We start from the raw sequence: 518914 nt of genomic DNA, 5'->3' as shown, positions 1-518914 counted from the left end.
TTGTTTATTTCCTTGACCTCTGATGGGAGGGCGTTCCACAGGGCTGGTGCCACTACCGAGAAGGCCCTCTGCCTGGTTCCCTGTAACCTCACATCTTGCAGTAAGGGAACTGCAAGAAGGCCCTCGGAGCTGGACCTCAGTGGCCGGGCTGAACAATGGGGGTGGAGACGCTCCTTCAGGTATACAGGGCCGAGGCTGTTTAGGGCTTTAAAGGACAGCACAAACACTTTGAATTGTGCTCAGAAGTGTACTGGGAGCCAATGCAGGTCTTTCAGGACCGGTATTATATGGTCTCAGCGGCCTCTCCCAGTCACCAGTCTAGCTGCTACATTCTGGATTAATTGTAATTTCCAGGTCACCGTAGTGGCGTTGTACACACAAAACTGAAAATGAGAACAAATTCCAACGAAGAGGGACTGGCAAATGAAGTTGATGGACTACGCAGAGATGGACAAGCTGGCAGGGCAGTTAAGAAACCAAGAGTACCAAAAAACCAAGAGTACCAAAAATTCAACAACAATTGGAGTAAATTCAAAAAATATCTGGAAGACTGCTGCGGCGATTTGAAATTTTTGACTGGACTAGAATGACTCTTGTAAAGACAAATAGTAGAAACTGTGGAAAAGATGGTAAACAGAAGATTAGATACAATTGGAAAGGCATACAACATAGAATTCTATGGACCCAAGTAAGAGATGGAAGGAAGTCCGTTGCAGACAAAGTAACAACACAACAAGTAGATAAGCAACCTAATTTTTATTTTTTGTTTACGCATACATGTTCAATGGTGTAATGTTGAGAGATCTCAAATATTTATTGTAAATGTTGACGTGTATGAAAAGGATGGCTGTAAATCAATTGAAAAACCAATACATATGGACAATGGAGAGAAAAAGTAATTTCTGGGTCACCTTCAAAGGTAGCCCCACGTAGAGGGCATTGCAGTAGTCCAAGCGGGAGACAAGGAGCTGAGAGACGTAGGACTGGTGGACATGCCTTTTCCAGACTTGTAAGTGCACTTGTGACAGTTAAGAGTTGGTTCCTCACCCTGGACATTCCAGGCCTGCCAGCTCTATGACAAATGAGATCTCAAGAGATCTCACTAGAAATTGGTACCTATTCCAGTGCTGCTTTTGTGCCAGTGGCAGAGCCAGACCCCCAAAAGGTCCCTGTTTTCCAGGTATGTCCCATATTTAGAGAAGCTGTCCTGCCGATCACCAGTATTGATTGAAACAAAAATAACTTTCTCAGTAATATATTAATCTTTCTGATTGACACTCTGCCCAGCAACGAAAGTTTCATTCTATTTGCAAATTTCTTTGAATATCCTCCCAGGTTTTCAAATAATTATCTTTAAGATTTATATTCTTCACTGTTAACCTTACACCTAAATACTTAATCTTCTTTTCAATCTTTAGACCTGATAGTATTTTTTTACTCTCCTCATTCGTGTTTTTTTACTAGAAGCTTGGTTTTATCTTTGTTGATTTTAAGACCTGCTATTTCTCTCTCTCTCTCTATATATATATATCTCTCCTAATGCTTTCGGAATTGACTCTTTTGGTGAAATCGGCGCCTATTTTAGTGCTGCTATTGTGCCAGTGGCAGAGCCAGACCCTCCACGTGTCCCTATTTGCCAGGGGTATCCCTTATTTAGAGAAGCCGTCCTGATTTCTGATTTGATCCTGGAATATCCCACTTTTCCTTAAAGGTAAAGGGACCCTGACCGTTAGGTCCAGTCACGGATGACTCTGGGGTTGCGGTGCTCATCTCGCTTTACTGGCCAAGGGAGCCGGCGTACAGCTTCTGGGTCATGTGGCCAGCATGACTAAGCCGCTTCTGGCGAGCCAGAGCAGCGCACGGAAACGCCGTTTACTTTCCTGCCAGAGTCGTACCTATTTATCTACTTGCACTTTGAGGTGTTTTCGAACTGCTAGGTTGGCAGGAGCAGGGACCGAGCAACGGGAGCTCACCCCGTCACGGGGATTCAAACCGCCGACCTTCCGATCGGCAAGCCCAAGAGGCTCAGTGGTTTAGACCACAGTGCCACTTTTCCTTAGGATGTCCCTATTTTCATTGGAGAAATGTTGGCAGGTATGGAGTTATCCAACCTCCGAGCTGCCTGAAGGCAATCCTGTACAGGGATGTCTTTTTTTAATGTTTAATATTCTATTATGTGTTTATATTTGTTGGAAGCTGCCTGGGGTGGCTGGGACAACCCAGTAAGATGTCTGGGGGTATAAATAGTAAAATTATCACTATGGAATGGGACATCTCTATCTTCATCGGAGAAATGTTGGAGGGTATGCAGAGCGGGTGGAGTGCCCTTGGGGGTGCTGCCTCCGGGGTTTCAGCCACCTGAGGCAGCTGCTTCATCTCGCTCCATGGGTGGACCACCCCTGCCTAATAATAATAATACAGTGGTGCCCCGCAAGACGAATGCCTCGCAAGACGAAAAACTCGCTAGACGAAAGGGTTTTCCGTTTTTCGAGGTGCTTCGCAAGATGAATTTCCCTTTGGGCTTGCTTCGCAAGACGAAAACGTCTTGTGAGTCTTGCAAGTTTTTTCCCTCCCCCCCCCCTTTTTCTAAGCAGCTAAGCCGCTAATAGCCGCTAAGCCGCTAATAGCCGCTAAGCCGCTAATAGCGCTAATCCACTAAGCAGCTAATGGCCGTGCTTCGCAAGACGAAAAAACCGCTAGACGAAGAGACTCGCGGAACGAATTATTTTCGTCTTGCGAGGCACCACTGTAATAATAATAATAATAATAATAATAATAATAATAATAGGCATCACAAGGCAAAAAAAACCAACACACAGGCTAATTTAATTTGGGTGAATGTAAGAGAGCAGAACAGGGCATTTCACACTGTCCTGCTTTTGTCAAGTTGGCCATCAAGTTTCAAAAAGCACCAAAATGAACGATTTCAGAACTGCATGGAATGAATCCAGCCCAGTTTCCCACCTGCCTGCCAATTGAGCTACAGACGTAAAATAGAGTAGCCAAATAGGTCATGGTCATCAATTAAGTGTTTTTCCCCTAGCAACAATAACTCTGTATGAATTCTCTGCGTGCCTGCTTTGTTCAACAAGGAGGCGTGGCTCTGGGCTGGGAAGGGATCTATTTAGTAATGTTAATCTGCAGAGGCCCACGGTAGTTTATCTGAATTTCCACACCTGCCCCAAATTTGCTACTTGGTGTCTTCTTAGGGTTTGCTCTTATTTATTCCACATTTACTGTGGTTTCTTTTTAAAACAACAACAACAAAAAAACCTGGTTGATCGTGAATGTAGAGGCTAATAAGGAAAAGAATAGACAGAAATTAGGCCTCCCTCAGTGATGAGAGGGTTGGCTGGTTAGAGGAGGGGTGGAAGGCCGCAGACATATGGAAATAATGACCCCAATTACAGTTGCAGAAGAGTTCCAATAATAGTTAATGATAATGGGCAGACAATATCATTATGCTAAACTAGGTAAAGGTAAAGGTACCCCTGCCCGTATGGGCCAGTCTTGACAGACTCTGGGGTTGTGCGCCCATCTCACTCAAGAGGCCGGGAGCCAGCGCTGTCCGGAGACACTTCCGGGTCACGTGGCCAGCGTGACAAAGCTGCATCTGGCGAGCCAGCGCAGCACACGGAAACGCCGTTTACCTTCCCACCAGTAAGTGGTCCCTATTTATCTACTTGCACCCGGGGGTGCTTTCGAACTGCTAGGTTGGCAGGCGCTGGGACCGAGCAGCGGGAGCGCACCCCGCCGCGGGGATTCGAACCGCCGACCTTTCGATCGGCAAGCCCTAGGCGCTGAGGCTTTTACCCACAGCGCCACCCGCGTCCCTACGAAGGCCAAAATACAGCGCTCAGAGAGGAAGGAGACCCAGGCAGGATGGTTCTGCTGGATGGCTTGGGAGGAAAATTTGATTTGGTACAGCAAACAGCTGCTCAACTGGGGAGCTCAGCCGCTGGATTTGGCCCAGAAAATTTTGTCTGGATGCAGAGAACCTGCCTGTCAAGGGCTGGACTGAGGAGGAATGGTGGGGGCTGCCCCCCTTCTCCTGAACCTTCTCGAAAACAGGAAAACAGTATAGATTTAGAACAGTGGTTTGCAGAAGGACATAGTTCAGAGGCTGCAGAGGGGAGAAGCTGGGAAATATTGGGAGAGGAACAGCAGGAAGAAGAAGACCAGGGGAGAAACAGCTGACAGACTCAGTGTCCTTGCAAAGCATTCCTGATCCCGCCCCTTCTTCCAGGACCAGGCGTGCATTGAGGGTAGTAGAACAGAAAGCTCAGAGGCCGCAAGCTCAGATTAGCTGATGCAGGAGTGACGTTGAATAGGAGAGACGGAGGGGGTGGGATTTTACTTGGAGCAACGCCATTATTTAGGGAAGGCTGCATTCCTTCGTCTCTCGCTGTGAATATTGAATAAATTGATTGGTAAGAACTTCTATTGTCTATCTGCCTCTTGGCTGCCACCGTCGGAGGGATCAAATTCCCCGAAGCCTGCCACTGCCACAGAACATGTGGAACTGCTTGCCCCAAGCAGTTGGGTGTAAATTCCTCAAACACTGAGCCTAATAGATTACAAATGTTGGCCATCCCTGGATGCAAGGTATGCTATGGCATACCCTCCATCATTTCTCAGATGAAAATAGGGATGTCTTATTCTGTATTATTATTTTTATACCCCACCCATCTGACTGGGTTTCCCCAGCCGCTCTGAGCAGCTTTCAACGTATATAAAAACATAATAAAACTATACAGGGTTGCCTTCAGATGTCTTCTAACAGTGGCGTAGTTATTTATCTCCTTGCCTCAGGGGTTGCATAACTCCATACTCTCCAACATTTCTTTGATTAGAATAAGGATGTCCTAAGGAAAAGTGGGGCATTCTAGGATCAAATCAGAAACCGGAACGGCTTCTGTAAGTCTGGGACTGTCCCCGGAAAATAGGGATACTTGGAGGGTCTTATGTGGGGGAAAGACCTACATTGGCTCCCAGTACGTTTCCGAGCACAATTCAAAGTGTTGGTGCTGACCTTTAAAGTCCTAAACGGCCTCAGCTCAGTATACCTGAAGGAGCATCTCCACTCCCCTCATTCAGCCCGGCCACTGAGGTCCAGCTCTGAGGGCCTTCTGGCAGTTCCCTCACTGCAAGATGTGAAAACAAAATAAAAGAAAAAAAAATTCCTTCCAGTAGCACCTTAAAGACCAACTAAGTTAGTTCTAGGTATGAGCTTTCGTGTGCATGCACACTTCTTCAGATATCACATGACCCGGAAGCTGTATGTCGGCTCCCTTGGCCTATAGAACGCAACCCCAGAGTCGACCACGACTGGACCTAATGGTCAGGGGTCCCTTTACCTTTACCTTAGTAGTAGTATTACATGCACCAGTGCTGAGACTCCGCTTGGGCCTCAGTCCCTGGCAGAGTGAGGTAGCTTTCATGAACGTGACTAGCCCTGGCTTGGATATTATGCACTTTGCATGCAGTTGTTCTGCCTCAGGCAGCAAAATGTCTTGGGCAGACCTTCGTGGTCACTGTGGTTGTGGTTATTACTAGAGGGGAGAGAGAAGTGGACAGTAGGACATTGAGGTTGAAAGATGAGCAGTGAAAGAGAGGGATTCAGGACCCTAGAAATGTTGCAGGTTTTGCACTGGGTAACGGACCTTGCAATTTACAAATACAATTCTGAAATGTTGGTTTAACAGCAGAAAGGCTCTTTCTTCCGGTGAGATGAGATTACCCAGGCTGACTGAACGCCAAGGGTGCTGTTGGAGCACACTGACCATTAAAAGCAACAGATTTACTTCCTTCCACAGATAGCAGAATATTCTCGGAGCAAATGGTATCTCTGTTTGCCAACTCAGTGAAATGTTGGCAGCTGAGCATTTCTTTAATAGCAACATCAACATCAGTTTTAGAGGTGAGTCCTTTTTTGCTTCCTTGTTCGTTAGTTTCCATGACGTCTAGAAAGCTATGACAACCAGAAAGATAGAGCAATGGCTATCATTATTTCCCTGTGACATTCTTTAAGCAGATTAAAGTTAGGGGAAGTGGAATTATTAGTTTGCGTCTATATTTAAGGTAGGGGTTGTATTATTGCGTAGACTGCTTCGTACAAAAAGCTGCAATTGTGGAATCACTCATAAACAAAGTTTACAAAATAAAATACAGATAACACACAACACTGCATATATTTAGAAAATGAAAATAACTACTGCCCAAAATCTTATATGTATGTGTGTGTATTCTGTCAGTGTTCTTCAAAAGTTGTTGGACTACCACTCCCATCATCTCCAGCCAGTTTAGCCAATGGTCAAGGATGATGGGAGCTGAACTCCAATGACATCTAGAGGGCCAAGGTTGAAAAACACGGCTTTAAAGTGACCAGGAAAGAGAAACCCAGGTGTAGGTATTAGCAAGCCTGATCTCCAATGGCTGAAACTACCTGGAGGTGGAACATTGGTTGGTTGGTTTACTGAGAACAGGGGCTTATCTAGGAGTCGGCCAGCTTGGCCCCCACCAAAAATGCAGGCCCAGGATGGCACAAAAATCATGCCTCTCCACTCTGACTCAGAGTGGCTAGGAGCCCAGTCTCTCATCTGCACGCTCCCTGGGCTGCTCTTCTGTAGCTCTGGGCGGCTGGGTGAGGTGCACAATGTCCTCTGGGCGCCTCAGCAGAGGAATTTGGTTGCTGGTGTGGACCGCTGCAGGCTCCTCTTTCCAGTTGGTTGGCAGTGCTATCATACCGTCCAATAGAACCACTCTGTTCTGCCTTAGTCAGACCATACCTGGAACACAGTGGTACCTCGGGTTAAGTACTTTATTCGTTCTGGAGGTCCGTTCTTAACCTGAAACTGTTCTTAACCTGAAGCACCACTTTAGCTAATGGGGCCTCCCGCTGCTGTTGCGCCGCCGGAGCACAATTTCTGTTCTTATCCTAAAGCAAAGTTCTGAACCTGAAGCACTATTTCTGGGTTAGCGGAGTCTGTAACCTGAAGCGTATGTAACCCGAGGTACCACTGTACTATGCCCAGTTCTGGGCACCACAATTTAAGAAGCACGTTGACAAGCTGGAACATGTGCAGAGGAGGGCAACCAAGAAGATCAAGGGTCTGGAAACCGAGCCTTATGAGGAACGGTTGAAGGCTTTGGGTCTGTTTATCCTGGAAAAGGGGAGACTGAGAAGAGATAGAATAGCCCCCTCAGATCTGCCACTGCCACACCCCGTGCGACCTCACAGCTTGTTCCCCGCCTGCTCAGGGCTGCTTTAGCCTGCCAAACGCACCCACCCCACTGCCTTATCTTTGCCGGCTGGACTCCCTCCTCCTCCTCTTGCTCTGCTGTTGCCACCTCCGCCACCATGACAAGGCCACTGCCGCTCCAGGTTAAAGAAGGGGGATTTGAAAAAGCTACTCTAAACTGGACCTTGATTTTTCTCAACCCACCAACGGAAGTTGGCCCCGTCAACTTACAAAGTAAGATCTCTGAGAGCGAACTGTCAGAGTGCAAAGATAGACTAGGCTGAAATATTTCCAAACTGATTACTTACACAAGCAACAAGAAGCCAATTTCTGGATCCTTTCCAATCTGATCTTTTAAGAAGTTGGAGCTACGGTGGTTGAAAAGGTATTTGCTGGGGGAGCCAGCAGCATTTATTCCACTGATCCTGTCAAGTTCTCTGCAATTATTAGCTGAAATGAGAGCAAAGGTTTCCTCCCCCTGGCATGTGGAAGACAGTTGGGATTAGAGGCTAAGAGTTATCCTTTTTGAGGCTTGAGAAGGAAACAAGCCACTGGAACTGATAAACCCCTTGTCAGGGATTAGCTTGCAATACTGGCAGATAACGTTTCTTGCCTTGCTTCCAGGGATCATTGCATTTCATTGGTCCAAGCTAGCCAGGCTTAGCAAATAACAACTCTTCTTGCCCTGAACTTCATTTTTTTATTGGGGTGTGTGTGTGTGTGTGTGTTACAGAAGAGTGACAGCAAAATACGCAAAAGCAGAGATGTCGTAGTGGACCCTGAGAACAATATTGGTACGGGGTAGCCATATGATAATAAATAATAATAATATTTTTTTATTTATACTCCTCCCTTCCCGGTTCAAAAACCAGGCTCAGGGCAGCTAACAACAAATTTAAAACACTTAATTATAAAAGCAGCATAAAATGCAGTAAAAAAACATGAATAATAATAAAAATCAAAAATCAATTTGAGGGAAATAAGCATTAGATAATCCCCAGGGCTAGCTGGTTGAATTGGTCCTACTTGGGCCAGCGAGGAGGCCAGGGGAGAATTAGCTGTGGGGTCTCAGAGCGGGTGGTCTTCATAAAAGGGGAGGGGGAGGGAAGAGAAGGGAAATAAAGGATCGTGCTGAATTCAAATTAAAGGCCAGGCAGAATAGCTCTGTCTTACAGGTCCGACGGAAGAAGGTTAAATCCTGAAGGGCCCTAGTCTCATGGGACAGAGCATTCCACCAGGTCAGAGCCATCACTGAAAAGGCCCTGGCCCTGGTGGAGGATAGTCTGACTTCCTTAGGGCCCAGGACCTCTAAACTATGGTTATTCATGGACCTTAAGGTCCTCTGCAGGGCCCTCCATGGAATTGCTGCTGGGTTACAATGCCAATTGTCCTTGGCAACTGGCCGTTCCATATGGGACTGATGGCAGTTGTGTAGTCTGACAATACCTGGAGGGCACCTTGTTGCCTTAATACCTGCTTGGCATAAGCAAAGCTTCTCTCCACCATTACTCCATTGCCAGAGACAATTGCTGGGACCTTCAGGCAGAGAGTGCTATGGTAGGACGCGGGTGGCGCTGTGGTCTAAAACCACTGAGCCTCTTGGGTTGGGAAGGTTGGCGGTTCGAATCCCTGCAATGGGATGAGTTCCCGATGCTCTGTCCCAACTCCTGCCAACCTAGCAGTTCAAAAGCACGTCAAAGTGCAAGTAGATAAATAGGTACCACTCCGGCGGGAAGGTAAACAGCGTTTTCATGCGCTCTGGTTTCCATTATAGTGTCCCGTTGCACCAGAAGCGGTTTAGTCATGCTGGCCACATGGCCTGGAAAGCTGTATGGGGACCCTGTGTGATCGCCACAGGGGGGTGTTAGAAAGCAATAAAGAGAGAGGGAAAATGAGAGAGAGAGAGAGAGAGAGATAGAGAGAGAGAGAGAGAGAGAGAGAGAGAGAGAGAGAGAGAGAATTCAGAAGGTAAGGTAACCTTTGTTGGGTGTCATACTGGAGTGGATGAATTTTATATAGAGAGGACCGACGAAAAATCAGAAGTCCTTTACCTTCTATTTCCGTCTCACAGATTTCTGGCTTTAATTGAGCATTCAGTGAGTGGCCTCCCTTCCCGCCCCCCATTACATTCTCCTGTGGTCAAACCTGGGGGCTTTAGCAAGTTACAACTATATAAGATGTCCTTTTCGTTTCATTTCAGCTAATTGATGCAATAAATTACAGAGTCTTTACATTGACCAGGTGCCAACTACTAATGTAATTAGGTGTGGGAATTCCAAGCACTTTCGAGCATTAATGTGTCACCATAAATAATGCAGAATTGGAGGCTCCTTGGATTTTTGCTGCATCCAGATACGTTCAATATTGCATAGATTAGTCCCAAGATTGTATTGATTGTGCAGCGTTCCTGGTACCAGCAGAGCCAAGCAATGTTCCTATTTTCTTGGCCAACGTCCACAGAAAAGCACTGGGATTTTATCATCTAGATGTTTGGTGACACAGTTCTGATTGCATTCAACTTATGTAAATAACCAGGCAGCTTGCAATATGATGCAAGCCTTTTTGCTCTAAGGATGGTAACCATAGTATTACCTATAATTTGCAAGCTTAAAATATAAATAATTTCATGTTTCTACAGGGGGAATAGGGAGCGTTGACAGGCAAAGACCGAAAGGTCAGAGAGAAGATCTTGTCTTAGTTTTTAATTAATGAATGTGTGTTCAGATTTATTAATTTTATTTGAGTATTTTCATTCTGCCTTTTAGGGCAAAAAAAAAAAAAAAGCAGCTATCGGGGAGGTCCAGAGATACAATAAAAATATAGAATACATATTAGTTGAAATCCCAGCATAAGAGCACTTGACTTTACAACAGTACAATACAATACAAGTATAATACAAGAGTTCAAGTAAAAATCAGGAGTGGCAAAACCACAGCCTGCAAGATATAGACCAAGATCAATTTTCTTTTTTTTTAATATAATTTTTTATTAGTTTTTTTTTAACATATCATTTTCAACAGTAATTAAACATACTTTTACATCTTATTCAAATTTTTGACTTTCATCAATCCTGTCTGAAAATTTTCCAATCTAATCTCTCAGACCTAGATCAATTTTCAATTAATTGAAACATTTAAGGTTTTTAAGACCTGTTTGAAGCCAGTTAGTGAAGAAGCCAAGCAAATCAATCTATAAAGGAATCCTAAAAACATCTGGTCTCCTGTGGTCACCAATATGTCGGCTGGGGCTGATGGGAATTGTCGTCCAAAACATCTAGATGACACCTGACGGCAAAGACTGGGATGGGCCATGATGGTGGTAACCATTCTTAAGGCCTAGGTAGGTAAGGCCTAGGTAGTCTTCAAATAACCTGTTTCCGAACCATTTGTGGCTTTGAAGAAAACCCCTAGCACTTTAAACTGGGCCTAGAGCAGAAATGAATTGGTAACCAGTACAGCTGGTACCAAGGGACGCGGGTGGCGCTGTGAGTTAAACCACAGAGCCTAGGGCTTGCCGATCAGAAGGTCAGCGGTTCGAATCCCTGCAACGGGGTGAGCTCCCGTTGCTTGGTCCCAGCTCCTGCCAACCTAGCCGTTTGAAAGCACGTCCAAAGTGCAAGTAGATAAATAGGTACCGCTCCGGCGGGAAGGTAAAACGGCGTTTCCGTGCGCTGCTCTGGTTCGCCAGATGCGGCTTAGTCATGCTGGCCACATGACCCGGAAGCTGTACGCCGGCTCCCTTGGCCAGTAAAGCGAGATGAGTGCTGCAACCCCAGAGTCAGCCAAGACTGGACCTAATGGTCAGGGGTCTCTTTACCTTTACCTTTACCTTTACCTTTACCTTTACCTTTACCTTTACCTTTACCTTTACCTTTACCTTTACCTTTACCTTTACCTTTACCTTTACAGCTGGTACCCAATCCATTTTAGATGCTCTTACCCAAGCATAGGCCAGGTGTCAGCATCCTAAGGCCCATGGGCCAGAAGCGGTCTGTGGAGGTCATTTGACCGGCCCACAAGCCGCCCCCGAAGCAAGCTGCCCACTTGCGCACTGCACTAAACTGGCATGGTACAGCATGGGGACTTGCTTTCGCAGCACTGGAAACCACATCTGTGCATGCACAGACACCAAAAATAGCGTCTGCGCAGATGCAGACGCCAAAAATTGTGGGCATGCGCACTCACACGCACCCACAATCTGGCCCAAGGAGGGATCTCGGTGGGACCAATCCGGCCCAGGCAAGATAAACCTTGCAGACCCCTGGCATAGGCAAACTCGGCCCTCCAGATGTTTTGGGACTACAACTCCCATCATCCCTAGCTAACAGGACCAGTGGTCGGGGATGATGGGAGTTGTAGTCCCAAAACATCTGGAGGGCCAAGTTTGCCTATGCCTGTATCCCTTCAGCTCCCATGGGAAACTTAGCCGCTGCATTCTACACCACTTGAAAACAATATATCATCTTCAAAAACAGTCGCCCGTAGATACTTTATTCACATGGGCCTCATTTGAAGCAAGTTGTTGTTTTGCTGAACATAGCTTGCAGACCCTCCAAGTGTCCTCATTTCTCATTTTCCAGGGACGGCCACAGATTTACAGAAGCCGCCCCGGTTTCTGATTTGATCCCAGAATGTCCCGCTTTTTCTTACGACGTCCCTATTTTCTTTGGAGAAATGTTGGAGGGTATGGAATTACACGACCCAAAAGCCAAGAAGATAAGTAACTATACAACTTTTAGAAGACATCTGAAGGCAGCCCTGTATAGGGAAGGTTTTTTTAATGTTTAATGTTTTATTATTTTTTATATACAGTTGTACCTCAGGTTACAGACGCTTCAGGTTACAGACGCTTCAGGTTACAGAGTCTGCTAACCCAGAAATAGTACCTTGGGTTAAGAACTTTGCTTCAGGATGAGAACAGAAATTGCGCGGCGGCAGCGGGAGGCCCCATTAGCTAAAGTGGTATCTCAGGTTAAGAACAGTTTCAGGTTAAGAACGGACCTCCGGAACGAATCAAGTTCTTAACCCGAGGTACCACTGTATTTTTGAAAGCCATCCAGAGTAGCTGGGACAACCCAGTCAGATGAGCAGGGTAGAAACAATAACATTATTATTATTATTATTATTATTATTATTATTATTATTATTATCCCTCTTTTCATCAGAAATGTTGGAGGGTATGAGCTTGGCCACTGTTGATTTCTTGCAGTGTTTTGAGCTCCACTCTGATCCCTTCTGTTTCTGTACAGTACTTGCCCCACCAAAACGCCAGAATGGTTTCCTAATTGTAGTCTAGGAACATACTGGCTGCAATTTCAGAGAACCATACACAGAGAAATCTTTGTGTGCAGCTGGTGCTTTTGTTTACATTGGCGTTGCCACCCCACCCCCCAGGCCACTGCCAAATGCAACCCCTATTTTACACACAGGGGACTGGAAATGTGGCTTTTTATTGGAAGAGACATCTAGAGGGCATGTGTGGTTCAGTTTGCAAAACTCAGGTGAGCATAGGCGCTCGAGACCCAGCGATGCTCAGTTGTTAAAGAAGAGTTTCCAGAGCTTAAACCTGCGGGAAAGCTCTCAATTAAGATGTGTGGGGACTAAATGTGATTACTGAGAGCTTTGGCAAATGAACTCTACACATGCTCAAGAATATAACATATAAAATGCATTATATCATAGGGAATTTGCAAAATTGCATACAAAAAGTATGTCTATTTTCCCCGATAATAATTTATTAGTTTTCAATTACAATAATCCAATAATAACCTAATTATAGCAATGGCAAATTATAATACAATTACTAATGCCAATCATTCAGTTGCCAAATTATACAATTTAGGTGGCACGCACCACCCCCCCCAACCCCCGCGTGCTAGAATTGATGGTTTGGTTTACTTTATTTCTGCTCTCCAAAATCTTAAAGGTAAAGGTAAAGGTACCCCTGCCCGTACAGGCCAGTCGTGTCCAACTCTAGGGTTGCGTGCTCATCTCGCTCTAGAGGCCGTGAGCCGGCGCCGTCCGAAGACACTTCCGGGTCACCTGGCCAGCCTGACGAAGCTGCAGCTGGCGAGCCAGCACCAGCGCAGCACACGGAAACGCCGTTTACCTTCCCGCTATAAAGCGGTCCCTATTTATCTACTTGCACTTAAGGGTGCTTTTGAACTGCTAGGTGGGCAGGAGCTGGGACCGAATGGCGGGAGCTCACCCCGCCGCGGGTATTCGAACCGCCGACCATACGATCGGCAAGTCCTAGGTGTTGTGACGTGGGGTTTGTGATTTCAGCTCTCTTGACATAATATGCTGGAGACAGTTCTCTAGTAACACTTCTTTATTAAAGCAACAAGACTGAGACTTGAGGAGGGGAGAGCTACATTTATAGGGACAGGGAACTAGCTAGAAAGGATACATTTTGGAGGGAACAATATCAGGCAATCACAGTCCTGCCTTTTGGAGGCAACCAATAAGACAGAGGATCCAAATACAGCAGCTTAAATGAACCAATAGTAGCTGTACCCTCTGGGACCAAAAGGCAGTTACTTTACCCTAATGCAAATACAGACAATAATAATACAGATATAAAATTCTTTGACTCAATACACAACACCCCTCCCCCCCTAGTGAGCACAGCAGACGTAATCTCCCAGGTACTGTGGGGTCCTACAACTTCTACTTGATCTCCTGACAACTGGTGTTGCCGGTTCTGGATTGGGTGTCACCTGTGGTAGGGGGGGCTGCTATAGGGGTTTCGTCAGGAACAGATGGAGTCCAAGACATCTCAGGGTCCCCTACCTGTACCTCGTCATCCTGAGGACTAGCAGACCCTGGTTCATTTGCTGAAGCCCCTGGTGATTGCACCTCTGGGCCATTTTCACTCTGGTCTTGCAGCTCTGCGTCGTTAGCCAGGGATGAATTATCAGACTCCTCCCTGCTGAGCGCCCGGCGCCTCAGCTGATCTATATGTCTCTTCCAAACTTGCCCATTTTCCAAGGTCACATAATAGGACACAGGTCCACTAGCCCGGGTGACCACGCCAGCCACCCACCGCGAACCTCGTGAATAGTTCCTCACCCAGACCAGATCTTCAGGGGCGAAATACCTTGTTGTGTCAGTCTCAGCCTGGGGGTTTGCTCTTGAATTACGGTTTGGCATTTTATCCGGGTGGACATAATCCAACACCGTTACCAATCTTCTACCCAAGAGCAGCTCAGCTGGTGACTTGCCCGTCGCAGTACACGGCGTCGCATGCTGCAAAAATAACATACGCGCGATGCGAGCTGACCAGTTACCCTCCATTAAGCGCGCAATGGATTCTTTGGCTGTTCTTACCATGCGCTCCGCCTGCCCATTGGAGGATGGGTGAAAAGGCGCGGATGTGACCCCTCTTATGAAGTTATCAGCCAAGAATGCCCTGAATTCTTGGGATACAAAAGCTGCCCCATTATCTGATACAATGGTCTCAGGTAACCCGTGGGTTGCAAACAGCTGCCTCAACACCTTGATTACGGCAGCTGATGCCATGCTAGGGACCATCGCCACTTCTATCCATTTGGAATATGCATCGATGATAACCAAAAAGACCTTCCCCTGGAATGGCCCAGCAAAATCTAAGTGCAGCCGGCTCCAGGGAGATCTGGACTGCTCCCACCAGTGAACTGGTGCTCTGGCCACTTCTGGCCGCACCTCTTGGCATGCCTTGCATGTTCGTACCCATTGTTCTATGTTCTGGTCCATTCCAGGCCACCACACATAACATCGGGCTAGCGACTTCATCCTGACCATTCCCGGGTGTCCCATGTGAAGCGTCTCAAGAACCCTGTTTCTCAGTGGTGCTGGGATGATCACCCTATCTCCCCACAGGAGACAACCCTTATGCATGGATAACTCGTGCTGCCTTGTCGCATAAGGCCTGAATTTGTCTTCATGCGGACCACCTGGCCACCCCCTCCCCACCCAAGTGAGCACACGGGAGAGAACAGCATCTTTCCTCGTTTTCTCAGCAATATCAGTAGCCGTTACAGGAGCCCCCGGAAGTGTTTCCAGCATCATTATGTGCTCCGCTGGAGCAGGATCCTCATTGCTCCTGCCAGGAAGGGGCAATCGACTCAGCGCATCAGCATGGCACAACCGTTTCCCCGGCACGTGGGTCAAGGTGTACTGGAACCCGTTCAGGAATATAGACCAACGCAACATTCTGGGGGAGAGAATTTGTGGCGTTTGTTTGTTCGGGTTGAACAACCCCAACAGTGGTTTGTGGTCCGTTTCAATGGAGAAATGACGACCGTACACATAATCATGGAACTTTTTGATTCCTGCCACAATTGCAAGCGCCTCTTTGTCAATTTGAGCATAGTTGCGCTCTGTGGGTGACAACGTACGGGAATAGAAAGAGATGGGCTTTTCCGACCCATCCGGTTCCCTATGACTCAGCACCGCCCCCAGGCCGTATTGAGAGGCATCACATGCCAGGACCAGCGGCTTCGATTCATCATAATGAGCAAGGACGCTCTTGCTACTCAGCATTCCTCGCAAGGAGTCAAAAGCCTTCTGCTGCTCCTGCCCCCATCGCCACACATTCTTTTTCTGCAACAGTCTATGTAATGGTTCAGCTACCGAAGCTTTCTGGGGTAAGAACGAATGATAAAAGTTAATAAGTCCCAGGAATGACTGCAACTCCGTCTTGTTCTGTGGTCGTGGTGCCTCGATGATGGCCTTAACCTTAGCATCTGTGGGGTGGATGCCTGATGCATCAATTTTAAACCCCAAGAATTCCACAGTTGGCACCCCAAAACTGCATTTTTCCTTTTTTAGTTGCAACCCCACCTCCTTGAACTTGAGCAACACTGCACGGACATGTGCAACCAGTTCCTGTGGGTCTTTTCCAGCAATCAAAACGTAATCAAAAAATGGCAAGACCCCCGGCAGACCTCTTAACAGGCGTTCCATGAGCCCTTGAAAAATCCCTGGGGCCACACAAACTCCAAATTGTAATCTGTTAACTCTGAACACCCCTTTATGTGTGACAATAGTCTGTGCTTCCGCTGATTGTGGGGTTACTGGCAGCTGTTGGTAAGCTTGTGCCAGGTCAAGTTTGGCGAACACCTTGCCCCCAGCCAGTTTAGCCAACAGATGTGATACAACTGGAATGGGGTATGAGTTTCCCCTGAGTGCCTTATTGATAGTACATTTGTAATCAGCACAGATCCTGACTTCCCCATTTGCTTTAAGGGGCGTGACGATTGGAGTCTCCCACTTAGCGGAGTCCACGGGTGAGAGAACTCCCTGCTTGACCAATTTATCCAGCTCTGCTTCGATCTTGGGTTGCAGTGCAAATGGCACTCGCCTTGGTTTGAGTCTGATTGGGGCCACCCCAGGGTCCAATTTGAAGTCAACTGGGGGCCCTTTATAACAACCCAGTTTTCCATTAAAGAGACCAGCAAATTCTTTGCATAATGCCTCGCTCATCTCAGGGCAGGTTTGGATTGAATTAAGCCCTGATATACTCAGTCCCAGGGCGGGAAACCAGTCAGTGCCCAGGAGACTGGGGCGACTGCCCTTCGCAATCACCAGTTTGAGTACCGCCTGTTTGTCCCGGAACTGTACTCTCACGGCACACATTCCCATGACATGGATGCGGCCCGCTGAGTATGACTGCAAAGTTGCCGGGAAGGGCTCCAGAGGGGGCAACTTACCCCTGGGGAAGAATGTCCTCGCGGTCTGGTCCGACACGATAGTGAATCCAGATCCGGAGTCCACCTCCATGTCGCACAGCTGACCCTCAATCTTCACCTTGACGTGTGCCTTGCCTTGCGCTGGAAACTGCACGACCCTCCCGTTGATCTCCATTACGTAGTGGCAGTCCTTTAGAACATGGTTCGCTGTGGCCGATCTGCGATGCTCCAGTCTAGGTGCTCCTGTCGCTCCCAACGCCGCCGATCTACAGACCCTGGCGATGTGACTTGTCTTTCCGCACGTCCGGCACATAGCATCCCGGAAACGACAACTCTTCCGCTCATGGTTTCCGCCACAACCAGGGCACCTGCCTCGGTGATCTTTGTGCACTGTGCAGGCCTGACGCACTGACTCAACCCCACGGACTGGGCTCTGGCTTGGAGTAGCCTCTAGCTCGTCCATGGCATGCGCAACTTCTATCTGTGGCTTAGGGACCCTGCGACTGGCATCAAGCTCCTCTCTTTCATAATTCTCCGTGGCGGTGGCCTCCTTCAAGGCTGAAGCAAGGGTAACCTCTTCTTTAGCCACGATGCGTCTTCTGGCTTTCTTGCTGCTCAGACCACCGACAAACCGATCCAGGAGAGTCTCTTCCAGATCTTGGAAGTCGCAGTGCTGAGCGAGCTTCCGCAGTTCAGCTAGAAATGCAGATACAGACTCCCCAGCACGCTGCTGCCTCTTATGAAACTCCATCCGCCGGGCCATCTTGGTCTCAGTAGGCGCTAAATGGCTTGTTAGGCAGGCAAGAATATCTTTGAGAGATGTCTCACTTAGCTTCGCTGGGGCAAGCAATGCCTTGGCCAGCTTGAAGGTCTCAGGCCCACAGTAGCTCAGGAATGTGGCCCTTCTTTTGCTCGCATTGGTGATCCCTTGAGCCACTGCGAAGAACTCGAAGCGTTCGACGTAGTCTTCCCACGTGTGGGGCTCTGATGGCTGGAAGGGCTCCAATACCCTTGGACTCTCCATTGTCCTGTGGGCAGGGTCGTCTTCTCAGCTGGCCAGTGAGTCTTGTTCTTAGCTACAATCCGGACTCTGAGGCAGGGCTGCGTTTAACCGCTCCTCAGCATTCCGGATCCCATCCTCGTCGCCAGTTGTTGTGACGTGGGGTTTGTGATTTCAGCTCTCTTGACATAATATGCTGGAGACAGTTCTCTAGTAACACTTCTTTACAAGACTGAGACTTGAGGAGGGGAGAGCTACATTTATAGGGACAGGGAACTAGCTAGAAAGGATACATTTTGGAGGGAACAATATCAGGCAATCACAGTCCTGCCTTTTGGAGGCAACCAATAAGACAGAGGATCCAAATACAGCAGCTTAAATGAACCAATAGTAGCTGTACCCTCTGGAACCAAAAGGCAGTTACTTTACCCTAATGCAAATACAGACAATAATAATACAGATATAAAATCCTTTGACTCAATACACAACACCAGGCACTGAGGTTTTACCCACAGCGCCACCCGCGTCCCTGCTCCAAAATCTTACTGATTTCAATTACACTCCAGTAAAAATAACAATCCCTTTTACAACAACTGCAGTTTTAACGACTTCCATTCGTATTGACACATTAAATGATTTATGAAACTACAGGTGAAGCATTCAACAGGGGCGAAGGAAGGCTAACCAGCACCTGGAGCAGGGTGTCGGGGGGCAGGACATGTGCCGTGGGGCGGTTTGCTGACGGCGCCATTCAAGTGCCGTATGGATGGCGGTGGGATCCCTTCACCGCTGCTGTAGCCGCAAGTGGAGGATCCTCCGCAGGCAGCTGTGACAGCGCAATGGAGGCGGGGCGAGCCCCCCGTGGGGTGCCTTCTTGTCACCCCCCCTTAGAGATGAACCCAGGGCAGCCCCCCTTCCTTCAGCACTACAGGAGACAGTAAAGGTAAAGCACTACAGGAGACAGTAAAGGTAAAGGGACCCCTGATTGTTAGGTCCAGTCGCGGACAACTCTGGAGTTGCGGCGCTCATCTCGCTTTACTGGCCGAGGGAGCCGGCGTACAGCTTCCGGGTCATGTGGCCAGCATGACTAAGCCACTTCTGGAGAACCAGAGCAGCGCACGGAAACACCATTTACCTTCCCACCAGAGTGGTACTTATTTATCTACTTGTACTTTGGCGCGCTTTCGAAACTGCTAGGTTTTCAGGAGCAGAGACTGAGCAACAGGAGCTCATCCCGTTGTGGGATTTCAAACCGCCAACCTTCTGAGCAGCAAGTTCTAGGCTCAATGGTTTAACCCACAGCGCCACCTGCATCCCCCTAAAGGTTATTAACCTTATAAATGTTTGTGGATTGCAATCCAGCTACAATCTACACTATATGCAATTTATCGTAAATATATGGATCCCTATGGGTAACCAAAAGATTATGTTCAAATAAATTCTTATGCTCTCCTTTGTATAACACATAACTGATATGTGGAATTCACTGTCACAAGGTGTTGTGATTACCACCAGCTTAAAGGGAAAGGGAAAGGTACCCCTGACTGTTAAGTCCAGTTGCGGACGACTCTGGGGTTGTGGTGCTCATCTTGCTTTACTGGCTGAGGGACCCAGCGTTTGTCCGCAGTTTTTCCCGGTCTTGGGGCCAGAATGACTAAGCCACCAGAGCAGTGCATGGAAACACCATTTACCTTCCTGCCAGAGTGGTACCTATTTATCTACTTGCACTCCCTGTCGCGGGGATTCTAAAGGTTGTGTTCTTCATGGAAGGGATGGGGCTAAATTTCTTACAGCTAGATGCCTTCCACCTCATTTTTGCCTGCACTCCAAGCTCAGGTGTAAATACGTGAATAAATCATATTTCTTAAAGCTACGACAATCTCTGCAGTCTCTTCAATTCTCCAGACCCTGGGTAAGTGTCTGGGGATAGCACCCAATTTTTCTAACAGTATGTTCTGGTGCTGTGTGTCTTCGTTTTAGGGTTTTGATTTGATTTACCAGGCAACACGCAGAGGTTTAGCATGTTTTGCTGGCGTTATCACAAAGGATAAAGACTATGGTTCCAACCTTGGCATTTGTTACTCCTGAGTAATATGATTGGTGGAGATTGTGCACGAGCTTGTATGCTACGTAACAGTTTAATTGACATCTATATAATTTTATGACAATTTATAGTGAATGGAATTGAAGAAATGAAGCAGCAAATTCATACCATGTCACATTGGCATTGTTTTGTTATTTTCTTAAAACGCTAAGTTCAAAGAAGGGAAGCGAAAGCATTTTTCAATGCCATCAGCTGTTAATCTGAACTGCCGCATGGGCTCCAGACCTTGAGCAATGCCTGCTAATGCACATTTCTCCTCTTGACATTTAAGGAATATACTAGGGGGTAAATTAAATCTTAACTCACTTTCACAATTGATGCTTTCAGAGAATGAATGTCAACAGGTGAAAAAAATAGCTTCCATATATATATATATATATATATATATATATGCAATAGAAAATTGTAAGTTTCATAATCGACACATAGGCCCAGTTCAGACATAGTTTGAAATGATGGTCCTCTGCTTTGTGGGGAAGACTGCATAAGCCTCACACTCCCCACGCCTGTCAGAAGCACCCATTTTGCTTTAAACTAACCACTGTTTCCCATGAATTCCAAGCCAAGGGAACTGTGGTTTGTTTCATAGAATCATGGAATCATAGAGTTGGAAGAGACCACAAGGACCATCGAGTCCAACCCCCTGCCAAGCAGGAAACACCATCAGAGCACTCCTGACATATGGTTGTCAAGCCTCTGCTTAAAGACCTCCAAAGAAGGAGACTACACCACACTCCTTGGCAGTAAATTCCACTGTCGAACAGCTCTTACTGTCAGGAAGTCCTTCCTAATGTTTAGATGGAATCTTCTTTCTTGTAGTTTGGAACCATTGCTCCGTGTCCGCTTCTCTGGAGCAGCAGAAAACAACCTTTCTCCCTCCTCTATGTGACATCCTTTTATATATTTGAACATGGCTATCATATCACCCCTTAACCTCCTCTTCTCCAGGCTAAACATGCCCAGCTCCCTTAGCCGTTCCTCATAAGGCATCGTTTCCAGGCCTTTGACCATTTTGGTTGCCCTCCTCTGGACACGTTCCAGTTTGTCAGTGTCCTACTTGAACTGTGGTGCCCAGAACTGGACACAGTACTCCAGGTGAGGTCTGACCAGAGCAGAATACAGTGGCACTATTACTTCCCTTGATCTAGATGCTATACCCCTATTGATGCAGCACAGATTGCATTGGCTTTTTTAGCTGCCGCGTCACACTGTTGGCTCATGTCAAGTTTGTGGTCAACCAAGACTCCTAGATCCTTTTCACATGTACTGCTCTCAAGCCAGGTGTCACCCATCTTGTATTTGTGCCTCTCATTTTTTTTGCCCAAGTGCAATGCTTTACATTTCTCCCTGTTAAAATTCATCTTGTTTGTTTTGGCCCAGTTCTCTAATCTGTCAAGGTCGTTTTGAAGTGTGATCCTGTCCTCTGGGGTGTTAGCCACCCCTCCCAGTTTGGTGTCATCTGCAAATTTGATCAGGATGCCCTTGAGTCCATCATCCAAGTTGTTGATAAAGATGTTGAATAAGACCGGGCCCAAGACAGAACCCTGTGGCACCCCACTAGTCACTCTTCTCCAGGATGAAGAGGAACCATTGATGAGCACCCTTTGGGTTCGGTCAGTCAGCCAGTTACAAATCCACTGAGTGGTAGCATAGTCAAGACCGCATTTTACCAGCTTCTTTACAAGAATATCATGGGGCACCTTGTCAAATGCCTTGCTGAAATCAAGGTAGGCTACATCCACTGCGTTCCCTTCATCTACCAGGCTTGTAATTCTGTCAAAAAACGAGATCAGGTTAGTCTGACATGACTTATTTTTCAGAAATCCATGCTGACTATTGGTGATCACAGTATTCCTTTCTAGGTGCTCACAGACTGTTTGCTTAATGATCTGCTCCAGAATCTTCCCTGGTATTGATGTCAGACTGACTGGGCGGTAATTATTTGGGTCCTCTCTTTTCCCCTTTTTGAAAATAGGGACAACGATGGTTGTTTAAACGATGGTTGGAGAACAATCCAAGACCTCAAGGAATGCTTTGACCCTGACTTGTTCTCATTAATCATACTTTAAGCAAACAACTGTTTCATGAATTCCGATGTCACAGGGAGCTGTGGTTAGTTTAAAAGCAGCATTGGCGTGTGATAAAGTCAGTGAGGGAGAACACGCTAGCTTGGGGATCCCTGCAGCATACTCAAGGAGCAGGAAACCATGCTTTCTCCCATCCAGAAAAGCCCAAGGAGAAAGCAAGACACTGATGGGTGATGGAGAGAGGGTAGTATTTGCCCTGCTTATTTAGCCAGAGAGGTCTCACGTTTGAATTTCTTGAATTTGACTCCCAAGATATTGTTAAATGAAAGGGGAATTCCATTTGAGCATTCTCCTGCACAGTCAACATTACACAGAGGAAGAGAGCAGGGTATATCATGTACCCCCTGTCCACATGTTTAGAAAGGTCTGCCGCAGAAAGACTATTCTATGTACGCAGGCTGTCCCTGTGATTGAAAAACCTGGTGGTGCCACGTTCACAATGAGGGAGGGGAGCCTATGCATGTTGAGAAGGCCCCACACTTCAGGCCTCCCCTCGATATGTGTGCAATGGGAGGTGGGGCTCACAGTCACAGCCCTGCCCTCTTTCTTCCAACCATGTTCGCGAGGTGGAGGTCAATGACTAAAAGAGGGGTCTAGAAGCCAGAACACCCAGCCAATTAATGTAAACCTGTATCTGGGATACCATTTCCCCTAAGCAATCTCTTTCATGTTGTGATAAATGGAGGGTTAACCTGGCCCACCCGAAGGTAATCAGAAGCAGCTTGCGGGAGGTATCATTTTAATTACAGCTCTTGAGCATCATTTCAGTGCTCTAGTTGCATTGCCTAGGGGGTTGTTTGTCATATTCTTTTTTTAATGAAAGATGTGATTAAAGTTTGTTGGTCAGAGAACATTATCAGAATTTTAAAGCAGACTCAGGAAGATGGCAAAGGAGGGAGATTGTGGATTCAGTCTCATACACACTTCATTAACAGCAAAGCCCATGGAACTATTTACAGTGGTACCTCGGGTTACATACGCTTCAGGTTACATACGCTTCAGGTTACAGACTCCGCTAACCCAGAAATAGTGCTTCAGGTTAAGAACTTTGCTTCAGGATGAGTACAGAAATCGTGCTCCGGCGGCACGGTGGCAGCAGGAGGCCCCATTAGCTAAAGTGGTGCTTCAGGTTAAGAACAGTTTCAGGTTAAGAACAGACCTCCGGAACGAATTAAGTACTTAACCCACTGTATTACTGTTTATTAAATTTTATCATAAGATCTCAGGGAGGTCACAGAATAAAATACAAGGTAAAAACACAAGGAAATAACAAATTAAGTTCTTAACCCGAGGTACCAATGTAAGCATAATGGTCAGAAATCCAATACATTCAGGATTGGCACTGGCCATAAGAAATCCAGTTGCAGGAGACTTAACTTAAACTTACAATAACTTATAATAAGTCTAAACTTTAACACTAAACATACCATGTACACCAGAAGGAAGAGAGATAGAAAGTGAAATCCTTCTGGCCTATTTTTATGGTCAGCATGGCCTTGACAGAAAGAGATAAGAGAACCAGTTTAAGCCAGCTGTATTCAGCTTCTCTGAAGGAATAACCCAAACATCATGAACCTTCTGCTTGTTTCTTTCACACGGAGAAGCTTCCAGAACCCTCCTGAATTAATTAGAATAGGAAAGATCTCTACACATCTGAAACTGTTCTTAAACTGAGGTACCACTTTAGCTAATGGGGCCTCCCGCTGCCACCGCACGATTTCTGTTCTCATCCTGAAGCAAAGTTCTTAACTTCCAGGTTAGCAGAGTCTGTAACCTGAAGCGTCTGTACTAAGAAATGAAAACTGACATGCCCAACATTTCTCTGCTTCCCACCCAGAGTCCATCAACCATCTACTACCCCCATCAGTGTAGAACCCCAGACCTAAAAAATACTGTTCTTCTGATACATGGGCTAAATGTGAAATCATCTCCAGAAAATGTCCAGTCTGACTGCATGGTTATTTGAAAATCTAGAGATATGCCAGCCTTCTCTGTGTTGGGCTGAGCCTGCCTGAATGATAAAATGGCTTCTGCCAGAGCTGGCAATGAGTAGAAGGAACAGAACTTTAAAAAAGAGGCCCAGGTCCCTGGAAAACCCCAACATGGAGCTTCAGTAAATGAGCTAGTCACCGTCATTGTGTTACCAAGAGATCTCCCTGCAGAGATTTATGAATCAAGGGAGAACTGCAGATTATCGTGCCAGGGACATCTTGAAGGAGGAATCTGAGGATGACTCAAACATCCTCAAACAACCTTATACTGAATTAGACCTTTGATGCTCCTAGCTTAGTACTCTCTCTCCCTCTTCTGGCTGGCACCATGCTAACTGGGTTCCATTTAAGTTGGCACAGGTGGAATTGTGGTAGGGACTGAACCCAGGATCATTCATATGCAAAGCATATATTGAGCAAGAAGATAGATGCATATTTAAGTTACAGGGAACCAGGAAGAGGGCCTTCTCGGTAGTGGCACCCACCAGATGTCAAAGAGAACAACAACTACCAGACTTTTAGAAGACATCTGTTTAGGGAAGCTTTTAATGTTTGATGCATTACTGCATTTTAATATTTTGTTGAAAGCTGCCCAGAGTGGCTGGGGAAGCCCAGTCAGATTGGTGGGGTATAAATAAATTAGTAGTAGTAGTAGTAGTAGTAGTAGTAGTAGTAGTAGTATTAGTATTATAGACCAATCAATGCTCTTGGAGGTGTTGAATGGACGCTACGGCAAAGTACATTATGAAGAGTGACTTTCTCTGTGTGGGCAACCCTGTGTGGAGGACCTGTGCCACAATTTATTGCAGTGCCCGTTATATATAGACCCAAGAGACCGATTCATAAAACTCCTGTTTCTGAATGGAACTCACTTGAATAGGGTGGAAAGGGTGAAATGGCTGCTGAGCGATACTGATGACTTTGTAACTTATAAAGTAGCACTCTATGCATTGGCAGCTAAGATCAGGAGGAAAGAACTAGATAAAATAGCGGTCAACTGCAAAGGGAATTCGGATATTTAATTTGGCACATTTTACTAGAGAATCTTCTGCTATTCTATTTTATGCAACAAACAATCTTAGCAGTTGTGACCGTGGTTTATATTGTATGTGTGGGGCCTGGTGGTTTTTATGGTTATTGCTGTTTTTCTTTTGTTATTTTTCTGAATGATGCCATGGCCTATGGCTAGCGCAATAAAAATATATGATGATGATGATTTATGTGAGAGACACAGCGCTGCGCATGGGATGTGGCACAGTGTCAGCATGGTGGTCTACTTTACCTTACTCATCGTTCGACAGATCACTCTTTTTCCCAGGCTGAGAAAGAGCACCCTAAAAGAAAACACCCCTTCATGGATCACTGCCTTGCCGTGGCAAAGGGGCTTGAATAACTCAGAGAAGCTGGAGGAAAGCAATGACAAACCTAGACAGCATCTTAAAAAGCAGACACATCAGCTTACCAACAAAGGTCCATATAGTTAAAGCTATGGTTTTCCCAGTAGTGATGTATGGAAATGAGAGCTGGACCATAAAGAAGGCTGATCGCCAAAGAATTGATGCTTTTGAATTATGGTGTTGGAGAAGACTCTTGAGGGTCCCATGGACGGCAAGAAGATCAAACCTCTCCATTCTTAAGGAAATCAGCCCTGAGTGCTCACTGGAAGGACAGATCCTGAAGCTGAGGCTCCAATACTTTGGCCACCTCATGAGAAGAGAAGACTCCCTGGAAAAGACCCTGATGTTGGGAGAGATGGAGGGCACAAGGAGAAGGGGACGAGAGAGGACGAGATGGTTGGACAGTGTTCTTGAAGTTACCAGCATGAGTTTGACCAAACTGTGGGAGGCAGTGGAAGACAGAAGTACCTGGCGTGCTCTGGTCCATGGGGTCACGAAGAGTCGGACACGACTAAACGACTAAACAACAACAACAAAAAAGAAAACATGGTTGGTTATCCTGAAGAGGAGGCACTCCACACTAAGACATTTTGCTGCAAGCCAGACTGGTCGTTAATTACTACTGTCTGTGTACATGTTTCACTGCAAAGGAACATAAGCAAGAAGGACAGGTTCCTTTCCCTAGGAGTTAGCAATCTAAAACTTGATAGGACAGGGAGACAGGAAATAGAGGGGAGGAGAGAAATAGAGGCAAGCGGTTGTTGTTGTTGTTTAAAGGGATGATTTAACTCAAAACATTCATCTGCAAATTAGTGCTGCGTGGCTAAGTTAAATGAAAAGCAGTGGTATTTAATACATTTTTTTAAAAAAAATATTTATACTTTTCAAATATATTTATACTTTTCACTGGTTTTACAATCATTTTGACATTTTAAAACTTGACTTCCTTCCCCCTCTTTCTGCGGTTCTTTAAATGTATTTTTAATATCTTCTGCATATCCAAATTAACTTCTCATTTATTTCTCTTCTTTATATGTATACTCTTATATAGCTGCAGGTGATTCCAATAGTCCTGCCAGTGATTTTATCTGTCTGCAATTTATCTGTAAATATTCAATAAACAATTTCCATTCTTCTATTTTTTTAAAAAAATTGTTATATTGATTTCTTATTCTTCCAGTAAGTTTTGCCATTTCTGCATATTCCATAAGTTTTTGTATCCTTTGCCGGGACTTCTTCTTCTTTCCATTTTTGGGCAAGTAACATTCTTGCCGCTGTAGTCGCATACATGAATAAATTTCTATACAATTTAGGTAGTTCCATCCCTATCATTTCCCAAACAAAGATTTCTGGGTTGTTTTTTTACAAACGTTATTTTAAACATCCTTTTCATTCCACTGTATATGGTATTTAATACATGTCATTCTTTTTGAAGGTGGAGTAAATGATAGTCTTACACTGTGCATTCCGTGACATTTTATCACAAGAAGACACAATTCTGCAGGGAGCTGGCTGCAAAGGGTAATTCAGAGTTGGTGTAATTGGGGTTGGAGCTATATTATACTTTCTTCTTACCAGGCTTTCTTAATAAATTGGGGACTTGGGAAGCAGGCAGTCATTGTCAGATAACGAGCGTGAGCGGCAATAATTTAGGATCCAAATTAATCGTACTGTAAATGTTAACTCTAGAAGGAGACAGAAGAAATGAACTCCTGCTGTGCCTTATCGCGCAGTCTTCCCAGCTGACATCCTACTGGGGAAGTGATGTGCTAAATCTCCAGGCTGACTCAGTGCTACCACTCTTGCAAAAAAAAACACAAAAAACCCCTCCCCCAAAAAGCCACATTGATCCTAGAGATAAGTAGGTGCACTCAGAATGATGTAGAGCAGGGGTAGGCAACCTAAGGCTCTGGGGCCGGATCCGGCCCAATCGCCTTCTCAATCTGGCCCGCGGACGGTCCAGGAATCAGCGTGTTTCTACATGAGTAGAATGTGTCCTTTTATTTAAGATGCATCTCTGGGTTATTGGTTGGGCATAGGAATTCATTCATTCCCCCCCAAAAAAATATATAGTCCAGCCCCCCACATCGTCTGAGGGACGGTGGACCAGCCCATGGCTGAAAATGGTTGCTGACCCCTGATGTAGAGCGAGGACAATTATTCCCTCTATTTGTGAAATTAAACATGCCTCTCCAGCCCTCTGTCTGACCATTCTGAACTCTCTGAACACTCCATCGTCCCCATAAATTCTCTGCCACGTGAACCTTGGTGGTTCCTTGTTGTTGTTTCTTAGCAAACAAATGGATGGCGAGAGGGTCCCTTTAACGGTCAAAGTTGTTGTTGGTCTTTTTACAGCACACCTGTGTAGCAGTGGCATTTTTAGAATGGTTTCCCCCAAGAAATTAGTAAGCTTTCCAGGCAATCAAGAAGTCTTGTGGCACTTTGAAGCCTAGAAAATGCACACTGTCCTAGGTTTTTGTGGACTCTTGCCATGATATATATATCTGTTAGCCTTTAAGGTGCCATTATTTTTATTCTTAATAATAATAATAATAATAATAATAATAATAATAATCTATTTATACCCCGTCCACCTGGCTGGGTTTCCCCAGCCACTCTGGGCAGCTTACAACAAAATATTAAAATACAGTAATCCATCAAACATTAAAAACTTCCCTAAACAGGGCTGCCTTCAGATGTCATCTAAAAGTCTGGTAGTTGTTTTTCTCTTTGACATCTGCTGGGAGGGCGTTCCACAGGGCAGGCGCCACTACCAAGAAGGCCCTCTGCCTGGTTCCCTGTAACTTGGCTTCTCGCAATTAGGGAACCGCCAGAAGGCCCTCGGTGCTGGACCTCAGTGTCTGGGTAGAACGATGGGGGTGGAGACACTCCTTCAGGTATACTGGGCCGAGGCCATTTAGGGCTTTAAAGGTCAGCACCAACACTTTGAATTGTGCTCGGAAACGTACTGGGAGCCAATGTAGGTCTTTCAAGACCGGTGTTATATGGTCTCAGCGGCCACTCCCAGTCACCAGTCTAGCTGCCGCGTTCTGGATTAGTTGTAGTTTTCGGGTCACTTTCAAAGGTAGCCCCACATAGAGCGCATTGCAGTAGTTATTAGATTTGCTTTTGCTGCAACAGGCAAACATGGATACAGTTCACGTGAACAACAATGAGTCGAAGCAAGTCTGTGAATGTGAGCACAAATAACAGAACTGAAGTCAACCTACCGCAGATATATGGAAGGATGAACCATTGCCTCATTCCGTCCTTGCTTAAGTGTACCGTAGGGAAAAACTCAGGAAGAAAAGAGAGATTGTGTTTCAAGTACTGTACTACTGAATCCTCTCTGTCTCTCTCTCTCTCTCTCTCTCTCTCTGTGTCAGAGAGAGAGAAGTTGGGCACACGCGGCATTAAAAAGTAGATAAAGTTACAGCATAAAAGTCACCAATAATTTCTTTAAAAATCCAAAGTTGATAATATACTCCAGAGAAAAAGCTTTTTCAGTGAATTAAAATCGCCCCTCATGGGAAATGCAGGAACGAGAAGTTATAGAATGGCAGTGAATTGGTTTCCACTTCCATCTGAATACTAATCTTCCTGCTCTGCAAAGGAAGAAGTGAGACTGATGGAGAATAACATTCTATAGTTACTAGCAAGAGTCAGGCTGGTGGGATTTCAATCATAAAATGAACTCTACTGGAACAGACAGAATTTAAATGTGAAAGCACCTCTCACCCACAAAGACTGCCATTTCTGCAGTTTTCAATTGGGAATTTCTCTGTGCTGCTCTCAGTTGATGCTGTGCTCTTCTCAGTTTAAAACCTCTCACCCTCCCAATTTTAAAACATCTGGTTTCAGATCATTTGTTGTGCTCACATGAGAAGAACTGGGACTCAGAATGGTTGGTGCCACACCTCTTCACGTAGGACTCAGCTGTTGTTGTTGTTTAGTCGTTTAGTCGGGTCCGACTCTTCGTGACCCCATGGACCAGAGCACGCCAGGCACTTCTGTCTTCCACTGCCTCCCGCAGTTTGGTCAAACTCATGTTGGTAGCTTCGAGAACACTGTCCAACCATCTCGTCCTCGGTCGTCCCCGCCTCCTTGTGCCCTCCATCTTTCCCAACATCAGGGTCTTTTCCAGGGAGTCTTCTCTTCTCATGAGGTAGCCAAAGTATTGGAGCCTCAGCTTCAGGATTTGTCCTTCCAGTGAGCACTCAGGGCTGATTTCCTTCAGAATGGATAGGTTTGATCTTCTTGCAGTCCATGGGACTCTCCAGAGTCTCCTCCAGCACCATAATTCAAAAGCGTCAATTCTTCGGCGATCAGCCTTCTTTATGGCCCAGCTTTCACTTCCATACATCACTACTGGGAAAACCATAGCTTTTGCTATACGGACCTTTGTTGGCAAGGTGATGTCTCTGCTTTTTAAGATGCTGTCTAGGTTTGTCATTGCTTTTCTCCCAAGAAGCAGGCGTCTCTTAATTTCGTGGCTGCTGTCACCACCTGCAGTGATCACGGAGCCCAAGAAAGTAAAATCTCTCACTGCCTCCATTTCTTCCCCTTCTATTTGCCAGGAGGTGATGGGCCCAGTGGCCATGATCTTCGTTTTTTTGATGTTGAGCTTCAGACCATATTTTGCGCTCTCCTCTTTCACCCTCAATAAAAGGTTCTTTAATTCCTCCTCACTTTCTGCCATCAAGGACTCAGCTATACAGCTGCAAATATAACTTTTAAGTGCATTATACAAATGTGACACTAGATGGTGATGGTGAGCTAATGGCAAATTCAATATATGTTTTTAAAACTTCTTTTTTAAAAAAGCATTTTCACAGCATTTTTTATATGTCTCTAGATTCCACCTGAGTTTAAGCAATATGTTAAATCGCTTCTCCACTTGGAATGACTAGGCAGCCTTGCAAAATACCTGATGAGAGGAAATTCTGCTTGTGTGTTAGCAAACTAGGCCCCAAATCATCCATAATGTAGAGCACCGCTAAACAGAATTGAACCCTCTCCACTTCCATAACCGAGTACAGTCAAACCTTGGTTGTAGAACGTAACCCATTCCGGAAGCCTGTTCATTTTCAAAATATTCGACAACTAAGGTGCAGCTTCTGATTGGTTGCAAGAGCTTCCTGCTAGCAAACTGAAGCTGTGTCGGATGTTCAGCTTCTGAAAAATGTTCGAAAACCAGAGCATTTACTTCCGCATTTTCGACATTCAGGAGCCAAAACGTTCCAAAACAGAGGCGTTCGGGAGACGAGGTTTGACTGTACACCCACCCAGCTAGACTCACTTCAGGTATTGGAGCCCAATGGAGGGGGGAGAGGAATTGAAATATCAGTATGTAGGAAGCTCCTAGTCTGGCTCTGGGTTTTAGAGGCTCACTGTCCTCTATTGGGTCTATATGTTGAGGAATCTCTAGTTGCAGAATTACCTGGTATCAGTTGCAGGCGAAAACAAACCACCATTGACAATTCCCCCACTTTTCTTGCTGGGTAGCATTGTGGGAAATTAAAGTAGTGCTCCTCATTGGGCTACTCTGGGAAAATTTAAAATGGCGACTCACAGAGCAAGTGTTATCGCCAGTGAGCTCTGCTGTGGCCCGACAACTTCCAGAGGATGCCACATGGCAATGCCGCACATCACCTACAAGAAAAATGGGGTGCAGCTTTCTGTGCCAGTTTTGCTCCTTAACTAAACTATAAGGGTAAGGGTAAAGGTAAAGGTAAACGTCCCCTGACCATTAGGTCCAGTCGTGGCCGACTCTGGGGTTGTGGCGCTCATCTCGCTTTATTGGCCGAGGGAGCCAGGGTACAGCTTCCGGGTCATGTGGCCAGCATGACAAAGCCACTTCTGGCGAACCAGAGCAGCGCACGGAAATGCCGTTTGCCTTCCCGCTGGAGTGGTACCTATTTATCTATTTGCACTTTGACTTGCTTTCGAACTTCTAAAACTATAAGGGTAGACCAAGGTTTAAACAAACTGGTCTGTCAGAGTCATGTCCAGTTTCAGCCTTAAATTCAGTTCTCTACATTCCTGCAGCAATCTGCAAGCTTTCTTTAGAAAATTAATAATAATAGAAATTCATCCACATTTTACTGCAGATTTCTCATCATGTGCCTAATGTACCCATTTCTGCCATTCCCCTAGTATAGTGCATCTTCAATTATTGTCACAAAGTACATGTGCGTTTTTTATGCATGTGTTTTTGTACATATTTTGTACACATTGGCTGGAGTACCACGCTGCAAAATTCAGAGACGTGCCCTTTTCAAAGGAAGGCTGTGTTTTGGTTTGCATAGCATTTGAGGAAGTGTGGATTTGGTTCTCCTTTAAAAGTTAACTTAATCAAATCTCTCTCCTTCATTCCTTGCTGTGCTCCTAGCAAGAATTTTGAAGGGGATTGCTTAAACCTTCACCTCCATGTTTTGCTTCCTGAAAAATAGCTGGCAACCTGACCTCTTGGTGGCTCTGTTTAATACTCTTATCCACCGTTGGGTAGGGTTGTTGCTGTTATTATTATTATTATTATTACAGTGATACCTCAGGTTACATATGCTTCAGGTTACATACGCTTCAGGTTACAGACTCCGCTAACCCAGAAATATTACCTCAGGTTAAGAACTTTGCTTCAGGATGAGAAAAGAAATCGTGCTCTGGCGGTGTGGCAGCAGCAGGAGGCCCCATTAGCTAAAGTGGTGCTTCAGGTTAAGAACAGTTTCAGGTTAAGAACGGACCTCCGGAACGAATTAAGTATTTAACCCGAGGTATCACTGTATTCTTTAGATATTCTTCTTCTTTAGAAGACATCTGTAGGCAGCCCTGTATAGGAAGTTTTTAATGTTTCGTGTATTACTATGTTTCTGTATACAGTGGTGCCTCGCAAGACGAAAATAATCCGTTCCGCGAGTCTCTTCGACTAGCGGTTTTTTCGTCTTGCGAAGCATCCCTATTAGCGGATTAGCGGATTAGCGGCTTAGAAAAAGGGGGGGGGGACTCGCAAGACTCATAGCAAGCCCATAGGGAAATTCGTCTTGCGAAGGACCTCGAAAAAACAGAATACCCTTTCGTCCAGCGGGTTTTTCGTCTTGTGAGGCATTCGTCTTGCGGGGCACCACTGTATACTGGAAGCCACTGGGGAAACCCAGTCAGATGGGTGGAGTACAAATAATAAAGTTGTTGTTGTTGTTGTTATGGTTTGAAAAACTGCACAAAGAGCACAACAAATTCCAGCCATCGCAGCGTTCCCCATTGCTGCGTCTCCACACAGATTTCACCTCTAGAATTTCTTCTTGGCGTGCAATTGTTTAAGGAGCAGGCATCTCAAGTGGAACAACGCTACCTATGTGAAAGTGAGCTTTTGCTTTCAAACCTCCAGACTTCAACACAATGTTTCCCACTCAGTTTTGTCTCTGCTTCACCTTGAGAGGAAGCAGATACGCAAAGATTGCCGCCGAACCAAAGTAAAAGATGAGGGAATGTCAAGGCAGCAAAGCAGGTGTCAGCGTTGAGAGTGTATTGCCAGAAAACGCTGTTGTTTTAAGTGACAAGTTCTTTTGAGGCATCATATTGAATGATTTGGAAAACCTGCTTTATCTCTGACAATTACACCCCCCCTTTTCTCCCCCTTACCTTTTCCTCACCGCTTGCCTTTCAAACAATTTGGCGTCTTCCCAAATTCCTCCGCAGGAGCCTCTTTCCTTCCTCAATCTGTGTGTGCAGGGGGCTTATGATAATGCAGTGAACATTCACCAGCGACTCATGGTACATTCAAATCTCCTGATGTTTCCACTTCAAGCACTGATAACTTCTTTCCTTATTTTTCCTCCTCCACCTTCCCCCCCCCCCATTTTAATGAGCCTTATTTCAGTCTTTTGTGTTAAATTGTAAAAGATTTGCCTCTGAAAAGGAAGCCATTAATAGTGCTATTGTGAGACACCAGGAAGACTTGCCACACTTCGGTTCTATCAATAGAAAACGCAGAAATCTAGTGAGGTCCCCAAGCTTTTCATGCCCAAGGTAGATTGCTTCATTTATGGCCCGAGCCCAAGATTGGAAGCCACAGTTTTTTCAACATGCTGGTGACTGACTGCAAGAGTAACAGGAATCATGTAGGTGCAACATGTAGCAATGACAATAACTTTACACATTATAGTGGTACCTCAGAAATTGAATGGAATCCATTCCAGAAGTCTGTTCGACTTCCAAAATGTTCAGAACCCAAAGCGTGGCTTCCAATTGGCTGCAGGAAGTCACGTTGGACATTCGGGTTCCAAAGAACGTTTGCAAACCGGAACACTCACTTCCAGGTTTGCGGCGTTCGGGAGCCAAAACGTTTGACTCGCAAGGCGTTCAGAATCCAAGGTACGACTGTACTTGGAGCCTTTCCAGACATCATTTTATCATGCATTCATATTGGTTTGTGATCATAATGTGGTGGTTATAAATAATCTTGCTTTCAATACTGCTTGCACCTGCAAAAGTATTGGGGTGGACATACTGCTTCAATACCCTTTCTGGGAACCTACATTTAAATTCTTATTCACACACCTCCTTGCTGGCCCTAGTAGGACCAACTTGGCCAGTTAGCCCTGGTGATCTTTTGATGTCTACTGACTGGGGTCCCCCTGAGAAATGACCCCTGAGTTTTTGAATTTTATTGATATTGATGCTGCATTTTATGTTGTATTCTATGCTGTTTTATAGTCGCATTTTAATCAATGTTTTATGTTTGCTGTTAGCCGCCCTGAGCCCAGTTTTTCAACCATGAAGGGCAGGGTATAAATAAAAAATTATTATTATTATTATTATTATTATTATTATTATTATTATTTCCGATCAGTGCGTATGCTGTAGCTTCTTGCTAAAATCATGTAACTTTTCATAATGCAAATGTTAGGTGGGTGGGTTGCACCTCCAGATGGCAATAATGCTGCGTCAAAGCATCACAGACTTACCTCTAAGTAAATATGCATAGGATTGTATTATTAATATGTTGTTCAATTGCTGCTGAATAAGCAGAGGATGGTGTTGATACAGTGGTACCTCAGGTTCAGAACTTAATTCGTTCTGGAGGTCCGTTCTTAACCTGAAACAGTTCTTAACCTGAGGTACCACTTTAGCCAATGGGGCCTCCTGCTGCCACTGTGCTGCCACCTCGTGATTTCTGTTCTCATCCTGAAGCAAAGTTCTTAACCTGAGGTACTATTTCTGGGTTAGCGGAGTCTGTAACCTGAAGCATCTGTAACCCGAAGCGTCTGTAACCCGAGGTACCACTGTACAAGGTTAGGTAATGTGTCTGAAGAGGCCCATAAGACCAAGCTGTCAATTATGGATATGCCCATCCTCTGGCTTATGTCGACTCTTGCAGCTTTGCCAAAGATGGAATTTGCCTATATTAAGAAGAAACTCAAGACGACTATGTTAAACTACCAAATCAGTGCTGCTTCTAATAAACTCTACGTAATTCTTCATCTCCACAGCAATAATGGCTGCATAAAGACTATTGAATCATTTCTCATTCTGAATCAGTGTTCATTCTCTTCCAGCTCTGTAACCAATCATACAATTTACTTATTGAAATTTCTGCTGTACTAGACAATGTACAAAATACATTTTTGTGTATGTGTGGAAGAGCAAATATGCCTGTGCTTGCAACTTTAAACGAATAATCTCTTACTTTCCTAAGTGGCAACGTTCCACGTGTCGCCTTCCTTCCCTACGAAAACGTGGCCTTTAATAATGGGGAAGAACAAACAAAGGCACAGAAGATTCGGTTTTTCACAGTATTGTTTAGATTAGGTCTACGGAGATGCTTTCAGAGAGAGGCATCTGGACTGTTTCCTCCATATGTGTAAATCAGGAGCAACCGGAACTTAATGGGAGCCAAGATTTGGCTTTGGGATACCATACCCTCCAACATTCCTCAGATGAAAATGGGACAATTCTCACTCCTCCCCAACCCTCATTTTTTGGTCATGTCCGCCGAACATTTCCTGTCAGAAGACGGACGAGTGCCACCAACAACACACCAACGGGACACGGCACACACACCCTCCACCGCCCCGAGAAAACCCCCAGTCCTGATTGTATTTTATTTTATTCTTTGGTAGATTTACAAAAATTAAAAAGACTCACACTAATAAATAAATTTTAGAAAGAGCCAAGATTATTTCCCCCCAAATTATTTCTATTAATTTTCCAGATTATTACAAATCTAACCAAACTACTTAAATTTAATACAATTTCTTAAATTCAGGTTTGCAGCTCCTGTTGCAAACATATGTCGACCATTTCCTCCCATAGCCACATCTCTTGTTTAATGTCCAGTTGTCATCCTTCACTAGTCGTTGTCCATTCTTGCAGCTGACCACATTTTTTACCTCCTTACAAACAGCACCTCTGTTACATCTTATAAATATAAAATCCATTTCCCATGTGCAGTCCTTCATATACATTGTTGTTTCAGACCTGGTGTGCTGGGAGAATTAATTACTACCTTCCGTTGTTCAGTTCTTTGCAGTGTTTATCTGGATGGGACAAGGTCACATTCCATTCCTTCCACTGTTTACTGACTAGCGCAGGGGTTGGCAACCTAAGGCCCATGGGCCAGAAGCGGCCTACGGAGGCTATTTAACTGGTGCACAAGCCACGAGTCCCCATGCGCTGCGCTAAACCAGCGCAGCGAGGTGCGGGGACTCTCCCGCGGCTCTGGAAATAGCTTCTGCGCATGTCCAGATGCTGGAAATCGCTTCTGTTCATGTCTGCGGTGCCGGAAATCACTTCTCCGCTTGCCCAGGCGCCAAAAATTCCTTCTGCACAGGCACGATTTTCGGTGTCTGGGCATGCGCAGAAGCAATTTCCGGTGCCACAGACATGCGCAGATGCGATTTTCGACATCACGCTGCACCAGTCCTCGGAAGTGATCCAGCCCATGCTCAGTAAGCCTTGCTGACCCCTGGACTAGCGTACGAGCTGCGGCCATAAATAACTCATGTCCAGTCAACGCCATTAAAATTCTACTCCGGAGTTTTTCCTCGGCACACAGTTGAAAGCAAAATCTCTTCTCAGATTCGGCCTCTTGCTAGATCGAAAGAGCCAAGATTAGATGTGGATGCACAATACATTTTAAAAAATAAATCAAAGACTCCTTGCACTCCGATCTACTTTTCTTTCTTCCAGCCCAGGGCGGCCATGCCCTCTGCCTGCCCCTCAGAGCCAGTGGGTCATGCAGGGTTGGGCCTCAGCAGTGGCAGCCGCTGCTCCTCCTTGCTACCAGCTGCCCAAGGGAAGAGGCCCACAGCAGTGGCCACAGAGAGGCCACGCTGGAGGATGCTTCCTTACGGCCACCACTCATCCTCCTCTCTGAGCTTGTTGGCGGTGGCTCTGGCAGGGGAAATATTTGTTTATTTACTTTATTTTGTATACCACCCTTCATCACAAGATCTCAGGGCAGATCGCAGGGACATTCCGGGATCAAATCAGAAACCATAATTGCTTTCTCAGTTCCGGGAGTGTCCCTGCAAAACTGGGAGGGTGTGGGATACATGGAGTCAAGAAACACAGCATATATTTCTCACTGCAATGTTCTCACTGCCCCTAACTGTGTAGCCAGCTACATTTTATCAGTTTCTTGCTATTCTCCTAATAGATCAATGCTTGAAATAGTTGATAATATTGCAATATTTGAATATATGTTTTTAAGTTGGTCAGATCCCAGTGAACCCTATGCAAGTCTGATCTCTTGTTGACCCCTTTTGGTTTCCGCATGTGACAGGAAGCATGTCTATTTCTCAATGTGCATCCTTTCCCCCGGCAATATGAATAGCAGAAGGACTATATGTTGAAATAAAAGAAGCTTGTCCATATTATTCCCTCTCTGATAGCTAATCTATCTACCCTTTCCAATGCTTGTGCGCTCTCTCTCTCTCTCTCTCATAGTTTTATATTATGCTAATTGCTTCCAGCCCTTTAGGGGGTTGTCATGAAGATGTACAAAGCGTTGATAGCTTAACTGTTAATTAATGTGGTAGAATAACGGTTGAGGTGAGGCACTGAACTGTCGGAAAGAAGAGGTTAAGTTGGGTGCATAAAAGCCACAAGAAGATAAAGACGGGACAGTTATCACTCCTGATTTATGGCTTCATCTTAAGAAAAACAAACGGCACTGCCGGATTTCAAACATGAAGCAACCAAAATGCAGTGGTGCCTCGCAAGACGAAAATAATTCGTTCCGCGAGTCTCTTCGTCTAGCGGTTTTTTCGTCTTGCGAAGCATCCCTATTAGCGCGTTAGTGGATTAGCGCTATTAGCGGCTAAGCGGCTTAGAAAAGGGGGGGGAGGGAAAAAAACTCGCAAGACGTTTTCGTCTTGCGAAGCAAGCCCATAGGGAAATTCGTCTTGCGAAGCGCCTCGAAAAACGGAAAACCCTTTTGTCTAGCGGGTTTTTCGTCTTGCGAGGCGTTCGTCTTGCGGGGCACCACTGTGCCTATGCTCATCACACAGTTGCTTCCTAAATGAGGGTACTGACTTCCTGGCGCCACAAGCGGGCAAAACAGGGCACGGCCACTGCCACTGTCCCACACGCTCCACTTTTGGGGGCAGCAGAGGCTTTTTGGAGGGCGATTGGGGTCCGAAGGGGGTGCACAGGACAGACAGTGGCCTTGGCAGGCCTCCCCAGTGGCCCGGAAAGTCGGCCTATGTGAAGAAATTGAGACTCGGCCGAGTAAATTAGGCCTGGCCTTGGCCCCACCCCCAACACAGCTGGCCAATCAGCTGTGTGCAGCAGGCAAGGCAAGGCCTAATCTACTTGGTCTAGTCTCATTTTCCTCACACAGGCCAACTTTCTGGGACCCAGGAAGCCCAGCGCCGGGTCCCAAACCACCTCTCAGAGGGCAGGGCAATAATTGTTCTTGATAATTTTGTCGCCCACCCCCCTCAGCGATGGCACCTGGGGCAGCCCGCCCCCCCCCCCCCCCCTTCGTTCGCCCCTGAAGGCAGACTGGATTCTCCGGATATTTCCCTTTTCTTCCCCATGAAACAACAATCACACCATCTTGCAAATGGTTAAAAAACCAAGATTTACATTTCATTATAGATCATCGCCCAGAAAGTCTTAATCCTTGGGCATGTCCACCAAAGGTGAAAGAATGTACCTTCAGTCTCTTTACATTTCCAACATTTATTATCGGGCAAATGGTAAATTTTTGCAAGCTTGACTGGTGTCATGTACCACCTGTAAATCATTTTCATTAAATTCTCTCTTAAGGCATTACATGCCATAAATTTCAAACCTGTGGTCCATAACTGTTCCCAGTCAACCATCATAATGTTATGTCCAACATCTTGTGCCCATTTAATCATAGCAGATTTCACCGTTTCGTCCTGAGTATTCCATTTCAACAGCAAGTTATACATTCTTGACAGATTCTTAATTTTAGGATCTAGCAATTCTGTTTCCAATTTTGATTTTTCCACCTGGAAGCCAACTTTTTTATCCAAATTATATGCCTCCATTATTTGATAATAATGGAGCCAATCTCGCACTTTATTTTTTAATTTTTCAAAGCTTTGCAGTTTTATACTGTCTCCAGCTTGTTCCAAAATTTAAATGGTAATTCATTTACCAAGACCTACCTTAATACAGTTTTTTTATTTTTATTTTTTATTATTATTAGATTTTTCCACCTTAATACAGTTTAAAATGGGGTCTGAGGACTGGCATGCAGATTCTTCTTCACATTTCTGGTTCGGTGATCCGATGAAGAAGAGGAAGAGAAGAAATGGGCTTGGATGTGCCCAGGCAGGTAAGAGAATATATCTGTGTCTCTCACAGAGTTCTCTCTAGCAAATTTACAAGAAAATTCCTATCATGTGCCTATCGAGCAAAACATGAATCGTTGGTTTGTCAGCATTGTAAATATCCCACAATATCTAGATGCTTCTGGGAAGATTAAGATTGTGAGCAACTGGGTTCTTTGCAGTACCCCCAGCTGCTTGGGGGGGGGGGGGAGAAAAGATTTTTAAAATAATTAAAAGGGATGAAAGGGGGTAGATCTTGGGTTGGCACAAAAGACCCAGGATTTAGCCTTTCTGGGCCCTTACGGTTGCCCCTCTCTGAAGACAATTTCCTTTCTAAAGCTTAGGGAAAGCCTATCTCTGGCTGGCTTGGGAGCTATCAAATTGTATGTGGGAACTATTGCGTATAATCTATTTCACTAATAAATAATACAGAGCTCCACATGGTTCTCCAGAATGAATTATGCTGTAGTATCAGAAGCTATTTCCCCAAAGGTCATTTAACAAACTGTTGAAATAAGCATCTGCAGCCGAGTGGATGAATTTCATGCAATTTGCAGTTGCACAAATACGAATTAGAGTTGTTTGTCAAAGGGACTGGCTATTCAGAAACGATTTGTGAATCTGAAAAGCAGGGATTGCTTTTGGTCTAAGTTAAGGATATCATTGAAAACCAGCGGCCACCTCTTGCAGGATCTGCGCATAGGGAAATCCATAGAGCATGATGTGGTTCACATGAAGCACTTTTAAATCTCACTGATTTCTGTGGGGGAGAGGGACTGTAAGAGCTTCAATGCTTTTGTACAGCAGATTTCCTTTCCAGTGATAGTCCTGGATTTAAAGAAGCCACCCTGGTTTCTTACTTGATCCTAGACTTTTCCACAGGACGTCCCTATTTTCATCTGAGAAATGTTGGAGAGTATGGAGTTATCCGACCCCTGAGCCATCTAATGGCAGCCCTCTATATGGAAATTTGTTAATGGTCAATGTTTTATTATGCCTTTATGTATGTTGGAAGCTGCCCAGAGTGGTTGGGTCAACCGAGTCAAATGAGTGGGATATAAACAGTAAAATTATTATTATTATTATTATTATTATTATTATTATTATTATTATTATTAAATAGGGCATACCTTTTCACTGGAGGAGTGTTGGAGGGTATGGATTTCTTTGGGAGTACTCAAACAAAAAAAAGGTAAAGGACGTGGGTGGCGCTGTGGCCTAAACCACTGAGCCTCTTGGACTTGCTGATCAGAAGGTCAGCGGTTTGAATCCCCCAAAGGAGTGAGCTCCTGTTCCTCTGTCCCAGCTCCTGCCAACCTAGCAGTTCAAAAGCACACCAGTGCAAGTGGATAAATAGGCACCACTGTGGCAGGAAGGTAAACAGCGTTTTCACTCCATCTGGCTTCTGTCACTGTGTCCCGTTGCTCCAGAAGTGGTTTAGTCATGCTGGCCACATGACCCAGAAAGCTGTCTGTGGACAAACACCGGCTCCCTCGGCCTGAAAGTGAGATGAATGCTGCAACCCCATAGTTGCCTTTGACTGGACTTAACTGTCCAGGTGTCCTTTACTCCCCTCCCCCCTTACTCAAATCAGATTTTGCTAGTGCTTCCTTTGCCTTACAACATAGTTTTTGCATATAGAAATATATACAGTGGTACCTCGGGTTACATACGCTTCAGGTTACAGACTCCGCTAACCCAGAAATAGTGCTTCAGGTTAAGAACTTTGCTTCAGGATGAAAACAGAAATTATGCTCCGGCGGCGCGGCAGCAGCAGGAGGCCCCATTAGTTAAAGTGGTGTTTCAGGTTAAGAACAGTTTCAGGTTAAGTACGGACCTCCGGAACGAATTAAGTACTTAACCCGAGGTACCACTGTATCATCTTCTTTGGCGATCACTCGTAGCCAAGTAAGATTGTCTTCCATAAACATGGTTTTAACAATGAGTCCATAAGTGATGGTGGAGGCCAATTCTGGATCCACACGTCCTTCCACAGTGGGGTCTCCAGGCGGAAGTTGATCATGGTGTGGATTTGCCAAGCGTGCCTTCCTCTTAGCACGTTTCTCCCTTGCGTCCTGAATTCGAGTGTTTTCAAAGCCCATGACACCTTTGGTAAAGGCTGTTCTCCAACTGGAGCGCTCGCAGGCCAGTGTTTCCCTGTTGTTTCTACATTTTTTAAGATTTGCCTTGAGAGACTCTTTAAACCTCTTTTGTTGACCACCAGCATTACGCTTTCCATTTTTAAGTTCGGAATAGAGTAGTTGCTTTGGAAGACGATCATCAGGCATCCACACAACATGACCAGTCCAACGAAGTTGATGTTGAAGAATCATTGCTTCAACACTGGTGATCTTTGCTTCTTCCAGTACACTGGTATTAGTTCGCCTGTCTTCCCAAGTGATGTGTAAAGTTTTTCAGAGACACTGTTGATGGAATCTTTCAAGGAGTTGAAGATGGCATTTATAAGTGGTCCATGTTTCACAAGCATATAGTATACCCTGAGGTGCACATATAGAAATATCTATATATACCCTGAGGAAATTTGCCTTTTTGGTGTAGGGATCAAAAATTGTCAAGAACCAAAAAATGCCACCGGCCTCTTTATGTAACAGAAGGTGCATTGTCACAGAAATGACATCTGTAGTGTATCAAATTCCAAACCACTGCCCTAATGTGTCATTAACATTCAGATGCCTGCATTGTGTAGTCTTTTAGAAACGGGGGCGAGGGGGGGCTGAAACGATCCAATCTTTAAGGCTACATTTGGAGAACAGTGCTCTGTAATAACTTGTGCTTTTCAAAACCCCTTTCCCCACTCAGTCAAAAGAGGTGGTGAAGGCTGTTGTTTGAGCCACAGCTGCTCTGATATTTTGAGAAAAATGAAAAGTGCCATTATGCTGTGAGATCAGCATTCTTTTCCCCCACGCACACACTCACATCCCCATTGTACATTTCGGTTTTTTATATATATAAGGTCTGCTCTGTTTTCCTGGCTAGTAATTATATAGGATTGCCAGGTGACTCAAATTTTAATGGGTTTTCTTTCCTCGTATTTACTCCTCACTTGGTTTAGGTTTAAGTTACAGGGAAAACATTTGAAACAATGGAAATTAAAATAAAACAATGGAAATTAAAATAATTTTCAGGAACACAACAGTTCTTGGTTGTTACACTGCTTTTTGTTTTGCTCACAGCAACTAGCCTTATGGTACAGAAGGCAAAATGAGGTATAAATTTAAGAATAAGAAATAAGGAGCATTCAACTATGTATGTATGTGTATGTGTACAGGTATGTGTGTATATATACATATAAATACACATGGCGTTTTGGTGGTTTGTCGCAGCCTTTTCTGTTCTGCTGCCAACCAGATGTTTTTGATTCCAACTCTCAGCAACCCCAGTCAGTATGGTCATGATGGGAGTTGATTTCCAAGCAGCTGGATGGCATCAAACTAGGAAGGCAGGAAGAAGTGTATTTTCCCATTGATCAAGTGAAATCGCGTACCCAAAATCTTGCCCCCACCTTATCATAACTTCTTTAATCTGTTCTTCTTTAAGTTCCCATTCAAGTAATAAATTATACATTTTTGACGAATTAATTTGGAATTATTTAGAAGTTCTATTTTTTTTCCTATAAATGTTTATTAAGATTTTTTAAATACAAATGCGAAAATAATCAACAATATAGCATATATCATAACATATTTTCAAAACCTCTTTGGACTCCCTCACATCTCCCGCTCCCACTTACATCGTCTTAAATTTTAACCAGCAAATTGTCATCTTGTTTATATTCTTAGGTCCCATTCTTTTAAATATAGTCTAATAGTTCTCCAAATGGTTTATATTTTCCTCAATCTACTTATCGTCCTAATTCCATCTAGTTTAGTGGTGGTCAATTATTTATGATCTAGCATCCTTCTTAACATTCAACCAAATTACAATATTTTTGTAAATAAGTCCTAAATTTCTTCCAGTCTTCTTCAACCCTCTCCTCTCCCAGGTCTCGGATTCTGCCGGTCATCTCAGCCAGTTCCATATAGTCTATCAGTTGCATCTGCCATTCTTCCAGTGTGGGTAAATCTTGAGTTTTCCAATGCTTGGCGATGAGTATCCTTGCTGCTGTTGTTGCATACAGGAAAAAAGTTCTATCCTTTTTTGTCACCATCTGGCCGACCATACCCAAGAGAAAGGCTTCCGGTTTCTTGGGAAAAGTATACTTAAATACCTTTTTCAACTCATTATATATCATTTCCCAGAAGGCTTTCACTCTAGGGCATGTCCACCAGAGGTGAAAAAATGTTCCTTCATTTCCTTTACATTTTCAGCATTTGTTATCAGACAAATGGTATATTTTGGCAAGTTTAACTGGGGTCATGTACCATCTATATATCATTTTCATTATATTTTCCTTCAAAGCATTACATGCAGTGAAGTTCAGCCCAGTGGTCCACAACCTTACCCAGTCCTCAAACATAATATTGTGCCCAATGTCCTGTGCCCACTTTATCATAGCCGATTTAACCATTTCATCTTGTATGTTCCATTTTAACAGCAAGTTATACATTCTTGAAAGTACCTTAGTCTTAGGTTCTAACAATTCTGTTTCCAATTTCGATTTCTCCACCTGGAACCCTAACTTTTTATCATTTTTAAAAACTTCCTTAATCTGAGCGTAGTGTAACCAGTCTCGCACTTTATCCTTCATTTTCTCCAAACTCTGCAATTTCCAATTGTCTCCGTCTTTTTCTAGAATTTCCCAATATTTCGGCCATTGGCCTCCATACTGAGTCTTTTTCGGGCCTTAGCTTCCAGAGGCAATAGCCACCTCGGAGTTTTATTTTCCAATAAGTCTTTATATTTTGTCCAGACATTAAACACTGCTTTCCTGACAATATGGTTTTTGAAGGCCTTATTGATTTTAACCTTATCATACCATAAGTATGCATGCCAACCAAAAGCATTATTAAAACCTTCCAGATCCAATACGTCAGTGTCCTCGAGAAGTTGCCAATCTTTTAGCCAGCAGAAAGCTGCGGCCTCATAGTACAACTTTAAGTCCGGCAGGGCAAAGCCCCCTCTCTCTTTCGCATCGGTTAATATCTTAAACTTAATTCTGGGCTTTTTGCCCTGCCAGACAAACTTAGAGATATCTCTCTGCCACTTCCGGAAGCACTCCGTCTTGTCTACAATCTGTAGTGTTTGGAACAAAAACAACATTTTTGGCAATACATTCATCTTAATGGCAGCAATTCGGCCTAACAAAGAAAGTTTCAATTTTGTCCAACTATCTAAGTCTCTCTTAATTTCTGACCAACATTTTTCATAATTATCCTTGAATAGACTCAGATTTTTTGCTGTTATGTTTACCCCTAGGTACTTTACTTTTTTAACCACATTTAATTCTGTCTCTCTCTGAAACCGTTCCGACTCTGCATCCGTCAAGTTTTTTCCCAATACCTTAGTTTTCTGTTTGTTTAATTTAAATCCCGCCACCCGACCAAAGTCATGAATGAATTGTAATACTCTTTTCGTACTAGATTCTGGCTCCTGCAGGGTCAGAACTAGGTCATCTGCAAAAGCTTTGAGTTTATATTGTTTGGCTCCGACCTGAATTCCTTCCACCCACCGGTCCCCTCTGATCATATTCAGCAACACCTCCAGAACCGAAATAAATAACAATGGGGAAATAGGGCAGCCTTGTCGTGTTCCTTTTTCGATTTTAAACTCTTCTGTAACCACATTGTTAACTATCAGTTTAGCCTTTTGTTCTGAATATATTGCATCAATCCCATTCTCAAACCCCCGTCCCACTCCCATTTCTTTTAGATTTCCCTTCATAAATTTCCAGGAGATGTTGTCAAAGGCCTTCTCCGCATCAATAAAAATTAACACTGCTTTTGTGTTTATGTCTGTTTGCAAAAGTTCTAGAATGTCAATAATGTTCCTTGTATTGGCAAACAAATGTCTACCTGGGAGAAAGCCCGCCTGGTCCTTGTGAATTACTTCATTTAGAACTTTTTTAAATCTAGTTGCCAAAATGTCTGCAAATATTTTGTAATCCACATTTAAAAGAGAGATGGGACGATAGTTCTTAAATTGTGTCTTTTCAGCTTCCGTTTTTGGTATCTATGTGATGAAGGCTTCCTTCCACGATTCTGGCGCCCTCTTCCCCTCCATAATTTCATTGCTGACCTCCATCAGTGGTTGTATCAAATAGTCTTTTAATGTCTTATAGTACTTGGAGGTCAGCCCATCTGGCCCTGGAGATTTGCCCAATTTCAAGTTCTGAATGGCTTGTTCAATCTCTTGTCGTGTTATTTTGCAGTTCAGGATTGATCTATTTCCTTGTGACAATTTTGGTAGACCGTTTTTTTCCAAAAATTGTTTAATCCCAATCTCATTTTGCGGCCCTTGGGTATACAACTTTTTAAAGTATCTCTGGAAACACTTTCTAATATCCACCGGGTTCTGAATATTTCTTCCTTCAATCTCTAAATTTGTGACTGTGTTTAGCTTTTGTCTCTTCTTCAACTGCCAAGCTAGCAGTTTTCGACATTTATTCGCCGATTCAAAAGTTTTTTGTTTCATTAATTTAATCTTCCACTCTATTTCCTGGTTTATCAATTTAGAATATTGTGCTTGATGAAGTTTAATTTCTCTCAGAATCGGCTGTGACTTCGGATTTGATCTTAACTTCTTCTCTAATTCTTTAATTTTCTCCAAGATTTTGTCTTTCCTCTCATTTTGTGACCTTTTCTTTACAGCATTTTGTTGTATCAAGAACCCCCTCATCACGGCCTTACTTGCGTCCCAGATTATTCTTTTTTCCACCGTAGTGGTCATATTTATCTCAAAATAATCCTTTAAAACTTTTTGGGCCTTCTTAGAAATCTCCTGATCTCTAAACAGATTGTCATTCATCTTCCATCTAAAGGAGCCAGTTGGTAATAGTGTCATGTCCATCTTAATCGCATTGTGGTCGGAGCAGGTCTTTGGGCAGATTTCCACCTTTCTGGCCTTCGGTGCCAGACCTCCAGATATCCATATTTGGTCGATTCTTGTCCAAGTCAGTTGGGCTTCAGAGAAAAATGTTCCTTCTCTTCCCAAGGGGTTCTTTGTCCTCCAGATATCAATCAAATCCATATTGTCTGTCATTTCAAAAAAAGTCTTTGGTAGTCTGCCGTCTTTTGTAACATTTTGGCTTTGTGACTTATCCATGTTAGTTGATACGACCCCGTTCATATCTCCCATCATAATGATGTTGTTGTAATCCAGATAATCCAGCATGGTCTCGTGCAACTTCTTATAAAATTCCAATTTCCCCTCATTTGGTGCATAGATTCCTAATATCAAAAGCTTCTCTCCTTGATATTGTATCTCAATTGCCAAGATTCTTCCATGCTCGTCTTTGAATAAGAATTTGGGTGACAGGCTCTCTTTTGCATATATCACCACACCTCTCTTCTTTACTCTATCCGAAGATATAAATTCCTGGCCAAGTCTTTTATTTATTAACACTTTTCTGTGGAGCCTAGTCACATGTGTTTCTTGCAGGCAAATAATGTCCAATTGTTCTTTTTTTAATATGTGAAATATTTTCCTCCTTTTTTCCGGGATGTTGCAGCCGTTTATATTCCAGCTCAAAAGTTGCAGAGACATCCTGAAATAATCTGGTTATTCTTCCCGGGGTGGTATCTTATTCGTTGGATCTTCAGGTTCCGAGGGTGCCGGTACCGCCGGTGCTCCAGGCCCAAAGGGTAGTTCAATTCCTTTTTGGAGGTCCTCTCCGTATGCAGTCAAGAATTTGTCTCTATCTTCCAATGTTCTAATTTTCACCTTCTTCCCTCTGAAAGTAAAGGATAATCCTTGGGGAAATTCCCACCTAAAGATAATTGAGTTGCCCCTAAGCAGTCTGACCAGTTCCAAATAGTCAGATCTAAGGTCCAACAGTTGTTTAGGAATATCTTTGTAAATTTCAATTCTTTTATCCAAAATGTCCAGTGACTTTCCGTAGTGTAGGCCCAAAATTTTATCCCTTTCCTCCTTTGATCTCAGTGTTATCAAACAGTCTCTGGGCTTCTCTTTCTTTACTAGTCTTCCAAGTCTGAAAGCTGAGACGATCTTAAAGTCCTTTTCCTCTAGGTTCCAAAACTTGGAGAATTCTTTAGTCAAAAACTCAGCTAGATTGCCTTCTTCCACTTCTGGTATCGACCTTATCCTTAAGTTACTCTCCCGGTTCCGCAGTTCTATCATAGATAAATAAGTCTGATGTTCCCCTACTTGTTTGCAGAGTGGTCTTACCTCTTGTTCTAAATTTTCTAGTTTTTGGCTAGTGTCCTCAGCCAGTTTCCGATTTTCTACTGTGGCCTCCGTCAACTGCCCAATTGCCTGTGCGTTCTGGGATACTTGTCCAGTTAATCTATTTAAACATTCTGTATTTTGGTCGATTTTAGCTGTTTGTTCATCAGCTTACTTGTCCAAAGATTCCACTTTCTTATCCAGGGATTCCAATTTTTCATAAATTTTCTCTAAAATAGAAGCAGTTGCTCCTGAGGCCATATCTTCCAATTGTAATTGCTCAGTTTCTCCCTCTCCTGCCCGTAGCAGAGAAGCAGTTTCTTCCTCTGAAGGCAAAGTAGGTACAGATGATCTACGTGTCTGCGAGACTGAGGTTAAAGTTGTTAAAGTTGCTTGTCTAGTTCTTCCCCTCCTTCTTGCGCCACTCATTCCAAAGTTATCTAAGAGTCAAGGTCAGGCTGAGTTGTTCCCATGAGAAAGCAACAGCCCAGAGAAAACAGTCAAACAGGAGGTCGGGAAAAAGAAAGTAAAATAATGTCACTGCTGTAAATCCCAAATCCTCTAGGGGGAGCTTGAAATGTCTTAAGGGAAGAATTCAGTTCTGGTAATTTTACTAAAATCAAATTTAATGTCCAAGAACCTTCAATAGCAGGTTTTAAGCAGAGTTGGTATTAACAATCACATTGTTTCAGGCAGTGCATACTGGTGTTTCAAATGATGTTTCAAAGTAACAAGTCCAAACCCCCTCAGATTATTGCAAGTTCCAATACACAGTATCCAGATCTGCAAACTGACAGCTCAAATTACTCAGGCAGATCCAGCGCCTAGGTTTCTCGTTCAAATTGTAGTTCCAATAGAAGAACGGTATCACCATACAAATGCAAGGCAGAGAATCCAATACTTTAAGTCCTTACTTTGTTTTAAAAAAAGTTCAGTGGGTGCTGAGATCAGTTAGGCAAGAAATTCTTTTACGCCTCCACTCCTCCAGCTCTTTGCTTTGAGATTCAGTAACAGCGGAAGACGGACTTCCTGTTTTTCGTCACTCCGCTTTCAGCCAAATTCAGTAATTTAGTCAGATTTGTTAAAGTCCTTCTTTACTCACGGTTTGTAACCTTTCCAATCAAAATTTTCCAGGAAAAGAGGTCAGCGCTCACCGGCAGCAGCAACGCAGCTTCACTCCGCAGATTGCGAAACGACTCACAGCGCCGCTACCCCCTCCACGTTCCGGAGCTCCTTACGGGGTTCCTTCTGCGTTTTGGGGGCCGCTTCAGGCGCCCGCCGAGTCTCAGGACCACAGGCTCTTGCTGCCTGTGGGTTTCCGATGTGGGTCTCCGCTTTGCCGTAGCGGACGACCCAGTTTCCGCGGAGCTTCCCCTTCACAGAAGTAAAGGGGCCGCCATTACCGTTCGCGCCGCCTCCGGAAGTCCTGGAATTATTTAGAAGTTCTAGCTGGAGTTCTGATTCTTTATGAAAGCCAATTTTATTATCGGAATTAAATTTATCATATAGTAGATGATATTGTAACCAAGTAGAACAAGCCTGTTTGAGTTCTTCATACAGTTTCAATTTTAATTGTACTTGTTCTTCTTTTAAAAGTTGTTTATACGTAACTCCAATTTTTTCCATGTTTTTCTTTTTATTGAGATAATTTCAGATTCAATTGTTTTTGCCTCATCTCCAAAAGGGCTATATTGTCCAACATCTCTTCTTGTGTTTTATTAATTTCTATCACCTCTCCTCCAACCCGTTCTGTCTCACTTTTTGTCTCCTTCAATTCTTTCTGTGTGTGTTTCATTGAGTCTTCCACAGCCTTGGATCTAACTGCAAGGTCTTTTACTTTGCCTGACAATTCCCCCACAACTGCTTCTAGTTTTTTATCTAATGTTTCCTGTACCTCCAATAATTTTTTCTCCATATATTGTTCATTCCGTTTAAATTCTTTCCTTATTTCCACCATTAAACTTTCATAGTCTCTGATCTCCTTCCCCTCCTTCCCATTCTCCTGCCTAGAGGGATGTCTTTCCACTGGGGTGCCTATTCCCTTTTCCTCATTTTTCCCAGACATGATGTTTATTTTGCCCCAAAATATTTTTTGGGTCTTAAATTGTCCTGTGTAATTTTTCTGACAACCTCCAGGGGTCGTAAGTCCAAGCTTTCTATTATTAGGTCAAATTCCCTCCCGTCCCACACGATGGCAGCAAACAAAAAAAATGACCTTTCCTTCAGTACAGTTACTTTCGTTTTCTTTGTCTATTACACCCTCACGTCCAAAGAAAGCCCACAGGAAACAAAGAGCAGAAAAACCAAACTGCTGTATATGAGGAATAACAACAACAACAACAACAACAATAACTAATAATAAATTTTATTTATACCCCGCCCTCCCCAGCCAAGGCTAGGCTCAGGGCGGCTAACAGCCAATAATAAAAGCAAGTTGAATGACTACAACTGAAAAAACAAGATATAAATACATTAAAACATTAAAAGGAAGATATTTGTAATCCAATTAGCATTCTTCTTCTTTTTTTTCTCCGCTTGTCAGCTTAATCCACTGGTGACCTCCGAAAAGCGCCACAAGCTCCAGCAACAATAGTGAACAGGGTTTCCAATGTCTTCCTCCTCACGAAACGATGCTGGTAAGGGGGTGAATTTTAGAAGTCCCAGCGCCAAAATCTCCTTCTCCAACACTGTCTTAAAATCCCCCAACAAAGTCCGCTGATCGGCTTAGTCCACTGGAAGCCTCAAGAAAACGCCATGTACCCAAAAAGTACCTGGACTTCCTCCTCACGAAGTAATTTCTTGCTCCTCCTGCAACCTTCCGCCATATGCCGTCTTCTCCCAGCTGCCGGGACGGACTCCCTTTCTGTGCCCTGCAGTTCTCCGAATTTTAATAAGTTCACTTTTGATGCAATGGTCCAATAGACTCCGCCAGTTACAATTACAATTCCAATTTGTTTTTAATTTTTGAAAGCTCGCCGCTTTCATTAGAAGCCTGAGACTGTGCAGCGTGGGGTTAGAGCTGCTCCCCTTCGTGCCCGCAGTTCGATCCTGTCTCCGGGTTTATTCAAGATCTTCGACAATGATGTCCTCTGGAAGAGAATGAAAAAGAGAGACTGAATTAACAGCCTCTCTCAACAACGCCTGCCAAACAATACCCAAACCCAAGGGTTCAGCCACCTCAGCTTTTGTAGCTGGAGTCAGTCAGGGCCCTGCCTATGAGGTGAAGTGAAAAAGGCCTGCAAGGCACAGCAAATACATCAAGAAGGCCTGGGAGGTCTTTCTCGGGCACGAACCATAAGGCTACTAAGTGAAAAGTCCCCAAGGTGTGGAGATTGGTTTACCTTCCTCAGGTGCTGGACGAACACGGGACCGGTGTCGGGCTATTGCCTTCTGCAGAGGAAAGAGAAAGCTGGATGAGATGCCTTTGGTGAAACTACAAAACCCACCATTGACAGGTGCAAGGGAGCCCACAAGCAGGCCCAAGCCAGGAAAGACTGGCCTCCCTCAGGCTTGGGCCCAATCCCTTGCCCCAGAGGACAATCCATGGGCCCTGCAGCCTCCTGGGCAGAGGTGGAAGGACAGCACCAGGGAAGAGGGCAGGTCATGCCTCTGGCATCATCCTGACACCCCAAGAACGCATGCCACTGCAGAATTGGGGGCAAAGACCACAGTCAGCGGGCAGAGGGTCTGGGGGATCCAGTCCCTCCTCTTTTGTTTCCCCCAGTACTAACCTCAAGGTCCGGGAAGATCTGGGATAACTTTGTCACAACTGCAACAAGAGAAGGACATGGGAACAGGTTAGTTCGTCCCTTTGCAGCTTCCAAGATTGTTGCAATAATCTTCTCCTTGATTTCCCTGCTTCTACACTCCTCCTACTTTTCTTGTACTTTTGAACATTTTTTTCAATTCATTATGTATCATTTCCCAATATTCTCTTAACCTTTGCATCTTCAGCACTTATCTAATTCACTCAAGACCACTCCTCAAGAAACCCTCCCTGGATTTGGAAAATCTCAGTAATTACCAGTTGCCAATCTCCCCTTCTTGGACAAGGTTCTTGAACAGGTGTTCATGGACCAGATTCAGGTGCTGTTGGAGGAAACTGTTTGTCTAGATCCATTTCAATCGGGGTTTTGTCCTGGTTTTGGCACAGAAATTGCTTTGGTCACCCTGTCAGGAGAGAAACAGGGGAGATGTGTCCTTGCTATTTCTCCTTGACCCCTTGGTGGCTTTTGATATAGAAATTCAATAGATCATCATCGTCGTCGTTGTCGTCATCATTTTAGAGTGACTGTCTGAGTTAGGGGTGGGTGGCACCATTTTGCAGTGGTTCCAGTCCTACTTCAATGGTCATTTCCAGAGGGAGATGCAGCGGCGTAGCGTGGGTTGTCAGCACCCGGGGCAAGGCAAGTAATTTGCGCCCCCTAACCCGGGGCAAGGCAAGTAATTTGCGCCCCTAACCCCTAACCTGCCGCCGCTGCCAGCTTCTTCTTGCTGCTGCCTGGGCTGGTCAGGTGTGGTTCTCTCCCGTGCTCAGCGCTGTGCTGGGCAGCCGCTGCACTGTCCCTCCCCCAGATAGTCCCTCCCTCGCTCTCTCTCCGCTCCGCACCGCAACACACGCCTGGCACCCTCCCCCTCCACAGTGGGTGGCGACCCGGCAGCTCGGATCGGATTCGCACAGCCAGCACTGCAGTGAGAGAGAGAGAGTGAGCCAGGTAGGGGCAGAGAGCTGCGAGTGCGAGCACGCCCCCCCCCAATGTTGCGCCCGGTGCGGCTGGCCCCCCCCCTGCACCCCCCACGCTACGCCACTGGGGAGATGCCTTGGGAGCGTTCTTTTGCCCCATGGAGCCTTCAATGTGGCATTCCTCAAGTTCAATCCCCCACCCCCCACCCCCGCAAGCTGCTTAACATCTACATGAAACCGCTGAGTGGGGTTATCTGGAGATTAGGTGTATGTTATGAGCAATATGCTGATGACACACAGGTCTACTTCTCCTTTACATCTGCAGGTGTGGCAATGGATTCAGACTTATACATCTTAGCAAGCCTACTCGGAGTTAAATACCATCTGCACATTATTTTAAAGTAGTTCTCCTTCAAAGAATAACATGCTATTAACTTCAAATCACTTTTCTAGAGTTTTTCCCAGAGGTTAAAAATCGATATTGCGACCTATATCTATTGCCCAGTGTGTCATTGAGGCTTTAACAAACTCATCTTTTGTTTCCCAATCTTATAACAGATTCTACATTTTGGAGAAAAGTTACTCATTGTTTTGTAATAGTTCTTTTGAATTGTGAGCTTTGGTCCAGAAAACCATTTTTTCCTATCTAATTTAAACATTTAATGTAACTGATGGTATTGTAACCAATCCGTGACATGGCTCCATACATTTTGTATGTGTTATAAGCATGCGATGCCAGATGGCACTGGAGAGCAAATAAATTTTCTATGCAATTTGTACATAGTGATTTTTTCTTTTCTTATAATGATTTAATTTCTTATCTATAGCGGGGGTTTTCCTGTGTGTAGATCCATCCCTGGTCTCGCATTCTGCACTAACGTCCACTTCTGGATCAAGCACAAGGGAAGCCCCATATAGACTGCATGGCAGTAGTCCAGTCCTAAAGAGTTGTAATGGGTTTTTTTGCGGGGGGTAGGGGATTGTGATTTTATTAATTTCTGGTAACCAACCTTGGAAGGATTTGTATCCTGAAAGGCGTGGTGATGGCGATGGAAGATAAATGAGAGAAGACAGGATGGCAGCTGAACTTGCATCCTTCTAATTAAAAGGTTTTTGATTGTGATGGATGGAAAACAGTTGGCAATTTCATAGCGGTGCCTCTTATCAGAAAGGAGCCGGGAGGAAGATCTGTTCATGTTCTATCAGCAGTGCTGCAGCTTCCGAGACAGGAAAATTTGCCATGCCATATGTATAATCAAATGTGGCATCTGCCTTTGTGTGTGTGTGTAGCTGGTTCACCTCAGCGAGAGAGAGGAAAGGCATATTGTATTCTTCTCGTTATGAAAGCCTTGCCTTTATTATTAAGGTCAAAAAGCAGAATCTTGGAGACAACTGTGCAATAGCTATTTCAGTCTGCCAGTGCTGAAATGAATTGCTTCAGATTAATTACCCTGAAAGCAAGCCATTGGTTGTTTTAGGAGCCAGCATTTTTCATGTCTGCAGTAGGGCCTGAAGTGGGCTTAAAAAATTTGCCACAATTTTTCCTCATTTGTGATATACTGGGGGGGGGGGGGTTTAATAGAAAAAAATGACTGAGGAGAATCAGCCTTGACCCCGTACAAGTGGGAGTCAAGAGAAATCTTACGTGTTCAAGTGTTTAATGCATGCAGGAAATGTACCGGTATGTGCTCAAAACTGTAAGTGTATGGAAGGCAAGTGAATCTTCTGAAATACAAGTGGGGCCTACAACAAAATGTTGCAGCGTGAAGTGTTTCTGTTGAGGTTTCCACCCACTCTATTCCATTGTCCCTCCTGCCCAACTTTCTGTGTCCCCCTCTCCTTCATCAGCCAGTCAGTATTCCATGGCCGCTAAACCGACATGGTCTTCACTGAGGTATTGGCAATGGACGGCATTGAGGTATTTAGGGTTTTTCCTCTTTAAAAATATGTACTTCTACCTTTGGGTCTTCTTAACCCTGATGATACCCCCCTTGTGGTGCTGTTTTAGCAATTACATTTAAGTCCTGAACTTTAGGGTTAGATAGAATCACACTGCTAGAAGTCCTCAGTTCCGCAGAGAATTCTGTTGTTTCTTCCTATCAGCTCTGTTTTATTTTATGTAGTGCAGCTAGGAAATGGATGAATTTGTCCATTTCAGTTCTCTACGTTTCTCATTCTTCCAATCTTCAACTTGCTTACAGTCTGCAGCAATTTCTGATTTGCTTTTTTAACCCTCATGAAGATTCATTACCATTTTGGTGCAAATTTCTCCTAATGAGCACTTCTGTATATGCAGTTAGGCCAACACGCATATTCCTGCCAGCAATTGCCCATAATGTACATCCTCTATTCTATTTTCACAAATATATGCATCACACACACATACTTTAACCTAGTATATGCATTTTTCAAACTGGAGGGCCGAGTTTGGGGATGCCTGAGGTGCCTGATCTATTATTTTTTATTTATAAATATTTTTTATTAAGTTTTAAAGATAACAACAAACAAGAAAAAGAAAAAGAAATACACAAAAATACGAAGTTATAAAATACATAAAAAAGAAAAATAGTTTCAAAAAAGAAAAGAAAAAACACATTTTTTAAAAAAAAAGAGAGAAGAAAAAACACAAAAATCCCTCTTTTTACTTCTCATCTTTGATTCACTTATTTTCTTGACTTCCTCACATCTCCCTTTTTTGTATCCCTGTTAAAAAATTAATTCAGCAAATTCATATCCTATTAATTTGTCTAATTATCCATCCAATCTTATTTTCAACCTCGTTGCTAGAACCCCTTCAATTCATTTCAATGCCATTAACATTCAAAAATTTTACAATATTTCTGTAAGTAAATTTTGAATTTCTTCCAGTCTTCTTCCACCGACTCTTCTCCCTGGTCTCGGATTCTGCCAGTCATTTCCGCCATCTCCATATATTCCATTACTTGCATCTGCCCTGAGATGCCTGATCTAAAGCAATTCAAGTAATTCTGGCCACTGAGGCAGGAGATCCCACAGCCCCTCTTCCTTCAGTAAAAATAAAACAACAATAAGTTAAATTTTCAACAAGTCGCTGTCCTTTAAAGGAACCCTGAATCACAGTCTGCCTAATGGTAGGGCCGTCCCTATAAAAGTTGGTCAACTGCTGCTGATCTTTTCCTGGAATGCACAGAAGGATGTTGAGAGTTTATGGAACTGGGGAAGAGATTCAGTTCAGTTTGTATTTCAAGAAGAATCTTTCAAATCCACAGTTTCCAAAACTAGATGAGAACCTGAACTCGGCCATCCTTTGGAATTCACCCTCTTCCACATTTTGAAATGCAGTTCTCTGATCAAACAAGGTTTGCAAAAATACGCATAATATGAAAAGTGTGCATTCCAATGGATCTGTTAGTACAGTGGTGCCTCGCAAGATGAAATTAATTCGTTCCGCGAGTTTTTCCGTTTAGCGATTTTTTCGTCTTGCGGAGTGCGGATTCCCCGGGTATTAACGGTTTTATGCAAAAGGAAGCAAACTCGCAAGACGTTTTCACCTTGCGAAGCAAGCCCATAGGGAAATTCGTCTTGCGAAGCACCTCGAAAAACGGAAAACCCTTTCGTGTAGCGAGTTTTTCGTCTTGCGAGGCATTCGTCTTGCGGGGCACCACTGTAACAACATCATACAACAATGCCATCTGTTTAGGGAAACTGCAAAATATGGACATAGGTTGAAATGGCAGACAAAACCATGTTTATTAGGGTAAATTTGCACTAAAATGCAGATGAATTTATATGAGGAATTTTTATTTTTTTTTAAAAAAAAAACCCTGCAATTTGCTGTAGCAATGTGGAGAACTAAATTTAAGATTTGGAAAATGAGAAAATAAGAAACCCCAAATTGGCAGGTCCGTCTGTCCCTAGCTGGGATTCACTTATGCTTCACCTTGGGGCTACAGTGAAGCCAAAATGGCCCACTCAGCACCTTAATTTGGAAAAGAGATGTAGAACATTCCTCATAACGCTATGCAATATTCAGGAATTCTGTGGCAGATGAACAGGAGCTCCTTAGCAGACAAATGAGTCTAGAAAAAGAAAGAGACCACTGTTGTAAATAGCGTGTTCCTTCTTGTGGTTTAACTGTAGCATCATCATTAAATATTTTATACACTGCCGTCATACGTCATGTACAAATGGCCACTCTTTTTTCCAATTTAATATCGTCGCCACGGTAAATCAATCTTGACAAGTTTTCTTCAGCTCGGAGGAGATATATGGCTCTCATATGTATTTTTGGAAACTACCAATTACAGCTCGACAGAAGCAGACAGCCTTCCCTCACCGCAGACTGCTGACCAAAGAACTGCAAGGTTCAGGAGGCAAAAAGAATATTGAACACTTTAAATTGGTTTTGAACTCAGAGCACGTTGAATGGCTTTGTGCTGACATGGCGAGGTCAAAAGTTGTCACGGTCTCTCAATAACTGTGTTCAGATTCTTCCATCTTAGCTCGCGGAAACACAATAAATCACCTGAATATAAGAAAAAAACAACAACCCCAAAAGCCTTTTAGTACAGAATCGGCAAATAAGCAGGAACCTACTGAATCAGTATCATTGTGGTCAGAAAAAGAGTGGGAAAAAACCTTTTCCATTCATCGTGGTTTGCTAAGTTTTTTATTTGAATTCAATGAATTTAATAACAAAATGTGATTGTTTTTAAGCATCCTTGCTGTACTTCAGTTTTACTTTAATATCCTTGTTGCTTTACCATCCTCGCTGTGCTCTTCCTGACAACAAGCCTGGAATATAGATCACTGTTATTGCAATGCAAGACAGCTGACACTGAAAGATGGGGATTTGCTAGGTATGTTGAGCTTGAACCTGTTCATGCAAGGAAAAAAATAGGTATATAGAAAGGAGAAATTCTGGATGCCCAGATCCAAGTTTGGAACAAATACTCCTTGGTGAGAGAACGCCAGCACAGATTTAAAATCACAAAATATGCAACAAAGTAGAAGGTGGAAATAGAGGCTGTTAGACCTTTAAAATATGCATTTCCAAGTGAGTTCCAAAATAGTCCTCTCTTCCCCAAGCATGGGGGGGGGGGTGTCCCAGATTTAGTACATTAGAAGTGGTTTACTAACAAACTCTCCAAAGGTCGGATTCATGTGCTTTTCCATACATCAGTCAGAAAGGTTGCACAGGAGGGTAGTAAAACTTAGCATAAGTTCCAAAGTTGTGAAAGTTCCTAAATTATTGGTATAGGAATACAAAAATGGCTAGTGCGAGACATTAGGCTAAACTGGAGCAACCAGCTTAGCCTCTTCACATGGTAAATTTATCAAGTAGACTGAAAGGGGAACAAATGCTCGATTACCTAGTTTCCTCTCAAGGTGCATAGGAGTGGATTTAGCTAAGCCTGTTCAGACAGCTTACTCTATGGTGTTAACCCCTTCATGTATTAATTAGAAGTGTGTTGGTTATATGAGACTGGGTATCCCACAGAACCCACCACCCCCGATGGAAAACACAGGGAGACATTAATCTACTGGAATGCAGTTTAGCGTGGTTAGTTTATCTGCCCCCAAGAAGCTTCTATTGAATGAATGTATAATAGCATAGGAAGCAAGTATTAGCGACTTTACTAGACTACCCAAAGGCAACATAGCAACCACCCCAGGCGTATCAAAGAGGAAATATTCTAAGGGACAACAAAACAAGCCTTGAGCAGATGTTCAGCAAAGGGGGAGATAAATTGGGCTGATTTTGAGATATCTTGAGAGATTTGTGCAGAAGGAGCAGGAAGTAGAGAAGCAGTGGGGTGAGAACAGAATGCTACTCGGCATTATTTTAATGAGCCATGAACAAAAAAACCCCCCAACCCTTTTGTTTCCTTAGTTATGGTGCTCATAAGAATTATGAATTATTAGCAGCATTGATTTTATTGTTGCTTTCAGCTGGAAGGATGCTGCAGTGTGATCTATAAACAAAACCATCTGGCTTCCATAAAAATGTGCATTAAATTAAAATAGGATTGAGAAACTAATGGGATTACTCTTCCACATACTGATAGTTGGTATCACAACAAACACTTGTGTGCATTAACAAGAGGAAGTCCTGGCTCACTTGTGTATTTAATTTAACGCCCTAATACATGAGTAGGCAAACTAAGGTCTGGGGCCTGATCCAGCCCAATCGCCTTCTAAATCCGGCCCGTGGATGATCCGGGAATCAGCATGTTTTTACATGAGTAGAATGTGTCCTTTTATTTAAAATGCATCTCTGGGTTATTTGTGGGGCATAGGAATTCTTCATATATATTTTTCAAAATATAGTCTGGCCCCCCGCAGTGTCTGAGGGACAGTGGACCGGCTCCCTGCTGAAATTTTTTTGCTGTCCCCTGTGCTAAAGAATGAAGGGAAAAGCTGGAAGCATGGGAACTTTACACAACACTCCAGAAAACAGAGAGAAATAAAGGGTTTATCCACACTTCCTCTTCTCCCAGTGCTTTCCATTGGAAAGCTCAATTGGAACAAACAGCAATTTGGGTTATCCTTTGTTCCGATTTAGAGCTAAAGAGCAGGTTTTCCCAGGGAAAGGAGTGGGACAAGGGGAAAACCCACTCTAAAGGTTTACTTATCCATAGCCCAGTGCAGAGGGGACGCGGGTGGCGCTGTGGGTTAAACCACAGAGCCTAGGACTTGCTGATCAGAAGGTCGGCGGTTTCGAATCCCCGCGACGGGGTGAGCTCCCGTTGCTCGGTCACTGCTCCTGCCAACCTAGCAGTTTGAAAGCACGTCAAATGCAAGTGGATAAATAGGTACCGCTCCTGCGGAAAGGTAAACGGCGTTTCCGTGTGCTGCTCTGGTTCGCCAGAAGCGGCTTAGTCATGCTGGCCACATGACCCTGAAGCTGTACGCCGGCTCCCTCGGCCAGTAAAGCGAGATGAGCTCCGTAACCCCAGAGTCAGTCATGACTGGACCTAATGGTCAGGGGTCCCTTTACCTTTAGCCCAGTGCAGCTGTTAATTGGTAAGGACACAATGAGTGTATGTGTGTATTTTGAAGCCAGAAGCAGAAGGGTCAGGAACCCTATGCCTAAGACGGGGTTGACAACCTGGCGCCCCCAGGCACCACAAAGGCTTTTCTGGTATCACTGAGTAGGTGCCCCAGACTCTAAGCTTTATTTTTTTTAAAAAAAGTCTCTAGCCCTCTTAGAAAGAAAGTTGCAGGGAGAAATGTGCAGGTATGTTCTAGATGATTTCTGTGAAGTGAGTGTGATTTGCCACCTTGTAGATATTTCCTGGAATTGTGGGGTGTTGTTCCCTGTTGCTATTATACAGCAACTCTCTCTCTCTCTCTCTCTCTCTCTCTCTCTCTGTGTGTGTGTGTGTGTGTGCACGCGCGCGTTTGTGTGTGTGTGAGAGAGAGAGCGTGATTTAATGTAGGAAGGAAAATCTGAAAACTGCCTTGCCTTGGGTTTGTATAAGCATTGCCCATTATCCATCTCATCTCTATTTCACTTTAGCTGAAGATTTAAAATTGGGGTAGGGGTGGAATGTATTAGGAATACCGAAGGGCCTTGTCTTGTGTGTGTGTTGCTGTTTTGTGCCCCCCAGTCCCTGTGAATCAACACATCTAATTAGCTGACAATGCGAACTGTCTCTGTGGGCTTTGCATCAGTGCATATTGTGTGCAATGTTTTATTCAGACACTAAAGGCTTCCCCCATGGACCATTGAACAAGTGCAGATAATGAGAACTCTGCTTCATAGGGTCGCTTTAAAATGTCTGCCTAGTAAACCCAGGACAGGAAGAATAATGCCGAACTGTGGGAATTGCGGGGCTTACGGCAACCAGAAGACAATTTATGGTTCTTTTTAAATATATAAACAAATAGTTTGTGTACAGATAAACAGGACCACCTGATCCATACAAGACAGCAGAGATGAAAGACTCGGTCTTAAGGGGGCCACTAGGGGGCGCATTGGAAGATGGCCGACAATACGATCTCTCTGACCCACACGGGGTAATTAAGAGGCTGTTATGGGAGTAGGCAGCCTCCCTTGTTGCCCCAAGGAAATGGGGAACACTGCCCATGCCTGCTGTGCCCATAAATCACCCCCTAATTCGAAAGAAGGGGGTGAGGCCCTAGGCAGAATGCCCCCGTGTGGACCTCGGCTCTCCTGGACACTGTCTCTGATCGCGCACTAGTTGCAGCAATTTGGAATAATTAATTACAAAAGAAGCAAATCCACATATTTCAAGTGAAGAAGGGGAGTGAAGTCTGCTAATTTAAGTGACCTCTGCGACAGAAGACGACAGGTTGGAGAAACAGGAATATTTTATGATGAAGATACACCAAAGGCTGGGTATGTTGACAACGGGACTGAATCGGGGGGAAACCTTTTTTACTTTCCTTCTATGTGATTTACAAGAACCCCTCCTCATTAGAATCGTTGGTTGAACTGAACCAAGCAGGATGATTAAGGTCTGTGTGGAGATAAACTTTAACCAAAAGTATGCTTTATGGAGATCGAGAAGCAATAAGAGCTTTTGGAATGGCGCAGCAATTAATTCGGAGTCGCCATCTTGCCAAAGGATTTATAGCCGGGAGGAAGAATGGTCTTGTTTTTAGACTGCATTCCTAGTGAATCTCCTCAGAGGTTTTGAGAAAGGAGGCAGATTGGTGAAGATTAATGACGCTAAGACTGTTTTGATGTATGGAAGTGATGTTATATGGAAAACGTCTGGATATGGTTACTGGATAAAAAAAATAATATCCACGCAGGATTACAAACTGTTCTAACCAGCTTGTGGAGACTATCAGAGGTCACAAAGAGAAAGGAAAAATATATGAAAATAACAACAAGAGATGTGGAAAAACAATAAGAAAGGACTGGATAGTACTGTGAACATCATAAGGTCAGATTTGTGGACATTAAAACAGCAGCAAGAAGCAAGAAGTTGATTGGATCCCCTTCGGAACTTGATACATGGGTACCCCCAACAAAAATTTAAAATTCGGCTGTGTAATTTGTAATTTATGTAATTTGGTTTGATTTGATGTGATTGGTCGGTTAATAAAAAATTATTCTTAAAAAAAAGAAAGACTCGGTCTTAAAAGAGTTTTGCTAAAAAGTAATGTGAGTCACGCAGTTAGGTAATTTTAGACTCTGGACTTAATGCATAATCTCCAACATTTCTCTGATGAAAACAGGGGCATCCTACTCTGTTGTTGTTGTTGTTGTTGTTGTTGTTGTTGTTGTACCCCATCTATCTGACTGGGTTGCTTCAGCCATTCTGGGTGGCTTCCAAGACATAATAAAACATTAAACATTAAAAAACTTCCCTATACAGGGCTGCCTTCAGATGTCTTCTAAAGGTTGTATAGTTACTTATCTCCTTGGCTTGGGGGTTTGCATGACTCCATACCCTCCAACATTTCTCTGATGAAAATAGGGACGTCGTAAGGAAAAGCAGGACATCCCTGGATCAAATCGGAAACCAAGACGGCTTTTGTAAATCTGGGACTTCTGTAAACCTGGAAAATAGGGACACTTGAAGGGTCCGTTAATGGTCTTATATGGGCCTTCCTCTTTAGTTGATAATGTGTATTACTCCAAAATGTATTAAGGCAGCTATGCTGAGTTTGGGGGCCTTCCTGCTTGTTCTGCTGAGTTGGGGTTTGTACTTCTGCTGCAAAGTTCTGCACCACTCAGTGAAACAATAGTTCTTGTTGTTGTTTAATATATATGGGGAAGGAAACCTTTGGCCCTCCAGATGCTGTTGGACTCCAAATCCCATCAGCGGCAGCCAGCAAAGCCAACAGTCCAGGACGATGGGAGTCGGGAGTCCAGCAACATCTGGGGGTCCACAGTTCTCCATCACTGCATTTTTGCACATGGCCATTTCTCATCAAATCAGTATACAGTGGTACCTCAGGTTAAGTACTTAATTCGTTCCGGAGGTCCGTACTTAACCTGAAACTGTTCTTCACCTGAAGCACCACTTTAGCTAATGGGGCCTCCCGCTGCTGCCACACTGCCGGAGCACGATTTCTGTTCTCATCCTGAAGCAAAGTTCTTAACCTGAAGCACTATTTCTGGATTAGCGGAGTCTGTAACCTGAAGCATATGTAACCTGAAGCATATTGTGGTGGGATAATGAGCTGCTTGTGCGTTGAAGCTGGATCCCTCAGAGCTCACTCAGTGTAGTGAAACCCTGCCTTGAGCGGAGCCCTTCAGCATGGCTCCGTCAGTCGCTGGTAGAATCTGACAGTGGGCGTTTGCGGAAACGTTTCCAACATAAAAGCTGTTTCACGGACATGCGCCTCCTGGATTCCCTGCGTGACAGTTTCCGGCGGGGGGTGGGGGTCCTTAAAGGCTGTTCTGATACCTCCTCACTGTTCTCACTGGAAGTATCCCAGAGCCTCCCCTCCGACTCCCTTTCCTTTGGAGCTCCCGCACTCCCCCTACTGGTTCCCTCTTCTGCTGAAGAATTGTCTCTCCTATTCTCCTGAAGCCTTCTCACCACCTGTCCTTCCGATGGCAGTTCCCTGACATCCACCTCCCCCCCAGGGCCCCCTTCACCCCCTCCCGCCTCTTCTCTTACTGGCGGCGAGGACGGAAATCCCTGGAAGGAACTCCCCTCATCCTCCGAGGATTCAAACACTTCTAACCACGGCCTTCCGCCTCTTTCCCCCTCTTCCTCTCCTTCGTCGGAATCTGTTTCCACCTCCACTCCCGACTCTGGGAACCCTTCAAACTCCCCTTCCTCATCTGTAGTCCCGAAGTGTTCCCTCCTAAACCTTGCCACTGGTTGTGGTTTCCTTGGGAAACGCCGATGAAACGTTTCTATTAAAATCTCGTCTTTGACTTCCTCTGCCGGTACCCATGTGTTTTCTGACTCTCCCTCCCCCTCCCATTCTACCAAGTATTCCACCTGATTCCCCTTCCACCTGGAATCAATGATCCCTGCCACATCCATGTTGCGTTCTCTCTCTTCTATGACGGGTGTCCGGGAGACCTCCCTCTCATGTTCCCCCCACTCACATCCCTCTCTGTATGGCGACAGTAATGACCTGTGAAATACTGGGTGCAATTTCATGTGACTGGGCAATCGGAGTTTGAATGCTACTGGGTTGACCTGCTGTATGACCTCAAAGGGTCCCAACCGTTTGGGTCTCAATTTCTTACACCCTCCCTTGAACGGCAGTCCTTGGGTGGATAGCCACACCCGGTTACCCACCCTTATGGTTTCGCCTTCCCTCCTATTTCTGTCTGCTTGCTTCTTATATTCTTCTTTGGCTTTCTCTAAGTTGAGTTGGAGCTGACGGTGGATCGCTTCCATCTCTTCAACAAAATTTTCCGCTGCAGGTACACTCCACCTTCCCCCGCCCTCTCCTGGAAACGCCCGAGGATGACACCCATAATTGGCTAGAAAGGGACTCATCCCTGTGGACACGTTCTCCGCGTTGTTGTAGGCAAATTCTGCCAGAGGTAACCAGTCTACCCAATCAGTTTCTCTGTCCTTTACATAACACCTCAGATATTGTTGCAAAACCCCGTTTGCCCTTTCTGCTTGCCCATTTGTTTCTGGGTGCCTGGCGGTGGAAAAACTTACCTCCACATGCAACATGCTCATTAGTTTCCTCCAGAACCTAGAAGTAAATTGTTTTCCTCTGTCGCTCAAAACCCTCAAGGGGGCGCCATGCAACCTAAAAATGTGCTCCACAAACAACCTTGCGGTTTCTTCCGCTGTCACTGCATGTGAACAAGCTATAAAGTGGCACATCTTAGTTAGTAGATCTACCACCACCATGACCGCGGTTTTCCCTTTGGATCTCGGTAGATCGGTCATGAAGTCTATGGATACCATCTCCCATGGCCTTTCTGGGGTGGGTAAGGGTTCTAATAACCCTGCTGGCGCCAACCTCTCTCCCTTTGCTCTTTGGCACCTGTCGCATCCCCTGACATACTCCCGCACGTCTTCCCGCACCTTGGGCCACCAAAACTCCCTGGTAACCAACCACATGGTCTTGTGCTGCCCGAAGTGCCCCGCCGTGGGGCTGTCATGCAACTGTTTAAGCACCCGCCCTCTTAGTTCCCCACCTGGTATGTAGAGCGCCCCTTTGTAATATAGTTTTCCGTTCTTTTCCTCAAACCCCCCTGCGTTCTCACCTGTCTCCCTGAGTTCCCTAAGTTTCTCTTGGGCATATTCATCGTTTTCAATACCCTCTACCAGTTCTCTTTGCCCCACCAATGCCGCCCCACAAACCCAGTGGTCCTCAGAGATGATATGTCTTTCTTCCGCCCCTCCTTCCGCCTCCAAGTACTCAGGTTTTCTGGAGAGAGCGTCCGCCCTGACATTCTCAGCCCCTGGCACGTAGCGAATTTCAAAATTGAACTTGGAGAACTCTTGCGCCCATCTTACTTGTCTCTGGTTCAATACTCGGGCTGTTCTCCAGTATTCTAGATTTTTGTGGTCTGTCCGCACTTGAACCTTGTGTTGCGCCCCAATCAACAGGTGTCTCCATCTCTTGAACGCTTCGTGGACAGCGAGTAATTCTCTGTCGTACACTGTATAATTCCTCTCAGACTTGTTCAATTTCCTCGAGAAGAAGGCACACGGCCTCCATTCCGACGTATTCGCTCCTGGCTGCAGGAGCACGGCGCCCACCGCTCTGTCAGACGCGTCGGTTTCCACCCTCATCGGCTGCTGCAGATCCACGTGTAAGAGTTGTTCTTCCGAAGCAAACGCCCTCTTTAAACTTTCGAAAGCTCGCTGCGCTTCTTCCGTCCAGACAAATTTCTTCTTACTGCTGAGACAATCCGTGATGGGGGCTGTTAAATGGGCGAAGTTCTTGATGAACTTCCGATAGAAGTTTCCGAACCCCAAAAACCTCTGCACATCTTTCTTAGTTTTCGGTGGCCTCCATTCCAGCACCGCTTGCACCTTGCTAGGATCCATGGCCAGCCCCTTGTCCGACAACCGGTACCCAAGGAATTCCACCTCCCTGGTGTGAAACTGACACTTCTCCAGTTTCACCCACAGCTGGTTTTCTTGCAGTTTGCTCAGTACTTCTCGTACATCTCGCACATGCTGCTCTTCATCCTCTGAGTACACCAGTACATCGTCCAAGAACGCAGCGCAGTTCTTGTACAGCAATGGTCCTAGTACGTGATTCATGAATGATTGAAATACTGCTGAACCCGCCTGGAGGCCGAAAGGCATAACGCAGTACTCAAATGCCCCCAAGGGGGTGAACATAGTGGTTTTCCACTCATCTCCCTTTCTCATACGTATCAGGTTATACGCCCCCCTCAGGTCCAGCTTGGTAAAAATCTTCCCTTTTCTCACCCGGGTCAGAATGTCATCGATTCTGGGCATAGGGAAGGTCACGGGTTCGGACACTGCGTTTAGGGCCCTGAAATCCACAATTAATCTCGGTTTGTCCGAGTTTTTTTTGTCTACAAAGAACACTGGGCTACCCCCCACCGCTCGTGACTCCCTGATGAACCCACGCTTGAGGTTTTTGTCAATAAACTCCCTTAGCTCCTGCATCTCTCTGTCAGACATTGCATACACCTTGCCCACTGGCAATTGCGCTCCTGGAAGTAAGTTGATTTGGCAGTCAAAGGGTCTGTGCGGGGGTAGTTTATCTGCTTCCCTTTCGCTGAAGACGTCGGCAAAATCTGCATATTGTCGTGGTACCCTACCTTGATCCATTGCTTCTATCTTTGCTAAGGTGGCCTGAGTGCCTACTTGGCCCCCTTTTTCTGTGCAGTGTCCCATACAATGTGCTGACCCAAAGGAAACCACTCTCTGATGCCATCCCACAAGCGGATCATGCAGCGCTAGCCAGCTCATCCCCAAAATGATGGGCGCTCCTCCCAACGTGGCTATATTAAACGCTATCCGTTCCGTGTGTCTTGCCACCCTCATTGTCATGGGGACAGTCTGCTGGTCTACTTCTCCCCCCAACAGCGCCCTCCCATCAATCGTGGTCACCTGCAGGGGATTTTTTAAAGGAATGGTCTGTATCTGATGGGCGGCTGCAAACTCCTTACTCACAAAGTTGCAGGAGCTGCCTGAGTCTAATAGCGCCTTCACTTTTAGTGGGTGTCCGTTTGCCAGCTCCAGCAATACCTCTATTACAAGAGCTGGTCTTGGGGGTTCTGGCGTGGGCACATTTACTGTTCCTTGGCCTGGCTGCTGTGCCCCGTCGGTGGCAGCCAGGCGTTGGCTTTTACTTGCTCCTTAGCTCCTTCTCCCTCCTCCCCAACAGCTCCCGCCATTCCTTGCCATTCCTTTCTTTGCGGACAAACTCTGGCAAAATGACCTGGCTGTTGGCAGAGAAAACATTTCTTGGCGCCTTTTCCCTCCTTCTTCCGCCCTTCACTGGGGTTTGAAATTGCGCGCGCGCGCGCTGTGCCGATTTCCATCGGCTCTGCTGGCAGAGAAGGCTGCTCTGGCATCTCTGGAATGCGGAAATCCCTCCAACGCTCCCCTTTCCCTTCCCGCTTCTCCAAGGCTCTGGCCTCCTGGCGTGATCCTATGGCCAGCGCTGATTTAGTCAGATGGTCCATAGACTCCGCCCTGGGGCCCCGGGAAAGTTCGTCTTTCACTGCCGAAGATAGTCCTTCTTCGAACAGCATTTGTATCGGTTCCGCTGACAAATCCCATCCTAATTTATGGATCAACATGGTGAACTCAGTCCAGTACTCACGGACAGATCGGTTCCCTTGTTTACACGCCATTAACTGCCTGCGCGCCACTCCCTGCTCAATCTCGCTGGAAAACATCAGATCCATGGCGCGAAAAAACTTCCTTGTGTCCCTTAGGGCTTCATTATTGGCTGCCATTAGTGGCCTCACCCAATCTTTGGCCCCGCCTTCGAGATGCCCAATCACATAAGCAACCCTCGAATCCTCATCAGGAAAATCATCAAACTGCAGATTGAGGGCATATTGCATCTCTGTCCTGAAGGCTTGATAATTCCTGGGATCACCCCCAAACTTCTGCACCAGTCCTGGCACTTTCCTCGAGAGCTGGGCGGCTTTCCCCTTTTCTGCATCATGAGCCCTCCTCTCCTCCAGCCTCGCCGTTTGCAGAGCTAACTGTACCTCCAACATCCTGTACCTTTCTTCCAGGCTAGGACCGGCTGCAGCTGCTCCCCCATCTCCGGCTCCGGCTGGGTTGCTCATGATGCCTCTCTTTGCACAAGCTGCTTTCAGGGACTGTCAGATTGCTGTGGTGGGATAATGAGCTGCTTGTGCGTTGAAGCTGGATCCCTCAGAGCTCACTCAGTGTAGTGAAACCCTGCCTTGAGCGGAGCCCTTCAGCATGGCTCCGTCAGTCGCTGGTAGAATCTGACAGTGGGCGTTTGCGGAAACGTTTCCAACATAAAAGCTGTTTCACGGACATGCGCCTCCTGGATTCCCTGCGTGACAGTTTCCGGCGGGGGGTGGGGGTCCTTAAAGGCTGTTCTGATACCTCCTCACTGTTCTCACTGGAAGTATCCCAGAGCCTCCCCTCCGACTCCCTTTCCTTTGGAGCTCCCGCACTCCCCCTACTGGTTCCCTCTTCTGCTGAAGAATTGTCTCTCCTATTCTCCTGAAGCCTTCTCACCACCTGTCCTTCCGATGGCAGTTCCCTGACACATATGTAACCTGAGGTACCACTGTACATAACTAACTACAAAGCTGCTTGCAGACGGTTGCTCTTTTCAGGTGGAATTCAATCACATGCCAACAAATTCAGGTTGTGTAGTTATAGCTGATTGGAGGGTCTAGCACACGTGTGCAAGCACCCAAAGTTTATACACTGCCTACTTATTTCAAAATGTTGCTGTGTCCAATGACCTATCTTCTGGGATTTATATCTGTATTTCAAACTATTTACAAATGCAGAGTGAAAGAGACAGAATGCTGTATCCAAAAGACAGCAGCCGGAGGTAGCTTCCTAATTACCTTGAGGTAACTACTGAAATGCCTGGATGACGTTCTGCTTACCCAGCAGTAAATGGGCAATCGCCCCATGGAAGCAAGACATCCCGTGTGTCAGAACACATTGATGTTTTTGAGATTTGATCATGTCCCTGATTTTTTTTCCTGAAAATGCAGCACTCTAAAGAGGCTATTTTGGGTTTTTTCATCTGAAACCAATTGCAAACCAAGAATTAGGCATGATCAGTCTTGAGTTGGGCAGCTCCTTTGATGAAATCAGGATGAAACAGTCCAATAATATATATATTTTAAAAAAATCTCTTTCTCCACTTATTCACAGCCATTCCGTACAGTGTACTTTGGGGGATATCATGCCTTCTTGCACATCTTAGCTAGTAAAAGAGTAGATCTTTCTTATTACCCCTTGCATTTCGAATCTTTCAACCAACATTTTGATCGATATTATTCGTATCAAAGGGGAAAGTATTTGACAGACAGCTGTTCCTGAACTTTGATTTATTTCACTTTTCCCAGAGACATCTTCCCCTCTCCACACAATTTTCTGTTCATCCTTTGAGTCAGTCAGTCAAGAAATAGTTTCATTATTCAAGTTCTCTTTCTACTCTCGTTTCACTGTAATACTCTGGGTCGCAGCTGTCCTTCTAAGTATCTTCAGGAATAGATGTGACTGATGTATATAGTGCATTTGAATGTTTTCTGTTCGCTAAATAATTAAGCCTTTTTCCCTTGCTTATGGAACCCGTACTATAGCTTGCATATATATATGGGATGCTGCATATAAAATCTCCCTTAACATTGCATGTGTGCTGGAGAAATGTCCTCTGCAAAAAGAAATGTATTTTAACAAGCTAGCAGAGTTTTAAATCACAGGTGGTCCCCAGATATCAGAAAGAAAGAAAAAAGGCCCAGTTCAAAGCATCATTGGACTCACAGCTGTCCATGGAGGCACAGGTCAAATCTGTGTCCAGGGCAGCTGTTTACCAGCTCCATCTGGTACGTAGGCTAAGACCCTATCTGCCTGCGGACTGTCTCGCCAGAGTGGTGCATGCTCTAGTTATCTCCCGCTTGGACTACTGCAATGCACTCTACGTGGGGCTACCTTTGAAGGTGACTCAGAAACTACAACTAATCCAGAATGTGGCAGCTAGACTGGTGACTGGGAGCGGCCGCCGAGACCATATAACACCGGTCTTGAAAGACCTACATTGGCTCCCAGTATGTTTCCGAGCACAATTCAAAGTGTTGGTGCTGACCTTTAAAGCCCTAAATGGCCTCGGTCCAGGATACCTGAAGGAGCGTCTCCACCCCCATCATTCTGCCCGGACGCTGAGGTCCAGCGCCGAGGGCCTTCTGGCGGTTCCCTCATTGCGAGAAGCAAAGCTACAGGGAACCAGGCAGAGGGCCTTCTCGGTAGTGGCGCCCACCCTGTGGAACGCCCTTCCAGCAGATGTCAAAGCGATAAACAACTACCTGACATTCAGAAGACATCTTAAGGCAGCCCTGTTCAGGGAAGTTTTTAACGTGTGATTTTACTGTATTTTTGGTTTTTATGGAAGCCGCCCAGAGTGGCTGGGGAGGCCCAGCCAGATGGGCGGGGTATAAATAATAAATTATTATTATTATTATTATCAAGGTTTTTGTTTCTTTCCATTTGCTTTTTTGCCTTAAAAAAAAATCAACGACAAATCCTTTCCGGGCAGAGCTTTGAAACAAAACAAAAAAAGCTTTTTTTGAGACTTTCAACCTCGTGAGCCAGGCAGAAACAACTAATCATATGATTTGAAGTGCCCTCCACAGATGTAACCAGAGGCGAGGACCCACTTCTTGTACAAACCTTCTGCCCAGCATTGAAAATAAGATTTATAAATAAGATTTATTTTGCCCCCTAGCAGAACCGATTCCCCAAGGACCATAATATATTACAGTGGTACTTCGGGTTACATACGCTTCAGGTTACATACGCTTCAGGTTACAGACTCCGCTAACCCAGAAATAGTGCTTCAGGTTAAGAACTTTGCTTCAGGATGAGAACAGAAATCATGCTCTGGCGCACGGCAGCAGCAGGAGGCCCCATCAGCTAAAGTGGTGCTTCAGGTTAAGTACAGTTTCCAGTTAAGAACGGACCTCTAGAACGAATTAAGTACTTAACCCGAGATACCACTGTCCTAAATTAACTTGGGCAATACACAAAACCCTGAAGAATGATGTGCAGATAAGGCATGTTCTAGTTAGTACCTCTGCAGCCTGAATGTCTCAATAGGGTATTCCTCAGGCAGCAAAGATTCCATGGTGGCCCTTCTTAATGTGTTCTATCCTGAGACTTGAGGGAGGGGGAAGTATGCATGGCAAAGAGAGGAGAAATGTTTGTGTGGCTGTTCACATGTGGAGTGTCTGTGTGCATGTGAGAAGCAGGTACAGGTGTGTCTGCTCTGTAGGGCCCAATCCAAAGTGCTGGTTTTGACCTATAAAGCCTTAAACAGCTCAGGACTGCAATACCTCAAGGACCGCCTCTTTCCATATGAACCTACCCGGACCCTGAGATCATCTTCTGTGGCCCTCCTCCATATGCCTCCTCCTTGAGAGGTCCGGAGGGTGGCAACATGAGAACAGGGCCTTCTCTCCAGTGGCTCCCTGTTTGTGGAATGCTCTCCCCAGGGATGTTCGCCAGGCGCCTTCATTATACACCTTTAGGCGCCAGGCAAAAATGTTCCTTTTTAAGCAGGCCTTTAGTTGATCTGACTAGATTGAAGATTAAGGTATAATTATAATGGAGAACTAGATATATATAATAATTTTGTCGTTTATTATTATTATTATTAATTGGTGTTATTATTATTCTTTTAATTAATTAAATTTTCTGTTTTACCGTTTAGAATATTCATTTAGACAACCTTAAAATATCAATGACTTCCCTTCTTCTCTTTCCATGGTTCATTTTGCATAACATAAATCCCTGCATATTTTATATAAACTAAACCATTCAGTATTCCATTATTACTTCCATCAGAACTAATTTACACTGTTGAATTTATCTTAATGCTGCCAGTATTCTCAAGTGTACACAATTCCCCCCCCCATATATTCAATAAACATTTTCCAATCTCCTTTAAACAAATGCACTTCTTGTTCTCTTATTCTGTAAGTTAGATCTGCAAGCTGTGCATATTCCATCAGTTCAAGTTGCCATTCTTCTTTGGTTGGGACCTCACTCGTTTTCCATTTGGGGGCTTATAAAACAAGGGCTTCTTCCTGCTATTATTGGTGTTATTCTTAATACTCTTTATCCCTCTGCTTCCTCTTCCTCTTCTTATTCCTCTTGATCTTTTTTCTTTCCTTTTCGTATTTTTGACTTCATTTGTTCTAGATATTACTTTGCCGTACAGTGGTACTGTTAGGCACTTCAGAATACAGACCAGAAATGTAAAAACCAGGCAGCAATATCTTTTAAAGAAAAAAGGTTTTATTCAATTTGGTTTTGTCAGACAAAAGCAAAAAAGGGGTGCATTCAGGAAGAAATGAGAGAATGCCCCCGAACACCAGGGGCATACAGTTTTTATCCCCTTAGGCAAAGCAAAAGTTCAGCCCCTTGACCCACCCCTTAAACATTCCCCTTTGTGCATATTCATTAAAGCTCTACCAATTAGAAAATTGGTGGTAGCCTTTTGGTTCCAAACTGCTTTCTCCATTAGGTGGCACTGATGGCTTAAAATCTATCTGACCTATTTACTAGTTCCAGTAAATACCATTTGACCCCCACCTGTGTTTGTGGTTTTAGCAGTTGCTAGGCTTAAGTCTGCTTTTAGAACTTTGTGGTGAGCTAGACATCCTGCTTCTTGCTCTCTCCTTGGTGTTTACCAGAATTTTGGTCGGCAGCTAGCTACAGGTGCGAAGTGTTCTGACCACACTTGCTGCATTTGCAAAGAATGCTTTTGCAAACAGAAGAGAGATAGCTTTTAGCCTTTTTAGCTTGCTCCTTATAAAATGGCCTCAGTCTGGCTCTCTAGTATTACCAAGGTGGGGACTTCTGGTCTTCACTCCTTTAGTACCTCAGGTTACATACGCTTCAGGTTACAGGTTACAGACTCCGCTAATCCAGAAATAGTGCTTCAGGTTAAGAACTTTGCTCCAGGATGAGAACAGAAATCGGGCTCCGGCGGCCCAGCGGCAGCAGGAGGCCCCATTAGCTAAAGTGGTGCTTCAGGTTAAGAACAGTTTCAGGTTAAGTACGGACCTCCGGAACGAATTAAGTACTTAACCTGAGGTACCACTGTATTGTGAAAACTTTAATAAAACTGTTTGGGGGGGGTGGGAATCCACGAGACACTGTTTGCTTTTTCTGTTCTGCTTCTGCCAGGATCGGACACTTACCCACTCCTCTGTACTGAACAGAGGAGAAATGTCAAGATACGAAAGTGAACATGGCAGGGGCTGATCTAGGTGGGCCTAGAGTAGTGGGCCCACACCATCTTGTGTTCTTTTCCCTTTTTCTGCTCTTTTGAATATGGCAGCCATTACGCCACCCACCCACCCAGCCGCCATGTTGTGTTATGCCACCAGGTTTCCCTTCTGCCTTCTGAAGCAATAACATCCTAGGATGTCCTCACCGGGTTCTTTTTGTACATCATCTGCTCTTCGGCGTACACAATATTACGGAGGACATGGGTGGCATATCTCCACACTCTCCGACGCTTTGAACTTGCAAGCAAGTGATAAGCTGTTAGCACAGAAGCATCTCCAAGTGAGCTGTAGGTGTCAGACGGATGTCAAGGTCAATTGGGGCTAATACGTGAGGCAGAAGAAACCGAAGGTGGTGGCGTGGCAGTCTGACATGCAGCTCAGTTAATGGCATCAAATGGCCTAGAAAAGAGGAGAGGTGGAACTGTTAAGTGAGGCATAACAACTAAACCTGCCGTTTAATAAGCCGCAGTGGAGATCAAAAAGAGCTCCTTCCCTCTTCCCAACCGGGTCACACTTAATCCCCAAAGGCTTGTGGTTTGCTGAAACATGCATTTCAGAGCTGATTACATTTTGGGGGTGCTCCCCAATGGAGGGGATTTCAGGTGAGGCACACCTGGAGTCAACATGCTTCAAATTCTGAGGTAGAATCTCTGTTCAGTGTACGGTATCTGACATTAGATGTTCATATTTGATATCCAGATCAGAAATGGGCACTATTTCACAGCTATGGCAAGCAGATGTTGGAGAATCCAAAAGCATCACACTGCGGAGAGAATACCTTCCCATTCCTGAGTTGGCAAAGGGGAGGTTCAGTGGTGCAAACTTCTGTGGTGTGCAATATGGAAATTTTATGTCTATGTTTTTTGTCTAAAATAGTATGTATTATTTCACTTCCTTCAATATGTGGTAAGGCAGTTCTGCTGCCTTTGGGGACCCTTCTGCTTATTCTCTGAGCAAGATCCTGGACTTCTGCCCCCCAAAACATGACCTGGTTGCATCACTGGGGAGGATGTGACGAAAGATCAAAAATTATTTTTTTCATATGTGGTAAAAGAGTATTGGGAAATGATCCATAATAAAATTTAAAAAAATGTTTAAAACCACCTCCCCCCCCCAAAAAAAAACAACCCAGAGTCCTTTTCGTTGAGGATAATTCAGACAGAAATTTGCACATGTCAAAAATGGTTATTTATGTATGCCACTACTGCGGCCTGTGTTTTGTTAGCTCAAAAATGGAAAACGAGTGAGATCCCAACAAAAGAAGAATGGCAACTAAAGTTGACGGAATATGCACATTTTGCAGACTTAACATATAGAATAAGATAACAAGAACATTTTAAAAAGATTGGAAAACGTTTATTGAATATATGGGGGGAAATTGTTTACACTTGAAAATGCTGGCAGGATTATGATAAATTCAACAGTGTAAATTAGTTTTGATGGATGTAATAATGGAATACTGAATGGTTTACTTTAGGTAAAATATGCAGGGGTTTATGATATGTGGGATGCAGGTGGCACTGTGGGTTAAACCACTGTGCCGCTTGGGCTTGCCGATTGAAAGGTTGGCAGTTCAAATCCCCGCGACAGGGTGAGCTCCCGTTGTTTGGTCCCAGCTCCTGCCAACCTAGCAGTTCGAAAGCATGCAGTGCAAGTAGATAAATAGGTACCTCTCCAGTGAAAGGTAAACAGCATTTCCGTGTGCTGCTCTGGTTTGCCAGAAGCAGCTTAGTCATGTTGGCCACGTGACCCAGAAAATGTCTGCGGAAGCAGACAAACGCCAGCTCACTCGGCCTGTAAAGCGAGATGAGCGCTGCAACCCCAGAGTCGTTTGCGACTGGACTTAATTGTCAGGGGTCCCTTTACCTTTTACTTTATAATATGCAATGAACCATGGAAAGAGAAGAGGGAAGTCTGTCTCTCTCTCTCTCTCTTTCTCTCTATCGGTAAAGGTTAAAGGTACCCCTGACAATTAAGTCCAGTTGCAAACGACTCTGGGGTTGCGACGCCCATCGCACTTTACAGGCCAAGGGAGCTAGTGTTTGTCCGCTCTGCAGACAGTTTTTCTGGGTCATGTGGTCAGCATGACTAAGCTGCTTCTGGCGAAACCAGAGCAGCACACGGAAACACCATTTACATTCCCGCCGGAGTGGTACCTATTTATCTACTTGCACTTTTTGGCGTGCTTTCGACCTGCTAGGTAACATCTCACGGCACACTAGTGTGCCGCGGAACAGTTGTTGAAAAACACTGGTTTAGACCACAGCGCCACCCACGTCCCTATCTATATATATCTATATATATCTGAGTTCCTGGTGTTTCAAGGAGGCTGCCTGCCCATTGTTCTTGAAGTGGAGTGTGTGAGAGACTGATATCTTTCTGAGTGTGAGAATGAAGTAGCTACGTCTTCTAACTGAATCCAAGTTGTGTGGGAGAAACATTTCAAGTGTCTCATATATTCGGAGTTTATAATCACTGGGACACGAAAAGGTTCTCCCCCCTCCCCTTAAGCGGAATGCAAACTCTGACACAGAGGTCTATTGGGTGACTTCTGCATGTCTAGCCTTCTTTCAGATGTTGATATTTTCATACAGGATTAATGCAGAAATGAATTTGCTAGAGGACAGCATTTGACTTCGGTGAGCTAATCTGACTGAAAATTGTTGAGTACTTTCTTTTTGTGCTCCCCGGCTTCCCTTGTCCTCCTCCTCATTGTTTTTATGCATCTTCCCACTCTGTTTGACAGGTAGCGTTGTTAATAATTAGCATTTATATAGAGCTTCATCTCCGAAGCATATCGTAAACATTAGCCAATTTAATCCAAGGAGCTATTTGTGTTGTTGCACAGGGAGAAGAATGAGGCTCGACACATGTCTGACAGTTGTATAATTGGAATCAATAGCACAGAAGCCCACTCATCTCTGAGTGGGGGGGGGGTTGCCTTGGTTTTAGAGTTATAGCCCAGCTCTCTTTAAGGATGTGTCAAAACAGTGGTTTTTTTTCTACTACTACGTTCTACAACTTAGAACAACCCCAGAAGTGTGGGGAATGGCACCCAGGCTTTGGGGGGCGGCGGCAGCAGAGCGATCTTCATGCAATCTGTAATTACTCAGATTATGCTCAGCGCCTCCCTCATCTCTTGGCCTGGGATTTGCACATCGGCGAGCGGGGAAAAAGGAGGATCAACATATTCCCTGGGAATTGCTAGTGTTGCTTACACTGAAAACAGAAGCAAGCAGCGACAGGAGCCCAGTTGTGAATGAGGGAGTTGTGGGCGGGGGTGAGAAATGTCTGCAGGGCTCACTGCCTTGAATTATCAAGCCTGCATTTGATTTGAGTTTTCTGCCATATATTTGGGAAGGGCCATAGCTCATCTGTTTTACAATGCAGAAGGTCTCAGGTTCAATCTTTCTTGGGAACGTGTTTTGAGTGGGTGGTCACAGATGGGATCTAGGCCTGGGCTAGGCAACCTAATGCCCAGGGGCCGGATGCAACCCAATCGCATTCTCAATCCGGCCCACGGACAGCCTGGGAATCAGCGTGTTTTTACATGACAGGGGTTTGGACTGGGTGTCCATCAATATGCAGATGATACCCAGCTCTACCTCTCTTTCAAATCAGAACCAGTGAAGGCGGTGAAGGTCCTGTGTGAGTGCCTGGAGGTGGTTGGAGGATGGATGGTGGCTAATGGATTGAGATTGAATCCTGACAAGACAGAAGTACTGTAGCACCCTGCTTGTGGTTAACGCTTAGCTGGAATGAAATATTCAACGCAGCAATAGAGAAATTAAAATAATAATTTATTTGTCAGACAAATAAATGAGAGGCACAGTGGTATATGGTTACCAAGCTCTGGCCTGGCCTCCTGCCATTCTGGCCAGCACTTATATTTCCTTAACCCAGCCCCCTTGCTCCTCCTTTGGCTGCCTCTGTCCAATCAGCCTGGTTGAAATTCCTATTGGCTGTTTGCTAGAACCAATCACAAAAGATACAACCATTTCCTATTGCCTTTTATGGGAAATAAAAGCTATATTTATAATTGGCAAACAAGTAGCCATTAACCTCTACAAGGCACCTTAATTACCAAATCACCTTTGCCCCCTTAATTCTAAAATAGAGCAGATGGCTAAAACAGATGGTGGCTAATTCTATTTTAAACAGGTATCAAAGATCTTTTGTACGCATCATCAATGAAAGATCTCCTTCATTGGAGGTTCCTTTAAACAAAAACCTGACAACCATCTGTCTAGAGTGCTCTGATGGTGCTTTCCTGCCCGACAAGGGGGCTGGGCTGATGGCTGACTTAATTTCAGGATAGTTACAAGTCTTACAACTATATGAAATAAGAATCTAGCATAAGGATTTAACATTTCTTAGCTTCTAATTCCTTTGCATAATTACATTTAAGCCAATATATTTAATACATAACATATATATATATATATTTTTATAAGCAAAGACGTTTTCAAAGTAAGAAAAAACTTAAAAACACTTTCTTTCCCTATTTCCATTAGCTCTTGCCCTTAGGAAAATGTGGCTCAAGTCTCTAACGGGAGGCACAATAATTCTTACTATTTACCAACTTAATTGTAGCTTAATTGTACTCTGCAACATGCAAGGTCAGTGACCTCGCTCTCAGCCTTTTATGACCGCAATAAACCAGAGGGCCTCTCTGGCCAAGAGGATGAACATCTGCCAAAATCTTAGCCAGCCTAGTTCCTGCCTGGCATGAAACATTTGTGAATTTGAACTCATTTTTAAGATACAACCTTGATCAAAAAATATAAGCTTGATAAAAATGCAGGCTTATGATTAGATGCCTCAGTACTGTTCTTGGCGGGCTGGTGTGGAGGACTCCCTGGTCCTGAATGAAGTAACTGTGCCCCTGAAGAACCAGGTGTGCAGCCTGGGAGTCATTTTGGACTCATAGCTGTCCATGGAGGCGCAGGTCAATTCTGTATCCAGGGCAGCTGTCTACCAGCTCCATCTAGTACACAGGCTGAGACCCTACCTGCCCGCGGACCGTCTCACCAAAGTGGTGCATGCTCTAGTTATCTCCCACTTGGACTACTGCAATATGCTCTACGTGGGGCTACCTTTCAAGGTGACCTGGAAACTACAAACTAATCCAGAATGCGGCGGCTAGACTGGGGGCTGGGGGCGGCAGCCGAGACCATATAACACCGGTCTTGAAAGACCTACATTGGCTCCCAGTACGTTTCCGAGCACAATTCAAAGTGTGGTGTTGACCTTTAAAGCCCTAAACGGCCTCGGCCCAGTATACCTGAAGGAGCGTCTCTACCCCCATCGTTCTGCCCAGACGCTGAGGTCCAGCTCCGAGGGCCTTCTGGCGGTTCCCTCATTGCGAGAAGCAAAGTTACAGGGAACCAGGCAGAGGGCCTTCTCGGTAGTGGCGCCCGCCCTGTGGAACGCCCTCCCATCAGCTGTCAAAGAGATAAACAACTACCTGACATTTAGAAAACATCTGAAGGCAGCCCTGTTCAGGAAAGTTTTTAACGTGTGACATTTTATTGTATTTTTAATCTTTGTTGGAAGCCGCCCAGAGCGGCTGGGGAAACCCAGCCAGATGGGTGGGGTACAAATAATAAATTATTATTATTATGAGTAGAATGTGTCCTTTTATTTAAAATGCATCTCTGGGTTATTTGTGGGGCATAGGAATTCATTCATATTTTTTCCCCAAAATATCTTCCAGCCCACCACATGGTCTGAGGGACGGTGGACCGGCCCACAGCTGAAAAAGGTTGCTGACCCCTGATCTAGTCCTCCAGGCAGGGTGATCTCCAGCGGGCAAGGTACAGAGATGAAAGCTGTTTCTGGATTCTGCTGGATCTCTCTGCGGCTTTTGATACCTTTATCCATGGTCTCCTTCTGGACTTCCTAGGGCGGCTGGGTCCCTCAGGGCTCCGTCCTCTCCTCCATGCTTTTTCACATCTATACGAAGGCGCTTGGATGACTTGAATGCTTTGCATTGAGGCTGTCGTGGGCTGGTTTGTTTTTAATTGTGGCACAGTTTTAGTCTATAGATCATGCTGTGATCCATGAGGCTGGGAGCGCTGGCACCAAGTAGGGATGGCAGCCGTTTGGTGGCAGGAGACCTGGAAGCACATGCAGTAGCTCCATGTGTTAGATGGAGCATATTCTCTGTGTTAGATGTGTTAGATGGAGCATATTCTCTGTGTTAGATGTGTTAGATGGAGCATATTCTCAGCCCCAAGGGATCCATAGGCTGTGCCATCAGGTGTGCTCAGGTGCAGCCTTTGGCTCTCACTGCCAAATATATAAATATATCTATTTAAAACTGGCTTCCTGAGGTGAGTGGGGTAGGATACGTAGGCAATGGCAGAGCCTGTGAGTGCTTTGCAGCAGACTCCACAAAAAACAGCCTGCTCCTCTTTCAGATGTCCTGTTTACTGAGTGTTCCTCTTGCTTTGTTTCTGGAGAGATTACACGACCTTGGCTATTTATCGAGTATCCATTCCATTATTATTTATTTATAATAATTTTTATTAGTTTTCAGTTACAGTCCAATGATAGCCTCGTTGTAACAATGCCAAATTATAATACAATTACTAATACCAATCATTCGGATACCAAATTATGTAATTTAGGTGTCCCCCCTCGCGTGCAAGAATTCATGGTTTGATGATTTTATTTCTGCGTTCCAAAATCTTACTAATTTCAATTACAGTGGTACCTCGGGTTAAGTACTTAATTCGTTCCGGAGGACCGTACTTAACCTGAAACTGTTCTTAACCTGAAGCACCACTTTAGCTAATGGGGCCTCCTGCTGCCGCCGCGCTGCCGGAGCACGATTTCTGTTCTTATCCTGAAGCAAAGTTCTTAATCTGAAGCACTATTTCGTGGTTAGTGGAGTCTGTAACCTGAAGCGTATGTAACCTGAAGCATATGTAACCCAAGGTACCACTGTACACTCCAGTCAAAATAACAATCCCTTATACAACAACTGCAATATTAACAACTTCTGTTCATATTGACACATTAAATCAAGGGTCAGCAAACTTTTTCAGCAGGGAGCCGGTCCACTGTCCCTCAGACCTTGTGGGGGGCCGGACTATATTTTGAAAAATATATATGAATGAATTCCTATGCCCCACAAATAACCCAGAGATGCATTTTAAATAAAAGGACACATTCTACTCATGTAAAAACACGCTGATTCCTGGACCATCCGCAGAACAAATTTAGAAGGCGATTGGGACGGATCCGGCCCTCAGGCCTTCGTTTGCCTACCCATGCATTAAATGATTTAGTCTAAAATTACCTAACTGCGTGACTCACATTACTTTTTAGCAAAACTCTTTTAAGACCGAGTCTTTCTTTTTTTTAAGAATAATTTTTTATTAACCGACCAATCACATCAAATCAAACCAAATTACATAAATTCCAAATTACACAGCCGAATTTTAAATTTTTTAAATATGGGGGTACCCATATTTCAAGTTCCGAAGGGGATCCAATCAACGTCTTGCTTCTTGCTGCTGTTTTAATGTCCACAAATCTAACCTTATGATGTTCACAGTACTATCCAGTCCTTTCTTATTGTTTTTCCACATCTCTTGTTGTTATTTTCATATATTTTTCCTTTCTCTTTGTGACCTCTGATAGTCTCCGCAAGCTGGTTAGAACAGTTTGTAATCCTGCGTGGATATATATATATATTTATCCAGTAGCCATATCCAGACGTTTTCCATATAACATCACTTCCATACATCAAAACAGTCTTAGCGTCATTAATCTTCACCAATCTGCCTCCTTTCTCAAAACCTCTGAGGAGATTCACTAGGAATGCAGTCTAAAAACAAGACCATTCTTCCTCCCGGCTGTAAATCCTTTGGCAAGATGGTGACTCTGAATTAATTGCTGCGCCATTCCAAAAGCTCTTATTGCTTCTCGGTCTCCATAAAGCATACTTTTGATTAAAGTTTATCTCCACACAGACCTTAATCATCCTGCTTGGTTCAGTTCAACCGACGATTCTAATGAGGAGGGGTTCTTGTAAATCACATAGAAGGAAAGTAAAAAAGGTCCCCCCCCCATTCAGTCCCGTTGTCAACATAGCCCGCCTTTGGTGTATCTTCATCATAAAATATTCCTGTTTCTCCAGCCCGTCGTCTTCTTTCGCAGAGGTCACTTAAATTAGCAGACTTCACTCCCCTTCTTCACTTGAAATATGTGCATTTGCTTCTTTTGTAATTAATTATTCCAAATTGCTGCAACTAGTGCGCGATCAGAGACAGCGTCCAGGAGAGCCGAGGTCCACACGGGGGCATTCTGCCTAGGGCCCTCACCCCCTTCTTTTGAATTAGGGGGTGATTTATGGGCACAGCAGGCAAGGGCAGTGTTCCCCATTTCCTTGGGGCAACAAGGGAGGCTGCCTACTCCCATAACAGCCTCTTAATTACCCTGTGTGGGTCGGAGAGATCGTATTGTTGGCCATCTTCCAATGCGCCCCCTAGTGGGCCCCCCTATATTCTTATTATTCCTGTGTGTGGCAATTATTCTTTCCATGATGTTTCTTCCTGTCCTTGTAAAATGTTATGTCTATCTTTTCCCATTTGTTGCTGTTCTCCATCATGCCTTGGGCAGAGAAATATCCCATTATTGTTTCAGAAATTCTCCAATGCTCTGCCCCAGACTTCATTGTTTTGCAACTTTAACAGCAGCTGCAAAAATCACACTGTCCAGCATCCATTCCAATTTGTTTGTGAGGGGATTAAACAATGAATCAAAGTCCATGATTGACAGTGGGGGAGGGGAGTGGATTTGTTGCACCAGAGCACCAAATCAGCTGGGTTTGCTGGAGCGATTGGAACCTGCCCCGAAATTATTTGTAGGTTTAGAGAATTTGCGCCCTGCTCTTCAGCCGAAAAAGGCTCCCAGAGCAACTTACACAGGATCTAAACAAGGCAATCCTTACCATCTTAAAAAAGAGAAACCAATGAAAGATGACACACAAGAGGAAAAGGGACACGGGGGGATGAGGAAAATAAAAACCTGGGTGCCAATTTCTAAACAGTTGTTCCTTTAGCAACTGGCTGGCCCAGTTCAGGGGCAGGAGGTGCCTGATGGCACTGGACCTCCGGGAAAGGTGATGAAAGGAGCCCTGCTTCCTTTCCAGCCCACTGCAGCAACCTGATAACGGTTACCTGCCCCCAGGTAACAGTTGAGGAAAGAGGATACCTAATGGAGTGAGCCCTGCTTTCCATCTCTCCTACTGAGCCAGCCTGGGGAAATGGCTAGTAGTGACAGCACTCTCAGTTAGCAATGCTAATGCTAATAATAATAATAATAATTTTATTGTACTTTACTTTAACATTGTACAGTGGATGCTCAGGTTGCGAATGTGATCTGTGCGGGATGCGCATTTGCAACCCGCAGCGGCACGTCTGCGCATGTGCAGGTTGCGATTTGGCGCTTCTGCACATGCGCAAAGCGCGATTTAGCGCTTCTGCGCATGCGCGACCGCCAAAACCCAGAAGTAACCCGTTCAAGGTACTTCCAGGTTTCGGCGCGTCCGTAACCTGGAAAAACGCAACCTGAAGCGTCTGTAAGCCAAGGTATGACTGTATTTGGTGCCTCATGACTGCCTGCACACGCACACACTCCCTCTCCAGATGTTGTTAAAAAGCCTTTCAGAGATGTGTGGTTCCCTCACCTCCAGCGAAATGCCTAAGAGCATTAACAAAGGTGGGTTTATGTGAGCATAAACACTTGCCAGTTTTTGAATTCAAGCTGGCGTTACTCATGTGTGGAGATTGTTGGAGCGGAAAAGGCGTCTTACTGGAGGATTTTCTTCTCTTTGCCTCTGTTGCCTTTGGCACGCTGCGTTAGAGTCACGGTTTTGTATTAACTCCTTTTCCCCATCCCAGAACTTCAAAGATCCCTTAAAAAACATCTATCTATCTATTTATCTATCTATCTAACATCTATCTATCTATCTATCTATCTATCTATCGTGTTAAATATAAGGATGTGATAAAACAGCAAAAGAAGCGGGTTTGATGAGTGTCCAAAATGATATAAAAATAATAATGAGAAAGGTAACATGTTAAAAAGAGGATGGGACAAAGAAAACCGGGTAACTCGAAGCAGGGCCGAATTTAGGTCTGATGAGGCCCTAAGCTACTGAAGGTAATGGGGCCCTTTATATGTCCAGCTGTCCTTTGTCAACAACAAATTGTCTCTATTTTGTGTTAAATATATGCTATATGGTAATTTATGGACCTAATAGGTATGTAAAGCCATTTGCTCATTCAGAATGTAGGCACCCTATATATAAAAGGTAAAGGTAAAGGTACCCCTGCCCGTACGGGCCAGTCTTGACAGACTCTGGGGTTGTGCGCCCATCTCACTTAAGAGGCCAGGGGCCAGTGCTGTCCGGAGACACTTCCGGGTCACGTGGCCAGCGTGACATCGCTGCTCTGGCCAGAGCCAGAGCCAGAGCCAAAGCCGCACACGGAAACGCCGTTTACCTTCCCGCTGGTAAGCGGTCCCTATTTATCTACTTGCACCCGGAGGTGCTTTCGAACTGCTAGGTTGGCAGGCGCTGGGACCGAGCAGCGGGAGCGCACCCCGCCGCAGGGATTCGAACCGCCGACCTTTCGATCGGCAAGCCCTAGGTGCTGAGGCTTTAACCCACAGCGCCACCTGCATCCCACCTTACATCATAGGAGCCTACAAAACACAAAACACTGTTGCTGTGTGTAGGTTTTATTTTATTTGTTTTTAATCTTACATTTTGGAAATGTACATCCAGGTTTTTTCCCTTTAATTTTTTGTTGGGTACCCAAGAAAGTGGGGCCCCAAGCTATAGCTAGAAGGCAGTAGTAGCCCAAGAAAGTAAAACTGGAATGAACAATGAATAACAGTGGTGTTATTAGCAGCAGCTCAGGGGGCAGAACTGCAACCAGCCTGCCACTGGCCCATTGCACAGGCAGGCTACAATCTATTTCCCGGGCCTGGGAGAAGCAGGGTTCACCCAAGCCTGGGAAAACCCCGTGTCTCCAGCACAGCTGCTGAATCTTGGGGTTGGCGTTGTCGCCATCTCGCAATGGTGCCCGACTTAAAAGGTAAGCGTCATTGGAAGACAAGCTGTTGTCTGTGTGGCACGCACACAGTTAAAGGGTGCCTGGGATGTGGCAAAGCCCAACACAGAAATAAAATTGTGCGTTTGTGATGAAATTAGTGTCCTCATAAAAAATTGAAACGGCTCGCTGAAAACCAGCCTTTTTCAGTGGGAGCTCTCTTGAATATTTCATCCCAAAGCCTCCCACTGTTTTGCAAGGATGGCGTTTCCAAAGTATTTAAGGCGGCGACTGAAGTGACCTCCTAAGTATAATGCCAATGTAGTTTGGAGACTGCCTACAACTCAATTCCTATAGGTCTCCATCCCCCCCATGAAGCAGTTGCTGGAACTGAAGGTCCCTGACTCATCTCTGCCTCTTGGTCTCTCTCCTCCCACCTTCCTTGCTTCAGCTTCTGCCTCTGATTCTGGGCTTCTCTCTGCCACAGATTCTCCCAGCTCACTTAAGCCCTGTTACCTCTTCAGCTTCTGACTGCTTCCCAGTCTTCTCCCTCTGACCTCTTATTGTCATCCCACCACCAATCCCCTGGCTCTGAGCCTTCTTCCCTTGGGGGTCCCCGGCTGGTTCCTCCTACCATTCATCTGCGTCCAACCAGTCCACGACATTCAAGTTGGCTTCACATTTGAGGATTCTCCTTCACATAAGAAGCTGCCTGCCATAAACCATTGGTCCACCTTGCTCAGCACTGACAGGCAATGGCTCCTCCTGATTTCAGATGCCTGAGATTGAACCACGGATGTTCTACCTGCAAAATAGATGCTCTACTGCTGAACCACGTTGAAGATTAAGGAATGGAAGGTTGCCATTTTGAAGGCTGAGAATAAAATTTCACCCAGATTAGAAAACATTGGTTTCTAATAGTTACTGCAAAGTTTGGAGCAGTGGGGAGCATGTTTTGCTTTCTCTTGTTGGGATGTGACTTGTTCCTGTTTCTGGAGATGTCCAGATTGGTGCGTTAAGCCATTCTTGAGTGTCTAGCACAGCTTGTTCTATTTCATTCTGATTTCTGCTTGTGAGACATTGTCATCTGGCTGTTGAGGGGTTAATCTCAAGACCACCATATGGTGTGTATGTAGGTTAATAGGAGTAGTATTTTGCCTTGAGGCAGAGGTTAGACCAGATTCTTTAACTAGGTCATAGTGCAAGGCCACAAATAAATTAGAGTAAAAATTGAGGCGTTTTCCAGTATTGAACCGTGAGTTAAATGGAAAGGGAAGAAGGCATTGCTTGTTTTACATGTATAAGTAAAATGCTATTGCATATTGCCAAAGACCTTTGTGAAACCTCTCACTCCATCCAATTCCATCATATATACACAGTCAAAAGTAACGTGTTAACTATATTCACAAAAATCAACTACCATTTAAATCCACATTGCTTCATCATAATCAATTCAGTTCAAACTACTGTTAAAACACTTGCATGTCATTTTCTAGCTGCTGTGGCAAGCAGTGCCACCATATAATTAATATGAAACCAATTATTTGTTAATAATCTAGTCACAGGATCCTGAGCTCTCTCCCCCCCCCCCCCCCGAATCCTGTGATAGAATATATGGCTTGAAAAAGAAAAATGACATAGTCATGGTGGGAGGCAATTTTGTCTAACTGGATTTCACCATAACCAGCAGCCTTTCTGTTGATGCTGAGCAGTGCAGGTATGTTGGCAAGGCAGCTATGGCAACGGCTCACGTCTCCAAAAGGGTATGGGAGAATGTGATGCTGGTAGACGAAGGTCTACCAGGCTTGTGCGTTGAGCCCGCTGCTTTATGGAAGTAAGTAGTTGTCAAGGACTGGACAGAGGAGGAATGGTGGAGACCACCTTCCCAGCTTGACCCTTCCAGGGAGGAGGAAGACAGTTTAGATCTACAACAGGGGTTTGAGGGAGATCACAGCTCAGAGGAAGATGAGGAGGAGAGTTGGGAAATAGTGGGAGAGGAGAAGGAAGAAGCACCAGGGAGGTGACAGCTGATGGACACAGTGTCTTTAGAAAGCATTCCAGATCCCCACCTATCCCAGAACCTGGTGAGCCTTGAAAGCAGGAGAGCAAAGAGCTCAAAGGCAGAGGGCACTTAGCAGGAGAGACAATGAGATTGACGAATGAGGAAGTAGGAGAGACGGAGGCTGGAGATTCACTCGGGACAATGCCATTATCCAAGAGTCTGGGTTCTATAGCCTCTCTCTGTAAATACAGTGGTGCCTCGCAAGATGAAATTAATTCGTTCCGTGACGCTCTTCGTATAGCGGTTTTTTCGTCTTGCGAAGCAAACCCATTGACAGCTTAGTGGATTAGCGCTATTAGCGGTTTAGCGGCTTTTAGCGGATCAGCTGATAAGCGGCTTAGGAAAAGGGGGGGAAGGGGGGAACCGCAGGAACTCGCAAGACATTTCGTCTTGCGAAGCAAGCCCATAGGGAAATTCGTTTTGCGAAGCGCCTCCAAAACGGAAAACCCTTTCGTCTAGCGGGTTTTCCGTCTTGTGAGGCGTTCGTCTTGCGGGGCACCACTGTATTGAATAAAAAGCGGACGATAAAAATCATTTCCTTGTCTTTGCAGCAGCCTGGAAGTCGTGGGCGACTAAAACCATCAGGAGCGATGCCTCAGTGCCTTCCAGGAAGATTTTGTGTCAGGAAGATTTTGGGTATCACATAGCAGGACAGTGTTTCAGACAAACACATTGCCTATGTTTGCATGCCTGTCTCAGTGATGTCTGTGCTGGCTTCGTCATGCCCACGGCATGGAAGATGGCAAAATCCCCAAAGATATGCTTTTATGGGAAGCTGGAGCTCTCCAAAGAAGAGAATTCCTATCCTTCCAGACTTGTTTCCAGATGCAAATGGTAACACTTTGCATTATGGAAATAACATTGACTCCGTTCTGAAGCACAGATAATAAACGAAGTGCTTCCCTTTGATAAAACTCGATAGATTGTAGTTTAACCATCAGGGACATTTGTTGGTCGTGTTTGGCATCAGTGGAGATCATATCATCATCCCATTGAAGCATAGCAGATAGCATTGCACAATTTATTTCAAAGTGTGCCAAACTTGTGAAGCTTCCTCCCTCTCACTCCCCACCCTTCCCTGCTTCTGAGCCTTCAATAAGCCTGCAGTCTTCTTTGAATATTTTCCCTTCACAGGAGAAAATCATTAGTGCACAGCAGAGGGTTTTAGAACTTCTGTGCAATGTTTTATAGGTGTAAATTGGAAGCTAAGTGATGCATCTCGAGATTTTTTGTGGTTTCTTTTAAGCTGAAATCGGAGGTCATCTGTATCAGAAACGAGGGGAATCATCATTTTAATAGGTAATCTCCATGTTGTCCTACAGGTGATGTTATTTTGCTACCCTCCTGTCATTGTTGTTTTAAGAATTACGCTTTGGACTCAGCAATGCAGCGGCAAATAAAATGCTTTATGTGTATTTTAAGTGCAGTATACAATGTGCCACTAGATGGCAATGATGAGCCTTATGGAAAATTCAATGTATTTTTAAAAACGCTTTTTAAAAAAGCTTTTTCAAAATTGAACATTTGAAGTATAAAAAGCTACAAGATTTCAGTAGGAAGCTACAGGCTGAATCCCTCATTCCCTGTTCTGCTTTCTGACTTCTGTCTTGTCTGGATTAAGCTTCATCAGTTCACCCTCATCCTAAACAGGCCTGAAACCAGATTGAAATGGATCTAGATGATCAGTCTCCTCCAGGGACATGCACATATTGGAAATGAAGAAGTATGGCTACCCTGAAATAATAATAATAATAATAATAATAATAATAATAATAATAATAATAATGCAATGAACATTGTAGATAAGGCGGAAAGAGAGAGAGATTGTCTTGACAGAAACGCTCTTTAGGAAGTTCATGAATGCCGCATGTGCATCAAAATGTAGCAAGCCAGTCCTGTTGCATTTTATTTTATTCTGGGGCCCTGCAGCTCATTCTGCTAAGGGGGCTTCTGTTCCAAAATTCTTCCCTGATGGGACCCATGGTCCCAGGTGCCAGGACAACCAGTCAGGGAGCCTGGTATCTGTGGATCTGCCTGACTTGTAACCCACAAAGAACGAAACATTGTGCATGTGATGGCCACACCTAAGGATAAATTGCTGGACCACAAAGCGATTTATAGGGGCTTGTTTGCAAGGAAGGCTGCAGGAAGTGGGAGATTGTTGTTCCCCCTCCGCCAACACAGACTGCCACTCTTTTAAGAATCCTCCCCCTACCAAGTCCTTTGCTCCCTGAAATACTTTTGGGTCTGTTGTGGTTTCCTCTGCATTTTTCTGTAAATCAGAAGGGACAGAGGAAAAAGGCACAGTCTAATGTGCAGGATATGCAAATGATCGCAGTTTAACTATGCAAAGCCTATTTGCTTTGGAGCAGCTCATTGGTTGCAAGCCGACACAGGATAAAATGTGGTCATTGGGTTTACAGAGACTACTGTAAAATAAATTAACTGCAAATTAATCTCTCTCTTTCTCTTCCCCCCTGAGAGATACATTTTGCACATTTCACACCTGTTAGGAGGAAGTTACTGACATTAAAACTGATGAATCTGAGCATATTTTAAACACAGTTTAAAATAGGTGTGCAGGTGGTGGGGGATTTGGTCGTGATTCGTAAGTTTTTTGTAAACAGCAGCGACGTCAAAGTTGCTGTTTTACAGCACATATTTTTGGCTCAAGGAGGAGAGGAAAGCTACCTAGTCTGGCAATAGCAACTATCTTGGCCAAAAATAACCACATCACTTTTTCATTTTTAATAGTGGCATCTGTTTTCCCTTTTAGACTCGCCTACTCAAAGAACAGCTTAATGCCAAAAAATCCCCCGGCACATGGTCTCTGGGGGCTCTGAGAGAGTCAGCCAACAGACTGCTACAAGTGAAGAAGGAATCTACTGGGGGATGTGAAATGGTAAGTAAGGATAGCACATCTGCCCTAACATTTACGGTTGACATGTGCTGGTTTTCTAATTCAAACAACGCCATGGCGTTTGTCATTGCCAATGACAATATACCATGATGCAAACATCTTGACTGATCTCAAGCTGATTGCAGGCAATGGACTTATCAAAATGGGACTTGCATACCCTCCAACATTTCTCCGATGAAAAGAAAGGTACAGGGACCCCTGACCAATAGGTCCAGTCGTGACCGACTCTGGGGTTGCGGCGCTCATCTCGCTTTATTGGCCGAGGGAGCTGGCGTACAGCTTCCAGGTCATGTGGCCAGCATGACTAAGCCGCTTCTGGCGAACCAGAGCAGTGCATGGTAATGCCGTTTACCTTCCTGCCGGAGCGGTACCTATTTATCTACTTGCACTTTGGCATGCTTTCGAACTGCTAGGTTGGCAGGAGCAGGGACCGAGCAACGGGAGCTCACCCCATTGTGGGGATCCGAACCGCCGACCTTCTGATCGGCAAGCCCTAGGCTCTGTGGTTTAACCCACAGCGCCACCCACGTCCTGATGAAAATAGGAACGTCCTATTCCATAATGATGATGATATTATTATTATTATTATTATTATTATTATTATTATTATTATTATTTTCCCTGCCCAACTGACTGGGTTGCCCCAGCCACTCTGGGAGGCTTCCAACAGATATAAAAACATAATAAAACATTAAATATAGAAAAAACTTCCCTATACAGGGCTGCCTTCAGCTATCTTCTAAAGGTTGTGTATTTACTTATCTCCTTGGCTCGGGGGGGTCACATAAATAACTCCTTTGAAAATAGAGATGTCCTAAGGAAAAGCGGGACATTTCAGGGTCAAATTAGAAACCAGGATGGCTTCTGTAAATCTAGGACTGTTCCTGGAAAATAGGGATACTTGGAGGGTCTGGACTTGGCAGCCATTTTGAAGAGATGACCTTTAGTGTATCTAAAGATGCTATTATTACTGGTATTTTATTTATTAAATCTCTATACCGCCCTTTCATGTGAGCATCACAGGGCAGTTTACAGTATAAAATCACAAAAAGGAACAATAAAGTAACAAGCAAAAACAATACCCACCCAGAATTTAAAAGGCCATAGATCATTTATTTAGCCAAAGCCCTGGGAGAAGAGGAATGTTCTTGCCCAGCACCTAAAGAGATGTAACAACGGTGCCTGGTGAACCTCCTTGGAGAGAGCATTCCACAAGTGGGGAGCCACCACAGAAAAGGCCCTGTTCTTGCATTGCCACCCTCTGGACGTCTTGTGGCGGAAGCACACCAAAAAGGACCTAAGATGATCATAACAAGGTTGGGGGTGGTTCTTATGGGGAGAGGTGGTCCTATTCATTTCAGCCTGTAGGACTCTAGAACCCAGTTTAGCAGAATGAACAGAAGGCATCCCAAACACAGCAGGGGTGGCTTAATGCCATTTTAATACACATTGCTATCTAAAGTGGGCAGTCCCTGTAAGGTCATTCAGCCCAGAGGCTAACATTACCTAAACTGCATCGCTGCTTCAGGTTTTCTCCTTAGGTACTACTATACATTTAAAGCACCTTCAAACTGATAGAGCACTAGATCAATAGAACACGTTCACCTACTTTAGTTGCAGAAACCTACATTTCCAGTATGGTGATTGAACCACGAAATACTGACAACCTGGAGGCAACCCCTAACTGTCTCATTGAAATCCCAACATAAGGTTGTCTCAGCGTATATAATCATTATTAAGCACAGGTTGGCTCATGCTCAGGAACAGATGCTGAAAAGATGCATAATTTATTTTTCAAATCCCTAAATGGAAATGAGGGGAGAGCCATCTAGATTTGTATTGTGATGCTCCTATCATTTCCCTAAATCCCTCGATAAAACCATCTTCTATTGTTATTCTTTTGGAAGAAGGAAACAATGAGAGTATTTAGCAGAGATTGTATGCTTTTCTTAGTGATCCCCCACCCCCCAATAATTCATGCCTTCGTTTGTTTCCCAAGTGTTTTGACAGGAAAACCTTAAAACGTCCTTGTCTCATCATTCTTACTCATCCAGTTATTGGGTTTTTCTGGGTTGTTTTTTTAATTGTTCTCCCCTGCTTGATTTTAAACAGCATCTTTCCACAGAAACCCTAAGTATTTTTACAGCCAGGGCTTTTAAATCTCTGAGCTCTTGAGAATTTCCTTTTCCTGACAGTTATGTTAATGATGCCATTTTAAATAGCTCTCTAATTTTGTTTACAAAGGCACATACTGTAACGTCAGCCTCCCGGTTTAATATCTTCCAATATCATCATTGTACTGATTTGCTCAATTACCCTGCTTAAGTATGTTCTCTTTGTCTGCAAACGCAGCTCGGCCCACACGTTTCGCGGCACATGCCAAGGAGAAGCAAGCAAATGTCTTTTCCCTTTTAGAATAATGAAGTCTGGGGGGAATAGGCCAAAAGCTGTCATCTGAAATACAGGGCTGCAGAAGCAATGGCAGAAAATAGAATTTTTTAAAAAGAAAAAAGGAGAAAAGGCACAAGTGAGTTTACAAAGATGGGCTAAGCAGCTTTAAAATAATATATTTCCCAGTAGTCAACAGACTACAATCCCATCCTGTTGGAAGTTTAAAGGTAAAAATGTTGAGTGATGTTGTTTCTGCAAGGCTGAATCTACACACACATATAAAAAAACTGTGAAAATGCTTTTTTTAAAAAATGTTTTGAAATATATATGGAATTTGTCATTAGCTCACCAGCGCCATCTAGTGCCACATTTGTAGAATGCACTGAAAACACACTTAAAATGTTATCTTTGCAGCTGTATAGCTGAGTCCCAAGTTAATACTCAGGTTAGATCCTTGTTTAGGGAAGAAAATGGCTCAATTATTAGATTCTGTCTGCTTTGTAAGCAGCAGTTTTATGTTGTGAATTGCCCTGGGATTTATGGATGAAGGTCGGTATACAAATTTAAATACTAATACTAATATACTAATACTAACAATACCTGTCTGGGGACATGATTCATGCCATTGTATAAAGAGTGTATAATGTTCAAACAAGATCTTATGGAAAGCATGGGAAGGTGCCATGTATCAAGTCAGACCATTGGCTCACCCAATTCAGTACCATCTTCTTTGAAGATGGCTGCGGTCCTCCTTGATGGTTCTCAACCCTACCTGGAGAGGCCAGGGAATAAACCTGCATTTTGCATACAAAGTACGCCGCAGAGCTGCTGTGGTTTTCCAAAGGCACCTACAGTAGCTGCCATTGATGAGCAGAATCAGGCAGAGTGGGTTATTTGAGGCTGCTGCTGAAAACATCCCACAAATATCTCATGCTTCTTGAACCCCGTAACATGACATGACCCTGCTGCGAGTTTCCTTGCCCTGACCAGTGGCAGCCAATAATGCAGCATAGCAGTGGGGAAACTCACAGTATGGTGTGGTCAAATTATGCTGCTGGTTCATGAGCCATTACTGGGGGTGGGGGATAATATGGTTTTCGGCAAAAGTCCAAAGTCTCCCATTCTGGCTTGTTCTGCTCATCCATGGCAGTAAAAAGCAGCTTTGAAGTGTGCTACGCAAGACTTTTAAATGTATTTCCAGAATTCCTTGCCACAGCTCACCCGACTTTTATTTAAAACCTCTGTATATAATGTCCTGTTTCCCCACGTACCACTTCTGTTCTCTCTCATTGGTCTCACCTGCCTCAGATAGTGAAGTTAGCAGGTGAGAGCTGTTATATAAGAAACCTGGGACCTTCCACCTCTGAGCTTCTCTCTTCAAAGGAGGACAATTGTGAGGGGAACAAAGCTATATAATCTGCATATGCAGGTTTCAAGGTCTTTATGATATCAGTTGCAGACCACTACCCTACTTGTTCCCACACCTATTGGCGTGGTTATAACCCCTCCACCTCTAACCTGGGTGTTCAAGGCGATAACAGAAATCACTGGGTTACAGCTGACCGAAAGTCCAGAAGTAGCATTATTATCAGCTTACGATGAGGTGGAAGGTTCACAGGCTATGAAGGACCTGCTCACAAATTCATTGACAGATGCACGAATTATGATAGCTAGGAATTGGAAGGGGCAAGCAGAATATAAAATGGAAGAATGGTATAAAGAGGTGTGGGATATAGCTATTAATGATAAATTAACATGTGCCATTAAGGTAAGACAGGGAGTATGCAGGAGAAATGGTTTTGAGGAGATATGGAGGGTGTTTGTAGAATTTGTACTGTTAAAATGGAAAGGGGTCAAACCATCGCAAGAGGTGTTGAAATTTTGGGAGGTTGGATAGTAACAATGGAATGGTCTCAGTGGTGGGGTGCACATTTTTATTTTTATTTTTTTATGACTATTAAAGGTAAAGGGACCCCTGACCATTAGGTCCAGTCATGGCGGATTCTGGGGTTGCGACGCTCATCTCACTTTATTGGCCGAGGGAGCCGGCATACATGTGGCCAGCATGACTAAGCCGTTTCTGGCGAACCAGAGCAGTGCACGGAAATGCCGTTTACCTTCCCGCCAGAGCAGTACCTATTTATCTACTTTCACTTTGATGTGCTTTCAAACTGCTAGGTTGGCAGGAGCAGGGACCGAGCAACGGGAGCTCACCCCGTTGCAGGGATTCGAACCGCCGACCTTCTGATCGGCAAGCCCTAGGCTCTGTGGTTTAGAGCACAGCGCCACCCGCGTCCCCTTTTATAATTATTACTTTGTTAAAATAAAATTAAAGAAGAAGAAACTAAGCAGACACTGTTCGTTCCATGCTGCTATTTCCCAAACACGCCTTGCTGCTGCTGACGGCCTTGTACCTTGGCCAAACCTATAGGCATTTTCTGGGCCTTAAGAATCATTCTGCAGCAATCGGGGCGAAATTCCCCGTTCTGAAATTCTCACATTTAGAGGGCAAATGCACCCCCAAAAGCATCCAGAACCTATATTAGGGGAAACCGAAGTCAAACACAAGCTGGGCATCTATGCTAATGAGAGAGAGCAACAAAGACACAAGCGAGCATTTCACCACAGGCAATGCAAGGCATATCAAAAGGAAAGGAAATAAAAGAGCACAGCAGAGGACAGAGATGCTTTTGGAGGATGGCTGAAAATAGGAAAAGGCAATCAAAACAAGTAGCTAAGACGGCAACTGTACATGTTCCCACCGTATGAAAGCACCTCATATCAGCAATGAGAATAAAGAGCTAATTTATTGGACCTGTATACAAAAAGCTGCCACAGTCTGATCAAACCATCCAGTGCTGATTATGAGGTAGGAAGGTTTCCGTGAAAGACCAGAGAGGTTATATGTGATGATTATAATTGTGTTCAGATCTGGTGGTTCCTTGTTTTCCACTTACATTTTGCAATCAAAAGGTAGCTGTTCCAGAAAAACGTACAAGCAAAACCGATTAACTGTGAGCGTTTCATATAGCAGGCCTCACAAGCTGACCTTTTTTAATTGTCAACTCTCATAATGCAGATTTCCTTGCTGCCAAACGAGCAAGTAATAAAATGGTGCCAGATTAAATCATTCCTTCTCTTTCTGATGTTTGGGCGGTGAGCGACATTTCTTAGGAAGCTGAAACGACGTCACACATGCACAAGAGAGAAGCATTTAGCAGGATCGAGGGACCCCTAGATTCTTAAAAGTACAAAAACGTAAGGGAGGGAAAGCATTTAATTCCCATTTAATCTACCCTGTGAGGTAGGTTAGGCTGAGAGGCATTGACTTGACCAAGGTCAGCTTCATGGCTGAGTGGGGATTTGAAACCAGATCCAATGGGTGGCGCTGTGGGTTAAACCACAGAGCCTAGGACTTGCCAATCAGAAGGTCGGCGGTTCGAATCCCCGCGATGGGGTGAGCTCCCATTTCTCAGTCCCTGCTCCTGCCAACCTAGCAGTTCGAAAGCACGTCAAAGTGCAAGTAGATAAATAGGTACCACTCTGGCAGGAAGGTAAACGGCGTTTCCGTGCCTTGCTCTGGCTCGCCAGAAGTAGCTTAGTTATGCTGGCCACATGACCCGGAAGCTGTACGCCAGTTCCCTCGGCCAATAAAGCGAGTTGAGCGCTGCAACCCCAGAGTAAGCCACGACTGGACCTAATGGTCAGGGGTCCCTTTACCTTTACCTCCCAGATCCAAGTTAAACACTCTTAACCACCACACCAATACTAGCTCTGCGAGAAGTGAAGCAGTGTGACTGCCTCAAAACTTTTGTGGACACAAATAACTTAGAACGGCCATAGGCAAACTCGGCCCTCCAGAATTTTGGGACTGCAACTCCCATCATCCCTGACCACTAGTCCAGTTAGCTAGGGATGATGCGAGTTTTAGTCCCAAAACATCTGGAGGGCCAAGGTTGCCTCTGCCTGATTTAGAAAGTGAGATCACATGTCACTGCCCCACTAGCATCAAGAGCCCAAATCATCATAGATGTGGAATAAAAAGGAAGCCCGTGTGTGTGTGTGTGTGTGTGTGTGTGTGTGTGTGTGTGTGTCTGTGTGTGTAGGTAAGTAGGTAGGTAGGTGTAGAATTCAGTGCTATTTTTGTAGAAAAAGAGGTGCCGAATCTCACCGTGAACATTCTCATAGAATGGCAATGATGTCCACCTGAAAGGTGCCGGAACTGAGTTCCTGAGAGTTCCGCCTCAAAAAAAGCCCTGGAGATGTATTTCAATATGAGTAGGAAAATGAGAGTACCCATAAACATTTTTAAGGAAAAAATGTACCTGGATGTACCTGTTCTTACACCAGCAGTTAATGGAGGGAATGTTTTCTGTACTGTCTGTGATGAACTCCCGGATCCTAGGAGTTGGCTGTATCATTTAATGTTAAAGCTACCGACTGGGTTCTATGGTTATAGCTAACATGCCTTTCTTGCTATCATTCTAGGAGCTGATTAACGGGACTTTTCAATGTTTTCATGGAGTTACTAAAGCTACAAAAGGTAGGGTGCTTGTTTTACAGTTTCATAATATATTGAGATGACCTGCCGGTTCCCGTCTCATAAAGTGAGCATGCAACTATTTCTTGCTTCAGGAAAGGAAAGCAATGCCCAAGAAGGCAGCAGCATGCTTGAGAACATTTCCAATATAATTTTCATTTTGAGTGACAGTCTGCTGCGAATCATCACATTATAATCCTCGCCTACAGACTGGGACGACTTACTGTCACTTTCTTTAGGTGTCACTGTTTCGAATGGCGTTGCTTACACCTCGTCCAAATCCAAAAGCAAATTGTTTCGGATAGTTTGATAAAGACCTTTCTAGGGATTGCGTTCGGTTCCCAAAGTGTCGGGGAATCAATTTAATCCTGTGAAAATCAGTATTTCACATTCTACCCATGCGAATAAAGCAGAATGCCTCTGACTAAATTTTGATGTAGCTCCTCTCAAGGGTCTATGATGTGGTGAAATGCCAGAATAACAGCATGTCACCCAATTGATCCTGAAGCGTCCAGCTGTCCTGGAGGACTTTAAGGGAATTTATAGTTTATATCAGTGTTGTGGGCGAAACGTGTCACATTAATTTAGATGGAGGGAGGTTGATCTCTGCAGATAACCTGGGGAATGGCTTCGTCCTGAAGCAAGAAGGCGGCATCTGCTGAAATTTCCATTTTCTAGTCCCTCAAAGCTGGCTACCTCCAACCTGTTTGCATATTATGCAAATTCTTTGCTACTTATGCAAATAAAGTGGAGGTTTGAAGAATTCCCTTTATTTATTTAACACATTTCTAGCCCTGCCCTCCAGGGAGGACCCTCACAACAGAAGGATCTGCAGCTTTTAGAAGGCCAGTCCTAGCAGCTGCAGATGATGGTGATGATTAACTCCAGCTGTTTTCGATCTGAGTCCCTGCTTACAACATCTGAAACGGGGTCCTAATTCTGCATCCTCATAGGTGGGAACTTTGGGGAGTAATCCACTGGAGCAGTCAAGTACAACATTACCTGTTTTTCTAGAGTGGACATGTAGGAGCTGTTGGTCCATCCAGTCGAACTTCCTGCTACACCTGGCTGGAGCATCCTTTATTTGCATGTGACTAGTAGGTGGGCAGTTGGGATGCAGGTGGCGCTGTGGGTTAAAGCCTCAGCGCCTAGGGCTTGCCGATCGAAAGGTCGGCGGTTCGAATCCCTGCGGCGGGGTGCGCTCCCGCTGCTCGGTCCCAGCGCCTGCCAACCTAGCAGTTCGAAAGCACCTCCGGGTGCAAGTAGATAAATAGGGACCGCTTACCAGCGGGAAGGTAAACGGCGTTTCCGTGTGCGGCTCTGGCTCTGGCTCTGGCTCTGGCCAGAGCAGCGATGTCACGCTGGCCACGTGACCCGGAAGTGTCTCCGGACAGCGCTGGCCCCCGGCCTCTTAAGTGAGATGGGCGCACAACCCCAGAGTCTGTCAAGACTGGCCCGTACGGGCAGGGGTACCTTTACCTTTACCTTTTAGTAGGTGGGCATGACCTTTCCAGACCTGGTAAAAGGCCCAGTCACATAGCCATCTTCCCTTTCTCCTTTTTCTGCTTCCTGCTTCACCTGGACTGCACTGCTGGCTATGGGTTATCTCCCATATGGGGTAAACCTATTTGTACAAATTTGTAACATCAAGTCTTAAGCCTGCCTTCAGGGATCACACTGTGCTCTGCCTGATTGTGAGTAAAACGTCTTGTTGTTACAGTGGTGCCCCGCAAGACGAACGCCTCGCAAGACGGAAAACCCGCTAGACGAAAGGGTTTTCCGTTTTGGAGGCGCTTCACAAAACGAATTTCCTATGGGCTTGCTTCGCAAGACAAAAATGTCTTGCGAGTTCCTGCGGTTTTTTTTTACCCTTCCCCCCCCTTTTTCTAAGCCTCTAAGCCGCTTATCAGCTGATCCGCTAAGCCAATAAGCCGCTAAAAGCCGCTAAGCCGCTAATAGCGCTAATCCGCTAAACCGCTAATAGGGTTGCTTCGCAAGACGAAAAAACCGCTAGACGAAGAGAATCGCGGAACGGATTCTTTTCGTCTTGCGAGGCACCACTGTACTTATGAACACTGCTTTTTTCTATTTAAAAAAATGCTTAGGGGCACTCTCATTTTCCTACTCATATGGAAAAACTGCCCCTCAATGAGGCCAAACTTAGATTCACAAAATGTTTAGGGGTATGTGTACCCCTGCGTCCCCCCAGAAAAGAAGCACTGCTTATGAATAAGACTGTTATGTCTTTATTCTTTTATGAGGGAATCAAAGGGTTCTTACCAGGAACATACTCCAATCTGGGCAAGCCAGATTGGATTGCTTATTATCTTAAGAGATTCTAACGAGTCTGCAACCAACTTCCTGCTGTGTGATAGGGGAACGCACTGTGCTATATGAATAAACTTGCTAGCACGAGTTAGGAAGGATAATATTAATCAATATATCCTCTCCTGTTATCCACAACATTCCCACAAGAACATAGGGTGCAGTAGGGTGGTCCTTCACATCTACTTCCCAGGGCGATTATGCAGACCACCCTAAATTCCATGGAGGGAGGCCAGGATGATGTTGGTGGTTTAATATATTCCAAAACTGAGCCGCCTTTGGGTAGAGCTCAGTGGCAGATCATGTCCTGTGCATGCAAAACGTCCCCAATTCAATCCCTGGTCTCTCCAGGTACAGGTGGAGAAGATCCCTGCCTGAAATCCTGGACAGCTGCTGCCAGTCAATTCCAGACCCTCCAAGTATCCCTACTTTCTAGGGACAGCCCCAGATTTACAGAAGCCATCCTGGTTTCTGATTTGATCCTGGAATGTCCCGCTTTTCCTTAGGACATCTCTATTTTCATCGGAGAAATGTTGGAGGCTGTAGAGTTATGCAACCCTCGAACCAAGGAGACAAGTAACTATACAGTCTTTAGAAGACATTTGAAGGCAACCCAGTATAGGGATTTCTTTAAATGTTGAATGTCGTATTGTTGTTGTTTAGTCGTTTAGTCGTGTCTGACTCTTCGTGACCCTGTGGACCAGAGCATGCCAGGCACTCCTGTCTTCCACTGCCTCCCGCAGTTTGGTCAAACTCATGCTGGTAGCTTCGAGAACACTGTCCAACCATCTCGTCCTCTGTCGTCCCCTTCTCCTTCTGCCCTCAATCTTTCCCAACATCCGGGTCTTTTCCAGGGAGTCTTCTCTTCTCACGAGGTGGTCAAAGTATTGGAGTCTCAGCTTCAGGATCTGACCTTCCAGTGAGCACTCAGGGCTGATTTCCTTAAGAATGGATAGGTTTGATCTTCTTGCAGTCCATGGGACTCTCAAGAGTCTCCTCCAGCACCATGTTGTATTATGTTTTTTAAAAGTTGGAAGCCACCCAGCATGGCTGGGGCAACCTACTCAGATTGGTGTTGATGATCATTATCATTATTATTAAATAAGATGCCTCTCTTTACATTGGAGAAATGTTGGAGGGTATGCAGTGCTGTATAGACAACACCAACACAGGTCCTTGATAAAAGGCATCTGTCAATGTGTCCTAGCACCAAAACAAATACTCCTGGAAGTAAGTAGGCTGTATATTTAAGACAGGGAATTTCTATTTAATAGTGATAATAAAACAAAAGCCTGTGTTACTCATTCACATCCTGGTAGGCATGAATGTTGAGAGCAATTAAGAAAAGGGGAAAAAACACCTAGCTGCACCCTGTATCTTCCTACAGAGAATTTTTTTAAAAAAGAAATAGACCTCTACACGGATTTAAAAATAATTCTAAAATGGCTTCCCCCACAAGGCAATTGTGACAATTCAATGCAATACCCCCCTTTTCTTCCACCCTGCCCTCATCTCCCTCTCCACTTGTGCTGTATTTTGCAAGGGATAAAAATAGAATGATTAAGGCGCTCTTTGGTATAATCTTAACCTCCTACTCATGGATTGTTTGCCTCTTTCCACCCCCGCGTAAATGCTAGGTCTTGTTTCTAAAACTGTGAATCAATTGTTGGAGCTGGAGTCATTGACAACTTCCAGCCTCTGTTCTGTGCCATGGAGACTGGTATGCCCTTTATGTAGTTCCACAGAGACACGTGAGTTGGCCAACAGGCTGCCCTCCCAAGAGTTTTGGAATACAGCTCCCATCAGATCCAGCTAATAGGACTATCCGTCAGAGCTGATGGGAGATGTAGTCTGCAGCATCTGCCAGGTACCACATTGGTTACCCCTAGTGTGGTCCTTAAGGTAGAAATGGGAGTGACGCCTACCACAGAGAATCATTTGGAAGGGGTCCCACAAGGAGTCTATTCCAAACCTTTTACTCTAGGGCAGTGGTGTAGCGTGGGTTGCCAGTGACCCGGGCTGTGCAGAGGCAGGGAAACGGACGGATTATGCATGCGCATTAAACTGCCTAACGGCGTCTGCATCACCCAGGAGATCACAGCTGCAGAAATAAGAAGAGTCGTTCTGTTGTCTGGAGAGGTCACTTCCTGGTTCGCACAGAGAAGCTGTTTTCAACGTAGCCCAGCGACGGAAGCATGCAGCTGTATTGAGTCAGCATCAGGTGTTGAAATGTTGTGCTCCCTAACCAGTTTGTGCCCGGGGCAACTGCCCCTATGCCTCCCCCATGCTACTTCACTGTTCTAGGACAGGATCGTTTCCTCCGATATCTGATGGTAGAAATTAGGATGGAGAGAGAGAGAACCAGTCCACGCCAAACGCCATTGTGCTGTACCGACTGAAAATTACCATATGCTTCACCTGGAACAGCTACTTGGGAAAGAACAGTGAGCAGGCACAATCTAATATGCTTATTCCTAATAAGTGGCGTTGCAAATGATGATCTTTAAATGGTTATAAACTAAGCTTCTAACGGAGACATCTAATCCAAATTCAGGATTTTCATTACTAAACATTTCCATCCCCCACCCTGTTTAGTGGCAGCTCTAGTGAATCCTGTCTCGGTTAATAGAGATTGAACTAAATGCTCTTTTGTTCTCATCTATTTTCTGTGATTCCGAGAAGCTGTGACGGGGAAACAATAACCTGTGGGTGGCAGTTAACAGTAGAGTATCCCTGCACTCTGGTTGACAAGGCGCTTTGACTACAGTATAATTTAAAATAATTATTGGCAGCTAAAAGCTGTGAGAGGACAAGGGAGGAGCTGCCGGAAACCACAGCCCTGCCCTGATTATTGCAAAGCTGCATTGCATTAGCATCCCTCTCCATTTCCGCACATCAGAGCAAAATAATGCTAAAGGGTCCATGGAAATCTTTACCATGGCATCTGCCAGCCAACTTGTTCAAATCGTTGCAAAGAGTAATGTTTGCCACTTGAACATAAAAACATCTCTGAAATATCCTGTGATAAAAAAAACCACTGCTATTCTTTTTTTAAAAAGGGAGAAAATCAGGGGTGGGGGATTTTGCTCTTTGAGATACATATATATTTGATCCCGATTAATAATGATGCTCGGATAGGCAATCCATTTTTATTTTAAATAGTTGCCTGCTTGCTATTTCTGCGATGAACCTGATGTTCACTTTTCTGCTTGCCCCAAGAAATAATAGGTCAAGATTTTCATTGAATGTGGCATGCGCTGTGATAAGTCATAGTTTTTCCATGTGTATCTGTGCTACAGCTAGGCAGTACCCGAGGCATATTATTAGACAGTTAGAAAGAATTGGTTAGACTAGGGTTAAAGTCAAAGAGAAGCAGAGATTCTCGGGGTGCTTGTTCTAAGGCTCTTGGTTGCTCTTTTTGTCCCAGCCAGGCAGAGAAACATGACAAGAGGCAGACAGCGAGGAGTAAATCTTTGCAAGAAGAAGAAAGCATACAGAGGCATGTCCAAAGTCCATTTAATCCACCCCCTGTGGCAGTTTATTATTTCAACAACTTTGAGCCCTCTTTGAAAAAACCACTGGGTTCAAGAGAGCTTGTCTCTGTGAAAAGAGATAATATGATGCTTGTTCCAGCCTTGCCAATCACAATCCTGCTGTCACTGCAACAACTTTCTCTGTGCTTAATAGGCTGGAATTAGATGATATAATAGTAGCCAGGGAGTGCCTGGCACTGCCTGGGAATTTTTAGGAACCAAAAAAATTGTCATCGCTAAATAGATAGTGTAATTTGTGAATTTAGGCCTGTCATGCCAAAAACCGGGCAAGCCACACCTAAGTCACATTTTGGTCCACTGTAATGATTCAAAATGGCATTGGCATCCAAACTACACACCTTTTGACCTTAGAAGTGACCCAAGTTATAGGTACTTTCCCTTCAAAGATTTGCTGTTTCTTTTCATTGCTCAAACAAAAGTTGTAGGCTTTCCTTGCTACAGAATTTTAGATACCCTGATGATGAATTTGTTCAACTGTCTTCTCATATGACTCCTAGGAGTTATCTGTTCCTCCCAAGTGAGGATCGGTTCTTACAATATTCTCTTACGGCTACTTCACATGCTACAGACCCTCTAAGTGTCCCTATTTTACAGGGACGGTCCAATGCAGCAATTTCAAAACAAGGGTTTATGCAAGTTTTAAATGGAACCCCAGTAATCTGGTTGCTCCATTTTTGACCAGCTGAAGTTTCTGAGTTGTCTTCAAGGATATAGAGCACATAACTCCATACCCTCCAACATTCCTCTGATAAAAATATGATGTCCTCAAGAAAAGAGGGGCATTCCGGGATCAAATCAGAAACTGGGACAACTAAATCTAGGATTCGTCCTGGAAAATATATACATTTGGAAGGGCTGCACTGTGATAATCTGGAAATTACCAGCATGGCCAAGTCATGTCTGTGAGAAGGGGCCTGTGACTACCCAATTTGTCCAGCTTAGGGTTTTGACACCTAGCATTGACAGGAACGTGGGACGCAGGTGGCGCTGTGGGTTAAAGCCTCAGCGCCTAGGACTTGCCGATCGAAAGGTCGGCGGTTTGAATCCCTGCGGCGGGGTGCGCTCCCGCTGCTCGGTCCCAGTGCCTGCCAACCTAGCAGTTCGAAAGCACCTCCGGGTGCAAGTAGATAAATAGGGACCGCTTACCAGCGGGAAGGTAAACGGCGTTTCTGTGTGCGGCTCTGGCTCGCCAGAGCAGCGATGTCACGCTGGCCACGTGACCCGGAAGTGTCTCCGGACAGCGCTGGCCCTTGGCCTCTTAAGTGAGATGGGCGCACAACCCCAGAGTCTGTCAAGACTGGCCCGTACGGGCAGGGGTACCTTTACCTTTACCTATTGACAGGAACCTGCGACATCTTGGTGTCCCCAAAGTTTAAAAAACTTCCCTCACATATGATTCCGCTATTCATTAGGAAGGGTTTAAATATCTTTTAACAGTGCCCACATAAAAGCCGTTGGGCGTGTATATACCACCCACATTTTTTAAAAAAAGGAAAAGCAATTCTTTGAAGGGAAAGCACATATAACTTCAGTCAGTTTTAAGATCAAAATGTGTGTTTCAGAGAGACAGCTTTAAAAAGCCATCAGAGAGAATCAGTCACAGGAAAGCCATCGCGCCAAATGCAGTCACAAATCCTATAAACCTATTTGCGGAAAAGAAGAATGCTGACTACAAGAACCAACTTTTGATATCCCATTTTCAGACAGCTGCCGTCATCACAGATATGCACAGATACAACTGGAAAGGTTTCAGGTCTCGACAGGCAAGAGTTTGGCAGGGAATCTGAACACGAATGCATTCTGACTGCTGTGATGGGCTTCCATTTTTACATATGCCATTTATACGCTACGCACTGAAGCACATACTTTCCTGCCCAGGGTCCAGGGGTCTTGTGAGACTTCCGCTGCTGCCAGGGGAAGCTGGAGGTGGCGGCGGCGGCTGAGGAGGCAGCCTGAGGGAGGAGGAAGAGGAGGGGATGGGGAGGGATGCAGAAGGGCAGCGCTTTAGTGGCCGCTGCAGCGCTGCAACCACCTCATGCTGGGCTTGCGGGTAGCATGAGTGAGAGTCTCTCCCTCCCTCCCTCTCGGGTGGGGAAGGGCCGATGGAATTCCTCGTGCCAGGATGACGGCAGCCCCGACGTGCTGCTTAGCATCCCCTCCAACCAGTGCAGCATCTTAATGTAGTGATTTCCCCCTCTGCATCCCTTTCATAACTCTATTTTTAACAATCATTTGTCCATCCATAGTTCAAATTTTTACTACAAGTTTTCTGTCAATCCTACCAAGGTATGTAACTCTTTACAATAGCTTTTCAAATGAATTATAAACTTTCCCCATTCTTTATTAAAGAGGTCCTCTTCCTGGTTTCTAATTCTGCCTGTAAGCTTTGCCATCTCAACGTCGTTCATCAGTTTTGTCTGCCACTCTTCTTTGGTCGGAGTCGTAGACCCTTAGGATCATCTAGTCCAACCCCCTGCAAAACACAGTCAGTGGCCGCCAAAGCAGCATGGCTCCATCAGTGCCGGATTTCTGTATAAGCTAAGCCAAAATCCCTTATTTCGGCTGCTGATCCCTTATTTTTGAGGCTGCTGGTCCCTTATTTTCAAATCTGTAAGTTGACAGCTATGTACAGGAGGCTCTCGCTCAATGTTTGCAGTGACCTGAAACCAAGGCGACTGCATAAGGAAGTGTACTTCACACTTTGAGAAGCGTAGACCTGAGGGATTGTGCAGGTAAAGAGGAGCATTTGTTACATTCCCGGAGAATGTAGGTTTAAAGTTAAACACGAGAAGGAAAAGAAAGTACTTTCTGGAAGAGCCAATGAAAAGGATCATGCAAGGCTGGACTGAGGGGAGTTGTCCATGGGGAAAGCAGGTCATCAGGAACAGTCCTCCATTGACCCTAATGGCAATTTCATTTGTTCCAGGGCTTGCCTGGAAACAAAACAAACCAGCAGTCTAAAATGCCATGTACTTGGGGTTAAGTGTAATCCCTAATTGCTCCCATTTTTCAACATTACACAGAAAGCCTAAAATCTTTCTCTGGGGCTTTTGAACCGACACAGTCTGTTTTTTTCTTTGTTGCTTCATAAAATAGGAGTGTGACCAAAATTCTCTTCTCCTTAGAGGCTAAATAGAATTCATCGCTGCTTGGAATACGTCTACAAACATTATTTATTTATTCATTCATTTTTAAAAACAGCTTTTCTCGGCAGATTTGTTTGGCTCTGCCAGCCAGCTGCGTATGTGTTGTGTGTGTATGTGTGCAAGAAGTGAATTTACAGGGAACAAAGCAGAAGGTCTTCTTGGCTGTGGTACTCTGCCTTCAGATGTCAACGAGATAAAGAACTCCACAATTTTTAGAAGACATATGAAGGCAGCCCTGCATTGGGTAGTTTTTAATGTTTGACGTTTTATGATGTCTTTATATGTGCAGGGTATTTTTATTTTTATATTTTGATTTCTACGAGCCCACTATGAACACAGGGCAGAGGTAACTGGCTCAAGGAAACACAGCACAGGCATAGTAAGAGCATTCGGCATAAGCCTTTAAATGGGGAACTTCTTATGGTCTTTGCATTAGCAGTTTAGGGGATCTAAGACAGAAAAAATCCAGCATCTTACTGATCCCAGTTGCTCCTGCTGTTTACGTCCCATAATTCTGCATGCAGTTTTGAGCTTGTTCACACAGGGCGGGACTCAACTAAGTTTTACTCAAGAGTCGACCCACTGAAACTAATGGACCTATCTTGGTAATGTTCATTAATTTCTCATATGTGTGTGTGTGTGTGTGTGTGTGTGTGTGTATATGTGTGTGTGTGTGTAATTTTTATTGTTTTTTTAAATATATATATATATATATATATATATATATATATAACATAGCGATTTCAAACATTAAAATACAGAGTTCTTTCGAACCCTTAGACCTCCTTCTCTCCTTCCAAGGGTTCCATCTTTAAGATTAAATTTACTGCATCTTTTACCCTTATCTAACTATTGTTAGATAAGGGTACGCGGGTGGCGCTGTGGGTTAAACCACAGAGCCTAGGACTTGCTGATCAGAAGGTCGGCAGTTCAAATCCCCGCAACGGGGTGAGGTCCCGTTACTCAGTCCCTGCTCCTGCCATCCTAGCAGTTCGAAAGCACATCAAAGTGTAAATAGATAAATAGGTACCGCTCTGGTGAGAAGGTAAACGGCGTTTCCATGCGTTGCTCTGGTTCGCCAGAAGCAGCTTAGTCATGCTGGCCACATGACCAGGAAGCTGCGGACAAATGCCAGCTCCCTCGGCCGGTAAAGCGAGATGAGCGCCGCAAGCCCAGAGTCGGTCACGACTGGACCTAATGGTCAGGGGTCCCTTTACCTTTACCTTTAACTATTGTATAACCATAATTACCATTAAAACAATTCCACATTACAAGTGTCTTTATATCCCTGCCAAAGACTTTAACTGTTTACAGTGGTCTTTTAAGTAAATGACAAATTTACTCCAGTCTTTGGAAAATACTTGATCTTCCCGGTTTCAGATCCGCCCCGTCAGTTTTGCCATTTCCACATACTCCATCAGTTTCATCTGTCATTCTTTTGTTGGTATTTCTTCTTCCTTCCATCCCTGAGCTAGTAGCCTTCTCGCTGCCGTTGTTGCATACATAAAAAGTATTTTATCTTCTCTTGGAAACTCTTCACCTATAATACCTAGGGAAAAGGCTTCAATGTTCATTAGTTTCACTGAGTTGACTCTGAGTAAAACTTATTCGAATTCACCCACAAATTGCCCTGTGCCTTCTCTTTGTGTGCCTTTGCAGGGAGAAAGGAATATGAGAACTGGTTGACTGTGGTTATAAATAGCATCAGTTCCTGCAAATCCTGTGGCTGGAAGAATTGCTGCCATGCCTTATATTTGCCATTGGATTTAATTCCTTTTATCTGCTACTTCATATATTACATATCCTTGCACGGACAGAAAATATACTTTGTATGAAACAGCACCAGCTCCCAGCTTCCTGGAAGATTTTTGGACAAAGGGCTGACGTTTCAATGAATGAACGTAGTTAAGATTTCCTTTCATTTCTCCCAATGAAAATGCTCCTGTCCAGTTTGCAAGAAGATGCCACAAAATGCTGGGGAGGCAGTGACAGACAGACAATGTTCAGAGAAGGGTGCAGGTATTGGTAGGGATTAAATTTGCATTTAGAGGCAAACCTACCAAATTCAGACCTTCCAAAACAATATGCAAACTGAAGCACAGCCATACCTCAAAATTTACACTTCTCTGAATTTAGAAATGTCATTCTACAGCCAAGGAACGTGCCCAAAATGCACATACTAGGATAAAGTATGCAAATTGCTGAAAAATGCATTATACTGGGGGAAATCGCTTTTCAAAAATGACTCCGTTAGGGAAAATCTTCTTAGGAGAAATCAGCTGATGGGTTTAAAGAATTTCCATGAGGACTTTAAAAACAATTCACAAACTGATGTGGAAATGGGAACAGAACTTATGGTTGGAAAAATGAGAAACCAAGAGAAACCAAAACTGATTGATTCACCCAACCCTGGATTCAGGACATATCCGCCATGCGGCACTAGAAATATGCCCAGAGATAACTGTGAGATTAAAAAAGAAATATATGCAACAAAATAGGAATGGGGAATGCTGGATGAGAAAGTGAAGGCTTGATGATAAGTGGGACATCTGCTTACAGTGTTTCCTAACACTGGCCAAACTTTATGGCCAAATAACCAGATTGCTTACCCAAACCTTCACTCAGTCACAGGCCAGCAACATAAAAAATGGTCTGTCGAAAGTAATAACATATCACAGTTAAACGCTGTAAGGGGATACAAGGACAAGGCAGTGTTCAGCATTTCATGGATTCCACCAATTAAATATGACAGCTAATCAAAGACAAAATCAGGAAAGCTGCAGGTTTAGAGAGGGCAAAAGGCACCTAATCAGTGAAAACACTGAAGGTGACAGATGTAGAAATATGAACTGTAAAACTGTTAATATTCCGCGATCAATCCATTTGATTCAGACATATGGTGCATACAATGCCGAAGAATGATACTACATTAATTTAGTAATCAAATAGCATGTAAATGAAAGATGCTCACTACAAGCCACCTTAGTGAAATTCTTTATTATAACATCGCACCCACAATAATGCGGGTGTTCCAAAATTATTAAGGGAAAGCACACGTATAATGTAACAAAAGGACACAAGGTTACAATTTTAAAAACCAACAATTTTCCTAAAAATGAAGAGGCAGTTGCTTTATTTTATATACTCACAAACAACAGCAGTCTTGATTTGGCATCTTTAACATGAAAGTGATTCCTTCATGTTTCATACATCATGTATTTAGATCATTCTCATAACTGAGACCAGCTACCTAGTCCCAGAGCCACTTTTTTTCTATAAAGGGACATCTCCAGTGGCTTGCCTTGCAATTTGTATGGCATCCTAAACTATCCAAAAAAGCAGCATCTTAAACCAGTGATTGTGTACGCAGTACAGTCACAGCAATAAATATACAAGGGCGTCCCCTTTCACAATACACCCCTTTGCACACACAGAGCTGCCCTCTCCACTGAAGTAAATGCAGCAGCCAAGACACACAGGACTCTCTATACTGAAGGTTAATGTACAACAAGCCATTAAGAACACAACTATTTCTTTCTCGGCACACAATAGAGAAGTTGGGTCAGATTCCCTTACTTTGAAATATTCCTTTCATCGCATGGTAGCTCCACATAACGTTATAGCCATTCTATAACGTTCTGTAGAACTCGTTCCAAACATTTCCGCGGAAAAGAAACCTTATGGTCAGTTTGTTCAGCCACTTTGGCCTTTAGTGGTTAGGGATCAGGCATACCCATAGGTAAAATGGGTTCATACTTAGTGCAAACTTTATTGACCTGGTCATCACAGTCTGCAGGCACAATTCATAGCATCTCTCCAAACCCACTATTTTACTTTTTTTGTTTCCTCTTGTGCCCAGCAGAGAGAAACATATTCGCCTTCTCTTCCAAGACAGAAAAGAGGCGAGTACACAAAGTCCTGGCCCATAATCCCAGGACTGTTTTCTTATCTTTGCATTTTTTGACACAGGAAGCTCCCAGGACATTGGTCCATGTAGCTCGGTATTGTCTAGAACGGGTTGCAGAAATTTATCGTCTGCTTTACCAAGCCTAAATGCCAGTAGGTGGGAGTTAGTAAAGGTAAAGGGACCCCTGACCATTAGGTCCAGTTGTGGCCGACTCTGGGGTTGCGGCACTCATCTCGCTTTTTGGCCAAGGGAGCCGGCGTACAGCTTCTGGGTCATGTGGCCAGCATGACTAAGCCGCTTCTGGCGAACCAGAGCAGCGCACAGAAACACCGTTTACCTTCCCGCTGGAGCGGTACCTATTTATCTACTTGCACTTTGACATGCTTTCGAACTGCTAGGTTGGCAGGAGCAGGGACTGTGCAATAGGAGCTCACCCTGTCGTGAGGATTCGAACCGCCGACCTTCTGATCGGCAAATCCTAGGCTCTGTGGTTTAACCCACAGCGCCACCCGCATCCCTCCCAAGGTGGGAGTTAATTCACTGCAAAACCAAGTTGACTATCTATAGATAAGACTGACCTGCACCTAGCCTTTCCATTCTGCGATCGTCCCAATGATAACTTTTCCACTTCACATACTGGGAACCTACTGCTATGTGATATGTTGGCAAAAGGAAACTATCTAGAGAAAGAAAAGGTGGTTGTGGTTGTTGAGAATTAAGGAAATGTGACAGATGTACATATTCTGGGAAGTAGACCTCCTTGGTTCTGCACGCCTCAGCAGAATGTAGGTGACATTTAACACACAAAGTCAAACTAGCAGATGGCTCCAAGCCCTCTGAGGATACATCTTTTTTAAGCCCAACTTACTCCACCGTTAAAAAATAATTAATATTTTAGAGAGAGGCCTTCTGCTCTAGTTGAACAATACGGTGCTCTTCCTTTCCGTAACAGAACTAGATGAATCCTGTCATAGCGAAAGAATGATTATCCTAAGTATAAAGTACAGGAATTTTCTAGAAATTCAACAGGATTTCTACTGCTGTAAACACTGCAGTCTACAAATACTATTAAAAAAAATATATTCACAATGCATTAAGAAAAGCTGATTTTTGAAACACACCGTTAGACTAAGATAAACACAAATTACGGGGGGGGGGGGGGAATCACAGAACGTGATGGTCTTCAAATGTTTTAACCTCAATAATTCTAGAAGTGACATAAAATTTCTAAAAAGAAGATTAATAAAACCCTGCTAGACAGATGAATAGGAAAGACAGCTCAACAGTGCCACCTTGTGAATTTAGTTAATCAGTATTTCTTCCTTGCTGTTTAAAGAATTTAGGGTTATGTTGGTTTTTTTATGGAATGCGTATCTTAAATCTAATCTATTTAAAACCACTGACAATAAACATCTGGAAGAGGGGGCATCTCTAATTAGCAAGTACTTCATTTGTTAAAGGGTTAGGGAAAAGGTATAAAAATTCAGTTATTCCTCTGAAAATAGCCACAAGTCCAGCCCTTAGAAACACTGCTCACTCTTCTCATGCTAAACACTGAATAAAATGATAAATTCTGAATAAATATGTCTCCCTGTTTTGCAAAACAGGGCAAAACAATTAAATTGATCCTGGGGGATTTCTCAACTAGGGGTTATGCAGATAGTCCTAGCTCTGGTTAGATTATGGTTCTGGTAACACCAAGGTTGCAGGTTTGATCCCCGTGTGGGACAAAGTCTATGATTACTTTTGGGTTGAATTTCCCGCACGTTGTGCTGCAGGGTAATTGCATCACACAAAAATGGCAAGCCTTGCTACCAAAAGTGTACAATACCTCTTACATAGTCATTCATGTCCACATTTCGCAGTGCAATACTGTCACAGTGCAGCAGGGGAAGAATTTGCCACAAAGAAGGGACTTTGCAACAGCTGGTGTGACACAACCTTCGGTTAAGAAACTCTGCCCAGGTTGCATGTTTTGAGAGATGAGAGATTTATGCCAATGTGCAGCTTGGTTTAGGACAAAAAACTGTAGCCTGAAATAGATTTCTTAAGACATTATTGTATGCTATAAGTCTTTCCAATTGCATTTTCTGATATAAAACTTATGTAAAGTTATAGAGAAGTTTGCTGCAAAATCATAGTATGCATAAGGTACTTCAGCCATGCCTTATTATCCACAGCTTCTGTCTGTGTCTTCAACATGTCAGGTAGAAAAAAACCCAGGTGCAGTTCTTTCTAGAATGCAGATAATACATAGGGACTCATTCACCTCCTGGATTTCTGCTTTCAAAAAAGCTAGTTAACAAAGGGAACTGTTTTAGCTTACTTATTAACCTAACCTAGATTTATAGCCTGCTTTTAAAGTCCAAAGAAAGTGTCCCAAAGGGACTACTCTGAATGGCAACAGCTCTCAAAGGTTATCTTCTGGAACCTCTTCCCAACACTGCTCCAAAAGGATCCTTAACTAGAGGTGTAAGAAAGTGAACCTGAGACTTGCATGTATAATATGCACTTTTCCACTGAGCTATGAGTCTTTCCCAGAGGTGAAAACTCCTCCAAAATGAAGGAAACTGAAGTCAATATGCGAAAGTTACTCTACACGCAACTATTGAAAGAGATTTCCCTAGCACTCGAAGCTGCAAGTTCGGTGTTGTATTTCTGCAGCACGGAGAGATGCTCTGTGCCAGCAGTGCCTATTCCTAGTGGTGGCTGGAATGGGAATAAAGAAGTAGGAATCAAAACTTTGTATTAACCACAAGTGGCAGTTATACTGGCATGCTGAAGAACAGTAAATTTAAAAGGTTCGTGATAATAAGGAAGATTCTCGTTTTGAAATCTTTTGTAAGTTGTGCGCATCATTTCAGAAGCCCTGCGGATTTCATTTACAATTAATAGAAGCCATGAACAATACCAGTTATCTTTGTACTATTGCCTTTTGAGTTTCTGAACTGCGTTTTCAAAAGACTCCAATCAAACCCACAAGACCCATCTCAAAAAGCAGATTAGTGCTATTAACCATTAATGCTAGCTGAAAGCAATAACAAACAGCTCATTATTGCTTTGTTTATTTCTCCAAATACCTTGATTAGGAAACTTCAGCTGCATCTTATATTTATTAAACCAGTAAGCTAAGTAATTTATTCTTTTTGGCCTGTGTTTCAATTTAAAATGTTCACATCCTGCATAGCGTAAGATGTTCCTGTTAAACCAATAAGGAAAATTCATGTTGTATTCTGAAGCCCTGTACTCTGGACATCAGCCACTAAAGTTAATCAGATTTTTTGAAATATTTTTAGTATTATTTATTATTTAGATATCTAATGGCATTTGCCTGGAAATGGTTTGAAGTTCAAACTCTTTCATTGCTAAATTTCATCCTGTTATTTCACATAAAAACTACTCGGAGCCCATTTGACTAGAAGATAACAAGAACGCCATCAGAATGGACTGGCAAATGTATATACCCTGCTCTATCTTAGGGGAGAGATGGGGAACCTGTGATTTTATTTTTAAAAGAAACCATACATTTCCAGCTGCCATAATTACAAAATAACAGCAAAAGCAAGCACAGAAACAATAAGGAAGATAATTCTACAACGTTTTGGGAGCTGGCATACACTGAAAGCGAACAAATGGAGGCAGCCCTTGGAAATTCTTGCCTGTTAATCCTCAATGGATACAAAATTCTCAAAACATTGCAGAATCAATGCAATGGGTGCAAAAGTTGGGCAAGGCATTGAAACAAGGAAGGTTGAACCACTCAAGTCTTAAGGGCGTTTATGCTAAAAAAACCCCAACTCTACTGGGTTCACTGGAACTTTCTGATAAGTTATTAGACTTAAAACCTTGTAGCATAATCCTATGCATGCTCAGAAGGAAGAACCACTGTGTTCAGTGGGGCTTACTTAGGAAAGTGTGCATAGAAACACAACCTTAAATACTCAGCTATACTTCATTGCTTTCATCAGAACTTCTTAAAGATACGGAATGTGTTGAATGTGCTAACCTGCTGTAGCCTGGCATCCAGCATGCTAAGTGACATGCAGATTAGGTTAATTGCATGATGTGTAAATCAACGGTGGTCCTCGAGCCCACAGTATATTTCAGTGTTCTTTATTCTTGCCATTTTATTCCTGAGGCCCCATTTTCAGGTTCATTTGGGTTGCAGTAAAGGTAATGGTCATCCACTAACTTCCACGCGTAAATTTCTCCATGGTGAACAGTTCCTGCAAATGAGCTTCAACATATTGATATGTGAGACTCAACCCATTTTGGAGAAGGCATGCTTTCCAAGTAGTAAAATCTGAATTCTTGATAGCGCAAGTGCAGTAACAAGGCATCCTCACCAAGCAAAAACTATGTTTAGGAGCCGCATTGCAGTAAACGAACCATATCGAAAATTAACCTATTGGACATAAGCTACGCCACTGTTTTCCATCTTTTTGTTGCATACGGCTAGGAACACACATAGATATATTGAAAACATTCCAGATTTATAGCCCCTGCAACATAGCAAGCATGATGTAAACAAATTTATTCACATTATTTTTTTGTGGTTTAATTTCCCTGATCTTATATTTATTAATTCCCAGGATTTTCACTGTATAAAAATGGCTTTTCAATATCTGCAAAAACAGTGCATCAGATTTCACATTCACTGCCAGTTACAAACATCCAGAATGTTTCTTTTTTTCCTTGGTAGAGTTTCAAAGCCTGCAGACTCTTATTTGCTGCCGGAAAAGTCCTAGAATTTAGTCATCCCATTGCCCAAAATTACCACATAAACCTTTGGATTTCCTCGCTGTTCGGCCATTGGAAAGGTTTGTTCAAAAAGATATGGAAAGTCACCACGTTCACCAAAATATAAAAAGCCAATTCCAGGAAAAGTTTAGAAAGCGATGGCACAGGAATATTCAGCCTGTATATGATATATGGCAAAATGAAGTAACGGAACTCTAATAGCTTCTGGGGAACTGTGACAACAAACAAACATAAAAAATATACCAAATTCCAGAAAACAGATTTTGATTTCAGTGCATCTGTGAAACTCCAGCCAGCAAATATATAGACAGGAACTAATATGTACTTCACCAGTTCGTGTCTTTGAAAGATCTTTCTCCATATGTAAAATGTGTAATGCCTATTGTCTGCAAGCAAGTATTTGTGAGCAAACGTAAACTTCCAGACGAGGAATAGAGAGATGGTGCTGAGGATGCTGTATCGCAAAAAATGCTTCTGGACGGAACGGAGAAAATTGACCATTTTGCCAGGGGTTACTAGGTGAGGAAAGGAAAAAACGAGAGTAAAAGAAAGGAAGTAGAAAAGCTGGGGGAAATGCAGACAGGCTTCATGGCTGCTCCTGTCGCCGACAACAATGCCGCCATTGAGGACCACAAAAGTGAAGAAAACCAGCACCATCATGATGTATGGCCATGTCAAGAGAAAGAGAGTGGTTAGGTTTTTAAGTGACATGAGGTAGGCCTGGAGAAACCTGAAGAGTCTGATGAGTTCTGAAAAGGATCCCTTTGCAGGCGAGTTCTTCTGCTCTTTGCTTTTCGACAGCTCTGCCTTCCAGGCCTCGCTTAGTTTTTGTGCAACGACACTTCCTCCGCAGAACACAGTCCATACAATGTTGGTCTGACGAAACATGAAGCCGCAGAACCCAAGCAGGGCCGACGTTTTATGATTGCCGTAAAGGCACATTAAATAAGCAAAGAGAGTGAAGAAGGTTGAGCCTGTGTCAGTATAATAAAGGAACGTAAAAAAATAAAGAGTTGGAAATGCTGCGAGCGTCAAGGTTGACAGAATTCTCTGGAATCCAGAGGCAGCCTAGAAAGGGCGACGAAAAAGAAGAATTAGGACTGTTGCTTCCGTTATGAATTAATAACAAAATGGACAACCACTGGAAACTTCGTTTGCGCAAGCACCACCGAATTGGACAGGCATCTCAAATCATTTGTCGCAAACCATTTTGTTTTAAGGTAACTTCCAGGATTTCAACTGCTAAAAACAGAACTGCCAACTGATTAAATAAGTTAAATCATCTTTAATCAAGTGCATTTCACTTGATTAATGTTCTGATTAAAATCATGCATTGATAAAAACAATACTTCTGAAGCAAGAAGCATGCTTTTTTATTTTTAAGTGATGCACCACTCCTCCTCCTCCTCCTCCTTTGAATTTATATACTGTCCTATACCCGGAGGTCTCACATATGTAACATTAGGCATTCTCTTAAAAAAAAAAAAAAGGATTTCCTTTTCTCTCACAGGCACAAAGAATCCCTGTTCTAAGAGGGTGTTTGTAATTTGCAGTTTATATAAGCATTTGTATTTTAAAAATAATGGCCTAAATCTAACAGAGAATTGGGTGTGCTTAATCCCACTGACTTCAATAAGTTTAAAATTTAGAACCATATTTTTTCTTTTAAAAAATACATTGCCTGATTAATGGAAGGGGATAACTTTTTTGCTTACTATTATTTTTTTAACTGGTTAATCCTAACCAATTAATCTACCAAGCACTGCAGCCCTAGTAAAACCACATTTCTGACCAAATGACCCATCAAGAGTAAGACTGGATTCCCATAAACACTTACCTGGGACTACATGGCTCTTACTTCTGAGTAGACTTGTATAGGATTGCACCCAAAATGAATATTGCTAAGATCCTGAACATAACATAGTGTAAACCATCGCAAAATCCTTAAAAAGTTCTTATGACTGCATTACAAACCTATGAAAGACCAATGTGACTTGTAGTCACAGGTGTAATATTAAGCAAATGCGTAAGTCTTTGCTTGCCACATGCGCAAAAAGCTTCTAAAAGTACTTGCTTTTAGAAAAAACAGGAAGGCAACATAGTCTAAGATGCTGGGAAGATCCAAATGTTATTGCAGAAACAGAATAAAATGCAGCTACATCATAATGGAAGAGTTCAGAGTTTTGCCAAGCCTCTGACACATTAATGGTGCTACTGTGTATAGGAATGACACTCTTTTAAGTGTGATACATTTGCACTGTACCTTTTTGTGGTGCATCCTGCAAAAAAGCAAATATAGTAAATAGAAGTTCCCAATGCTGAACAGAAGATTAATGAATCTGAGCATTCCTGTAGAGCAGACTATGCTTCCAGACCACCCAAAGAGCCACGCTGCAGGTTTCACAATTCCAACTGACACCAAATATAAACCAGGAAGTGTAGTAATCATGGGGTCCCACTGCAAAAAGAGAGAACAGAAAGACAATAAAATTAAACAGCTCAGAAATGTGTTTTTATAATTAGAAAAACAATGCAAAATTAATGAATTCAATTAAACTCCTGCTTCCTCTTTCTGTTATTCCCATGTATATTATTAATTATTATTATTATTATTATTATTATTATTAATATTATTATTATTATGAGAAACAGAGATTTGTACATCTCCCTGTGCAGAAATTAGTGTTCCAGGTATATGGGAAATTTAATCATCTTGGGAGAGAGATGAAAATCCCTGATTCACATTACATTGGCAGTTTCGAAAATGAAATGCACGTCATTTGTGTCACTTTTTTTTTTTTTTTTTTTTTTGCTAAGGACGCAGTCTGCTGAAGTAATGTTTTAGAATTTTTGTTTAAACAGAAGACGAAGTTCCATCTTAACTGAATTCCATTTAACTGATTCTTATACAGTGGTACCTCGGGTTAAGTACTTAATTCGTTCCGGAGGTCCGTTCTTAACCTGAAACCGTTCTTAACCTGAAGCACCACTTTAGCTAATGGGGCCTCCCACTGCCGCCACACCGCCAGAGCACGATTTCTGTTCTCATACTGAAGGAAAGTTCTTAACCCGAGGTATTATTTCTGGGTTAGCGGAGTCTGTAACCTGAAGTGTCTGTAACCTGAAGAATATGTAACCCGAGGTACCACTGTATGTCAATATTCGACTATATGTCAATATGTCAATATTCGACTATATGAGTCGGCTAACCCTTAATGCCAAACAGCGCTGAGTACAAGCTGGGAAATTACAAATTAAGGCTTGTTTCCAAATCATGATCTAGTGTTATGGATGAACTGGCCCTTGCATCCTCTTAGCTGTCTCATATAGTCAACTGGGTTTCATCTCTGAAATGTCTCTGATAGCTCATTCTGAACCGCTAGCCAAGAATCTGGTGGTTTTTTTCCTGACATATTATAAAAATTTGTCCCTTTCTGACTATCCCAACTGCTAAGTCCATGTAAAGCCGATCTCTGCATTACTGCATGCTTACTGCCAAACAGTTGCAACAGGCTAGAAAAGTTATATGTGCTAATCCCTGCATAAAAGCTATTTGGGCAGCAATGGGGAACTTCCAGCCAGCTGGCCTAACTAGGCTGGCACAGGTCCGAATTTGACACTTGAGGCCAGTTCCCACAAGCTGCCACTCTGCCCCACAGCCGGCATCATATATATGATGTCACGTATGATGCAAGTATATGGGACGCAGGTGGCGCTGTGGGTTAAAGCCTCAGCGCCTAGGGCTTGCCGATCGAAAGGTCGGCGGTTCGAATCCCTGCGGCGGGGTGCGCTCCCGCTGCTCGGTCCCAGCGCCTGCCAACCTAGCAGCTCGAAAGCACCTCCGGGTGCAAGTAGATAAATAGGGACCGCTTACCAGCGGGAAGGTAAACAGCGTTTCCGTGTGCGGCTCTGGCTCTGGCTCTGGCCAGAGCAGCGATGTCACGCTGGCCACGTGACCCGGAAGTGTCTCCGGACAGCGCTGGCCCCTGGCCTCTTAAGTGAGATGGGCGCACAACCCCAGAGTCTGTCAAGACTGGCCCGTACGGGCAGGGGTACCTTTACCTTTTACCTTTATGATGCAAGTATGGGTGCAGCTAGCAACTGGCTGCATAAGATGAGGTCCTCATTGTAAATTTGCAAGCAGGGTTCCCTCTCAGTGCTGATCAACTGATCACCATTGATCATAACAGGTAGGAATGGGCCAATATATATGTAGACTGTCCCTGGATAAAGTGAATTTTCTTCTTTCAAGTTCCCAAAGTTCTTAACCTAGCTCAAGGTTAAGCCAGATGCTTAACGGATCGCAGTCAGCCAATCTTTTGCAAAATATGACTTTAGAGCTGTCTTGCCCCAAAATGGCAACTAGACATTCTGTTTTGGTGAGAAGAACTTGTGCAGTCTAACGATTATTCTATTTATTACCCATTGCTACTTATATCAGGAAAGTGGTAAATTGCGTGGTAATAGTCACTGGATGTGAAGCAAGATCTGAGTGATGTTTCATATTCCATTTAATGAAAGTACATACTGTTTTTAAGTGCATATACCTTTTTATAAGTAAGCTGCCACTGAAATTATGCTATTATTTCTGAAGGAAGGCTTGTAGGTGGAACCTATGTATAAATTGTGGGTCTTTGAAATAACTGTAGGCAGGAATTTTGCCTCATACAACAATCCTGTATCACTTACTTTGGAGTAAGCCCAATCGAACTCAATGGGATTTACTTCTGAATACCCATGTATAGAATTGTGTTGTTAATGCGCTCTGCTTCGATGTTCATGTATGATGCGCACAGATTGCTGCTGCAGACTTACTGGGGACAGTTGAGGGGGAGAGTAAAGTGGACAGGGAAGGATTTAGAAAGATTAGGACTGTAATCCCTTGGGCTGCACAAATAAAGGGGGGAAATGGAGTTTCTAAGGAACTGCAATTGCAGCACCGATGCAGCTCCAGAATCTGTGTCCCATGCTAGGCCTCAGACGGGAAACATGTAAATTGATTTTTACAAAGGGAGGAGTCTCTGAACATGAGCAGATTGCATTGTACAATTCCTCACCAATTAGGGGTGGAATTGGGGGTGGACTTTCCGTATCAAAGGGTACAGTTTGGGGGCACTTTGAGCCCCAGCGCTTACCTTAAAAATCAGAATTATGGGACACAACTGGGCACCATCAAGACCTTGCGGTGCCGTTGGGAAAGTGAAACACATGAAGAGCTTTGCAGACTGAAAGCAGCCCTTTTACGCACATGATTTAGTTCTTATAGCTGTATATCAGAAGTTGTCCTTCGCCACCTGTCTTGTATAGTACAGGATTGCCCCATATTTCAAGGTAAATTTTTACTTCCTGTATCGGTAACAGTTTTGTCCTGCATTTCAGGTCTTCCCCTCTCTTTGCCAAGTTAGAGATCCTCTCCCAAGGCACATGTTTGAAAAGCTGTGCATTTAAGCACAGACAGATCTACAAATTCATGTGTATGTGTGTGCATGCGACAAATTCCCGACGGACCACCCTAAAAGGCTGTAATAGATGGCAATGGATTGCTTTGAAGTCACTTGGGGGAGGAAAATCATCATCATCACCAGTGATTTTTTCTGGGGGGACGCATACCCCTAAACATTTTGTGAATCTAAGTTTGGCCTCATTGAGGGACAATATTTCAATATGAGTAGGAAAATGAGAGTATCCCTAAACATTTTAAAGGGGAAAAAGCACTGACAATCACCCAACTGTCCCACGCCGCCCTGTATTTTGCCAGAACAAAAGTGGCAACCCTAGTTCTAAACCCTGATGGCCAAATTCAGATTTGCAGGGCTTGAGTAGTAATAATAATGATAATAATAATAATAATAATTTATACCCTGCCCATCTGGCTGGGTTTCCCCAGCAACTCTGGGCGGCTTCCAACAAAACACTAAAATACAACCTATTAAACATTAAAAGCAACCCTGTATCGGGAAATTTTTAGTATCTAATGCTTGACAATTTTTTTAAGTGCTGTAAGCCGCCCAGAGTGGCTGGGGAAACCTAGCCAGATGAGCGGGGTATATAAATAATGAAATTATTATTATTATTATTTAGCATAGGCTTCCCTGCACCCCTTGACAGACGCCCTGCAAATCATAAATGGAAAGGTACGTGCGTAAGGTTTAAAACCTACAAGATCCGACAAACTACCCCTCAGCTTTGAGCTTAAGAGCAGGTGGAAGGGGGGGGCCCTCGTCGGACTCCATCTCCCATCAACCCCCGCCATCAAGAGCCACGCCGAGGAATGATGGGAGTTGTAGTCCAGCTGAGGCCCGGCGAGTTCCCCCTGGACCTAGCCGCCCCTGAACAAACCCTTCTAGTCGCCTGGGATAAAAGAGGGCGAGGAAGGCGGCCGGGGCCAAGAGAGGCGGCTTGGTTGTCCCCTCAGCCCGAGCGGCTTGCCGCCGGCCCGCCTGGCCTACCTACCTGCTGGAAGCGCCCCTCGCAGTAGGCGTGCGCCTGAGGGACGTGGAAGGCCTCGTCCATGTAGGGCGAGCGTTGCTGTCGGTTGAGCGCCGAGAAGAGCAGGCAGGAGGCGAGGAAGGCGCAGCTGAGCGCCGCCGAGAAGTAGTAGGCCTCGGAGCGTTCCATTGCCGGCGCCGGGGGGGGGGGGGGTCGGGAGGGGAAGCGGGCAAGAAACGCGAGGCCCGCCGCCGCCGCCCGCCGCCTCAGGATAAGGCGAGCCCGGTAAGCCTGAGGCGCTGCTGCCTCGCGCGGCCGCCCAACCCCCGGCTCGGCCTTGTCCTCTCAGGCGGGGGAAGCCGCTGCTTCAAGCCGAGCCTTGCGGCGGGGAAGGGGCTGCCGGGGACCCTCTCTGCCCCTCCTCCGAGAGCCAGGCCGGGCGCTGGGCGAATATCTCCCTTTTTTCCCCAAGCTCGCCTTGAAAGTCTCTCTCTCTGTTTGTGTGTGTGTGTGTGTGTGTGTGTGTGTGTGTGTGTTATTGCCACACTTTGTGCAACGGCTTCCGTGTCGCGTGTGAGCTTTTAAAAAATAATATTTTTTTTAAAAAAATGCTTTTCAAGTTTACGCTTTTCACCCATTTTTATACCTTTCACTCATTTTACAAACATTTTTCTTTTTAAAAAATTATACTTTCAAGGTTATACGTTTTGTTTTTTTTTAATAAAATTTTTGAGTTTTCACATTTTATAAACACAGACACACACACACACACAAAGACAACACATATAAAGTTTCATATCCTTACTTTCCTAACCCCAGTTCTTGACCTCCCCCCACCCCCTCTTCATACATCCTAATTCAATTAAATTAGCTCAGCAAGTTCATATCTCTCATCCTTTACATATTATTATTATATATATATATTTTTAAAGAAATACTTAATTCTTATTACTTGGCCAAATTTTGCTTATCCAATTTTCTTATAAATATTAAATCCTTTTCTAAGGTCGACTCAAATTCCTTCCACGAATTTCCCTTTTATCTTAAAAATAGGTCATAATCAAGGTTATACATTTTACCAGCTTTATACATTTCACTCATTTTACTGTCCTTTTGACATTTCAAAACTTGGACTTCCTTCCCCCTCTTTCTGCGGCTCCATAACTTTATTTTTAATACCTTCCGCGTACTGCAAATTAACTCAATGTGCTCATTTATTCATCTTCTTTAAATATATACTCTTATGAAACGGCAGGTTGTTGCAGTAATCCTGCCAAATGTTTTTATCTGTTACCCAGTCAGATGGATGGGGTATAAATAATAAAAATTATTATTACAGTATTAATAATCTGTAAATATTCAGTAAACCATTTCCGTTCTTTTATTTTATTTTTTTTAAAAAGTTATCTCGATTTCTTATTGTTCCAGTAAGTTTCACCCCATTTCTGCATATTCCATAAGTTTTTGTGTCCATTTTTCCTTTGCTGGGACTTGTCACACGTGAGCTCCCTGTGTGCAGATTGCAGACCCTCCTGATATAGGCAAAAAGTCCAGGATCGGTCAGAGATGAATGGATAGAGGCAGGATCTAGTGGAAACCAAGGCGAATCTAGCAAGGAGGCGAAAGAGACCCAGAACGTCTCTTTTCAGGGTTTGCATTTTGGCTGGAGAAGGACATCCCCTCTACAAACAGTCAGAAATTACATCCCACCCAAGGTGGGGTTACTGTGGCAAATCCTCAGGATTTGACAAGTTTTACATAGTTCCAGTTTACACAAAAACATTAGCATTTTATAAGACCATCAGGAGGCCTGTCAGGCATCCCTCAATCTGGGCAAACAATGACAATTGCCGGTAATAAAAAGGAGGTTCATAGATAGAGGAGATGAATCCTTTCAGTAACTTCCCTTGATGACTATCTGATTACCTGTTCTCAGGCAAGGGGGATTAAGGAAGCAGAGGAAATATTTGCAGTCTTTAGGAGAGCCAAGATGGCTTTTGGATTGCTCTCCTGTACTATTTTAGACATGTGGTTTGTATACTTATGTATGTGTGTTTACCTTGTGCAATCATCAACATTTATTCTATATTTGAGATCTTAGAATTCCTATAGCACTCCCAAAGGTTCCTATTTTCAAGGGATTTACAGAAGCCATTGCACTTTTCAATTTGAACCCTGAATGTCCCGCTTTTACATACTTAGGACGTCCCTAAGAAGGTTTGAGACCGAACATCTTTTTCCTGTCGTCAGCCAGCCAGTCACCCTGAATCTTGAGGTTCCATGCATTTTGATCTGATGTGCAAGGGGCGGAGGAGTTGCAGAAATTGTTAAATGCCAGAATATAAACAAGGGTCTAAATTTGAGGCCCCCTGTGAGGCCACAGGCCAAAAGACCCTCCTGCCCCACCCCTTGGCTGTGCACACATATGTAGAAGAAAGATAATTGTCTATTAAGATCTTATTTGGTTGTTTTTGCTTATCTGCTTCTGCACAGGACCAACTGTGACTCACTGATCTACTCACAGGATCATCTCGGAAAAATTAATTGGATCACCAGTGCTAAAGGTATTCATTTATGGAATTTATTTAAAAAGTGACCCCACTGACAGCAAAGATTGCCCATTAATAGCAAAGATTGCATCAGAATCATCCCTTTGTCAAGTGAAAAGTTCAAGAACACATTTGGAAACATTTTTTTAAGCTTGCAAATGGGATGTGTGTGTGTGTGAGAGAGAGAGAGAGAGAGAGAGAGACAGAGACAGAGACAGAAACAGAGAGACAGAGGGCAGGAGGAGCATATTTCATTTGACCCATCACTCCTGAACTCTCTTTCTGTAATGAATGTCTCTTATTCTAAGCAGTAACATTTCTACGGAATTTTGTAGATTTTTTTTAAAGAAACACTATGCACCAGTTCACTCTGTGAACAGACTCTGTCCAGCACAAAAGTCCCGGCACATTGCAGAGAACTCGGGGGATAGATCTGCTGTCACTTTGTGTATGGTTTGGAAAAGAAAAAAAGCAGTGATAACAACTCAGGCTGCCTTTTGCAAAAACACAGTATTGCTGTTGGAATCCAGCATCTGCAGGGTTTTCCAGAGAATGGGTCAACGACAACTCCAGATAATGACTGGCTGAGCCAAAATGTATAAACACTGAAAGCAACATATTTTTAAATGCTGGTTTGGCCATTAAAGTCATGTATGTATTGTACTTCTGCACAATGAGAGGGTATGAGTCTTACATTTTTGTTTAAAGCAGAAAAGCTCAATATAACTATAAAAATTCGTATGAGCAATATTCCCAAAGGTGATGCACGTCTTGCATTTTTGCACTGTGTCTTTGTCGAAGAATGGCAGGCCACATGTGTACTTAACAAGATCAGACTGCTTAAATCAGAATAAATTTAGAGCATAAACTTTTCAAAGTAGTTCAGTTTTTCCAGCTGCTGGCATGGAACACGGTCACTAGGCCAAGTTCATACTAATCTTGTGCAGACGTGACAACTTTTGAAACGTCTCTATGGAATGTAGCCTTAAGCTTAATTAAGTAAAACTTCTAGGCAAAGAGCAAACACAGAAGTATCAACAATACCCATTGGTCACTTTTTATAAATGTTCCAGGTTTGACTGATTCAGAATCAGCGTACTGCTGTGTTGCAAGATGCAGTGTTTAACACATCGACTGGAACTGTTTCCTGACTGCCTTGTTACTCTTATCCTGTTTAATGATGTGAAAAATGCTGCCGCGCTAAGAAAAAAAGCAATGGAAGGAGCTATTGATGGAGCATTAATTAATCCTGCAATGGTGAGCAAATAATTTTTTTGTGTATTCATTACTGTGGTAACATAAGGTTTGCAAAACTCACAGAGCTATTGCACTCCTGCCTGTGTGAAATTCTGAGTTTCAGGAGCTGTATTAGATTTGAAGGAGAAGGCAATAGATTGCTATTCAGGTAGGAGCAGGTCAGCGAGAATGTTAACTGTGCCCAGTTGGACAAAGGTACAGATTTTTCAGGAAACTTGTGAAAGGTTGTATGAGAGAATGGATGGAACATTTACCGGGGCGCTCTGCCCTTTCTGTAGCAACTTTCCTGCATCCAAGGAACATTGTGTTTTGCTGAACACAGAGTAAAATGAAAGGGGACTTTAATGGGTGTGTTCGTTCTCTACCCATCCTTGGTTCAAGCCGACCGTGTTTGATCTCTATGGCTCCCTCTGTCTCCCAGATGTCTTTGCAGGGAACTGCTGTGCTGGCATGGCTAGTGAGTAGAGCAGACAAATGAGGAAATACTAGATATGTTTTGATGCTGGTGGCTGCCTGAAAGTGGCCCCAAACCACTGTTTGAGAAGCACTGCCCTACTGGCTGTATTTTTGCTTCTTATTTGGACTTTGGTTTATTTGTCCTCATATTAAACCATTTTGAATATGCTAGATCAGTTTCTCATTTTTTTAAAAAAACTGCAAAATAGAAATTTCACATCTGGGTGAGAGAAGAGCTTTAGAAAAGTTTTCACTTTCCTCAGGATTTCAAAATGTTTATCCACATTTTCTCATGATTTTTTCTTCTTTGTTTCTTCTCAATATTCTTCTCATTATACTGCTATACTCTCTGCAAAAGGCTTTTTTTCTGGTTCTTTACAAGATAGTGAGAGCTGTATTAATAGGATTCCAGTTTCCCCAGGTAGAAATGTGATGTGTGAATTTAATTTTCATTTAAATATCTACTTGTACTGTTACTACTGTATGTTTAGACCTCAGACATGGTTTTATTGATAAACCAAAGTTATTTACAATGTGTGGAATTGCCCCCCCTCCCTTGCTCCTTCTTTCAACATTTAATTGATGGCATAACTGGCCACTTCTAAAGTATATTTTTCCTTGTTGAGCTAAGGAAAGCAGTGGGTCTATTTTGAGGCCTACCCATGGAAACCGAACTTTATTCTGTATTTTTTTGGCAGATTGTTGATCCATTTCAGTTACTTGTGGCAACGAATAAAGCTGTACATCTCTACAAGATCAATAAAATGAAGACAAGAACTCTTAACGCTGAAATAATATTCAACCTTTCCCCGAACAATAATGTAAGATGGCTGCTTACAGCATGCTCTGAATTCTTTTTTTCTTTTTCTTTTTCTTTTTTTGCAATAATAGCACAATAAGAGCCCTGCTAGATCAAGCCAAAAGGCACATTTAGTCCAGTATTCTGGCCTCATAGGGAAGAATTTGAGCAGGACCTCCTGACTGTAACAGTGAAATAAGATTTGCTTGTCCTCGAAGAAGGCTGCTAATTGAAAGGTGTTATGTATATTATTCACCACACAAAATATTTCCTGACCATCAGTTTGCCTGCACACATAGCCTTTATTAAGCCACCCTCGTCTGTGCAAGACTGAAACAAGGTCTTAACAAAGCATTGAGTCTTAGGCTTCACAACTGCTGCCCTTGTACTGAGTTCATAAAATATGTAATCTGGATACTCATTTTATGAGATACTTTTTTTTTTTCATTCCCATTCAGAAATTGCATCTGAATGTCCGCTATAATCTGCCCCTACCCTGGTAAATAAGCACTGTAGGAAACAGTGTTCTTGGTTCTCTGGCTTTTCTTTTGGCTTGAGAATCCTCACAGAGGTCTGACCCATAAGAAGGCAGGCTTTCCTGTACAGGCCTGGACACTTTGTGATACCCCCACCATCCCAGGAAAATATAACCCAGCCATGTATTTTGCCTTGTTGGCTTCCTTTCTTGTTCTTGCATACCTGGATGGGTAGCAAAAACACTGGCGAATTTAGTTTCTGGTTAATAGTATTTTGTTTGTTTGCTTACAAGTTGTGCAGGTCTTCTCTACAGCCCACACATGCAATGTGTCCTGGGCTTCCTCCAGACTCTTCCTGCAGTAATATTAGAACAAAAACCAGCCAGAGGTTATCATGTATAGTATTTACACCACCAGGATCCCTACATAGAATGTGTCAACTAAGGGTCTTAGAAGTCCCATAACTGTACAGGAAGTTTATACCACTCCTGCCCATCCCTTGCTTTGACACAGCTTATCATTCTTTAAATCTGACATTAAAATCCTCTGCATGTCCCTCATATAGTGACTTGAAAACACATGGATGAATATTAAGCTGCCTATGATAAAATTTGCCCACATTTGTTGTAAGTATTTATCTTGTGAGATAGTTAACATTTAACAACTAATTTAATCTTTTCAGAGCTTTGGAACCAAATAAATGGGAAAATAGGTTTTGTGAGAGGCTCTGGGTTGCTAGGATGTGAGCACACAATTCTGTGTTTTAGATTTCAGATGCCTTCAGAAAGTTTGGCATTTCGGACAGTGACACTGCGGTACTTGTTGTTCTGGTTGAAGACCAAGAGAAAACCGTGAATCTGGACGACGTAATACGTCAAGTGGAAGGCCAGCAAGTCCCCTTAGCAGATCTCCCCAAAATAACAGACCTACAGAAAGTTAAAAAGGTTTGTACAAGGTTGTCCCGGGTTAAGGGTTGAGATAAGGCAAAATATAGCATTTGCTTTGCTTTGTAATTACAATTTGTAATTTTAATTTTGCAATTACTTTTAATACAGAGCGGGGGGGGCGGGACGGGACCTGTGACTTTCCAGATTCCCACAGTCCCAACTAAAAGGACTGTGGCAAATGAGAGTTGAAATTCAATTTGTGGTGGGCCACAAGGTGTTATTTTGTGAGATAGATGGACATATAGTGCAGTCTTAAGCACATTTATTTAGCTCACTAAATCCAGTGGGATTTTCCCTCAGCTAAGCATGGGGGGATCTAACCACTGATCTAAACCACTGAGCCTCTTGGGCTTGCTGATCAGAAGGTCGACGGTTTGAATCCCCGCAACGGAGTGAGCTCCTGTTGCTCGGTCCCAACTCCTGCCAAGCTAGCAGTTGAAAAGCACGCCAAAAAAAGTGCAAGTAGATAAATAGGTACCACTCCGGCGGGAAGGTAAATGGCATTTCCGTGCACTGCTCTGGTTTCGATGTTCCGTTGTGCCAGAAGCGGCTTAGTCATGCTGGCCACATGACCCGGAAAAACTGTCTGCAGAAGCGGACAAATGCTGGCTCCCTCGGCCTGTAAAGCGAGATGAGCACCGCAACCCCAGAGTCGTCTGCGACTGGACTTAACTGTCAGGGGTCCTTTACATTTACCTTTAAGCATCCTTAGCAATGCAAGCATACCCCTACATTTTCTTAATCTTCTTTTGTGTCTTACATTTTCCCCACTCTGTATTGAGAGTTTTGATTGCAAAGTACATGAGGGTGCAGTCCCGTAGTCCCATTGATGTTGCCATTTTTTGTGGGTGTAGAGGGAGGTCCAGAAGTAGAAAAGTAGGTCCACCCCTGGAGACCCCTGGAGATCTTCTCAATTCAGCCCTGGAGACCTCTGAAGCCATCCCTCCTCCACTGTTGGCGCTGGGGGGATAGAGAGAGAGAGAGAAGGAGCAAGTTGGGGCTGAATCAAGGGAGATTTTGGATTCATAGAATCAAAAGTCACCCCATTCCCCTAAGAAGGGTGCGAACAAATATGACAGTCTTGGAGCTGCCATACTTATTTCCGTTTTAGCTGTCTCCTCCCCAGCTTTGATTCCCGCATTGCAGGGTATTAGACTAGATGACCCTCATGATCCCTCCCAACTCTACAACTCTGTAAGATTTTATTATTTGCTCTAGCAGGGCATTGGAAGTTATAGTAGCTATGCTTTGGATTCTCCCTTCTGCCTGCCATAGGATTGCTGTGCCCATTTTTTCAACTTGACCTATAAAGCTGGACAATTTTTTGCTCCCCCAGAAAGTGACTATTCCATTTTCTTTGCAGTTGTACAAGCTAACCCCACAGGAGGAAAAAATAGGCACGCTGCTGGATGGCATCATTTGTAGAATGGCAACTAAAGATGTTTCATGAAAAAAAAAGTTAGGACATTGAAACAGTTTTAGCCTGAAACAAATGTTTATTTCAGTTTTTCTGTTTGGTCGAACCAGTGTTAAAATGCCCTGAAGTCTAACTCTTATTTAATTTGGAAACGGAAGCTGTCACAATTTTATTACAAACATGGAAGAATGTTTGGGTATTGTGATTATTTTATAATCAAGAAGTAAAAGTTTATTGTTCACTGTATTTTTGCATATTGCCCGGTGCACAATTTAAAAGACTAAAAGAGAGAGAGAGTAAAAGATACAAAAAGCAAAACAATAAAATGACAGCATTCTCTCAAGTTATTGGTCTTGCTAGGTGCGAATGGTATGGGCCTTGTGGCTTGGCCTTCTCCTTCCCGCTTGGTTAACACAGTTCTTTAAAGTAACCCTTGGGGTGTGGTGGAGCTAGTAGCACTGTCAGATAAGGACTTTGGGCAGAAGTGGAGGACAGGGGCCTCCAAATAAACCATGGCTGGCTTACCACACTTTGAAGGAAGTGGTACACATTACCAGATGAGCTTGTGAAGTTGTTGTATCAGTTCAGTTCTATCCACTTCGAAGACTTTGGCAAGTATCCCATCAGGTCCACTGGCTTTGTTGTTTTTCATTTGGTTAATAGCTGTACACATCTCTCCCAAATTTGGAGATACCGCAAGCAAATCCTCACCGTGATCAACTCCCGTCCGGAAACCTATGTCCCCACTGTGGAAGGATGTGTGGATCCAGGACTGGCCTCCACAATCACTTACGGACTCACTGTTAAAACCGTGTTCATAGAAGGCAGTCTTACTCAGCTACGAGTGATCGCCAAAGAAGAAAACACATTACCATCAAAAAACCTCACCCACAATAGGACTGTTGAAGCCATAGTCTAAAATTGCCAAATTTTGCCACTGAGCAGAGAGGCTGATGCTGCTGTACTCTTTCTTAAAGCAGTTCCTGAATCTGTAGTATTTATCAGTACAGAACCTGGAACTAACTTTGTAGGGATTTGAATATCTGTGGTGTGATCCATACAGACAGTCTTGGCTTAAGTGTGGTCCATCTGGTGCTGTTCCTCTTAAGTATTAAGAGCTTAAGAAGAGCAGCTAGATCGGGGCCAAAAGCCCATCTGGAACAGCATCCTTTTCTCACAGTGGCCAAGCACTGGCCAATTACAGGAAGTCCGCCAGCAGGACTTAAGACAACAACGCACTCCTCGCTTACGATCCTCAATATTCATGCTGCTTCCTTCAAACATTTCCCTACCTGCAATATTCTCTTCATTAGAATAAACCCTTGTCACCATCCAGGATTACAACTGCTATCATCCCTGATCATTGGCCATGTGGTTGGGGCTTATGGAAGCTGTGGTGCAAGGTTACAAGTTCCCCATTACTCTTTTAAGGTATTTTTTCCAAGGCTGGAACAAAAGCATTTAGTGCCTTAAACCGATACAGTGCTACCTCGGGTTACATACGCTTCAGAAATAGTGCTTCAGGTTAAGAACTTTGCTTCAGGGATGAGAACAGAAATCATGCTCCGGCAGCGCGGCAGCAGTGGGAGGCCCCATTAGCTAAAGTGGTGCTTCAGGTTAAGAACAGTTTCAGGTTAAGAATGGACCTCCGGAACGAATTAAGTATGTAATCAGAGGTACCACTGTACTCAGAATTAAGATGGAGGATTTTAACTTCCTTTGCTGCTGTATAGATGGATATTACAAAAAATCATATGAATGTTACAAGGGAGGAGCATTAAGAGGAGTTTAGGATATACAGTTGTACCTTGGTTGTTGAAGGCCTTGGTACTCGTACGTTTCGGATCCTGAATGATCGAAACCCGGAAGTGGGTGTTCCAGATTCTGAAGGGGTTTTTTTGGAAGCCCAACATCTGATGCGGCTTCTGCTATTGTTTCCGGCGCGCTTGCGCAATCGGAAGCCACACCTTGGTTTCCAAACATTTCGGAAGTCGGACAGCCTTCTGGAACACATTCTATTCGAAAACCAAGGTACAACTGTATAATTTATATCTTTCGTAGCTTATAGATTCTGAGAATGTCAGCCTGTGCAACTTGCACAGTGTGCTGAGTCTTCATTTTTCTCCCATAGTTGTACAAGAAGCTAAGGGTAAACAGATTTGCATATGCTGTAGTATTTTGATAAGGAATGTCCTCTCATACTTGGCCTTAATGCCAAGTTTGCTCCTGGAACGTGATAGTATTTTAACTGGATAGATCTGATGCACAGGTTTTTTTACAATGACATCAGCAAAATGGCCCAGAGATCATTTAAGCTTTGGATCCAACACTTTATAATGTATACAGTGCTTGCATTTTGATTAACAAGGGAAAGTTAGACATCTTTCGTATATTCCTAGGAAGTTAGGTTGTTTTGAAATCAGAAAGGCAGCTGTATATGCAACAAAACCCACATGCTTGTACAAATCATAACAAGATGATGATCTGCAGATGCTTCTTCTCAGAGGGTATTAGAAAGCTGGAAAGAACCACAATTTTGGGCTACCATTTAGTACCCTACCCTCCATTAACCCCTGTTGCATCCCCCACCCTGCAAAAACCAAGCTTGGCCACACAGCAAAGATGCACATTGTACAATAATTGCTCCCAACAACTTTTGCAATGGGCTGTGCTTACACACCACAGGAAAAGAGGGAAAAAACCACGAGGACACTTGCCAGTCTGGCCCAATGAAAAATGCCGTCTTTGTTTGCCTGAAAAGGAATATTGGATCTTGAACGCAAGCAAACACCTTCCACCAATGGTCTCAAGGTAAATTCACCTGGTTATTAAATGCCCCCTTGCCCCTGATTATTACTGTTTCTGGTGTCCCAGGAAAAATGGAAGGGAGCACATGTTAGCTCTTTGAGTGGTGTAAGTAACGGGCAGCTTGCACACATTTAAGTTGGGCACATTCAGCTTTATGCACTTGGCAAATATATATATTTCAATATAGATATATATAGAACCCAATGAGTTTCTACTATACACCATTTGGGCATTATGCGATATCCCCGAAACGTAATCCCAGCATAAGCCGAGAGTCACCTGTATTCATTATACAACACCGTTATGTATATATTTGCATATAAGCCCTGAAATAGGCCTGGCTCCAGCCTCCATATGAGCGCAGCAGCTGTGAGTGCTATTCAGTTTGCGCATGCCCCTTGATCCTACCGCAGTTCATCTGTTCCATTCAGGGACGCTTGCATGGCACTGATCAGGAAGGGGATAGGGCTTGCTGGCCCTCTGGTCTAGCATTCTCTCAGCTTTGAGGTCATGAGGAATGTGAAGCCAGCCACAAGCCAGTCATAGTATTAGATCAGGGTTTCCCAAACTTGGGTCTCCAGCTGTTTTTGGACTACAATTCCCATCATCCCTGGTCCCTGGTCCTGCTGGCAAGGGATGATGGGGAGTTGTAGTCCAAAATCAGCTGGAGACCCAAGTTTGCAAAACCCTGTATTCGATGGAGAAGTAAACAGAAGGAAGAACTAACTAACTTAGTTGGTCTTTAAGGTGCTACTGGAAGGAATTTTTTTATTTTGTTTTGACTATGGCAGGCCAACACGGCTACCTATCTGTAACTAGAAGGAAGATTAACTGACATGTTGCAGGGATGTTAATAGTCATCATTTGAATGAATTTGGCAAAAGGGATTGAGAAACTTAGAATCTGTCCTATTATTAAGGTATCAATATATTTTCTCAAACAAATAAATCTCTGGTCCTATTATAAGCTTCCCTTACCCCCTAAACATTGGAAATACTGGTGGGAGCTGGCGTTGAACAATACCTAGAAAGCCATATGCTCCCCATCTCTGTCCTGTAAGATATCATACCCTCTTCTTTATTGTTAAAGATTGCTGGTTTAACCTTAATACAATAAACATATTACATTAGGTATATGCAATGCTAGACCAGGAACTAATGGTTCCTCTTTTTTCTGGATTGCAGCACACTATACAGTAGTTTGCAGTTACGTCCAAACTAACATGGACCATGAACCATAATTGCAGACTTGGGTTTAAACATGGTTTCCAAGGCAAATACAAACCATCATTTACTACTTGGGGGTGATGTTTTGTGAGGGTTTGGTGCTGAGATCACACCTACTCCAAATTTAATATTAATAATAATAGTAATAGTAATAATTTATTTATTTATACCCTGCCCTTCCCAGTTCAGAAAACCGGGCTCAGGGCGGCTAACAACAAATTTAAAACACTTAATTGTGATACAAACCCCCCCCCCAGCATAAAATACAATATAAACGCGTGAATAACAATAAATTCAAAGTTCAAAAATCATTTTGGGTGAAAATTCATCCAGTAAGCATTAGATGGTCACCAGGGCTAGCTGGTTAAATTAGTCCTATTTGGGCCAGCGAGGAGGCCAGGGGAGAATTAGCTGTGGGGTCCTAGAGCAGGTAATCTTTATAAAAAGGGGAGGGAAGGGAGGGGAATAAAAGATCAGGCTAAATTCAAACTGAAAGCCAGGCAGAATAGCTTGGTCTTACAGGCCCTGCAGAAGGTGGTTAAATCCTGCAGGGCCCTAGTCTCATGGGACAGAGCATTCCACCAGGTCAGAGCCATCACTGAAAAGGCCCTGGCCCTTGTGGAGGATAGTCTGACTTTCTTAGGGCCCGGGACCTATAAACTATGGTTATTCATGGACCTTAAGGTCCTCTGTGGGGCATACCAGGAGAGGCAGTCCGATAAATACCACAACTTTGCCACTTTAGGCTCCTTCAGGCAGGAGGGTGTGATGAAAATCTAACAATACTAATAATAATACTAATAACAATAACTTTGAAGAGCAGAAGCCCTAAATTTGACTTATGAGGAGAGTAACTTGGTATTTAAATGGAGAGCTGGTCTAGGAAAGATGTTCATTTATAAGTGTTCCCTAATTAGGAATCGTTTAGTGATCGGTTCTTAAAATAAAAGTCACTTAATTATTTGGCAAGCCTAGCAGCCTTCCCCTAAGCTCCTGTGTTTGCCAAACTTAAAAGAAATAATACATTAACGCTAGAAGAGAATTCTTGCAAATTGGGACCCCATGCTAAAGATTATGCTAGCTGCAATATTTTCCTTTGAAAGGGATTGGAAGAAATGGTAGTGCCAACAATTTCGTTGTTTTCACAGGTTTTCAGGATAATCTGTCTTTTCAAAAGCTGGACCGGTGTGGGGGTGTGGGATCTGTAGGATAATATCTAGAGCTGGAAGAGAGAAGGATCTGAAGCTTCTGAAACAACACTTCAGCAGTATTATCATGGAAAATTAAAGGCTTGTTTTCATTGCCTGACAAAGCAAATGGCACATGGAATATATCATCCAACTTGTTGGCTGGAGAGCAGACACTATTTTTGGTAGTTTGAACTAACGGCAAGCAGGTACGTTTTAAGTCATATCCTTTTTTGAACATGTGTGAAAAATCACTCCAGCCCAGTTAACATAAACAGAAGGGATCGTAAAACCGTTCCTTTTCACCGCTTGTGCCCCTAGAGTTGAAACACACCAACTGTACCTTAGGGTTTGCATGAATGCTTTTGCTGCCCTTTAAGTAATACACCAGCTATGCTTTGCTCATGTCTCCTTTGTTAGAAGGATGCTGTCAAGAGAGCTGTGCGGATCATTTTATCCTTCTAAAGGGAAGATAACTTTTATTGCTTTGAAGCTGAGCTGATGGTATCTGAGGCAGTGGTACCAAACTATCCACCTGTAATGAATGCTTTTCACATCGCCTTATCTGCTGATGAATGCCTGTATTTTGGCAGAAAATCCTGACACATGCAACCTTGGGTCTTCCAGATGCCTTGGGCCACAGCTCCCAGCTGCCTCAGCCAGCATGCCAAATGGTCAGCAATGGTGGGAGTGGCAGTCCCCAACATCTTGAATGGGCAACAGGTTGTGGAAACTTGCTGGAGGGGACACATTAACCCATGCTAATAGTGCAGGGGATGACTTTCAAGTTGTTTAGCACCTAGTGAAGGCCTATGGGGAGTGAGGGGAAATGTTTTCTCCTTCCACAACTGACCCCCTCCACCCCACCCCTGGAGGTTTGTGCAGAGCTACAGGGCTCTTCTCCCAGGGGGACTGGAGCTATAAACAGGAGATGTCCTCTTGAGGGTTTGTGATCCACTGCAATATTTTGTTTCAGGTCTCACACAGATCTTCAGGTTTATATCCCCTATTGTTATTGACATAAGTCTATACGGTGCAGCCAGCCCCCACAAATTAAAATGAGAGGCAATAAACGAAGTGTTGACCTAGGAAAGAAGCAACATTACAGTCATTGCATATTTAAACATAACCTTTAACACAGAAGCTCGGTGCTTTGGTAATGTTAATTAATTCACCTCTCCAAAAACCCAGCAAGATGAGCAAGTATTACACATTCACGTTACAGATAAAATAAAGAGGTTAAGGGCTTTCTAAATGCCAGCTACTGAGTCAGCAGCATAACAGATATGTAGATGCAACTTCGCCTTTCCCACAGCACCAATGTCTTCCACTACAGAATTGAGTGCATAGTCTAAATGCAGCAACCTTGTGGAAACTAAGCAGGTTGGGATCTCATCTACATCTGGGTGAGGAACTACAAATATATGGACGAGCTCTCCTTGCGTGAGTCTCCTCTTCATTTGTGCTCCTGCTCTCTCACATCATGCAAGAGGATCAGATAATAATATCAGTGGTACTCAGTAGCAGGTGTAACCAACCTGGTTCCTTCCAGATGTGTTGGACTACAGCTCCCAGCAGGTCTAGTCAGCATTGTCAACAGGTACTCTGGGATGATGGGAGTTGTAGTCCACAACAATCAAAGAGTTTTATGATGGTTACCCTTGTTCAATAGCATCGCTGGAATTTGTTCACGATGTTTGGGCCTGATGGGTGATCTGTTCTGTTCCACACTGCATGCACACCCCACAAGAGATGGAACAGTTCTAACTGGAAGACGCTGTGCGTTATGCACACAGACTTTCAACATGCCCAGGGGTCGCCTGAACAACTTAGCTGCCCTATAGATACCTAATGAAATGTTCTTTCCTATGGCTCAATGCATGTGTGGTTTGTTCAGCAAATTGCTTGGTTATGAGAAAGAAGACCATCTAATTTCTGTGGTGTGAGGTGGGGTGGGTGTGTTCCACTAAGACAGAGATTCACATGGTCTATGTGCTGTGCCCAGAGAGAGCCTTATTTGCACCTGCAACTTGCAGCCAAAGCATCACACAATGAATTAAATGACAACAACATCAAGTCTAGTTGTCTTATTACCATTGTGCAGCAGGAAGAGCAGTCACATCCTTGTTGCCATTGTCCTATTTTAGGGATTGACAAAATGTTGACGTGAGTCAGATCTACTGAGATCCAATGAAATGATTAACCACACCGTTTCCACTCTTTCTGGATGACCCCGCCCAAGTTTGGTTCTACGAAACTGGGAGCCTGTTACATCAAAGACGAAATTACACCAAGCGAAAACACTGACCCAGCCTTCTTAAAATAGGTATATTTTATATTTATATTTTACATACTTTACATTTACAGGATTTACAGAGCTGCATCATTTTACGATCATCATTATACAAAGCAGTCTCGAAAGAATCATCACTTTGCATTCTTTTCTCTCTTGAATTTTGAGCGTTGCCAGAAAGAGGGGCAGAGAGAGACTTTGCATCCATTGGCAAATGTCCTTCGATAACAGTTCCGGTGTGTATAAGCCGAGCATTTTGCCCTTCCTGTCCCTAAGAGGGTCTCTCTGAGCTTTTGACATCGAACGTCTTCCTTCAGCACGCTCAGAAATCTTTCCTGGCCCAGACTCCCCAAATTGCAATTAGGATGACCATGACAATGAGTGTGTAGAGTGTACCGACGGCAGTTTGCTCATTTCGACACCACTGTTTGCACCCACAAGAATTCTGCACTGCCTCTCCGGTGGTAGCAGCAGGTTTTGGCCTGTGAGCACGAAGACAGTGTATTCTGCCAAAAGAAAAAAGAAAATAGATTTAGCCTGTTGCCACTACTAAAGTTTAAGGCGTTACTTTACAGAGAGCCTCTCCTAGCTCTACTTAAAGATGCTAAAGATGAAAGCCTAAGCCTAACCTTCCGCATGCAAAGTAGATGCTCTCTTACAAAACTATGGCCCTTCCTTCCCCCAGGAAGTGTCCTAACTGTGCTACTTGCGTCTTAACAATGTTGTATGAAGAAACCCTTAGTTCCTTCCATTGCATTGTTCCCGACACACACACACAAAACCAAACCCCATGTCAGCAGCCTCGTTATTTATCCCCTAGTAGGTCTTTCATCACAGTAGTCTGAAGCTGCATATAAAATATAGCACCATCCCGATCTTATGTAATTTGTAGCCCCATCTCAGCTGGAATCCAATATGGGTATGACTTTCAGATATCCTCATACCTTAGGAATTTGTCTGTACATACCTATCAGCGTTTATTTACCAAAGCCAGACTAAATGTATTTCCCTCGGAAGTTCTAAATGGCAGACTGAGAGGCATCCCCTATCAGAATAGGCTTTGGTTATGTTCCCAGGACGTTGATTGCATGAAGCAGATCTTTCTGTATCGTGGGCAATGTGAGCAAGCAAGGGATCAACTGATCAAACCCTCACTGGCAAATTTGCTGGGAAAATCTGAAGCCTCCCATATTAAATATCTTTTGGAAGACAGGTCAGATGATAGTACACTGGACGTGGCAAAGTTTCTTTTGGAGGTTATAAGAAACAAAGATCATTATGCCCTAGATAAAACAAAATGACTGCCTTTGTTTCTTCCTTCTGTCTGGCTTGTCGTTTTAACCGTATCTAGTTTTGAAATTGTTTGGTGGTTCTTTGGACCGCAATAAAGTTTTGCTTTGAATATAGCACCAGCATCCATAACATTTGCCTGTCATGATGGAAAGCTCTGCATGACGTGCTCTCCTTCTGCTTTCCCTTTTACCAACGTGTTTCACCTACCTTCTAGAGGCATGCATTCTTTTTCCTTGGTGGATTGCTCTTGCAACTCTTCCCTGAAAGCCCGAAACCAGCCGAGATCCCGTCAATCAGTGACCTGAAAGCCCTCAGTTGGTAGCAGTGATGCTGACTTTGCACAGCTGAAGGAGGAGCGGAGAATTGAGATCCTCCGGGATACAACTTTGGAGCTGCTGCTGCTGCTGCTGCAAGTCATGAACTAACTAAACCAATAGCACATTCTCTCCCCTTGCTGACTGCTTGAGCCTTTATAAACAGAAGCAACTAAGTCTCTGCCAAATGTGGAGCAACGAAAGAAGCCCTCCCTGTTTGTAGCATGCGTGCGTGCAAAAGGGAGGTGTGCGAGAAGTGGGGGAGACACGTGGCTGACAAAATAGACCGCTCTGTTTTCAAGCCGCCCCTTATGCAGGACACAGACACCATTCCACGATTCTTCTCTTGCGATACGAGCACGGGAATTTCTCAAACAGATCTCACAGGTACCCCAAAGGCTCGCAATAGCCAGTCTGAGCAGGAGGCTTATTGAAAGTCACTTCTCGGAAGTTAACTTCAGATTCTACACAATGGCACGTTTCTACTGGCATTGCACCACTTTGAACGACAGGTGTGTGCCCCTAAATCAGGGTAGGCAACCTAACTAAGGCCCATGGGCCGAACGCGGCACAATCGCCTTCTCAATCCGGCCCGCGGACGGTCTGGGAATCAGCGTGTTTTTACACGAGTAGAATGTGTCCTTTTATTTAAAATGCATCTCTGGGTTATTTGTGGGGCATAGGAATTTGTTCATTTCCCCCCCTCCAAAATATAGTCCGGCCCACCACATGGTCTGAGGGACGGTGGACCAGCCCATGGCTGAAAAAGGTTGCTGACCCCTGCCCTAAATAAACAAACTCCAGCAGTCCTTCCCCAGTCCTCACACAGTAAGCTGCCCAACAAACATATACAGCTTTATACCAGCAGGTTTGGAATAAAAGGAGTACGATTTCCTACATTACCTGCTCAGATCTTCAGTACAGTAAGGCTTCTTTATTTAAATCAGGGGTATACAAGTTGCGACCTACCAAGCTGATACCCGCTAATGTTGCTCCAATGAAAATAGGGACATCCTATTCAATAATAATAATAATAATAATTTTTTTATACCCCACTGGGTTGCCTCAGTCACTCTGGGCAGCTTCCAACAGATATAAAAACATAATAAAACATTAAACATCAAAAAAACTTCCCACTACAGCGCTGCCTTCAGATGTCTTCTAAAGGTTGTATCTCCTTGGCTCAGGGGTTGCAGAACTTCATACCCTCCAACATTTCTCTGATGAAAATAGGGATGTCCTAAGTAAAAGCAGGACATTCCAGGATCAAATCAGAAACCGGGACGGCTTCTGTAAATCTGGGACTGTTCTTGGAAAATATGAACACATGGAGAGCCACCTTCCTGGTTCCTTCATCCTGTACTTTCTAAATTTTCAGTGTGAAAATCCAGCTATCCTCGGTGGCCACAGATAGGAGAGAGAACAGAAGAGGGAGAGCAACATCAGAGACAGCGCTTTCACTCAAATCTTTTTCTGAGGGGTGGGGAACGTATGTCAAGCTTGCCTCTCCGCTGCCAAAAGCAAAAATAGAAAGATGGATTTTCTTCCTCTCCAACAGAAGTTCAAAAGCCATTGTTATGCTCTTTGTCATAGTTTTTCTTGGCTTGTGCAAATGTGAGCCGGCAGCTCTGACACATTTTGAAAAGCCCTGGCATTTCTGTAGCATACATTTTCTGAGCCAAAACAAATTATACTTCACCCACAGCTAATAATGTGAAGAGGAGCAGCCATCAAGAGATTTTTTTTAAAAAAAATGTAAACAAACAAACAAAAACTGGTGTGAAGGGTCTTTAGGGATTGAAATTTATGGAGAAACTTTAAAATGATTCATACAACCTATAAAAAGCACTGTGCATTTAAACTCAAAGTGAGACTTGCCTGGAAAACTTTCATGAAAGCAATCCATCATCTGCTCTTCTTTTCTAGCGCTCGTAAGTGGAAAAGGAATCGTAAAAACCAACAGTAAAAATCGGGAGAAGGTTGCAGAAATGGAACCAAGGTCCCAAGATGAAACTGATAAGATATTTATGAAATCATCTCCACACATATTATTCCTAATTGCAATGTATGAAACAGGACAAATTGTGCTATGGCTTCAGTGACGCACTAAACATGCTTCATCGTTCCGGACTGAGAGCCAGAATAAGTATCGTGACTAAATTTATGAGCTGAAAGCTCGGTCCAGCCCCAAATTTGCTAGATGGCCTTATGAGAGCCTTTACCTCAGCCTTGCGCCCCTTGCTCCATGTGCAATGCTGGAATAACAGTCAAATCTGCATTTAGAGCACATGGTTTGCCCCAGTTCAGGATCCAAGGTGCCACAGCTAGCTTAGCTCCTCACCCACAGAAATCCCTGTTTTGGGGAATGCTGTTGGCGGCTGCCACCAGGGACCCCGTTCCCACACATTCAGCAAGTGGAATAGGGGAGCACAACACTGGCATCACAGAGAGCAGCAGAGCAGGGCCCTGATCCAGGTCCGGCCCTCCCAAGAGGCAAGGTGAGGCCTCAGGTGGCATGATCTACAGGGGCAACAGATACCAATGTAGACCCTGGGCACTTATCTTTCCACAAGGACCGACACTGATGCCGAAATCCAGCATTGGCTCAGCTCTGCGAGTGCAGCTTTCTCCCAATTGAAGTGCAGAGTGTTTGAGGACTGGGACATTTGCAGGGAAACCCAAATGCTTGTTTACAAAGCTATTGTACTACCAACCTTACTGTATGCTTGTGAAACATGCACCACTTATAAACACTATCTCCAACTGCTCGAAAGATTCCATCAGTGGTGTCTCTGAAAATTTTTACATATCACTTGGGAAGCCAGGCAAACTAATACCAGTGTACTGGAAGAAGCAACAATCACCAGTGTCAAAGCAATGATGCTTCAACATCAGCTTTGTTGGACTGGTCGTGCTGTTCGGATGCCTGATTATTGTTTTCCGAAGCAACTATATTCTGAACTTAAAAGTGGAAAGCGTAATGCTGGTGGTCAACAAAAGAGGTTTAACGACTGTCTCAAGGCAAATATTTAAAAATGTAGTATAAACACCATCAATTGGGAAACACTTGCCTGCAAGCGCTCCAATTGGAGAACAGCCTTTACCAAACGTGTCATGGGCTTTGAAGGCACTCGAACTCAGGACGCAGGGGAGAAATGTTCTAAGAGGAAGGCACGCTTGGCAAATCCACACCGTGACCAATTTCTGCCCGGAAACCAATGTCCCCACTATGGAAGGACATGTGGATCCAGAATTGGCCTCCACAGTCACTTATGGACTCATTGTTAAAACCGTGTTTATGGAAGACAATCTTACTCGGCTACGAGGGATCGCCAAAGAAGAAGAGGTGTCGTGCTATCCCTGGACTCCAGATTCCTTCCCTGTTTATATGGTGGATGAAATTTGGCAGTGAGATACTAAGACCCTCCACATCATAAAGCCACTATGATACCAACTTATGATACATTCTGAGGTTTAGAGTTCTAAATAGACTTCATCCCCAAAAGGACTAATTTTTTTCGTTGTTTCCGGTTTCTTCCTGACACAGTAAGGGTGAGTCAGCAGTCAGCATTTGTCCCCGCCATTTTCACCTCTCTTCAATCCTTTCTCCCTCCTTCCCTGTCTTCATTCGCCTTCCTGCGTTTCTCTCCTCCCAACTCTCAAGGCAATCTCGCGTCGTCTTGCCTCTCCCTCTCCTGGCTCTTCTCAATCTCATTGCTCTCGTTCCCCCTAACTCCCTTTCTCCGTGATAGGGCGTGTTCCACCATAGCAGAGCACCTTCCCTCAACCCGTCTCTGAGCGCAGCACACCAGAAGCACATTCTAGGTCTTCAATAAGGAGGTCTTCTGGAAGAGAATGAAAAAGAGAGACTTTCTGTATCCAAGAAAGGTATAACAGTTCTCCAAATCAAAGTCATTCTATATATTCGACAATGATGTCCTCTGGAAGAGAATGAAAAGGAGATTGAATTAACAGCCCTTCTCAACTAAGCATTCTAAACAATACCCAAATCCAAGGGTTCAGCCTCCTCACCTTTTGTAGCTGGAGTCAGTCAGTCAGGGCCCTGCCTATGAAGTGAAGTGAAAAAGGCCTGCAAGGCACAGGAAGAAGGCCTGGGAGGTCTTTCTCAGGAATGAACCATAACGCCATAAGTGAAAAGTCCCCAGGGTGTGGAGATTCGTTTACCTTCCTTAGGTGCTGGCCGAACACAGGACCGGTGTCGGGCCATTGCCTTCTACAGAGGAAAGAGAAAGCTGGATGAGATGCCTTTGGTGAAACTACAAAACCCACCATTGACGGGTGCAAGGGAGCCCACAAGCAGGCCCAAGACAGAAAAGACTGGCCTTCCTCAGGCTTGGGCCCAATCCCTTGCCCCAAAGGACCTCCATGGGCCCTGCAGCCTCCTGGGCAGAGGTGGAAGGACAGCACCAGGGAAGAGGGCAAGACATGCCTCTGGCATCATCCTGACACCCCAGAGACACAAGCCACATTAGTTGCATTATTTGCTTTGGGAGCGTCTTGGAGGGTGGGGGTGGAAGTATTCAGAGACTGCAGAACTGGGGGCAAAGACCACAGTCAGCAGGCAGAGGGTCTGGGGATCCAGTCCCTCCTCTTTTGTTTCCCCCAGTACTAACCTCAGGCTTCGGAAGAGTTTCAAAGAGTTTGGGCACAACTGCAACAAGAGAAGGACATGGGGACAGGTTAGTTCGTCCCTTTGCAGCTTCCAAGATTGTTGCAATAATCTTCTCCTTGATTCCCCTGCTTCTACACTCCTACTACAGGGGTGGCAAACCCCAGGCCTTGGGGGCCAATCTTGGCCTGCAGCCCCCCAAATGTGACTCACAAGAGAATGTGGCCCTCTAGCTGACCACTGTCCCCCTGCCCTGTCCTACCAGCTGCCTCAGCCTCCAGCTTCCACTAGAAATGCTTCCTCTCCTCTCTCAGTCAATAGCATCTTCATCAACCCCACAAAAGTGGCTGGCCACTGGGGTGGGTTTCCAGATGCTGGACCAGATAAGCCTTGGGTCAGATCCAGCAGTCTGGCTCTTTTGGGTTTGTTTCTTACTAGCTTCCCCTCCCCCACAAATCCTATACCCTGAGCTGCCACCCTAGCCTATTCCTGCCCTTCCAAAAATGGTGTGGGGGGGACTTCCTCACCTGGAGGCATAAGCTTCTTCTCGCGCTGCAGCAGGGCCATTTTTCTGTTCTTTCTGAGGCGATGGCGCCTCTTAGAGCATTGGGCACCCCCAATGGCACCCCTAGGAGGGCGAATCGCTCCGTCACAGTGGGCAGATCGCCCCTCCTCTGGGTGCCCGTCTTCTTTGATGTTCTGGCTTCCTCTGCCCTTGGCCACAGGCTGTTCCTTGTGCTGGAGCGGGGCCACTTCATTGCTCCTTTCTGGCTTCATGAAGCTTCTCAGTCACTTGAACCTAGAAGAGATGATGCAGAACAGAAATACATTTAGCCTAATAGAGAATTGCCAGCACATCCCTCCCAATTCCTTCCCTCCTTCTGCAGCTGAATGAACTGTAGGACTTCATGACAGCTTCAGAGAGGCAGCCAAGAGCATTCAGGGCTTGGAGAGAAAGGAGGTTCCAGCTCCTGCCATTCCAGGACCAAGAGAACCTGGCTACCCCAGTTCATGCCCTGATTGCTTCAAGACTAGATGCCATGCACTATACGTCGGGCTTCCCTTGTGTTTGACCTGGAAGCTGCAGTTAGTGCAGGATACTGCAGCATGATTGCTGACAGGAACGAGGCCTTGTCGACATTGTTTTACCTTCTTGTAAACCGCTTCGAGGTGTGAGATGTATATATACACAATGAAGTGGTATATAGATTTTATGAAACAAACATGGGAGAGATTTTTGCCCCATCGAATAGCAGAGCTTTGGGTCATTCATTAACATCGATGGGCACTTCTTCACATAACACTTAATTGGTTTGTGAAATTGGCAGCCAGAAGATGTGCAAAGGACGACTGCCTTGCAAGGTTGGAAAGAGGGGGGGTCACACCTATTCATTGAGGAAGAGGAGGAGAGTATTTGCGATTGTGATCTGAAATAGATACAGTATGTAGAACTTCCAGGTTTGGAGGCAATCTACCACTGAAGCCACCTGTTAGAGGACAATTAACAGGATTGGGCTATTCCTTGTGGGCTTCCTGGAGACATCTGGTTGGCCACTGGACCAAACAGGCTTTTGCTCTCCTTTTTCTGCTATGCTATATCCCATGAGGGATTGCAACACTCCACCCCAAAGGAAAGAGAAGCATTGCCAGCATTTAAAGGCTGCCTCTGCCTAGTCTTTGAAGGACAGCCCTGCCCAGAGAGGGAGGAGACCGTTAGGTGGGACCTCCAAGCATCAATGGGTCCAAGAAGAGGAGCAGAAAAACACTGGGCGGCCGAGAGAGGAAGGTGGTGGAGTCTTGCTTGCAGACCCACAGAAAGGGCTTGATGGAGAGATGGAAGATGGAGGCAGGGAGACATGTAATAGAGTGCTGGACTAGGGGGACCTGGAAGACCAGGGTTCAAATCTTCATGAAGCTCACTGATTGACCTTCAGCCAGTCTTTTTTCCCTCAGCCTAGCCTACTTTGCAGGGTTGATGTGAGGGTAAAAACTGGTGCCGGGGAGAACCAGGTATGCCATCTTGAGCTCCTGGGAGGATAGCTGGCCTATGAACGTAAACAATGAATGTAATTGATGAGATGGGAGAGGAGAGGAAATAGGAAGGCAGGGAAAGAGTGTGGAGGGGCTGAGCTCTTTGGGAGGGGAGTGACTGGTCAAGACAATTTCAGGGGGCTGAGTCTGTGGAGGGGATTCCAGGATCCCACCCCAGGAGACATAGAGAAAGGGAAGAAATATTACTTACGCTCTGAACATGGTGTCCAATTCTAAATCCAAATTCTCTGCTTACTCTCCTAGCACCGATAGAACCTGCACCTCTCTCTCTGTTTCTCCTCACTAATCCACAATGGACACCTTGTAGCTGGTGGCTTTTAAAGGGGAAGCAAGAGATTTCATAAAGGAGGGCAAGTCATTGTTACCGTGGCAACCCTGGGCCTTGACCCTGGGCCAAACTTGCCCCTCCTGATGTTTCTTCAGAACTTGGAAGCACCTGCTGTTCCATCTGCAGGTGAATCCTCTCTTTTGGAGTTCATGTTTTTATATCGGATCATTCTTCGTTCAGCCCCATTTCCAAAGGGAGACAATCCCAACATCCCTTGAAATGCAGTAGAAGACTCCCAAGTCTAGGGGTGTCCATAGCACAGGATTAGACAATCTGCTTTGCATTATCACCATCCTCATAGATAATCCTGGATGACATCTCCAGGTGGGGCAGAGAATGTTCCCTGTCTGAAATGCGGGAGAGATGCTGCTGGTCAGTGTAGATGATGCTGAGGTGGATGGGTCAATGTCTGACTCTTCCCAAGGCAGTTTCCTATGAATATTCCTCTTAAGTCATTTACCCTGAAGACAAGCAAGCTAACTTCTCCAGAAGACCAACAATCATTTTCTCCATTTAGAAGACAATATGGAAAAGTCCCTGTTTTATAGACAACAATGCAGGTACAAAAATATTGAATATGAGAGGAAGCAAAATTCTGGCCTCTAATGAAGCAATAGGCAAAGGGTCCTGAAGCAGAGCAAGTTGGGGGGGATGTATCTGTCAGAGACTCTTCTGCTATTCTTCCTGCATTGCAGGGGGTTGGGCTAGATGGCCTTTGGTGTGGCCCCCAGCTCCACGATTCTGTAATTCTAGGTTTGTACTCTGTACTGGGTCCTGTTATATTTATGGACCATCACTTTTCCATATGCCTACTTCAGTCCCTGGAGACCTAGTACATTCACCCTTCAAAAGCATGTCTTTAATGTGGTACCTCGTCGAAGGTGCACACCTCATTCCTGTGCACACCTCTACCCTGTGCACACTACAAACAACAACAACAGAAACAAATAAACAGCAAACCACCAATCCTGCATTGAATACACACACACACACACACAATTTTCATTAAGTTTTACTTCCCTTCTTCTCTTTCCATGCTTCATTTTGCATAACATAAATTCCTTCATCTTTTACATAAACTGAACTATTCAGTATTCCATTACTGTATTACATCCATCAAAATTTATTTACATTGTTGAATTTATCTTAAAGCTGCCAATGTTTTCAAGTATACACGATTCCCCCCCCCCATATATTCGATAAACATTTTCCAATCTTCTTTAAACGTATGTTCTTCTTGTTCTCTTATTCTATATGTAAGGTCTGCAAACTGCATATTCCATCAGTTGAAGTTGCCATTCTTTAGTTAGATGTTAGCCCTGCCCCATAAATCTGTTGAGTGGAATTCTGTTCCTTGGTTTAAAAAAAACCCTGTTTATTTCCCCCCCAATGTGTTCCCTTGGGTGTAATCAGTGTGTGGTGATCTTGTGGGAGTGGCCCAAAGGGCCACAATAAATGTGATAATGTGTACCCCTGTAAATCGTTGAGTGTGCTTCTAATAGAGAAATTATAGTAGCCTGTTACTTTATGAAACTGATGATTTTTCAACATGTGCCGCCCTCATTGGGGGCAGAAATACAGCTAATGTGTAAATCACAAAGATACAGCGCAAAGCTAGAACATAAGTTTCTACATGATGCAAATGCCTACACGTGAAACAGGTTCCCAACATGAACACTAACACAATGTATTCCTGCAAGGTCATCGCAGAACACGGTGGGAATCAGAGCTTAGTCAGCAGAAAGAGCCAATGCTTATGCATATGATTGATCTATCAACTTAAATGAGGTAATGATGTATGATTGGTGGAAATTGAAATGCTTTGTTTGAAACTTTATAAATACCACTGCCAGATCCACTGGGCGGGGTTGCAACTTTTGCAAAGCTATCCCATTGTAACCTATTGTTTTGCAATAAACAACATTGGATTTCTACCCTGCAGTCTCCTGAGTTTTCTTTATTGGCATAACACAGGAGATAAGGCATTATTTGCTTACAACAATCTGAGTGTGCATTTGTGTGTATGTGTGCATATGGGCCAATAAATCATGGCATATGCCCCCTACGCTCAGCAGACGGTACCACACTTCTAAAAGATAAAGAAGCTATTGCACTGCGCTGGAAAGAACATTTCCAACATCTCTTTAACCACAACTTCCCCGTAGCTGCTGAGGTCCTCTCACAAATTTCGCAAAAACAAGTTAGAGATGAGCTTGCAGTATCTCCAAATCTGGGAGAGTTGTGTACTGCTATTAACCAAATGAAAAACAACAAAGCCTGAACTTTAAAATGGAAAGCGTAATGCTGGTGGTCAACAAAAGAGGTTTAAAGACTCAAGACAAATCTAAAAAAATGTAGTATAAACACTGACAACTGGGAAACACTGGCCTGCAAGCACACCAATTGGAGAACAACCTTTACCAAAGGTGTCATGGGCTTTGAAGACGTTCTAACACAGGACACAAGGGAGAAACGCCAGTGTGGTGTAGTGGTTAAGAGCGGTAGACTTGTAATCTGATGAACCGGGTTCAAGACTCCGCTCCTCCACATGCAGCTGCTGGGTGACCTTGGGCCAGTCACACTTTTGTGAAGTCTCTCAGCCCCACTCACCTCACAGAGTGTTTGTTGTGGGGGAGGAAGGGAAAGGAGAATGTTAGCCACTTTGAGACTCCTTAAAAGGGAGTGAAAGGCGGGATATCAAATCCAAACTCTTCTAAGAGGAAGGCATGCTTGGCAAATCCACACCGTGATCAACTCCCGCCCGGAAACCTATATCCCCACTGTAGAAGGACGTGTGGATCTAGAATTTCCTCCATGGTCACTTACGGACTCACTATTAAGACTGCGTTCATGGAAGACAATCGTACTCGGCTACGAGTGATTGTCAAAGAAGAAGATAGATCTTTATTCCCCTTTGTTTCTGATGTCGATCTTCACTCCTCTCCTTCTTCCCCTGGCAGTGAAAGGGACCCCATTTCATGGTCCGCCAGGTGCCAAAATGCATTGGGTCTGCCCTGCCCTAATCCATACACACTTGCAGCCCCATACATGTTAGCAGTCTTAGGCTGCAGCCCTATATACACCCTTGCTAGGAAGAAACCCTCATGAAATTCAATGGGACAGACTTCAGAGTAAATGCACATAGGATTGAGCTGCAAAGTGGCAAACCAAAGCACACTTACTAAGGAAAAAGCCCATTGAACACCATGGGACCTGAGATAGCTAGCATAGATTGACAGTGTCATTCACAGGCAATCTGGGCTGTGATTCTATCAGCTTCTCTGCTAACCCAATCTGTTTGAAAAACAGGAATCTAGACACAAAACAGCAGCTCATGGATTTAAGAGATTGCTAACATGCACAATTATTGAATCATGCATTAGCACTTATCTTGCTGACAGCAGAGAGGAACACCTATTTATTTCCTGAATTTATAAGATCGTTACTTTGCACCGTTATGCATAAGAACCTTTATTTCTCACGACAGAGAGTAACACGCATCTCTCCCCTGGATTTATTTCACTCGTTTCCTGGCAAAAGTGTGCAAACTGAGTTCAGTTTTTCACATATCTATTGACCCCAAACAGTGAGCCCCACTGAATCATTTGAACCCAACGCTGTTTGTATCCTGTTGGCCTTTCACAAGCAATCGGGTCAAAGAACACGCGTCGACTTTCAGCTGGGCGAAAGCCGGCAGGGGGCGCTGCGAGCGGTCTTTGCCGGAACTAAGCACCAAGACAACGCCTCTCTGGGAATTCAAATCTCCAGTCTTCGGGCGACGGGGAGAAAAAAAATAAAGTCGTTTTCCTAGAGCGGCCGTTTCACGCTGACGACGTTTCTTAACGGGGGGGAAGGACGTGAACTACAACTCCCATCTATGCCTCAGATGAGAGTTGATTGCGGGGCGGAGTCCGCGACTTGGTTTCTCTGCGATTGGCCGCGGTCGGTGAGCGTCGCTTAAATCCGCCAATCAGGAGCCGGGCGGGGCGGGGCTGCCGTTTCAAATGCAGCCGCGAGAAGCTGCACCGAGCGGACTCATTCCCCTCAGCGCGTCGCTTCGGCCAGGTGAGGTGAGGCGGCGCTTCAGGGACGGACCTAGGCCCCGGGGGTGGGCGTAGCTCGGCGTCGCCGGCGCTCGGAAGGGGAGAAGCGGCCGAAGCGCCTTCTCGTGGGTGTTTGTGCGTGTGGAGTTTTGACGCTCATGCGGCTAGTCCATAAGGAGGTCCCGCCCGGCGGTGAGATTCGGGGTGGCGCAGACTCAGGCCTGTGGGAGGGCAGGCCTGCTACAGTTTAATGAAGAGGGAAACTTAAGGGGTTTTGGTTTTTTTTTGCAAAAGGGATGGCCTGGAAGTAGAGTTGCCCCCTTTGTTATGGGGGTGGGCGGTGATGTTTCTTTTTAAATTTCAAATTAAATACAGTGGTACCTCGGGTTACATACGCTTCAGGTTGCATATGCTTCAGGTTACAGACTCCGCTAACCCAGAAATAGTGCTTCAGGTTAATAACTTTGCTTCAGGATGAGAACAGAAATCATGCTCTGGTGGCACGGCGGCAGCGGGAGGCCCCATTAGCTAAAGTGGTGCTTCAGGTTAAGAACGGACCTCTGGAATGAATTAAGTACTTAACATGAGGTACCACTGTACCTTTATTGCCATCACAACATAAAATGTTTCAGATCACTGGGATAATAAAAAGGACAAGGATGGAGCTGTCAAGGGTTATAGGGTCACACTGTGGTCATGTGCACTAGGTGCGGAAGTGACTTCAAAGCAGGTAAGGTGAAAGGTAAAGGACCCCTGGATGGTTAAGTCCAGTTGAAGGCAACTGCAGTGGTACCTCTGGATACGAACGGGATCCGTTCCGGAGCCCCGTTCGCATCCAGAAGCAAACATAACTAGCAACGGCACGTCTGCGCACACGTGTGTTGCTTTTCGCTGCTTCTGCGCATGCGCGTGACGTCATTTTGAGTGTCTACGGCAAAACCTGGAAGTAACATGCTCCGTTACTTCCGGGTTGCCATGGAGCGCAACTCAAACGTGCTCAACCCGAAGCACATTCAACACGAGGTATGACTGTATGGGATTTCGGCGCTCATTTCCCTTTGAGGCCGAGGGAGCCGGCGTTTGTCCACAGACAGCTTTCTGGGTCATGCAGCAGCCAGACTGATGACTGGGAGCAGCCACAGAAACCACATAATACCCGTCCTGAAAGAACTACATTGGCTCCCAGTACATTTCCGAGCAAGGACGCAGGTGGCGCTGTGGGTTAAAGCCTCAGCGCCTGGGGCTTGCCAATCGAAAGGTTGGCGGTTCGAATCCCTGCGGCGGGGTGCGCTCCCGTTGTTCGGTCCCTGCGCCTGCCAACCTAGCAGTTCGAAAGCACCTCCGGGTGCAAGTAGATAAATAGGGACCGCTTACCAGCGGGAAGGTAAACGGCGTTTCCGTGTGTGGCTCTGGCTCTGGCTCTGGCTCTGGCCAGAGCAGCGATATCACGCTGGCCACGTGACCCGGAACTGTCTCCGGACAGCGCTGGCCCCCGGCCTCTTGAGTGAGATGGGCGCACAACCCCAGAGTCTGTCAAGACTGGCCCGTACGGGCAGGGGTACCTTTACCTTTACCTTTACATTTCCGAGCGCAATTCGAAGTGTTGGTGCTGACCTCTAAAGCCCTAAACGGTCTTGGCCCTGTATACCTGAAGGAGCGTCTCCACCCCCATTGTTCGGCCCGGCCACTGAAGTCCAGCTCCAAGGGCCTTCTGGTGGTTCGCACACTGCAAGAAGTGAGGTTACAGGGAACCAGGCAGAGGGCCTTCTCGGTAGTGGCGCCCGCCCTGTGGAACGCCCTCCCATCAGATGTCAAGGAAACAACTACGCAACTTTTAGAAGACATCTGAAGGCAGCCCTGTTTAGGGAAGTTTTTAATGTTTGAAGTTTTCTGTTTTTAGTGTTCTGCTGGGTGGCTGGGGAAACCCAGCCAAATGGGCGGGGTATAAATAATAAAATAATGACCACCACCACCATCATCATCTTATCTGACTCCAAAAGGCAAAATAACCGAATAATCCTCACAAGAAGAATGCAAGTAAGGTCAATGCACAGCTGACTTGCAAGCTTTTCTTTTCTACTGTTCAAAGCCTTGAGCTTCATAATGCTATTATATCCTTAAAACTGAATGCTTGCAAAATGCATTTTAAGATACATTTGCAAGAAACACAAGTCTGCTGCAATTTCCCCCTCTGTATCTTGTTGAGTAAAGAACCGCAACTGCAAACTTTGCACAGCAGCCACTATTCTCCCCCCCCGCCCCGGATGAAATCTGGCTGGTGGGCCATTGGGCTCCCCCACCCCCCTTTTTACTTTGTGCAATAGCTGGTTTATGTACAGCTGAAGTGGTAAGACCCTCTTGCAACAAGCAGCAAATATTGCTTGTGGGATTTGACACTCTGCCAAAAGGCAGTGTACTTCTCTGTAAATTAACCTGTCGAATCCGGATTGTTTGCCATAAGTGGATATGAGGAATGATGGCGTAGTTCGGTCCATGTGTATCTGATGCCAAGTACTGGCCAACTTTTTACCACTGTTCCGTTAGTATAGAAAAGATTCTGGTATAGATTCGTATGGGTGTGCAATGGTGGTGACTGTAGTGAAGCAGCTCTTTGGAACGGGAATAAACATAACTGGTGCTGGATTTTTAAAAATATAATATTGAGCTGGTTTGCCTAATGTGTTTTGCAGTCGCATCATGGATGACGAAGGGAAAACAACCTTGCATTCAGAATGTAAAATGACAGAAGCCAAACCCTATGAGTGTGTGAATAATGGTAGGTGATAAAAACAACATTGCTGTAAGATATAAAGCACATTTGTAAACTACTGTCTTGTTTGTCATGAGACACCTCTAAAATAGAGTGCTCTTGAGTGGGAGGAGTAATTCGAGAGACTGGTGGTATTCCTATTGGGATAAAAAAGTCAGGCAGCACAGTGCTATGCTCAGGGTTTGTAAGGCCACCCTCTACCTATGGCCTACACCCACGATAGCCAACATGGTGCCCTCCAGGATTTCTGGACTACAGTTCCATGACTTGGCCATGTTGGCTGAGGGTGACGATGGGTGTTGTAGCCCAAAACATCTGAACAGCACCAGTTGTTTCCCCCCAGCCTACACTATCTAATCTGCAGGCAAACAAACTTGCATGGTGTTCAAGCTTGTGGCAATCAGCTAGATAATGTACTGCAGCCAATTCAGTTTATTAGCAAGAATATTAACCCTCCCCCCCTTCATTCTTCCTTCTGCCTTTAATACTGCTGAATATTCTGCACACACAATTTGCTGTAGAATAAAGTTACAAAAAAAGGATAACTATAGGTTGCTTTAATGATGACTTACCTGTCATTAGGGAAATGTAGTTTTAGGAATAATACTTGATCAAATGATTCTAATGACTTCTGACTTTATAGCTATTCTGTTTTGAAATGGATGGCTGAAATTTCTTATCAGTAATACTGATCATATTGTTACATTGTATCCAAAGATAAAGACACACTGCAAGAATCTGATAACAATCTGCATAACAAATAGACTCTGATTTAAGTTTATATTATAAACGTCTTCATTCTGGATTACTTGCAACTGTTTACCAGGAATAATGCTAGAAATAACTGCTATAGTGTTTAACTCTGAGCTCACTATCAAAGGTGATATGAAGAGCTTGCATTGAACTGTCCCTTGTGACCAGTTCAGTAATGCTTTGGCTTGACTCAGCTTAAGTACAGTTTAATGCTGGCTGGGCTCTAGCCCTGATCTAAAAACCTTCAGATAACAGTGGGCTACATATGAGCAGTGTCTGCCCCAAGGAAAACTCTCCATCAATATGATCATTGCTGTCAGCTTTTAAGGAGCCAGTTTTGTGGGGGGAGAAAGGGAAATGTGGGTCCCGTCCATCAGTACCCTACCCTTAGTGCTGGTTATGGGATCCAATATTTGTATGAATACACGTACTCACACAGCATCTGATTCAGAAGGGTATCTGTACATAGAACACTTTGCGCACAGACCATCCTCTCTGGATTGGGGCACATGTTCCATGCTGTATTAGAAATTAAATCTCTGTTCTGTCTTGCGTAGACTAGAATAATTTGAAACCAAAAGTAGTAGCAGAAGCTGAAATTTCAGCAAGGCAAAGTGGAATACGGTAATATAAAAAGGTCAGCCATGATTAGTATAATAACAACTGATGCTCTGTTATGATTCCAGATTTTCGCCACCTGTCTGATGAAAAATTTGACTTTGACTTTTCGCTGTCTCCTATAAGGTAAACAAAGTATCTAAAGCAAACCTATTTTTAAAAGAGCAAGCGATTTGGAGGTGTCTGACTAATTTGTCTTTATTCTAGTGAAAACGAGGATGAAGTTTTTGTCGGGCCCATGGGCCATAAAGAAAAATGCATTGCGACGACGCTTGAAGCCCTTGAAGCAACGAAAGACACAATTCCCCCATCACCACTTGTGGATGAACTAACATGGAGCCCCGTTTCTGAGGAGAAATTTGTGGAGATTTTTAAGGAAGCTCACCAGATAGCAGTCCAGATACAAAGTGGAACCAAAACAAAAAGGAACAACGGTCGCCAGCTGGAAGAACGAAAGACCGAGGCTGTAGAAAAATTTGTGCAAGAATCTAAATCAAAACTGAGACTCCTTGAGAAAGGAATAGTGATGGATAAAACCCCAAAGGAAGTTAGGAGAGAGACTTACTGTGTGTATGAAAGTCCAGTCTCCCCACGGCTACCTTTGTTTCAGAAACATTTAAGGCAACCAATCGCGGGGATGGAGTGCTCTCGTTCTCCACAAATTCCTCTAAATACTTCTAGTCCTGCCAGAATGGGCAAATTGCCCCACACACCGCTTGCATCTTTAGCGCAAGGGAAGAGTGACAAAACAAATAACAAACCGAGCACAGTTCAGACTGTAAAAAATGCATCTGCATTTGGAAATAGTCTCTTGTCAGCGGGACAGGTAAAGTTTTCCCCCCTCTGGATAGATTAAAGCATAAAGGGCAGTCATCTTGCCACATAAGAATGGTAACTCCCTGCTAGTTCCCAATCATTAGTTTCCCCCCTTGTTTTTGGAGTTTCTTACATGGAGAACAAATAGCTGCATGGTTGTGATCTTATTTAAATTTGTTGACCCGAGTGCATAATGCACTCTTGACATTTCTGACTTTTATAGCTAGCGAACTCTATTCATACGCCTTTCAATAAAACTATAGTGGTGTTGGTTGCTAAATATGACTTGAGGCTAATGTGATCTTGGTGGTCACCTCAATGCCTATCAGTGCTGCTGCTTCTGGAGTGTAGTCAGCTAGAAACGTCTAACCAGGTGCTGTGTGTCTCTTGCCTCGTTTGCGTGTCATATTGAGTTGCCAACAATAGCCATGGTTTATTCTTGGCTAATTGTTCAGGGGTGCAAACCCTGAGGCTGGTTTTAGATTTCACCACAAGCCAGACCATGGCTTAATTTCCCAGGAGGAGGGAGCAGAGAAGGCTATGCGAATCCACGTTGAACCATAGCTTGTTTTTAACTGATTTAATGTGACATACAAATTGTTGTGAGGTGTGTTAATATTAGAATGCTGCTTTGTCAGCTTGACTTCCAGCAGATGGTTCTTCTAAACTTAACTATTATTATTATTATTATTATTATTATTAAATTTATATACTGCCTTTCATCAAAAGATCTCAGGGTGGTTCACAGACTAAAATATCATATAAAAGACAGTAAATAATTAAACCCCAAGCAACATAACAATAACTCTGCCTTCCCACAAATGCATTTCAAAGGCTGTAGAATATTAATCAGCCAAAGGCCTGGTTGAAGAGGAACATTTTTGCCTGGTGCCTAAAAATATATAATGGAGACACCAGGCAAACCTCCCTGGGGAGAGCATTCCGTTTGCATAAAGGCTCTTTGAAATCCACTTGCAGGCATGGAATCAAACCACCGCTGCAGAAGGAAACGCTTCTCCCGCCGAGGAAAAATATCCATTTGCAAGTGTAGTTTGAATCCATGTCACACCTGTAAATGGACTTCAAAGGTGGGTGCTCTCAGTACCCATCAGCTGATTGCTCTTGAGGGAAAACCTCATTGGCTGCACTAGGGAGTCCCTGATGAGGCGGCCAATCCTAACCACATGTTTGCAGACCCCTCACTTGCTGTCGAATATGTCAGTTTCAGGGCAGTTGGGTGTGCTTTGGTGGAAATGGCCTTGCAGGCTTTATCGGGGACCCGTTCTGGGCCTGTGGGAAATTAAAGTGTTGGTTAAAAGGTAAAGGTAAAGGTACCCCTGCCCGTACGGGCCAGTCTTGACAGACTCTGGGGTTGTGCGCCCATCTCACTTAAGAGGCCAGGGGCCAGCGCTGTCCGGAGACACTTCCGGGTCACGTGGCCAGCGTGACATCGCTGCTCTGGCCAGAGCCAGAGCCAGAGCCGCACACGGAAACGCCGTTTACCTTCCCGCTGGTAAGCGGTCCCTATTTATCTACTTGCACCCGGAGGTGCTTTTGAACTGCTAGGTTGGCAGGCGCTGGGACCGAGCAGCGGGAGCGCACCCCGCCGCAGGGATTCGAACCGCCGACCTTTCGATCGGCAAGCCCTAGGTGCTGAGGCTTTAACCCACAGCGCCACCTGCGTCCCGCCAAGTGTTGGTTAGAACCAGTTTATTGAAAGGATATTTTAGTTTAATGGGCAAACACTACAATAACATTACTGTTGACATCCTTTGGTTTACAAATGTTTGAAATCTGAACCTTGCAGCCAAAACAAGGGAAGCTGCCCAGTATTTCCAGCTGGAATAATTTGAGCAGTATGGAGTCGTCGGAAGATTTACTTTCTGACAAATCAAGTCTTGCTTCAGATGCGGGAGATGCATCCTTCTCTAACAGTTCAACGGGGAAAGAAAAGAGAACTCTTTCAACTTCCAGCAAGGTAAATGCTCTCAATGAATAACTCCTGCCTTTGTAATTCTTGGTGACATCTGAAACCAGATGTTCTAGATTTGTGATACTGGATTAGCGATCCTTGGACCCAGTGTACTCTGTGGTACATGAGGAAATAGGCTTAGCAAAGAATCCAGTGATGCATATGAGTGATTTATTGAAGTAACAAACTCATGGTCTGAATCGACTTGACCCTTGCTGCCAAATTGAACGGGGAGGGTTCTATATGCTGTTGTGGAATGGAGTGGATGAGGAGGGTATAAAGCTCTTCATGAGCACACATAATGGAAATAATTTCCCAGGAAAACTTAAGGGTTTGAAATCACTGATCTGCAAAGATGTAGTATCTTACCGTATTTTTTGCACCATAACTCACTTTTTTCCTCCTAGAAAGTAAGGGGAAATGTCTGTGCGTGTTATGGTGGGAATGCCTACGGATGGTGGGGGGGATCTGCTGCAGTCGCGAGCAGAGGATCCATGGTTCCCCTTCCTTCCCTCCTCCGTGGCTCGCTTTGAAACAGCAAAGCGGGAGAAGAGCCGCTGAGTGGGGAGGAGAGAGGGACAGAGAGCCTGCTTCTTTAAAGGAGCAAAGCGGGAGAGGAGAGGAGCCGCTTACACGAGTGTAAGCGGCTCCTGTCTGGTTGGTTCCTTTAAAGCAAGCAGGCTCTCTGTCCCTCTCTCCTCCCCACTCAGCTCGCTAAATAGCCGGGGATGAGCGGGGAGGAGGGAGAAAAGCAGAGCCTGCTTGCTTTAAAGGAGCAAAGTGGGAGAGGAGAGGAGCCTTCTCCCCTTAAACCCCTCTTCTGCATTATTAGCAGCATCCTTCTCCACCCACCCCACGCATGTTCCTTCTCCCCTTAAACCCCTCTCCTGCATTATTAGCAGCATCCTTCTCCACCCACCCCAGGCATGTTCCTTCTCCCCTTAAACCCCTCTCCTGCATTATTAGCAGCATCCTTCTCCACACACCCCACCGGTGCTCCTTGTCCCTTGAGTGCTTTTCCTTCCCTCCCCACTTAAAACGTGGTTACAAAGCACGGATCCACATAGATCCTCAGGATTTTGGCACTGGGTCACCCCAAATTCACCATCAGATCACATAGCATCTCCATGGCTACAACTTGCACCCAAAAAAATCACGCACCCACTGTTGCCTGGGGCCGCAGTGGTGCAAAAACGTGGTTACAAAGCATGGATCCACATGGATCCTCAGGATTTTTGCATTGGGCTACTCCAAACTCACTGTCAGATCACATGTCTGTGGCCACAGCATGAACCACAAAAATCATACATCCACTGTTTCGTTTAGAATATTTTTTTCTTGTTTTCCTCCTCTAAGAACTATGTGCGTGTTATGGTCGGGTGCGTGTTATAGAGCGAAAAATACGGTAATTTGAAGGAAAAAAATGTTTAAACCCTTATTGCAGGAGCATTAGGGCTGGATATGCTTTCTTGTAGCCACACAGATGTGAACATAAGGAATATCGGTATTTCAGTAGGATAAAGTCTGTTAGATGTTCTTAGGGGTACCTAAATGACCTCTACTACTGTCTTTACAGTTGGGGATCAAGGCAACGCAGCTGAAACGTCCTAGTAATATCCGTATGCGAAAGAACACTTCAACTTCTTCTTCTTCGTCCTCTTTCTCCAGCATAAGCCTGAATTCAAGTCTGTCCATCTCTCCTAAGATAGGGAAAGGTAACAAATCCAATGTGGTTTGATCCTGGTTGGCTCTAACTAACCAGAACTGGAATAAACAACAGTTGCAAAATGGTGGCCACTTGTCAAAATGGCCTGCTGAGTTGCGGGGAAACCTAGGTTCTACACACACACATGCTTCTTTCTTCTTTGGTGATCACTCATAGCTGAGTAAAATTGTCTTCCATGAACACTGTCTGAACAGTGAGTCCATAAGTGACTGTGGAGGCCAATTCTGGATCTACACATCCTTCCATAGTGGGGACAACACACACATACATTTTGCTCCTAAGAATACGGAATCCAAGCCCCAAATATTAAGTGATAGCAACAGTGGCCAAAATGCATAACTGCTGAGTTCTTTTGAAGCACAAGTGAGAAACTGATTTAATAAAATTGGTGCTCACTAACTTAAATAGTAATAGTCTAGTAATTATACAATTTGCATATTAATGAATATTTTTCATATAGAGTTCTAACCTTTGCAAAGACAATTATTCTGATACATTGCACCTGCTGCAGTTAAGTACAGTGGTGCCCCGCAAGAGGAACGCCTCGCAAGACGGAAAACCCGCTAGACGAAAGGGTTTTCCGTTTTTCGAGGCGCTTCACAAAACGAATTTCCTATGGGCTTGCTTCGCAAGACGAAAATGTCTTGCGAGTTCCTGCGGGTTCCCCCCCCTTTTTCTAAGCCGATAAGCCGCTTATCAGCTGATCCGCTAAGCCGCTTAACAGCTGATCCGCTAAGTCGCTTATCAGCTGAGCCGCTAAGCCGCTTAACAGTTGATCCGCTAAGTCGCTTATCAGCTGATCTGCTAAGCCCCTAAGCCGCTAATAGCGCTAAGCCGCTAATGGGCTTGCTTCGCAAGACGAAAAAACCGCAAGACGAAGAGACTCGCGGAACAGATTCTTTTCGTCTTGCGAGGCACCACTGTACACACTTATGAATGTGGTCACCATAGACCAAATTGAATAATTGCATTATGCGATGACTGTAACAACACCCTTTAAATAGTTCAGTCTCTTCTCCCTTGTTGGCTCCTGTGCTTCATACTTGTCCCAAGCACCTGCACTTTTCAAAATCCATGTCTCTTTGTCCTTATCAGTTAATTCAAATGTGTGTAACGCATCTCCACATCCATGCTGGGTGTTCTCTTCTCTCATTCTCTTATCCTCTCTCCCAACATTGGGAATTAGTTGCTCAAGTTTGTTGCCTTTGCTTTCCCAACACTAAAGCATTAGGTGCGTTGATAGTGGTGCATACGTACCGTATATAAACAATAGATATAAAATTTCTTTTTTTCTCTCCCAGGTAAAATAGGTGTTGCTTCTAAAGTTTCTGCACGTGGCTCCCGGCTGTCATCTACTGCAAGCAAGATTGCGATTGTTAAACCTATGAAGGGGTTGTCTGTGCAGGCTTCCCATACTGATGCATCTGGAAAGCAACATGGTTCCACAAGTGCTTCAAAAACAAATCCTCCAGTAAATGCACCCAAATACAGAGTTACCGATAAGTCTGAGTTGGCCGGTGAGATTTTGAAAGAGGATTCAGATCCTAGTTTTCAGAAACCATTGCAGAAAAGTATATTGGGAAACAGAACAGCAACTTCAAGTCCCAAGCCCAAAGCAGTACCTGCAGTCTCAAAGGAAGGTAAGAACATTGGTCTTACCCATGTGATAATTTTTTACAGTTTATCTAACTTTTAGTGTGCCTGCCCTTATTTCTATTCTAAACATTGCATGGGGGGGGGGGGGGGAGAATAAGAACTGAGCTGAGGATCAGTTAGTTGATTAAGTCCTGTAATTGTTTTCTCCCTAGGTGTATCTGAGAATTTTGTTGCCAAAGTGTTACAACCAATTACATCACTGTCTTGCGATAATGTTGGAAGGTAATGTTCTATATTTTAATTCATACTTGTTTTCCTCTAAGCTTCTGTCATCTTGAACTGCCTTGCAGGTGCTGACAGGCTTATCAAGGTGGTTTAGAACTGGGTTTTTGTATATGGGGTGTGTGAAATTACTTGTGGAGAGACCTGAAGATGCTTCATACTACTTTAAACAGTAGCATGTAAAGCAAAAAAGGCTGTCCAGTGGGATTGGCAGTCCTCGATATTCGAAGTCTTAGATGAATTCTGTCCCAACCCTTGCTGTAGCAGTCAGGAGAGGGCTGGGTTACGTTGCCGATTCAGATTTTTGTTTGGCAATAATGAAGTCTTGTGTTTCAACAGTGTCTGTGAAACTACCTACAGTGGTGCCCCGCAAGACGAATGCCTCGCAAGACGAAAAACCCGCTCGACGAAAGGGTTTTTCGAGGCGCTTGCAAGACAAATTTCCCTATGGGCTTGCTTCGCAAGATGAAAACATCTTGCGAGTTTTTCCCCTCCCCCCCCCTTTTTGTAAGCCGCTAATAGCGCTAAGCCGCTAATAGGGATGCTTCGCAAGACGAAAAAACTGCTAGACAAAGAGACTCGCGGAACGGATTCTTTTCGTCTTGCGAGGCACCACTGTATTTGGGTTCTGATTTGCACATCAGCAGTGAACATGAGATATGTGAATTTAACGTTGCCAAAAGTCCAAGTTTTACCTTTGTATCTCTTTTCAAAGTGTGCACCCAAAAGCTTGGTTCAGAGCGAGCCAAAACATGGTTTAGACTTCAAACATACATACAAACTATAGCTTGCAATTTCTTGCTTTCATTTGTTTTCCTTTTGCTCAGCAGTCCAGTCTTGAGGTACTGGGGCATCTGGAGGTAGAGCAGCTACTAATAAATTTGTCAAATCAGACATCACAACAAGCTGTAGTTAAGTTTAATTAACTATTGTTTGCCACAATCTCTGAAATGGACTGATGAGAATTTCAGCTTGGATTACATGTGGTACCTAAGCACTTCTATAATCTCCCAGAAGATGTTTTATCTGCTGCTATATCACTTCTCTTGGTTTGAAAAACCAAAGTCTGCTATTCCGAACACCGACTTGCGTTTCAGAAAAAGCCTCAGTTTGGGATAAAATAAAATATTTCAGTGGCCTGCATACAGCCTAATAAAAAAGCTGAATTGGTTTAAAATGTATCACATTGCAATTCTTAAATTGGGTTGCTGGTCGCTCTTGACTGCATTACTGAAAAGTATTCGGGATACCCTACATTTTTGAGTATGCACTTAAACTTAGAGGAATGCTTCAGTTGTGATGCATTATCGGCTTCTAACACTTTGTGTATCCTTCTAGCAATGTTGCCGTTACCCCACCTCGCAAACTATCAGAAGACGGACTGGTATTAAATACCTGTTCTGCTGCCAAGCCTGCCTTATGGACTCCATCCAACAGAAGGCATTCTGCATTGCCTACTCCTGTTGGCCGGCGTACGTCGGGAATTCCATCACTAACCCCCAGAACTGTGCCCAAAGCAAAGTCTTCTCCCGATCTCATGTCTCTTCGGCACGTCTCGAGTGTGTCATCCAAAAAGACTCTAGAAGCTAGGTAAATCTAGACATAACCAAAACTGACCATCTTACACCATTTTCAAGACGGGTAATTAGATGAAATTCTTTGTGTCTCTTCCTTTCCAGTTTCAAATGGGTCAGAGAGCGCAAGACCCGTGGGGCCTATAGCTCATCTTCAACAGAAGGATCTCCCCCACCAGTTGCACCTATTGCACTGGATTTTTCAACAGAGAAGTCTTCTGAAGAAACAGAACAGGACCTTTCTGAGCAGGAGAAACCAGCAGAAAGAACACCCACTGTGGAGGTAGGCTCCTGCTTTGTCTCCTTTCTTGTGTATATAGAGCAGCCGTCCCAGGCAGCTTTAAAATGTGAAGCATCTCTTCTTTCAGAAATTACCACTGCTGCAGACAGTGTCTATGTTGAAAAGGAGCTGAAAGGTGTTTAGTTATATCTAGCACCCTTGATTTTCTTGCTCACTTTCCCAATGAGCCACTGCTTGTTGTGAAGTTTGTGTAAAGCAGGATTTCTCCGGTCTTATTTTAAGTTTTTTGCTTTGCAGAAGATTGTCTGCTGAAACAACATAAAGTAAATTTATCCACGTGCCAGTCGTTAATGACTGCTTCCAAATAATATTATGGGTAATTACAGATATATGGAGACTCCTGAGTCAATAGGTAAAGGTAAAGGGACCCCTGACCATTAGGTCCAGTCATGACTGACTCTGGGGTTGCTGCGCTCATCTCTCTTTACTGGCCGAGGGAGCCGGCGAACCAGAGCAGCGCACGGTAATGCCGTTTACCTTCCCGCCGGAGCAGTACCTATTTATCTACTTGCATTTTGACATGCTTTTGAACTGCTAGGTTGGCAGGAGCTGGGACCAAGCAACGGGAGCTCACCCCGTCGCGGGGGTTCGAACCGGCGACCTTCTGATCGGCAAGTCCTAGGCTCTGTGATTTAACCCATAGCGCCACCCGCGTCAATAGGAGGCTAACCCAAACCAGTTCTTGGAGAAAGAACATATTAAGTACCGTGGATTTTTAGGGTAGCAAATAGGTTTATTTAAACAGTTTTGTTCTCATGGGCAGTTCTTTTGTAATTAACTTTATTTCAGGAAACACAATAGGCAGTCAACAACTTATAAATTACTATTTTTTCCCTAGACTTTACTGATAGACATTGGAATAGATAAAACACCACTTGCCACCCAGGAATGTGAAAATAAACCCCTTATTGATCTTTTTAATACTCCTGAAATAATTCCAGTTCCTCTGTTGAAGCCTCTAGGACAGGTAAGATACCCCGTTTTATATTTCCCTTTTTAATACTGCTAGCATGCAAGGATATTGTTTCAATATAAATATCAGTGCAGCTGTATGACTTCTCATGCGACATAAGCTGGAAAATGTACAGAGGACAAACTGCCATTCACAGCATATTGCATATGTGACATTCAGGAACTTGGCAAGGGGATTCTGACCTTGTATAGTGACATTGATTGGTTGTTGCAATATAAATATTTGAATTTATGGCTGTGGTGTCAAAGAATGCCATTATAAGACTTGTTAGCAAAGGAGAAGTCTGCTATTGTAATGGTTCAAATATTGTTTTAGTCAATGTCTTAACTGTATTTATCTGTCTCTCCTTCCCTTCCCTCCTTCTAGCCAATAGATCTGAGCTCTCCTCTCATCAGTTTTACACCGGAAGGAAATAAAGAGAACCTGGATTCTCCTCTTCTGAAGTTTTGATTTCCTGAGCAAATCTCTTAACTTGGAAGAGTTTGAGTGCAAAAACTGATGTTTCACTAAGCAGGGTGTGAGTGGGTAACAGACTAGTAAAATAGAAATGAAGTTTTTAAACTGAGCACTTGACAAGTGTATTGTTGATGTGTTGTTAAGGGATAATAATAAAGATGGCTTAAATATTGATTACTCAGTACTTTCAGGAACTGATCGCAGATGCCTTGTGTGTTAAAATATCTAGTTTGTTTTGCACAAATTTGTCAAATGTCATGAATTAAAATAAAGCAAAGGCATTCTAAAATGTATATTTTCATTAAAATATAGTGGAAGCCTTTCTGAATGCTTCCACCATTTCAAGTTTACAGTTCAAAGCGCCTACTAGGATTTATAATGTGCACACTGTACACTTAGGTATTTTGGTCTGTAATTTGTGACTGGAAACTCTGCAGTAACGTGAACAATTTGGTGAGTGATTATTGAGATTTAGTATTTGAAGCAGAACTGATTTGCTGTATTATGATTAGGATGCATTTGTACAGTTCAATTTTCATAATGTGAATTTTAGTTGCATCATAGCCATATTACTCTTGGATCAGAAATCTGAACAAGCTGAGAGCTTTTATGCACAGTGAGCTCTCGCTGTTCCTGTGCATCATGCTATCAAATGAAGAAAAGGGAATAATGGATCTGCCTCTGACATCTCAGTTCCAAACATTTGTATGAAAATGAATTTACCCGAACAGATCAATTCAAGCAAGGGGGCGGGGGAATGGGTGACTTTTACATCATGGAGGAGATTCCTTTTACAGAAAAGTAGGACATTCCTCACTGATAGTTTGTCTTAACTGGATGCAACGATGGACAAGTACTAGGCTGGTCCTCCCTTGCAGCTCGAAATGTAGTTCAAAGAACAAGTAAGTGGTAGTGACTTGGAAAGTATGGAAAAGACTTTGGCTTCAGTAAGCATGTTAAAGCATACGTAGTTCTAATTCAGCCTTAGCACAAAGCTCTCTTTACTGCCACTATGGAAAGTCCTTCTCTGTGAAGGAGAAATCTGTTCCCTCTCCTGCAAGCCTTCTCACATGAATTCCTTGCTGCGTTTGGCTAACAGAATGTTAAATACAAAGCTCTGGTTTATTTGTTTATTTAATCCCTACAGTCCAAGTGGCTTAAAAATAGATGAAGACTCTTGTAGCATATACACTGAAACTAATATGTATCTTTCAGAATCTAGGTGGAGAAACTGTGTGTGTGTGTGTGTGTGTGTGTGTGTGTGTGTGTATAACACAATTAGTATTTTCTTTTCCAACTAAGAAAAAATGTAAGAATTTATTTAGGCAAACAGGAACCAAAACATATGGTTACAGGGTCCAGCAGAGATCTATAGGTTACTATATTATTTCTAATGGTTGTTTCATAGTTTAGGTTTAATATATTATTGACAGATTCATATCAATAACTGATTCTAGACTAAATGTGAATTTAACGTAATTTAACTAGCAGAATCAAATTAAATACTGGATTGAAACTCACTGTGTCAAGTCATTGTCCCTTGCTGGGTTAAGCCATTATAAATCAGATGTTATTGTTCCACACAATATTTGGAAGAAGTTGCTACAAAGATAAGCTGGAAGTCTTGCAGAATGCAGTGAAAGTCTGCTCAATATATGCACTTTATTGTCAGAAATTGAGGTTCAGTCATTTGCAGTGCACGCTTAAGAGGGAATTATGTGAAACTTTAGTCAAGGTGCTATGTTCTTGTGTTTTGAGATATGAAACTTTTAGAGTTCTTAGTGTTTAACACGTCATTGCTTGATACATAGTTAAGCAATTAATGTTTGTGAGAGAACTGCCCTCTCAGACTGATCTGAAGGGTATGAGAGATGGCATACCTCATTTGCCTGGGCCAGACTTCCCCAAACTCGGCCCTCTAGCTGTTTTGAGACTACAATTCCCATCATCCCTGACCACTGGTCCTGTTAGCTAGGGATGATGGGAGTTGTAGTCCCAAAACAACTGGAGGGCCGAGTTTCAGGATGCCTGGCCTGGGCTATGTCAGCCTTTTCCTTTTCAAAAGCTTGCAGCAAACAGAAAAGCAAACCGTCTCACCTAAAGGCAGAGCTCAACCCTGTAATCTGTTCTGGAGATCAGAACAGCCCTGCAAATATGCCCAAGCATGTGAAGTGAGCACTTGCCTCAAGAAGCATCTGCTGGGATAAGAAAGTGGGGGTTCTCTGCTCACTTTAATAGCGGAGCAACTGCTGTTGGACCCCAGTTCCCATTAGCGCCCCCCCTCCATCGGAGAAAGACTGTTTTCGAAGTCCTGCTTTGTAAGTCACTCACTTTGGCATCAAGGTGACAAAACTTTTTCTAAAAGAAAGGAAACAGTTTATTGCATATTTACAAATAAACAGTAAACAGATGATAACATTGGCAGGATTATTGTAATAACCTGCAGTTTTATAAGCATATATATTTAAAGTAGACGAACAAATGAGCAAATTAATTTGGAATATGCAGAAAATATAAAAACATAAATGTAAGGAACTGCAGAAAGGGAGAAGGAAGTCAAGCTAAGCTTTGAAATGGTAAAACGAGTGCAATTATTGAAATGTATAAAACTGAAAATCATGAATGAATGTTTCTGGTCAACGTGGGACTCAAAGCCATAACACCGAGATGAAGCATCTCATGCTCTAACCAACTCAGGTATGCTACCCATGTATTTAAAGGGTACACCGGCTTCCTCGGCCAATAAAGCGAGATGAGCGCCGCAGCCCCAGAGTCGGTCACGACTGGACCTAATGGTCAGGGGTCCCTTTACCTTTCACATGACCCTTTAAATACACATGCATTTGGAGAGGATTTCTTAACTTGGCAGAAAGAGAAAGAGAGAGACGACCTGAAATAAGGGCCGGATTTAACTTTGAAGAGGCCCTAAGTTACTGAAGGTAATGGGGCCCTTTCTATGTCCAGCTGTCCTTTGTCAACAACAAATTGTTGTGTTTTTTGTGTTGAATATATACTATATGGTAATTTATGGACCTAATAGGTATCTAAAGCCATTTGCACATAGCAAAATATGTATTTTATCAAAGTAATTGTTGAACTGAAATACAATTAAGAAGTATATTAATAGTGAATTTTTGGGGGGAGGCCCCAAGAAGAGTGGGGCCCTAAGCTATAGCTTGTTTAGCTTATAGGTAAATCCGGCACTACCTGAAATACAGAACAAAATATCAACATTTTAAGCCGAAATAAGGGGCCACCTGTAACAGGACAGGTGGCCGCCCTAAGGCTATTTAAAGCGGCGTGGTGACGTCACAGTGCAACGTGCGCGCGCTTCCTCCGAGGCGCCAATCCCCCACTGGGCCCCGTGAGCCTGACTCGCGCTCACGAGACTCTCAAGGGGTCGCGGGTTCGAATCCCGCGTCGGGCGAAAGGTTCTCAACTCCGCCGCTAGGCCAATTCTGCGACTCGTCGTCAGAAAGACCTCTCTGGGGGTGGGGGTGGGGGTGAGGGGGGGGAAATAAAAACAAAACACCGACAACACAAGTTGGGCCTGCGGTGGTTGGGCACGCGCGGCCTAGCGGAAAGCGCCGCTTCCCCGCCCTCGGCAAGCCGGGCTCCGCCCCGCGGAAAAGGAGCCGAGGCGGGTCCGTGAGGGGAAAGATGTTGGGCGCCGCTCGGCGGCATGTGGCCTGCGCTTTGTCGGGCGGCGTGGACAGCGCCGTGGCGGCCCTGCTGCTGCGGCGGAGAGGTGAGGCAGCAGCCACCCGGGCGGCGGGGTTCGGACGCGGCCCGGCGCCTCGGCCTTCCCCTCACGCGAGCTCCGCTTTTTTCCTCACGGGCCGCGGGAACAGAGCCATCCTCCTTCCCCTGACGCCGCCTCACGGCCGCCGCTCCGTCGCCTATCCGCTTCTCAGCCGTGAGGGGGGGGGGGGTGGTTTGTAGGTCTTTTGCTCGCGAGTAAGCCCGAGGTTTTACTCCCGTGTCTTGAGGGTGGCGGCATTCACACGTGTCTCGTCAACGCACACGCGAGTCTCTCTCTCTCTCTCCCCCCCCCCCCAATTATTCTCCTCAGGGAGCCGTTTTCCTGGGTGGGATTTACCTTGTTTTATTTATTTATTACAGGCTCGCCCTATTCATACGCAAAGACGCCCTCAAGAGAGGATTTTGTAAGCGAAAAGACAATGGGAAGACTTTCCCCATTTGCTTCCCTTACTGCAGAGGAATATTTGAGGTCATTGGGAGAGTCAAAATGGCTCTCCCGTACTATTTCAGACACATGGTTTATATATTTAGATATGTGCGAGTTTATGGATATTCTGTATTTGAGACCTTAGAATTAGAACACCACAAAGTTTCTTCCAGGGAGAACGAATGAGAAAACCCTCTCAAGTCTGCCTGTGCAAGATCGATAAATGCATTAGTATTATGTCTCCTTCTTACATGAAAGGGGCTTTTGTATCTACTGTAAAAGCCTTGTGTCACCCTCATCTTTCCACGGACATTATACTAATACACAGTGCTATTTTTATGGGAAAAGAGGTGCTGGAATTCCCCATGAACGGCTCCCTCTTTCTCTTAGAATGGCAGTGGCACCCACCTAAAAAGTTCCAGCTGAAAAACCCCCTGCTAATAAAGCCATTTGACTACAATTCCACCATCCTTAACTATTGGTTAGGGTTAGTAGGAGTTGTAGTCCCAAGATACCTGGAGCGCAGGAGTTTGGGAACTGCCCGTGACCTTCATTCATCCAGTTCCACTTTCCTTGGCGATTCCAAGCTCTGAAATGCTTCACTATGAAGCTCTACTATGAAGCCAAAATAACATGTATTCCTAATCTGAGTATACCTTGGTTTTGTTTGTTTTTTGTTTTGAAGCAGTGTTCTGTTACAGCGTGAGGCTTCGCAAAAAAAAAAAAAAGGCTTGCTGAGAATGACACAACTATTTTTGACAGCTTGCTTAATTTGCAAGGTTAGTCTTGAGTGATTCTTCATGCAAAATATTTTATTTCTTGTCCTCTCTAGGGTACCAAGTGACCGGAGTGTTTATGAAGAACTGGGACATTGTGGATGAACAAGGAATCTGTTCTGCTGACAAAGACTGTGAAGATGCTTACAGAGTTTGTCAGATACTAGACATTCCATTTCACCAGGTTTTCTATGTAAAAGAATATTGGAATGAAGTCTTTAGGTAAGAGAGTTTTCATTAAAGATTTGCCAAGATAAAGCTTTGCATGGCTGTATGCAGTAATGAAGTAAGGGAGGCTGGTATCCCCAAAGTCAGCTTAGGTCTGTGCTGTAATGCAAACCTTTCTGCATATGCACAGACACTCTGAATGACTGACTGCATTTTCCTCCACCTGCAGTGGATATTGGTGGGGTTTAATCTTGCTGTTTTCATCAAAATAGAACTTGTAGAGCACCTGTTTAGGAAAACATGCCGTTATACATGTGCAGAGTGATCATTAAAAACATCAATTACTCTTTGCAAATCTATAGACAGGGAAAGAGGTTCCATGTAAGAGGGCCCTCGTATGATATTCAGGCACAGTGGTGTAGTGGGGGCACATTTTTGGGGTGGGGTGCAACCAGGCCCCCACAAAGGCCCCTTCTCCACAGGGCTACATGCAGCCCAGCTCTGACCCGGAGAGCAGAGAGAAGGAGCAGTGTTGCGGTAGCGTTGCTGCCCCTCTCCTCCACTTGCCCCTGGCTGGGCCAGGCACAGTGGTTCCCCTCAGAATTTCCAAGCATTTTTATGTTTGACTTGGGGCAAAATCATTCTCCCCCCACCCATCTCCCCCAAATCTACGCATTTCTACACCTTTGACATTTTTAATGTTATAGCCCATTTTAATCTAACAGGACTGTCTTCTCCTGCAAATGCTCCTGAGGTATTTTCCATTTCTTTTAGGGCATCTTGGAGGTATAAAGAATAAAGAATGCATGATGGATGTCATGGCCTTGCATCCTTGTAAAATTTCCTTAGGGGAGACTGTGAATGAATTTTTCATGTACTAAAGGCTCTGATGGATCACTGTGTCTGGGATGAGAAAGGGTGTGTGTGTGTGTGTGTGTGTAAAAAACAAGGTTTCATTTCCTTGCAGCTGATAGGTTGTTTGCTTGATACATCTGGAGATATATGCTGTAGGGCAGTATAGAGTGCTGCAAATGGTCATTTTTCTTTTATAGAAATTTGTTTTATGATTTTATGGGTTCATTTTTTTTTTTTGATGGGAGGAGTGGAGTGTGCCAAATCTGAGCAAGTGCCATATGCTTCTTCTCCAGATAAAGAGCTTGGCTCAACCTCTACTGAGGATTCAACCTCTCAGTTTGTAGTCATAATTTATTTACAGCTGATGGTCGAGTCCATGCAGAACATTTTATTGTTGTTTGCAATGATGGGCTCATAAGGCACTTTGAGCACCTCATGAGCTCAAAAAGCAGGACTCAGATGTTTAAAATACACGAAGACACAAGATGAAGAAGTCAATTTTCAAACCAGGTTCAGCAAAATTACCTTTGGAGGCTGATTCCTGTTCTACAATGCAAAGAAGAAGTGAGAGAAACCTTTGCAAGATAACTGTAGACTTCATAGCTAATTATATTGCATATGTGAACATCTTTGAATTGTACAGCCATGGTTACAAATATACAGTTTGTATTTGAAAGTTGTTGAAAGCATGCCTGCAGATTCTAAGATCTTGATTTTAGTAGTAGTTCTTAATCATGGTTGAATATAATAAACACTGAACTTCATAATAAGTGCTAAATACAAGAAGAACTGCCATGTTAACCTCAGAGTTTCTGAGCATAAGAAGAAACAACTTCAGTGAAATCCAGACAGAGGAAAGCTTGTTTAGTTCTAGTCCTCTTACTGGGATGAAAAAACGAATTAGATACTTGTTTTTACATAAAATGTGTAAGATTCCTGGTAAGCCCATGTGGTTAGATTTAGGATAAACCTTGGCAAACATGGCTCTGAATTTCCAAATGTTCATAATCATTCTAGTTTTCTTTACAGCTACCTCTTAAATGAATATGAATTGGGAAGGACCCCTAATCCTGATATTATATGCAATAAGTACATCAAATTCAATTATTTCCTGGATTATGCTGTGAATAACCTTGGTAAGTTGCTTGCAGGTATTATCTACAACTTAACCAAAGGACTGTAGCTTAGTAGAGCACATGCTTCGATTGCAGAAATTATCTGGTTCCATCCCTGGCATCTTCAGGTAGGGCTGAAAAAGCCCCGTTTGAAACCATGGAAAGCCATAAAAATATTTAACTTCTTTATTTCCTGATATCCTGTATCTATTCTACCGGAGGTGGCATAAATATAGTTCCCAGGAGGTCCCATCCAGGCAAGCAGTGACTTGTCTAACTTCAGCTAGGCGGTGGCCTCATAAGCATTCATACCAGTGGTCTGACTCTGTATGAGCCAGCTTCTTGTGTTTCATTCCTAAATACCAATAAAGAAACTGCAACCAAAATCAGGAGCAAGCCCTTGAGAAATTGATACAGATTTTAAGACTGGCCTCTTGTTTTTTCAGGATTTAGGTGTACCATAGAAACTAGCATTGTTACGTAATATGTTGGATCTTTTGTTAACATAACAGCATGTTCTAAGCTTCTCTCTGAAGAATCTCCCATAACATGCACATATTTTTTAAACCTGCCAGGAGCAGATGCAATTGCCACTGGACATTATGCAAGAACTTCTTTGGAAGACAATGAAGTATTTCAGCAAAAATACATACGCAGGCCAGAAGGACTTTTCAGGAATAGATTTGAAGTAAGAAATGGTAAGTGGCCTACTGCTGAAATCCAGATCTTATATTTAATATAATTTATTATGCTGAGAATTGGGATGAGTGGGGCATATGTAACCTACATATTTTTGCCCATAACATGTATTTTGCAAAACATCTCTTAGGATAGGATAGGGAAGGAAAAGCTAAAGCAGAGCAGACAATTGATGTAAGGTTACATTATTTGGTGAAGAAATTCTGGAAAAGCTACTATATAGTGCTGCTCATTGTAGACCCCATAATCAGGATGCTTGCCTTTGAGTATTGCCTGAACAAAAGTTGGGTTATTTACTGTTTTGGGTTGCCTTGTGTATGTTTTAGGGCTGTTGATTGCCCGGATGTACCTTATTGTTTCAGCTACTTTGTAATGGCCCATGGGTGAAATAAATGAATCAGACTTTACTTCACTGCATAGCACATACAGAAAGCATTATATTCTGAAGGACAATGTGCAGTGCATTCTGATGCAAAGTTGTTCACCCACAATTTATGTTCCATAGCATCTGGAATAATTCACAGGAATAGCTTCTTGCTGGGTTGGGCTAAAATCAAATGAAAGGTTTATTGCAGCTCTAGCTTGAGTTTCTCTTTGGTTGGTTATGGAATAGTTTGTTCTTCCATGGAGCTTCCTTTATTAACCATGAAGCAAACTGCACATATTTCCATAGGCTCACACTGAGGAGCTCCATGTATATAGCATCCGTTCAATTGAAGTGAGTGGGAGGGCATCATAGTTGGCAGATGAAGTGTGTACATCAGCACTTATTTTGTCTGCAAACAATTGCTGCTTTGTACAAAGAGTGTTTTCTTAACATTTCCTTAAAATATGCATCACATTTTTTTGTAATGAGAAAATTTGGATAATTTTCTTATTAAACTTGATATCTTTTATAATATTCTTTTTAAGTAATAGTCAGAAATACATCGAAGGAAACATGCGAGTGAAATGGGCTGTGTATAGTCAATGTAATTTTATTTTATATCTTTTCCTTCACCTCCCTTTTCACAGCTGTAAAACTTCTTCAGGGAGCTGATCATTTTAAAGACCAGACATTCTTTCTCAGTCAGATCTCACAAGAAGCCTTGCGGAGAACAATTTTTCCTCTAGGAGAGCTAACAAAAGACTTTGTAAAGAAGATAGCTGCTGAACATCACCTTCACCATGTACTGCAGAAAAAAGAGGCATGGTAACTCTTACTGTCTTATCATCAAAGCGCTTAGAGGGGCAGTGCTCACTGAATGGGTCTTGTGTGCCACCATCAAAAAATGAGTGCAGCAGTAGAATTCTGTCATCCTCAAATTGTTTTTGTCACCCCATTGTTCTCCTGATAAGAGCTTATTTTGCACACTATGATTGAAATAGAGATGATTGTAACAGTTCAGTATGGTTGTTCCCTGGACAAAGAAGCCACTTGTGGAGAAGGGGGAAGTTGCCTGGCTTTGCTGGGTCCACCTTCTGTGTTATGGCCCTGTTCCTGGGCATTCATGCATTGGTACTGAAATGTGCGTTGGAAAAGTCTGTGCCATGTGAGTGGGGCCGATACCAGCCATGGTATTGCGGGCATGATCACCGGTCCTGTTCTCCATGCACAGCTGAATTGGGGTCTTCATTACTTCTGGAAAACATTTCATGGTCCCAACTTGTGACGTTTTTTGTTTGAACTATTGGTATTGCTCACTGAAAAAAACCTAGCTTTTGTAATGTGTTTAAAGCATGAGTAGTTAGTGAAGTGTATATTTACAACTCTTGTAATCCACACACTGAAGTACAGTGTTTAAACAAGCCTCCCAAAACATTGATATGATCGTTGCTCTGTGTCTCCATTTTAATATACCAATTTGTGGCAGTAGTTCCGAGGAAGACGAATAGAAAGGGTTTGCCAAAAAGTGCTTTAGCTTTTACCACATTTCACATTCCTTGTCCAGTAGAAGTTGAATCTGCATGACATGTCACCAGAAGGTGTTGCATGGTAGAATCAGGCATGAGATGACCATGAATATATTATAGTATTCTTGCCATAGGGTGGTCAAAGAGTGATTCTTTCTGTGATTATGTGTTTCCTGGAAGAGTTGATCAGGACGAATGTGGTTTTCCTCTTGTGAATTAAGACCCTAGTTGGTGGGGTAGGGAAGGTGTTTGGGGATCGACCCATTAATCTGGTAAGGATTGCCATGGTTTTGTGTGATGGTTTTCTGGATATAATTAGCAATAAAGAGGTGTATTGGAATTGCAGTAATTAACAGGTGAGGTGATAATGTTTAGGGAATTAGCTTCCAGAGCAGGTATAGTGGAGAGACTTCTGCTTAACTGCTCTTTTTCATCTGAACTACACGGAATTTCACTTTCCTGCCTTTTTTAAACCAGCTGTTAGTTACTGAGATCTTTTGTAGGAGAGACCAGATATAAATGTTTTAATAAATTAATATTAGATTTTTATTTATGTACTTCAGGGAAGGATGTTGTCTTTGATGGAAATTGAATTTTGCTCTCCGCTCTGCATGTTTCTAGCTATATCTTCTGTGCTGTTAAAACTTTTAAAATATCCATGCTTTTTTATTTGTTGTTTGGTCACGATGGTCAGAGTTTCTGTTCCCTTGTTTTATTTTAGAGCATGGGAATCTGTTTTATCGGTGAAAGGAATTTTGAAAAGTTCCTTCTGGAGGTAAGTAATTACGGATTCACCACATTTATAGATAACTTGTATCAGGTGTCTTTAAAAAATAAAGTATGCTGTTGTTTTGTTTTGCTTTGGTTTAATTTTCAGATTGTGGCCTGGGAGTGGGTTTTTACACACAGTTGTTTTCCTTGCAGTATTTGGAACCCCGTCCAGGCAACTTTGTTTCCATTGAAGACAACAAGGTCATTGGAACACACAAAGGTCAGCTGGTATTTTGTTACTATGCTAACGTCCCTTGTGTTTGGAAAAAATGGACTGCTTTTTTGTAATTTATTTGCATTTCACAGCACGGTTATATATAAAAAGCAAGGTTTATATCTCTGTTTTCTGGCTCTCTGACCCCGTATCTCATGAACAGGAAGGATGCAGAGGCATCAGAAATGACTTTTTTGAGTTCTGTCTTTCCTGAGTTGACCCAACTAACAATAGATTAAATGTTGAGCCCCGGTGCTTGTAGAACGCAATTTGTGTCAAAAGCATCTGGTTGTAAAAGCTTCAGATTTTGTAGTTAGCTATTCTACTGCTGTGTTCTGCTTCTGTTTTATTAGCTGATAAATTGTAGGGAAATGAGCCTTTTTTAGGCTGACAAAATTTTGATCCTTTAATCTCTTTAAAGTAAATGGTAAAGCAGTATAAACATAAACATGCTTAAGGAAGGAATCTGTTAATGCTTGAAATTAGACCAGACATGTAAAGGGAGAACAATCATTTTCACAAAGAAAGGAATTGTAATAATTGCTGGGCTTGGCCTTGGCCTTCAGCAGCGTGAGACTTTGTGGAGGCTTTTCAACAGGATAGTTTTGCTATGCATTTCTCATTAAATCCAAAGGAAGCTGTGGGTTTTGATTCCCCAAAGTTAAGCCTAAGGTTTGGGAATGGGGTTGTGGGACTGGAATGTTCATTTCTCTGGAGGCAACTGGTCTGGGGTCTTGCACACCCTTCATTCCCTTAATACAGAGATATAGAGGTGGTTCCAGTCCTTCACGGTGCTTCTCTTCTTCATAGTTAGGTAAAGGTAAAGGGACCCTTGACCATTAAGTCCAGTCGCGAACGACTCTGGGGTTGCGGCGCTCATCTCGCTTTACTGGCCGAGGGAGCTGACGTTTGTCCACAGACAGCTTCCAGGTCATGTGGCCAGCATGACGAAGCCGCTTCTGGTGAACCAGAGCAGTGCACGGAAACGCCATTTACCTTGCAAGATGGAATATATAGGTTCAAAAGATTTGTAAGGAGGAAGAGGCCTACCCATTCGATGGCAAAACTGTTGCATATTTATATTCTCATTTTGGTATCTATCTAAAAATTACACATTTCAAATTGTTGCATGTAACATGTAAATGTGCACTTTTATTGGCTTTTGGTTTATTTATATGATTTAATGCAATCAAACATATGTTCATCGAGAAATGCTGGTGTAATAAAATAGAAATGAATGTGAGTTATGAGCCATAATTCTCACTTGCAGAGCCCCACCTCTACCTTCCACTCATTAGGTGGCCTTTTTCATGCCACGATTGTTGACTTTCCAATCTGTAGCTTATAGACATTCACTTATCTTACAGGGCTTCTGTGAGAATTACTGAAATAATAGTGCTTCAAGCAGTAGAAATCTGCCATACAACCTGCTTGTTTCCTGCTTGGCAGGGGGTTGGACTCGATGGCCCTTGTGGTCTCTTCCAACTCTATGATTCTATGAACCCCAGTTTGAATGTGCCCATTGGTTCAAAAGGGTTGGCAACCCCTGTTCTATTGTCTAGCTTGTGATTTAATTGGCCCCTCAGTGCAGTTTTGAAGGCAAATGTTACAAATAACCGTTGCTGTAAATACATCTACAAATGGGTGGCTTAAATTTGTAATCTCTATAGGCTAGTGGCATGATCAAACTCAGTAAGTTTTTAAATTGTAAGACAAAATGTTGGTAGAATTCTTGTCTTTGTAAGTTTTAGGTAGTTGAACTTTCTTTCATAATAACTGAGAACATTTTTTTGTTTCCTTGGTGAAGTAGAGCAGTACCCTCAATTATAACAGTTTCACAAAATATGCTCATATATCCTCTAATGCCTGCTTATTTGCCAATTTGTTATCTGCTACTTTTCTTGATAAATACTGTTCCAAAGACCTAGAAAGAAACTTGTGCCTGATCCTAGCTAATGAAGTGCATAAATATGGAGTATTTTTTGGCATTTGAGGCGGGTGTGGCAGATGATTGTCAGCATATTTTGCATTGTTGAATCACACTTTTAGAAAAGGTTTTTGACTTTATAGACTCAGGCTTACTTTTTAAGAAAATGAAAATGAAAATGCAGCAGTTGATGAGTGTCCCCTAAGTTTTCATGAGTTACTCATTCAGAAACTATGTTTTTAATCTGTAGGATTCTGTTCTCTGTTGAAATGGTAGGTTGCGATTTCTGGAGGAACAAAAGGATTAAGCAGTGTTAACAATGTGAAATATATATTTTATTTTATTTTTTATTTTTAGGTTGTTTCCTGTATACATATGGCCAGAGAGCCAGGCTAGGAGGCCTCAAAGATGCTTGGTTTGTTGTAGATAAAAATATTGCCTCTAGGGATATCTTTGTGGTAAGTTTTCTAATTCTGTGTACCGTTTGTAATTCCTGCCAAAAAGAATGCGGTTATTATTGGCCTAAGATTCTTGGCTTTTCTATTGAAAAGAAAAAGAAAAGCTGTTAAGTTAGCTGGTGTCAAGTTTTATTACATCCTGTTCAAACTGGCTTTTGATTAACAAGATTAACAAGATTCTTTGATTAACAAAGATTGAAAAGGATGTTGGCATCAGGAATCTAATGGCATGCACTGAAAGAAATTGTTGAGTTTTACCTTAGAACTAATATAAGTTAGTCTTACCAAATATATTACTATATCTTTGATTAATAATGTTTGTCCAGTGCAGTGTAGGTAGTGTTTATCATGGTATATTGCCTAAAACCTATTTAAAATCCCAAATTCCATAATAAAACCATGGTTTAGTTTGCATAGCTAAGCTTTGCCTACACACACACCTAGACATGTACCTTGGTTTAAGAACAGCTTAGTTTATGAACAACTTGGATTAAGAGTGCTGCAAACCCAGAAGGAGGTGTTTTGGCTTGTGAACTTTGCCTTGGAAGCAGAACATGTTCCGCTTCCTGTTGAGTGTGTTCCATTTGTAAATTGAGTCCCCCGCTGCTATGGGAAGGCACGCCTTGGTTTAAGAGCGCTTTGGTTTAAGAATGGACTTCTGGAACGGGTTAAGTTCGTAAACCAAGGCACCACTGTAAAAGGAGACACCCAGTAAACCTGCTTGTCATTTTGCAAAATGAGGGGCTGGAAAGGTGAGGAAAACTGCAAAACTGTTTTAGCTATTTTAGTCATGCTGGCCAGACGCCGGCTCCCTTGCCCTGAAGCGAGATGAACACCGCACCCCATAGTTGCCTTGGACTGGACTTAACTGTCCAGGGATTCTTTAGTTTTACCTTTACCTGCTATTTACAGATGTTGCACTAAACTGTGATAGGTGCCCATAACACCCACCCACTTCAAATAATCATTTCACACCCTGTTTTTTTGCCATTCTTTAGCCATTCTTAGACAAGAGGTTGCTAACCTGTGACCCTCTAGATCAGAGTTTTCCAAACTTGGGTCTCCAGCTGTTTTTGGACTACAACTCCCATCAACGCTAGCTAGCAAGACCAGTCGTCCAGGGTGATGGGAACTGTAGTCCAGCAACATCTGGAGGATTGCAGGCTAGGCATCCTTGCTTGAGATTCAGAAATCATGCTTAAAAGCAAGCAAGCTAGTTTTTATGTTTGTTGCCATCCCTTTTGTAGAAAATGTAAGTACTGAAATCTACAAACAAGATAAACCACTGTCCTTGTGATCCCAAGGTATTTTGTGCCATCTTGTCCTATAGGAAACCCTGAATCTTGCAGAAATTTTCATGGTTTCACGGATGTAGTTTCTCTCTTCCTGAAAGAAATATTTGAAGCAGTGACGTCATTAAACATCAGACTTTTAAAAAAAATTGAGATCCAAAGATCCAACACAGTCTTCTTCTTTGGCGATCACTCGTAGCAGAGTATGATTGTCTTCCATGTTCACAGTTTTAACAGTGAGTCCATAAGTGACTGTGGAGGCCAAGTCTGGATCCACACGTCCTTCCACAGTGAGGACATTGGTTTCCGGGTGGGAGTTGAGCATGGTGAAGGTTTTCATTTTTAAGTTCGGAACAGAGTAGTCGCTTTGGTAGACGATCATCAGGCATCCGACCAACAGGACCAGTCCAACGAAGTTGATGTTGAAGCATCATTGCTTTGACACTATTGATCTTTGCTTCTTCCAGTGCACTGGCATTAGTTCACCTGTCTTCCCAAGTGATGTGTAAAATGTGTAGTCAAAAACCACAGTATTGCAAATGTGGCTGTGAAGTTACTAATCCGTAATAAAAGAGTGGTTTTGTAACTGTTTTCCTTACCCAAATGCTGCTTTTATTCATAATGATCAGCCATGTGATCAGCTAGTTTTAAATTAAAATTGTTGTACCCACTTCCAAGGCACCCTCTACAGACCATCCTGCACTTTACAGAGATCTCTTGCGGACAAACAGGGTACACTGGATCGCAGACGAACCTCCCGCAGAGCTGATTCGGGACAAAATGATGGAGTGTCATTTCCGCTTCCAACACCAGATGGCACTAGGTGACTAGACTTCATTCATTCGTTCATTTTACTTCTGTGGGGAAGGCGTTTGGTATTACAGTGGTACCTCGGGTTAAATACTGTATTTTTCGCTCTATAAGACGCACCAGACCATAAGATACACCTAGTTTTTGGAGGAGGAAAACAAGAAAAAAAATATTCTGAATCTCAGAAGCCAGAACAGCAAGAGGGATCGCTGCGCAGCGAAAGCAGCGATCCCTCTTCCTGTTCTGGCTTCTGGGATATCTGCGCAGCCTGCATTCGCTCCATAAGATGCACACACATTTCCCCTTACTTTTTAGGAGGGAAAAAGTGAGTCTTATAGAGCAAAAAATACGATAATTCATTCCGGAGGTCCGTTCTTAACCTGAAACTGTTCTTAACCTGAAGACCACTTTAGCTAATGGGGCCTCCTGCTGCTGCCACGCTGCCGGAGCACGATTTCTGTTCTCATCCTGAAACAAAGTTCTTAACCCGAGATACTATTTCTGGGTTAGCAGAGTCTGTAACCTGAAGCATATATAACCTGAAGCATATGTAACCTGAGGTACCACTGTACTAGGAAAAGAGCCAGTATTACTGCACAATGACATTTATTTGGATTAGGAGATAGCATTCAAATTTGATGAGAATGCGAAAGCTAGTTCTTTAACTTTTATTTTATTTTGTGTTTAGAGCCTTGCACCTTAACTCTAAATCAGGATGGGACTGTATGGGTGACAATGGTCAAGCCAATCAGGGCTCTTACCCCAGGCCAGGTAGGTACTGAAGATGCTTTTGGTTTCTTCCTGTGTGTTAAATTTACAGCCTATCAGTCAACTGGGACTTCCTTCCTGGGTCTGGAAAAATATGCTTAGGATTACAGCCTCAAGCATCTCACCGTTTGAATACAAGAGTCCTGGACAGGTAAAAAGCTTCGTCAAAATATGTTTGAATTTCTTTATTTCTTCGGTCTGAATTGATCACAGTTTGAACTTTTAAAGTTGATCTTACATAAATTGTGCCCCACAATAAGTCTCCTTGGATTTTTTTCCTGAGACATAATGACTTCTTCTGTCAATAAGTTGCAACGTATTTTCAGTGCAGCAGTCTTATGCAGTTACCTGAGAGCAGGCCTCTTTGCATATATCGGGACATATTCTTTCATTAACCTGAGTAGGATTGAGCTGTGAGTCTGGATCTCTCACCCGGAGGCAAACATTTTCTTTTCCATCCTAGTGTGCAGACTCCTCTGTAGGCTTGTTAAGTGAGTATTTCAATATACCTATTAGAATATCTCCCGCCTGGAGGGAAATAACTGTTTCTAATGGATTTTTCTTTCCTTGTTGCACAACTTTCTGATCCCTTGCAGTTTCATTTTACTAATTAGCATTTATTGGGTACTATAAATTCAGTCGTCCCTATTTCTTTTTTTAAAGAAAGTTGTAGAATGTGTATAATGGACTGCTAATTATAGTGAAAGAGGCAACACTAAGCTCTACTTCTTTCATTTTCCATGAGTCAGTGCCAGATCCTGTGGACGTCTGCTTGGAAGTGGGACCCACTGAGTTCAGCAAAGCTCACTTCCAAGTAAATGATGAGAAGGGATGAGCTGTAGCTCAGTGAAAAAGCGCCTGCATTGTATGGAGAAGGTCTCGTGTTGAACTCTTGGCTTCTGTAAGAGCAAAACTGGGAAAGACCTCTGCTTGAGATCTTGGGAAGCAGTTGCCAGCTGTAAAGGACAGTGCTTGGCCATTATGGGCCAGTGGTCTAATGTAAAGTAGTACAGTGTTTTGAGAGGGTGCAATACCTTTTTTAAAACGGATGAATAAATGAGAACTGTAGCTGTTGCCCACTTCCTTCTGTTCCGTTTTCATCTCACACTATCCTAGAAGAAATGGGTTGCGTTTTGGAAAGCAGCATAATGGCTTCAACAACCAACGTGAAAACGCTCAGAGCGCTTTCTAAACTGCAGCCTCACATCAAGGTGGTGACTCAAGCAAGTCCTAATGAAATCTTGAGAGAGTGATGCGAATAGCCAAGCGCAGGGTTGTGTCCACAAAATAGTGAGACTTAGGAACACTTAACTTTTCAGAAGAGTCTTGCCATCGAATTCTCATACACAGCTGAGTAGTTTGTTTTATTTGGACCTAGCGATGTCTTGAGTCACCACCCTCCAAAACTGCAGGATGGCTTTCAAATCCTGCAATTCTAACAAAAAAGGATCTACAATACAACATAAAAATGTGTGTATGTGTCCCTGTGTGCAGATTAATTGGTGCTATGGGCTGTGTGCTTGTGGTCTATTGATGGGTGTGCTAGATAGTAAAGATTAAGTTCAGATGTTAGTCTCCTAGTGAAGAGAATTTTTATAGGCACCTTTTGAGTGGTATATCAAAGGAAAAGCATTTAACATACTTGGCATGGAATGCAACACTTGCCTTTTTGTTTATTTAGAAGATTGCTTTTTAAAAACTGTATATTGTATATCTATATATCTGTGCATTTTTTTATATATCGAGTTTCACACATACCAATAACTTTGATGCCCTTGCCTATTTTTTCACATTGCCATGTTCAAAACAGGAGAGCTTACATGTGACTTTGGTTCTGTGTTCAGTTATCTATTCCTTGCAGTTACACATAACCCTCTGTGTGCTGTAAACATTGTTGCCATTTGTCTTTTCAGTTTGCTGTTTTCTACAAGGGTGATGAATGTCTTGGCAGTGGAAAGATTTTGAGACTGGGTCCCTCGGTGTATACTTTGCAACAGGGCAGAAACAGAGAAAAGACGGCTGAGAATGGGCCTGCTGATGAGGTCAAGGTAGAACCAGCCACGTGACTGCTTTCTTTCATGCAAAGACTTTGTTACTTAAAGATGTTGAATTAAAAGAGAGAGATCAAATGGTCTTACAGTTACAAGAAGACATCTGAATACACACACTGACGTATTTGTTGGGATATTTTCACAAGGTGAATTATGATAATACTTTAGAGTTTTTTTAAAAAAAAAATGAAATATTTTTGACATGATGAATGACCTATGGTGCTGAGAAACAGAAGAAGATTTACTGTTCCTAAGTCGCTGCGGTCGCCTGCAAGGAATTCCCACACAGCAGAGTTGATGTTACCAGCCTTCATGTCACGTTTTCAGACATCTTTGTAATCCAGAGTTGGTTTTCCAATGGCCCTGGTGCCTGAAGCCAGCTCCCCACAGAGCACGTCTTTGGGGATCCATCTTCCATTCTGTGGTCATGACCAAGCCAGCAGTTGGGAAAACTCCATAGCACCTGGAAAACTAGGAAATGTGGAATAATGTTCCTTCCGGCTGTTTGCTGAATCTCCTAGATTTCTCTAACCTTGAAAGAGCTGCCTTTCCTTATCAGCTTGTGTAGCGTTCCCTGCGATAGAAGGAAATACAGCCATTTAAGCATTTTGCTTGATGTAGAGGTGACAATTTGGAACACAGGAAGCCCCTTATACTGAGTCCAATCATTGTTCCATCTAGCCACAGCACTGGTGATTAGCTGTGGTTCTCCAATTGCCCTGTGTAAGAGCAACATAAGGGACGCAGGTGGCACTGTGGGTTAAAGCCTCAGCGCCTAGGACTTGCCGATCGAAAGGTCGGCGGTTCGAATCCCTGCGGCGGGGTGCGCTCCCGCTGCTCGGTCCCAGCGCCTGCCAACCTAGCAGTTCGAAAGCACCTCCGGGTGCAAATAGATAAATAGGGACTGCTTACCAGCGGGAAGGTAAACGGCGTTTCCGTGTGCGGCTCTGGCTCGCCAGATGCAGCTTTGTCACGCTGGCCACGTGACCCGGAAGTGTCTCCGGACAGCGCTGGCCCCTGGCCTCTTGAGTGAGATGGGCGCATAACCTCAGAGTCTGTCAAGACTGGCCCGTACGGGCAGGGGTACCTTTACCTTTACCTTTAAGAGCAACATAAATAATTCTATTTATATTGTAAACTGTCCTGTGATCCTCAGATGAACGTCGATATACAAAATGAACCGATTAATTACTTAATTAAAAGACAATGAGCAAAACCTCCTGGCAACATCTGGGGAAAAGCCTTCTTTCGTCTAATGAGGCACCTCTTTCGTCTAATGAGGCTTGTGCAGGAAAGATTCTCCATGAATTCTCTCCGAAGTCTGAGATTGTAAACTTTATTAAGCTTTTTCCAACAGTGTGTTTCTTCTATGGATCAAAATTGCGCCTCTGTGAGGAAAGGTGCTATAGCTTTTCAGGTTCAAAATTCTGTATTATTGAAGAACAGTTTCCATTTTCCACACTTGTTAAATAACTCATTTGCGAGTTCCTATGCCAACTATAAATAAAAAGCTTATGAGTTAGTATACATCCAGGAATCTAAGAATATGAACAAATGATTGAATCATGTGTCTGGTTATTTGAAATGTTTTGATATGATGAGAGCATATACAAATCCCCACCCCTTATGAGGTAAATGTGGGGGTTTTTTTTAGAGTTTTCCTTATAGTTTTGCATGTACCTCAGGGCAGCTTTTTCTGAAGTGCTGGGGATCTTGTTAGGGCTTTTAAACAACGTCTGAGCCAATACGCTTTAACCATTTTCTCTATGTATGGTACATACACATTTGGGGAGAGGTGGCTGTGAGCAATGTAGGAGTGTCGAGTTAGAACAAGCTGTCCTAAGATAAAGACCACCTAAGATGATTTTGTAGCTGCTTCCTCATAGCAACGAGTTTCTAAGGTAACAAAGTTATTCTGTCAACATTTGCTTTATAAAGCACCTGCTACGAGCATACAGTTATGCCAGCTGTAGATTTAACAGCAAACGCTTTTATTTTTTTCCTTGCTCTCCCTAGCCGAGGAAATATTTGAAAGCTTACAATAATGGTGGCTATATTGATGAATGAAGTCCCACTTTGTGTCTGGTGTGTAGTTGGGAATAGGCCTTGGGCATGCAAGCTCATTATCTTGTTCTTCAGGAGCGTGGGCAATTGAAATGGAAGGTGTATTTGCATGTGGGATTTTACTTGACCCTGTGTGAGTAACCTTGGCAGAAAGTAGGAGTGTTAAGGATCATCTAGATCAACCCCCTTCAATGCAGGAATCTCAACTAAAGCATCCATGACAGATGGCCATCCAACTTCTGCTTAAAAACTTCCAAGGCAGGAGAATCCACAGTTTCCCGAGGGAGACTACTCCACTATCAAACAGCTCTTATGGTCAGAAAGTGCTTCCTGATGTTTAGTTGGGATCTCCTTTTTTGTAAGTTAAAGCCCTTGGTTTGAGTCCTACCCTCCAGAGCAGGAAAAAGCAAGCTTGTTTTCTCTTCCATGTGACAACCCTTGAGATATTGAAGATTGCTATCATATCTCCTCTTATCCAGGCTAAACATACCCAGCTCCCTCAACCATTCTTCATAAGGCTTGGTTTCCAGACCCTGGATCTTCTTGGTTGTTTTCTGCTACACATATTCCAGCTTGTCAACATCCTTCTTAAATTGTGGCACCCAGAACTGGACACAGCACTCCAGGTGGGTCTGACCAAGGCAGAATAGAATGGTACTATACCTTCCTTTGATCTGGACACTATACTCCTGTTGATGCAGCCTAGAATAGCATTAGCTTTTTTTGCTGCCGCATCACTGTTGACTCACATTAAGCTTGTGGTCCACCAAGACCCCTAGATCCTTTTCACATGTACTGATAGTAAGCCAGGTGTCTCACATCTTAACCTTTGTGCATCTGGTTCTTCCTTCCTAAGTGCAGAATCTTACATTTGTCCCTATTGAAAATCGTTTAGTTAGCTTCAGCCCTGTTCTCCAATCTGTTAAGGTCATTTTGAATCTCGATTCTGCCTTCCGCGGCATTGGCTACCCCTCCCAGTTTCGTGCCACCTGCAAATCTGATGAGCATCCCCTCAATTCCTTCATCCTAGTCGTTTATAAAGACAGTGAACAACAACGGGCCCAGGACAGAACCCTGTGACACCTCGGTTGTCACTTTTCCCCCACAATGATGAGGAGCCATACTCTTTGGGTTCAGTCAGTCAACCAGCTACAAATCCACCTAACAGAGAGAGAGAGAGAGTGAAAGCTTTAAACTACTGAATGTGAATTAAAAAACTCTTCATGCAACCAAATAATTAAAGAGTATATATAACTGGATGTATGGGACCGCAGGGACGCGGGTGGCGCTGTGGGCTAAACCACAGAGCCTAGGACTTGCTGATCAGAAGATCGGCGGTTCGAATCCCCGCGATGGGGTGAGCTCCCATTGCTCGGTCCCTGCTCCTGCCAACCTAGCAGTTTGATAGCACCTCAAAGTGCAAGTAGATAAATAGGTAGTGCTCCGGTGAGAAGGTAAACGGTGTTTCTGTGCACTGCTCTGGTTCGCTAGAAGCGGCTTAGTCATGCTGGCCACATGACCCGGCAGCTGTACGCCGGCTCCCTTGGCCAATAAAGCGAGATGAGCACCGCAGCCCCAGAGTCGGCCACAACTGGACCTAATGGTCAGGGGTCCCTTTACCCTTTACCTTTACTATGCACCGTTAAATGGCGATTGTTCCGTCATACAGCAACATCAATTTTTTTCCAGCAACATCCATTTTAAAGGGAGCAGAAAAGGTTAACCTTGATTTTGTTTTTAAATGGCTTGTGAATTAACAAAAAGGGAATGTTTATTGCATTAAGTAAAATGGCAGGTGTCAAAACTGCCCTTGTGTTGGTCATGCAAGATATTTCACTTTTTCTCTAATCCCCGTATGGAGTGCAACAGTGTCCTTTGCTGCTTCACTTCTGAAGATGGTGTTTTCCTTGTGAATGGAGCAGCTGTGACACCAGCAATGGTTTAATGATTTTTGGTTTCTCATTGAGCACAGGACTTCTATGAAGCTCATTATCTGCCATGCGGGCCTCTTGGATCCACTTGAGTTGCCAACTGTTTTCATAGCCTTCCTTTATTTCCTGCTAAGCCTTTATGTGACTCTGGCTGAGAGTAAGTGAGGCTCTTGGCTGCTTCAGTTTTGCTCAGAAATGACCTGCTTGGACTCCTTTCAATATACCAAAGTCCAAGCTGCTCTTTCTGAAATAATCACATTTCCCCTGTCGTGTGTTTACTAAACAGAGAAGAAAAATGTTTTGTTTTATGTTCAATAGGACTTGTTGAACGTTGCCAAAATCCTGAGAGCTGGTTGGATTCTCACACTTGATTTTGTATTTTTGTTGAAATTTGTCCTCTAGATTATATATTCTCAAAGCAGTAGGCAAGTTTTATCAGAAAAAAAGTTTTTTATATCTATTTAGACTACTTGTGCCTCAGGTTCATATAAATGCAGTTCAGAATCTTCTCTTACTACTTAATTAGATTTCAGTGATTTTAGTGGGTCTTTTGTTGTTGGCGTCGTTCTCTGTTGTGTCTTCTGGACTGATCTGTAGCCAAAATTGATCTCAAATCTTTTACTCCAAGCAACATTTTGGAGGGAAGGGTGGTGATTATAAACATTGATTCGGAAAACCTGTGTCCCTGAAAAGATAAGAAAAATGCATGGGCGTGATTTGTCCAAGACCACTTGGTGAGTCCATGATCGTATTGGCTTCAAAGTTATGTAGTTCTTGAGACTTTTGAGAATACAGAAATTTGCTTGAGTGCTCTGAAAACAACTATATTTCCTGCCCGGGATGGCTTCCTGTTTGGTTCTACTACTTAAACACCTCTAACATACCTGCATACAGATTTTTTCTTCTGGGGATACTCTAGGGTACACCGTACCGGCACCGAGAAGAAAAGCACTGTCTGCATATATGGTCACGGGTTTGTTGTGCAAACCCCATCATGCAGCTTCAATATTAAAATAGGGTGTGTGTGTTTACTTGTGCCAGGTTTGAGTACTATGCCATGATATTGGCATATCTTGATTCTGAAAAATGTGTGCAAGAAGACGCTTCATTTCTGATTCATCGTAGGGATGGAAATTTTCAGCCAGGCAGATTACAGACAAGCCAGCCATTGACCCCTGGATATATTCTCCCTATACAGTGGTACCTCGGGTTAAGTACTTAATTCGTTCCGGAGGTCTGTTCTTAACCTGAAACTGTTCTTAACCTGAAGCACCACTTTAGCTAATGGGGCCTCCTGCTGCCGCCGCACTGCCAGAGCACAATTTTTGTTCTCATCCTGAAGCAAAGTTCTTAACCTGAAGCACTATTTCTGGGTTAGCGGAGTCTGTAACCTGAAGCGTATGTGTCAGAGCTGCCTCTAGGTCCCAGCTCACAGAGGACCAACGCTAGGCTGTCGTAATGTACAAAAGTCTTTATTGAAGTTCAATTTCCATTTCAAAGCCGCAGCGCGCAGCCCTACATCTTAAACCCTAGATCGGCGAAGTCCCGTCTGAGTCTCCTCCCCTCTGACACCAGTTTAAGATCCTAGCCCTGCTCCACCTTTTCCGCTGCTCTCTCCTCTTCTGGGTCCTCCTGCCTGCTGGGGCATTGCCCTTTCTGGACTCTTCCGACGCTGAGTCGCTTAGCTCCTCCCCCTGCCTCCTGCGGGCTTTAGGACCCGGTTCCCAATCCTCATTCTCTGCTGTCCCGCGCTCCTGTGCATTTGAACTTGCCTCTCGCGCCAACCCAGTGACCTTTCTCCTAACCGTTACACTACTTCGGTCACTGCTTCCCTCTTCCGGGATACTGGCCGGATCTGACCTCCCCTCCGTTGTCCGACTTTCTGATGGAGGCGTGGTCAGCCCTGCCTCATCTTCTCTCCCTGGTGGGGAATGCACTGGCCCCGATCCTTGGGCCTCTCCCCCCCCCCACTCTGCTCTGGTGGGGAAGCTGGTCCTGATTTCCAACTACTGCTCTGGGAGTCCCTGCTGCCCCCTTGCTCCTGGGGCGTTCCCCTTGGGAACCCCCTACCCCTGGCCACTGGCGCCCCCTTCTGTGAATCTTCCGATTCGCTGGAGAGGCTCATGGAATCCCTCGGTCCACTGTCCTCTTCTCCTACGCTCCCCTCGGATTCTTCCCCTTCGCTCTCCATCTCCTCTCTTCCCTGTGCCTCTGCTCCTGAGCCCCTGACAGTATGTAACCCGAGGTACCACTGTGTGTGTGTGTGTGTATATATATATATATATAGAGAGAGAGAGAGAGAGAGAGTAACAATTGTTAAATGTAGAGTTGATAAACAAGTCTCTAATAGAAAATGGTCATTATTAGGACTGGGTGATATATCATTCTATCATCCAAAACTGGTTTGAAGTCTATATCATGATATTGGTTTCATAATTTTTGACCTGGAAATATATTGCAAATCACGACGTGTGTGTGCTATGCAAAAATCACAATGTGGGGAAAACCTTGAAGTCAGCCAATGCTTCTACATAGCTCCATCCTTATTACAGACATCGTGATATATTGGTATATTGTGATGTTTAGCTGGTGATATATTACGATGTTGAAAACCAGATGTCACCCAACCCTATTATATCCCCTTATTATCCTGTTCAGCAGATTTGATTTCAGAGTGATGACAAACAAAACACTATGTTCTATAAAACATACCCTTAGGGGGTGTTTTAAGAGCATAATTCTTGTGGCTTATTGTATCTTCTAAAAGCTCATTTCTCCACAAGCATGTATATGAAATTTAAGTCAGCACTGATAGAAATTGTTGTGCACTTCACCTTCATAGAAAAAATGAATAGATTCTATCCACTGGGGGGGAAACCTTAAAATTGGCCATACTCCCAAAATAGGAGGAAGCCTTTAAACAATTATGGATTGGTTTAGTCTTGATTTAGAGATGTGGTCTGTTATTGTTAGGTGTTATTTTTTTTGTAATGGAAAATGACTTCCGTACTTGCTCAGTTAAGTTGGGTGGTAAATATTCTTTTCACTTCAAGGGATTAGGATTGTTCCTGGAGTAATTCACAAGGGCCATTAAGAGTAATTGCTTTTGCCAATTCTTTGCTTAGCGTTTCAGCTGATTCCTTAATTAATCAATTAAAACAAAAGTTATTCTGGCATGTTAATGCACATGTCAGTTTGAGAATAATTTAGTTAGTGGATGTGTATCTGTTCCCTCTACTGGACATCAGGGCTGGAAAAATCCAAAGAGGTCAAGGAAATTGAAATACTTCCCTGTGCTGTTTTCTGCCATTGATAGGCTAGGGGCTGGATATAACGCTAACCAAATACAAATGTTACGTGGTGCTTGGTGAGAAGGTGTATCCTGTCAGTCCCAGTTTGTGCTAGAATAGTTATTTAAGACCAGACTCCTAAGCATGAGGGGGGGGGGGGTTTAGCATACCTTGGTGTAAATAGAGTTTGCATTGAGTTCTAAAATGTTCTGTGAAAAGACAGTGACAAATATGTCACTGTCTTTTCACAGAACATTTTAGAACATTTTAGAACTCAATTTATTGGTATACGTACTTGATTATAAGCAGTAGCACATGCCTCCATCTGCAGGCATCCTGCTCCTTCACTATTTTCACTGCCTTCCAGAACTCTGGTGTGACATCACCTTCCTGAGTTCCTTCAGATCCTCCTCAAGACCTACCTGTTCCTTGACACCTTTAGTACAACCACGTAATTCGCTAATCTAAGATAAGGCAGGTGTGACCAGAAAAAAACACAAGCTTTTCCCTTTTCTCTCTGCCCCCATTTCCCTCCCCATTATCTCCTTTGTTGAATTTTAGACAGTAAGCTTCATTGGGCCAAATCCTGTCCTCTTGTACTTTGCATAGGTAGCAGCATTGATGCAGTCCTTTGAAAAATAATAGCGCCCCTTGTTCCTTACCTTTGTAATTTGACTTTCATGAAGTGCTACATGCCATGATTTGCAGGTGAATTGGCTCATACCCTACGATTCCTGATTTATTTTCATACCTTTGGACTGTGTTGCTACTATGAGTCACCTATATATCGACTCTTAAGATTGGCATTCTTAATTTCTGTAGTAAATGCAACTAACTGAAGGTTTGTGTATAGGCCAAATGGGCCACATAAATACTTCCACCAACAGTATATTCGTCCAACGAGCAGGTGTGTTTAATGTCAGATCACAGCCTTAGCTCTTTATTTTTATTTTTAAACCACGGCTGATAAAAGGGTTGATATCAACACTTTGTATTTATCCACCACGTCTAAGTGTCAAAAGAAATTCTTTTCCTGGACCATTGAAATTTATATTCACACTCTGAATATAAGGTCTGCCTAATTCAAAGTTTTTAAAATAGGCTATTTGTGCAGGAACTGTATCTTACTAGGGCTGATGCCAATACTTAGGTAGACGTCTCGATTTTGCTTAGAGCTTCTTTGCTTCCCCTTCTCTGGAAGCATTTAAACTTTACTTCCAGGATGAGAGGGTGTCTGTAAACACTTTACAAATACAAGGTAGGGGCTTGCTCTTAATACTGAACACTCAGGAAAAGCTGGCAGGGGAGGAACTTTCTACTGCATATCTTGTTGAGCTAGAAATACAATCTGCAATCTTTTTGGCTTTCTTACTTCACTGAGTGGGGTAGAGAGATTAGAACAGAACAATTTGAAAAGCTCCATTTCACTTGAACAGATGGATTCTGAACGTCTCAGATGTGCTTACAATCGGAGAGCTTTCACCAGAGGAGGAGGGCGGCGAGAGCCAAGTCCCTGGCTGCTTAGCAACTCTTCATTGGTTATTCAGAGAAGCTGAAACCTACTCTCCACAGGAAGGTTTGAGCTGTGTGCATGTAATTGAAATATGCATTGGTAAGTCAATGGCTGCGTTTTAGTTTGTGGGGCGTCGCATCCAATGGAATTGATGTTCACCCTGTCACGAGACACTAGACAGGAGCAAAGACTTGTGGGAAATAGGCGGCACTCCCTCGGTTAAATCTTGCATCTCGTCATCTGGTCCCCCCAGGAGGGAGATGCCCAACTCTGGAACGTGACATGACAGGAGGCTGGAGTTTGCTCCATGTAAAATTCATGAAGCAGCTGCCCTTAAGAGCTTCCTGTGTTCCTTCATCATGTGCCCAAGCATGCATTGTGTGGCTTGAGGACTTATTGCACTCTCCTCTCCAAAATGTGGCCCGTCAACACCAAATTCTGACTAAGCTAAAGGCTTGGGCTTTCGTGATGCCTCTATGGATTCTGTTCAGTTTTCAGCAAGAGCAGGGCATCCCAGATAATGGCTAGACGCACCTTGTGGCTAAAGAGCAGAAATGCAGATGCAGCATCTTAAGGTGAACTTTGCTACCGTTCCCTTTTCTGGCGGTCACCTTTTTGGAGAAGGGGCATTGAAAGATGTCCTTATTGAATCAAAGGGTAAAAGGAAAATTCTGCTAACCCAGAGAGATGACAAGCGACCAGCCAGTCGTTTCTCACCAAACGCTTCTCAGTCTCAATCCTTTTGCTCCTTTTGAACCCCAAATAGGCAAAGGGACTTTATATTCCAGTCCAAGCCCTTTTGTCAATGTTTTCAAGGGAGGCGAGGGTCCAGGCTTCCTCAAATGCAAAGACAACCAAACAGACTAGTCTGTGTCCCTTTTGGGGAGATCGTCTTTCCAGCTTGCTTCCTGTCTGGGAAAGGTCTGAGGTATGTTCTATTCCAATGGATACAACGCCCCACAAACTAAAAAGAACAATTGGTCTTACCCATGGGTAGGCAAACTAAGACCCGGGGGCCGGATCCGGCCCAATCACCTTCTAAATCCGGCCCGTGGACAGTCCAGGAATCAGTGCGTTTTTGCATGAGTAGAATGTGTCCTTTTATTTAAAATGCATCTCTGGGTTATTTGTGGGACATAGGAATTCTTCATTTTTTCCCTTCAAAATATAGTCTGCCCCCCAAGGGCTGAGGGACAGTGGACCGGCCCCCTGCTGAAAAAGTTTGCTGACCCCTGGTCTTACCTGAAGTTTTGGGAGTGTATTTACTGTATAGCTCTACTATACACTGTTTGGGGGAGTATGGCCTATCTTGAGTGCTAGTTTGTCATGTTCCTTGTGTTGCGTTTCCTTGCCTTTCAGATACTTAGCAATTTAGAGATTTTATTACAGAAATTTCCAGAGCCGGGGAAGGGGGAAGTCGGCAGGTATTTTTTCTCACTTTAGGTACTTTAGGCTTGGCGAATCCGGACAACTGAGGGAGCGCCGCCTACTCCCCACAAGTCTTTGCTCCTGTCTAGTGTCTCGCGACAGGGTGAACACCCACTCCATTGGATACGGCGCCCCACTCCCAGAATGACACTTCAGGTAAGACCAGTTGTTCTTTCTGCCTGCACTATCGGAGACAATATGCCTGTGAATGCTAATTGCAAGTAATTGCAGGTGAGGAGAGCTGAGGATCTGCTTCCTGTGGGCATCTCCTTGGCCACTGTGAGAACAGTGTGCTGGACTAGGTGGGCCCTTTGCCCAATCCAACAGGGAAGAGGAAAAGAATGCCACCTTCACTGTGGTTGGTTCTGGCTTATCGAAAGAAACCCAAACACTGTGGATGTGAGCAACAGAAGGAATACCCCTGGGAGTTGGAGGCTCTTGGGAGAGCAGCAGTTACGGGTAAATGAGGTTCTCTGCCTTCTCTTGGCATGGTTTATCAAGAGGAGACCAATGGATAATAAATGGCTGGAAGCATGAATACAAATCCACAAACTTAATTTATTGTTAGGTTCTCTCATCTGTGCTTCAATTCCAGTGTTCTGCACATTAATAAATATACATTTGTTTAAAAAACCCCTCCAGTGTCTAATCTGCCATAAACTAACAAAAAAACCACCCCGGGATTTCACCCCCCACCCCCAGGCTTAGCACAGCTGACACACTTTAACAGTTCTGATAAAAAAATTAACTAACTACATTTCATTGGGACAAAATATACACATAGATGTGAAACAGCTGTAACATCATTTAGCACATCCCCAGGTATGATAGGCAGATACGTTCACATTTAAAACTTTCTTTTTTTTACATCAGATTTTCATACAGCATGAAAGCAATACTTTTTAAAGAGCCATACTCTTTCCCGGTTCTCTGAGCTTGACAATGGAGTTGGTTTAAAAATAAAATAAAATTGAACAAAACAATTTCTGATTTGCTCTTGAAATCCAGTTATCAGGTATCCCTTAAATAAGGTAGTTTTGCAATATCTGAATGCAATCTAAATATTAAAGGGCTGCGTTCATAATCTCTTAAAACTGAATCGCTGACCTTATCAAAGTTAAGCACTTATAAGGCGACTTGATTTCAAAGGGAGAAAGAACTTAGCAAATGCTCAAGTCTGTCACTGAAATCTGGGGGGCTTAACTAGGCTGCATCATGCAGACTGACTTAAAAAGTTTCCCTTTTTGGGTAAATGAACAAACGAGGGGCAGCTTTGTGCATTCTGAGACCAAGTATCAGAAATACAAGTTACACATTTATTATTTTGATAAATTGTGAATTTGTTGTCAGCTACCCTCCCCGACCCCTGGGAGTCTAAAAGGGATTTCCACATTATGGAGAAATGCTGTCCAGCCCATTAACTAAAGGCCTTTACTTCTGGAAAGGCACTTCTGGGCATTCAGGTTATCAATTCTGCTTACAGTCCTTAACTGCGCGACACAAAAATAGTTAATTTCACATTTCCCCCCCTAAGCAAGTATAAATTTTGTAGTGCAGAAAAATAAAGAAAATGTGGGGGGGAAGGCAGACTTCCTTAAAAATCACCCACAAATACTTTTGTTGCTACTGAATGATTGGCTGGTGTAGAGGAGTACAAAAATACACACTGAATCCTTTAAAATATTTCAGATTATTCTGACAAATTCTGTTCCTGAATTTAAGTTTCCAGAGATAAGTGGCAGCCTTTTTTAAAAAGACTGTATTACCGTTAGGCGTGATGCAGACGTTAGTTATATTTCCCCACCCTGAAATGCCAAATTCAAGTACACTTGTGCAATTCTTTTTAATATAAAAAATATCAAAGCTCTTTCTCAATTACTCTCCTGCTATCAAATTTTTAAGAAAACCATCATATTACATGAAATGTACAAAAAGAAACTTTTAAAGAATCACCATATAAAATATATAAAAAATATCTACAGCTATATATATATATATATATTTATATTTTTATATATTTATATCAAAATGATGGTATTTTAAGACAAAAGTGTCCACCACAAGCTGGCGTGGAAGCTGGCAAAGGAATTGGAAGGGCACTTGGTGTGGTTATGTTTTTCTCCTGAGTTCACAGATCCTATTGGATCCCCAGATCCCCAGCGTAGGCCGAGAGTGAGAGCAGGTAGGGCTTGGTTTAAGCCGGTATGTCTACCCTACTATAGACCATTTATTCCTCAAGGATATCCTTGCAGCATTGCTATGGCTCTGTCCACTTTCCCAAAAGGCATTGCTCTCCGGTAGCGACTTCCATTCATCAGCCTCCACTTGTTTTGGCACAACTCATGCAGTCAGGCAGACCCTGAAGGTACCATAAGCTGCCTTACTGTGTAGTTTGCGGGAAATGGGGCATGGCCATGGGGTGCCGTCGTGAGAAACTTTCCCCAGATGCAACATCCTTTGGCGAAGGCAGAATCAAAAGGTCCCTGGGACGTGGCATCACCGGCAGAGTCACCTCTCGTAAGTTGCAGCAGGTGTCACCATTTCCTGATGATTCAAATTGAAGTTTCATTACTGCCTCTGTTCATGAAGAGAAGCAATCATGCAACTTGGGGTTAAAATAGAGGCAAGCTGACAAATCCTTTCAGTGAAACTACCGAGCTCATTTTAATATGTTAGCATGGAGAGAGACAGACAGGCGTCAGCAGCTTGACGCAGTAGGAAAGTTAAAAAGTGGGTGAAATTAATGACAGGATGTTTTCGGGCAAGGTAATTGATAAAAAGCAAGTATTCTGTTAACTCGGGTTATGCTGGTAGGGGATATTGTGATTAATTAGGTTCCAGGATATGACTCTGGCTTACTATCCTGATGAGTCAACTGACGTTAAACCAGAGTTCCCCGTTTCAGAAGCAACAGAGAACTTTGGTTTAAAATAAAGCAGGACTGAAGCACTGAAATTGGTGCACAAGAGAAAGCAGACGAAAAGGAGGAGCAAACAGCCCTGACGTTTATAAGAACAAACGTCTGCAATTTGGGCCACTGAAGTGTTAAAAAGTATGGAGAGGAGGAGGCGTCAGAAACCCGAGAGGGGCAACACCACGCAACAGAGAGAAGCAATTCACAAAGAGTCACACTCACTCAGAATCAGAAGTCTCCGCAGTGACGGTTCCCACATGGACGTTCATGGCCAAACCGTTTATCTGTTCTGGAGGCTGATCTCTTCTGGGGTTTTTTATTGTTACTCCAGAATCTGAAGTGGCACGGATGCCATTGTTAGTCCCAATGGAAGTCATTCTTGGCGAGATAGTGGTTTGATTATAATCGGACAGTTTTTCCCTTAGTCTGTTCTTCATGTTCTTGTCCACCAGTGGCGGTGGGTAGGTGACTTTGTTCTTCAGTATGCCTTCCGTGGAAAGAAACAGGAAGTGATGAGTGGAGGAATTCAGTATAATGAAATGGAGACAAATTCAAAACCTGTATTTAAGGAAGACTCAATGCTCCATGTATTCTTAGATTGGAAATAAGTAAGTCTGGCCTATCATTACTCTCAACCACCAATGCCTACCAAGACTTTGTCCATCTGGAAAAGCAATTTATACGGGAACAATCTTGGTACCCAAGCCTGCCCTTCAGCTACCCTTTGGTATAAATCGTCACATAAGAGAGCTCAGATTGAGACATGAAATGAAAACCCAGCAAGTTCTCCCTGTAGGGATCGATTTCACAAAGTCTTTCAGCAATGCTCTCCGGCGGCCGTGACACACAGCAGCCACGTCCGGCAGGTGATTCTACATACTCTCTTGCCTAGGCATCTCACTAAATTTACACTTGACAGTCAGTCATGGCTCCCGTCACTTAGGGTGCATGCATCCTCAAAAGGCATGTCTGCCACTTTCGAACTACATTTTTAGGATTGCACCAAAGCATCTTAGGTGCACACCTGCAAAATTGTAAGGTGGGTGAAGAACTGTTGTGATTCATTATTTTGTATTAAATACATAACAGACCAGTTGGATCAGACCAAAGGCCTATTGAGTCCAGCATTCTGTTTTCCAAAGTGACCAACCAGCTGCCTAGAAGTACAAGTAGGATTGGACGACACAGCCCTTTCCCACTGCCATTTCCTAAGGCTGTCTCTGATCCCGCAGGTCTTATTCAGCCCGCATGACTATCAGCAACCAAGCAATTTCTCCTCTCTGTGTTACCCCAATTCCTTTTTAAAGAGGTCCTAAGTGGTGGTCATCACCCACATCTCGTGGCACCAAATCCCATTGTTAAACGCAACAGCTGTCAATCTTTTTGGGCCGGTGGGCACATTTGGAATTGTGAGATAGTGGCATGGCAAAGAACAAAGCAGCTGCTCCATCTGAAAGGGTAGGGGGAAAGGCAGGACCACAAAATGGAGCAGGCATCATTTCCCATTGATGGGGAAAAGGCACTGTGCTTGCCTGAAGCAAAGCTCTCTGCACCTCTCCTTTGTTCAGAATGGATGGGAGGATGTCCAATTGTGACATCCAGTGAAATGTGGGTATGTTTAAGGTGGTGTGCTCAACGTAGGAGAAGCTGAGACAACGCAAACAGGGAGAGCTAACGGTCTCTCGAGCATTGTGGATTTCTGGGGATATATTTCTGGGGATATATTTATGGAGACCTTTCTCCATTACCTTTCCTCTGTTCTGGCTGCTGCTGGTTCTGCTGCACAAGCGGCTTGTTCTCCTTCTGCTGCCCTTCGTTCTCTTTATCCTGAGGCGCTTCGCTGCTGTGGTTGGTGTGGTTTTCCCGGTGAAGTTCCACGTTCACCTTGGTTTCCACCTTCAGCTTTTGCTTTGCACTTGGCTCCTCGCCGTCACTTGCCGTTACACCCTCAGAAGGCCAGTAGGGTTTCACGTGATTGGGAACAGAATCTACTGCAGGACACAGGAAAATAAAACCCCAAACCAATTAAAAACAAAAAGCGGCACACAACATTAGAGCTTCTCTCTGCAGCTTCCTCTGTTCTTGGAAGCAGCTTTGGCAACTATCTACAACACAGAATACGCCCATTAGCAATGACACATCTTTGGCCAAAGCGAACTAGTTTCAGTCTGTGGTATCTCCTGCCTGAAAACCTGGAGAGTTGCTGTCAATCAGTGTCAACAATGCCGAGCCCAGTGGACCAATGATCTGACTCGGAATGAGGCAGATTCCTTTGCAGTCCTTTGACTCAAATCTGGTTTGCGTATAATTTCAGGTTTAGGTTCATGGTTGCTTCTTTTCTCCTCATTTGCAGCCACCCTGCTAGCAACCTTTGCTCCACAAATGAATTGGAAGCTCAGCAATGTAATCTGGGATTGGGAAGCATATTTTTCTCACCACTGAGCATTTATTGGGCCACCACATACACACAATCCAAAATTCATTCTTCTAAAACAGCACTGGAAATGTTCTCACTTAAAACTAGGGCACAAGAAACTTAAGGGGGGGGGGAATAGGTGATTTCTTGATCACAGCCAGGGACCAAGAAGTAACTGGATTCCGAGTGATTCCCTTTTACAATAAAGGGTTTGGCGATTACTTGAGTTTCAAGTATGCCACTTTCTGAGCCCCCATTTTCAGCCAAATAAAGTGACTTGTACATTTTGCAAATGATTTTTTATAAATGAAATTAAGCCTCACTAGGTGATGTTGGAGCGGGACGCAGGTGGCACTGTGGGTTAAAGCCTCAGCGCCTAGGGCTTGCCGATCGAAAGGTCGGCGGTTTGAATCCCTGCGGCGGGGTGCGCTCCCGCTGCTCGGTCCCAGCGCCTGCCAACCTAGCAGTTCGAAAGCACCTCCAGGTGCAAGTAGATAAATAGGGACCGCTTACCAGCGGGAAGGTAAACGGCGTTTCCGTGTGCGGCTCTGGCTCTGGCTCTGGCCAGAGCAGCGATGTCACGCTGGCCACGTGACCCGGAAGTGTCTCCGGACAGCGCTGGCCCCTTGCCTCTTAAGTGAGATGGGTGCACAACCCCAGAGTCTGTCAAGACTGGCCCGTACGGGCAGGGGTACCTTTACCTTTACCTAGGTGATGTTGGGGGGGGGGCAGAGATCTGCTCTGCTCAGTCTGCTTGTCACTGCCTCTCCACTGACTTTCCTGTCATTTGCAAGCCAGGGCAGTCCTGCTGCATTGCTCTTGCTGAAATGCCACAAGAGACACAAGGCAGAGAAAATGCTCCACATTCCTGAAGAGAACAAGGAGCTGTTTTCTCTTTTGGTGGCTTCACGTGCTGCCCTGCCCTTTGCTCACCATGGACCTGTTGCCTAGATTGTGCTCTGATGGTGTTTCCTGCTTGGCAGGGGGTTGGACTCGATGGCCCTTGTGGTCTCTTCCAACTCTATGATTCTATGATTGTGTCCGCTGATTGGAGCGGCATTCCGGTGCCTGCTGAGAGGTTTCTTCTTTCTTGTCCTTTCATGCTGTTCTGGGTAACACCCAAGTGTGGCCAGGGATATTTTTGGCTTTCTCTGAATTTACTGGTGCCGCAGCTTCGCAACCAATGAAGGAAGCCATTGCCCCATTCGCCTAAGTAACTGCGACAGTAGAAGACCTTTCTAGACTAAGAATCCTCTTGCGCAGTAAATGCTCATTTTGACTATGGCTCATCTCTGCTGCCCTTTTAACTTTTAAAATGATGTTTGTCTATCCTTACAACTAGCACGTTGAGTCAGGTGGGGAATGTGAAATAACAAGCCAGTTGTTCCAGGGGTGGGCAACCTGTGGCCTGAGATTCTCCGTCTAATTTCATGCGCGTGAACAGAAGGGATGGTGGATGGAAAACAGGATAGAGTAAGTACTGTAGTACTTTTGGGTCTGGTTCTGCTGGCTTCCCCATCCACTGTCAGCAAGAAGGGTCCCCCAGCCCTGTTTCAAAGTGACCTTTAAGGACCCTACAGGAGGAAGCAAAGTTTTAGCTGTTGCTCTCTTACCTTTGGGAGTGCTGTGGAGTGGACCCTGGTCATTGTTTTTTGAGCTGGCTGCGTTCCATTTTTTCCCTGCTTCTACCCCATCTTCCTCACTATCTGACGAGTGTGAGGAGGCATAGGAGCTGCTGTGTTCGTCAAGCGACAACTCGCTGTCCGAGTCAGAATCGTTCTCTGTAGAAGTAAACGAATGAAAGTGTTGAAGCAACGCAGGCATACGGTTTACTATATGCAAGAACCGAGGGAAACAGCAAGTGCATTAACTTATCACATCCTTCAAGCGTTCTTTAGTCACAGGTGTTTGGTCTAGTCCGCTCTATCAATCCTCTTTGTGCAGTCACAGAGGATAGGGCTCTCGATGGCTACAAGCTGCAACAGTTATGCTCTGCTTCCTGTGCTGGCTGCCTCTATAAATGCAAGTTGTTGGGAATCCCAAGTGGGAAGAGACCTGTGGCACTCATGTCCTGCTTCCTGGTTGGCTTCTGTGCCCTAGAGAAGCCTCAGAGGAGGAAGGATAAAAGCCAGGGGAGTGGTGGTAGGACACGATGAGGCTGGATGGTTGGATGGTTGGATGCTGAACAAGCAACAGGCTTGAGTGAGAGAGGAAGGAGAGGCAGCTGAGAGGGAGGTGGGGGCTGAGGCTGCAACAGGAGCCTGCCGGTCCCACTGTATTCAGCTCCAGTCCTCCCTTGTCTCCAAGCTTTGCATGGAGCAGAGAAAAGAGCACAGAAAACGGACTGAGTTTAAGATGGCTGGGAAAACAGCTGGATGGGGAGACTGAGGGGAAAGTGGGAGACACAGTTCTGGCAACTGCTTGACCCCCGGGGCCAGTCCTGCCTGTAGGTTTATCAGTTTGTATTCTGTTTCTTTGAATAAAGAATCAATTTTATTGCTCATCTCTGTGCCTCTGTGCTGACCTGCAGCTGAACCAGCCCTGACACCTTTGCACGAGTAACTGTACAAACGCAGCTTTGTATCTTGCTACATTATGCATTGTGAAGGATCTCTTGTTGCCCTTTTCAACACAGTAGTACACTTACGGCTCCTGACATTTCCTATTACTACAAATATTGATTTGGTCCTGATGCAATATGGAAATTACCGTATTTTTCAGTCTATAAGACTATAAGACTATTTTGGGGGCCTCAAAATTTAGAAAATAGGGGGATTGATCTTTGGGGGGGGGATTATTTGGGGGGAATGCCGAAAATCACTCACCCACCAGAATGCAGCACACAACCGCTTGCGTCGCAGCTGCCTGATTGCCTCTATTAGCCCTCCTGATTGCCGCTGCGGCAGCCAATATACAGCTGCCCTCGTCGCAGCAAGTGGGAGCGTAATTGGCGGCCGCTGGCGGCAATCAGGGAGCTGATAGGTGGTTTCCACTCGCGCTGCAGAAATCACCTATCAGCTCCCTGTCTATTGGCTGCCGCAGCACCACAACAATCAAGTGGCCAATTCTCAGAATCCCTCACTCACCGGAACGAAGTGCAAGCCTGAGTTTTTAAGTGGTGATTGGCTACTTGATTTTTTTTTGGGGGGGGGGGAGATGCCGAAAATCGCTCACCCGTCAGAACGAAGTACAAGCCCAAGATTGTAAGCGGCGATTGTAAGTGACACGAGCGGTTGTGTGCTGCGATTTTCAGCATTCCCCCCCCCCAACAATCAAGCAGTCAATCGCCGCTTACAATCTTGGGCTCACGCCAAAAAACCATTCGTGCATCCCCCCCTCAGCTACCCTTGTATAAGATGAACCTAAATTTGGAACCTCATTTTTGGGTCAAAAAAGCTTGTCATACACGGAAAAATATGGTAGTTACTGTTGCTGCTGCTACTTAAGCCTGCCCTAATCAATGGCACCTGACAATGAGACAAACGGCCTATAGTTTACTGAAACTGAGAAAAGCACTGATTGTATTAATACATGGTGCTGGTTAGTGGGGACTAGAGGAGATGTTTGTCATATACGGTTCTGAGAAGAAAGACCTCTTACCATTGGATTTTGATGGCTTCTTGTGGAAGATGGAGGAATCGCCTTCTGTATGACCAGCTCTTGCTTGGCTGGATGACACACTAAGCTTCTGGGCGGCTTCATCTCTAAGAAGAAGATAAGGGGGATGATAGCAAGCAACCCCACAGGGACATCTGAAATTCTAGTTTGCTGCTTCAAATGCAACGTTTGCCTGGCAGACTGTATGGCATTAGTATAGCCACTGCAATGGGCATTCAGCCTATATTTAAATGGTGAAATCAAATGATGCAAACAACGTGTGCACAGGTAAGGTGCAAGAGGCATATTGCACAAAAACAAATATGCAGAAGCGTAAGGGAAGCACAACTTGCGCAAAAGTAGCAATGCATTTTTTTTTTTCATTTTTGCAAAAGCAACACAAAAGAGAAAAGGGAGAGGCCTGAAAGCCATGCGCCGCCACCAGATTACCTGAGAATATAAGCAAGGTAGCTATTGTGACTCTTGGCTGACCTGACGGTGCTTTCTAAGGAGACGGTGGATTCCCCGATATTGGTGCGATACATATTTGGCTCTTCTACATACGTGTCGTTACAGTTCAGAGACCGCTGGGAGAAGGGGAAAAATAAGAGGTGTTGACCAGTAAACACATACGTTTATTTTAGAAACCACCCACCAAACTGAAAGGTCAATATTATGAAAGCTGATATATACATACAGGCCAAACGGTGAAGCTCTTGCTAGGCTGTACCATTTCATAGTGAAATTAGGGGGCTGCATACTTAACTACTCCTCCAATGCCCCTGAACACAGAAAAACTGGATCTCATGGAGACTTGCTAGCTTTCTTCCTGACATGCTAGTTTACTGTGGGGTTTTTTTGGGGGGGGGGGGGGCAGGGGTTAATATGATGAGCAATCGGTAACAGGTGACACTCACATTTTTTTTGTAGTGGGACACCCAATCAACAGCCACATCATGTGGTTATTCTGATCATGAGCTTTGGTAGTCAAATGAGCCCTACACTTTTTGTTTGGAGGAAGCTTAACTTTTAAGTTATTTGTCCAAAGAAAGGATTAGTCTCACTAATCTTTTTCTTGGGCCATCCAAAATTTGACTTTTAGGAAACGGCGAGCTTTTAGCAGAAGAAACTTTGCTCCTGAAAGTCAGTGAGCGGCCAAAGGTTTCCAATGATCACTCATTTGATTAATAAAATCAGATAATAAATGTAAATTTGGGATCTAAGAATATGACAAACAGGATTGAAATAACTCTAAATGTTTCCTTAAAATGAGTTTCTGCCCTTAAACACTAACAAGAAAACTAGTCAGTTGCAGTAAGGTTATATCAACTTAGTCTTACTCAGAGGAGACCTAACGAAATCAATGGACTTAAGTCAACTCTAATCACTTAAATAGTTTAATAGGAATATGACATAACTGTATAAATCCCAATGCATATACTTCCATTTACATTCTAAAAAAACCAAAGCTGAATGCAGCTCTGTTTTATGTTGGTAAGAGAGGATATGTCCTAAAATAAACAGAACTCTAGGCCAATTGCTGATGGCAGGGAATCCAGACAAAATTTGGCATTAGCAATTTTGTCAGGATACAGAACTATTATGCGTCAGTGCTGGGAAATGCTTTTTGCAGAATGGCTCCTTACGGTTAACAATGTAGCTCTTGTGGTGGTGGTGTCATCATTGAGCGGCTTCTTTCCAGTGAAAGTATTCTTCAAATGTTTCCTCACTTCTTTATTGAATATACAGTGGAAGAAGAAGATGAACAGGCCCTAGATTTTTTTTAGAGGGATGAAGAGAAAAAAGGACAAAAGAAGAATATGTTTTAAAAAATAGAAAAATCTTTGCAGGGAGGGGATCCTTTAATATTTAAAGGAGGAGGAGTTCACTAAGTTTGCAATTTTTACCTATGAAGCCCTGACTCGGCACTGCATAATCAGAGAAGTGATAATCCAAGGAAGTGGATCTGAAGGCACGCCATAAAGACACTTTATCAAACTCACCTGTAAGCAGCTGAAGATAGCAAACAGGTAGTGAAATGTCATTACATCACTGTTCACGGCCATCAGACCGAGTAACCAGGTAGCGCTGATCAACAGTAGCAGTAGGAAAGCAGTCCGCAGTACAGAGCTAGATGAAAACCACAAAATAATTTGTATTAGGCATGAAATACGGCAGTCCCTGGAGCACACACACTGCTATTCCCAATTCCGCCCCAGGAAAAAGAGAAATTCTCAAAGCTCGGGTTGAAATGCAGAAGTTCAGAATTAAACAAGTAAAGTCAAACACTACTTTTGTCTTGTTTGCTACGTGACCTTGTAAAAAATAAGTTTTTGTGACTCGGCCACCAAATACACTCTAGGCAGAGATACTAACTACTGATCTGTGAATTCCAGTTTGCTGTCTCCTAGGTAGCCAGACCCCAGAGGCTTGGCTTATGGCCTAAGTAACACCCACTGATAAAGCAGGTGATAGGTAAAGGGGATTTATTCTGTAAAGGTAAAGGACTCCTGGACAGTTAAGTCCAGTCAAAGATGACTGGGGTTGGGGCGCTCATCTTGCTTTTAGACCGAAGGAACCGGTATTTGTCCACAGACAGCTTTCCAGGTCATGTAGCCAGCATGACTAAACCGCTTCTGGTGCAACAGGACACCGTGCCGGAAGCCAGAGCGCACTGAAACGCCGTTTACCTTCCTGCTGCAGCCGTATCTATTTATCTACTTGCACTGGTGTGCTTTTGAACTGCTAGGTTGGCAGAAGCTGGGACAGCAACGGGAGCTCACCCCATCGTGGAGATTCAAACCGCTGACCTGATTGGCAAGCCCAAGAGGCTTGGTGGTTTAGACCACAGCACCACCCACATCATGTGCTAGCAAGTGTTTTCCTCGTCAGGCGGTATGCTTCCACTGACACCAACTCCTCTCTCTGTCACACACACTCACAGTATTATACTGAGCACACCAGAAGTGCCTTCCTCTATAGAGTGATTCAGAAAACTACAACAATCTCCAGAAACCAGATGATATGTCTTACCCTTGTTCATCACTGGGCAGTGGCAATACCTGCCTGTTATGTACACCGTTAGTAAAATGGTAAGGGACTGCCTTGCCTCTAACTTGTACATATTTGAGGGTGGGACTCCTCAGGAGACAATGAGGCAAACTCCCGGACTGTACAAGCAGGGGGTGGGGGAGATTTGTTTGCAGATCAACAGAAGAGCTGCTTCTGTGCATTGGAATCTTTATCATCACCTGATCCACCTGAAGTTCATTCTAGCCCTATCCCTGCCAAGGGAAGATCCTGGAACCTGGATTAGGTCATCAATTACCTGGGACCTAATGGTAATGTCACAGGCTAGGAAGAGCCAAGATGGTCCCCTCCAGATGTTAGTAGACTACAACTCCCATCAGTCCTGACCAATGGTCATGCTAACTGGGGCTGATGAGTTGTAGACTCATTAGGTCAACACACCGACTACCCATTCCATAGATGTACCCATGTTTCCTTAATATATTGTGCAAAAGTGTTGAATTTTAGTATGTTGTAAGCAGCTCCATGGGTAAATTCTGGCAGGGTATAGATAACGTTTTTAAAAATTAACATTTTATTCTCCTTGCTTACATCTTAGCAGAAGCATGCTGTCACAGGGTGTAGGCACCTTCTGGCCTGAAGGCAATTCTTTTACCTTTAGCAGCTGCTTTCAGGGAGTACATCACTGTAATTATGCTATGGGAGAAAGTGTCTCAAGATGGGGATCACAAGCAAGAGAAGACTGAAAGGGGACAAGGGAGGGAGTGGCGGAGCAAGAGCTGACAGAAAGGAAACGAAAGATTCAACAAATAGTAAAAAGAACAATGGCACTAAACAACGTTTCGAAGGAAGAGGTGTCCCAGTTTCAGTCTGGGAGCAGGAACAACATGTCTCTCTGTCTTACCACTTCTCATGATTAGTTTCTTTCGGTCACGGTTAGAAACTTACACAACTCCAGTTTTTTCCAGTGAACGCTGCCGTCGTCTGCATGATGCTTTAACTGCTAGTATGAAGATCACAACGTTGATCTGGAGGGGGGAAGTATGGATCAGAATACTGATGAGCAGGTGTTTTCCTTCCATGAATTCACCAAAACACAAATTTCTACCCAGCTAAGAGCCCCCAGCTAAGATCAAACGTATCCATTCTTAAGGAAATCGGCCCTGAGTGCTCACTGGAAGGACAGATCGTGAAGCTGAGGCTCCAATACTTTGGCCACCTCATGAGAAGAGAAGACTCCCTGGAAAAGACCCTGATGTTGGGAAAGATGGAGGGCACAAGAAGAAGGGGACGACAGAGGACAAGATGGTTGGACAGTGTTTTCGAAGCTACAAACATGACTCTGGCCAGACTGCAGGAGGCAGCGGAAGACAGGAGTGCCTGGCGTGCTCTGGTCCATGGGGTCACGAAGAGTCGGACACGACTAAACGACTAAACAACAACAACAAGAGCCCCTCACTTCATGTTATGCTTTGCTTTCTTAATTCAAGAAACTTTGGCTCAGTTGTCTTGAAGATTCTGCTCTGCAAGTTTTGAAGTAAAACAAAGCTTCTGGAGCCAGCATAGTAAGAACAAGCAAGATTTTGGCCTTACAAATTGTACTTGCGAAAGGTAGATACTACTGCAAATGCACAGGTACCATTATCATGGACAAGAATGATTGTAACTGTTGCAAAAACAGCATGCCGGATAAACTAGTCTACGTCAAAGTATGGGACAGGTTTGAGGCCAGGAAGGATTCACGTAATACGTGGGAGGAACAAACAACCAGGAAATCCCTTGGGGCACAATAAGTGTGAGACTGCTGAGCTCTGGGGCTTGGTTAATAATGTTACTGCACGCCAGTGCTGAACTCAACTGTCGAGTAAAAGGTAAAGGTAAAGGTACCCCTGCCCATACGGGCCAGTCTTGACAGACTCTGGGGTTGTGCGCCCATCTCACTCAAGAGGCCAGGGGCCAGCGCTGTCCGGAGACACTTCCGGGTCACGTGGCCAGCGTGACATCGCTGCTCTGGCGAGCTAGAGCCGCACACGGAAACGCCGTTTACCTTCCCGCTGGTAAGCGGTCCCTATTTATCTACTTGCACCCGGAGGTGCTTTCGAACTGCTAGGTTGGCAGGCGCTGGGACCGAGCAGCGGGAGCGCACCCCGCCGCAGGGATTCGAACCGCCGACCTTTCAATCGGCAAGTCCTAGGCGCTGAGGCTTTAACCCACAGTGCCACCTGCGTCCCCAACTGTCGAGTACTTTAGTACAATTGCTTTATAACACAGGAGTGCTGAGGTTTGGGGGCTCATCTAGCCCTGAACATGATGAGTATTATGCAAGAGGCCTTTTTAAAGCTATATGCCGGTGACGGTGGGGTGACAGTTCAACTCATTATGATGTGCACCCCCCAACTGGACTTTCATCCTTCCCAGGCCAGAATACTTTAGGCTGATGGATGTTTTGTCCATTTTGCAGCTGAAAGGGTCCTTAGAGAGTGGATTTGTTAGGATAAGAGGAAATGATTTCTCTTCCCCAAATACATTTTGTTCTTCAAAGAAGACCTTACAAGCTTACAGTATTCCAGAATGAGAAAGGAAAAGAGAATTCAGGGGTGAGTGATGCATATCCACAATACTATGTGAGGAGGCCCAACAGGCCAGTTGCTTCCAATTAAAACTTTTTTGGGTAATAAATGTTTTTACACTTTCAAAAAGTTGACATATATACTTAAATACATAATTTTTGTAATCCTTTCCCAACTTCCCACCCCATTTTCCATGGTGTCTGAATTTCTCCCCCTCTGCTCTGCAATACCTTCCATCTCTGATACCATCACATCACTACTGTGTTCTCCAATTCCTTCTGTTGCTCATATTTCAAATCCTGCTTGCAAGTTCATTCCCAATTACAACTTCTAAGTGGGTGCAAGCCACACACATCATGATACTTACGGGCATAATTGTTCTCTAGATTTGATTCCTGGCCAGGAAAACACACAAAAATATCCAAACCTTTTAGTAATCGACAAAAGGTTGATTTTTAATAAGTTACAAAAAAGTTTCCTAGTGTGCAGAAAGGGATGCCAAGTTTTGATTGAAATTTGTAAGAACTGATGTTGCTATCAAGGCTTTTTTTTATAGTTTTAGGATTTGTTATTGGAGCCCATGTCTTTTGTACATTTGATTTGAATTTAGGGATGTATACGACAGATGAATTTTTAGGAATGTTCTACAGTCACGAGTGCTTGGCAGTAATAAATTCAGCTTGGACGCATTTCACGCCGTTGGCTGATCCTGCAATACTTACAACCACAACGATCACAATAGGTCCTGCAAAGCTCCAAATCAGGGTGTCGTGAACGGAGAGCCAGCAGAAATCTGGGTTCCCATAGCCCTGTGGATCCAGCCCCACTGCAAGACCTGTATCGCAACACAAAAGCGGAAGGAATTTCTGTTGTGGAGTGTCCATTAAAATAGTTCACAATCCATCCATATCACGAGTATTGGGTAACTATTGCTGGAGAGGTATGGTCTTTCCCTCTCAGAGCAGCCACCACCCAAAAATACTTAGCCATCTGGAAATGTCTGGCATCTGTTAATTTGCTAATTTGTTAATTAGTCTGCTTCTCAAGACTGAATATTCATTTGTGGCAGTTGCACCAAAGTGTGGCCAAACATCTGAATCCAATATTCGCTGGCATTTACTTTCTGCACATTGCCTTACGATTTTATTAAATTAAAATAGACCCAATTCTTGCCCTTATGTGTGCAGTTCACCTACTATGAAAATTAACAGGAATTATAGTATTTTTCTTACGTTTGGGGCTTGTTATAGGGCTGCTCAGAATCACATACAATGCAATGCAATAAAATACACAAGTCCCAATGGGCTTTATCCACAGGAGGATTCAATACTTTTGTAATGTCTGAAAAGTGCCAGAGAGCCTTTCTACATTTTTAGAACTCAAAAACTGTGTGCTTCAAATAAATACAAAAATAACACAACTAAAAACACAGCAACCATGCCTGTTGGTATAGAGTATGGTTGAATGGCTTGGCTCCTGAACAAACCAGCTCCCAAACGCCGCAAACTCGGAAGTAATTGTTCTGTTTTGCAAATGTTTTTCAGAAGCTGAACATCTGATGCAGCTTCCAATTGAGTGCAGGAAGCTCCTGCAGCCAATCGGAAGCTTTGCCTTGGTTTTTGAAAGGTTTCGGGAGTCGAACAGGCTCCCAGAGCAGATTAAGTTTGACAACCAAGGTACCACTGTATTCATTTTATAGAATGAGGCACAATGCAGACAACTGGATAAGTATCAAATAACATGCATTTTCTAGAGTTTAGTTACTTTTCTCAAGGAATACATTTGCAGAGAAACAAACTTGGTGGAAAAATTAGCTTTTCAGCATCAAAACAACTCAGTATAGGCTTAGATCACGAATTGATGCAAGCAATTCCCACAGTTTGAAGCAGAAGGGAAACTTCAAACACATCCTGGAGAATATTCAAGAAAAATGTTTAGAGATGTTATGCTGCAAGAGTTAAAACTTTCCGATATTTTCTCCAGCCATTTATCTTTCTCTATCAGGGCTGCTCAATATTTTCAGAATATTTGTGAGTGGAAATAATCCCTTTACCCTTCACTGCCTCAGTTTTGCCAAGGGTACCCATTTTACTGAACACCTCAAGCTTGGGCAGAAAACATTAGATTATATAATTGTCAATAATTTGCAGATTATGAGGCCCTTTCTGTTGCATGAGTTTTTGTATGTGCAAAGGATCATAATTTTACTTGTCTGTCAGCTACCAATGGAGAACAATGCATTGTTTTTAAGGAGCCTACTTCTGAACTTTTCAAGTCCTGACTTCCTGGGAAACCATGCATGACTCACAATAAGCTGTCAGCAAACCTTATCGTCTGCTTTGTTCTGCTACTGCTGATCATTTGCAACAAATGTTTGGCTTGCATTATTAATTATTGTGCAAACATACATAAGGAGTGGGACCAGTCAAACTGTAATTTATAGTTTTGCACTAGGAAAGCAGACAATACACACACACACAGTTGAAAAGTTTATATTTTATAAAGCAGAAGTTGCTGACTGCTTTGGGCCAGTGGACACATTTTGAATTTTGAGGAAGTGTTTTGGGCACCAGTCACAAAATGGCTTTATTTTGGGTGTGCAGCATTACACCAAATGGCTCCATTGGTGTGTGGCATGACAACAAATGAGAAAGAGTACAGTCAATTCTCCTGCCCTGCGGCACAACCTCATGTTTAATACAGGAGTTCCTGTTGGTCCTGATTGTGGAAATAACACGATAATGATTTCCCCCCAAACAATGTTGCTGTCGAATAACAACAGGGGACGTCGCCTGGTACTAGAAAAAGTACCGCCCCGCAGCCCCACCAGGGATGTGTGGCAGCACCTGCGAAGTGGTGGTAGGTTCTGGCGAGATCTTGCAGCACACACAAGATAATTGCAGCATCTCACCAAAAGCCACCACTACTGCTGCCTCTCCATTGGCAGTGGGGTGAGCGCGGAGCCCACGGGAGCGCCCCCTCTTGGGGTTTCGCTGCCCCAAGTGGCTGCCTCAGCCTGCCTTGTGGGTGGGCCAGCCCTATTTATTGAACTTACATACCACCCTATACCCAGAACTTACATACCACCCTATACCCAGAACTTACATACCACCCTATACCCAGATGTCTCAGGACAGTTCACAGAAAAGATCAACATAAAAATCACAATATATTTTATCAAAATAAAAACAACAACCCCCCCCCCCAAAAAAAGTCCACATTTTAAAAGGTATGTCAGTCAGATCAACCAAAGGCCTGGTTAAAAACGAACGTTTCTGTTGGGCGCCTAAAGGTGTATAATGAAGGCGCCAGGCGAACTTTCCTGGGGAGAGAATTCCATAAACAGGGAGCCACTACAGAGAAGGCCTGTTCTCATGTTGCCACCCTCTGGACCTCTCGAGGGGAAGATATATGAAGGAGGCCCTCAGAAGATCTCAGGGTCCGGATAGGTTCATATGGAAAGAGGCGGTCCTTGAGGTACTGCAGTCCTGAGCTGTTTAAGGCTTTATAGGTCAAAACCAGCACTTTGGATTGGGCCCTACAGAACAGACACACCTGTACCTGCTTCTCACATGCACACAGACACTCCACATGTGAACAGCCACACAAACATTTCTCCTCTCTTTGCCATGCATACTTCCCCCTCCCTCAATCCCTCTTTTCTACAGGCCTTCCATACACACAGACCACACATACAGCTCTACCCCTCTCTGACCAAATTCACCCCTCCCTCTCTTTCACAGGCCACACATGCATAGAGACCACAGATACAGGCTCCCTTCCTCTTCTCTCTCATACACACATGCACATACACACAGAAAGAGGCCACACATGCATCTCCCTCCTTCTCTGCCCTCCACAACCTGTCACAGCATCCTTGAATGAACACCCACCACCCCACATACCTGTACATACAGAAAAGCACCTCCATGGGTGAAGGAAGTACTTGCCATCAGCTCCAAGTGGCTGGTGAGCAACAAACAGCTGAGCAAATTGGACAATCCCTGCTGCTCCTTTCTTACCCCAGACAAAGAGCTCCTTCATGGGACTGAGGCAACTTCCGGCTGCTAGCTCCATATTTAGTTTAATGGATTAAATTGATCCATTTTAAAGGATATTCCACATTAATCAGGCACGAATTGTTTTTTTTTTTTTAAGTATAACCTAAGCCCTAAGGGACGCAGGTGGCGCTGTGGGTTAAAGCCTCAGCGCCTAGGACTTGCCGATCGAAAGGTCGTGGTTCGAATCCCTGCGGCGGGGTGCGCTCCCGCTGCTCGGTCCCAGCGCCTGCCAACCTAGCAGTTCGAAAGCACCTCCGGGTGCAAGTAGATAAATAGGGACCGCTTACCAGCGGGAAGGTAAACGCCGTTTCCGTGTGCGGCTCTGGCTCGCCAGAGCAGCGATGTCACGCTGGCCACGTGACCCGGAAGTGTCTCCGGACAGCGCTGGCCCCTGGCCTCTTGAGTGAGATGGGCGCACAACCCCAGAGTCTGTCAAGACTGGCCCGTATGGGCAGGGGTACCTTTACCTTTACCTTTAAGCACATACAAAATCGGAGGTGGCAGTGAGCAGCTTAAAAGCATTCCGCTTCCCTCGCGTAGAAGGAAATGCCTTGTGTAAAATGTCGCTTGCTGTGCATACTCTTAAAAACAAAGATTGTTTTACTCTGGTTTTATTCACATTACAGCACAGTCCTATGCTCAGAAGAGTTCCACAGAATTTATTCCTAGATATGTGTGCACAGGACTGCAGCTTTAACTAACTGATTAAAAGTCATGCAATTAATTGGCTACCATTTTAAAAACTGCACGACAGCTCTATCAGCTATATTTATTTGAGCCTGCGGTGCACCACTAAGTATGTTTTTATTAATGATTGCTATTTCATTAGCAGAAAAATATAGAACAAGTAGAAACCCAGAAAGTTTAATTTAAATTGTTTTTGGCTTCAAACACTGCATACTTCACACCCTGTTCTCCACTGCCCCCCCCCAAATAAACCTTACAAGGAATACATCTCACAACTCACTAATGAGACCTTTTAAACAGGAGCACAGAGGCACAAGGTAGCTTTCTTTCAGCCCCACGCACTGAAAATCCCTGGATGCTGAACAGAACAAAGTAAAAAAAAGCCAGTGTTCCACATAGTCCAGCATCCTCTCACAGTGGCTAACCAGACGCACAAGAAACAGGTTTTCTTCTGCAGTGCTCTCCTCACCATGGAACATAATTTTAGTGGAAGTTGGGCAAACTCTGGCTCTTCTTTCTTTTAAATGAGCTTTAAAGACACCTTATTTTTTTTTAAAAAAAAGGGGGGGGAAGGGGTTTGGACACAAAAATGTCATGCAGGATGCTGGGTTAGAATAATCATGCTATTTGTCCAGTGCTGGTTTTTCTTTTTGTTATTGTTGAATGTAAATGTTTTTTTTAATTGTTTTACAACATTTTACTGATTGTTTATTTGATGCATTGTATTAAGTATCAACAGCTATGCAAGGTGATGGTCCTTAAAATGCAGCAAAGAAATCTTCTAAGTAAAGAAAATTAAAATATGCATAACTTAAAAATATGGTGAGGTAGGTAGCAACCAAGGAGAGGTTTTTTTTTTGTTTGTTTGTTTTTGGTGTAGTGGAAACTCAGCTATGGAGAACAGCTTCCTTGCAGAGAGGCTTGCTTGGTGCCTCTTCTGTGGCCTTTTGGCACCAAATAGAGACCTTTTCATTCATCCAGTCTTTTAAACTGTTTGAAACCAGGGCTGCAAGTGATTTATGCTGTCTCTGTTGTATGGAAGCTTCTGTCTTCTTTTGTTGTTGAATTGTTGGTTTTAATTGTTATATATTGCACATCTAATGTTGTTTGTTATAAGACACCGGGGGAATATTTACTGATGGGTGGCAATATAGATGTAATTAAATAGTAAACAAAATAATAAATAATCGTCTGCAGGGTCACATTTTCTGTGCGCCTGAGGGAATATTTCTACCAGCGCAAGTGAAATCTAGAGCATGTCCGCCTCTTTCTCTTCTCAGAATATGAAAAACACTGCAAGCAACCAAGTAATTATAATAAAGTGAATGAAGTTATTCCTGAGGTATGTGTGCGATTCTTGTTCCAACTTGAATGCAGTTATGTTTTAAGTCCCTTTATCTGCACAGAAGTAGGGCAAGAGGCACCCAGTACAAATGTGTGTCTCGTCTTCATTTTGTGCCTAGAACTGCTCCTAATATCTAAAGCAGTGGTTTTCAACCAATACTGTTCTCTGTCCCTCTTTCCTTCCTTCCCTTCCTCTGATGCCCTCCTGTGTCTCTGCCTCCCAAAGGCTTGCACAGCTGTTTGTTGCAGCAGCAGCCCTGGCTACAAGCTCCACAGGTGAATTGTGACTCTGGGGCTGGCCAGGGGATGCTGGTTGCTGAGAGCTATGGCGGCCTCAGAGTAAGCAGGAGAGGGACCCCCAGTCAGTCCTTGCTGTTGGGAATGAACAGACAAGTGGGGGGCTGGACAGGCAAGCAGGCAGGTACTGCGCTGGCCTTTCTTGTGCTTGCTGTGTGCAAGGCCTGCCTGGGAGCTGAGTGCCCAGTGCCAAAGGGGAGCCTTTCTGCCATGAGGGGCTGGCAGTACCCGCTGCTGCCTCCCAAGGTAAGGTGCTGGCCTCACATTCACCTTTGGCCAGTCTCTGTTCGGCCACTAAGGCTGGGAGCATCCTCTTCCCAGGCCCCTGTGGGGCAGTGTGAGGAGGCACCTCTCTTTGGGACAGGAGGGGGAGTAGCTCAGAGACCAGAGGCAGCAGTAGCGGCTGCCCAGAGAACTCGCAAGAGGGGAAATGAGAGGAGGCCGAAGGAACACTCCACAAGGGAGGGTGTTCCAAAAAGGGTGAGAGGTTGCTAGCTTTGCAGGCAAGGGGCGACATAACTGGACTCCTGAGCCCCACAGGGGTGCCACAAAAAGAATGTAGTTGGTCAAGGGAGCCGTGGACTTAAAAAGGTTGGAAACCTCTGATCTAAAGGCACCACTGATAAGTATAATCCTAAGGATGCAACTACTTCTTGAATTAGGCCCAGCACGAGGAAAGGGGAGTGATTATAGGGCCTATATCCATTGATTTAAAAACAGTGTCTCTCCACAGGGAACTGGAAGTCCGTATGGAAGTGTTTCAGATATGGGGCATTATTGAACAGTTCAAAGTAAAGGTAAAGGGACCCCTGACCATTAGATCCAGTTGTGGCCGACTCTGGGGTTGCGGTGGTCATCTCGCTTTATTGACTGATGGAGCCGGCGTACAGCTTCCAGGTCATGTGGCCAGCATGACTAAGCCGCTTCTGGCGAACCAGAGCAGCGCATGGAAATGCTGTTTACCTTCCCGCTGGAGTGGTACCTATTTATCTACTTGCACTTTGACGTGCTTTCGAACTGCTAGGTTGGCAGGAGCAAGGACCGAGCAACGGGAGCTCACCCCATCGAGGGGATTCAAACCGCCGACCTTCCGATCGGCAAGTTCTAGGCTCTGTGGTTTAACCCACAGCGCTACCCGCGTCCCGAAAAGTTCAAAAGCCAGAGCTAAATAGCAAAACTTAAAATGTCAGGCATCTCAAGTAGAGAACATGCAGCGATGTCACCAGGTTCCCATGACTCTTTGAAAGGAAGCCATGACAGCCATACTGATAGAAGACAGTTGTAAGTTTGTAGTGTAGATATCTCCCCACCATATTCGTTTTTCCTCCTTCATCATCTAATTTTCCTTACCTGTTATAATGGCAGGAATCCCCCAGCCCATGACGTAGTAGAACCTCATGTGTCCAAAGTTGATGTTTCTCACTTCCGTCAGCATCCGGTAAATGTGAAGCTGTTCGACGAACATCCAAGCAAAGGTGCTCATGTAGAAGTAGTGCAAAAGAATGGCTATCACCGTGCACACAAACTAGAGAAAGAAAGAGGCCATGAAATTAGAAAGGCCTCTGCTGAGCCACAAAATAATCCGGCACACGAGATGGACTTCCGTTAGACATAAACAAGCATCTAAACTTAGAGGTAGCCTTTAGCAATCACAACTTCCCTAATTACAGAAAGTTTATCCTAATGTAGTAGTGCTCTTTTAGAAATACTTGCACAACACCTGCCTTGCCAAGATGAATGCAGCCTCCTAGCCATGTACAGTTGCAATCGAACTGTAATCGAACCCCATTGCAAATCAGGTTTATTGTCAAAATTTACAGACCTCCAGCTGTTTGCAATGAGCAAATCAAACAAAAGCAATTGAAATAGCTCAACATGAATGGATGATTCAAGTGGTTTCCCCAAATTCAGCTGAAATTGCAATTTAGCGCTTTGTTCAAGACTGGACAAGCTGCAGCTAGCCTAAAGGGTGGTTTACTACATAGGTGGGGAACCTGTGGGCCTCCAGATTCCAACTCCCCATCAGCCCCAGAAAGCATAGCCAATGATATGGGATAATAGGAGTTGTAGTCCAGAAACATCTGGAGGGACACAAGCTCCCTTCCCTTAGTTAAGATCAATGACAGTTTAGGGTTTGGATGTAACTCAAAGCTGATTAATCAGAAAATGGAAGCTGAAGCTTCTGATCTCCTCTGTGCAGCCATAATGGAGGAGTTGGTGGTAATATACCAGATCTAGACACCTAGGTTCATCCCTGTAACAATAAAGCCTAGCTTATCATTCCATCTGAACGCAGTCACCATCTCTTACACTGGACTAACTGGGGAAGGGTGAGTAGACTGGCACTTGGCCACCTCCTCTAATCAAGGCATTCGCAAAGGAGTCGGTGAGGAACCGAACCTCCCCTGGCAGCCCTACAGACCTGCCTCACACTTTGAGAACGATGGTTTTAGTTGCTCTGGCTAGTTCTTTAAACAAAACTCATGGAACTGGCTGAGATGACTGGCAGAATCCGATACCAAGGAGAAGAGTTGGTGGAAGAAGATTGGAAAAAATTTAAAGTTTATCTTCAAAAATATTGCAAAATTAAGGATTGCTAGAAAGATTTTGGGAAAAGAAAATTATGTGGTTTTAGCAGAAAAGACATAAAGGATTAAGTAAAAATGAATTGGTGAAAGAGAGAATGTAAAATTATAGTATATTAAGATAAATTATTAAGATAAAAATAAGGTTGGAAGGATTTGCTGAAATATTAAATTGAATCAGAATACAAAAATGGGAGGTGTGAGGAGGTCAAGGAAATAAGTGAATGTAAGTAAGTGATGTATAGGTTTGATTTGTTCTTTATCCTTTTTTATTTTTTCTGTTTTTTGATGGTGTATTGTTTTTTCTGTTGTTTTTTCTTTATTTAATCTTTAAAACTTTAATAAAAAATTATATAAAAAAATAGTTCCTTAAACAAAACTAAAAATATGCCCCACAAAATAAAAAAACGTTTTTACTGCTCTAATCCTGTGTGTGTGTGTGTGTGTGTGTGTGTGTGTGTGTGTGCGTGTGTCTGTTGGCTTCTAAAAATATTAGTTTTGTACAGGTCACCATGATGAAAACTATTATTTCAGGTATGCAACAAAGAAAATATATCATTCTCCCCCCCCCCCCATCAATCATCCACGGATGATTGAAACCTCTCCCTGCCATGTTACTGTTGCTTTACAGAAACTTATAAAAGCTAAACCAAATGACGAGGAATTCCATTTCATGTGTGCTCCCACATTCTTTGACTTTTCATGCTCATCCGCGTGTGACTCCTTGGACAATTCTTATTCCACAAGGAAGGATTAATAGTTGCCTGAAACACAGTCACTGCTTCAAGGAGTGGCCCTTTACTGTGCAATACGTAGCTTGCTAAAGAAAATACCTTAACATATGGTTTAAGGAACAGAAACAGGTAGTAGTATATTGTTGTTAACTGAGGTAAAAGAGGGGCAGAAGACTGCTGTTCTCATGCTAACATAAAGGAAATTGGTTTCTGGAAATTCTATCAAACAGAAATACGGGTTTATAAAACACAAACAGGCCCTTTGAAGTGACTTGTTGAAAACGAAGGATGGGCACAATAATTTTTAAAGAACCACCCGCAGCACTTACAGCTACGGTGAAGCTTGAAATCCTAAACACAAACTAATTTCCCTGTATTAGTAATAGAGCCTTCAACCTCTGAGACCTCCTGCTGACAGAGCAACAGACCGCCAGGCACCAGAGATATTAGGTCAGGGGTAGGCAACCTAAGGCCCAATCGCCTTCTAAATGCGGCCCTTGGACGGTCCGGGAATCAGCATGTTTTTACATGAGTAGAATGTGTGATTTTATTTAAAATGCATCTCTGGGTTATTTGTGGGGCATAGGAATTCGTTCATTCCCCCCCCCCCCAAATATAGTCCGGCCCACCACATGGTCTGAGGGACGGTGGACCGGCCCACGGCTGAAAAAGGTTGCTGACCCCTGTATTAGGTGGAAATAAGATGGCAGCCACTGTGCTTCTTTCAACTCTGAAAGATGAAGAAGAAATAGTGCCGGCACCACTGCCTTCCCAAAGCACAAACAAAGCTTTATTCTCCCTTTTCTTTTAAGGGCCTAGCGCTGAGAGGCGCAGCTATAACAGCCTCTCCCTGCTGCTTATTCCTGCCAACGCTCACCCCAAACCGCTGGCAAACTTACTGGGGTTCCTGATGGGATGATGCTTTGGGGTGGGGTGGGGTGAGACCTATTAAACCTGGCACGGGACCTGGTAACAGGTGCTTTGACCGAACGGGACTTTCTTCCCAGTAAGCGTGCAGAGGACTGGAGCCATAAGCAACGCAGTCTTGCGCCCTCTTAACAATCTGTTAGCAGTTCTGTGTCTGCCTACGTTTGTCACAGGAACAGGGTAGGGTTCCTGCTTAAAGCCAAACCATCTGCCAGGGTTCTGCTTGTCCCAAGCGGTGCTAAATTGAATGTGGGTTGGGGCCAGCACAGCCTCAGCACCAAGCATTGCTTCTGTGTTCTGTTTCGTTTGGTGCCCTGTTAAAAGCTAGCAGGAGCCTGTCATGCGAAAGGCATTGAAATTAACTCTTACCGGATTTTCTGTCTGGTTGATTCCTATCAGGAAGACTAACTCTGAGAAGAAGAGGGCAGCCACCAGGTTTTTGTGGATGCTGTGCAGGTTGGAGCGCAGGGTTCGGATGAGCACAAGGAGGACAAAGGTGAGCAGCAAAGCTACCAGTGAGATGGAGACCGTTGTGTAAGTGATAATCTTCAGGGGAAGTGCCTCGCCGTTCTGTGGAGTTAAGAAGAACCATTTTTGCTACATGCCCTTTCTATGTGCTATATAAAAAAAAATGTTACTTGAGTTAATTTCACACACCCCCAATCCCATAGTGTAAGGAAGTAGGAACTGTAGTGACTCCAAAGAGTGATAAAAATGTCAGGTACCTTCAACTCACTTGATGGTTTTTCTTAGTAATAAAAAGAAAACCACAATTAAATTGGTTTCAAACCACCAAGTAAGTTTTTACTATTTTTTCCTTCCAAATTTATAGCTTCCTGAGGCACAGTGGAACCTCGGTTGTCAAACATAATCTGTTCCGGAAGACAGTTTGACTTCCAAAACGTTCAACAACCGAGGTGCAAAGGGCTGTTGGCAAATTAAGTTGAGAAAATTGAAAAACATGCAGCGGAAGCCGTTTGACTTCCAAGGCATGTTTGAAAACGGAAGCTTTTACTTCCAGGATTTTGGCATTCGGGTTCTGAAACCTTAGTCAATGGAGACGTTCAAGAACAGAGGTTCAACTTTATATCTGGACCAATAGGAAAGAGCATCCTCTAAATTAGTAAACTCAAGTAAACCTTTTGTGAGCCTTTATGAAGATACAATCTTTCAAGAGGCAGGGGTAATTCCATGCACTGAATACTATGCTATTTATAGGTAGAGTGCAGATTCACTCAGCTACAGCTAACCTTGCCTATAATCAGATTTTTGTGTAGAATCTGTGACCTGAAATATGAGACTTTCAGGCTTACTTATTTCAATGTTTCTAGCCCTCATAGTTTTGGAGATAAGAACTCAATTTTGCCTTGCCGGAACGCGATCAGCAATTGGCTCTTACAGTCACTTACAGAAAGCTACAGAGCAGTGTGTGCATATAAACGTAAGTGTATATAAACTGGCCTGCAGAGACCTGAGCAACCATCTTGGCTATGAAGGCAATAAGCGGGGCTTATTGCCAGGGATCCATAGTAAGGAATGGCCTACATTCGCACCACCCTGCAGCTTACTGGCTTCCCCTTGATCATGGGTTAGCGGCAGGGCAATGTCATTCTTCTCTGCATTTGGAAACATATGGGTAACTTCCGAAGCAGCTCTCAATTCTGACAAGTTGATTATTGAGCCAGGTGCAGGGACTGTGACTTCCCTCCATCAAGATATCCAAGGACTTAAAATGGGCAAGCATGGACTGAAGTGCAGGGTAATGGTGCCCAGGCACAACTCTGTTAATATTTGGGAAGCCAAGGTTTCCTGCCCAGTTTTTATGGCTGTCTATTCAATGGCCATTTTCATCCAGTTGGTTGTATCGGAAAAGAATCATGTCAGCTCCCAGAAGGTTTGCTGCGGGGCCTCCTCATCTGTAAAATGGGAGTCACGGCAGTTCCCCTCTCAAGCTTAGGGTGAATTAAAGCTGCAGAGCAACTTGGAAATTGGAAGGGTGAAAAACTGATATTAAGGGGTGAAAATTCCGGGTACTAGTTCTGTATGTAATTAGCCATCCTGCCGCCTTGTATGGGCCTTCAGGGAACGTGATGGAGATGAACACATTCAACAGGAATGTGGTGGTGATGTAACTTGTTTCAGAGAAATCTACAGTGTAAGATGGTAGCAAGCAAAATAAATTAGTAAAAACAAGCAAACTAACTGTAACAGGAATCGGTGTCAAGGCACGCCATTCTGATAAACTGGTGATTTGCCTTTCAAGATAAACACAAAACACTGATGGAGGTCTAATCAAACCTGCTTAATTTCATAACTTTAGCAAACCAAAAAAATCCCCACGAAACTGCACTTACTTCACGTTTTGAAATATCCATTAGGACGGCAAAACTGGTCATATGGTTGCACTGGCAAACAATTCGGCTCTGGCTTCTAGAGAACAGCTCACATCCCTTTGAGGACCAGCCCCCGGTTTCTCCAATTCTAATCAATGGGAAATGAAGCAAAAAACCAAGATCCAATGACATTTGTATGACTGGCTGACAGACGGAACTATTTCCATGACGATTTGCTATTTTCCTTAAATGGCCGCCTCTCCTTCACTCACCGACTATTAAGTAGCAATGCATCTGTTCTGCCAATTTCCATGCACAGAACTTTGTGAGAAAATACAGACAGGAATAACCTGAATAAATTTGGTGCTCTCCATGTCTTCCAAAGAAGGGCAGCCATGTGTTCTACCATGACAGCTCCATAAGGCAAAAACAGGTGGTAGTAGTAGTAGTAGTAGTAGTAGTAGTAGTAGCAGCAGCAGCAGCAGTAAATAATAATAATGATTTATTGTGTATACCTTGCCCATGTGACTGGGCAGTTAGGGAAGCACAAGAAGCAGATGCTTAAAATAGCAAGATTGCTGCTTCTTTAAACCTTGCCTCAACATGATAAATGTCCAAATTATATGCAGGTAGCCTAAATAAACTACGTAACCCATTCTTACTACTTTATTAGGCTTAGCTGTCTCTTTGATCTTCAAATAGTATTGAATCTTCTCTTGGTTAACACACTGCAGTAAAACTCATTATTATATGTCTCTTTCTTTATTTGATATGTGTATATTTTTATGCTCTTCTATTGATTGCATAAGTGTATAGCTAGTGAAAGAGCCTGCGTTTCCCATGCTTTCAATATGCCATTTTGATGTATGGTATATTTTTTTGCAGAGGCGGTAATAGTTGTAATCTTAGCATACAGGAATGAAGGGCATGATCCAGAGAAAAGTGGGCACTTTAGGTTTCACTGACTGCACCTGGAGAGCAAAGCATGTGCTCAAATTTCTTCTGTTGAAATTATCAAGTTCCTACCGAACTTAATAGCCCTCTTATCAAATGTATAGTTGCTGCTGCTCTTGTTCCCAGGCTGGTAAGAGTGTCTAAAGTCAAGATCAGAAACTGATGGAATCAAAACTAAATTTGGCCCCAGAAGAAGTGCCGCTTAGCTGCCAAATTTGTCCATCAAGTAGAGAACTGGAGGGCTGTGATGGGAACCTGCCAGCACACAACCGAGAGAGATGTGAGTTAGCGCCTTGATTCTCCATCCTTTACTTCACACTCAAAGTGAGCTTCCAAGAAAACTAACTGCTCATCAGGAGTCTAAAATTTACACCCATGTGAGCTGCAGAGCATTGGCACTGCAGGCAGAAGGCTCAGGTTCCGTCTCTGGCATCTGGAAGGAGCACTGGCAATGTCCCCGGTCTGAAACCCTGCAGAGCTGCTACCAGTCAGTGGAGACAATACTGATGGACCTTGATGGACCCAGTATAAGGCAGCTTCCTATGATCCTGTCACAGTTAGCAAAGATGTAGGTGACATATGACTCCCCCTTAGATGTAAAAATATATGGATAGGAAACCTTAGCTGCACACAACATATTACTCGGCTTATAGCCAAATCAAGAGATATTTAAAAATGGTCTTAGGTATGAGCCCCATGATTTCCATCACCACTACAGCAAGCAGGGGACCATGGCCCCGTTCCCTCCAGAGCTGTGATCCCAATGGTATTCACCTGTCTTCCAGGTGCAATTAGCAATGGAAAAAAGCTGCCATTGGCACCAATTGGATTGCAAATTGCAGGGCCGGGAGCAGATTTCCATTGGGATGGTGGTTGGAGAGAGAGAGAGAGATAGAGAGAGGGAAGTTCCCTGCATGCTGCGGTCAGCATGGAAATCACAAACATACCCCTTACATTTTTAAAGCCCCTGGTTTGGCTACAAGTCAAGCAATTAAAATTACACGTAGGAAGGCCCTTGCTGACATGGGAGCTCCAACAGAACAACCCTCTGTTGGGCTGCATGAGCACAACATATATCGCAGACATAGGTATTTTATGAAAACTCCCCCTTTTTTTTCTTGCAAGGAAATCCTTAGAATAAACTACAATCCCACCCATAATATGGGTCTGGAAGATGAAATATAGAGAGGTCAGAGGTCTCACAGAATCCACTTCATTTCTGCCCACAGGCATGTATTTTTGAGCTTTTTTCATTACAACCAATGAAGATAACTAATGAGAGCAACAGCAAGTTACTGATAAAGAGTTGCAGACTGCCTTTGGGCCAACTTGCATCTTCTTTGCTTGGACAGTGTGTGTGCTGTCTCTTCGGGTGCTCCCTTTAGACTCACATGATACTTGTTACAAGGCGAGACACATGTTTCCTCCTACTAAGCAGCCTGCCTTTATTTTAGCCAAATGCTCTGTCTGGACCTTGAGCAGAAATGTAATGGGGCATGAAAAACCTCCTCTCTCTCTCAGCACCAGGGCTAAACACTGCTCTAAGATTTACCCTTCCTGATAGAAAGTGGCAGCACGCAAGATCGTCACTGACTCCTATCTCAGATTAGCTGTATGAAGAAGACCCATTAACGTTACATGTTCACATGCAATAGCAACTTTCCAAAATAATACAGATTATGAAACATACGCAGTTGAGTGATTCCAGAACACACAGACCGGTTTTGTTCTCTCCTCTGTTTCCAGCAATGCATGATCAATCATAATGGGGCTGTCCAGAAGATTTGGTAAAGATTCCCCATCTCTGTAAATTATTGCACTGGTTATTGGCGTGTTTATGATGGGCCGATTGGGTAATCTGGAAAGAAAAAAAAAAACAGGGGAAAAACATACCATTACAGATGTGAAAACAAAGCTATAGTATTTTGCCCAGTTTCAGATGAGAGCTTTCCACTGAATTTAGATGGGTGTGGTGTCGGGAAAAAGTCTGAAGGGGTAGTTTAAATGTGTAAAGGTAAAAGGTAAAGGACCCCTGGTTGGTTAAGTCCAGTCAAAAGTGACTATGGGGTTGTGGTGCTCATCTCACTTTCAGGCCAAGGGATCTGGTGTTTGTCCACAGACAGCTTTCCAGGTCATGTGGCCAGCAGGACTAAAGCACTTCTGGCGCAACGGGACACCGTGACAGAAACCAGAGTGCACAGAAACGCTATTTACCTATCTGCCATAGCGGCACCTATTTATCTACTTGCACTGGCAGCTTTTTAAACTGCTAGGTTGGCAGGAGCTGGGACTGAGCAATGGGAGCTCACCCATTTTCCTTAAATGGTGAGCCAACCTTCTGATCGGCAAGCCCAAGAGGCTCAGTGCTTTAGACTACAGTGCCACCCACTGTGTATGCTTATCACATGTATGCTTATCATGTGATGACTGCAAGAATCAAGTGACAGCTTATGCATGTTACTGAGCCATCATAAATCAGAAACCGCGGATAGAACAATAGCCTGACATAACCTGAAACATATTATTTTTAAATGGAGTCAGGTCATATATTCTACTGCAAGACAATGAGTCATTAGAAATCAGGTGATGTACAAGCATATGTGAAACTACCCTAAGAAATCTAACAGCTTCTTACCAAAATGATATCTCTTTTAACACAGATTAATTAGATTATAATTTAGAACAACAGAGGCAGCCTTGTGGATGAATAGAGTTGTGGTTAATATTGGTTCCACTGAGAGTAAACCCCCTAAAATAATGGCCAGGAATAACTTAAGTCTATTAATTTCAGTGGGTATACTCTGAGAATTAACTTTGTTAGCTACAACCAGTAAGTTTTGAAGAAATCTAGTATTAAAATCGCAACACGTGATTGCTCTCCGGTAGCAAGACCTTCCCATTCCAGAATACAATAGACAAATGCTACCCAAAGCAAATGAATGAAGCTCAGTTTTACCTCAGGCTCCTTCGGTCAGGATCATAGCTCTCTGGCAGAAACTGCCCCAGGGTTCGATATACAATCACGATAGCAACCGCATGCTGCGCAGTGTCCTCTGGATGCCGACGTTTTCTTTTTGCAAGCACATTTTTGTTCTTCAAAAGCTCATCTTCCACTTTAGAAGGTAATCTAAGGTTTGAAGGCTTCATCGTAGGAATGGCTGAAGATAAAACCAATGCCAAATTTTACTATCATCCAATGCTGGGGTTATGCTTTAAAGACCTAATTCTGAGCTTGCTAAATATGAAGTGATTTTAAAAGGACCCATTTATTATTGCCTTATGAATATTGTAATTTACATAAAAACAAAACATGAATGGAATTTTTTTTCCTCTTCAGTTTTTCATATCAAGAAGATGGCCTTATGCTGAGCCAAACCTGGCATAAGTTGGTACAAATGGACATGGTGGTACTCAGTTAATGGACAGGCAGGGGGAAACTGCTTCTTCTGTTTGTTGAACGAACATTACCCATTCTCCAACCCCATATTGGGTTGTATCCAGACCTAGTCATGTTTGAAGTAGATACATTGGCTAGCTTAAATCCTGTTTACTTCACTGGGCCTCTCCCTGCAGAGGATTTTTGTTGTGAGGTGTTGTTTTGTTTTGTTCTTGTTTTTTATTATGTGTGTTTTGTTTTACTTATTTATTATTATTTATTTGATTTATATACTGCCCTTCATCGTAAGATCTCAGGGCAGTTCACAAAGTAAAATACAGGATAAAAACATAAAAGTAAGTAAAGCCAAACAGCAAAACAACCACCCTCCTTCCCACAGACACATTTAAAAGGCTGCATTTTTTCCTTGTGAACTGTCCTGAGATCTATGGATGAAGGGCTGTATACAAAGTTAACAACAACAACAACAACAACAACAACAACAACAACAGGATCCAACTGCCTTTGTCTCATAGCTGATCTGAGAATTTACATTACAGGTTTCCAAACGCCTGTAAAATAAGAGAATCCTACCTTTTCTATCGGAAGCTCTGAACAAAGTATCAGGAAACAAAACAGACGATTCCAAATCTCTAGGATAATCTTCTTTAATCGCATCAAACTGTGGTACTTTAGCTCCCGTAAAATTAGACTTTTCAAAGATGTCAACAGCAATAACTAAACAGATAAAAAGAGCTTGCCGTAACACATATTTCTGCCACATACAAGTCAAACATCCAGTGGTGTTTTAGTAAATGTGAGGCTTTGCTTTGTAAACTGCATGGATGTTGAGAAGAAATCTGGATCTATTATTGTACATCATTCACACAATCTTAATAATATAAGCCTTGGCATTAAGATAAATGACTAAGGCTGCAGTGCCTTATTCTATGCTAGTCTTACTCAGAGTAAACCCATTAGTTAATATACATTTACTTCACTGGCTCTACTCTAAGTAGAACTTAGTTGAATGCAACCCACTGAATTCAATGGGAGGAATTCAATAATAATAATAATAATAATAATAATAATAATAATAATAATTATACCCCGTCCATGTGGGCGGCTTACAGCGTTGCCTTCAAGGAGATTGCTCTGCCAGTGCAAGCATTTCTGTTTGCCTGATGGAACAATCTTCCACTCACATTGTTCTGGGGGTTCTGCTGACCTCCCCAGACCCAAAGCCTTTTTTAAAATTAATTAATCTAGCCAATGAATCAAATAAACATTGCAGGCCTAGGCCTGAAGCATTAGGAAGTCATATCTGATCAAGAACAACAGCTACTTACTCATGTTTGTGGTAACAGTTATGAAAGGTTTCATGTAGGTTTTTTTCATGTTCTTGGCTACGTTACTGAAATATTCCTCATAGTGTTTCAGCAAGTGTGCTGCGCCCCCCTCTGTCCTCTGGATGTGTTCCCAGTGCTCTTTGGCACGAGGGTCCAGTAGAGCACTACCTGCTTTTATGATGTTCTAGGAGAAAGAAAGGGGAAAATGCTAGACACAAAATGGAAGAACAATACTTCCTGTCCCCCCCAAAAATATTGTTGCTACAGGTAAACGTGCAAATGAAACAATGCAGACACATCCTGCTGTAGTCTTGCTTAAAGATTTTTTGGGGGGGAGGGTACCGAGGCTGTTTTATGTTTCACATGATCCAAGATTTATAAAAGCAACAATAGAAAAATAACATAAAATCCCAGGCTCTATAAAATAGGGAAATAGCTATCTGCATTTGTTTTCAAGTGAAATGCATTTACAGGAGATTTGTCTGTTCCGTGACTTTTCCGCATGGCAGCTATTTTGGGGACTAGACGATGCATGCATTCAGTACATCCTACTCAAAGCCTTCGCAAAGTCTCACTCTTCAGAAACACTAAAAGGATCACCGTATGCTGTGCAGTTTCCGCAGCCAGCTTTGTGATGTCTCCCTGCAGGACGTGGGTAGGACTGTGGTATGGAACCCATCTGCGCTATTTCTGGAGCTAAAGTGGTGCAGCCCAAGTTTTCTCAGTATCGGTCCAGCATTTCTTACCTCATTGAAATCCACATCCCTCGTTGCAGCTAGATCAAACCCCTGCTGCTCGCTTTCATACTGCAGCACCCTGAGCATCATCTGGTAGGCGGTCCGAATGTCATTCCCATAGAAGGAGCCTGTGTGGTTGGTGGCATTCTGGAGCACTTTGGCTATGTGCACTGACTTGCTGCCGTCCATGTTGGTCTCGTTACGGATAAGCTTTTCATTCTGAAGACCCAAAACAACAAAGGCTCCAACTCAGCAAGCAAACTCAACCTCTCTTCCATGTCAAAGGGTTTAATGGAATGCTGATTGCCCAAGTGTGTAGATCTACATGCAGCGCAGTGAGAAACTGACTCCTGGACTTGGGTATCTTGAAACACACTCCACTCACAGCACATGCAGACTGTCATGTGATCAGGTATATGTGTGTGGTTGTGTGTGCACATCTGTATACATGTAATAGGATACTTATGAGCCCAACACTTATTCCTGTGTTCCACCATATGCACTGCCTGCCTAAACACTGAAAGACAGTGTGAACCAGCTCTTGGTGGCCTCTGCACAATCTCAGATACGGAATCTGCACATACACAACCCAACAATCAAAAGCTTAAACTCCACCAGAGGAAATACTGGTGTTCCTTCCCGGTTTACATAATTAATGCTCTGAGCATATTCTGTGTGGCAGAGAAACTGCTTGGTTCCAGTTTGAATAAGAGCGCTAAAAGTTTCTGCAGCTGTAGCAGCGGGCAGGACATGTGAATGCTCAGAGAACTCTAAAGCGAGTAACAGTCATAGGTAAGGAATTGGGTTTTCTCTCTCTTTGTGACATACCTGTAATCCAATGTAGGAATGAGCAGTTCTTACCCTGTGAGCATAGCAGTTACACGGCAATGGTTTAATGTCACAGCAACTTTTCCAGCGATATTAAAGTGCGACTATGACTACAACACGATGTACGAGTCAGCAGATATTCGGTTCTTTCAAAGCACCCTGTACTTACCATGATTTTCAGATCCACAAAGGCAAGGGTAGTACAGTTGAAAAGTTCGGGAGGGAGCCAGCCTTTCTCGCTGTTACAGTGACGAACAGCATTCCCTTAAAAAGAAAATGTGTTTGTGACAGAGACAATGGTTGACGGCCATATGCCACATTTAATTGATAAGAAAACTACAAATGTTTAGCTTTGGGTAATCTTAAAGAAGAGTATTTATTGTAACTTAGAAGGCAGAATGGGCAGGGACACAGAGGGGCAGATCTAGCAGATCCACAGCCAGGCCTGCCCTGTGTCCAGACATCCAGCAGAGGCCTCTGCTGGTGGAAACTCCACCAACAGAACCTGGTGGAGCGACACTTCCACTGAATCCAACTCCTACCAGCAGCACAGATCAAGGGTTAGGACTGCTGTGTCTAGAATAAAAACTTGGGTATCAGGAACTGTTAGAAATATTACAGGTGTTCTAAGGCATAATTCTCTATCAGTGACCAGGGGTTTGTCTGTTCATTATTTACCATTTAAATTACATACACATCACAATGGAAAACATGCAGTGATACTGCAGAATGAAAGAGAATATATCAGCTATATTTTCAGTACAAGGTCCCCCCCCCCCCAATATTGCAGGGGTGGCCAACTCCCAAGAGACTGCGATCTACTCACAGAGTTAAAAACTGGCAGTGATCTACCCCCTTTTTTGGGTTTGGGTCAAAGTTGTTGAGTTTTTTCAGGGAGGAGGTAAAATGTTGAGCTTTTTTTAGGGGAGCCACAGTTGTTCAGCTTCTTTGGGGGAAGCCAATGATCTACCAGTGATCTACCGCAGACGTCCAGTGATCTACCAGTAGATCACGATCTATCTGTTGGACATGCCTGCCATATTACAACCATTTCATGATTTTTAACGTTCTACCTCCCATTGTGTTACCTTTTTTAAAAAAATGTATTCTTAAGAGTTTCATGTTGATTAAACTTTCTGTCTATGCTATGCAGTTTCTTGTCTTCAGGCTCTAATAATGCATTACTCTCTGTGTGTACAGCAAAGTTTTAGAATCTCACTCCCCCACCCCCTGATGCTATGATAACACTTTCGACATGTTAGCGGAAGTACTCACCTGTTGATCCTTTGGGACAGGGCACTGCAGCAGGCAGTCCAAATTTGGTCTGTGGCCACCATATGCCAGCTTCAAATGCTTTGGGGCATCCATTGTAAACCACTATGTAAGGTGGAAGGGAAAGAAAACATTTCTTTTTCTGATAATATAATAGCACTTAAGTTATAACAGAAGGGATTCTGCTTTGCTGAGGACAAACATTTAGACATTCTTAGTTCGATTCTGGACTTTGAAAGTAGGAGAGGGTATTCATAAAACATGTCAATCGTCAGTTTTCAGTTTCAGTAGAAGCAAAGGATAAAGCAGCTTCTCATAAGATGCTGTAAGGTTTGTACATGCTTAAACTAGCAAGCTCATCTAAGAGGTTTCTACAAGAGATGTAGAAGGAGAGCTGAACAAAGCAGCGGGCAATTTGTTCTGCAGAAAAAGCCTCTGTTGGAAAGGCAGTTAGTCACAGCTATTTGGAATATTCTGTTTACATTAAATTTTCCCATTGCCATGATTCTCTTTTCTCTGAAATTCCGTTTAACAATTTATTTATTTATTACAGAAATCTTTCTATTGCCCTTCAATTAAAAAAATAATTATAGGGTGCTTTACATAAGAGGAAAACATAGCAAGAATGAAAATGCAGGTGAAACAAATCAAAACAACAAAAAGAAGCGAAGATGTCGGCGTTAAAACTAAGTCTAAAATGGTCTGGTGTTGAAGTATGCATAGGTACCTTCACAGCCATGAACAGTAACTTCAGCAAAGGGATTATCACAGCGATTGCACTGTCGCCCAATCACTCCTGGCTTACAGGGACACTGCCCTGTTTCTAGGTCACAGGTGCGAGTGTGGGAACCAGAAGGGAAACAGTCACACGGGTAACAGCGGTCACTGCTCTGTGGTCTGTAATGGTTTGCCTGGAAAAAGAGAGAGGCTTGAGAGGTGCTTGCAAATCAAGGATATGAGCAGTGGGTAGAATGCAACCTTCAATGCGATTTAAAGATTATCTCAGGTAAAGGAACCTTCATCCTCAGTAAAAGGATGCTTAAAGTTGAGCGGAGAAAACTTGCCAAACAATCTGGACCTGAGAAGGTTGGTTTCAAAATACAGAGATGCACTTCTGAACCACAGTTTCCCCTCGAGTGTGAATGACTACTTAACAGCTTTGGACAAAACAAGGGCTGTCAAGTACTCTGCATGTTTCATTCCTTTTAAATGAAATATTCCCTTTCTATGTGTGTATTGGAGGCTGAAACGTGTATGAAGTGAACAACATTTCTGAAGTAACTACATGTTTTTACTTCAACAAATTATATACACGTGGCAAGAAGTTGTGACTAGTTCAAGCATGTGTATGCATGTATATGCAAAAGAGCTTGTGAGAGACCCAACTGGAGAAATTCTTCAAAGCTTATTCTGCATACTCTTAATTAATAATGTGCAGAAGGTGCTAAGGTTATTGCCGACTGAAAGTAGGTGTATGCAGCTTGTCACAGCCAGCCCAAACAAAAATATAACCCTGTACAAGTTCATTTGGCCAATTCTCAGGTTGGCCAAATGTTTTTCTTCTTTTCCTTCTTGAAATGTAGCTATTGAAGCCAGGTTCATGGAAAGCAATGTAGAAGGCTTGCAGAAATGATAGATAACATCAACACAACTGCTTCATTTTGAATTGCAGTTATTTGTTATGCTTTAGCTTGAACTTTAGTTCCACATGAAGTGAGCAATCTTTTGCTTACCTTACACCGACATATTCCATTAGTCTTATTGCAGTCAGGATCAAATCCCTTGCTGATCTCACAGTTACATGGCCCGCAAATGGGATTCCCCCACCAACCTCTAGGACAAGGCAAATCAATTCTACAAAGAAGGTGGAAAATATATTTAATGTTCAGCTTTGGAGCTACAAAAAACTAAAAGATCTACTGAAACCATTGAGGCATAGTTTGCCGAGTTATAGAAAATGGGACGGATGGTGGGTGAAAAAAATTATTATTGAATAAAAATTATGGTGGCACTCGTTATATAGCCCTTGATGTGGAATTTGTTACAAATATGCACATTTTCTACATGATAAAAAGAATAAAGGATAATTCTGTTTTGAATAAGGCAGACCATTGATTGGACTGAGCATAAGGTAGCCCCTCCTCATTTCTTTATATGAATACAAGGGATTTGGGGGAGAGAGACAGAGTAGGAAAGGAAGGCTAAGAATTAGCCAGTGTCATTTGCTTACTTGCTTTCACAATATTGCCCATAATAGCTTTGCCCACATTCACAGGTGTATCCATGAGAAGAGCTTGGCTTATGGACACAGGTAGAGACATGCTCACATGGGTTCAGGCTGCACACGTCAACACATTCTGTCCCAAAGTACCCTGAGGAGACAAGGTTATAGACATATAGCAACTGCTTTGTAATTTATGACCTGTGCATCTCAGGAAAGCAATCTATTTTATTCTTATGCACTAATAGCACCTCTTTGGTTATCAGGAAATTTATCTCCTCCTGCAATACACTGTCTAGAGAGATTACTGTTAACAGCACTGTAAGGTTATACTTTTCTAAAAAGTTGGGATCATATTTAGGAGCAATTTCCGCCTACACACACATTTTTTTTCTTTTTTTTTTTGCTTAAGGCATTAATTAAAAATATAGGGTTGGGCAGAGGAACCCCTTTGCCCAATTCAAAACATACACACCCCAGTGCAAGAGAGTTTGGGTTGCAGTCTTACCTCTGAAGTATACATGCATTAACTCAATATCATTCTGTAGGTTGAGGGCAGAGGAACACCTTTGCCTAGTCTAATGTCCCACCTAGCCCAGTGCAAAAATGGTGTGGAATTCAGCCTTATTTCTGAAGTAAGCACACTTTGGCTCAGATTCAGTTATGTAGTTTGAACTTCAAAGTCAAACCCAGTTTGAAAGAAACTGGCTTGCATAAAGACAGGGAGGATATTAAAACATTTTGAAAATTGAAACCATTTTTTTTAAAATCTAAACAAATCAAATTCTGTTTTGCTTTTCCATCACATATTTAACTCTCTGATTATTTTCAAGCTCGTGTCAATCTTTCATTTTTCTCCTGAAAATCCCATTCTGCAGCAAGGAGAAACCTTTAAAAATTCTGCAAACTAAAACAAGTGGGCATTTAACAGGTCCTTTAAAATGCAGCTTTTTAAAAAATGACGTTGCAGAAGAATTTGCATTTCGGGTAGGATGCTTTTCTCCTCCAAGAGAAGGGATTCAAAATGAGTTCACGAAGATAATGGAGAGCAACAGGGTACCATCCACAACTATGATGGGTGCTTGCTATTCTTGATTTTTATGGGATTATGAGCATGAATTTCTGCAACTGTTGCCAAGTTCTTTAAGAACTTTCATAACCACAGAATTCTATAATCCCCCCAGGCTCTCATTATTATGAATAGTGTGCTTGAAGCCATTATTACCTGGATCACAGACACATGAATAGCTGTCCCAATCATCACTACAATAGCTGTGCTGGGGACAAGGGTTAGAATCACAGGGATTGTCCACTTCACAGCCTTCCTTGACATTAATCTTGATTGCCTGCTTCATGTTCAAAGTCGCTACATTGGTGGACGTTTCCCCCATTCTCACTCCCTGAAAAAGGAGTGAAGGAACATAAACAATGGTAACATCCAACTAGTGCCCCAGCTTTAACAGTGTTAAAATGGCAGAACAGTATGCCTCCGCCGCCCTAAAAATAATAATTCCAGATCAGTCATGGAGAGCTAATGAACCGGAAACCATACTTCTTAAAAGCTGGTGTTAAAAGCAATCAAAACCAACAAACCACTGGATGCCATCCTGACACAATACGCCTAATTAAAATCAAACGGATCTGGGGACACAGTTATGTGCTTAAAGTCTCATTAATTTAAATGGGACTTCTGCCCATTGTCCTCAGAATTGCCAACTAAGTGTTCAGTGTTTAAAAGAGATGCAGAAAAACAAATGAATACCACCCCTTTCTGCCCTCTACCCCAAATCGGCCCATTCCCAGGGGAGATGAGAATGCTTCTCATGGGTAAACATCCCATCGTTACTTATTTCAGCTTTCACCTGGAGACAACCGTAGAAGCCTTGCTGAACAGAGACTTGATCTCCGGAGACGCCTCCTACAATAATGCTTTTCATTTTAAGTCCAGGCAGCTGATTTCCAATCTGTACAGTGCTCTGAAATGAAGAACATAGCAAAGGAGATTGCCCTTCTTTATATATTCTTGGTTACAATATTTCATTGATATAGGGGACGTAATCAACAATAATCTTAAAGAGGTAATGGAAGCTGTTTGTGTTCTGCTTCAACAAGGAAGCATTTCCAAGAGGGAAAATGCCTTTTCTCCGTCAATTCAACTACAGGACAGCCAGTTCAGTCAGTCTTCTCTCTCTCTCTCTCTCTGTGTGTGTGTGTTCTGCAGCCAGGAAGGGATAAAAATCATTTGGTGCTAAAAATTTCTTATGGGCTCCAATGTGTGATATGTGGGTTTTGGAAAAGTTGCAAAATCTAGCTTATTATAACTACAGAGACCATATTATCCTTCATGGGTTCTTTTGAACAATTATTTTTATTGAAAGGTTTTCATGGATAACAAAGGTACAGTGGTACCTCAGAAGTCGAACGGAATCCATTCCGGAAGTCCGTTCAACTTCCAAAACGTTCAGAAACCAAGGTGCGGCTTCCAATTGGCTGCAGGAAGCTCCTGCAGCCAACTGGAAGCTGCGGAAGCCACGTCGGACATTTGGGTTCCAAAGAACGTTTGCAAACTGGAACACTCACTTCCGTGTTTGCAGCGTTTGGGAGCCAAAATGTTTGACTCGCAAGGCGTTCAGGATCCAAGGTCCCATTGTACATATAACATCTCTGTTTTCAGTTCATGCAGTCCTATCTGCAGGCGAGTTACATTTGGTGTGAGACATTGCCATCATAGGCTTTGTGAGGTTGGGGGTGAGGAGAAAGATATGGGGAATGAGAAGTGGGGCAAGGAAGTGGGTAATGATGGGAAAACAGGTTCTTGAACCCATTACAGACGTACGGTAGAACAACTTGGCCTTGGTACAGTTCACAGTTATGCCGCCATATTGTATTACTAACAGTTGCTTATTCTGCTCTCATGTTTATGCTGAAATGTTACTGATGCCACCTCACCTGATACATCCCATAATCCAAGGATACAACAGCCAGGTACTTGATGTCTTTGCCGTCTTTTGCACTCTTCAGTTCTATTAGCACATGATGCCACTCGCCATCACTGATTCGGGACTGAGTCATCCGCAAACTAGCCACCTGGTTCAGTCCATCGTAGACTTCAAATACCACATATTTGTTCAGTATCTGTTGAAAACATTAACTTCGGTTCATTGCTGGAAAAAACGGGTTCTATTTCAATCCCTTGTCATGTACTAGTAACGATACCTGCAGTCTGCATTGTCTGCACGTTCACCTGGGCTGTAAAGTCTGCAGCAAACCAAAGGTTGTGCATTCCAGACTATCCTATTATTTGTTTTTAAATATATATTGAGAAATATTTGTATCAATAGTCTGCCTTCCATTTGAATGCAATCTATTATTTTCTATCAGAAACGTCTGTTTGTGGCAAATGGATTGATCAGTGCTGTAGCATTTAATTTCTCCTACCTGTCTATCTATCTTATGAACTGCTATCTGGAGTAAACATACTAGGGAATAAGCCTCACTAGACGCTGTTGGAGCTGCTTCTGAGCAAACATGTATTGGACTGTGCTTTATGACTAAGTACAGTATACATATTTAAGTTTGGTGCTGTGTTGAACCAATCTACCTGAATGTTGATCTTGGACGAGACCCCTGCATTTGCTTGCATCAACATGCCATTAACCTTGCGCGTTCTAAACATGAGACCAATGTACCATGGCACAGAAATAGTGATATCAAGATTACTCCAGATGATGATGCTTTCTCCGGTGAAACGTTGAGGGAAAGGCATTACTGCAACATTGGATAAAAAGAAAACAAAACAAAGGCACAATTTTTATTGAAAGTTTTGAAATGGAGTGGGAGGACACACACACCACATAATTATTTTTCAGGACATTCTCAGTTGCACTGGCATAAATCAAAGCATGTCACTCCTAAGTGTGGCTGGCTGAGACTGTGCTCAGGACAACTCTTCCATGGAAAGTGGGATGTGGATAGACATGCTAGTGGATATTTGCCTGGAAGCACACAAAGTGGGCTTTGTTGAGTAAATTAAGGGCAAGTTGCAGTACTCAAGTGGTTCAGCTCTGGCAAAGAATCAGTGTCTACACTTTAAAGATGGCGAACTAATGGTCTTCACATGTTGAATTATGGCTTCCAAGAAACCAGTGATCTATCATGGGGCTTTAAATGTATGTGCCATGATAGCCAACACTTCCCTCAGTTTGGAGAAACACAATGCATCAACTACCAGTGAAAATCAATATCAACTAAGAAAGAGCAGATACAGCAGGCGCTTGTATGGCAGTATATAGATTGCAACCCTTTCTGAGCAGCTGATCTGTATATCGTCCTTAAAGGTAAAGGTAAAGGTACCCCTGCCCGTACGGGCCAGTCTTGACAGACTCTGGGGTGGTGCGCCCATCTCACTTAAGAGGCCAGGGGCCAGCGCTGTCCAGAGACACTTACGCGTCACGTGGCCAGCGTGACATCGCTGCTCTGGCGAGCCAGAGCCGCACACGGAAACGCCGTTTACCTTCCCGCTGGTAAGCGGTCCCTATTTATCTACTTGCACCCGGAGGTGCTTTCGAACTGCTAGGTTGGCAGGCGCTGGGACCGAGCAGCGGGAGCGCACCCTGCCGCAGGGATTCGAACCGCCGACCTTTCGATCGGCAAGCCCTAGGCGCTGAGGCTTTAACCCACAGCGCCACCTGCGTCCCATATCGTCCTTAAATCCACATAAATGTTTAAAAGCTTTCGCCAGTCTGAAGCAACAAACCCTACAGCAAGCTTGTCGCAGAATAGATTCGTTCACTGCATAACAGGCATGCTGAGCTCAGCTATATGTGTAAAAAAAAAAAAAGCATCATTTCTAATATCAACTTTATAAACACAAGGTAACTAAACTCAGCTTGAATTTTATGGTTCAGATTTTCAACAACAATATGGGTCTGTCAAGCTCTACTCTCTAGGCTATAGTAGACATGCCATCTTATGTATCAAGGCCTACCAGATGGTTAATAAACTTCATTTTCATGGCCCCAGGTGAGCCTCAAAAAGGTGTGTGTGTTTTTTTATAAAAGACCTGGTAGACTAAAACACATGGTTGGTGTGTCATGAACATCCCAGGGCCTGTATATTTGACAGCCCTCTTATAAATACACGTAGTTCTCCAAAGTATTTGGCATTCAGCAGCCATCGTCCCCCCGCACACTTCCAATGTTTGCTTCACCTTGGTCATAAATTGCTAAGAGTTCCCTTTTATTGACATTACTTATTTCCCCTTATGCATATTTCTCCCCACAGATATGTTACGGGAAATAAGTAATTGATCTGGGGCCTCCTGACAATAAAACGAATCCAATGTTTTTCTAAGGAGATTTTTTTCCCCCGCAGGAAAATCGGTTTACACAGAAATACAGAGCTATGTCTCTGCTCCAAGTGCATTTTATGGGAACGTAACGCAAAAGGGGACTAATAACCTGCTACTTAACATGAGTCAAATAGGTTCTGACTCAAATCGTGATTAGATATTAACACACCATCAAAATGTATTTTGGAGTTCATTAGTTTTACAGGAGGAAACCTGTGGTTTAATGTTCTTTTTTAAAAAAAAAAGATTATTGCAACAAAGCTCTAGATCCTTTTTCCTAAGTTTGAAAAAAAGGTGTGGTTGTACGCAGATTTGCTTATACTAGGACAATATAACAGAACCACACACACTACCCACCCTATTACATGCATTTGTGGACTCTTCTTCCTCGGAGGTTTTTAAGCAGAGGTTGGCTAGCCACCTGTCATGGATGCTATGATTCTACGAAAGCACCAAATGGGCCAAAATACAAGGCTGAGGGCCCAGAAGCTGCCCTGTAGCAATTCATATTTGTTCATATATTATGGGATGTTTTACATGTTAAAGGGAAAACGGACAAATTGCTCACCTTGCTCACAGTTCTTCCCTCCATACTGCAGGGGACACTCACAGGCGTAGGTATTCCATTTGTTCACACAGGTGCCTCCATTCTGGCACCAGTTGGTGGTGCAGTAATTCTTCTGAGCTAAACAGCCTGGCATTCCAAAAGAATCGGTTTAGCCCTCCACTTGTTTAGCATTCTACCGACCCCCATGCTAATAACAAGCTATGATTAATCTCATTGTTAGCTTTCTGAATGGCTGCAACTATACACAGTAATCCGGGGAGGCGGGCGGGCTGCTGCTATGAGTTATGCAGATACTGTGCAGCTTCTTTACCACTAACTGTAGCACTGCAGGACAATTTTGAAACTTCTGGGGAGTTTTTAAAAAGCAGTTTGTTTGCACAGAAAACAAACTGCCGCCGGAAGCTCCGCAGCTTGCACACAAGCCCTTGCGGGCACCCAAAAGTTTGTCTGGAGTGTGACTCTTGGAAGTTAAGGAACTCAGAGATGCACTATCACCATCAGCGAGTGCATTAAATAATTTGCGGCGTGACATGACCTCGCCTTCTTTTCAGTGCAGGGGGTCTACCCAGGATACAGACTCTTCCTTCTCACATTACTGAAACTGTATTGCAACAAAGGTCACCTTTGAAATCCAGTTCTTGTACATGTGACCCTTCAGACATTGTTGGACTCCAGTTCCCGTCAGTCCCAGTCGGCATAGCCAATGGTCAGGAATGAAGGGAGTTATCACCCAACAAGTGCCGGTACTCACCAGTAATCAGAGGGAGAGGGCAGCGCATAGGGGAGGGGCCTGACACCAAGGCTGGGCAGTAAGGGTGGGTTAGCTGCTTGACGCTCCCTTACCCACCCACCTACTGGGATATTTCTTCTCAATGAAACAAAACCAGATTTGTTCGGTTTTCGTCCCTGCAATATCGAGCTTATACCTGCAAGAGTGCCATTGTTGGCTATAAAACTGGCCATGTCAATTGGCTTGCTGTCAATGGAGAGGTTCCTCATACATCCAACAAACTGTCTGTTGTGCACAGGAAAATCTTCAGGCAAGTTTGGAACTCCTCCAAGGAGCAAAGGGCCAGTTAGATCCAAAGACCTTAAGAAATCAGAAATCCAAAGACGTTTAGAAATCAGGTATCAGAAAATCCCTCCACAATGGCTTTTGAGTGGTGGGCAGGGGCCACCCACCTGTCAATCACACAATATTGAATTTGGCTTGCAAGGCTGCTCATGATAAGGATTGAAATTTTAGATTGTAAGCCTGCAGGGCTACGTTCTGTCCCCCACCCGTGTATTTTCTTTTAGATTCTATTGTTTTATACCCTACAATGCTTTTTAGGTACGTAACAAACCATGATAACAACATTTGTCTGGCCAATAGGAGAGACTGCATCTAAAATAATTATTCTCTCCAATCTCAAATTTACTTAGAAGAAATCATCTAGTGAATTCAACACAAATGATAATAATAATAATAATAATTTATTCGCTCTACGTGGGGCTGCCCTTGAAGCTGTCCCAGAAACTCCAGCGGGTACAGAATGCTGCAGCGAGGCTCCTCACGGGGTCTCTGCCATGGGAGCATATTCACCCAGTGCTTTTCAAGCTGCACTGGCTCCCGGTGGAGTACAGGGTCAGATTTAAGGTGCTGCTTTTGACCTTTAAAGCCTTTCACGGCCTAGGACCCTCGTACCTACGGGACCGCCTCTCCTGGTATGTCCCACGGAGAGCCTCAAGGTGCATAAATAACAACACCCTAGTGGTCTCTGGCCCTAAGGAAGTCAGATTAGCTTCAACCAGAGCCAGGGCCTTTTCAACTCTGGCTCCGGCCTGGTGGAACGCTCTGCCTCATGAGACCAGGGCCCTGCAGGATCTGATTCCTTTCCGCAGGGCCTGTAAGACAGAGTTGTTCCGCCTGGCCTTTGGCTTGGAGCCAATTTGATTCCCTCCCTCCCTCTCTCTCTTTTTTTTTCTTTTCCTTCTCCTCCTGCGATGAGGCTACATTTTAATATTTTAATGTTCCATTATTTTAATGTTGTATTTTATTTTATTTTTTAAGTTGTAATCATTCATCTTGTTTTTATTATTGCTTGTAAGCTGCTCTGAGCCCGGCCTTGGCTGGGGAGTGCGGGGTATAAATAAAAAAAAATTATTTATTTATTTATTTATTCATTCATTCATTCATTCATTCATTCATTCCCCGCCCATCTGGCTGGGTTTCCCCAGCCACTCTGGTGGCTTCCAACAAAACACTAAAATACAATAACCTATTAAACATTAAAAGCTTCCCTAAACAGGAAAAACCCTTTCTTAACACAGTCACATTTGAAAGTGCACTCGCATATGACAGTGACCCATCTTAAGCACACCTAAAAGATAAGGAGAAGGTCTTTCAAGGTAAGTGGTTTATATCATTTGTGAACATTAACATTTTTTTAAAGCGTCTTACTTTTTGGAGCCTGTCTGCGTTCCCTGAGCAGCACATGAGTAGTTTCCAATAAAACTTCCGAAACGAACAGCGACTGTAGTATCGCAGTCATCCACGGTTACGACTGCCACCTTCTCCCCTGAAGGTCCATGAGGAATACCTAATCTTCCTATGTTGGGCTTCGGAACCAAACAGATAACAACAACAGTGAGAAAGGAACTGTCAGCAAACCTGCAAACATTTAATGCAAGGGGGGCGGGAAGCTATTAATGCAATAATTTCCCAAATACTTTTGCGAGAGATAAAATGACCAGCATAAGCAATTAGATACTTTTTCCAAAACAGCTCTGCCAAAGCAAAAAAGTTTAAGCAGTTTTAAAAATGAAATTTGCCCCCTCCCCCCATGAATATAATTCACAGCTATCTCCTAGCCAACAGCCTGGAATTATGCTTGGGAGAAGAGGAGGAAGATTTACAATAAAATTCTTAATTGCTGTCTCCTTGATTGTGGACAACATCCCAAACCAAAAAGCCCAATTGGGTCTACCAATAAGTTGTCTCTTGAGCTCACCAATGTTGCTGTAAAGCTGCTATTGTCAGCCGTACAGAGAAGTTAAGAGGATTGATGGTGACAGGGAGGGGCAGTTCAACAGAAAGGAAGTATAATCTCAATGACTGGCTCACCAATCCCAAATTTGCTTGCTTCCTTGGGAGAAAATGCCACTGAGGCTCAATGACATAACAGGAACTGCAGGAAATGTATTACTGCACCATCATTATAAATGTTCAGTAAATGATTGATAACAAGGAATCCCCACAACTGGCCAAGTTCCAGATCAGCAGACTATCTGGTCGTGGAATGGAGAGACACAGGTTCCTGTACATGGAGCTACAGCAAAATATTTAAATCACATTCACCATGGGACTGAGAATGTTAGAAAAACCCTTTTAGTAAAGCCTGGCTTCTACTCTCACCACTAAGAATGCAAGAGAATTTTAAGTGCTATCATATCCACGTCTACCCAGAAGTAAATCCCAATATATTGGGTTATTTCTGCATTGCAGGGCTTTGGACTAAATGACCCTCAGGGTCTCTTCCAATTCTGCAATTCTATAGTCAGCGGGACTCATTTCCTAGCAGGTGTGCTAGAGTTTCAGGATAGTGTTCATAACCTCGCATGTAAAGTCCTGTTGCTGTTGAAGACACTGGAGTTACTCAAATTAACAGGCATTAGCTAATATTAACCTGAAATAGTATTTACTGCTGCAGTAATTAATGCCTACAGAGCAATAAAGTAACTATTGCTTGAATTGCAATATAATTCATTTTAATCCTGACAATAAGTAAACATATTGCACAGATAATCAATGTCGTATATGATCTTGACGAAAGGCAAAAGACTAAAACTGTCATATTTAGGGATAAGCCGCTCTGAAAGGATCACCACAGAATTTGTACTTTTCAGAAATTTCTCAAAAGCTGTTTCCTGATAGCAGACCATCCCAGTGTTTTCCATTTCCTCCTGTGTTTACGGTGACCACATCATTTGGCAGCTCTTCACACAAAGGGCTTGACATCTATCAGGTGACAGTAAGGCCTAGTTCTCACAAACAGAAGATGAGATAAATCTCTATGCCTGCGCAACAACAAATCATACTGCAGGTGAGGGCCTCAACTGCTGGAAAGTTCATCCACATAAAACAAAACAAAACTGCACATAGAAACTAGACGTCAAGAAGAAAACAATTCTTTTTCCTGACATCTATGTGCAGTACAGGATATTACTGTGAGCATGTGTGGCAGGCAGGCTGGGCGGGCGGGTGACAGACCATTCAATCATGTCAGCCTCGCATGCAGTATAGGCTACAAGCAGTTCCACATCCTCATCTGCAGTTTGTGACAACATTTTCCAAATTCAGCGAGCAGTAGATTTAGTAACGTATGCAACGTCAGCACCAAAAATGCGAGGAATTTCATATTTCACCTTAATATTGTCATATGAACACCAAAGCTAGCATCAAAGTTCTACCGGGTATATAAAGGATGTTTTCACCTCACAGATGTTGGCATTTAGACATGAAATAGTAGTTATGTCTGTGATGCTTGCAATCTTAATGCAGAGTTTACCAGTGTTCCTACTTTGGAGCAAACAGAATGAGGGTTTTGTTTATATTCAGTTGAGCTGAAGGTGTCCTTGCTGGCATAGGGTGCTTTCTATCCTTTCTATCAGCTTAGGCTCTTGTGGTGGCTGCAGTCTTTTCTGGAAACAAGTGGTGTGTTCTCTGGAAACCTGTTTAAGCCACTGTAATATGTTGCACATGATGAGGTTATTGAAGACAGTTCAAAAGTCAGTCCAAAGAACAGCATCCAAGATTTTGAGTGTACAGCTTGCTATTAGAAACATACTTCACTAGTTTGGCCAGATTTGCCTAAGTTTCCTTATGTTAAACATTAAACTTCTTTCATAGCTTGGGATCTGGGTTCCCCCAAGGACCGCCATATTTCATGTCAATCTACCTCAACAATAAGTCTAATTCCAGCACTGCTGCTGTTGCTACCCATGTTTTATACCCCTAGCCCAGGGGCTCATCAGTTCCCACTGCCACACTATCCCTTGTTGTTTTCTAGCTATTCCTTTACTCCTTTAGAGTTCTGGGATACCACATTTCTTCTTGCCAGAAGCCACCCCTGATGCAAACTCACATTGTACTGCTTCTTATTTGGCTTTCCGAGAAACAATCTGGGAGACGCTGCAAAGAAAATTATTCTCCTACAAATGGCTTCTAGAGCAAAATTTTCTTTACCTGTGTATTAATTCATTAGGACATTGCGCTTTTCTGTGCCTTCTTATTAGTACCCTGAAAGTGAGTTCTCACACTACCTTCCATACTGGTTACAGATACCTGAGTCAGTGCCGTAGCTATGGGCAGGTGAAGGCTAGCTGGGGTTTTTTTTGCCCCAGATGAAGCCTCCAAAGGGGCACTATTGAGGCTCCCAGCCTGTGTGTGTGTGTATGCAACTGCATACATGGTGTGTGTGTGTGTGTGTGTGTGTGTGTGTGTCAAATTCGGTCTTTGTCCTGGGTGAAATAAAGCCTAGTTTCACCTCTGCCTAAGGGCAGGTTCTGATTATCTCACTGCCCTATCCCTGCTAAAGTGGGGGTGGGAGCAGGCTCTGGAGACTGACATGAGCAGAAAGCTACCTGGAGCTGAAGAGGAGAGACGATGAACATCACCTCTTCTCCAGCGTCAGTGTTTCGCTGAACCACAGGATTTGTTTTGGCTCTTCTGACTGCACTGAGCGAAAGCAAAGGAAGAGGTGTAATAAGCTAGCAGCTCCCAGCTGCAGATCCCAGCTAGATAAACCTTGATCTGCTGTGCCTCTGCTTCCCATTCCAGCTTTGGGCTGGAACAGGAGGCAAAGGTTTCAGTTTTAGAGGGAGCCTGGAGTCCATTTTGCCCTGCAGAACCTGGTTTCCCCTTCACACACCAGGTACGGTGGTAGAACGGGACTCTGCTTCCTGCTCCAGCTCTGAACTGTTGGGGACGACAGTTTCTACTCCCATATCCAGCCTCAGCTCCATGAGCTGGAGAGTGCAGGACATTTCCCTCTCACATCATGCTGCATATCAGACATTTTGGGTTGGCCAGTCGACTCCTGCCTGAGTGCAAAATATATGGATATTCTAACTGTTGAATGAGTGGTTAAATTACAGTCAAACCTTGGTTGTCAAACGTAATCTGTTCTGGAAGACCGTTCTGAAACGTTCGACAACCGAAAAACCGAAAACGGAAGCCTCAATACAATAGGGAAACTCCAAACGGAAGCCACGTAGCACGTTCGGCTTCTGAAAATCGTTTGAAAACAGGAGCAGTTACTTCCAGGTTTTCAGTGTTCGGGAGCCAAAATGTTCCAAAATGGAGGCGTTTGGGAGCCGAGGTTTGACTGTACAGTAAATGGAAGCAGCAACTGGAAAAGGTTCACCCCTACATTCCATCTATTTTAAAACGAGAGACCAAAGATCTATAAAATACCCAGAGTTTTCAAAACATGCAAAGCACATGCAAATTACAAAATGTAGTGTGAGCTTTGTACTGAGGGCACTTTAAATAAAAGGATGCTTCTATGCTTGCATGCCTTGGTCAGCGGTGGAGGTGAAGCATGTATAATTTTACACTCTTCCCCCATTTCAAAGAGCCTGGATCTGATGGCTTTCAAATTCTTTTGCAAAAAAGTGTTCACTCTCCCGGGCTGACCCTATTAAGCCCCATGTTACCTGAAAGCCATCTTTCATTAGCTGGAAATTATGCCGCAGCTTTGCATTCAGGGGTAAATGCTCAGCGTTGTACAGCCAAATTTACCAGCATGACTACTATTATTGTTAATGGGAGCTATTTAACAAAGTCTGTGCTTGTGGCATTGAAAACATGCTTCTTGCTGCTTTCCTGCATACTGTTCATATGAAAATAGATTGTGATTAAGTCTTCAAAGGCCACATACTGTTGATGTAAGAGAAGAAAGAGGTGGGCAGAAATAATAAAAAAGAGGCTTAATTACTAATAATTGCCTTGAGATGGCTCAATTTCTTTTCTTTCCTCTTTGTTTCGTTCCATTACTTAACAGCAGCAATAGTCAGGTGGCAGCCTGTGGGCAGCATCTGGAGGAAGCAGACAAGGGTCGTTTCCAATCAGATGGAATCAGTTCCTATCGGTTTCTGTGCGGCCAGAAGTCCTTTGGCTGCTGTGCTTACCCCACCCTCCTCTCCACATCCAGTGGCTCATTTGCGGGCTCACAAACACTCTCCTTCCATTAAATCCATATAAGAATATATTACCATATCTTACAATATTACTATGTCTTATCTCTGAATAACACAGGATGGTTGCTGTAGCTCTGTGTCTCCTGTTAGACGGCAGAATGCCTCTGAATGCCTGTTACTGGGAAGCACTGGTTCTTCTGGCAGGCTTCCCCTGGGTCTCTGGCGTGATCCAGTAAGCTCTTCTTATGTTGATGGGTTAAAGAGAATGCCAAGGCACCCTTGCCCTTTGTGAGGATAACTTCCAACCAGCTTTAGTGAGGATTTCTTTTCTGTCCTTTTCAAGTCAGAAGTCTGTACATACTTACCTGTGAATAGGAATGGGGCAGAAATTTGCTCAGTTCACATTTTATGTGCAAACCTGTCTAATTTGTGCATGTGAACTGATATACTCTTCTGACACTATAAGCAAGAAACTGAGGTTTTGGCGGGATGAGCTGGCTTGGTTTGATGGGAGTTGGACATTGTGGAGGGCCACAGAGAACCATCTCACCCCCAATATTCTCTAACATCTACATGAAACTGCTGTGAGTGTTTCTGAGGATATTTGGAGAGCAGTGTCACTGGTATGCTGATGACACTTAGCTCTAAGACTGCAACTGGTACCCAGATGCAGTTATGGACTGGATAAGAACCAAAAGGCTAAAACTGGATCCTGACAAGATGGAAGACCTGTGGGTGAGCAGTTCTCTCAGGTCTTGGAACTGGGTGAAATGCCAGTTCTGAACAGGGTTGCTCTCTGCCAGAATGAACAGATGTGTTGTTTGAGAGTGCTCCTGAGTCTATTTTTGTCAGCTTGTTCTTGGCCGTCTCATCACATGGTAGCACAGCCTTTAGGTAAAAGGTAAAGGTAAAGGTACCCCTGCCTGTACGGGCCAGTCTTGACAGACTCTGGGGTTGTGCGCCCATCTCACTTAAGAGGCCAGGGGCCAGCGCTGTCCGGAGACACTTCCGGGTCACGTGGCCAGCGTGACATCGCTGCTCTGGCGAGCCAGAGCCGCACACGGAAACGCCGTTTACCTTCCCGCTGGTAAGCGGTCCCTATTTATCTACTTGCACCCGGAGGTGCTTTCGAACTGCTAGGTTGGCAGGCGCTGGGACCGAGCAGCGGGAGCGCACCCCGCCGCAGGGATTCGAACCGCCGACCTTTCGATCGGCAAGCCCTAGGCGCTGAGGCTTTAACCCACAGCGCCACCTGCGTCCCGCCTTTAGGTAGGATGCAGTAATTCAAAGCTGTGGCTGCCAAGAGGTGAGAGGACCATGAGAATGGGACCCAAATCACTTGTACTCCAAACTTTAGCATGTGGACCAGCTCTAAGAACGCCCCCCTCCCCCCCACACAAACAAATGATTATATTCCAGGGTCCTGGCTTTATTTAAAAGGGGGGAAAATACATCTGTATGTCCTGATAAACACAGACACTAATCTTATGTTGTGAACATTTTGCAAATGAGGATCTTTAAAATCCAGGAGATGTGGCCACTGTGTACATTGTATTATCCTTTAATCTCCAGGTCTCATCTGTATGGTGTTTACCACAATGCCATCTGTATCATTCACAGATACTTAAGTGGCTATTTGATTGGATCAAGAATCTACTATAAGTGAACTGAGTTTGTTAGCCAGACTGAAATCCACCAACCAGGCAATGCTTCTGTTTTCCATCTTGACTTAAAAACAGAAAAGGCAGGGAGTTTTCCTTTTATCTTGTTCAGGAAGTTTTCAATCACACGTGGGTATTTATAATCCTGTCTTTTACACTTGGGACATTTAGCTAAGTCAAAAAATTCAGCCCTGTATTGGCTCACAAAGAGACTCACACAGCCAGTTTCCTTATGCTTGTAATATAGGGCAAGGTGGTAACTGAGGAGCATATACAGATGCATATAACTAGACTTCTGCCTTTCTATCTGTTCAGTTCCACAGCACCTGTTGCTACAACAACAGTTAATACACCCCTAAGGATTGGGCAGTTAATCTTTATTTATTTAGCAATTATTTATTTATTCATTACATTTCTAGGTAATGAATCCACTAAGTCCTCTGGACGGTTTACAAACCTATTAAAAATACAAAATACAATCGGGGCGAGGGGGAATAAAAGCAGTATATATAACTACATAAAAATCAGCACGAAACCACAACAATGACCTCAAAGCCACCGTAAACACATGCAGCATAAAATCAACATTAAGAACAGCAAAGGAAAAATAAATTAATGCAAGAATTTAAAAAGCACAAAAATACAGAACTTATGGATTGAAAAGGCCTGGGAAAATAAAAATGTCTTCACCTAAATTAGCTAGAGATTTATGCCTCAGTCCTACAATGAAGACCTGCCTTCTGCATATACAGCTAATATGGATACAGGTGACAACTGTTATGGGCACGTTCAATATGTGTGCGACCGTGCATGTGTGCATCACTGTAACCCGGAAGTAGCCAGAAAAAGGGGCTTAATGAGGGCAGGGCCATAATGGGCTTATGCATGCTCCACCGACACATGTGGGGGTCAGGAATGTAAGCCCTGTGGCAAAATGGTTGTTGTCTATACTCATTTGAGCCCCAATGAAGAAGCAGGGTGTGTTCTCGATGCATATGGGAAAATTAGTTTTATTTACAGTGGTGCCTCGCAAGACGAAAAGAATCCGTTCCGCGATTCTCTTCGTCTAGCGGTTTTTTCGTCTTGCGAAGCAAGCCCATTGACGGCTTAGCGGATTAGCGCTATTAGCGGTTTAGCGGCTTTTAGCGGCTTATCAGCTTAGCGGATAAGCGGCTTAGAAAAAAGGGGGGAAGAGGGGGAAAGTCGGAAAAACTCGCACGACATTTCGTCTTGCGAAGCAAGCCCATAGGGAAATTCATTTTGCGAAGCGCCTCCAAAACGGAAAACCCTTTCGTCTAGCGGGTTTTTCGTCTTGCGAGGCGTTCGTCTTGCGGGGCACCACTGTAATCATAAATAAATATTTTAGCCTACAGCGTATAAAAGAGTTAAAAACAAAACTTCAAAACAGTTAAGAGCAGATTAAAAACACATGGCTAAGCACAGTAGAGTTTACACACACTAAAGACAACAACCACAACAACAACAACAACAACAACAACAACAACAACAAAGCAGGGCATAGATGATGACGATGATGATGATGATGATGATTTATGTACCGTCCTATACCTGGAGGTCTCAGGGCGGTTCACATAAAAAGATCACAGTATATAAAATAAAAATAGAAGCAATAACCCAATAATACCCCCCCCCAAAAGAGCCACATTTTAAAACGGTATGGGATGTTGATCAGGTCAACCAAAGGGCTGGATAAAAAGGAAAGTTTTTGCCTGGCACCTAAAGATGTCTAATGAAGGTGCCAAGCAAACTTCCCTGGGGAGAGCATTCCACCAATGTCCTGGCATGGGAGGAACACAGCCAAGGGAAAACTGGTGGTTTAAAACAACACCAGAAGTGAAGCAGAGACAGTTAATTGCTGGGGGATCAATTTAATGTAAAAAAGTGTCCCTATTTCAATCTAAACATAAGTCTAAGGGCATCAAATCATGTCTACAGTAAAAGTAAAAGTAAACCTTAGCTATCTGATTATTTACTTGTTTATTAAAAACACTTCTAAACTGTTCTTCATCGTAAGAGCTCATATCTTATCCACTGTCTGAAGTTCAGAAGCTACTGAAATGCTTGGAAATCCTAATGGCTTTCCTAAGACAGCCAAACAGGCAAGTATCTTCAAGACTGTTCTTTTGGAACGCAAAGATTACACCAAAAATAGGTTGCACTAAAAAAAACCACACACACACAAAAACAAAGATACGAAAACACAGGGGAATGCCCTTGAAAATTAGATGAAACAAATATCATATCTGGAACAAGCTGGCCTAGTTTTCCAAAGAAATGGCATAATATGACCATTTTACTGATTACACTACTTACAAATCCACACAGGCCTAGACACTCAGATATAGTAAGCACATATAGTGTAAAATGAAGTTAGCAAGTTTGGCAGCAATTGTGCACACTATTAAGTCGCTTAATTCTCGTTGAGTTCAATGTGATTAAGCTGACTGTGTCCATAACTACAGGTCCAGCTCAGATGAGCCAGAACAAGCCCCAGACTCATAAGGGTAGCTGTAGTTTAGGACAAACAAGAACAAACACGATGGGGAAGAGTGGGAGAGCCTGAACTTTGCAGCATCTCATGGTTTGGTGCTATGTCTGAACAGGGATTTCTGATGCTAGTTGTTCTTGTTGTCGCTGTTAAACCAAACCACCCTCAGTTAAGCAGATATAACCAATAAAGACAAACAACGAGCAAAACGTTGTTGTTTTTTAAAGTCACACATTTTTGTAAGTCATGCCAAATTTTAGGGGCTCACTAATCAGTAGTAAATCATTCATTCACTGTTTTGAATGGTTAAAGGTTAAAGAAAACCTGTTTCCTACTGACTTTTGAAAAGCTAAATGGATATTTTCTTTTCATACAGTTGTGCAGCCAGATGGGGGAAAGAGCAGGAGAAGTAGTTGCGATTAAAAAGTATCATGTTCACAGTAGTCCATATTTTTTCCCCTTGCAGCAATTAGTAGAAAACAGAGGAACCAGCAATGCAGTCTGCAGGAGAGTTGCTGGAAGCCGAGGGTGCACTTTTAGTTCAAACATGTTCAGTCTCATTAGGCAGATCGCCAGATTCAGAAAACCCTTTCATTAACCTACTGGTCTGAGCCCAAAAGACTAATGTATGAAACTGGGGGTAGGGGGGTTGGGGAGATTCGGATTCTCAGGCGATACTTCACTGGTTCAGTGGTCAGAAATCTCATTAACTGCTTTGCTACGGACACGTTTTCAACTGAGCACAGCTATCAGAGCCAAACCTGGGTGAAAAATTAAACAAACGGGAAACAAATAAAGCCGCAGGAACTGAAAAGGGCGCATTTGCAACCTTAGTGGAAGAAGCCGGCGAACACCAGACAAGCTTTTATGCCTTTAAGTGTGGGTTTGTAGCCTCTGAGGATTGGAAGAGTCAATTAGAGGCAACGGAAAATTAGGAGGCATCAAGGCTTGTGTTCAGTGAGGTGCCCTACCTCAGCTTCAGGGTAGTGGGGAGAAGGGGAAAGAGTGTTAAGAATATTTGAAAGCAGACAGGCAAAAGAGCAGGGAACCCACCACGTATTTCAACAGGAGGACACATTCCTGCTGATCACCAAAGGTATAAATGAATCCTGAGCACAAGCACTTTCCTCCTTTGAAGTGTCTCATTGGCTCCCCTCCCCTTCCACGTTCATTAAAGAGACGGGGCTTTGTGCATGCTTGTTTTCGAGTATAAAGAATGCACACCCATAATGACACTTTCCACTGAATGAGCCAAGGGCTTCACAGACCTAGGGAAGCACTTCACCATTTCCTTTCGCTAAGAAAACCTAGGGCTTCTGTTTCCCAGGTTTTTCTTTATTATTAGTTCAAAGGAAACACCCAAAGTTCTAAATGATAAACTCTATACAACTTTGTTTGTGTATGCATAGCTGAAGATGCACCTCTTTGCCCTGAACACTATATCTACCGTATTTTTCACTCTATAAGACACACCAGACCACAAGACGTACCTAGTTTTTGGAGGAGGAAGAAAAAAAATATTCTGAATCTCAGAAGCCAGAACAGCAAGAGGGATCACTGCATAGTGAAAGCAGCGATCCCTCTTGGTGTTCTGGCTTCTGGGATAGCTACGCAGCCTGCATTCACTCCATAACACACACACACACACATTTCCCCTTACCTTTTAGGAGGGGAAAAGTGAGTCTTATAGAGCAAAAAATACGGTATATCTATATAGGCCCACCCTATTATTGGGACTGTAACTCGTTTTAATTGCTGCTTTTTAAATTAATAGAACTACAGAATCATAGAGTTGGAAGGGACCTCAAGAAGGACCATCTATTCCAATCCCTGCCATGCAGAAATCACAGCTAAAGAATTCCTGACACATGGCCACCCAGCCTCTGTCATGGTCGTGTGACATGGCAATTAAATAGCTGCTTGGGCAGATGGCCACTGAACTCACTGCCCGGCTAGAGCTGACTCTCAAGTCATGTGGATCTTCCAAGTCTTCAAAGATGCTTCCCCCCTAATCTTTAAATGCTTTTCTCTCTTGTTAGAGATCCCTCCAGAGTCTCCAGGTACACTGCTGGTGCAGCTAAACATTCAACACTAAGAAAGCACTATTTTTCAGTTCTCTTTTTCTTTGTCTTCCACAGACAGATGTGAAATTCTTTAAAGAGCTTCTGAGTTCCTGAAGCTTACAGTGTGATTAAATGCAGATAAGGGTGCACTTCAAAGTCCTTACAGCGAATTCCTAAGGTGCCAGCTGAATGACTATATGGAACAGTGTGCCATGCTAAATCCTTGCTCCCATTAAATGGATTATAGAAAAATGCCCATCGTTACCATTTTAAAAAAATGTTTTGAATTAAAATAGAAAACTAATGCTGAAAGTCTGCAGCCAACGAATTGATTGACTTATTCACAGTGAAATTCACAGGCTCATACCTAAACACTTTCTTATGCGCCCTTACTGCTCACTTGGGCTTGCCAGGTCACAATGCTAGAGCAACAATAGAATCTCCACTGACAGAATTCCCCTCCTATTCATCTCCTAAAGGTGCAGCGCTTCTGGCAGGGAAATCTCATGAGTACTATACTGAACACTCCTATTATCCTTTGGCTCATCTGCTCCTTCTTCACAGCCTTCCAAAGTTCTCTTACTTGTCCACTTCCTGTCCGTTGGCAGGACTTCCTGTCCTCGGTCCCAAGTGAAGTTTTGCTCCATTTCCTTTCATGCCTCCTTTTTTTTTAGCTCCTTCTCTCCACCATCAACTGTTCCAGCTGGTCCCTGCTTTTCAGCTGACTGCTTTCCTGGTCTCACTGGCTAGATAGCCTGTCCCTCAGCCAGTCTCCCAACCTCTACATATATAGATCATATAGTCTTGCTTGAGCCTGAGCATAAAGGTAAGGGACCCCTGACCATTAGGTCCAGTTGTGGCCGACTCTGGGGTTGCGGCACTCATCTCGCTTTATTGGCCGAGGGAGCCGGCGTACAGCTTCCGGGTCATGTGGCCAGCATGACTAAGCCACTTCTGGTGAACCAGAGCAGCGCACGGAAACGCCGTTAACCTTCCCGCTGGAGCGGTACCTATTTATCTACTTGCACTTTGACGTGCTTTCAAACTGCTAGTTTGGCAGGAGCAGGGACTGAGCAACGGGAGCTCACCCCGTCGCGGGGATTCGAACCACCGACCTTCTGATCAGCAAGTCCTAGGCTCCTCACTGGCCCTTCTTGCTTCACCTCCCCGTTTCCTCTGGCCCTTCCCTCCCCCCCCCCCTTTCTCTGGTTTCTCTTTCCAACCTTCATTTCTCTATCTGCCACTTTCCTACTGGGCTCCCCATCCCTTCACTCCCCCACCTCCTTTCTCCTTTTTCCAGTCCTCAAACTGGTTCACAAAGCATCTTTCATCATTAGGACCTATGAGAGGTTTCAATCCCAAGCAAACTGACCACTTTTTCTTCACACTGTATTACAGCTGTACTATAAAATGCTGTACTACAAATACAGAATTAGTCTGACAGATTTATTCTATGAGCATTCAGGTCAGTCAAACAGTGTCAGAGGCTTCACCTCCATCAAAACAGTACAATATAGATTACTATATGGTATCCATGACATACAGTGGTACCTTGGGTTACATACGCTTCAGGTTACAGACTCCGCTAACCCAGAAATATTACCTCAGGTTAAGAACTTTGCTAAAGGATGAGAAAAGAAATCGTGCTCTGGCGGTGCGGCAGCAGCAGGAGGCCCCATTAGCTAAAATGGTGCTTCAGGTTAAGAACAGTTTCAGGTTAAGAACAGACCTCCGGAACGAAAAGAGAGGACCCAAATAATTACCGCCCAGTCAGTCTGACATCAATACCAGGGAAGATTCTGGAGCAGATCATTAAGCAAACAGTCTGTGAGCACCTAGAAAGGAATGCTATGATCACCAATAGTCAGCATGGATTTCTGAAAAATAAGTCATGTCAAACTAACCTGATCTCGTTTTTTGACAGAATTACAAGCCTGGTAGATGAAGGGAACGCAGTGGATGTAGCCTACCTTGATTTCAGCAAGGCATTTGACAAGGTGCCCCATGATATTCTTGTAAAGAAGCTGGTAAAATGCGGTCTTGACTATGCTACCACTCAGTGGATTTGTAACTGGCTGACTGACCGAACCCAAAGGGTGCTCATCAATGGTTCCTCTTCATCCTGGAGAAGAGTGACTAGTGGGGTGCCACAGGGTTCTGTCTTGGGCCCGGTCTTATTCAACATCTTTATCAACGACTTGGATGATGGACTCAAGGGCATCCTGATCAAATTTGCAGACGACACCAAAATGGGAGGGGTGGCTAACACCCCAGAGGACAGGATCACACTTCAAAATGACCTTGACAGATTAGAGAACTGGGCCAAAACAAACAAGATGAATTTTAACAGGGAGAAATGTAAAGTATTGCACTTGGGCAAAAAAAATGAGAGGCACAAATACAAGATGGGTGACACCTGGCTTGAGAGCAGTACATGTGAAAAGGATCTAGGAGTCTTGGTTGACCACAAACTTGACATGAGCCAACAGTGTGACGCGGCAGCTAAAAAAGCCAATGCAATCTGTGCTGCATCAATAGGGGTATAGAATCTAGATCAAGGGAAGTAATAGTGCCACTGTATTCTGCTCTGGTCAGACCTCACCTGGAGTACTGTGTCCAGTTCTGGGCACCACAGTTCAGGAAGGACACTGACAAACTGGAACGTGTCCAGAGGAGGGCAACCAAAATGGTCAAAGGCCTGGAAACGATGCCTTATGAGGAACGGCTAAGGGAGCTGGGCATGTTTAGCCTGGAGAAGAAGAGGTTAAGGGGTGATATGATAGCCATGTTCAAATATATAAAAGGATGTCACATAGAGGAGGGAGAAAGGTTGTTTTCTGCTGCTCCAGAGAAGCGGACACGGAGCAATGGTTCCAAACTACAAGAAAGAAGATTCCACCTAAACATTAGGAAGAACTTCCTGACAGTAAGAGCTGTTCGACAGTGGAATTTGCTGCGAAGGAGTGTGGTGGAGTCTCCTTCTTTGGAGGTCTTTAAGCAGAGGCTTGACAACCATATGTCAGGAGTGCTCTGATGGTGTTTCCTGCTTGGCAGGGGGTTGGACTCGATGGCCCTTGTGGTCTCTTCCAACTCTATGATTCTATGACTCTATGAACCTGAGGTACCACTGTACTGTAATCTATTGTGTGTGCTTGAACTGATAATTAGCAGACAAGTGGGTAAAAAAGGAATGAGTGAAGAAAGAAGATAACTGGATGTGTGTAATCTAGAGTCCTGTGCAGGAACTCAAAGTGTATGTTTTTAGAGGTGTGGCACAGATTGTGACTGCGCCAACTGGTCTTTGCTTATGGAGGACATATGGGCATAGTGCCCTATGGGCATAGGGCTCACCCATGCATTCAGCATATCCAATTCTTCTAGTGGACAAATAATGTACTGTATTGGCCTGAATATAAGCCTCACTCCCCCCCCCCCAATTCTGACCGTTAAAAGTTAAAATGCAGCTTAAATTTGCGACCTTATAAAAATGGGCTTTTACGATATTGCTGCTGAAACAGGCATACATTAAAATGGAACCAAAAAAATGTTTTATTGGCGATTTGCGAGCTTGAGACTGATCATTTTCCATTTATGGGTGTGAGTGCCTTCAGAATTGTAGCAACTGAGTAGCAATTTGCGATTTTAGTGATTGTATGGTAACTTGCAAGATCAAAGGCTTAAATTGGCTTGGGCCAATACGGCCAATATGGTAGTTGGAATCTACACACACAAACCACTATGCAGAGTGCCAATGTGTGAAGTGGATTGAAAGGGGTGTATATAGTCAGCCAGTACATTCACAATCTCCAGTGAGTAGACTTAGAACTTCTGAACTGGGCTTACAAAACAAATGGATAAGAATCCATGATTTAATACACATTGATATGTGTCTGTCTTTTTCCTTATCAAAAATGGCAGATCACGAGACCATAAATTCCACTTATCAAAATGCCAGATCACAGAGGCTGGGTGAAGGTCTGCAGTGGACATAGGCTAATTGCAGAGCCATGCAGATATTCTGGAGAAGAGGCAAATAAAATAGTTTCAGTTTTTAGTACTATTTGTCAATGGCAAGTTGTGACTTTACACATGTCACACAATGATGGCAGATTATAGATAATGCCATGTTGACATAGGTAGGACATTCAACTCTTGTTCAAATACGCAGGCAGAAGAATTGACAATGAGAGAGCTGTCCTTCCAAGAGCTCTGCAAGGTCATGCAATGATCATGACTGACAATGGAATCTGGTCCATGGTCCACAACCAGGCCTGTAGGGACTGATGCAGGGGCAGCCTTAAGGGAAGTGGGCAAAGTAGAGTATATTGTGCATGCAAAATTTCAATATTATGATGAGGAATTCAAAACATCAGTCTCGGTTACAAAAAAGAAAGAAAACCTGTGCCGTGCTAACTTATGGCAATGAGTCCTGTGTGAATGGATGTTGCAGCGGTATAGTCATCTAAAAGAGTCCAGGTACCACTCTCTTCTTTCATCCCTATCTCTTGTCTAGTTCAGGAAAAAGTGATATAATGAATCAATACAATGAAGCATTATGGAAAGGGAAGGGAAGTCTCACCCACCACTGGAATATTGCAAAATATGGGTTTATTTTTTGTATAATTCCACTTTGTTTGAAAAAAAATCTCTTCCTTTTTCTAATTGCAAAGTCTTTGATCAGATCCTCAAAACTGATCTTAGGTAACATATCTGCTTCTAAACTTAGTAGAGATAAAGCATCCAGCCTGCCTTGTTGCATAGTTTTTCTGCTGGGATTTAAAAAACATACTTCAACTGAGAAAATGAATGCTCAGCTGAGAAATTTGTGGCCACTGATGTTAAAAAACCTGGGAATGGAAAATTTATGTGGTTCCCCCCCCCCCCAAGCATATGCTTAATGGTTAATCCAGCCCCGCCTGAAGGATATAGGAGGGGCCTCAGCTTCCTGGCCCCTGATCACAGTGATGATTTCATCACTATGTGCCAGGGAGAGAGAGTTTTCCTATCCCTAAATTCTCTGTATTGTAGTTGTGACAAGATGTCTGCATATGCTATTTTTTTAAAAATACTGTAATGACACAGGCAAGGTCTGCAACTTACAACACCAATAAATATTCATTCCATCAACTGTAGACTGGGGCAGATTTTCCTCAAGTATAAAGTACAATGTTTTGCTGATGCAGCAAACTGCATTCAAAACCCTCCCTGAGCCAACTGTAAGGCTGACCAGCTAGAATATCATTAACGCAGACAAAAAAAACTTGGGGCACTTGAGTGTGAGAGCAAATTAAACATGCAAGCTTCCTGCCAGACCAAATGCATTGTGTATGATGAGCCAACAAATTTGTATCACTTGAGATGCGTTTGAGCTTTGTGTAACTGAACAGTACACTCCAAATTCTTCGGCAAAGCAAAAGCCTTAGCCCAGGAGTCAGCAAACTTTTTCAGCAGGGGGGCAATCCACTGTCCCTCAGACCTTGTGGGGGGCCGGACTAATTTTTTTTTTTTTGGGGGGGGGGGGGGGGGATGAACGAATTCCTATGCCCCACAAATACCCCAGAGATGCATTTTAAATAAAATCACACCTTATACTCATGTAAAAACACACTGATTCCCGGACTGTCTGTGGGCCAGATTAAGAAAGCAGTTGGGCCACATCCAGCCCAACTAGTTTGCCTATCCATACCTTAGCCTTTCACAAAGAAGGGCCCCTCTCTTACAGTTTTGAACTTTGTCAAAGGCTTGGAAAGTTTACATCTCGTAAACCATCCCTGTTTGAAAGCCATGGAAACACGGGTGGTGGGGGGGGGGGGATCAAGTCTGTTACAAAGAAAGCTGATTTTTCTCCACTGCCAGCTGCCCTGCTGGATTACAGCTCACTTGACTGGTGGGCGATAATGAAAAATATCTTGCCACATACTAACTGCCACTAACAAAGAAATGTTTTGAAGTTAGATTTCTCCCTGGTGGGAGTGTGATACAATTTTTCTGCTTATGCATAGTTTGATAAAGTATGTGATCAAATGATTCTATTCAGACGGCTTGTGAATATTCCTGGTTTCTCCCTGTTCCATACAATTCTCAGAACCTATGACGTTAGGCATCTGCCATCCTTTGCTCATTTTGAGCAACTGCTAGCTCCTCCTAATACAGGCCGTAGATGAGCAGCCTAGGAATAAAGGGAATCTACTTCCTGGCTTGCAAACGAGGAAGAAGGAGCTTCCTGGAGACGAAGACTGCTGGGATTGTCAGACTCCCCAAGCCCTTTCACAGATGCTGTTTGCACTGATTCTGTTTGTATCCTCTGGCACCTATTTTGAAACTCTGCATATTTCCAAAATCCTGCAGGTCCGAAGTGAAGTTATTCCAACGTTAAAACGACCACACGGGTATGCTTACATATTAATAGCTGGTATTCACAAAGATTCATGGGTGTACATATGCATGTAAAATCTTAGTATTTTATTAGATGTAAACTTTAGAATATTGTTGAGCAATCCATCCAGAAACCCAATATGGGCAAATTTTCTATGACAGTTCCAATAACTTTCTCCAAGGGAGAAGGCAAGCATACAAGTCTCTGTCTACTCCAGCCCCCCCCCCCCCCAGTTATTCACTTGCTGCTGCCTTTTCTACCTAATCCTTCTTAGGAGAGCTCCTTGCTGGTGGCTTTCCATCTCAGGCACCCAGTTGCAGGATGCATTCTTAATTTTCTTCAGGTGGAGTTGAAGCAGGTTGAGACGGTGGTGGAAAGGGAGGGAATGGACTGAACAACATTTGATTTGTCAAAATGCTTGTCTGTCACTTCAAGCCGTGAAGATGAGCAGGCAGCACATCTGAAGAATGTGCTGTGATCACCCTCTATAGTGAGCAACCTTTGTAATATTTATGTCTGTCTCCTTATTACGTAATATTATTCATAGGAATATATATATATACATAGCCCCATCATAGCAAGATTCTGTAACTGCACAAGCATTAGGATCAAAGCAAAGATCTTTTAGCTGCATAAGCACTAGAGTATGTGTTGCTACAGGTAGCAATTAACTGTTAGGGGAATTTTTTTTTTTTATTTTTTATTTTTTGCCCTTTCTACTGATGGTGGCAAACACAATGTTGTGCTAGCCTTCCAGGGGTGCTGGGCTGAAAGAGGAGTGAACATATGGGGCAGTTGTTGACCCCACAACCCTATTCTGAACCCCTGAGCAGTAGCATCAGTAAGCACCTATACCCAGCACAGTATCTCTGAAGTAGTGGCGGGCAGATTGGAATCATATAGGCCCTCTGATATTAAAGAGTTAATTTATAAGACTGGGCCTTTAGGAATCTCTTTCCAATAATCAGATGTGCATGAACCCATCTGCTACCAGTTTGAAAGAAAACCACCACACAGCAGGCCTGCACAGTGATATATAATACTAATATTTTGAATTGCCATCCCATTTATATACCAATTTACCAAGCACAAGTTTTCAAACAGCTGAAATATCCAATTTATAGACCATGTTTGTGACAAGAAACATTAACAAAGTTATAAAGTTCACATCCACATTCAATTCACACTCTGAAACAGATGTTATTTTCAGTCACAGCCTTGTTACAATAATCTTCTCCAATGATACTGTTTATGCAGATAATCCTTCCCAATCCTTTAATGAATTAGTTCTGAAGGCACTGGGACTAATATCGTTGATTCTATCTCTCTGACTACGATCTCTGTTGGTGACAACTGCACCACAAATTGTGAAAATAATTGCGTGTGGAATTTCAGTGAATCCTCATTTCAGATGTCATCCTTTTGTTATATGCTGCTGCTCCAGCCATCTATGCCCCGGCACCATAAAATGAAGTCATCAGCTGACCAAGACATAGGGATCAAGACAACCAGGTGGAAAGTACCTTTATGGCTGCCTAGTCTTGAAATGATCTTGAAGCACTACAGAATGAAGTTACAGACAGGCATCTGACACACTGCTGTATAACAAATGGAAGACACTCAAGTGTGCTAAAATAACATTTCAAAACATACCTTGTGTTCTCTAATAATCTGGTAATGTCTACGGCTATAACTCTAAGCATATTAACCAGGAAGTAAATCTCACTGAACTCAACAATACATATTTCTGACTAGATAAATACATTTCTGATTAGTTTGTAAGATCTAAACTGACAGTCTAATTTCCAAGCTCTAAGAAATGGAGTTGGGTAGTTTGTGGGCAAAATATTTTCATCAAGGAATGACTAAAAGTGCAACCCAATAATGGTTTTAGTTATTCTGTGGATATTCAGCTGCAGCTACAAATGGAGGAATGGTAGAACACATGTTATGGATGCCAATCAGACAATTCTGAGAGGTATTGATCAGCAAATAAAATGAGGACAGAACAGCTATACTACAGCTACATCATACAAAGATCCATTCACTGTTCAACTAGATTATACCTAATTAGGATAACCTTGTCCTTTAATGTTATAACAACATGTCACAAAATTATTAGATTTGATTAAGTGCACACTATGTTTAATTCCTTACCGATATAATACAAGTGCATGATTTTATCTGCATTCTGTAGATTGCCTTGAATTTTATCTGTTTTAAAAGGCATACAGATGAACTGAGCTAGAATTTGATTCACTTTCTTAGTAGTTTTGATTTCTGACTGTGCCATCTACATTGTGCTGTGCTTGGGCGTGTGGCATCATGTCTGCACAATATTGTATAATAACAGGATACTTCTAAGCACATGCAATAGGTGTATATCTGAGATGAACAGAATGTGTTCTGTGAGCTCCATCCAGATATAAAAAAAATATATTTTAAGACTTGGCACCTATCAATTGATAGATGATTAAGCTTATATACCTTTAATACTTGTGTAGATAGGAAAATACTAGCAGTTGCAGGTTATCTAAGGGCTGTGACGGTGGTTGAAATTCTTTCTACCCAGGTACTGTAGACTCAGAATCCTTATACTAGACTCAGTCTGGCAAGCCGTTAAGACACATCAACAGTCAGCATTCTTGCATGCACACATGTTCTCTCTAGGAATCTAGAGAGACAGGGAATCTCAATGATTCATTGATTTGGCTATTTTGCATCCTTTGCAAAGAGGATGAAGTTTCCACCTCAGCCATCCCCTGGGATTGTGACATATACCCGACCTTTACCTTTATTGTAAAGGTAACTGTTGCCACCACACTTAAGACTTTGAATGTTCATTCCTCCAGGTTACAGGTTTTGGGAAGGGAGAACAAAAAAGTTATTGCTATGTATTGCCACAGTAGAACATGCTCCTCCTTAACCTCTTCTGGGGAAATGGCTAGACTGAATTGCCAGTGAGGGGCTGGTGTACAGCTGCAGTGTTTGTTTCATGATAACTTGTGTAAGTCACCACTATGGACACCTTCTGGAAAGAGCTCACTGCTCCTAAAAAGTGCTTTCAGTAAAAGTGGCCTAGCTGTATGGATTCTTCTGACTGCTGGATTTTATTTCCTTGTAAGTTGGGCACATTACTACACATTGTGTAGTGAAGGTGTGGCTGGCCACAGATCTCTCTTCAACTACACATTTCCATATGGATCCTATTAGATTGTGATTATTATTATTTTTCATCCATTCGGAAAACTGCTAATCTAAACTATCTGGAATAAAAGGTGTTTAGGTTCTAGGTTGGTCGATGACTTTTCAACAAATTAAAGGTATATTAATTCCAAAACACAAATATCATTACTATTAATAACTCAGAAATCAATTCTAACTGGCACATTCTCAGATTGCAATCTAAACAATTACCCTGGTATTTACCTATGACGTTAGATAGCATTGTTCTCCAGAGGATAACAGTGAGATAACTAGGGACTGGTATACAGTGGAGCAAATGATAATCTCAGAGGTACAGTATGACTGTGGTCACATAACAGGTGACTGCTATCATCATGCAAAACCTGTTTTCCAGAAGGAAGTGAGATAATCTATCTTCCAGTTGCAGAGGCAGCCAGGGCTGCAGAATATGTTATGCTACCACAAATGGCTCTTGCATTTGTTGACTGGAGATTGCAGAGGTGTATTTTTTCATATATGCTTTGCTCAAAACAAATTGCCCAATCAGCCTGTCAAGGCCGCTTTACATACCTACCAATGGAAAAACAAGCTGCAGAATTCTGTTGACTGTTACACAGCATGTTAGGATTTAAGAGGCTACTCTCTAATTTTCATTAAGTGTATACAATTGTTAGTATTTGTTCAAATTGTGTAATTTGCTTTGGCATTCCCATGAAAAAGACATGCTCAATTTAATTTTGGATAAAGCTTCACTTTGTATTAAAGAAAAGATAATTTAGTTGGTAGATTAAAGATAACATGATTCACAGCAAGGGGATTTGGAAGCACATCAAAGATTTTAATTTTAAAAACTCCTGCTCCACAAAATCAGTCAAAGTCCTGTTTTCTTTTCAAGACTTATTGCAGGTGGTGTAATAAGTTAAAGATACCTGTGAAGCCTTGAAACTTTACAACATAATTCATCCAAAGTGGAAACACTGGAATTTAGATGCACTAAGTAAGGGAATGAAATTCTTCCAAGTTTTAAGGAGGTGCATTTGTGATTAAGGGATCTTTGTAGCAATTGTGTCTCATTTGCCTCAAATGTTAAGAAAACAACAAAATGTTATATTTGCCTATTTCTATCATCATGAATTACCGGTATATCTATCAATTTTTTCAAATAGTATAGTAAAAATTAGATTGATACTGGAGGTTTCCTGGTGGTCACCTGTCTATTTGAATAAAGTTCTTTTTAAAAACTCTCTCGTTATGTATATATTTGTGTGTGTGTGATACACAGTATGCAGAACTTGAAGAGATGCTAGTTATTACAAGTGTTTCAGAGAGAGGGCCATGTAAAGAGATCAGCATATAGATAAATGCAAATATGTTTAGGGAGCAAGAGAACTTTGTCTTGCCTTGGTTGCTAACACTGGCTAAACAACATAGTATTGAACCATTTTAGTAGAACAGAGATGAAATATACAGGAAGAACAACGCTAAAACAGAAATCCAGAATGGTAAGGTAATAGATATGCTGGGAGAGGAAGGAGAAAGCAATAGAGAGACCTAGAAATAATGCAGATATGAAATTAATAGAAAAGCTGCCTTACTTTCAAACCTGCTCTATTTATGCAGTTTAAGTAGAGCAATACACTGGAGTTATTATGACGTGTCTGAGTTGTATCAAGTTTAGACATAACATCCATTTATCTTGGCACAGCCCATAATCCCTAAATTATCTATGTCTTAGCAAACCCCTCATAGTGCTTTTTTAAAATCTTAGTCCTCCTTAAAACAAGAGTCTGCCAATGAATTGCCTCCAAATATATACCACTGGAGGCAAAAGTGCTGTTCTCTGCCTCAGTCAAACAAGGGATGGAATCCTGACGAGAAAAGGGGAGCAGAAGGCAGGGCTGTGGCTTAGCCTTGCTTAAATCACCCACCCAGCAGAGGCTAGTGCGCACTGCATGTGTGCCAACAATACACCAAAAGGCCACTAGAGCTTCTGTAGCCTCAGAGAGGACCAGAAGTTTCCTCTACTGTTTCTAGTAAGATTCAATAGGCAGTTGCTTCAATGCAATAATTCCGTAGCGTCATCCTAACAACCTTTCAGAAAGATCCACCATGAACAAGCTTTCTTCAGATGCCACCATTTGAGGTATGGAGGATGACTATTTGCTGGTGGGACCACCAACTGTGGAATGTCTTCCCCAGACGAGCTTACTAGGCACCAACCTTGATGTTACTTCAGTGCCAGAAAAATGACTTTTTATTTTATTTCCCCTGACTTTTTCATCCTCTGTAAATTGCCTTTGTTTGTTTGTTTGTTTGTTTTTATTTTGCAGACTACTTTCATATAGTGGTGTTCTAATGCTTTTGTTTTAATCTGTTTTACTGCAATTTTAACTTCATGTACATAACCTGTTGCAGGGTGAGGAATTAAGTAAATAAAAGCTAGACATCTGCCTGGCATGTGACTGTGATCTGATCCTGAGACTGCTTGCACCAATTTTGTTCCCAAAGCAGCATATTAATTTACTTGAGCTCAGAGAGGCAGAATCTGGTTTTTAGAATAGGTGCAAAATTAGCTTGTACACAAAATTTGCAAAGCATTTTCCCACCTATTTTCAAACATGAATAATTATACTGCAAGAAGACATCTATCACTTGGGGGTGGGGAGAGCAAAAGAATCATGAAAATGAGACAAAGGTTTATTTTTAACCAGTGTGTTGGATCACTTTCCTTTTTAAAGAATACCCTGGAGCTGTCTCAAGTCCTTATCTTTTTGGCAGCTGCTTAGAATTCTAAACCAACAACCACGCTAAGAAATCCAGACTTCAGCTGATATATGCTCCTTTTCCCAGGCTTCTTGGCCAATGGGCAGGAATGGCTTCAGCAAAAAAAACCTATGAATTACTCTATCATCTGTCGTTTTATCAGCTTTCTATTAAAGCTACTTTCTGAAATAACACCCAAACGCAGAGTGTTTCTTCAGATTGTAAGGAAATTTATCACGGGGTCCAAGCACACAGATGAAACAAGCTACAAATATTTGTAATTGTATGGCAGGGAAGCAAAATAAGCAAAATAATACTGAAAATAAAAATACACGCAGGAATGGGTAAGTTTCCTTCATAAAAGAACTTAAAGCAGGCTGAAACAGTGGAATTGCTCATTTTGTTCACACGCTGAACCATGGCTGAGGGTTACCAGAATGAGCAGCAGCGAGCCCTAGGCTTTATGTGCAGCTGCAAGGACCAGTTTGGAAGCCTTTGCTTTCATTTTTGCTTAACCACAGCTTGTTGTGATGTCCAAAGCCAGACAAACCATAGTTCATATGGTTTCTTGAAGCAAGCCAATTTCAAACCATGGGGTATGAAGATAGGTGGTTCCAACAAAACATAATTAAGATTGCTTTAGTCACAGAAGTGGTCCAGCCAGCCATTTGGAGCCAATATGTGGAGACTTCATGAATATCCTGAATCTCTATATTCAAGCTATAATATGATTTTCAATGACACAGCATCCTTATTGATATAATTCTTTTGTCTTCTTTTCATCATCCTGTATACCACTAAACAGCAACTAGTTTACCCAGAAGGCTGCTTTGAGAATGGACGCAGAGTCAGAAGGCCAAGACTCCTACGTCCTCATAAGAGGTCTACTAACAAATCAGGATGCTACATATGCTACTCAATTGACCCACCTCTTTTCGTCATGGTTTGGCAACTGGCGAGAGTAAGAAAGAGTCTATCAGGGAACTGAATTTGTCTGAGGTAAGTTTTCAGCTACTGACTCCTGCTATGTGGTTTAAACATGAGAACCCTCTATATATAATCCAAATTGTTTTGGCTACAGAAGCAGACCAGGTAACCATTTGGAGCAGCACAATTCAATGGGAAATGCATGTCCAATCTCTCCTTGGCTTTGGTACAGTTAGCTCTCCATGTGTATTGAGACTCTGCTGTGTTTCAGAATTCTCTCGGACAACTAGGGAAATCCTGAGGTCCTCTTTTAGTTTGCATCAGAGTGTCTTCCCTCTGGAGTTGTCACTCTGCCCCGCCCTACCCCATCCTGCCTAAAGTGCCAACCAAACCATGAGACACCCCTGAACATTATAATACTTGAAACATTTGAAAACCCAGAGACCTGCAATACATTTACAAGCTTATCATGTGATGGAAAAAATCCTACTCTCATCATTTTGCTTCCTAAGCTTAGGAAGACAATGCATTGTGTACCATTAAAGTGCTAATTAATCAATCAGCAATTGTATGAATATATCCTCCATCTCATCAAGAAGCAACTATATTCCTCATAAAGTTCCCAAGCAGAAATTATTGATCATGCTAATGATGAAATCATTAAGTCAAGTCAGCCAGGGTTCTTGGACTTTTATCAGCTGATAATCAAGGCACGATCCAATCAAACCACCATCTTGAAGCCCCATTTAGTGTGTGCTTAAATATTTCTAATTGAAATTAATGACACTAAAATGTGCTTAAGTTTGACTGGATTTTAAGTGGTGTGCCAAATACTTACTATAAACTCTATGGAGGATGTACTTAACTAAGACAAAGAATTCTAATCGTTGAACAGGCCAACGAAAGCATGATGGCATCAGGGATTCAGTGCCATTATAACAAGATACAAAATTGAACAATGTAAGAGAAACACCAAACCTTATCCACCAATTAAACTCTTCAGAATGTGCAACAGGTAACATTTTTACTTGAAATGCAGACTCAAGATTATATATTTCTTAAAACCTCAGAGACAACATGGTAGAGCCAGATGCTTTAGAAGTGGCAATTATTTGCTATTATCTTCAGTCTAAATTGTTAAATTGAAAATGGCATTCAGCCAATGAATTCAGAGCTATTTCTTTGTTTATGTTGTTTTTTCTCTCCCTGGATATTTACCAAGAGCTTCTGACTTAATTATGCTACAAATACAGCAACAACAACAACAAAAAGAATCTGAATAATTGCTCTCTTTACGTTTAAAAATAAAGAAAGGCTTCCCCTGAATCAGCAGTTTCTTATGACAGGAGGAGTTCAGTGCACAAAACAGAGCTCTTACTCTCACAAGTTGAAACCCATATTGTTCATTTAAAGGAGGATGCTGATCTGTATGCAACCTGCTGGACTTGATTTTCTAAGGCTTTACATAGACTTTAATGCACCACTGCCTAGTGGACAGCAGCCATGGCAGCCTCACTGGCAGAGATACAGAATCTTACACCAACAGTGCTAAGGGTTAGAGCCAGCCACTCTATTGCTCTTTTAAAGCAGGGAGTATTATGTCTCATATAAATACTTCCATCCCAGCAACATGCTTTGGCTAAATGTAGGTCCACTGTACAAGTCTAAAGACTGGCTCTGGTTCTCTTGAGCAAATAAGCTGGCCAATTTGAATGAAGAAGAATTCAGTTCACAAAAATATATCCCAAACATGTTGCCTTACCTTGTTATAGTACTGCACCTGGACAGAGTGCCACTGCCCATCACTAACCCCTCCTGGAACAAAGGGGGCAACTGTCGTAGTGGTTTCCCCTGAAAGGTTGCATGAAAGAGAAAGAAAAACAGTCATCTTATAAAGTTCCACTACACTCTCATCTTTGTAATTAACAAAAATGTTGATTAGCAGTTGAGGGGAAACTTTCCATTCTTCTTCCTGCACTTGACTGCACTGAGGGCAGGAGTGGAGAGAGGGTTGCCTTTCTCCAAGTTATGCATTCATTCATTCATTCATCATTGGCACTGGCATCATTCTCACATTTAGAAAACAAAAGCCAAGAAGGTATTGACACTTAAATTCCTTCACAAATAAATGACAACAAAACGACTAGCTGCAGAGTATAAACTGTGTTTACTATAAACTTTGGCTTGATATAAATTATGATAATGCAAACAATATTCAAATTTGTTAATTACGCTCCTACAAATATAGAGGATTACACCCCCTATATCTAGTGTTCTGGCGCTTAAGAAGGTGGCAGTCCTCAAATTTTAACTAAAGAGTGAAAACACTTTTCCTGACAAAAGGTAAATATTTAGGGCAAATACAGATTGTGCAAACAGTTGTTACCCACAGAAAGAATGTGCGTTTTTGTGGCTTTCTTGTTTTTCCAGGCTGGGGTCTTACAGGACTGTCAGATAAGGTGTGAGGGAACAAAGAAAACATTTTTTGCCCTAGAAAGCTCCAGGAGTTCTAACCTTGCAATTAATGGCATTGCTTCCTTTCTTTTCCGTTAAAATGTCTTTTAAAGATTGGATCCGATAAAGCAGAGAATGTCAGATTAATTGTGCATACCAGTACAACCAGCCTGGTGACTATTCACTGCTGTTCTGAGGTAAGAACAAACATCTACAGCAAAAGTACACAAGGTCCTGTCAAATTGGTCAGGCAGAGTTTGTTATGAATGACTACTTAGACAAAAAGTTTCCATTAGAGAAGAATAAGAAAAGAAAAGAAAACACTAAAACCCCCCCGATGCATACGATAAACCACTGTATTTCTAGCTGTATTCATGCAAACGTTTCCTTCAGTTTAACATACACACCTGCTCAGTTTATACAGACAGGCGTTAAACTGAAAGAAGAACACAAATACAGCCTCTTTTTAGAGGTTAGGCATTTCCTAATTTCTGCAACACTGACAAAAACAAGCAACGCAGAAGTAAGGCTCCCCTTATCTCAGTCCCCCACAAAAAGAAAAGCTACTTCCATAGTAGGAAGCATTAAAGTTTCATTTCATAACAGTCGTAAACTGTATGTGCTTGTCTTTAAATCTGTGACAACTTTCCAACTTCTGTTTATTTTACAACATTGGTTATTCAAACAAAGTGGAAACTGAAAGCATTTCTGTTTGCCCAAGGTAGAGCATCTGATTTTGGGCAGCCCCCACCCACTCTGTTACTCACTGCAGCCCTCTATACCTCCTACAAAATGTGCTCCTGGAAGTTGGGCAACCCTTGGGAACAGTTTGGTATATGGATTAGAATTCATACCTGGCTGGTGAAAACTGAATGCCCCGCCCCTGCCTTGCACAAGAGTAAGCACTTTCCACACCACTGAATTATATGTTGTGATTTTGCCCCATGTTGTCCCTCAGAGGCTTCTATACTCAAGAGTTTGTACATGTAGGTCATGGTTGCTGAGATGCTTTGTGACCTTTATTTGCTCATATTACAGAATGCAATGTGAATCAGATGTAAGGCTATGTGTCACTTATTTTATTAAAGGATAGTTTTAAAATGATGCGCTGTATCTATTAGCATCAGGATCTATGCCTGAGCAACAGGACTTCTTCTCCCTTTCCAGCCTTCCCAACCTGCTGTGAAACAGATTCGGGGAGGGGACTGGGGGGCACATGGGGAGAGGAAGTCCTGTTGCATAGATGGAAATCCTTGCACTAAGAGGACTACTTAATTGCATACAACCCAACAGCCCTTGTATCAAGTCACCCCAAAGTAGCTGCACGTGACAAATTGTGACCAGATGGGAATGCATAATAGCATTAAAAATAAAATTCAACCAGTTCAATGGGGCCCAAAATACTGGTATCACTTGCACCCACGCTGACTGCAGGCACTGAAATATTGCTTTATACATCGGTTTTTCTTGCTGGATCAGAGCACTTGACTCTCCCCTGACTTACAAATTTTCCATTTTAAAAGGGAAATGTTTTCATGGATATGATTTTTCATGAAGCAGACTTGTGATAAAGGAACACAGCCATGCTGATAAAATTTAATATCTCAAAGATCTTACGTAGTATTTAAGAATGTATATACAAGTATGGCAGTCCTCTTTTTCTCTGTTTCTTCTCTACAGTATTTTAGCACAAATCTTTCGCAAATAACGTCTGGCTTATACAGACACAAAACAGGACAAGCAGCCTTCCTCTTGCATCACTATTGCTCTTTCTTAATAAAAAAAGTGCTTGAGGGTGCAGACACCAACAAATAATTGATACCATCTAGACAGAAATCTTCTCTGGTTACTATATATACCATAGGTTGATTTCCAATTAGACTTAGCAGATATAGAAAGTATTGCTTTGGGCAAAATGCTTCACATCTAATTATATCTCTTGCATGAAAGTGTAGGAGAGTGCATTTAAGGTCCAGAATACTCACACACCAAAGCTCCTATGACTCTCAGAATTGATGCACAGCTTACTTAAGCCAGCATATGTGGGTTTCAGCCTTTTTAGTTTTACTGAACTCAATAGCCACCAGCACCCAGCAACTTCCTTAAAATGTGCATTTTTATGCTTCCTTCTCCATTTCTATGAAGCCCATCCCTCTACCTGACAACCCAAAAACCTATTGTCTTCAATTTTTAAAACTGTGCCCTGGCTAACAGATCCAACTCATCTTAAAGACAAGGTGTGTTGCTGCTTAATGAGTGTAAAGGAAATACAAATAAGTTTCAGTCAATTAAGCTTTCATCAGACATGCATAAAAGAAGTGGTAGAGACCACATACGTTTCGACAGTTAACATAATCTGCTTCCATGATCACTTTCATAAACCTAAGACCATCTTAAGTGCAACTATAATATTCCTATTGTAAACGGAAACATTCAAATGCAAAAACACCCCAAAGCATAATTAGATTGATTTATGCTTTTAAAAATCTCAGTTCCTTGTTAATACTTTGCACCCATGAACAGGGAAACTAACTGAATTTAAATTGGTAAGAATCATGGGTTACTTTATACCAGGAACGCTTACCCGTTCTCGACCCTTAGCCTCCTTTGAAGGCCAGCTGTGGTGTGTGTGTGTGTGTGTGTGTGTGTGTGTGTGAGAGAGAGAGAGAGAGAGAGAGAGAGAGAGAGAGAGAGAGAGAGAGATGCAGACACCCAGCAAACTCACACACAGAGACACAGGGGAAGCCGAGCTGTGGCTGTGAGGAAGAGATAAAGTGCTCTGAAGAGCAAACACAGATTTTTTTTCTACCTGCAGTGCTGAGCTGGGAAAAGAACCTCTCCTCTTAGAACTGCCCTGCTGTGATGGGAAGATAAAGTGCACTTTCTGCTCTTCAGAAAGCAAACTCCGAAAAGCAAAGATAGTGACTTTCCTCCCCATTATCGGCGCCACACTTCTCCCAGCCTACAGCTGCAATGGAAAGAAAGACCACCTGAGCGTTCTTCCTCACCTTGCAAAGGTGCCTTGGTTTTCTTCCTCTTGTGTGCCACTACTGTTAGGAGGTCTTAATGCTCAGAAAACTAGCAGGAGCATTATCTTTTAAAAACAAAATTACTGTCCTGGAAGGCTTGGGGTGTCAAAAGTCATATATTCAAAAAATATGCTAGGTATATCAGCTTGGGAAGGAAGCTGCTCTGAACTGTGGGTAGAATGGAGGCAATTTTGGAGGTTCTTGCTCCCCACTGCAGCCTCTAGAGGAGTTGCCAACCCTCTGGAGTACTTTTTAAAACATAAATAAAGTTTTTATTTATTTTCATGGTACAGAAGATAAATTTTGAGGAAAGAATTATTACAACAGTAAAGGCCAATAACTCGTCCTGATGAAATACAAACTTTTACCATGTCATTGTGTTAAAAGTTTCATTTGATTACTCTAAAAGATCATGCCACATTTTCCCATGAGTGCTGGTTTGATTCCTGCCACAGTCTGAACAATTTATGTATTCAATAAAAATTTGCCATACATTATAAAAGGAATATGGATTGTGTTTGCCCTTTGCCGCTCTCACCTGGCATGTTAAGTTTCCTCTGGAGTACTTTTAAGCCGTATGTCAACCATCTCAAAATGTTTAAACCCAAAAAATAGCTTCTTCAATGATATCAGAATCAGAGTTCCAAAAGACTACATCTTTGCCTTATGCACATCAAGAACCAATCCAGCAGTTTTCAGTATTTCTGGCAGTTTTTTGAATTCCCTTCTTTAGTTCATTTAGTTACAGTGCCTGATGCCTGTTAGTTTGGGAGTAAGTCCCATTGTGTTCCATGGGGCGTACTCACAAAAAAGTGTGAATAGGATTGCAGCATGAGGCACTGAGCACAGTGGAACTTGCTTCTGCTACACATGAATAGTGTTGCCCTGCTATGCGTTTTAATTCACTTAAGTCGAAAATAGGCCTACTTTTTGCTGCACTTTCTATTTTCAGCCACTGTGTGAATGGTCTGGTACAAAATATTGGGGGCATGTGCTTCAGTTTAAGTACATGAATGGTCCCATTGACTGCTAAAGCAATTTGGGAACACTCAGTACCTTCTAAAATTAGGCACTCACAGCTCACTACTGTAGCAATGAATCCTTCAATGTAGTGTATAGTTGACAATGAAAACTTCTCATTCTGTTTTATAAAACCCATCATGTACTTTATGCAATTGTAAAGTGCGATACACACTTTAAAGAGCATTAAGTTGTACAAAATTGGAATTTCTGAGTAAGCATGCATAGGCTTATAATCTTATTTTGAGCAGATCTCCTAATAGTCTAAAATCCATTTGCTTTGTGACTGTAAATCCAGTATTTGTTCCAGTGAACAGAACAACTGCAGACATTTTAGAAATACCCATGCACTAATTTGTTTGAAAACCACAGGTTTTGACCTATCATTTATATCTATATCTATAGCTGTATCTATATATTTTTTATCTCTATCTATCTATCTATCATCTTCTACATCTACTGCCTTTCTTCTTAATGGTTCATGGGATCAAAATCATACTTCTCACTCTAACACAGTATCCCCCAACTCCTCCCCACTCATGGACTAGGGGTATATGTGTGTGTGTGTGTGTGTGTGTGTGTGTGTGTTTGTGTGTGTCTTGGTGGACTACTTAATGATTTTCCACCTGTAATGTGCTGTGCTAGATGCTGTAAAAAGTTCAAATGTATTTTCACTGCTTCTTTCATTTATTATGTATTGTATCTTACTGTATTGCGATTTGAATTGCATAGAATCCAAACTGTAATGCAACAAAATACAGTGTCAGTAATAAATGAAGCACTCAAAATACAGTTAAAAACAGTGTGAATATTTAATATTTACCACTTCCATCTTCAAAGAAAGAAATGGCATGAACCTCCTAAATGGAGCTTGTGGACCCACAGTCCACAGCTTAGGAACCCCTGCTTTAGTCCATCACCAAGCATAGCCATGTGGAATTGCTGTTTTGTGCTTTTTTAAAAAATCTGGATACAACTGGGTGACTCACGCTACTGAGTTACCGTCCAGTTTCACTGATACATGCACACATTCAATAAGGAGCTACTGCTGGCTTTAGCAAGCAAAAAAGCCAGAAATGTCTTACCTGCAGAGAACGTCAGCTGGATCTGTTCTTCAATTATTTCAAGTGCAATAAAATCATGTTTTTCATTAAAACGCCCATTGTAGAGAAGCAGAGCATTCCTTTCCCTGGTTGCAAACCTAAAACAGGTCAGGAAGCACACGGGAAGAATTATCTACAGCAAAGTTGCTCCGTAAACAAACCTCTTAAGAATTTCCCGCCACTGTGTTAACAAAGAATGGACGCTTAGTATATTCCTAGCTGTAAAATGGAACCTATTTCCTTTGTAATGTATCATATATTAGCAAAATGTCTGAAATTGTACCTACGAAGAGAGCCGATGACATCACCACAACAGTTTCCTAAATATAATACATTGGGTGGCATTTAGTGCTAGTCCTAATCAGAATAGACTCATTGAAGCTAATGGACATGACTAATTTAGATTTACTTTGCCAATTAATTTTTTTATTGAGTTTTACCAATTTTTAACAAGTTAACATCAAATCCAATATACATTTAAAAGTTGAATCCCCACCCTTCTTCCATGATGTTTTTGTTCCCACCCTTTCCTGCTGCATTTTTCTCCCAGTCAATTTTTGTGGGGCCTGCTATAAGTGCCAACCAGCCAATCAACAGTTACAGTCAGCCTTGCTTGTAAATGAATGAAGAGGAGTGCACTTTAAGGCTCCATATTATTTCTTCTGCAGTTGTGTCTTTATCTGCATCGCGTCCAATGTCCCATTGTGGCATCAGGTACAGAGAAGGTAGCTGTGGTTTGGGGAAAATGGCTTAGCAGGCCAAATTAGGACACCGCTGACTTATTATTATAGTGTTTGGAGCAGATGTGCGAGGTTACAAAAAATGGTGAGTCGAACCAGGCCACTATCATTTTCATGCTTTCTGGAAGCCCAATCATAAATGTCTACTCAGAAGGAAGCCCAACTGTTGTGGGTGGAACTTGTAAGAATCTGATCTTAGAACTGCAGCCTGCATCAAAGACCTGCCTAGCTGTTCTGCGCTATTCGTCATGCAACCACCCATCTCCATCAAGGACATATTACTGGGATGTGTCCAAGAAACTATTTCTTTAAAACTGTGACTGGTTGGTAGAAGGAAGGAAAGGAGAGAGAAAGAGAAGCTCCTCAGCCTTATGGCACACAGCTGACAAGTAATGCAGAAAACGTGACAAGACGCTTAAGAAAAAAGAAACAGCTTTTGATGAATAAGTAGATGATTCTAAGCTGCCTCTACTTTTAATTTAGCTGTTTTTATTGCAGCTGCTTTTTCAGCTGTGATATAGGGCATACATAACCTGCAGCCTTCATGCAATTTAGGAACTAGAAATTTTTGGTTAACTTGCAAGACAGCTTGTGGGCAGGTGGGTTATTTTAAAAACACAAATTGAAATCAAGTGGTGAACTTCATTAGATATGTCTTCAGCTCTTTGCCATGGTTTGGCTTTGTGTGTGAACCAGGTCAGTGATTGGAAATTTTCACTAGAAAGGAAGCAAACTTACATGAGAGAAACAGTGAAATGGAAGCGTTGCCTTAATCCTTTGAAAGTGACAAATGACTCTGGGGGAAAGCTCCTTGTGGTCATCTCGCAGTAAGGTCTCTCATATTCGCCAGCAGGGCATTCGCATTTGAAGCCTCCTATGAGCAGATCGACACACCTCCCACCATTCTTGCACACTCCCGGAGCGCAGCGCCCAGAGCGAGCGTTCACTTCGCAGTACTCTCCTAAAAAAACACAACACAATAAAAAATCCATCCAGTGTGAGGAGATAATAATATGCCTCCAAAACCTTTAGTAGATCAAAAGCATTTCAAGTAGTGACTGATGAACTTCAGCGGAAGAAACTATCATCTGAAATAGGCTATGTATTTATGTCTAATTCCATAAAACAAAGCTGCCCATCCTAGCCTCGTGAGTTAGCTGTTAAGTGCCATGGTCTGCTCTTGCACCTCTGACATAAGACCCCTCCATGCTCTCCCATTACACCAGGCCAGATGTTTCATTCTTATGAAAGTAATTGACACTGTTGCAGAGGAAAGAGCTTCTATTGCATGATTGTGGTGGTGGAATTAACAGTCAAAAGGACTATTAAAATGTCATTAAAAATACACTAACATCAAAAGCATTTCCACCCACACTACAAGGATAGCACCATATCTTGCTGTCTGATCAGAGCCAATCCTTCTGTTACCTAGTAATCACAACGAAGTCTCTCAGGCTACAGTGCTTTTGCATGTTTGAACTGTTGAGAACAGCACAAACCTAAATAAATGGCTAAGTATGGTCTTGCCCTATTGAAACTGGAAGAGTATCTACCAATAAAGCCCTGACTTCTATCTGGAGTGACATCTTACAGAGCCGATGAAAGGGCAATTGACAACAAACAAACAGGGCATTGACATGCACATATGTACTTGCAGAAACACTACAGAATCAAGTAAACAAGAGAACAGGCAGCTGTTTGTATGGTCTGTAATCTTTAAATCACTGCCATTCTTATGGGTAGATAAAAATAGCCCTGGAGTTATTAAATAATAGCACGTTCTTGAATGTAAATTTTGAATAACTACTTGGGTGATCCCTGAACATTTCACCAAGGTCAGGAATGTCTCCTGGCAAGTCAACAGACCTGTTTGCTCATTCTATTGTTTGTCCTCTGTTCCTGTTTGAAACAGTGGTTGCCTTCATATTTAAAAGACCCTCTTTCACTTTCACTCACATCTGAAATCAAGACTGCAAATTTAAGATGTTAGCAACACAGGAGGCAAAGCATAGGAATTCATGGTGGGCTGGGGTGATATTTGTCTTCAGTAAAGGGATGTACGACATAAAGGGGCTATAATGAAATACTAAGAAATAACAATAGAGTGCCAGACCTTATTTGCTGATGGTCTGTTTATGCAGTCATTTATCCTGGGACACCAACTCCTGGACTTGACTGAACTTCTAATTTGTTTACACCTTCAAAATGTGAATGTGATTCTGAAGAAATCTGAATGACTGAACAATGCCTAGTTATCTTGAGGGCTCTTGACCCTTCTCTTCTTCATAAAAAAGCCAAGTGATCTTGTAAACAATCCTATGAATGGGATGGAGGGGGTGGAAGAGTACTGAGTTTGCTAGAGATGCAGAGTGAACTGTGAAAGGCCCACAGAGTAATGGGTTTCTTCCATTGTATAGGGCAGGACTATTGGCTCAGATTAACAACCCAGACAGAACCTGTGAATTCACACTCATGTAAAAACACCTCTTCTCATACTTGTTATCTCCATATGAATAGTAAGAAATAAGATCATCTTTGCTCTTTGGGGTGGTTTACATGTGTACCTGGCAGGTAAGTGGGACACAGTTGCAAGACATAGGCTTCTTCTCTTCCCCCAAAACACACAGAACTTTTAGCATGACCTGAACTGAGGTCCACATGGCTATGCCTCTCATGGGACCTTTTAATTCCTTGAACGTTTAAGCAGGATCTATTCATATACGAATTTGCATACACATGCTCTGGTACACATAAGGTTCTGAGCTTCTGAGCCACACATCATGTGTGAATCAGCTCTGCCTCACACACATTAATATAGTGTTTGCTTTCTGCACACCAATATTTTGACAAAGTCTAGAAAAGTGTGACAGCAATTAAGCCTAAAAGCTAGTGCAGTTGTATTTTAGAATGCTGGGTTAGTATTTGGGAGACCTGAATTAGAATTCTTTGGGCTATCTCTCAGCCTAACCTACCAAACAAGGTTGTTGTCAGAAAAAACAGAGAGGAGGAGAAACACATACGCTACCATGAACTCTTTGGAAGAAAGGTTGGATATAAATGTAACAATAAATTAACTTAAATTAATAAAAAGGCTGCATTGATTCAAAAATTCAAAAGCAATTGTTTCTACATAAGCATGTTTATCTCAGATTGTCTTGTGTGATTTGTGCTCATACTGTATTGTGATGGCCATTGGCTATAAACAATAAAATCTACTGCCATCAGATTGTAAGGCTTGCAAATAAAAGTTTTGGAAGTTTATGTGTCACTTTGATGGTAAGCCACTTAAGCCAGTGAAAATGCTTAGGATTGGGATGCTAATGCTTACGCTGTGCAAATATTTAAATGTGTGAATTGGAGAAAGTGTGGTATGATGTTTCATGTCACTTTATCTCATTAAGGAGGACACTTGTCAGAATTGGAAGCTCTGCATTTCTCACAATAAATATAAACTAATTTTGGGATAAGACAACAAAAATGGGGTAATACAAGAGTGACAGCAGCAATTGGGTGGACAGGCCAGGAAGGTATAAATGTGGTATTCCATGCATATTGTTCCAGCAGAAAGAGAGCTCTCACTACTCCCTCAGATTTCACAGAGGAGCCATGCTAGACTCAGGCATTTCACTTCTAGAAGCTACTGCAGTGACTAACAACATTGTGCTTGTTGAACAGTTCAAGAGAACTCAAAAGCTTTTGTGCCTTTTGGTTGGTCCTAATAAAGTCATTACCCGACTGTTTTTCTACTTATGGACCAAAACAGCTTCCCTGATTTTTTATAATGCTAATAAAGTGTGCATAGTTTACCCTTTTTAATACAACCAGGGTTTTAAAACTATAGGCAGAGATGGAGTAGCTGTTTTCTCCTCCTCCTCCTCCCCTACAGTCTCTCTCTCTGTCTGTCAGTCTCTCTCTCTCTCTCTCTCTCTCTCTCTCTCACACACACACACACACACACACACACACGGGCAGACAATTTGGGATCCCTCTTTTCTTTTTAATTTGGATTTTAAAAAATAATTTAAAGAGGAAAGAAACAATGTATTTGGGATTACAAGTTATTTAGGGCACATCTGCTAACAGCAACAAAAACAACTCCCCCGTCAGCAGAAAATGCAAACACATTCTTAAGATTATATACTTAATTTCCATTGTTTACAAAAGGCTGTCCAGTGTCCTTAATCCATGATGTCAACAGAAGCTGTACAGCAAGCCTAAGAGCTGGCTTTATTTATTTACGAACTTACTTATAGGTACTTGCAGTATTCATGGAAATAAGTACATCATTTTTATCTGATTGGTTGTTAAATGTTCTTGCAACCAAGCCGGGATAAATAAAAATGCAAAGTATGAATAGTTAAAAAAACAAGTAGGGGATCTGAATAGAAAGGAAGAGGGGAATAACAGTTTGCCTAGAAGCTTAAATTTACCCATTTAAGCCTTGTTGAATATACTGTAATCCAGGTTTCAGTTATTTGCAGACACACCTCCATACACCTGACAACTACAAATAGTTTGCCTCAAGCCAGGAATTCAATATGATGATACCCTTTGTTAATTTAGCCTCTGGCTGTGCTGTGCTTATGGGGTTGGGACTCAGGGCCTTGCCATGCAATGTTCTAACTGAGGGCTATCTCTTCCAGATACAGTGGTGCCTCGCAAGACGAAATTAATTCATTCCGCGAGTTTTTTCGTCTTGCGATTTTTTCGTCTTGCGAAGCACGGACTTTGGAAAAGCTTCAAAAATCACCAAAGTCTTCAAAAACCTCAAAAAAGGCTACCATACCGCGTGCTATGAGTTGCTCCTCGAAGTGAATGCACGGTTTTAAGAAAAAGGAAACAAACTTGCAAGACAAAGGAAACAAACTTGCAAGACGTTTCCGTCTTGCGAAGCAAGCCCATAGGGAAATCCGTCTTGCGAAGCAACTCAAAAAACGAAAAACTCTTTCGTTTTGCGAGTTTTTTGTCTTTCAAGGCATTCGTCTTGTGAGGTACCACTGTACTCAGTTAAAAGTGCCATCCTACACTTGCCTACTCAAAAGAAAGGTGCACTGAATTCAGTGTGACCTCCTACCAGTGTGTGTAGTGTGTCCAGAACTGCATAAGAGTGCAAAAAAAAAAAAACCCACTTCATGACATAAACAATAATAATAAAGCAGACCGTGGTTAGTTGAATTCAGTATCTGCAAACAGTAACATGCAGATTTGAGCTACAGTCAATAACTCTGAATGTTAGCAAATCCCCAGTTTGCATTATACAGTATTGAGATATAAGGAGCAATCAGTAAGTCAGTTACTTTGAAGCAATACCCTGCTAACTCTCAGGGTTTAACACAGGATAAACATGTTTAAGATACACACATAAATATTAAAGTTATTTTCAGCACCATGGGTGATACCCAATGCTGGTGATATTAGTGGGTCTACTTTGAGTATGACCGATATTGGGGAAAGAACATAGCTCATTGGCAGAGCATCTGCTTTGAATGTAGAAGGTCCCAATTTCAATCCCTAGCATCTCCATGTAAGACAGATACAGACTTCTGTCTGAAACCTTGGAGACCTGCTTCTGGTCAATGTAAACAATACTGGGCTAAATGGACCAAGGGTCTGGGTGGCGGAGACTGCCAGGTTACCTTGTATTCGCCATCTTGAGCTCATGGTGTAAGAAATGCATGATATAAAGTTATAAATGATAGTAATAAGATAACAGGGCAGTTTCCTATGTTATCAACCAGAGACTTAACTATGCTGAGGATAGCAACAGTTTTTAGTATCAGGAGGAACTGGCAATAGTTGCAGCTATTATAATTCATCAGCCTATCAAAAATGCCAGCTGAGAGCAGCAGGGGCAAGCTTTCAATCCGTTTGCCAGAAAAAGGCAATTGGCAGACAGGAGCAGCCACTGTCCAGGAGAGCGAATAGATGCATCTGCTTGTGGTGGTCTTAGCTGCTCTTGCCAGTTGCTCACTGCCCACTCGGAGCAGCAGATGCATTCACTTACCTTCACTCTCCAGAGTGAGTAGGTAGGCAACTGGCAAGAACAGTGGGGAGAGCCAAATGTTTTGCGTCAATTAAAAAAAACCCCAAAGTGATTAAAGAAATTCACATATAGACATTTTATATCACCCGGGAGGGCATCTCCATGTCTGTGCTCTGTGTCCTTGTAATTTTGTATTCAAAAATACATAATAGAGAAATTAAAGCCCAAAATTTCACGTACAAAAATGTATCTACTTTTAATACAATTAAATCTGCTTTATACTCTTTGCGAACATGCTTTTTATTTTCTTATTTTTTGCTGATAACATTCTGAGTATCTGCTGTTGGATTATTTGCTTTTGAATGGGAGGTTAGCTCTGGTGATGTAATAAATCTAATATTATTGTAGAAAGATTTGAAGATAATAAGTACAAATATAATTTAAAGTCTAAATTTAAAGGTATATGGTTTTGAAAGTAAAGATAAAGTTAAAGGTAATATTGACAAATTTGAAATAGATTGTTAAGATAAATTATTCTTTTTTGGATAAATAAGGGAAGAATTTGCTGAAATAAGGATTAATTTGGAATACAAAAAAGGGAGGTATGAGGAGGTCTAAGACACAAGATAAAGAAATGAAGTTATTTTGATACATTTTTCTTTTCTCTTTTTCTTTTTTTCTTTTGCCTTTTTTCTGTTTTTGTTTGTTTATGTTTTAAATTTTTTTGTATTTTGAAAACTTGAATAAATATTATTTTTTAAAAAATCTAATATTTTGTTTTAATCCTTAAATATATATCATAAATCCAATCATGTTAGAAGAATGTCCAGCTACGTATGTATATATGATAGATAGATAGATAGATAGATAGATAGATAGATAGATAGATAGATAGATGATAGATAGATAGATGATAGCTAGGTAGGTAGGTAGGTAAAGGTAAAGGTAAAGGTACCCCTGCCCGTACGGGCCAGTCTTGACAGACTCTGGGGTTGTGCGCCCATCTCACTCAAGAGGCCAGGGGCCAGCGCTGTCCGGAGACACTTCCGGGTCATGTGGCCAGCGTGACATCACTGCTCTGGCGAGCCAGAGCCGCACACGGAAACGCCGTTTACCTTCCCGCTGGTAAGCGGTCCCTATTTATCTACTTGCACCCGGAGGTGCTTTCGAACTGCTAGGTTGGCAGGCGCTGGGACCGAGCAGCGGGAGCGCACCCCGCCGCAGGGATTCGAACCGCCGACCTTTCGATCGGCAAGTCCTAGGTGCTGAGGCTTTAACCCACAGCGCCACCTGCGTCCCAGGTAGGTAGGTAGATATAGATAAATAATTTTTTAAATTTAAATATGGAAATAACATTCTTAGTCAAAAAGGAAAAAAAAAACAACAACCCCAGACCCAGCAGAACTGATTCTTTGGCATGGTAGCAATTTGATTAATTATTTAGCATCTTGTTATCATGCTAGTTCAGCGCTAATGAGAAGCCTTATTGCAAAGGGAAGTGCATGACTAGGCTGCCCGTTAGGATTCAACATCATGCTGATCAAGCAACCTAAAGGCAAGAATTCATAATACTTGTATTTGTGAGCAACTAATCACAAGAAGTTATACCAAATTCAAATCAGAAAACACCTGCACAATATCTTCCTTTAATATTTCTCCATTGTGCACACACAGCCCTGAAGTCCCATTATGAATAACAATAGAAAGTTCTACTCGGAGGGGAAGAGTTTATGCACAGCCTTAAAGGGAGAAAAATATACTCAGAGTATGTGCAACTCAAATAAAACTCCCCCTGGTAAGGCAAAGGCACAGGTTTTGCATACCTTGGAAAACAGGAACAAAGGAAGTTGCCTTATACTGTGTTAGGACATCTAGCTCAGTATTGTACCTCTGGGCACTTCTCCTTAGCTGAAATTTCAGTGAGCCAGAGGGCATTCTGTGTAATAGTCTGCCACTTTCATGATATAACAGGTTTCCGGTGAGCCAGTAATGGAAATACAGTAATATTGCTAAATAAAGATGCCTAGAGGTCAGGAAAAAGGGAGGCACATATCCACAGTTGCCAAGACAAGGGGCAATGATCGTCCTTCTCTGTGTGCCCTCTCCAAGGGAGGCGTGGAGGGTGGCAACATGAGAACAGCCCTTTTCAGTGGTAGCCCCCTGTTGTGAAATGTTCTCCCCAGGGAGGTGTGCATGGCACCGTCACTGACTGCTTTTAGGAGCCAGGCAGTCGGTGCTTTTCAGCCAGGCTTTTGGAATTAACTTGGATGGATTTAGATACTGTGGACTCCAGGATCCGTTAGACCACCTTTTATGTAAATGAAAGTTTGCCATTTTTATTTTGTTTTGCATTGGTTTTAAGTTTTGTATTACATTGCAAATTGTTCTAAGCTTACTTTTAATTTTAAAAAGTGACTAATCAGTCCAGTATTATTAGTGCAACGGTCAAGAATAAATGAGGAAATACAGAAGAAACTTCTAATGTTGTGTCTCTAAACAGGTCCCAAGCATCTGCGGTGATTTGACCCTCTTGACTTTGCCATTCAATTTCCTTTTTACCAATCCCTTCATTTTTGGGAAGTTTCTTCTATTGTTAACTTATTATCTCCTAGCAACAATATGGAGAGTTAATTTATTTTCTTCTTTAAAGTGTGGGTGACTATTTGCTTTTGCAAAGCAATGGAAAGGTATTCCACATCCACTGGAAACAAACAAAACAATGTATGAAGACTGACATTTATGCAATTGACTAGTATCCCCAGTTTGATGCTGATAAGCATGAATATGGGAACTGGCCCTCAGTCGTCTAGGTGTTTTTATCAGTATTACTGTAACAGTGCTGCTTTTTTCATCAGGTGAAGAAGCATCTTATGACCTCAGGGCTAAAAATTTTCATACTCTCAAAATACCACCCAAAACTATTCAGCAAAGGGCAAAACCATGGACATACCCTCAACAGGAGTTATTTCTCCAGTCCGTGATGGAATCACCTATATGATGAAGGTGACACGGTGAACTTCTGGGTTGATGGGTGGGTGGGGAAAGGAGGATTTAGTGATTACACTGATGTTAGGCATATCACTTTCAATTGCAAAGCTTCCTTAATGCCAGCACTTTAAAATGCTTTTGTAACATCAGAAATCCTGTCAGACCATTTTAAAGCCTAATTAAAAAGAACAAACAAGAATGTTGAATCTCCAGAAGGGGTTTCAAAAGAAGACAGACCAGGACTTTGATCTGTTGAAACATTTCCACAGGCAAAAAGCAACAGATGCCAAGAGGGGAGGGGGAATACTCAAGGTTTTCAGTGGTGAGTGTGCATTGCACCCGGGGCTGGTTGAACAGGTCAACTGAATAGTGCTGAATTCTGTAGATGAACACCAACAGAGACATCTCAGTAATCAGTAACCGAGACAGAATGGAAGATCTGCAAATCTAATGGTCAGTGCTCCATTGACAGTGCAGAAAAGTCGGAATTGACTTTTAGAAACCTCATGGCAGAATGAAGTTAACCCCAGAGGTGATTTATGGCACTTTGACTTGGGTAAAACAGTCAACAGTAAATCAGTAATGTCAAAACCAAGAAACGAGCCAAGTACTCAATACTACAATTAATTTAACAGCTTTCTCTCCCGCTAACAAGAAACCATCTCTCATCAAACTATTAAATTAACCAACTGTGCGTACACAAATTGATGGTTTCAACACATAAAGGGCTAATCTGCACTACTGGATGAAACAGATTATCTGGATCCATTTCAATCCTGATTTCTGACCCAGATTTGGAATTGCTTGCTGGCTCTGATGGATGGCCTATATTGAGAGATAGATGGAGGTATATAACCCTGCTTATTTTGTTGGATATCTCTGGAGGATTTAATACCAACTAACCATGGTATTCTCCCACACAGGGTCTCTGAGTTGAGGGATCAAGGGCATCATTTTTCAGTGGCTCTGCTAGAGGGCCAGTTCCAGAGGAGGTACTGTGCTACTGTATTTCAGCCCAGTAGCATCTATGTTATGGGGTCCCACATGGATCGATTTTGTTTCTTATGTTCAACACTTACATAAAGTTAATGAAGGATATTATAAGAGGATATGTAATTGGATGGCATCAATATGCCAATGACACTCAGTTCTACCTATATTTCCCAGCTATCTCAGGCAAAGCAGAAGTGCTGATCCAGTGCCTGGGAAAAGTGAAGGATTGGATGAGGGTTAATAAATTTAAAATTAATCCTGACAAAACAGGTGCTGTTTCTGGATTGTTCATCTGCACAGGAAGGAACCTGCCTTTTCCTTAAAATATCAGGTGTGCAGTCTGTGGGTGCTATTTGGTTAATCTTTACCGCCTGCACATATTGGGTGATATGCCCAACAGTAAATCCACCGTTTTCATATATCTATAGATATATTTTTTAAAAAATTATAGGCTGTTTTTTAAAATAGTGTTGCTATCTCAAGCCCTTGGAATGAGTGTGTGTTAAAAACAAATATAAATAAGTACGCTTTAGTCTTACTTTACTGTTGTGTAGCATAAAACAATCTTCAGAAAAGAAGAGAATGCTTAAGAACATAAGATGAGTCTGCTGAATCAAGTCAATGGCCCCTATAGACAAGCATCTTGTTCTCACAGTGGCCTATGGAAAGCCTGCAAGCTGGACTTGGGAGCAACAGCATTCTGCCCACCCACAGTCCCCACAACTGGTATTCAGAGGCATAGTGCCTTTGACAGTGGAGGAAGAACATAGTCCAGATTCCCAGACACAATGAACAAATGCTCTGCCTGACCTGCTAACATAGAAACTGTAAAGAAAAGAAGTGTTTTAACTTGCAGAAGTGGGTGAAAGTTTGCTACTGACCAGCTCAGTAACTGAAATATAACTTAATCATACACTGCACAAGAATTATTAATTTTTGCATTATTGTGTTTTGCAATTCCCATGAATGTAGTACATTGTGCAACTGGCAAAATTAATCTCTCTGCCTTGAAGACTCCAGAGCATTACTTCTCACGATTATAGAAAGAGACAGAAGAAAGCCTGACTCTGACTCCAGTGCTTGAATAAAAGAACACTGTCACACAGGCACAAGCAAGTTCACATGACCACTGTACAGGATGCCGGTTGGGTTTTCCTTCTTTTCTTTGAGCACAAGCCACAATTTCCACCCCACTGTTTGATCCACTTTGGAAAGGTTTGCAAGAGCAGCATGCAAAATAGCAATTTTTGTGACTAACAAACAGCTCCAGTGCACAGAACGCATCTAACCCCTGCCCCCCTGCTGTAGTAAGTAGGGATTTAATTTTTTCTCACAAAAGGAGGCGGAACAGCTAAGGAACATGGAAAAACAGATACAGAGGCTCCATACTGCAACAGAAACTTTTTTGATTCCCTGGGCAGTGACTAATTTGTTTCTTTTACTTACATTTAGTAAACAAAGAAAAAAAAAGTTTGAACTGTCATCCTTGCCTAATATGGTATTTGCAACTGACATCCATCGTTACAAATGAATGTTAAGAAAAGGGGGGAAATCAATGGGAAAATTAGAAGCTGGAAAATTTTCTGCCCACATTACTGCTGGAAACCCTAACTCTTGGACTGACATGCTGATTTTAGTACTAGATAAGTGATTTTACAAAATGTGAACATAAAATCTGTTCTCTTGCTGCTTTATGTCCAAGACATATGCTTCCTACATACAAGATGGGGGGAATGGGACACTTGGGAATCTACTTTATATTCTCTAGTCTATGACATGTTGTGTTTCTTCCTTACCACAAGCATCTTCATAGTCTGAGATTGTTGTAGGCAGGTATTCAAGCAAGTGAATGTACGTTTTTGGCCAAATGAAATTAAGTTGCTCCAGATCTGATTTAAACCCACAAATATTATGTCTCTTTATCACTCACCTCCCTGCATCACAGGAAGTACAGTCTGTCCCAGGTAATTATAATTGGTGGGTATTTCCATTTCAAAAATAGCTCATAAAAGCTCTGTGTAGCTGACTATTTGAAACAGAAGACTCCTGAAGACAGAGAAACTTTCATCATGTATAAATTACATCTAAACAAATGAAAAGCTTCAAAGTATTGTGGGAGAAATGAGAATGGGAGGGGAAAAGAAGCCTCTTCATTGGGATGTAATTGCCTTTCGGAGGAAATCAAGGTGTTTGGGGATAGAAGTATATCTGTAATATAATCTAAGCAAACAGATGAAAGATTTTGTGCTATTTTCTAGTAATTATTTTTCCAAGCATAGGGTTAAGTGGATTTTGAGAGCTTCCAGAGTACACTGCATTTCCTTGAGGATTACCAACAAGGGTAGTCCAGCCTTTTAAGTCTAGGATAACATTTTCAAAATGACAGCATCAGAAGGTTCCAGTGTGCACTGGCACTACAAATTCCCTACATTCTTCAACTTTCAGTCAAGCTATGATCCAGAGTGTCTTGTCAAGGTAGATAAAGAATTTAGGAAGTGAGACTTAAATTGTAGTTAAGGAAAGGAATATCAACCATCTTTTTTAGAGCATCGTAGAGGAACCCATGGCACTCTTAACTGCTGTTGGTCTCCAATTCCATAATTCCTAACCATTTACTATGCTGGCTGGAGCTATGGGAGTTCAATGATGTCTGGATGGGAACAGGTTCCTCGTTCCTATTTTATACGCAACAACCATTCTCAGGGGAAATGTGAATATGCCCCACGCTAAATCCATTTATCTTCTATTATCTGCATCTGAGGGCACACTCATGACTTACCGTACATGGAGCATTTGCAGTGTTTATGCTAGTGCATAGTGACATGAAGATGCAGAAGTGAAGATGCATGTTCACACAGTGAACTCACTCCAACTAAAACACATAGTGAGCACACACCCAGAAACCATGGCCACTTGGGTTCATCAGTGCATATAAATGTGCAATCCAATGGCCCCTGAGAGGGCACTGTAGGGGCCATGGAGTAGACTAGATCTACCCCCCCCCCATTGTCAGAGCTCACCTCTTTGATACCACCAACTTCTCTAAATCCCTGGCTCAACCAACATTGCAGCTTCTGCACTGGAAAAGCCAAGTAGTGTTATAACAGTGGAAGGGATAGGATTCAAAGGATCCTAAGCCTTCCTGGTGCCCAGAAAGAATCAATTTAGACATGCGTCTGAGTGCATCTATAGCTGTCTTTCCCTTCCCTCCTATAGTTCCCAATAGGAGGGGAAGGTGTATAAAGGAGGAACAATTTTGTGTTCCACTGTTTGTTTCTTCTCTGTGTACATAAATCTTCACAACTGACCCCAAAACAACATGATTCAATATAACTGAACTGTTCTAGCAAAACCAGATTGTATGAAAGCATTTCCTCATCTCTTCAGAGTTGAGCTGGTGCTCTATAGCAGGTTCTGTTGGGAAGTGCCAGAAGTCCTGTTGTCCAGATACAGAAACATTCCACATGTGTAGGGTGTGTGAGAATTAACCCTGATAACCTCGGCCTTGATCTCTGTGCATTTTGCCATCTTTTCTGTACATAGTTTATGACAGTTCTTTGGTCTGCACCATTCACCAGCTTCTATCACACCACAGCCATCTCAGTTGTTCAGAGGAAAGATAACAATTGAAACAACTGTGAGGTGGGATTTATATTGCCTTAATTTACTGCACTGGCCCTCCGTAGCCTATACCCCTGATTCTACTTAGACAACAGTCCAGTTAAAGAATCTTAGTTAACTGGGGATGCGAGGGACTGAACACTGGACCTTGTGCATGCAAAGCATGCTCTGGGTGCTCCTGTTTATTTATAAAGGTAAAGGTAAAGGTACTCCTGCCCGTATGGGCCAGTCTTGACAGACTCTGGGGTTGTGCGCCCATCTCACTTAAGAGGCCAGGGGCCAGCGCTGTCCGGAGACACTTCCGGGTCACGTGGCCAGCGTGACATCGCTGCTCTGGCGAGCCAGAGCCGCACACGGAAACGCCGTTTACCTTCCCGCTGGTAAGCGGTCCCTATTTATCTACTTGCACCCGGAGGTGCTTTCGAACTGCTAGGTTGGCAGGCGCTGGGACCGAGCAGCGGGAGCGCACCCCGCCGCAGGGATTCGAACCGCCGACCTTTCGATCGGCAAGTCCTAGGCGCTGAGGCTTTAACCCACAGCGCCACCTGCGTCCCATTTGTTTATTTATAGTTAGGTTTAAATTTGGCCTTATGCTTTGGTTTCTTTTTGGTCTTTTGATTTACCGAGAAGCTAGAAGGTTGGCCTTTCTTAACACATAACATAATGCAATGCTTATTTCACAAAAGTAAGAACATACCCGTGTAGTCTTCATAACATTCACAAGTATAGCCTCCTTCTCGGCTTCGGCAAAGGCCATTGTTTCCACAAGGGTTAGAGTAGCACAAGTCAATCTCCGTTTCACAGTAGTCACCTGTAAACCCAGGGGGACACCGACACCTCAGCCCATTGATGGGGTGTATGGGTCGGAACAGGACAGTGTTTGAGCTGATAAATGGAGCAGAGCTGTCAAATTTAAGTACGGACACACACTTCATGTAGTTTTCACAAGGCTCCCGCAGACAAATGTTGTCATCAAAAGGCAATACCCGCTGGGTAGATATCAATGTTAGGAGTGTCCTGTTGAGGTATATCTGCTCCTGAAGGTCCTCCGAGGGAAAGAACTTGTTCCGAATGCCACCAGGAAGCAAAGCAGAAAAGGTCACATTCAGAATATTGGAGCTGACATCTGTGTCGTTTTGAATATTGAAAACAAAAATGCCCTCTTTGGTTGTCGACAGCACAGTAGCCACACCTTCCACAAAGAGAGCAAGCAGTGGTGAGAGAAACTTCTCTTGAGACATGTTTTCCAGTCGTACTGTGATACTGTTGGTCAGCATGTCATCAGTAATGATCGTCACCCGTAAGGTGCAAAGCGCGGTAACACTGTGAATGCCATCTATGGAGGAAAGAGAGAAGAATCAGAGGTGTTTCCAGAAACATTCCCAAGTGCTTACACACGCAGGCACCATCAAATATGGGGTGCTGATTCATATCATTCATAAGAGCAGTAAAGAGTATGCCACCCAACATCTCAAATGGCCAGTGGTAATTCAGTGCTGTAAAGACTCTACAAATGGCAGCAGCCAAGAGGACCTGGCCCACTGATAACTGTGAGGTCAAAATGAGCCCTGACAGCATGGAAATGGGTAGGATCAATGAAGTTATTTAGAATGGAACTTTCTGCATTTCAGATCAGTAGATGGCAGCTTACAATACACACTATGAAGTTCTCGCTTTCTACACAACACCCACATTATCCACTCAAGCAGCAGGCTCAAATTCAAGGAGCTAAAACCAAAAGTAGACTTCCGTCAGGAGAGATTCCAAGAGCTCCATAAGCAAAAATACAAGCAAACTCTCATTCTACCAACCAAGAAAGCTTCACCAGTTCCACCACAATCCTCATATATCCGGATCTAAAGTACAAATGTAGCTAGTCTCAAAATCTAGGAAATAAATAAAACAATAACATTAAACCTTTTGATTTTGGAGGTCAGTCTTATTCCCTTTCCCTTTGCCAGAAAATTATGAACCAGGAACTTTTCCAGGGCTCCAAATGTAGTGGGATCTGATAAAGCATACGCAGTTACCACATCCTATGTACAAATAAATAAACTAAATATTTGTGTATGCGTGCTTGTGTATATAAACATATGCTTCTTAAGTTTATTACAACATTGAAATTGCAAATCTAGCATTTTATCCATTTAATAATTTTATGCAACAATGCATTTTTGAAAATAAACATTTTCCATAGAATAAAATCATATTTTAAAGAGTTTAAAGAAAAGAAACTGGGAAAAAACCATGAAAAAATATGGTGGTCGAAAATTTTTCTACCCTACATGACAGCAGTTAATTTTCTGAGATTTACTTGTGCAAGCTATATGGCCAAGATAGTTAAATAAAGCAGAAAACTGAAATACATCAAGTAAAGAGGAATTTCATCTCTAATGCCCATAGAAAATTGTTTTGGTTTGTTCTCCATCTGTTATCTCTAATCTATCTGCAGCAAAAACCTAAGGATGACTTGTTTCATCTTAAGTCCCAATGTTTTTAATTGACTTGTTGCTAAGTATTACTTTAATAGTCTATTATTTATATTATTGCATTTTCTGTGAATGTTCTTAACCATCTTGAGTGCTGTTTTATAGGGGATTGGTAGGAAATAAGTTATCCCCATTAATAAATAAAATAAATGTGCTCCTCATCATAATAAACTCTTTGCTCACTTATCTAATACCTTTACAATTTTGAATTAGAGAAGCAGTAGGTGAAGGCCATTACTGAAAATGGTAGTGAAAGTTTCACAGATTAATCAACAGAAAAAACAATCTCATGTGTTTCTAGTGCGTATCTCAGAAGTACTCACAGAGTTCAACGCAATGAGGACTGCAGCCTGAGAGATCAACTCTAATCTGTTAACTGTGTATTGTTCATATAAAAATATAGTAACCATATTAAAATTACCTACAAACCTGAGTAAAACGATCCATCTACTTGCCTTTAATGCTATGGTGCACTTTATCTATGCCAGTTTTGTTGCAAATTTTTAAAAAACTTTTTAAGCTGAACCATTTAAATTAGGAAGGACTATGGATCTGAATAAATACATTAACCACACCAGCATTAAACATTTTCAGTCACTAGTGATCAGCCTAGACAGAGGTTCCTAAAACAGGCTTGTCAGGTTAACCAGTAGTGTCTTTTGCATCTTTTAACATCAATCATTCTGAAACCTGATTATCAAGCAGATGCATAGCTAGAATACTTAAAAGTATTCAGTAGCAGCGGTATATTGCAATGAGCAGGGGCATCAAAGACTTGGTGCCCTTCATCAAGTTGCCTGCATGCTTTCACTCATAGTTTGAACACCCACAACCCCAACTTTATTTAAAAGGTAGATGTCTCATTGCAATTAGCATTGTCTTTATCTTGATGTGAAGAGATTGGTGAGCATTTGGATAAGTCTTAAGGGGGAAAGGAGAAAAGCCAAGTCTCTTCTGAAGAGCTCATTAGTGGAAGCAACTTCCTACCCCTGCACCCCACCATATTCTCCTCCTATATTGGTCAACGAAACTGTACTCATAACGTAACATATTTGCTATTTAACCCATAGTGTGCTTCAACCAAAGTAAAAATTGCACCGCTGTAACTAATTCTGCAAATGGGGCTGGCTTTAACTGTGAGAAACCTTGGTTAGACTAAATATGCCCCCCCCAAAGGCGGTTGCCAAAAATTCCAAAGGCAGAATCTGGACATGAGAATAGATCAACAGATGATGCCTATAAATGTAACCATTTCTAAGTCCCATTGATTTCAGTAATAAGGAGTTAGGGATGTGCTTGAACCACAAAGAAATAAGGAGTAAATAATTCCCCGTCTATCTCTGACTTGCCTTTCAAGCAAGGGAACCAATGCACCATCTTTAAAACTCTGAAACAGGAAAATGACTGCTAATAATATAGGTAACCCAGAACCACTAGGAAAAAACTATGGATTTTCTTGCTGAATTCCATGGCATGTGAATTGCACTTAAAAGGTACAGTTCAGATATCATTTAAGAAAACAGCAAAACTCTTGTTGCTTTTAACAATAAATGTAGATTCAGTGCATGGGCAGAGTGTGGATTTCAGCACAATAGAAATATAGGATGCAACTTATTACAGTAAATGAACACAAACAACACTAACTAATCATTCAGGCTTACTTTGCAATAACTGCCATCTAGATATAAGCCTCAAGTTGGTTTCTGGTTCCCGGTTCCTATGCAACAGGGGGTTTGCGTGTTTTGCCTCCTGGCAGCACAATGTATTATTATAGTTCCTCTCTCATAACTACAGTGAAGAAAAGGTACTGAACAAAGAGCTTTTTTCCCCCTTAAGAAAAGCACAATGATGTATATCACATGGTATGTATACCAAGAAGACAAAATATCATTACTGTGTGAGAAACCACTGGAGTCCAGGAACTGTCATAATCAATATCAACTGTCACAATATACAAGACGGCTTCCCCAGAATTCCCAGCATCTATTCTGACACAGTTAATAAATCACCATAAAAGGCACAGCGTCAAGACACCATACAGCTTTGTCCTCCAAAAAGTGAGCACAAAAGGAAATTGGACATGAATGCAAGCAGCTATGGTGATGCTGAAATACAAACTATAAAGCAATTTAAAATAACTTTGTTCAATCCTACAACACAAGGATAGTGGAGTATTGAAAAGAAACCATATTTAAACATAAATAAAAGACTTTTATTTAAAATTGTTAGCGCAGTAAGCACAACCATGTTTTTGTCAGACGACTGGCCTCTGACTAATTGCTATAGGCCACAGCATGCGATAAAATCAGTTTGTTAGAAATTGTTCACTTAAAAAATAGGAGGGACTTGTCCCTAGCGCTTATGAAAGAACAATACGCCTTATTCTGAGGGCCTCCGCTAGAATGAAAATGCAATGAGCTAATAATACAACCCAACTCCAACACTTGTTGCAGCAACAAACTTGCTGAGAAGGGGGTCATCAACCTCTGCCCCAGCATGAGGCATGATGTTATAAAGGCTCTGCTGTGATGTTATGACTGCACCACAAAAAACTGAACACTGACACAAATGCTGATGATTAAAGACTGTGCATTAAGGTTTAAGCAACTTGTTTAAACTGGGGGATATTAACTATAACTGTACATTGAATCTCAACTAAGGAAAAGTGAAAGGCTGAAATTTTTAATGTTTAACGCTGCAGTCATATTAAACACCTGCAAGTAAGTTCCACTGAATTCCATACAACATGCTTCTGAGTAGACTTGCATACTTATGTGCATTTAACATGCACGTTCAGCTTTATGTGCCTGACAAAAAAAAACTAAAAAGGGGACAGAAAGGGGATGAGTGTCCAGGAAAAGACTTTGGCAATCCCACCCACTATTGAACCCAATAGGTTTTGATTATACACAATTTTGGCTTTAGACACAATCTTGGGAATGTAACCCCAACGTGAAATGAGAGTCGCCTGTACAAAATCCCAGTCAGTCACTTTGTACAACAAAGGCAGCTGACCAGATAAAAACTCATACAACTTTGGAAGTGAAATATAGATAGTCTTCCACCTCGGGAGGCACATTTACTGTCGTACTCCAAGTATGACAATGACAGCAATCTTATTCCCATTTTTCCAGGACTAAGCCAAATTGAATTCACTAGGATTTACTTCTGAGTAGACATAGTTAGGATTGCAGTCTCTAAGTCTGGATTCAATTCAACAAAATCTTTCTGAATCCTTGGATGAAAATAATATAAACAACTGAGGAAATATTATTAAAGAAAAGTTGAAAAAGTCATTCCAACGTTCTGTTCCGTTTATGTAATTTGCAGGGAGACTGTTTTATTTTAACACACAAGCACTCACCATGAATCTTTCACTGATATCTTTTTAAAAGATGAGTCATATTTATCTTTGGTGATTATGGCTGGAGATCTGGAAATGCTTCATAAAAGGGAGGCAAATGTTTTGGGTTTCTTAAAGCTCCCACTTACAAGATATCACCTTTGTGGATGTCTGAATAGAGTGACTAAATTAAGAATATGACTTCAGTAAGGAAAGGAAAACTGGAAAAGGAACTGCATTTCCTTTGCTGTAAAGGGCAAAAGCCAATTCCTTTGCCACAGGCAGGAAATGCCAGCTAAATGCAGAACCACTGTCCCTAGAATTGGAAATAATTTTTTTTAAAAAAAAATGCATTTTCCTATTCACTCAAATAGGATAATCTGCAGACAAATAGGGAGATTGTGATCTATGGACAATCCGGTCAGCCAGGAGATTCAGGTTTGAGTCTGGTACCTAGGGAATTGAGTCTGTTCCCTAGGGAATTTGCAACATTTTAAAAAGACCTGCTTGAATTAACTTCCAATTTATCAAACATATACCGCATTTTGCAAGTGTTTCGATGAGGAACATGTGGTTCTCCAGCTGTCACTGGGACTGCAACTACCAACAGCCCTGAACACTTATTGGCTGGGGATTACAGGAGTCCAACAACGTCTAGAGGGCCACAGGGTCTATTCCTGCTCGAAAGTCTAGTTTGCGCAGATCTGGTAATTTAGAGAACCCATAGGAACAAATCACACATACCCCAAGCCTTTCTAGATACTGTGCCTTGAGCTCTTGTACTCCTTCCACGCTCTATCTCACGCGGATGCTGTAATTTTCTCTTTTACTTTCTGTTTTCACAGACTAGTTTCCAGCTACATCCACATTGGGAAGACTGACTTGCACAATGCAATGTTTGCCAATTAGAAAACTTCTTCCAACTGTTGTTTCCAATTTTATTTAAGAAGCAAACTGTGGTTTACGTACAGCATAGTTTGCCCAATTAAGACACTCTCTGGTTTGTGCAAACCAATCAGTCTCCCGCACCATAGAATCCACACCACAGTCCCCTGTGCGGGAGACTGATTGGTAGAAGTTGTAAACTATCTTTCTGGAAAGCTTTCTCTCTTGCTCCTTATCTTCTCATTGAGGATCAGTTTCTCATGAATTTCAGGATTTGACACATTTTCCAAACCATTTGAGAACTTCTGCTTTAAGCAGTCATTTTCCATATACAGTGGTGCCTCGGGTTATGTACCATCCTCCTTACGAACGCTTTGGGTTACAAGCTCTTCTAACCCGGAAGTAGAAGCTCCTGGTTGCAAACTTTGCCCAGGGATGTGAGCAGAAGTCGCGTGAAAGCACGTCTCGTGTTAAGAACAGTTTCGGGTTACAAATGGACCTCCGGAGCAGATTAAGTTCATAACCAGAGGTACCACTGTAAATAGTTTTAGCTAAGACAGTGCAAGGAGAGCAAAGTGCCTACGTAAAAAGCCAACTCTTGAAGGCAATGTCCTGCTTATGAGCAGGAAGAATCTCCCCCCTCAATATAAAACATATACATTAACACTCAGAAAGTATCACATGTCGTTAATTTTGTGCAAAAATATAGCATTTATGTGTAATCTTTAATAGGGCATCCCTACACAAAACACAAAAATCACTTCCACCACATAACAACTGATTTTGGAGTCAACTGATTTTGGAGTCAGCATGAGTCACATGATTACCGTAGCCTAAATATATGGGATGCATAGGTCTATACTCTAGTAAGAGCAAACATTTGTTGCTAATTCATGTGCAACTGAATTTGTGCTCACCTTCTCTCCCCTGCACACTCAAACCAAATACACACACAAAAATGAATACAGTTTGCACCAATAACACATATTAACAAATGCAATGTGGTAAAATGAAATCCTGACATTTGTCAAACCCTTTGCTCACTTTCTCTTGTTACAAACTAATTCACGCAACATAACAAAAGGCTGCATAATGGCTACCATTCTAGTACAAATGACCCTGGGGTCGCAACAACTCTGTTTTATCAATGCAGAACTGCATTCTTTGCAACCCCAGCTACCCCTAAAGTATGTGCTGATAAGGACAGAAGCATCCTATCAATGGGACCATATCTCAACAGTTTTCACACACACACCCGCCCAATTCCTTTTCTTATGCTCAAATACAAGTAGCTTGCAAGCAGCTGCATTCCAGGCCTCTCTTTGCTTATGTGCTATTGCAGCTGCTGTGGCATGACAACAGTCCCTTAGCATTACGGCCTTTAACCACTGTAAGTCTTGGTTTACAGCCTTTAACTCCTGCTGACCTGCCACAAAGCAGCCGCTTCACTCAGTCAAATGGGTTTTCTCATTGGTGTGTTAAACAAGGTGCAGGTTTTAAAACCTCTTCTCATTGTCAGAGCCCTTGCCTCTGTTTCATCCGCTGACCTTTGATCTGCAATTACTTCTGAGATGCCTGAGGTCTTATGCTCCAGACCTGCCTACTGAGCACATGGTGTCAGGAAAAGGGGGGCATGAAATCATCACTCAAGACGGCAAGCAGGAGTTTCTTCCTGATAAGCTCTGAATACCTTTCTCTTTCTCAAAGGTGCATTCATAACTAGTAACATCAAGCAAATACCCTGTGTCATATTGTAAGACTGGTTTGCAAACCCCAGATCACTATGCCTCTCAGCTATAGGCAACGGTGTATCGGGAAGTTTTTAAAGTCTAATGTTTTACAATTTTTTACGTACTGCAAGCTGCTCAGAGTGGGTGGGGTATAAATAATAAAATTGTCATCATCATCATCATCATCATCATCATCATCACTTCATCCAGCTACTCACTTAGCAATTGGTTATGGAATGTGGGAACCATTCCAATGAAAAGTATTGTAGCTGATGTTGCCCAGTGTGAAAGCTCTTTCCATGGCTCATTCTCTCACACAAGCGTGCGCTTGATGGAACAATGCACGTGTGAATCAACTTATCACATTAATATCTCACCTTTCCACTCAGGAGCTCAAGGCAGCCTATGCAAGTCTCTTAGGGAGTCTCTCATTGAGCCACTGAACTACAGAGCTTCAGCAAGATTGCTGCATCGTGTGCCTTCAGACCCCTCCCTGGATAGATGAGATTTCAACTCTCTGCCTGGAGGCACGATGCATGATTTATTTCTGTTAGGGATTGAGGGAACAGAGCAGGCATAGGCAAACTCAGCCCTCCAGATGTTTTGGGTCTACAACTCCCATGATCCCTAGCTAACAGGACCAGTGGCTAGGGATGATGGGAATTGTAGTCCCAAAACATCTGGAGGGCCGAGTTTGCCTATGCCTGGAGTAGAGCATGTGTGGGGAACATTTGGCCTTCCAGGTGCTAAGCTACAACTCCCATCAGCCCCAGCAAACATGACCAATGCTCGGGGGGGGGGGAGTGGGGGGGAGCTGTAGTTCAGCATCATGTAGCAGAATGTTAGAGAGTGCTAACTGCATGTAAAGAACTAGGCAACTCCTTCTTACGTTCTGCTTCACAAAGCTATCTTTCAATTTACAGTGTTTATTTCTGTGTAGCTTGTCAGTTACGGTTATGACATTTTCTTTTAACAGGGTGAGGCTGAAACAGCTGTAATATTCATAATGGACTTGACAATAAATTACCTTGAATTATTCCAAACAAATAAGAACAGAGAGTTAATGTTCACATAATAATGATGTCTGAATGAATCATCTTATTTGGAAGTGGGTTTTAAGTGGGTTTGAGGGTGTTTTTGCGAAGGGGGGGGACAGAATGCTAACAGTTTGAAATTATTCTTCTAACATTACAGACGCAGGAGCAAAGAATAAGTCAGGCAAATTAAATAGACACAGAGCAAGTGAGGTGTTCAGATGTGATAAACTGATTTTACCCTGCACCAAGTTTCACAATCAGCTTTTAGTACTCAAAGAAGGAGAAACTGTCACTATAAGGAAAGACAATACTTCTCACAGGAAAATCCTAAGTGAACCATGGTCCTCATCACTGAGACTGCACTCTCTCTCACACACACACACACCATATACAGTGCAGAGAGTCAGGGAAGAGTCATGAGTTGATGGGCCAAGGAATGTAGATGACGACTGGATGAGCACCTGATGCACACCACTTCCTGCAGAAAAATCCTCAGAATGCTACACCTTTAAAGCCTGCAGCAGTGTATCTATAACCACAAACCGTATTTCCCCCAGCTACTTGCTGCTTGCTCATTTTACTCAAAACAAAAGACTAGTATGGCTACTTAGCACAGAGGCAGTGGAGGATATTAAAGTGCAGATTAGTTCACCTTGACTTGAATGTTGAATAGAAGAAGGAAGATCATGAATAGGTCTATTTGTGCAAAAAGGAATTATTTCCACCACTGAAGTTTGCAAGAAGAAAACAAAACTCTTATTTTCATTCCCCCCCCCTAAAAATGTTTAAGGGAGTAGATTAAAAGAAAAGCTCCAAACACCTAGGGCAGGATGATATCCCCTCAGTACTACAACCCCACAAGTTCTGATGAGTGATCTGATCAGAAGGCTCCAACTTTGCCTTCATTGTACAGAATGACTGCCTATTCTGTACCTCTGAGTCTTTTTAATTTCGCTTTGAAATCCAAATCCCTCTAATGCATGGGGCTCTCACAGAACAAGCAAGAACAACGTGCATTTCTAAAAAGCTATCCACTTCTTACAGTTACAAAAATGGCTCCTCTACTTTCCAGTTTCCTAGAAGCATCTGCTGGAGTCTTTTGTTCTCTCTAGTTGAAAGTTTAATCTGTACAAATTCACCTCAGCCTCTGCCCATAGCCAGCATCCACCTGATTTCTTACTTACAACCTGTTCAGGGGTTGTTCTACTTGTCAGCTCTACTTGCCACTAACTCTGGCTTTCATTTACCGTTGGTCTCCGTGCCTTCTGCCCAACCAGTCTTTGTAGACATCAGCCACCACAGGCATTCACTGAACACTGAGATATCAGGCTGAAATTTGGTACACAAGCTCAGGAGGCAATTCTGCATTTCAAGTTTGAAAACACTTGCCATCTTCACACCTGAGGAAAGTGCAGTACATAATGCAAAACAGTATCTCCCTTGAAGGCTGAGACACTGGCATCAAACTAGCTGTGCACATTCAGAACGATGTGCTGTGTTTACAGTGCAAAGCCCAGCTTGACCTCTTCCACATTCTTGAAGTGTCCAGGGGGGAAAAGAAAGATGTACAAAACAAAACAGCATTTTCCTTGAACACTGTATCAGAAAGAAAGTTGTTTTGTTGTTATTGTTGGCATATTGGATGTAGCTAAGCGGGGGGGGGGGGGCAGCTGCCTTCCCAGTCAATCAAAATCAATATAAATCAATACAAATCTGAGGTTCTGCCACCCCTAACAAAAGCCTGCCCCCCTAACAAAAATCCTGGCTACTCCCATGGTTGGCATCTGTTTTTCTCGAGACAGAATGGGGTGTGTCTCTGGGGTGAAGTCAAACTGCTGCGTTAGCAACACCGAAATGACCTCACCGGGGCAGAAGCCTGGGCAATATGTATAGCTTAATTGGTTATTTGATTTTTTTATCAGTCTTTTGATCGTCACAATTTAATATTTTGGAAACCTCTAGAGATAGATCATGCGAGCAGTTTCAGTAGATATGTATATAAATAGTGTTGAAACCAGGCCTAGTGCACTTTTCTCCCTAGCCATGGTATATGCTACAAATCTGTTACCTAGAAAAGCAAGCTGAAAAGGAAGAGACAAAAGCAAAGATCTAGCCATGGATGTCCATCATGATTGACGAAACTAATTGTTCCCTACTTGAGAACAGTTGCAGTCTGGAGAGGACTAAGTTCACTACAAACACATCACAGATAAGCAGCAAAAACCAAACAATCAAACAGACTCTGAAACATTAAGACAAAGAGCACACTCATGCCACAAGTTATTAAAATCAAGAAGATTTTAATTAAGAAAATATGGAATACTGAATTGCATTTCAGAAATTTAATCATACATTTCCCCAACACTGTACATTCCCTTACTCCAGATGGTAAAAAAATAGATCAGATCTTAAGTGTAAATTCCATGTAAGCTCTTGTATTCAATGGGCATATACATATACACGTATAGAGCAAAGATCAGAATGCAACCCATTAATGTTTACAAGCCTGGATGTATGAGATATTAAAGAGTGGAAAGATCACTTCTTAATACTCCATTACTCTAATTTCTCTTCTTAAAGCCTTTGCATGAGTAATCAGAGGTGCTCAAGCAAACCCCATACAGTACCTTTAATTAAAATGTCTGTTTCTGAAAAGCTCTATCTCACACTAATCTCTCTGTGTTTAGCTGCTAGCTTTTCAAAACAGGGCACAACAACAGATGTGTGCTATGAGAAGAAAAGCCAGATAGCAGCAGCTTAGCTCAGCAGCCCACTTGCCTTTGCTAAAGTTTTTTTTTTCTTTTAAGAGGTTCCACTGCCAAGCCATGCACAGCTGATCAGTGGCATTCATTGGCTCTCTCTCTCACACACATCCCCATTGTACCTGCTGGTAGACTGAGAGCTTGGTGAAAAGTCTCAGACTGGAAGACATGCAAACCAGCCCTCAGCAATGTGGACTGATACTTTCTCCTTGATTCAGTAATAGTTGAACAATGATCACAAAGCCTGCCCTGTTTGTGTGTGCCAGAACTCAGCTTTAAACTAGCAGAGCGCATCCAATCAAGTAGTTGCTCCATTTTTGAACTGGTCTTTGACTGTAATAATAAATTGTTGTTGTTGTTGTTGTTGTTGTTGTTGTTGTTGTTGTTGTTGTTATAGTTGCTCCATTTTATTTTGCTTAATGTCACCTGTTTTTTAATAGTTGGTATTTTATCACATCTCTGAAATATATTTTGAAATACAGAAGAAATTAAGTTTGTAACTAGAGGTACTATTGTATTCTGAAAGGATGCATCCACAACTGCATGAACCCCAACCTCCATTCTCCACCATGTGCTCAAACAGTGTTAGAAAATAGCATAACAACATTGTCAACATTCCTTGACAACATTTATTTTTAAAACTTCTCTCTTATCTTCCAGGATGAAATTGCCCAAGACAACTGCCAAAATTACTTAGAACATCCATTCAAAATATAACAATAAATCTACAATAAAAGCTACAGAAATAAAACCAGAAGAAGAGATAGAAGATAAAAGCAGAACCATCCAAAAATCAAAACAGCAATAAAAGAACCCAGCAAACACTAAATAATAAGAAAGCAACTGAAACTGCAAATAAATAACAGGAATGCACTTTCCTAATACCATTATTTCTGCTCTTAAAAACTGTCAGGTAAAAGTTAACCAGAGACTACTAAAAATTGTATGTGTTTGCTCTAGTGGAACTGAACCACACAGTGGCTAAACTTTGCCTAATTTATCTGCCAAATGTTGTGTGCTTCAACCCAGTCTTCTTCAAAGATGCCAGCCCAAGGATGTCCTTTGCAAAAATTTGTTTTATGGTCCTTCACATAACAGTATTCACAATAAGATATTGTCTAAATTGTGCATGTGTCTATATATACCGTATTTTTTGCTCTATAAGACTCACTTTTTTCCTCCTAAAAAGTAAGGGGAAATGTGTGTGCGTCTTATGGAGCGAATGCAGGCTGCGCAACTATCCCAGAAGCCAGAACAGCAAGAGGGATTGCTGCTTTCACTGCGCAGCGATCCCTCTTGCTGTTCTGGCTTCTGAGATTCAGAATATTTTTTTTCTTGTTTTCCTCCTCCAAAAACTAAGTGCGTCTTGTGGTCTGGTGTGTCTTATAGAGCGAAAAATACGGTACACAATTGTAAAAGTTAAACTGGCAATACATACTTTACAGAAGCCACTGAAATAATGATCAATCAAGCAATCTGACTGCAAAAACTTTTCCTGTGATTCCAACAATGTACAAAATAGACAGCAGGATTGTGCACTGTTTCTTTTGAGGAGACAAGTCAAAGAATGACAATAAGCATGATATATTAACCTGTACAAGGGACATATCACTCATTGTTGTCAACACAGAGACTATTGATTTCCAGGGGAAATCTTAGGTTCCTTACAGACCTTAGAAAATACCGTAAGTGAGGATAGATCATGTGACCTTTCCTAAGATCCTTTTGGTGACAAATGTGGAGAAGATTTCCTGATATTTTATGCTAGGAGACATAATGAAGGAAAGAAATTATAATTTTAATTATAATCAAGAAGTGATGCTTCTTTTGACAACCCGCCAAATATACGATTACGATATCTTTATCTTTATTGTCATTGTCCCTTGCAGAACAATGAAATTGAAAAACTACATAAAACTACCACAAAACTACATAAAACTACCACAAAACTACATAAAACTACATAAAAACTACATAAGACATTTAAAACCCCCTAAAAACTCTAAAACCCCATGTTAAAATACACTATACTACAGAGACCCCTTATGCTGCGTTTAGAACCAGAGTTGCATTTGCGTAGAACCTGTTTCTCAGGCGGCTAGTCCTGGCCTTTATAACCCTATACCTTCTTTCAGAAGGCAGAAGCTGAAAGAGATCATTTCCAGGGTGCGTACTATCATATATATATATACACACACACTATTTACCTATATATACTATCCTCTATATATATATACTATTTACCTAGAAAACCCATCAATTTCTAAATTTAGAATCACTTGTTAACCAAATCAAGATCTTATTTAGCTAGAATGAACAAAATTCCACAATGTTATCCAAGGCATTCTATTCCCAATGCTCTTTGATAAACACTTTGTTTCCAACTTAGTACAGTCAGAAGGTCTCATTTGAAGTTCAAATTACAGCTTTCAAAGCTAAATAGGATGCTGAAGACTCTCTTTCACCCTACCTCTAAGCTACTCTCTACCTTGGGTTATGCAAAAATCACTGCTTTCCATTCATGGAATTTTGTTGCTTAGATTACTGGGACCCCCTCGGTCCACAAGCATCCTTATATCTGTCCTTTGCTTAGGCACATATTGGTTTGGATCCTGTAGACCAGGTCTCATCCACCTGGTGCTCTTCAGATGTTTTAGACTATAACTCCCATAAACCCAAGCTAGCACTGTAGTAGACTGATCTAATCTATGAATGACTGCAAGTGGTCTTTGGTCACTTATAGATATAGGATTCAATGAACTTCACCTGTCAGAGATAGTAACTCAATGGTCACTTACCTCGGCATGAAAAAAGAAAGATATTGCTAATAATTACTGACTCTCTCCCACTTTACTTCAATCTTGTATTTACGCCTAGTACAGTGCAATCTTGACACTGGCTTCCTCCCTTTCACCCTTCTAGTGAGAACAAGGTTTTAGCTAGGCTACCATTGAGCACGGCCAATAAAGTGAGATTAGCGCTGCAACCCCAGAGTTGGCCACGACTGGACCTAGTGGTCACGGGTCCCTTTACCTTACCATTGAGCATGCAATAGGTTTAGTTGCATTCAGTGCCTGTCATACTGGCTGCTGTCATAGCCAGTGAATTATTATAAATACCATTTTCTTATGCAGACATGACAGAAACTCCAATTACAGCCCATTCAAGCTCAAAGAGACGTGTGTGTGTGTGTGTGTGTGTGTGTGTGTGTGTCCTGTCTTTATATTGATAAGAGGCCTCCCGTACACTGTCTGCCTTTACTCTTCCTCACCCATGTTATTTCTAATCTCTATGGTAAATCATATACTTCTAATTTTCTCAGAAAACATAAGAGAAACAACAGGATTGGTCCTTTAACAAACTTTTGGACACTGTTTACTGGCACCACTCTATTTATTGACATAGGCATTCAGCTAGCAAAAGGAACTCAATGATCCAGGAAATGGTTTCACTGGAACACCTCTCAAGGTCAGCATCTCATTGATCCCACTGGAATTAGCCAACTAGAAAAAAGGCCCAGACTGTAAGGGTATACAGTATGTGTAACCAAGAGGTATTCCACAGTAAAAATAGGTGTTAAATTTTTGTTTTTCATCCACAGTACAAGTTTCTTCTAAGCCCATGTTTGTGTGTGTTACAATGTCTTCAGCAGAAAGGGAGGTCAGACAATAATCACAGAAAAAGCTACAAGTGCTGCTCTTACAAACTTTCTGAAAATGTAACAATTCACACAGGATCTATACAGTGGTACCTTGGAAGCCATACAGAATCTGTTCCGGTAGTCCTTTTGACTTCCAAAACCTCCAAAAACCAAGGTGCAGCTTCCGATTGGCTGCAGGAAGCTCCTGCAGCCAATCGGAAGCCGCGGAAGTTGTGCCAGATGTTCAGGTTCCAAAGAACGTTCGAAAACCGGAACAACCACTTCCAGTTTTCAATCATTCGGGAGCCAAAACGTTCGAGTTTAAAGGCGTTCAGCTTCCAAGGTTCCACTGTACGTCAGTTACAAACAATTACACACCCAGTCACACCTGATCTTTCTAACTCCAAATATTATGGAGATAGGAAACTTGGTAAACTGGAGAGACCAACAGCATATAGCACAAAGAGATGGGAATTGAGAGCTGAGTTGATGGAAGATTTCACACCCCAAATCTGAAATAGGAATAGTAACAGTTATTGTTGAATAACTATATCTACCTAGTCACCTCTCAGTTTTTTATGCCTTAGGCAGAAAATTTATGTTTCAAGGATTTTCATGAGCAACCCTGAAGACTAGAAACTTGCAGTTTAGAATGAAAGCTTAGATTCTCCACATTCTGTGCATGCCAATCAATGATTGCTAGAAGAGGTCATGTCTTGCACAATGTCCTAGACACCCTACTCAGAAGTGAGGAAACTCCTACAACTAGTTTCCAAGTCCATTATACTTTGACCGTTTATTTCACAAAGCAAGTACAGTAGCCATGACTCCTGCTGTACAGAATGGATTCTGTTACCATACTGAGACATAATTGTGTATTTTTGTTAAACTGGTTTGGGTGGTTATACAGTAGTTAAAATCCTAATGACTGACTAATCCAGTAAAATGTTTGAAAAGTAAATGGAGCACATCTTTAAAAAAACCTGAAGTCAAGCAAATCAAGTTCCATAAATACAAAGAGTGTTGGAAGTAAAAGCTTCTGAATTTTATTTAAATATTTAAAAGCTCACCTGTACACACATGCAATCACTAAATTGACATTTCAAAAGTTATTTTCATGGAGGAGGGGGAGCTGGGAAGGTATTGAATTCTGCCCATAAAGGAAGCCTACGGCAGGCTGTGCCTCAACAGCACTTTCAATTACCTCTCATAAGCAGTTGCTTTAAAACACACACACACCCTTTGACTCAAGTATGTGTCAAGAATTTTACAACCAGTGAAAGATTTAGGAGCTTGGTTTGGCTTTTCATAGGCAATACCAGGTATATGGAGTGTGTTTTTAAACTGAAGAACAGACCCAATGATCTTACAGGTTTCTGCTCTCCCTACATCTCTGCTCACTCATCCAGCAACCTGTACGAACATATCATGATCTAACATATTCATCTGACTCACAAATTAAGGCATACAGCAAGAATTGCTTTTATGTCTCTAAAGCGAGCGGGGGGGGGGGGCTGTTATCTTCTTCTGGGATCTTATGAGGAAGTAACTGATTGTTGGCAAAAGTTTGATTAAATGAAACCTTGGGAGCTAACCTTGAAGGGTAAAAAGGAACATGTGTTAAGAAAATCCAAAAGCAGAGGAAGATTACTTGCCACCACCTGAAGATGAATTTTGCATTTTGAGAGTTACATCCCTTCTGAACACCAGGCAATATACAATCTGCTTCAACTGACTCCACCTAGTACACCACCCACAATTAATCCTTGGCTTTGCTAAATTAAAGACTGCCACGATTCTCTTTACTTCTACCCACATGTCAATGATAGTGGGTGACTTTTTAACCTGCACTTGCAGAGCCCCTTTCAAAGTGCTCTATGAGATAGTATTTTGCAAGGAGCTTGACAAACCCAAAATATCTGGAGGTCCAAGTTTGCCTATGCCTGGTTTATGGGAACCAACGCACCAATTGCTGTTCATGTTCAGTATATGTTTGTTCATAGTGGTAAACTGGGTTATGCTAGCAAACTTCTGGAACCTACTAGAAAATGTATCATTGCATAGGTATTGATATTTCAGAGGTTTCAATGTGTGTAAAAAGACACTAGCCTCCTGTCCCCATCATTATCCATAAGCCAAGTAGTCACATATCTCCGGTATCTCCCACCAAGTATTTATTTAAATGCACAAGTAGTTAAGATGCCTGCCTGGGAAACATGACATGGGCTCTTGTGGCTGACAGGGCTGCCTATAGCTCTTTATTTGTGAGAAGGAGCCAGGGGCCACTCTCAGGGGAGAGTTGATAAAAGCTGAGATGCTTTAGCCATTTGTCCCTTCCCTCCATCTAAGGGGCCCATACCAATGGGAAGATGACCATCCTCGCTGATTACACATACATGGGTTAGAAATACTGTGTTGTTAGAAATTATGTTAGGTTTGTGGTGTCTCCTTTGGCTTTTGAAAATTCGGTTGAACATTTGCCTACTCCCCTCTTCCTTCTATTTTTAACAAAGTTTCATATTGGACTAGTGGGATCTGTGTGTGTTTGCCAGACTCAGGATTCAGTTAATGGGACAACCCTAGTTTCACTCTTTTTTCTCGGACTGTAAGTGACTAAATCATCTAAGTAAGAATTAAAGAACTTAATTCAAAATGTGCACCTCTTAGGCAAATAAAAGTGTTAAACAGAAATCAGTGTGTTTCGGCTACTGGCCAAGCTGTTTGACGAAGTACTTTGTGTGACAAAGGAATAGCAAAAAGGGCTAATCAATGTATGTTACTTGTTAACTATTCATTTTGATTGCAACAACCTAATCTCTTATCTGTTTACTTAACACAAAATAAAAATTTGGAGAGTGGAAACGTGCTACTTGACAAATCCACTAAGTATTTTAAGGTGGGACTTAGGTTTGCTCTGTTAACTTAATACACCGTAGGTCACTGGCTTCCCTCAAACAGAGATAATGACCAAGACTTCTTATGTGGTGGGGAAATCTTGTATGGAAGTGTGGAAGGGTCCTTTCAACTATCAAAATGGAAGGGACCTTAATATTTACCCAGAAAAGCTTCAAGAAGAGTATGAAGCTGACCAAAAATGGAAATTCTGAAAGAGCTGAGGATAAAGTGGGGCCTAATCTGGAAAAAGGCACTCCAAGCTGCTACCACCCACTTGGGCAACCAAGAACATCTCCTAAGCTGAGAACCTGATTCTTAAAAGGAAGCACAGCAACATCCAAAAGAGGCTGAACATTCACACTAGATCGGTTCCACCAACCAACAGTACTTCCTTCTTGCCTGGGTTTAGCTCGTTTGTTTGCCCACATTCCATCCGTCATTGATTTCTCTCGTTTATCTGACAATACTCTTCCAAAATTCACTGTTTGATTTGTTTAGGCCATGGATGGGGAAGCTGTGGCCTTCCAAATGCCATTGAACTTCAACTCCAGTCAGCATCGCCAATGGCCAGGGATGATGGGAACTGAAAGCCCATCCCAAGGTATTAAGTCAGAAATGCAAATAAATTCTAATTTTTTTTAATTTTTTTTTAATAAATATTTATTGAAGATTTTTTAGTTAACATACAAATAAATAAAGAAACAAAATATCACAAATCATAACCTATTTTCTTAACTTCTTTGGACTCCCTCGCATCTCCCGCTCCTGCGTTCCTACATCAGAAATATCTGACCAGCAATTTATCCCCTTTTTTCCATTCTTATTATCTATTTTTACAATGTTGTATCTCGAATTTTAGATATCGTTTAATCAAACCTAAAAAATTTAAATTTAACCTAATAATTATCCAAATTTTTTCTTTTCTTCAATTTAAACTTATTTTCATATTTCACATCATCTAGCTTAATGGTGCCAAATTGTTTACAATCTAGCATCCTTCTTAACATTCATACAATTTACAATGTTTCTGTAGGTAAATCTTAAATTCCTTCCAATCTTCTTCTGCCGTCTCCTCTCCCAGGTCCAAATAAATTCTAATTTTAAAACAATTTTTAAAAAGAAAAAGAAAAAAGAGCTTCTGTAAAGATTTCTTACCCTAGTCATCTGGGTAGAAATTCTGCTCACCTAAAGCAATTAGGCAAGATTTTACAAGTTAGGATAGAAGATTAAGTGAGTTTACTTTTTTTAAGCCCTCGAAAGCAATCCTTCTCCTTTGGCTGTAACTCATGATGACCAAGAGTGCAGGGCTATGCATGTCTTCTTAAGCGTTCCGCTGAGTTCAAGGGCTTACTCCCTTGTAAGTGATAATAGGACTGAAGCCATAGGATGCAATCCTACAACACTCACCAGGGAGTATGTCCCACTGAACTCAAAGAGCCTTACCTTTTGAGTAAGACATGAATAGGACTGTGCTGTAATGTAAATAGGTGAGTGCACACAGGTATGGCTGCACTGCCCACTCATTATGAGAAAAGCCTGTCCCTTCCTTCTTACTGCCAGCTGTCCATTCAAGTAGTGACTGGGAATACAAATTTCTCTATGGAAAGTAGAAATGGGACACTTCAGCCTCTGCCCATCTGTTGCCCTCTAAACATTTTCAAATATCAGCCTCAGCCAGCACAATGAGGTTGGCATACAGTTAAGGGTTAATTATCTTTTCACATTAGCACTACGGTATAATCTAACTGAAAATTTGTAGGGTAGTTATTTCAATGTCTGCCTCTTTTGTTACAGATAGGTAGCCGTGTTGGTCTGCCATAGTCAAAACAAAAAAAATTCCTTCCAGTAGCACCTTAAAGACCAACTAAGTTAGTTCTTGGTATGAGCTTTCGTGTGCATGCACACTTGTATCTGAAGAAGTGTGCATGCACACGAAAGCTCATACCAAGAACTAACTTAGTTGGTCTTTAAGGTGCTACTGGAAGGAATTTTTTTTGTTTTGCCTCTTTTGTGTGTGTGTGCATCTGATGAAACACTCTTGTTCATGAAAACGTGTGCCATAAAAAATATGTTAAATGTGCTACAAAGTTCTTTCTTCTTTGTGCTGCAAACAACTGATACAGCTATTCCTCTGGAAGCTTTTCTTTATTTGATTTTCTTTTGCTAAAAACTGCCAGGTATTTTTTAAAAACAATTTTTATACATAAACAGAGAGAAAGCAAGTTTATTTTGAAAGTAGTATGGTACTGTTTACTGCCAAAATTGTATTTGTTGATTATTCAACTGCGCTTGAGAACAAAGGAAAGTCAACTTAATAAGTTTGGTGATTAAGATTTCTGGGCATCATTGAAAGAACTTACAGAATAATTAACAGACCTCTGAATAAGTCAATTTGCATAATGACAGTTTAGATAATTAAGGTTATTTCATTGTACATAAGGGCTAAATATGCACCACCATTCACAACTCTGTGTTTTCTATTAGCAAACAGTTAGGTTCCATATATATGGGTTGAAGACATTATCTCGGGCTTAGCCAGCCTGTTAACATAGTTGGTAGCAGTTATCCTACATTGAGGGCCATGACTTTGCTTCAGCAGGGGATTACACAATTTTCAGTGCTGGTGGGAAGAGTTTTTAAGTCCATCATCTGCTACACTATTTGCTTGCTTCAACCTGCAGCCTCAGCAGCACGTGTGAGTGTGTCTATGGTTGTGTGTGTGTCTGTCTATCTATCGATCAGTGTACAAAAACAATCAGAGAACTATAAATAGTGTGGTTACACCCTGATGGTGGCTACAATCCAACAGAGGCCTGGTGCAATCATAATACTGCCAATCTCTGAGCCAGGGTTTAAAGGCTGGAAATTGCAAAACTACACATTGTCAGCAAGCTCGCAGTCTTCCTCTCTTTCCTCTTCTCTTCTCTTCCCTACCTGACATCGCTTGTTTACTTTAATCCTGCTTTACCGATCCATCTTCAGCAGCACTAACCATAGTTAACAACAAGCGCTTTCCCTCTAAAACCCAATTCAAACCTTGGCGTCAACTATAGTTAACATGTTTTCAGGATATAAGCAAAAGTGAAACTGTGTCCACAATACAGGTTTAGAGTGAAGACAAAAATATAGCACCTCCTCATTTCCAGCATATATATTTCCTGTTGTATCTTTGTACACTGTAAGTCACCAGTTACCATTTTCTGGGTCTTCTGCTAAGCACAGAACAAGCTAGCATGTTATAGAGGACAGCATCCTGGTCTGAAGCTCTGTGGTTTCTGTGGCTCTCCTGATGTTGGTAGACAATGACTCCCATCATACCTGGCCATTGACCATGTTGGCTGAGGCTGATGACAGGGGCACAGATTCTAAAATGACCTAGGTTCAAATCTGCACTCAGCTATGAAGTTTGTTAAGACTGACCCACTTCATAGGCTTGCTATGAGGATAAATATCCCCATGGCAGCTACCATGAGCTCCATTGAGGATGGGTAGGATACAGATATAATAAATAATAGTACAGGCTCCTAAATAAATCCACCCTAACTGCAAAACCTTCCATCCACCCCTGCTCGGCAAATTACTAGCTCCTCGGCTTTTGCATCTGTAATGGTCATTTGTGTCCTAAAAGATACTGATTCCTTGCCCCAATTTTTACTCACCACAGGTAACCAGGTGAGTGACTGCTTACAAGTCTGTAATAACAGTAATTAACTGTTTATTAAAAACAATGACTTGCCTAAACATCGACAACACTGAAATATAAACTAAAGTTTAAGAGAGCAGCAGTTTAAAGCCTACTGTTTTCATCTACAACAACTTTACCGCAAAAAACAGTGGAATAGCCGTTAGCACACAAACTTGGCTATTTGACCCAGTGGCTTTCTCACAAGCCCATTGAAAAAGAGCATCTCCATTTCCTAGACATAATACAGTCAGGAGGAGAAAAGCTCAATGCAATGCATTGGGGGCCCCTTTGCATAATACTGGAGCTTCTGCTGTTTGCTGCCAACAGCTTTCCCTCCCACTAAGTCAACGCAGACAGAATCTTCCCCTCCAGTTAAACAGGTGCACATGTCACAAAAGTACGTTAGCAACAGTCTGAAAGATTTGTTGCCAATCAACTTTAAGGAATGTCACTTTACTTAAGCCTCAATTGAAAGAGATTTTTGCATATTCAGAAAGAGAGGCAAGCTATTTTTAGAACCTTGTGTGTTAGAGAATTGTAACACATGCCAAGGATTGAATAAAAGATCTGGTGTCCGCTGAATAAGGAAAGAAGTTAAATCTTACATTTCTTGCAGTGCCTGTTCACAGTAATGTAGAGGTTTGCAAGTAACTTAAAACTTGCCTGTTTGCCCCTGAAATAGTTCCATTCAGCTGACACTAATGAAATTAGGAAATGAAATTAGGATGTTTTATATTGCTTGTGGATTACACCTTGTCATAAGGAGGGAGATAATGAATGAAACAGGACATAGCATTATCCCACTCTCTCAAAAACACCATCCATATGCAGAACAACATTGCTCAGTTTGGGCACCGGACTTGTGCTCTTGACCCTCATGGCTGATTAAAAACTAGCAAGGAAGTGATGGCCAGCTTGGCCAGAGAAGTGACGACTTCCTACTTGCAAGAGGGGATGGTCCCTATTTGCCTAAATAAAGTAGTGGCATGTCAGCTGATTCAGCCCATATTTGAGTTATCTCCTTGAATTAGTTGGCAAGTTCAGACATTTTGTTATATCACATACAGTTTTTAATTTTAAACTGATGTTGGCGTTTGTTTTTCTTTCCTTTTTATTTTTGGCTTGAAAATAATATAATTCAGCAGAGATTCTATTTACTGAAATACCTTCAAAAACTTGGTTGGAAAACTACCATCAATGTTAGAACTGTGCTTAATGGCCTGTGACTCTAGTTATTTCTGCATTAAGCATAAAAAACAATGGAGCAATCTCCCTGTGTCAACCTGGAGGTAACTAAACCTGACTTCACATGGGCTTATGTCCAAGAAAGAGAAAATGTTTTGATTTTCCACCATGCACATTTCAGATACAATCCACCAGTTCCCTTCAATGATAACAAACCAACTGGTTAACATATTCACATAAGCAATGCTCACACAATTATTATTATTATTATTATTATTATTATTATTATTATTATTATTATTACCCCGCCCATCTGGCTTCTAAAAGTTGCGTAGTTCTTTATCTCCTTGACATCTGACCCATTCCACAGGGAGGGTGCCACTGCCAAGAAGGCCCTCTACCTGGTTCCCTGTAACTTCACATGTGAGGGAACTGCCAGAAGACCCTCAGAAGAGGACCTCAGTGTCTGGGCTGAGTGATGAGGGTGGAGACGCTCCTTCAGGTATACTGGGCCGAGGTCGTTTAGGGCTTTAAAGTTCAGCACCAACACTTTGAACTGTGCTCAGAATCATACACAATTTGATTTTTAATAATAATTAAAAATCAGCTTCGAACAAAAGTTGAAATATTTATTAAAACTTCAGGAGTTTATTTGAAGTTTTAATTTACAGTAACTGAGACTGTGTCCAAATTGAGTTATTGAAAAGCATAACAATCTAGATTTGTTCTAATGTTCCCTAAACATTTTTGGGTCAATCTATTGTGCCTTGCACAAATCCTGCAAAAATTCTGGGAATTTGACCCAAAAATGTATTGATTCTCCATTTACATAAGCAGGTGGGTTGGTAAATTTTGTAGACTTGCTTATAAGGTAGGTGCATCAACTATTAATTATGGGCAGTCACTTAGACACAGTATTCCCAATATTCAGTTCTATCTAACTGGCCCATGACTGTTGCCCAGAGAAATATATTTAAACAGCATTTTGCCAGATAGGGTTTTTTTTTTTTTTTTTTTTTTTTGCCTTAAGAGTTAAAAATCAAGTGAGCATAATTTTGCTCTCAAAGCCTGATGGCTGCCATTTAATGAAGAGAAACTGCTGAAGGCAATGGGATTTCTACATGAAAAACTTGAGACAGGTTTTAGGCAACCACGTTAAAAGTCTCGTGGCACTGAAATATGTCTTCTTCTTTGGCGATCACTCATAGCCAAGTAAGATTGACTTCCATGAACACCGTCTTAACAGTTAGTCTGTAAGTGACCATGGAGGCCAATTCTGGATCCACACGTCCTTCCACAGTAGGGATATAGGTTTCTGGGCAGGAGTTGATCACAATGAGGGTTTGCCAAATGTGCCTTCCTCTTAGCACGTTTCGCCCTTTTGTCCTGAGTTCAAGCATCTTCAGAGTCCATGACACCTTTGGTAAAGGCTGTTCTCCAATTTGAGCTCAGAGACCAGGGGTGGCAGCAGCGGCTGCTTGGAGGACTTCCAAGGAGAAGGAAGAGGAGAGGAGGCTGAAGAACACTCCACAAGGGAGAATGTTCGAAAAAGAGTGAGAGGCTGCCGCAAGGGGTGACATAACTGGGCTCCTGAGCCCTCCAGGGGTGTCAAAGAAAGAATGTAGTTGGTCAAGGGAGCCGTAGACTCAAAAAGGTTGAAAACCTATGGCTTATGTTAAATGGTTAGATTTTAAATTTTCTCTAGTTATAACCTGCATTTTAATTTGTTGGAAACTGCTTCAGGACTCTTGGTGAAAAGTATAGAAATAGTGTGTGTGTGTGTGTGTGTGTGTGTGTGTGTGTGTGTGTGTGTGTGTGTAATATGGTGGGATCTCAAAATGCCCTGGGAATATGATTGAAGGGCAATATAAAAATATTTTTAATTCTATAATGTTGGATTCTTCCCTCTTCTGCCCCCTCCAGCTGAAGGAAACAGGGCTCTGCTACTGTTAAGGAGACAGAAGATGTAAAATGAAACGTTTGAGCATGAAGCACTGCAGAAATGCTGTCTCTTACGCCACTGCCAGTAATACCATGTTCCTATCTCCCACCAGCTTCAGCACCAGCCTTCAGTTATTCTAAGTGAACAACAATCTGTGTTTGGCCTTTGTTGTCTCCTCTTGATTACAGTTGTCTGACAGCTTGTGTATCCATAATTATTCTTGTCTAAGATTATAAGTCCAAAGCGGTTGTGTTTAGTTAAATTATAGGAATGTATGTTTCCTCAGAACACATGACACGTATGCTATCTTCAAAACAAAAAGGCAGGGATCTATCTAAAGTATCTAAAAAGTAAGCTGTAACTCATGGGATGGTTTTTGCATCACTGTATTGGACTCAATCTGGGACATTTAACAAGGGGCCTTGCCGTTAACCTTTCAGAAAATTTACACTGCAATCCCATGCACACTTTCTTGGGAATAAGTGACTGAATTTATTTAAAACTTACTTCCTGGTAAACTTTTGGTAGGGCTTCATGTAGCTAAATTAGAAATAGTTTTTGACAAGATTATTCTACATTGGCCAAAAGCAGATGTCACTGAAACTCATTTTCAGATCTATTGTTAAAGTTTGAACCTGCAGGCTGGATGGAGCTGAACAGAATTGCAGAACAGAACTTGGAGGACATCAGGTTTGCAAAGGCTGGCGTAAGGCAATATGTATCCCTGCAGGGGTCAGCCATCCACTCCTGAATAAAACCAAGCCAACCCCCACAAAACAGCTGGATCAACCTACAATAAGAGCTTGATAGGCAAGCGTAGTCAGATGGCATGAATACCATCATCTGTGAGGGAGCTGACAGGAAGGTATCTTTTCTAAAGGATCCCCTCAAGAACCACTGGTTCTTTTCAGAATGCACGAGACAGCTACATAACAAAAGAATATGACAGACACACAAAGTCTTTCAAATGAAACTGTGAGCAATGTTTAATCAATTAACGAAACACTGCATCATATAGCAGATCTCTCCCCCCCCCCCTGTCGTTTAACAATTCACTCTCCGTTCTCAGGAGTCCTTCTTAGGATATAATCCAGAAAAGAAACCACTTACTTTGTTCATTGTTTACTGAATTACAAATCTCTCTAACCATGCTGGAAAAGGTTATACTTTCATCATGAGATCAGCAGAAGAGAAGCACTGCATAGTGGGCTTCGGTAAGAAAATGGACAGAAATGATAAAAGCAGCATCAGGATATGAGCAGAACCTGATGTAATATTCAAGGGCAGGCAAGTAAGTGGCAAGGAATGAAAGAAGACAATTAATAGAGAAAGTTGCTACCAATCTTTTATTGTCTGCCATGGCTGCCTGTGACAAGAATGATTTTGAGGAAATGTTCTGCATTGCCCAGATTGTGTGTGGCAGGCATTTTATGTATGTATAATTTACTAGTGGCAAATTCCTGCATCACAGGGGGTTGGACTAGATGACCCTTGGAGTCCAACTCTACAATTCTATGATTCTATGAAATGTCCATGAGCTAGAGGGTGTTTCTTCCCTGTGGAGGCAGCACAACAAGATAGGTAGGAGCAACTTTCTTGTAAACTAACCTGGGAACTTAATTAAATTCTGGAGGGTGGCATGACTAGGTACTTCTACTTTTCTCAAAGAAGCAACACGTCTTTGACACTGAACCTGTATCAGCTATGCACAATCCATGGTGGGAAATGCGTCAGAACAACATGCCTGCCAGAGGCTCTAAAATGAGTGAATCATGCATTATTACTTGAATCCTGAGCAGGAGGAGAAAAAAAGATAAATAAGAGATGAAGGCTTAAGCCTTCTAAGTGCTAAATATCATCCACTACAGTAGGCTTTGATGAGACCTAGAAGTGCTGAAGACCTCTCACAGTCTGCTCTCTAAATAGCAGCTCTGATATCACTGTTACCACTCACAATGATTTGTCAATATGCTTTGTGATTAGAACTGTTTGTGCTCCACGCTATTAACCATAACTCTGGACTGAGTAAATCAAAATTCTGTGGTAACAACTGAATTCAACCTACCACAACTGGACAGATTTTAATACAGTTGCTTGTTTTGCATGATACCTCAACTTCAATTGGCCAAGGGAGGGGCTATTGGAGAACTGGAGGGCTCATCCCCTCCTGACTACTGGAAGTTTTAGCAGCACACACACCCTTGCCCCCTTTTCAGATTTTGTCAGCCATTGTCCACACAATGTCATGTCTATAATCACAGCTTTGAGGACTAGAAACATGCCTTTTTAAAAAGGAAAGGAAAGGAAAGAAAAAGGTAAGATGCATTCAACTCTGCAATCAAAGTCCGCTTTTGTGGTTGTTCAATAGTTTCCTCTTATGCTTAATGAGTTGAAAGAAGTGGACAGCGTTGTTGAATAGAAGACTTGAAGAGGGGTGGTAATACCTAACCTAAGACCAATAAATCAGGTACCGCAACTTCTTAAAAGTTATTGTGCAACTGAACTTGGCACTTTTATAACAGAAACAAAAACTGATTCTTCCCTATAGTAGCAGCTTACCATCTAACAGATGTTTACTTGCCTTAAGATACAGTCATACCTTGGATCCCGAACGCCCTGGAACTCGGACGTTTTCGCTCCCAAATGCTGCAAACTCGGAAGTGATTGTTCAGGTTTGCGAATGTTCTTTTGGAACCCAAATGTCTGATGGGGCTTCTGATTGGCTGCAGGAGCTTCTTGCAGCCAATCTGAAGCCACAATTTGGTTTTTTAACATTTTGGAAGTCGGACAGACTTCCGGAATGGATTCTGTTCGACATGCAAGGTACGACTGTATAGATATCTTGTACAGTACCTAGCACAACTATGACCACTTTATAAATAAAAGTGAGGATTTCACAGAAAGAGACAATCAAATATTAGTTCCTACCGAGCTGCTTTGGGCTCAGTGACTCAAAAAATAAATAAATGATAGGATAGGCTAAAATTGTGATTACACTTTCCAATTATTGATTACAAGCAACAGCTTCTCGGTGTTTATTGTCCTATACACACAATCAACCCATGGAAAAAGAAAAGGAATCAAGCTCAGCCCCCACCCTCACCTCTTTTTCTGTCATTCACCCCCAATGTCTACAGGTTGGGTATCAAATTTCTGTTGGGGTCTACAAACTCTCCCTCTCTCCCCCCCCTCTCTGTGTGTGTGTGTGTGTGTAAAAGAAAGAGGAGGGGAGAAAGAGATTTAAAACTCAGGGTATTTGATATGTTAATTACACTGGGGCCTGGATAGTTCATATCCGTGCAGAAGATCACTGGGCTGGTACCAAAGGGAATATATGTATTATGTTTCAGACTAATGAACTTGAGGAAGGCAGAAAAATTAACATTATCGATGTCTGATCCATGATTCAAAGAGTATTCTCTGGCAAATATGCCAGAAAGCAACTTATAATTATCGCTGCAGTTACAAACGCGGAATCTCGCTCAAATTTCAAGTAGATTGCAAAGTGAGAGAAAAGATCCTTCATGCTCTCTCACACTCATTGCAGAGGAGAGGAGGGATGTGTGCTATTGCACAGAACGAGCCTCTGTTTCAACTGGCTTGTATCAGATAACCGTCTACATATCCGAATTTTGTGTTTTTTTCTTCTTCTCAGAGCTGCGAAAATCCCTGCGTACCCATCCAGAATGGTCAAAGATCACATTTACAAATGTAGCACAGTTCTCTGGTTGCCACAGCAACGGGGGGAGTCCTGTGAAAGACTTGGGTCTTTTTGAGCTTAGCAGTTCTGCCAGTCAGCCTGTTTATGAGTAACTAAGGAGAACAATGATATTCACTGAACACTTGTTCAAATTACCACATGCCAGACAAGCTAAGGGGGAAAGGGAGAGGTCTAAAAGAGAGCAAAGAATGAAACCACTGCACGGCGGCTGGAAAAGTTATATGACAGGAAGCCATTTCAAGCGGCTTATGGAAGAGGCACCTGTAGCTTGTCGTGATTATTATATTTAGGTTGGTTTCCATGTCTCTCTCTAGGACCACTGATGAACCTTCCCACAGCAACAAGTATCAACACTGCACATCTTTCTTTTTTAAAAAACATTTTGCTGCTGCGCTTCCAAACCAAATGCTGTAGCTTTCAGGATGAAGCCTTTTAAGATCCTTATTTCACTGCATATTTGGAAACTGTTTTTGTTGAACCATTTTTCTTCATCAGCTTCTGTATAATGCCAGGTCTAAAGCCCATTAGACAATGTTATAAGCTACATTTTTTTTTATTCCTTTTAAGAAATAAATCCCTTGAAATGCCAATCCAGCCAGAGATGGATCTATACTCATTTTGACATTTAGCAAATAAGATGTTACGCAGGGGTATGTTTTTTAAATACCCGTTTAAGGAAAAGGCTTTAAGCAAGATTAAGTAGGAATGGTTGCATTCTCACAGGCATATGGTATCTAGCACACTGGTAAAATAAATAACTGAGACAAACAGTGCCATCTGACTCTGGCCCAGAGAAATTCAGGTCATTATTCTAAATGGGTCATTGCATGTGAAAAACAACATAACACACAGTGAAACGAACAGGTTGATCACAGGATTCATCCTCTGGATACAGAACAGTTTTGTCTAAATGCTTATAGCAGACTATGCCTAATCAAGCAGTTGCCATACAGGAATTGTCTATGCATAATCGAGCAATTGTGACCAAAGATAGATAAAAATATTCAGTACAACATATTCCAAAATTCAATAGAATTTAGTCATGAATAGGCATTCTTATAGCTTATGTATATCATTCACATTTCATAACTGCCTAAATGCAACACAAGTTACTCTGCAATCTATATTTGATCAGGTGTCTATGAGGCCATGGCTCCCAGTTTATATCCCTATAAGAAACCTATTCGCAAATATAGTTGCAAGATATCTGTTCATGATGTAGCTACTGTAATTGTGATCTGGACGAAATCAGAACAAGTAATGGTTTGATCCCTGTATGGAACAGCTGCATATTCCAGCAATGCAGAGGGTTGGATTAGATTATTCTCAGGGTCTCTTCCAACTATATGATTCTATGAAGCTTCACAATGGCTGTATGTTGTTCGAGGTGCATCCTTGAGATCACTGTAATCTTGTTCCTTCACAAGACCAGTCCAGCACAGCAACTTATGACCGACCAAAGCTGAGACCATCCCAGTTCCTTTTAATCTGCCAGTTAATATTCCTGTTTTACTATCTGAGGCAGAAGGAAAAACAGTAGGCTTATAAAACCCCACTGTGAGATCAGTGGGCTACATCCATCTTGGTGGATCACACTAAACTTTAGCACCTGTACACAATCAGCGGTTGTTGTTTTTTTAACTGCCTTACACATTATAGTAGGAGCAAGTCCACTTTTTTAGAAAAGCAAACTCTTCACTTCTACCCAATAGCATGTGAGGCAGTTATATGTCTTTTATCCAGTATGTGCACTGATCAGAATCATACGACAGCAAGGTGGGGTCTGTGCCAACATTTCATAGTGTTTCTTCAGTGTACATGTGCTAGAAAGATAAATGCAGCTGCCTCACACGTTACAGGGTAAAAGAAGACAAACATTAAACCTTTAACATTCATCACTGCTACTATAAATGGTGAAGGATCTCTGTGAAGGAAGAATTCCCAAGCTGTGCTTTTCAAGTCTGATCATAGCTATTCAAGCCTCTGTACTAGGGTCTATGTTCTTTCTCTGTAACTCTAGGGAACCAAACTGAGATCCATGCTCGGGCCCAAAACTCTGAGCCCTGCTGCACCACAGAAAAGGAACCTTCATTCTCATTAAGACATTTCTGGATGAAAAGCGATTAAAATAAGCATTGATACACAAACCGTACTCCAGAGATCCTTTCTCTTGCAAGTGACAGAAATCTGCATTTAGACAATGAAATGGGCTCTTCAATTTAAAGGGTCCCTTACTTTCAAAAGGCCATTACAAAGGTGCATCTTGCAGCCTACTTTTCTTGAGGGATGACTAAGTGTAGGTTTCAATCACTATGGCAACCCTTTTTCTTGCGCCAACGCTTTTTCTAGCCCAGACAATTCTTTCTTGAGAAAGGGCATGTTGCAAGACTGCGCCAAAACTGTGTTCAAGCATTTACTGACAAGAGGAGAATCTATGAGGTTACCAGTTTGGTCAAACCTAAATTCTGAATTTTATGTTAATGTTGGCAAAGTAACAGCTGTTTTATGAAAAATTAATACAGAATATGAAGCATGTGATCTCAGGAAACATTGACAAATGAAACATTGTTTCCACAAATTAGAAAATAAATCAAAACACATAGTAGTTTAAGTTCTTGATGAATCAGGAGGCAACAAAATAAATGCCGAAGGTGCTCTTTATCTTTATAAAAAGTTCTCTCACATATCTCTCATTATTGCTGTCTGCCAAACTAAACATTTATTTCTCGGCACTGCACATATGTACTTGGAAGTTAGCAGCACTGATTGCAATGGAGTGTATTTTCATAGAGGCTTAAACCACCTTAGATACTGATCTGTACAACATTAGAAAAATATTCCATTGCCAACATCCTTATTTACAAACGATCTCTTAGCAGTAATATGCAAGTCATGCTGCCATGTCTTGGTTTTAATCTCATTTCTTTATCTCTATAGAAATGATAAATATTTGGGCCTAACTGGCATGTGCAGTGTTCACACAGAAAGGTTTTGGCTGGATATATACAATAGATAGTATTGCCTTTGTTTTAAAAGAGATATGAATGTTGAACCATAGATGTACTATTTCCCTTAGTGTGTGTTCTCTTGTCCTCATGTTATCTCGGATCAAGCAAGATTCCACCGCTTTTTGAAGCATTTACAAAAACCTCAAGAACCTATGAAAGGAACACCATAGACAACAATCTCTCTTCTGGTCATGCTATACAAATGCTGAAAGGAAAGGCTATTCCCATCTATCATGTACGTTCTGAATACAGGAATCCAGAGATTTCCAACCTAAATGTTTTAATGGAGAGGTTATATATATTTAGTCATCTGCTCTTAATTGTGCGGCAGGCTGGCTTCCTTATGGCCAGCCAACACAAATATTAATTAAAAGTTCATTGTAGGGAGAGTTTTTTTAATGGCTCCAAATAAGGTGCTGCCACATTGAGGGCATCTGCCAGTAGGTAATGAAGAACATTTGCTTGGTCATATCTTACAAGCAAAACATGCCAGATGGTTTAGGATGTGAATAAAAGAGCACACCATACGTAAAACCTAGGACTCAAGAGTTTCTCAGCCTAGCTTCCCTTTTATTTGGTTTCTGCCTTGGATATTAACTACTGCCTGCCCTTAAATAAGCAGCTACTTTGAGTCCTCCTGATCCTCTGCTTGACCTTGACTATGTTTGACTGCATCTGGTCCCTCCAATCTTTGTCTGACTGCTTTGGAACCCAACCACTGTCTGTTCTACATGGCACTCATGTTGCTGAACCACTTGGACTAACAATCAATCAGTGACCCAGGTCTAAGGACCCAATGGTCTACAGCAGGACTGGGGAAATTTAGGCCTAGATAGGTATATGCAGCCCCCAGGTCTTACTATCTGGGCCCCAGGACTTTCTCTAGGTCACACCCTCACCAACTCAACTCTGCACCCTCAAGTGCTTTTGCTTGGTTGGAATGTATCCTTGAACTGCAATGACATGCCTTGCTTGCCAGATGGAGAGCTGTATCAACCCCTCTCTGTAAACATGTATTTAGCTTTTGCAGGGCTATAATGTAGCCTACTATATACAAAGGAAAGAGTCACATTCATTGCTCTTTCTGCTTTTTGCCCGTCATGCAACCCCCGTAAGATACCGGTAACCTGCAAGGAAATGCAGCCTTTGGGCTGAAACAGTTTCTCTACCCCTGCCCTACTACAGCCTGACCCTACTGCAACCTGTCACCAGTCCAAATTTCTACTGTGAGGCAAAGGTGTCATGTACAGGACTACTTTTAAGTAATCTAACCTTTGGCTGATGCATTCCATAATTGAGACATGGCATGTAATAATGGTGCCAGAGCTGGACTCTCACAAGTCCTAGAATGAATTAGATCCTCATGATAGAACTTTCTTTTACAAGCCCATCAACAGATAACCAGAAAGATTTAAAAAAGCAACAAAACCTACCATACAGCAATCTTTAATGTGCTAAATAAAAGAGCATGCTTTAGGGCAATACTAATATGCAGCTAGTTTTTGTAGCCTATTAATTCTTGTCATACACTTACACAAACACATAGATAGCAGGTGTTCAGTGTATTTTGCTATAAATACCAGATAAGTGGTAAAGTGGTTTTAGTTAAAAAGGCGGCAGTATGATTTTTGTGTGTGGATTTGCTCTGAAAGCCTAATCAACAAGCTACTCATTCAAAGACCAACTGCAGAAGTACGGTAATTAACAATGAGTAAGAATCTGTAGGAGGAATACCTCAGGAATGTTATTAATTTTGTAAGTTCTATCAGCTGTTCTAGAGTCAGAAGCCTGGAAAATGTCACCAGTCTGTTATAATGGGAAGGGGAGAGATTATACATATGTAAGAGAACACTAAAGAGAATCTTTCAAATATTTAATGAGAAAGGATGGCCTTGTGCCTAAGACACGGTTCTCGCTTATGGCTGTGCTTGCAGCACCACATATCAATTAGAAAAGGAATTTAACAGAGTTAATTAAACACAGGAAACGGGGAGGGGAATCAAAATGTTTATGTGCAAGGTACTCTTACCAGAAGAGTAGCAAGACAAGTAGTGCTATGAAAAGTAATATACTCTACTGATAGATGTGTACAGTACAGTACAAAAAATAATAATTCACTGCTGTTCATTTGATGAGAACATGTTTGGAACAGCAAAGGTTTTTTTGTTTTGTTTTTAGTATCCAAAGAAGGACAATGTGAGGAAGGTCTCAATGCATAAGAGTTCAGAACAGAACTGGTTACTCATGTTCTAATTTTGAGAACCCTCTGCAGATGTGCAGTGGCGGAGCTTCATGCTCTGGCACGAGGGGCAGAGCGCAGGCAGGGGCGGGGCCGGCACGTGTCCCTGGGGCATGGCATGTTGTTCAAAGGGGTGTGGTCACATTCTGGGGGCGGGGTGCGCCGCCTGCGGGGGCAGCCGCGATGGAACCCCACCAGGATCGCACTGCTGGGGGTGGTGAGCTCCCCCCGCCCCCCTCTTCCTCCGCCAGTGCAGATGTGCACACTCAGAATTCCAAGAATTAATTAACTAGAATTTTATCAGAATATACTGTTTTTATTTTATTAAATTATTTTATATACTACCTCACTGAGTTTAAGGCAGTTTTACCACAACAAAAATACAACGTGAAGTCAATAGTAACATATCAACAGCAATGTGGAAACAGTCACAGAAAGCAATAGTATCAAAAGCAATATTGTCAATCAAAAGCTTGAGGAAAGAGGCGTGCTCAGAAAAAAAAAACTTCAAAGAGGATAGCTGTCATCACCTCTTCAAGAAAATAGGTTCCATAAATATAGGAGTAACTGCGCTGAAGGCCCAACACACTATAAGGCATGAGTTTTTGTTTATTCTTCCCTATGCTCCTTGCCACCAAAATGCTGTCGCCACAACCCCCCAAGTCTATCAAGCAGGACAACATTAATTAATGTTTTACCTATTGAAAGCCCAAAGGAAAAAAGTCACTACACAATCAGAAGAAACGTGATACAGCTCTCTTAGGACACTTAAAAATGTCAAACAGCAGTCTAGTGTTTGAATATTAGCCTACCTCAGAAATCCCCTGCCTAGAAAATACAGCGTGTTAGGAAGAGGGGTTCTAGCCTCAGCCTTCTGTTTGTTTTCTTCATGCAATTGGTTGTTTTGTTTTACTTGGTGGTAGAGTGATCAAGCATGCAATTTCCAGCCTGTATTTTTTTCCTGAATGTGCATTTCAGCTCAGCTCACAGTAGCCCATTTTCAGATCTGCTTCCTCTGCAATACAGTTTCTTCTGCCATTTACTTGATTCAGGAAGCCTAATCTAGAAAAAGCTGTTAAAGGCTGATCTTCAAAACACCCTTCTGGCCTAAGCTCATTTCAATTACAAATAGCCAGTGGGGAGGCAGGGGTGGCCTACGCCAACAGAATTGCTTTGAGGACTCGCTGTGCCTGTCTGCTTCGAAAAGTCCCTGAAACTGTATCTAAACTCATCCCATGCGATCTTATAACCACAAGCAAAACCAAACAAATGCTACCTCAAAAAGCAACTACAAAGAGACAAAGAGCACACAAGAGGAATCAGGATTGCTACATCTTTATAGTTTCCATATCATACCAGCTAATAGCCATTATCTTTATTAGCTCTTAACTGCTACTGTTTCCTTGTCAGAATTTGTATCCCAAGAAGCCATTCATATTTCAAGTGGTCTGAACTGAGACAAAAATACTATTTCTTATTATTTGTACTACTACCATACATGGTCTAAACCACAGAGTCTACGGCTTGCTGATCAGAAGGTCAGCGGTTCGAATCCCCGCAACCGGGTGAGCTCCCATTGTTTGGTCCCAGCTCCTGCCCACCTAGCAGTTCGAAAGCACATCAAAGTGCAAGTAAAGAAATAGGTACCGCTCCGGCGGGAAGGTAAACAGCGTTTCCGTGTACTGCTCTGGTTCACCAAAAGCAGCTTAGTCATGCTGGCCACATGACCCGGAAGCTGTCTGAGGACAAATGCCAGCTCCCTTGGCTTATAGAGCGAGATGAGTGCTGCAACCCCAGAGTCGTTTGCCAGTGTTAATATATACTTAGCATATCCTCAAAAAATGTAGGTCCAGCATTTCATTGTAAAGAGGGGGTTGCAATTTCACTACCCTTTTGCTCCAGCTGCTCTGGTAACGACTGATTAATTAACTGGTCTATCAAATTTATGTCCCTCTCATCCTCCCAAAGGAGCCCATAATGAAGTTCTTAGCTTCTTGCTGACCTTCAGCTAGGATAGCCTCAGAAGCCCTCTCTGGTTTTTATAACCAGAGTCTTGTTTCTCACTTCAGCAGGAGTAACTGCAAATCTTCCGTGAGGATTCTGCTGTGTATGTGTGTGAAATACATTTTGCCTAAGATGCTGAGAGGGATCATGTACTATGTGGTATACACCTTTAATAATTCAAAGTACCAGTCTAGAAGAAGGGTGGTTGAGATACAACCCTGCTAATACAGAATTAGTATGTTGTTGTTGTTGTTTAGTCGTTTAGTCGTGTCCGACTCTTCGTGACCCCATGGACCAGAGAACGCCAGGCACTCCTGTCCTCCACTGCCCCCCGCAGCTTGGTCAGACTCATGCTGGTAACCTCGAAAACACTATCCAACCATCTCGTCCTCTGTCGCCCCCTTCTCCTTGTGCCCTCCATCTTTCCCAACATCAGGGTCTTCTCCAGGGAGTCTTCTCTTCTCATGAGGTGGCCAAAGTACTGGAGCCTCAGCTTCACAATCTGTCCTTCCAGTGAGCACTCAGGGCTGATTTCCTTCAGAATGGAGAGGTTTGATCTTCTTGCAGTCCATGGGACTCTCAAGAGTCTCCTCCAGCACCATAATTCAAAAGCATCAATTCTTCGGCGATCAGCCTTCTTTATGGTCCAGCTCCCATGGATCACTGCCTTGCCGTGGCGAAGGGGCTTGAAGAACTCAGAGAAGCTATGAACTATGCCGAGCAGGGCACCCAAGATGAACAGGTCATAGTGGAGAGTTTTGACCAAACGTGATCCACCTGGAGGAGGAACCGGCAAGCCACTCCAGTATCCCTGCCAAGAAAACTCCATGGACAAAGACAACAGGCAGAATTAGTATAGTTTAGTAGAATTAAAACAGACTTTCCTTGGGAACTGTGTAAAAACACGCCTTGTTTGTCAAGGAACAAAGCTGACAGCTCTTTGGCAAAGCCTCAAGCAATCTGAGCTGTCCACTTCTTCTGCAGTAGCACATTTCACTCCACGCTGACAACTGTCATGAATTCTCTTGTAATCTTCCATGTCACTTCTTAAATGCTGGCTGAATAATTCACCACTTCATACCAGGGAAGGAAACCGCACTGGCGAGACTTTCTCCTGTAGACAGAGCAAGCATGCCAGCTAGTGCATTCTTTGAACATATTATGTGAAGAAATACCTTTCGGAATTGATAGGCAGAAGGGGCCAACAGCAAACAAGCCCGGCCCTGCCTCCCATTCCAGCACTAGTATCAAAAACTTGGTTAAAGGTTGGCAAGGCTGGAAGTTGGGGGTGGAACAGTTTCCTTGTCCCCACAGGGTAGAAGACAATGAATGCCCCCAAACCTGGCTGAGCTTCCTTCATGCTATATGTCTGTGCTTTCAGGTGCACCTCAGCTTCAAGCAGGTGACAGTGGCAGTTGCAGGGAGTACCGGTAGTTCCTTGCTATTATCTTTTTTTTTAAGAATATTTTTTTATTAACCAACCAATCAATCACATCAAATCAAACCAAATTACATAAATTCCAAATTACACAGCCGAATTTTAAATTTTTGTTGGGGGTACCCATATTTCAAGTTCCGAAGGGGATCCAATCAACTTCTTGCTTCTTGCTGCTGTTTTAATGTCCACAAATCTAACCGTATGATGTTCACAGTACTATCCAGTCCTTTCTTATTGTTTTTCCACATCTCTTGTTGTTATTTTCATATATTTTTTCCTTTCTCTTTCTCTTTGTGACCTCTGATATTCTCCACAAGCTGGTTAGAACAGTTTGTAATCCTGCGTGGATATTATTTTTTTTATCCAATAACCATATCCAGACGTTTTCCATATAACATCACTTCCATACATCAAAACAGTCTTAGCATCATTAATCTTCACCAATCTGCCTCCTTTCTCAAAACCTCTGAGGAGATTCACCAGGAATGCAGTCTGAAAACAAGTCCGTTCCTCCTCTCGGCTATAAATCCTTTGGCAAGATGGCGACTCTTCTTTCGCAGAGGTCACTTAAATTAGCAGACTTCACTCCCCTTCTTCACTTGAAATATGTGCATTTGCTTCTTTTGTAATTAATTATTCCAAATTGCTGCAGCTAGTGCGCGATCGGAGACAGCGTCCAGGAGAGCCGAGGTCCACACGGGGGCATTCTGCCTAGAGCCCTCACCCCCTTCTTTCGAATTAGGGGGTGATTTATGGGCACAACAGGCAAGGGCAGTGTTCCCCATTTCCTTGGGGCAACAAGGGAGGCTGCCTACTCCCATAACAGCCTCTTAATTACCCTGTGTGGGTCGGAGAGATGGTATTGTTGGCCATCTTCCAATGCTCCCCCTAGTGGCCCCCCAGTTCCTTGCTATTATCTTTCCGCACGAGTAGCAATCATCCCTGAGAGTCTTGTCAGCCCCATTCTTCAAACAATCCATGCATAAGGAAGCTTCCAATATGTGGTACAATGCATTTGATCAGAGCAACTTGACTGATCCCCACAATGAGATCTCTCTCTCTCTCTTGTCTATTTATTGTGGACCTTTGTTTCTGTTTGCCCTGTGCCCTCTCTGTGAGCCTCTGCTCTGAGGCTTCTGCTTGCCCTCAATTCTGAATCACTACGCTGGCTGCCTCCTTCCAGAACCCTAACAATTCTGCCCACAATAATGTATTGTACTTGCCCTTTATTTGATTGTGCCCTAGTTGTACTCCATTTCCTGCAAATGCCCACTGATGTCCCCATGTAGAAGAACCTCATTTGGAAGAACTTTCCTAAAGATATGAGGAAGGCAAGGCTGATCGTACAAACTGAACTATTATGTGAGTAAGTCTTTCTCATACAGTCTTATGAGTAAGATTATTAGGACTGAGGCTAAAGGGTTTTTGCTCTGTGCATGTGCAAGTGCTTGGAAGTTAATCACTTCAAGTTCAGCAATTAATTAGCTAGCCTTTATTTACATACACAGACACCCACCCAGGAATTACTGCATATTATATTCCATACAGTTTCTGCTGTTTTGTTGCAAATATTTTTTAATGTTCTGGTCACAATTTATGGCATCACCACAGCAGTTTCTTTTTCATTAGAAGTCACACTTTTTCAGACTTTCTAGTCAGACACATTTTGTGTTTAATCAGAAACACAGCATAAATCTGCTGTAGTCTGTTGCAATAGAAACAAATCATCCACAATCAGGAAATGTGCCAAGAAAGGCTCTTTCATTATTTACCTGCCAGAGTTGCACACCCATTTCTTTTGAAAGTAAAAGAAGGAAGTTTACTTATCGGCTAATATCAATACCACCAAGTCACAAACTAGGAATTCACACTGCACCTGAACACTCCTTTGAGAAAGAGAAATAAGTTCTTTAAAAAGTCTGTCATAAAATCTCTGTTGTATTTCATGATAGGAGCTTTCCTACATCCCCCACCCCTTTTTCTTTCTTAGCATAATTACAGGAGCTTGACTGCCTATTTCAAGTGAGAACTGGAATACTAAAACTCCAAATGTCTCTCCACAAGGCAAGTTCATCTCTTCTCTTCTGTATCTGATAATGCAGGGTCCCCAACCACATGAAGCATTCTACTCATACTGAAGCAAAAGTAAATTGAAGCACCCTGCAAACCTTTGCTGCTCAATGTGAAAAAGGTGGGCAACTTAGTGGGGTGGGACCCCAGCAAGTGAAAGAATGTCAGGGCCCCCATCCACACTTTGAGCAGCTGCATGTTCAGGTGCATTGTAAGTTCTTCCTAGGGGTGTTGTTTGGAAGGGAGGGAGATGAGACATCACTCTGGAGAGTTGTCTTTTGATTCCAGTTACTTAGCTCTAGACAGCCATTCAAATTTTGGTCATGGCAGCTCTAGGTTGGGTAGGATATGGGAGTCAATCTTCAATAGCCACGTTTATAGAGCATTTTGCTTGAATGATGAAGAACTATGGGAATCTTTACTAAGCTTTCAAGAAGTAGTCATAGGGCAAACAAAGTGACTGTTTAATCTACCCTTAGAAAGTTAATCCTAAAAGGGAGGTCAAGATCCCTAGCTATTTACAAAGGGTGAGCCATTTTAGTCTAACGTGGATGAAAAGTTGGATGAATTATTTGCATCTTACTTTGGAATGGAAGTGTTGGGCAGATTCCAGTGCCTGAACCACTGTTGCAAAAAGGAGTCTGAGGAACTGAGAGATGCCAGACTAGTCCTAATGAGACAACATCAAAACTGACAAATCACCAAGCCCAAGAGATCTCAAATGTCTCAAAGGTGAAATTGCTGATCTTCTAACTTGTCCCCTCAGATCAGCCCCCATGCCTAAGGAATGGAAAGTGGCCAATGTAAAACCATTTTTAAAAAATAGGAATTCATGGGGGGGGGGACCTGGAAATTACAGGCCAATTAGCTTAAAGTCAGTCCTGGGAAAACTAGTATTGTTAAAGCTAAAATAACAAAGCATATAGAGGAACAAGCCTTGCTGAAGCAGAACCAGCTTCAAGTAAGTCTTGTCTGACCAACCTATAGGAGTTCTTGGAGAATTTCGAGATATTTGTGATATTGTTGACATGGTGTCAACATGGTGTAAAAATTCTTGACAAATTGCCTCACCACAACTCCTGAGTAATCTTAGCAGTCAATAAATAATTATAGAGGTCCTGTTGTGCATCAGGAATGGGTTACATAACAACAAGCAAAGAGTAGAAATAAAGGAACAGTTCTCCTGACGGAGGATGTATAAAGTGGGGTCCCCCAACAATCAGTACTGGGACTTGTGCTTTTTAAGTTGTTCATAAATGATCTAGAGTTAGGGGTGAGCAGTGAGATGCCAAAGTTTCCTGATGATACTAAATTGTTCAGGGTTGTTATAAGAAACAAGGAGTACAAACAGCTCCAAAAGGACTTCTTCAAACAGAGCACATGAGTAGTAAAATGACAAATGCAATTTAAGGTAAACAAGTGTAAAGTGATGGATGTCAGGGCAAAAAAATCTTAATTTCAAGGGGTATGAACTGGCAGTGACTGACCAGGAATGAGACTTTAGGTTTGTAGTGGATAGCAAGCAAAGGCTTTGCAAATCCCACTGCCTTTTGGTTATGCCCATTCCTACTGAAGTCTACGGATTAAGAATGTGGTTTGTCTATGGTTGGTTTTTTTTAATAATGTGAATGTTTTTCCCTCCCAGATAACCATCTTGATATAAAATCCTTGTGATGAAAAGGATTGGGAACAATTTAACCGTATGCAGGTAGCCAAGGTCAATGGCTATACTGACCGCACATAGCTAAGGTATAGGTAAATGTATATCCCTGTTGCTCAGTGTTCATTAGAATTTCCATCTCAGATAGGAATCTTGGTGAAAGAGCATTCCTCACCCGCAACCCCACCCCACCCCCAGCATGATAGACAAACTTGATGAATGTTAGCTCTCCCCAGCATTTCAGTGAGCAAGAAAAATGGAGAATTGTTTGGGATATGGTCAATTTGTGTGCATTTCCATGCTCTAAGATTAGAAGAAATTGGGGTGGGGGTGGGGGGAATCTGTGCAACATTTAATTAATTTGAGTCAATTAATTAATTGTTGGTATTTGTGTAGAAACCCACAGTTCTGCTGCACGGATTGAGCCAATGGAAAAATGGGGGGAGGGGTTGAAATTAGGAAAATGGGAGGTGGGAGTTACCATTTTTATGCTAATTTTTTGTCCATTTTAATTATCTCTCATAGAGACAGATGTATAGTCCTATACAGATTTTTTTAGTATGGCAGCGCAATACCTCACGGACTGCCTCTCCGCATATGGACTGACCCAGACCCTGTCTGAGGCCCTTCTTTGTGTGCCTCCTCCACAAGAGGTCTGGAGGGTGGCAACACAAGAGCAGGACCTCTTCTGCAGCGGCTCCCCATTTGTGGAATGCTGTCCACAAAAAGGTTCGTCTGGCACATTCATTATAAATATTTAGGCGCCAGGCAAAAACAATCCTCTTCAACCAGATCTTTGGCTAATTAATATTTGATGGTCTTCTAAATGTGTTTGTGGGGTGGTGGTATCGTTTTCTTTTGTTTTAACTATTTATTTTGTTCTTTTATCCTGTGTTTTATCTTGTTAACTGCCCTGAGATCTTCAAATGAAGGGCAGTATATAAATTTAATAAATAAAAATAATACACTTTTTTGTAAACCGCTTTGAGGTTTTTAAACAATCAAGTGGTGTGTGTCTGTGTGTGTGTGTGCGCGCGCGCACACACACACACACACACACACACACAACCTTCTAGGAGACATTCCCCCACAAACTGTTTTACTGGAGTTCTTTAACCTGGATATACCTTGGATTCATAGGGACGCAGGTGGCGCTGTGGGTTAAAGCCTCAGCGCCTAGGACTTGCCGATCGAAAGGTCGGCGGTTCGAATCCCTGCGGTGGGGTGCGCTCCCGCTGCTCGGTCCCAGCGCCTGCCAACCTAGCAGTTCGAAAGCACCTCCGGGTGCAAGTAGATAAATAGGGACCGCTTACCAGCGGGAAGGTAAACGGCGTTTCCGTGTGCGGCTCTGGCTCGCCAGAGCAGCGATGTCACACTGGCCACGTGACCCAGAAGTGTCTCCGGACAGCGCTGGCCCCTGGCTTCTTAAGTGAGATGGGCACACAACCCCAGAATCTGTCAAGACTGGCCCGTACGGGCAGGGGTACCTTTACCTTTACCTTTACCTTGGATTCATACATAGAGAGCATCTGCTCTGCCTCTGAGCTATGGCTCCTTCTTCATTTATAAAGTTACTAATGTCCTTCAGCCTCCTTTTCTCCTTTTCTCCAAAGGGGTTTGAGGAAGAATAACAGAAAAGACCATACATAATTGCCACTTCCCAATAGCAAGGGGGATTTTTGAAGATCACAATAATATAATCAATAATACGATCAAAAGCTGTAATTCATTAGTTGTTAAAATATGACAAAGCACTAATTAAAAACAATTTTTAAAGTGTAAGGCATGCAAGAAAGAACACAAAGAAAATTGCTTTGTTGGTGTTCTTAAATTATTAATTGTCTTGCTTTCCCAAATGATCAAATTACTCTACAGCTTTAACAAAGTGGTGTTTCAAAAGCAGCTATCAGGTTTTTATCTCTCAAGGAGTGTAATGATCTCCAATGGTCAAGAGTGCAGCACAGGTTGACTGTGAAAGAATAGGCAAAGAAAATGCATTCCGTATTCTCTCCCAATGTGGACCTGCTCTTTGACATACAGGGGTTTTTATAAATGCTCAGTGCCCAATATCACACACCATGACATGGATATTACCCTGTTTCTGTGACTAATGTCCATAGTTAGTAGACTAATGTTAAGTACATGTCCATTTTAAATGTCCTGTTTCTTTGCAATGAGATAAAAGAAAGTCCAGGGAAAGGGGTTGGGAGTTACGCTGGCCAGTTGGACAACCCTGTTTTGATGGACAACACAGCCAGGGATACCAAATACACACAACTATACACCAGTGATGTAATTATAGCGCAGGGGTGGTGGGACCTTTTTCAGATGAAGGGCTGCCTTCCCTTCTGGGTAGTCTGTTGAGGGTCACATGCCAGTGGTGGGCAGGGCCAGAGACAAAAGTGGGTGAAGCAACCTCCATTTGTGAGGTAGACTAGTTTCTACACACTTCTCTCTGTCCTCCATCCTGACTTGTGTCATGGACTGGTTGGATGCAGAAGAATGGTGGGAGGAACCAGCTGGAGAACGCCCAAGGGAAGAAGGCTCAGAGCCAAGGGATTGGTGATGGGACAACAATAAGAGGTCAGAGGGAGAAGACTGGGAAGAGGATGTGTCAGAAGCTGAAAAGGTAACAGGGCTTTGTGAGCAGGAAGAGGCTGTGGCAGAGAGCAGCCCAGAATCAGAGGCAGAGGCAGAGGTCGGGGCAGGGCAAGAGGCAGAGATGAGTCTGGCTGGTGAAGAGGCACAGGTGTCTCCCCTGCCTGCTGCAACAAGCTCTCCCCCCCCCCCCTGGTCTCTCAGAACCAGGAGAGACATGAAGAGGGTAGAGAAGAAGTTGGCTTCATGCAGGTCCAGTCTCAGATTGCTTGGGGAAAACCCTGGAGAGGAGATGACTGGGGAGGCGGGGACCCTAAGTCTTGGCAACTGCTTCATGGGGACAAGACCTGCCAGAGATTATTAAGCCTGTGCTCATCAGGCCTGACACTCCTGTGCAGATCCTGCTTTTGCTAATAAAGAGTTAACTCCAAGCAAGAGATGTGAGAATTCAAGGACACATCCCAGTCAGATAAAAACACTCTAGGAGGATGCAGAGAAGGACCACCAAGGGGTGTGACTTGTGGATAATTCCAAGGGCCGCATGTGGAAACCCAGAAGGCCACATTTAGTGCCTGGGTTTGATGTTCCCTATCCCTTTTATAGACCAGGGCCACAATACAACATAGGCTTTGGGGGCACTTAAACTCATTGAAATAAATGTGCTTAGGCGTGTTCTTTACAGGATTATGGCATTCATCCTATTTCGTATCAGATTTATTTGCAGTGGTAAAGGTAAAGGTAAAGGTACCCCTGCCCGTACGGGCCAGTCTTGACAGACTCTGGGGTTGTGCGCCCATCTCACTTAAGAGGCCAGGGGCCAGCGCTGTCCGGAGACACTTCCGGGTCACGTGGCCAGCGTGACGAAGCTGCTCTGGCCAGAGCCAGAGCCAGAGCCAGAGCCGCACACGGAAACGCCGTTTACCTTCCCGCTGGTAAGCGGTCCCTATTTATCTACTTGCACCCGGAGGTGCTTTCGAACTGCTAGGTTGGCAGGCGCTGGGACCGAGCAGCGGGAGCACACCCCGCCGCAGGGATTCGAACCGCCGACCTTTCGATCGGCAAGCCCTAGGCGCTGAGGCTTTAACCCACAGCGCCACCTGCGTACCTCGGTTTAAAAACAGTCCTGCTTACGAACGATTCAGTTTACGAACTCCGCAAAGCTGGAAGTAGTGACCTGGTTTGCGAACTTTACTTTGGTCTAAGAATGGAATCCGAACGGTGGAAGGCCTCATTAGGGAAAGCGCGCCTTGGTTTAAGAACGGTTTTGGTTTAAGAACGGACTTCAGAAACAGATTAAGTTTGTAAACCAAGGTACCAATGTATTTAGTTTTGTCACTCAGGAAGCCATGATTCTTCTCTAGTGTCTGTGCTTCTCCCCAAGAAAGATGCTGCACTAACAGTTCCTCTATGTAATGCAAGGAACAGCATGTGGTCCAAACATACAACACATCTTAAAAACAAAAACATAAAAAACCTACCAGGTTTTATGCTTCTGTTAAGAACTGCCATCATATATTAACTTGACTGAGATTAGTTTCAGCTATAGTTTACTATATTTCTATAATTCAGGGAATATTACTATGTTTCCTATTGGTTAGCTGTTCCAGTTTGGACGAGCTTTCTAAAATGCCAAGGGAAGCAACATTCCACACGTTATTATGCACAAGAATCCTGGCAAAACATGATCTTAGAATGCCTACGTAAGTCACACCATCTTGTGAAGAAGATGTTTACAGAACTGTTCATTCTGGCTATACACGTAATAATTAGACATCAGGCATAACTAGAGAGCTGTCACTTGATTTCCCCCTGTAGGCCTTGAATTTCATATTTTGACAGTCAGTGGTGGGGTCCGACAAGACAGACAGAAACAGCAAGAACAAGGGAATAATTCACACCACTTCAGTGGAAGTTGACACTATCTGCAACGAAAGAATTACCACAGCAAATAAAGGCACTGCAGCTAAACCATTACTGATAACAAAGCGTTTGGATAGTTTTATCTTACCTTGGCATAAGGGTTCCATAGCTAGTCTACGAGCTATGCACAAACTCTCGCAGATAACTCCCTGCATTGTTAATCAGCCTTGCTCCAGAAGGCCCTAACTACCAGATGCGAGACATATGTCTAATGAAATTGTACTTGACCTTGTATGACTGCACTATGTCGAATAAAATTCCAGCGAAACAAATACCCCAAACAAAAACAACACATACAGGTTCTAAATTGCACATGTTTACATCGCTGCAGTAGTTTCCAAAAGTACTACTAGATTTAAACAAAAAACAAAAAAACTCCCAAGCCTATGTTAGCGGCACGCGTGTAAATTGCACTTAAATTTGAGAAACATACATATCACCTCTCCAAGATATAAAGCCTGACAAACTGGGAAAAAAATGTAAATTTGTGAAATCGGATTAATTCAGAAAAACAGAAAGTCCACAAAAAATTCAGCAGACTAGAGAGTTGTAACGCAGTAGTAGAATGCATGCCACACACACCTTGGACTGAGACCTAACAGAAGTACATTCGGATTCTAGCAAACTATTTATCTGACAGTCTGATCATCTCATATATTGGTTCTTATTTATTTACTTACTTAATAAAAGTATTTATGTACCACCATCTCATAAAACATCAGGACAGTGTAAAGCAGTATAAAAACTTTTTTTAAAAAACACCTCAACCCTGATACATTACGAAACAGAAACTATGTGACTTGCAAAATAAAATCCCAGGTGATGAAGTTGGATAAAGAAAACAAGTTCACTGATACCTAAATAACATATTCTGACTAGCATAGCTCATATATTCAGAGAGCAATATGGGAATCACTCCAAAAGCTATCCCATACATGTGTTATATTGGAACTGGCCCTTATATACCATATGACATCAAGCTCCCTCATAACTATCTGTTTTAACTATTAAGTAATTTGAAGCACAATCATGTTCACATATTTTCAGAGTACCAATGACACCACAGTTTACATTACCTTAAACACATCTATGAAAAGATGAGCTGACTGAAACAAGTACAAAAACATTACTTATTTTAGGGCTGTATGCCTGAGCCTGGCTTCTAATTCCTGGATCCAGTACAGATTCAATGGGTGGAATAGCCAGGCTATAATGACCCACTAAATATGGGTCCCAAGGTAACAAAAGAGTGGCTTTGTGCCAGAGAGCAAATGAGTGGCCCTCCCTTCCTCAACTGTTAGCTAGAAAGGCAAAGGAAGAGAGCAGAAAGTTGCAGTGCTGTGAGCTGGAAGTAAAGCAGTAAGATGGAGACAGAGTCAGAGCAATGTTTGAGAGCAATGGTTTCTATTTGGCTCAAAGGCTGTGGCTATGGGAGAAAGATCACCCTTTTGAAGTGTTGATGCCATTATAGGCTCAGGTTGCATATATTTGCAAATAAACCATTTATCATAATGACACCACAGTCTCTGCTGCGTCTCATTTCCAAAAGGATGCACAAACCATTGGTGAGCGCCTGAAATCTTACACAGCTCAGAGATTGGCATGGCATGCAATATTATTAATAAAATAAAGCAAGCTGGCTTGTTTAAAATATGTGTGTGTTATTATATATATTATATAAACAACTGTCTCTTAAGAATCAGCTGCAATTCATAAAAGTTGAAAACAACTGAACAAACACCAAGGACCTTCTAGTCAGGTGTAAGAGAGGATTTAAGTTAGCAAACAAATTATCTGCCAGATGGTAAGGTCATTTCATGCTATTCAAATTATACTTGTCAATAGCTTAAGAGAGAGCAATTTCTGTGATATGCTCCACTTATACCAGACAGTTTCCAAAAGCTTAGGATAAGCTTACGTTCACCTTTTGAATGCGGATGTGCCATATATTTAAGCCCCTATTTCAAACTGCTTGTGTGCCTACACATTAGTCATTTCCCCCCAAGGATGGTTCCACCTAGTCACTATCGACAAAAACCTGTAGCATCCTTACGAAATGTATCAGGCAGGCATCACTTGCGGAACTGCTGGCAAAGCCGTCAATGCCAAGAAACAAGCTGTGGCAAGCCGGCAAATTACCAACAGGCCAACCAGTAATGAGGATTAGCAGTACTTAAATAATAAAAAGTCCCTCATTTCTTGTTTTCTCAGCATTTCACTAGACATAAAATGCCCAACAAAGCCAACAGTGACTTAATAAAGCTGTGAGTCTTAAAAAAAAGAGAGGCCATTTTACAGATCTAAAGCCTCTCGTAGCATATTAAATTAGGCAGAAAACTATTTCTGACAAGAGATAGACAAGCTTCTGGATGACCATCCTGGAACATGGTGCTGAGTTCTTACTGTGAGGAATGCCCAAGTACAGTAATTGACAGCAATTCTTGCTGAGTAATGAGGATATTGCAAGATACATGTATTTTGATGCAACACATTGTCACAGTAATTTATGTCAGCTAGCAATGAAATGTTGTGCAGACATACTTAAAAAAGCTAGTAGATTAAATTAGGATAAAAGGCAGGTGTCCTGGTGCAGCAACACAGTAGAATGCTATAGGAAAGAATACGAGCAAATTCAAGTATACCAAACAAATCCAAACAAAATTAACTACCCTAGCAAAATATAACAGTGGTTTTCAAAGGTTTTTTTTCTGGGCCACGCTGTCAGAATAAAATTTTTAAAGGTAAACTCTGATTTGTTATTGATAAGAAATACATTGGAAAGCAAAAAGAAACAACTTCTAGCAGTGCTTGATTTACAACTTAGAACAAAAATACTTTATAATATTATTACGGGACATCCAGAAAGTAGAAAACAATGCAGCTACGTAAGAATACGAATCATTCCCAAAATATCCATATTCTGCTGATAAAAAAATTATACTACACTACACTACACTGAAACAGTTAAATGCTTCTTTGATGGTCCTTGAATATTCCCACCACATTTGCCATCATCTCCTGCCGTACTCCTGCACACCACACCCTTTAAGAACCACTGTTCTAGAACTTTTTAGGTATGCCAAGGGTTAACCCTTAGATCTACGTGTGCAAAACTTGTGCTCTATCACTAAATTATAGGCTCTTAGTTCAGGCAATAAGTTTCTGCCCTTTAACTCTTATTTCTCCAGGTCTCTTTTTTACTTGGTTTTGCTCCCATCCACCAATACATATATAGATAGTAGCCATTAAACCTTTTATTTACGGTGGCAAAATTTCATATCATAACACCTACATAACAACAACACATCTTGGGTGTTGTTGATGGGTCGTTCCCCACCCCCACCCCCGTTTGTACTGCTGAAATGTTTTGGGCTCTATTGACACTCAGATGGTTTTGAGACAAATCATGCTTCCCCAAAGAGTGCTGAAAAGAGTTTGGCTCTACATCACTTACTTTGTACATGATAAGGATTACCGTAAATTTCGCTCCATAACACGCAGATTTTTCCTCCTAGAAAGTAAGGGGAAATGTCTGTGCGTGTTATGGAGCGAATGCCTACAGATGGCGGGGGAATCTGCTGCAGTTGTGAGCAGTTCGTGGCTCGCTTTGAAACAGCAAAGCGGGTGTAAGCGGCTCCTGTCAGCGAGCCGAGCTGGGGAGGAGGGAGAGAAGCAGAGCGGGCTTGGCTGCTTTAAAACAACCCCGTCCTCTATGTTCCTCTCTCCTCCCCACTGAGCTGCTAAGTAGCAGTAAAGCTTTTCAGCCAACCTAGCCGGGAGGAGGGAGAGAAGCAGAGCGGGGTTGGCTGCTTTAAAACAACCCCGTGCTCTCTGTCCCTGCCTGCAGTTTTTTGCTGTCCGATTTTGGATTAGCCACTGTAGGAGCTGTGTGTGTGTGTGTGTGTGTGCTTGAGCTATTGTTCTCCTCCTCCTGCTTCCCGTTCCTCTCCCTGCGTCCCTCCGACTTTAGAATTGACACTCTGTGTGTGAGAGGACTCCTTCTCCTCCTCCTGCTTCCCGTTCCTCTCCCTGCATCCCTCCGACTTTAGAATCGACACTCTGTGTGTCTGTGTGTGTGAGAGAGGGCTCCTCCTCCTCCTTCCCGTTCCTCTCCCTGCGCCCCTCCGACTTTAGAATTGACACTCTGTGTGTCTCTCTGTGTGTGAGGGCTCCTTCTCCTCCTCCTGCTTCCCGTTCCTCTCCCTGCGCCCCTCCGACTTTAGAATTGACACTCTGTGTGTCTGTGTGTGTGAGAGGGCTCCTTCTCCTCCTTCTGCTTCCTGTTCACTCTCCCTGCGCCCCTCCAACTTTAGAATCGACACTCTGTGTGTCTCTCTGTGTGTGAGGGCTCCTTCTCCTCCTCCTGCTTCCCGTTCCTCTCCCTGCGCCCCTCCGACTTTAGAATTGACACTCTGTGTGTCTCTCTGTGTGTGAGGGCTCCTTCTCCTCCTCCTGCTTCCCGTTCACTCTCCCTGCGCCCCTCTGACTTTAGAATCGACACTCTGTGTGTCTCTCTCCTTCTCCTCCTCTCTTGCTTCCCGTTCACTCCCCCAGCGCCCCTGCGACTTCCAGCGCCCTGCAACTTTAGGGCCAGTTCTCTGCGTGTGTGTGTGTTTTGACCTCACTGCGCTTGTTGGGGGAGAGTGTTGGTCGCAATTTTTCTTGATTTGTCTCAGAGTGGTTACTATCATGGTTTCCTTGCCGGGGAGGAGGGAGAGACGCAGAGCCTGCTTGTTCTAAAGGAGCAAAGCCGGAGAGGAGCCTCTCCTGCATTATTAGCAGCATCCTTCTCCACACACCCCACATGTGCTCCTTGTCCCTTGAGTTCTTTTCCTTCCCTCCCCACTTAAAACATGGTTACAAAGCACGGATCCACATGGATCCTCAGGATTTTTGCACTAGGTCACCCCAAATTCACCATCAGATCACATAGCATATCCATGGCTACAGCCTGCACCAAAAAACACACGCACCCACTGTTTCATGGGGCCGCAATGGCGCAAAAACGTGGTTACAAAGCATGGATCCACATGGATCCTCAGGATTTTTGCATTGGGCTACCCCAAACTCACCGTCAGATCACATGTCTGTGGCCACAGCATGAACCACAAAAATCATACATCCACTGTTTCGTTTAGAATATTGTTTTCTTGTTTTCCTCCTCTAAAAACTACGTGCGTGTTATGGTCAGGTGCGTGTTATAGAGCGAAAAATACGGTATATGTTCATGATTACATATGTCGGCAGCAAGAGATCTATTGGGTCTTTCACTTTTCTTGTGATTGCTGTTTAGTGCTTGTCTCTCATAAGTGACAAAGTACATCACCATAGCACTACAACTTTAAATGTTGGGAGAGTCAACACCCTTCATTTTCCTAGAGTCTGCAAGTGGATTGTTAGCTCCTCTTGGAGCAAACCACACTCTTTTTTTCCAGTGCTACCAAGCAAAGTTTTTGCCACAAAATTACCATATCCACTTCACTGCTTCTTAGGTGAAATAAACTGCAATTATTATTTTTTTTTTTAAAAAGAGACGATAGTCCTGAAAGTGCCTTCTTTCCGAAGCACCTCTGAAAGCTGAAAAAAATAAAACACAACAGTCTAACCTTAACACAGTGGATTTCTGTTAGGGCTGTCACTCGATTAAAGAAATATTAATTGATAAGTTAGATAAAAGACATACAGAGCAATTCTAATGGGGGCCAGGAATGAAAAGAGCAGTGAAGTCAGCACAGCAGCTGAATACTGTCAGTTCTACTGGCCAGTGTGCAGGATGCTTTTATTTTATTTTTCTAACAACTGTAGACGTATCAGTTCAACAGTGAAACATGAGGTTCTGGGTGCTCTTTCTTTGGAGGTTTTTAAAGCAGTGGATGGATGGCCATGATTTAGCTGAGATTCTTGCATTGTGTAGGGGGTTGGATTGGATGATCCCCGGGGTCCCTTCCAACTCTACAATTCTATTATTCTATGATCCAGGTTCAAATTCCTTTGCAGTTGCCAGAGTAAAAAGGAGGCAGATCTAATCATATCTTTTAAAAATTTCTCTCAGACTTACTAATTTTGCTTTCACCAAATTAAGCTCATACAGTTTAATGCAGTGTTGGCCAAACTTGGCCCTCCAGCTGTTTCGGTACTACAACACCCATCATCCCTAGCTTACAGGACCAGGGGTCAGGGATGATGGGAGTTGTAGTCCCCAAACATCGGGAGAGCCAAGTTTGGCCATCCCTGGTTTAATGTAACCTTGGCTATGGGAGAGCGATAATGCTGCACAACCTTGTGAAGTATCACCACAGTATATATAGCTCAGTCGGTAGAGAATGACAGTCTTAATCTGAGGGTCATGGGTCCTTGCAGGGGTTGGACTGGATGACCCTCGTGGTCCCTCAGAACACTACAATTCTGCGATTCTATGAGTCACATCCCATGTCCACTCTCACACTGACAGTAATCACTTTTAGCTCAAAGCAGGCTTTGAAAGCCATGTTCTAACCTTGGTTTCAAAGCTTGCTTTAAGGACAAGAATAGTTACTGTTACCACTGCAATGCATCATGGGTAAAAAAGAAAGCATTTGAGCAAAAAAAGATGCATATGTAGGGACATACTCCTTGCAACACACTTCCACTCTCCTAACCATGATAAGGAGAATTTTGGCTTGCATTTCTTCTCATAGAAAAAGGCATTCCCAGCTCTTTGTCGCTGCAACCACCTGCAACTCCAGAAAGCCATTCTTGAGTGGCAGGGACCCTGCGTAATGCTGTTCAATGTAGTTCAATAGATTTCAACCAATGGGGAGAAATCAAAGGGCCCATCTCTTGCATCTACAGAGGTGGCTTCCACTTGCACTATTGGTCTGTTGGATTCAAACCAGCAGCCTGCACCTAAGCCATAACATTCACCTTTGCTTCAAATTACTGCTATATTTTAAGTCTCTTTCTCTGTTTTTCCTTAAACAAAAATTTGAACACCCGTAGAAGTCTATCATGTCATAGAATTAAATTCAGTGGGGGTTTTTTCATGTTATATTTATTACACAGCAGATGGTGGATCAGCGTCTCCTGCATGGGGGACATCACTATCTAGGCAAAAGTGTAAAATACATCATGCATTCAGAAGGGTAGGATAATCCAATAATTGTATGACCTGCAGTGATATCATGGCAACAATGTTCCACACTTATGGAATTTATTTCCCTAGCGGCAAGGAGGAGGCTACTAGAACCATTTATGTTTTAATCCCTCCTTTGTTGACACCTGAAGCCAACCCTTTTTTTCCCAAGCAACAAGGTAACCGTGAACTATAAAAACAAGTCCTTGCAAAATTAGGCTGATATGTCAATCATAGAAGAACTGGTTGCTCTGCATAATTCTATCAAAACAAGCCTTCAGCACCTCCATGGAACTGCAGCCCAAAAATTTAATAACTGAAACAGGAGCAAGGTCACTTACATAAAACCAGAGTCTGTTGCAGTTGAACAGGAGTTGGTGCTTAACAAGATGTATCAATGGTCTGTCAAACCCCCTACTGCCAACCACGGTTTCTGTGCTGATAGTAGCCCTCCAGGCAGATGAGACTTTCCACCAGGCTGCCTGAGATCATTTACGGTAACTGAGAATTTCATAGTTTGATTCTGGCTGTGTAACCACCACACAAATTCTGCCTCCTTCTGCTTATAGTTGGTATGGAGAATAGTAAATGGCTGAAAACACACTACAGGCGCATGTGTCTCATAGGCAAGGTTATTATGTGTCAATCTTGCTTACTGGCTGGAAGGAAAAGACATAACAGCAAAAAGACCCTTTTGGGGAAGTGGAGGAATACAAGAAAAAGTGGGTGGAATAGTAGGAACAAGAAGTTCAAGTAAATTGAAAGAACTGGGAGGAAAAGAGGAACCCAGCAATAAATCTGAACATTTGATATTTCTACTTTTGGGGAATTGAATTGAGACTCACTGTTCTCTGGATGAGGGCCAGAGCATTTTCATAACGAATCTGTACCCATAAATAAGATTCAGGCACTGGGTGGGATCTAAAGTTAGTTGCAAACAGTTCCCATTGAAATCAATAGGACTTAAGTTAGCCATACCTAATCATGAGTACCGTATTTTTTGCTCCATAACACTCAATTTTTCCTCCTAGAAAGTAAGGGGAAATGTCAGTTCGTGTTATGGAGCAAATGCCTACGGATGGCGGGGGAATCTGCTGCAGTCGTGAGCAGAGGATCCATGGTTCCTCTTCCTTCCCTCCTCCGTGGCTCGCTTTGCTCGCTTTGAAACAGCAAAGCGGGAGAAGAGCCACTGAGTGGGGAGAAGAGAGGGACAGAGAGCCTGGTTACAAAGCATGAATCCACATGGATCTTCAGGATTTTTGCACTGGGTTACCCCAAATTCACCATCAGATCACATAGCATGTCCATGGCTACAGCTTGCACCAAAAAAATCATGCACCCACTGTTGCCTGGGGCCACAGTGGTGCAAAAACGTGGTTACAAAGCATGGATCCACATGGATCCTCAGGATTTTTTCATTGGGCTACCCCAAACTCACCGTCAGATCACATGTCTGTGGCCACAGCATGAACCACAAAAATCATACATCCACTGTTTCGTTTAGAATATTTTTTTTCTTGTTTTCCTCCTCTAAAAACTATGTGCGTGTTATGGTCGGGTGCATGTTATAGAGAGAAAAATACGGTATTTATTTCCATGGGAGCTCAGTGCAACGTAGTCTGGTATCTCCCCTCCCCCCCCCCATTGCTCATGCTAACTTTCTTGCATTTCTCACTCAGTAGCATTAGAGTTCCAGTCGCTTTCACCACAACAAAACAATATTTAGGGAGATTTTTGTTAAAGCAAGCAAGCAAGCAAACAAACAAACAAACCTATTTCAAACTAGGGAAGTGATTAATTTGTCACATCAGTATTTGGATGAGATGCATTTCAACTGGAGCATAGAGAAATTGTGTGTAACTAATTTAACTGGAGGTGCCAGAACAGTGAGGGGTGGCTCTGTCTAACATATGATCTACCTCTATGAAGGGAAATAAAACACCTAACTGTGTTTTATTTGAAAACACAAACAACATTGAAAGAACGCTCCCTCCCCCCCGCCACAAGCATTACTCCTACTGTATTTAAGCCCCATCGGGTACAGCAGGTCTTTTTAGTACAGAGCCTAGGGTATTATTATTTTTTGTGCTGTACCCAAATAATGAAAGCAAAAGTACTTGCAGAAGAGGAGTTCAGTGCCAAAGAAAAAATAAAATATGATCTTTGCTGGTTTCCACATCACATTCATACAGTGAGCCACCAGACACCACCTTTCTGTCAGAATAGTGTTTTTGCAGAGGATTTGTACTGGAATACCCATGTAACTAGCTACATTAGTTCCCAGTTCACATATAAATATTAATTCTTATATTATACAATTTGAACTTCTCAGAATCTAGAATAAATCAGCCTTGCAGCAACCAGTAGGTAGATTTAAGATCAAATAAATATAATAATTCAAAAGATAACACATGGTGACTACACGGCAACTATCAACATTTTAATTTATCACCTCAGATACCGTTTTCAAAAAACAACTGTTTCTCACAGAATTCTACTAGAATTGCAGTTTGTAGCTGCTTGGTCTCTCTCTTCTTTTTAAGATATTCACTTAAAATCAAGGAACAAATAAACAGGCAAAATATTTCAAGAAAGTAATAGTCCAATTGTGTGCCAAACTTTTGGGATGTGTTTTGGCTTCAGCAGTATTATGTACATTCAGTAACTTCCTCATAAATTAACTACATTTTTAATTAATGTAGTAATATGTGTTTCATGTAGCTCTCTGTGATGAAATATTTTTAATTTTTCTCTGCCTTTTAGCACAGGGCAAGCTTCAGCTTGACAAAGCTTCAGATCCAGTATCCAATAAGTTTATCAAGGTTATTCAGTTTCAATATGATTTAATGTACCTGATGGTTTTATGAAAAGCAAGAATTGCGCCAACTCACTTACTGGGCTCAAATGTTGTTGATATGCTGATATTTAATATTTCAGTTTTCATTTTACTTTTAAAGTTCATTTTAAAATAAACTTATTATGAACTAAAACACTGCAGTGGTATGACAGGCTGCAATCCTATGCAACTTTCAGAATACAGTGGAATTTACTTGAGAATAAACATTTCTAGAAATGTGCTCTAAGAATATGTTTGTAGACAGATACATGAGTAGAGGATCAGACAGTGTTAGAAATGTGCCAGGTGCATTTTGCAGTTGGTGCAGGTCCAACTGTGACCACAATCTCTGGATGCCAGGCTGGTGACTGGGGAAAGCAAAATGTCCCTTAGAGAAGGATCTGTAATATTTTTCTTGAAGCTTGCATTTGTTTTATTCCGGATTATTTTATTTGATGATTTAGTGTGTTGTAAACAACTTTGAGATTTGTTATTTAAAATATAAAGTGGTATAGAAATGATGATAATGATAATAAATCCAATTGAAAAGAAATGGCGCCTAGACATTCCACTGTGGCAACCACAACCTAGGTTTAAGGTGCCATTTGGAGATTAGCTTTTATATGTGAGTTTCTAACACTGGGATCAGGGTAACAGGATCTCATGATTTTTGTAAACATGAAGGGCAGCTGATGAGGCAAATACACCTTTGTGTGTTCCACTTTACTTATGTGCACTGTGATACCTGATTTGGATAAAGATCCTTTGTATATATAGAAAAAAGGTGCGTGTGTGTGTGTGCGCACACACACGCAATGGTCACACCTAATCAAAGACTTCATGCTCCACCCCCCAATATGGGAATGTTTTCCACGTAAAAATTAACCTGTCTGACATAGCCCTTGTTTTGGGCCTGCATGAAGATGTTTAGGTCAATGAGGCAAACCTATGGATACAAGCAGAGAATGCCAAATACAATGAGATCAATAGATTTGTGTACAGTGGTACCTCGGGTTAAGTACTTAATTCGTTACGGAGGTCTGTTTTTAACCTGAAACTGTTCTTAACCTGAAGCACCACTTTAGCTAATGGGGCCTGCTGCTGCCGCCATGCCGCCAGAGCACGATTTCTGTTCTCATCCTGAAGCAAAGTTCTTAACCCGAGGTACTATTTCTGGGTTAGCGGAGTCTGTAACCTGAAGCGTATGTAACCTGAAGCGTATGTAACCCGAGGTACCACTGTACAATAGTTAAGTGATAATGTTGGAACCTTAGCATGTTTAGCTTTCTTTGGATAGCAATGGGAATCAAGATGATATGCTTCCTGTCCACCCACTGAAATCTTCAGAATTATTATACTGTGAATACTAATTATAAATAGCTCCTTCCTGTCTTATTACCCCAAGCAGAGGCATCTGAGGTTTGTTTTATGAGCTAATAATAATAATCTTCTGACATTAGATAAGAAGCTACTTTTCTCTATCAGTTGATTCAGCTTGTTGATGGCTCTGTGCTTGTCACCCAAATACAAGCCACTGCAAGCCCAGAGAATGGAGTGTATTATCTCTGGAAATCTTTAACTAGCGGAGAAGTAACAATTACGTGCTAACCACAATTAGTCACTTCTAAAGTTGGGCATGAAACCTAAGTCAGTTGTCAAGTGGAATATAGCATGGTTGTTAGCACCACTTTCACTAGTCCAGCAATTATGAGGAGCACATTGATTTTGGGTGTGACTTGTGCCACTGATCTCAGTATGGCCATTCAAGCCACAAGCGCTACATTATAATTAGGTGTTGATAGAATCAGACTAATTTGACTAAAGTTCCAGGACAAAGCAGCCAGAGAGAAACACCTCCCAAAACGTTATTTGCACATGCTGAAGCCATTTATCCCAAAAGTGAAAAGACTATCTGGAGTGAAAAGCATTACTAACAAGATACTGTTCACAATGGGTCTCAAAAGGTCAACAAGAGTTGCAGCTGCCCAGGAGACCTGCAATAAAGACAGTGTGGAGAGGGACTGCAAAAGGCTAGGAACTGCATTATTGATGCACAGTATGGGCTTCGATTTATAAAGAGTTAAGTCCACAGTTTAAAATGAAAGCCGAGCTTAAGGGCCAAGTTTTTGTCCAGGAGCTTTTTTAAAGGGTTATTCAAAATACCAATGTAGGGAATGAACCTTCAAATAAAAATTTTCAACTTGTAAGCATATCATCAAAATCACTGAATCATTTAAAAGCATAGAACTTTAACACAATAAATGCTTGCTAGCATATAGAACACACACACACAGGCATATTATACTTGGCTATTTAAACAGCACACAAACTGCCTTGCTGAATCACACCAAAGACAATTTCCCCCCTAACACTAACCGGCCAGATGTCCCCAGGAAACTCATAAACATGGCGCGAAGGAGATAATCATCTCCTGACATTTGTCCCCTGCACCTGGTAATCACATCTGTCATTTCTGAGAACGCTTCTACCATTTCTTACTAACTCCTAACCTTGGATCAGAGTGCAGACTTTACTGAAAATACATTCAAAGCCAATTTCGTGTAACCATTGCAATTCAAACATGTAATTCAAACCGATCTGTTGGTAACAAGCCTCAGAAGCAAATACAACTGATGGAGCAGGTCTTGCCCATGAAATCTTATGCAAAAATACATGTACTGTATTAAAACACAATCCAGCATGGATTAGTAAAAGGTAAAGGTACCCCTGCCCATACGGGCCAGTCTTGACAGACTCTGGGGTTGTGCGCCCATCTCACTTAAGAGGCCAGGGGCCAGCGCTGTCCGGAGACACTTCCGGGTCACGTGGCCAGCGTGACATCGCTGCTCTGGCGAGCCAGAGCCGCACACGGAAACGCCGTTTACCTTCCCGCTGGTAAGCGGTCCCTATTTATCTACTTGCACCCGGAGGTGCTTTCGAACTGCTAGGTTGGCAGGCGCTGGGACCGAGCAGCGGGAGCGCACCCCGCCGCAGGGATTCGAACCGCCGACCTTTCGATCGGCAAGTCCTAGGCGCTGAGGCTTTAACCCACAGCGCCACCTGCATCCCCCTACCAGCATGGATTAAGCACTTTTAAATCCCATTTATTTCAACAGAAGTGTGTTAGCTGAACATGGAAAAAAAGAGATATCAAAATGTGCTTAAACCTGGCACAAGTATGGTTAACTTTTTAAGTGCCATTGCACTTTATTTTCCTGCAACAGGCGATCAAGACTACTCTTTTTAAAAAATGTCCTTCAAGATCCAATATTGCCTCAGAATATTTCTAGAGGCCCATTTAATTCTGAATGTGAACAATCTTCTTCTTTTCTCTGCTTCAGATGTAGGGTTGCATTGTTCCCACAGCAGCACCAGTATAATCCTCACTAATATAGCAAATGCATTTAGATTCACTTTGGCTAAGCAGAATCTGCCGTGTTAATCATCAAACAGGATGCTATGGAATTTGGCCTTGAAGTATTATCCTCTTACTAATGTGTTTGGAAAGAATGGCAACAGATGTACAAAAGGAATTGATTCTGGCGAGTCTTCTGTTTTGCTTTCGTATTTTGACAACTAACAATAAGTATGACCATTAATATTTACAAATTTGTCTACTAAAATGCTAAGAATGCAAAAGAAATTCATACATTTTTCATAGCTTTGTGTAATACCCCACTGTGATTTTACAATGTAAGAGGCATTTTTTATGCAATATTAAGACACATTAATCTTAAAACACATTAATCTTCATATATATATATATAATATCCAAACACAGGCAGACATCTCTTGTTAGAGAAGTCAGTGAAGCTTCCTCTTACTACTAATTTAACTGTTCTTTTGACTACAGCCTTGAACATATATCAAAAACTGTAACTAGGTTTAAATTAATTACCAGTATTATGCTCAACATTCAAATAGCTTAATCCTACCCAGCAGCAAGAATGCAGACACATTTAAGTTTTCTTCCTAAACAGAAATGTTTCTGTGGATCAAAATAAGATTGGTTAAATTCCACTACAAAGTAATGTCAGGGCAAAGCACACAGCTTTTCAAGTTTCCATGGCTGCTCTCCAAAAATTTACCCTCCCCCCTCAAAAGGAGTCTCAGGGTATCAAAGAGGCACAAGCAGGCACAAAGTCCACACTTGCCTATGCCAACATATTTGGCCACTAAACAACTTTCAGCCACCATTTGTAGCTACTATCTGTAGTCACCAAAATTAAAAACAAACAATGTGCTTTCTTACCTGAAACCGACACTTTCATTATGGCTTCCAAGGGTCTGTTGTTGTCCAAGTCGCGGCTAAGCTTAAGTTCTCCAGTAGCAGAGTCCAAAAGCAGCAGATTTAACTCATTGCCCTGGACAAAGGTGTAATCAAGTTGGTCCGATATATCAGGATCATGAGCAGGGATCTTGCCAATCACCCCAGAAGGGAAGCTATTAGACTTATTGGTGACATAGTTGTTGAAAAGGATCTGGAAGTCTTGCAGCACAGGAGGGTTGTCATTCTGATCTTGAAGGCGTATGTGTACGGTGGCTCGGCTCACAAGTGGGGCTGAGGTAGCTTGTACCACAATTACATACTCTGTCTGGCTCTCATAATCTAGATCCATCAGGGCTGTGAGATCACCATTAAGAAGGTCAAGCTGGAAGACCTCAGGGATGTTCCCTTCCACGATCTGATACATGATTTGTGCATTAGTTCCCTCATCAGGGTCTACAGCACTGATCCGGGCTACAATGGAACCCACGGGGCTATTCTCCTCCACAAAAATGTCAAATTCATCTTGCTGAAATACAGGTGGATTATCGTTGATATCCAGCACAGTAACCTGAATATCCACAGAGGCTTTGAGGGGTGGGCTGCCCCTATCCACAGCAAAAGCCCTCAGGCTGTAGACAGCCACATTTTCGCGGTCTAGCTTGCGCAGTGTCCGTATCACCCCTGATGTGGCCTCAATGTAAAAATCACCATCACCATCATCACCACCCTGGAAGGTATAAAGGATGCGGCCATTAGGGCCAGAGTCACGGTCAGTGGCGGACACCTGCAAGACACTGGTAGAGAGGGGCACATCTTCGAAGACAGCACCCTGGTAGCGGTCACGAAGGAAACGGGGCGTATTGTCATTGGAATCCAAAATGAGGATCTCCACATAGGTGGTGTCAGATTTCTGAGGGATTCCGTTGTCCTGAGCTGTGATGGCCAGTGTATAAGATGCTTGATCCTCATAGTCTAGCTCCATCAAAGTTGTGATTGTGCCCGTGTCAGGGTCAATGCGAAATTGAGGGATGTTATCCTCCAGGATGTAAGTGATCCTAGCATTCTCCCCAGTATCCTCATCAGTGGCACTGATAGTTACAATGGGTGTGCCAATGGGCTTGTCTTCACTGACACTCACAGTGTAGTGGGAACTTTGGAAAACTGGTCGGTGTGTGTTGGCATCTGTGACATTGATAAAGACTTGGACAGTGTCAAATAGAGTTCCGTCGGAAGCAGTGACAGTCAGCACATACTGCCTCTCTTGCTTGTAATCCAGCGGCAAGGCCAGAGTGATCAGCCCACCTGCACTCTGGCTAGTGATAGCAAAGCGGTTCCTTGTGTTGCCACTAGTGATCTGGTAGGTCACCACACTGTTGACATCCTTGTCCACCGCCGTCAGTGTCAAGACACTGCTGCCTACCGTTGCGTCCTCATTAAGCCTGAGCTGGTAAACTTTTTCAGTGAAAGTAGGGCTGTTATCGTTGACATCGAGGACGGTGATGGACACACTGGCTGAGGAAGTCATGACAGGGACGCCATTGTCCCTGGCCTCCACCCCAAAGTGGTAGTTCTCGACAGTCTCCCGGTCAAGCTCAGCTGACACTGTAATCCACCCGGTGCTATTGTTGATCTGGAATGGGAAGCCCATGTCCCCACCTGGAGACACCGGTGCAGAAGGGTGAGGCAGCTCAATGAGTTTGTATTCCAAGCGGGCATTATCCCCAGAGTCAGCATCTACTGCCTGAATGTGTAACACTGAGTAACCCAGAGGGACGTTCTCTAGAACAGTGGCTTGAAAAGGGGTGCTTACAAAAATGGGGGCATTATCATTGACGTCCAGAACTTGAATGGACACCATCCCACTAGAATTTATCTGTGGAGGCCGCCCCGCATCCTGGGCCTTGATCCTCAGTGTGTATTCTCGAATAGTCTCGTAGTCCAGGGGGTTGATCAAGTCAATGGAACCGGAAAAAGAATGGATGTAAAACTGTCCCTTGAGGTTCCCGCTCACGATGCTGTAGTGCACCTGGGCGTTGTTGCCGCGGTCTCGGTCTGTAGCTTGCACCTGCAGCACTTGGCTATTTACCGGGGCATCCTCTGGGATCTGCACCAAGTAGCGTTTCTCGCTAAACTGCGGCGAGTTGTCGTTCTCATCCTCGACTGTGATATGCACCGTGACTGTGGCGCTCCGAGGACCGGGTTCTTTACCTTGGTCGTTGGCTTCAACCACAAGATGATATTCAGAGACCTCCTCTCGGTCCACAGGGGCACAGGTCCTCACAACACCAGAGTGAGGGTCAATCTCAAAGACTCCCTCCCCAGCACCCGGTTCCAGGATACGATAGAGCAGATTAGCGTTGTCCGGGGCATCCTCGTCCGTTGCGCGAATTGTCAGCACCTCGTAACCCACCTCCAGGTTCTCCCGAATGTTCTCCCGGTACTCCGGCTGCTCGAACACTGGGCCGTGGTCGTTGGTGTCACTCACCGTCACTGTCAGGAAGGTGACGGCCGAGCGGTGCCGCGGCACGCCGTGGTCCGCCGCAATCACTTGAAGCACGTGGGTGTCCTTTGTCTCGCGGTCCAGGCTGCGGGTGGTGACCACCACGCCCGTGTTGGCGTCAATGGCGAAGTAGTCGTCGGAGCGCTTGTCGAAAAACGCCTCCATGGAGTACGTCAGGCGGCCCGCCTCGCCCTCATCTGGGTCGTGGGCTTCCAAGGTGATGACGGCCGTGCCCGCCGGCTGGTTCTCCGCAATGGACACTTGGTAGTTGGGCAGCTTGAACTGCGGAGGGTAGTTGGCGCTCCTCAGTGCCCGTTGTGGCGGCGATGGCGGACCCCGGGGCCAAGAACCCCGGCTGCCCTCCCTCCCCATTTGCCATTCCTGAGAAGCCGCCCGCCTCTTCCTACCCAACCTGCGCTGCCCTTCCGGCCCACCTGCCGCCCACTCCCTTCCCTCAAAATGGCGCCCACCAAATTCGACCAGGACCTCCCCGGGGCCCCTGGTCACGTGACAAAGGAGCCTCAGGCTTTTCTCGCCTTTCCCCTCAAGGCCTCTGAGGGGAGGCCCGTCGAGGCACCGGCAGCGAGGGAAACTCGTCAAGGCCCGCAGCGCCTCCAGGAGCGGCGTCTCTTCTTCCTCCGTCCCCTCTTGAGGCTCCGGGGCGGCGGGGCAGCGAGGCCGGCCGCGCAGCCTCCGCCTCAGCGCGGGGCCGGCGCCGGGGAGGGACAGGTGCGCGGGGGGTCCCGCCGCCCGTCGGCGACTGAGGCAGCCGGGCCCGTGCAGGTAGGCCGCCAGTCGCAGCGTGAGGGAAACGCCGCCGCCTGCGCGGGAAACCAAGCGCAGGCGCAGAGGCAGCGGGTTGGGCGCCCCGGCGTCGCCGCACCGCGCGGGCACCGCGGTCCTCCTCAGCAGCCCGCCGGGCGTCACCTCCACGGCTCCCCTCAGCGCGCGCGGCGTGCGGGCCTCGTCCAGCGCGTAGAGCCACCCGGGCCCCACGGACACGTCCAGCAGCGGGGCCCCGGCGGCTTCGTCGACGTGCAGCTCCCAAGCGGCGGCGGCGGCGGCGGCGGCGGGGCCCAGCAGCGCGAGCCACGGCAGCCAGGCGGCCACGGGCGAGCGGCGCGGCATCTCCAGGGCGGCCGCGGGGCGGCAAAATCCATCCACCCGGCCGCGCTGCTGCTCATCCGGCGGCCGCGGCGGCGTCCATGAGCGCCGGCCTTATGTGGCCCCTCAGGAGGGCAAACTTTCCTTTTTAATACCAAGTTCAAAATGGCTCCCCGTATCCCGCCGCCGGAGGCGAACCTTCCCCTCTCGCCTCAGCCCTTTCAGCAGCTGCCCCGAAGCATCGCTCCCTCAGGGGACAGGATTCCCCCACTGGCGGATCCCAAGCAGCCGGCCCCAGTCCGTCGATCCACTTCTCGCCCCTTTTCACGGAGCCATCGCGACGGGAAAAAAAAGCCTTTCGCAACCGTCCGGGGTTCAGTTTGGCTTCCCGGCACGTGCGTTCGCCGCCGGGCTGTGTGGATCTCTCCGCTTCCCCGCTGCCGATTCCTCCACCGGAGATCCCTATGGAGATCGGCCGCTGCAAAAGCCGCCCCCGAGGAAGCAGGCAGGCGTCGGTGCCCGAGGAGGAGTTTCCTGCCTTGGCGCGATCTCCTCCTCGCTCCTTTTCCCTCCTTCCCCCGCGGCAGATCCCCGGCGATGGGATCCGTCCGGGGTTCAATTTGGCTTCCCGGCACGTGCGCTCAGGGGAAAAGTTCGCCGCCCGGGCTCTGGATTTCCGCCTCTCCTGTTTGCAGCTGATTCCTCCCCACCCGGAGAGCTCTAGGGGGAGATGGGTCGCTGCAAAAGCCCCCCGAGAGCAGGAGGAGAGGCAGGCGATCGGACGGGCAGGCAGCCGTCGGTGCCCGAGGAGGCGTTTCCTGCCTTTGCGCTCAACGGAGCAGAGGCAACCTGCGCCGCCGAGGGAGAGGCGGGGAATCGGGGACGGAGGAGCTGCCGGCGAGAGGGAGGGAGAGGCGGTCCCGGGGCGGCTCGGGCCCCTTCTGCCTCGCCTGGTCGGCAGCGGCCCCTGTCGTCCGCAGGGCAGGAGTTTGCCGGGAAGGCGCATGGGCGGCGTATAGATAATAAACATTCATTTCCGATGCCCAGAGAGGATCAGGAGCGGTGCCGGATTTACGTGTAAGCTAAACAAGCTATAGCTTAGGGCCCCACACTTTTGGGGGCGCAAAAAAAAAAAGAAAGGAAAAAAACACCTGGATGTACATTTCCAAAATATAAGATAACAAATAAAATGAAACCTACACACAGCAACGCGACGCAGGTGGCGCTGTGGGTTAAAGCCTCAGCGCCTAGGACTTGCCGATCGAAAGGTCGGCGGTTCGAATCCCTGCGGCGGGGTGCGCTCCCGCTGCTCGGTCCCAGTGCCTGCCAACCTAGCAGCTCGAAAGCACCTCCGGGTGCAAGTAGATAAATAGGGACCGCTTACCAGTGGGAAGGTAAACGGCGTTTCCGTGTGCGGCTCTGGCTCTGGCTCTGGCCAGAGCAGTGATGTCACGCTGGCCACGTGACCCGGAAGTGTCTCCGGACAGCGCTGGCCCCTGGCCTCTTAAGTGAGATGGGCGCACAACCCCAGAGTCTGTCAAGACTGGCCCGTACGGGCAGGGGTACCTTTACCTTTTTAAACAAGCTATAGCTTAGGGCCCCACACTTTTGGGGGCGCAAAAAAAAAAAATGAAAGGAAAAAAACACCTGGATGTACATTTCCAAAATATAAGATAACAAATAAAATGAAACCTACACGCAGCAACGGTGTTTTGTGTTGTGTAGGCTCCTATTGGTTATGTGCAAATGGCTTTAGATGCCTATTAGGTCCATAAATTACCATATAGCATATATTCAACACAAAAAACAGTGACAATTTGTTGTTGACAAAGGACACCTGGGCATATAAAGGGCCCCATTACCTTCAGTAGTTAGGGCCTCATCAAACCTAAATCTGGCCCTGATCAGGAGTCCAACCCCACTGTGGTGCAAGAATATGCAGCTGTCCCATGGGGGGTAGGGGATTGAACCAGAGCAGTGCAAGAAAACTCTGCACTTTGATGTGCTTTCAAACTGCTAGGTGGGCAGGAGCTGGGACCGAACAACAGGAGCTCACCCCGTTGCGGGGAGTCAAACCACCGACCTTCTGATCGGCAAGCTCTAGGCTCTGTGGTTTAGACATTTCACTAATTCAGGTTTATACGTTTCAGTAATTCAGGTTTATACATTTCACTAATTTTGCAATCAAAGCTTGACTTCCTTGCCCCTCTTTCTGCTTCTCCTTAAATTTATTTTCAATGTCTTCTGCATATCTAGATTAACTTAATTTGGTCATTTATTCATCTACTTTAAATATATATATAACTGCAGATTATTACAATAATCTTGCCAATGTTCTTATCTGTTTACAATTTATCTGTCAATATTCAATAAACCGTTTCCATTCGTTTATAAAAAGTTTTTGATCTTGATATCTTATTCTTCCTTTTTTAAAAAACAAACAAACATTTATTTATTTGGTTTTTTTAATTGAAATTTTATAGTCACAAACATACAACATGAAGACAAGATTCCAAAGAATCTCCAGGACTGCCCTCCTCCCCTTTGTGGGTCCTATTATTAATCATTTCCTCCTGCATCTTTTATAATAATCCAAATATTTTACATCTCAATTATATCCAAAATTCACCATTAAACTACAAGTGTTATTCAAATCCTGCTAATGATTCCTTATTAAAATTTTGGTCTTCCTGATTTCTTATTCTTCCAGTAAGTTTCGCCATTTCTGTATATTCCATAAGTCTTTGTATCCATTCTTCCTTTGCTGGGACTTCTGCTTCTTTCCATTTTGGGGTGAGTAACATTCTTGTTGCTGTAGTAGCATACATGAATAAGTTTCTATATGGTTTAGCTAGTTCTATCCCTATAATTCCCAAAAGAAAAGCTGTTTTTACAAACATTATTTTAAACATCCCTTTCAATTCATTATATATCATTTCTCAGGAAACTTTAACTTTACAACAAGACCACCACATATGATAAAAAGAACCTTCTTTCTCTTTACATTTCCAACACTTATTTGATTTGGATTTATACATTTTGCCAATTTACTGCAACCTTGGCAGAGGGCCTTCTCGGTAGTGGCACCCGCCCTGTGGAACCCCTTCCCATCAGATGCCAAGGAGATAAACAACTGTCTGACTTTTAGAAGACTTCTGAAGGCAACCCTGCATTGGGAAATTTTTTAATGTCTAGCAATTTTTTTATGTTCTGTAAGCAGCCCAGAGTGGCTGGGGAAAACCAGCTAGATGGGTGTGTTATAAATAATAAAATTATTATTATTATTATTATTATTATTATTATTATTATTAGCGCCATGCTCAAAATAATAATAATTTATTATTTGTACGCTGCCCATCTGACTGGGTTGCCCCAGCCAACATACAGAAAAACATTAAAAAACATTAAAAAGCTTCCCTCTCCAGGGCTGCCTTCAGATGTCTTCAGAAGGTTTTGTAGTTAGGTACTTGACATCTGATGGGAGGGCAGGTGCCACAGCCGAGAAGGACCTCTGCTGGTTCCCTGTAACTTCACTTCTTGCATCCAGGCTGAAGGACAGGGGTGGAGACGCTCCTTCAGGTATACAGGGCTGAGGCCGCCTTAGGCTATCAAGCAGTGTAAAAAACAACAACCAAACAGGGAAATGCCACTTTCTGATAACTCTTTTCTGTAAAGCCTGATCTGGTAAACTCATTATAGAATCATAGAATTGTAGGAAGGGATCCTGAGGATCGTTTAATCCAAACACCTGCAATACAGGAATCCTGCCCACAGCCATCCCTGTGTGGGCTCGAACCACCAACCTTCCCATTAAGAGGAGTTATAATAGCCATCTTCAAATATCTTACGGGCTGTCCCATGGAGGATCGAGCAAATTTGTTTTCTCCTGCTATGGAGGGTAGGACTCGAACCAATGGCTTCAAGTTACAAGAAAGAAGATTCTGACTAAACATCAGGAAGAACTTTCTAACGGAGCTGTTCAACAGTGGAACAGACTCTCCTTCCTTGGAGATTTTTAAGCAGAGGTTGAGATTCCTGCATCGCAGGGCATTCAACTAGATGACCCCTGGGCTTCCTTGCAATTCTATGATTTTCCATATGTCCAAAATCAGATCTCTATGGCATCATGCTGTAACAGCACAATGCACCATATTCAATTGTTCTCTTTGAGATGCAGAACTTCTACCTCATACACAACTTGGAGGTATTTTAAGTATATCCTAATTCCAACTGCTTCTGAATTTGCTTCTTTGAGCTGCACCTTTTTCCCCGCTGCTACAGTGGCCTCTAGTGGCAAACGAGAGAGTTGCTTTTGCACAGCCTTCCAACTGAATTCATTTTAAAGCCATTCTGTGCATTATTTTTAGACAAAGCTGTGTTATAGGATGTTTGGCTGTCGCGATACTTGAAAAAACTGCTTGAACATTTTATTGGACTGCTTATGGTGCAAAATAAGCATAGTTATGTGAAATTAAATTTCATTTAGATCACTAGAAGCAACGTTCAGTTGAGATTAGTTTTGTTAAAATCAGTCAAATACAGTCATTCAGAAGGCTGCAGTATACTTACTTGGAAGTAAGTTCCGCTCAATTCAGTAGGGTTTGTGTTTGAGTAAACCTGCTTCAGAAAAAGATTTCTTTTTAATAAATTTTTATTGGTTTTACAGTTTAATTTTATATTCACACATAAAATAGAATCAAAAAGTTTAGAATTCTCTGAAATATTGGACTTCCTTCCTCCCCTCCGTGGAGTCTGCTAATAACCATTTTCCACTGCATATCATATCATCCTGTATTTATCCCTAAAATACTTTATATCCATGGTTCTTTTCAGAAAAAAAATTCAATTCCCACTGATTTCAACAGAATGTGCACATGCTCTCTGTAGTGGATTGCAGTTAGGTTTCTATGGGTTGCATCTGCCGTGGCAAAATCAGTGGAAATTATGGGAAAATTACAATGTGCTTAATAAGGTAGCTGTTCAAAAATATTTGTCCTTGGTGAAATTACTCCCATGATGAATTCACCTGCTGTGGTCACTATCAATATTTACAATCTATTGGTTAGGAAGGAATGTTGGGGTTTGTGTGTTGGAGTTAGGTGCAATGAAGGTGCAATCAAAATTTGGAATGGAAAAATAGATCTCTACTGTTTTGTCTATGAAAGAACATAGGAAGCATGCATTGAAACAGATAGACTTCTGCTTCATCAAGCTCAGTATTGTTCTCAACGACAGGCATAGCTCTCCTGGGTTTCAGATAGGGCATTTCCCAGAACTATCTAGAGATGCTGGGAAACGTGGGGCCTTCTATATACAAAATGCATATTCCAACACTGAGCTACAGCTACTGTGCTCTTCCTCCTTTTATCCTTGCAAGAACCTCGTGAGGCAGGTCTTCTACTTTGACGATCACTCATAACTGCGTAAGATTGCCATTCCATAAACACAGTTTTAGCAGTGAATCCGTAAGTGACTGTGGAGGCCAATTCTGGATCTGCACATCCTTCCACAGTGGGGACATAGGTTTCCAGGTGGGAGTTCATCATGGTGAGGGTTTGCCAAGCGTGCCTTCCTCTTAGAACGTTTCTCCCTTTCATCAAGCGTCTTCAAAGCCCATGACACCTTTGGTAAGCACTGGAGTGCTCACAGGCCAGTGTTTCCCAGTTGTCGGTGTTTATACTACATTTTTAAAGATTTGCCTTCAGAGAGTCTTTAACCCTCTTTTGTTGACTACCAGCATTATGCTTTCCATTTTTAAGTTCGGAATAGAGTACAGTGGTACCTCGGGTTACATACGCTTCAGGTTACAGACTCAGCTAACCCAGAAATGTACCTCGAGTTAAGAACTTTGCTTCAGGGTGAGAACATAAATCGTGCTCCGGCGGCGCAGCAGCAGCAGGAGGCCCCGTTAGCTAAAGTGGTCTTCAGGTTAAGAACAGTTTCAGGTTAAGAATGTACCTCTGGAACGAATTAAGTACTTAACCTGAGGTACCACTGTAGTTGCTTTGGAAGACGATAATCAGGCATCCGAAGAACACAACCAGTCCGACAAAGTTGATTTTGAAGAATCATTGCTTCGACACTGGTGATCTTTGCTTCTTCCAGTACACTGGCATTAGTTCACTTGTCTTCCCAAGTGATGTGTAAAAATTTTCAGAGACACCGTTGATGGAATATTTCGAGGGGTTGGAGATGGCATTTATAAGTAGCCTATGTTTCACAAGGGACGCGGGTGGCGCTGTGGGTTAAACCACAGAGCCTAGGGCTTGCTGATCAGAAGTTTGGCAGTTCGAATCCCTGCGACAGGGTGAGCTCCCGTTGCTCAGTCCCAGCTCCTGCCAACCTAGCAGTTCAAAGCACGTCAAAGTGCAAGTAGATAAATAGGTACAGCTCTGGCGGGAAGGTAAACAGTGTTTCCGTGCGCTGCTCTGGTTCGCCAGAAGTGGCTTAGTCATGCTGGCCACATGACCCGGAAGCTGTACGCCGGCTCCCTCGGCCAATAAAGCGAGATGAGCGCCGCAACCCCAGAGTCGGTCATGACTTGACTTAATGGTCAGGGGTCCCTTTACCTTTACCTTTATGTTTCCCAAGCATGCAGTAAGGTTGGTAGTACAATAGCTTTGTAAACAAGCATTTTGGTTTTCCTGCGAATGTCCCGGTGAGGCAGGTAAGGTGATAGGCGGAAACTGGCCCAAGATCACCCAGTTAACTTCTTGGCTGAGCAGGGCTTGCAAGAGAAGGACTTTAGCAAGATGCAAGAAGCCTACTTTCTCTCCTGTTTGTTTCTAAGAAGGAATAGCTCCACGCTTCATCTGTATGAAGAACCAAGCACTAATCTTATCGCTGTTTTTGGAAATGGCTCTGCAAAATTCCTCCCACTGACTTGTATTGTTTGAAAGCCAGGAAGAGTTTTCTCAACGGCTGACAGCCCTTATGCCAAGATTTTTTGTGCGAGACATCTTGGCAGCACACCAGCCAGCCTTGTACCTGAAAAGAAACAAGTTGCGACTCTTCTGCTGTAAATTTTATTCACCCAATAGCACGGCTGCTGTTTTTAAAAACCGCACAGGCGAAGGCTATCATTGGCTGTAATTAACTTATTTATGTCTTTAAACCTGATGACATTCTTCTAAGCTGAATGTACCCTCAGGAGGCCCTCTCCACCCTGCATTAGCATTACCTGTGAATTTTCCACACTCTAAACATGAAGGTCAACACTCCGCCTCCCCATATATCAGTGGGGGAATACACAAGTTAAAACTTGCGTTGAAACAAAAGCATTAATTAAACAGAGACAATAAGCAACCCTGAAGCGCGGTCTCAGTCTCTGCTACTGGGGAAGCATGATTTATTCATTCTCTGAGTAGATTTGAGTTAGGAATATATCTAAACATCATGCTAATGACATTTAAAACTTAAAAGAGAATGCTTAGCAGGGCTCAATTTAGCTGCAAGCAGTCTGGCTTATATCTATGCTCAGACTATCGCCTCACAATTCATGTTTGTTTAATTGTCTGGATCTCTTGAAAGGCTGATTCCAATTAATCCAGCCATGTTCTCTTCCCAGAATTGCCTCTCATCTAGATAGACACTTCACAAAGGCTGCCCTGGAGTTCTTTTGCAGGAAAAATAAGCCCCTGAATCAGATTTTGTAGCCAGCACCTTGGCGCTTTAATGTATGAACAAATGTTGTAAAGAAACTTACAAAATACAGTACATTGTGCAACTGTCAGATTTATGCATGCAAGTGTGTATACCTTGCCATTTCTGTTCAATCCCTCATTGGCAGCACAAAGTGGTCTTGTTTTGTTTCTGTGGTTCATTGCACAAAATCTTGTTCATTTACTTTTCCTTTGTGCTATCAATGTCTGCAGCAATTATTTATTTACATTTGCATCTCACCCTTCCACCAACAAGTGCAGAGGGGGCTCCACATCCCTCCCCCCTGTTTTATTATCAAAAAAACCCAAGAGCTAAGCTGAGAAATGGAGACTGATCAGCCTAAGATCACACAGGGAGAAGCCCCTCACTCACAACCCACAACTCTATTATCACACTGTCTTTCTCAGGGCAACTCCAGCCTGCTGGTATTTTTGAACGGGATCCAGCTACATACTGGCAAGTTCAGATTGCGCAAGTTGATTTTGAGGTCATGTGCAATAAACCTGCTTTCTCAGAAGATCTGACCTTTCGTGATAGAGAAGTGCTCCAGAAAGTGTGGGATAATGTTTTTGTGTAATATCACAAGCAAATCGGAGCAAATGCTCAGTAAATAGCCAGTGTGATCTAGCCTCCCTGAAAACAAATCAGGACGAATGCTCAATAAATTGGTCATTTGGAAGTGACCTTAGCCAACGAATGACCGTTAGGTGGGATGGAGCTATGCCCAATAAAACTTGCTTTAGATGATGTTTTGGGTGGCTTTGCTCATGCCAAGGATCTTCCTGATTGATGTCCTTATTTAGGGGAAGAAAATATCCTGTCTTGTCCCCCTGTGGTCTGATTCGCAAGAGATCCTGGGGATTTATTGCTTTCCCTCTTCATACATACATACATACATACAGACATACTTACTTGTATGCCACCTTCACACAGTTCAAACCATGATCAAGGTGGCTTACTACATGATAAAAATATATATCAAAAGTTTGTTATAAACAATAAATGAAACATTAAAAAAGACAAAACTTAAACTGAACAATTTATGAAAATGATTTATAGGTGGTACATGACCCCAGTCAAGCTTGCAAAAATCTACCACTTGTCAGAGAATAAATGTTGGAAGTGTAAAGAAAGTGAAGGCTCATTCTTCCACCTCTGGTGGGCGTGCCCAAGGATTAAGGCTTTCTGGGAAATGATATATAATGAAATGAAAAAGATGTTTAAGTACACTTTCCTGAAGAAACCAGAGGCCTTTCTCCTGGGTATGGTCAGCCATGTGGTGTTAAAGATGGACAGAACTTTATTTTCGTATGCCACAACAGCAGCAAGGATCCTTATTGCAAAGTATTGGAAGACATCAGATCTACCCACTCTGGAAGAATGGCAGATGAAAATGACAGACTGCATGGGACTCGCAGAAATGACGGGCAGAATCCGAGACCAGGAGAAAGAGACAGTGGAAGAAGATTGGAAGAAATTTAAGGACTATCTTAATAAATATTATAAGATTAATGAATGTTAGATTGACATGGATTTAAAATAACGTGGTTTTCAGAGACGACGAGTATGAAAAAGAATGGAAGTGGTAAAAAAATATTTGGGAAATAAGGGTATGGATTTGCTGATGGGATAATGAAATTAGAATACAGAACGGTGAGGTATGAGGAAGTCGGTGAAACTAGGTTGAGAAAATAAGGTTTGAAAGTTATACTTGTTCTCTTTGCTTGTGTCTGTTTTTATTGTTGTTGTTGTTGTTGTTTATGTCTTTATTGGAAAATTTAATAAATATCATTTAAAAAAAAACCATGACCCCACGGGTTAGGGCGCCGAAGGCTCATTTTGTGGGCAGCAGATTTAGCTCATTCACAAAATCCTTGGGATCATATAACATTTTTTTGTTGCTTGGGGTACTGTATGTGGCATTCACATTAGCCATTACTCAGAGTAGATTCACTTAAGTTGTTGTTGTTGTTGTTTTGTCGTTTAGTCGTGTCCGACTCTTCATGACCCCATGGACCAGAGCACGCCAGTCTTCCACTGCCTCCCGCAGTTTGGTCAAACTCATGCTGGTAGCTTTGAGAACTCTATCCAACCATCTCATCCTCTGTCGTCCCCTTCTCCTTGTGCCCTCCATCTTTCCCAGCATCAGGGTCTTTTCCAGGGAGTCTTCTCTTCTCATGAGGTGGCCAAAGTATTGGAGCCTCAGCTTCACGATCTGTCCTTCCAGTGAACTTAAGTAAACAGGTCTTTATTTTATCATGACAAACTTAAGTCCATTGATTTCAGCAAGTCTGTGCTGTGCATGACTTGGTTTGGGGGCTGGGTGATTCTATACACATGTACCTCAGAGTCATCCCCACTGAATTCATCCCCACTGTTCATTTGCAATCCTATACCTATATAGGATTGCAATACCTATATGGGCATAAATCCCATTTGACTCCATGGAATTGACTCCTGAGCAGACATGCATATGATTACAGGGTTACTGTGTCCAGCTTCACTAAGTTATTTATTTAAATCATTCATAGACTGCCCATTACAGCACCAAAAATGTACTCTAGTTGGACAGAGCAGTCTCATAAACTTTTAAAAACCATATAAGGGAGGAAGGAGCATCTTGAAGATAAATGTGGGTAGGTCATTATAACATTGCGCAAATATGCATGTGAGTTAATGCACATTCGTTTTAGCACTTGGATGGGGTAAACAATCTCTTCCACGGGAACAGCTTCAGCACAAATAAATAATTAGGAGATTCAAAAGAGCACAGCTGGACTGATTTAGAGATGCTTTATTAGTAGAAAGAGCCTTATGCATTTTTTTGGGGGGGGGGGCTGCATCTGTGCAGCAAAGTTGATTGAGAAGTCAAAGAGGAACATTTGAAAAGCACCATCGAGTAGCACCCTGGAGAAAACAGCATTGGGGACGATTTAAAGAATGGAAACTCGGCCACCATGTGCATTTCAGCCCCTCCAATACCCACCCTGGGTGCTGAGTGCCAACAGGAATGAAGCAAAAGCAGGTTGACTTCCAGGCAACTTGTTTATTGAGCCTTCGTCCTAATTTGTTTGCAGGGATATTAGATGACACTAGCTATTCAATGAACATTTGTTGCGATCGGTTTGACTTTGCACGGGTTTCTTTGCTCCCCCCAAGTTCATTTTTCCCTTGCTTCCCTTATTACAAAAAGTCCAATGTTTTGGGAAAGCGGGTGGGAAGGGGTTTTGCTGCACAAGACCTCCAAATCAGCTTAAATTACACAAGCTGAATTTAACAGTGTGTGATTGAATCCCCCCCCCCCCCGACAGTTACCCAGCAGTCTGGGAGAAACAAGAAGGCGGTACTGGCATGCTTTGGGAAACTCCAAATGTTACAGAGCTAGCTTTAAATTAAGAAAAAGAACCAATTAAGTATCTCCCTGATACTGATCATGCCCGGTAGACATGGAAAGTTTGCTTATTCGTTCAGAGCATTTATACCACGCTCATTAGCTGGAAAAACTCCCTGACGGGTTGAATGTGGGGGGTGGAAGGAGAAACTCAGTGAATGGGGAGCAGTATGGCCTACCTGAAGGGACACAGGTGGCGCTGTGGGTTAAAGCCTCAGCGCCTAGGACTTGCCGATCGAAAGGTCGGCGGTTCGAATCCCTGCGGCGGGGTGCGCTCCCGCTGATCGGTCCCAGCGCCTGCCAACCTAGCAGTTCGAAAGCACCTCCGGGTGCAAGTAGATAAATAGGGACCGCTTACCAGCGGGAAGGTAAACGGCGTTTCCGTGTGTGGCTCTGGCTCACCAGATGCAGCTTTGTCACGCTGGCCACGTGACCCGGAAGTGTCTCCGGACAGCGCTGGCCCCTGGCCTCTTAAGTGAGATGGGCACACAACCCCAGAGTCTGTCAAGACTGGCCCGTACGGGCAGGGGTACCTTTACCTTTACCTTTTTATGGCCTACCTGAGCCCCATGCAGCTTATAATAACAAATAATTTGATTATATATAACGGTTTTAAGTTTGTTGATTTTACTTATAGATGTTAACTTCATTTTAATGTATTTTTTTGTACTTTTCCTGAATAGTTTAGATTGCCCCTTATAAACCACTTAGATGGTTTTTGTTGTTGGCGTCTGTCTGTCTTGAGAGACAATGGAGTGAGCCTCTGGGGGTGAAGTCAAACAGCAGCGTAAGCAGCACCGAAGTGACCTCTCCAGGGTCCGAGCCTCGGCAGTGTGTAATGAATGTCCTTGGCTGCCCAGACAACAAGACCTTCCCTGTTGACCTTGTTGATATGGTCCAAAGGGGAGCAGAACAATAGGTTTGGCTCCAGCTGGGCTGCTGGAAGGAAGCAACTGCCACCCAACTGTCTTATGCAGGCATAGGCAAACTTGGCCCTCCATATGTTTTGGGACTACAATTCCCATCATCCCTGACCACTGGTTAGCTAGGGATCATGGGAGTTGTAGGCCAAAAACATCTGGAGGGCCGAGTTTGCCTGTGCCTGGTCTTAGGGCTATACTCCTTAGCTTTGCCTTCTCCCAAAGATATCACACAAGGCAGTGGAGGTTTAGGACCAGAGTTTTTCTTCTCATAGATGAGCTACCTTCACACACACACACCAATTTTGTTAAGCAAAATAACTGCCATCCTGAACAGGAGCACTCTGTTAAACAGTGACCTTATGCTGCAACATGGTGTTGTGGGTACCACTGGTAAGCCCTTAGCAAGGAATTAACTCCCTGCCATGTGGAGAGGAGCATGTTAACAATTCCCCAGTTAGATTTCTAATTGGGGGCAGCAGTGTGACAACCTTCTTTTCATCAGGTCATTGACAATTGCTCCTGAATGTCCTTTCATTTGTTCACCTAGCATTTACGGACCACCATTCATACCAAGTGAAATATACTCAGAGTCGAGTGTGGATTTCATGCCCTTTATTCAGCTCGTAGTAGCAATGAATGAAACTTTCCCCAAAACGTCTAGCTATATATATACATTATTTACACAATGGGCCCCACATGATTGGCTAATTCCAGGCTGCTCCTGTAGGCCAATCAGGTTGCTGATTCACTTCATCCAGGAGCCTGATTGGCTGCTCCTGCAGGCCAATCAGGTCACTGATTTACTTCCACCTGGAGCTGGATTGTGTGGCTCCTGCGGACCAATCAGACTGCTGCATTCTGGATCCTATTGTTCTAGGATTCAGCTCAGTACATAACACCAAGGTTGCGGTATGGTCTGGCTCATGGTTGGTGATGTTGTTGTGAACTGCGCTGAGTTGTTTTGCAAATAAAGGGCAGTGTGTGTGTGTGTGTGAGTGAGTGAGTGAGTGAGTGAGTGAGAGAGACTTCATAGTCCATTACAGAGGAGAAATTTATTAAATGATCACTTCTGCAATGGCATTCAGCAGATTGTTAATGCGCCTGTAGGCCACACTTTGTCAGGGACTGTGTAGAGGAGGAATGGTGGAGACCGCCTCCCCAGCTTGACCATTCCACGGAGGAGTAAGAGGTTGAGATTTACAACAGGAGTTTGTGGGAGGTCATAGCACAGAGGCAGAGGAGGGGGAAAGTTGGAAAATAATGGTAGAGGAGGAGGACACAGCACCAGGAAGGCGACAGCTGATGGACACAGTGTCTTTAGAAAGCATTCCAGACCCTCCATCTCCCAGAACCTGGCGTGTCTTAAAAGTAGGAGAGCAAATAGCTCAAAGGCAGAGGGCACTTAGCTGCACCCATAGAAGTGACAAATGAAGAAGTGGGGAGACGGGTGGAGATTCATTTGGGACAACGCCGTTATCTAAGAGGCTGGGTTCTATAGCCTCTCTCTGTAAATACTCTGTAAATACCGGCCGGGAGTTGCTGGCAGCAGCCTGACACACATATCCCATTTTCCCATGTGCACTTTGGGGCACGTTCATCCACGCATAAATGCTTTCAACTGAATTCTGTCTCATTGTTTTCTGTCCCCTCTCCTTAGTTAGAACTTGCCCTCCCTCACTGAGTTCCAGAAACTTGAGGTCCATCATGGCCATATACACAGGTAGTTGTTTACCTGTGCACAGGCATAAAAAATAAATAAATTGAGATACAAGTTTTCTGATATATCAGATTTGCACAAAAGAGCGGGTGAAAAATGATTTTTAAAGTGTATGTCACATTGGACTCCACCAGCAACCCACCAAGGAGCCTCACCAACAGAATCAAGGGACGTTACATGGCATCTAGGAAAACACCACATGATGTAGAAAAATGCTCCCCATACAATCCATTTCAGTGCCTTAGATAACATGTGATTCTGTGTTGGATTCCCTTACTGCATGGATTGGGGAAATCCCAATTAAATAGGGGGAAAGTGTAGGGCAATGTCTTGCGGCTGATGTGAAAAATACACATACATGGGATGCATCAAATTCATCATTAAACTGCCCTGCATGTGCACAGCCTCTCTCCTTGTCCTTTATCTTGTGAAACCAAGGAAGCAGGGGAATACAGGGTATTCTTGGGATGTGCCATATAGTTTGCCTTCAGCCCAGAAAATCCACCTATACACAAACAAGAGGCTTGCGACGGGCTCATCAGACTGGGGAAATTCTCTCTTCTTGTTATATATGCACCTGAATCCAAGCCTGTACTTGCTACCCAGATCATTCAGGCACCTTGCAAGGGATCACTCAGTAAAGTTTCATAAACAGAGAGGGAAGCAACCCTCCCACTTTTAATAAATTGAACTGGTATTGCTGCGTTGCTTGTCAGCTACGTGCATTAAGGTGTAAGCTTGTTAGTTTAGCTATAATTATGTCATCTTGGGCAATTATAACCTAGGAAATTCCCCAATGTTTTTTTCTTTCCAGAACAAAAACAAACTGGCCAGCCCAAACCAGAGAAGAAATGTGGCGCTAGGTGTGTTGGGGGGTGAGTACTTTGTGAGTGTTTGCCCAAATGGGCAAAGCAGGGTGGACCATATCCCTCTCCCCGTTCCTCACCTAACCCTGGAATCCATGTCCTATATTTAGCATTATCTCTTGTTGTCCTAAGAATAAGTGAGGATTTGCTCACAAATTTATTGACAGCAGCACAAATTATTACGGCTAGGAAGTAGAGGGGGCAAGCAGAATATTAAATGGAAGAATGGTATAAAGAGGTGTGGGATATAGTTATTAATGATAAATTAACATGTGCTATTAAGGTAAGTCGGGGAATATGCAGGAGATATGATTTTGAGGAGATATGGAAGGTGTTTGTAGAATTTGTACTGTTAAAATGGAAAGGGGTCAAACCATCGCAAGAGGTGTTGAAATTTTGGGAAGTTGGATAGTCAACAACGGAGTTGTCTTGGTGGTAGGGTGCACATTTTTATTCTTATTTATTTATGATTATCAATTTCTCAAAATAAAAATAAAAATCTTTAAAAGGGGGGGGGGAGAGAATAAGTGAGGATGCACAGTTTGCAGACCACGCCAACTTGATTAATTTGTGGAGCAAATGAGTGGGGACTCACAGCAACACCAAAGATAACAGGAGCCATTCCCTGCACTTCCTATTATGCACTATTCTTTTTTAGGGATGGTCTTTGTTAAATAATGGAATCAGACACAGAGGCTGCAGGCTGGAAGAGAGACAGTATGTGGACTTGAGGGGAAAGGGGTTCAAGCTTCAGTTTCTATCGTTTAAAAAAACAAAAACCCACAAAAACCCAGATTACATTATTCTCAGCTGAGGAGCAGAGAAAGGCATGCCCTCTGACTCTTTCTTTGAGAGGTTCCCCCACCCACCCACCTCGCATGGTGCTGGAGGAGACTCTTGAGAGTCCCATGGACTGCAAGAGAGCGTGCTCACTTATGGCTTATGTGTGTGGTACGGAAGCTGTACTACCCAGGACAGGATGGGGTTGTGCAGAGTTGTTAAGGCAGCAGAGAGAATTGTTGGCTGCCCACTCTCCACCTTAGAGCAGATCTATGCCACAAGGTGCCATAGGAAGGCACTGGACATAGTAAAAGATCCATCGCATCCTGGTCACTGTCTCTTCGAGCTTCTGCTGTCGGGACGGAGATACAGGACGATGAAGACAAGAACGAGCCGTCTCAAGAACAGCTTCTTCTCCAGAGCGATCTCGGCCCTGAATGGGAAACCTGGACTTTGAAAGTCATCTAATCTTCCTTGCTGTATTATATTGTATTGTTTTAATTAGTGTTTTTATAGTTGTTCTGATTTTGTGTGGAGTGCCCTACCTGGGTGGATGGAGCAGCCAAGTAATTTTCGTTGTCCCTGAGAGGGGGCAATGACAATAAAGATATTATTATTATTATTATATTATTATTATTATTATTATTATTAAGAAGATCAAACCTCTCCATTCTTAAGGAAATCAGCCCTGAGTGCTCACTAGAAGGACAGACCATGAAGCTGAGGCTCCAATACTTTGGCCACCTCATGAGAAGAGAAGACTCCCTGGAAAAGACCCTGATGTTGGGAAAGATTGAGGGCAGAAGGAGAAGGGGAGGACAGAGGATGAGATGGTTGGACAGTGTTCTCAAAGCTACCAACATGAATTTGACTGCGGGAGGCAGTGGAAGACAGGAGTGCCTGGCGTACTCTGGTCCATGGGGTCACGAAGAGTCGGACACGACTAAATGACTAAACAACAACAACAGAGAGGTCCAAAACAAGTCCAGAGCAGCAACCAAATAGAGGAGATGGAAAAGAAGAGCTGCTTAGGCAGTGCCTCCACATCACAGACAAATTGCTTAGACTGAGGAACAGGTTAAGAGATTAGGGCACTGTGGCAGCCCACCCCAATCCCTGCTGAGCCATGCATGCGATTCCAGGGGTCTTGGTCCTCAACCAGTGTTTGCACCCCTTTGGAGAATTGAAGGTGCAGTGGAGGTTCCCATAGCTTTAAGAAATGTGACCTATTCACATATTGAATTTAGATGGGATGAGTCCAGATCTTAGAGCATGGTCATCTCAAGATGACAGTAGTCCAAGGCATCTCTCCCAGCCTCCCTTCAACCAGCTTGCCCAGGTTGGTCTGGCCTCTCCTCAGTTATCCCATGCCTCATGCCAGAGGCCCCAAACTCTTCCTGTGACATCATGTCCAGTTACCCAGGCAACCTTCCAAATCCCCTATCTCTGTTCACACCTCATGGTGGGGGGCAAGACTTTTCTCTTGCATTGCCAATGGTCCTCAATGGTCCTGGCTTCACCGGGTCATTTTGCAATTGTGTTGCTATCAATGAATACCAAGATGAAGGTCTAACAGGCTTGTGTGTTGAGCACCCTGTTTTATGGATGTAAGTTGTGGGCAACTTACAACTGCCAGGAGCGATGCCTCAATGCCTTCCACATGCTCTGCATAAGGAAAATTTTGGGTACCACACGGCAGGACAGAGTTTCAAACAAAGACATGCTCTCCTAAGCTCACATTCCCGGCATGTTTGCACTCCTATCTCAGCGACGTCTACACTGACCTGGTCATACCCACAGAAGGGAAGATGGCAGGATCCCCAAGGACGTGCTCTATGAGGAGCTGGCTTCAGGCACCAGGCCCATTGGCAAACCAACTCTGTGTTACAAAGATGTCTGCAAACATGACCTGGTGGCAACATCAAACCTTGCAGCGGACTGCAGTGCTTAGATATAGACAGGTCGTGCGTCCACAGAAGTGACCAGAGGAGAAATGGCCACTGGGAGGAGTGCAGGGAGAAGAAGCACAATGGCGCATCTGCAGCAGCACAACTAGGCACCTTCATCTGCCCCAGCTGCAACAAAACATGTCTCTCCTGTATCGGTCTCTACAGCCACAGCAGGCGCTGCAACTTTCCAATAGCTTGACCTCACCCCCAAAGGCACATTCCTCTGTTGTTCCCCAAGACAGAAAGATGCCAACTCTTCCTACCCAACCACAGTGGCATTGGGGAGCCAGCGGGAGGAGCAGGCAGCTTGGCCAATGAGGACAGAATCTAGAACTCTGAATCTCTAGTCAGAGTGATTCTGTATTTCAGATCAGTCTTGCAGACTGCAAATATGTCATCAAAAATTGCTAGCCCACAAATACCTGTACTGGTCTCTCTAGAAAAACTTCACTGACTCATTGACTCCCTGTCTCAATTCTTTCTTGCTTGGGAAAGTGCCTATTTATGTACCATGATTCAGAGAGTATAAATCTTCTTCAGAGCTTGGCTTCAGAGCCAAGGCATGTATTCCTACATTCTGAGCTGGCAGAGTTCACAGTTCATTGGTGCCAAATCTTTTACAAACAAAGGAAGCAGGGGCATCCTTTTGCACAATTCACATTTCTACCACTAGGTAGAAGCAAAACCTCTTAGAAAATTGCTCCACTAACTCAAACATTTCACGAAACCCCTATGGGTTTCATCGATGCAGATGTTTCCTCTGCAAGGAAAATGAAAGTAACATATATCTTGGATTCTGAGAAGCAACTCCCGTTGAATTCAGTAACGTTTACTCCCCAGTAAGTGCATCAAGAACAGGGATGCAGGTGGCGCTGTGGGTTAAAGCCTCAGCGCCTAGGGCTTGCCGATTGAAAGGTCGGCGGTTCGAATCCCTGCGGCGGGGTGCGCTCCCGCTGCTCGGTCCCAGCGCCTGCCAACCTAGCAGTTCGAAAGCACCTCCGGGTGCAAGTAGATAAATAGGGACCGCTTACCAGCGGGAAGGTAAACGGCGTTTCCGTGTGCGGCTCTGGCTCGGGCTCGGGCTCTGGCCAGAGCAGCGATGTCACGCTGGCCACGTGACCCGGAAGTGTCTCCGGACAGCGCTGGCCCCTGGCCTCTTAAGTGAGATGGGCGCACAACCCCAGAGTCTGTCAAGACTGGCCCGTACGGGCAGGGGTACCTTTACCTTTACCTTTAAGTGCATCTAGAATTGCAGCCCAAATCTCATTATACCGTCAATTTGCTAAGAAGGCAGTAGTAACAGTTCCTATAAATCATGCTCCAGCTATTTAGTTATGCATCCAAGGCATTAAAAAACCTGTATTGATTTAGTTTACATACAGATGTATACCATGGTTCGGCTGCTAAAGAAAATAAGTAAAGCAATTAACCGGAAATCAAAATTCCCCTAGAGCAGTATGTACTGTACAATGAAATATTATAGCATTCTCGGATCATAAACAGGAGAGCACTCTGGCTAGATATCGTTACCTGATCCCCACTTCTCTGAACACGTGAGGAGGCAGGGAGGGTGGTAAGATATCAGGAGCAGTGAGAGGCACTGAAGGGTTTAGTTTCCCTGAATGTGACAGCACTTGTTTTAGTGACAGGGATGAGGAAGCTGTTGCCCTCCAGATATTCTCAGACTGCAACTCCCATCAACCCTGAGCACTGGCCATGTTGGAGAGCGGCTGATGGAAGTTGGAGTCCAACATCTGAGAGCCACAGGTTCCCCATCCCTAAGTCAGAAGCTGCGTCCACTGCCTTTTGATCCAAAGATCATCAGGCAGCTTAGTGAAGGAGGAATGTGGGACATTTTTCAAGAGCAACGATGATCTTCTGCTGGAGCACCAGAGTAACTGATGGACTCTCCTTGCTCTGGCTAGTGAATGATAATGGAGTTTCTTCTTCTTCTTCTTCTTCTTCTTCTTCTTCTTCTTCTTCTTCTTCTTCTTTGGGACATATTATAATACAGGAAGCTGGAGAATGAGGGAGGGGAATTAGACAGAGGCTGGATACCGCTTGCCTTTTTATAAATGGAGTCCCTGCTTCACACCTGCTCTCTGCCAACAATCCTTTGTGCTTCTAATCCTTTGTGCTAACAGTTCAAAGCTGCATTTCACCTGGCTTAATATCTTTGTTGAAGCTCGCTGTTTTACAAGCTGGGCCCATGCAGTAAGAAATAGTTGTAGTTTCTGGGTCACCTTCAAAGGTACTGCTCTATATGGGGCTACCTTTGAAGGTGACCCGGAAACTACAATTAATCCAGAATGCGGCAGCTAGGTTGGTCATTGGGAGTGGCTGCTGAGACTATATAACACTAGTCCTGAATGACCTACATTGGCTCCCAGTATGCTTCTGAGCACAATTCAAAGTGTTGGTGCTGACCTTTAAAGCCCAAAACGGCCTCGGCCCAGTATACCTGAAGGAGCATCTCCACCCCCATCGTTCAGCCCGAACACTGAGGTCCAGCTCTGAGGGCCTTCTGGCGGTTCCCTCATGCGAGAAGTGAGGTTACAGGGAACCAGGCAGAGGGCCTTCTCAGTTGTGGCAACTGCCCTGTGGAACGCCCTCCCATCAGAGGTCAAGGAAATAAACAACTATCTGACTTTTAGAAGACATCTGAAGGCAGCCCTGTTTAGGGAAGTTTTTAATATTTGATGTTTTATTGTGTTTTTAATCTGTTGGGAGCTGCCCAGAGTGGTTAGGGAAACCCAGCCAGATGGGCGGGGTATACATAAATAATAATAATAATAATAATAATAATAATAATAATTATTATTATTATTATTATTATTATTATTATTATTATTGCCACGGAGTTCAAGAGCACTTACTCCCAGAAAAGAATTTCAGCTGTACAATGCTAGCCAATTATGCACAGGATTGCTAAGAAATTGGGCTAGTATGTTATGCATTGCTTGCTGATGCACAGGGACCTTCTTTGGGGTTGTGGGCTCTTCTAGAAGAAACAAAACCCAGTGGGGAAGCAACTTAATTGGCTGCTAAGTGGGTTAAACGTCCTGTAGAGCTGATGGAATTATATTGTCAGTTTCATCTCCTTTGGAACAGTTGCTGATCTCTCTCTCTCCTGAATGATATGCCCCACCACCGCCGAAATATTAAGTGATCTGATTACAGCCTTCTTGGCTACCTCCCCTCCAAACTTGTTTGCTATGAAAAGGAGAGGTTCATTTCTTGGTGAACCTTCTCCGTTTCCCAGGAGTACAGACTGAAAGGCACTGTGACTTCAAGAAGGCAGCTAGAGTGGGAAATCGCCACATCACAGAAGGGCCGGTGCCAAAATTAATATTTACTCAGCGCTGTGAAAGATCCCGCCGGGGAAGCAAGAGAGGGACAATGGACACTCAGACTCTTTCCACTTTCTTGTGCATACGCACGTCCAGTTTTCACTGGGATTTCAGCCAGAGTCTGAAGACCATTATTGAAGAGGCGGAAATTATCCACCAACTTTCCCCCACCCTCCCCAGCTAAATCTCTCTGCCCGAGTTCCAAAGCTGTCCTGAGCAGCTATCCTTTATGTGGCATTCAGAGCCTACAATGTGCTAATTGCATTAATAGGTTGTGGAATTCGCCACTATGAGATGCTATGGTTAGGGTTTAAATGAGTTTTTTTTTACACTAATTCATGGAGGACTGGTTAAACCGATAGTTACAGGGTTATGACATCTAAATGGAATATCCGGTGCTATTTTTCTAGAAAAAGAGATGCCGGAACTTCACCACGAACACCTCCCTTGTTCTCTTATAATGGCAATGCCTCCCACCTGAGAGGTGCCTGTGAGTTCTAGCCAAAAGAAAGCCTTGAGGACATCCATTCTGACCACAGTACATCTGAATGTCAGGTGCCAGAGACCAGGATGGGGAAACTTTGTGCCCCAGTGGGCCAGATCCTTAGCTTGTTCCACCCCTGTAGGCCAACTTTGACAGGTGGATGGGACAACCCACATGTCAATCACCTGATGAGATTATGTCATCAGCTGATTGATAGTGCAAAACAGTTTTAATCGAAACTGCTGCTAAAGCAGAGGTTTTTGAGTTTTTACTCCAATTTTACTAGTGGGTTTACTTTATAATAATAATAATAATAATAATAATAATAATAATAATAATAATTTATTATTTGTACCCCACCCATTTTGAAAACGTATGTCCAAATGTTTGGTTCTCGCCTTGAATTGCCCCGTCTCAGCTAATTTAAGGCACGGTTGATTGTCTTCATGCACCACAACGGGCAGACAATTTTCTCCACAGATTTCCTCGACCAAACATACATAGAACTCCGACTCTCTGCAAGCATCTGATAGTGCACTGAACTCAGCTTCAGTAGACGAAAGCGCTATGAGACTTTGCTTCCGGGACCTCCACCCTATCACTGAGTCCCCAAACTTCACCACTAGACCTGACACTGATTTGCGATCTTCAAGGTTACCCCAATCTGCGTCCACAAAGCAAGTCAGTTTGACTTCTCCTTGAGCTGACAACTTAAGACAAAAGTCTTTGGTATCTTGCAGGTAACGCAGCACCCGCTTTATACCATTCCAGGCCTGCACACTAGGACTTGAGGCCTCTCTACTGAGCAGATTGACAGCAAACGCTATATCTGGTCTGCTCCACTGTGACAGATATAACAGACTACCCAGAGCTGACTGAAAGAGCTCAGTGTTTTCGAACACCACACGTTCTACTTGCTGACACTCCTTTACAAAACCAGCCTCCATGGGTGATCTGGCACCTGCACAATCAGACATCCTGAACTTCTCAAGCAACTGTTCAATCTTACCTTTCTGGCAAAGCAAGAAGCTTCCATCACTTGCTTTTGTGATCTGCACGCCCAAATAGGATTTGACATTTCCAAGCTGCTTCAGCTTGAACCGCTTTCCAAGCTCTCTAGCAAACTTTTCCACCTGTTTACCTGTCTGTGCCATCACTAAGATATCATCAACAAAGACCAGCAGCACTTCCTGTTTTAAGCCTGACTCTTTAATGTAAAGACAACTGTCTGCAAGAGATCTCTTAAAACCTAGCTCTTCTAAGGCTTCATGTAGGCACATATTCCAATTCCTGGCAGATTGACGTAATCCATAGATGGATTTGTGCAATCGCCACACAACGCCTGGCTCACTGACTTCAAACCCTGGAGGAGGAAGCATGTACAACTCCTCCTTGAGATCTGAGTTCAGGTAGGCGACATCTACATCAAAATGGTTCACCTTCCAACCTCTCTGTGCTGCTGTGGGTAGCCTGTTCAACAGAATTTTATGTTGCATGAACTAATAAAGCAGCGCCAATAATGCTCCAGGTGAACTGATTGCTTACCTAGAACACGGAATGCTTCGGAGTTCTGTGGTCAAGTTTCCCAGTGCATCAGAACTCTGCATATTTGCCTCTGGTTGCCACAACTATGATGTAGAATGGAAAGCAAGAGGCAAGGGGACCAAATTCCACAGGGGACCACTGCAAACAGTTGGAAAATGGAAGTGACTTGAAAAGGAGAACAACCTTGTTACATTTCAAGCTTCTAACATGCACATTGTTCAATATACAAAAGGGATCCACATCTGGTAGACTTAGCTACAAATCTACTGCAACAATAAAAATCCACAGGCAAGTCAATCACTTTTAGTCATTCCACCTGTGCAATGGGAATAAGAGTGACCTCACACAAGATTTTCACAAACTTATCAAATGTAAGGATCATACCAATGTACAGCTAAGGAAAGCCCAGCAGAATCCATCTAATTCAGCACCCACTTTTCCACATTGCTCAGTCAGATCTTTGGAAAAGCTCACAAGATTATAGCAGCACCTTCTTGCTTGTGTTCCCATGGAACTGGTTTGTAGAGGCATGCTGTTTCCGATTCTGGAGAAAGCATACAGCCCTTATGATGAGCATTCATGTCCTCTGTGAATTTATCTTTGGAACCATCTCCTGTTTGCTACACCTGGCCAGCCAGATCTTTGGGTGTTCACAACTAATGCTCTAAACCACCTGCCTCACACCTGACATCATAAGCAACATCAGGTATGGGGCAGGTATTGAGATGGCTACAAAGGAACAATCGGTCCAGTATATCTGAAGGAGCGTCTCCTCCCCCATCGTTCTGCCCGGACACTGAGGTCCAGCTCCGAGGGCCTTCTGGCGGTTCCCTCACTGCGAGAGGCCAAGTTACAGGGAACCAGGCAGAGGGCCTTCTTCTCCCTTCTCGGTAGTAGCGCCCTCCCTGTGGAACGCCCTCCCATCAGATGTCAAAGTGATAAACAACTACCTGACATTCAGAAGACATCTGAAGGCAGCCCTGTTCAGGGAAGTTTTTAATATGTGACATTTTAGTGTATTTTTCATCTTTGTTGGAAGCCGCCCAGAGTGTGTCAGAGCGTTTGTGAGGGGCTAGTTGCTCTGAAATACTGTCCCTCAACCAAGAACCTCGCTGATGGTTTCACAAAACCATTAACCTTCCAGAAGCACGAGGAGTTCTGTGAGGGTTTGTGCATGGGGAAAGCATTGTTGGCTATTGTCCCCAGATGCAGGACAAGAGGGGGTGTGGAGTTTGGAACAGACAGGGTTAAAACTCCGTGGTGCCCTGCATCTGGGAGGGGCCGGAAGCAGGGCTTTACGTCACAGGCTTTGTCTGTGAGAGTTACTTTCAGTTCTACCGAGAGACGCTGAGAGACACAGCTAAACAGACAGGCTGTGTCTGTGTGCTTTTGGAAGCACGGAGAATGCAGGAAAACTCTGATGGAAGAGACTGATTTATGGCTTGTAAATAAACGCTTCTAAAGATAAGAACCGATCTGTCTTTTGGACTTGATTTATCCCTTTCTCACATGGACTCAGGACCGCTGCATTACTCTGCTATCCTACCAGGTCAGAGCTTCCTAGCAGAGAAGGCTCAGAGGAAGCGTGACTGGACGGTGAATTTATTCAATATTCCCCAAACACAACAGCTGAGCCATACAAATCAACAAGTGGACATGCTTTCACACAAATACTTGTATGTGTGTAGAGACAGCTTGTTCAGTGTAATGTGTGAAGAAGCCCCATGCAAGGGAGAAATGACTGAATAGGGAGAAACAGCAGGATAATAACAAATAACAAATGTATTGCAAGTGCCTGCATTTTACATGGTGGAAAGATAACATGGATGGATGGCTGGGTGGATGGATCATTTTGCTGCGCTTTAATGATAATCCGTTCTGCCTTGTGAGGGCGGCCCTCTCACGTTGCCTAGTCTGACAGTAAGAGCTGTTCGACAGTGGGATTTGCTGCCAAGGAGTGTGGTGGAGTCTCCTTCTTGGGAGGTCTTTAAGCAGAGGCTTGACAACCATATGTCATGAGTGCTCTGATGGTGTTTCCTCCTGGGCAGGGGGTTGGACTAGATGGCCCTTGTGGTCTCTTCCAACTATGATTCTATGATTCTATGAACATGCACACAAAAGACTCTCCTGCAAGGGGAGAAATTGGTCAAGCCGCCCTCCACAGCAATTTGCCCAGCAGTAGCGATCTTCTAATTGAGGAACCTCTAATAAACTCTTCACAAACCCAATCCCCTGCCCCCACTGTAAGCCCAACACAGACTGTTCAAACTTCACACTGGACTTCAAGCATCTGGCATTGTGTGCCTCCCCATTCTTCCTCCAGACTCTGGGTCCTTGGTTTCCAAATGAGATGCAAAAGCTGCTCTCATCAGAAAAGAGATTTGGGGAGCCATGTCATCAGCTGGTGTTGGTCCACTGTGCTTCATTAAGTCCAGGGTCAACGCAGCCGTCTACCAGGAGATTTTGAAGCACTTCATGCTTCCTTCTGCAGACGAGCTTTATGGGGATGCTGACTTCATTTTCCAGCAGGACTTTGGCACCTGCCCACACTGCCAAAAGTACCAAAACCTGGTTCAGTGCCCATAGGATTACTGTGCTTGATTGGCCAGCAAACTCGCCTGACCTGAACCCCATATAGAATCTATGGGGCATTGCCAAGAGACAGATGAGAGACATGAGACTGAGCAATGCAGAAGAGCTGGAGGCTACTATTGAAGCATCCTGGTCTTCCATAACAACTCAGCAGTGCCACAGGCCGCATTGAGGCAGTAATTGATGCAAAAGGGGCCCAAACCAAGCTCTGAGTCCATATGCACGCTTCTACTTCTCAGAGGTCCAGTATTGGTCTATTTGCAATCCTTGTTTTGCTGATTTCATTTAATATTATAATTTTCTGAGATTGTTAATTTGGAGTTTTCATCAGCTGTACGCCATGATCATCACAATTATAACAAATAAAGGCTCGACATATCTCACTTTGCAAGTCATGAGTCTATCTCATATATTAGTTTCACCTTTTAAGTTGAATTGCTGAAATAAACTTTTCCATGATATTCTAATTTTCCGAGTTTCACCTGTATGTCTGAATAAGGCTAAAATGGTCCTTCCATGTTAGTGTTTAACAACCTATGAAACTGCACTTGATATTTCCAGAATGAGCAGTTCTTCCGGCCCTTGTTCTGTTTCATAATAGCTGTTCAAACATGCTCCATTTCCTTCAAATATATTCTCTAATGTATCCAAATCTGGATTAAGTTTCAGACTGCAGGGTCTTCATCAGCAATTTTCACTTTCTGTTGTGTCAACAAAAGCAGCGATATCAACAGTTTTATGTTTTCGTTCTCTTTGCCTCTTGGATTTGTGATAAATCTTTCAGCATTCTTTGAAGCTTAGCCACACTGTTGGGAAGCTGTTTTCCCCACTCTTGCTGTTTTTGCAAACATATTCTGCCCGCCTGCCTTGAAAGACTGGGTTGTCTGCTAGTGTTCCTGTACAGGAACATTCATATTCAGCAGTATCCATACTGTTTATTTTATAAGGACGTTGGATTTCTGGCCGCTTCCCACAACAGCATCCCATTGCGTAGAATGCTCGGTATTTATACAATGTTTTTCCTAAGCACATTGCATGTATTATATTTAATCTTTACCACAACCCTATAAACTAGGCCAGTAGTATTATCCCCTTATTATAGATGACAGCTGAGTCCTAGAAAGAGAGAACGCTAAGGCCTGCTTCACACACGACTTTTTATTTTTATTTTTTAATGGGAATATATAATGGAGAAGGGAGAAACTGTGTGCATCATCACAACGTGTGAAAATAATTTGTTAAGCTGGGCTGGCTCAATACATTTTGCTGCCTGAAGCAAAGACAAGATAGCTCCCTCCCCCAAGGCACATACAGAAGCCAATTTGACTGGCAGTTGAACATGGCAAAAGGACAGTATCTTCCACGGGACTTGAGGGCAGCAGGCTAGCAATATTATTATAATATAATAATATAATATAATATAATATAATATAATATAATATAATATAATATAATATAATATAATATAACAATATAAATGTTTTAATTTATATCCTGCCCATCTGGCTGGGTTTCCCCAGTCACTCTGGGCGGCTTACAACATAAAGCACAACTAAACATCAAACATTAAAAAACAAGATATCCTATACAAGCAACAAACAAACCAACAAATCAATAACACCAATATCAACAATATTAACCACAATAATAAACATTTTACAGTTATACCCAAATTAAAGTAACCGCCAAACCCAACTAAACCAACACCAACCCGACCAAAATGAAACAGACGAACCAAAATTAGAACCATTTAAACCATTTTAAAATTTAGCAGGTTGCCCCAACCCAAGAGTTGTTCCAGCAATGTCCCAGTGGCCTCCCAGGAGCCCCTTTTAGCATAGGAGTGTCAGGACAGGCCACTTGGTACCCACAGCTCTGTCGCTTCCCTGCACCTTAGCACCTGCCACCTGAGACAGCTGCCTCAACACAGGGCCAGCCCTGCTGTTAGGTATACTCTATAAGAAACCAGTGATATACAGTACTGGCTTTCCAACAGGCACACCCTTGGCATAGCCGGTTTATTTGATGTCCATATCAGAGTTTCTGTATGTTAGGATGAAATGTGGCACCATGCTTTGGACAGGTTTCTCCTTCAGGCTGATTGCCATCGCAAGAGTGGATTTGTCTCTGACGCTACTGAAAAAGGAAGTCATCAGTACTTGTATTATTAGTGAAAAGGGAACTGATTCACTGAGAGATGCTTCAAACATGCACTCAGGATATGGTGGTGCTCTTGTTTGTCTTCATCAAGACGATCCCCATTATGCTGGAGTACATAAGACCATCTTCTACATATTTGAGACTTCTCCCGGTGCCACTTGGACAATCTTATTTGGCTTCATAAACCAAGATATGCGCTGCAGACACACCCTATTTTTAAAGCATACAACTTTCCCCAAAGAATTCTAGGAACTGTAGTTTGTTAAGGGTGCTGGAAATTGTAGCTCAGTGAGGGGTAAATTCCAGTTCCCAGTCTTCTTTTGGGAAAGCAAAGTGCTTTAAGGAATAAGCCTTGTGTGCTACCTTGCTGCTCCTTTTGCAGAAGCTGGGAAAGAAGCCAGGAAGCCTTTAGTTAACTATAGTCCCCCATTTTCAATCACATCTGAACTATGGTTAATAGCCCTCAAACAAGTCAGGATATGAAACCAACTTTAAATTCATCCATGGTATGCTTGTCCAAATGGAGCCAATGAGTCAATTCCCTCATCGGCAGTTACAGAAATAGTAATGACCTTTCCCTGCACTGTAGTAATGAGACCAGCAAAATTATGGGCTGTAGTGTACACCTTGAGAGGACAGCAAGAGCAGAGGCCCGGGCCTTCAAATTCCTGCCATCTGCATCTGGCAAGACTACCAAACAGCCTGAGAGAATTCTGCCTTAACAGGAAAAGAAAAGAAAAGAAAATGCCTTTTCACCCTTAATTTTCATGAAATAATTTAAATTGCAAACAGCCTTGATTGCATTGGCAGAAAGACAACTATAAATGCCGCAAACAGAATAAACAGTAGGCAACATGGCGCTGTGCAGAAGCTGTTGTTGGACTCCCAACGCCCCAGCCATCATGGCCCAAGGTCAAGAACGGAGGAAGTTGGGAGTCCAGTCACATCCAGAGGGGACCATGTTGTCTACCTCTGATTATTCAGCATGGTACCCTCCGAATATTTGCCTGTTCTGAGCTGAGAAATGCACGATCAACATTTGGTGTCGATGGCACTGCAAACCTATTTTCCCGTCAAACCAGTAGGGGATGATGTTATACATAGAATTACAGCTTGCTAACTCATAACTCCTAAAGGAAGGTTTCGCACAAATGGCTGGGTTTATTGAACTGTATTGCGACCTTTATGATCAATCTGAGAACCGACCTTGTCTGAAGGAGCTGGTCTAGTGTAAAGCTCCAGTGATGTTCCGGTCACGATTGCAGGACTTCTGACAATGGTAATTTAATTCCATCGTGGCTGTTTTATTGCTGTTGGAGATCTGAACGGAGGGAACAGTTGCTTCTTCCGTTTTGTTCTGCTTCCACAGATGAGATGGAGGGCTGGGGGAGAGATGCTCCAAATAATATGAATGACAGCGATGAGTCAGCAGTTGTCAACAAGCTAACGCCAGGCCAATGAGGAATTGGAGCAGATTGAGTTGCAGCTGAGAATGTAGGTGACAGGAGTCATCACCTTGGAATTTACAGGCCTGTCAACCCAGCAAATGCTTTCTAACCACAGGAGTTTCATGTTAACCTCTACTCAGCATCCGTTTAGAAGCTGCAAGCAACCTCCGGCTTTGAAACAGAGCATCTAACCGTCAGATGCCACCATTCTTTGTACTCTCACTTGGCACTTGCTTCAGAGTAAAAATCCATCGGACCACACAGTTAAACATTTAAGCTGAAATCCTATATATCCACGGGAATAAGCCCCACTTAACTCAATGGGATGTATTTCTGTATGGGATCATTAGAGATGAAGAGGCAGGGTTGGCATTTGACAATTCAGAAAGGAGAACGGAACAAATCTTATTTGTTCATTCCCAATATTTAGAGACTCCCTTCTCAGCACAGAAAGCCATTTAAGGAATCAGCAACAAAACAATTCCTCTGTCAAATAATATACATGTTTGAAACAAACAAAAACCACAGGTAGAAACATTAATTCTGTAAATAGGAGTTAGAAGCTGCAAACAACCTCTTACTTTGGTAAAAAGGAAAGCTTTTAGGAATTGTCAAACAATAGCCAAGCATTTAAACGAAAGCTTTTAATTCTGTTTCTTAAGAGTGTAGCTAATGGCAGAATTAGGCTAAAGCTGGAAATCTTTGCACATTTTTTACCCAAGAAAAATGATACTTTCTTGTGCTGGGTGTTATGTACTGAAGTTCTCACCCTGGGCCAGCAGGGGGATACTGTAGATAGTTTTCACTCAGGTCCACATATGCAAATAAGGGATTGAAAGTGACATTCAGTGATTGGATAGTTACCGAAAGTTGTTACAGTTGCATTGTACTGGAGCTCTATATAAGCAGGCTGGCTGAACCCTTCAGTTCAGTTTTGTTCCAGCTTACAAATAAAGAGCTGCTTTGGAGAAATCGTTGCGTCGTCTGCTATGTCTACCCACTGTTTAATACTGGGCATTTTGGTCCCCGCAGAAAATGCATCAGACTCGGAGACAGTCCTGACACCTCAAGCAATTATGATGTGAACTGCTGTGATGACAGCTGGCATTTATTTCCTTTATGTGTTTCTATTCCTGTTCTCCAATAGGAGAATCTAGGCAATACGGCTTCATTGAGAGGGAAGAAAGCAAAACTGTGCTGATGGAAAGAGTTGCTAGGCAGTCAGGACTGAGCTGCAGACAACTGGCAGCCAGGAGACAGGGTCCAGCTAGTCGGGCACAAAAATTAAAGTAAAAAGTAAAAATAACATTATCCCTGAAGCCCCACTCTATGCAGTGGGTCTAACTCCCATTTAAATGAGCATAGGATTGCAACAGAAACTAGGATGTGGAAAATACTGAAAGCATTTTATTTTTTGCTTGCGGAAGAATACATTTAGCAAGGGACTAGCAAAGACCCTCGTCCATTTCATTTCCCCAAGTTCTTTTTTTAATTGGGTTTTATAAACAATAATAATGTTATGCAAACAAGTATACCAAGTTTTCTCATGTCATTTGTATATCACAAAAATAGCATAATAAATATGGAGTAATATACGCAACATATGGTTCATTATTAGTGGTCAGTGTATAAGTTCCTGGTTAATGAATTGGTTTGAACAGTTAGGAAGAAAAGAAGGGGGAGAGGGGAATGGTAAGTGGGGTGGTGTCAGGTGGTTATGCTTCTGTTCTTCTACTTAGTGTATGTGTGGGGTTTTGTATCAGCTTTACTTGTATGGGTTCTCTTACTATTCGCTCGTTGTGTTTCCTTGGTGGTGAGAGAGATTATGGGTAGCCTAGAGTGTGGTTGTTCATTTTTGGTTGGCTGTATTGAGAATTATTTTTGTGTGTGAGCGGGGTGTGACTGTGTATTTTTGAACCAGGTTAGCCAGATTGATTTGTATGCTGTCGGTGGATTCTTCTTGTTGTCTTGTTGGGCTGTGTATGTGATAAAGGGGAACCACACCGGGGTGAAGGCATCTTCTATTTGTCCCTGTGTCAGATTATTGCATGAGTAGGCAAACTAAGGCCCAGGGGCCGGATCCGGATTCTAAATCCGGCCCGCGGATGGTCCGGGAATCAGTGTGTTTTTACATGAGTAGAATGTGTGCCTTTAATTAAAATGGGTTACTTGTGGGGCCTGCCTGGTGTTTTTACATGAGTAGAATGTGTGCTTTTATTTAAAATGCATCTCTGGGTTATTTGTGGGGCATAGGAATTCATTCATTTCCCCCAATATATAGTCTTGCCCCCCACAAGGTCTGAGGGACAGTGGACCGGCCCCCTGCTGAAAAAGTTTGCCGACCCCTGGTTAGTTTTTCTAATAAGGCTGTTTCCCATACCATTTGATACCATTGGTCCATGCTTACTCCTGATAGGTCTCTCCAGTGTCTGGCTAGGATGTTTCTGGCTGCTGAATTTCCCCACATTCTTGTACTATAAGGAGGATCTGGGAGATTACCTGCAACTACATTCATCTGCATAGCACAGGCATCTGATCTCTATTTATAGCTGCATGAGCACAACTGGAACTGCAGAGGTCACAAGCCGAGATAATTAATAGTCAGCAACTACTGATCCGTCAGAATGCAGTTGCACAGAACCAGTTTCCAACTTTTCCCCGAAACACCCATGACTTGCTTAAGGCATCTTTTGCTTGGCTGAGTTTGGCGCCTGGCTAAGCCACCGATCGTGCTTTTTTTGTGTAAATGAGTAACAAGTGTTCTGAAGACGATGAGCCTTCCTTCCTGGCTAATCTGCTTCACTGGCATAAGTTGCCAGACACAATCATAGAAGGGACTGTGAGGGTCATCTAGTAAAACGCCCTACAATGCAGGTACCTCGGTTTACAAACTTAATCTGTTCCGGAAGTCCGTTCTTAAACTGAAACCGTACTTAAACTGAGGCGCGCTTTCCCTAATGAGGCCTCCCGCCACCGGTGCCCTTCCACTGTTCGGATTCCGTTCTTAGATCGAGGTAAAGTTCGCAAACCAAGACACTACTTCTAGTTTTGCGGAGTTCGTAAACTGAATCGTTCGTAAACAGGACTGTTCTTAAATCGAGGTACCACTGTAGTATATTGAAGGATATTCATGGGGTAAATTATTAATGCATAATTAAACATATATGTATTATGTCTAATATATAGGTTAATGTATATATTATTCCTTCATGAGGTAAATCAGTTAATGTGCTACACACATAATTGGGCAGGGTCACCCAACGAAACTGAACGGTGGGCAACTCAGGGCATGCAAAAAAGTGATCCTTCTTCACACAGTGCAGAGTTAAACTGTGGCTTTTGCTCTGACAAGATGTGCCGACTGCCCCCAATTTAGATGGCTTTAAAAGGGGCCTGATTCATGGAGGATAAGACTGCCAGTGGCTTCTAGTCAGGATGCAGAATGCCAGTTGTTGGAGCACAGCAAGAGAGAATTATTGCCACTGTACCCTAAATAGGGACGCGGGTGGCGCTGTGGGTTGAACCACAGAGCCTAGGACTTGCTGATCAGAAGGTTGGTGGTTCGAATCCCCGCGACGGGGTGAGCTCCCATTGCTTGGTCCCTGCTCCTGCCAACTTAGCAGTTCGAAAGCACGTCAAAGTGCAAGTAGATAAATAGGTACCGCTCAGGCGGGAAGGTAAACGGCGTTTCCGTGCGCTGCTCTGGTTCGGCAGAAGCAGCTTAGTCATGCTGGCCACATGACCCAGAAGCTGTCTGCAGACAAACGCTGGCTCCCTCGGCCAATAAAGCAAGATGAGCGCCACAACCCCAGAGTCGGCCACGACTGGACCTAATGGTCAGGGGTCCCTTTACCTTTACCTTTACCCTATCAATAGGCTTTCTTAGATGCATCTGGTTGGCTACTGTGAGATAAACTTGTGTCATCCACTAGGGACGAAACTCAGTCTCAGGTGACCGCGCCAGTATTTTTGCATGCCCCTGTTTTATCAGCTCACAAATCCCAAACTAAGTCCAAGTCATTTTTCTGCCCATCCCGCTGCTCAGAACGGCTCGGAACCTTCTCCAGGGATACCTTCACAAGGGATACATTCCCTGCAGTTAATGATGATTTGCGCCCAGAGATAGAAAGAAGAAAGAGCCCTTACCAGAGAGGAATGGCAAATGAAGCTGATGGACTACACTGAAATGGCAAAGATGACTGGAAGGCTCAGGAGGAGGAGGAGGAGTCTGTATTTGATATCCCGCTTTATCACTACCTGAAGAAGTCTCAAAGTGGCTAACATTCTCCTTTCCCTTCCTTCCCACAACAAGAGAGACTTCAGAGAAGTGTGACTGGCCCAAGGTCACCCAGCAGCTGCATGTGGAGGAGCGGAGACGCGAACCCGGTTGACCAGATTACAAGTCAACTGCTCTTAACCACTACACCACACTTCGCTCAGGAACCAAGAGGACAAAAACTTTAACAAAGAATGGGCAAAATTTATAATTTACTTAGGAGACCACTGTAAGCAGATGAAAACATTAGAAGGATTTTAATATCACTTGTAATGTAACAGGTATTAGGGATAATATGGATAAATACAAAATATAGATTGGGAAATAATATGTAGCTGAAAATGTTCACATTAGGACACATGGAGGGGATGGGGGAAGTCGTGAGATTCAGAGAAATCTCTTTACATGGATATGCATTTGGTATTGTTATAAACTTATTTTTGTAAAATCAAATAAAAATGAATTCAAAAATAAATAGATGATGATTTGCATTATTTTGCTGAGAGCCTTATGACACCATTTTAGTAAACGTGGCCACCTAGCATCTGCACCGCATAATACAAAAGAAATAAAAGACATTTGCCTATGTACACCACATTGCATTAGTTCTGTGTAGATCACAGCACATTAAAATAGCCTTCAGTAAAGGGCATTCAACTCTTGCATGTTAACTCTGCCAGTCAAAGAACAACCTGTTCATTCAGCATTCATCCTGGTCTGCTAGCACTAAACTTGCATGACGGTGGCATTATGCCTGTATTTATTATTATTGAGCATTTGTTTTGATTTGTTTGCAGGGCAGTTATATGACAACGTGCATTCACACTGATTTGTTTGTAGGATGCTTACTCATATTGTCATTAACCATTTGTTCTTCCCACACTTTTCATTTCCTTTTCAAATGACCCAAAGTCTTTTTTTCCCCTTTTAAAAATGGCGTAGTTTCACTTAGGCGACAGAGCACTTTGATTCGCTTTAATTGTGCAAACCTGAAGTCCTGCTCTGCGCTTGAAGCCTTCCAGCTAAATAGTGGCGGTCTGCAAGCACCCATAATGCATTCAGCTGTACTCCATGTTCTGTGCTCTGCTCAGAAGCAAGTGTACTGTTCTTTGACAAGATCTCAGCAGATATTTCCCTTCTTAATGCTATTAGGCTACATGTTTTATGGCTCTGATGGTTTTTCTTTGCACAATAAGAACCTTTTCATTGCTCAGTAATTGCTCAGTATTCCAAACAACCCTAGAGTGGGCAAAACACAACTTAGCTGACCGTATTCTTCAGATTTTGAAGGATGAAACGGAAAGCAGATGAGTTCAGGTATGCTTGCATCTTGAACTTCTTAGCTCACCAAAAGAAGATGGAGATTTTGTACATTTGAGGTGATGTTAGGATTCTTTGGCTGCAATGCCATGTGTGGATCAAAGCCAAAGGATCCTACCCTCTAGTAATGGCATAGCCACGACACAAATCAGCAGATTAAATATCTTCCAGAATAGTGATAAAAGCAGCAAGAAAAGGTTCGCCTGCTTATGTTGACCTGTTGTGCAGCTGCTAAAGACAATGAACAAGACACAGTGGCTGAGTGAGACATTGACTGCAGCTCATGGTTAGGAGGGAGAGAGTTTAACCTTGAGCCCAAGTTTGGAGAGCACCCTAAGCCAATCCTTGGTTTAGGTCAGGACGGGGGGTGGGGGCAGTAAGAAGGATTGGGAAGGAGCAAAGCTCTCTGGGATATCTCTGCACATCCATGTGGTCTTGTGAACCAGTTTGGTGTACTGAGCTATGCGGACTGCATTATAGAACCTCTGTCCTTAAAAATGATGGCAACATGAAAACAAAATAAGGACGCTGTACATGAATGACTGAGTAGGTGTGCTGAATTCAGTGGCTTACTCCTAAGCAAGAGTGCAACCTCAAGACAGGTACATTATTTGTACCTGGGATGCCCAAGTACAGTCAAGTCTCCATGCGAGATTGCCTTGTGCCTTTTCTTTTTCCCCCTTTTTATAATTTTTATTGATTTTAAATACTTTAACAAAACAAATAAAAACATTTTAATGAAACAAATTACAAATGACATATATGAAAAAACAAAAAACCTCCCAAAACCAGAATATTTTTATATATAAGAGTTTCCCTCCACCTATTATGACTTCCAATCTCCCCATCGTGGGTTCCAAGTTTTCTATATCAACTGTATATTATTTATTGTCTGACTTCAGTTTTTCTAAAACATCTATAATTTATGTGACTTTGCAGGAGTCATTCTAGGCCTGCCAAAGATTTCACACGATTACAGTGTTCTTTTAAATATAATACGTATTTATCCCATTCTCTATTAAACCTTTGATCTGATTGATTCCTAATTCTCCCTGTCATTTTTGCCAATTCTACATAATCCAGTAATTTTGCCTGCCATTCCATTTCTGTTCTTTGTTCCATATTCTCTCCTTTCCAACCTTTGGCTATTAATTGTGGCGGTGGTTGCGTACATGAATACCCTCCTCAAATCTCTTGGTATATCTGTACCCAATATACCTCAGAGAAATGCTTTGTGCCTTTTCTTCCGCTCAATCTGCCAATGCCTGTCTTCGCAGGCAGGGGAAGTCCCTAACTCACTGAGGGTTTGAGACCCATCGACCACCCTCACTTGGTTTAGCTGGCCAGTCGAAGCCATTCCGGGGTGTGGCTGCTGTCGCATGCTGCAAGCTTCTAGGAGCTGCAGGTGAGAGCTGAGTGCAGGGAGAGGGGACCAAAGGTGGACAAAACTCCAGAGGGAGCATGAAATGTCCCCTACCAAAAGTACTAAAGGTAAAGGGACCCCTGACCATTAGGTCCAGTCGTGGCCGACTCTGGGGTTGCAGCGCTCATCTCGCTCTATAGGCCGAGGGAGCCAGCGTACAGCTTCTGGGCCATGTGGCCAGCATGACTAAGCCGCTTCTGGCAAACCAGAGCAGCGCACGGAAATGCCGTTTACCTTCCCACCGGAGCGGTACCTATTTATCTACTTGCACTTTGACGTGCTTTCGAACTGCTAGGTTGGCAGGAGCAGGGACCAAGCAACGGGAGCTCACCCCGTTGCAGGGATTTGAACTGCCGACCTTCTGATCGGCAAGTCCTAGGCTCTGTGGTTTAACCCACAGCGCCACCCGCGTCCCCACCAAAAGTACTAACCCTCCTCTAATACCATGTTGTAAACAAAATCTGCCCTTTTCCCCTTATGGGGTATCCAAGAGCTGGTATAGAGTCCTTACATGAGTTCCCTATTGGTAGGAGAGAATAACAGAGGCCAACCAGAGAATATTGAGAATCAAAGCAGCAAGTAAGACTGAACTTTATTGATCTGTTGCAACAGGGTGCTCCCCTCACACGCAGGAAAGGAGGAGGACCCAGAACCAAGGTGTGCCTGCCCTTACATAGACATTTTAAATTCCCTGCCCTGGAGCTCAAGACCACCCCTCCATACACCATACATACATCACAGAAGGGGTGTAACCCAAGACCACCCCCCACAAACATCATACCTACATCACAGAAAAGGTGGTCTAAAACAGAAATTGAAATGTTGTTGTTTTTCCTGTCTGCCAGGTTATCTGATAATGCCTTATCTGATTGCCTTTCCTGGTAGTCTGTAACCCTTTGAAATGGTGATTACTCAAATCCTGAGACAATGGGAAGGCTCCCTGACTCTCTCCCTCCTTGCAGAGAAAACATTTGGTCAGTTTGGGAGTCAAAATGGTTTCAGGTCGGTCTTCCTGTGCTGATCTATGTATGTGCTTGGTTGGTACATTTATGAACATTTATTATGAACATTTATTATGAACATGTATGAACATTTATTATATAGTAAAGGTAAAGGGACCCCTGACCATTAGGTCCAGTCATGGCCGACTCTGGGGTTGCGGCGCTCATCTTGCTTTATTGGCCAAGGGAGCCGGCGTACAGCTTCCGGGTCATGTGGCCAGCATGACAAAGCCACTTCTGACGAAACAGAGCAGCGCACAGAAACTCCGTTTACCTTCCCGCCTGAGTGGTACCTATTTATCTACTTGCACTTTGACGTGCTTTCGAACTGCTAGGTTGGCAGGAGCAGGGACCGAGCAACGGGAGCTCACCCCATCGCAGGGATTCGAACCGCCAACCTTTTGATCGGCAAGTCCTAGGCTCAGTGGTTTAACCCACAGCGCCACCCGCGTCCCTATTTATTATATATCTAAGACCTTAAAATTCTTATCTTAAAATTCTTATGCACCCCATAGTTGTGTACACATTCACATGCTGTTCTCCACCCGTGTTCTCGGTCCAGGCAAGGAAGAGGCATTATCAGGCAGGCAAAACCACTCAGGGCATGGCCTGGAGAGGATTCCAAGGGCCACATAAAGGTCAGGAGAGCCATATGTCTCTGAGGTTGCAGCTGGATAGTTAGCAATTTTTTCTGTATGCCATGAGTACTTTTAGTTGGCTCGATACTGAGGCAAAATCAAAGTCCTGGGTTGGCTGGCATTTTTCTCCAGGGCCTCCCTGACCGGCTCACCTGAGGTCTTCTCACCCCACAGCTTGAGCTCTTTGAGTTTGGCATGAAACGCCATGAATCGGACACAGTGGCGAGTCCTGGAAAACATATAGATATCCTTGGCTTTCGCTTGAGTGAAGGTTTTAAGTCGATGGAGAAAGAGGAAGTTAATATTTGCCAAGGGTATCTTTGCACAACTGGGACGCCTGCCATTGTTCCTGCTAGGATGGCCATACAAAGCTCCAAAGGGTAAACAGCCAATTAAGGAGCACTAAGTAGTTCTTTGAGGGCATATCTTGTGCTAATTCATGTCACAATGAGTCCTGGTTGCTCAAGCTTATGGTCAAGTTCCCGAGGAAGAAGTCTCAAGGACCCATGAAGGGCGCAGCCTGACCAAGGACAAATAGCCACCAGGATAAATTCCCACAGGCCTTTTTTACTATTTTGAAAATACCACTTGCTTCGAATGGGGAATTAGAATGACTGCTTCAGAAATGGACCCAAACTTGGAAAACACGAAGGTGGTTTTAACACGCTCAGGACAACCCCAAGGTTTGCAGAAATATGAAAAAATCTCTTTTGTTTTAAAGCCTAGGGCAGGAAAACTCCCCCAAACAGCCCAAGGAGGAGAACAGCTTTTACCAAAGGTGTCATGGGCTTTGTTTTTTATTAGTTTTCACAATATTATAAACAAACAAACAAACAAACATAAATCACAGCCTTATTGAAAATTACACTTATTAACTTTGCTAAGTGACTTCCTCGCTTCCCCTTGGTTGAATTTCATTGCATGTCCTTTTAACGGTTTTCCAAATCCCAATTCTTATGAAATTTAACTTAAACATTAACATCCTTAAATCTTCACTTTATGGAATTAAACATATTAATTCATCACTTAACATAAATAAAATCCTAAGCCAATTATGTATCTGCAAGCTATTTTCAATTAATTTAACTTAACAAATTAAACTAGATAATCATTAAATTTATTCCACTCCTTCTGATACTCTTCCTCCTTCTGGTCACGGACTCTTCCGGTTAGGTCGGCTAGCTCCGAAAAATCCATCATCTTCATCTGCCATTCTTCTATTGTTGGTAATTCTTGGGTTTTCCACTTTTTAGCTAACAAAATATGAGCAGCAGTTGTGGCATACAAAAATAATTTAACATCTTTCTTGGGCAATTCCAAACCTGTTATTCCAAGAAGAAAGGGCTCTGGTTTCTTTATAAATGTATATTTCAACATTTTTTTCAATTCATTATAAATCTTTTCCCAAAAGTCTTTCAAAGGTGTCATGGGCTTTGAAGACACTCGAACTCAGGACGCGAGGGAGAAACGTGCTAAGAGGAAGGCACGTTTGGCAAATCCGCACCGTGATCAACTTCCGCCTGGAAACCTATGTCCCCACTGTGGAAGGACGTGTGGATCCAGAACTGGCCTCCACAGTCACTTACGGACTCCCTGTTAAGACCGTGTTAATGGAAGGCAAGCTTACTCAGCTATGAGTGATCACCAAAGAAGACATATGGTGGAATCAGATTCTGCATTGACCTCCCTGAAAGTCACCAAAACGCCTCCTAATTTTGTTGGGGACTTTCAAAAGTATGTGTGCTGGCATGTGCATGCCCTCCAACCTTTCTCTGTTGAGAATAGGGCCGTCCTACCATACTCACCCATATTTCTCCAATGAAAATAGGGACGTCCTAAGGAAAAGTGGGACATTCTGGGGTCAAATCAGAAACTGATACAGCTTCTGTAAAACTGGGACTGTCCCTGGAAAATAGGATCTGCATGTGTGAATATAAGACATTGTTCTAGACTGGTCACATCTAAATGACTAGCTGTGATGGCCTGGGATTCGGACTCGGAGGTTGAACCTGAGGAATCCCAGCCTGCACAGGATTCCCCGCCTCCAGAACCAGCTGAGCTGGGGCTGGGGCATGAGCCTGAAGGGTCCTCACCTGTGCTGGATCCTCAGGTGCAGGCATCAGCTGAGCCTGCTCTGGCTCCTGAGGTGATGGAGGACCCATTGCCTGCAGGTGCTCCACTCTCAGCCCCGTCAGAGGAAGCTGAGGTCCGGTAACCCTCCAGCCTCTCCTGAGCTGCAGAGGCTCAGGGCAGAGAGGCAGAGTGAACTACTGTAAGTTCCTGCAGGAGGAGTGCTCACCTCCAGGCCAGACCAGGAGAGGCGAGTCACCAGAGAATCGGGGCCGCCCTCGGGGCAGATAAAAGCCAGCTAGCCCCAGTCCCAAGTTGTGGGAGCAACATTGTTGGTTGCTAGTTCCTGCCTGAACCCTGTACTGCTTTCCTGCCTGAGCTCCTGACCTGCCCTGGCTCCCTGCTTGCAAGCCTGTTCCTGACTTCACCTGACTCCCTGCCCTGCATCCAGCTTCAGCTACTATGGACTGCCTCTGCGATGCACCTTTGACCACGGTCCAGACTTGGACCCCGCCTTTTGGGTGACCCACGGGACCAGCACACTAGCTCCAAGCCAGCCATCATATGCTTGTGCATATAAACGGCCTCGGTCCTGTATACCTGAAGAAGTGTCTCCACCCCCATCGTTCAGCCCAGACACTGAGCTCCAGCTCAGAGGGCCTTCTGGCGGTTCCCTTATTGTGAGAAGTGAGGTTACAGGGAACCAGACAGAGGGCCTTCTTGGTAGTGGAGCCCACCCTGTGGAACACCCTCCCTTCAGATGTGAAGGAAATAAGCAGCTATCCAATCTTTAAAAGACATCTGAAGGCAGCCCTGATCAGGGGAGTTTTTAATATTTAATGCTGTACTGTTTTTAACATTTGTTTGGGAGCCGCCCAGAGTGGCTGGGGAAACTCAGCCAGATGGGCGGGGTATAAATAAATTATTATTATTATTATTATTATTATTATTATTATTATTATGCTGCTCTTGAGGGGAAGAAAAAGTTGCTGTGAATTGAGAACAAACCTGCATCACTTCCTGCCTTTTGGGGTATCTCTGGGCCAACCATAGGAAAATATAATAGCTGGATTTCTCTGTCTTGTAGGCCAGCATCTCCCAGTATATCATATTATCCTCCACATCGTGGGGTGGGGAGCAGAATCCTGATTTATTAGGTGTTTGTGCTACTCTTCTGGATAAGCAGAAATGACTGCACACCTGGAACATGACCTGACTTTCCTCATCTGCCTGGGCCAGGTGTAGGAAAATAATATCGCTGGTTTTCATTTGCTCATCGGAAAATAAATACATGAAGTGATATATTAGCTGCGTGTGTCACTTACGGTAGGCAGAAATTTGAATAATGCCAGTGATGATGTTCCTGCAGTCTCTGGGCCTGGCATGGGAGTGCATTTGCACAGTTAAATCTAGTGTGCAAGCTGCGCTTGCGCCTTGAGGCGTCTAAATTTGCCACAGCGACACGTACACCTTAGATCCAACCCTTTTGGATTACTATAAGGCGCTCTGCGTGGGGTTGCCTTTGAAAAGTGCTCAGGAACTTTGACTGGCTCAAAGAACTACAGCCAGATTGATGACTGGGGTTGGTTATAGGGAGCATACAACTCCCTGCTGAAGCAGCTCCGCTGCCCTGTAAAACCCAAAATGGCTTAGGTCCAAGATACCTGAAAGACCGTATTCCCTCAGACAAACCTCCCCGGGTTGTGAGATCTTCAGCAGAGGCCCTTCTCTCACTCCTGCCACCCTCACAGGCATGCTTTGTTGGGACGCAATGGAGGGCCTTCTCGGTGGCGGCTCCCAGACTTTGGAACTCCCTCCCTGGAGAAGCCAGACTGGCTCCCACCCTGTCCTTCCTCCGGCAGGCAAAGACCACCTTGTTCCAACAGGCTTTTGGGAACTGACTGCTTTTAATGGAAGGGCTGGTGCTGTTCTGTTTTTGTTGTAATTATTGGTATGTTCCAGACCAGGCATAGGCAAACTCAGCCCTCCAGATGTTTTGGGACTACAAATCCCATCATCCATGACCACTGGTCCTGTTAGCTAGGGATGATGGGAGTTGTATTCCCAAAACATCTGGAGGGCCGAGTTTGCCTATGCCTATTCCAGACAGATTTTATATCTGTGCATAGTTCTAATTCCATTAAAGCTAAATTGTTGTTGTTTTTCCTAGGTTTTTAACCATTCTTGTTTTTTCCCTGTAAGCTGCCTTGAGCCCCACCAGGGAAAAAGTCGGGGTATAAGTAAATAAAAATGATAGGAAAACAGCAGGCTTTCTCAGGACTCATCTACACTAGTAAAGAAACGATGATTTGGATGCACTATAAACATGCAACAACACCAGATGGCGCCAGAGAGCAGGAAATTTTTATACACATTTTTCCATAGGGGTTTTTTATTTTGTTATAACGATATAATTTCTGACTTATTCATAGTGTTTTTCCCCTATGTGTAGATCCACCCTCAGAGGCCCTACAAGTCATCACCCCCCCACACCTGTAAATGATTTTGTTCTCTGTCTCAGGGGCGTGGGTCAGGGGGGAGACCTCTTGTTGGTTTAATATGTACATGCAGAAATTAGTGTGGATTCATACCAAAAGGTAGAGGTTAGATTATGTTTATCACAAGGGTGGGGAGCCTGTGGCCCTCAATATGTTGTTAGACCTCCCCCCAGCTCTTATTAGCCCCAGCTAGCATGCCAATAATTAGGTTTATTTTTAATAACGTGAATTTATTGTACTGCTAAAAAGCCATAACAAACCCGTAGCAACAGTACCTATAAAACAATACAGTTCATACATCCATAATATGAGCCAACATCCATGATGTAAGAGTGACGTTACCCGAGACACCAACAAACTCACATCCAACTTGATTTCAAATTAAATCTCTTGAATCATCACAACAATTTATAGTGATTTTTTCTAACTGCTTTTATTCTGACTTCTTTTCTCTTTTCTGCAGCCAGAGCATAGAAACCTCTGTGTTACAAAGCTATTATTGTCACTCAAAAGAAACTGGACCATTTCTTGAAACAACTGCTGTTGTTTAGTCGTTTAGTCGTGTCCGACTCTTCATGATCCCATGGACCAGAGCATGCCAGGCACTCCTGTCTTCCACTGCCTCCCAGAGTTTGGTCAGACTCATGTTTGTAGCTTCAAGAAAACTGTCCAACCATCTCGTCCTCTGTCATCCCCTTCTCCTTGTGCCCTCCATCTTTCCCAACAACAGGGTCTTTTCCAGGGAGTCTTCTCTTCTCATGAGGTGGCCAAAGTCTTGGAGCCTCAGCTTCAGAATCTGTCCTTCCAGTGAGCACTCAGGGCTGATTTCCTTCAGAATGGATAGGTTTGTTCTTCTTGCAGTCCATGGGACTCTCAAGAGTCTCCTCCAGCACCATAATTCAAAAGCATCAATTCTTTGGCAATCAGCCTTCTTTATAGTCCAGCTCTCACTTCCATACATCACTACTGGGAAAACCATGGCTTTAACTATACGGACCTTTGTTGGCAAGGTGATGTCTCTGCTTTTTAAGATGCTGTCCAGAACAACTAGTCCAGAACAAATAAAATACTGCTGTAGTAGTACAGAAACATTGAACTGTATCAAAGTAAAAGCAACGAATACCTGGCGCTGCCCAAATGTGCAGGTAAACAATAGCATATTTACCCATGTTACTCAAACAATGGCGAAGTTGGTGCCAGGCAGGGCTCCCGGGGCAAGGAGCTGCTACAGACAAGGGAGTCTTTGATCTCCAGGACAGGTCAAAGGCACACACAGAATCATAAAATGATAGAATTTAGAGACAGACGGATGCCAACAAGGAAAGAACAAATCATATAGTTTCCACGTGCTGTGAATAAAACTAAATCTTGCCCCCTCAATTTTCAGTCCATTTTGAGATGTATAGGATGATTGTTGTTTTTAACCCATTACTTGTTTAAGAGCTTGTGGAGAATTTTTTCCCCCTGTGGCAAATGTTTCTTTAAAAATGTGTGTATGTGTGTGCTTGTATATATCATGGGGAAGGGACTCCCCAATAAAGTTATCTGTAGATCAAAATCAGTTCAAACCCTGATAATGTATTAGCAAATAATACATCTGTCATTCAGAATATCAGAAGGACTCTTGATGCAAAGAACCAATGCAGTATTTTTATGGCTGTGGAAAGCAAAAATGAGGTTTACGCCAAAGCTGATCTCTCTCTCTCTCTATTTCACGAAGGGCGCTGTGATAATGACATAGCATATCACAATTTATTACAGCAGGATCCTTCCCCCCCAACCCCCGGTAATTACATAGGTTTTCCAGAAAGAAAAAGAAAAATATGGGATCGGTTTTCTGAGCATAATACTATATTATTATGGATCTTTGTTAACATCTTTAATCTTGACTCAGCTAAGAGGTGAGTATCTTGAACAATGTAATATGGTTGGAGTACTTCTGTGGTTGAGTAACAAATCCTGACCTTTAACCCTAGGGCAGCCATGACACTCCAGGTGTTGCTGCGCTCTAGCCACAGCCAGTGGTCAGAGATGATGGGAACTGTAAGAACCTTTGGAGGTTTTCAGGTTCCTTCTCAGAGAAAATACCTTGTTTCAACCCCCCGGATTTGGGATAAGAAAGGATTAATTTCTAGGGTTCCACCATTAGCTTTACTTCTGTATAGTAGAATCTTCCAGTTGGTTGGCATACTCAACAAATTTGAGCTATGCAAACCGATATGTGATATGCCTCTTCCAAAGATATGGCATTTAAATAGCAGCTTATCTAGATGCTAATCGGCTAATGCAAAATATAGATCAATTTTTTCTGATAAAGCACTTGCACAATATGGTAAATTCTAATAAGTCAGTTGGCTAAATCTGACATACTGCTAAAATTTTGTAGTAATACTCTCTGTCGCTTGGTCACGTTGTCTCTGGCTGGCTGGCCTGCTAAAAAAACAAGAAGACTGTTTTCTGTGGCTTGATTGATGACAATTCTTAGAACGTGATAAGATCCAGAGAAATTTATTCAGTGTGTGAGTCAGCTCACACATACACTCTGCCCTTTCCCCACCCCCATAAATGGGATGTGGTACGTCCCATTTATATTGCACCTCAGTCTTGTTGCTAAAGAACCATTTCTGTGCTGCTTTTTACTGTTTTTGTTCTATGTTAAAAGTTTGTGGGTGCCAGACCTCTCTAATTCTTGGATCCAGCAAGTGTTCACATATAAACCAAGCTAGCTTCCTGTTGAGATGGTCACCTGGATGATGGGCCATTAAAAGAACAAAGAGTGTGGGAATGTTATGGGAGGCAGGAGAGGATATATTGTTTAATGATATCCTTCCTAACTTGTGTTAGCAAGTTCTATGTCTTAGCAGAGTTTAAAGATTCCCCTTTAAACGCACAGTGGTTTGCTTGTTGCAGGTTTGTCTGAAGCTCTCTATTTAAGATTCCTGGTAAGATCCCTTCTTGTCCCTCTTAAAAATAATATACACAACAATCTTATTAAAGTGAATATAAAAGTAGTTTACTCACATTCATTCAGTTCACAGCTAGATCCCTGAAGGCAGACTTATGTTACAAAAGTATATACACATGTGGAACTATCCCAGAAGGGAGTTAGTTCCTAAGTGACTGCGAACAAGCAGTCACTTCTCCTCACACACAGAAAAACAAAATGGAGAAGTGCCAAAAGAGAGAGGTGTGCTCCGTCTTGCTCTTGTTCCCAGGCAGAGAGAGGGCCAGATTAGACTACATCCTCCTTTAGTCACATGCAGAGGAAGTTTGTCCCAGCTCAGGAGGAAACTTGAAGTTTCTTCCTGGCTGGTACAAAGCATCCCCTATCATGTTCACTCTAGGAATCTTGTACTTGACTGCTATGTGTTTCACATCCCACAAAGGGAATGGGGGGGGGATCTGTGCCAGATGCGAAATGGGTGGGGCCCCTCCTTCAACTCTTTATTAGAAGGACAAAGTTTTAGAGCAGAGTTTGCTGTGGCATAACCTAGAACCAAAGCAGCAAGCAGAGAGTCAGAGAGCAGTGTTGAATTCCTGTCTGAATCCAAGGTTGCGGCTACGGAAAAACCAATCTCCTTTTGGGGTGTTGATGCTGTGAACCCCTCCATCGTAGGTTCAGGTTGTAGGTGTCATCTGTCTCTGCTGTGCCTTATTCAAAAAGGAATCATGAACCCCCGGTGAGCACTTGGAACCCCAAAATAGCACGCTGCTCGGAGATTGTGGCAGTGTGCAACAATACTTAGTATTGTATTTTATTATTTGACATTTCCGGGAGTCACATGGGCGGCTTATGCTGCTGGGCAGCCAGAAATACAGAGTTAAATGAATGAATGAATAAGGAGGAAAGGAAGAAAGCCCTGTTATATAAAAAATAGATGTAATGCGCTGTTAGGCAAATAAGCTGTCATTTCTCTGCATGTCAGACCCTGGGAACAAAGGGAAAGGGTGTGGGAAATGCACAAGGGACATTAGTAAGCTCTTTCTACAAGGGGGACAGCTTCTGTGACATATGAGAAACAAATCGGAGGGAGGAAAACAGCCGCTGAAACATTGGAGTGAAGATCCAGACCGTCCAAATAAGCTGATTTGCCAGTTTAAGAAACGTGAGCTTTACTAACAGCAAATGGAGACCGAAGGAAAACATATTTGTAAGTGACAGGTGGCGTTCCCAACGTTCCCTCTCTGTGTTTGTTCTTCCCCAGTTGAGTAGCTCAGAGCCTGCTAGAATCAATGCTTGCCCTCACTCCCTTACTGCCGCTTAATTCATAACTGCCTTATGAAGTTACTACGCAAGGATTTTATGTGAGCAAAGGACACAATGTGTTATGAAAGCCGACAGCGTTCCCGAGGACGGGAACATTTTGAGTCAGCGTCACGGTGGTGGTGGGTGGGTGGGGACGGGAAATCCCCACTGCCACGAGAAAGCAGAAATATAAAGATGACAGGACCACTTCCTGCATAGGGACAGAAGGATACATCACTTCAGATAACAAGCAGGACCAGAGGCTAAATCTAACACAATAATGAGGTATGGCTTATTGTTTTCTCAAATTCAGGCTGCAATCAAAGTAACCTGGGAGTCAGCCCCACTGAACTCATTGCTTCCGAGTAGGCATGTGTGGGACTGAGCTGTTAGCTAAACATTTTGCAGGTTAAAATGAAATATATTGTCTATGCCTAAGCAGCATGTGCTAGAGAGGAGAAATGCAGCGTATTTTAACAAGCGGCAAATGCGTGACCGGGATTTAGACTGAATTGAGCTTGTCTGTGTATGATCAGTTGAACACTGTGCCATCCAATGCAATATAGAACATCAAATAAATATGCAGTATAGAATGCAGGGCTCTGGATCCAGTTAGTTAGTCGCATTAACAGGGCAAGCTTATGTCCACTTAGAAGTAAGTACAGGCTTGTAGATTTACTCAGAAAGAGTCGGAGACGACCAAACAACAACAACAAACTTGAGCTGGACTGGGGCATTTCTAGTTGGCAACTCATTTTTTGGGGGGGAGGCATATACAGTATTTTAAAACAACATTTGGAACAGCTTTGGCTCCCCTGCCCCAATCAACTCATTCTCATTTATTTATTTAGCATGTTTTATGCCGCTTTCCAGACAATTATTGTTCGCATCTATTATAGATGCATTTATATAAGAGATAAATAAAAGAGAGAGAGAATAAGACTGAAAGAGACAAAAGCGGAAAGGGGTAGAAGGGAAAGGCAGACGGGGGGGGGGGGAATTAGTTCTTTAAGCTGGTATGAAGTCTTGATTTATATATATTGACCTCTACTCCTGGGTGATCTCCCCTTGCTGGTGCCTTTTTCTCCTTTGGCTGGTGGGATGGGGCCAGATTATCTCTCTCCCTGCCTCCTGCTTCTGGCAGGGACAACTGACAGTTGGAGCCGAGTGTTCTTTCTGGCACGGGAAGCGAAGCCGTTGCTCCTCGCATGGCCGATGGATGGGGCCAGGTCGGTCTTCCCCTTGCCGTGATGCTATTTCTGGGAGGTAGGAGGTGCCATCTCTGGCTGACCCTTGGTCCTCGGGTCAGTGGCAAAGGCCACAGTGTGCTTCCCTCCATCTCTGAAGATGTTGGGCAGTTCCCGTAGGAGCCAAGATGCAAGCGAAGGGAGAACAGCAACAGGTGCGCCCCCCCCCCAATTATCTATTTGACGGGCTCATTCATCCTTCTGTTTGTGTCTTGACTTTAGGCACAAGAGGGGATTAATAAGAGGAGAATCTTGGCTGAGTAGCGGAGGTGGGAAATAGTTCTTTGGTGGTGGGGTGGAAGTTTTAGGAGCTATGTTGGGAGCCCATTGGGAAGTCTTTGGGGGATGATGGTTTTATGCAGTCAGCTTTCCAGTTCTCCGCTGCTAGCGGGGACAGCATGTTCTCTCTCAGTGGGACCAGCAAGATGGTTAGATGTTGTTAGCATATACCTGTAGGCAACCTCAGGATAAAAGATAAAGGACAATGGGTTTTGAATTCACATAAAAGCACAGCGCAGCATATATATTTCATACGACTTCCTTTGTCATCTGAAAGCAAGGGCAGATAACTTGCTTGAGGGAACAGAATTCATCCTAAGAGTTGATGGCTGTTTTGGGCAATATCTGGTTTTCATCATCATGCTATATCACCAGCTAAACATCGTGATATATCACGATGTCTGAAATAAGGATGGAGCTATGTAGGGGCATCGGCTGGCTTCACGGTTTCACCCGCAACGTGATTTTTCCCGGCGCCTGCTCTTGGAATTCGCTGCCCCTTGCATGAGACAAGGCCATGCTGGCTGGGGCTAATGGGAGTTGGAGTCCAGCAACTTCTGTCAGCCACAGGTTCCACATTCCTGCATTAGATAAAATAAACTTTCTCAAAGAACACATGCCCTCCCTATCCATAAATCATTTATTTTCACATCCAGAAAATGCAAATGATGTATCATGTGGTTTTGCTGCTCTTTCATGACTAAGCAAAATAATCTGTATTTAGAGGTCACACACCTGGAACACTTTATGCCTCTCCAGGGCAGAATAGGAAAACATAATCGCTGGTTTCTGCAAACCTCGACATGCCAGCACCCCCTGCCTGTTAATAATTTTCATTCTCCACACTTGGAATAATAAAATGATTTATCGTTTGCTTGCTGTTGCCCTTTTTCTGGTAAGCAGAACTTTTTGGTAGTTCACTTTCACATACCTGGGCTGAGGTGGCTTTGAAGGAAAGCGATGGCTAGGATCTACAAATGGAGGTGTTCTCAATCTGCCCCATTCCCCCCCCCCGAAATAACACTCTCCATCAATCATGCTTGAGGACTATGGTCCTAGGACAACTGGGAGTCTAATATGTGCATTAATGGCTAAAGCCCTGCTGAATTCGGAAGATGCACTTCCCATTTAATCGGACGGCAAACCTTTGAAAAGCTCATGTACTCCCCTGCAGAAAGATTTCTTCTAAGATGATACCTGCTGCCATCCGAAACTAAAGGGCTGCCCCACCCACTTGGCATCCATCCACTTGGGCTGCCCCACCCACTTGGCATCCATCTGTCTGGAGAGACAATGGAGTGCGCCTTCTGGGGTGAACTCAAACCAGCACTTGAGTGACCTTGTATGGAGCTCCTGGGCTGCCCAGACAACAAGACCCCCCTCTTGGCCTCACTAATGTGGTCTGAAGGAAAGCAATACGTTTGGCGCCAGCTTGGCTGCAGAAGTTGCCAGAATAAGGCCCACAAGGCACTACCCAACTGTCTTAGGGACTCCACTCTGGATTTGTGCAGAGTTTCCTCCTTAACCTTTCCTTCTCCCGAAGTTATTTCGCAAGGCAGCAGACATTTAGGTTCAGAGTTTTCCTTCCTCCAGATGGGCTACCTTCCCAGGTTGACGAGCCCCATTTGCAGAAAAGTCCCTCTTGACCGTTGGACGCACTATTGGTCTTGTCCACTCAATCCACCAGAGCCCATCTTTGCAGCCAGTTAAAACCATTCCCGGGATTGTGGTTGCTGCCGCATGCTGACAGCTTCTAGCAGCTGGTCCCTTACTTTTCTCGCCCTGATCTGGCCACAGTGATCCCTGCGACGGTCACCTCCAGGCTTGATTATTGCAACTCGCTCTACGCAGGGCTGCCCTTGAAGCTGACCCAGAAACTCCAGAGGGTGCAGAATGCCGCGGCAAGGCTCCTTATGGGGTCCTTGCCGCAGGATCACATTCATCCAGTGCTTTACCAACTGCGCTGGCTCCCGGTGGAGTACAAGGTCAGGTTTAAGGTGCTGGTTTTGACCTTTAAAACCCTATGCGGCCTAGGACCCACGTATCTACGGGACCGCCTCTCCTGGTATGCCCAGCGGAGGACCTTAAGGTCCACAAATGACAACATTTTGGAGGTCCCAAGTCACAAGGTGGTTAGATTGGTCTCAACTAGGGCCAGGGCCTTTTTAGTGCTGGCCCCGACTTGGTGGAACGCTCTGTCACAAGAAACTAGGGCCCTGCGGGGCTTGACATCTTTCCGCAGGGCCTGCAAGACAGAGCTGTTCCGCCTGGCCTTTGATTTGGATTCAGTCTGACCCTTATGTTTCCCTCCCCTTATGGTTGATCTATGGGCTACTTTTAAAATGAGGCTGCATTTTAAATTGCATTTTAACCTGTATTTTAAATCCCCCCCTTATGTTTTTACTGTAATTTTACTGGTGCTAGCCGCCCTGAGCCAGTCTCTGGCTGGGGAGGGCGGGGTATAAATAAAAATTATTATTATTATTATTATTAGGAACCACAGGTGAGAGCTGAGTGTGCAGGGTAGGGACCAAAGGAGGACAAACTACTCCAGAAGGAGCATGACATGTCCTACTCAGAGACAGTACCTGTCCCCTAACACTCCATAGTAGGCTAGTTTCTACATTCACATTCCTGTCTTCCATCTAGACAAGAAGAGGCGTTATTGGCAGAACCACTTAGGGGCATGGCCTGGAGAGGATTCCAAGGGCCACATACAAAGGCTGGGAGAGCCACATGGCCCTGGGACTGAGGCTGCAGGGGGACAGTTGGCTTGCATTTTTTTTTTCTTGATACACCATGAGTACTTTTAGTTGGGTCGATACGGCGGCCAAATTAAAAGTCCTGTGCTGGCCTGTCTTTTGCTCCAGGGTGAGCCCATTAGCAGGACGTGTCCCCCACCACAGGTACTACCCATGGGTGTAGCCAGAATTTAGGGGGGGGGGGGAGGACACACACCTGTCATCAACCCTTTGTCTGGGGACTCAGCTACAATAGTAAAGAAACAGCAATTTGAATGTGCTATAAGCAGGCAACACAAGATGGCACCAGAGAGCAGGAAATTTTAAAATGTGATTTTCCATGGGGATTTTTTCCCTTTTGTTATAAGCATCTAATACTGTATCTGACTTATTACATTTCCCCCGTGTGTAGATCCACCCTGGCTCTGCCTAGCTGATTTGGAAGGAACTGTCTCAACAACAGCTATTTCAAATTACTTTCTTTTGACCTCGTGCTCAGAAAAATCGGTGAAAGCATTTCACATACAGTATTCCGATTATTTCTACTTTTTTAGTCACTTGGTTTACTTATTCATTTTTGCCAATTATTTTTAATCGATTTTTACAAATTACTGCAGATCAGACCGAATCAGTTACTTCATTTAGGGCGGGGCCCTGCCCACGCTACCAGGGGTGCCAATTTGAATACAATATGGGGGGGAGGGGTGTCCAGGTAAATCCCGCCCCGGTTGGGGGGGGGATGTCCAGGTAAGCTCCGCCCTGCACAATCGATCACGCGCCGCATTGCACGGCAACGCCCATCAAGTTTAGGGGAGGCAGCCCCCTCAAATATTTTATATGGGGGGGCGAAGACCCCTAGCTCCTATGCATGGTCCTTTGTTGTTGTTGTTGTTTAGTCGTTTAGTCGTGTCCGACTCTTCGTGACCCCATGGACCAGAGAACGCCAGGCACTCCTGTCCTCCACTGCCCCCCGCAGCTTGGTCAGACTCATGCTGGTAACCTCGAAAACACTATCCAACCATCTCGTCCTCTGTCGCCCCCTTCTCCTTGTGCCCTCCATCTTTCCCAACATCAGGGTCTTCTCCAGGGAGTCTTCTCTTCTCATGAGGTGGCCAAAGTCTTGGAGCCTCAGCTTCAGGATCTGTCCTTCCAGTGAGCACTCAGGGCTGATTTCCTTCAGAATGGAGAGGTTTGATCTTCTTGCAGTCCATGGGACTCTCAAGAGTCTCCTCCAGCACCAGAATTCAAAAGCATCAATTCTTCGGCGATCAGCCTTCTTTATGGTCCTACCCGTCCCTTAAAGGTAAAGGTAAAGGTACCCCTGCCCGTACGGGCCAGTCTTGCCAGACTCTGGGGTTGTGCGCCCATCTCACTTAAGAGGCCAGGGGCCAGCGCTGTCCGGAGACACTTCCGAGTCACGTGGCCAGCGTGACATCGCTGCTCTGGCCAGAGCCAGAGCCAGAGCCGCACACGGAAACGCCGTTTACCTTCCCGCTGGTAAGCGGTCCCTATTTATCTACTTGCACCCGGAGGTGCTTTCGAACTGCTAGGTTGGCAGGCACTGGGACCGAGCAGCGGGAGCGCACCCCGCCGCAGGGATTCGAACCGCCGACCTTTCGATCGGCAAGCCCTAGGCGCTGAGGCTTTAACCCACAGCGCCACCTGCGTCCCTTACCCGTCCCTTAACAGTCGTTTAATTAATGGATCAAGAACTCATGCAACTAACAGGCTGGGGTTCCTTTAATGGGGGGGCAGCCCTCGCCTCCCCCCACCCGCCCACGCGCATGGGGCAGCAACCGACCCCCGCCGCTCCCTTCCCGCCAAGTCCCTTGGAGCGCGCGCGCGTGTGCGCGCGTTGGGCGAGCTCCTCCTCCGGGCGGCGCGCAGCGGAGGCGCGCGGCCTCGCCAATCAGCCGGGAGGAGGCGGAGCGGCGCGCGGGCGGGCCGGCCGGCCCCCTTTGCGCGCCGAGGATGCTGCTGCTGCCGCTGCGAGCGCTGGAAGGAAGGGGGCGAGCGGTGACGGCAGCGGCGGCTGCGCAGGGCGCACGGCACGGCCTTGGCACGGCGGCGGCGGCGGGCCTGGCGGCCGGAGCAGGAGGCGAGGCGGGCGGGCACCTGCTGCTGCTGCTGTCCCCGCCGAGGGGTCCGTGGCGCAGCGGGAGCCGGAGAAGCGGAGCCGGAGCCGAGAGCGCGGAGCTGCAGCGTGAATGAAAGTTTGGTCCGAATTGCGCGCCGGGTAAGGAACAAAGCGCTCCTGTTTCCCACTTTCGCCCGCCAATCCCACCCCCGTCTCTCTGGGTTGTGTTGTGTTTTTTTTTTTTTGCCTCCTCCTGATGTGGGAAGGACCCTGCAGCCCCTTCCTCATCCACCCCATAATATTTCCCGACCCCAAAGGAGCCCCCTTGTTTGGTACCCCCAACCCCTTTTGTTCCCTAAGCGCCAATGCGCACCGTGGCAGTTTTGGAAAGGCCCACATTTTAATGCCCCCCCAAACCGAGCCTGTTAGTGTGAGACCCCCCTCCTTCCCCCTCCGACTGACTCTTAGCCCCACATCTGTCTTGGGATCGCCTCCCTCGCTCTGTGGGTCTCCCCAAGTTCCTTAGGTCGGCTCAAGGAACAATCCCCACCCCCTGGTTTTACGCACGGCTCTCGGCTAAGCCTTTCTAATCCGCTGCTACGCTCCCTTTTTCTTCCATTTCCTCCATTATTAAGGTTGGGGAGGGGAGACCCCGTTCCTAACCATCTAAAAAAAAAAGCCTCGTTTTTTCCAGAGGATTGAATCCTCTTTCGTCTTGTCGGAAGCAAGGAGCTTCATCGGTTCCCTGGGAACCGCTTTTCTGTTTTCCTTCTCCTTTGACCTCTCCCCAGCCATATAGTCTTCTCTTTGCCTTGTTACTATTGTCGCTTATGCCTTTCCTATGGCTGAGTTTCCGCCTCCCCAACATCCTCTTTAAAAATAATTACATTCCTGAACCCCTGTAGGAATGATGGGCAATATCTTGTCCAGAGAGATGGTACAGTTTTCAGGAGGGAATGCCATTTCTTCTCCTTTTAGTGGTTCTTATGTGCTGTAAGCTGCCCAGAGTGGCTGGGGAAACCCAACCAGATAGGTGGGGTATTAATAATAATAATAATAATGCCTTTTGTCCATATTTTGTGCCTCTCAGCTGTCTCCCCCCTCTCTTCTGTGATATTTTTCCCCCTTGCTTTGCCATGTGGTTAATAAGGTTGTGCTCTTCTGGAATAGGAAGGGTTAAGTGTGTGTGTGTGTGTGTGTGTGTGTGTGTAAAGGGCTGGTGGGAGATGTGGGGTTATTTTGAATTTTGCTCCAGGGAATAAGATGAGGGAGGACGCTCTTGTGGGTTGCATGGGAATTGTTTACTTGCTGGAGAGATTCAATCTGTGTCAGGGAAGGCGTGCTGTGGTCAGTGGCGCTTTGGTTTATTTCGATTTGGCTCCTGGTGGAAGGGTCTGATCCCTGCCTGTCTTCTCCTCTGCTCCCCATGCAACACGAAAGGCCGGAGTGCCCTTTCATTAAAAGTTGCATTTTGCTTTGCTTTGTTTCCCCAATGGGGTGTGACATCGTCACTCTCCGCATTACTAGCAAGGGGACTTTTTTGCCACAGCTTGTACGTGGTGGCAAAATCTCGCCTATGAGCCAGTGACTTAAGAGAACAGTGTCCCGTGAGCTGGATATCAAAGTTGTAAATGCCTTTTGTAGGTAAGTGATCCCTCCTATTCTCCCTTGTATCCCCTGATAGCTGGAAGGATTCTGGGTGCATGCATGAATGGAGGCTGTTCATTGGCCTTGGGCAGAACCACTGCTAGTTTGCTTTCCCTACTTCACAAGGTGTTTGTGATCTTTCAGCCTTATTGGAGGAAGAGTGGAATACTAACGTCACACATAATTCACAGTTATTAGCAAGCTTGAGCTGCTTGATCCCTCTTGCCAGATGTAGTCACATGATTACAGACCGAACAATTTATTTGTGTGTGTGTGTGCACTGCTGGAGAGGATTTTGCTTGAACCTTTGGTGGATGAGGTTCTTTGTAATGCCCTTTTGCGGTTAATTGTGTTTTTTAAAAGTGTCTTCTTGTGCAGTAGAGCACTCTTAACAGATCTCCATTAAGTTCACACAGTGGATAGGATTTCCATCACAAACACTGTCTGCACAAAGTTCTTCTAAAACACAGTTCCATACTCTGCCATGATCTAAAGAAAAAGTTCTGAGTGGATTGCTGATAGAGTTCCTAGCAGACTTGTTGGGTTGAAACTGAGTTCCTACATTCTTCAGCCTCAAAGTTGGAAAGTTTTTGTTGTATGTTCAGAGTTTTTTTCCCATAAGAGTGAACAGACCTTCTGTCTATCTGTTAAAAGACAGGATAGACTCCTTTGCATTCACACGGTCAATTTTAAATAGAGACTCCTCTGCTCTTGCCTGGTGGTCAAGCAAAGAATCACAGCAAGTGAGACACAGGCCCTAGCAGCTAGATTAATCTAGAAGCTTTAAATAATTGCCATACTTGCCTGTAGTCTTTTGCTCAATTAAAGTTGGAGGGACGCACAGTGGTGCCTCGCAAGACGAAAAGAATCCGTTCCGCGAGTCTCTTCGTCTAGTGGTTTTTTCGTCTTGCGAAGCAACCCTCTTAGCGGATTAGCGCTATTAGCGGCTATTAGCGGCTAAGCGGCTATTAGCGGCTTAGCGGCTTAGAAAAAGGGGGGGGGGCCTAAAAAAAAACGCAAGACTCGCAAGACGTTTTCGTCTTGCGAAGCAAGCCCATAGGGAAATTCGTCTTGCGAAGCGCCTCAAAAACGGAAAACCCTTTCGTCTAGCGGGTTTTTCGTCTTGCGAGGCATTCGTCTTGCGGGGCACCACTGTATTTATTTTCCTGGTCAACTCCCAGCATGATGAGCAGATACACTCCTTGCAGCACCATGAGCTTGCCTAATTCAGCCTTTCTCAAACTTGGCTCTTCAGAGATTTTTTTGGGACTACAACTCCCATCATCCATGAGCACTGGCCCTGGTAGCTAGGGATGATGGGAGTAGTAGTCCAACAACACCTGGGTACCCAAGTTTGAGAAAGGCTTAATTTTGCCCAGCCTGCCAGGGTTTAGGGCTGAAATGGTGCTTTCTACACATTGGTGACAATTCTAGGACCTGTGGCACTGTAGCGAGGGACAGGGATGGGGAAGTTGTGTTCAGACCTTGTAGGATCACAGCTCTTTAACTTCTCTAACCTTGCTGGCTGGGACTGATGGGAATTGGAATATGAACGCATACAGAAGACTTGCAGCAGGGGTCAGCAAACTTTTTCAGCAGGGGGCTGGTCCACTGTCCCTCAGACCTTGTGGGGGGCCGGACTATATTTTGAAGGGGAAAAAATGAACGAATTCCTGTGCCCCACAAACAACCCAGAGATGCATTTTAAATAAAAATACACATTCTACTCATGCAAAAACATGCTGTCCACGGGCCAGATTGAGAAGGCGATTGGGCCAGATCCGGCCCCCGGGCCTTAATTTGCCTACCCATGACTTGCAGGTTCTCTACCCATGGTTAGTCCAGTGTTAGTTTCAAAATTGCAGTGCTGTACAAAAAGCTGGGGGGGGGGAAGGAAGTATCCCTGATGGGGGGGAAGCCGGTTTGGAAAGCTGTGTATTAAATCTTGCTGGTCTTGTTTTCCCTAATCCTTCATTTCACACGTTGCGATCATGTGAGTCCCCTGCCGCTGCTGGATTCCTTTGAGCTTTTTCTTTGGAGCCTGTGTTCTTTTCTGGAGTCAAGGGGAAATGGACACTTATGTAATAGCTTGGTGGAGATAAAATGTTGACTTAGCTGAACCAGGAGATACACAATGTGACCGGGTGCAGTGGAAGAAGATGTCAACTTGGAGAAGCAGCATTTTAACAGATTGCATTGTCTTTGGAGTGAGATTTTCTCCCCACTCTTATTTAAGTGTTCACACAACCCTGCTCTGCTAGACAACCACCCTATAGGTTCTTTCTCTGAAGGGCCACAGTGTGTGTTGCAAGCATGTGTGTGTACAAAGTGGCAGGCAATGGAGAAGAATCTCTGCCTGAGATTCTGGAGAGCTGGTTTTAGTCAGAGTAGACAGTGCTGTTCTCGAGGGATGAGTATAAAAACTGTCTTATTTATACCAGGTCATACTGTGCTCCTGCACCTGCAAAATAAAAACACAACGCAAAAACCCCAAGTGAGAATAAGAGCACAGTTTTGTGGGGTTCTGTCTGTTTCTCACAAAGGCTGATTTGGTGCAGGGTCCTTAATATCTGTCAAATGGAGCGTTCCCAAGAAGTAAATGGCTTTGGCCTCCCCAGCGATGTTGGTTTTCTGGAAATGAGGGCAGATTGCATAGGATGTTGTTATGGTGCCTCGGAGAGCTCTCTGACGTTGTTCGTTACGTTTTACTTGTACCGAGTAAGCAAAGCTAAAAATCTTTGCGACCACCAAGCTTGTCTAATACTGTATTTGCAGCCGACATCCATTTGTTACCGATGAACTTAAGCAATGCAAAAATGTTCATGGGAAAAACACAGCGCTGGAAAATTTGCCGCCCACCCCACACTATCACTGGGCAGTTCTTTTGTACTGCTTTAAGGGACGCGGGTGGCGCTGTGGGTTAAACCACAGAGCCTAGGACTTGCCGATCAGAAGGTCGGCGGTTCGAATCCCCACGACGGGGTGAGCTCCTGTTGCTCAGTCCCTGCTCCTGCCAACCTAGCAGTTCGAAAGCACGTCAAAGTGCAAGTAGATAAATAGGTACCGCTCTGGCGGGAAGGTAAAACGGCGTTTCCGTGCGCTGCTCTGGTTCGCCAGAAGCGGCTTAGTCATGCTGGCCACACGACCTGGAAGCTGTATGCCAGCTCCCTCGGCCAATAAAGCGAGATGAGCGCTGCAACCCCAGAGTCAGCCACGACTGGACCTAATGGTCAGGGGTCCCTTTAATGAACCTAATGAACTGGGATTGAGAGCTTACGGCTAGCACAGGGCCAGGCAGGTGGATGGGAGAGGGAGGGATCAGGCCCTTTGCCTTTCCTTGTCATGCTGTAAGATCTTCAAGAGAGAATTAGCAATTGCTAATGCACTATATTGTACCACCACACTTCCATCTTGACATAATCTGAGGGTGGTGGCACATCCCAAGAACCTCCAGGCTGATGCTTAATTTCTCTTGTTGCAAATAATCTTGTGCCCAAAACCTATGTGCTTTGCGAAGGATCAAGCCAAATCCAGCCTGCCAGCCATGTTTCCGTGCCTTCCAGGTTCTTGACAATCCCCTTAGGCGTGTGATGAGATTGAAGGTTTATTTACAGGGGCTGTATTCATCTTGATAAGACTGTAAATTTTGCAGGCCTATGAGATGTGCCACACATTCTGTTATAATGTGGGAGTCCTTCAACTCTTTGGTTGAATCTTTATAGTAGGCAACCTGGAGCCCTTCAGATGCGTTGGACTACAACACCCATTGGTCCACGCCAGCATGGCCAGTGGGTCAAGAGATGATGGAATTCAGAAGGCACCAGGTTGTGTGTCCCATAGAATAAACACACTCCTTCACTTGTGCCCTTTTGTCTCCTGAAAGAAGTAGCGACGTTCTGAAAATGGCTTGTTCCCTGCAGCCTTTTCACGACTGCTTGTTGATATGGAAGGTTCACATGCAGCTCCTTTACACCTGCCTGTCACTATTACTCAGTGCTTGGTGACTGATGGCTGACTGCAAACAAGCTGGCAAGGGTTGTTTGAGGTGAGGTTGGGTGTAGCCGAGAGCTCCTTCTCTGATACTAAATCTGTGGAAGATTGGCCACACCAATCATCACATGAAGTATAGTAATTAAATGGTGTGTGTGTGTGTGTGTGTGTGTGTGTGTGTCTATCTATCATCTATATCTATCTATCTATCTTTCTATCTTTCTATCTATCATCTATCTGTCTGTCTGTCTATCCATGCATCCATCCATCCACCCACTCTAGAGCAGCAGAACCAATATTTAGTCATAATAAATTCAAGTCATTGTCAATGCCATTGCCAACAGCTGGGACACAAGTGTCATGAGAATACTTAGGAATGATACTACTCAGTCTACTGGTTCCATTCCAGAATCAATAAGAACGTGGCGTTTTTGAAAGCGGAGAGCCAGTGCAGGGAAATAGGGTCAATACCTTTTGTGCCAAAAATGTTTCAGAAATGTATGAAGCCATAGAAGCTACTCTATAGCTTAGCCAGCAGATCCGGAAGAGAGTGGAAAAGATCTGGGACAGGGGTCAGCAAACTTTTCCAGCAGGGGGCTGACTGTCCCTCAGACCTTGTGGGGGGCCGGACTATATTTTTGGGGGGAAAAAGAAAAAAGAACAAATTCCTATGCCCCACAAATAACCCAGAGATGCATTTTGAATAAAAGGACACAGTCTACTCATGTAAAAACACACTGATTCCCGGACTGTTGGTGGGCCAGATTTAGAATGCGATTCGGCCGGATCCAGCCCCCATGCCTTAGTTTGCCTAGGAGGTCCATGACTACACAAGGGTCCACGGTAAAGGTAAAGGGACCCCTGACAGCTAAGTCCAGTCGCAAGTGGCTCTGGGGTTGCGGCGCTCATCTCGCATTACAGGCTGAGGGAGTCGGTGTTTGTCCACTTCTGCAGACAGTTTTTCCGGGTCACGGGGCCAGCATGACTAAACCGCTTCTGGCAAAACCAGAGCAGTGCATGGAAACGCCTATTTACCTTCCCGCCAAAGTGGTACCTATTTATCTACTTGCACTTTGACGTGCTTTCGAACTGCTAGGTTGGCAGGAGCTGGGGCCGAGCAACGGGAGCTCACCCCGACATGGGGGTTCAAACCGCCAATCTTCTGATCGGCAAGCCCTAGGCTCAGTGGTTTAGACCACAGCACCACCCGCGTCCCCTTAAGGTCCACTGTAGAAAGCAAGAATTGGGTGCAACGCGACACTTTTAAGTCTGAGATACAGTATGATTGGGGGATTATAAATGGCATGCCGATCAAAGATTCCCTGGAACCATTCACAACTCTGTAAAAATGGCTGTCCATCTTTTCTGAAACTGTTTGTGTGTGTGGGTTATGGGTTTCTTTTGTTTCTGTTCTTGCTTAGCGCTTTAATTTTGCATTTTTAGACTGTCACCCACCCCGAGATCTTTGGGTGAAGGCCCGTATGAAAATTCGTTAATTAAATAACTAAAATCGCAGCACGGAGTCGTCTCCTAGCAATGGCAGGCGCAAGGGCCCTTTGCTTCCAGTTGTGAAGTGGGGTGATTTCCAGGGTCTCTTCTCTGCCCTCCAGTCCCTTGGCTATTTCTTCTGCTTCAGCTACTAGCTGTTGTATCTCCTGAAAAGATGTGTCACCCCAGGGGCACAGCTTGTTGCAACTGGGTGTCACAGTGAAACTGGGCGTCACAGCTGCATTTGCATAGCTGAGCTGCTGCCTATATCTTTCCCCCTTAGATGAGAAGGCCGCAAAGGGCGCGTGAGGCAAGACTGAATGCAGTTGTGTTGTTCTCTCGAATGCTGTGTGCAAGGCGGCCTGCCAGATGAGTAGAGCTTTTGCTACTAAGCTTCTGCTGCCTCAAGCCTTTGCTCACATCATAGACGCTGTTGTATGTGACTCTAGCCACTGACTTTCTGGGTTGAGGGGTGGAGCAGACATGTCAGTTAAACGAGTCTTCTTCTTCTTCTTCTTCTTCTTCTTCTTCTTGATTAAAAGAGGAGAACTTTGGAAATAACTTGAAAAGGTATACTTTGAAGGTCTTACGGCCTACACAGTCATACCTCATGTTATGTTTGCTTCAGGTTGCGCGTTTTCTTTTTTTCTTTTTTAAATAATATTTATTAAATTTTTAACAAGAAAAGAGTTACAAAACAGTAAACAAAAAACACAAGAAACATACCAAAACCAGAATTTAACATAAAAAGAAAAAAGAAAAATCCCTCTTTCTAATATCTTACCACTCATTTACTTATTTTCATGACTTCCTCACACCTCCCTTTTTTGTATTCCATTTAAAAATTTGTTCAGCAAATTCATACCCTCCTAATTTACCCTTAATTGTTTATCCTCACATATTCATTCTTGCATATTCTTATTTTGCCTTATTACTAGAACCACTTCGTTTCATTCCAACGTCATTAACATTCAATAATTTTACAGTGTTTCTGTAGATAGATTTTAAATTTCTTCCAATCTTCTTCTACAAACTCTTCTCCCTGGTCTCGGATTCTGCCAGTCATTTCCGCCAATTCCATGTAGTCCATTACTTGCATCTGCCATTCTTCCAAGGTGGGTAGGTCTTGTGTCTTCCAATGCTTTGCAATGAGTATTCTTGCTGCTGCTGTAGCGTACAGGTTGTGCGTTTTCAGGTTGCATCCCTCAGCGACCCAGAAGTACAGGAAAGGGTTACTTCCGGGTTTCGCCGCTCATGCATGCGCAGACGCGCAAAATGACGTCACGCGCAGGCGCAGAAGCGGCAAATCACGACCCTGGCGTGCACAGATGTGGGTTGCGTTCTTTTCAGGTTGTGAATGGGCCTCTGGAACGGATCCCTTTTGCAACCAGAGGTACCACTGTATTTCCATGTTTTGTGACTTCAAACCACCGCTGCAGTTCTCTCACCAGAGTACTTGCCCCAGACTTGGATCTTGGCATCCAGGAAATTAACGTGTGTGTTTCAGTCTGGAATCAGTGGCTTCAAGTTTCAAGAAAAGAGATTCCGACTAAACATACGGAAAAATTGTCTGACAGTAAGAGCTGTTCAGCAGTGGAATAGTCTCCCCTGGAAGGTTGTGGGCTCTGCTTTCTTGGAGGTTTTTAAGCAGAGGTTGGATGGCCATCTGTCGTCAATAATCTAGTTGAGATTCTTTCATTGCAGGAGTTTGGACTAGATTACCCTCAGGGTCCTTCCTATATACACACATAATCATTTTAACACTTGTGCATACAAGTGTTCATATTCGGGGGATTTGTACAGTGGTACCTTAGTGCTCAAACTTAATCCGTTCTGGAAGTCTGTTCCCAAACCAAAGCGTTCCAAAACCAAGGCGCACTTTCCCATGGAAAGTAATGCAAAATGGTTATTCCATTACAAACTTTTAAAAACAACCCTGAAACAGCAATCTAACATGAATTTTGCTATCTAACGAGGCCTTTGAATCACAATAACAAATTGACAGGAAAAGCCTCAAAAACATAAAACAAATAGCAAAAAAAGCACACCAAACTTAATCCGTTCCGCAAGTCCGTTTGACTTCCGAAATGTTTGAAAACCAAGGAGCAGGCTTTGATTGGTACAGGTGCCCCAGAAACAATTGCCATCAGCCGCATCGGACGTTCGGCTTCCGAAAAACGTTCGAAAACCGGAACACTTACTTCCTGGTTTTTGGCGTTTGGGAACCAAGGCGTTTGAGAACCAAGGTGTTTGATAACCAAGGTACCACTGCATTTGGGGGACTATTAGAGGGATTCTGCAGAAGAAGCTTCAGCACCAAAGCCGTGGATCCAAAGGGTAGCATTGGTGTGACCTTGCTTAATGTGCAGCCACTGTCTCCTTCCTATGTAAGCTCTTCGGTTGCTCACTTTCGTTTTTTGTAGCCACAAGGTCTGAAACTCTGTGTGTGGAAGAACACAAAGAGCAGCTCATATAACTGAGCTTCAGGTCCCATAGCCACAAGAGCATCCATTTAGCTTTTTTTTTTTTTTTTTTTTGGTTAGGCTGCTTGTTTTATTTTTTTTTCCTGTTGACTAATGATGGACATTTTTCAATAGTCTAAAAGCGTGCTTTTAGTGCTGTTATGTACTGCCTGCAAATGAATGCTGCTAGATAAAATTCCTTTGGAAACGGTTCTGAATGGCACCAGTGAAGAAAGCTACTTGCATTCCATTACCCTGTGTTAATGCTGTGAGTGAGAGAGCCCATGCCAGAATTATGTGCAGGCAATTTAGGGGCAGAGCAATACTTGTATTTATGGAATCCATCTCTCTCTCCCACTCCCCCCCCCCATCACGCAGTTTTAAAAGAATGAATGACAACATGCATTTAAATGCCTGCAATTAAAATCCAGTGGATCAGAACAGTGATAAATGCAAACTAAAATGATTTAGAAAGTGTAACATAGATGTGCAGTGCATCCCAAACAGGTTTAATTGGGAGTGAGACCCTTTGATTTCCTTGGCCTTTTTTTTCTTTCTATAGACCAGTGATCATAGTCGTGCATCATGGAATCTGCCAGAGTTTGTGTTCTGCTTTCTTTAATTTTGTCCCGTGCAAAATTGCTTTTGCATGACTGGTCTGGCCAAAATTATTTTGTTCCTCTTATTATCCCACCCCATTGTTATAAGAGCCTCTTTCTTTTCATTTTCTAAACACTCTTTTCATAGTGGGTTTGCATCCTGTGCTTTTAATCCATTAATTTTTTACACCGTCTGGAATAAATAACTGCTGTTTTACTGTTTTATAGCTTAGCTGCCTTATGATCCATGCCAGTGATGTACCTCTTTTGAGATTTGACGGGTGTGTGTGTGTGGCGGGGGGAGGAACGACTGCATTGAATTTATTGGTGCTATATGTTTGTCTCCCGGTATGTAGGATCATTTGAGTGTACAGTGGTACCTCGGGTTACATACGCTTCAGGTTACAGACTCCGCTAACCCAGAAATGGTGCTTCAGGTTAAGAACTTTGCTTCAGGTTGAGAACAGAAATCATGCTCCGGCAGCGCGGCAGCAGAGGGAGGCCCCATTAGCTAAAGTGGTGCTTCAGGTTAAGAACAGACCTCCGGAACGAATTAAGTACTTAACCCGAGGTACCACTGTATCTAGTACAGTGGTACCTTGGTTCTCAAATGCCTTGGTACTCAAACAACTTGGAACCGAAACACTGTAAACCTGGCAGTAAGTGTTCCGGTTTTTGAACGTTTTTCAGAAGCCGAACGTCTGATGCGGCTGATGGCTATTGTTTCCGGGGCGCCTGCGCCAATTGCAAACTACCCCATCGCAGGTATTTGAACCGCTGACCTTCCGATCGGCAAGCCCAGGAGGCTCAGTGGTTTAGACCACAGCGCCACCCATGTCCCTATTAGCAAAGACTGTAAAGGTAAAGGTACCCCTGCCCGTACGGGCCAGTCTTGACAGACTCTGGGCTTGTGCGCCCATCTCACTCAAGAGGCCGGGGGCCAGCGCTGTCCGGAGACACTTCCGGGTCACGTGGCCAGCGTGACATCGCTGCTCTGGCCAGAGCCAGAGCCAGAGCCAGAGCCGCACACGGAAACGCCGTTTACCTTCCTGCTGGTAAGCGGTCCCTATTTATCTACTTGCACCCGGAGGTGCTTTCGAACTGCTAGGTTGGAAGGCGCTGGGACCAAGCAGCGGGAGCGCACCCCGCCGCGGGGATTCGAACCGCCAACCTTTCGATCGGCAAGTCCTAGGCGCTGAGGCTTTTACCCACAGCGCCACCCGCAAAGACTGTAGGATGACCTTATAGGACCAGCTGGATCAATGGATGGATATCTGGTTGAACGCCAAGAATGTCTGCCACCAGAGGGACAGTATTGGCCTAACTGGTGCCTGGAGCTGCGGAATGACCACCTGCTTGAAAATCTTCCCCAGAAAAGAGAAATAGATTGATAACTGACGGGGGAATTGGCATCGAGTTTTGAGTAGGTTCCAAATGACTGCAGATTAGCATCCATCTGGCGCCCTGCCTTCCCTGAGGGGACACATCGATTACCTCAACTGGCGAAGGGCCCAGCTGGTAGAAGTCAGCCTTGACCAGGCAGGAGGAGAATGGCACTAACTTGATTCTGGTTCATTTGCATGCTCCAAGCACAGCTTGTCTACCTTCCTACAGGCAAGAGTGGGTAGCTGTCTGATCTTGAAGCTAACAAGCACCAGTGATTTCCCCCTCCCCACACGTAGATGCTAAACTTTCTTTTCTGATACATTTCAACAGAAGTAAAACCCGAAAGTAATGAAAAATAGGAAAAGGGAGAGTTACATATCACATATTCTATTACATTCAGAATTACAGTCATTAAGAAGAAAAAGTCCCTGCCAGAGAGGAATGGCAAACCAAGCTGTTGGACTGCGCCGAAATGGCAAAACTGACTGGAAAGCTCAGGGACCAAGAAGACAAAAACTTCAAGAAAGAATGGGGGGAAATTTATAGTTTATTTTGGAGACCACTGTAAGCAGATGAAAACATTAGCAGTATTTTAATGTCACTTGTAATATAATAAATACTATGGATAATATGGACAGATATAAAATATAGAGTGCAGTGGTACCTCGGGTTAAGTACTTAATTCGTTCCGGAGGTCCGTTCTTAACCTGAAACTGTTCTTAACCTGAAGCACCACTTTAGCTAATGGGGCCTCCTGCTGCTGCCTCACCGCTGGAGCACAATTTCTGTTCTCATCCTGAAGCAAAGTTCTTAACCTGAAGCACTGTTTCTGGGTAGGCGGAATCTGTAACCTGAAGCATATGTAACCTGAAGCATATGTAACCTGAGGTACCACTGTATGAAATAATATGCAGTTGAAAACGTTCGCAATAGGACCCATGGAAGGGATGAGGAGAAGTCTTGCGATTCAGAGAAATCTCTCCATATGGATATGTACTTGGTTTTGTTGCAAATTTATATTTGTAAAATCAAATAAAAACAAAACAAAAATACAATCATTGAGGGGGTTCCCTTCCTTGCCTTCCTTGGTTTGTTTTATATTCCACTTCCTCTCGCCTCTTCTTAGTTTCCCCAATATTTCTCTGCTCCCCCCGTTAAATCTAGTTCTAACTTACGCTGCTGAAAATACTAACAGATGTCAAACTTTCTAGGATGGGTAGTAGACAGCAGCCTGGATGAATTAAGCCACAGTATATAGGGCACCTAGACAGCATCTTAAAAAGTAGAGACATCACCTTGCCAACAAAGGTCCATATAGTAGAAGCTATGGTTTTCCCAGTAGTGATGTATGGAAGTGAGAGCTGGACCATAAAGAAGGCTGATCGCCGAAGAATTGATGCTTTTGAATTATGGTGCTGGAGGAGACTCTTGAGAGTCCCATGGACTGCAAGAAGATCAAACCTCTCCATTCTGAAGGAAATCAGCCCTGAGTGCTCACTGGAAGGACAGATCCTGAAGCTGAGGCTCCAATACTTTGGCCACCTCATGAGAAGAGAAGACTCCTTGGAAAAGACCCTGATGTTGGGAAAGATGGAGGGCAGAAGGAGAAGGGGATGACAGAGGACGAGATGGTTGGACAGTGTTCTTGTAGCTACCAGCATGAGTTTGACCAAACTGCGGGAGGCAGTGGAAGACAGGAGTGCCTGGCGTGCTCTGGTCCATGGGGTCACGAAGAATTGGACACGACTAAACAACAACATATGGGGCACTTATCTGCCACGTGGCACTTTGCAGGCGTGTTGGTTGCAAGGAAGAAAAACAACAACACCCTAATATGTTTATTTTAGGACTTTCTGTGTGCAGCAGAGTTGGGTGGCAGGTGTATTCTAGTAACTCTTCCATTTATTTTCCATCTGCTGAGCATATTTGACAAGCGACGTGTGTGGGAAGGAGGCGAAAAATTCAAGTTTTGCCAACTCTGAATGAGGCTGAATGAGGAAGGACAGAATGCCAGTCCCACCCAGAGTCAATGATGCACTCTGTAATATTTCTTTATCTTGCATATTTTCAGCAGCAATGTTTATGAAGCCCGACATAACAATGTGATCTCAATGCGGATAATCATAGTCATAGTGGGCCCATTGAAATCAGCAAACCTGAGTAACTGAAATTTCTTTCACTGATTCTACTCTGAGTATTTGCCCAATATTCACAGTATTTGCACTGGTTAAGGGAGGAAAAAGCATTTTGTTGAAACTTAGGCTGCGTACGCACCAGACCTTTAAAGCACATTCAAAGCACCCTCCCCAAAAAAGGAGAATTATGGGAGCTGTAGTTTACCTGTCACAGAACTACAAGTCTAAGCACCCTTAAACTACAGGTCCCACAATTATTTGCAGGTGGGGGATGTGCTTTGAATGTGTTTTAAAGGTCCAGGGTGTTTGCAGCCCTGGTTATAAGCACTTAGTTAGCATCCAGCCTTCTCCTTTTACATGATTTGTCTTGGAGCCAAACTATGTGTAAGATCTATAATACGATACCATGATAGCTTTTTCTTTGCCTAAAAGCAGCTGTGAGGGTTTGTATTGGTGCTGAGTGTACACACTAACCCCCCCCCCCCAAAGCTGCTATTCAGCTGCTATATGATGAACGCAAGTAAAATAAAAAACGATGTGGGAATCCCTTGTCAAAGTGGATGCACGTTTTGAAAATAAGCTAGGCCTCCACACCTTCAGATTTCTCTGTCTCACGAACTCTCTTGAGAGCCTTCTGGCTGCTTTCCTAATGCGGTTTGCTCATAAAATTTGTCCTGAGAAAGGCCTGCAAGAACGTTCGTGCTTCTAAGAAGGCGGAAGAAGTGAAACACATATTCCTTTACTAAGAAAACGAGCTATGGGGTTTTGTGGGTAAGGAAGTGGCTAGGTACTTCTGCTAAGAAGACAAAGCTTCTCAAATTCCATGTCTGCCCTCGCATCGGCCTGGAAGAAAGTCTAAATGTCGTCGGTTGTGGAAAGAGTGGCCTAATTAGAAGCTGGTATGTGCAAACCTTATGCATGTCTACTTGCGAGTAAGCCTGGCTGACTGCAGTAGGACTTGCTTACAGGTGAGTTGTAACCTAGAGATTGCATTTGAAGATGGTATACTCAGAGCAGGTCTGTTGAAAACAGCTGGCTTAAGTTACGGCTGACTTGGTTGGACACCAGCTTTAAACTGTGAGTGGTGGACTGGCTCTTGCCTTTTAAAGCTGAATTTTCTCAAAACCAGCGTACATTTATTTGGCCGCTTTGTTATCAAAGCGAGCAATTCATACATGAAAAGGTAAAAGGACCCCTGACTGTTAGGTCCAGTCGTAGATGACTCGGGAGTTGCGGCGTTCATTTCGCTTTACTGGCCGAGGGAGCCGGCATTTGTCCACAGACAGCTTCTGGGTCATGTGGCCAGCACGATAAGCCGCTTCCGGCGAACCAGAACAGCGCATGGGAACGCCGTTTACTTTCCCGATGGGAAAATAACATGAGAGTACAGTCCAACCTCGGTTGTTGAACGCAATCCGTTCCAGAAGTCTGTTCGGCTTCCAAAACGTTCGGGAACCAAGGTTTGACTCTAATCTCTGAGCATAGTTAGCCATGGTTAGGTGCTCTGGCTGCTAGGTGCTTGGTCCATGTTCTGAGTCGCATCCTCTGACATTCTTTGTTACCTTGACCACAGGTTGCCAGCACAAGGATCAGATATGCTAGCCCTATAGCATCTGTTATTGAGCATGTGCTGATCTTGGGGTTTCTCCTGGACTTAAGTTGCACTTGCAGGAGTCTGTCTGCCTGAGCTCTGTTTCTTGAAATTCTGAGGGCATCAAGCATTGCCGGTTCTGACATGGGTCTTTATCCAGTTTCGTTTCGTATACCAAATTTGTGACGACGCTAACATTGCCTGTTGCTTCTTTGTAGTACCGTGTGGTTTTTTTCCCCTGAGCTAAAACATCCCTCACTCATACCATTTGCCGCTGATTTATGTTAAAGTCCTCTTACAAAGGAATAACTTTGACGGGAACTTGACATTGGAAGGTCGTAACATGAGTACCATATTGGCCCGAATATAAGCCACACTCCCCCCCCCCCAATTCTGATCGTGAAAAGTTAAAGTGTGGCTTATATTCAAGACCTTATGCCACTGGCAAAGTGGCGTGGCTCCCCCCCCCCCCCCGAAGCAGCCCAGGAACCCCCAGTAATGGCGCCCATCCTGTCCGCGGCTCCCAAGCCTCCTTCAAGCTGCTGAATGTTAAAGTTGTGGCTTATTTGTGGGTGCGGCTTATATTCAAGCTAATACAGTACATCTATTGAAAAGCTCACTGTGTTACCCTCAGCCTCAGTGTTCAAAACTAGCCAGGCACCAGGCGCATTTTTCACCTGACTGTCGGCCACTTGCAATCAAGTGAAGATGCCCGGCTGCCAGGATGGCTCCTGACATCTCCACCATCTGGGGATCATTGGATCTGGACTGATTTCACACACTTAATACCCCATCCTGTAGAATTCTATCCGTTATGTTTTATCTACACAATCAGACTAAATTTGTGGAAGCAAAATGCCTTTTCTGTGCACCCTGAGCCAGGAGCAGTCACCATTCGGAGAAAGAGGCTGGAATTGGTCAATATATATTGAGTGTCCCAGGTTCCAGTGACCTTTCTTCTTTTAAGTTCTCTCACCTAGTTCAGTGTTGTCATCTGAACTAGCCAGATGTTTAACTGAGACTCAACCACAGTCATCGTTTGAAAAATAAGGCTTTACAGTGGTACCTTGGGTTACATACGGTTCAGGTTACATACGCTTCAGGTTACAGACTCCGCTAACCCAGAAATAGTACCTCGGGTTAAGAACTTTGCTTCAGGATGAGAACAGAAATCGTGCTCCAGCGGCGAGGCAGCAGCAGGAGGCCCCATTAGCTAAAGTGGTGCTTCAGGTTAAGAACAGTTTCAGGTTAAGAACGGACCTCCGGAACGAATTAAGTACATAACCAGAGGTACCACTGTCTTGCCCCAAAATAGTAACTAGATATTCCATTTTGGTGACTGCAACCTTTGGTTAAAGGAGCTATTTGTCACCTAGCTTATATATTGTGAGTTTCTAACACTGCTGGGCCTGTCTTTGTCTCTTAGCCAGGATAGTATTGTGTGCCCATTGCCTGTGTGTGCGCACGGCCTCTGTGTGTTTCTTGGTTGACACGTCTGAGAGTTTTGGCATGTCTCGGCGCTGCACAGCAGTGACAAAGCAGTGCTCAGGCATGTGACTCGAAGACTCCACTGCGAGTCTCTGCTTCCCACTGTTAACACAACAGAGTGTGCTGCTGTCGCCAAAATGCAAGTGATTTGCCTTGGCATGGCTCAGCCGACAATGGCTTTGGCAGCTGCTGCTGAAATCCAAAAGCTGACTAGCACTGGTCCATTGGTCTCATCCTCCATTGCCAACCAAGCCTAGGCTTCTGCAGATTGTACCACCAGGACCTTACCTTGGGGGAGGGAAAATTCCTTCTGTCATCAGTATTTCTTCTGAATATGACATATGGGCTTCAAAACACAGGCCATGTATCGTTTTTGTATTCGTAACAATGAATGGAAGCCTATGAGGACCGTATACCTTGGTTTTCGATCTTAATCCGTTCCAAAAGTCCATTCGACTCCCGAAACTGTTTGAAAACCAAGGCACGGCTTCCGATTGGCTGCAGGAGCTTCCTGCACTCAAGCGGAAGCCGTGTCAGACGTTCGGCTTCTGAAAAACATTCACAAACCAGAACACTTGCTTCCGGGTTTTCGGCATTCGGGAGCCGATTTGTTCGACAGCTAAGCCGTTTGAGAACCAAGGTACCACTGTACTGGTTTTCAGTCTAAAATTCTGCTCATTCGTTGTATCTGTTAGAGATTTGTGTTGTGTTGTGCTTCTGGCAGAAACAAAAATCATTTTAGGATCAGAACAGCAACGTCTGTATATAAAAACCTAGCAGCCCATACCCAAAGTGTAGGAGTACCGATTTCTTTTTTTTTGCTGGTATGATATATGGAAATTTGAACTTTTCCTCCCTGCCACCATCTCCTTTTGACGCTGAAAATAGCTGAGTTTCATCACTTATCCGGCTTGTCACTTGGGTTCTATTAAAAGGATAAACGAGCCAAAGATGGGTTATTTAAACCACATGTCATCACATGAGTTCCGTAGGACAGTTTTAATGTTAAAAGGTCAATGCCTTTTTTTTTTTTTTTAAAAAAAAAAAGCTATTTCAGAAGGTAAAGGGAAACTAGAGGTAGCAAATACGCCACCACGTACAATAATAATAAGAGGATTTATCATTTAAAAGAGGAAATTGCTTGTCTAGTACAACCAGTGATTCAGTCGCATGGACATTGGACCAACTCTGTGTTACAGAAGAGATGAATGATGTTCTCAAATATCTGAATGGCTTCCTATGAATGTTTTATATAAGCTAGGATGACTCTTAATAATCTGTATAGGGAAAAGTTCTAGATTTTGAACACCGAAATAGACTGTGTGTAGGATGTTTGTGGGAAGACTTGAGAGTTTTTTTTTTTTTTTAAAAAAGCACTGAGACGCCACTGTTGCTATTGCTCTGCTGCTGTGCTAAATTGAGTTGAGTCACATCCTCTTGCGGCTTCCCTGACGGGCTTTCTCTTAATTATTGGGATCCCTTTGCACCCTAAAAATAGATCAGGGAACACTTTTACAGGACTCCTAACCTTGACCCTATAAAAGCTCCTTTGCACAAGGGGGTTTCCTGTTTTATTCCATTATATATTTCTACCTTGCCTCGTGGCCCAGATGGATCTCCAAAGCAGCTTACATAAAATAATTAAATTTGGGATTTGTAATGGTATTGTGTGGTTACTCGTGCGTAAACTGCCTCCACTTCGATTAGGTGGTTTGCTCAAACATGTTCAGGGTTAGAGCTCGCCCTCCGTGACCTGTTAGTCACTTGCAGAATCTGCCAGTGGGCGTTTCTTGAATCTCTTCCAGCATAAAAGCTGCTTGACCCCAAGTCTCCGCCTATGTTCCCTGCGCGGAACGTGTCTGCGCAAGTAAGGGGATGGCAAGGGCGTGCCAGCGCTCTCTCCGCTGGTTTAGGTTGAAGGGTCTTGGAGCCCTGACACCGATTCCTCCATCTCCTCTCTATTGGTGTCACACTGAATTCCTTCCCCCCGACTGGTTCCCTCTCCGGCATCGCTCTGGAGCCCTGCCTCCGCTTTTCGCTCTGATGTCAGTTCCCTGACAGGATTGTACTGATATATGTTTATTAAATCAGTATTTGTTGTTAATGTTCGGTGATAGAAACTCAGGTATATAGTCTAGTTGCCCAATGGCGCCTTAAACCTAGGTTATGATCACCACAATGGAACGTCTAGGCATTATTATTTTTTTGCAATGGGATTTAGCAATAAAAATACTACCATAATAATAATTTCGTTTCTTTACTGCTTTATATTTCAAAGAAGAATCTCAGAGAAGTTCACAACACATTGAAACATCAAATAAAACAATCCAGAATCAAAACAAATTCAGTCTGCAAGGAAAATATTTCAGATCATTATCTATGTGACATTTTGTTTTCCCCAGTTGTTGGCCCGGCATCCAGAGATCTCCATGTGGTCGCAGTTTGACCCACGCCAGTCACAAAATGTACCTGGTGTCTGGCTAATTTCTAATGCTGGTTATAATTAATGTATATATTATGAAAAGTGGCCTTGGAGAAATTTTCTCCTAGTTTTCTATGATCATATATATTTTATTGAAAAAACAAACTAACTATTTGGGTGGGGGGTTCAATTCCTGGATGTGCATTGGCAAATTAAATTTTGTGGCTTCTGTTGAAACCACTGAGCCTCTTGGACTTGCTGATCAGAAGGCTGGCGGTTCGAATCCCTGCGATGGGGTGAGCTCCCATTGCCCGGTCCCAGCTCCTGCCAACCTAGCAGTTTGAAATCATGCCAAAAGTGCAAGTAGATAAATAGGTACCGTTCCGGTGGGAAGGTAAATGGCGTTTCCGTGCGCTGCTCTGGTTTCCGTGTTCCGTTGCACCAGAAGTGGCTTAGTCATGTTGGCCACATGACCTGGAAAAACTGTCTGCAGACAAATGCCGGCTCCCTTGGCCTGTAAAGTGAGATGAGCGCCCAACCCCAGAGTCATCTGCGACTGGACTTAACTGTCAGGGGTCCTTTACCTTTTACCTATTTAAAAAAGGTAAAGGACCCCTGGACAGTTAAGTCCAGTCAAAAGCGACTACTAGGTGCAGTGTTCATCTCGCTTTTCAGGCTGTGGGAGCCAGTGTTTGTCCACGGACAGCTTTCCAGGTCATGTGGCCAGCATGACTAAGCCACTTCTGGCATGACGGGACACCGTGACAGAAACACCGTTTTACCTTCCCGCCATGGAGGTACCTATTTATCTACTTGCACGGGCATGCTTTCAAACTGCTAGGTTGGCAGGAGCTGGGACAAAACAATGGGAGCTCACCCAGTGGTGGGGATTCGAACCGCCGACCTTCCTATTGGCAGGCCCAAGAGGCTCACTGGTTTTAGTCCACAGCGCCACCCGCATCCCTAGTTTGCCTTTAGCATTTAGGTAGGCACACCAAGCAACAGGTGGGGCGGGTTTCTGAGGCGCTGTGCACATGCTACTCAGGAACCGTGTCAATTGCAAAGGAGATGGGACTTGTGATCTGCAGAAGGCTACAAGAGATGGAAAAGGAGCTGTTTATCTGGAAGTGAGACTTCCCTTCTTCTGGGCTATCACAGAGGGTGAGAGCAGTTGTCCAATGCTCTGGAAACCCAGTTCACATGTCATGAGTATAAGTCTCAGCTAACACACGTCCACCATAATGGGCGGTTTGCCTTCTCCTTGCTGGCGGAACAAATTGTGGTTTTGGGGGGAGCGAGAACAAACTACAAGCATTGGCTTGGAGATAACAGCAAGCCAGGAATTGTGGTTTGTTTCCTCCTGACATGAATCCATATATGTGTGAGACAGTTGTGACTCACTTGTTCACAGGAAGTCACGATTTCTAGCTGACATGTAAATATGATGGGAGCCGGGATGCATGAATGTGACGGTTGATTAAAAAGAAATAACGAGAGGCGGTTCTTCAGGTGTTCTTGTTTTTTATTTGAGTAATAAACCAAACGTGCAGGTACCTGCCCACATTTCTTATGCTGTTTTGTTTCTTAATTTCACGTCGGATGATGTTAGTAACGCACCACACTTCTCAGAGCTCAGCGAACGTCACCTTGCATCTTTGCTCAGGGCTGATTCATATGTGTGTGTATAGATAGATAATCTCATTACTCGCTGCCACATCACTTGGTGAGTCTTGGCTCAATGTCTTCAAAAACCATGGATATTCAAAGCTCTCTCTGTGTGTAGTGTCTTATTTGTGATTTGATATTATAGTCATTGGATGCTCTTTGCATCTCCCCGGAGATCCAAAGAGCTCTCTCACACTCCTGAGGTTCAGTTGGCCTTCCCTGGGGAGCAAGCCTTTGGTGTAGCAAGCGCTGCCCTGTGGAACTCCCTGCCACTAGAGTTTCGGCAGGAACCACCCTTCTGAAAACTGCATTGCTTAGATAGGCCTTCACAACATGATTTTCTCTTTTTAACCAAGCAGTGCCTACTGATGCTCTTAATGGTGTTTTGTGGATATTTGTGGACCGTTCTTCCTTACCTTTCAAATGTTGTAAGCTGCCTTGATACACTTTACGAAGGTGCGGGTTGTAAATACATGAAGCAGATGAGATTGTGGTATGGACCTGTGGGTGGGGTGGGGTCCAAACTATTTTAAGTGCCAAAAGGGGCATTGTGGGTGAGGGTCATAGAATGTTCCACTGTCAAACAGCTCTTACCGTCAGAAAGTGCTTTCTGATGTGTAGCCGGAATCTCCTTTCTTGTAGCTTGAAGCCCTTGGTTTGAGTCCTGTCCTCCAGAGCAGGAGAAAACAAGCTTGCTCCATCTTCCATGTGACAGCCCTTAAGATATTTGAAGATGGCTCTCATATCTCCTCTCAGTTTCCTCTCCCAGGCTAAACATAGCCAGCTCCTTCAACCATTCCTCATAAGGTCTTAAAATGTGGGTGCCAGACGTAGAGCAAGGCTTCTCTCCCCATGGCATAACTCCTAGGATGCTTCTCTCCTCAGCATTCATTTGATAAGTGTAGGCAACTCCACTGGGAGAAAACGTTTCCAGGCTGAGGCTATGGAGTGGTCAATAGCAGATGCTTCTTCTTCTTTGACGATCACTTGTAGCCAAGTTAGATTGTCTTCCATGAACAGTCTTCAGAGTGAGTCCGAAAGTGACTGCGGAGGCCAGTTCTGGATCTACACGTCCTTCCACAGCGGAGACATAGGTTTCCAGGCGGGAGTTGATCACAGTGAGGTTTTGACAATTGTGCCTTCCTCTTAGCACATTTCTCCCTTTTGTCCTGAGTTTGAGCATCTTCAAAACCCATGACAACTTTGATAAAGGCTGTTCTCCAATTGGAGCGCTTGCAGGCCAGTGTTTCCCAGTTGTCGTTGCTTATACTACATTTGTTTAGATTTGCCTAGAGAAAGTCTTTGGACCTCTTTTGTTGACCACCAGCATTACACTTTCCATTTTTAAGTTCAGAATAGAGTAGTGGCTTTGGAAGATGATCATCAGGAATCCGAACAACACAACCAGTCCAACAAAGTTGATGTTGAAGAATCATTGCTTGGACACTGGTGCATATACAGCTCCATTTATCAATATGCCTCATTTAATAGTCTAAATCATGGGTAGGCAAACTAAGGCCCAGGGGCCGGATGCGGCCCAATCGCCTTCTAAATCCGGCCCACGGATGGTCTGGGAATCAGCGTGTTTTTACATGAGTAGAATGTGTGCTTTTATTTAAAATGCATCTCTGGGTTATTTGTGGGACCTAGGAATTCATTCATATATTTTTTTTCTTCAAAATATAGTCTGGCCCAAAAGGTCTGAGGGATAGTGGACCAGCCCCCTGATGAAAAAGTTTGCTGACCCCTGGTATAAATATTGGACCCCGCTTTCCTTTATACATATTGTGTCAGACCTGGTTTTAAGCAGAAGCTAGTTGCCAGAACGTGTAGTTTTTGAGCCACAATTTTAACTTTTAGTTACCTTCTGTTTCCTCTCCAATCAACTTTATCAGTTGTGGCTGTTGTGTTTCATGTTGGTGTTCATGTTTCCTTCCTCGGTGCTCATGCTGCGACCTTTGGACCTTTCATGTTAACCAGCTAAAGCAGCGGTTTTCAACCAGTGTGCTGTGATACCCTGGGGCGCCTGAAATGATGGTCAGGGATGCCGCGGGCAACCCTGGCCTCTGTGCCCCTTTCCTTCCTTCCCTCCTCTGATGCCCTCTCGTGTCTCAACTCCCAATGACTTGCACAGCTGTTTGTGCAAGCTTCCCAGGGGAATGGTGTCTCTGGGGCTGCCCAGGGGGTGCTGGTTGCCAGGAACCGAGGCGGCCTTGGACTAAGCAAGCAAGCGGGCAAGGGAGCCCAGCCAGTCCACTATCCCTTGCTGTTGGGAATGGACAGACGAGTCCCAGGTCCCTGTGGGGCAGTGTGAGGGTGATGCAGCTCAGAGACCAAGGACAGTGGCAGCGGCTGCCCAGAGGACTCCCAAGGAGAGGGGATTGGAGAGGAGGCTGAAGGAAAACTCCACAAGGGATCGTGTTCAAAAAAGCGTGAGAGGCTGCCAGCTCTGCAGGCAAGGGGTGACGTAACTGGGCTCCTGAGCCCCCCAGAATATAGTTGCTCAAGGGACCCATGGGCTCAGAAAGGTTGAAAACCTCTGAGCTAAAGTGTGCACAGATTTCCTTTACACCAAAAGTGTTGTAATCTTGGTGTGGTTTCCGCTTCCAGAAGGAGAAGCGCAAATTTAGCCTGACAGAATCGGCTTGCGAGCTTCTCCGTGGTTATGTTGCAAGGCAGACTTTTCCATCTGTTGACTTCTGCATTGTTTCTTTGAATCTCAAATCTTCCCCTTCCAAGAATCTGTGAACACAGTTGGCAGACAGGATGAAGTCACCGTTAGGGGCTGCAGAGTTTCTCTGTATGGTGTGGCCCTGGTAATAGGAATGCTGTGGTAACAAGAGTTTGCATGTGTGTGTTTATGTAAGTTGGGGAGTGTGGGAATTGTTCCCCAACGTGGGCACAGCAAAAACATTTGCACAGATCTGTAAATGTGCAAGAGCCACTCCTGATTTGCGTTAATTTCCTTTCTTAACAATTTCAATATATGATGTTGCAATTAACAATTTTAATATAAGAGGTTGCAATGGCTACTGGTGGGGACGCTTCTCACTGTATTTCCAACTCATTAACTAGTTTCAAGGGAATATTACCAATCTAGCGCATTGCTAATTGTTAACGTTTCACTCTAGGTCATACTGGCTTAGTAATAGAAGTCGAATAGAATCCATTCCGGAAGTCTATTTGACTTCCAAAACGTTTGGAGACCAAGGCATGGCTTCCGATTGGTTGCAGAAAGCTCCTGCAGCCAATCGGAAGCCGTGTTGGACGTTTGTGTTCCGAAGAATGTTCACCACCGGAACACTCACTTCCGGGTTTGTGGCGCTCAGGAGCCAAAATGTTCAACTCGCAAGGCGTTCGGGATCCAAGGTACGACTCTATTAGGATTCAGTATGTATCAGGGTTATTGCTTTGTAAGCTTTCCGGCTTCCTTGCTGCCATTTTTTTGGGGGATGCACTTTAAAAACAATTTGTATTTATATATAGCTTGTTCAGGTCATCAAATAACTCCACATACATTATACCAGTAAACTTTACCAAGTAGCCCATAAGGTTGATATCATCATCTCTGTATTCAAAGTCCCAGTATTGAGTTCATTACTGTTGAAATTTGAACCCAGCGTTTCCCAGTTGATTTGCAGAGCTCTGTTTCCTAAATAACACTTTACAGTGGTGCCTCGCAAGACGAAATTAATCCATTCCGTGAGGCTCTTCGTATAGCGGTTTTTTCGTCTTGCGAAGCAAGCCCATTGACAGCTTAGCGGATTAGCGCTATTAGCGGTTTAGCGGCTTTTAGCGGATCAGCTGATAAGCGGCTTATCAGCGGATCAGCTGATAAGCGGCTAAGGGCTTAGGAAAAGGGGGGAAAAAGGGAAAAAACCCCGCAGGAACTCGTAAGACATTTTCGTCTTGCGAAGCAAGCCCATAGGGAAATTTGTTTTGCGAAGCGCCTCCAAAACGGAAAACCCTTTCGTCTAGCGGGTTTTCCGTCTTGCGAGGCGTTCGTCTTGCGGGGCACCACTGTAGCTTGTTCAGGTCATCAAATAACTCCACATACATTATCCCAGTAAACTTTACCAAGTAGCCCGTAAGGTTGATATCATCATCTCTGTATTCAAAGTCCCAGTAGTGAGTTCATTACTGGTGAAATTTGAACCCAGCGTTTCCCAGTTGATTTGCAGAGCTCTGTTTCCTAAATAACAATTTATTCTGTCAACCTCTCTGAAACATAGAATTGGTAAGGGTTTTGCTCCGCAAGCAAATGACACAAAACTTTGTGATGTTCTATTCCTTAGTGCTCTCATAGTGTCCGTCTGGTGGAAATGATTGTTCCATAAAATGCTTTCTCTATTAATAGTCACTTTTTTATTTTAAAAATGATTTTGAAATTTAAGCTGGAGTGTTTTTTCTTTATTTCGGAAACGGGATTACTATTTCTGCCGCAAGCGTTCAGTGCATGATTATAAGAGCACTCTGTATAATTATAATGTTTATCATACATGTCCCCCGAAAATAATCTTTCCCTTGTCTTTGCCGCTCCCCTTTGTGTTTTGCAGGGACTCCAACCGTCATGTTAAGATAAAGCAGAAAGGAGCAGTGCTGAACATGCTAAAGAGGTTAGACAAAATAAGGTTCAGAGGTCACAAGAGAGATGAGTTCCTCGATTTAGCAGAGTCTCCTAATGCTTCCGACACTGAATGTGGAGATGAAATTCCTATGAAAATACCTCGTACGGCAGGCAAAGACAGCGATGAATTGAGAGACCCTGTAAGTATCTGCGCTATTGACATACGTGCCAACTCCCTGGGTGCCCGAGCACCCACAAAATTCCCCATGGAGGGGCCCACAAAATTCTGTGCCAGGGCCATGCACGCTGCATGGCACCCACGGCCCTGGGGCCAAGATGGCACTCCTGGCTGAATGAATGAATGAATCTTTATTGCTAAAAGCTTTAAGCTGTCACATGGGACGCGGGTGGCGCTGTGGGTTAAACCACAGAGCCTAGGACCTGCCGATCAGAAGGTTGGCGGTTCAGATCCCCGCGACGGGGTGAGCTCCTGTTGCTCGGTCCCAGCTCCTGCCAACCTAGCAGTTCGAAAGCACGTCAAAGTGCAAGTAGATAAGGTAAAGGTAAGGTAAGGTAAACGGCGTTTCCGTGCGCTGCTCTGGTTCGCCAGAAGCGGCTTAGTCATGCTGGCCACATGCTGTACGCCGGCTCCCTTGGCCAATAAAGCCGCAACCCCAGAGTTGGTCACGACTGAACCTAATGGTCAGGGGTCCCTTTACCTTTACCTTTATAAGCTTTCACAATTGGTCACAATGCGTAGGATACAAACAATTGATTTAAAACTGAACAACAAGAACAGCAAAGCAAGCATTCAAAAATGCAAAAATCACACCTGCATAAGTTAAGCACCCCACGTCTCACACTCCCCCTTATGATACTTGTCTTGGTGCCTAGCGCTCAACTTACTCGCAGCCAAGGCGAGTATTTTTATCTAAAAATAAAAATACAAAAAGTTAGTATCGATTAACAGCACTCCCAAAAGAACACCCCAGCCCCAAAGTCTGTTCGGCTGTTCAGTTTTTTGCAGCTGGAGTCAGTTCCAGCAAGGCAGGGAGCAGGTCTCACAGCCAAAATGGTCTTCTGGCTTCTTCCGCAGCACCAGCTTTTGTTTTAGATGCTCCTGCCGGTATCTAATCCCTGGGGCTGGCGTGTTGTGTGTTCAGCTTATACAAACGGCCTTCTACCCATGTGACTACCCATGTGACTACCCTGTAACTAACCCAGTATTTTAAGACGGGCGGGTTGGCATGTTAATTCGGGCAGCGACTGACAGTGTAGGCAGGACGACAGATTGGGAATGAATGGCTATCAATTTGGGTGCTGTTGATCAGAGCCCAGCCTAGTTGCCTTTAGCCTTCAAGATTTTGACAACAGCAACTGTGTCATGACCTTATTTGAGCTGGCTTCTCTTAGTGGTGCTGTGTAATCCTCTTCTGGAGGAGGAGGGAAAAGAGGGGGAAAGAATGACGGAAAGATGGGGGAGAGGAAAAGCTTAGCTTTTGGTTGGCCTAGCTGTGTGCTGCCTACTCTGACTCGCTACCAGGGCTGGATAAAAACCAATGTATTTTTTAAAAATTAAAAATCATGTTTTAAAAAAATTTAATAAGATTTTTTTTAATTTGAATCATATTTTTTATAATTTAAATTGGATTTTTAAAATAAAATAATTTGGGAGGAAAAATCTTTCTAAAGATAGTTTTCTATTTTAAGTTATATTATAGTCCATCACGAAATAAGGATTTGTTTTAAGTTTTTCATGTGTGCTAAAACTCAGTTTTTTAAAATAAAAAAAAGTTTATCAGTTAACAAACATGGATATATATGCTATAATGTTATTGTTTTAGTTAAATAAATTGATTAAATTGTTATTAAGGAAATGATCACTTTTCTCCTTCCAATAAAGTATAGCAGAAAAGTTGTCCAAATATCAACAGTTAACTTACTAAACCTCGCCATCATTTCATAATTATCGGTCTATGTATTTCTAATATTATAACCAAATCAGTAATTTTTGATATAACTGTAAAAATTACTCTGAAAATTTATTATTCCAAAAACGAAACCTTCATCTGGTTGCAAATATTAAGAGGCTACCAGCAAGAATGAGTCTTTCTGCGGGGGGAAAATTATTTAAATCAAATCTTACTGACTAGTGATTTAAATCGTGATTTAAATTGATTTGACTTAAATCAAATCCACCCTGCTTGCTACAGCTCTCCAAGATCTGACAGGGTCCCTTTTCCCAACACAGATTGATTCATGTACAAAGCCCTCTTCAACTTGGAACCAGCATAAATGAAAGCTCGTCTCCTTCCTTTATATCCCCAACCAAACACTTTGCTCTGCAGGAGAGGGCTTCATTCAGGCGCCATCTTGCCTGGAGTTCTCCACATGACGGACCATTAGTGTGTCAGCACCCACCCTATGGAACGGGTCTTCTGTTACAGATCAAGCAGGCGCCATCTTCTTTTTTTTATTATAATATTTATTAAATTTTAGTTTAACAATAAAATACATAGATAATAACACAGTATTTTTCAATATCCACATTTCATGTTCATCTTTGGACTTCCTCACACCCCTTGTTCCTGCTTTCTAAACTCATAAATTTTACCAGCAAATTATTAACTTAGTTTAATTCATATAATATAATTTTCCAATATTTAATATCTCAAATTTTGGGATTTAACATACTCTTATTGAAGCTTAATCATAAAATATTACTTATCCACAATTTATCTTTTCATCTTCCAATTAAATTTAAATTTATATTCTTTATACCTAGTTTGTTGGAGCCATGTTTTTGCTAATCTTACATCTTTCTTAACATTCATACAATTTGCAATATTTTTGTAGATAGTCCTTGAATTTCTTCCAGTCTTCCTCCACCAGTTCTTCTCCCAGGTCTCGGATTCTGCCAGTCATCTCGGCCAATTCCATATAGTCTATCAGTTGCATCTGCCATTCTTCCAGTGTGGGTAATTCTTGAGTTTTCCAGCTTTTAGCAAGCAGGCGCCATCTTCCCTGTCCTTTCGGTGCCTGTCGAAAGCCATCTCCGTGGAGATTCTTATCCTACTCAAGTATCTGTGATGGATTCGAAATTGCTTTTAAGTGGTTTTAAAGATGCAGTTGTTTTATTTTATATACGTTTCTGTTGCATTATGAAATTGCTTTGAGATGCTTCACAGGAAATAATAATAATAATAATAATAATAATAATAATAATAATAATGATGATGATGATGATGTCCAATGTAGAAGAAGCCACAGGGAACCAGGGCAGCCCTGGAATATAACAAGAGTATATTAAAAATCACCCTGATTGGCTGCAGAGCGCATTTTCCCCACTGAGGAATGAAGTAGATAAGAAAGACCTAGGCCAGGCTTGTCCAACTTCCAAGAGTCTGCTATCTTCTCCCACTATAAAATAACTGGCGGTGATGTACCCACTGGATTGACCAAAGTTGTTGAGCTTTTTTTTGGGAAGTCAAAGTTGTTGAGCTTTCTTGCTTTCTTTGGGAAATAAAATTGGTTGAACCCATGATCTACCAGTAGCTCACAATCCCTGGCAATCCCTGGTTGGATTTTCCATAGTTTTCATTATTACCGTATTTTTTGCTCTATAAGACTCACTTTTTCCCTCCTAAAAAGTAAGGGGAAATGTGTGTGCGTCTTATAGAGCGAATGCAGGCTGCACAGCTATCCCAGAAGCCAGAACATCAAGAGGGATTGCTGCTTTCGCTGCGCAGCGATCCCTCTTGCTGTTCTGGCTTCTGAGATTCAGAATATTTTTTTTCTTGTTTTCCTCCTCCAAAAACTAGGTGCGTCTTATGGTCTGGTGCGTCTTATAGAGCGAAAAATGTGGTACTTAAAAGCAACTACAAAGGTTTTTCGAATGGGATCAGAGCATATATGCACTGGGCGGTGGTAGATTTAACCTTACTCCTTGCACCATTTTTCTGACATAAATCTCCCCTTAAGAGTCTGTATGTTTTCTATCTCGGGGGTCAGTACCTGGGGCTGGAGAGGCACTAGAGCTCAGGGAAGTCCCTATACCTACTTTTCCTATGATCAAACGGGAAGGTTTCTAGGGCAGCTTTCATGTCAAAAACGTTAGGCGATCTGGTTCTGGGTCTTTCACGTCTCCATTGTTTTGGCCACAAGTTAATACAGAGAGGCTCCATGCACCCGAGTTTAGACATCAAAGTTCTGCGACTGGCAGCTTCTATAAATTCAGCTCTGTAGAAGGACAGATCTCGACAAACAGATGTAGTAAAGTGAAGGACAATGCATGGTAGATTAAAAGGGACCTTGTGTTGAAGGTGGGTCTTAAGTCTGGAATTGCTGGAGGCCGTTGAAGTTTACTAACGCAATAAAGTCACCGACTTGCAACGTGGTGAAAGCAATGAGCAGATATTGATGGCTGCTGATGGCCCCTTCTCAAGTGTTGTAGACTTGCTTGTTCCAGTCTCTTGAGTTAAAAATAACCTGCTCTGTGCCATGCCACACACACAAAAAAAGAGTGGATTCTAGAGCTGTTATATTGACTCTGCTGCGTGACCTTGACGTGTGAATTAAAACGCAGCTCAAGGCAGCTGAGTCGCAACCATTTCAGTTCACCTGTAGTGCAAAGGAGTTCCTGAGGGGTTCAAACCAAGTTTGCTTTCCAAATATCAATTGACCGTCCACTTATAAACTTATAGTCCTATAGGTTTGATAATCTTATTTTTTCTCCCTGGTCATTTAATATAACCTAGTTCATAGGCTCCCGTTCCATAATTCTGATTTTACGATTGCTTCTGAGAATGGAGGTTCGTTTAGCCACCATGCCTAAGAGCTGCCAATTGACCGGTTTTTTAAAATGGTTTTTCTAATCCTTCTTAACAAGGCATGTTTCCTCCAGTAGTATGGTTAGTTTCTGCTGTTCTGCAGCTACTCCTACCTTACTTCCTGGTTATGTCCACAACTTTCTTTTTCCCTTTTCATAATTTTTTTTATTCAGTTTTACGGATAATATCTACATTGAAATATCAATCATAATCTTAAACAAAATCCTTAGACTTTCCTCCCCCCCCTGCATCTTATAACTTCTTCCATTTTTCCTTAAAACACTACTTTTACCATAGTTCTTGTTACATTACAAGTGTTATAACAACCCTGCCAATGTTTTCAGTTGTTTGCAGTGTTCTCCAAGATAACTTATAAATTCCCCCCATTCCTTATTAAAGTTCTTATCTTCCTGGTTTCTGATCCTCCCGGTCATTTTTGCCATTTTGGAGTAGTCCATCATCTTCATTAACCCTTCATTTTTATTGGGAACTTTTCTTCTTTCCATCTCTGGGCTAGAAGGATCCACGCCGCTGTCATGAATCTGCTCCTTTTTTCTGCTCCTTTGGTATTTCTGCACCTATAAGACCTAATAAAAACACTTCTGGTTTTTTTGCAAACGTTATTCGAAACATTTTTTTTGTTTCATACCGTACTTTTCTGTGTATAAGACGATGTATTTTTCTTAAAGAATTGCATTGAAAATTGGGGGTTGTCTTACATACGGGTAGAGCATTGAGGGGACATGGGATTGGTTGCTGCTGCGAGCTGGAGATTGTTAGCGACTATTGGGTGTGTTATTGGCGGCAAAGACTGTTATTGATTGGTTGTTGCTGCGTCAATTGGGCGGGTGGTTGTTGGCTTCCACCGGCTTGGGGACAGACGATAGAGCCCCTCTGCCATTTGGGGGAGGTGGAGTTGTGGAGTTCATGGCCCCAGACCCCGCGCGATTGGAGGGGATTCCCAGCCGCGTCACCTCCTGGCCAGCTAATTGGCTGGCTCTGGGGGTGTGGCCTGCCTTATTTAAACCAGGACGTGGCCGGGGATCTCCCTCTTTGCCGCCTGCCAGCTGTTCCTGCTTTTCCCACCCTCCTATAAGGTTTTCTTTCCTTGACCTTGCTATGGACCTTGGTTGGTCGCCGTTAAGTGGCTGGTAGGAATTTTCCCACTTGGCAAATTGGCACCAGCCACTTGGTTTTCGTCTACCTCGCAGCAAATCATCACAACTTTCTTGGTATTGGTGGTTAGGCACTGGTATTGCTCTGTAGATGGAAGAGGGGAGGAAGCGCCATCACCTGCCCCGCATATTGAAGGGTAGTCCGATAAAGGATTCTGTGGGGCGTGGCCCTGTCCAAAGCCTGGGGAGATGAGGGCCTAAGGCACGCCCCCGAACGGTGACCCCGGGGGAGTTCCTAGTTGATGTGCATCAGCAGGACTCCCCCTACTGGTAGTTTACCCTTCCCGGACTTCACGCGGACGGGCTGAAGTCGGATATACAGTGGTACCTCAGGTTAAGTACTTAATTCGTTCTGGAGGTGCGTACTTAACCTGAAACTGTTCTTAACCTGAAGCACCACTTTAGCTAATGGGGCCTTCTGCTGCCGCGCCGCCGGAGCCCAATTTCTGTTCTCATCCTGAAGCAAAGTTCTTAACCCAAGGTACTATTTCTGGGTTAGCGGAGTCTGTAACCTGAAGCGTCTGTAACCTGAGGTACCACTGTAGTCGGTTAGGACCAATGCCTAAGCCAATACCGCTCATCATCTGTAACCAATAAAGTTGTGGCCTTATTTAGCCCATTAACCTTAATAATTGTGTCATGTGTCATTATTTCCACGGGGGGCGGGGGGTTTGGCTGGAACTCACCACGCAAGTGGCTTTTCCAGCGCGCATGTGAGTGGCGAGTGAGCGATGTTCAGCAATCTCTCCCCCCCCCATTTTCTTAATTTGGAGTCCCCCAAAATAGGGGGCATGTTATACACAGAAAAATATGGTATATCATTTCCCAAAATGCTTTTACTGCCTTGCACGTCAACCACATATGATAAAAGGTGCCTTCCTTCCGTTTTTCATTTCCAACATATATTTGTTGCAGTTCTATACATTGTCCACAACTTTCACCGGTGTGGATGCATATCCTATGACATCCTGTGCCTACTTAAAGGTAAAGGGACCCCTGACCGTTAGGTCCAGTCGTGACCGACTCTGGGGTTGCGGCGCTCATCTCGCTTTATTGGCCAAGGGAGCCGGCGTACAGCTTCCGGGTCATGTGGCCAGCATGACTAAGCCGCTTCTGGCGAACCAGCGCAGCGCACAGAAACGCCGTTTACCGTTCCACTGGAACAGTACCTATTTATCTACTTGCACTTTCACGTGCTTTTGAACTGTTAGGTGGGCAGGATCAGGGACCGAGCAACGGGAGCTCACCCCGTCACAGGGATTCGAACCGCCGACCTTCTGATCTGCAAGTCCTAGGCTCTGTGGTTTAACCCACAGCGCCACCCGCGTCCCATGTGACTACTTACCTGGGAGTAAATCCCATTGAATCCAAGGGGGCTGGCTTTTGTGTAGACACATACAGGAATGCACTGTTGGTGCATTCCCCCCCAAATTGTTGGGATCATTTATAATTCAAAACAATTTTTGTTTCATCTGTTGCTGCATCTAGAAAACACAATACAAAGGGCCATGTTGTTGTTTGCATTACAGATGAAATGAAATGTTATTTCAGGTGCATAACTATGTACATTACATGGATAGAAATAAAGACCCAACTATAAGATGCAAGTTGTTCTCATCGTAGTTAATACATGTTGGAACCTGAGCAGGCTACCTGCATGGTATCCAGTTTCATGAGATTATATCTCATTATGCAGTTCTTTCTAGATTACTGTGTAGAGCACACAGTTTTCTAAAGGTGACTCTTCGACCCTTGCTGCTTTAAACACAGATTCCAGCAAAATAGGAATTTGCGGTTCCGGTTTTTCGGCCAAGTCTATAGTTACAGCACCATTTTACACGGCCTTGTAAAGAAACTATTAGCCGACCTTGTCTGCTCACTGTTTCGTGTCAACCTTGTAAGACATTAGCATTATTCGCCACAGGTGAGCAGATGAGCAGCTGCTTTTAGAAAACTGCTATAATTGGAAAGAAAAACAAAGAAAACTACGGTAGTTTATAGTTACTATATACTTAGGTGATCCAGTTGAAAAGACAATGAGTATGTGAGCATGATCAATGTTGCTTGTCAATGGAAAATATTGTAATCACGTTGGGTGTTACAAATTCCTATTCTAATACAGTGGTACCTCGGGTTAAGTACTTAATTCGTTCCGGAGGTCTGTACTTAACCTGAAACTGTTCTTAACCTGAAGCACCACTTTAGCTAATGGGGCCTCCTGCTGCTGCCGCGCCGCCGGAGCACGATTTCTGTTCTCCTCCTGAAGCAAAGTTCTTAACCTGAAGCACTATTTCTGGGTTAGCAGAGTGTGTAACCTGAAGCGTAGGTCATCCGAGGTACCACTGTATTGGAAAATCGAGTACAATTTTTGTGAAGATTAAATGCCAAAGATAGGCACAACCTGTTTAGTGTGCACTGACAAAATGTGTCGTGATTAATGGAAAACCTTCTGTGGCTGAAGCCTTGTCACTTAGCTCTGGGTTCAGCTTGGCTATATTTAATTGCCATGTGACTTCCCTAGAGGAGCGTGCAAATTCAAAGGGAGGTTTACAATATTTTGCAACACAGCTGATGTTTAGCAATAAAAAGCCTGCCTTTTGTGCCCTGTGTAAATATTAGAAAGGAAAAAGTATGCAGGGAAATTCTGGTGACGTCGTTGGGATTTTTGCTTTTTTGGAAACTTTGCGATGGAACCCAAACATGGATGTGCTTTGAGACGTTGGAGCCAAGAATTTTAAGAGAGAAAAGTTTGCATTCTTCTCCTTTCCCCCCTGATTTTTCATGAAAACTCTGATGGATGCGGACGAAACTTTTTTAGGGACTGTATCATGGCAGAAAACCCTTTTAAAATTGTGGAACAGGCTCTTGAGGAGTGGCTCAGAAAGAAGCTATTGTAGTAATACCTGACGGAGAGCATTTTAGTCATGCCTGCCATGCTATTTAACTACATTTGGTTTAGCATACGTTGGCATCGTTCCACAAGTAATACTGTTAGTCTTGTTCTGGGTTATTAAAGATTGCCGCTCAGATTTGCTCCATGCCCAGTGTATACCTTCCATTCTAGTTGTCAGCAGCAGGGATGTTATAATTTTTGACGCCTGCATTGTCTTGCAGTGCATAATTTACATTTGTAGATTTTGCATGTGACTCTGCCAAAGTTTTCAGAATCTGTTATTGAGTGAAGGTGGCGAGCTGATCGTAGCTGCTATCGCACAAACTTGTGTTGGAAAGACAGATTAGAAATTGGCTTGGAGGGGAGCTACATAATTGACTGGCGACAAAATTGGCCCGTGAGCATAGCTGTCAACCATCCCTTATTTGGCGGGAAAGTCCCTTATCCCAGCGCTCTGTCCTGCTGCTTTCCCTTATTGATGATGTCCCTTAAATTTCGCGGGTTTCACAGGAAGCAGCTCCTCTCCCTCCCTCCCTGCCGGCCAGGGAGGAGGGAGGCTCCAACTGTGTTGCTTGGCTGCGTTGCTCACCCAATAAGGAGTCTAAGAATGACTGGGGGGTGGAGCTTGCATGCCTTGTGCTGATCAAATCGGCCGCGTTGCCTGGGGACTCGCCTTTGCTCAGCGCTTCCCAGCGGAGAGGTGACAGTGGTTTTCCTTGCTGCATCCCCTTTGCCGGGTTGCTGCGCTGTGGGAACCACCGCTTGAGGCTTCGTTTGGCTGCTAGCTGGGCTTTCTGCCTTTGGCTCGGAGGGGCTCAGAAGTTGAACATACCTGTGCTCTGAAAATCCCCTATTTTGGCTGCTGATCCCTTATTTTCGAGGTTGCTGGTCCCTTATTTTCAAATCTGTAAATTGACAGCTATGCCCGTGAGCCATTTTAAAATTCCATTGATATCTCACCTTCCTCCCTTCCATGGAACTCAATGGGCAAAGCAATGGGTCTTCTGTCCCCTGACCTGCTTAGTTTCAGCATGTTGTTGCATCGCGTGACTTCTGGCAATGCCAAGTTAATTAGCCACTCTTTTTTTAAAAAATATTTTATTCTCACCTTGTTTACTTCCAAGCAATATGTGTTGACGGCGCGCATCCAGAAATGTCATTTGTACCAGGGCAAACGATAACTGATATACAACTATAAAAGTAGTCCTTAGTGGCACTCTGCATCCTGACATAGTTTGATAATTTTGACCCAGTGATGTGTTTATTAGCTCCCTGCCGACTCATTTCATGCGGTTTAGCAATCCACTTTGTCAAAGATACACATACCTCTGGTTTTTGTGTGTATATATATTTTCCTTTGTTTACGCTTTATGTAGCTTCTCAGTTCCTTGAAAATAGCTCTCTTTTCTAGGAAGTTAATGCTGTCTGCCTCCTGAACTTTGCACTGCCGCATCTTTCCCCCTGTTTATTTTTGCACAGAAGGAAACTGGTTATGCCCAACGCGTGCTAGGTATTTAAACTTCCAAGGTTTTTCTCATATGCTCCAACCATGGGTGCTCCCCTCTATTGTCTGCCTTGCACGAGGACTGCAGTCCCTTCTTTGTTACAGCTCGCTCCATCATATATTAGCATATACATGAGACGGGATTTATGCAGCGTCAGCCAGTGTTCAGCAAATGCTTTAATTTACATGGCTGATAATTGCTTAAATACTTTCTTTGAAGGAGGGGGAAAAAAAACAGGTCTATTGACTTGGAATGCCCATAATTTGAAAAGTGCTTTCCACCCAATAGAAAAGAGTTTTGATGGTGATGATTTTTGCTGCAGAACTCAAATGCTTTCCCTTATGGCTCTCAGAGAGCCTGAGCATGCGCAGTGTCCGAAGACGGCTGACTGAAGAGGCACGGTTTCTTTTCTTTAGCTCCTATTGATTTGTTTCAGAGAGCTAATGCTGAATAAGAGGTTTGTCGATCCGCTCTGCACTTTGCTTTTTTTTTAAAAAAAACAACAATACAATAATCCGCACTCACGTTTTATGAATCGCTTTGAGTTTTTTCCCTTTTGGAGTGTGCAGACAACCCCCTTGAGAGAGGCTGCTTTCTTACCCACCAACGTTTTTGTTCTCTCTGCCTTTCCCCTGTATAGGCTGGTCCTGGGACCATCAACATGGCTTCGGGAGTCCAGGATTACAACAGAACGGAGTCGGATAGATTAAATGAGATCAAAGGCCATCTGGAAATTGCCTTACTGGAAAAACACTTTCTACGTAAGTACACAGGAATGTTTTTATGGCATGATAGTGGCGCATGTAGCAATGATCTGGTGCATGGCCAGGAAGGGGGGGGTGGGGGCAAAGGACTGTAGGAAACGTGGATTTTAAAATGTTGGCTAATCTTATGACAAGCTGTTAATGTAAAAGAACCACTCGGCGTGAATTCACTCGTTTCGATAGCTGCAAACTCTTTCAAAGTTCAGATTTATAAATGTGGAGCGATGAGGTGTTTAGGAATCGGCTAACTGTGGAGAGGGAGTGATGAAATGTCTTATCTAGGCAAAGGATGATGGCAAACACTAGCTTATTTTCAGCAAGTCAGGCGCTGTGCAGCTCGGAAGCTTCTAACTATTGATGGTGAGATGGAGGTGCGCTTTGCAGGGAGGGAAAAGAACAATTTCCTTTTCAGATGGAATCCTCAGTGTGGTGCTTTTCGGGATAGCAAGGTTTTTCTATCAAGTCCTATGAACACAGTGGCTGCCTGCTTTCAAATTCTATTGTGTGCGCATGTGCACATACTGAATTTCTACTCTGTCCCCTTTTCTTTCCTACGACCCGCATCCACTCCAGTGAGTCAGGGGACCTTCCCAGTGCAGATTTTGGTGACATGGGATCTTGCAGGAGGGGCGGGGAAGAATAGAAACTCCTTTGTGTGAATGGAAGATGGAAGTGTTAGGACACAGCCCTCTGTTTGAAGTATGTAAGCTGGATAACTATAATGCAAAACTGTCTATAAAGTGGTCAAACTGCTTCAGTTATATTACGATAACTAAAACCAAAGTATTTTGGTTTCAATCAGAAGTCAGATTGTTATATGTGTTCAGAATAAGCAGGCTGTAGAACTGTGACACATGTGAACAGATGTTTCTGTTGTTGTTGTTGTTGTTATTCTGTGGGAGCAGCCCAGAGTGGCTGGGGAAACCCAGCCAGATGGGTGGGCTATTAATAATAATAATAATAATAATAATAATAATAATAATCTGTTCTCCCCTGTGTTAAAGACAGATGGGTATTGTGGGTGCTACTGTAGGTTTGAATTAATCAAGTAACATCTAAAAAATAGTTGCTCACCATTAGTTGTCTGATTGTGGAAACTGAAAACAGATACAGCTTTACACGCATGAGCGGAAAGGAGCTGCTATGACCCTGAATTTAGTTTGACTTTCCTAAAATGTTAGCTTGATGTCATTGGATCATAGTTTAAAAACAAACTGGCCATTTTCAAAAGAAGGAAACGTCAACCACGGTTTCTGAAGGTTGATTTTTTTTTTTTTTAACCCAACCAGAGTTCATTTTAAAACACGATCCCTGGCCCAGGTGGAAGGTAAAACTAAACTCCGGCAGAGACCTCCTCCTTGCCAAAGGGTGAAAGGGAGAGGGGAAAATGCATGAGCCATAAGACTACTTCCAGATGGTGCATGTAACACTAAACCATGGTTTGGCTTTACGCGTCTACGTAGCCATTGTTCAGCTCATTCTGAACAAGACACAATTAAGGTGAAAAGCAGCGACTGTACATAAAAATAGATCCTCTGAGGGCTTGTTTACATGGGTAGGAGTTCTAGGCAAGTTTTCTTTTTTTAACTGCCTCGCTGCAAGCCAAAGAAACGACCCATGGGCTCAGCATATCAAGGCAAATGCGAGGAAGCATCTCCAATTTCTGGCAGTAGAAAGCTAGCGCCTTGTTACATCAGCCTGTTCTGAATAGGGGGGACAAATTTCGATACTGAGCGATTAGGAGGAGAGCTTCCTTTCTGCTTGCCAGTCAATCAGGAAATATTAGTTGGGGTGGGGCCCCTTTCCTGGAAGCATGGAGTGCTGTTTGTTGCAAGGCAAGATGATGATGATGATGATGATGATTCTGGTGACCTCGAGGCTTGTGGCACTCTGTTCTCTGCTTAATAAACACAATCCTGGCACATGGCTAGGGTGGCAAGAGTCGCCTGTCAGGTGTGGGAACATGCCGGGAGGGGGTGAAAAGGTGCTTCCCCTGCCCTCTTGTGCACACATTGGGTGGCAACAGTTTGCACAGTGACTAAGCACGAGGTGAGGAGCAATTTGAAGAGGGTGTTTCTGATTTAACCCTGCTCACTTTTGCTCTGTGGTGCAGGATGAGCTTTTATGTGTGTGTGAATAATGCTGTTTTGTTTCCTTTGGTTTCTGGTGTGTGTGTGTGTGTGTGTGTGTGTGTGTGTTTTACAATTGCAGGCCGCTTGGAGGCATGCTACGCAGCAAGCAACTAATAAAACTACAGCAGCAACAACAATAATAAAAACCCTCTGGCTTGACCCTTCTGGTCCTGAAACCTAAGGCAGTTACGATCTGGCTCCAATCCAGCAGAGGGCATGGTGTTTAGTAGGAGTGGCACACATACGGCTCTTCATAGAATGACAAAATCCCACCGATTGCGACTTGGCAAGTGGGGAGGAGCAGGGAGATTGAATCTGACCCCCCCCCAGCCCAGCTCCGTTTTAGGATTCATAAGATTCCAGCTCTTTAATGAAGTGCTTCAGGTTAAATCTTTTCAGGTTGTGTCCTGCGGTGACCCGAAAGTACCAGAAAGGGTTACTTCCGGGTTTCACCACTTGCGCATGTGCAGACGCTCAAAATGACATCAAGTGCATGTGCAGAAGCGGTGACACTCGCACATGCAGACGCGGGTTGCGTTCTGCTCAGGTTGTGAACGGGGCTCCGGAAATGATCCCGTTTACAACCAAAGGTACCACTGTACAGAGTCAGACCATTGCTCTACCTAGTTTAGGATCGAGTTTCCCAAACCTGGGTCTCCAGCTGTTTTTTTTTTGGACTACAACGCCCATCATCCTTTGCTAGCAGGACCAGTGGTCAGGGATGATGGGAACTGTAGTCCAAAAACAACTGGAGACCCAAGTTTGGGTAACAGCTCTACACTGGTTGGCAGGGACCCCCCTGCACTTTGAGACAGGGGTCGCTGCCAGGAGATGTCAGCATTTGGACATGTGGCCATCTGCATGTATATGAGATGCTCTCCCACTGAGTTTCAGCCCTTTACCGACCTGGGGATTTGCATGTTCCAGTCTGCCAGCTGAACCATGCAAATTTTGCACACATGCTTCCTAATCCAACTGAGGATTTTGCATGCTGCCTCTAGCGAGGCTGGAAAGTTTCTACCTGTATCACATGGGCTTAGTTCAAACAAGTCTTTGTATTGTGCCTTCTGTCTGCTGTTGCCCTAGTGGCCTTGAGCTGAAGGCCTGCTTTTTCTTCCTTTTCAGCGGATAAACAAGCCAAAGCGTAGCTTGACAATGTTGGTTTAGACTTGTGTGTGCTTTGAATTTTGTCACCTCGCTCGAAGTGATTCGCTTGGCCTTGAATTAGAGCTCTTGTAATTGTAATACAGTGGTACCTCGGGTTACAGACGCTTCAGGTTACAGACTCCGCTAACCCAGAAATAGTACCTCGGGTTAAGAACTTTGCTTCAGGATGAGAACAGAAATGGTGCAGAGGCGGCGCGGCAGCAGTGGGAGGCCCCATTAGCTAAAGTGGTGCTTCAGGTTAAGAAGTTTCAGGTTAAGAATGGACCTCCAGAACGAATTATGTTCTTAACCCGAGGTACCACTGTACTTAGCATGGAGGAGAGTTTCTCACGCCTGGTAAGCAGAGTCGTTTCTCGACAGCTGCTGGCCTGTGGATTTGTAGAGGCCTTTTGTGTGCACCAAAGACCTCCCCCATGGTGCCGAAGGAAAATCTAACCTCTGTGTTTCCTCAACCAGTGTTTGAAATTAGCCAAGCGCCAGGTGCGTTTCCCACCAAGTAAAGATGTCTGGGTGCCAAGCTGGCGCCTGTCATCACCATCTGGAGGTACATGCCTAGGGATCATTGGACTGTTTTCACACACTGTAGAATTCCGTCAGCAGTATTTTATCTGCCCAATTGGATTGAATTTATGGAACCAAATTGCTTTTTTTGTGCAGCCTGAGCTGCTACAGAAAAAGAGGTTGGAATAGGCCAATATAGTATGTGAACTGTCACTGGATCAAAGTGACCGTTCTTCTTTAAGTTCTTGACGTTCTTCGCCTGAGGCGCAGGTCAATTCTGTGTCGAGGGCAGCTGTCTACCAGCTCCGTCTGGTACGCAGGCTGAGACCCTACCTGCCCGTTGACTGTCTTGCCAGAGTGGTGCATGCTCTAGTTATCTCCCACTTGGACTACTGCAATGCGCTCTACGTGGGGCTACCTTTGAAGGTGACCCGGAAACTACAACTAATCCAGAATGTGGCAGCTAGACTGGTGACTGGGAGCGGCCGCCGAGACCACATAACACCAGTCCTGAAAGACCTACATTGGCTCCCGGTACATTTCCAAGCACAATTCAAAGTGTTGGTGCTGACCTTCAAAGCCCTAAATGGCCTCGGCCCAGTATACCTGAAGGAGCGTCTGCACCCCCATCGTTCAGCCTGAGATCCAGCGCTGAGGGCCTTCTGCCAGTTCCCTCATTGCAAGAAGTGAGGTTACAGGGAACCAGACAGAGGGCCTTCTTGGTGGTGGCGCCTACCCTGTGGAACACCCTCCCACCAGATGTCAAGGAAATAAACGACTATCTGACTTTTAGAAGACATCTGAAGGCAGCCCTGTTTAGGGAAGTTTTTAAGGTTTGAAGTTTTATTCTGTTTTTAGTGTTCCGTTGGGAGCCGCCCAGAGTGGCTGGGGAAACCCAGCCAGATGGGCGCAGTATAAATAATAAAATTCTTACTAATATTCTTAACTTAGAATCAAATCACAATCAGTCCATTGTTTGAAAAATAAGACTTTAGAGCCCCCCAAATAGCAACTGGACATTTCGTTTTGGTGACTGTGACCTTAGTTTAAGGAACCTAGCCTATATTTCTGAGTTTTCTAGTCCTGCTCAAGGCTACGACGTGATTCAGAAGCCTATAAATGATGTGCTTTGGGTCTGCCCCATTCCTTTCTGAGCCAGTAAATAGTGTGTATCTGCAGTTGTCTGCCTCTTGCTCTTCCCTGGACCTTTGGTGCTAGGCTAATGCTGTAACAAATGCCTGACAGATACCATCAGAGCACCTACGGGTCTAGATATCTGATCCATGCATGACCTAGTAATATATACAGTTGTTGAAGACAGCTTGACACAGCACTTTATCCGCCGCCGCCGTGTTAAAATAGCATTCTCGAAAAATCGTAGGCACCCTGCCTAAAGCCTTCTTAACAGAGAGGAGAAAAAGAGAGGCGATTCGCCTGCCTCGGGTATATTTGTTTTCCTTTTCTCCCGTTAGAGCTTCAGTTGCCTGCTCACACTCACCCTTTCTCTTCCGGGTTGTCCCTTTTCACTAGCAACCATCACTTATCGTCTGCCTGAGCTCTGAGATTTGGCAACCTGTAGCTGTTCAAATCCATTACTTCAGTTGTGGAACCAAAAGGGAAGCGAACTAGAAAACAGAAGTAATTAGGATGCTAACAAAACACTATGCTTGAGACTGCAGCAAGGAGGGAAATTCCCCCCTGTTTCATGGTATAGTACTTACTTTATAATTTTATTTATAAGAGTGTTTCAAAACTGCTGCCTCGTGTGTGGTTTTTTTTTAATGCCTATATTAAGGAGCGTAAGGGATTATCTTCGACAGAAAAAAGCTTTGTAGGATAATATAATCCAGCAAATTGGAAGTTTTTGTTTTGCATGTGTTTAAAGCTGTTGAGAAGTCTTGGGAATGTTTAGTAGAAAAGAATGTGTGAAGTGCTGTGTTGAGGGAGTCATGTGTGCTAATATTTTCCAGCCAGCATTAAAAAGGGAAACAAAGAAAGCCTGTTAGTGTATTATTGGAGGGTGCAGGATTTGGTTGGTCTGGTTTTTGAGTATTTTCATGATAAAGAGGAAGTAAAACAGCAAGTTCATAAGACATGACTTTAGTGTTTTACTTTGAAGAGTTATGAGCCTCCCTTCAAAATTGGAATTGCCACCTAAAAATGAGGTTGTAATTGGGGGGGAAATGCAACTCAATGTGGAAGATAGAAAATGAATTTGTTTCTATGCAAATTCACCCTTAGGGCTTTTTTCTCTGAATATGTTTTCTGTCTTCTTCTTCTTCTTCTTCTTCTTCATCATCCCACTTTTCCCCAAGATTGGTAACCCAGGTGGCTTATAGATAAAATACACAGATAAAATAGAAAGCACTATACCTGATGCAATCCTCTTCTGCATCGCTTTGCCATTTTGGCTGCACAAGAATTCACTCTTGAGAACGAGTTTGCGGCGTATGATTTTGCCTCTGGAGCTAATAGAAAACTGGAAGCCTTTAATGTTCAGAGAGAAAGACTGAGAGCTTTGTAGATCAAAGGACATACCAGCAGTCCTGGAACGGGCCAAATTTAGTCACCTCTCAGAAACATTTCTTGCATTAGAGCTGGGCTGGGGAATCTTTTTCTGTCTGAAGGCTGTGTTCCTCTCTGTGCAATCTTTCAAGGGCCGCATGCCAGCGGTGGGTGGGGCCAGAGACAAAACCGGGCGGAGCAATGGATGTAAACGCTACCTTTTGTAGAATCGTAGTGTTGGAAGGGGCCACGAGGGTCATCCAGCCCAGCCCCCTTCATTCAGGGATCTTTCGCTCATCATGGGTCTCGAACCCACAGCCCTACAATTAAGAATCTCATGCTGTACCAACTGAGCTGTTTCTCACCTTTGTACAGTAAGGCTGCTTTCTGCAGACACTCACACTGTCTCGCCTCCCTCCAGACAAGCGAGAGGGAGCACTGAAGCCCAAGGACACATTGCAGTCAGGGGCAAGAAACGGAGCTGGTGAGGAGCGTGGTCTGGGGAGAGTTTTGGGGGCCAGATTTGCAGGGTCTGAAGGGCCGCATTCGGCCCTGGGCCTGAGGCTCCCCACCTATGTATTAAAGTGAGGGTCAGGACCATTCATGTCCCACTGGTTCCCAGAATTAAATCAGCATTATTTTCATTCTGCATGTGTTCTTTCTTTGAGCTGCACAGCCCATTAAGGTTCCGAAACAGACATGCATTATTCTATTGTTCCCCTTCAGAGGCCATCTAGTACAGTGGACGCTTGGGTTGCGAACATGATCCGTGCGCAGAGTGCGATTTAGCACTTCTGCGCATGCGCAGCTGCCGAAACCCGGAAATAACCCGTTCCAGTACTTCCAGGTTTCGGCGGTCTTCAACCCGAAGCGGCTGTAACCCGAGGTTTGACTGTACTGATTGGGGCTGGGCAATAGCTGGTTTTCACTATCATGATATATCCCCAGCTAAGCATCATGTTATATCATGAGGTCTGAAATGAGGATGGATCATTGTAGAGGCATCCACTGGCTTCACGGTCCCCCCCACATTGTGATTTATAGCATCTAGATCAAGGGAAGTAATAGTGCCATTGTATTCTGCTCTGGTCAGACCTCACCTGGAGTACTGTGTCCAGTTCTGGGCACCACAGTTCAAGAAGGACACTGACAAACTGGAACGTGTCCAGAGGAGGGCAACCAAAATGGTCAAAGGCCTGGAAACGATGCCTTATGAGGAACGGCTAAGGGAGCTGGGCATGTTTAGCCTGGAGAAGAGGAGGTTAAGGGGTGATATGATAGCCATGTTCAAATATATAAAAGGATGTCACATAGAGGAGGGAGAAAGGTTGTTTTCTGCTGCTCCAGAGAAGCGGACACGGAGCAATGGCTCCAAACTACAAGAAAGAAGATTCCACCTAAACATTAGGAAGAACTTCCTGACAGTAAGAGCTGTTTGACAGTGGAATTTGCTGCCAAGGAGTGTGGTGGAGTCTCCTTCTTTGGAGGTCTTTAAGCAGAGGCTTGACAACCATATGTCAGGAGTGCTCTGATGGTGTTTCCTGCTTGGCAGGGGGTTGGACTCGATGGCCCTTGTGGTCTCTTCCAACTCTATGATTCTATGATTCTATGATTCTTGCCGGCGCCTGCTCTCGTGGTTCACTGCCCCCCACGGGGCGGGGGGGGGGGGAGAACTGAGACAGCGAAGTTAACCGGGGCTGCAGGAATCAAGAGAGAAGCATTGGCTGGCTTCACGGTTTCCCCCACATTGTGATTTTTGCCTAGCGCACACCCACTCACATCATGATTCACAATATGTTGCCAGGTCAACAGTGGTCAAACCGACTGGATCTAACGTATAGAACAAGAAGAGAACAAGAAGAACATTCGTTTAAAAAGATTGGAAAAATGTTTATTGATTATATGAGGGAAAATTGTGTACCTTTGAAAACGTTGGCAGCATTAAGATAAATTCAACAGTGTAAAAAAGTTTTGGTGGAAGTGACAATGGAATACTGAATGGTTTAGTTTACAGTCATACCTCATGCTGCGTTAGGTTCATGTTGTGTCTTTTTGGCTTGCGAACGCTTCAAACCTGGAAGTGTATACATCCGGGTTTTGCCACATGCGCAGAAGTGTTCTGCGTGCTTCGTGCATGCGCAGAAGCGCTCTATTGTGCTCCGTGCTTGCGCAGAAGCGCCACTCTAATTCCGGACTTTTCTTTTTTTGTATATAATTTTTATTAATTTTCCAATAAAAACAAATTTATAACACAATTAAACATTCGGAATTCATCACACGTCTTTTTTCTTTTAGACTTCCATCAGCAAGTCTGATAATTTTCTGTAATTATTACATATCTTCACATTTCTTCATTTATATTGCACTATGTATATCTTATCTTACCATGTTATTTAAACAAAACCTGCTTACAGAGCTTCTTACTTACAAACTTACAAACTTACTTACAAACGTTATATCATTATCACAAATATTTTTAATATATTCTGTAAATTTATTCCATTCCTCAGTGAATCTTTGGTCCCGTCAGTTGCGAAACCTCCCTGTTAATCTGTCCAGTTCTGCATAATCCATTAATTTCGTCTAGTTGCGGACTTTTCAGGGTGCAAACGGCACCCCAGAACAGATCGTGTCCGCAACTATAGGTACCACTGTATATAAAACATGCTGGGATTTATGCAATGCAAAATGAACCATGGAAAGCAAAGAAGTCATTGATATTTTAAGGTTGTCTAAATGAATAGTCTAAATTGTAAAACATTTTTTTTTAAATAAAAGTTAGAGAGAGAGAGAGAGAAAGAGAGTGTCAAACTGGTATCACCATATATGGACTTCAAACTGGTTTTGGATGATATATTGCTATATTGCCCAGCCCTAGTACTGAAGATGCTGTGTTAGTGGTTGCAAAATTAACACCACAAGGGGAAATGTGGAGGGTTGTTCCGATATCCTCTTCCTTTTACACCTTTCCCACCTTGAGTCAGAGTGGGCTGAGTGTTCTGCCTGCCTACTTCAGCCGCAAAAACAGGCCGAAAGCTTTGCCATCAGCTCCACCCGGGTGCCAGAAACCTGCAAGTCAAAACCTCTGTTGGGGGCTGCCTTGCAGAAATCCATTTCGTAGTTCTGCAAAAAGCATGCGCTTAGAACAGAAGCTCCATAAAACATGGGTCTCAGCATGGGTCTGATGCAGCTGTTTTAAGAGAAGCTAACTATGCCTCCAACTAAGTCATTGTGAAGCAGAAAAAGCTCTCCTGATTCTGCCCTTAATAAACCATTTTTAAAAACCCAGGAATCTTGAAAGGAGATGTTTCACTGGGATGAATAATTGCAACTGTCAAGTGGTGTTGTTAGCAATGGTAAAATGTGAGCTAGGGCGCTCTGCACCCTTTCAAACAGTTCTCTGTTAAAATAAACAAAATCTCCTGTTGCATTGAGAAGAACAATGCAATTAGCTGCTTGTTGAAACATCCAGCGCAAAACACTCCCATGTGGATTTCTGAGCATCACAGGCGTAACAGCCTGCCTTTATTTTGCGCGAGAGAAAGGATGCAATGCTAACAAGGCCTTGCTGTCGTGTTCACCAGTCACTTTTCCCAGTTACAGTGAGCTTTTCTGATGACTGAGCTATAAAAACTGGTCCCAGCCCCCTTGCAGACGTTGTTTCTCGTGTACTCAAGCCTAGATTGATAAATTTTTCACTCCTCTTTGGGAACAGCACGTCTTGGTTTTTTTCAGAGGTTAGCCAGTCACTGTGAACTCTGTTAAACCCTTAACAGATGAGGGATTTGTGCGACATCTCTGGTGTATAAAAGATGCCAGACTTGCTGAAGTTCCGGGATAGACCTGTCATCATTCCTGTAATAGCCCATGAGTAAAATAGTATCAGAGAAACACCTTGTGAGTAAAATAAAAAATAAAAGTAATGGTTGGTGGTTTGAAAGCATGGGAATTTGAATAGCTTTTATCAGCTCCGTCCGAATTCTATCATGACACCTTATTTGTGGCATGACCAGTTTGGTTTTTATGACTGTGATCAGGAGGGGTCCTGTAATCCTGTATAATTTTGCAAATTAATGGCAAAAGCCAATAAGCCTTCCTCCAGACTTTTAGAAGACATCTGAAGGCAGCCCTGTTTAGGGAAGCTTTTAATGTTTGATGTATTATAGTATTTTAATATTTTTTTGGAAGCCGCCCAGAGTGGCTGGGGAAGTCCAGCCAGATGGGCGGGGTATAAATAATAAATTATTATTATTATTATTATTATTATTCATTCCTCAACATTTCTCAGTACTGGAGAGAATAAGGCAGCGCTCGCCTGTGTGTAGCTACTTCATATAAATGTGCGCAGTTTGGGAATGTGGTCTGTAAATCGCTGCATCGTTCATCAATGGAACAGTGCTAAATTTGGGGAGCCAGCGTAATTTAAGGGCAAATGGGGCTCATCAGCCTGGGAAGGTAGCCCATCAAGCTGAAGAAAAGCTCTGCTCCTACACCTCTCCTGCCTTGCAGGGCATCTTCAGGAGAAGAAGAGTCTAAGGATGACACCAGGCACCCCCAACCTGCGCCCTCCAGATGTTTTGGCCTACAACTCCCATGATCCCTAGCTAACAGGACCAGTGGGCAGGGATGATGGGAACTGTAGTCCAAAACATCTGGAGGGCCGAAGGTTGGGGATGCCTGGAGTAAACCCTACACAAATCCAGAGTGGAGTCCCTAAGTGTGAGGAGCAGTTGCGTAACAGCCCTCAGCAACTCAGCATTTTGACTAATCTACTTTATTTACATATAAACACACACGGAGCACTGCAACATGGCTCTTTCTCTCTCTAGCATCAGGCAGCAAAGAGAAAAAAGGACAATCGTCCCACTTCACGGAACACAGTAACACAAACATCCTGTCTCCGTCGCATCCCACTCTGTGGAGTCAAAACATATATTGTCATGTGGTAGACAACAATCCCATGACTTCAATCATGGAGCAGGAATTCTAACACTAAGATGGTTGGATGGTGCCCTGTATGGCTCCTTCGACAACTCCTGCAACCAAGCTGGTGCCAAACGGATCACTCTGCTTTCCTTTGGACCCCATGAATAAGCTCAGTTTGTGTGCTTTATTTTACAGTTTGGCATTTCTTCTAAACTAGAGAGCTTGTTTCCATTGGCAGGGGAAAGAGAGCTAAACCGCCCCAGAGAACCTGTCGATCGTAAGTATCTCACAGTCAGGAGGGGGCCAAATATTCACATATCTCTAGATATTGGATATTAGCTAATATCTAATGACATCCCAGAGACAAGAAAAATGTATTCCTCAACGCAACAGCAGCCGCCAGGATATTGATTGCAATGAATTGGAAAGGGGAGAAAACCCCATCAGTATTAGAATGGCAAAATAAACCCTGTGAGTTTGTAGAAATGGCAAAATTGACGGCAATTATTAGAGGCCACTCAATCAGAGAATAATTAAAGAGTGGAATGGAGTGAAGGAATACATAAAAAATATGGTTCTGGAATCGAAATATTAATAGATAATGTGTAAAACGTGCAGGGATAAATAAGAAAATAACAACAGAATTAATTGAACGATTATTAAACTATAACAACACAAGATGGAAGAAGTAAAAAATTGAGATCACACATGGGTGAAGGCGAGTGGAGGGTATATTGGAATTTATAATATCACTTATAATATACATTTTCTAATTGTGTTATATTTATATACAGCAAAGGGAAGTTTAGAGTAATTAGGTATATTTTAATTCAGGTAATTTATGTAATAGGTTTATGTTAGAAAACAAATATGGATTCTGAATTTGATGTTTGTAATTCTCTTTGGTTTAGGAATAATAAAGAAATTTGGAAAAAAATAATAATCCACATGTCTCAGCACCTTGCATTTTCTTAAGCATTTGAGCCTTCCCGCATAAGAGGGAAATTGGCAATTCGTCTTGCCCTTTGTCCCTGCCCCCAAAGTCCACGTGATAAATGCAAGATTGCCACCTAGGCAGCCCTCTCGTAGCTACAAAACCCAGTTCAAACTCCATTTCAGGCCTTGGCTTTCAGGAGACTGTGGTTAACGTTGGCACTGATGAGTTGGCAACTGCGGTCGAGGGAGGAGAATGGCAGTTAGCGGGGAGTCTGCCCATATAAACATTTTAGGGCTTTTCCACCTGTCCATTTGCAGGCGAGCAGAATGACGTTTGCCGTGACACTTTCTGCTGCTGCTGTTTTGTGTGTGGGGTGGTCGTAATCCATGTTATTCCTGGAGTGTGAAGAGGCAGCCTGCCAAAAAAAGCCACTGCTTTAAGTGGGGTTGCCATTTGCGTATAAGTGCAGCAGCTGGGACAGGTTGCTGAAGAAATTTGTACTATGACCTTCGGTGTGAAGATTGTAGGACAAGGGACATGGGTGTCTCCTGAGAGATAGGGAAAGGCCACATCTTTCTGTGTCATTTAGGAGAGTCTGATCTGTTAGGGGGTCTTCGGTTAGCTCCGATTTGATCTTCTTGGAGAAATTCCCCAGTGCTGAAAGTGCAGTTATCGTCACCATCTTTCTAGAGGACATTATCAGTGGCTGCACTTTCATTGAGTTTCCTGCCTAAGAAGGCCTGCTAAGCAATCTCTAGCATTTGTGTGTTTTTTAAGATCTCTAACTAAAGTGTAAATAATATCAATAATAATATTACCAAAATGTTACCTTTTTATTACTAAAAAATCCAGCCATGTTAATATTAGTAAAACACTTTTCCTTTATGCTTCCCGCCAGAGCAGTACCTATTTATCTACTTGCACTTTGACGTGCTTTCGAACTGCTAGGTTGGCAGGAGCAGGGACCGAGCAACGGGAGCTCACCCCGTTGCGGGGATTCAAACTGCCAACCTTCTGATCGGCAAGCCCTAGGCTCAGTGGTTTACACCACAGCGCCACCTGCGTCACACATAAACACACACACACACACACACACACACACACACAGAGTGGTACCTCGGGTTACAAACACTTCGGGTTACAGACTCCGCTAACCCGGAAGTAGTACCTTGGGTTAAGAACTTTACCTCAGGATGGGAACAGAAATCGCGCAATGGCGGCAGCGGGAGGTCCCATTAGCGAAAGTGTGCCTCAGGTTAAGAACGGTTTTAGGTTAAGACACACACACACACACACACACTTATTATGTGAACTGCCACAAGGTCTCCTTTTAAGCCAAAAGGAGGGGATGTATATGAATAAATAACAAAATGAATAAATAACATAACCTTCATAAATTTTCCACCCTCCTTCGGCATACAAATCTGATCTCCCCACCGCCACCCCGCAACCCTTGGTAAGCACATTTTTTCAGTCCTGTCCAATTACATTTTATTTGTTCAAAGTTCCCTTTGTTTCAGCTGACTCCTGGATGGCTTTGCTAAGATCTACTGTACTGCTCTCCAATGGGTTGGTTAAACAGGCTAAGAGTCTCGAAGAGACCAATCATAATGATACAGGCTGTGCTGACCTACATTAACTTTTTTGGCTCCCTAATGCTTGGCACTGTGCCATACGGAGTCCTGTTAAACTCCCAGAGGATGCCTTGCTCTTTACTTCATGGGAATTTTCACTTGAGGTCCGTAGAAAAGTTGATGGTTCATTTGATACCATTGTATTCCTCGGACCTAACGCAAAATTCAACCCAGTAATGCATCACGACACATCCTGAAATAGGAGCATCAAATGCTAAATATGGAAATTTTAGCAGATTTAGGGAAGCTTTTAATGTTTGATTTTTGATTGTGTTTTTAATGTTCTGTTGGAAGCTGCCCAGAGTGGCTGGGGAAGCCTGGCTAGATGGGCGGGGTATAAGTAATAAATTATGATTATTATAAATAAAACTGTTCCCTGTACAGTGGTTGGCATACTGGATTTTTCTCTGGGTATGCCCCAGTTCATCTCTAAGCATCACAATAGCAGCACCATCCATGGTAAGCTTTCTGCACCATCCATGGTAAGCTTCTCTGTTGTCGTGGTGGCTGTCCTGCTTGTCCATTCACCCTCTTCTCATTGCAAGGTTAATTTTTAAATATACAGTGGTACCTCGGGTTAAGAACTTAATTCGTTCTGGAGGTCTGTTCTTAACCTGAAACTGTTCTTAACCTGAAGCACCACTTTAGCTTATGGGGCCTCCTGCTGCTGCGACGTCGCCGGAGCACAATTTCTGTTCTCATCCTGAAGCAAAGTTCTTAACCCGAGGTAATATTTCTGGGTTAGCGGAGTCTGTAACCTGAAGCGTATGTAACCTGAAGCGTATGTAACCTGAAGCGTATGTAACCTGAGGTACCACTGTAGATATAAATTATATTTTTGCGTTTTCTGTTTTACATAAACAAATGAATTAAAAACATAAACACATACAGCCGTACCTTGGATCTCGAACGCCTTGGCTCCCAAACAAATTGGCTCCCAAACGATCGAAAGCCGGAAGTGAGTGTTCTGGTTTTCGAATGATTTTCAGAAGCCGAATGTTTCTGATTGGCTGCAGGAGCTTCCGAACGTTTTGTTAGTCAAACGGACTTCCAGAATGGATTCCGTTCGACTTTCAAGGTACGACTGTAACCCCTTCTGACTTCCCTCCCAACTTCTCGTTGTAAGGTTAAGAACCTACATGATGGATGATCAAGCTAATGAACTATGCAGAAATGGCAAAAATAACGGCAAAGCTCAGAGACTATGATAACGAGAAATTGAAAAAAGAGTGGGAATCGTTTATTGTTTATGTGCAAAAATACTGTAAACAAGTTGATACATTGGCAGGCTTTTAGGTAAACACTTGCAACTAGTAGGAAATTAGATTAAAAAAAGGGAAATAATGGAAAAAGTTTAAGAATGGAAATGCGGAAGAAATTGGTTAATATAAGGTACCAGAAGAAGGTATGGAGGGAAGTCCAGAGATTTAAAGAATCTCAAAGAGAAGGTTTGTGAAAAGGTATTTGTTTTTATTTGTAAAGATGTAACTGTGAAAAACTAATAAAAATTTATTAACAAAAAAGAAAAAAGGAAAAAAAGAACCGACACGGAACTGGAAATTAATTGCTCGTCACCACAAACAGGTTGACTATATTTGCAGCTCCCTACTGTTGCAGTAAATCGGAGTTTAGCATTATGAGAATCTTAACCATTGCTAGTGAAAACAAGCAAGCTTAATTAACTATGGTTTGTATATGGATTCTTTTCATATACAAACCATTGTTTGTCTGCTGTTAATCTAAAAAGGAAGCAAGTCCTTTTGGGAATTACAGGGACAGAACTACCCAAACTGTATAGAAATTTATTCACGTATGCGACTACAGCGGCAAGAATGCTACTTGCCCAAAAATGGAAAGAAGAAGTAGACCCAGCAAAAGAAGAATGGATGCAAAAACTTATGGAATATGCAGAAATGGCAAAACTTACCGGAAAAATAAGAAATCAAGATAACAATTTTTTTAATAAAAGAATGGAAATGGTTTATTGAATATTTTCAAATAAACTGTAAACAGATATTGCCAGGATTATTATAATAACCTGCAGTTTTATAAGAGTATATATTTAAAGTGGGGTGGCACTGTGGTCTAAACCACAGAGCCTTGGGCTTGCTGATCGGAAGGTCGGCGGTTCAGATCCCTGCGACGGGGTGAGCTCCCATTACTTGGTCCCTGCTCCTGCCAACCTAGCAGTTTGAAAGCATGTCAAAGTGCAAGTAGATAAACGGTCAGGGGTACCTTTACCTTTACCTATATTTAAAGTAGATGGATAACTCAGCAAACTATGTTAATTTGGATATGCAGAGATATTAAAAATAAATTTAAGGAACCACAGAAAGAGGGGAAAGGGAACCAAGTTTTGAAATGTTAAAATGATTGTAAAATTATTGAATTGTATAAAATTGAGAATCATAAATAAAATTATTGTGAAGGCTCTGCCCACGAGTCGGACAGTGTGTGAGGTTTGATCAGTAAGCTCAGTACCAATTATACAATACTCTTGATGCAAAATACTATTTTGGAAAGAGCCTCTAAAGAGATTTGCCATAATTAACACGGGCTTAGTAAAGCTATTTCTGTCTTGTGTTTACACAGGGAAATAGTAGCATTGATCCGCGCAGCCAGCTGACGGCATTAAACTTGCCAGTGGCCTCATTATTTAACTTGGCCTCTGCAAGCATAGCATACCGGCAGTTCTGCTTTGGTGACTCTCAATTTAAGCTTATGGGTTTGACTCTCAATTAGTTTGTGGACAGCTAATTATCCTGTCATCTTTCATTCTGGTCAGAACATTGCACAGGTACGAAGTGCCTGCTCCAGCCTGTGTAGGACGCAATGTACAGCTGTTTCCTTTGTTGGTGTTCAGTCGTTTAGTCGTGCCCAGCTCTTCGTGACCCCATGGACCAGAGCACGCCAGGCACTCCTGTCTTCCACTGCCTCCCACAGTTTGGTCAAACTCATGCTGGTAGCTTCGAGAACACTGTCCAACCATCTCGTCCTCTGTCGTCCCCTTCTCCTTGTGCCCTCCATCTTTCCCAACATCAGGGACTTTTCCAGGGAGTCTTCTCTTCTCATGAGGTGGCCAAAGTATTGGAGCCTCAGCTTCACAATCTGTCCCTCCAGTGAGCACTCAGGGCTGATTTCCTTAAGAATGAATAGGTTGGATCTTCTTGCAATCCATGGGACTCTCAAGAGTCTCCTCCAGCACCATAATTCAAAAGCATCAATTCTTCGGCGATCAGCCTCCTTTATGGTCCAGCTCTCACTTCCATACATCACTACTGGGAAAACCATAGCTTTAACTATATGGACATTTGTTGGCAAGGTGATATCTCTGCTTTTTAAGTTGCTGTCTAGGTTTGTCATTGCTTTTCTCCCAAGAAGCAGGCGTCTTTTAATTTTGTGGCTGCTGTCACCATCTGCAGTGATCATGGAGCCCAAGAAAGTAAAATCTCTCACTGCCTCCATTTCTACCCCTTCTATTTCCCAGGAGGTGATGGGACCAGTGGCCATGATCTTCGTTTTTTTGATGTTGAGCTTCAGACCATATTTTGCGCTCTCCTCTTTCACCCTCAATAAAAGATTCTTTAATTCCCCCTCACTTTCTGCCATCAAGGTTGTGTCATCTGCATATCTGAGGTTGTTGATATTTCTTCCGGCAATCTTAATTCCAGCTTGGGATTCATCCAGCCCAGCCTTTCACATGAATAAGCTCTGCTACATCAGGCCAATTGCCCAACGCTCCATCATTCTGTTCCCGGTGAAGGGCAACGATATGCCTACTGTCAGTTCATAAAGAAAGCCTGGTGATAATGGTCCTGTTTGTCTCCAATGTCTGGTCTTCCAGGGAGGCTTTCCACAACCAACTTGGTCAGGAATAAAGGAAGCCGTAGTCCAACAACATCTGGAAGGCATCTGGGTCGAGAAAGTTGATTTGCACAGTTCTGTGTTGATGTTGCTTGGGGGGAAAACAGATCATGCAAAGTGCTTCTGGTTGTCTTCTCTATCTGAAATGTAATACACTTCAGTACAATGGTACCTCAGTTCTCAAATGCCTTGGTATTTGAACAACTTGGAACCCAAACAGTACAAACCTGGAAGTAAGTGTTCTGGTTTGTGAACTTTTTTCGGAAGCCAAATGTGCTTCGTTTTGAGTGCTATGCTTCCAATTTGAATGTTACTCTGAGGTCTGTCTGTTTTTGCTATTTATTTTGCATTTTTGCGGCTTTTTGAGTGACTGTGGAACCCAGTTCAGCTACTGATTGATTGATTGATTGATTGTGTGACTTCAGTACATTGTTTATTGCTTCCATTTTATGGATCAGTGGTCTCGTAACATAGTACAATTCATGTTTTATGCTGTTTTAGGGGTTGTTATCAAAAGCCTGGAGCGGATTAATCCATTTTGCATTACTTTCTGTGGGAAAGCGCGCCTTGGTTTTGGAACGCTTTGGTTTTGGAACAGACTTCTGGAACGGATTAAGTTTGAGAACCAAGGTACCATTGTACTAGTCTAAAAAGGTCAGAAAATTAAAGGAAAAAAGGGGCTTTTTACTGTTTCCTAAACACCTCTTACCTCACAGATTGCAAGAAGGAGAAGGCGCATGTTTGGAGGAGTTGAAACACTGAGTTTTATTCATCACAGATACATTAAGCGCAAAAGAAAAGTGTTTCCTCTCTTCCCATCATAGCCATGTGGTTGCCTCTTTCTGAAATGTTGCCTTAAGTGTTTCAGAAAGAGCTTTGTATGTGTGCAACTGCTGTGCCCCTGCTAAGGTTTAAGGAAGAGCGAGCACATGAAATTCTGTGGGCAACCAAGGGGGTTGCTGTTATTTTCAGTTTCAAGCATCACTCCAGATCCATTGGGGCAGAAAGTGGTGACCCGTTTGGGAGAGAAGAGATTGTGGACACCCCTTGACATTCAGATTAAATCTTATCATCTGGAATACCAGATGATATCATCTGAAACCAGCCTCACACCTTGGACCATATGACTGCTGGATATTCTCTCTGTGTGTTTGAGAATTATTTGTTCCAGAAACAGAGAAGAACAGAGAAGAGGTTTCCAGAAGCGGCAGAAGGCTGAGACTGTGTTGTCTATGCAAGGACGTTTTCTGTGGGAACTGTTCTTTGGACATGCACAGTGTGGCAGGACATACAGTGGTACCTCAGGTTATGTACTTAATTCGTTCCGGAGGTTCGTTCTTAACCTGAAATTGTTCTTAACCTGAAGCACCACTTTAGCTAATGGGGGCCTCCTGCTGCCGCCGCGCCACCGGAGCACAATTTCTGTTCTCACCCTGAAGCAAAGTTCTTAACCTGAAGCACTATTTCTGGGTTAGCGGAGTCTGTAACCTGAAGCGTATGTAACCTGAGGTACCACTGTATATAAGACTATTATATTTAAGTACTGTATCGCAAATCTGCACATTGTTGTTGTTTAGTCGTTTAGTTGTGTCCGATGCTTCATGACCCCATGGACCAGAGCCTGCCAGGCACTCCTGTCTTCCACTGCTTCCCGCAGTTTGGTCAAACTCATACTGGTAGCTTCGAGAACACTATCCAACCATCTCGTCCTCTGTCGTCCCCTTCTCCTTGTGCCCTCCATCTTTCCCAACATCAGGGTCTTTTCCAGGGAGTCTTCTCTTCTCAGGAGGTGGCCAAAGTATTGGAGCCTCAGCTTCAGGATCTGTCCTCCCAGTGAGCGCTCAGGGCTGATTTCCTTAAGAATGGATAGGTTTGATCTTCTTGCAGTCCATGGGACTCTCAAGAGTCTCCTCCAGCACCATAATTCAAAAGCATCAATTCTTCGGCGATCAGCCTTCTTTATGGTCCAGCTCTCACTTCCATAGTTTAACTATATGGACCTTTGTTGGCAAGGTGATGTCTCCAACACCTTGCTGTCACACAAACCTAGCTTCGATGTATGATCTTCTGAAATTCAGGAGCAACGATGCAACATTTAAATTAAAATACAGTACCAATGCAAGAAGAACCGGGGTAAAAACCATATTTGTAGGATATGTTCCAGTGTTATAAAGTATCTGGAACTAGAATGGTGGAGGAAAAGCTATCAAAGGTGTGGAAAATCTCCAGTTATCAGAAACCCAAGTATTCAGTAGAATATCTCCTTTCCAGATCTTGCTGAAGAATTTCTTCAGGTGTTTCCTCCATGAACAGCCTGGAGGGTAGCAACAAGAGAGCGGGCCTTTTCTGCGATGCCTTCTAGAATTTTCTCCCCAGGGAGACTCACCTGGCACCTTCATTACATATCTTTAGGCACCAGGCACAAATATTCCTCTTCTCCCAGTCCTTTGGTTAATTAAACAATCTTTCAAACTGGTTGTGTGTATTGTTTTGGTTTCTTACTACGTTACACATTTTTGTGTTTTTATATTGTAAACCACCCTGTGGTTCTCAGATGAAGGGTAGTCTAGAAATTTAATAAATAAAGTAGTTATAATAAACAAATTAGGTACACAGTATACGGTAGCATAAAAATCACCTGATGTTGCATCTTTCCTCTGGTGTTTTTTGTGGGGTTTTTTAAGAGCTTCCTGCATAGAACAATGAGGAAAGCTTTTGAGGCCAGCATGGTATCCGAATAATTACCTTAAAACCAGAGTGTACAAACCCTTGGATGACTCAAAGTTATCCTCCATTCCCCCCCCCCGCCCGCTGTTTCATTTCCCACCCACCTGCATTAGCTTGAGTGACTGTGCAAACAATTCTTAAAAGGTCATTAAAAATAAAATGAAGGCAAATGGACAAAAGAAGCCTTTCATAAAGCTAGCATGAGCACTGCACTATGTTAATCCGGTGGGCTAGACCTTTAAAAGCCATAATAGCTTGCATTATTAGTAAGCCAGTATTGTCAGAAGCATTTTCCTTCCTAGAAAAAAGCAAAAAACAAAAAATCCTGTGCGCATGGCTTTAGAATGGCAAAGGCATTTACTGTAGAATGAGCTTTGCATTACCAATCGTATTCTTCGCTGGGTGAATGCAAGCTATCTATGAGATGTGAAGGAATATTCACTTCACGAGTATGAACCATATAATACTACAGCAGTACCTTGGTTCTCAAACTTTTTTAAAATATATATTTTTTTATTATTTTCATTAATAAAACATATAACAACATTACAATAATCAATCAAATGCATTTGCTCCGCTGAGCTCGCGACTTCCCTCCCTCCCTCCAACTGGTGTTCTGTTTCCTCATAAGTTATGCACGCCTTTCTAATGTCAGTTTCTGTCCTTTAATACAAATCGAGTCCTTCTGTTGTTAATGGTCAGATACTAATTATTACCCTACGTTGCAGGATTTATGTCAGTCCTGCTAGTGTCTTCAAGTTTTTACAATAATCTCTTAAATAATAATTTTACTCCAGTCTCTCTGGAATTTCTGATCGCCTTGGTTCCAAATCCTCAGTCATTTTGGCCAGTTCTGCATATTCCATCATCATCATCTGCCACTCCTCAATCGTTTGTAATTCTTGTAATTTCCATCTTTGGGCTAAAACTTTTTTCTCAAACTTAATCCGTTCCGGAAGTCTGAATTTTACTATGTAACGAGCCCATTGATCCGTATAATGAAAGCAATAATGTACTGTACTATAAAAACCCATTTCCGCAGTCACACAATCAATCAGTAGCTGAACTGGGTTCCACACAGCCACAAAAACAAATGAACCGAAAAAGCCTCAAAAACAAAAACGCAGAATAAAGAGCAAAAACAAAAGCGCCAAACTTAATCCGTTCCGGAAGTATGTTTGACTTCCGAAATGTTCAAAAACCAAGGCACTGCTTCTGATTGGTTCAGGCACCCCAGAAACAATAGCCAACAGTCGCATCGGATGTTCGGCTTCCAAAAAACATTCGAAAACTGGAACACTTACTTCCGGGTTTTTGGCGTTTGGGAACCAAGGCGTTTGAGAACCAAGGTACCACTGTATTTGATGCCCTCATCCAAGCCTATTCCTCTTCCTGAGTACACCTGGGAAACATGAACAACCCATTCAGCCTTTTAAGTTCCTAGGTTTGATGCTTGATTTTAGTCTGGCTGTCAAGGACGCGGGTGGCGCTGTGGGTTAAACCACAGAGCCTAGGGCTTGCTGGTCAGAAGGTCGGCGGTTCGAATCCCCACGACGGGGTGAGCTCCCGTTGCTCGGTCCCTGCTCCTGCCAACCTAGCAGTTTGAAAGCACGTCAAAGTGCAAGTAGATAAATAGGTACCACTCTGGCGGGAAGGTAAACGGCGTTTCCGTGCGCTGCTCTGGTTTGCCAGAAGCGGCTTAGTCGCTGGCCACATGACCCGGAAGCTGTACGCCGGCTCCCTCGGCCAATAAAGCGAGATGAGCACCGCAAACCCAGAGTCGGTCACGACTGGACCTAATGGTCAGGGGTCCCTTTACCTTTACCTTTTTATCAAGGACTGTCCCCTTATTTTATCTTTCCTCCCTTTTTTAACAGAGGAGGAGCTCAGGAAGCTGCGAGAAGAAACGAATGCTGAAACACTGAAACAAGAGCTGGAAAAAGAACGTCTACGAAGGATAGAACTGGAGCAAAAAGTCAATGAAATACTTAAAACCAGGTAGGGAAACCTGCAAGGTGCAGTACAGCTGTGTATGGGCGTTGTGGGGCTTGTGGTTTTTTTTTTTAGAGACCAGGCTGTTCTCTAGGTGATTTCGCCCTGGGAATGATGAATAATAAAACCTGAAATTTCTTCCTTTTGGTACTCGGTGATTTTGAAGCAGTGACATTTCTAGAATCCATACAAGGCTGTATAGAAATCTGATCTCTTTTGTTTTTTAAAAAATATTTTCATGGTCATACTCAGCAGCTGAGATGCATTGTGTCATTTATTTCCTGGTTGGGTCTCAAAAGTGCTGCCCTCCTCTCCCATCTAAGTGGCATTTTTGCCCTTATTAGCGACATTTGGGTGACTTCGGACATCGTAGTGTCAGAAGCCGCAAAAACAGTTAGCCAGACTGAATCCATCCTCATTGAAAGCCTGCTAACCGTTAATTAAGCAGTGACAATTGGCCTCAAATCTATTATTTGGTGGGCAGATCCTGTCTTCACAGAGAGGTGAAGTCTATGGTGTTTTTGGGTGGTTTCATGTTTCCTCTATGTAGGAAAAGCAGAGACTAATGAATTGGTCTGCCTGTGAGACAACTTATATATTAAGCAATCCTCAATCATATATTATGTGTCAATGAGAACAGGTTGCCCCAGTGGAAAGTAATTCTTTTCTTTGCGTTTTTCAAGAGCTCCTATCACGCCCATGTAAAGAAGACATACTAAACAAGCCCAGTGGCATCAGTTTCATAGATTTATCTATAAGGATGCTCAGGGATTGTCTAGCGCTGGGTATAGCATCTGCTGTAAAGAGGCACGTTGCCAACGAAACAAATGTCTAAATGATTTGAAATGGTCCGATCAGCCATTTGTCTGATGCAAATTGCATTCTGTCACTTCTGCATTTTACAAGTTGTGAGCTAGTTTTATCGCATAACCAAACGGTAATTACTGCTAGCAATGCGTTCCTTTCAAACGGGAGCTACCGTACTTTCCCGTCTATAAGACGGCCCCATGTATAGGACGACCCCTGTTTCTGGGGACTCAAATTTAAGAAAATGGGGGGAGATGGCACAGAGTTGGAAAGGATTGCCCAGAGTTGTTTAGCTATTTTTGGGAGGGATTGCCAAAAATCGCTCACCTGGTAAAGGTAAAGGGACCCCTGACCATTAGGTCCAGTCGTGACCGACTCTGGGGTTACGGCGCTCATCTAGCTTTATTGGCAGAGGGAGCCGGCGTACAGCTTCCGGGTCATGTGGCCAGCATGACTAAGCCGCTTCTGGAGAACCTAGCAGCGCACAGAAACACCGTTTACCTTCCCGCCGGAGCGATGCCTATTTATCTACTTGCACTTTGACGTGCTTTCGAACTGCTAGGTTGGCAGGAGCAGGGACGGAACAACGGGAGCTCACCCCGTCGCGGGGATTTGAACCGCCGATCTTCTGATCGGCAAGTCCTGGGCTCTGTGGTTTAGATCTGACTCCTTTCTGTCCCATTGCCGGCAGAAGCTGCAGATTGCCCGCCCAACTGCTGGAGCACCAGCCAATCCACACCACCCATTGAAGCAGCAACCAATAGCATGCACAATAGCTGCTGACAGCCCTGGCAGCAACCAATCAAATGTCCACCCTATGCACTACCCATGTATGAGATGACCCCAACTCTTTAGCATGATTTTTACAAAAGAAAGCATAGTCTTATATACAGAAAAGTACTGTATTTCCGCTGTAGCAAGCAAGCAAGGGGAATCTTTGACTCTATAGATGTTGCTGAATTTCAGCACCCTCCAGGCCCAGCAAGCATGGCCAATGGTTAGGGATGATGGGACTTGTAGTTCAGCCATATCCAGGGGTGGGGGAGGTCCCCCAGACCTGCTCTGTAGCCTCTGTTTTCTGGATTGATTATTTTCCTGCCATGTATAAGCTCTCTCCTTTGCTTTTATTTAAGATGGTTTTTAACCTATTATGCATTTCTGTATTACCTGCACTTCACCGCAGAACAGTTTTCGAGTGGGTTACAATTAAAACTTTTTAGTAATGACCTTATTATTTTTTAAAAACAAGGCAGGCAAGTTGCAATACCAAGCAACTAAAAACATCATTACTCGCATTGGATTCCACTCAAAGCCTGCGTGAATAACTAGGCCTTCTGCTGGCTTCTGAAACTTGCTTAAAAGGGTAGGCGCCAGCTATGGGACGGAAGGAAGTTCCAAATTGGGGGTGCCACCACTGAGAAGTCTGTCACTAACATGCCTCTGCTGAAGATAGTACAGTGGTACCTCAGGTTAAGAATTTAATTCGTTCTGGAGGTCCGTTCTTAACCTGAAACTGTTCTTAACCTGAGGTACCACTTTAGCTAATGGGGCCTCCCGCTGCCGCTGCATGATGTCTGTTCTCATCCTGAAGCAAAGTTCTTAACCCGAGGTACTATTTCTGGGTTAGTGGAGTCTGTAACCTGAAGCGTATGTAACTTGAAGCATATGTAACCCGAGATACCATTGTACTTTTATTTTTGGCCAAAGCTGTTGAGCTTTTTTTTTTTTTTTTTGGCAAAATCGCAAACAAATTAGAGGTTTTTGCAGAAAATACTGCTTCCAACTGCAGTATTCCAGCATGTTCGGGAAACCCTACTGAAGAGCCAACCTCAAGTGACTTGCCTTGGAAAGACAACGTAGACATTTCACAAATGAGCTAGTGGTTGCGTTCCAGATTCCTTTCCCTTATATATCATAATCCGGAGGAGTGCTGTTGGTTGCCCCTTGCGTTACAATGGTACCTTGGGTTACAAACACCTTGGGTTACAAACGCTCCAGGTTACAGACTCCGCTAAGCCGGAAGCAGTACCTCGGGATAAGAACTTTACCTCAGGATGAGAACAGAAATCGTGCTCCAGTGGCGCGGTGGCAGCGGGAGGCCCCATTAGCTACAGTGGTACCTCAGGTTAAGAATGGTTTCAGGTTAAGATCGGACCTCCGGAACGAATTAAGTTCGTAACCAGAGGTACCACTGTATAGGAACCCAACCAGCTTCAGCTGGAAAGCAAGCATTTAGTGTCACCAAAACTGTCCTGTGTAACCCTGTTCCAGCAGAGATTCAGGAGCCATCCTCTGGGTTTTTTTTCTTTCAGTTGTCTCTTGAAGTCCACGCCAACAAGCCTTTGCAGCTGTTTAATTAGCCAGTCACTTTTAATTATTATTTGCATAGTTTTTAGTGCTTTGTTGTCTGATGTTTTATGATGTGGCAGTCTAGAAATGTGTGTGTGTGAGAGAGAATATCAGGGCAGGCTGAGGTTTATAAGTGATTCTGCCGCAGACTGCTTGCCCTGCACCTTCCAAGTCCGAGCGAGAAAGCACTTGCCTCCCATAATAATAATTTTATAATAATTTATTATTTATACCCCGCCCATCTGACTGGGTTTCCCCAGCCACTCTGGGGCGGCTCCCAACAGATTAAAAACAGAGTAAAACATCAAACATTAAAACTTCCCTAAACAGGGCTGCCTTCTGATGTCTTCTAAAAGTCAGATAGTTGTTTATTTCCTTGACATCTGATGGGAGGGCATTCCACAGGGCGGGCGCTACTACTGAGAAGACCCACTGCCTGGTTCCCTGTAATCTCACTTCTCGCAGTGAGGGAACCGCCAGAAGGCCCTCAGCGCTGGATCTCAGTGTCTGGGCTGAACGATGGGGGTGGAGACACTCCATCAGGTATACTGGGCTGAGACCGTTTAGGGCACTTTGAATTGTGCCCGGAAACGTACTGGGAGCCAACGTATGTCTTTCAGGACTGGTGTTACGAGGTCTCAGCTGCTACTCCCGGTCGCCACTCTAGCTGCTGCATTCTGGATTAATTACAGTTTCTGTGTCACCTTCAAAGGTAGCCCCACGTAGAGCACATTGCAGTAGTCCAAGATAACCAGATAACCAGAGCGTGCACCACTCTGGCGAGACAGTCTGTGGGTAGGTAGGTACTCAGTAAGCGTATCAGATGGAGCTGGTAGACAGCTGCCCTGGACACAGAATTGCCCTGTACCTCCATGGACACCTGTGAGTCCAAAATGACTCCCAGGCTGCACACCCAACCTTCAGGGGGCACAGTTACCCTGTTCAGGACCAGGGAATCCTCCATACCTGTCTGCCCCCTGGTTGTATTTGACTGCTCCAGTGGATTACATCCCACAGTTTTTGCATCCTGCCTGCTTCTCTTCCTGCCTGATACCCCTCACTGACAGCTGCAGATCACTCTGGTCCAGCCCAGCTGGACTTGCAGCGACCCACAGCTGTCCATTCATCCAAGGCCTTCCCTGTAGACATGCCATGGCTCAAGCCTTGGCCAAATTCGGCACACAGCCCTGTTTTTATAGTGCTGTTTTACTGGCTATGCGTTGTACTTTCGCTTTAAAGATGTTTGCTGTTTTTATGCTGTGCGCTGAGCAGATATTTTTTAAAATATTAAGTGGCCCGTGCTTCCTTTTAGAGAGATCAATAAAATATCTCCCTGATGTTAATATACTTTCCAGTTTCCTGACCATTGCTAAGTGTTCTTCTATACTCCTGGTTTCTGGAATGGAGTAGTTAAAGGAGGGGTTGGCTTGATGGCAGCCACCAGTGTGGAGCTGTGGTTAGCATTTGGGGCAATTGCAGTTGAGACACAGGTGGCACTGTGGTTGAAATCACTGAGCCTTGGGCTTGCTGATTGGAAGGTCGGTGGTTCGAATCCCCACAATGGGGTGAGCTCCCGTTGCTCGGTCCCTGCTCCTGCCAACCTAGCAGTTCGAAAGCACATCAAAGTGCGAGTAGATCAATAGGTACCGCTCCAGGGGGAAGGTAAACGGCGTTTCCGTGTGCTGCTCTGGTTTTGCCAGAAGCGACTTAGTCATGCTGGCCACATGACCCGCAAAAACTGTCTGCGGAGAAACGTCGGCTCCCTCGGCCAATAAAGCGAGATGAGTGCCGCAACCCCAGACTTGTTCACGACTGGACTTAACTGTCAGGGGTCCTTTACCTTTCCATTTTGTATTTGCAATATATATTCTTGTTTTGGTTTTGTGAGTTTAAGAACAGTGGCTAGCGGGATAAGCACATGAAGCATCCATTTTTATTTTTATTTCACTTTTTCAGCGAATTGCTTTCTTGCTTTTATGTTGTCTTTTGTCCATATGCAAGTTTAGCTGAACAGGAGAATTTAAATTCAACATCTTTTTTTTTAAAAGCAATTTGCGGCACTAATCAGCAGGACCCTTGGCTGGCTGATTTTTTCTCTCTCATTTATTTATAGCCTGGCAGGCCATTAAACACTGATGTTGCACGTAGAACGGCTACTGTTGAGAATTAATTCATCCTGAGAATTAATTTGTCCTGTAATGAGATATTTTTAACATCCCATTAGCTTCCTAACCTACATGGGCATGTAGATTAGGGGAAGATAAGGCACCAAATTTGCGTACTTTTTTTGGGGGGGGGTATAATACGTCTTTTTTGTGTAATCCCCATATTTCCTAGGCAAGTTATTAATTTGTAAACAAATGCTGGTTCAGTTATTTTTGCGGGCTGTTTACGTAATACCTAGTGCAAGGCAATCTGCAAGGCTAAAAATATGAGAATAGTTTCTCATATGGGGGTCCGCAGACCAATTATGGCCCATGAGCTCCTTTTTAGGTGGTCTGCCAAAAGGTTGGCAGAGAGTTTTGAACCCCCACCCCCCAAAAACCCCCATAAAATTCTTATGTTTTCACCAGAGCTTTATTCGCAAACTGGCTAACAAGGCCCTGACCTAAGGCTGGACGATACCTGGTTTTCAACACTGTGATATATCACCAACTAAACATCACAATATACTGATATATCACAATTTCTGAAATAAGGATGGAACTGTGGAGAGGCATTGGCTGGCTTCATGGTTTCCCCCACATCGTGATTTTTGCATAGCGCACACATACCCACACCCCATGATTCGCGATATATTGCCAGTTCAAAAATTATGAATCTGATATCACGATATGGACTTCAAACCGGTTTTGGACGATATATGAATATATCGCCCAGCCTTAACTAAAAACCATGCTTTTCATAATGCAACACTGGTGCAGTCTGCTATTTCCACTCTAAAACTTTACCGGTTAAAGGTCCTTTTGCAGAACCTAGCAGATGCTGAAGCTGGCAAGCATTTGACCCAACTTTGCTTTCAAAATCCAGGCAAAATCAGCTCCTCTATAGCACACAAATGTGTTTAGCACAAAACGTTTGGGAGTGGTTTCTCTGATTACTCATGTCTGTCAGAGTTTATTTCTGCACCTATTTAAATGCTGAAATATCTGTGAAACCAGGGCTGTTTTTCTAGAAAATGAGGTGCCGGAACTCCCTTGTTCTGTTATAAAGGCAATGGCAAAGTTTGCAGGCTATGAAGGACTCACAAATTTATTGACAGCTGCACAAATTAGTATAGCTAGGAAGTGGAAGGGGCAAGCAGAATATAAAATGGAAGAATGATATAAAGAGGTGTGGGATATAGCTATTAATGATAAATTAACATGTCCCATTAAGATAAGATGGGAAATATGCAGGAGAAGTGATTTTGAGGAGATATGGAGGGTGTGTGTAGAATTTGTAATGTTAAAACGGAAAGGGATCGACCCATCGCAGGAGGTGTTGAAATTTTGGGAGGTTGGATAGTTACAATGGTGTTGGGCTGCACATTTTTATTCTTATTTATTTATGATTATTGCTTTATTATGGCGCCGACCTGAGAGGTGCCGGACACTGAGTTCAGGGGAGTTCTGGTTGAAAAGAAAGCCCTGCTTGAAACTGTAAGTGCCCTCAAATACACAACCTTAAAAATATAAAGTGGTATAGGTAAAGGTAAAGGGACCCCTGACCATTAGGTCCAGTCGTGGCAGACTCTGGGGTCGTGGTGCTCATCTCGCTTTACTGGCTGAGGGAGCTGGCGTACAGCTTCCTGGTCATGTGGCCAGCATGACTAAACCGCTTCTGGCGAACCAGAGCAGCGCATGGAAACGCTGTTTACCTTCCCACCGGAGCGGTACCTATTTATCTACTTGCACTTTGACGTGTTTTTGAACTGCTAGGTTGGCAGGAGCAGGGACTGAGCAACAGGAGCTCACCCCGCCACAGGGATTCGAACCGCCAACCTTCTGATTGGCAAGTCCTAGGCTCTGTGGTTTAACCCACAGCGCCACCTGCATCCCAAAGTGGTATAGAAATGAAATTAATAATAATAATAGTATTAATAAAAATAAAAATAAAACTTGGATATAAGGTGACCACTCTTTTTTTGTTTGGACAGAAATAGTGAACTTTGTTTGGACAGAAATAGTAAACCCACCAGTAGCTTATTGGCAGAATTTGCTGTCACTTACGGTAGAGATTCTACATTTTGCATGTCCTTGCTAGCTGCATTTTAGTTAACTTCATCTGATGAATCTAGGTCAGCCTTCCTTAGCTCCCCAGATGTCGTTGGGACTGCACATCCCATAATCTCTGACCCAGAGACCCATGCTGCCTGGGTCTGATGGGAGTCGGAGTCCATCGGCATCCGAAGGATGTCAGGATGGGAAAGGCTAGTCTAGGGTTTTGAAAAGGTAGAGAGGTTAGAAAGGACATTCTTAAAAGAGCAGATTGTCGTTCAGCCCCTGCTTGGGACCCTTGTTTGTGGTGCTCTTTGAAGGCTGCCTGCCCGCGTAAATAACAAGTGCATCTTGGGTCAAGTTTCCTTTTCAGCTAGTGCGTCAGGGGCGCCAGCTGTAAAAATAAGAAAGCTTGCTAATTCCTTGGCACTGCTTCTTGGGTGTTTCCGTGGGCTGGAGTTGAATGGAAGTCTGCAAACCTGCACTTTGCTGCTGCGTGAAATTACATGCCATTAGCCGTTCACGGCCAGCTCTAAGCGACGTTTCACGCTACTCTTAATTGCCGCACGACTAAATACAAATGGGCTTGAGCTGGCGCCACCAGCGCACTTGATAGAAACATCGTTTTATCAATTAAGAAAATTAAGACGTTAAGCAGATGCGATGTCATGGGTTGGAATCTTCCTGGTTTTAAAATGCAGGTCAACTAGGGGAGGTATGGAAGATTTGGTTGTGTTCAGTGTTGCCCTTAAGCCGTCTTGGCACCAGCTCTTATATTCCTGCAGTAGGTCCCAGGTGAAACCATTACCTCCCTGAAGCTCAGTGCTAGCACCCCACAGGGATATGTGTACCTGTACTCGTTGACTGTTTTTCATCTGATCCATCCACTGTAATTATTAAGTCTGCAGATGAAACTACCATAATGGATCTAATTACAGGTGGAGATGAATCAGCGTACAGGGAGGAGGTTCAAAAAGTATCTACATGGTGCTTAGCGAATAACTTGCACCTAAATGTTAGCAAGGCAAAGGAGATGGTGTTCGACTTTCGGAGGAGAGAGGGGAACTAGCCCCGTTGTATAACGGGGGGGGGGGCTGTGAGGAGAGAGTCTCTTCATTTAAATTCCTGGGAGTTTACCTTAGTGAAGACCTCACTTGGAAAAACAATATAACTCAGGTGGTTAGGAAGGCCCAGCAGAGACTCCATTTTCTCAGGGTCTTGTGAAAGAACAATGTTAAACAGCAATTGATGACCTCTTTCTACCGGTCCACAATAGAAAGTGTCCTCTCCTATTGTATCACAGTGTGGTAAGTCGTATTGAAAGCCATGGACAGAAAGTCTTTACAGAGGGTGGTAAACACAGCACATGATATCATGGGCTGTTCCCTGAGCCCGCTAGATGACATCGCAAGGGATCGTTGCCTTAGGAGAGCGAGAAAAATTCTCAGGGACGATTCACACCCTGGCCAGCACCTCTTTAATCTTCTACTCTCGGGCAGGAGATATAGAAGTATAAGAAGTGCCAACAGGCTAAAAAACAGTTTCTATCCGTGAGCTGTTAGGCTGCTGAATGGAAAATAATATAGTGCAACTGACTTTCGAGGTTGGTGTGTTGTGCGACAAGCACACAGAGTGCAATGAGATTGAGTGTTTTGGGGGGGGGAGGCTCTGTTACAGTGGTGCCCCGCAAGACGAATGCCTCGCAGGACGAAAAACTCGCTAGACGAAAGAGTTTTTCGTTTTTGAGGTGCTTCGCAAGACGAATTTGCCTATGGGCTTGCTTCACAAGACAAAAACGTCTTGCGAGTTCTTGCGAGTTTTTTCCCTCCCCCCCCCTTTTTCTAAGCAGCTAATAGCCGCTAAGCCGCTAATAGCGCTAATCTGCTAAGCCGCTAATAGCCGTGCTTCGCAAGACGAAAAAACCGCAAGACGAAGAGACTCGCGGAACGAATTAATTTCGTCTTGCGAGGCACCACTGTAATTTCATTGTACACAGGTTGTACATTGACAATAAAGGTATGTTGTTGTTGTTTGTTGTTGTTGTTGTTGTTGTTGTTGTTGTTGTTGTTGTTGTTATACTGCCCTGTACCAGCAGATTTCAGGGCATAAAATCACAAACTCTAAAAACACAAAATGCATAATAAAAACAAAAGTAACCCAATACCCCCTCCTCAACACATTCTAAAAGGGCACTGGATGTCTAATCAGCCAAAGGCCTGGTTAAAGAGGAATGTTTTTTGCCTGGTGCCTAAAAGTGTATAATGGAGGCTTCAGGCTAACAACTGGGCTCTCCAGGAAGAATTGGGGAGTGGGATGCAGAACGACCCACTGCCTCTCCCTATTTCAAACTTTCTTCATGGTTTAGCCCCACCACTTTGCCCCAGTGTGCCTGCCTTTTTCTCCTTTTCCCAGCTGCCTATTAACCTGGGAACCGCAACTGTCACCTGTAACTCCATTTCCCCCTCCTATTGCAGCCCCTGCCTTCTCTGTTTCCATGCTTTATTTTCTTTCAGCGGTGCTGGGAAGCAATAGAAATTGCCCATAGCATGATGTTGCGCTTCCCAGGTAGCCAGGTCTGAGCACCTGTCTGCCTTCACAGAACATACATGGGTTTTTTTGATTGACAGGATCTTGTTTCAGCACTGTGGAGCCAAACCAGGGACTTTGTGAAAGTTTTCACCGTAGAACATTAAGCATTTGGTGAATACGTGAATATTCAGTCTGATTCTTGCCAAGAAGCTGCTGTTATCTCATGTCTACAGTGCTGAAAATCGGTGGGGGAGAAATACAGCAATTTCCCCTGCTTACCTTGGATATCGGATGTACTTTTCAAATGCTTGCATGCTATTTTATATGGTGTGCTCCATATCTGTCTGTCTAGTTTTTTTGATGAGGGATACTTAGAAGGGTACATCTTCTAAACAGCCTCAGCCCAGTATACCTGAAGAAGCATCTCCCCATCGTTCAGCCTGGACACTGAGGTCCTTTTCTGAGGGTCTTCTGGTGGTTCCCTCACTGTGAGAAGTGAGGTTACAGGGAACCAGGCAGAGGGCCTTCTCGGTGGTGGCACCCGCCCTGTGGAACGCCCTCCCATCAGATGTCAAGGAAATAAACAACTATCTGACTTTTAGAAGACATCTGAAGGCAGCCCTGTTTAGGGAAGTTTTTAATGTTTGATGTTTTGTTGTATTTTTAATATTTTATTGGATGCTGCCCAGAGTGGCTGGGGAAACCCAGCCAGATGGGTGGGGTATAAATAATAAATTATTATTATTGTTGTTATTTTTATGGTTATTATTCAAGTCATAGCTGCAAAGGAAGATTCTTCTTTAAGTTCAAGCTGAGATGCAAAGGAAGAACCTTATTGCCTTTTACTGCAAAAGCAGACCGCATTTTTCTCATCAATCTTAGCGCTGTTGCGCTTTTCGCACTAAGATTAGAGATAAGTGCCTGCCTGCTCTTAGACCGCAAGTGACAGCAGGCAGAGGTTTATCTCAAATCTCAGTACTAAACAACACCACAGCGCTAAGATCAGGGACAAGAGAGCCTTTTTCTCAGATCTTAGCACTTAGATGGGAAATGACTGCTCTCTGAGGTTCCTCACAGCTGCTATGTTTTCAAAATAAGGAGACTTCAAGGTTCAGACAGACAACGCATAATACTTTTAATTTGGGGTCATGCAATGTTTTCAATCATGTTGTTGTTGTTGTTATCTTTCCTCTTCTAGCAAGCCAATAAAGATACACCAACACACATATGAAGATACACCAACACACATATGAAATACATACTCATTTGTTTTTGTGAATTGGGAGAGGCTATGCTTACCTTACTACTTTTGTTTGTTTGTCTTGTTGCAGAACAGAAGAATCACCACCACCTCCACAACCCCCAAAAGCACAGACACAAGCCAACGGAACAGGTACCTTTTGACCCATTACTAGGGCTCTTAGGGACAATGTTAGAAACTCAGATATAATCTAATTGCCAAATGGCTCCTTAAACCTAGGTTCCGGGTGCCACGGTGGAATGTCTGGGCACTGGGTTGTTGTTGCTTTTTGCAATGAGATATCATCGTGGGGGGAGGGACGCAGGTGGCGCTGTGGGTTAAAGCCTCAGCGCCTAGGGCTTGCCGATCGAAAGGTCGGCGGTTCGAATCCCTGCGGCGGGGTGCGCTCCCGCTGCTCGGTCCCAGCGCCTGCCAACCTAGCAGTTCGAAAGCACCTCCGGGTGCAAGTAGATAAATAGGGACCGCTTACCAGCGGGAAGGTAAACGGCGTTTCCGTGTGCGGCTCTGGCTCGCCAGAGCAGCGATGTCACGCTGGCCACGTGACCTGGAAGTGTCTCCGGACAGTGCTGGCCCCCGGCCTCTTGAGTGAGATGGGCGCACAACCCCAGAGTCTGTCAAGACTGGCCCGTACGGGCAGGGGTACCTTTACCTTTACCTATCATCGTGGGACGCAGGTGGCGCTGTGGGTTAAAGCCTCAGCGCCTAGGGCTTGCCGATCGAAAGGTCGGCGGTTCGAATCCCTGCGGCGGGGTGCGCTCCCGCTGCTCGGTCCCAGCGCCTGCCAACCTAGCAGTTCGAAAGCACCTCCGGGTGCAAGTAGATAAATAGGGACCGCTTACCAGCGGGAAGGTAAACGGCGTTTCCGTGTGCGGCTCTGGCTCTGGCTCTGGCTCTGGCCAGAGCAGCGATGTCACGCTGGCCACGTGACCCGGAAGTGTCTCCGGACAGCGCTGGCCCCCCGGCCTCTTAAGTGAGATGGGCGCACAACCCCAGAGTCTGTCAAGACTGGCCCGTACGGGCAGGGGTACCTTTACCTTTATCATCATCATCATCATCATTATTTATAATGATGCTTTGTATTTTAAGGGGGGGGGGGAGAGAATCTCAAAATGGTTTAAAAAAAGGTAACGGGATCCCTGACAGTTAAGTACAGTTGTGAACGACTCTGGGGTTGCGGCGCTCATCTCACTTTACAGGCTGAGGGAGCCGCTGTTTGTCCGCAAACAGTTTTTCCGGGTCATGTGGCCAGCATGACTAAGCCGCTTCTGGCGAAACCAGAGCAGCGCACGGAAACGCCATTTACCTTCCCGCCAGAGCGGTACCTATTTATCTACTTGCACTGGCGTGCTTTCGAAATGCTGGGTTGGCAGGAGCTGGGGCCGAGCAACGGGAGCTCACCCCGTCATAGAGATTCGAACCGCCGACCTTCCGATCGGCAAGCCCAAGAGGCTCAGTGGTTTAGACCACAGTGCCACCCGCGCTGGTTCACAGCACATTAAAACATCAATTGAAAGAATCCAGAATGAGACAAATTCAATCTTCAAGGTAAATAGTTCAGATCCTTCTCCAAGTGACATTTTGCTTTCTCCAATCACCAAACTTGCATCCAGAGATCTCCATGTGGTCACAATTGGACAAGTGCCGTCGTGAAACGCGCCTGGCACCTGGCTAATTTCTAACAAAACGCACTAGGCACCTGGCTTAGGGATTTTGGTCAGGTTTTCACCTGAGCCAGAGGAACGTGTGAGAGAGAAAGGCCTAGAGAGATTGGCCAGAAGAGAGAGAGTGTAACCTGCGAGGAGATATTTTTAGTGCAGGAGTGGGTAACTTTTTTGGCCTAGTGGGCCACTTCTGTATCTCCCCACTCCATGGGCCAACTTTGACAGGTGGGCGGGAACACTCACCTTGCCAGTCACCTGCAAAATGTTGACAGCTGGTGACTGTCCACCTGCCAAAGTTGACCCCACTTGGTGGGGAGAGGAGTCTGCTTTGCCAGCATGTTCCCTGCAGGCAACTCTGCACCAGGCAGGATTGAAACCCACCACGCCCGGCGCATCAGCTGATGCTGTTCGGTGACACCAGCTGATCATCAGACGGGTGTGATGGTGGAGCATTGGCTCTGTGGGCCAAAACTGCACCCTGTAGTGCGCCAGAGTTGGTCTGTCGTCTGGAGGTTCCCAACCTCTGATGTGGCAGAAAATGTAATTCTCTCTGTTTGCAGATACTGTTCTATGAGTTCCATGCTACTACTTTGTTGGCTGGCGATAGACAGTTGTTGAAGAATAGGTTCCACAAATGATCTTTGGAAAATGGGGAGATCCATTATCCTTGCAAAGTACATCAGAGTACCTCCCACATCCCAGATTCCTGAGATTTATTACGTACTGCTGTGCGGATTGATGGATGAGTTATTGCTTCAAGTTCCCCCCTCTAAATTAGCTGTAGTGCAAAGCTGTTTAAATTCCTATCTTGTGCTCTTTCCTGTGATACTCTTTTTACAGCTGCTTCCTTTTTTGTTTTTCCTATCTTTTAATGTGTTATTCTCTCTAGAACTTGCTTTCTCTGTAAACACTAGTTATGCAAGCCTTAAGAAATATGTTCCCACTGCTTTTTGGAACAAAACCCTTTTCCCTGCCTACTGTGCTCTCTAAAATCAAATTTGAAAGTATAGGAAAAAATAGATTGCGCCTGAAACTTTTAAGAGGTGGCTTGCTTTGGTGTGATGAAGGTGAAAACATTCTTTGCAACTTCAATTTTACGGCTTAAATTTGATATGCATTAAAATAAAAGCGAAAACAAGATATTTCATACCATGGAATCATGTTTGTTTTGACTGCTTTGTTGTGTGTTGTGCCACCCGGAGTTTCAGTTCAGACATCACACCAAACCATGGTTAAGGAAATCAAAACATGGTTTCTCATGATGTTTACACTGACAAATTCTGAGTCAGAACAACGTTTTGCGAGCTGCAGTTTATGGTAACAGTTGAGAAGTTGTTTTCATCGTGGTAACTCAGACTTCAGAAACTGCTGTGCCGTGGAGATGGAAGTGAAACTTACAAATCTCTGTGCTGAAAAGAAACACCACCCTAAACCATTTGGATTTCGGTTCTAAAAGCTATCACAAACCATGGTTTCTCCTGAAATCTGTATTGACCCTGCTAGGCATGCCTGCAAGGCAAGACGCTCTCTCCCAGTTTACCAATGTGCTTTCATATAATACGCTGCCTTGTGGCCTCTTTTAATTGGTGCTGTAAATGGAACCGTATTAGAGAAATCCCCATGGCATCGTACTCTGCATTTGTGCCTCCTTTGCATTCTGGGGAACCTAACTCATGGATAGGTTTAGAGGCATATTTTTATGCCTCTTTTCAGGATCATAGAAGGGTCAAATCTCGAAACTGGGGCAAGATGCCAGGATCCGTGGCTGGTAGGGCACAATATTGCCAACTATTTGGCTACCGCTATAGGCTATTGGACAGGTTCCTCATTGAAAACTGCCCCCAGGCTATTGCTACTGATGAGTCTCTAGGATTCAGATGGATAGATAAATAGACTAGGGTGTTTTTTTTTTAAAAAAAATTATTTGGTTTTCGAAAAGAAAAGAAAAAAGAGAATAAATTTACATCAAAATGTCATACATATCGAGATTGCTCTGAATTGCCTGACTTTTCCCCGTCCCATCCATAGGTCCTCTTACTTTCATCTGCATAACAGTACTTCTCCAAAGTTTTCATCATCTAAATTATCTGTAGTTTCTATTACATTACAAGTGTATTTAGAATCTTGCTAATGTTTTAAACTGTTTACAGTGATTCTGTATATACCATATTTTTCCATGTATAAGATGACCTCTATTTTTTTTTAACCCAAAATTAAGAAATTAAGTTCTTTAGCCTTTTTTGGGGGGGAGGGGGGAAGTCACTTCCGCCAATCACTCACTCGCCTGCCCTCCACTGCCAATCGCTTTCGACAGGCACTGCCAATCACACTCCTCAACGCAGCCGCCAATTGTCTGCCCACTCGCCGCCACCAACAGCCCACCCGCCCACTTGCCGCAGCTGCCAATACCTGCCTGCCTCGCCACAGCTGCCAGTCACCTGCCCAATCGCCGCTGCCAATCTCCTGCTTGCTGCTGCCATTAATCACACGTCCTCCCCTGTGGATTCACTATCCGTGTATAGGGCAACACCCATTTTTTGCCTAATTTTTAAAAACAAAAAGCACCGTCTTATACACGGAAAAATACGGTATATTATAAGCATTTCCCGTTCTTTTTTAGTTTCTCGTCTTCTTGGTTCCTGAGCTTCCCAGTTAATTTTGCCATTTCGGCATAATCCGTCAACTTGATCTGCCAATCTTCTTTGGACTCTCTGTGTGTGACATTCAGTCATGGGTGGGACCAGTTGATCATGTGACCAGACCTTCCATCGATGGAAGAGTTCAATCCCTAGAGTAGGGATGGGGAATCTGTAGGAGGCCCCCCATATCTCATTGGACTACAACCCCCTTCATCCATGACCATTGGCCATGCAGGTTGGGGCTGATGGGAGTTGGGACTGATGGGAATTGTAGTCCAGCAATACCCCATTGGCTCTAGGGCATCGTATCACGGTGAAGACCTGTTAATACGGTTGCTTTAGCTTGCATATGTTGTACTCAACTGACCTCTTAGAACTAAAACGTTGGTTTTTTATCGGCAGATAAACGCAGCAACATGATGTGTTCACGGGTTCAAAAGTGGGTCTATGACAAATTTGGGGAATATATTGAAGACTTCAGGTTTCAGCCCGAAGAAAACACTGTTGAAACAGAAGAACCACTTAGTGCTAGAAGGTAAGTCACACAGGAGTATCAGTTTAAAAAAAAATATTTGAATGATACCATCTGCTGAAAAAACACATTAACAGGGACAATTGCTAAAGGGTTAGAGGCTGCTTCCACTCTGGGAATTAACTGTGGAGTAGCCGTGATTCGTTCACTCACCCTTTATGGGGCATCTGCACAAAATTGAGAAGAATGTGTTGCCCTCTCAGGTTTTCCATATTCTGCTGTTTTTAAGAGCTCGGGAAATCCAACTTTCGGGTGGGAGTGGGAAACACTCAGTAGGATAGCTGTGAAACTTACCTCGGTGACTTATTTCAATGATATTCTAGCATGTATAAATTTCTCTAGCCATTTTATTTTTTTAAAAAAATATATTTATTAAACATATTTTGCCCTTCATCTGAGGATTACAGGGTGCTTTACAGTAAAAAAAAAAGTCACAAAAAATCATAATAACAAGCAAACAAAAAATAAAAGCCCCACAGTTTAAAAGTCCATAGATTGCTTCAGTGGCCTGGGAGAAGAGGAATGTTTTTGCGTGGCACCTAAAGATTTGTAACAAAGGCCCCAGGTGAGCCTCATTTAACAAGCGGGGAGCTACCGCAGAATAAGTCTGTTTTTGTGTTATTGCTATTTATTAAATGTGTATACTGCCCTATACCAATAGTTTTCAGGGTTGGTCGCAATCCTCCAGACTTCTTGTGAAGGAGGCGCACAGAAAGGACCTCATGTGGTGATTGTAGGGTCTGAGCTGGTTCATTTGGGGAAAGGCTGGTCCTTAAGGTATTGCGGTCCTGATCTGTTTTATAGGTTAAAACCAGCACTTTGCATTGGGCCCAGAAACTAATTGGTGGCCAGTGCAGTCGGACCAGGTTCAGTGTAATATGCTGTATTGTTTTTAACACTCGATTGGGGGCCGCCCAGAGTGGCTGGGGAAACTCAGCCAGATGGGCGGGGTATAAATAATATATTATTATTATTATTATTATTATTATTATTATTATTATTAACAAGCCTTTTCTGTGGTGGCTCCTTGCTTGTGGAATTCTCTCCCCAGGGAGACTTGCCTGGCACATTCATTGAATGTCTTTATGCACCAGGCCAAAACATTTCTTTTTAACCAGCCCTTTTGTTTTGGCTGATTAGCATTCTATGCCCTTTTTTTAATGTGTTTATGGGAGGAGGGTTTTTGGTTTTTGCTTTCATTCTTTCTCAATGTATTTTGTGTTCTCATTTTGTAGTTTTATGTTGTGAACTGCTCTGTGATTTTCAGGTGAAGGGCAGCATTGAAATTGGATAAAAATATACATGTCGAAGTTCTGACACAACACACACAATTTTTGAATAATCTGTGTTGAATATGGGGTAGTAACAGAAATATGTTTGTCCCTCAAAGATAACATATCATATGATCTACTATTCATTTTCCAGGCTCACAGAAAATATGAGACGATTAAGTAAGTATCTAACGTTGCTCTTACGTATATATATATATATATATATATGGTATTTGTATATAAAATGCAAACAGTGTTGAGAAATATTTAAGTGGATCTTGTAGCAATAAAACCCATATAATTTTGTTACCTCAGTGTCACATATAACATGGAGTTAGATAAAGTATATTATTAATATTCAAAGTTACAGAAATCTAAAATGTAACAAGCATGATGTGACAACTGTGAATATTCATTTTTTGCAGTGTATCTAATTCACAGGATTAATTAATTGTCTAATTTAAAATAGCTCTCAAGCTAATCCCTAGAACTTAACGTTTCCCCAATAGTAGCTTATTGTTGTGCTCTGTTGAACAGAAATAGAAGCTTGAACTCTCTTGAATATATTTATCTGACAACTAGAGTGATAATTGGACTCATAGGCCCAATTCAGATGTCATGCTTTTGGGTCAGTGAACCATGGTTTATCCTAGCTTGTAAGGAGCTATTAAACCACAGTTTCATGTTGCGGCTGTCATGGGAAACTGAGTTAAGGATAGGCACACCAAACCTAGTCACTGAACAAGAGCCGAGGGGCCTGGTGAAGAGGGGGCAGCGATCTTGTTCTGATTTATTCTGCCCAATGAGTCTTAACTATGGAACAAAGTTTAATTAATCAAGTGTTCCATCGTTAAATAATTCTGTTACTGTTTGCCAAGCCATTAAGACTCATTGTGCAGAATCAGTTTATTTTTCGATTCCAAAATGATCACGCTGAGTTGATTTCTGTGCTGGCTTCAGTCTAGTTTTATAAAGCTCCTTATCAGGCAAATGGAGCTGGACCAGTTCTGCAAGTCAAATGTTTGTGGGGTTGGTTTTTTTTAGTATATGAGAATTAGAGTTGCTTAAGATTAATCTGAAATTCTGCAGGCCTCACACAGAGGCATCTCACGCCACAAGAATGGCCAGAATGCAGCCTTTGCCCTTGTTTGTAACCTCCCCTTTTAATACAGGCATGGAGATGAAATTGGACTGACCAGGATGTGTGGTTGCAGTCCTGCCCATATTTTGAGCTGCCTTTGAAACTCTTGCAAAACAATATTTTGCTACTGTGCCATTCCTTTCCTAAATTAGGGTGCAGTCTGAAGGCACGCGGGTGGCCCTGTGGGTTAAACCACAGAGCCTAGGACTTGCCAATCTGAAGGTCAGCGGTTCAAATCCCTGCGACGGGGTGAGCTCCTGTTGCTCAGTCTCTGCTCCTGCCAACCTAGCAGTTCGAAAGCACACCAAAGTGCAAGTACATAAATAGGTACCGCTCTGGCAGGAAGGTAAACGGCGTTTCTGTGTGCTGCTCTGGTTCGCCAGAAGTGGCTTAGTCATGCTGGCCACATGACCCGGAAGCTGTATGCCGTCTCCCTGCAGCGCTGCAACCCCAGAGTCGGCCACGACTGGACCTAATGGTCAGGGGTCCCTTTACCTTACCTGAAAGCAGCTTCATATGGGCAGATTCATCTCTGGAGAATACGAAGGTGTGATTTGCATGTGGGAAGCGGATAAAAAACCCCACATGGCCTTATTTCACCTCAAGTGTGATCCTTCCCAGGGAGGCTGTTTGCATATACAGCAGCTGCTCACAGAGCGATAACTCGAGTGATGCTGATGCGTGTGTTGATCAGCTCTTAGCTTCCTGAATTCCTAGAAACCGCAAGATGCCATGCCTAAATAAGGACTATGGGAGAGTGTGTTTAATAACAAGACACACCACTTATCTGCGGAAACATTCTAAGTCAATGACACACATCGCTTCTGCTTGTAATCCCAAGGGAAAGGGATGTTGAAAAGTTCAGGCAACTATTGGGCCCGTGTGGGTGGTCCCCTCTCCCCTTTCCAATTCAAAGTATTATGTCTTTGGAAGCATTGCTGTCTGCTTAGAGTATGTTTATTTTCTCTTCTGCCTAGAGAGAGGTGCCAAACCCGTCACAAATTTTGTGAAGAATCTTTCTGCCTTATCAGACTGGTATTCTATCTATACTTCTGCTATTGCCTTTATTGTAAGTTGTCCTTTCTCGTTCAGGTGAACTTACAGACATGAACTTCGCTCAGTTTATTGGGGGAGGGGGGAAAGCAACTCTACCCAATTCTAAATGTTTAAGCTGGCTTGATAAATATGATTCCTGGAAGTCAACAACACTCAGAATGACATACACAAATCAGCATTACAGTGTCGTGTGTTGTGACACCAAGCATGCCTCTTGGAGTGTCGGTTGTGTAGAGTTGCAAAAGTTTCTCTGTTTGTCAATGCTTGTCCATTTTTAAAAGATACACTGATTTTACCTGTTTGCTGTTCTGGTTCATTCGTAGTGTCTAGTTTTCCAGATTACTGTAACAACATCTCTTAACATCCGTAAAGGAACACGATGGGGCTGATAATATAGAGAGAGCAGATTGTCTTCCACTTTAACAAAGAGCTTTTATGGAGAATACCACCTGGGCTGGTTTACCCTGTTTCAAATATATTTTAAATGTGGGTTTAAGAATATGGTTTGGCATGGTTTTTAAGAGTTTGCAGGGTCTTATTGGGTCTCCTGCCAGGTTGTGCCTCTTGATAGAATAATGTGTCTTTCCCCTCAAAACAAAACAGAAATACTATCCTGCTTCTAGACACCTAAGATATCTGGGAGAGTATTTCAAGGGTAGCCGCCTCTTGTACATACCAGTTTTATGCAACTAGTTTTAATCTGCAATTCTCACTTGCACTCCATTGTTCAAGCAAAGCCGAATTACACGATTTTTGTGCAGAAGCCTTTAAGTAACCACAGACTTCAGAATACACTGAGAATATTAGTTCAATGAAGCAATGGAGATTTTGAGAGGGTAAATTGTTGCACAGGGAATGGCATTTCATGATAATGAGCAGCCGTTCTGGGCCTGCTTGTGAGGAGAGCTTGTTGCCGTGGAAGCTGAAAGAATGTCAGAAACCTGCATTTTCTTCAAGGGGCATTAATTACAGAATGGGAAAAAGCAGGAATGTCACTTTGTAGGGTCAGTATAATACCGTGTGTGTGTGTGTGTGTGTGTGTGTGTGTGTGTGTGTTTCCAAGTGAAAATGTTTGGCTGTCTGCATGATTTCAGAGCGTTGATGCCAGTTCAAAAGTATAAATTGATTTGATGGAAACCTGTAGCCTTTCAGACTCCAGGGATGAATGGAATTAGGGCTCTGCAGATTCTACTGCACTACAAGTTCCCCATCTCTCCTATACATGTTTACCTGGGAGTAAACCCCATTGAACATAGCTGGACTCATTTCCAGGTAAATATGCATACAATTGCAATGTAAGAGAGTCTGATTCATCTCAGATCAGTACAGATGTCCTGGGAGATTGTTTTCGGCATGGGTATTGCATGAAAGCATCATTATTATTTCTTTTGTAATTCTTTATTTCTTCTTCTGTCTATAGATCTACATGAATGCTGTATGGCATGGCTGGGCCATTCCTATGTTCTTATTTTTAGCAATTTTGAGGTTATCCCTAAATTACCTCATAGCCAGGTAATCTCTCAACTTTCTTCTGTATTGAGGTTTCAGTTTGTCACTTGTTTTGGGACTACGATTCCCATCATCCTTGACCACTGATCCTTCTGATGATGGGAGTTGTAGTCCAAAAACAGCTGGAGACCCAAGTTGGGGGAACACTGGATTAGATGCTCCTCGTGGTCTCTTCCAACTCGTATGATTCTGTGGTTCTATATCATCTGCCAGACTTCCTAAGGAGAAGCAATTTGCCACAACTGCAGCTCCTCTACAGGTTGTAGCAGAGGGAAGGGAACTCTACAGAACGTTGATTTTGGAGACAAGTCAATAACCCCACCCAGAACATTATTCTAAAAGCAGGAAAAGTGACGATGCAAATCTACTCATTTCAAAGTTCTGTTACCCATGGTAACTGAACATGACAGTTTCTGCCTGTGTGCCATCAGATTCTTACATCAACACAGGTCTAATAAACTTGTGCTGGAACTGAAATTGCTTCAGCATCAGCAAGCACATTTCATCCTGTTCACTGAGTCCCTGAAGCCCTCTTCACACATTTGTTGTGCTTAGGGAATCTCCATTTTTGCATGTCTTCTCCACTTCTGGAGAAGGTGGATGTCTGCAGAATGGAACCTCTTGCAGGGTTCCCAGTTCCATGTGGACATTCAGGACCCAGCATTGTGCTCCTGATGAACTTTGTACCGATGAAACCCCCCTCCTGTGAAGTGGGCTAGTTTTATTTGCACGCAAGAAGGCTAAAATGCCAAGTATCTTTTTTTTTTGTTTTTGTTAACAACCAGCAGAATGCTAATCCCTAATTAAAAAGCCAAATGCAGTAATCTACACAGAATGGATATTATTTATGTAGGAACGTTCTTGCAATGCCATAATTACTGCCGATTGTCAAAGGATTGATGAGTGTGGGTTTTTTTTTAATGTTAATTATGGCTTTGTGTAGTTGATAGGGTGTTTGGTTGGTTAAGAACAAACATAGGCATTATTTACATACTTGTAATCTATGGCAGTCTTTTGAATATTCAAGACCATATGATTCTGTGAGGCTGCATGACACAAACTGGGTGGTTGCATTTGGGGGAAATAATTAAAATAGATCTGAAAAGATGTTGTCTGCTACCCACACGAGTTGCTTTTTTTAAGCATTATTTTACTCTGTTAACTGAGCCTTATGGAAAAGCTAGTCTGTTTAATTAAAGTATTTTTATTTTTATTTTTAGAGGGTGGAGAATACAGTGGAGTATTGTGCCTGAAGTTTCTGAGCCCATTGTAAGTCCAAATAATTCTAGATACGTTTTATCTATTTTGCTCATTGCAATAATGGACTCTACCAGCTTTTTATGATTAGTATTCAGGGATGTGGCGCCACAAACTTCCTTTTATGCTTTTCATTGAAAACTCAAATATTGCACTTAGCAACACACCACTGAAGGCATCGAGTCATGAGAAAATGGCTTTTGCAGTGGACGCTCGGGGTGCGAACGTGATCCGTGCGGAATGCACGTTCGCAACCTGCAGCGGCGCATCTGCGCACGCGCGGGTTGCGATTTGGCGCTTCTGTGCATGCGCAAAGCACGATTTAGCGCTTCTGCGCATGCGTGACTGCCATAACCCAGAAGTAACCCGTTCCAGTACTTCCAGGTTTCGGCAGTCCGCAACCCAGAAAAACGTAACCTGAAGTTTCTGTAACTTGAGGTATGACTGTAAATACTTTTCCAGAGCTGCTTTATTCTGAAAGTCTATAACTGGGGAGGTTAATTCCCCTGAGGCAGTTCTCCAAGCAAACTTTGCTGCCCTCAGCCAAGAGCCCGTGCTGCTCTCATCATCCCTGGTCATTGGCCATGCCAACTGGGGTTCATGAAAGTTGTAGTCCAATCACATTTGAAGGGCCACAGGTTCCCAATCCCGAGTATAGACTATAGGCTTGTGGTCCATGTAATGGAATGCACTTCCATTTAAAAAAAAGATATATTTCCGTAGAAAACTGGACATCTGGTTCTTTATGGGGAGAGAATGCTTGCATGGTGGAAAATTCAGTCACGCGAGCCCCAAGTACAGGCATATCATAGTCATTGTGTTGCCACGAATCTGCTGCCCTAAGCTGATTTTTGCTTAAAAGGTGAAGGGTATGTAAAAAAATCTTGTTGCCTCGTTTCTGGTCTTCTTTCAGGAACCTCCAAAGGAAGATCTAACAGTGTCAGAAAAATTCCAGCTTGTTCTGGACGTGGCACAAAAAGCACAGGTAATATAATCCCTGGCGCCTCCCATTGAAAGGATTTGTGGGTAAGATCTCAGGGCAGTTCATAACACAGGTTTTCTTGTCAGCTCCCAGATCTGTTCTTTGTGGTCCATATTTGCCTGTGCCAACCCACAAAACACTTCTGAGGAACATCTTTCTCAGCAGGCTTAGTCAGACGCCTGGCTTTTGCTATCTGCCGTACTTTTCCGTCTATAAGATGCCCCCATGTATAAGACACCCCCTAATTTTTGGGGACTCAAATTTTAGAAAATATGGGGGCGGGAGATGGCTCAGGCTTTTTTTTTTGGGGGGGGGGTTGCCAAAAATTGCCCACTTGCCACAGTGACAGCCAATCGTAAACAGAGCCTCCACCAGCAAAAAAACCCCTCTTACCCGACTGACAAAAGCTGTCCGCTGACAATCATGCGCTTCCCAGAACAGCAGCCGCCAATCGCGGCAGCGACAGCCAATCCACAGCAGTGTTTGCTGCAGAAGCCAATCACCAACCCAATTAGAGAAGCAGCAGCCAATCCAAAGCAGCTCTTCTAGCAGCCAACAATCATCGCTGACAAGCTCCTACTCACAGCTGCAGCCAATCACCCGTCCACCCCATTCACTATCCATGTACAGTGGTGCCTCGCAAGACGAAAATAATCCGTTCCGCGATTCTCTTCGTCTAGCGGTTTTTTCGTCTTGCGAAGCAAGCCCATTGACGGCTTAGCGGATTAGCGCTATTAGCGGCTTTTAGCGGCTTTTAGCGGCTTTTAGCGGCTTTTAGCGGCTTATCAGCTTGGCGGATAAGCAGATAAGCAGCTTAGCGGCTTAGAAAAGGGGGGGGGGAGGAAAAAAAAAGTCGGAAAAACTTACAAGACATTTCGTCTTGCGACGCAAGCCCATAGGGAAATTCGTTTTGCGAAGCGCCTCCAAAACGGAAAACCCTTTCGTCTAGCGGGTTTTTCGTCTTGCGAGGCATTCGTCTTGCGGGGCACCACTGTATAAGACGAGGCACGGTTTTGAACATGATTTTAGAGTAAATAAAAACCCCTTGTCTTATACACAGAAAAGTACAGTATATGTATTTCTTAGCTACTGAGGGCTGCCGCCCAGTAAATTCAGTTCTGAACTGAGAATTAAACCCAAATCTTTTGGTGACTCTGACCTGTGTACCCTCATTGAAGAGAGTTAGCTTGGCCCACGTGAAAAATGAGTTCCAGAAGACTCTTTTCTTCTTGACTTCATGCCGCAATATTGCCTCTTGCAATGCGTAGACCATACAGCGTTTGAAATGTTAATAGCAGATGAAATTGATGGAATATGCAGAAGTGGCTAAACTTAACTCGTAGAATAAGAGGCCAGGAAGAAAGTTTTTTAAAAAAGGAAGATTGGAAAAGGTTTGTAGGATACTTGAACAATTATTGTAAACAAATTAAAGACGTTAGCAGGGTTAGAGTAAATTCAGCAGCAGAAAGAAAACTGATATAAAATGGAAAAAGAAATAATAGGGTTTAATTGGAATATGCAGCAGAAATGGGTAACTAAAATGAACCATGGAAGGTGGGGGTGGGGAGGAAGTTGATGCCAAATGTATGATTGATATTTTGGTAAATGTGCAAACTTTGTAAAACAAAACAAAACACAAACACAAAAACCAACAACCACTAAGTAAAAGGGGGGGGGGGGTTCAGCGTTAGTGTAAATGCGGTCATTTTCCCTGCAGTCATTTCCAGTGTTCAAGGGATGTTTTCTACGCTCTCAAAACAGCAAACCTTTTACACAGGATTCGCAATTCTGCCCATTAGGCAATCTGTAGTTTATGGTTCCTAAAATACAAGGCACGGGGGGGGGGGGGAGCAAGCAACAATTTCTGGAATGTGAAGATTTTATGAGTGTCGTACTTGTGACTGGAATAAAGATTTTCTTCCACCTTTGCAATGAGATGGAACTGATTTTTTTTTTAAAAAAAAATTAAAACGATGGCTTTATACCCAGAATAGAACTTTATCATAAGTTGCACTGCAGTATATTCTGAGCTGACATTCCCTTCCTCTTTCAATTGCAGAATTTGTTTGGCAAAATGTCAGACATACTGGAAAAAATCAAAAAGTGAGTTTTAAATGTATTTATTTTCAGCAAATTTGAACGGGGAAGAGAGAACAAAGTGCCGCAATGTCTTACTTCTTTCTGTGTTCCTTTTCCCTTTCACAGCTTGTTTATGTGGGTGCAGCCTGAAGTTACGCAAAAGCTGTACATTGCTCTGTGGGCGGCTTTTATAGCATCCTGCTGTATTCCGTACAGGATCATCGGCCTTTCAATAGGTAACACTTTTCAGATTTCTTGCCACTCTCTGTGATCTTAGAAGCTCACATCTATCTTGACCAGGAACCAAGTTTCCATTATGAGCCATTAATTGGGCATGCTTCAAAAAAATACTTGCATGGTGCCACACTTGCTTGGAGATGGATGTAAGGTAAAGGACCCCTGGATGGTTACGTCCAGTCAAAGGCGACTATGGGGTTGCAGCGCTCATCTCACTTTCAGGCTGAGGGAGCCTGCGTTTGTCCATAGACAGCTTTCCGGGTCATATGGTTAGCATGACTAAACCGCTTCTGGCGCAACGTGACGGAAACCAGAGCGCACGGAAACGCCGTTTACTTTCCCGCTGCAACAGTACCTATTTATCTACTTACACTGGTGTGCTTTCGAACTGCTAGGTTGGCAGGAGCTGGGGCAGAGCAATGGGAGCTCAACCCGTCGTGGGGATTTGAACTGCCAACCTTCCGATCGGCAAGCCCAAGAGGCTCAGTGGTTTAGACCACAGTGCCACCCGCGTCCCATAGATGGATGTAACCCCTTCTGAGAATAATTTCTTTTAAATGCTTCTGGAACCATCTTCTCAATATGGCTTACAAGTAAAATTAAAGCATAAAATATTTAAGCTGGCCATATAAACAACCATACAGGACAGAAAATGCTAGCATACAGTACACAGCAATGTCCCAAACTGAAGTGTTAGAGGGCAGCTGGTAATTTCATTTTATATTTTGGGTTTTTTGCCTACCCAAGGTGGGTTATAACATTGTAAGTAATACAATTTAAAACCACCTGCCCCAAACCGGCCTGCATTAATTAACTCTTTCCAGATAGGTCATGGAAACCTTATTTTTCAGCTGTCAAGATGGCCAAGATAAAGAGGTCCATAGCTGCACCGCTGCTGCTGCTTTGCTGTAAATCAGCCTTAACTTCTGCTTTTGCAGTTGTGTGGCCGCTTGAATTTCTAGGCTCACATCTCTTGCAGACCCTATAGTATCTGGCCTTTTATTCAAGGGTTGAAGTACGGCGGTACCCCTGGTTGCGAACGGGATCTGTTCCGGAGGCCCATTCGCAACGTGAAAAGCCCGCAACTGCGCAGGTGCGTGGCGCAATTTGGTGCTTGTGCACATGAATAAAGCACAATTTAGCGCTACCGCGCATGACGAGTGGCGAAACCCAGAAGTAACCCTTTCCGGTACTTCTGGGTCGCCGCAGGTTGTCGCAACTTGAAAAAACATAACATGAAGCAAACATAACATGAGGTATGACTGTATCTTCGTTTTGGTTGTACAGTGACTGTATCGATAGCACTATTCCGGTTAAGCTGATATTTCGCTGATAACCTTCCTTCCTTCCTTTCTTTCTTTCTCGGTCTTTCCAATTACATAGGACTTTATGCAGGAATCAAATTTTTCCTTATCGACTTTGTCTTCAAGCGGTGCCCGAGGCTACGAGCAAAGTACGATACCCCTTATATTATATGGTTAAACTTGCCCACAGATCCCCAGCTCAAAGAGAGAGCTAATGCTACAGTATCAAGACGGGTAAATAGAGTTTGATGTTTTGTTTTGTTTTGTTTTGTTTTGTTTTGTTTTCTGTTTTTTTGTTTTCACGTAACCGAACGATATCCATTTGACTTCAGTGACTAGAGCACATAGAGGGGCTGGCTGGCTGGCTTTTAAGGCTGTGGACCCAATATGCACATACCAGTTGGATCTGATAGTTGACAACTCCCCCACTTAAAAAGCTGAAGGCCCCGTGAATGTAGATATTGGGTGCTCCAAGACTAACGGGTGATGTTCTAAACCCCAAGGGTCATCTAGACCAACCCCCTGCAATGCACTCACAGCATAGGATAGTAGTTGTGATCCCAGTCTCACTCAGTCGTGACAATATAACACAGCAAATATAATCCCCATCAAGTCCTTAGCGATTGTACACATCCTCAGGAATTCTGATCTTGCCCACAGCCATTGCCATACTAACTCTTAATGGCAGACTATTGGCAGACTATTATTAATTATTATTATTATTATTATTATACTATGACCATGGTAAAGGAACAGGGGCAGGTCAACTGTTTTTGCTCGGTTTCTAGCAGTGTGTATTCCTCTACTGAGATTTACAGCTTGCCCTTCATTCAAAGATACCAGGGAGGGTTAAGTACAATTTTGAAACCCAGATTAAGGCAATTACATGATTTAAAACGTCGCCTGACCCCAATTAAAAGTATTGTGCATTGAGTGTCTGAACTTTGAAGTCTCCTCTTATGAGACTCAGTTGAATCAAGGGCCGATTCAAAACATTCAGATAAAAAAATAAGAGATACAGCAGCAGCCCTGTCAGAATTTTACCAATCAGATTACAGGTTTTCTTGTTTTGAAAACATAGCAGCTGTGGAGAACCTCAGAGAGCAGTCATTTCCCATCTAAGTGCGAAGATCTGAGATAAAGGCTCTCTTGTCCCTGATCTTAGCGCTGTGGTGTTGTTTAGTACTGAGATTTGAGATAAACCTCTGCCTGCTGTCACTTGCGGTCTAAGAGCAGGCAGGCGCTTATTTCCAATCTTAGTGCGAAAAGCGCTAAGATTTCAGAAGAGAAAAAGGCATCCTGCTCTTTTGCAGTTAAAGGCAACGAGGTTCTTCCTTTGCATCTCATCTTGAACTCAAAGAGGAATCTTCCTTTGCAGCTATGGCTTTAATAATAATATTTTATTATTTATACCCCACCCATCTGGCTAAGTCTTCCCAGCCACTCGTGGCGGCTCCCAATAGAATTAAAAGCACAATAAAACATCAAACATTAAAAACTTCCCTAAACAGGGCTGCCTTCAGATGTCTTCTAAAAGTCAGATAGTTGTTTATTTCCTTGACATCTGATGGGAGGGCATTCCACAGGGCGGGTGCCACCACCGAGAAGGCCCTCTGCCTGGATCCCTATAACTTTGCTTCTCTCAGTAAGGAAACTTCCAGAAGGTCCTCGAAGCTGGACCTCAGTGTCCGGGAAGAACGATGGGGGTGGAGACACTCCTTCAGGTATACTGAGCTGAGGCCGTTTAGGGCTTTAAAGGTCAGCACCAACACTTTGAATTGTGCTCGGAAACGTACTGGGAGCTAATGTAGTTTTTTCAGGACTGGTGTTATGTGGTCTCGACAGCCACTCCCAGTCGCCAGTCTAGCTGCCGCATTCTGGATTAGTTGTTGTGGTAAACGGGCCCCCAACCATTTGCCCCTCCCTCATCTGTCTTCGCTCTCCGGCCAGACCAGGTTTCTGGAGCAAGGCTGGCAGACCCTTTTACTTTTGAGAATCAGGACAAAACAGAACTGGTAACGCTGCCACCACTCCATCGTCCCAGGGTTACCTGAAGCCACACCCTAAGGGAGACGGTCGTGCTCCTTTGTTACCGGTTAACCCCAAGGGACGCAGGTGGCGCTGTGGGTAAAAGCCTCAGCGCCTAGGACTTGCCGATCGCATGGTCGGCGGTTCGAATCCCCGCAGCGGGGTTTGCTCCCGTCGTTCGGTCCCAGCGCCTGCCAACCTAGCAGTTTGAAAGCACCCCCGGGTGCAAGTAGATAAATAGGGACCGCTTACCAGCGGGAAGGTAAACGGCGTTCTGTGTGCTGCGCTGGCTCGCCAGATGCAGCTTGTCACGCTGGCCACGTGACCCGGAAGTGTCTGCGGACAGCGCTGGCTCCCGGCCTCTAGAGTGAGATGAGCGCACAACCCTAGAGTCTGGCAAGACTGGCCCGTACGGGCAGAGGTACCTTTACCTTTAACCCCAATCTACAAGCTGCTTCCACAAGCTTGCAGGCAGAAATTCTTTGGTAGGGCGCAACCAAGAAGTTTAGGCATTAGAATTAGCTATTCCCCTGGATAGGCACACAATACAAGAGAAAGTTTCTTTCTTAAAATTTATTTTAAAAAACAAAGAAACATGCTAAAAAGCAGGCACATCTTTTAGTAGATTACAAGTACAGAGAAAATAATAACGTTGCAAAATTTAACTAACTAATACTCACTTCTACACTCTAAGGCAAAGATAGGATAGTTCAGAGTCCTTCAGAGATCCGCGTTCAGAGGTCTTAGAAAATCTTCATCACAAAGGAACAAAGGACGGCTGCCAGGTAGAACATTAGCAGCCGGGCAGATTGCAGAGCACGCAGTTCCAGCTATTTCCAAGATCTTTTATTCCCAATCTGCATGCGGAACCAGAACCCCCAGGTCCAATCATAACCCTTGGCTGCATTCAAACCCTCCAATGAGCAGCTTGTGGGCTAATAATTTTAACTTGTGACAGCTGTGCCAATTAAGGCTCCAGAGCCTAGATCAAAGGTGGGTCCTCCCTTTCTTGGAGCTTATGCAGATGCACCTCCTTTGGGCAATTAAAAGAGAGATAACATCACTGGTTGGATATACATAACTTCCCTCACAGGTGTCAAACCTTCACATTACCCAGAGAACTCCTTTCCCATAATAAACCTTTCACACCCTTGGAGCCAACGGGTCTGTGGGTTAAAGCAACAGGACCTAGTTCCCCTAATTCTTGTGGCTTGCTGATTTCCCACAAGGCCTCATTCTCTGCCTGACCAAAGAACAGCTTCTTGAAATGTACTAACTTTACTACAGTTGTAGTTTCCGGGTCACCTTCAAAGGTAGCCCCATGTAGAGCGCATTTCAGTAGTCCGAGTGGGAGATAACTAGAGCATGCACTACTCTGGCGAGACAGTCTGCGGGCAGGTAGGGTCTCAGCCTGCATACCAGATGGAGCAGGTAGACAGCTGTCCTGTCTTGGAATCGCCTGACGTCACATGTAAAAACAGCCCCTGGAATCTGGCTGGATCCAGTTCTCCATCCCTACCCTAAAGAATCCAGCATTTTCTTGCATCTGGAGTGCCCAGTACTTCATTCAGAGTCTTCTCCCTGAATTTCTCAAAGGTGCAAGCGTTCTACGTTCCAGCGACACTTTTGATCTGACAGAGCCTTGAACTGCTTTTACCAACCCATAATTTTACGTGGTCCAGTCACGAGGGGGCTGTATTTCACTCTTTTTCTGAACGTTCAGCTTTTCTTCACTTGAGCTGCTTTGCCCATACCCATATATTCTTTTGTTTGGTCTATCAAAGGAATCTATGGAGAACTCATTATCTACATTACACCGAATTAACCTTCTGCCGTACTTTCTCAGCTAATACCAAATTATAAACAAAATGAAGTGAAAAGTTACACCCACTGTTAAAGAGATCAAGAGCCAGGAATGGGAAATCTAGTTAAGGGCTAATTTAATTTTAATGGATTGAAAATATATGCTCTAACCACTGATACATTGGAGTGATTTTCCCCCCCTTTTTCCTTTAAGATTGCAATCATTGTGTGTGGTCTTTTGGAATGTACAACCTTGCAACTTCACTCAGTTCATGTTTTTTATTCTGTATATTATACAGTTAAATAGATTTCGCTTTTTTCTTTTGTCACTGTCACATTTGTGTTTGTTTGTTTTTTCCTTTCCTGCTAGCTGTCAGGGCATGAAAAGGTACGGATCTTAGCGTGCAACACTTTCTTTCTTTCAATTGGATCATTTGTGTTCATAATGAGCTGATGCCTTTTGTGTGTGTGTGCGTGCGTGTGTAAGCTTGTGTATTTAGTTAACAGTTACTTTGTATGTTTATGTGTGTTGCATATATTAAATGGCTTGGTTTTAATTTGTAGTTTCTTGGAAATGCATAGTACGTGTGGCTCCTGCTAGCTGAATGATCTTGAATTAATTGTATGCAATAATATTTCCAGATCTAGTCGATGGAGTTGTTTTGATGTGCTTGTTAAATGCCATCTAGCGAAAGGACCCTGTTCTGATGTTCAGAGTCAGACAGTTAGAATTATGTGAGGGAGACGGGGGACAGATATGCTATCTCCAGCTATGGAAGTGGTGGCCAAACTTGGCCCTCCAGCTGTTTTGGGGCTACAACTCCCATCATCCCTGACCACTGGTCCTGTTAGCTAGGAATGATGGGAGTTGTAGTCCCAAAACAGCTGGAGGGCCAAGTTTGGCCACCACTGAGCTATGGGGAGTTGGAAGTGACACTCTTCAGTGCAGAGCCTGTCCTACACCCAAAGGCTCTCTCTATTATTATTATTATTATTATTATTATTATTTATTATTATTATTTAAATTTCTATGCCACCTTTCATACGATATCAAAACACAAAAATACCGTATTTTTCGCTTTATAAGACGCACTTCCTCTCCTAAAAAGTAAGGGGAAATGTGTGTGCGTCTTATGGAGCGAATGCAAAAGCCCCCAAGAGCCGTGCTCCCTTTAAAGAGCTGCGCAGAGTGTGTGTGCGGCTCTTGGGGGCTTTTCCCCGAGGAGGGAGATGGGCAGCCCGTCCTTGGGGGAAAAGCCCGCAAGCGCCGCACACACGCTCCACGCGACTCGTGAAAGGGAGCGCTGAGCAGAGCCTGGGATGCATACAGGTTCTGCTCAGCGCTCCCTTTAAAGAATATTTTTCCCTTGCATTCCCCCCCCTAAAAACTAGGTGCGTCTTATGGAGCAAAAAATACGGTACATAGAAGGGGCCCCAAGGATCATCTAGTACAACTCCGTGCAATGCAGCAATCTCAGCTAAAGCATCCATGGCAGGTGACCTCCAAGGAAGAAGAGTCCACAACTTCCTGAGGGAGACCATTCCACTGACAATCAGCTCTTACTGTCAGAAAGTTCTTCCTGGAGTTTGTTCAGAAACTCCTTTCTAGCAACTTGAAGCCATTGGTTTGAGTCCTACCCTCTGGAGCAGGAGAAGACAAGCTCGAGACGGCCCTTGAGATATTTGAAGATGGCTCTCATATCTCTTCTCAGACTCTTCCTTTCCAGGCCAAACTTACCCAGCCCCTTCAACTGTTCCTCACAAGGCTTTGTTTCCTGGTCCTAGATCAGGGTTTCCCAAACGTGGGCCTCCAGCTATTTTCCAACTACAGCTCCCATCCTCCCTGACCACTGGTCCTGCTAGCTAGGGATCATGGGACTTGTAGTCCAACAGTAGCTGGAGACCCAAGTTTGGGGAACACTGTCCTAGATCACCTTGGTTGCCCTTCTCTACACACATAGTATCAAACAAAAACAGTACTCCCCACCCAGTTTAAAAGACCATAATTTAATTAACCAAAGGCCCAGGAGAAGAGGAACCACTTTGGACTTCTTGTGGAGGAGGCATATGAAAAAGGGTCTCAGAAGATGATCACATGGTCTAGGTTGGTTCATATGGGGAGAGGTGGTCGAGGTACAGGATTTGGAACTGTGAAATATCAGCATTCTGAATTGCACCAATTATAGGTTTTTGCTTCAGAGCTAGCCCTCCAATTTTGGGAGGACAAACCATGTTGTTGAGCAAGCAGGGGATCCAAGCGAGAGAATCCAACACAGGAGAATTAAGGGGCACATGCTTGTTCACACCCTCTCCTCCTCTGGCTGGCATCAAAGGGACAGGGCTTTTTTTCAGGCGGAACTCACCGGAACTCAGTTCTGGCCCCTCTCAGATGGGCGCCATTGCCGTTCTGAGAGAACAAGGGGAGGCGGCGTTCGTGGTGAGTTCTGGCACCCCTTTTTCTAGAAAAATACCGCTGCCAGGAAGTCCGGAGCTCCAGTTGTCCGGTGGTTGCATTTGTGCAGCGCCCATAATGAGGGGTCGGAGTGCTTGAGAGGATCCAGAACCTTCTGGAAAACGCTTTATGACGATGTGGAAGGACACTTGTTTACACCTGACGATTGGCATCGTGAGAAGTGCGTTTTGAGGACCCACCTTATTTCCGTGATGGCCTCCTGGTTTAGGCTGCTCTTGAGATGGTGTTTTAATCGTTTTAACTTGCCCTAGGACCTTAGGGCAAAGGGCAGTCAATAAATAAATAAATAAATAAATAAATAGTGACAGCAACATTGTATTAGATTAATGGTACGCCTAATTGTCCCCAATATGGCTGTTGGGGAATGTGTTTGGGTCATTCCATGCCAAATCATCTGATTTTAATACTCGACTGTGTTCTCACAACCCAGTTTTTCTTCAAAAATTTTTTTATGTGATAACCTATGAGATAACCACAAATTAATTAAAAAATATTTTTTTTTGTCTAAAGTTGGGCACAGGAGAAATTTTTAAAAATTTGAATTTTTGCGTGAATTAAGCCAGTGCAATTTCTGTGTCAATTTCTGTGTGCAATTTTTGAACCAATTGCACTTATCTAGGTATCAAAATAAAGCTAATTTAGTTCTCTTTCAAAATAATGTACAAAAATTGTATTAAGTGCTACAGAAAAGGGTTATTGACCGTTCAAAGTGAATTTTAGTCATTTTGTACCTTGGTAGGTTCGATAAGCCATAGCACGCAAACCGCAACTAACACATGTATCATACTTTTTTGTTTTTAAGATGGGATACCATGTTTTAAAAATAAGAAGGGTGTTTTTTGTGGTTTTTGATTTGGCGTGGAATGACCCGTTCACCATATTCTCATTTCTCAGTTGCAATTCTACTGGAGCTTTTTTAAAAAAGCTTTGCGTTAAAGATTGCAGTCCGGACAAGTTGAGATGGTCATATGATTTTGGTGAATTGAATGTCTATACCCCACCTCTCTATCTCAGAGGAGCCCTGTGCAGCAAAAGAAATCAGCAGGGTTTAAAGTGCATAATTGAAACATTCAAGCAGAATTTACTTAATTAAGAGTTATTGCGCCAGCTTTTAAGATGCCAAATGGTTAAACAAAACTTTGACATTCCTTAGAGTTTGAGGGCGTAATATGTGAGTGAACATTGAGATAGCGGCCTGAGGGTCCATTACACATTTTATTTTATTAAAAACTGAGCAGATCTCTTTCCTTGCCAGGGCCAGGACGGCAGACCACATGGGAACATCTTTTTATCATTTATTGCGATGACACCCTGTGGTTTGGCCCCGTTTTATCGGGGTAGCTTACAATAAAAGCACGCCTGAACAGCCCCTTGCTTGCATGTGCCGCTTAGGATCACAGCCAGCCTTTACAAAATACAATAGAGCCCACCTGAAATGGCGCCGTTTCTGACTGAACGTGCGGCGCTGCATGTTCTCACTCTTCTCTCTTCGTAAGACCTTTCCCGATGCACTAGATCTCTCAAGAGTTGTAACACGTGGACATGCTCCACACAGACAGTGCAGGAGCTTTCTAATACAGTGGAATTTGGTTTTCGATCGCCAAAAACCCGGAAGTCAATGCTTCCGCTTTCAAACGCGCCTCGGAAGTAGGCTTTTTTTCCAGTTTTCTCTATTGAATTTGCAGGCTGCCCCTTTTGCCTCAGTTTTCAAACGTTTCGGAAATCTGGAATGGATTACGTTCGAAAACCGAGGTACCACTGTACGCAGTTCACGTCTGTGTACAGTGAGCTGCAGTAAGAAGTGGTATAGTTCAGTTTTATTGCAAAAGGCAAAGGTAAAGGGACCCCTGACCATTAGGTCCAGTCGTGACCAACTCTGGGGTTGCGGCGCTCATCTCGCTTTACTGGCCAAGGGAGCCGGCGTACAGCTTCCGGGTCAAGTGGCCAACATGACTAAGCTGCTACTGGCGAACCAGAGCAGCGCACAGAAACCCCGTTTACCTTCCCGCCACAGTGGTACCTATTTATCTACTTGCACTTTGACGTGCTTTCGAACTGCTAGGTTGGCAGGAGCTGTGACCAAGCAACGGGAGCTCACCCCTTCACGGGGATTCGAACTGCCGACCTTCTGATTGTTTTTCTAACGATATCATAAAATCGCAAAGCCGCCCCTGTGCGCTTTATGCATTTGCCGTGCATTATCGGTAATCCGATTTTATTTCCTTGCAGCTTCAAACGGCAACGTCGCGAAGTTGCGTGGGCTCAAGCGCCCCGACGGGAGTAAACAGAGACGAAGACAGCAGCCGATTTCACACCACCAAGAGAGGCAACTTCTATGAAGTATTTAATCTGTCGGAAAACGAACGTCCTTTGTCAGGTAGCGGCGCATACGTAATACACGGGCGTTGGCCGTAAATACAAGCGCATTTTTTTAAAAAGAATTGCGCGCAGTGTGGCGGTACTGAGAATGAACTGCCCTGTAATGTTATCTGCTGTTAGGTCCTGTGAGCAAGAGACCAAATTAATTTTTTATCTGACATCCATAAGTTTCTTTGAGCGAACCTGATGCCTGTCGCTTGGTTTGCCTTTTGTGGCAGCACGAATTTGAGAGGGCAGGAAAGGTTCATAATCCTGCGAGAGAAGTAACTTAACCCAGTTCTTGAAACAAATACTTCAGGGTTTAGAAAAAGTTTTGGTACGCATTCTGGAATTCTGGTACATGGCTTCGTTGCTTTTAAAGAAAGATTTGTCACCATAATTGAACAAAACATGTCCGTGTCCCGTTTTCTTTTTTGGGGGGTAAATGTCTTTTTCCTGGGCTGCCACTGTGAAGGTTTGGCCCCTCGATTTTTTGCATGAAGTATAATGTGCTTATTTTCTTTTGACAGTGTGTGAGAATGGCTGGCGCTGCTGCTTAATTAACAGAGACAGGAAGATGCCCACAGACTACATTAGAAATGGAGTGCTTTACGTCACAGAAAAGTAAGTCTTTACGCGATTTGTAACGGGAGTTTTCAGCCTAGGAAAAAATTGACTACCTGGGAGCACCAGCACTTTTGTAAATTTCAAAGGGAAAAACACAGTGCAACTCCTTTTGCAAGTGCCATTAAACCAAGGGAGAAGGTTAAAGGTATTTCACACGTGTCACCGTAAATAAATGTAAGAAAAATATACAGGACGTGCAAACTAGCCCTCAGTGGATTTTCCCCCTCATGAGAATACCAGAACTTGTTGCAACAGGATTCATTGACCTTTCACATGAGGTAGAACCAACTCATGAAATAGTAGGCGTCTCCTCAAGAAATAATAAGAGAGTTGGATTTAATGGGTCAGAAAAGAGTCACCCAAGTGCAGCCGTAATATCCTGGGTGTAGTGATGTTCTTTCTCAAAAGGTAAACAGCGTTTCTGTGCGCTCTGGCTTCTGTCATGGTGTTCCGTTGCGCCAGAAGCGGGTTAAAATAATAATAACATTTGTTTGGTTTTTCAAATTAAAGTTTTACAATCAGATCTCCAACATACATAATAAAAACAAGATTCCAAGGAATCTCCTGGATTTCCCTCCTCCCCTTTGTGGGTCCTATTGTTAATAATTTCCTCCTGCATCTTTTATAATAATCCAAATCTTTTACATCTCCATTATATCCAAAAATCACCATTAAACGGCAAGTGTTACTCCAATCCTACTAATGATTTTAACTGTTTACAATGGTCTTTAAGATAAATTAAAAATTTTCCCCTTTCCTTGTTAAAATTTTGGTCATTTTTGCCATTTGAGAATAATCCATTGACTTAATCTGCCATTCTTCTCTGGTTGGGACTTTATATTCTTTCCATCTCTGGGCCAGTAACATCCACGCAGCTGTGGTCGACCGCGCCAGAAGTGGTTTAGTCATGCTGGCCACATCACCTGGAAAGCTGTCTGTAGACAAATGCCGGCTCCCTTGGCCTGAAGGCAAGATGAGCGCTGCAACCCCATAGTCACCTTTGACTGGACTTCACTGTCCAAGGGTAATTTACCTTTTTGGTGGGTGCGGGTGGTGCTGTGGTCTAAACCACTGAGCCTCTTGGGCTTGTCGATCGGAAGGTCGACAGTTCGAATCCCCGCAACGAGGCGAGCTCCCGTTGCTCTGTCCCAGCTCCTGTCAACCTAGCAGTTCGAAAGCACGCCAGTGCAAGTAGATAAATAGGTATCGCTGTGGTGGGAAGGTAAACTGCGTTTCTGTGCGCTCTGGCTTTTGTCACAGTCCTCTATGCACCAGAAGTGATTTAGTCATGCTGGCCACATGACCCGGAAAGCTGTCTGGGGACAAACGCCAGCTCCCTCGGTCTGAAAGCAGAGATGAGCGCCGCACCCCATAGTTGCCTTTGACTTGACTTAACTGTCCAGGGGTCCTTTAGCTTTTCCTTACCTTTTTCAAAAGACAGGTCAAAGTGAAATGGCCTGTAGTGGCTGCATTTCTGCAGTCTGAGGAGAAATGTGCACATGTTAGGCAGATCCCAGAATTCTACACTTTCATATACTTCAGAATCAGAAGACAAAGGGCTGAGCCAAATGAACTTATAAGAAAAATTTATTGGCGTGAAAGGGGGCATTCTGGGAAGCTGAAATAATTTCTCAGAAGCCTTTCTTTGTTGCACCTGTGTGCTGGTGTTAGGCTACGTGCCCATGTCACTGAAGACAGACAAAGCTCTCCAGGAAGTGTTGCCGCCATTCTAAAGTATTATTAAAGTGACATGTTATATGTCTGGCTCGATCCCAAGGGCTCTGTGCAAATTGCACACATAGAAGAGTTGGGAATCTTAAACCTATCTCCTCCCCTGGGATTTTTTCCTCTGCTGGGTTATGCCAGGGCAAGCGAGTTGTGCTCCTGGCTGCCCCTCTCGAGGGATGCATATGATAGATTAATGTACACATCATCACAGAGCCCCAATATTCTCACCCCATAAACTTGTTGAAACCCCCTCACCTGCTCCTCCCAAGGCCACCACATGAGCCTTGTTGACCCTGAACCAGGCCTCTTCTAATTTGGAATGGAAACAGATTATTTTTGCTCTCAGTGGAGTCACCCCTTAGCCAGAACTTATTTACGGTGTCACTCTTGCTAGGAAAAAGAGCATTTCAAAGCAAAAAAGCAGCACCCAAACTGTAGTCAGTTGAGCCTTAACTTGTGCTGGGTAGTTATTTGCCTTCACAGGGGGTGGGAATATCCCCTTATTGCAAAAGGGGGTCTTCTTTTACCTCATCTGTAATCTTCAATATTCCACAAAACAGACAGAGCTTCAAGTTATGGGTGATACCAAACATTGTCACACTCAGGGCAGGCCAATTGATTTCTGTGGGTATGTCAATCCTTTTTTTAAAAAAATAGACTAAAAGCACCTAGTGGAGAGAAAGAGGATATTCCTGAGACTTGAATCTTTCCTGATGAATGGAAGCGATATATCTGTGTGGAATTCCTTATGGAAGGGTATTTCATATGTGCTGCTTCTAGCATTGTGTATGCACATGTTTTGGTTGTAATGTCAGTGTATGACAGTCTCTAAAACTATATAGAGCTTAGTTGTTCGATTTGGTGTAACTGCTCTTTCATTTTTTTTCCCCATTTGTCTGGCAATTTAATTATTCCTCATTGATTTGCAAAGCGGTTTGTATTTAAACTAAAAATTGAAGTTAGTTGGCAAGGCTTTGAATCATTTTGGTCCTCAAACATCTATATAATATGTAATGTTTTCCTTTCCTTTTGTCCAGTTATTTGTGCTTTGAAAGTTCCAAATCTGGTTCATCTAAAAGAAATAAAGTTATAAAATTGACAGATATTACAGATATTCAAAAGGTAGGTCCATGGTGTCTGTTTAACATGCTGTTTTTAATTAAAAGGATGAAGGTTGTATTCCTGTATCTTGAGGCAAAACATTTGAACATCACATTGGCACCTAGATCCAGTCTCTGTACAGAGGTGGAAGCCCCTTCTGGTCATTGTGTTGTGTTTCTTTGTCATGATCTGTAGAACCTTCAGATCATGTGGATCTCCTTAGCCCAACAACTCTGAAATACTTGTCTGAGCTAACTAACCCAGGAACTGCCTTTCCCAGCATATTTCTGGGCCATTGTAGATCCTACCCTAGGAGCCATCCCCTAGGGACCTCCATAAAATATTTGAGGGGGCAGAGCTCCCCCAAAGTTGATGGGCATCGCCATTCAAATGATGAGTGTCTTGTGATTGATTATGCAATGTTTTATTCAAGTTGGCACCCCTGGACCCAAGTATGTGGGTGGGGCTGTGGTCTAAACCACTGAGCTTCTCGGGCTTGCCAATCAGAAGGCCGGTGGTTCGAATCCCTGCGACGGGGTGAGCTCCCGTTGCTCAGTCCCAGCTCCTGCCCACCTAGCAGTTTGAAAGCATGCCAGTACAAGTAGATAAACAGGTATCATTGCAGTGGGAAGGTAAATGGTGTTTCCGTGCATTCTGGCTTGCGTCATGGTCCTCTGTGCGCCAGAAGCGGTTTTGTCATGCTGGCCACATTACCCGGAAAGCTGTCTGTGGACAAACGTCAGCTCTCTTGGCCTGAAAGCAAGATGAGTGCTGCAACCCCATAGTCGCCTTTGACTGGACTTAACTGCCATGGGGTCCTTTACGTTTTACCTTTTAGTACAGTGATGGGGAACTTTGGGCCTGAGAGCCAAATGGAGCCATCTAGGCCTCTCTGTTTAGCTCTGGGGACTCTTTCCCAGGCCATCCAAGCCTCACCAGCCCTGCTTTGGACTCTCCTTGAGAGTTTCGGCCTAGCTCTCCATACAAAAAGATACAAAAACTACCATACAAAAAGATACCTTTCATATGCCTAGCTCCACCTACTGCTCTGGTAACTTCAAGGTTAGATCACTGCAGTGCCTTATACGCTGCCTTTGAAGACTGTTCGGAAACTCCAGCTGGTGCAGAATTCAGCGGCCAGGTTGCTCACCGGAGCAAGACAGTTTGAGCATATTACACCGATCCTGGTCCAACTGCGCTGGCTACCAATTAGCTTCCGGGCCCAATTCAAAGTGCTGGTTTTGACCTATGAAGCCTTAAATGGCTCAGGACCGCAATACCTCAAGGACCGCCTCTTCCCATATGAACCTACGCGGACCCTGAGATCATGTTCTGAGGCCCTCCTTCGTGTGCCCCCTCCTAGAGAGGTTTAGAGGGTGGCAACATGAGAACAGGGCCTTCTATGCAGTGGCTCCCCATCTGTGGAATGCTCACCTGGTGCCTTCATTATACATTTTTAGGTGCCAGGCAAAAACTTCACTTTTTAACCAGGCCTTTTGTTGACCTGATTGACATCCTATACGATTTTAAAATGTGGCTCTTTTTTGGGGGGGGTTGTTATTGGGTTATTGCTTTTGGTTTGATTTTATATGTTGTGGTTTTGCTGTGAACCTCCCTGAGACCTCCAGGTATAGAGTATAGAGAGGCTGTCCAGGATTGACAGTGGCCCTCAAGCCTGCAGAGGGGTTGTCCACCCCTCTCCTAGTACAGTGGTGCCGCGCAAGACGAATGCCTCGCAAGACGGAAAACTCGCTAGACGAAAGAGTTTTCTGTTTTGGAGGTGCTTCGCAAAACGAATTTCCTATGGGCTTGCTTCGCAAGACGAAAATGTCTTGCGAGTTCCTGCGGGTTTTTCCCCCTCCCCCCCTTTTTTTAAGCCGCTAATCCGATAAGCCGCTAAAAGCCGCTAAACCGCTAATCCGCTAATCCGTCAATGGGCTTGCTTCGCAAGACAAAAAAACCGCTAGATAAAGAGACTTGCGGAACAGATTCTTTTCGTCTTGCGAGGCACCATTGTATTATGATGTTGTTGTTTTAATGCTCTCCCTTTTGTGCTATCGACCTGAGAAGGTCTCCAGCCCTGGCCAGATTGGAGCCTTTCCCACGTTGCCTCCACCGGTTCAGTATTTAAATATTTCCTTTTTCTTTCTTCTTTTCAGTACAAAGTGCTTTCCGTCCTTCCCGGATCCGGAATGGGGATTGCGGTATCAACGCCATCTACGCAAAAAGTGAGCAAGCAAATAAAAGGATCTTAACGTGTATTGCACCATCAATTCTGCCGGCTGAAATATTAATGCTGTGATGACCTTGTCCGTTTTTGGAGCACTTAACTTGAGCCACGCGGATTCCTTTACTAAACCTTTTTTTTTTTAAAAGTTGTTGCAAGCATCTGTGCTGCAATTTGCAACGAAAGGGAATTTAGTCATTATCTTCAGGGATAGCGAAAACGTTTCGGGTCCTTTTTTAGCTTGCATATGCATGGGCCATCTTAACAAAAATCCACCACAGCGAGTGTTTTAGAGCAAAAAGGGAATAGTGAGTCACGTTCTTTGTCAGTAGTAATGGAAAGAGTATGGTGATTTGGGGAAGTTAATGATGAGAAACTTATTTAGTGAAGGCGTTTGGTAAGAATGACTTGAACTGCTTTGTGCATCCACGTAACCTGAGAATAAAAAGGTAAAGGTACCCCTGCCCGTACGGGCCAGTCTTGACAGACTCTGGGGTTGTGCGCCCATCTCACTTAAGAGGCCAGGGGCCAGCGCTGTCCGGAGACACTTCCGGGTCACGTGGCCAGCGTGACATCGCTGCTCTGGCGAGCCAGAGCCGCACACGGAAACGCCATTTACCTTCCCGCTGGTAAGCGGTCCCTATTTATCTACTTGCACCCGGAGGTGCTTTCGAACTGCTAGGTTGGCAGGCGCTGGGACCGAGCAGCGGGAGCCTGAGAATAAAAGGTAAAGGTAAAGGTACCCCTGCCCGTACGGGCCAGTCTTGACAGACTCTGGGGTTGTGTGCCCATCTCACTTAAGAGGCCAGGGGCCAGCGCTGTCCGGAGACACTTCCGGGTCACGTGGCCAGCGTGACATCGCTGCTCTGGCGAGCCAGAGCCGCACACGGAAACGCCGTTTACCTTCCCGCTGGTAAGCGGTCCCTATTTATCTACTTGCACCCGGAGGTGCTTTCAAACTGCTAGGTTGAGAATAAGTCCCATTAAATTCAGCAAGACTTCTTCTTTCTCCCCAATTATATTTTATTAAATTTTTTAAAAAACAACAATACACAAATACACTCCAATGCATATTATTGTTTCTTTTATTTTGTTGACTTCCCACCCTGATTTTCATGGTAGTTTTTTTTTTTTTTTTAAATTTCTCCCCCTTGCTGCACCCTATTATTTCTCTCTTATAGCATAATAACAATACAGTTGTATCTTGGAAGTCGTACCTTGGAAGCTTAGTTCCCAAACATTTTGGCTCCTGAATGTTGCAAACCCGGAAGTGACTGTTCCGGTTTGCAAACTATTTTTGGAAGCCCAACGTCCGACGGGGCTTCCACGGCTTCCGATTGGTTGCAGGAGCCAATCGGATTAATCTGTTCCAGACTTCTAAAAACAACCACTAAAACCACAATTTAACATGAATTTTACTACCTAACAAGACCATTGATCCATAAAATGTAAGCAATACAGCGGTGCCACGCAAGACGAAAAGAATCTGTTCCGCGATTCTCTTCGTCTAGCGGTTTTTTCGTCTTGCGAAGCAAGCCCATTGACGGCTTAGCGGATTAGCGCTATTAGCGGCTTAGCGGCTTTTAGCGGCTTTTAGCGGCTTATCAGCTTAGCGGATCAGCTGATAAGCGGCTTAGCAGCTTAGAAAAGGGGGGGGAGGGGAAAAAACCCGCAGGAACTCGCAAGACATTTTCGTCTTGCGAAGCAAGCCCATAGGGAAATTCGTTTTGCGAAGCGCCTCCAAAACGGAAAACCCTTTCGTCTAGCGGGTTTTCCGTCTTGCAAGGCGTTCGTCTTGCGGGGCACCACTGCAATCAATATACTTTACTATAAAATACCGTATTTTTCGCTCTATAAGACACACCAGACCACAAGACGCACCTAGTTTTGTGAGGAGGAAAACAAGAAAAAAATAATTCTGAATCTCAGAAGCCAGAACAGCAAGAGGGATCGCTGCGCAGTGAAAGCAGCAATCCCTCTTGCTGTTCTGGCTTCTGGGATAGCTGCGCAGCTTGCATTCGCTCCATAAGACGCACACACATTTCCCCTTACTTTTTAGGAGTCTTATAGAGAAAAAAATACGGTAAATAAGACAGTATTGTAGATGATAAAAATTAAAATTATTTTTTTTCTTATCTGCACTGATGATAGTCATTGTTTAGATGGGTTTTTTTTTAATCCATTTCCAAAGTCGCACAATCAATCAATCAATCAATCAATCAATCAGTCAATCAATCAGTAGCTGAACTGGGATCCTCACAGTCACAAAAACAAATTAACTGAAAAAGCCTCAAAACAAAAAATGCAAAATAAATAGCAACAACAAAAGCAGCAAACATCAGCTCCAAATATCACCTTAGAACACTGCAATCAGAAACAGAAGGCTTGAATTACAATGGGAGGGGGACACAAATTAGCAGTGCAACAGGAAACACAGGGGGACGCAAATTAGTAGCGCAACAGGAAACACTGGGGGATGCAAAACGGAGCACGTTCGCCTTCCCAAAAACATTCGAAAACCGGAACACCTATTTTCGGTTTTGCAGCGTTCGGGTTCCAAATTGTTCGTGAACTAAGCTGTTCAAAAGCTGAGGTACCACTGTATAGGATTGCACAGATAACTCTTACTGATGCACTAGGGATCTCCGTATTTCAGTCATTATTGTTACTGACTCTTCTGCTTTTCTCTTCCTCCCCCTTTCAAGCCTTTGGTGTTTGGTGCCATGGTACACAGAGACGAAGCTTTCGAGACAATTTTCAACCAGTATATCAAGATAACATCTGCAGCATCCTCCAGCGAAAGCTAGTAGATCACCATGGGTTCTCCTGGGGAGACTTCTATTAATTTTACTCACTCGGTAGTGAATAAAAAGGTGGAACATCCTTCATCGGTTCTGCAATAATTTTCTTTGATGCATATGTCTTACGTTACACACAAGTGTATTTTATATACGCCTTCCATGTCTTTGTTTTTTAAAAAAGCTTTTGTAAAAAACAGAAAAATAAAAAACACGGCGAAAGTGCTATCATCACTATTAGCCTTGCACATCAAGCACTTTTAATGTTTATTTTACGGACATTAAAAAAAGCTTAGGAAGATCCTTGGCAAAGCTAGCTCGAGGGGCAGGCCATAGAAGCTGGCTTGCGCTACTGGCGTGAGATGGTACAATCTCTGCAACGGGTTCTGCAACGCACAGTCCAATTATTGTCGATTTCAGTAATGCCATGTAACTGGGTGCAGAATGGCAGCCTGACTTTGCAAAACATGTTAACTGTGTGTTTTTGGGAGCCCTGATAAACGAATTTTGGAGAGCTTTTGATAAATATAAATAATAATATTCGAGCATATGGAATACCTGAAGTTATATGCCTGAGCAAACTTTCTTGCTGAGACCCCTGTACCTTATCAAAGAATTCCCATCTTTTGGAGTCTGTTGTGCTGAGAAATAATAATAATGTCTCACAGTGAAACCCCTCGCGCATCATCCTGACAAGATAAACAGAGGAAGCCACTGTTTTCAATAGAAAGCACCTTTTAGTAAAATTTGTCATTTTTGTGGTGAATCTCCATTTTTAGTAACTTCATTTCCCTTGCCCCACCAAGAATAAATTGGCATTGTGCTGTCTTTACAGTTTCACTGATTTTCTACTTTCTTCTTTTAAAACGTTTGTTCTAATGAGGCGGCTTTTCTAAGTTGTGAAAATTGGTTTCCTGTAGTACAGGCTCACTCTATGAGTGCAGGTTTGCTCATCAGATTCACACAGCAGAATGTTTGGTTTCCTCTCCTCAATTTAGTAGTATATTTGGGAGTGTGAGGGTGGTGTTTTTTCCCCGTATGCACAAACATGCCAATTTATTTTCCGTTGCTGATCGTTCCTGCCTCTTGCAGGCTTCCTCTCTGCTTTTTAATTCAATAACACTTCGTATGCGGAAGGCTTTAATCGAGCAAAACTAGAAATGAACTCCCAATTCTTCAAGCATTAACTCCATGTTATGTGCAAATGCATATATATAATGAATTACTAGTGGACCAATTTTGTTACTTTTAAACGAGCAGCTTCAGGGGATTGGAGATTGTGAGCAGAGAAGTAATTTGGGATCTTTAACCCTTTCTGCACTTGCATTTTCCATCTCATGATCATTTTCTCAGCCGCTTACCCTGTGAGCTCCCAAGTCCTTCATCAGCAAAGGGCAAAAATGCAACTGGAACCCCAGTGGGAGGGAGAGGGTGAAGCAGTTCTGTTGGGGAAAGGATTAAGCACATACACCTCCGCTTGCTCCATCCTAAAACTTGTATTCATTTTTCTTTTTAAAAAGGCAACAGGGGCTCTGGTTATTAAACAGTACACTTGACGCAGGAAAATGAGCTTCTGTGGACTTCAGGCTTTGTTAGGGTAGAAAACTGCTTTCTCCACATTGTTTTAGAAGGAATAAATTTGCAAGGGAAATAGCAGTGGCAGGATTTCGCAAAACACACTTTTCTTCAACTGCAAAACTCCTCCTCTTCTCAGACTTGGAAGTTTAGTTCTGTCCTGAATCCGAAATGTCAATGCAAGATTCACAGTATTCCAGTTTCACCAAGAGCAATGTTGTAAGTTTCTCGGCCCAACGCGACTTCATTTTTTTAAAAAAGGCAGTTGGCAATTTATATACTTTTTTTTGAGCAAGTAGGTTGTATACCCTTTGAAACCAGTTGAAGGAACATGGGCATAACAGCAGTTGGACTTTTATGGGAAGGTTTTGTCAAGCATCAGCTCAGCAGGTAAACAAGCTGATAAAAAGATGGGTAAAATAAGCATTAAATCAGAATCGTAGAATATTGAGTTGTCTTTTCAACAGAAGCAGATCCCTTAGGTGTTCATGAAGTTCTCGTTTTTTGAAAAACAGATTATATTTTATACAGAGTGAGCTGTTTTTCTTATTTTTGTATCATTTTCAAATGAAATTTTTACCTTCACTCTGATCATGAAAGTACTGGTTCTGGTGAACCCCTCCCACTTATGGCCGACTGAAGTATTGTTCTAGAATGTGGTTTCTTGAAGTCCTGTCCGGCTGTGATGTATTGATAATGCCACAATCAGTCCCTTACGTTTTCAGAATAGAACAATAAAAATAAAATGCCAGTATGTCATAGTTTTTAAATTTTAGTTTCCCCTCTCTGCTGTGGTACTACTAATACAGGTTTGTTCGAAACAGTCTGCACTTTTAACAATGCAAACTTTTTTTTAAAAAAAATATGCTATGGTAGTAATGTATTTTGCAAATTGCAATACAGAGGGTTCATTCCATTATCAAGTAAACGAACTGGATATTTATAGATCAAATCTGCGATAAGGTGGGCAGACAGGCATATACTTTTGCAAAATCCAACTTGGCATTACACAGAACTACTGCAAATTTAACTGCAATGTCGTGTGATAGGCCATTAGTTACAATAACCTAAAAATAACTTTGGCAGACTTGAATACCTTAACTGCTTTTTATTTCCTATGTCCTGAAATGTTGAGCATTTGCCAGGCTATTCTGTATTGATGTAACCACTCTTAGGTTTGGTCTGAATTCATCTCCTTCCATGGGATTTGCGGTATAGTCCAACTGAATTTAGGTTCAGTAGGGCGACTGAATGTGAAGTATTATTTCTCAGCAACATTTTTTTAAAACCACTCTTCATAAATTTGCTGTATCAATATGTGTTGTTCTGACTCTATCTGTGGCTTATTGGTGAATATTTGTATTTAATTAGGTAACTACTTCTCTCTTTTTTTTGGAAGTGATCCAGTTTGAGAACCTTTCTCAAGATAAAGGCGGATGAAAGCTGATCACATTTTATCTTCCCTTTCTAAAATTGCCAGAAACGGAAGTTTTATTACCTGTGTTAGTTTTGCGAGGCGAGATTCGACTTCGGACGAATTATGTAGCAACGTCGCACAAAAATCCAGCAAAAACCAATTCACGATGAGTTCTGCAGACCGAGTGAGGAAGCGCTGGAGAGATAGGAACATTTACAAACCCTTAAATCAAACAAACTTGGTAGTTTATAATGAACAATGTACATTTCTGGCAGATATTTTTTTATTTCTGCTACTAATCATTAAATAGAATGGATGTGAAATAATTTTTATGTCTGAGGTTTGAGTCTATATTTTGAAGTTGTAAATATTTCATTAGCAGTGTAACTTTTGTTCAAGAGGAGACTTGTACTGTATCAGAAATTGAACTTAAAAAAATAAATTGCCCTGTACATTTTTTAAAGACACTTGTTTAAAGAAAAAAAAGAAGGGGAGGGGGAGGGTCTTGGTATAAATTATAATTTTTATTTAAATAAAATAAACCCTAAAAATGCTTTGATGCTACCAAATGTGCCTGTTTTCCTTCAGACTACACAGACAGTTCTTTCTTTCTCTGCTTGTGTTGGAGTTGGTGTTTCTCAGCCTTTTCATGGGGAGGTGAGACGGGGGGCTTCTGGAAGTACTCAGTCTTGTGGTTCCCCTGAAATAAATTATCAGCCATTTTTGTCCCAGATGGATGCCCTGAGGTTCTCTGAACTTGGCTTCAGGGCCTGGTCTAAGGACATATCATTCAGCCATCTTGCTGAAGCTAAGCAGGTTGGGGTCTGCTTAGTGCATGGCTGAGAGATAGCCTGGAAACTCAATGTATGAGTTCCATGATGGAAGAAAAGGATGGAAATATTTGTAATGAGCAAACAAAATACGTTTATGAATGCATTTCTACTGTCTGTCTGTCTGTCTGTCTGTGTATCTGTGGGTACTAAAAAGGTAAAGGACCCCTGGACGGTTAAGTCCAGTCAAAGGTGACGATGGAGTTGCGGTGCTCATCTCGCTTTCAGGCCGAGGAAGCCGGCTTTTGTCCACAGACAGCAGGAGGCCCCATTAGCTAAAGTGGTGCTTCAGGTTAAGAACAGTTTCAGGTTAAGAATGGACCTCTGGAACGAATTAAGTACTTAACCCAAGGTACCACTGTACTTTTAAAAGACAACTGAAGGCGGCCCTGTTTAGGAAAGTTTTTAATGTCTGACGCTGTATTGTTTTTAATATTCGGTTGGAAGCCGCCCAGAGTGGCTGGGGAAACCCAGCAAGATGGGCGGGGTATAAATAATAAAATATTATTATTATTATTATTATTATTATTATTATTATTATTTGAATGTCTGAATGGTTTGGATCTGGGATATTTTAAGCACCACCTTCTCCTGTCCAAATCTGCCTGTCTACTGAGAACTTTGGAAGAGCTCTTGTGTCCCTCAACATCCCCAGAAATAGGTTTAGCAGGATCCAGGAAGAGAGCCTTTTTGGTAGGCTATACAGTGGAACCTTGGTTGTCAATCATAATCCATTCCAGAATTCCATTTCCATGTTCGAAATGGAAGCATTCACTTCTGGGGTTTTTGGCGTTTGGGTTCCGAATCGTTCGGCTTCCGAGATGTTCAAAAACCAAGGTTCTACTGTATTTTAGGCTACTACTTCCTTTTTATAAAGGTATTAGGAATGAATAGTTTTTAACAATCTATGGATTTGAGGATGGGGCGTCATGTTTTTAGTGCTGTTTTGTTATTTCCTGCATTGCCTCAAAAATGGTATGTCCAGAAGGCTTTAGATGGCTGCCTCCTGTCATCCCTTGTAAAACGAAACATGTAATATTCCCTGCAAGGTGTAGGGTTGTATATTTGCAGCCAAGCAGCTGGTTCTGTGGCTGACAGTGATTGCAGCTGCTGACAAGCCTTGGAAGAAAAGCATCTTTGCTCTAATTAAAATGTACAGAAGCAAATGACAGCTACCCAACAGCTCTGGCCGACGCTGTAAAGCCAAAAGCTTATTTCATTGGACTTTAAATAAAAAGTGTCCAAATGGACAGTGTTTTTTCTATTTAGCCCCGGGGAGCAGGAAAATTGTTGCAGCAAAATACACGTGGAGCGTAATCTGGCAGGACATTTCCCTGTACAAGATCTCTGGGAATGAATGGGAACTGTACAAGCGCGTTGTTACCCTTTCATGCAGCTCAACAAGCCTCGTGCCAGAAAAAGCTCCTGTGTGAGTTTATATTTTGGCTTGTCAAGTGCCCATTGGACAATCGAATAATCCCACTATATTTCAGTAAGACTACTCAAGATAAATGCATGCACCTTGGTTCTCAAATTTAATCCATTCCAGAAGTCCGTTCCAAAACCAAAGCGTTCCAAAAAACAAGGCGCGCTTTCCCATAGAAAGTAATGCAAAACAGATTAATCCATTCCAGACTTTTAAAAACAACCCCTAAAACAGCAATTCAACATAAAATTTACTATCTAACGATACCATTGATCCATAAAATGTAAGCAATAATCAATGTACTGTATTATATAATTAAGACAGTGTTGTAGATGATAAAAATTAAAATTATTATTATTTTTTTCCTGCACTGATGATAGTCATTGTTTGGATAGGGGGCTTTTATCCATTTCCGCAGTCATGCCATCAATCAATCAGTAGCTGAACTGGGTTCCACACAGTCCCAAAAACAAATGAACCAAAAAAGCCTCAAAAACAAAAACGCAAAATAAAGAGCAAAAACGAAAGCAGCAAATACAGTGGTACCTTGGTTCTCGTACGAGGCCTATGATCCATAAAATGAATCATAAAAACAAAGCCTCAAAAACAAAAACGCAAAATAAAGAGCAAAAACAAAAGTGCCAAACTTAATCTGTTCCGGAAGTCCGTTTGACTTCCAAAATGTTCAAAAACCAAGCCGCAGCTTCTGAGTGGTGCAGGCACCCCAGAAAGAATAGCCGACAGCCGCATTGAAGTGGTGCAGGCACCGCACGTTTTCGAACATTCCGAAAAACGTTCGAAAACTGGAACACTTCCAGGGTTTCGGCGTTTGGGAACCAAGGTACCACTGTAGTTCTATATGGCTTAGACTGCATGTGCCAAAGGTGGATTCCAATACTGTTCAGAGAAACAGGAGAATCTGGAGCCGAGACAGAACTCTTGCTTGGTTGAATCAAAGCAGGTTAAACTGCTTACTGAATCACCAAAAACCACCAAGGCTTTGCAGGTGTCTAAATTCTTAAGGATGACTCATGCACCTGCAAGTCATTTCAGCTCATAATGCAGAGCCTAGGAGATAATGGATAGCTCAGTTGGTAGAGCATAAAACTCTTAATATCAGGGTCAAGAGTTCGAGCCCCACACTGGGTAACTGATCTGTTGAAAACACAACTTGGAAAAAGAGGCAATACACGTATTTGGAGATAATACAGAGCCTATAGCTCCTTCCCAGGGCAACAGAGCAATTTGTGAGCAACGTGATGAGATTACAGGAAACATGGCTTGCAGGTTGTAACAGGGCAGCAAGCCATGCTCCTGCACAACCTCTTGTGAGTTGCACTTGGGCCTCCATGAGTGAAGCAGCCATGATCATCCCGCAAGTATCCAACTGACTGCAGGTGGTAGACGCATTTATTCTACAGTGTTCAAACTATAGAAACTTGAATGAACTCCTGGGATTAGGAAAATATTTGCCCTTAGAAACAGAGCCGAGCCGAGCAAATGTCCTGATCCCCTGACCTACCTGGCAGACAGACAAAGTTACAAGTGCAGAGGCCAGTCTACAATAGGAAAGTCCAAAGATCAGGAAACACAGTCCAGGGTCAGTCCAAGTGAGTCAAGTTAGAATTTCAGCAGTCAGGATACAGTCCAGAGTCAATCTTGAAGTAGATAGATGATGGTAGGTAGATAGACCTACCTACCTACCTACCTATCATTTTTATTTGGTTTTACAAATACGAAGTTACACACACACAAAAACGAAAACCATATCCATATAAAGAGATGGCTCCAAATCTCAGGACCATAGCTGTCAACTTTCCCCTTTTTTAAGGGAAATTCCCTTATTCCGAATAGGATTCCTCGCAAGAAAAGGGAAAAGTTGACAGCTATGCTCAGGACTTCCTCCCACCCCTTTCATGGAGTCCCATTTTAAACATATTACTGCATATTCTTCTATACTATTCTTCTATATCAAATATTAAAAGTTTCCCTAAACAGGGCTGCCTTCAGATGTCTTCTAAAAGTCTGGTAGTTGTTGTTCTTTTTGACATCTAGTGGGAGGGCATTCCACAGGGCAGGTGCCACTACTGAGAAGGCCCTCTGCCTAGTTCCCTGTAACTTGGCTTCTCGCAGTGAGGGAACTGCAGTGAGGGAACCGCCAGAAGGCCCTCGGCGCTGGACCTCATTGTCCGGGTAGAATGATGGGGGTAGAGACACTCCTTCAAAGGCCATCTTGAATTGCCCAGAAGTGCAGAACCAGGGCACCTGTTTTCAAGGAATCCTGGATTGGCCCAAGAGCAGCTTCAGGAAATCTGGGCTCAGCAGAACACAATCCTTTTTCCTTATACAGTCATATAGTTGGATCTTGAATGCTTTGGCTCCTGAAAAAAAATTGGCTCCCGAACGATTGAAATCCGGAACTGAGTGTTCTGGTTTTTGAACGTTCTTTTGGAACCCGAATGTTCGATGGGGCTTCTGCGGCTTCTGATTGGCTGCAGGAAGCTCCTGCAGCCAATCAGAAGCTACGTTTTGGTTTTTGAACGCTTTGGAAGTCGAATGGACTTCCAGAACAGATTCCATTTGACTTTCAAGGTAAGACTGTACTCTAACCATTGAAGTTGTCAAAGGGCGCATAGAAAGGCTCATGATGAGCCCTTTGGCCGTGGTGAGAACAATTGTGGCTTATTTGTGTTCAGGGCCAGCCCTCCCTTTAGGCAAAGTGAGATCGGGTGGCAGGTGTTATGGGGTGAGGAGCAGACCGAGCTGTGTGTGCCACACAATCTGCCCTGCACATCCTAGGCTAACCTGCTGCCCTATAGTGTACTGGAGGATGCTGTCCCATTTTCAGTGCTGAAGTAAGATTCAAGTGCCTCTCTGCTTGGTTTCTGCATGTGAAATGGGGAGGTTGGAGCAGGCAGCAAATTGTAGAAGCCCAATTTCTGAGGGTCAGGATTGGGTGGTGTCATTTTCATAATGCAATGCTATCCTCTTAGCTCCAGAAATGGATAGAAATGATCTGGGAACTGCAGCCAAAGATATCCTTAAACTGTTCCCTCACTGCGAGAGGCGAGGTTACAGGGAACCAGGCAGACTGCCTTCTCGGTGGTGGCACCAGCCCTGTGTGGAATGCCCTCCTATTAGATGTCAAGGAAATAAACAACTCTCTGATTTTTAGAAGACACCTGAAGGCAGCCCTCTTTAGGGAAGCTTTTACTGTTTGATGTTTTATTTTGTTTTTAATATTCTGTTGGGAGCTGCTCAGAGTGGTTGGGGAAGCCCAGCCAGATTGGCAGGGTATAAATAAAATTATTGTTATTATAGAATAGGCCATCCCTATTTTCACTGGAGAAATGTTGGAGGATTGTTATTATTTTAGTCCCAATGAGGGCATTGGCTTAGAAGTGCGTTGAAGTCGAGAAGGTAATGGAAGCGAGAATGTCTAGCTGGAACCATGGCACAAGTGCAGAAATGTAGAATATCAGGCAGTGGGAGAAAATGCAAAATACTGTTCCTTTGAAAAGGGCAAAGGCTGGATTTTAACAAGCCTCACATCCACTGGGAAAGGATTGAAATTGGAGGTGATTTTCGTTCTTTGGACAAAGGCAGTAGATGAAAAAGTACTGTCTCTAAAGCAGAGGGCTTGGTGAATTATCTCTAGTTTGACAGAGTGAGTCAGTGAATAGTGTTGGCTCTCTGCATTCACACATAGGGGGGTTATACTTTAGTGTGCATGAATGAAAGCTCATGAGAGCTTTGAGCTAGATTCACCACCTCCTAAACACCCCCATTCTCCTGGCATAATGAGCTTATATACCTAAAATCACAAAATATGGCAATGCCAAGCTGACTTAAGTTTTTGTTTCTATTTTTTGTTTTGTTTTTTACTGCTACCTATTAGTAAATTTCCAGTAGTGATGTATGGAAGTGAGAGCTGGACCATAAAGAAGGCTGATCGCTGAAGAATTGACGCTTTTGAATTATGGTGCTGGAGGAGACTCTTGAGAGTCCCATGGACTGCAAGAAGATCAAACCTATCCATTCTGAAGGAAATCAGCCCTGAGTGCTCACTGGAAGGACAGATCCTGAAGCTGAGGCTCCAGTACTTTGGCCACCTCATGAGAAGAGAAGACTCCCTGGAAAAGACCCTGATGTTGGGAAAGATGGAGGGCACAAGGAGAAGGGGACGACAGAGGATGAGATGGTTGGATAGTATTCTCGAAGCTACCAGCATGAGTTTGACCAAACAGTGGGAGGCAGTGGAAGACAGAAGTGCCTGGCATGCTCTGGTCCATGGGGTCACGAAGAGTCGGACACGACTAAACGACTAAACAACAACAACATTAATAATTTTATTGTTTATTTAACATAATTGTTACAAAATATAAGCAAAATATTGCACATACATAAATACATACATACATGTATACATACATATATATATATTTCAAATAAGCACATATACATGAAAAAAGGAACAAAGGAGAGAAAAATAAGAAAAGAAAAAAGAAGAAAAAAAATAGAGAAAAAAAGAAGAAAAGTTGGAAGAATTTCTCCCAAGTTTATTCTACAAATATCTCAATATGAAAATAATAATAAAATTTCATTGATTGACTTCCATCACTTACACTGCACTTCCTATATACATTTTAAGCAAGATTGTATCTGTTATTCCGTATTTTCCCCATACAATCTCACACAATATTCTAATCAGTAAGTTTTCTAAATCTCTCATAAATCTATTCTAAACACAACTAATACCTTACATTTAATCCTTGTCTACATAAATACTCATTTAAGCATTTCCATTGTTTCTGGATTATATTTTTGGGTTTTTGTCTTATCAAATCAGTCAACTTTGCCAATTCCAAGTATTTACATAATTTATTCAGCCATTCTTCTTTGATTGGAATATAATTTCCTTTCCAGTTATTGGCTATCAACATTCTCGCTGCTGTTGTCGCGTATAAGAAAATAGTAATTTTGTCATTCGGGATGTCTCCATTCAAAATTTTTGTTTCTAGAATCCTCCCATCCAAACAACGTAGTGTCGCCCTTTTTATATACAGTTCAGGAGGGACGAGATACTTTTTTTTTTGTTTTTAAGAAGGAAAATAAAAATCTAAGGACAGATTGGATCACTTTGTTATACACCCACATGGGAACAATTCTTACCTCACTTCTGGGTGGCAGTTAATAATTTTCTCTGATGTCTCATTGGGGGAGATCGGCACCTGAAAAACTGAATGAGCTCCTTCTTGCATTTATCTGAGCAAGCTGGGAGGCTGAAAGCATTTATTCTTGCTACCCCTCCGCTAGTAATGAAAAAATATAGAAGTGAATTTCACAGAGAGCTCCAGAAATGATCACAGGCGCACACAGCTGCTTAATTGGCTAGCTATTAATGTGAAATATTAGTCTAATAGCTCTTCTTGTGATAGAGAATCTTGACATAAGCTGAAATGAACTCTTTTAAAATGAGCAAGAGTTGCTAGGAAATAGCTCCTCTAAATGGAATGGATAAATAAGCCAGTACAGTGGTACCTTGGTTCTCAAACGCTTTGGTTCCCAAACGCCGAAAACCAGGAAGTGTGTTCTGGTTTTTGAACATTTTTCGGAAGCTGAACTTCTGATGTGGTTGTCAGCTAATGTTTCTGGGGCACCTGCACCAATCAGAAGCCACGCCTTGGTTTTTGAACATTTCGGAAGTCAAACAGACTTCCAGAACAGATTAAGTTTGGTGCTTTTGTCTGCTTCTGGAGAGGGGTTTGGGTGGTTGGCCTTCAGGGCAACTTCCAGATCTGTGATGTTACAGGACCAGTAATTAACTGACTATAGGTCACCTTAACATCTTAATGCTATTGTGATAGTGATGGTAAGTATTGCTACCACAAACATTTAAGATTGATGTGCGTGCGTGCATTGGAATCTGCAAATGTTACCTGAGTTATTTATTTTCTCTGGAAGAGAGGCAGTAACACTTGCCAGCTTTTTAGATAAAGGTAAAGGGACCCCTGACCATTAGGTCCAGTTGTGACCAACTCTGGGGTTGTGGCGCTCATCTCGCTTTATTGGCCGAGGGAGCCGGCAGCTTCCGGGTCATGTGGCCAGCATGACTAAGCTGCTTCTGGCGAACCAGAGCAGCGCACGGAAACTCCGTTTACCTTCCCGCCAGAGCGATACCTATTTATCTACTTGCACTTTGACATGCTTTCGAACTGCTAGGTTGGCAGGAGCAGGGACCGAGCAACGGGAGCTCACCCCGTCGCGGGGATTCGAACTGCCGACCTTCTGATCAGCAAGTCCTGGGCTCTGTGGTTTAACCCACAGCGCCACCTGCTCCATGACAATTCAGCCTTTCTTTGTATTTGTGAAGCCAAGAAGTTTACATTTTCAAAAAAGTCCACTACTAAAAATTACTCAAACCACACACCTTTAAAACGGGATTTGATGCTGTACTGTATGTTTTTATGTGAGATTTAATTTATTTTAATGTCACAATGTCCGCTGGAGGCTTGGTACTGATTTGCTACTGCTGGAAGACAACTGGGAGAGTCTCTGGGTGAGAATTCTGCACCATTCATTCCTATTCTTTGGTTTAATGCTTATGGCAATTGGGTGGGGTTTGTTGCTGAGCAAGAGACTTGAGGGTTCATTGGTGCCAATATGTGATTGTCACAGCTTGCAGCTTATCAAATGCCCATCGAATCTCAATGTTTTTATGTTTTTAAGCTTCGGTAGGAACAAGATCCAAGTGGCAAGCAACCAGTCTGCTAGATACATGAACTGCTCAGCTATCCTATAAAACCAGCAGTGCAACGGGATAAAATATTCTGTGTGATGTACAAGCGCTTTACGTCTCTCAAGAAAGCAATGATACAATTCTCCACTCAACGCCTCTAACAAACGTTTCCACTGCAATATTGAGTGACGTATAATCAGCTGGTCTTATGCTGGGTGTTTCCACTGATGTTTCGACCCCACTGATGATAAGATACACTGATAAGATACACAGATCCTCTTCCTGCATTTTCTTGCAGTCGGGTGAAATTTTGTACTCTATTTTTCTCTCACGCACATTTCTGAAAGTGTTCCCCCCCGCTGCAGACGTCCAGCGCAAAAGAGCTCCTGTGGCCTTTAGAACAAAGGGTAGAAAAAAGGCAACAAGTGTGCCAATATTCTTGTAATAATAATAATTAATAATAATTTATTTATAGGCCACCCATCTGGCTGGGTTTCCCCAGCTACTCTGGGTGCCTTCTAACAAAATTAAAAGCACAATAAAACACCAGACATTAAAAACTTCCCTAAACACGGCTGCCTATCCACGTAGCAATTTCATTTATTGTCGTTTCTCTTCTTAAGTTTAGATGCCTGTGTGTGGTTTATTTTTTTGTTCCAAGCTCCACCTCTCCAGACCTGTGGGAAACAAATCTCAGTGAAAACCAGGGGCAGCCAATATGGTTCTGTTCAGATGCCATTGGACTGAAACTCCCACCATTCCTCCCCCCCCCCCATAATTTTTATTACATTTTCTGTTTTACATTTTAGAATATTCATTTAAACAACCTTAAAATATCAATGGCTTCCCTTCTTCTCTTTCCATGGTTCATTTTGCATAACCTAAATCCCTGCATATTTTATACAAAACCATTCACTATTGCATCATAACATCCATCAGAACTTGTTTATACAATGGTACCTCGGGTTAAGTACTTAATTCGTTTTGGAGGTCCATTCTTAACCTGAAACTGTTCTTAACCTGAAGCACCACTTTAGCTAATGGGGCCTCCCACTGCTGCCGCGCCGCCGGAGCACGATTTCTGTTCTCATCCTGAAGCGAAGTTCTTAACCTGAAGCACTATTTCTGGGTTAGTGGAGTCTGTAACCTGAAGTGTATGTAACCTGAAGCGTATGTAACCCGAGGTGCCACTGTACAGTTACATACGCCCCGAGGTACCACTGTACTGCTGAATTTATCTTAATGCTGCCCGCTTTTTTCAAACATACACAATTTCCCTCCATATATTCAATAAACATTTTACAATCCTTTTTAAATATATGTTCTTCTTGTTCTCTTATTCTGTATGTTAGGTCCGCAAGCTGCACTTATTCCATCAGTTTAAATTGCCATTTCTTCTTTAGTTGGGACTTCGCTCGTTTTCCATTTTTGGGCTAACGAAACACGAGCCACAGTAGTGGCATACATAAATAACCTTTTTTTGGCACCTGCGAATTTCTGTCTGAGTTATTCCCATCATTCCTGGCTATTGGCTATGCTGTCTGGGGCTGATGGGAGTTGGAGTTCAACGTCATCTTGACCTATCCCTGAATTTCCCTTCTTCAGCAATGCTGCCCATGGCAACCAGAGTAAGATCAGGAAATACATGAGTGATATGTAACAGAAAGCAGTTCAATAGTCTGGATAAGTTTCAGTCTGGAAAAGCCTCTCGCCTCTGCAATATTGCAGCCAGGCACTTGAGGGCAGTAAATGCACGAATAAACCAGCTTCGATTCTAAAATCCAAATGGACAAAGCAGAAATGGAAGAATAACAGAAATTTCACCAGGGTTAGTAGAACCTGTAATATTAGGAATTAGAAGCAGCTGTAGTTTCCCATTATTCATTAGGATTTTTATTTTCTTTTTAAAGAAACCACGAAGAAGCAGAACACAAACATACCTACTTAGGAGACACAACAAAGAAGTTATCCATCGCTGTTGTTCCAAGAGATGCTGAACTATCCGATAGAAGCAAAAGCCCTTTGTTTGGAAGAAAATTGCGAGGGCCCAAACTGTAAATCTGTTTCCTTTGAAAACCTCGGCAATTTAATCAATTTCTTTTCAAATGAACTTGATGCTGTTTTGTACCATTGATTGCTTCTAATTTATATGCAGGCAAATAATCGTTTCGGCAGGGAAGGCCCCCCCCCTTCAATTTATTTCTTTCAGAACTTTTTGACACAGAGAGAAAATCCGAAGTTTTGTAATTGAGTTGCCTAAACAGAAAACTCTTGCCGTCCTGGAAAAAAAAAATGAACTGGACTCCAGTGCTAAGAGAGGTTTCTCGGAGGTCATGTTGACACAGTGACTTCAATTTAACAAGCCATTAAAATGCTTTCATGTGTTCTGAGACCGGTGTTAAAAGCCTGGTTTTGACTGAAGTGGCAAACCTTTGTCTGGGATGTAGCACTTTGTCTGGGAGTGTTTTTTATCCAAAGATTCTCTCTATGTAGAAAACTAGATATCCGAGAGAAACGTTCTAGTAGAATACAATTCTTTTCTCCAGTATCTAGTGGTATTTTTTGGTGGAGGGGAATGATTTGTGTGGAGAAGATTTTCATTATATGCTCTCATTTTATGCTCTGCTCTCAACCTGAAGTTCTTGTTAAAGGGTATTGGGAATTGTAGCTCAGTGGGTGTGAACCAGGATTTAAAAAAAAAAATAAAAAATCGTGGGGGGAGATAAGCTCTTTAAAGATCCTTAATGAATGATGTGACTTTGGGTCAAAAGTGAAGTGGGAACTGTAAAGGATCTTTCTGGAATTTGAGCTGCAATACCTTCTCTGTTCATGGGTGTAGCCAGGAGGGGCAGCTGCACCCCCAATCGAGTAAACAAATAAAAATGCTTAACTAAAAGTAGAAATAAACAGAATATTTGAAATGGAAATGTCCAAAGCTGAACTATGACACATCATGTGGAAGGAGAAAAAACTCAGCAAAAAGCAGTTAAAAGAGCTGAACATAGAAGACTTAGTAAAAGAGGTGGGAATCTGTTACCCTACCAAAAAAGATGGCCTTGTACCATAGACCTGTCATTCTGTACCTTGTGGGGAGTAAAGACCTGGCTAAGGTCCACAATGAGAGGGGAGCATTTCAGTGAGATATGCTTACTGAGGTAGAATCAACACGCACACACAAAAAACCCCGCTTTTTAAACAAACGTTTTGAAAAATACATTGAATTTGGCATAGCTCACTGTTGCCACCTAGTGTCACACTTGTACATTGCACATTGAAAACGTTTCATTTGCAGCTGTGTAGCGGTGTCCTGAGTGCGCACAGGAAAGCTGCAGGGGGGGGGGGGAGGAGGAATTTGAGAAGGAAGTGCTGAAAAGGTTTTCAACAAATCGAAGACAACTTGTTTCAGTTTTGATTTTTGAAAAAATAAGATAAAAACGGCATGTTCTTTGGAAATTTGCAAGAGTTAACCGTGTGAAAGGTGCTCCCTGATATTAATTTTTCATTTGACTTCCTAGTTTTCAAATGACTGAAGATTTTGACGGATTTTTCTGAGCACCTGGGGGCGGAAGAAAGTAATTTAAAACAACTGTGGTTGAGATATTTCATTCCAAATCTGCTAGACAGAACCAGGCAAAGGATGATGACAGGCTTTGCCACCCCCAGCATAAATCCTGGCTACGCCTATGTCTCTATTAATTCCATAGAGGGGAAGAGCAGACATTCCAAGTGTCCCTATTTTCTAGGGACAGTCCTGGATTTACAGAAGCTAACCGAGTTTTTAATTTGATCCTGGAATGTCCTGCTTTCCCATAGGTCATTTCTATTTCCAACAGAGAAATGTTGGAGGGCATGGAATTATCCAACCCTCAAGCCATCTGAAGGCAGTTCTGTATAGGTAAGTTTTTAAATGTTTGATTATGTTTTTAAATGTTTGATTATGTTTTTATAATGTTGGAAGCTGCCCAGAGGGGCTGGAGCAACCCAGTCACATAGGTGGGATATGAATAGTGAAATTGTTATTATGGAATAGGACATCCCTATTTTCCTCGGCCATGATCTTCGGTTTTTTGATGTTGACCTGCAAACCATATTTTGTGCTCTCCTCTTTCACCCTCATTAAGATCATGGCCACTGGTCCCATCACCTCCTGGCAAATAGAAGGGGAAGAAATGGAGGCAGTGAGAGATTTTACTTTCTTGGGCTCCATGATCACTGCAGATGGTGACATCAGTCATGAAATTAAAAGACGCATGCTTCTTGGGAGAAAAGCAATGACAAACCTAGAGAGCATCTTAAAAAGCAGAGACATCACCTTTCCGACAAAGGTCTGTATAGTTAAAGCTATGGTTTCCCCAGTAGTGATATATGGAAGTGAGAGCTGGACCATAATGAAGGCTGATCGCCGAAGAATTGACGCTTTTGAATTATGGTGTTGGAGGAGACTCTTGAGAGTCCCATGGACTGCAAGAAGATCAAACCTCTCCATTCTTAAGGAAATCAGCCCTGAGGGCTCACTGGAAGGACAGATCGTGAAGCTGAGGCTCCAATACTTTGGCCACCTCATGAGA

At 43.5% G+C, this 518914-nt stretch overlaps 7 protein-coding genes and 1 long non-coding RNA gene across 21 annotated transcripts; 5 read left to right on the top strand and 3 right to left on the bottom strand.

Moving 5' to 3' along the window:
* Positions 1-39179: 39179 nt before the first annotated feature.
* On the top strand, positions 39180-106538 carry LOC307225980 (uncharacterized protein). Of its 3 annotated transcripts, XR_013843198.1 has the most exons (5): positions 39180-39300; positions 88589-88714; positions 95612-95666; positions 96469-96764; positions 97159-97333. XR_013843198.1 is itself a non-coding variant. In XM_079994460.1 (4 exons), exons 1-4 carry the CDS (start codon positions 39277-39279, stop codon positions 106521-106523), a joined length of 381 nt encoding a protein of 126 aa, XP_079850586.1. In that variant the 5' UTR covers positions 39180-39276; the 3' UTR covers positions 106524-106538. The 3 variants fall into 3 exon arrangements, 2 of the variants coding, with proteins under 2 accessions (XP_079850586.1, XP_079850587.1); XM_079994460.1 differs by lacking the exons at positions 96469-96764; positions 97159-97333 and adding an exon at positions 106348-106538; XM_079994461.1 differs by lacking the exons at positions 95612-95666; positions 96469-96764; positions 97159-97333 and adding an exon at positions 103246-103524.
* A 1128-nt stretch (positions 106539-107666) lies between these two features.
* On the bottom strand, positions 107667-119974 carry ALG10 (ALG10 alpha-1,2-glucosyltransferase; the record flags this gene model as incomplete). The annotated part of the gene is made up of 3 exons (XM_079994311.1): positions 107667-114424; positions 115620-115814; positions 119810-119974. 3 exons carry the CDS (start codon positions 119972-119974, stop codon positions 113369-113371), a joined length of 1416 nt encoding a protein of 471 aa, XP_079850437.1. The 3' UTR covers positions 107667-113368.
* Positions 119975-119989: 15 nt separating this feature from the next.
* Positions 119990-138546, top strand: TPRKB (TP53RK binding protein). 2 transcript variants are annotated; one of them, XR_013843194.1, is made up of 9 exons: positions 119990-120070; positions 122279-122349; positions 123408-123591; positions 124746-124868; positions 126090-126266; positions 130372-130497; positions 132869-133116; positions 134223-135233; positions 136708-138546. XR_013843194.1 is itself a non-coding variant. In XM_079994435.1 (6 exons), the coding sequence occupies exons 3-6, from the start codon at positions 123448-123450 to the stop codon at positions 127717-127719; spliced, it is 531 nt and encodes a 176-aa protein (XP_079850561.1). In that variant the 5' UTR covers positions 120009-120070; positions 122279-122349; positions 123408-123447; the 3' UTR covers positions 127720-127932. The 2 variants fall into 2 exon arrangements, 1 of the variants encoding a protein (XP_079850561.1); XM_079994435.1 differs by lacking the exons at positions 130372-130497; positions 132869-133116; positions 134223-135233; positions 136708-138546 and adding an exon at positions 127633-127932 and having other exon boundaries at positions 120009-120070.
* On the bottom strand, positions 135219-146134 carry LOC307225998. Its single transcript, XR_013843229.1, has 3 exons — positions 140006-146134; positions 136701-139943; positions 135219-135706 (listed from the first exon to the last, which is right to left on the bottom strand). It is a non-coding gene; the product is annotated as an uncharacterized lncRNA (long non-coding RNA).
* Positions 146135-147694: 1560 nt separating this feature from the next.
* GTSE1 (G2 and S-phase expressed 1) lies at positions 147695-163213 on the top strand. 3 transcript variants are annotated; one of them, XM_079994186.1, is made up of 12 exons: positions 147695-147882; positions 150551-150636; positions 152070-152127; positions 152209-152827; positions 154625-154795; positions 156366-156504; positions 157817-158155; positions 158324-158393; positions 159732-159983; positions 160073-160250; positions 161107-161235; positions 161608-163213. In XM_079994186.1, the coding sequence occupies exons 2-12, from the start codon at positions 150558-150560 to the stop codon at positions 161689-161691; spliced, it is 2118 nt and encodes a 705-aa protein (XP_079850312.1). In that variant the 5' UTR covers positions 147695-147882; positions 150551-150557; the 3' UTR covers positions 161692-163213. The 3 variants fall into 3 exon arrangements, with proteins under 3 accessions (XP_079850312.1, XP_079850313.1, XP_079850314.1); XM_079994187.1 differs by having other exon boundaries at positions 147695-147887; XM_079994188.1 differs by lacking the exon at positions 147695-147882 and adding an exon at positions 147961-148052.
* Positions 163214-165263: 2050 nt separating this feature from the next.
* Positions 165264-179761, top strand: TRMU (tRNA mitochondrial 2-thiouridylase). The gene is made up of 11 exons (XM_079994467.1): positions 165264-165445; positions 166719-166884; positions 168715-168821; positions 169376-169498; positions 170514-170686; positions 172114-172167; positions 172317-172383; positions 174662-174762; positions 176733-176877; positions 177553-177635; positions 179546-179761. Exons 1-11 carry the CDS (start codon positions 165358-165360, stop codon positions 179696-179698), a joined length of 1260 nt encoding a protein of 419 aa, XP_079850593.1. The 5' UTR covers positions 165264-165357; the 3' UTR covers positions 179699-179761.
* Positions 179762-190447: 10686 nt separating this feature from the next.
* On the bottom strand, positions 190448-346903 carry CELSR1 (cadherin EGF LAG seven-pass G-type receptor 1). Of its 3 annotated transcripts, none has more exons than XM_079993997.1 (35): positions 343108-346903; positions 283355-283993; positions 269811-270033; positions 268315-268430; positions 262489-262577; positions 236503-236660; positions 234986-235149; positions 234060-234185; positions 231743-231909; positions 231091-231276; positions 230004-230117; positions 229367-229541; positions 228151-228292; positions 227654-227774; positions 226648-226831; positions 225924-226025; positions 224818-224912; positions 223830-224039; positions 223084-223267; positions 222329-222472; positions 221315-221516; positions 220049-220216; positions 217426-217552; positions 215441-215641; positions 212176-212350; positions 205159-205271; positions 202815-202894; positions 200840-200966; positions 200483-200608; positions 199287-199423; positions 198840-198943; positions 196853-197020; positions 194572-194814; positions 193046-193310; positions 190448-192486 (listed from the first exon to the last, which is right to left on the bottom strand). In XM_079993997.1, exons 1-35 carry the CDS (start codon positions 346751-346753, stop codon positions 192462-192464), a joined length of 9246 nt encoding a protein of 3081 aa, XP_079850123.1. In that variant the 5' UTR covers positions 346754-346903; the 3' UTR covers positions 190448-192461. The 3 variants fall into 3 exon arrangements, with proteins under 3 accessions (XP_079850123.1, XP_079850124.1, XP_079850125.1); XM_079993998.1 differs by having other exon boundaries at positions 190448-192453; XM_079993999.1 differs by having other exon boundaries at positions 199329-199423; positions 343108-346899.
* Positions 346904-393334: 46431 nt separating this feature from the next.
* On the top strand, positions 393335-502444 carry GRAMD4 (GRAM domain containing 4). 7 transcript variants are annotated; one of them, XM_079994223.1, is made up of 20 exons: positions 393335-393353; positions 424842-425052; positions 435895-436015; positions 458289-458409; positions 469619-469680; positions 474251-474383; positions 475806-475831; positions 477770-477861; positions 479269-479360; positions 480578-480626; positions 481528-481599; positions 483656-483699; positions 483802-483911; positions 485296-485450; positions 489418-489435; positions 493750-493897; positions 494409-494502; positions 497271-497355; positions 499494-499562; positions 502267-502444. In XM_079994223.1, exons 1-20 carry the CDS (start codon positions 393349-393351, stop codon positions 502366-502368), a joined length of 1809 nt encoding a protein of 602 aa, XP_079850349.1. In that variant the 5' UTR covers positions 393335-393348; the 3' UTR covers positions 502369-502444. The 7 variants fall into 7 exon arrangements, with proteins under 7 accessions (XP_079850349.1, XP_079850345.1, XP_079850346.1 ...); XM_079994219.1 differs by lacking the exon at positions 393335-393353 and adding an exon at positions 394154-394297; XM_079994224.1 differs by lacking the exon at positions 393335-393353 and adding an exon at positions 394250-394470.
* Positions 502445-518914: the final 16470 nt, after the last annotated feature.

The sequence above is a fragment of the Podarcis cretensis genome (assembly GCF_951804945.1).
Source record: "Podarcis cretensis genome assembly, chromosome: 10".
Lineage (NCBI taxonomy): Eukaryota > Metazoa > Chordata > Lepidosauria > Squamata > Lacertidae > Podarcis > Podarcis cretensis.
This window is presented reverse-complemented; position numbering and strand designations above follow the sequence as displayed.

What these genes read in the sequence shown, in the direction of transcription:
- LOC307225980 (XM_079994460.1), top strand. Translation starts at nt 39,277, where the DNA reads ATGGGCTTGGATGTGCCCAGGCAG. An exon ending in GCTTGGATGTGCCCAGGCAG is followed by an intron (nt 39,301 to 88,588) that starts GTAAGAGAATAT and finishes TTTCCCTTTTAG; the next exon opens with ACTCGCCTACTCAAAGAACA. An exon ending in AGTTACTAAAGCTACAAAAG is followed by an intron (nt 95,667 to 106,347) that starts GTAGGGTGCTTG and finishes GTGCCTTTGCAG; the next exon opens with GGAGAAAGGAATATGAGAAC.
- TPRKB (XM_079994435.1), top strand. Translation starts at nt 123,448, where the DNA reads ATGCAGTGTTTAACACATCGACTGGAACTGTTTCCTGACTGCCTTGTT. An exon ending in CATTAATTAATCCTGCAATG is followed by an intron (nt 123,592 to 124,745) that starts GTGAGCAAATAA and finishes TTTTTTTGGCAG; the next exon opens with ATTGTTGATCCATTTCAGTT. An exon ending in ACCTTTCCCCGAACAATAAT is followed by an intron (nt 124,869 to 126,089) that starts GTAAGATGGCTG and finishes TCTGTGTTTTAG; the next exon opens with ATTTCAGATGCCTTCAGAAA.
- GTSE1 (XM_079994186.1), top strand. Translation starts at nt 150,558, where the DNA reads ATGGATGACGAAGGGAAAACAACCTTGCATTCAGAATGTAAAATGACA. An exon ending in CTCTTTCAACTTCCAGCAAG is followed by an intron (nt 154,796 to 156,365) that starts GTAAATGCTCTC and finishes CTGTCTTTACAG; the next exon opens with TTGGGGATCAAGGCAACGCA. An exon ending in TGTTGAAGCCTCTAGGACAG is followed by an intron (nt 161,236 to 161,607) that starts GTAAGATACCCC and finishes CCCTCCTTCTAG; the next exon opens with CCAATAGATCTGAGCTCTCC.
- TRMU (XM_079994467.1), top strand. Translation starts at nt 165,358, where the DNA reads ATGTTGGGCGCCGCTCGGCGGCATGTGGCCTGCGCTTTGTCGGGCGGC. An exon ending in CCTGCTGCTGCGGCGGAGAG is followed by an intron (nt 165,446 to 166,718) that starts GTGAGGCAGCAG and finishes TGTCCTCTCTAG; the next exon opens with GGTACCAAGTGACCGGAGTG. An exon ending in TTATGCTGTGAATAACCTTG is followed by an intron (nt 168,822 to 169,375) that starts GTAAGTTGCTTG and finishes TAAACCTGCCAG; the next exon opens with GAGCAGATGCAATTGCCACT.
- CELSR1 (XM_079993997.1), bottom strand. Translation starts at nt 346,753, where the DNA reads ATGCCGCGCCGCTCGCCCGTGGCCGCCTGGCTGCCGTGGCTCGCGCTG. An exon ending in CAGAGCTTCCGATAGAAAAG is followed by an intron (nt 221,517 to 222,328) that starts GTAGGATTCTCT and finishes TTTTATCTTCAG; the next exon opens with CCATTCCTACGATGAAGCCT. An exon ending in CCTGACCGAAGGAGCCTGAG is followed by an intron (nt 220,217 to 221,314) that starts GTAAAACTGAGC and finishes TTTTCTTTCCAG; the next exon opens with ATTACCCAATCGGCCCATCA.
- GRAMD4 (XM_079994219.1), top strand. Translation starts at nt 394,170, where the DNA reads ATGGGGCCAGATTATCTCTCTCCCTGCCTCCTGCTTCTGGCAGGGACA. An exon ending in ATACTGGAAAAAATCAAAAA is followed by an intron (nt 483,700 to 483,801) that starts GTGAGTTTTAAA and finishes TCCCTTTCACAG; the next exon opens with CTTGTTTATGTGGGTGCAGC. An exon ending in AAACGAACGTCCTTTGTCAG is followed by an intron (nt 493,898 to 494,408) that starts GTAGCGGCGCAT and finishes TTCTTTTGACAG; the next exon opens with TGTGTGAGAATGGCTGGCGC.